Source organism: Mustela erminea, chromosome 12 (assembly GCF_009829155.1).
Source record: "Mustela erminea isolate mMusErm1 chromosome 12, mMusErm1.Pri, whole genome shotgun sequence".
NCBI lineage: Eukaryota > Metazoa > Chordata > Mammalia > Carnivora > Mustelidae > Mustela > Mustela erminea.
In genome coordinates this window covers 50,648,990-51,183,777 of record NC_045625.1, presented here as the reverse complement: position 1 = coordinate 51,183,777, position 534,788 = coordinate 50,648,990, and the positions used below count along the sequence as shown (strand labels likewise).

Sequence of the window (534,788 nt, the reverse complement as noted above, 5' to 3'; positions counted from 1 at the left end):
TGGATGTGACTAAGCCAACAGAGCACCTGTTTGTAACCCATTCACTGTTAAATATGCTGTACAGAAGTAGTTAAAAGTTATGAAATTAGATTTTTCCCTTTATTTGTTCATTAATTTGGCTGTATCACACAAGTGTTTAGATGCTAAAGGAAAGTTTAATTTAACTGACTATAGTATTGAATTTTGCTGTAATGTGACATTCAGATGGTGTTTATGAGAGGGGAAGGTGATAGTTTAAATGTAGTAAATAATTTCATTATATTTTGTGATCTCTAAATGCAACAAGAGAATATTTGGGTTGAAAGTGAGTGGATTGAAGACATGCAGATATTTATATTTTTAAAAAATTGGGTACTAGCTTAGTTTCATTATTATTAAATATTAGTCATTTATTACTCAATTTAGTAGTCTTTGTAAAAGTCAGGTGTGATTTTAAACTAGTATACTTAATTCTACTTGTAAACTTTTGTAGTAAGACTATCTTGAATTATCATATCATGTTGACTTATTTTTCTTTTTCCCCTTTAACAAAATAATTTGTGACTGTTGTTAAAGTTATCCATTTACAGGTGGTGGATGATTCAGCTAACAATGTTTTATGAATTGGCAGTAGATATATTTTTGCATTTCTAAATTCAATTTTAAATAAAATACTAAGTTTTGTAGAGATTCAGGTATTTCATGAGATTAAAATTTTGTATATATATATTGTATATATATACTTGTATATATGTTTTCTAAGAGGATTTGAGTTCATTTTATTATTCAAGATGTTATTTTCTCTGACATATATATATATATGTTAGATGTTTTATATATACACACATATTACAGATTTAAGCATACATGTATGTGTAATATATATTTAATTTTTAGTGAGCTTATTTTAGGAGAAATTATTTCTTTTGCTGAGGTATCATGCTCTTTTAGATGTTTTGGTTTTGCAGTAGGCTACATTATTTATTGACATGTTTGGAATTTATACATTTCTTAAATAAGATAATATACATGAAATGCTTATCTTCAGCTAAGACCTCAATATTTTTCACTAAATGATAGTTACTGTTATTTTAATATACTAGCAAACAAATGAATATGTTTAGTTAAAACTTACCAATAAGGAAAAATATTTAATTTGCAGTTCTTTTTTTTTTTTTTTAAAGACCCTATTTATTTATTTGACAGACAGAGATCACAAGTAGGCAGAGAGGCAGGCAGAGAGAGAGGAAGGGAAGCAGGCTCCCCACTGAGCAGAAAGCCAGATGCGGGGCTCGATCCCAGGACCCTGGGATCATGACCCAAGCTGAAGGCAGAGGCCCTAACCCACTGAGCCACCCAGGTGCCCCTTAATTTGCAATTCTTTGTGATCATATAACTTTGAAAAACTTTACTATTTATTAGGCATTATTTACTCAGCCTCTCATGTATAATGCTATACGATGTTGCTTGAAGTTAAAACAACATGACTAGATTATTTCATTTATGTAGTCCGTAATAGTAATTTGTACAACACTTCTCGACATCTTCTACAGGGCTTTTTGATCAAAGTTATCCCTGTGGATCAGTGGGAAAAAGAAGTTATATATTAATAATGGTCAAGAGATAGTTTCAACTGGAGGCATTTGGACACATACTCTATTGATCACTTCTCATCAAGATTAACTATGATCGGGGCGCCTGGGTGGCTCAGTGGATTAATAAGCCTCTGCCTTCAGTTCAGGTCATGGTCTCAGGGTCCTGGGATCGAGCTCTGCATCGGGCTCCCTGTTCAGTGGGGAGCCTGCTTCCCTCCTCTCTCTCTGCCTGCCTCTCTGCCTACGTGTGATCTCTCTCTCTCTCTGTCAAATAAATAAATAAAATCTTTTTTTTTTTTTAAATTAACTAAGGTCTAGTACCATACCATTCATTATCTTTTAGGACTGTAAGCTATAAAGGTGAATAAAGATTTTGGATATTAGGAGAAAAAATTATTGATATAATACTAATAATAATTCTTAGTAAGAAAATTAAACTTTTCAAAGATTCTAGGATCTTAAGGGCAATAGATAAATGAACTTCCCCAGACAGGGGTACCGGTTGTCTTGATTTTGCTACGCCTTCAAAGTAGTACCTGAAAGGATAATGACAATTAAAGTTATACATATTTCTCATGTATGTTATACCAGTTTACAAAGCACATTGAGTTCAGTATGGATGGGGGACAGTGGAGTGACCTGACAAACTCTACTTTGTCTAGGTGATCTAGGTCAATGTCAAGATTTAAACCATGTACACGTAATATGGTATAATGAAAATGGCTCTTCTGTGATTTTCCTCCCCCAAACTCATAACCCCAGTGTAATCATAAGAAAAATTCAGACAAATTCCAATAGAGAAGCATCCTGCAGTACACCTGAATATCATCTACTCATCACAACTATTAGTTGTTAGTCTGAGAAACTGTCACAGCCAAGAATTGCTGGCATGATAAATAAATGTAATGTGGTATTGTGGATGGGATCCTGGAGCAGAAAAAGGACATTACATAAAAATTATGAAATTTGAATACATTATGGACTTTAGTTAAAAATAATGTGTGAATATCATTTCATTAGTTATAACACATGTAGCATATTAATTGTAGGTGTTGATGATACGGGAACCTGCATGGGTAGGGGTGGGAGGTATAGGACTCTACATAGATTTTTCTGTAAGTATAAAACTGTTCTAAAAAATTAAGTCTACTAACTTTGAAAAGAAGCTTAAAGGCAGAATTATAATTATTTTCCTTTCTAAAGTCTAGGTAATACAGTCCAAAGTTATCACTAGCAGATGACAAGGGATGAGATTATGGAAATACTTTTATTTATCTTTCTCCTATATAATGTGAAAATTTTATGCTCAGCTTTTATTCCTTTTATTTGAAGAAAAAATTAACATTTTGAAAAACATTTAGTGACGTGTTCATTGTAAAATTTAAGAAGGTTCAAATAGATAGGAAGAAAATTATTAACATATGATTTTTCCACTCAGAAATGACACTAAAACATTTTAGGGCTTCTTCTCCCCCCACCCCCCCATGCATGTTTGGCAAAATTTGTTTCTACACAGTATATTCTTTGGTAACCTGCTTTTCTCATGTAAGAGTTTATCATGGATATCTGTCTGTATCAACCCTTGGCATGACTGGCATGCTAAGCCAAAGGCTTGATACATTTTTATGTGCTTTGATGCATATTTCAGAATTTCCCTAGAAAATTTTTAACAGTTTATTCTCCCATTTGAAATCTCATTTTACCTATGCTTTTAAATATGGTTATATTACGAGAAGTATGAAATACTTCTTATGCCTATTATCTCCTGCAAAAGTGATAAAAGGCAAGAAAAGGAGAAGATCAGATTTTTAAAACACTGGGAGGATGTATAAGTATTTTTGTGGATGTAAATAATCTATATACATGTGTACATGCCTACTAAGTGTCTCTGTTGAATGAATTCCAAAGCTGTGATTTTTAAAATAAACTAAACACAACCCATTTTATTTATTTATATTATCATCTCCGCTCCTATGTGAATTTGAGTTAGTCAATGCTTTCATAGCATTTTATTTTTGAAATTCTGTTATTGTTTGTTGAAGAATTTTAAAGGACTGCTGCTTAAGTATAAAATCCCAACTATGATGATGACAGTATCCACAGTTGGAACATTTTTTTTTTTAAAGATTTTATTTATTTATTTGACAGAGAGAGATCACAAGCAGGCAGAGAGAGAGGAGGAAGCAGGCTCCCTGCTGAGCAAAGAGCCCGATGCGGGCCTCGATCTCAGGACCCTGAGATCATGACCTGAGCCGAAGGCAGCGGCTTAACCCACTGAGCCACCCAGGCGCCCCAGTTGGAACATTTTTAATGTCTTCACAACTATTTGAATTATTTATCATTACAACTTCTTGATTGAATATTCCTATTTTTACATTCGTATCTACTACATTATAATCCAGTGATAACTTAGAAAACTCATTTATTTAAACTCATTTCAAGAATATGGGATTGCTGGGGCGCCTGGGTGGCTCAGTGGGTTAAGCCGCTGCCTTCGGCTCAGGTCGTGATCCCGGGGTCCTGGGATCGAGTCCCGCATCGGGCTCTCTGCTTGGCGGGGAGCCTGCTTCCCTTCCTCTCTCTCTCTGCCTGCCTCTCTGTCTACTTGTGATCTCTCTCTGTCAAATAAATAAATAAAAATCTTAAAAAAAAAAAAAGAATATGGGATTGCTTATTGGATATACCAATAAAACTGAAGTTATGTTATTTCTATTTTATTCTAAATTTCTGTTTGACCTTGAAAAACTTATTTAAAATTTCTTTGATAAATGGTGGGATACTAATATATTCTTAATAATTTTATTTAAAGAAAAGTGGATAAGAGCAGCTGGCTTTTGAAAACTGTTTAGATTGGAAGCCCAGTCAAAGGAAATAGTTACAAACATCGTAAATTTGCTTACATGATAGGAAAAAAATGAAATAAATAATGGTCATATGGTGATTAAAAGTGGGAGGAAAGAATAGGGAAAAATCGTTTAGAGTTTGGAATAAAGGTGCTCAAAGTATTTTGATTAGATATTTAAAGAAAGGTAATGGAGTAAGTATTTAATATATGGGAAATGTAGTAAGAGTACAATATAAACACTGAGGAAAATATTTAGCAATGTAATAGAATGAAGGTTGGGAAACAAATCAAGTGATTTAAATAGATGAAAGTTCAGTAATATAAATAAATCAAAGATGACCTCTCTCATAATAATTAGAAGTTAGAATTAGGACGGTTTTGCCTATTCCCTAAAAAAAAGAAAAACGAGTTCAAAGCAGAAAAGGATAATATTTTCCACTGTTGGTTCAGAAAAGTTAAACATATATATTCCATCCCTTAGTAATATCATTTAGGAAGGATAGGGTTTTCTACCTTTTAAAAGAAACTATTTTCAGGGCTACTGCTTCTGTATCATAATTTTTGAGGATTTGACTCTCTTTGCTGGAAATCTAACAAAACCTTTGTTTTCACTATGATTTAGGGTTTTTGTTTTTCATATGTGGAGTGGTTAATTTGAATACAATATATGCATAGATTTTAATGGCCTCAAATATATTCAGTAAAGATGGTAGTAGAATTTCACAGAATGCTGGTTTTTACCAGCATTCGTTAACTAATATTTCCTTAAGGTATCCTACATGCTTAATTTTTCTGTGATTTTTTTTTTTGTCACTATAATGTGGTGCTTTCCATTAGCAGATTATCTGACATGTAATTTCAAAAGCGAATACAGTGGACTGTATTGACTCTAAAAGTAGCAGAGTTTTGTGAGTTGTCATTATTAAATTATGACATTGAAAGATAATTAGACTTTAAGTGCTATTGGTTTCCTTTTCCCAGGTTATATTCAGTGGTATTATATGACTCTTTGTGATCAAATGGTGGATTGGGTATTTCATGAGGATACGTATGTGTACAATCATATTTTTGAAGTAATTAAAGATGAGTGTTATTTTATCATGCAACCATACTGTAATGTTTTTCTTCTGTAATTCTATATGTCAATATTATTTTTGAAAATATTTATATGAACTCTTGATTATTTTATTGAAAAATGCCATCGAGTTAGGGTGATAGTTTAGCTAATGCTAGTTTACAGTTTATTATTGAAATGAAATTTTCCTTCTCTGAATACTTATTATTTATATAATGTAATAATATTATATGTAAGTATTTGCACATAAGAAATAATATACAAAGATGCATATATATTTGCATGTATACTTTTTGAAAATAGGTATCTCAACGGCCATCTTTATCAAGCTTAGAAACTTTAATGGTCTCACAGAAGTCTGAAATTGAGTATTTACAGGAGAAACTAAAAATAGCAAATGAAAAACTGTCAGAGAGCAAATCTACCAACAAGGGTTCCTCAGAGAAGAGCATCTGGACAAGTACTGAAAGAAAACACAAGGTAGAGGCGTTTTGTCATTTTGTGAATTTGTCAGGGTAACGCTGGCAAGGCAAGCAATGAACTTTAAAAACAAACAGCATTTACTGCTCTCGTTTAAAAGCTTTAAAAAAAAAAAAAAACATTATGTGCCAAATGCTTGAAAAAACAGTTGTGTGGGGCACCTGGGTGGCTCAGTCAGTTAAGTGTCTGCTTTCAGCTCAGGTCATGATCCCAGGGTTCTGGGATCAAGCCTTGTGTCTGGCTCTCTCAGCAGTGGGTCTGCGGCTCCTTCCCCCTGCTCTTGCATTCTCTCCTGCTCTCTGTCTCTCTCCCTCTCAAATGAATAAATAAAATCTTCTAAAAAATTTTTTGTAAGTAGAGCGTTTGCTCTTTTTAAAGACTAAATAATGTATTCCTAATTTAATTAAATAGATTAGTAGTAGTGTAGCTGTTTTGCAGTAAGTTAACATTCTTATGTTAAAAGATTTTGCTAAACTGGATATTATATAAGACTGATGAATCACTGAACTCTCCCTCTGAAACTGAGAATTCACCATATGTTAATCAACTGAATTTAAATAAATTGGAAAAATTTTAGAAAGTTTGGCTAAATATCTACTGTATATCTAATCCATAGATAAATTAATCTAAGTAAAAATCATTTTAAAGTAATATTAGTTGTTAAAAGAAAAATATATTTTAACATTTCTGCTTCATTCAGATATGATATTTAAAATATTACCCATGTGGATGTAAACTATAAAGTGGAATTTAACATTAATTTATGCAATTATATAATTTCAGATTTAAAGGTATAGCAATAGAGAAAAATAAGCAAATTTTCCACAGCATATCTCTCATTTATTAATGTCTAGCTTTTCCTTTTTGTAATATTTGTATAACAGTATATGTACTATACTATGTATTCCTGTTATGCTGCAAAAGATTCTATGAACAGGAACTACAATAAACATTTTATAATACCATATTGTAAATATTATGTAATGTAAATAAGTTATCTGTAGATAAATAGAAAAGTGAGGCACTTAGGACATATTTTTCTCACACTTGTTACTTCAGCAGTAGAAAATAATGATTTATATGTAGAAAATTATTTTTTAAGATAATTGTTTTTAGTTCTTTCTATTTTTTCCTGTGAGTAGAACTTTCCTAATAAAGGAAGTATTTAAAAATAGATCCATGTTTCTATTATAGACTTATTTACTCCTTCTAATAGTATTAGTAATTTTCAGAAGAATGAGCTTTGTATGTGTCTATACGTATTTATTTATTTAAACATGACTGCATTATACATTTCTTGCCATTTTGGAGTAGTTTCAGAGTATTGAGCTTTATTTAAATGAAAGAAAACATTCCTAAAATTGAGATACATTATAGGGCCTAATTTAGTGGCTTGCTATGATGTGGAAGTTAAAAAATGTAGTGCTTTGATGTTTGGTTGCTTTTAGCAAAAGTCAGGAAAACGAGAGGGATATTTGGAAATTTTCTCTTTTTCATAAGGACATGCAGTAAGTATGAACAATATGTTGCCCAGCTTAATAGTTGCTTTCACATATTCCTTCTCCAGATTGGTGTATGAAGCTGTACATAATATAAACACACATTCTTGTCTCTAGTTAGCCACATTATAGTTAATGACCATATGGTCATTATGGTATAAGATCTACTGTCTGTTGTATTTATATTCCTCAAGCATATTGTTCCTTCAACTTCACAGTGTGTTAAACTATTTCAAAGGGAAAAAAATCCTTTCCCTCTTGTTTCTGGTTGTCCTATCAAGTGTAACCTTGGACCCTTATAGAGCAATTAGACCAGCCTCTATCCCCTCCTTTGTAATGAGGTTTCTTGCATTTCTGAGTCTATAACCCTTTAGTCTTCCCTAATGGGACATCATTATTCTGAAAGAAACAATGTAAATGTAAATGAATATTCTCATTAACGAGTCACAGAGAAACCTTTAGCGGTAGCACTGTGGTAATTCCGCTTGTTATTTCTCTGGTATTCCATGCAGGATTTTTTTTATAATTCATTATTAGTATTCAAAATTACTTGTTCTTTAATTTTGCATGTCTTTCATAATCCAGTGTTCCAACTAGTTCAACCATGTCCTTGTTTTATTCTCGAGGAACCACCTGTGAGACGTTCAAGGTCTTTGTCCCCAAAGAGCTCTTTCACAGACTCTGAGGAGCTGAGGAATCTGAGGAAAGCGGAAAGAAAGATTGAAAACTTAGAGAAGACACTACAGCTAAAGGTGAACATTAAATCATTTCTTTAGTAATAACCTTGCAAAGATAAAGATATACCAAAGTAAACATTCACTTCACAAATCACTGCTTAGCATTTGTCTTTCCTGAATTTAATTACATGCATAAAAATGTATCATTGGTTGGTCTTGTTTTTCAGATTTCTGAGGATCATAAAGTAACAAAAAATTTGCTGCTTGAACGTAAATATTTATTCACTACTTTAAAATTGTTTGGGAATACTTTGGCTTAATATTGGGAATATATTTCTTACAGTTTTTCAGAGACCAAAAAATAGAACTATAGCAAGTAGAGAATTTCTGATAGTTCTTTATGCATGATAAACATACAAAAAGAGAAAAGTGAGTTAAAAGCTATACTCGCCTAGCTCAAGTCACTTAACAACTGTCCTTTATACAGAAATTACATAGTCAAAATGGCAAGTACTTTTTTTTTTCCATTTGACTATTTGAGGGCTTTTTTTCTGCATTTAATATGGCCAAACTTATCATTCTTTATTCACAACTACCCAAAGGCCTGTGGCATATGAGATTTAACATTTAATTGAATCTCAAATAGTTTTAAGACCTTTTATGACAAGACCAATGTTTTACACATGTTTAGAATCCAACAAAGCCCAGATTGTCTCTCATATAGATCACTCTTAGGGAGAAAAAGGTTTGACTTAGATTTTGTGTGCTATAGAACAAGATATGGTTTAGAGATATAGTTCACCTAAGCTACAATTAATATTTTTTCTGCCTTTTCACTAAATGTTAAATTAATTTATATTGTGCAGAGTTAGACTGTTCTAAAAGAAAGGAAAATTATCTCTGTTATTTGACAGTGACAGAGATTCTCATCTATCATCTACCAAAAATAAAATGATCAGATGACATCAGCTTGCTTACATTTAGCCTCCTTGAAATGTATACACCTACAGTCACTCCTTTTTTAGTTAGTTTTTTTTTTTTTAAATTGATCTCTCCACCATCATGGGGCTCAAACTCATTGCCCCAAACTCATGACCCCGAGGTCAAGAGTCACATGCTCTTCTGACTGAACCAGACAGACACCCCACACATGGAGTTCTTTGCCCATTCATTGGATTGCTCAGTAACAACTTACTAAGCAATGAAGTTAGCCAAACAAGTCACTTGAACAACAAGAGACAAGATAACTGTCTATTATTCAAGACCCTAGTTAACAAGACTGCATGAGCAGTTGGAATCTAGTATCTTAGTATCAACATGGGAGTACAAACAGGATATTAAGAGCATGTTTAGAGGTGCCTCGTTAGCGCAGTAGGTAGCGCGTCAGTCTCATAAGAGCATGTTTAGGAAACCAGTTTATCATCTTCCTCGTTTTGCATAATTCTTGAAATTCACATCCTGCATTAATCTGGTTTCTTCAGAGAAACAGAACCAGTAGGCTATAACCCTTTAGTCTTCCCTAATGAGGCATTGTTTTTCTGAAAAATATCTATATCTATGTCTGTATATCTATCTATCTATCCAGAGAGGGAAAGAAAGAGATAAAGAGATTGATTGATTTCCTGTAAAGAATTGGGTCATGCAATTATAGGGTCCAAGAAGTCCAACATCTCCAGTTGTGAAACTGAAGATCAGGAGAGCCAGTGGTATAGTCTCCGTCTGGGTCTAAAGGCCTGAAAACCAGGAAGCTGATGGTATAAGTTCCAGACCCAATATCAGTGTGAGTCCAAATGGACAAGACCAATGTCTTTCTTATGCAGCCTTTTATTGTATTCAGGACCTCAGTGAGTTGGATGAAGCCTATCACATTGGGAAGGGCAATATGCTTTACTCAGTCTGCTGTTGGAAATATTCATTTTCCATAGAAACACGCTCACAGATAAACCCAGGAATAATGATCAGTCAAGTTACACATAAAATTAACTATCACATATCACCATTCAATAGTAACAGATCTCCACTTATTTGCCTCCAAAAGTCTATGGGTCTTTGAAAGTCCCTTGGTTTTGGCAGGAGAGAGTAGAGCAATTCAGACATTTTTAGATCTATCCTCTTCCACCTTTTGGAATTTCTAATTTCAGAAAGAGTCGCAGAAGTATTACATTAATTGATCATTCCTTTCTTCCAATTGCTCTTTTTGATGAAGACTCAAACTTATTTACAGAGTAAAATTCTTTCTTCATACAATTTCTTTTTCTGTATTCCTTTTTTTCTGTATTCCTTTTTCTGTATTCCTTTTTCAAGCCAGTTGATGATAATATGAATTTCAAATGTATGTTTTCTTAAAGGGGGAAAATGTGAGCAAGTTTTTTTCATTGAATCTTGTCATTTAGTAGAAAAGGATTTCTTGTTTTAAAGGAGCAAAATAGTTGAGTAAAAAAAAGCACTATCATCAAGAGCCCTTATCCAATGAAGTGGGTAAATGAAACCTGTAAAGTGAAAGCAATTCCAAGAGAGAGGTTGGGTCCAGGATATTTTTAAATTTATGGCCTCACTTTAGTAAGTATACCTGTCATATTTAGTGAAGACAGAAAACTTCTTCCTATATTTCCCTTAATTAGGGTATAATATTAATATTATTACTATTACTCAGGTGCATGAGAATATAAGATAAGAAAGGAATTAATGATGTATCTGTATTAGTTTCCTAGGACTGCCATGATAAACTGGATGGTTTAGAAGAATAGAAATTGATTATTCAAAGTTCTGGAGCCTAGAAAGTTCCAAACTCAGTATGTCAACAGGATTAGTTTCTTATGAAACCTGTGAGGGAGAATCTGTTCTATTTCTCTTGTAGTTTCCGATAGTTTCAGGTGTTGTTTGGCTTATAGATGGCATTCTTCCTGTGTCTTCATCTTTCCTCTGTGTGTATGTGTGTGTCTCTATGTCTAAATTTCTCCTTTCTAAAAAGACACTAGTCGGGCGCCTGAACCTGTGCTACAGAAGCCATTAAAAAAATCATGTATTGGGGTGCTTCAGTGGCTCAGTCGATTAACTGTCTGCCTTTGGCTCAGGTCATGAGCTCAGGGTCCTGGGATCCAGGCCCACGTGATGCTCTCTGCTCAGGGAGGAGCCTGCTTCTCCCTCACCCTCTGCCTCTTTCTGTTTCCCTCTCTCAAATAAATAAATAAAATCTTTTTTAAAACATATAAAAATAAAAAGACACCAATCAACTGGATTACAATAATGACTTCATTTTAGCTTCATTTCTTCTATAAAAACCTTATCACCAAATACAATCACATTCTGGGGTATTGTGGCTTAGAATTCCAACATACCTTTTTGGAGGGGATTCATTTCAACCCCTAGCAGTGTTTTATGGTTTTTAATATGCATTTGTTAATCATGGTGCTTCTTTTGTAGACCATTACCTATTAATACATGTTGAATTTTTGTACTGGCCTTTCCCATATTGGCATTGTATTGAACACTGCTCTGCCAGAAGCTAATGGGAAAATGGCAGAGAAAAATGTTCTGTGCTCAATTATCATAGGCAGGGCATTGAAATCTTTCGTTTTTTTGTGAGCTGTTGATATACCAATGTGTATTGTGAATCTATAGCAAGATATATATACCTTATTTCCCAGATTTACTTGATTATGTTATAACCATTGATGTTTCCCAAAGACTTCTGTTCCATGGAAGTTACTGTTGAAAACACTAAAGTAAACACATGCTCTGTGGCACAGTAGATGGTTGGGTCCCAAGCTGATCACCAAGGGGAACTGAAGAGGGAGAGTGACAAATAGGCTTCACCAGTTAACCTCCACGATGGAACATATGTGGGCACACTTTGATATATTTAAGTAATGGTCTTTATTATATCAGCAGTAAGTAATACATATTATTCTAATACTAGTAATGAATTTTGTAAAAATATGAATACATTATCTTGCTTAGCTTATATTTTGGATAGTTGTACATGTTTTCAAGGTGGATGGCCAAAAAAGCCAATAATAATAGAAGAGATGAAAACTGTTATTCTAAAAATCCCACCCATTTCAAATCCTAGCTTCATAAATGTAGTGGACTAACAATTTATAAAGTATAATTTGGAAATTAATGCATCAGAGCTTTACAAAATCCTTTACTATACTTGGGATCACTAATGTTGTGTATCTCTGCTTTATGAATTTTAATACATTTGACAACTTAGTTCTAGTAGCACTTTTCTATACTGTTTAGTAACGTCAATATGCCCTTTGATTACAGTTTAAATGCCTTTTTTTTTTCAATGTCTAACATGCATTCTTCATACATACAACTTTATATACTCTGCTGAATTAAACATCCATGGGATCCTTGGTATTTTATAAAAGTTTTTTTTAAAACTCTCTGAAAACTTTGCTGCCATTCTGTAAAGATTGAGCCACTGTTTTCTTAACAGGACTCATGCTCTTAGTTTGCCTATGCCTGTCAAGGAGCCTTTGACCAAACTGTAGTAGATTTGATCAAGAATCATTTTTGTTCTGATGACCTCACAAATGTACTTGCAAGTATCATTGAGGCAAGTCAGGTGATACAGCCTTTCTATTTTCTCTTTTTAAGTGTTTCAGTCATTTAGATTTGTTTGTATACAGAAATTAGAATCTCTAGTTTAATTAGCTTAATTGCAAAATATAGGAAAGGTAGTCAGTAAATATTTTATTGAATGATTTAAAAAACAGAACTAATTCAGTGACTGTCCTTGAGATTTTTTTGTGTGTCTCTTCTTGAGCAAACATAGTTATTAGTAACAATAAATGTATCTTTCACTCTTTACTTATTTGATTTTGTTGTAAGATCTTTGGGTATAGTAGTATTTCCCAAATGAAGTACTACCTTTTTGACTTAGGCTATTATATGGGACTTAAAGAATCATAATCCACACTATGGTTAACTTGCATTTCTTAGAATATTTTAAAGATTTTTTGATTATTCTTTTTACACATTAAACACTTCTTTTGAGATATCTAACTTTTGCCTGAAGACTTCTGCTAAATCTGTTCTTGCACTAGAATAGAGAAAAATGTTTTTCTTTGAACATATATTATCTATCTTATATTTACATTTCTATAAAATTTTGTCTATTTCTGGAGTAGGTCAAAGAACAATAGTCTCTAGGACTAATTTAACCCATGCATTACAGTTTGATAAGAGCATTCAGAAAGGACAAATCTATGGATGAATGCATTTAAAAATAATAATTATTATAAATTATGCCTATCAAATTGATTTGTCAAATAATCTCTGGCTTACTTTCATTTTTGATAGCTTAGATTTTAGTAATTTGTAAGAAATATGTAAACACTCTAGCATTAGGTGTAGTAAATTATGAAGCATGTAAAATTAAAGCAGAAAGCTCATCTATAAAACTACTTTCCTATAATCACTACCTAATGGAAGGACCACCTATTTCAATTACTATAGAAAAATTAAAACTATTTGCTAATATAAATATATTACACTAAAGTTTTAGGCAGCAGAGGTGCTTTGAGTGCTTTGATTAAGTACTATGTCCTAGAACAGAGCCTGGTACAGTGTGAGTGACATATAGGACTCAGAAAATTTTTATTGAGTTTTAATCTTTGATTTAATAGCATAAGACAGTTGATTTCTATTTAAGAACTAAGGAAAACCTTGGGTATAAATTCAGTGATTAATGGTAGCTGAAGCAGTACTGAAAAATGCAAAAATAATGACAGTACTAACAATAATAAACTCAGTTTCTTCCATTGATTTAATAGAGGATTTTTGTGAAAGGCAACAGAAAATACCTGGATATCCCATTTTATTAATTTTTACTTTGGGCAGTCTTTTAGGTTCTGTTTACTCAGAGTTTCTAGGGACTCTTAACACAGACTTTTAATGATTCCAAAACACTGGATTTGTATGTAATAATTTTAAAGAAATTCATTGTAAACTAAGAGTTTATGGGGAAGGAATGTGATTCAATGACAGATAATTAGAGAAAGCTATTAGAATTTAACAAAGTATTTAACTATGTTTATTTGAAAATTGTGTTTTAATACAAATCTTTTCTAGTACCTATACATTTCTTGTAATTAGATTATTAATAATTTGTAAAATAACCTATTTAAAATCCTCATAAATCTCATTAGTTCTTAAGGAATCCAAATAAACAAAATGAACTTAGGTTTATTTATAAGAAGATAAGATTAATTTTCTTTTCTTTTCTTTTTTTTTTTTTTAAGATTTTATTTATTTATTTGACAGAGAGATCACAAGTAGGCAGAGAGGCAGGCGGGGGGTGGGGGCGGGGTGGTGGAAGCAGGCTTTCCGCTGAGCAGAGAGCCCAATGCGAGGCTCGATCCCAAGATCCTGAGATCATGACCTGAGCAGAAGGCAGCGGCTTAACCCACTGAGCCACCCAGGCGCCCCTAAGATTAATTTTCTATTTGGTTAATTTAAATTATTTCACATACTTAATATTAGAAGGCTTTTTGTTAAAAGAAGTGAAGTTATATTTGGATTTTTAACAACAGTAGGGAAAACTCAAGGTCAGGGTTAAATCACTCATTGGTCTTAGAAGAAGAGAAATATAAATAGCTTTTATTTTGAAGATGGAGAAACTGGTACATGCTGAATTTAAGTAGCTATGTCAAGATAAAATTTATTAACTTTGAGCAGCAAGACTTGAACTCTTATCAGCCCTTAACACTCTGCATGTAATAGGCTCTTAATATATGGTTCTTTAATTGAAATGAACAAAATTCAATTCAGTATCCTGAATTTTTAACCGTGGTATTAAACTATGCTACTCTTTAGCAAGTTTGCAATTCCTGTGATCTGTTTATCTTCTACAACTCTTCAGGTAACATTTATTCTGATTGTCCCTTTCAAGTGATGCCATTTCCATGCTTTTTCATTAAGCACTTTCATTTCCAGATGGCATACAGATGGCTTGGTACACAGGAGTCAGATACTTACCAATAACTACTTAGATTTATTGAAGCTATCCTACTAGGCCTGTATCAAAATAGAATGACAAGATACTCATATTGTTGAGACAGGTAGATTGCAATAAAATAATACAAACTCTGTATTATCTTACAGTTGAGATGAGAGGTAGATGGTCCAGGAAAATGTAAATTTGGCTTCTTAATAATAAGGAGAGTTAATACCTGGGAAGAGGAAAAGGAAAGAAGCTAACTTTTGCTTTGTGCCTTGATAGGACAGGCATAGTGCCAGGGGCTTTACCTGTATATTCGCTCATTTAATTTAGTCATCATAATTTAAATCTCTATACTCTTTTCCACATTTTACAGAAAAAAAAATTGAACTAATTTAAATAGTGTTCTTAAGATTATGCAGCTAACAAGAAAGAGCTCCAAGAATAGAATTCAGGTTTTTCTAACTGCCATGAGCCTACTCTTGTCATCTCGCTGTAATATTACAGAGTACCTGCTTGTTGCCTTCACTAAATAAATATACAAATTCTTTCATACAGAAATATAAAAAGTTGAAAAAACAAATTTGAAGTTTACAATGGCTAAAAAACCTCAAGAATTTACTTACTTTACTTTGAGAAACATCATGCATAAGTAGTAGAAATACATCCCCTAAGAACTGGAAATTTGGCCTTTATAAGTTCATTTTCTGGGTATACCTAAAAATGAAGACATATTTCATGTCCTCTACCTTGAATATTTAGAAGTTGTTGACTTTAGTCAACAACCTAGTAATGTTTTTATGACCTCTTTAAGAATACGAAGCCCAGCACTCACATTTCAGTTCTGTATAGTACGACCCAGAAGGTTAAGCTCTGCTACTTCAGACGTAGGTCTAAACTGATTTATTCCTCCTGTGTAATCCTTATGCTTTATAAAACTAATCATGAATCCATGGGTGGAAGCACTGATCTTATCATGATTTGTGCTTTTATACTCATTACATGTACAATTATAATTAATAAAGTAGTCATGTGTTACATACAGACAAATCCTTTTGTGGAAAAAGAAAAAAAAATCTGTAAAATTGGCTTATGAATATTTGTACGTGTACTACTAATTGACAACAGGGAAAGAAATGAAACTAATTTTGAAATTACTAGCAGCTTAAAAAATGCAGTAAGTGGGTTGAATTTACCAAGCAAACCTATTTTGTGACCTTAAGAGTCCTTCCCTTTCATCTGCTTAAATAAGTATTACAGATTAATTTATATTTACTGTTTTCTTTCAAATTTCATATTTAGATGAGTAACCTTTTATTTGAAGCGTTGTACCAATACTTTCTTTAAACTTGTGTACTTGCTTTTTTGTGTTCTACAGAGCCAAGAAAATGATGAGCTAAGAGATGCCCATGAAAAACGCAAGGAAAGGCTACAGATGTTACAGACCAACTACAGAGCAGTAAAAGAGCAATTAAAACAGTGGGAAGAAGGCAGTGGCATGTGAGTTACATAGCTCATAAAGGCATTTCCCTAAATATTAAATGGAATGGAGTAGCATCATATAGATGTTTTAATGGCTTTTGTTTGATTTTAAAGATATTATTTGGTATTCAAATCTTGAATGTGAATTTTTAAAGAGATAATATAATAAATGAAAACAGATAAATATGCTGGCATAACTAGAGATTTTCCTGTCATTTGTGGAATTCATAGTGTAGGTGATTATGAACTACTGTGTACATTTTCAGTATCAATAGAGTAGCTTAATAAAAGTAGGTAACTTTATGTAAAAATAGTTTACATCCATATGATTGAAAAAATTAAATAACTAAAATAATGGTATTACGAAGTCTGTAACTTAAACAGTATTTAAGTTTTAATGGAAAGACCAGAGAAATAGGAAATTTACATACGTAGTTAACTCTCTGAAAACTACTTCAACCTAGTATGCAATTTGAAAATCTTTACTATCCATCAGTTTGTTCTGCAGCTTATCTGAATGTATTGGCGGTCTCAGTTCAATTGCTCTGAACAGGTGTTCAGATCTTGGTTAGTCGTAAGTGGCTCCCTTGTTAACAGTATCAACAGAGGGCAAAGGACTGAATGAGTACAGAAAATCTACTACCCTCTCATCTTTTGAGATGGATCCTTTAGGGCAATGTTGATGATACACATTGGTCTGTTCTATAGAGAAATACTGTTTCTAAATTGGCCAGTACAGCACTTTTACAAAACAGAAATGAGGAGTTTGTTTTATGTACAGAAAATGAAAACATAAAGGGCATTTGGTATGTTTTGTAGGTAATTGTCACGTCTAATTTTTTTCCTTTGAAGGATGGGAAGTAGTTCATATCACTTGTCAGTAATAGTAGTGATAAAGTACTGATAAAGCAATTTGTCCTGCACTTAGCCTCTTCCCACTAACTTTTGTAGTCACCAGAAGTGTGAAAAACTATTTTCTGATATATTTACTGTCAATAGTGTGTTTTAAGATTGAGCACATGTACCACAGTCAGCCTGGTTGACAACAAGTTCTCGAAGAGTTGACTGCTTGTAATCCTTTTTGAGAAACTGACCATCCTGCAATATATGTTTCATTATTACTAGAATGAATCAGAGAAGTCGACTTAAGACCATCATGTGTCTGCTAAAAGTTTGCTTTCCGCAGTAGCATTTTAGCCTTTTGGAAATTATGACATCGGATTGTAATTTTTTTTTTTTTGGACATAGGACTTTAATTTCAACATACTTGGGTTTTAGAAAATTCATTCCATAAATAGTGAGCTTGAATTAGGGAATGTATAAATGAATTTTCATTATACTTTGAACATATTAAGGAGGAAAACAACTTCATTTTAAAAATAGGACTCATACCAGAAAAATGAAGAGAGCAGATCCCCAACAACTTCGACAAGAAGATTCTGATGCTGTGTGGAACGAACTGGCCTATTTCAAAAGGGAGAACCAGGAGCTAATGATTGAAAAGTGAGTTTCTTTTTTAACGATATGGACTTAGATAAACATTTAGGAGAAATTTTTTGCAGCTTAAAGGTCATGAGAGAAATACCTTATAAAATTTGAAAGTAAAAAATCTGGGGTTTGTTAATAAAAATAAAGAAAAAAGACATATCTTTTTAAAAATATATGTGTGTGTGTGTATATATATATATATAATACAATAACAAGTTGCACATTTGCTAGCTCTAGCCGAAACTGTATAATATGATCTAGGGATTGTGTTAATTAATGTGGCTCTCATCTGTTGGAGGTGTCGCTCTTCATTAGCCTGTATTTTAGACACTGCCGTGCTTCATTTTTGGAATGAGGTGGAGAGGGGATAACCTAGCCAGCCATCCTTGTTTGATCTCCTAGATACATACGCAATGCAGAATGCCTGAGCTCTCTTGGTTCCCTGCCCTGTCCTGCTAATCCCAGCTGAGCTCATTATGGTGTAGCCTTGCTGCTACTCTTGGAGCCAGAGCTGTCCAAGCTAATTACTGGTAGCAGCAGAACTGCCTGTTAAGGGTCTGGTATGGATCTGCTAACATGGTCCTTGGTAGTGACCTGCAAAAGACACGAGGGAATTGCTTTCTTTCTTGCTGTGCACTGCCTGTCCTTTGGGCTTAATGCTGATCCCTCCACATAGGTCTTTTAGCTGCCCTAAGTAAAAAACTTGATGAAGGGTACTCATATTTTAGAAAACATACAGTTTTCTTCCTTGATCTTATAATTCACAGACTATTATATTCAGCTTGGTAAAGAAAGAACAATTTTTTTTTTTTTTTGCTTATAAAGGAGTTAGACCAACATAATTAGCCTCTTTTGCTACTTAACTATTTCTTCATTTAGAGCTAATTTTTGACATCCAGACCATGCAATATTTTGGGAAACCTGATGTCTTTGAGATGACTAAATGACTAGTATCATGTGGTATTATGTAATCAAATACTACTGAATTTTTTTACCTGTAAGTCGGAGTCTTATTTTATATATTACATGATAACACATGTAACTTTAGATTACGCCTTTTCCATGTAATGATAAACTTTTGAGAAAATGATATATTATAATGTGTACTTCCAGTTACCTCTTAATGTATACTGTATTCTATTAGTCCTAAATCTGATGCTGATAATAGTCTCTTATCTTAAAAATTCTTTATAGATTTGTCCAGAAATAGTCCCTGACAATTTTTAATAGCATTATTGAAATATAATTCATGATATAAAGTGAATAATCCAGTGGGTTTTAGTATATTCAAAGAGTTCTGTGTCCATTATCACACTAAAATTTTAGAACATTTTCATTTATCCCCTCCCCTAAACCCCATATCACTTAGCCCATTTCTTCCACCACTGCCCTCCCTTCCTTAGTTGACCAGTAAGCTACTTTCTGTGTCTATATAGATTTACCGGTTTTGAACACTGAGAAATTCACTAGGTGATGTTATAATTTTTGCTTCAGCTGTCAAACATAATTTTAAAACTCAAAAGAAGGTTATTTTTAACCTTTTCACTGTTATTCATTTTCGACCTTCCAAGTTCTCTCTCTCTCTCTTTTAAATCATTTTCTTTCTGTTTGAAGAACCTTCCTTTAGACTTTTGTTTAAGGTGAGTTGGCTAGGAACAAATCCTCTAAACTTCCTTTATTTAAAATGTCTTCATTTCAGCGTCATTCCAGAAGAATGTTTACACTGATTAGACAATTTTAGGTTAACCACTTTTTTCTTTAGAGCTTAAAAAATATGCCATTTCTGTGGTTTATGATGAAAAAATATTGTTATTTGAATTGTTGTTCCCATAAAGGGAATACATCCTTCTCCATAGCTGCTTTCTGTCATTTTTATTTGTCTTTACTTTTCAGAAATTTAATTACAGTATGTCTTGATATGGATTTCTTTTGTTTTATCCTGTTTGGGATTCTCTAAGCTTCTTGAAACTCTACGTTTGTGCTCTTTTTCAAATTGAGGAAATTTTGGTCATTATCTTTTATAAATACTCTTTTCAGCCCACATTCCTTGTCAGCCCCACATTCCTTGTTCCTCTTATTGTGGAACTCTTTTTTCACGAATGTTAGATGTTTTTAGTATTGTCCTACAGGCCCTTGAGGCTCTGCTCATTTTATTTATTTATTTATTTATTTGCCTATTTTGTCTCTGTTGTTAAAACTGGGTAATTTCTATTGTTCTGTCTTCAAGTTCACTGATTCTTTCCTTTTTCTTTTTCTTTTTTTAGAAGTTAACTTCATATTTTTTTAATTTTTTTTAAAATTTATTTTCAGCGTAACAGTATTCATTGTTTTTGCACCACACCCAGTGTTCCATGCAATCTGTGCCCTCTCCAATACCCATCACCTGGTTCCCCCAACCTCCCACCCCTGCCCTTTTAAAACCCTCAGATTGTTTTTCAGAGTCTATAGTCTCTCATGGTTCACTTCCTCTTCCAATTTCCCTCAACTCCCTTCTCCTTTCTAACTCCCCTTGTCCTCCATGCCATTTGTTATGCTCCACAAATAAGTGAAACTGTATGATAGTTGACTCTCTCTGCTTGACTTATTTCACTCAGCATAATCTCTTCCAGTCCCGTCCATGTTGCTATAAAAGTTGGGTATTCATCCTTTCTGATGGAGGCATAAGAACCAAGATGCCCTTCAACGGACGAATGGATAAGGAAGATGTGGTCCTTATACACTATGGAGTATTATGCCTCCATCAGAAAGGATTTTTTCCTTTTTCATCTGTCACCCCTGCTGTTGAAGACATTCATTGAGTTTTTATTTTGGTTTTTATTTTGGTTTTTCAGTTCTAAAATTTTTATTTGATTTTTCTTTATATTACCTATTTATTTGCTGAGACTTCCTTTTTTTCTTTTTTTCAAGATCATTTATAATTGTTCATTGGAGCATTTTAATCAATGCTACTTTAAAATCTTTGTTAAGGGCCTCCTGGCTGGCTCAGTTCGTATAGAGTGCAACTCTTGATCTCAGGGTTGTGAGTTTGAGCCTCATACTGGGCAAAGAGATTACTTTAAAAAAAATAAAATAGGGCGCCTGGGTGGCTCAGTGGGTTAAGCCGCTGCCTTCGGCTCAGGTCATGATATCAGGGTCCTGGGATCGAGCCCGGCATCGGGCTCTCTGCTTAGCAGGGAGCTTGCTTCCTCCTCTCTCTCTGCCTGCCTGTCTGCCTACTTGTGATCTCTGTCTGTCAAATAAATAAATAAAATCTTTAAAAATAAATAAATAAATGAATAAATAAAATAAAAATAAAATAAAATTCTTGCCAAATAATTCTGACATGTGCATTATAATCTGGGTGGTGGCATTTTTTTTTTTTTTGGTGGGTGGTGGCATTTTTTAATTACACTTTCTTCTTCAAGTTGAGATTTTCTTTGTTTTTGGTATGATGAGTGATGTTCAGTTGTCTCCTCGACATTAGGATTATTATGCTTTGAGATATTGGATCTTATTTAAATCTTTTATTTTAACAGATCTCTGATGACATTGTGCGTAAGGAAGAAGGTCAGATCATTACTGCCGGGAAGGGATAGGAATCTTAGCTCCTAACTTGACCCTCACTGACCCTGCATTAAAGGGTGTGTGGAAGGATAGCTTATTACTACCTGATGAGGGTAAAAGACTAGGCTTCACATTTGACCTTTATTGACAGAGATAGCAAGATCACTTCTTTTTTTTTTTTTTTCCCCCTTTTTCCAGTTGTATATGGCTGGAGTAGGGTGGGTATTGTCAATTAAGATTTCTGTCCAGCCAGTTTGCCCATTTCTCAGTTCTTTGGCTAGGGAGAGCAGAATTTCCTTGAGACTTTTTTGTTTGTTTGTGTCCATTGACATTTCTGGGTTGTGGATTTCTTCAGTATCTACTTTGAGGTATTTAGGAGGAAAGAAGAAAGCTAGGGGATTTCACTGTGGCTTGTTCTTCTATTCCTATGGTCCCTTGTGTCTCCTTCTTCTTCCTGCTTTTTAGAGTCTTCTTATATTTGTTTTTAATGTATCATGTTCAGGGTTTTTATATTTAGTGAGTAGGATGAATGGGTATAAACATGGAATTAGAAGTTCTAACTTGTTTTTCAGTGGACCAGCCAGTCTTATTTTTGTGTCATACATTGGCATCTGATTTATTTTTTATTTTTTTAAAGGGTTTTATTTATTTATTTAAGAGAGAGAGGAGGAGCAAAGGCAGGGGAAAGAAAGGAAGACTCTGTGCTGAGCACGGAGCCCAGTGTGGGGCTTGAGCCCAGGACCCTGAGAACATGACCTAAGCTCAAATCGTGAGTCAGTCAAGTTAGTCGTTTAAGGGGTTGAGCCACCCAGGCATCCCTGGCATCTAGTTTAATACTTACTCCCTACTATTTAGGCTAGAATATATAAAAGCTTGTACAGCTACCTGGAAAACAGCGTGAAGGTTCCTCAAGAAGTTAATCATAGAGCTACCCTACAACCTAGCAATTGCACTGCAAGGTATTTACCCCAAAGATATAGATGTAGTGAAAGAGGGGGCACATGTGTTTCAATGTTAATAGCAGCCATGTCCACAATAGCCAAACTGTGGAAGGAGCTGAGATGCCCTTCAGCTGATGAATGGATAAAGAAGATAGCGTTTATATATACAATGGAATATTACTCAGCCATCAGAAAGGTTGTACCCTTTCTGATGCATACCCAACTTGTGCATCAACACGGATGGGACTGGAGGGGATGATGCTAAGTGAAATAAGTCAATCAGAAAAAGACAATTATATGATTTCACTCATATATGGAATATAAGAAATGGTGCAGAGGATCATAGAGTAAGGGAGGGAAAATTGAATGGGAAGAAATCAGAGAGGGAGACAAACTATGAGAGACTCTTGGGGTAACTGGGTGATGGCTATTAAGGAAGACATGTGATGTGATGAGCACTGGGTGTTATACACAACTGACAAATCATTGAACACCACGTTAGAATCTAATGATGTACTATATGCTGGCTAATTGAATTTAAGTTAAAAAAAAGGCTAGAATATATAAAAGTAGATGTGCTACTAAAACTACTTTAAACCAAGTTTGAATAGTACTTCTAAATCCAATCATTAATGTCAAGTTAACTTTTCAAGATCCTTGTAAAAAATTGTGTGGCAATTCTTTTTTTTTTTTTAATTTTTTTATAAACACATAATGTATTTTTAGCCCCAGGGGTACAGGTCTGTGAATCGCCAGGTGTACACACTTCACAGCACTCACCACAGCACACACGCCCGCCATGTCCATAACCCCACCACCCTCTTCCTGTGTCGTAATTCTAAGTCAGTTTATAAAATATGTCAAAGGAAATGATGCTACCACCAGTGTATACTATGGTGTTTCTTCCATTGAGTACAGTCAGAAATATGTTGCTGAGAGTGTGAGGACTTGAGAATTTTTTTTTGCATGGAAATAGTTCCTATAATAATTCAGATATTATACTTATATATCTACTTACGATATCAGTGATTTTTTTTTATTTTAAAGATTTTATTTATTTATTTGACAGACTGAGATCCAAGTAGGCAGAGAGGCAGGCAGAGAGAGAGGAGGAAGCAGGCTCCCCACTGAGCAGAGAACCCGATGCGGGGCTCGATCCCAGGACCCTGAGATCATGACCTGAGCTGAAGGCAGAGGCATTAACCCACTGAGCCACCCAGGCGCCCCGATATCAGTGATGTTTTAACAAAAGACCAAGAACTGCACAATCTATGAACTAATGAATTAGCTTGTTCCCATAGTATTTGTCTAACAAATATTCATATATTTTTTCATTCATTTACTGTTTAAACAGTACAGTTTAAACAATACCGTTTAGAGAATATAGTTTAGGGCTCGGTGTTAAGCTAGGGACATATATGTATACGTATATGTATATGTATATTCATATACAATGTGTATCGAAAAAGAATAATTTCTAACTCTAATGAGATTTCTTTTAGGGCCATCTGCCATGAGCCCGTGAAATAAAACCATTTGTTGGGTTGCTAGATAGTAAGGCAGGGAAACCTTTCAGAAAGGCAAGGCTCCCTCAGCTTTTCCACTTAGTTGAGGATGTTGTCTTACTGTCATTAAGTCAGATTTATGAACCAACAAAGTCATGTTAACATTCTCCTAAGTGAACAGATTAACATTTTCCTAAATAAAAACATTAGTATAAAAATATTTGTGTACATTATTTCTCAACAGTGATATAAAACTATAAAAAGAGACTCAGGTGCCACAGCATATTCAGCTTTTCTTATATTGCAAATCCAGCACGTTCTTGCTAGAAACCCATGAAGTCAAGGAGGGTGTGCTGACATCCATGGCAGTTTTATCTGTATCTCTGGTGAAATAAATCAGGAACTTGCAGAGGGTGGTAATTTTGGTCTTTTTATATTAATGCATAGAAAATCCTGCATCTGAGCACTCTGCTAGGTACAGGTGAACACAGAGAAATAATATGCCACCCTTTTTCTTTTTTCAGGAACTCATATAGATGAGCAGGGAAAACAAGCAAAGGTGTGATAAGAGCAGTAATAAGGCAATAGTAGTGGCATAACACAGGGAAAATGGCATAATGATTTGTCCATTTGCCCAAACCAGAAACCTAGGGGATTTTAACAGACTCATCCCTCTGTCTTACCTCCTTATAATATTCTTAATGATTCCATATCACAAATATCTCTAAAATATATCTACTTCTTTCCATTCTTACTATCAATGTCCTTGTCCAAAATACCATCATATCTTTCTTGCTCAAGTAGAATAAACTCATAAATATCCCTTTACACTCACTCTTACCCACTTGAATCCATTTTACCCCTAATGCTGCAGAGTGATCTTTTAAAAAAATACATATATGAACATATTTCTCCCCTGTTTCAAAACCTTTAGCATCTTTCCATTGCTTTCAAAATAAAAACCAAATTCTTTATAGAGCACAATTGAACAATTTGGCCCACTTCTTATCCTTTCTGTTTCACTTTTGTTTCTTGAAAATCAGTATGAGACTACAAAATATTCGCAAAGAATGACTGATGCTTTTCCTACTTCATGCTGAAAATCCTGGTTGGTGAATTTGTCAATGAAGGTAGAGTTGGGGTCAATAATAAAGGAGTCTAGAATTCATAATTTAAAAATTCAGTTTTATTTTATAGAAGGAGAGAATTTTAAACAATATATCATAACTAAGGTCTTCTTTAATTTCATGATCTTTTGATCCTTTTTCCTTAATGATAAAAAGTAGACAAGCTATAACTCGGTAGCATTGCCCAGGATGGAATACCTTCTTTGTTGGGTTAAGTGTTAAATATACGCAGGCCGTGATTTCAAAGAATATTTTATAAAATCCAAATAATAATTTCTAAGGAGCTAAAATCAAATTATTATGGTAGGAAGTTCAGTTATTTTTCTTTCCTTTGGCAAATCAAGACTCTCTGTTTTCTTAAGCACAACTATTTTTCCATTTGTAGAAATGAGGATTTTAGGAACTCAATTTCTGTAACATGAGTTGGAAATAAAATTCTCAAAAATATGTCTGCTAAATCATGACATACTTTGCAAACAAATGTATTTTTGGATAACCATCAGCATTGTATGAATTAACACGTTAGTTTTATTTTATTTTATTTTATTTTATTTTTTTAAAGAGAGAGAGAAAGAGTATAAGTGGGGAGGAGCAGAGAAGGAGAGAATCTTTTATTATTATTTTTAAGATTTTATTTTTTCATTTGAGAGAGAGTGCACCTGTGAATTGGGGGGAGGACAGAGAGGGAGGGAGAGTGACAGGTGTGAAGCCTGAGGCATGACTCAGTCTCATGACCCTGAGATCAGGACCTGAGCCAAAACCAAGTCGGAAGCTTAACCAGCTGAACCACCTAGGCACCCCATGTTTTATTTTAAAGTATACAATTTAGTGACATTAGTGTATTTACAATGGTTTTTTTTTAAGATTTTATTTATTTATTGGACAGACAGTGATCACAATTAGGCAGAGAGGCAGGCAGAGAGAGAGGAAGGGAAGCAGGCTTCCTTCTGAGCAGAGAGCCTGATGCAGAGCTCAATCCCAGGACTCTGGGATCATGACCTGAGCAGAAGACAGAGGCTTTAACCCACTGAGCCACCCAGTCACCCCTGTTTTTACAATGTTGTGTAGCCATAATCTTTATCTGATCCAAAGCATTTTCATTACCCCCAGAAGAGACCCCATACCCAGTAAGCAGTCACTCCCAATCTCCCCATGTCCTCCTTCCTCTTTCTCCTCAGAACCCCGAATCTGATTTCTATCCCTATGGATTTACCAAGTCTGAATATTTTATATAAATAGCATCCTACGGTATGTGACCTTTTGCATTTGGCTTCTTTCACGTAGCATTAGGTTTTCAAGAGTCATCCACATCATAGTATGTATCGTGTCTGTAATTCCTTTTTACAGCTGAATAATAACCCACTGTATGTATATACAATTCATTCATTCATTTATTGATGGCCATTTGGGTTGCTTCTACTTTAAAGCTACTGTGAATAGTGCCACTATGAACATTTATGTACAAGTATTTATTTGAATACCTGTTTTTAGTTCTTTGGGATATTATACCTATAAGCAGAATTGCTGGGTCATGTGGTAAGTCTGTGTTTAACTTTTTGAGGAACTGCCAAACTGTGTTCGTAGTGGCTACATCATTCTATACTGTCACCAGCGATCTACAAAGATTCCACTTGTTCCACATCCTTGTTAACATTTAGTATTTTTTTCTTTCTTTTTTAAAAAAATTATCATTTTTTAAAAAAATCTTTAAATTATTTAATTTATTAAATTACTCATACTAGTGAATCTGAAGTGGTATTTCATTGTGGAATTGATTTGTATTTTCTTAATGACTAATGAGCATCTTTGCATAATTTTATTTGCCATTTGTGTTTCTTTGGATAAATATCTATTCAAGTCTGCCATTTTAAAAAATTGGGTTCTCTTTTTGGTTTTGAGTTTTAAGAGTTCTTTACATATTGTTGTTACTAGACATACGCAAATATTTTCTCCCATTCTGTAGGTGAGCTTTTTCTTTTCTTAATGGTTTCCTTTGATGAACAGAAGTTTTTTTAATTTTATGAAGTTTAATTTATTTTTTCTTTTTTGTTTTTTCCTTATGCTTTTGGTGTCATGCCCATATAACAATCACCAAATCCAAGATCATGAAGACTTACCACTATGTTTTTTTTTGTTTTTTTGTTTTTTTTTAGATTTTTTTAAATGTATTTATTTGACAGAGAGAGATCACAAGTAGGCAGAGAGGCAGGCAGAGAGAGAGGAAGGGAAGCAGGCCCCCTGCTGAGCAGAGAGCCGGATGTGGGACTCGATCCCAGGACCCTGAGATCATGACCTGAGCCGAAGGCAGCAGCTTAACCCACTGAGCCACCCAGGCGCCCCCACTATGTCTTTTTTTATGCGTTTTATAGTTTTGACTCATATTTAGATCTTTGGCCCATTTTGTTAATTTTTTAAAATTTCATGGGAAGTACGTATACAGCTTACCACTTTTACATGTGTATATCCAGTTGTCCCACATATTATTTTTTATAGTTTTGAAGAAGAGGCCGTATGATCATATGGAAGAGTTATAATGTGATGAATAATAAGATAAGAATTTAAATGTATCAGTCCTTGAGAAACCAATACAACATGAAACACTACAGGCTGTCATAAGCCAAGTACAAATGAGAATGTGAGTTCTGGGATATTAGCGTAATCAAGGGTTGTACACATTATCAGCATCCGTTGAAAGGCACTGGATTTCAAGGCTACATGGTAATGAGTTTTGAATCTTACTTACTTTTAAAACTGAAAATCAGAGACAAGAAATTTAGCCACTGATATTGGAGACATGAGAAGTAAACTCATCTACCAATTAAGTCTTCAGGGACAAGAGTGAGAAGTTTCAGAACAAGATCAGCATGAAACCTAACTCACTGCTGAATTAGAGCCCTAAAGCCAAGGGTCCCTCTTCTTCCTCTTTTCTATCTCAAGAATGTTTCAGGTGTGATGCAACTTGAGTCCTCTAGATAGGCTTTTAGAATACACTCATGATTCTGTTAAAGGACCAGGGCCTGGAAGCAAGTAAGCTATTATAGCTAGTAAATAATATGTGAAGAAAAGACTTTTAAACTATGGAGTTTTATAATATTAGTTACATAGGACTGAATCTATGTAACCCTTTGTATTGTTGTGCTTTCACTTGTTATTTCAGTAAATACACTGGACACTGGAAATAAAATATTGAGCAGAGCACACATGCTCCAGCCTCATAGGGCTTCAGCTTTATTGGAGGACACAAATAATAATCAAAAAGCACACAAATAATTACAGACTCAGGTTGATATGAAGATAAAGCTCTGCTATGTCTTCCCAGGTTTCTATCTTCCCTGATTTTTTTCCATTTTTCCTCTCTGTCTTTCCTTCCCTTCCATCTGGTTAAAATATAGAATAGTTTATAATTTTATTTGTGGTGTTATCAACCCAAGTTGCCCCCAATATATTTTTTATTGTAGTAAAACTTACATAACATGAAATTTAGCTTTGTAACCCATTTTTAGGTGCAGAGTTCAGTGCCATTAAATACACTCACATTGTTGTCCTGCCATCGCCACCATCCATATTTAGAACTTTTCCTGTTCTCAAAATGAAACTCTGTCCCCATTAGATAATAATTCCCCATTCCCCCTTCTCTCAGCTCATGTCTTTTTCTCCTTTTGTCCTTCTGAATTTGCTGATTCTAGGCATGCTATGTAAATGGACTTATACAGTATTTTTCTTTTTGTGTCTGGTTTATTCCATTCATCATGTCTTCCAAGTTTTTCCATGTTGCAGTATGTATCACAATTTCTTTTTAAGGCTGAATAAATACTCTGTTGTGTGTATATACCACATTTTGTTCATCCATTCATTTGTTGATATTTAGGTAGTGATTATATTTTTCTTGTATTTTCATTTTATTTTACTATACAGTTAAGAGTATTAGTTAAGAAAAAATATTTTATAACTATTAGGAGATAATTCACTGAAGTAAATGACAAGTATATTTTGGAGTTTATTTTCTAACTCTTGAGATTAACTTTTGATGTTGATATACTGTTTTCATATATTTGTGACCATATACATATAGTATTTGTTTTTTTGAGGTCATCTGTCTTTGTCTGTTCAGGCTGCTGTAATAAAACACCACAGACTGGGTGGCTTATAAGCAACAGAAATTTATTTCTCACAGTTCTGGAGGCTACAAGTCAGATCAGGGCTCCAACATGGTCTGTTGAGGACCTTCTTTTGTGTTGCAGTCCTCATATGACAGAAGCGGCTAGGAAGCTCTGTGGGGTCTCTTTTTTAAGAACACTAGTCCCATTCATGAAGGTTTCACCCACATGACCTAAGAACATCCCAAAGGTCCAACTTCCTACCACCATCATTCTCTGGAGGTTAGAATTTCAACATGAATTTTAGGGGAACACAACACCAGGTCATAGCACCAAGCATATAGTCTTTTTAATTTAATTGCTGGCTTTGTTTTCATTCATTTTAGTTTCAATATATGTACAATTTTTAAAATTACTTAAAGAATCACATATATTTACTAAAGAATTACAAAGAATATCTTAAATGTTTAGTGAATAATCATTTGATTTTTTTTCTGAAAAAAGATGTCAAAATGACTTTCTGCAAGTGTATTTTGTCATAATAACAGTCTATTTTAAAACATCTTTTCTTTAAAAAAAAACAAAACTGGAAGTATCACAATTTCAGACTTCCAAGTTATTAAAAAGCTGGAGTAATCAAAACAGCATGGGACTGGCACAAAATTAGACACATAGATTGGAGCAACTGCTGGCTGTCTCCATCAGTAGATCATGTGACTCTTGATCTTGGGGTTTGAGCCTTGTCTTAGGCATAGAGATTACTTAGAAAAAAAGAAAAAGAATACACACAAAGGTCAGTGGAACAGAATAGAAAACCCAGAAATAAACTCACAGTTATATGGTTAATTAATCTTCAACAAAGATGAAATGAATATTCAATGGGAAAAGGACAGTCTCTTCAAGAAGTGGTGCTGGGAAAACTGGACAGCTACATGCAAAAGAATGAAACTGGACCACTTTCTCACACCATACACAAAAATAAACTCACAATAGATTAAGGAGCTAAATGAGACCTGAAACCAAAAAATCCTAGAAAAGAGCACAAGCAGTAATTTCTCTGACATCGGTCATAGCAACATTTTTCTAGGTATGTCTCCTGAAGCAAAGGAAACAAAAGCAAAAATACTACTGGGACTACATCAATTTGAAAATCTTCTGCACAGCAAAGGAAACAATTAAAAGGGAACTTACTGAATGGGAGAAGATATTTGCAAATGACCTCTCTGATAGTATAAAAAAAAATAAAGAACTGTTTCAATTCAACACCCAAAATACAATCCACTTAAAAAATGGGGAGAAGGGGTGCCTGGGTGGCTCAGTGGGTTAAAGCCTCTGCCTTCAGCTCAGGTCATGATCCCAGAGTCCTGGGATCAAGCTCCACATTGGGCTCTCTGCTCAGCACGGAGCCTGCTTCCTCCTCTCTCTCTCTGCCTGCTTCTCTGCCTACTTGTGATCTTCATCTGTCAAATAAATCAATAAAATCTTAAAAAAAAAAAAAAAAGAAAAAGCCTGTTCAAAAAAAAAAAAAAAAGGGGGAGATGACATTAACAGACATTTTGCCAAAGAAGACATCAGATGGGTAACAGACCCATGAAAGATACTCAACATCACTCATCATCAGGGAAATGCAAATCAAAACTACAATGAGATACCACTTCATACCTGTCAGGATGACTAAAATCAAAAACACAAGAAACAAGTGTTCTGAGAATGTGGAGAAAAAGGAACCCTCATGCACTGTTGGTGGGAATGCAAACTGGTACAGTCACTGTGGAAAACGGTATGGAGGTTCCTCAAAAAGTTAAAAATAGAATTGCCTTGTGATTCGTTAATCCCACTACTGGGTATTTATCCAAAAAATACCGAAACACTAATTCAAAGGGGTATGTGCACCCCACTGCTATCGCTCCATTATTTATAATAGCCAGGATATGGAAGCAACCCAAGTGTCCATCAATAGATGAACTGATAAAGAAGGTGTTGTATATAAATTTATATAAATAATAAATATATTTATATACCATACCTGCTTTATCATATATTCTATATATATACAAATATCTGAGATATATATACACACACACATATATAATGGAATATTAGCACGTGTGTGTATATACATGCACCTTCTTTATCAGTTCATCTATTGATGGACACTTGGATTGCTTCCATATCTTGGCTATTGTAAATAATGCTGCAATAAACATAGAGAAATGCAATAACACATAGAAATATGTGAGATACACACACACACACACCAAAAAACCAGAGTATTACTCAGCCATAAAAAAGAATAAAATCTTGCCGTTTGCAATGATGTGGATGGAGCTAGTGAGTAGTATGATAAACAAAATAAGTCAGTCTGTTGGCCGTGGGCTGACAGAGACTTTTTTAAGGAGAGAAATGAGCCTTATATTAATTTATGTTCAAGTGTAAAAAAATAATAGTGGTAAAACTTGATCTGCTACAAATTGGAATTTGAAATAAGCAAACTGCAGTGTGGAAGAAAACCTAACAGATGAAAGTGATTTATCAGAAAATGAAAAAGCAAATGATAGTTGCTCAGCTATTTTTATTTTCTTTAAAGAAAAAATTTTTATTATGTTAGTCACCATACAGTACATCATTAGGTTTTTTTCTTTTTTTTAAGATTTTATTTATTTATTTGACAGAGACAGTAAGAGAGTAAATACAAGGAGAGAGAGTGGGAGAGGGAGAAGCAGGCTTCCCGTTGAGCAGGGAGCCCAACTCAGGGCTCGATCCCAGGACCCTGGGATCGTGACCTGAGCCAAAGGCAGACTCTTAATGACTGAGCCACACTGAGCCACACAGGCGCCCCTGCATCATTAGTTTTTGATACAGTGCTCCATGAGTCATTGTTTGTGTATAATACCCTGTGCTCCATGTAATATGTGCTCTCCTTAATACCCCCCACCAGGCTTATTCATCCCCCAACCTGCTCAGCTATTTTAGAAAGATGGACTAAACTTAAAGCCAGAAACTACTAGAAAATGTTGAGGAATCTTTCACAGAAGAACCAAGTGAAGTATTTTCATATCCTGATTTTCTCCCTTCAGTACTCTGGACTTGCAGAAATTAGCCCTCTCAAAATCTGAAAATTAGAAGGCAGCAGTGGAACCTCCGGAAAGCTCTACTGAACATTTGATAACTCATTTACTGGAAGTGTTGGTTGCAACATAGAACTGTACAAAAAGAGAGGCCTGGACTACAAATCAATCTTTTGCATGCTGTGTTTCACTTAGTAAACTATTCAATTCAAACGATTATTCTTTTGTTGTGATTGTTTCCCAGTACAATTCCATCATTAATAAATGCTACAATTGAAATTTAAAAAACCCTAAGACAAAAATTGCACTCTGAAATATATTTTTAGGTCCTTTTTAAATAAAATGAATTAACATACATGAATAGGGTTTTGCAGTATTTTTGTAATAATGAAGAATTAGAAGCAATCTAAATGCCTGTTAGTTGATAAAAGTACATTATAATATATTAATATAATGTGGTACTATAGTACATTTAACATGGGTAAATTGGATCTATGTTTATCAAAATGGAAATGCATCAAAAGCAAAAGCTGAGTTAAAAGAAGGAAATTGATTAATAGTATATCATATATATCATAGTATATATTCTCTAAAATATAAAATTTTAAATCACATAATAGTACAATTTTATAGATATATGTGTGTGTATACATACACACATGTAGCCACAGGAATAGTTATATATAACTATACACACACACACACATAGTATTAAAGCACAAAACAAATATACACACCAAATTAAATAAGGAAACTGGTTATTTCTGGGGAGGGAGGAAAGGTCGAATATTGTAAGAGAGAACATTATTTATAGAACATTTTTTTTCACAAAAATAAAGCTTTGGATTAAATATGACATTAATGTTTTTAAACCCAAATGTTTGGCACATTAATGTTGGTTATATTACTCTCCGTACTTTTGTTATGTTTAAAATAGTCTTTCTGTTTTCAAAGATCCAGTAAAGCCACTTCTAGTTGAAAACACTAAAGAGTTCTTACATATAGGCACATATGTTCACTATAGCATTATCGATAATTATGGAAAATGGAAAACAACCAAAATAGCAGATGCTATAGTTATATAGCCAAAAGTTCCAAGAACTTCAATATAAAGGAAAATTATTTTAATTAATATAATACACCATATTTTCAAACCATACACAAAAATCGATTCTAGATGACTGCAGGCTTAATTGTAAGAATGAAGTAATAGAGCTTTTATTTATTTTATTTTTTATTTTTTGGGGGAAGGAAAGAGAAGAAAGGAGGGAGAAGGGGCAGAGGAAGAGAGAGAATCTTAAGCGGGCTCCACACCCATCTCAGAGCCTGATGTGGGGCTTGATCTCACAACCCTGAGATCATGACCTAAGCCAAAATGGAGGGTTGGATGCTTAACCAACTGTGCCATGAGGGGCCCTATGTTAAGTAATAGAGATTTTAGTCAAAAACACAGAACATCTGTTTGTATAATAGACAAAGTTTTCTTAAAACAGATTAAATATAAACTAAAAATTGATAAACTGGACTGTATTAAACCCAAGAGCCTCTGTTTATCAAAAGATGTCATTAAATGACTTAAAAGGCAACATTCAGAGTGAAAAAAGATATTTGCAGTATATATGTTTACCAGAGGACTAGCATCCTGAATATCTGAAGAATTCCTATGAAAAATTAAGTAAAGGTAGAAATAATAGAAAAATGAACAGAACACTTGAATAGATATATCATAAAAGAACACATCCTGAGGGCCAATGGATATATGAAAAAGTGCTCTATTCAGTTTGTCTTTTTCTAGTTTTAGTAATTGGGAGCTTCATTGTAGATCTTTTTTTTTCTTTCTATTATAAAAGCATTTAGTGCTGTAGAAAGCCACATAAGCATTTTGTTAGCCCCTCATATTTTTGAAATGTACTTTAATTTTTTGGAATTCAAACTATTTTTTATTTCCTCTTGGAATCTTTAGAGAAAAAAGGTTCTGAAAGTTTTAAGTTGGGGTATTTCCTCAGACATCTTTCTGGTATTGATTTCTAATTTAATTTTATTGCGGCCAAAAGAGACTTCTAATGATTTAGATCTTTTTAATTTTGCTGAGAATTGTTTTATGGTCAAGCATGTGGTTTTATCTTAGTGAAAGGTCCAAGGTATTTGAAAACTGTTATTAGAATGTTTTCTATTAGGTCAAGTTTTTTCATAGTGCTTTTCTTAATAATCTGTATCCTGTTTTCCATTCACTTTTTCTATTGATTGCTGAAACAGGTGTTTTTAAAATCTCAGTTTAAATGTTTTCAGGTTTTTAAAAACACTGTTAGTGCATGTTTCAAGTATCCTTTACCAGAGACTTGTTTATCCCTACTCATTAGATGTCCCTTTTGAATTCTTTGTTGAATTCTCCTGGTGATCAACAAAGATTCTCCTCTCAATCTGGCTGGTCTAATCCTAGGTAAATTCTGGGAATAGTTTCTTTAAGGGCTCCTGTTTTCTGCCTGTCTTGTTTAATTTGGTCCTGCATATATGCAACAGAGTGTTTAACTGTAGAATCAAAAGAATGCTTATGCAGATTTCTGTAGCTATTTCTTTTTGTAGATCTCTTCTCTGGGAACTATGTGCCACAAATTCCATCATTACAGAGTTCCCAAACTCCAGTCTCTTTCTTCATCTCAGCAAAGCCATTGTGTTTTTCTTGGGACCCCTCTCCCTGCATTGTGGTCTGGAGAATGGCTCCTGGCAGAAATCTCAGCTATCATTAGGGCGCTCTTTGTTAATTTTCTTTCTCTTTGGGGTCACAGTTCTCTGCTGCCTGTTACCCAGCATCTAAATACAGTTGTTTCATATAATTTGTCCAGTAAAACGTAGACTTTGAATTGTGGTCCTTCACAGTGTCAGAAACAGAATAGGTGGGCAGTAAGTCAGTCAGTAAATAGCCAGTGATCATCCTGTAGAAGGGTGCCGACTCTGACAGCCCCTCCTCCCAGCATCCATTAAGACGTGGTTTGTTGGTGCTTAGTTTGACTCAAGAACAGTTGGTCTCTGATATTCATGTATACTTACTAAGAGTAGGGACAGTGTCCATGCTTTCAAGACAAAACAAAACAAAACAAGCCATAAGTATAAAATACCTCTAAATAAGCAAGAAATAACATTTCCAACAAAAGTCTGTGTTTGGCTACATTAATGTTCTGAAAGGCGGGGAAAACTAAGTTTGAAATAAGCTACAGCTGTTTTTTTCTTTCTTGGGGCCATCTTATTTCAAAATGTTCTGTGTTCTTAGCTGAATAAAGCATGAACCTAGTCCAAACTTAATTGCTGTGTGGATAGGTGTATGTGTGTGCATGTGTGTGTGTGTGTGTGCTCCTCCCATCAATCTGGAACCTACCTGAAAAACTGCAGATATAATCGTAGAATCTAAATTTTTTTAAATCCTTATGTATGTGTATTTATGTTTATATTAAACACATAAGTATACACACCAAACTGTAGACATCAGTTTTTCAAGAAATGAGTGAGGAGGGACGCCTGGGTGGCTTAGTGGGTTAAGCCGCTGCCTTCGGCTCAGGTCATGATATCAGGGTCCTGGGATCGAGTCCCACATCAGGCTCTCTGCTCAGCAGGGAGCCTGCTTCCCTCTCTCTCTCTCTGCCTGCCTCTCCATCTACTTGTGATTTCTCTCTGTCAAATAAATAAATAAAATCTTAAAAAAAAAAAAGAAAAAAAAGAAATGAGTGAGGAAAAGCAGAGACTACTTGTTTTTTAATATTTATATTAAGTATAAATATAAAATATACATTTCTTAAAGTATTAATGTTATAATTGAATAATTTTTATAAAGTAAAATATAAAATTATAATAAAATATAAATATATTTCTTATATTGTTGAATACATGACAGTTTAGACCTGCTGTATCTTCCTGGGTAAATCATTCCTTTATCATTATGTAATGACCATCTTTATCTTTAATATTTTTTCTTAGTGTATATTTTATTTTTTATGCTTCTTTAAAAAATCCTTCTCTTGCCTTAGATTGCATGAATTTATTCATTTCTTTTTTTTTTACCTCTCCTGATTTGTAAATTTTATATTTGTTTTCCATTCTTTAAATGCTTTTTCTTAAAATTATACATCATTAATTTGATGAATTGGCACCTTTTTCCTCTCCAACAATACAGGGGTCTTAAAATACTATAAATCTGATCCCCTCCTTGATCTTATATCATTTTGTTCAGAAATTTAATTCTACTGTATTCTGTCTCTGCCTTCATTTGGATACTGTTATATTGACTTTACGTGATAAGTGCTGGTTAACTTCCAGGTACATGTTTATAGATATCATTTCACCATCACTGTTTACCTAAAATATATTCTTTAATAGTTCTTTCATCTAAGATCTATTAATAGTAAACCTTCAAATGTTGAGGATATTATTTTTCTTCCGACCTTTCTTGTTGCTATGAGAAGTCTCTGTCACTCCGAAGCTCTGTATTTGTTAAGTAACATCTCTTCTCAATATTGATGATTTGAAGATACCCTCTTTTTCTGTGGTGTCCTGCAGTTTCCCGCTATATAGTTTTATTTCTTCTGTTTGCAGTTTGACTCTCTTAATCTATTAATTCACATTTTTTTAATCAGCTCTCAGTTTTCAGCCATTATATAAAAAAGATTTATTTATTTGAGAGAGAGAGAGAGAGCATGTGTGCAGGGGGAGGGAGGAGCAGTGGGGAGGGGAAGAGAGAATCCCAACTAGGCTCCATGCTCAGTGCAGACCCCTGTGCAGGGCTTGATCTCATGACCCTGAGAGCATGACCTGAACAGAAATCAATGAGGCACCCATCTCCTTGAGTAATTTCTGAGATGCTTTTTGGGCTTCTCATTCAAATGACTTTATATATTGTTATGATTTTCCTTCTTTTTATTTCTCAGTGTTGTCTTTAATTTTACCAGTTTCCATTAGCTTTTTCTGTATACTGTTTAACACATTTGTTGAGTTTTCAGTCAATTATTGTTTTTAAAAATACATGTTTTGTCCCCTTTTTTCCTTTTTTTCAACATTTTAAAAACTCTAATTCTATAAAAACTCATTCTGAATTGTTCTGTTATTTTCATTTCCCTATTGTACATTATCTCATTTCGGCGGGGTGTTATTTAGTTTGTCATTCATGAACTTATTCATGAGCTTATATAATTATATGAATTATATATTGAATGAACTTATTCATATAATTGTTCTTATCTGCAAATTTAACTTTTTTGAGTTTTATTTTCTGTGGTTCTCTCAGTTGTGGAAGCCTGTCTGTAATGAATGATTGTGTCTGTCTGAACTCTCCATCTGCCTGAACTCTCCAGTAGACACTGGCCATGAACCAGTTTTTACATTACTGTCAATTCTTTAGATCTCTGCAAATGTATGTGGCTTGATTTTGGAACCAGTTAGCCTCTTTTTAATGAAACTCCAGCCAGTTAAACTGCGATATTTGTGTCATACTCAGCAAATTTTTGTCTCCCATCTTGCTGCAGTTAGCCCAGTTTTATCTCTCAGCCATAATCTTGGGCATAAACTTCCATCCCCATTCAGGTCTGAAGGTCGGAGGTCTCCATGGGTGATATTTGATCCAGTCTCTCATTGTGGTAGTCAATACCATTTTACTAGTCAGGGTTCTTAGTCTTTTCTTGGCATCTAGAAACATACTCTTTCTGCTTTCAGTATGTGTATTAACATTACATACCATGATTTTTATGTGGTATATCTGTGTGTCAAGAAGTGGTTGGTTAAAGGTACCTGGCTGGCAGTCAGTATAGCATGTAATTCTTGATCTTGGGGCTATAAGTTTGAGCCCCACAGTGAGTGTAGAGAGTACTTAGAAAAAAATCTTAAGGAAAAAGGTGATTGGGTAACTCAATACCTTATTTTTTTTATCATATAATCTATGTTTTAAGTAACATGTTTATTTAGATAAATTTTAAAATTACTTAAGACATTTTACTTCCCAGATTCTCATTAAAATTCAATTTTAATTGTTAGGATTTGTTAATAGTGGTGTATTTTTCTTTTATTTTACTACTATCTAATTCATATTTTCTTAAATATATTTACTATCTTTATCTGTTTGCTGCATTATTCCTTAACTTATACATTTTAAATAATCACTTATTTTGTTAATTATTATAGGATGAATCTTCAAGAAGAATTGGATAAACTTAAAGTACGTATATCTGTTGATAAGGCAACAATACAAGAATTGAATATGTGTATGGCAGAGAAGAGAGAAGGTACATTTTCTTGTGAGACTAAATACTTATTACAGGCGTTTAAAAATATCTAGTTCTTGATGTTTTGCTTTCAATTTCTTTTAAGAATCTTATCCTTCTTCCCCCTCTTTCTACTGCTTTACTTATTGATATGTCATTAACATTTTTACCTTAAATGAGAAAATCAAATAGAATACCTAAAAGTCAGAATTATAATTCATTAAAAATTCTAAAGAAATATTTGATAAGAAGAAAAGATGTTTGTCTTTTGATTCATTGGCAAGGTTTTCCTAGTTAAGTTTTTTCAAAGTTGCATAAATTATATAGTTATTATACTCAATATTAATAATTCATTTATATTTTCATTTGACATTACATTTTTCTGGAACTCATTTAGTTTTCATCTGTTGTCCTAGAATCAAAACTATAGAGTTAAAAGGAAACCTGGAGATCTGTAAATCTGCCACCTACTAACCACTAGCCTAAAATTGTTTAGTAAAAGGAATATATCTGTTCCAATTGAAGGGTTATTCCTTGGTTAAAATCAAGATAACTGTATTTATATGAGACTTCAGTCCATACGGTAATACCTCATTAGAAAAAAGTAAATAAGTTTGATAGGACAGAATTTCTTTCTATTTTGTTTCACTATAGCTGCATTGTTACCACTGTAATTTTTAGGTATTGACAATTTATAATAATTAACTTAAAAAATTATACTTAATGTTTTCATATATGCTCATCTGCCTATTGTCCCAATTAATATTGTTGTTCCATTTGCTCTTAGTTAGGTCACTGGTGATTTATCAAAGCCAGTGTTTGACATCATCTATTTTATACCACTGATTTATATCATATTTCAAGTTTACTCCTTCACTGGCTTCTGACACTGGTTTTCCTTTGTTTTACCTTCTACCACTCTACTATGCTTGCCTCTGTTTTCTCTGATTCTTCCACTGAAACTTCCTTCCATTTATTCCTAAGATCTAAGATTTTATCCTTAGTTTACTTTTCAAGAATAAAACTTTATTGTTCCTGGAAAAATTACACACACTTAGAAATAACTCAAACAGTAAGAAAGACTAAAAAAGACATAGAAAAACATACTAATTCACAAACACTTAAAAATCCAAATTTCAATCTTAAATAATTATTGAATCAAACATCTCTCAATACTTATAAAGAAAGAAGCCTAGTTAGATAAATTGTGGGAAAAGAAACCATAATGTATGCTACTTTTTATTTTAATTTTTATTTATTTATTTTTTAAGATTTTATTTATGTGTTTGACAGAGATCACAAGTAGGCAGAGACGCAGGCAGAGAGAGAGAGTGGGAAGCAGGCTCCCTGCAGAGCAGAGAGCCCGATGTGGGGCTCGATCCCAGGACCCTGAAATCATGACCTGAGCTGAAGGCAGAGGCCTAACCCACTGAGCCACCCAGGTGCCCCAGTATGCTGCTTTTTAAAAAGATACTTATGTGTTATTTTGTTTGGTGCCAACCAAATAAAAAGAAACACTTGTAAATATGAAGGACTGTTGAACTTTAGGTAAATGTTTCATTACTTCAGTAAGTATTAATTTCTAAAACTTTCCTACAAGATTAAAAAGAAAGGTTCAAAAAACATTGAAGATGCAATTACTTTGTATTTTTAAAAGTATATATTTCAATTTCAGGGCATGTTAAAAATTAATTCTTTGCCATGCAAGATGAAAATAACAGTTGTTTTTTAAAAAAAGAAAATTATTTTGTTTCCCTCGCATCTTTAGTCTTGTTCATATGGTAACAATGATTTGGCCAGTTTTACAGTCTTATTTTTATATACAATGGACTCAGTACTCACCACATTTTTTAAAGCCATAGGCTTTTTATTCATGAGTTCTTTATTTTTACTTTTTGGTTAGCAAAAAGTAAACTATTTCTTTTTTCCCAAGAAGAAATCAAAATAGCCATATTTGTAAGAATTTAGATGTTTGAAAATTTGTTTCAACAGTCTTTATAGTCAATGAATTAATTGGCTGGGTATAGTTTTATCATTTCACACTTTTTTTCCCCTTCAGAACTTTCTAGATACTACTCATTTTTAGAATGGAAGGTTAATATAGAGGTGTATTATGTAGAGGTGTCAGGTTTTCCTTCCGTCCTGTGCCTCACTCCATTCTTTGGATGTGACTTGCTTTTTTTTTTTTTTTTCTTTAATTTTTTATTTTTTATAAACATATATTTTTATCCCCAGGGGTAAACGTCTATGAATTGCCAGGTTTACATGCATCACAGCACTCACCATAGCACATACCCTCCCCAATGTCCATAACCCCACTCCCCTCTCTGAAACCCCCTCCCCCCAGCAACCCTTAGTTGGTTTTGTGAGATTAAGAATCACTTATGGTTTGTCTCCCTCCCAATCCCATCTTGTTTCATTTATTCTTCTCCTACCCCCTTAACCCCCCATATTGCATCTCCACTCCCTCATATCAGGGAGATCATATGATAGTTGTCTTTTTCTGATTGACTTATTTCACTAAGCACGATACCCTCTAGTTCCATCCACGTCGTCGCAAATGGCAAGATTTCATTTCGTTTGATGGCTGCATAGTATTCCATTGTATATATATACCACATCTTCTTTATCCATTCATCTGTGGATGGACATAGTTTGGCTATTGTAGACATTGCTGCTATAAACACTCGGGTGCACGTGCCCCTTCGGATCACTACGTTTGTATCTTTAGGGTAAATACCCAGTAGTGCAATTGCTGGGTCATAGGGTAGTTCTATTTTCAACATTTTGAGGAACCTCCATGCTTTTTTCCAGAGCAGTTGCACCAGCTTGCATTCCCGCCAACAGTGTAGGAGGGTTACCCTTTCTCCGCATCCTCGCCAGCATCTGTCATTTCCTGACTTCTTAATTTTAGCCATTCTGACTGGTGTGAGGTGATATCTCATTGTGGTTTTGATTTGTATTTCCTTGATGCCGAGTGATGTTGAGCACTTTTTCATGTGTCTGTTGGCCATCTGGATGTCTTCTTTGCAGAAATGTCTGTTCATGTCTTCTGCCCATTTCTTGATTGGATTTTTTGTTCTTTGGGTGTTGAGTTTGCTAAGTTCTTTATAGATTTTGGACACTAGCCCTTTATCTAATATGTCGTTTGCACATATCTTCTCCCCTTCTGTCAGTTGTCTTTTGGTTTTGTTAACTATTTCCTTTGCTGTGCAAAAGCTTCTGATCTTGATGAAATCCCAATAGTTCATTTTTGCCCTTGCTTCCCTTGCCTTTGGCAATGTTCCTAGGAAGACGTTGCTGTGGCTGAGGTCAAAGAGGTTGCTGCCTGTGTTCTCCTCAAGGATTTTGATGGATTCCTTTCTTACATTGAGGTCCTTCATCCATGTTGAGTCTATTTTCGTGTATAGTGTAAGGAAATGGTCCAGTTTCATTTTTCTGCATGTGGCTGTCCAATTCTCCCAACACTATTTATTGAAGAGATTGTCTTTTTTCCACTGGACATTCTTTCCTGCTTTGTTGAAGATTAGTTGACCATAATGTTGAGGGTCTATTTCTGGGCTCTCTATTCTGTTCCATGGATCTATGTGTCTGTTTTTGTGCCAGTACCATGCTGTCTTGATGATGACAGCTTTGTAATAGAGGTTGAGTTCCGGAATTGCGATGCCACCAACTTTGGCTTTCTTTTTCAATATTCCTTTGGCTATTTGAGATCTTTTCGGGTTCCATATAAATTTTAGGATTATTTGTTCCATTTCTTTGAAAAGAATGGATGGTACTTTGATAGGAATTGCATTAAATGTGTAGATTGCTTTAGGTAGCATAGACATTTTCACAATATTTGTTCTTCCAATCCAGGAGCATGGAACATTTTTCCATTTCTTTGTGTCTTCCTCAATTTCTTTCATGAGTACTTTATAGTTTTCTGAGTATAGATTCTGTGCCTCTTTGGTTAGGTTTATTCCTAGGTACCTTATAGTTTTGGGTGCAATTGTAAATGGGATTGACTCCTTAATTTCTCTTTCTTCTGTCTTGTTGTTGGTGTAGAGAAATGCAGCTGATTTCTGTGCATTGATTTTATATCCTGACACTTTACTGAATTCCTGTACAAGTTCTAGCAGTTTTGGAGTGGAGTCTTTTGGGTTTTCCACATATAGTATCATATCATCTGCGAAGAGTGATAATTTGACTTCTTCTTTGCCGATTTGGATGCCTTTAATTTCCTTTTGTTGTCTGATTGCTGAGGCTAGGACTTCTAGTGCTATGTTGAATAGCATATAGTGGTGAATATGTACATCCCTGCCGTGTTCCTGACCTTAGCGGAAAAGCTTTCAGTTTTTCTCCATTGAGAATGATATTTGCGGTGGGTTTTTGATAGACGGCTTTGATGATATTGAGGTATGTGCCCTCTATCCCTACACTTTGAAGAGTTTTGATCAGGAAGGGATGCTGTACTTTGTCAAATGCTTTTTCAGCATCTATTGAGAGTATCATATGGTTCTTGTCTTTCTTTTATTAATGTGTTGTATCACATTGATTGATTTGTAGATGTTGAACCAACCTTGCAGCCCTGGAATAAATCCCTCTTGGTCGTGGTGAATAATTCTCTTAATATACTGTCGAATCCTATTGGCTAGTATTTTGGTGAGAATTTTCGCATCTGTGTTCATCAAGGATATTGGTCTGTAGTTCTCTTTTTTGATGGGATCCTTGTCTGGTTTTGGGATCAAGGTGATGCTGACCTCCTAAAATGAGTTTGGAACTTTTCCTTCCATTTCTGTTTTTTGGAACAGTTTCAGGAGAATAGGAATTAGTTCTCCTTTAAATGTTTGGTAGAATTCTCCCGGGAAGCCATCTGGCCCTGGGCTTTTTTTGTTTGGAGATTTTTGATGACTGTTGCAATCCCCTTACTGTTTATGGGTCTGTTCAGGTTTTCTATTTCTTCCTGGTTCAGTTGTGGTAGTTTATATGTGTTTCTAGGAATGCATTCATTTCTTCCAGATTGTCAAATTTGTTGGTGTAGAGTTGCTCATAGTATGTTCTTAGAATTGTTTGTATTTCTTTGGTGTTAGTTGTGATCTCTCCTCTTTCATTCATGATTTTATTTATTTGGGTCCTTTCTCTTTTCTTTTTGATAAGTCGGGCCAGGGGTTTATCAATCTTATTAATTCTTTCAAAGAACCAGCTCATAATTTCATTGATTTGTTCTGTTGTTTTTTTGGTTTCTATTTCATTGATTTCTGCTCTGATCTTTATGATTTCTCTTCTCCTGCTGGGTTTAGGGTTTCTTTCTTGTTCTTTCTCCAGCTCCTTTAGGTGTAGGGTTAGGTGGTGTACCTGAGACCTTTCTTGTTTCTTGAGAAAGACTTGTACTGCTATATATTTTCCTCTCAGGACTTCCTTTGTTGTGTCCCACAGATTTTTTTTATCCATTCTGATACTCTGTGTCTTTTGATTGGGGCATTAGGCCATTAATATTCAGGGTAACTATTGAGAGATATGAATTTAGTGCCATTGTATTGCCTGTAAAGTGACTGTTACTGTATATGGTCTCTGTTCCTTTCTGATCGTGACTTGCTTTTGCTATGTGAATTTTTAGTTTGTGCCACTTGATGTTCAAAAATTAAATAAAATGGTATACGTCTTGATATACTTTGGTCTGAATCATATTTTTGGATTATCCATGTAATTTATAATTTGTCAGTTAAGATCATCCTGTGTTACAAGCTAATGTATTTTTGCATATTCCATTTTTTTATACTCTAATTCAAGGATATCAGTTGTCTTTATGTTTGGGTACTTTTCATCTGGGTTTTGTGTATATCTGTTTAATTCTTTAGTCTTTATCTTTTTCTTCTGCATTCAGTTTATCTAAAGACTTTTCCTTCATCAATATTTCAATTTTGAGTTCTCTCCCTCTCTCTTTCTCTATACATACACACACACACACACACACACACACACACATATTTTCTTCCCTTTGTTCTTTCTGATATTCCTAATATTTCTATTAAATCTACAGTGATATTTTCCGATTCTTAATTTATTGCTTCACCACTTAAATTCCCACTCTTTTTTCCTTTGTCTTATTATTGATTTTCTGAGCTTTTTTATTAAATTCAGGTTTTTGACAAGTACTTTTCTTTCTTTGATTGTGTTTTCTTCCAGACTGGATTTTGAGTCTGTATTTTCTTAAAGGTTCATTTCATCCACCTACTAGAGAGTGTTTCCTATTCTGGAAGGGGTGATCCCAGAGATTCACACTGATATTTGGCTTTACATGACACCAATCTGGTGGTTCTTATCTTAACTAAGAACAACTTCTGCTGCTCTTTATTCCCTCGTTTAGATCCCAATTTACATTTGGTGTCAGTTTCTATTTTCCTAAAGGACTTCCTTTAATATTTATATACTGCCCATCTGCTGGTGATGAATTCTTTCAGCTTTTATATACCTGTAAAAGCAATCTTTATTTTGTCTTCATTTTTGAAAGATCTTTTTACCGAGTATAGAATTCTTCATTGGTGGAGGTTTTTTTTTCTTTTGATACTTAAAAAAATGTTCTCCACTATCTTCTGACTTAACATGCTTCCAGAGGTAATTCTCCTGTCACTCTTATCTTTTTGCAAAGATACATAACATGTAATTTTTTTTTTACTCTTCGATCTGGGGAAAAGGAACTATTCTTGGGCCTGTGTGAATTTTGAAGATTGTTTCCTCTAATCCTTTTAGGTGGTTCTTTTTGGGGGTTGTTTATACACATTTGTGTGCTGATCAGTACTTAGCTGGAGACTTGAGGGATGCCCTCTGTAGATCTTCAGAGCTCTCCCTATCTCTGATTTGTGTTCTCTGGTACTTTACCCTGCAAACCCAAGCTTCCTTGGCCTCCCTGGACTCTGGGATCTGTCACTGCAATTGAAGATCACCAGACTCTATTTAGTCCTTCATTTTTGCGCTGTGACCTGGAAGCTCTCTAGGCAGTACATGGGAGCAATGATTGAGTTCACTCCTTTGTTTGTCTTCTCTCAGGGATAACTACCTTCCATTGTCTTATGCCCAGTGTCTGAGAACCATTTTTTCATCATTTTCTCTAGTTTTAGTTCCACATGGACAGGTAAATCTGGTACCCTGGTACTTACTTTTATTGTCATTGAACATGTTTTCCCTGGATTAAAATCCCAAAGCTCTATGAAGAGTAACCTTTTTCTGTGTACCAGATGTATTTTTTTATTTCTTGCTACCTATTTTCCCGTGCCTATTTTTTCAAAGATTTCAAAATTTATGCATATTTTTAGAAAAAACTCAATACCTTTCCTCTCAAGTCAGTTCTGTCTCCTCTTACTTCCCACATGAGCACCTTAAGCTCCTACCACACTAAATTCCTCTTTACTGAAAATTGCAATTCATACTGTAGCGAATCCCTTACAATCCCATAATATCTCTGTTAGGAGCTCAGCTGAGCTGGAGAGAGCTGAGCTGCCAGGTGTCCACGTAGCTGATTTAAGATAATAAGCCAAAGTGAAAGTAACAGTCAAGCCTTTAATCACTTACCATGTAAGCAGGAGGCTAACATGGAGAAAGTGCCAACTCCCTCTGTTCTGTCTCCCCCCTAGAACCACACACCAGTTGAGGATCAGATGGATTAGCACAGACAAAGGTGTTGTCTTATGCCAAAGGAATCTTGAGCTAAAGTCTCCTGCATTTTTATTGACCTGGGTCTTGGGGGAGAAGGAAGGGGGAAGGTGAGAGAGGAAAAGAACTGAGTACTGAGTCAGATAGATGAAAGAAAAATGTTACTTCCACCTCAGCCACCAAATAAGGAGTTCTTGGCAGAGGCACTTGAAGAAGGCCTCAGCCAAAGTAAGGAGGTCTTCACATGGAGTCCTAGTGGAGGCTCTTAGGCTAGGAACACAGATATGCATAAGAATGTGGTTGGCCAGAGGGAACTTGAGCCCTTGACTGTAACTCCCTTCAGGGACCATAGTCTATTAGCTGTGTACCAGGTCTGGTTGGGAGGTCAACTTCCATCATGGGGCATACCAGGTAAAGCATATAATACCTATGGTCAGGCCTGAAAAATCAATTAAAAGATGAGGTTTGGAGCAGGAATCCTTGGTCTTTATCACAAATGCATGAGTATGTTCATAAAAACACTGTTCATGGTGTTCTTCATTGAAAACTGAAGGCCTGTTGGGAAAACGCACTCACAAACAACAGCAAGACTGTTTTTTTTTTCCTTTTTGTATGTGGGTGTGTGGATTGGCGGAAGCCTTTCTCCTTGCTGTGGATCATCTAGTCCAGCTCTTTCTCAGGCTGCAGGTAGAATTCACTCTGCTCCACGTGTCTATTTCTGGGCTACAAAGGGACAAGTATGAACATACAGAGCTTCTTAAGCCTAGATTTGAAACTGACATATCGTAACTTCTATCCACATTCTTTGGCTAAAATAAGTCATTCTATTAAATATAGCTAGCAACAATTCATATGTCTTTATCTGTATGAGTTTCTGTGGTGGGTTGGGGGCATATTTCAGACTAGGCCCTCACCCATAAATTTTCTGGAAGTCCTGTTGTCCAGCTGCAAGTATCTACTAAGTGTCACATTATTACTTTCAGAGATTGTTAGGAACAGGCATGACAGTCACACACAGAGGCTTAATGTCAATGTCTTGGATTTGGCCTTTCCTGCCAGTGTGTCTGTGTTAGCTCCTTTGATATGGTGAGAAACACTTTCATTTCCAACCCTGAAAGTACTGGAACGTATGTACTTCTCTCTATGCCTGTGGCTGCTCCTTTCGGAGCTCAGTTCCTTCCTCTAGAATCTAGTCAAATGCAGCCAGTAACAATCTCCCCATTGACGCTGGAACTTCCTCACTCATTGTTACAAATTTATCAGCTACATTTATTGTCTTCCATGTTATGTCAGATGGGAGTTTGCCAAATGTTTGCCACTGTGTAACACAGGTTGCCATTTTCACAGCTCCTGGAACATTCTTTGGCACCAGCCACCCAGCCCCAAAATCAATGCCACATCATTTAGGTTTTTATTATAGCAGTGCTCAGTTATCATTACCAATTTCTGTACCTGACAGCTTTAGCTATTGTATAAAGAACCACAAAATCTCAATGACTTGCAATAATATACGTTATTTTTTTGCTGATGGTTTCTGTGGATCAGCTGGCGCAGATGTGCTTCAGGCTGCATTTCTGTGTTTGTCTGGAGCATATTGGGCTCACTTAAGTCCACATGTCTCAGGCCCAGTGACTATCTGGGCATATTCTTTTCAAAGCAGATACTGGAAATTTCCATGGGGAGAGGGGAAATACCTAAGTTCTAGGTTTATAACAGGCACACTCTTACGTATACCCATATTCCTTTGGTAAAAACATCTCATACGGCCAAGCTCAGCGTCAGTGGAGTGGGAATCTGTACTCCACCCATTAAGGCAGAGGAGAGTGGAGTAAGGATTTGCTGACTAATAATCTACCATAGTGTGATATCAGAGTATAAACCAAAAGCATTTGCTGTTTTTCGAGTACCTACAGCTCAAAATACTGCGGTGGCATATTTTAGGGTGGGATTTCCTATAACCCCTCATAATGAGAATAGATTTTTAAAAATAACTTGAGAAAATAGCTAAAAGAATCTACCAGGAGGGGAAAAGGTTGCAGAAGAATTAAATTTGCTCAGGTAATCTAAGAGAATTAAGAGAAAAGAAAAACAGAGAAGGAAGGATAAATGTAAACTATTATAAATAAGCAATGTTAAAAGAAAGTGGAGGAAGAACTTAAAAGATTTTAAGTTAACTTAAAAGATTTTAAGAACTTAAAAGAAATTAAAAGAAAGAGGAAGGACCTCCTGGGAAGGAATATAAATCAGAATGAATTTTTATAGTAAAAATAAAAGTAAGGCATTTAAAACTAAAACATTAAAAATAAATCTTGAATGGGAGGAGAATCAAGGGGCAGGCCTGTTTCTTGCTGCCCTCCATCACTTGAGCATTCTTTGAAAACCTGTGAAGGTAAGAAACTAAAGTTTTCAAAAGAAAATCACAAGTGAGCATGGTCAACCCATCCACCAGTGGACTTTTGCATACACCCAGCAACACAAAACAACAATCAAATCCATTTTTAAATCAGTCTTCGGCATTTATTTTATTGGAGTTATTTTGCTATTTTTAGTATCCTATGCTCTTTGAGCATAGAAATAGTTTCTTATTTTTAAGAGTAAATATTTCACTTAGAACTATAGTAGATATTTAAATGACTTGAAAACCTGAATTGTATTTGCATATTATTTCTATATTGCTGAAAGAGTGTTGTAAATGAATTCAGCACCATGGTGTTAGGGGACTAGAAAAAGAAACTTGGGAACCAATAGATTATTATCAAGGTAAAGGTACATATTCCCCAGGTGGCAAATTCTACCTATTCTAGCTTTTATTATCCTTAGGATAGTGTTCTATTTATTTCATGAGTACAGAAGTTTTAATTGGATATGTCATGTTTCAAAGACAAAAGAAATGCCTAATTCACTCTAACAAACTTGTTAGTCACTGTTTATACCAAGAGGATTTCTACTCTACAGAGAATAATATTGTTTTCTTTTTCCTTTGTTGATAAATCAAAGTTTTACACTGACCTACAGCAGCCAAGCATACTTTAAAGCAAAATCACCTCAGTCTAACACGGATATGTATCCTTTTAGCTTTATGCATTCTTTTTTGCCCTTCTTTTGATTCCTTAAGAAATGCTGTATCCTAAAACTAATTCAGTAAGAAAATACTAAATTTGTCACAATAATTTATTTGATTAGAAGACATTTATTTATAACTTCTAATGTATTTAAATTTTACTAGTATTAACTGAAATTTTACGTTTTTTTTTTCCTTTAATTTTGATACATTGCTTGTATATTTTTGCTTGGTTGAAAAGGTTTTGGTAGTCACTGGCATGGTGAGTATAGGAATTACTTATAGAAACAATTTCACCTCTTATCTGGGTTTCTATGTGTTGTAAAGTGACAGTTTTTCTGGAAGTGTGATTTTTATGGTTTACTCTGCCCGGTGCATGATCTTTTACATGAAAAAAAGGTGGTGGTAGCGGCTGTTACAGTTTCAATCCACCCTAATTCGGTTAGTGTTTGCTTTGTTCAGCAATCACTCTGATCCTCCTGGCAGGGAACAAGATCCAGAGAACAAAACTGGTAGTGACTGTATAGATAAGAAGGCAGTGAATTTTGCTTTTAAGGCAAAGGGGGAATAGTCTACAAAAGAATGAAAATAGGAATAAAAGTATAGCATTGTTAACCTGAAGATCTGTTGTACCTTTGAAAATCTTACACTGGGGAAAAAAAAAGACACTACAAAGGTACATAATTATGTGATTGAAAATCTTGGAAAAGGTCACCATTTAGTTCTCAGCCAAATAGTCAGCAATAAAATAGACTAGATTATTCATAATTGAGAAACTTAGAACCCTTTTCCTTAAAATGACAGGCCAGTTTTTCAGCAGTATATGAGGTACCATAATATATTATTTATTCTCTCGCAGAACAACTCTGTAGATATGGTGAAGATGATGGGGTCAAGAAGAGTACTCCAGAGAAGAATGGGAAAGAAATGTCGGAGCAGACATTGCAGAAGGTAGTCTAATCTTTAAGATATTGAGCTGAGGAAGTTAAATCTGAATTTTAACATAAAGGATTGTATTTTAAAACGAAGTCTCATGAACTTAAACCTTGTGTGAATCCTTAATTTAAATTCATAATTCAAAATCATTCGCTTGCCAAAATGGGTTAAAAATAAATCAATGTTAGTGAAATAAATGTGGAAAACACTTGTGCTTCTGTTGACATAGATTAAAAATATCTTCAGAGATGAAATGAAGAACATGACAATGGAAATTATAAAAATTTATACTATATGTGCTTATTAGTTATAAATTAACAGTTTCACTTTAAAATGGGACATGATGAGACTCTGTTATACTTCAAAAAGCACATAGATTTGCAGTATTTGAACTATTAAAACTGAGCATAGTTTTAGCTTCAGCGAAGTAAAATGATAATATGTTTGTAATTTAATTTTAAAGTTACAAATATACATGACTTATCTCATTTTAGATAGAAATTTATGTCCATATAATTTAGGATCACTCTCCCTGTTTTAATAGAACTACTCATATAAACCCTGCAGTCACTTTATATCATCCTATAATTAATAATAAGATGTTCTTTAAAAATCTTAACATCTATCTTTATAATTTTATACTTAATTCATATTTTTATATGTAAATACAAGACCCATTAAGTTGACTTGATTTCATTTTAGCACTCATTATTATTCTTACAAAGAAAATTTTTTTTAAGGTTTATCCTATGCTTGGTTATCATTTGCTATCCTGGATACTCAGATAAAGCTGGAAATACACAAATATATAAACATATATAAACAAAAATATTAATGTGACTATTTACATTTCTTGCATCTGTGACTTGACTTATAGGAAATCTAGTGACTTACAACAGATGATGTCATCTCTTCTACTTCTAACACTTGCCCAACATCAGGTAACAAAGGCTGTCATCTCATTATTACTGAATAACACATAACAGCTTAATACAACATACAGAATAAGAAATACTCACAGTCATTTATCTTAAGGCAAAATGAGTAATTGAAATAATATATGCATTATCAGCTGGAATGTCAAACAGTTCGCATTAGCTTATCTTCTTTGTTTCACAGTGACATTTTTGTTTGCTGGGGTTTCTATAATTTTTCTCTCTATGACTATATAATACCATACTACTACCTACTATTTCCTTAGGGTAGAAACCCTAAAGAAATCCATTATTTCATTCCAGCTGCCATAAATGGCTACTACCATAGTCCTGAAAAGCCAAGAGGAATTATTTGCATTGGACTATCACTAATTTGTCACCTTTAAAAAATATTAACCTAATGCAGTTGTACAAGTCATGATTTAACCTTTTGAAGTTGGGTTTCCTCATTTTAAAAGGATGTATTGTAAAACTCATTCAAAATAGGTTTAAAAGATAGCAACAACATGAAAACAATGTTTATATAGTAGAAATAAAACATACAAAATTATTTCTAATAATATATTAACATTTCACACTGTTACGGCATGAATGGTGTGAATTGAGTCCCCCCTCACCCAGTTTTATTATGTCAAAGTCCTAATTCCCAGTATCTTCAGAATGTGACAGTATTTGGAGATGAGGTCTTCGAAGAGTTCATTAAATTAAAATGAGATTGTTGGGGTTTAAACTACCCACTCTGTGGTATTTTCTGAAGCAGCACTAGCAAACTATTACAGACACTTTGCAAAGTCAAGTGTTTTATTTCAGTTTAGAAAGGGGCCATCTTTTTTGGTAAATTATTTAAATGATCAGTACTGGAGGAAAAGTATGCACTTGAGTTGACTTACAGACAAACCAAATGCCTTTAAAAAAATCCCTTGACTTTCGGAAGCAAGGGCAAAAATGAACTATTGGGATTTCATCAAGATCAAAAGCTTTTGCACAGCAAAGGAAACAGTTAACAAAATCAAAAGACAACTGACAGAATGGGAGAAGATATTTGCAAACGACATATCAGATAAAGGACTAGTGTCCAGAATCTATAAAGAACTTAGCAAACTCAACACCCAAAGAACAAATAATCCAATCAAGAAATGGGCAGAGGACATGAACAGACATTTCTGCAAAGAAGACATCCAGATGGCCAACAGACAGATGAAAAAGTGCTCCATATCACTCGGCATCAGGGAAATACAAATCAAAACCACAATGAGATATCACCTCACACCAGTCAGAATGGCTAAAATAAACAAGTCAGGAAATGACAGATGCTGGCGAGGATGTGGAGAAAGGGGAACCCTCCTACACTGTTGGTGGGAATGCAAGCTGGTGTAGCCACTCTGGAAAACAGCATGGAGGTTCCTCAAAATGTTGAAAATAGAACTGCCCTATGACCCAGCAATTGCACTATTGGGTATTTACCCTAAGGATACAAACGTAGTGATCCAAAGGGGCACATGCACCCGAATGTTTATAGCAGCAATGTCCACAATAGCCAAACTATGGAAAGAACCTAGATGTCCATCAACAGATGAATGGATCAAGAAGATGTGGTATATATACACAATGGAATACTATGCAGCCATCAAAAGAAATGAAATCTTGCCATTTGCGACAACATGGATGGAACTAGAGCGTATCATGCTTAGCGAAATAAGTCAAGCAGAGAAAGACAACTATCATATGATCTCCCTGATATGAGGAAGTGGTGATGCAACATGGGGGCTTAAGTGGGTAGGAGAAGAATAAATGAAACAAGATGGGATTGGGAGGGAGACAAACCATAAGTGACTCTTAATCTCACAAAACAAACTGAGGGTTGCTGGGGGGAGGGGGTTTGGGAGAAGGGGGTGGGATTATGGACATTGGGGAGGGTATGTGCTTTGGTGAGTGCTGTGAAGTGTGTAAACCTGGTGATTCACAGACCTGTACCCCTGGGGATAAAAATATATGTTTATAAAAAATAAAAAATTAATTAAAAAAAAAATCCCTTGACTTTCTTTCTCAAATATATATTGAAATTTTGCTCTTTGTTTCTTGAGGCTTAACATCAGTTTAACAGTAATTTTTAAGAGTATGTCTTGAATGACATCTTAAAGATCTTTTATTTTTATTTATTTGACAGAGAGAGAGATTACAAGTAGGCAAAATGGCAGGCGGGGGTGGGGGGGAGCTGGGTCCCCACTGAGCAGAGAGCCCGATGCCGGGCTCGATCCCATTACCCTGAGATCATGACCTGAGCCCAAGGCAGAGGCTTAACCCACTGAGCCACCCAGACACCCCTTGAATGACATTTTAATATATGTTATAGGCTTTCCTTTTCTCAAGTTTTTAGAAGTAGTGTCTCTGGGAGCACCTGGGTGACTCAGACACTGAGCATCTGCCTTTAGCTCAGGTCATGATCCCAGGGTCCTGGAAATGAGTCCTGAATCAGGCTCTCTCTGCTCAGTGACTTAGCCCTGTCACTCTTCCTCTGTGCTGGCTAGCTCTCTCTCTCTCGAATAAATAAAATCTTAAAAAAAATAAAAATAGTAGTGTCTCTGTTTTATTACTTTTCCTCCATTTTCAACTTAAATGCAAATAATTTTGACCAGTTTTTACGATTAAACATGGATTCACATTAGGCAGTTAACAGACTTAAACATTTTAAATGTAACAGTCTTTAAACAGACATTTTTCCAGTGGTACATAAAATTTTTGTGAGTTGCATCCAAATTTATTGGATTTTAGGGGTGCCTGCATGGCTCAGTAGGTTAAAGCGTCTGCTTTCAGCTTAGGTCGTGATCCCAGGATCCTGGGATCCAGCCTTGCATCAGACTGTCTGCTCAGCAGGGAGCCTGCTCCCCCATCCTCCACCCGCCTCTTGTGATCTCTGTCTGTCAAATAAATAAATAAATAATAAAATCCTTAAAATAAATAAATAAATAAATAAATAAATAAATAAATGGATTTTAGTCAAAAGAAAAAGATAATCCTAATTTCCAGAATTGAAATCTCATATTCAAGATGTTTGTTACATTTGTTTTTAACATGTTGATTTACTGGCTAATTCAGCAATATTTAGTGCAAGTAATTATATTTTAGCTAAAGTAATTTTATTAAGTATCTGTTGTGATTAATAATAATAGAGATAATAATGATGATGGTGATGGTAGTGATAAACTGTTTTGACCTGGCTGTCTACCAGGAACTATTGTGTGTGATCATATTTAATACTTAAAATCTGCAAGATAAATATTACTATTCCCATTTCACAAATAGGGAACTTTAAAATAGGTTAAATATTTTACCAGGTTAAGATAACCTGAACTGGAAGTAAGATAGAGACCAGAACAAAATTTAATTTCCCCAAGACCATACTGTTCCTTAATACTTTTATATCAACATTCAATTTTTTAAAAAAAAGGTAATTTCTTATTTGTACAAGATAGATTTAAAAAAATACAGTCTACTCTGCTTACTCCATCATGGAATCTAACATGCTAAAATATTTTAAAATATACACATGAAAAGTATATTGTTTGTAGTTATTAAAACCACTAAGAAACTGCAGAGTTTATAAAAAAGTGATACTTCTTATTTTGTAGTATTTTTTATTAAATAGAGAATTAAATTTGGCATAGAATAATTTTGAAAAAGTAAATGGTTTTCAGCTACAGTTCATATGTTCTTGAACACTTACTTTTTGTCACATTATCCAGCTCTTCAATAAAGTATTTGCACTATAAAGGACCAATACAATTTCTCTTACAGAAGTACAAAGATCTGTAATAGTCTGGTATAAACTCTTCCATATACCTCTGTTCTGGCTCAAGAGTAAGCCTTATAAAGAAACAGGTCTAACAGTAGGTGAATATATCATACTATGGAATCACAAATTTAAATTAGATGAGATCCTTAATATTTGTTTTGGGAAATATCCATGTTCTGAATCAGGATAACCTATTGGTGAAGCTTACTGATTAAATGAAGGAGGCTGACCTCACAAGAAGAATAGGGGATGTGGAAGGATAGATAAATCAGAAATGACTGAAAATCATATCTAGGAAACAACTTACATCTTCACCACCATAACTCAGTCCAGTAAGATTCATCTTGTAGATTTCTGGAATATTTAAGTTAATGGTTGTCAGTACATCAAGTATGTTTATCCTTTGAAGAATTGTTTTAAAAGTAAAAATTAGTCCATATGATGTTCCAGTCATTTAGGTTTCTTGCTTGACCCCAGTTCTTTGTTCCTCTCCATGCATATCTGGGTAACTCTTCCCATATGGCTTGTAGAATAGTGGGAGGGGCACAAAATCTTAAATTTGAATCCCATTTTGAAGCAGGAAATGTTTACCTCTCTGTACTACTTAAGTTTTCAGAGTCTCTATTTTCTTCTCTGGGAAGATAATTATTGGCTCTACTCACTTCACATGGTTTTGAGATGATCAGGAGAGATCATCTTTATGAAACCATCTTGTAAATGGTAAACTGTACTTTACAAACAATAGTGATTATTTTTCAAGATTTCAATTGAAATCAACTCCCCCTTGAAATTTTCATACTCATGGCTTAGAATTAATTGCTCTGTCCTTTTGCCCAGACTTCTGGCACTTAGATCCTATCTATTATCAGATTTATTTCTGCAAGTGCCTTTTTTTCCAAATAGTTTTTAAAGGTAAAATATTGTATGTTTTCATTACTGTGTCCTACAGTGTGAACAATGCTTATTGAAATAAGTGAATGCCATCTTGGAATAATTTTAATTTTAAGTTGTTAGACTTTTTTTCAGTAAATATTTCTTTATTTTATAAATTAAGGACCTCATGACTACTAAAATTACATTTTTCTAATTTAGAATAAAGCAGCCTTGGTAGATTATATTTTATATAGGTAATCATTTTTTTCATGTGATTGTTAGATATTGAAGAAAATTGTTATTAAAGTTTTTCTGTGCATCTATTTTTAGACTTTTTGTCTAAGTTGCTTTTCTCTAAAAATATTTCTCACAATAAATAGACTATATAGCCAAAGCACTTACCTCAGAAAACTCTGCAAAGTTTATTAGCATACTTAGTTCTGTATCACTTTGTGTAGAATTTTAACTTCTTTTACCATCTGTCCTTTATTCAACAGATGTATTATTGCATTTTGTAATGTATTTATCTACACCACCTTAGATTTATTTAGAAATTAAGTACTTTAGATTTATTTTGTCCTTGTGCTAAGTGTAATTTTACTTTCATAAATTAGAAATGATAAAAAAAATATACAGCAGATTATGGTTTTGGGCTTTTAAAAGAATAAATCAAACTCTTCTGTTTAGGTTATTGAATTGGAAGATCGGCTAAAATCCTATGAGAAAGGGTCAAGAAAAATAAAAGAAGGGAATAAAAAATTAATGAAAGAAAATGACTTCCTGAAATCCCTCTTAAAACAGCAACAAGAAGATTCAGAGGGCAGAGAAAAAGAACTAGAACAGCTGCAAAGGGGGAGTAAAGAAGTAGAAAAAGATAAAGCTGAACTTCAGGTAAAAATCGGTGAGCTGGAGAGAGAAGTCACTTCCCTAAGGAGACAGGTGGCTGAAGCTAATGGATTGAGAAATGAAAATGAAGAACAGATGAATTCAGTGGAGAAATTGCAGCATTCAGCATCAGCAGACAAAGCTAAATCTGAGATGGCCGCCGCCGAAGTGAGGTCTGGACAATATGACTGTAAGACAACAACGACCAAGGTTAAATTGAAAGCCGGGAAGAAAAAGGGCTCTGTGGGTCGTTACCACACTGTTCTCAATCACTCCATCAAGGTTATGAGCAGTGTGTTTGAGAACCTCAACAAGGACGGCTGGGAGGATGTGAGTGAGAGCAGGTAAGGCTCTCATTAGCTTAGCTCTGTGGTGGGGACACTGTGCATATGTAAAGCACCAGCAAATGGAGATTGAATTTCAACTACTGTCGATTTGGTATTCAGAAAAAATACTGTCAGATCCTTTGAAATATCTTGGGAGGTCTTGTTCTGAGCTTATTGACTGAAATTTGCATGCAAAATTAGCCACAACTGCATGAGTATTTGAATAGGTGCCAGGAAACCCAAAAGAAGGCAATGCTTGATTTCTTCCAGTGATGCTATTTTCATGCAGTCATGAGGCTTGAAATTGACAGTTTGGCAGGTTGATTTAATTTGCTGGCCCTTTGCATATTCACCACTGACAGCTAAGGATTCCCAGGCAAGCCTACTAAGTCGGTTTAGTTATCTTGTGACATGCCAACCTGGGAGGAGAAACATTTTTCCCCCTTAATTTAGTTAGATAAATTTTGAATGACCCATTTCAGCTTGTTACCAGATGTCTACAAGCTGTTTAACATCCTTTAAATTAAGAACCATCTTCACTAATTATTTCATGTATGTATTTATGCAAAGTCATTGTACTAACTTTAATTGAATGGTGGTTAAAAATTAGTTCTTTAAAGGTAAAGCTCTATAAATTCCTAGCCCTAAGTTATATAACACCTAGTGAATAGCAACATGGGAATAATAAAAATCTGTAACACTTCTTTTCCTTACCCCTGGCTATACAGTCGTATACATACTTGAAGCACATAGGTAAAACCACAAAGGCAAATGGATAGCAGAACACATCTTTTGTGGGAAGTTTACTGTTGCCAGAATTGCTAACAATTTGAACAATTTTCCATAATTCTGTCTTGTTTTATAATGGCATGTATTTTCCCAAGTTTTTTGGTTTGGTTTTTTGTTGTTTTGTTTTTAAACCCCCAAAGAGAACTGTTTTAGATTTGGGATATCCCTAGATAGTGTAGGGGTCGAAGAGTTTTCCTTTCTTCCCTTCGAGGTTCCTTGACTGGTTTAATAATGAAATTGATATAAGACAGATTAACAGGAGGAAAACAAAGAGAAGTTCAATCACATGCGTACCTCATTCCTACGTGGGAGAGACCCAAGAAAACTGAGTAAGTCCTCCAAATGGCCAAAACCTTCTCCTTAAATACAGTTTTCAGATGAAGACAAAAGAAGGTGGGGTCAGCGATTCAGTTATGGGAGGTTATTAGGAAAAGTACAGTAAATAAGGGGGGAAGATTATTATGCAGATTTAAGTCATTGTCTTCTTCATGACAAGAATTTTTAGAAACTTAGAGTCGTCCATTTCTTAGAATTTTTAGAAACTTAGAGTCGTCCGTTTCTTCCTGGCACAAGGACGGCAGCACACCTCCAAGTGGAGACAACAACGTATGCATGTAACTGTCTCTTACAAAAAGGTAATGTCTACTTGATTTCCAGAACTTGTTCTGTGTTTGCAGTTTCTTAAAGGTAATTCTTATGCCCAACAGACATATTTTGGGGTGGCAAACTCTGCCCCTGTAATCCCACCTTTGAAACTTCCCTGAGAAGTTTCACAGGCCAGAGGCTAAGCTGATAGATTGCTCTGGATCTCAAGGAACCAGTCTCTGTTCTGAGGATAGGTCAGTTTAGTTAAACAGTTGTGTATTATTTTAGGAGGTTGGTCTTACAGGTGGGCTCCCACAGTTAGACCTATTTTGTGTGAAAAATCAGTCATTTAAAAACGCATTCCTTTGGAAGCAAAATTAAAACAAAAGTTAATGATTAGAGCAGACTATAAACCCAGTCTGAGTCTGAGGTCAGCCAATAGAAAGAAGACATTTCTAGGCAGAGGAGCTGAAGCATCTTCTGCAGTTTAAATAAGTCTGATGATGTCATTGGTTGTTTAGTTGCCCACACAGCAACAGGCATGAAGATTATCAAAACACGAGCTTTTGTGGTGGTTGCTTTGATGTTTGTATCAAGTGACCTAGCTTTAGTTTGCAGGACTTATGGAGGAAAGGCAGCTTTAGATCTCAGTGATTCCAAGTCAAAAGTATAAACATTAGTTTGGAGAGTCATAGCCAAATATTTGAGGAAACCAGAAGAATTCAGGGTTCAGTACAGTTTATAGACAAACAACAAACCCTTGAGACAATAAGAACTAGAATCTAATATCCACAAAGGTAGGTTATTGAAATATAATTAAGCTCTTTCAAATCACCCTAATTTCCATTAAAGGTAACCAAAATAAGCCCAATTTCAATAAACTTGGCGTGGTTATTTACATAAGTCCAGCAAAGAATAGTGGTTGACCATATAGCTCTTCTTAAATCTGCTTTACTGGAATTTTTCATAAGGGGTTTCAGATTGAAATTTCAAAGCTTCTCGAGACCAAGATGCCAGTCCAATGATTTGCCACCAGACTTGCCTGCAATAGCTGTAGATTTGGGTAAATTTCTCTCTTCTTGAGGTCCCCAAAATGTCCTGAGGTTTCTTCACCTGCCAAGAAGTGACCTTCCTTACCAGGAAAAGCTGCTGGGGTACCAGGCTGTTTTCCTAAAAAGTTTTATTGGTTCCATAAAGTCATCTTAGTTCCTAAAAGCTGTCTGGTCATAATCTGAGTCTATGCAAGCTTCTCTAAGATAGGACATGCCAGTCAAAACCTTGGTAATATACCCAATATTCCCAATTCTGTCATGTTACAAGAGAACAGATTCTTGCTGGACTTATGCCAATAAAAAAAAAAAAGATTTCCATGAAAATATAAGAATATTTACTAAGAGTTTCCAAATTCTGGAGGGATTACCTAGGGAGAAAAAGATAAATGTTTCCATCTGTTTACAAAAGACACATTTTACCAAATTGTTGTAAGTCATTGTTAGTTTAAGAGAAGAGGTTTTCTTAAATCTAGAAGAATAAAACATTAAAAACATTAATGATAAAGCAAAGTCACAAAAATTATAATCATTCTCATCAGTTCATTAAGTCTCATGTTACTAATTTTTAATTCTGCTAGAATCAGTTTTTCTATTAGTTCTGGAAACTCTTACCCAGTTCAGTTTTATGATCTTAAAGTTATAAGAAATGGGTATTTTAAAATATTTTCCATGAGTCTTCTTGGAGATGAAGCATTTTCCAAATATTACTGCTAAAGTTTAAGAGTAGGGGCACCTGGATGGCTCAGTTAGCTATGTGTTCAACTCTTTTGTGTGTGTATGTATGTTCACTCTTGATTTCAGCTTAGGTCATGATCTCACGGTCAAGACATCAGGTTCTTCACTGGGCATGGAGCCTCCCTTAAGATTCTCTCTCCCTCTTCCTCTACCCCTTCCCCTTTCCATAAGCTTGTGGTCCCTCTTTCTTTAAAAACCAACAAACAAACCATTAAAATTTCAGAGTAAAACAAGAACTGTGTAAAATGACAGAATTAAAAATGGCCATGGTTAACCATCTGCTGAGAGTTCATTACAATGCAATTGGCAAGGAAATGTTGTTATTTCTGTGGTATATGTACTTCAGGATAATAACTAGAACTGTAAGTGATAACATTATACCAGGACAAGTCAGATTTTTAGGAATTTCATGCAAATTCCAGAACACTTAAATTGATACTTTTATCTACAAAAATATAATCAAATAAGTTTAGCATCACATTTTTTACAATATTTCTCATGTAACTTAATGAACTAAATCAACCTAATTAGGTTAGTAACTTTTGAGATATTCCAGGGATCATGTTTAGTATCTTAGAATTTCTTCTGGGTCAGAGACTTCATTTAGAATTTGATTTTGGGAAGTTTGTCAAAAATATCGAAAGGTTTTGGACAGTTGACTAAATAGGATCATAGTTTACCATGAGCTAATACTTAGTTACCTATTTAACCAATACTATAAAGACTTCACAGGCAAATACAGAAGCTTACACAGTGCTCATCAAAACTTAGCCATTTTTATATCGAAAGGACTAGACTTACATAAGTAATAAAAAACTTGATTATAAAAATAATGAGGCACAGGGAATTATTTTGATTTAAAAAAACACAAAATCTTTGCTTTCAGGGTACATTATTTTAAAAGGTAAAGAACATTTCATTGTCTCTTACCAAGAATACACCAATAGTCAGAAAATGTCCTTTTACCAGGGGCAAAATCAAACTGAAAAGTTATAGTAGCTTACTTCTGATATTAAAGTTCACTCAATGAAATTAATTCCAATCTTAGCCAGTCCTAGCCATGCATTAGTTCCTTTCTAAAGATTCCCTTCCACAGACTTTCTACAAGTTTCAAGTTTGTCTTGTTTTTCTTCTTTCCCATTTGTAATTAATTGGTTTTACTTTGGGACATACTTTCTTTCCTTCAACAAAATGCATTTCTATTCCATATACCTTTTTTTACTGAAAACACACATCCTACTTATCTTGCATTCAGAAAAGATTATTATTTCTAGTAGTTTTAGTTACATTTACTAATTAGAATTCTTATCCCTTAAAAACCTTAATTTCAGATGCCTGGGTAGCTCAGTTGTTGAGCAACTGCCTTCAGCTCCGATTGTGATCCTGGGGTCCGGGATTGAGTCCCTTATTGGGCTCCCTGCACAGTGGGGAGTCTGCTTCTCCCCCCGATCCTCCACCCCCCTTTGCTCTTTCTCTCTCTCTTTCTCTCTCTCTCTCTCAAATAAAATATTAAAAAAGAACCTTAATTTCTAGTGAAAACTAAGTAAGCAATTGTGAACTGTGTTATACCAGCATTCTTTAGATTGCCAAATTTATAATTATATTCCATAATTTCTACAAACATATGCCCCTCCCCTTTTAAAAATAGTGCATTCTTTCAGTATGATACATGACATCCTTACTAACAGATTCAAATAATTGTTTAATTGCTGTGTAATATGAAGCTGAAAGTAGATAAGCTTATGTTCAGTAATTATTTTATCTTATTTGGAAATGATCTAGATGGTGAATTCACCACCACTGAATTTAACTTAGCTAAACTTTAAAGTTTCAACTTAACAAAGGTATTTGGAAAACTATGTTTTAAGTATATATACTATAAAATATAATTTCCATTAAAAAGTTTATATAAGGGGCGCCTGGGTGGCTCAGTGGATTAAGCTGCTGCCTTTGGCTCGGGTCATGATCTCCGTGTCCTGGGATCGAGCCCCGCATCGGGCTCTCTACTCAGCAGGGACCCTGCTTCTCTCTCTCTCTCTCTCTGCCTGACTTTCTGCCTACTTGTGATCTCTCTCTCTGTGTCAAATAAATAAATAAAATCTAAAAAAAAAAAAAAAGTTTATATAAACGCTCTTAACCCACTAACAACTGTCTGAATCACTCACTTCCAACAATTGTGTTTAGACTACCCATGAAAACGTCATGAGACATTAGACACAGCCAGCCATCATCCCAAGTTTTTTTTTTTTCTTGCTGACAAATTTTCTAAGAGATGCAACATGAAATTACTTGATTAGTAAACCCAGGCAGAATAAAAGTTGTATTTCTGCATTATATTCAGTGTTGGTAATGCTAATGTATTAGAGTTTTGATTATACCAATGAACTTAACTAGTTTTTATTTACCAAAGATTATCCCAGGTCATGTGAACTTGAAACACATTTGGCTCCATTTTTGTTACATTTCTGAGAATTCAGTTTATGTGTATGTTTAATTTTCCTTATGTGAATTAAATAGAAGTCTTTCACAAATTAATTTTGGTAATACTATCTGGAGGCAGAAAAATATCACATATCTACAGTGTACGTATACAGACACACAGTGTTAGCTGGGAGATGTATGATAATGTAGAATTTACTAGTAAAAGAAGAGTAGGAATGAGTGAAGTTTCTTTTCAGATGACTTCTTGTTTGTATTTACTAATATTTGTGGAGAAGACGCATGTTTTTTCATTTGCCTAAATTTCTTTTTTTTTTTTTAAAGATTTTATTTATTTATTTGACAGATAGAGATCACAAGTAGACAGACAGGCAGGCAGAGAGAGAGGAGGAAGCAGGCTCCCAGCTGAGCAGAGAGCTTGATGCATGGGCTAGATCCCAGAACCTTGAGATCATGACCTGAGCAGAAATCAGAGGCTTAACCCACTGAGCCACCCAGGTGCCCCATCATTTGCCTAAATTTCAAATGAGCTTTCCCCCTTTTGCTCTAGTTTGATAAGACTTACCTCCATGAAATGTGTAAAATATTTGCATCTCAAAGGTATGGGGAAGGAATGCAGGTTCCTCTAAAAAGAACTTTGCTTTCCTAAGGCCAATATTTACCAGCTTTTTGAAACAAATAGGGAAAGTTTAGGGAATAGTAAAAAGGGTTGGTAGACCTTGAATTGTTTCTGGAGCCATACCTATGGTCCTGTAAAGACTAGATATGTAAAACAAGGATAGCTGTCTTCAGTTCCTCAAAGAATTGGGTTGTTGGGAAATGATATCAAAGAACTGTCACAAATATCTAGCTATGTTGAAATGTTCTTCTTTCCTTTGGGTACATTTAGCTTAGGAGAAGCGCTAAACAAAATAAAACAAAACAAAAACCAAGTCCTATCAGGCAGTGCATATCAGCCTTGTTCATAAATTTAGTCTGACTGGTAGGTTTCCATCTAATTTTCTACCTTTTTAATCTATCCACTAATTGCAGGAGATAATCCACTTTAAAAACTTTTTTTTTAAGAAGTTTGCCTAAATTTCACAAAGACAGAGATCACAGGTAGGCGGGGGGAGGGGGGGAGTAGGCTCCCTGCCGAGCAGAGAGGCCAATGTGGGGCTCTCTATCCCAGGACCCTGAGATCATGACCTGAGCCGAAGGTGCCCCAACTTAAAAAAACTTTTGATGATCCTTCCTTAGTTTAATAAATTCTTTAACTTGGCTCTTAGGTCATCCTTTGGCCGAGGAGTGAAAGATAGCTGAGGAGCATTGCCCCCAGTCTCGGAGTGGTTATTGTGAAGGTAATCTCTTTAGACTGGAAAAGCAGTTCAGACGGAGATTTAGAAAAACATGAGAATTCAGATAAAGAATCATAGAGGGAAGCAGTAGGAATCATACCAGCCTTAACAACTTTTGTTTTAAGCAAAAACAAAATCAAAAGCAAAAAATAAAATTGGGTCTTTAGTTTTTCAGTTGTCCAATTTTCCAAATATCCACCTCACTTTTCTTTTTTGATGAGAAACTCCTCTGCAAAATTTGCATTTTAAAGAATAGCTCTTAGGTCCTATAGATGATGGGGGCAGAAAACTTATATCACAAAGGCATAGAGAAAATAAGTTTTTTCCAAGATGGAGTTTTGATGTTATATTTGCCTATTATTAGAGGTTCAGGGTAATTTAAATTGTTCTTTTTTTTCTCAAGTGCAGGACAATTCTGTTTCCAGTGCCTCAATATCTACAAGCAGTCTGAGATTGAATAGGTGAGGCCTGAGGATTGGTAAAGATGGGTGACCTCCAAATTGTTTTTAGAACCACATTTCAGGTTTTGTAGAGATTTGCAGAGAGGTGGGGCGGGTTTAAACAAGGGTCCCGGATATCCAGAGGATCTTCTTCAGGGACAGGGCGTTGGAGATAAATAGGTGTGGAGGAGAATAGAATCTACATTAGATATGGATCCTATTTTTTCTTCTGAATATAATTTCTGTTATTTCATATTGTCAAGGGAGTCCTTAGAGCTAGCTGTTTTTTAAGTACAAACTTACTTGCCTCTGTTAGGATTACCTTGATTTTATAAAAATTCCAAAGCTCAGGGGTGCCTGGGTGGCTCAGTGGGTTAAAGCCTCTGCCTTCAGCTCAGCTCATGATCCCAGGGTCCTGGGATTGAGCCCCATGGCGGGCTCTCTGCTCAGCAGGGAGCCTGTTTCCTCCTCTCTCTCTGCCTGCCTCTGCGTAGTTGTGATCTCTCTGTCAAATAAATAAATAAAATCTTAAAAAAAAAAAAAAATTCCAAAGCTCAGACTTTGGGATCTCCCGATTGGATGGGGGCCACCAAATGTGGAGCCAAGTGACACCTGCAGTGAAAGAATTCATCTGAGGCAGAACAAAAGGGAAAGAAATAATAACCTGGAGGGAGTTGTGAGCAGGGCTGTGGAGGAGAGACTGTCTGGCTTGAGGCAGTTGGTGGGGAGCTGTAGTTAAGTGGGGAAGGTGAGGAAGTATGGGAACATACGGAATTTAACTTTCCTGGTACTGTGTCTGAATGTAGGTCATCCTTGGTCAGCTAGGACTTATATGGATATTTTGATGTGGGTTGCCTAATAGGCCTGTTTGTATTCAGCCACGGGGTTGCTGTGGGCCCTTCTACCTTCGTCAGTTTTCCATTGTTCAAGTTGAGTGCCTATAGGTGGCCTTTACACAGACCACACCCCAGAACAATTAAATCTTAACTTCTGTAGTGGGATACAAGCTTCACGATTTTTTGAAGCTCTCCAACTAATTCCAATATGTAGACTAGTTTGGGAACCATTGTTCTAAATGATCAGTGGGTCAAGTCCCTTGTCTTCAGGCAGGTAATAAAAACTTAAAAACAGGGCACCTGGAAAGCTCAGTCACTTAAGTGTCTTCCTTTGGCTCAGGTCATGACCCCGGGGTCCTGGAATCAAGTTCCGCATCAGGCTCCTTGCTCAGTGGAGAGTCTGCTTATTGCTCTTCCTTTGCGCACCCCCATCACCCCGCTCGTGATCTCTCTTTTTCTCTCTCCAATAAATAAATAAAATCTTAAAAAAAAAAATTGATGAAGGTGAGGAAGAAGGACCAAATCTGCATTCCCATTTCTTTTTTACTTTTTATAAGGGTTTCTTCCTCATTCTCAAAAGCCATTAGAGATAAAATCCTCCTTAGCTTAAAACTCACTAAGCATTTATCTATGTCTTCAAGGAAATTCTAGTTTCAGCTACTAATTATGTCTCAGCCGGTGATCTTTCCACTCTTCATAATAGAAGTGCTGGGGATTACTCATGTGTGAGTATATATATACACGAATAAATACATGAAAGCTAAGTAACACAGTCAGTTCTAATTTCATCACATTAGTGCTTGTGCAGATGGTCACATATTTTGGGAGATGTATCACAGTATCTCTTAAAACACAAGATTGTCATTTAAGTTGCTTAGCGGTGAAACTTGATTTTATACTGTGACGATTAAGTGTTACATTTCCTGCCTGACGGAACATTCTCAGGAATCACTCAGCTGCAAAAAAATTCTCAAACAATTAGAAATCCCACAGGGGAGCCTCAGGACTTTAGAACATTCTATTTCTTTTAGTTTTTCATAGTCTGAAATATAAGAAATGTACTTGAAAACTGAGAAAAATAGAACCTTGTCCTTTATATATGTATATAAAATACTATATCATATAATTATTAGCTTATTAACATTTATATATTTATGAATGTTCATTTCTCATAGTTGAACAGCATTATAAAGACATGCTGTCAAATGACAAAAATAATACAATTTCGTAACAAGTTTGAAGTCCTTTATTCAAGAGAAAACAGTCCATGGACTGGGAGAGTACTGTGCCTAGCAAGCTATGGCACACTCTTCCTAAGGATTTTGGGAAAGAGGGAGTTTTATAGAAGTAGTGCAGGGGCACCTGGGTGGCTCAGTTAGTTAAGTATCTGCTGTGGGCTCAGGTCATGATCCTGGAGTCCTGGGATCGAGATCCGTGTCGGACTCCCTGCTCAGCGGGAGCCTGCTTCTCCCTTTGTCCCTCCCTCAAATAAATAAATAAAATCTTTTAAAAAAAGAAGTAGTAGTAGTGCAGAAAACAGGGCATGGTTAGCTTGAGATCAGGGATTATTTTTTTTATAAGGCCAATATGTCCTGTTGTCTAGGGTAAGGTAAGTTGGCTAAAGTTGTGTTGGAGGGTAGTTTCCTTGATGGTAAGGTATTTACCATAAGGGCAGCAGACTTAAGTCAGATTTCTGATGTGGGCCAGGCCATTGGCACAGCCTGCATTCTGTGGGTGTTGATACAAAAATACATTTTATCAATGCTCATTCAGAGATGAGTGTTCATCAGAAAGAGTTGTTAATATCTTGAGAAAGAAAAGCAGGATTTCAGCAAAGCATGTTGGTCAAATTTGTGAATAAAATAATGTTGAAAGGTATAGAAAATACTTTACAAAATTGAATAAAAATCCCCGAAGATAGCAATAGATTGGGAAGATAGAGTAATGCGGAAGACTGCAAGGTCCGTTACTTAGCTGGAGACTGCCAATTGCTCAATGATACAGTGTGAAAAATATAAGACTTTGCAAGAGTATACATACAAATATTGTAAGAGGTTTTAATTAAATCTCGTATGAGTCTACAGTACAATATACATGTCAGAAAAGCTTGCATAATTTTAGTTTGCATCTACCAGGAGTTCTACTAAGGAATTCACATAGTATACTTGGAATATGAAATTGAATTCTGGACATAACGCTCCATGAAGATAAGGCGGAGCATATTCAAGAGTGACCAGGTTGGAAAAGCATCTCAAAAGCACACATAATAGGAATATTTGAATAAGCTAGGGATGTTTTTCTTGAGATGTTTTAAGCATCAAATGACTGTATCCAAATAGTTAAGAGATCATCCATATGGAAAAGGGATTGTACTTATTTGTATGTTCTACTCAACCTCAACACTTTTATTTTCCTTCCATTAATACCAGCTGTTAACATAATATAGATTTTACTTATTTTTCTTGTTATCTGAACTCACCCCATTAGGATGAAAGGTACATAAGGGCAGGGATTTTTATCTCCTTTATTCACTTGCTACTTTGTCCTTTATGCCTGGAAAAGTACCTGGCATATAATTGGAGCTTACCAGGCATTTTACAGAATTGAATGGACATAGGAGATGGAACTGGGATCAGCCTCAGAAATTCAGAGATTGTCCCAGACGAAGGGAAAATTTTTCTATCGGAATTGTTAAAGCTTTCTGCCCTATCTCAGAAAGTTGTAAGTGCTTCCACCCCTGGCATTGTTAAAACATGTGCTTCCTGAGTTAACACTTGGTAGAAATACTACAGAAGTGGTATTACTAGGCATTTGATGCTGGGTATTCTAATTTCTTGATGAGATTTCACAATTTTGGAAACTTTTTTTTAACATTTAGTTTCTTTTCATCTGGGTGACAAGTAACTATGACATTGAACTATTTTTCAGTAGGCATACTCTTTTTCTTTGATAGATACACTTTTCAAATATGGTGCACATAAGGGAATTATAACAAAGAGGACATTTGGTTGTGAAAAAAAGCAGGACCCCTGATACAATATAACATTTATCAGATGAAGAAACATTGTCCAGAGACAGTAAGTAACTGAAAGAGCCATATAGCCAGAACTCAAGTCCCAGGCCAGTGCTTGCTTACTGAGTCTGCTAATTTTACTGCAGTAATAGGTCTCCACTTAAGTGATGTTCAAATTTCAGTCACCAATGTAGATGCCCCATCAGGCTAAAGAAGTCCTACTTGTACTTGCTTATTCATCTTAATAAGTTAGAGGCCATGTATGGAATCCACAGAAATAATAGACTGTACAACGTATTTAGACTGATTTTCTTAACATAGAAAACCAATAAGTGCTCAGATTAAACTTACAGCTTTATATGCAGTATGTGCTATAATGGTTTTTGATCTTGAACTTAAAAGAGGTACATTTAACAACTCTTCTTCCTGAATTTTATGTTCCATTTTTTTCTAAAAGCAGTGATTCTGAAGGACAGACCTCTCAAGATTTAGGAACAATTATTGTAGAAACATCCCAGAAGATAAGTCCTATAGAGGATGGAAGAGACCAGAAAGAGGGTGACCAAACGGAAGACAGCCAAATGCAAGGAAAAGAAATGGTACGAATTTATTCAAATACAGATGGCAAGACCCCAAAGGTATATGACACAGTGTTACTTAATTACAAGCTATGTTTTTAATTTTATCTTGTGCTTTATAACTTAAATTTCATGACCAGTGATTTAATTTGAATCCTTAAAAAATGTTTTTCTTTGAAATATATAGTGGAAATACTCAACTTTTTAATAATTTTTAAGTATCAATTTGTTACAAACTTGTATAGTTGAAAATGGAAATAGATATTATTTTCCTAAATATGAATCTTAAGGTATTTATATCTCAGCCAAAAAAATAGGTGATAATTAGCTTATTAGGTTTTAGATTATGTTACCTAAAAGAAAATATCAATAAATTAGACTTAATTAAAATTAAGAAATTTTGGTCTGTGGAAGGCCCACTTTTGAGGATAAAAAGATATGCCATACACTGCAGGAAGTGTTACAAACCGTGTATATGACAAAGGACCCAGATTTTGAATATTTAAAGATTTTGTCAAAACTCATTGGTAGACATTCAAATAATCTAGTTAGAAGATGGAGTAAAAAACATGAACAGACATTTCATTGAGAAGATAAATGGAAGGCAAATAAATACACGTAAAGATTTCCAACATTACTAACCATTACGGAAATGCAGATTAAGACCCTATTGGGATACTTATCTTTTGAAACAGCTAAAATGAAGAAGAGTGAGAATACCAAATGCTGACGAGGATGCAGAGAGAGTGGATCTCACATATAATGTTAGTGTGAATATAAAGTGGCAGGGCACTCTGGGAAACAGTTGGCAGTTTCTTAAAAAAAAAAAAGAATGAGGTGCCTAGGTGGCTTAGCTGGTTAATCACCTGCTTTTGGCTCAGGTCATGATCCCGGGGTCCTAGGATCGAGTCCCACGTCAGGCTTTGTGCTCAGTGGGGTCTGCCTCTCTCCCTCTGCTCCTCCCCACTGTGTTCTCTCTCTCTAACAAATAGGCTCTTTAAAAAAAAAGGGACACCTGAGTGGCTCAGTCAGTTAAGCATCTGCCTTCCCTCTGGTCACGATCCTGGAGTCCTGGAATCATGTACCACATCGGGCTGCTTCTCCCTTTGCCTACCACTCTGCCTGCTGTCCTCTCTATCTCTCTCTGACAACTAAATAAAATCTTTAAAAAAAAAAAAGGAACTAATCATACATTTATCAAACAACCCAACTATTTGCCTCTTCGACACTTATCCCAGAAAAATGGAAATTTGTGTTTACCCAAAAAAACCTGTACATGAATGGGCATAACAACTTTATTTCTAATAGCTGAAAACTGGCAACAACCAGAATTTCCTGCTGAACGGTTAAACTGTGATACATCCGTTCCATGTAATATTATGCAGGGAGGGAAAAAAAAAAGAGAGAGAATGACAAACTATTTGTACACACTATATTCTACATTCTACAATTTCTCATCTTGAGTTGGGGGCTTAGGCCATCTTTCATTGCCTTTTATGTTTTTTGTTGCTATATAAGTGAAATTTCAAGTTCAGAGATTATCGATTGTCATATATTTTCCTGGCCACTTTGTTGGTTGCATGTGTTTTAGGATTCCTATTCCTATATTCCTAATTTGTGACATCAGAATGTCTTTAACATTTTGCCATGTTAAAAAAAAAAACAAACTTTAAGTGTGCTGATTTCAATGTTTAAGATTTTCCTGGACTTCTTTGCGGGCATCTGAGTAGCTCAGTCACTTGAAAGTCAGACTCTTGGTTTTGACTCAGTTATGATCTCATGATGGTGAGCCTCAGGCTCCACACTCAGCTTGGAGTCTGCTTAAGACTCTCTCTCTGTCTGTTCCTCTGCCCCTCTGCCCCACTTGTGTGTGTGCTCTCTCTCTCTTTAAATATATAAAATCTTAAAAAAAATTTTTTCTGTATATCTAGTCAGAAATAATCCTGGAAATGGAAGCCCAATTATTTTTATTTTAGGTCCAGATAATTTTATACCAAGCCTGGTGATTAATACTGGTTTTGTTTGGGACATTTTTATAGTGCTTAGCACATCACTGGCACTTGAATCTTCATAAAACAATGAAACATTTATTTTTTTTTTAAGATTTTATTTATTTATTTGACAGACAGAGATCACAAGTAGGCAGAGAGGCAGGCAGAGAGAGAGGAGGAAGCAGGCTCCCTGCTGAGCAGAGAGCCCAATGTGCAGCTCGATCCCAGGACTCTGGGATCATGACCTGAGCCAAAGGCAGAGGCTTTAACCCACTGAGCCACCCAGGCACCCCAACAATGAAACATATAAAAAAATCTATCTTATATACTGACTCTAAAGAAGTTCAAATGAAGTATTTCAAAAATATTTTGAGGAATGAAGTAATAACAGGACTCACTGAAACCATATGGTACTTTATATATTTTCAGTATATATACATATATATGTGTGTGTGTGTGTATATGTGTATATATATATATATGTATATATATATAGTGATATATAGAGCCATAAGTTATTTAATATTCTTATTTTATTTTTATTGCTTTTATTATATTTCCTCATAGATCTTTAAACTGTCCGTAGGTTAAATTTCTACCACTTTTGGATTGATTTTTGTATTTGTGTGTTGTGCCTCCTAGATCAACTTCTTTTTTTTCTAGTTCAACTTTAGTGCACATATTATGTTAATTTATGAGTTCTTGGTATCAGTTATAGAATTTTACTGTTTAAATTTTTTAGCCTGCATAGATAAATATATTTTTAGGTAAAGAAATAATATTATTTATTATGTTCATTCACTTGAAGTTATTATTGAGTAATAATCTAATTTTTATAAAACCTTCAAATTTAGAATTATTTTCATTACAAGAATGCCAAAAAAACAACTTTTCAAAAGAAGAATGGTAATATACAAAAGAGTTCACATACAACAGTTCCTATCAGAGGTAAGAATGTATATGAAATTAACAATGTCTTTTTAATTTATTGTGTTTTTTAAAAAAAAATTACAAACATTATTTTTATAGTTAACAGAGAAAAGTGGAAAAATATAACTGTCCAGAAATCAAGTAGCAATATTATTTTATTACGAGAACGTATTGTATCCTTACAACAACAAAACAGTGTACTTCAGAATGCCAAAAAGACAGCAGAATTGTCTGTCAAAGAATATAAAGAAATCAATGAAAAACTCCTTCAGCAACAGCAAGTGTCTGATCAACGATATCAAATAAGCAGACAGACAATAAAGGTAAAGAAACTTTAAAAATTAATTACAATAGTCTCTATTATAAGGGTGAATATTTTGTTTTACATGTGTTGTTCTGTTCATATTTGTGTTTTTTATTGTGGTATAACTTGGATTTTAAGAATAGGCTTCATAAATGCATTTAGGTTGCCCATTTGCCCATGTCTAAGACTTTGAATTTTTCATTATAATCAAATTATTAAATAGTAATTGCTGCTGTTCCTCTTTGCAAATACTAGTGTAACATGTGAGGATTTTAACATAAATATCTATTTTAATGTGTTCCTATAACTTATCTATGCTTTTGTTAAACTCAGGTGAATTGAGTTTTCTCTAGCAGTTTTTAGATACATTATAACATTGCTGGTTATCATAATTTAATTATAAAGCAAATAAAAATGAAAGATTGTTCTTTACATTTCTATTCTTAAAGGTATTTGCTTGTAAAAAATAATGATTTGTTGAAAATTTGTCTTATACAGAAGAATTCGTAATTTTAGAAAATAATTTTTTTAAAAGATTTTATTTATTTATTTGACAGAGAGAGATCACAGTAGGCAGAGAGGCAGGCAGAGAAGGAAGCAGGCTCCCTGCTGAGCAGAGACCCTCATGTGGGACTCGATCCCAGGACCCTGAGATCATGACCCGAGCCTAAGGCAGCGGCTTAACCCACTGAGCCACTTTTAAATCACTATCATACATAATTTTAAATTATGCTTAAATTCTCTACTTATATTATCTAGTGCTTTCATCCAAGCAATACTAACTAAATGTTTTAATTATAAAGGATTACTGTTATGCTAGCTATATGAATATCAATAGGAACTGTGTTCTGGCTTCATTCCCAAAGTAGCCTTATAACCAAATCTCACCCATGTTCCAAACGTACTCTGAAAGTTACTTTCTATGATCTGGGTTTTAAAAAATTATTAAGACTTGTTTTCTGGCCTAACAGGTAGTAGACACTGTAGAATATTCCATGTGCACTTGAGAAGAATGTGTATTCTGCTGTTGTTGGAGTGAATGTTCTATATATATATCTGTTGAGTTTAGTTGGTTAATAATGATGTTCAACTTTTCTATTATTTTTGCTGATTTTCTGTCTAGTTCTATCAGTTATTGAGTGTGAAGTATTTAAATCACCTGCTATTAATTTTTTCGTGATAGCTTTAATAAGAGATAACTCATATACCATATAATTCTCTCATTTAAATTAAATGGTTGTTACAATGTAGAAAAAATTGTGCAGCTATCACCAAAATCAATTTTGGAACATTTTCATAACTTCATAAAGGGACCCTGTACCCTTTATCTATTATCCTTCCCCATCTCTGCCAGCTCTAGGCAACTCCTAATCTATACTCTATATAGATTGTAAGGGCAAAAAAATTTATTCTACTTCCTTCAGGTTATTTGACTTCTCTAATAATTAAAGTGTCATAAGACAAATTAACAGGAGAAAAAGAATTTAACTTTGTATGTATTAGACCTCCATAAAAACATGAAACCCAAAAAGCAGCTAGGTAATTGAAGCTTATAAAACATCCTGAGCTAAAGAAGAGGTTTGGGGTCTGGGATTCAAAGGGAGGAAGGCCTTTCACATGAAGGTCAGAGATGTTTGGAAACAGATGTTCTGTTATGCAGATAAAGTTCTAAGGTAAAAAGAGGGGTGCCTGGGTGGCTCAATTGGTTACGTCCAACTTCTGGTTTTGGCTTAGGTCATGGTCTCAGGGTCACGAGATCGAACCTCAGTCATTCTCTGTTAGGAGTAACTCTCCAAGACAGTTACTCATAATTTACCTGAAAAGTGTGAAAAATATGAGTCCCAAATCTTAAGAACAACAAGATGTAAATGTCATCCTCTTTTGTTCCAGTAACATTACTTAATTGTATTATGGCTGTGTAAACTCGTTTATAACCACATTGTTTCATCATGTAGATTTAAACAGCATTAACTCAAAGAAGCAAACTACTAGAACCCATATTATAAAACAAAGTGCAACTTTAGCTATAAAACCACCTTTTAAAAATCTTTTGAATGTTTTGTATAGGTATTAAATAATTTTATATAAGATATCAGCTGGTAAATATGAAACATAGATTTTTGTGGAATTTTATATACTGTAAAATTTATTTTCTAATAAGCCTTCCCTTGAAATAATATGTTTAGAGAAAGTAGAATAATCTGTACCATTAATTCATATATTAATAGCTGAGTTATTTTATTAATTTCCTTTCTGTATTTATTTAAGAAAATGTATTTCAAGAGGTTTATTATCACTATGATTGAGGTATGTTGCCTGAAATTCATATGTTGAATTTTGACCTAATTCTTAATATTGCGTTTTTTGGGGATGGGGCCTTTGTGAGGTAATTACGTTTAGTTGAGGTCATACCCTTATGTTGGGTTTAGTGACCTTATAGGTAGAGAGCTCTCAATAGAACCTAACCATGCCGGCATCTCATACTTTCAGCCTCCAGAATTGGAAGATATTAAATGTCACTTGTTTAAGCCACAGAGTCTATGGGGGTTTTGTTGTTATTGTAGCAACCCAAGCAGAGTAATGCAGATTTTGGTACTGCCACTTTAGTGCTGTTGTAACAAATACCTAAAAATGTGGAAGAAGCAGCTTTGGAACTATGTAATGGGTACATGTTGCGAGGGTTTTGAGGTATGTACTAGAAATAGAGACATTAAGGGTATTCTGGAGAGGTTTCAGATGAAAATGAGAAACATGTTTTTGGAAACTAGAGGGAAGGCAATCTTTGTTATAAAATATCAAAGAACTTGGATGAACTGTGTTTTAGTGTTTTGTGGAAGGTAGAACTTGAGAGCAAAGAAACTGTGTGTTCTTTTATTAAAATTTTATTTTGGAAAGGGTAGTTTTAGGTTCACAGCAAAATTGAAAAGAAGGTACTGAGATTTCTCATATATCCCATGCCTCCACATATGGGTAGACTCCCTCATTGTCAGTATCCCCATCAGAGAGGTACATTTATTGCAATTGATGAACCTACATTGATACATCATAATTACCCAAAATGCATAGTTTAACTTGCAGTTCACTCTTGCTATATTGTACATTCCCTGGGTTTGGAAAAAATGTATAATGACACAAATCTATTCATGTATTCATTTTCACTGCCCTAAAAATCCTCTATGTCTCGCCTATTTATCCTCCCACCCCACTCCAATCCCTGGCAACTGCAGATTTTTTTTTATTATCTCCATAACTTTGCCTTTTGCAGAATGTCATATAGTTGGAATCCTATAATATAAAGAGTTTTCAGACTGACTTCTTTCTCATAATAATATGCACCCAAGTTTCCTCCCTCATAATAATATGCACCCAAGTTTTTTTGTGGCTCATTTCTTTTTAGTGTTGAATAATATTCCGTTGTCTCATGTACCACAATTTATGTATCTCCTCACCTACTGAAGGACATCTTGATTACTTCCATGCCTTGGCAATTATGAATAAAGCTACTATAAACATCCCCATAAAGGTTCTTGTGTGCACACAATGCCTTTGGGCAAATACCAAGAAATGTGATTGCTATATCATATGGTAAAAATATGTTTAGTTTTGTAAGAAACTGCCAAGCTGTCTTCCAAAGTTAACTGTACCATTTTGATTCCCAGAAGCAAGGAATGAGATTCCCATTGCCCCACATTCTCACTACCATTTGAGGTTGACAGTGTGGTGGATTTTGGCCATTCTGAAAGTGTATAGTGTTATTTCATGGTTGTTTTAATTTGTATTTCCCTGATGATATATGATGTGGAATATCTTTTTATATGCTTATTTCCCATCTGTTTATCTTCTTTGGTAAGATGTCTATTTGGGTCTCTTGCCCACTTTTTAATTGGATTTTTTTTTTCCTTACTGCTGAGTTTTAGGAGTTCTTTCTGTATTTTGGAAAAAGTCCTTTATCAGATGTGTCTTTTGTAAATATTTGCTTCCAGTCTGTAGTAGAATGGGCCTTCTTATTCTCTCAACACTGTGCTTTGTCGAGCAGAAGTTTTGAATCGTAATGAAGTTCAGCTTATCAATTATTTTTTTCATGGATCATGCTTTTGGTGTATCTAAAGAGTGATCACCATACCCTAGATCACTTAGAAGTTCTCCTATTTTATCTTTAAGGAATTTTTTAGCCTTGTGTTTTACACTTAGGTCTGTGATCCATTTTGAATTAATTTTTGTGAAGGAATAAAGTCCGTCTTCTGTGTCTAGATTTTTTTAATTTTTATTTATTTATTTTGCCTGTAGATGCCCAAATGTTCTAGCACATTTTGTTGTAAAGGCTATTTTATCTGCATTGCATTGCCTTTGCTTTTTCCTCAAAGATCAATTGACTCTACTTATGTGGGTTTATTTCCGGGGTGTCTATTATGTTCCATTGACCTATTTATTCTTTTACCAGTACCACATGTTTTGATTACTGTAACTTTATAGTGAGTCTTGAAATCAGGTAGTAGTGCTAAATCTTCCAACTTTGTTGTTTTCCTTCAGTACTATATTGACTAATCTGGATCTTTTGCCTCTTCATATGAACTTTAAGATCAGTTTATCAATATTTACGTGCTGGAATTTTGATTAGGATTGCAGTGAATCTATAGAACCAATTGGGAAGAACTAACGTCTTGACAATATTGTACCTTCCTTTCCATGAACATGGAATATCTCCATTTATTTAGTTCTTCGGCTTCATTTCTCAGACTATTTTAGTTTTACTCATATAAACATTGTACATCTTTTGTTAAATATATATTAAAGTATTTACTTTTTAGGTGTGCTAATGTAAATGGGATATTTTGCTTTTAAATCTACTTGTTCACTGCTGGTATATAGGAAAGGGATTGACTTTCATATATTAACCTTTTATCTATCAACTGTGACATAATCACTTAGTTGGTCTAGGAGTTTTTTTGTTGATTCTTTTAGGTATTCTGCATTGACAGTCAAATCTGTGAATAAAGACAGTTTTATTTCTTTCCTCTGACTCTGTATACTTTTCACTTGATTTTCTCATCTTGCTGACTTAGCTAGAACTTCCAGTATGACAAAAAGCCAGGATGAGAGGAGACCTCTTGCCTTGCACCTGATCTTAGTGGAAATGCTTCAAGTTTCTCATCATTAAGTGTGATGTTTCTTATAGGGCTCTTACAGATAATCTTTATGAAGTTGAGAATGCTCCCCTCTATTCCTTATTTACTGAGAGTTCTTACTATAAATGTGTGTTGAATTTGTCAAATGACTTTCTGCATCTATTGATGTAGTCATGTGATTTTTATTTTTTAGGCTGTTGATGTGAAGGATTGCATTAATTGATTTTTATCTCTTGAGTCGTTTTATCAACCTATGAGGAGGATAGTATCCTCATATTATATTAGGTGTGGTGCAATTAAGACTTAAAGAATTGAAATAAATTGCTTAAGATCAAGCTGAGTTGGCATTCTAGGGTTGCAACCTAGACTATCTCTTGATCTTAACTTCATAGTCTTTCTACTTTTCTAAGCTGATTTTTTTTTTACAACATTAAGTTTAATAGTTTTAAAGTTTACCATTTGTGAATTTTGTCAGATCTAGTAGTTAATTCACTCCTAAAAGACAAAAACCGTATGTTATACTTCTTTGATAATGTTCACAGAATCCTGTATATTTAAGGTCATAGTACATTCTCAATGAAAGAATGAAGATTGATTTATGACTAGTTTTTACCGAGACTCTGATCTGATATTGTATATTCTTATCAACATTAAAAAAAGTTCCTTCCTCTTTTCTTTACGTCATTCTAAATCTAGCACATCACTTAAAGTCTAGTTCATAATATCACTTCTTGCATATAACATTTCCCAGAGCCATTCTCCTTTTCTAAGTTTAGCAAAAAATAATTCTGTTGTAATTTATTAAGTTGAGGTGGTTATGCGTCATGTAAGTGAAAATATCCTACAGACTTTTGTGAATAGGAACTAGAGAATCAATTTGAGAATTAGAAGAACAGGTAAGTCAAGACTGAATATTCATTTATATTGAGGAAGTGAAGGCATAGAAAACATTGTAGGAAAGGACTAAAAAGTTGACAGATCAATTGATAAATTATATAACATCGTGAAAGTATTGGGAGTTATGGTTTTGATATGAGAGTCAGCAGTATTAGTCTTATGGTGCTTTCAAGGAGAATGAGGCATACTCTCTTCTTTTTGTCAAAAATCCCACTAGGCCCACTTCACTTATTTGTGTTGCCATTCTTATAATTCTAAGCATTTAATTTTCCACACCCTGATTTGCAAAATGGCCCTACATGTTTTCTGCAGGAAAAAGATACTCCTTTTTGTCCCCCCAAAATGCTATTTCTCTATATTAATAACAGTACTAACCAATCCCTAGGGGCATAACAATATTTCCAAAAGTTACAGAAGAGATACTTTATAAAATATGGGCTGGAGAACCAGACTTTCACCCTAAGCCATTGCTGCCTAATAGCCTTTAATCTGATTTTTCTGTAACTCCTCAACTGGAGTGTCCCCAAGTAATCTTAGAGTTTATGTGTAATATTTCCACATACGTGTCATAAATATAGACTGCTGTTTATTTTGTGATTAAGCATTATTATATCTTCTGATATCTTGATGAATTCTTGATTCCCTTGCCCTCTGAGTTAGATAAAGGTAAATTCTCCAACAGCAAATTTTGTTTTCAGAAACTTTTTTGGCAACTGCAATCTTAAAGCAGGTTCATTTTTAGGATTTGAATTTTCAAATTTGTTTCAGCTCTTGTCCAATTGCATTAACCAGTTAATCTTCAATTAACTTAATCAAAACCCAAATAAAGGACTGATCCTGAATTAATGAAAACAGCATAACCCATTCAACAAATATCTAAGGTTTTTAGGTTCATCTATCATATAAACTTTGAGGATACCATTATATCTGAAGAGTCTTTTAGGAAACCCTGTAATTCTAAAAGGATCGTATTTTATGGATCTCCATAAAACATTTTCATTTGTGTAGATTATATGATTGCTATTATTTCCTAAACTTACATTTATCTTTGGTTTATATTTATTTATATAACTCTTACTTAAAAGACTGAAGTGTTAAATTGTACTGGACTTATTTTTTTTTCTGTCAGCAATTGTAGAATGTTAAATACCCTCATTTTCCTTTTTGTGGTCTGTGTTCATATCTCTAGTAATAATGAAGTAGAAAACTACTCCCTTATTGTACTTCATTGCTAATCTCCAGAGTTTTCTTTTATCTTACCCCAGTAGCTTATGTAGTACACATTCCTTGTAGGGTATTCGGTTTATATATGTCAGATTCTCTAGGGCCATGGCTTTTGCCAGATGAAGCACTTTTGATTTTGAAGCTGATGAAACACAGTGCTATTATTGATCTGTGCATGACACAGCCTGTCTCTCTCCTAGCAGAGTGTAGCAACATTTATCCAGGAATTTGTGAAATGTCACTCGGATCATGTTCGCAAGGTAAACTGTGCAAAAACCAGGATCTGAGCTGAGAATCCATGTGGAATTGGACGTGACTGTCTTATTCCTATGTCTTATCTTCTAGATGAACCAAGTGATATTTGTTAACAGAATGTCTGTGTCTTATATTAGACTTTGTAAGGAATGATTATTATCACACAGAACGCTATGTACTGTAAAATCATACATCTTATACTCTGTTTTCAGATGCACTTGTGATCTTACACAAAAAATAGTAAGATAAGAAAATAGGACCTGAAAACATCAGTTAGAAATTTATTTTCTGTTTATAATGAGCCAGTGTTGTAATATATTGCACAGTCTTATGTTCCTAGTGGTGTTTTTATTCTTTGCATCAGTATCCTTTCAGGTAAGTGTGTCTCATTAAAATACCAATATGCCTAGAAGTGACAAATTATAACATTTTTCCCCACTATGGAATCATTGTGATATTTAACTATGCATGTATTTTAGAGTTTGGTTTTAAATGCCTAAAATTTTGGTTTGCACATGGATAGATATATTTGTTATGATTTGTTTTAGATTAATATACCTAACACAGGTAAGGCCTTAATAATAGGATACTCAACAATGAATTAAACATAATCTTTGAAACTTATATAATATACTACTAGCAGAGGTGAACATGTATATCATAATACAAAGAAATTATAATATCTATCTATCATGTGTTTGTGTGTGTGTGTGTGTGTAACATACACCATGGCTATGTAGTGGATGGAAAAATACAGTCATTCATCATAGTCATTATTTAGTAAGACTTTTGAGGAGGTAGCATTTGTGCTTAGACTTACAGTTTAGTTTCATTTTGAAAGTTGTATAGTGGAACAAAACCATTAGAAGAGGGAAATCTTGAAAAGGCATCAAGGCAAGAAAGAAGTTTGTTGAGACTAGTGAATAATCTAGTATAGCTGTGGTTCTCAAATCTAGCTATGTGTTCTCCTCACCTGGCGAGCTTTAAAAAAATACTCACGCCCAGGCCCTGCCCTAGACCAGTTAAATCTGGATATCTGGTGGTGATCGTACCTTGCTAAAAGCTCTCAGGTGGTACTATTGTACAGTTAGGTGTGAGACTAAACTTTGAGAAAGTAGAAATTAAATGGAAACATGCAAATAAGAGACTGTTTAAATATTACAGCAAACGATGACAAAAATCTAGAGGATACCAGTAGAAGTAGAAAGAAAAGAAAACAAGGGATTTTATAATGGTATAACACACAGAGTTTGACGACCAATCCTAGATGGGAAGATAAAAAAAAAACAAAGTGAAGAATTGAAGATATCTATCAGTATTCTAATTAAAGTGACTAGAAAGTTGATAGACTTTATTTGTGATAATATTTTATGATAAATATTGTGGGAGAAAAAATCTTCATATGAACATACCAAGAAAGTTGGACAAAATATAACAAATATAAATGTACACCATTTAAATATATAGAACATAACAACAAAAAGATGTACATCTCTAGAGCTAAAGTCGCTGACAGTTTACCACTGGACCCAATGGAAATTTGTCACTGAAGTGATGGTATCAAGTGAGCTGCAGGATATTTGAGTGTCTAATGTAGAGGAGAGACCAGGGCTAGAGGTATGAAATTTTGAAGTTATGAGTATTTAGATCATATTTTAAAATGTGAAGCTGGATGGAACCCACTTAGGGAGTAAAGGTAGATAAAAAAGAGAGGAGGTCCAAGGTCTGGGCCCAGGGCCCTCCAACCTTTGGAGTTTGGACAGAAGGGAAAGGACTAGAAAAGGAGAAGCCAGTTAAGTAGAAAGAAAACCAAGGGCATGGAGTATCCAAAAGCCAAATGATGAAAGGATTTCAAGGACTAGTGAATGACTAACGATGTCAAATGCTGCTGACTAGTGTAGGTCCTTGAGAGGAACTAAGAAATGGGAAGAGAAGGAGAGGAATTGGAGAATATAGTTAAATGTGCATCCTTTTTAGAGTCATCTCATAGAATTTTGCTCTAAAGGAGAACAGATAAAACTAACATATAAACACTTAATATATATAAATATGAACATTTAATAACTTGGGCTCAAAATATATAATGCAAAAATGGCAAATCTTAACTATTTTTAAGATAACTTGCTCTAAATATTTATCAAAAATATTCACAAAATTAAACCAAAAAAAGCTCTTCACAAATTTTAAATATTTGGTGTCATATAAAAAACATTGTTTAACATAAGTGAAATTAGAAATCAATTTAAAAGCTTAACTTTGAAAATTCTGATGCAAACTTATAGAGACATTTCCAAATAACTAATGGATCAAAGAAGAAAATTTTAAAAATGAAAGAATACTTCAAATTAAATGATATCAAAACTTGCAGAGTACAGGTAAGATGGTACTCAGATGGAAATGTATACCTTTAAATGCAGTAAAACTAGAGAAAGGTTAAAAATTAATGAGCTACCAGTGTAATTGGTTACATTCAATTTAAGAATGAGCAATTAAATAATCCCAAAAAAAATAAAAAGAAGGACATATTAAGATAAGGACAACACTTAATATTGTAGAAAGCAAACATGCAGTAGACAAGATAAAAAAAAAACTAAAAGGTGGATCATTGATACTAATAAATTGATAAAAAATAGCAAGTATTGATGGGGATATGGATGAACTAAAACTTTCATACGTTGCAGGTGGGATATGGAAAGTAATGCACTAATTTGGAAAACAGTTTGGCAGTCCCTCAAAAGGCAAATTATAGACCTACCATATGATCCAGCAGTTCCATTTAGGTGTATGCCAAAGAAACTGGAAACAGATGTTCACATAAAAACTGTACCTAGAGGTGCTTGGGTGGCTCAGTGGGTTAAGCCTCTGACTTCAGCTCAGGTCATGATCTCAGGGTCCTGGGATGGAGCCCCGCATCGACCTCTCTGCTCAGCAGGGAGCCTGCTTCTTCCCCTCTCTCTGCCTGCCTCTCTGCCTACTTGTGATCTCTCTCTCTGTGTCAAATAAATAAATAAGATATTAAAAAATTAAAAAATAAATAAAAATTGTTACGTGAATGTTCATAGCAGCGTTATTCATAATAGCCCAAAAGTGGAAACAACCAAACACCCATATAATGGGTAATCATTCAGCAATAAAAAAGGAGTGAAGTAGTGACACAGGCTACAACATGGGTAAACCTTGAAAATATGCCCAGTGGGAAGAAGTCAGTGTCTGAAGATCAAACAAAATAACATTTCATTTATATGGAATGTCCAGAAAAGGCAAAGTCTATAGAGACAAAAAGTAGATTAGAGACTGCATAGGCACGGAGTTGGGAAAGAAATGTCTGTAAGTGGGCATGAGGTTTCTTTCTGGTGTGATGGAAATGTTCTAAATTTAGCGTTTGGTATAATTGCACAACTCTATTAATATACTAAAAATCATTCAATCAGATGCTTTAAAAATGGATGAATTTCATCTATGTAAATTATACCTTAATAAAGCTATCAATAAAATGTAATACCACACTATGAACAGTTTGTGAGATTGAAATTTGAGTTTCATATGTAAGTTCTGCTAGGCATACACATTTTCCCAAAGAAGAGAAGAAAGAGAAGTAAATTTCACCTCATTTTATGAGGGTACTATAATTGTAACACAATAACAATATAGGAAAATATGAGAAAGGAAAATTAAAGGTTCATCTCAGCTATGAATATGGATAAATATTCCTAAACTATTAACAAATCTAATCAAACTATGATAAATAAATATCACAAATGAGGATAATTCCAGAAGTAAAATAGCTTATTTCATCATTAGAAAAATTGTTTATATAATTCATTACTACAACAAAGAAAGGGGGAAATGTATTAAAGATGCAGAAAATCTAAAGCAACATCAGGAAGATGGCAGAATTTGAGGGAAGCACCAGACCCTTTTTCCCATAGAGAAACCAATTCAGCAACAATACTCAGGCCAATTCCTTTTGTGAAAAATCCAGAAACCAATGAAAAGGCACCCCTCGGGAGTGTGCAGCTAGCCGTATTCAGATTGGTGGGGCACTCCTTCAACTTAGTCCCTCCTGCAATCATACTGCCGTGTGATCCGGAAGAAACTCCTGGTTTGTGGGTCCTCCCTGAGGAGAGAAGGAGTATACTGGACCTTATGTCCAACCTTCTGGCTTTTCAGCAAGCCTGTGGGAATGGCTGCTTTTTCACCTGTCTCAGAGCATGGATGGGATCTGTCATACTCCAGATGCCTAGAGGCCACTGAGAACCAAAAGAGCTGGATGGCCTGCTGCTGTTGCAGAGGACCCCTGCCACACTAGACAGAAGCTGATACAGCTTGAAGCAGAAGTTCCTCTCTCAGGGAGGGAGAGAGAGAGAGAGAAGAGGGAACAGGTATCCACTGTTGCAGATTTTAAGGAGGAGAGTGCCTGAGGGGCTTGTTTCTTGCTCATCTTAAACCTCAGACAGGACCCATATACTCTAGACGCCTGGGAACCACTAAGAACTAGACAAGAGCTAGATGGCATGCTGCTGCTCCACAAGGCCTTTGGTGCAGCAGACAAGCCGATATGGAAAGAAGAAGAATGGGGTGTGTGTACAATGTCCCAGCTCTGCAGGGCCTGCCTGAGAAACTCGTTTCTGTCTAGCCCAGTTGGGACAACGTGGAACTGGGCGTACTCTAGGTAGAAGTCTGGGGCTGCTGAGAATAAAAAAAGAGCTTGGTTGGCATGTTGCTGCTCTACGGACCCCAGTATAGCAGACAGGCCCCAGAGTAAGCAATGCTGAGATTATGAGCGCCTGGGAAGTAAACAAAGTAAACAAACAGAAAATGTATTTAATTAGAAATCTACACACACTGGCTCAGACAAGTCATATCCACAGGGAACTTTTGAGAGTTTCCAGAATCTCGAGCTGGGGCTGATCCTGGTGAAGGTTTTTCTGTATGTGAGCCAGTTTGTAAAGAGGAAGAAGTGGATGTTTCTTCAAGTGCATGGATAGCAACCCAAAGTTATAAGGAACATAAAGAAACAGTAAAATGGCTGAATCAGAGGAACAAAATAAATTTCCAGAAACTGACCCTAAAGAAACAGAGGTATATGAATGATCTGAAAAGAATCTGGAAATAGAGAACTTGAAGAACACTATAGACTAATTGGACCTGCCAGACTTATACAGAACTCTCTACCCAACTACAGTATTCTTTTCAAGTGCACATGGCACATTCTGCAGGGTAGACCACATGTTAGGCCACAAAATAAGTCTTAAATTTGAGAAAATTGAAACCATACAAAGTATCTTTTCTGACCACAATGGACTAAAACTAGAAATCAATAGCAGGAGGAAAACTATAAAACCCACAAATATATGGAAGTTAAACAACACACTTTTAACCAGTGGGTCAAAGAAGAAGTCACTAGGGAAATTAGAAAATACCACAAGAGAAATGAAATGAAAACACAGCATATCAAAACATGGATGCAGTGTAAGTATGCTGAGAGGGATGTTTAAATACTGTACTATATGCTTACAGATGGGTTAAGAGGATAAGTCTTGTGTTACATTAATTTTTATGACAATGAAAAACCCGAAGACAGTATTTTTATACAATTAAATACCTGTTCATGATAAAAATCTCTTAGTAAATGAAATACAGCAGAGAACTTTCTTATTCTGTTAAAAAATTATGTACCAAAAACCTAAAACAGCCATCATACTTAATGGTGGACGTAAAAACCATTCCTTTTACCATCAGGAGAAAGATATTTATGTCTGCTATCATTGCTTGTCTTAGATGTTGTACTAGAGGATACAGGAACTAAGAAAAAGAAATGAAAGTTAAAAGTGTTAGAAATGAAGAAGCGAAAGCATCATTAGTTGTTGCACACTAGTTGTCTGCACAGCAGACACAAAACATCATTAGTTGTCTGCACAGAATCTCAAGACAAGTTAATAATAGATTTCAGCAAGATTGCTGGTTATAAAGTCAATATATGCTAAGATGATGGTATTGTATTTGCCAGAAGTCAGCAATATATGCACTCTTAAAAAATAAATATTATTTAAGTAATAGCAGGAATTATATGGTATCCAGGAATGGAAGATGCATCCCAATTTCAGTGATGTTAAAATGTGAAAAGGAAAGGTCTTAAAATCACTCTATGTTTGTTTTGGAAATACACATATATGTATCAAAAGTGTAAAGAAATGTAAGGCAATGATGAATACCAAAGTTGTTCAGATAATGATTATTTCTGGTGAGTCAGTGAAGATGGGTTCATAGTCTTCAACTCTATTGACAACACAGTGTCTTTGTTGAATGGTTAACACATGAGTCAGTGTTCATTGTATTTTTCTTTGTGTAGCTACTGCATATTTGATATATATCATAAAAATGTGGAAACCTGTCAATTCCATTATTCGAGAGAAATAATGGTGGAGGTAGAACACATTTTTCTAGTAAGGTAATAAATTTGGGGGAGTATCTTATATATGGACAGAGAGGAATGAGAAGAAGTAGGAGAGTGCTGTGATACAGAAACAAGGTAGGGAAAATTCGTTATGAGCAAAAGAGAAGTGCTGTTTCACAATGTAGGATGCCATAGAGAAATTAAAGATAGAATAACAGGGAGGAGCTTGTTGGACTTTCCTTAGAAGGTTTTGTTAGCAGAACCCTCTTGAGAGCAAATACCAGAAACTAAACTCAAACTAAAAAAAAAGAAAAAAAAGAAGTTCACCAAATCAAAGGACGAACTGCCTCAGGGAACAGCCTTGTGAAGAGCAGTGGTACCTGAAACCAGACTTACGTCTTCAGTGTTCGTCCTTATCTCACAGCTCTTCCTCTCTGGCCATCTTTTTCATGTGTCCCTGGCCATATGGTGACATCCTTATAGCTTAGACCCCAGAAAAGAAAGATTTCTCTTTCTCGTCTTTCAATCTTTCCTTGATTTACATGGTTTATAAATTTCTGGCCCACAGGGGGAAAAATACTTTGTTTATATGTAATTTTGGTTAGGATTTAGGTTCATTTCATTATATGCATATTTTTCATCTACAGAAGTAACTGGGAGGAAATTTAAAATTCGGGCAGGAAACAGGGCAGTTTCTGTTGGGCAGGACTGATGTCCACATTCTGCTGTATCTGGTGCTCCTACCTCTCACCCATTTCAGTGCCACTCTAATTTCCAAAATACATATCTAAGTCCTAAGTATTCTTTCAGAACCACTGTTACAGGAGGAAAGCAGAGAAACCAGCTCAATTAATAAAAAATTAGACTACCCTCTTCCTAAAGATCTATATGAATCTGAATATTTCACATAGCACAAATTTATTAAGTGATTACTCTGTTAGGTTAAGGCTTACTATTTGAAAGAACGTGATAAACAGAAGACAATTCTAGATAGAAAATGGAGTGAAGGATGATGGAAAAAGTTCCTGTCTGAAATTTTTGTGTTTAAAAAAAAGAGCCTTTTTTAAAAAAGAGCTTTTTAATGAAACCTCTGAGAAATACCTTGTATAATATCATTTAAATCCAAGCTTTGTAAATCTTCTTTCCTGCTTTAAAAGAAATTTCTACTTTATGCCATGGGCTTCTTTTTTAATAATTTTTTTAGTAATTTTCACATATGTTAATTTTTAATTTTTAAAAAATCCCACTTAAGATGTTATCAGTAACCTTTTATCTTATCAGGTCCAAAGTTTGCAAAAACCATTCTTTTAAAGAAATGTCCATGCTTTTACTCTCTTAAATCTTATGAAACTTACAAAGGAAATAGAGAAAACATTATTGTTTCCCTTGAGAATTTTTTTTTTTAGATTTTATTTATTTATTTGATATACGGAGTTCACAAGTAGGCAGAGAGACAGACAAAGAGAGAGGAAGGGAAGCAGGCTTTATGCTGAGCAGAAAGCCCGATGTGGGGCTCAATCCCAGGACCTTGGGATCATGACCTGAGCTGAAGGCGGAGGCTTTAACCCACTGAGCCACCCAGGCACCCCATCGCTTGAGAATTTTAATAAGGTGTGTGTATGTGTGTGTGTATATATATAGATATATATAGATATAGATATAAAATATATATAGATATAGATTTTACATCTATATCTATATATATCTTAAAGATTTTATTTATTTATTTAACAGACAGAGATCACAGGTAGGCAGAGAGTCAGGCAGAGAGAGAGGGGGAAGCAGGCTCCTGCTGAGCAGAGAGCCCGATGCAGGGCTCGATCCCAGGACCCTGAGATCATGACCTGAGCCGAAGGCAGCGGCTTAATTCACTGAGCCACCCAGGCGCCCCAATAAGGTATATTTATAAATGTAATCAAAATTATATGAATACTTAGTATTGCTGCTATTAAATTTGTAATGAGTTGTAGGATTTTTGAAATTCCCTGACTGGCTTTCATCCAAGTAATTTGTTTCAGAGCTTATGCTCTAGTACAATTGAGGGAAGACATGCTATTAACTATTGACCCTCTCAGTTAAATATTTCAATAAGTATTAAGATGCTGTTCACATTTAGCATATACTTAAGAAATGTATATCCTTTTAGTAGTTTGAATATATAAAATTGGAGCTAGAAATGATGATTTAAACCTTTGGATTTATTTCCAATAAATTCCAATCGATTCTATGAATTGATTCCAGTGTTATATAAATAAATTTAATGTTGATATACATGTATTTTAGTAGCTTACTAATTGAAAATGGTTTTATCTTTTGAAAATATGAATTACAGAAACATATCCTGATCTAGTGTAAATTTTTTGAATTCAAAGATTATTTTAAGGAATATCAATGACCTTTGAATTTGGTATAAAGTATTATGAGCAAATTTTAATTATCTAGATTCTCACTTCCAGTTAGTAAAATACTATACATGAGTATTAGTTTCTTTAAGCCTATTCACAAAGGCCTTTTATACAGTACAATAAGTAAATCACCCCACTAGGAAGGGAAAACAATCGAATAAAAGTATTGAAATCTGTTTCGTAGGAAAACCAAGTTTAATTAAAGGAGAATGAGACAATCTTCATGAGACTTCTGCAGATAATCCTAGAATTTGGTAGCCTTCGTTCCTAATAGCTCAGTCACTATCTATAACTTCATTTAAAATGTTATGGCTGTTCTTTACTTAGATACAGTATTAATATTACTGTGAAATATCAACTATTGTTTTTGGTGATTTGGGAAGTTTGTTTTTTTTTTCCTTTTTCTTCATTGTTTTAGTGGTTTAATTGGGGTGGATTCTTTCTGTCCTGCCCCCTTACAGCTTACGCAACTGAACTAAGTATTGACAAAGGGGATGGAGGAAGCCTAGAATGAGGAGAATAGGTATAGAATGAGTGAGGAATAGATACTTCTGTGTTGAATTAGCTGAGTTTAAGCAGTGAAAGCAGAAGGAAAGTGCAAAAAGGTTTAGAAAGACAAGTGCTCGGTTTCTTCTTTGGAATGGCATATGTATTGCTGCTTGCATTTTCTCTTGGGGAGGGAATCAGAATGGGAATCACTGCACCTTCCTTAGTGGTCATTAGTAAGCATATCTTGTGCATATCGAATGTCTAGGAGGGCTGAGACTGATCTGATAATATTACCATATGAACATTGAAAAATTCTTACAAGAGTGATGATGATGAATCGTTCTGGATATTCTTCTTGTTCTGAATATCTTTTTTTGTATTTCGTACTTGGTTGTGTAAGTCTTGAAGGGGCATTTATTTTAGTAACTAGAACAGGGGATTGGAAATAACAATAAACCTATAGTTGAGTTCCTCTTGCTATGAATAAATCAGATAATGATAGTTTTCCCACAAATATTGGAAAGTCAGCTTTATTAGTTTTCCAAATGTCGTAATAATACATTTTTCCTGAACCTTTTTCCATAGTTTTGGGGGAAGAAGTGTAAGCGATGTGGTTTAACTTCAATCCAGTTAAAAGTCATTAGGTTAGTTATTCTGATTATTTTGAAACACATTATATTGCCGTTATTGCTTAGGTTAATATTTACTATAAATGCTTATCACATCAAAACTATTAGTACAAATTAAAGTGTACGTGTTAAATGTTTTCAGTTTTGGGGCTGTTTTGAGAAAAGTATTAGTAAACTGTTTTAAAACAATTTGGCCTTTATAATAATATTATATTTGATTTTCATTTTGAGAAATCATATTCAAACACATTTATAAAACTATTTAATTGGGCATCACTTAGAACTCCCATCACAAAGTGTAAGGGCATTGAATTAATTTTACTTCCTGTACATGTTACTGGAAGTAGCATGTCTCTTATCCATATGCAGATATCCATACTTCTTTGATAGAACCTAATTTGAACGCATCAAGACAGATTGGCATTTCCAGTACCATAAAAAACGGCTTTGTTAATTGCAAACCATATTTAGTATGACCTTATAACAAAGTAGCACATCAGGTGTCATGCTTTGTCTTTAATGTGCACACTGGAGCTACGTTCATCTGTACTAGACAACTTCACTTCACGAAAAGAGTTTTTTTCTTGATAGGCAATTAGCAGTAATTAGGAAGATTCACCTCAATAAGATGTCAACATGAGATTGTTTTAAAAAGTTGAATGTCAGTGACTTAAAAAGAAAGTTCTTCTGACACATTGGTATGGCATGTGAAACATGAGATGTTAATTTAACTTTTCTGCTTATTATTCATGCACAATATTATTTTGTCATTCAGACACTACACTGACAGAGTGTAAAGGGTGTTAAAATAGTGCTGCTAGAATAAAAAGAGGATTAATCTTCCATTGGCCAATTAGCCAAAGGGTACTTAATGGTCTCTAAAGGCTACTGAAGTCTAACTACTAGCAAAAGCATTGGTAAAAAGTCCTCTATATTACCTTCATTTGCTTGACATTTTGTGAAACATACTGTAGGCTTTTAATAACTGCATTTGTCAGAAAATAGTTTATAAATGAGTGATGTAGTAACTCAGTGTATTTTTCATAAGAAATTTTGTTATATAAATAATTCCATTTCTGCCTGAGATCTTTGTTCTTCTTCTTTTTTTGGTTGGTGGTAGTTTTAATTTTTAATTCTTTTTCTTGAAGATCTCAAATATCACAAAGAAAAACTCGTGCTTTCAGTTTATAAAATTTGTTAGTAACTTGAAGGAATTATTAATCTGAACTGTTTATCTTTTTAGGTAAGTACTTGTAAAGCACATATAAGTACTTGTAAGTACTTGTATGGGAAATATTCTACTGATAACCTAGAAACCCATGTAATTTTCTTTTTAACTCATATAACGTTTTAATTAAGTCTTTTAAATGGACAATACAGAATTTTTATTTCTTTCAGTTTTTTTTTTCTTGCAAAAGAATAATAGCAACAGTCCCTAACTTACCATGTTCCCACTTAATGATAATTTGAAAGCTGTAAGCATTCCACAGAAATTGTACTCTGAAGTTTGATTTTTGGTCTTTTCCTGGGCTAGTGTAATGTGGTCCAGCTCTCTCTGTGAGGCTGGGCAGGGGAGCAGCGGCAGCTCCCAGTCAGCCACGCGATCATGAGGGTGAACAACCAATGTACTTATAACCATTATGTATCTATGCAGTCATTCTCTTTTTTACTTTCACTACAGTATTTATTTATTTGTTATTTTATTTTATTAACATGTTATGTATTATTTGCTTCAGTCTTACAAATAGTCTGTGAATCATCAGTGTTACACAATTCATAGCACTCACCATAGCCCATACCCTCCCCAATGTCCATAAACCAGCCACCCCATCCCTCCCCACAGCAACCCTCAGTTTGTTTCTTGAGATTAAGAGTCTCATGGTTTGTTTCCCTCCCTGGTTCCATCTTGTTTTATCTTTTTCCCTCCCTATCCTTCATGACGCCCTGTCCCGCCTCTTAAATTCCTCATATCAGAGAGATCATATGACAATTGTCTTTCTCTGATTGACTTACTTCACTTAGCATAACAGCCTCTAGTTACATCTACGTCATTGCAAATGGCAAGATTTCAGGGGTTTTGATGGCTGCATAGTATTTCATTGTATACATATATATACCATATCTTCTTTATCCATTCATCTGTTGATGGACATCTAGGTTCTTTCCATAGTTTGGCTATTGTGGACATTGTTGCTATAAACATTTGGGTACACGTGCCCCTTTGGGTCACTACATTTGTATCTTTAGGGTAAATACCCAGTAGTGCGATTGCTGGGTCATAGGGTAGCTTTCTTTTCAACTTTTTAAGGAACCTCCGTACTGTTTTCCAGAGTGACTGCACCAGCTTGCATTCCCACCAACAATGTAGAAGGGTTTCCCTCTCTCTGCATCCTTGCCAACACCTGTCATTTCCTGACTGGTTAATTTTAGCCATTCTGACTGGTGTGAGTTGGTATCTCACTGTGGTTTTGATTTGTATTTTCCTGATGCCGAGTGATGTTGAGCACTTTTTCATGTGTCTGTTGGCCATTTGGATGTCTTCTTTGCAGAAATGTCTGTTCATGTCTTCTGCCCATTTCTTAATTGGATTATTTGTTCTTTGGGTGTTGAGTTGGATAAGTTCATTATAGATTTTGGATACTAGCCCTTTACTTGAAATATTGAACACTTTATTATGAAACAGGCCTTGCGTTCGATGATTTTGCCCAGTTGTAGGCTTATGTAAGTGTCTTGAGCACATTTTAGGTATACAAGGCTAAGCTCTGATGTTTGGTAGGTTAGGTGTATTAAATGCATTTTTGGGCCACAATATTTTGAACTTAGTATGAGTTTGTCAGGATGTAACCCCATCATAAGTCAAGGAAGACTTGTATTCCCATTGAAGGAATATCGATTTTATTCACAGGAAGGAGAAATAAGATTAAGATCACAGTGACTTTCTAGGAGGTTCTTGCCTATAGAATTTATGTAGGTATTACTCAACTAGAATTTTCTCTCCAGTCTTTTTTGCTTTAATTCTGGTAACAAAATTATTATGTAGTAATTTTTTTAAAGTTGTAATAGTAAGATTCTCAGATTGCTGCCTCTGTTTAAGTGTGAACCAGAATAATCTGATTGTGAGATGTAAATCAATTTATTTGTATGTTCAACATGAAATAACATCATTTCATACTCTCAGTCTTATGTAGAATTTAAGACAAAAGATTTGGGTGAAGTAACTGTGACCACACAGTTGCCACTGAATGATTATTGTTTTTCCTTACTTTGACTGTCAAGGGCTTTGGGTTTCACAAGGAGAAAGAAAAGTCAGATTCTCCACTATTGTTAGAGATAAGAGCCAACCCTCACATTTTACTCTGTTTTACTGACTGACCTTTTCCAATATTTGACACCTAACCTTTTCCCTAGTATGGACTGGAAAGAATCCTTCTCCTTCTCCCACCAACTATTTTTTTCTTAGGCTTCTCAGACACCCTGCTCCTGTGGCCCATTCAACCTCACGTTAGGCTGGATTTTCTAGAATTGACATGTGTCTACATTTCAGATCCCACTGTCCTAACTAAAACTGTTTTCTGAAGTTTATAGATAATTCATTACTTTAAGTTTCCAGTCCAGTGGTGAAAAACATGGGGAGAACTGAACAGTGTCTTTCAGTGCTATAGAGTGATTACTGTCCATCAAAAAACATTAGGTAAGAATCAGTCTCTTGGGGCCCCTGGGTGACTCAGTTAGTTAAGCACCTGACTTCAACTCAGGTCCTGATCTCAGGGTCCTGGGAACGAGCCCCACGTTGAGCCCCATGTTGAGCCCTGCATTGGGCTCCCCTTCGGGCTCCATGCTCAGTGGGGAGCCCACTTGTCCCCCTGATCTTCCCTTGGTCATGCTCTCTCTCTTTCTGTCTCTCTCAAGTAAATAAATAAAATCTTAAAAGAAAAGAAAAGAATCAAAAGAGCTGCACCACCTACCCTGTCCTCTTCCCTCGAGCACTGCTCCTAAACTAGTGAGTGCTCACAAGTGTTTTCTTTTCCCATGCCATGACTAGCATCATATCCATTAAATAGTCAGATGTTGATTATTTTATTCTTTGGAGACACCAAGATTAAAGTATCTAAAAATACATTATTTTGGGGAGTGATCAGGGAAATGATTCTTTCAATTCTGATTTTTTTTTTCTAAACCCTTTGCTTCATTTCCCTTGGACCTAGGATATTTTCCATCAGCCCAATTTTAGTTTTTCTAAAATTCATTTTTGAATATTAAAATGTTTACCAAGGCTTCCTGCTGGAAAAGAGATCCTCCTTCTCGTCACAGTTGGCCTCAGTTTACTCCTCAGTGTTTGGGCAGATAGCTTCTCTAGAGTAAAAGTTGGAAATCAAGGTGGTTGTAGACCTAGCTGTAGCCTTTAATATTACACCTAGCTTCTAGGAAACGTCTGACAAAACAGACCAGGAAGCATATGTGGAAGGAAATTGGCTGTAACTGGGCTTACCAGATGGGATGTGAAGGCAACAGCATTTCCATTAGCTCCCTGTTTTGTTTCTTCATAGCGCTTACTGTAGTTAATCCTTGTATATTTCTAAGGTTTAGACTGGTAGCTACGTGAAGGCAAGGACTGTCACTTTTTTGTTTATCACTGAAAACAGAGTTAGAACAGTTACTACTATGCTCTGTGTATTTAAAAACTAAATGCTAGACACTGAGTCAGTTCTGAGTCTAGACATTTCCTAATGAAATCTTCTAGAAAATGTTATGTTGGGACCCAGAATAAAAGAAATTTTTATTTCTTGAATAAACTGAACAAACTATCATGCATGAGAACAAGGGAAAGTCTGTCAAGAGAGCCTATTCACTTGGTTTGTGGGGTTCCACAGTTACTGTTGAGTGCAGTAAAAGGAAGCGTCTGGCCTTAGGCTTTTGCTTGGCAATTAAACTGTAAGATGTAGATCTAGAGGCAATTTATATTTCTAGCAGAGAAAATGAGATCATTTTTAAGGCAATTGAAGAGAAAATTAACACAAAATTATGGATAAAGAAAAAATTAAATCCAAATGAGGACATTATACAAACTATACTCTTTGGGGTTGGAGATACTTGTTCAAGGTGGGCAGGGTGGCAATAAGAGAACAAGATTTAAGAAAGAGGCTTATTTTTTAAAAATGGGGACTCAACATTAGTTTTCCATGCTCCATAACGAATTGCCACAAACTTAGCTGCTTAGAAGCAACATATACATTCATTAAGTCACAGTTTCCACGGGTGATGAGTCTGGCACAGCTTAGTGAAGCCCTGTTCTCAGAGTATCACAAGGCTGTGTTGTCACAGAGTAACACATCAGCCTGTCTTCTAGGCTACCTTCCTTTCTGGAGCTTGGGCTTTTCTTCCAAGCTCACATGTTTGTTGGAAAAATTCAGTTCCTTATGACTGTAGAACTGAGGTCCCTGTTTTCTTGTTGACTCCCAGTCAAGGACCATTCTCAGTCCTCAAACCTGAGGCTTTCCTGAGGTTCTTGTCTTACTATCCTCTCCACCATCCTTCCACAACCTGGCCACTTACTTCTTCAAAGCCAGCAGGGGAATCTCTCTGACCTCAGGAGGGCCCCTGTATTTCTTGTAAAGGCCTTACCTGATTAGATCAGGACCAGCCAGGATAATTTTGCTTTTGATTAACTCAAAGTCATGTGATTAGGGACCATAATTTAAAGAATGCCTTTTGCATATAACATATGCAAATAATACAATCATGGGAGTGATAGCCCATTGCATTCGCAAGTCTCACCCACATAGGAGGGGAAGATATTTTACAGGGCATGGGTCATTGGGGGTCCTTTGAGGATTCTGCCTCCCCCAGAGCACTTTATGGAAGAACAAATTCTCTAATACCTTTCGTTTCTTCTTACTGTTGCTTAGAGGGTTCTTTACTTCTCAGAGACTTATGCTTCTTCAATGTCCTATTTAAATAAATAATAACTAGGGTCTAATTTTAAACTTTTATAGTGTTAAGTTCTACTTTATAAGCTTATTCCCAGTGAAGTCAACTTTTAAATTGAAATAGACTTTTAAAAGATTGATATATCTTTTAAGGGAGGATTTTTCTGTATATGTTTATATATATACTTGATATTTTATATATATCATGAAGCATTTTTTTAAAAATCCAGGTTCTCAGCCTTTAAGATACTTTTCATATGCTTTATGATAGCATTTACTGCAAGATAACTATTAACAATAATGCTGTAACTTTAAAATTTACCAAGTGCTATCATATTTTTTTTAAATTCTGCCCTCAAAATGACCTTTGCTAGGCAGACAAGCATCATCTTTGTTTTTAAATGAGGAAACAGTGTCAAGCATTAATTAGCATCACTCAACTGGTAAGCAGTAGATCCCAGGCTAAAATCCAGAAATTATGACTCTCCATGTGTTTTATTATTATTTATGATTTTAATATAAATGACATATTTTTAAATGTTTGGAGATGGTAAAGTAATAATGTGGAAATAGGAATCATGCTTTTGATAAAGAAGAAAGGTAACAATTTTAAGGGTAATCTAAATTTATTGGTAAATTTTAAGCATATTCTCTTTCTAACAAGGTCACCACAATTAGTCTCACATGCCAAGCTGAGTGTACACAAAAGAAAATTATTTATGCTTCTTGTCTTATCTGTAGCATATCTCAAATGAGAAATAGGACGTTTAACCTGAGAGAAGTTAGTAATGGGGCCATCATTATTTGTCCAAAATTCAGATGGATGAAGGACTCCAACCTGATGGGATATATGATTTGTTTATTTCTTCTTCTTCAACACATGCCCTGTAGCATTTCTGGGCATGTATATTAGAAACCTTTCTTAAAGATTGTAGGTTTTAAATACTAGTTAATGAAAATATGATTTATATTTTAGTAAATTACAAGTCATGTGATTTACAGTCTCCATAATTTCAGTGTTTCTTCATTTAATAAATTTTGTATTGTTAGAGTAAAGTTAAAATCTCCAATACATGTCTTTTAGAGAACTATATTTATTGGCTTGGTCTTTCCTCTATGAAGGATTTATTAATAGTGTTAGGATCTACCGCTGTGGAAGGAATAGACAGAAATCTAACAGCGTACCAGTTTAACAAATGAGAGAAGCTACCGGGACTGTTCATGGGAAGAAAGAAGCCTCATCAAAGTTGAATTTTCTGTTGCCTGAGATTCCACATAGAATTGCAGCCATGAGTTATGTCATACCAAATTACAATCTTAGAAAGCCTAATTTAGATGCATAGCATTAACTTCAGGATTGATAAATGCTCCAGGGCATACTCCTTAAGTAAACACTGATAATATTACTTTACTTTAAAAAGTGTATTTTAATTTATATAGTGATAAACTAATAGAAAGATTGTAAATATGAGCTGAAATTAATGTGTCTTCATAGCACTGTCCATGCTACAAATGGGGAGACTTCAATTTTTGGAATCTTTCTTCTGTTTCTTACCATACAGAATGCACTGTTTTTAGATACCTGGGGGAGGAAGGCACAGTCTTCTCTCAAGGACTTACTAGGGTTCATGGTTGAAGAATAGGCCCAGTGCTATGGGAGCGAATGGGGGAGAATGGAGAAGCTACTTGTGAAAGAAAAAGAAGCGACAGAACAGAAGACTTCATAAAGGAGGAAATACTAAGCTGTTCTTCAAGCATGAGTGAGATCTCAGCAGAAGAAAATGCCAAGTGTGGAAACATTGATGTAGAAATGGCAGACAGGTTGGGGGTATGGCTGGCAAGTTTGCCTTCAGATGATACTTGCCTGAAATACAAATTGAAGCTAAATTTTAGAGAGCGTTACTATAATCACAGACATCTGATCTTTATCCTACTGGGGTAAGAAACCCCTGAAGGGTATTTGAATGAGGGATTAACAGGTCTGTGTTGTTTTAGGAAGTTGTATAAAAGATGGTTTAAAAGTGGGAAGGGTTGCGGGGAGGGGAAGGGCTTTTGCAGTAGTCTCAGTGGGTTAGTGAGAGTCTTCATTAAGAAAGTGGCAGAGGGAGTGAATATGAGAGACATGACATAATTTATAGAACGTGGCAATTGGTTGGATATAGACAATAAACAAGGAGAGAGATGGATTCAAGCTTGGAAGATAACCAGGAAGATTTTTAGGGGTGGAGAAATTATCAGTTTGCTTTTAGATATTAATTATTTGGTACCTTTGATACAATTCATGAATGAATGTTTCCTGAAAATATATAGAACCACGCCTCTCCATGATAAGTTCAGATATAATCAAGTGGGCGCCTGCGTGGAGCAGTTGGTGAAGCTTCCAATTCTTGGTCTCGGCTCATGTCTCAATCTCAACTGTCATGGGATCCAACCCATAGGCCAACTGGAGTCTGCTTGGGATTCTCTCTCCCTTCCCCATGCCCCTCCCCCCAAGTGTTTCTCTCCCTCTCAAATAAATAAATAAATCTTTAAAAAAATAAGGTCAAATATAATCAAAGATTTTTTTTCACCAATACATACTTTTTATTCTACCAAAACATAATCTAATATCAACTATATCAAGCTCTAGTTTTGAACCCAATATCTGAGATATTCATATTTAACAGTCTAGACAGATATACATAAAGAAATAGGCAATTATTGGTATAGGTCCTTAAGAGTTGTGTTTAAATATAGTGTTAATACTTAAATAACTTATGTCCCATATTTATATTACTGTACGTGTTGGCTACATCTTTTGCTGTTTCTCATTAGAATTTTTCACTAAGAAAGACTTTTTGCCCCCTGAGAGATTTTAGTACCATTTTGTCTAATTGTTCCTTATGTTAAACTACCATATTATAAGCTTCTCTGGAATAATAAAATCGTACTGCAGTTATCCTCTTAAGGAGCTCTGAGTTGTTAGGCCATTACAGCTTGGTGACATTCTGCTGACTGCAGATTGGTGAACGAGAAGGGTCGACATTAAGACAGTTTCTTTTACACTATTTCATACAAACATTACCAGTATGTCTTTTAGTAAAATGTTGATGTCATTAAAAATTCAAATGTAAGGAGTTTAGCGCAGTTCTATGTGAACATTACAAAAAGGACTCGGCAACTATCAATCAGATGCATTCGGCTGAGCGAATTTGTTTGCACGCTATTTATTTGAACTAAGTCTCTAATAAGCCTCTTTTGCTAATTGGACTTAACATTTATGTTACTAAATGAGAAGCGTTTTGGCTGCCATATAGCATGGTAAGACCTACCCAGTGGAATAAACAACTAACATCTGTTATCTTGTCCTGCTCCAGCTTGGATTTTACCAGTTAAGTACATCAGTCCTGAAGTCAAGGTTATCAAATATGTGAATCTCTGGCTCAGGCATGTGTATGTGAAGTCAAAGAAATAGCACATCATGAGTGAAGACTAGCCAGCTGAAAGATGCTGGATGCAGCCAGCCCATTTTGTTTTAACCTTTACAAGCCCTACAACCTTAAGCAAAAACCTTAAGTAGGAGTTATGATTTCTGTAAAGTTTTTATAATAATTATTTTTAGTGTCTGCCTTTTTTTAATAATAATTATTTTTAGAATTAATTTCACTTTTTTCTTTAGCATTAAGATTTTATGCTGATAATTGGGTGAAAAATAATTGCTTTTTATAATACATTTATATTTATTTTCTTTTTGAAAAAAGAAGCTAAATTTGGATTTGGCTGGGCTTCGGAGGGAAAAAGAAGACTTGCTGAGGAAATTGGAGTCCTCATCTGAAATCACAAGTTTGGCAGAAGAAGTTTCCCGGGTGATAGTTCCACGGATACAAGTTACATCACTTGGTCCTTCAAGGAGCATGGATTTGGAGATGAAGCAATTGCAGTGTAAATTAAAGGTAATTAGAAATTTTAATAAACATGAATACATATATCTTTTCCTCATAGTTCTGGAGTCTACAAGTCCAAGACCAAGATCCTTAAAGACATGTTTATATTGATTCTAATTATGGTATAAATAATTCAAAAGTTATTAATACTATATTTGACCTCATCATTCTCTTTTAGCCTAGCAGTTTCTTATTGGTAACTTACAACACTATCTCTGAGAAAATGACAAGATACAATGGAACCCTGTTAGAAGATGGCAGAAACTAGCCATTGTCATTTCTCTTTCACTACTGAACTCCCCTCTAACCTCCATCCCTCCTTCCACTGAACAGAATTCCTTTCAAACTTTAGTGTATCAACATAAATAGAATTGTTTCCCTCTATACAGTTGCTACTGTTTTAATTTGGTGTTTGTTGGATGGAGATGAGAAAGGAGGAGGGAAATTATGGAGGGAGAGAGAAACACAGGGCAAAGGTGGTTGGTTTGGTAGACTTTAGCAAGTTAAACCTGAGAATTAAGAGTAAAAAGCCGTGTTCATTTTCTTTGTAAAGAATACTAAGTCCAGGTAAAATTATCAACAACTTAAAAATAAGGCTGACCTTAGTTTAAGTGGAATTACCTTGTAAAAAACAGGATTTGTGATATTTAATTGGAAAGTTCATTTTCATACTGTTTAAAACATGCTCATTTATTCCTCACATACTTAATTATTTTGTTTGGTGGGTTTTGCTAGCTGGGAGCTCTAAAGACACTCTATGTGGGACCATCACTATAATGAGAGTCACTAGAAAGTTCTGGTTGGAAATGCACAGAGTCCATTAGGAATGGAGTAACTATGACTGCTGAAAGGGCATTAGAATATTGAATTATCGAACAGATTCAGTTGTTTTTAATTCAAAATATGATAGGTGTGCACTCCAGCTGAAGCAGTCTCAGCCTGCTACTTCTCCGCCATCTTGACTCTCCAAAAGTATCTTTAAATGAAGGGTTACTAAGAAGATAAAATAGGAGGATGAAGTTTAAAGTAAATGAATGTATAATTACTTGAAAATATTTTGCTTTGTTAATAATAGATATAATAATATTAATTTAGATATTTCCTAAATACCATCTTCTTCAGAGTTTTTATGTGCAGAACTTGCCTCAACCACTACATTTCATAAGTTTAAATACCTTACATAATACAAATATGAGAAAAAATAGTGGTGCAAGCTTTGGTGCATACATCTTTTCTTAAGATGCGTTTGTTTGTGAAAAAGTGGACTAAAACTATTTCAGTGTTAGGTTTCTTACAGAAAAAATCTTTGAGATATACTTTGATCTTATCTGTATCTACTACAGAAACTTTAGTTCACAGTTCTGTAAATTAAGTGTTCATGCTCCTAATATAACTTTAGTTTTCACCAAGATAAAATAGAATGTTGGATCCAATAATACCTAATCTGATTTCTTAATTTTTTAAAGTGGTTAATAGCTCTACATTGATTTATATTTTACTTACTTGGTTTTATATACTATGAAATCATCTAACATAACTTTGGAAATAATAGACCCATGTCAATATCTGTAAGTTGTTTACCTTCTGGTTTCCCATGGTGTAAGTTTTCACCCACATATAAATCTCTCTTCACTTTGGAGGAATGTGTGAGTCACAAAGATAAGACTATGAGAATGTCTGGAGAAAGTTAGGTCATACTCCATGTATGTTTGAAGTGAAGTGTCCATATCTAGCCTGGAGTCCTAGAACACTGACCAGGCTACATAGGGACAGAAAGGATAAATCTTTACTTCTGCCTTGTTTCATGTTTTAATATGGAAGTACCTTAGAAGACCAGTGCCTTAAGGTGTATAATACACTCTGTTACTACAAATCTGTTTTGATATTCTATTAATTTGCTAGGTCTTCCTAACAAAATACCACACACTGCATGGCTTAAGTAATGGAATTTCTTTTCCTCATAGTTCTGGAGTCTACAAGTCCAAGATCTAGGTATCAATAGGTCATAGGTTCTTTCGTTAACTTGTACCTCTTATGGTCAGTCCTGCGGCTGTGTTATCTGTGTTCGCTCTCCTCTTCTAACAAGGATACCAGTCATGTCTGGTGAAGGTCCACCCATACAACCTCGTTTTACCTTAATTATTTCTTTAGGGCCTTATCCAAATACAGTCACATCTTGAGGTACTGGGGTTAAGACTTTAACATACAAATTTTATAGGGACACAATTCAACCCATGGCAGATAACAACTTGCTAACATCATAATTTTCTAAAAAAAACCTTTCTTGTTGATGTTTTTATGCCTAATTAAGAAGATACTCATTAGATTTGAATATATTAAAGATTTACATGATCTTTTAAAATTTTATCCAGGTAATTTTAGTCTTTTCTGTGTAAATTCTTAGGTATACCTCTTAGATACACATGGTGTATTGAGTATCATTTCATTGCTCATATGTATTTTCTGTATCCTCATTTTTACCTCTATTATACATGTTTCTTCAAGGTATCCAACTATATATAGATAGATAACCAAATATTTAGGTATGTACAAATTCCTTCCAGTAGATGATGTGTGTTATTTATATTTAGTGTATTTATAGTTATTTATAAAATTTGAATTTACTAGTACTTCAGTTTATATTTGTGGCTGTTTGACTTCCTGAATATTCCTTTGGGGTAGACCAAGTTCTTTTCCAGTTTTCCAGTAAGTCAATAATGAAGCATCATAGCTTTTAAACTACTGTTCCTTTATAGGTAAATTATTGCCAGGCTGGTTCTACGTCCTTTACATATATTAACTCCTTTAAACCTCATTTTTAGGGGTGCCTGGGTGGCTCAGACATTAAGCCCCTACCTTCAGCTCAGGTCATGATCTCAGGGTCCAGGGATCACGCCCTATGTTGGGCTCCCTGCTCAGTGGGGAATCTGCTTCTCCCTGTCCCTCTGCTCCTCCCCACCTGCTTGTGCTCATGGTCGCTCTCTATCTCTCACAAGTAAATAAAAATCTTTTTTTTTTTAAGATTTTTTAATTTTTTATTTATTTGACAGAGAGAAATCACAAGTAGACGGAGAGGCAGGCAGAGAGAGAGAGGGAAGCAGGCTCCCCGCTGAGCAGAGAGCCCTATGCGGGACTCGATCCCAGTACCCTGAGATCATGACCTGAGCCAAAGGCAGCGGCTTAACCCACTGAGCCACCCAGGCGCCCCAGTAAATAAAAATCTTAAAAAAAAAAAAACAAACCTCACTTCTCTCCTGTGAGATAAAATCTATTACTCTATTTTACTGTTGAGAAAGCAGAAACACAGGTTAAATTAATTGTCCAAAGTCAACTGAACTACTAAGAGAACCGAAATTAGAACTCAATCCCTCTGACTTTAGAGTCCATGCTTTTACTTAGACACTCTGCAGTTTAAAAACAAATAAACAAACAATAACAACAAAAACCCACCTTTAATAAACTTAAGCAGGAAAGCTCTAACCACGATGGATTCTTACCATTGTGACATTTTTGAAATGAATGTTTTGTTCCAGATTTGAGGTCATGCTGCAGATAAATATTGTATAGTAGAAATGGAAAATATTAGAGACCTTGGGTTTTGATCACTCTTTGTGCATTAACTTCTTATGGGACCAGACTGAGGAAATAATTTCTCCAGAGGTCTAAAGCAGGGATACCTTTCTACCCACTTCATAAGGATTTTTAAGGATCAAATGAAATGGCTGTGAGATTTAGAGATTCTGGTAAAAGTATATATCAAGCTGGTGTTGTTTTATTTACTATAATTCAGTAATCCCTCAACTCTCCAGAAGTCAGACTTACAGCATTTTCAGTCACCTAAAATAACAGCCTTAAGTCTAAAAACAGAAAAGAATCAAACAACTACCTTAAAATTCACTTAATTTATTCCACTAAAGATACTGTCAGGCTTCATTTACCACCAGTTATCTTTTTTATTTTAAATACAGCTCCAGTAAGTCTATTTGTTCAACTTCTCAGCAGAAAAGACCTCAAAAGATTAGAAGTAGGCATCTTAGAGGAGCAGACAATTGTTTTTAGGCAGGAATATGGATGGCAAAAGTAAGAAATTTTGGCCAAGGGATTGACAGAGAGAAAAAGAAAATAGGAAAATAGTAAGGTAAAAATACAAAATTAGAAAAACAGCAGTCTGGTACCATTTAGAGTAAGGGTCAGTAGCCATTTATATCATAATAGTTCCAAAAGGCATGACAATATAATGACATAGTGATGACTTACTATAGCAAGTTAACATATATAATTAATACAGTGATAATATTTATAATATATCACTATATTGAAGTATCACTATTATAGTGTTTCATGTAAGTATGGATGTTCTTGTTTCTAAGTGAGTGAACAATCATTCCAGAGAGAATTGAAAATTAATGGTAGAAGCAAAAGCTTCAATTATCTGCTAAATTCACTAGTGTGGAATATCTTATTCTGCCAGTGCTTGTCAAATATGGTAGAAATTTAGATTGCATTACACAATCAAAAAAATTTTTTAACTTGTATTTTATTTATTTATTTAGAGAAAGAGTGAGAGATTGAGAAGTGGGAAACAGAGAGAGAGGGAGAGAAAGAATTTTAAGCAAGCTCCACTGCTGAGCATGACATGGGGCTTGATCCTGCAACCCTGTGATCATGACCTGTGCCGAAATTCAGAGTCAGACACTTAACTGATGAGCCACCCAGATGTCCCCACTTAATCAAAATTTTTCACATTCAGTACACTTGCTATTTTTAAGAAACTTTCCATATTTATTGTAAAAATTAAAAATTATTTCAAATTTTATATTTAGATATGCTTTACCACAGAGATATTTTGAAGTCTGACTAATGAATTTGACTCTCATTTACATGATGTGATTAATGGTTTCATCTTTTCAAATTTATGTTTCATTTAGTATGATATGGTCAAAGCTGGGAATAGTTCTAACGCAAATGATTGTAATTACTAGAAAGATTAGCAAAATAACTATTCCAAATACTTTTAAAGCTATCACATTTTATTCTACTTATATTAATTTAATATTTTAAAATTTCAACAAATAAATTAATGTATGTTAACACTATCATTTAGATGGGGAAACTATAAATATCAAAAACACTAGGTAATATCTCAGATTACATGTTTACTTGGAACTTGAGTCCAAATTAAGAGTTAGGGTTCCTGACACTCCATTTACTACCTCTGGCTCCCGGGCTGTGCAGTCAGCAAATACCACAAAGCTGTTCTGCTTTGAAAAACTGATGTTTGGGTCCCTGGGTGGCTCAGTGGGTTAAGCCTCTGCCTTCACTTAGGTCATGATCTCAGGGTCCTGGGATCAAGCCCCATTCGGGCTCTCTGCTCTGTAGGGAGCCTGCTTCCCCCTTCTCTCTATGCCTGTCTCTCTGCCTATCTATGATCTCTGCCTGTCAAATAAATAAATAAAATATTTAAAGAAAAAAAGAAAAACTGATGTTTGTGCATAGGAACTTGAAAAATAAGTAGTAATAGTAGTAATAAATTGAAGTAAGGAAGTATTTAGTATTAGTAAAGTTCCCTATCAGTTATCTGTCACTGTCATACAAATCCTAAAATGCAGCAGCTCAAAACAGTAGCAGTTTATTAATTCTTAAGATCCAGTGGGTTGGACCGGGCAGGTCTTTTGCTTCTGTCTTTTGTGTTCTCTCTTGTGCCTGCTGCATTCTTTTAACTCAAGGATTTATCTGGACCAGAAGTTCCAAGATAGCCTTACTCACAGCCGATCTGCAGACCGGCTGCCCGGGTCCCTCCCTACTTCTCCACATTGCCTTTCCTCCGTCTACCCTGCAAGGTGATCCCAGGCAGTGTTCTGAGAGGGCAAAAGTGCAAGCTGCAAGGGTTGAGGCCCAGGATCTGGTACTTGCGTAATGTCATTTCTATCACTTTTTTTTTTTTTTTTTTGGACAAAGCAAATCACGGGCCAGACAGACTGAAAGGGTTGGAAGCTGAATCTTACCTCCTAATGGGAGGAGCTGCAGAGCATTTGTGACCATATTTGGTCTGTTTTGGGTTCTTAGTAAACCTGCCATTCATTTTAAGTGATCTTATTAGCTCATTAAAATACTAAATTAATCACATGCACATATACATTTTATAAAACAGTCCATGTTTCTTTCCCATACGTGTATTTTGGGTATGTGCTTTTTACAGTTGTTATACAATGACATTCTTCTGTGGTTTTGGTATGTTATATAAAAATTTTAGTGTACCATAGTACTTCTATTAAAACATATAAAATAAAGCATTTAAAAATAATAAAATGTCCTTCTTAATTATAAGCATAATTTTGCAAATTTAACTCTTCATGAGAATGGTATTTATTTGTATGCTGCATTCCACCAAAGACTGAAAGGTGTATTTGATTTTATGTGTATTTTTAATCTAGAATGCGACTAATGAACTCACTAAACAGTCATCAAATGTGAAGTCTCTGAAATTTGAACTCCTAGCAAAAGAAGAACACATAAAGGAGATGCATGAAAAGTATGTTCTTGATATTTTTATTCATTGTATTTGGTGCCACCTAGTGGTAGTGAGCTCTATTAAACATTGCCCCCAAGAAATAATACTGCAAGTTCAAAATGAAGTTTTTCCTTCCTTAGTTCATGTTTAAACCTCAATAAGAAGAAAGTTTAAGAATATTACCTATAAGCATGGTTGATGAAAGACTATTTACTATTCTTTATTTAGAGTAAGAATATTTAAAGTTAGATTTTTGTTTTTAAACATTTAATTTTGAATATATATAAATTAATTACCTAAAGACTATAAACAGAAAACTTATGAATGTGGTAAATATTTGGACAAAAATATTTATGTAGATTGATCTTTTATTGGATTTAATGCCTAAACTTATAGAGCTAAGGTGGAGAAAAAGGCAAGTTTCACTTGTTTCTAAAAAGGAAGATTATAAAAGTTTGTACTTCATGTGTTTATTAGCAGAAAGGGGTTTGAAATGTTCTATCTCACTGAATCAAAATGATTTCCTTTCTATATCTTTTATAGATATATTGTTACAGGTTAGGGGTGATTACATGTTTAGACAGAATTCCAGTCTGTTGTTGATAGTTTGAGAAATATATCTATCTACTGTACATACATGTATACCACATTTAAGTGAAGATAACTTAGAAGTGATACTAACAGATGAAACTACAAGACTAAAAGATTGGTTAATTTTTTAAACAAAATATCTCTGGGTTTATTTATGAGCCTCAGAAGCAGTCTTGTTTACTATTTAAGAGTGAAGCCTCTAGAGACACATTCTTTGGATCCTGGCTCCTTGACCTGCTGGCTCCGTATCACAGTTTAATAACATCCACTCATAAAATTCTTGTGAGGCTTGAACGACTGTGTGTAGAGCACTTGTAACAGAGCTTGGCACACAGAAGATACACTGCAGATGTTGCCTGTTACTATTCCATAGGACCAGTAGTAGTCGCCATTGCAGCTGCCGTTTCACACAGGTTATCTGTGAAGCTGCACTGATAGGTCAGTTCAGTCATAAATGATATTAAATTAGAAGATACCATGCCCAAGGTTATTGTGTTTCTATATCACGGTATGAGATTTTAAATTTGTTTATTATTGTATAGAATTGTTTCCAGTCAGTGTTAGGCTTGTTCATGATCTCCAAATTTCAGTTTGATTTTTGATAGCAATGCAAGAATATAGCTTAGATATAATGATTTTAATTTTTCATAAATTTTGTCAATCTTTCTCAGTTATCCTATTTTTTATGTCTTAATGTATATATAATACTATAATTACCAGTAACGACTGGATTATAAATTTTATAAAAACTCAAACTATTAATAGAGCAATATTTCTTCTCATGTAATTATCTTATTTGCAATTAATATCAGATAGCATTTAAAAATTAACAGGAGGTATAGCACTGGATAGTATGTAAGATTATCATATAATCATATAATCACTGTTAAAATATTTTCTATCATCTCGATAAAACATCTTTTTTCCCTTTCAAGGATGTCCCGAATGGAGAGGGATATAACCATGAAAAGACATTTGATAGAGGACTTGAAATTTCGACAGAAAGTAAATCTGGAAAGTAATGAGAGTATTAATGAAATGTTAGAAAATCTTGAAAAAAAGGTATCAGCTTTTATGTTCTCAGACGTTGAAAAAAATCACTGCCCTCTTATTTATTGATACTCTTGAGTATCAATCTTAATAAATTTATAGAAAATATTCATAAAATATGTATACTATTACATAATTATGTTACTTGCTCTGAAATTACATTCTTTTAAAATTCAAGACTCAAATCTCATATATAATGTAGCCGCACATTCTCTTTATATTTGTGAACATATCATGAGAAGATAATCAATTTTAAATTTAAAAACCTTCGATGTTTCTTTATACAATTTAGAATTATTTGCTTTATTTAGTTTGCTAACATTTATAATGATTGAATGAAGCATATATTTTTAAATGAAAAAGGTGATAACGAACTACCAGAAGTTCTTTAAAAAATGTACTCACCAAAAATTTTTTTTTTTTTTTAAAGATTTTATTTATTTATTTGACAGAGAACACAAGTAGGCAGAGAGGCAGGCAGAGAGAGAGGAGGAAGCAGGCTCCCTGCTGAGCAGAGAGCCCGATGCGGGACTCGATCCCAGGACCCTGAGATCATGACCTGAGCCGAAGGCAGCGGCTTAACCCACTGAGCCACCCAGGCGCCCTCACCAAAAATTTTTAAGTGTACTTTTTCCTTCTGTACACTTAATTCAGTGTACTTAGAAAGACAGTTGTATTTAACACAGTTGCATATCTGACCCTAAAGTGGAAATCAGCAATTTGCTGACTAAGAGATTTTTGGTTTTTTTTGTTTTGTTTGGTTTTGTTTTGTTTTGTTTGTAAGGTGCTATTTGCACAACTCATAAAGCAGCTTGTGCTTTGACATTCACTAAATGTTATCCACTCCAGAGAGAACATCTCCCTTACTTTCCTTGTTGGAAATAAAAATGTAAGTATCTGTTAGCTCAAGTGGATTTAAGAGAGAAAATTTTACATGAGCAAGACAAATGCACATGGATTTTCTTTCTTTTTCTCCTCCACACATCCATGTATGTTATAATTACTTCCTATAGGGGTTTTTTTTTTTCAGTGTTGTCATTTAAATACTGCTGATTTTTAAACTTTCATTCCAGATGTCATTCTGGATATGGTCTTAGAATCTTTTTATAAGTAATTACATATCTTTAGTAGCATTAAGTGAATAAAGAGAAACTATTTCTTCTTTCAAATGTATAATTAGTATGTTGCAGCACTTACTTAATTTTATCCTAAAAAGTACATGTTATATGGTTATAACTGAAAGTTACCCATGACTCAGCTTGCTTAAGAATCAGAGACAAACATCCCCTACTTAATGGAAGTTTAGGTTAGTAATGAAAGGAATCATAGTTAAAATTAGTAATGTATTATTAGGCAGACCACACATATGGCCAGAGATTTTTAAAAATCACTGTACAAATTCTTATGTTAAATTAAACTAAGCTTTGCTGTAATACTGTTTTCTCTTCAACATGTGATGATACCAGAATGTTGTTAAAAATGAAAGGGGTAGTATTGCAGGACAGCATTTTAAATCACAGAAATAAAAAAGTTATAATATTTATAATTTTGATGAGTTTATTTTAATAGGGAAGATTTTTCTTCCCTGCCATTGTTTCTGTAATGGCAAATTGTTTCCATTATTAAAAGTTGAAGTTGTTAAAAAAAAAAAACCTTCATTCATACCTTTTCATACCTTTTTGTGCATTTTTCATTTTTTAATGATTTAAGGGTTTTTGTCTCATTTGTGATATAAGTTCTACAAACCTTATACTTGCATTTGATATTGTGTATTTTTAAACTTTTATTTATTTAAATTTGATATCATTTATGAGAGAATAAAGAAATTAGACTTATTCATGAATTCGTTTGGTTTCTGTTTAAACAAATGGAGTTTATGACTAGGATGCCTTAACCGATAATAGTTACCTTTAGGCTTTTGCTATAGGTGAAGACACTAACTGAAGAATGTTCCAATAAGAAGGTATCAATTGATTCACTAAAGCAGAGACTCAGTGTTGCCGTGAAAGAAAAGTCACAGTATGAACAGATGTATCAAAAAACTAAAGAGGAATTAGAAAAAAAGGTACGCTTTTTGGACGTGTTAGCTTAGAAATGGAATGTTATCGTATCTTTTTAATTTTTAAAGTCCTCATTTTTTTTCTCTCCAAAACTATTATGAGCAACTTAATTGTTTCAGATAACTGCAAAGTACATTTCTGTCTCTACATGAAACAGAATTTGTTTAACATTAAAGGTAGTGCTATATTAGAGAAACAGATTTTGTGTCTTGATAATGTGTTTAAATGAACACTATTGTTAAGAACTGGCCTAAGTGGCTATAAATTTTTTGGATGCACTTAACCTTATAAACTAATTAAATATTTCTATTTGATTTGTGATATCTTTTGCTCTAAAATAGCTTCCATGTCTTTAATGATGTCTTTATAATTTTTAGAAATATAAATAACTTTGATGATAAATATATGAGAATATGTGCACAGGATATTTTATTGAAAATAAATGAAAACAACCATCCATTTTAACCAAATGAAAATAAATACATATGGAAAGAGAATCATGAAACCATTTTTTTTACCTGACATGTATATCTAAGTCCTCCTGATATGTTTGTGAATGATTTTCTATTCTGTGATCACTGGTCTTCTGCAGGATGTCAAGCTTAGTCTCCTAGTATCAAAAATAAGTGAGACCGAAACTGCAATGGCAGAGATTGAAACGGCGGCGTCTAAGCATCTTCAGGGATTGGCACTGCAAAGTGAGCAGGCCCTAGAAGGTGCACAGAAGAAGTTGTTGTTAGCCAATGAGAAAGTGGAAGAGTTCACCATCTTTGTAAAGGTTTGAATTACTTGTAGTTTACTAACTGTACTGTACTTGAGGAGAATGATGACCTCCTTGATATGATGTGGGAACACTCTGAAGCTTCTGCTTTCTGAATCCACAAAGCATCTTCTCCTACCCTACTTGCCACAGTGTTCAAAATTTGTCTAGAAAAGGTCTGGTTTTACAGTTTGAGTTTAAATTTTTCCACCATATTTTTAATATTCTTAATATCAATTCAGTTATGATCATAATAACCTTGTAATCAAGACAGGTTTTAAGATAAAAGAATTAAGTCATTTATGTACTCTATTCTTTTGAAAATCCAGCAAGGACAATCAGAAACCTGCCCCAGATCTACTGAAGCTCAAAGACATCTGAACCCCAGTCCATAGCCTATTAGACATGGAATGGATAGAGGAATGGTAAATGACTTAGCAGAACAAAAGGAACAAATCAAAGTGCCTGCAAAGGCTGTACTTTCTGTCCAGAAATTATCTGACAGATGAGGAACCCCAGAGAGGCTCAGTCATTGGCTACACAAGGAACTATGATGTGGGGGAAGGGTTTGTTCAAAAGTCCTTCTAAGGAGCTTTTCTGGCGTCTGGTCTGTGCTTTTGCCCCAATACTCAGACAGTATTCCTCCCTTAGCTCTTCTGGGAAAATCAAGGAAAAACAGCTCTGGTTTCAGAGTTACTAGGCACTATGGACCAGGAATCTGGTGATTGCTCTACTCCTTTAGTCCCACCGTGAGTTGTTGATACCTCCTTTTGGTGCCTTTTATCCCATCTCATATTATAGCTAGCAAATGGATCTCTTGCCGCCAGGTAGATGATGAGTTTCTTAAAGTTAAGGACAGTGTTTTATCAATCTCCACCTCCACAACATCTACAGGTACCTCGCAGAATAGTCCACTTGTGGTCATGATCACTACTTAATCAAACTATATTTCTATTAGAAATAGGAAATTTTAATGTAGTTCTTTGGCCTTTCAAAATAAGCACCAAAACAATGTGATTATGGTGGGAAAGTCTCTTGACCTTCTCTCTTTTCTCCTGAAATCACAGTGTTCTGTTTTGTTTTGTTTTTTAGCAGTCTTTGATGAGCTTGAGTTACTTGTGCCACTTGATGGCATGTGTGATTAAAAACTGGCATATCATGTACCACAAAGCTGTAGTAATCAAAACAGTATGATACTGGCACAAAAATAGACACATAGATCAGTGAAACAGCAAGGAAAGCACAGAAATAAACCTGCAATTACATGGTTAATTAATCTTTGAAAAAGGAGGCAAGAATATGCAATGGAAAAAGCCAGTCCCTTCGAGAAATGGTGCTGGGAAAATTGTACAGCTACATACAGAAGAATGTAACTGGGTGACCATTTTCTTACACCATGCACAAAAACAAACTCAAAAGGGATTAAGGACCTAAAGGTGAGACCTAAAACCATAGAAATCCCAGAAGACAACATAGGCAGTAATTTCTCTGACATCAGCCATAGCAGTGTTTTTCTAGATATGTCTCCTGAGGCAATGGAAACCAAAGCAAAAATAAACTGTTGGGACTACATCAAAGTAAGTTTCTGCACAGCAAAAGAATTAACAAAACTAAAAGACAACCATTGGAATGGGGAAGATATTTGCAAATGATATCTGATAAAGGGTTCATATCCAAAATATATAAAGAACTTATAAAACTCAACACCCCCAAAACAAATAACCCAATTAAAAAATGAGCATGAGACATGAACAGACATTTCTCCAAAGAAGACATACAGATGGCCAGAAGGCACATGAAAAGATGGCTCATCATCACCAATCATCAGGAAAATGCAAATCAAAACCACAGTGCAGTGTCATCTCACACATGTCAGAATGGCTAAAATCAAAAATACAAAAAACAAGTGTTGGTGAGGATGTGGAGAAAAGGAACTGTTTTGCAGTTTTGGTGGGAATGCAAACCGGTATAACCACTGTGGAAGACAGTATGGTGGTTCCACAAAAAATTAAATACAGAACTACCCTATAATCCAGCAGTCTTACAACTGGGTATTTACCCCCAAAATATGAAAACACTAATTTGCAAAGATCTATGTACCCCTATGTTTATTGCAACCATATTTATAATAGCCAAATCACTGAAGCAGCCTAAGTGTCCATCAGTGGATGAATAGACAAAGAAGATGTAGCACATACATATACAATGGACTGTTACTGAGCCACAAAAACGAATGAGATCGTGACATTTGCAACAACATGGATGGATATAAAGTATAATGCTAAGCGAAGTCAGTCAAAGGAAGACAAATACCGTATGATTTCACTTACATGAGTAATTTAAGAAACAAAACAAGTGAAAAGAGAGAAAAAGAGACAAACCAAAACAAACAGATTTTATCTATAGAGAACAAGCAGATGGTTACCAGAGGGGAAGTGGGTGGAAGGATGGATGAAATCGATCAAGGGGATTAAGAGTACACTTATGACAAGCATTGAGTAATATATAGAATTGTCGAATCACTATATTATAGGCCTGAAACGAATATGACACTGTATGTTAACTATACTGGAATTAAAATTGAAAGAAACTGGCATAACACAGCAGTAGAAATTTATTTCAATATATGAAATATTTTCAATCCATGGAATTTTTATAAAGTGAAATTTTAAACTACAGAATCACATAACATCATTACTTACTGTCTCTTTCCCGAATAACCCCCCTGTTATTTGAATCACTCAGTTAAATTTGCCACATATATATATGTGTGTGTGCATATTCTAAAATATATTATTTTATATATTTTAATATGTTAGTGTTATCAAATCAGTTTTTTTTTCTGGTTTCTCTCTCTAGATTGGTAGGTAGTTTGGCATCTCCTAAGCCCCCCGTAGAGACTTCTCTGCTCAACATAGAGTATTTTTAAATCCACTTACCTCCATAGGTATTGATCTTATTTATAAGAAGTAACATTCCTGAACTTATAGATTGAATATAAGATGGCAGATAACTGGATCTTATGTATAATGTTGTATTCTTCATTCCTCTAAAAATAGGAGCTTATGATATTTTATACCATGTTAATAGTACCCCATTTAGAACAAATCCCTTACTTTGTTTCTTTGGAAATCATAGATACCTTGGGAGTTTTCTCATTTTAAAAATATCTACAAAATGAATGGAATAAAACATTTTTTCTGTTTTATCTCTTTTAACAAAGGTTTCGATGGATATAAAGTCAAACCAATAAACCTTGCCTCAGAGGACCCCAAATGATTGCAGAGTATTAATTTTAGTGAACGTAATTTACCTTTTTCAGATTTAAAAATGTTGTTTCTTCCAAATACTTGTTGAATAGTCTCACTCTTTAATTTCTGGTAGCACTTTCATTGAATATTGTCATTACTCATTATGTAAAACCATTTTTATTATGACTTTTAGCTTCATAAGCCTTTGTTTTTTGTTTTCTGTTCAGATTAGGGTTTTGTTTGTTACAGTTTTAGCCAAGATATAAAATATGAAATAATTATAAGATTTATTTAAATGCCAATTATTGTTTTTTTTCCTGAAATATCCTTTGAATGTGTCCTTTTGATTTTTTATTTATTTTTTAAGATTTTATTTATTTATCTGACAGAGAGAGAGACAAAGTGAGAGAGGAAACACAAACAAAGGGAGAGGGAAAGAAAGAAGCAGGCTTCCTGCTAAGCAGGGAGCCCAGTGCAGGGCTTGATCCCACGACCCCGGGATCATGATCTGAACCAAAGGCAGATGCTTAATGACTGAGCCACCCAGGTGCCCCAGAATGTGTTCTTCTTAAAAACAATTGATAACCAAAAGTTTTAAAAATAGAAAAATGAATTTTATAATTACATATCTGATTATTATAGACGGTGAAGTTTCATGACCTTCATGATATTATAATGGGTATACTTCATCACAGAAAATAATTTGGCAAAAATTATCCTGTAAAAAGCAAGGTTTTTATTTTTGTCCAAGGATTCGAATGATATTTAATGATTAAGTAATTTCTAATTGTTGAAGAATGACATACTACTCCTTCATATTTTTCGCCAACAATGATGTAGAGTATAAATGTCTTAATAGATAAATTAAGAATTGCTGTGGTTTCATGTCATTGTAATTTGAGTTTATATTTATATTTATTTATATTTATATTATATATTTAATTTATATATAATATATTTATATTTACTTTATTTTTATTATTATATTTATATTTTATATATATTTATATTATGTTTATATTTATATTATATTATTATATTTATATTAAAGATTATATAATAGGAAAAGATAAAAGAGATCGATAAGCCATTTTTAGTACTCTTTCAGAACCTTTCCACTTAGTTTCCATTTGGTATTGGATTACCTGTCTTAGAATCAACTGATTTTATTGCCTTTGAATAACATGCATAATTTAGGGCCCTAAATTTATTGCATCAAAGTCTTGGTGAGGGGAGGGCCCAAAAAGCTGAATTTAACAAGTTAAGTGATTATTATGCATAATACAGTTTTTAAAACACTTCCTTCAATTGTTTTTTATCAACTGAATCTATATATGAGTTGGTGTTTAATCAAAGCCTAATGGTAATTTGAAATTTGTTTTTCTTCACTGTGATTTAGAGCCAGTGTATAGTTGATACTGGCACTATTTCTGCTGCTTAATCCATTTTTCTAATAAAGGGCAACCAGCAACTAATGCCAAACCAGAAACATTGGCAAAGACTGGACATTTGGTTCTGAGGAATGAGATGACTACCATCCTTTTCTTCTTTGCACACATGGCCCTAGGACCATGTGGAAATGCCGAGGAGCCACTATCTGAGGCTATATACTATCAGTGACTTCCTAAATCTTTACTGTGCTAGAGATCAGCTTTTGGAATATTTAAGACCTTTCATAGTTTGGCACCATTGTGCCTAGAATCTAATCTTCCCACTACTCTCCAACTTTCCCCCATACTGTGTTCATTCCTGCCTTCGCACACGTTCTCCTTCCCACTGAACACGTTGTTATTCATTATCCCCAAAGCATTGGCAATAGCATGTTAATAAGACTCATTCAGTTCTCAAAGATTTTAATTTAATAAATAAATTTCATATTTAATATAAATTTCTTATTTATATAAATATAAATTTAATATTTATTTATTTAATAAATAAGATTGAAATTTATTGATTTTATATCTGGCTCAAGAATGGTACTAGACAGGGGCACCTGGGTGGCTCAGTGGGTTAGAGCCTCTGCCTTCGGCTCAGGTCGTGATCTCAGGGTCCTAGGATGGAGCCCCATGTCGGGCTCTCTGTGCAGTGGGGAGCCTGCTTCCCTCTCTCTCTCTCTGCCTGCTTCTCTGCCTACTTGTGATCTCTCTCTTTCTCTGCTGAATAAATAAATAAAATTTAAAAAACAAGAAAAAGAATGGTAATAGACACATAATCACTGATTAGATTGAAAACTCTGTGAAGGCAAGAGCTGGGCACATTCCTTAAAGAGCATGAAGAATGTACACAGTTCCTACATGGAACATTGTGATCACCAGGACTCATTCTGTACAGAGATTATTAGGGTATCATGTAAACAGAAGTACTTAATAAATATTATTACTAGTATTAATAGCAATAATGTTTGTTCTGGCCCTGTTGTGGAATGTGTTCCCTTTAGTCTATGCATTTTTCACAGGGCACAACCAGATAAGAGAAGAGGTGGAGTGACCATCTGTTCTAGATCTAGGCTTGAATATGGAATTTTGCCCAGGGGTGAAATCAAGCGCTTTGAGCATGTGGGCTGGGTGTATGTGGCAGAGCTGAGACTTTAAATCCGCTTAGTAACTGAATAAAACACACGAGGGAAAATTCCTAGAAGTATTTGCTCAGTTTGATTGAGCCCTGATACAGGCTTGTTAATGTGCTTATATGTGTGAGTCATACACCAGATTCTAGCTTCTCAATGGTTTTTGTTAGCTCTGAAATAAATATCAGCCAAAGAACAACATTTAGCTGGAAGCTTAAATCATTTAATTACCAATATGTGCTTGCTTTGGAAAGATTTAGTAAGATGTTTTGGGCATATAAATTTCTTGCTTCTTTAATGAGAACATTTGTGGAGCACTATAATTTTATTTTTATATGTACAGTTTGTTAATACTTAGGCACTGATCTACTCTCTTAATTATGATTTTTTTCTGTTCTCTTTTCCCAACTTTAATGAGATAGAATTGACATCTCACACTGTATAATTTAAGGTGTACAGTGTGATGATGTGGTATATGTATATATTGTGACATGTTTACCATAATAAAGTTAGTTAACACAACCATCACACCTCACATAATTACCATTTTGTTGTTGTTGTTTTTATGGTAAAGAAATTTAATATCTACTCTTATAGCAACTTTCAAGTATACAATACAGTTTTGTTAACTGTAGTCCCTATGCTGTACATTACACCCTGGAATTTATTTTTCTTACAACTGGTTATCTGTACCCTTTGACCAGTGTCTCCTTCCTCCACCACTTAGCCCCTGGAAACCGCTGTTCTACTCTTCTGCTTCTATGAATTCAGCTTTTTTAGATTCCACAGGTAAGAAGCATCATATGGTATTTGTATTTCTCTGTCTGACTTATTTCACTCAGTATAGTGCTCTCAAGTTCCATTCATGTTTTCACAAATGGCAAGATTTCCTCCTTTTTATGGCTCTATAGTACTCCATTGCATATGCATATGCAATGGAGTATTATAGATAGAAGAAAACAATATATATATGAAATATATGAATGAAGGAAATTATATATATGATATTATACACACACACACACATACATATATAATGTTTTCTTTCATCTATTCATCCATCCATCAATGGATCTGAACCCTGAGGTTATTTTCATGTCTTAGCTATTGTGAAGAATGCTGCAGTGAATATGAGAAGGCAGATATTTCTTTCAGATCCTGCTTTCATTTTCTTTGGCTATATTTCCAGAAGTGAACTTGCTACGTCATATGGTAGTTCTACTTCTAATTTTTTAAGGACCTCTATATTTTTTTCCATAATGGCTGTACCGATTTACATTCCCACCAAGTGTGCACAGGATTCTTTTTTGGTTCCATCCTTGCCAACATTTGTTATCTCTTACCTATTTGGTAATAGCCATTCTAACAGGTGTGAAGTGATATCTCATTGTGATTTTGGTTTGCATTTTCCTAATGGTTGTTGGGACTGAGTACCTTTTTATGTACTTGTTGGCCATTTCTATGCATTCTTTGGCAAAATGCTTATTCTGATGCTTTGCCCATTTTAAATTGGATTGTTTGGGTTTTTGCTATTTATTTGTATAAAGTTTAAAATTGGGAAGTATGCCTCAAGTTTTGTCTTTCTCAAGATTGCTCTGACTATTCAATCTTTTGTAGTTCCATATACATTTTAAGATTTTTTTTTTAATTTGTGAAAAATGCTATTGGAATTTTGATAAGGATGCCATTGAATCTAAAGATGGCTTTGGGTAGTATGGCCATTTTAACAATATTAATTCTTCATGAGTATGGGTTATCTTTCCATTTATTCACATTTTCTTCAGTTTCTTTCATCAATGTCTGATAGTTTTCAGTTTATAGATCTTTCACTTTCTAGGTTAAATTTATTACTTAGATTTTAGTGTTTAGGGTTGCTATTGGAGATGGGATTATTTTATTTTTTTTTAAAGATTTTATTTATTTATCTAACAGAGATCACAAGTAGGCAGAGAGGCAGGCAGAGAGAGATGGGGGAAGAAGGCTCCCCACCGAGCAGAGAGCCTGACGTGGGACTCGATCCCAGGACCCTGAGACCATGACCCAAGCCGAAGGCATAGGCTTAACCTGAGCCACCCAGGCGCCCCTATTTTCTTTATTTTTTAATCAATGTTTTGTTGTTAGTGTATAGAAACACGACTAATTTTTAAATGTTGATATCGTATCCTATAGCGTACTGAATTTGTTGGTTAGTTTTGATGATGTTTTGGTGGAGTCTTTAGGATTTTCTATATATAATATCATGTCATGGGCAAATGAAGACTGTTTTACTTCTTCCTTTCTGATTTGGATGTCTTTTATTTCTTTTTGTTCCTTAATTGGTCTAGCTAAGACTTCCAGTACTGTGTTGAATAGGAGTGGTGACAGTGGCATCCTTGTCTTGTTACCAATCTTAGAGGGAAAGCTTTCAGCCTTCCATTGTTGAGTATGATTTTAGCTATGGGCTTGTCATATAGGATCTTTATTATGTTGAGGTATGTTCCTTCTATACCCACTTTGTTGAGAGTTTTTATCATGACAGGATGTTGAATTTTGTTAAATGCTTCTTCTGCATCTACTGGGATGATTGTATGATTTTTATCCTTCATTCATTTAATGTAGTATGTCACATTTATTGATCTGCATATGTTGACCCATCCTTGCATCCCAAGGATAGATCCCACCTGATTATGTGGTATGATCTTTTTAAAGTACTGTGAAAATTTGTGCAGGAGAAATGTAGTGGTTAAATCTTCAGGGAGGCACGAGGGCTGTCCTGGTCATCAGTTTCTTCAGCAGCAAAAACTGATGAGGTCCTTTGCAGGACAGGCCACTGTGAACTGAGGTTGCGCCTGCTTGCATGGCTGACACTGCTATCCCTAGCTCTTCTTCCTTGTTCCAAGCCATCTCCGAACATCTCGGTTGAGCCAGTCTCTGGGTGAGATGAAATTGCAGCAGGTCCTTCATGCAGTGCATCAGAAGTCTAGGGAAGCTAGTTGCTCACCTTACTCTTTCTTCTCCAGGGAGGGGAAGGAACTGTTGAAACTTGGAGTTCCCTCTCTGTGCTGAGCCACACCAGCCTGGGTGATAGGTTGATACAAGCAAAGTGAAGCTGTCCTTTTCTTTTATGTTTGTTTATTTTCAGGTTTTTGTCCCACTGTGTTTTGGGACTTTGAAAGGAAGGCATATGCCCTCTCCTTCTCCTTTCCTTGATATTACTGGCAAGAATTTAGTTATGGTGGTGAGCCATCTTAGACTATTGAGACAAAAGCAATCTCGACTTAGGAATAAAGCACAGATGCCTCTTTCATTACTACTTTTAATATTTGTCCTACAGGGACGCCTGGGTGGCTCAGTTGGTTGGACGACTGCCTTCGGCTCAGGTCATGATCCTGGAGTCCCGGGATCGAGTGCCGCATCGGGCTCCCAGCTCCATGGGGGGTCTGCTTCTCTCTCTGACCTTCTCCTCGTTCATGCTCTCTCTCACTGTCTCTCTCTCAAGTAAATAAATAAAATCTTTAAAAAAAATTGTCCTACAGATTCTTGTAAATGCAAATACACAAGAAAAATTTATAATTATGGGATAATACAACCAAAATGTGATTATCAGTCACATGTTTTTAGACACAGAAAGTCCAAGAGAATCAACTCATTAACTACTAGAACTAACCAGATAATTCAGCAATAAGGTCTAAACAAGGTCAACAAACGAAATAAAGTGGACTTCACAAGTAATAATATATTTTAGAATGCTATTTTTAAATTTCTGTTTATAGTAACAAAACATGACTCTTAAATACCCAGAAATAAATCTTTCAAGAAATGCAAGAAACCTGTAAATCAGAAGAAAAAACACTAAAAGCCATAAAACGGAACTAAGTAAATGGAAATAAGTATTGTTTTCTGGATGGGAAGAATCAATACTGTATATATGAGAGTTTATTCCAAAGTTAATCTAAATGGCATTGCAGTCCTAGATACTGACAAATTGATTCCAAAAGAATAGCTGAAAAGTAGGAATAAAAATGACTGATGAAAAAGAATGAACAGAGAGAGGAAGATTTTCCCTAACAAACACCAAAACATGCTATAGGGTTATGGTAAATAAAACATCGTGATTACTGTAAAAATAGATGAATAGAACATTAGACAGGATAGAATTCCATCATTTCACATTCCCACCAATAGTGCACAAAGGTTTCAATTTCTCCACGTTCTTGCCAACACTTGTTATTTTCTGTATTTTTGATAGTAGCTGCCCTAATATTTGTGAGGTAACATCTCAATGTATGAGCTTTTTAAATATTTTATTCCATTTATTTAATCTAGACAAAAACAGTTCACACAATTTTCCCCTTCTGCCCATCCCCTTCCCCCCACACCTCAGGAAACCACCATCCTGTTCTCTGTATCTATGAGCTTGGTTTGGTTTTGCTTAGTTTCCACACATGAGGTCATATGGTATTTGTCTTTTTCTCTCTGACTTCTTTCCTTTAGCATAATGCTTTCAAGGTCCAACCATGTTGTCACAAATGGCAAGATTTCACTTTTTTAAATAGATGAATAGTATTCTATTGTGTATATATACACCAAAATTTCTCTGTCTATTCATCTATCGATGGACATGTAGATTGTTTCCACATCTCAGCTATGCTAAATAAAGCTGAATTGAATGTAGGGGCACATAGATCTTTTCAAAATAGTGTTTTTGTTTCCTTTGGATATATATCCAAAAGTGGGATTGTTGGATAATGTGGTAGTTCTCTTTTTAATCTTTTGAGGAACCTCTGTACTGTTGTCCATAGTGGTTGTACCAATTTAAACTCACACCATCAGTACACAGGGGTACCTTTTTCTTCATATCCTCACCAGCCCTTATTTCTTGTCTTTTTGATAGTGGACATTCTTTTTGGCTATAAGGTGATATCTCATTTTGGTTTTGATTTATATTTCCCTGATGATTAATGACGTTGAGTTGTTTTAATGTACCTATCGGACATCTGCATATCTTCTTTGGAAAAAGGCCTTTTCATATCCTCTGCCTAATTTTTAATCAGATTGTTCGTTTTATGTTAAGTTGTATGAGTTCTTTGTGTATTTTGAATATTAGCCCTTATCAGATATGATTTCCAAATATTTTCTCCCATTCAAGAGGGTTTGCCTTTTCATTTTGTTTATGGTTTCCTTTGCTGTGCAGAAGTTTGTTAGTTTGAGGTAGTCCCACTTAAACACTTTTGGTGTCAGAATTTTTTTTTAAAATCATCAAAACCTATATTAAGGAGTGTATTGCCTATGTTTTCTCTTTAAAGTGTTATGGTTCAGGTCTTAACTTCGCTCTTTAATCCATTTTCAGCTAATTTTTGTGTATGGTTTTAGATAGTGGTTGGGTTTCATTCTTCTGCATACGCTGTCCAATTTTCCCAACACCATTTATTGAAGAGACTATTGCTTCTCCAATTTTATTCTTACCTCTCATCATAAATTAATTGACCAGGTATTTATGGGTTTATTTCTGGGATCTATATTCCATTCCATTGAACTGTGTGTCTGTTTTATGCCAATACCATATTGCTTTGATTACTGTAGTTTTGTAATATAATTTGGAATCGGGGAACATGATACTTCCACCTTTGTTCTTTTTTCTGAAGATTTGCTTTGACTATTTGGAATCTTTTGCAGTTCAATGCAATTTTAGGATTGTCCTATTTCTGTGAAAAATGCTATTGAAAGTTTGATTGGGATTGCATTGAATCTATACATTGGTTAATGTGGACATCTTAACAATATTAATTCTTCCAATCCATTACCATGAAATATCTATCCATCGATTTGTATCTTCTTCAATTTATTTCATTAATGTCTTACAGTTTTCAGTGTATAAGTCTTTCACTATATTCATTACATATATTCCTAGGCATTTTATTCTTTTTGATGTACTTATAAATGGGATTTTTTTCATAATTTTTCTTTCTTATACTTCATTATTAATGTAAACAACAGTGACTTGTTTTTGTGTATTGATTTTGTATCTTACAACTTTACTGAATTTGTTGGTTAGTTTTAACAGTTTTTTGATAGAATGGTTAGGATTTTCTATATATAATACCATGTCATCTACAAATAGTGAGAGTTTTACTCTTCCTTTCCAATCCAGATGCCTTCCCCCTCCCCCTAATTTCTCTGGCTGGACTTCCAATACTATGTTGAATAAAAATAACAAGAGTGGACATTTTTGTCTTGTTCCTGAGAGGAAAAGCTTTCAGCTTTTCACCTTTGAGTATGACCTTAGCTGTGGGCTTCTCATATATAGCCTTTATAATTTCAAGGTACATTTTTTCTATATCTGCTTTGTTGAGAGTTTTTATCATACACAGATGTTGAACTTTGTTAAATGCTTTTTCTGCATCTGTTTAGATGATCATATGGTTTTATCCTTTCTGTTGTTAATGTGGTATATCACATTAACGATTTGTGAATGTTGGGCCATCCTTGCATATATGGGAATAAATCCCATATTTACCATGGTATGTGATCCTTTACCATGGTATGTGATCCTTTTCATGTATTTTTGAATTCAGGTTGCTGATACTTTGTTGAGGATTTTTGCTTGTATGCTCATCAGGAATATTGGCCTGTAATGTGTATGTATGTGTGCTGGAGGGGATATCCTTTTGTGGTTTTGGTATCAGGGTAATACTGACCTCATAAAATATGTTTGGAAGAATTTGACCCTCTCCTACTTTTTGAAAGAGTTTTAGAAGAATTAGTATTAATTCTTAGTCGAATGTGAAGCCATTTGGTTTTGGACTTTTGTTTGCTGAAAGGTTTTGCTCACTGTTTCAGTCACCTTGCTAGTAGTCAATCTGTTTAGATTTTCCATTTTGATTTAGTTCTGGTAGGTTGTATTGTTCTAGGAATTTATTCATTTCTTCTGGGTTGTCTTAACTCGTTGGCTTATAATTGTTCATAGTCTCTTGTGATCATTTCTATTTCTCTGGTATCAATTGTAGCATCTCTTTCATTTCTGATTTATTTTCATCCTTTCTTTTTTTCCTGATGAGTCTAGCTAAAGGTTTGTCAATTCTGTTTATCTTTTCAAAGAACCAGCTCTTAGTTCCATTGATCTTTTTTATTGTCTTTTTAGTTTCCATTTATGTCTTCTCTAGTCTTTGTTATTTCCTTCTTTATAGTTTCCTTGGACTTCATTTGTTTTTTGCTTTCTAATTCCTTGAGGTATAAAGTTAGTTCTTTATTTGACACTTTCCTTGTTTCTTGAAGTAGGCATTTATCACTATGAACTTTTATTTTTATTTTAGTTTTAGTTTTAGTTTTTAGAAAGCACACAAGGTGGGGAGCAGGAACAGAGAGAGAGAGAATCTCAAGCAGGCAGTGCAGAGTGGAGCCTGATGCAGGGCTCAGTTTCATGACCCTAAGATCATGACTTGGTCAGAAATCAAGAGTCAGAACCTTACCTTAGCCAACTGAGCCACCCAGAACTTTCCTTTTAGAACTATATTTGCTGCATCCCATAAATTTTGGTATTCCATTTCCATTTTCATTTGTCTCAAGTTATTTTTTTTTTATTTCTCTTTTGATTTCTTCTTTGGGCCTTTGGTTATTCAGTAGCATATTGTTTAAACTTCATATATTTTTTGATTTTCCAGTTTTCTTCATGGAATTAATTTCTAGTTTCATATCATTGTGATCAGAAAAGATGTTTGATATGATTTCAGTTCTCTTAAATTTATTAAGTTTTTTTTGTGGTCTGACATGATGTATCTTAGAAAATCTTCCATGTGCACTTGAGAAGAATGTGTATTCTGTTGCTTTTTGGATGGGATGTTTTGCAAATATTTGTTAAATACATTTGGTATTATGTCATTTAAGACTAATGTGTCCTTATTGATTTTCAATATGGATAACCTATCCATTGATATAAGTGGTTAAAGTCCCCTACTTTTATTATGTTACTGTCTATTTCTTCCTTTAGGTCGATTAATATTTGTCTTATATATTTAGATGTTCTGAGGTTGGGTGCATAAATATTTACAAATTATGTCCTCTTGTTAGATTAACCTTTATCATTATGTAACACACTTCTTCATCTTTTACTGCAGTCTTTGTTTAAAGTCTGTTTTATCTGATGTAAATGTAGCTACTCCAGCTCTCTTTTGGTTTCCATTTGCATAGAATATCTTTTTCCATCTTCTTACATCTAAAGTTTGTCTCTTGGAGGAGATATGATGAGGGTGGTTTTTTCCATTTAGTCAAACTAGTCTTTTGATTGGAGAATTTAGTCTACTTACATTTAAAGTAATTATTGATAGGTATGTGGTTATTGCTATTTTGTTAATTGTTTTCTAGCTGGATTTGTAGTTCCTTTCTTGCTTACTTTCTTTGTGGTTTCATGACTTTCTTCATATATAAGGCATACTTATACTCTTTTGTCTTTATCTTTTGTGTATTTACTATAGCTGTTTCTTCTTGTGCTTACTTACATGAGTCTTACATATAAGAGTTTATATCTATAACAGTCTCTTTTATTTTGGTAACAACTTATGTTTGATCCCATTATAAAGTGTAACATTTTTATTCTCAGTCCATGTGTTTGTTTTTTTTTTTTTTAAAGATTCTATTTATTTATTTGACAGAGATCACAAGTAGGCAGAGAGGCAGGCAGAGAGAGACCGGGAAGCAGACTCCCCACCAAGCAGAGAGCCCAATACAGGGCTCAATCCCACGACCCTGGGATCACGACCTGAGCCGAAGGCAGAGGCTTTAACCCACTGAGCCACCCAGGCGCCCCCATGTTTTGTTTTTGATGCCACATTTTACATCTTTTTATCTTTGTATCCCTTAATTAATTTTTGTAATAATAGCTGTTTTTACTACTTTTGTTTTGTAACATTCATACTAGCTTTGTAAGTAACTAATTTTTGTAAGTAACTAATCTGTGGTTTTGATTTGCATTTCTCAGGTGAGACATGATTCTTAATGTGGATAATCCTAAAGATTTATAAAGCAGCTAGTAATATTAACAAGAGAGTTTAACCATTTCATGCAATAGAAGGTCAAAGTACAAAAATCAAATGATTTTTATGTATTAGCAATAAACAGGAAATGAGAAAGAAAATTTTCAGCTTACAATAGTATTAAACAAATTCTTTAAATAAATTCAATACCAAATGTTGGAATGAATGTGGAGAATGGAGAATTTTCATCTACTGTTGGTGGTGCAAGATTTGGTTGAAAGCTCTAAAAGTTCTAATAAATAAAACATTCACCTACCATATGACTCAGCACTTCTACTTCTACGTATTTACCCAAGAGAAATGAAAACATATGTGTACAAACATACAGACAAATATGTACAGCAAAATTTATAGCAATTTTTCTCATAATAGTCAAGAACTGGAAATATTAGGGGAAAATGCATTTTGGAAAATTCTCTCTTGATTTTTGAGGGGTAAAATCATCACTACCCCACCTCTGTCCCTTGGAATCATGCAGCAGACAAAATTGAGAAACAAAAAATCAGCTCCTTTGACAGTCAATGTAGATCAGAACTGAAACTCTGTATTTCAGAATACGTGGAAGAACTGAAAAAGAGGTAAGATTGGTGAAAGCATGCAAAGGACACAGAAATAAGACACCATGTAAAGAAGTCTTAGGTCCTCCAGACCTCTGAAAGATCAAGACCTCTTAAAAGATGGAAGTTCACATGAGGTACAAATCCAATATCCCCTATTTGCAACAGTGGAACAGGTCGACAGTGGTTTGTGATAACCATCCTAGAACTGGTTTGCTTCCATAAGGAAAGAGGGCTTAATGAAAAATAACAAAGACAAGGAATATCTGAAGGAGCCCGCTTGTCTCAGAGCAGCCAAGAAAAGAGATTCCTTACATTGTGAAACAAAACAAAACAAAAGGCAAGCAAATCATAACAAATTACCTGGCAAATGGAATTCATCAAAAAAAAAAAAAATTGAAGTAGTATGTAAAATTTCACTAGCCTGGAACATACCACAGGACTTTCTTCTGTGTAACTTTCTATAATTAGATGATGTAGGAAAAAATCTTCTCCTTCAAAACTGAGCAGAGAAATGAACCAACACAGTATCTATGCAAATGTAGTAGAGTAAGAATGGAGAAAGACAGAAAAAGTAAGTGGCAGGAAAATAAGTCTCACCACAGATAAGTTGCCACAAAGCAGCTGAAAATTTTGAGTATAAATTTGAAATATTAATGAAATAATTTCCTCTAAAAAGCCCATTTTTAACGTGGAATTAAATGTAAGAATTTGGGAAAAAGATGCTGAGACATAGGAGCAGATGGAAGCAAGATAGCAGGCAAAGCAGGGAAGTAAAAGAAAAGAAATTATCTCATGAAATACATATATTGCTGGTCTCATATAAATGTGTATGTGTCAACAATTACAGTTTGGGTGTGGAAGGAATTGCCTAGGAAGAGGCATCAGAGAAAACTCTAGAGTATGAAGAATTTGTGTATCTTGAGCAGGGTGATGGCTTTATACATTGTCAAAGCTCATTAAGCTAAACCCTTAAAATGTGTGCACTATTTCATTTATAATTTTGCCTCACTTAAAAAATAAAGCATATTAGGGGGAAAAGGATTTATGAAGCAAGTGACAGAGATTCAACATATGTATAATTGGAGTCTTCAAGGAACAAAACAAATAATGGAGCAGAACAGATATGGAACCTATAATTCAACAATAATTTCCCTCCAACAAATAAATAAGCTATCAAGAGCAATAAGCTAGAAAGAGAAAACTTTAAAATGATCCTAAGAAACACAAATAAAGAGTTAACGGGAAGGGAACACCGTGGTCTTCAATTAGGAAGACTCAGCATGCTAAAAGCTACCCTGACACGGATGGAATTTAACATGATGGGAATAAAATTTTGTTTTTTAGAGGGATTTGTTTTGTAGAGGGAGGGAAACTAGACAAGGTTCACATGGAGGTTCATATGGAAACCAAACAAGCAAAAATTACCAGAAAAACCTGAAAAAGAAGGGTAGTAAGAGGGATTCCTAGCCCTGCCAGATGTTAACATTTATTATAAAGCCTTACTAGTTTAAATAAGTTATAAAGCTTCATTAATAAAAGAGAGATGGGACAAAAGAGAAAGTCCAGATCCTGACCTAAACACATATGAGACCAGTGGGAGAAAGGTGAACTTTATTATTTTTTTTAAAGATTTATTTTATTTAAGAGATAGAGTGGGGCCAGGAGGGACAGAAAGAGACAGAGAGGGAGTCTTTTTTTTTTTTTTTAAGAATTTATTTATTTATTTGACAGAGATCACAAGAAGGCATAGAGACAGGCAGAGAGAGATGAGGAAGCAGGCTCCCTGCTGAGCAGAGAGCCCGATGCGGGACTTGATCCCAGAACCCTGAGATCATGACCTGAGTCAAAGGCAGGGGCTTAACCCACTGAGCCACCCAGGTGCCCTAGGGAGGGAGAGTCTTAGGCAGACTGTGTGCTGGGTCTGGAGCCCCATGCAGGGCTTGATATCACAATGATAAAGGCATGACCTGAGCTGAAGCCAAGAGTCAGACAATTATCTGACTGTGCCCACGCACCCACGCGCCCTAGTTGAACTTTTTAATAAATGGTTGTAGGATGACTGATTTTATGTAATAATTTCTAAATGATGACAAATGAGTAAAAAACATATACAAATGAAAAATAAATTCTTACAAGTAACAGAAAAAAATTATGGTGAGAAAATGCATTTATATATATGTATCTCTTTGGGGAGAATGCTTTTTGAAGTATCACACAAAATTCAAAAGTGAGAAAGGAAAATCATCATTGGATATTAAAAGCATAAGAAATATTTTTTCCAGGATGCCTCAGTTGGTTAAGCGTCTGCCTTCCGCTTAGGACATTCTCCCACAGTCCTGGGATTGAGTCCCTTATCAGGTTCCTTGCTCGGCAGGGAAACTGCTTTTCGCTCTGCCTGCCGTTCCCCCTGCTTGTGTGCTCTCTCTGTCTCTGACAAATAAATAATAAATGCAGTCTTTTTTAAAAAAAATATTTTTTCCTTGGCATGAAACACTAATTACTGTGGAAAGAAAATACAAAGTATGAAAAAATTTGGATAGGCACAGTAGACAAATGTAATATCCAAATATGTGAACAACTCCTATAAATTGCTAAGGACAACAGAAAAAAATGACCAGAGAAATGTAATTATCTCTTAAGGCTGATGTTCAACCTTTTTTTTTAAAGTCAGAGAAATGAAATTTAAAAATACAGTGGGAAAACAAACTAGTGAAATCCTAGATTGGTGTTCTGTTAATGGTGTGGAGATACAGGTTCTTTCGTATTATCTTTGTGGAGGTGTATCTTGGACCATCTTGGAGAGGGAAAAGATTAAGTAACAGCTTTCAAAATTAGAGTTAGACAAATCCTTTCGTCCAGCAATTTCACTTCTAGAGATATATCCTAGAGATACAAAATGTATACTTGATTTACTGTTATTTATTGCAACATTGCTTGAGCTGGCAAAAGACCGAAAAATAACCTAAACATTTAGCTAACCTGTTCTCTGATCACAAAGCCAGGCATTGAGGTCCAGAGCTCTGTCCACCCAGAGTAAGGGATGTCCTTTCCTTATGCATGTGTTGGCATGATATGGACCAGCATTGATTCATGTCTTAAAGGCTTTTGTGAAGCAGGCCTAGGTTTTTAATTTTTTTAATCTTCATTTTTGTCTTGCCCACACATAATTTAATTACACATTTACCCAACTTGTCTTTATCAAGTCCTTGCAAAGTCCTTTCGGGCGCGGGGGGGTCCTTTCTGATCCAGTCTTAATAAAATAGAAACAACTCTCTCTCTGCAGCCGTATTTCCTCAGCTTATGTACGAAGTAAATTAATCATGTAAATAACCTTTACATGAATATACACACATTTAAGAATAAACAGGAATGACAGTTGGCATCAGCTCAGTGGGCTGGGGTGGTTGTGCTCTAGCGCGATGGAAAGTAGCCTGCCTGCTTCAAGCATTCACCAAGCAGGGGATCAGTTGGTAAATCTGAAAGGATTGGAGAGTTTGGTTAATCCAGAAGGTTAGTTAAGTACGCATTTAAGAGAACTTTTATTACACACAGACAATAAATAAAGAGCAATCTACTCTGTTCCAAAATAAATAAAATCCAAGTAATCCTAATAAGCCGTGATTTGCTATATCTTTGCATTTTTGTATTGTGACTGCTTTGTCTTCATTTATGACTTCCATATGAGCCCACATTCTTTCCAATGCATTGCAGGCTTTGGTCAAAGAGTTACAAAGTGATGTCCATGAGATAAGGCAACAAATTAGAGAGTTTCAAAAAATGCGAAAAAACAGGGATGCTCGCAAAACCTCAACCCATAAAGCCCAGACCTTGGCAGCTTCGATCCTGAACATTTCACGGTCAGATCTAGAGGAAATAATGGATACAGAAGATGAAATGGTAACATCATTTAAATATTTTTAACAGATCAAATTTAAACACTTTTATTTGCTTTATAATTCTTAGAGTTTCGTCTTCAAGATAATATTAATGAAGGTCAGCATAGTAAAATGCCTGTGAAAGTTAAATTGTGGCTGTTGACCAACTCAGAAAACATTTAGAGAAAATTCACTGTATTATACAGAAATAAGCCAGTGCATAAAACCTTTAGAACAGCATGTTGGTTATGCAGATCAGTTATTCAAGTCATTTCCTGTCTCTTCTATTTTTTAAATTTAGTTAATCATACATCTTGTAAGCTAGTATTTTTAATTAAGCCAATTTGAATGGATTTGAAGACTTTTCCTCCTGTACGAGCAAAAGTAGTACATATATTGACTTTCCTAGCTAAATTCAAAATTATTGCTGATCAAGTTAAAGAAAAAAAATACATTTATGGATTTAAGTTGGGTGAAGTACTCCTGTCTGAGTGAATTTATGTGCATGTCGATCTGGGTCATCAGTGACAGTTCTGTTCTCCTGGGGAGGCCACTGCATTTTACACATAGTCATGACCTCTTAGATAGCAGAACCTTATCCTGTGTCCAGTCTTCTGTAAAACCTGAGGGTGATACTCACTCCTTTTCTCCTAATAAGTCTCTGGACTTTGACACATGAATATTAGATTTGGTTGTTTGGAAACAATAAAGAGATGATGGCACTATGAATAAGTAAAATGATAGACTTAAATGTTTGTATGAGAACATCCTCCAGCCCCCCATCAGCTGCTCAAAAAACTTCTAAAGAAAATAATGAAAACAGAAAAAACTTCTGGAGTAGAGCAGATCTACGATTTGCCAAGGTTTTAAAACTGCCAAGAATTCTTAGAAAAGAGGTCAAAGGAATCCTGCAGAGATGATTTTCATCCTGTGGGTGAATAGGATAGTGAACTCTCCGTTTCCTATTTTTGGCACCCCAGCCAATGCCTGTGACTTTCTACACTTTGAATTCACTTTGTGAATTCTGAATTCTGAAGTACAAGAGCATTATCAAATATAGTATCAGATATAAGACACACGAAACGACTGTATCTCTGGCAAGGATGTTAACTGTATCTTGCTATAGACATTAAATTAAAACATCTTGATTGATAGAGTCCCTACAAAAAATTAAGATTGAGTCCTCACTGTTCCCTAAGAGTTTTAAAACAAGTAGATGACCCAAATCCCTCATGTGTGTATCTGTGTGGGTTTGTGTACACATGTGTGGGCACAGATACAGACACATATTCTGAAAGACAGGCCCATCAACTTTGTGTGGTCTCAAAAGATGCCTTCTCTGGGCTTCCAGATTAGCAAAAAGCACTCTCTCTGAATAGAAAAACGTTGTCCATTTTGGGTATATGAATTAGAAGATCTCTCTTCATAGTCCGAAAGAGTAGCTGGCACATTTCTCTGAAGAAAGGGCACCTCAGCCTCTGGGTAGATACATTCTAGAGTTGGAACATACAGCACTGTGAAACGCATACCGCACAGCCTTCAGTGGACATCCTCCTGGAAGAGAAAGGACACCAGTAGAAATCACAGAGTTCTGAGAAGGATCCGTGCACCTTGATACATTTACTAAATTTAATTGTAGATCAGAGCTTAATAAGATCCCTGCATCTTTTCAGAGGTCTAGAGAGTTGACTGGACTTGTCCAAGCAGAGCCCAAACCACCTTACATTCTTTAAACCACATTGAACTCTAGTGAATTAGTATAAAAACTGTGATAACCTATGCAAAGTGCCTCCCCAGTTACCTGGCCTCCAGTAAATTTCAGCAAATGTTCATTTCCTAAACCTGTCCTTTTTTGAAAAGTCCACCTTTTGTAAGCTGAATCATGATTTTAACTGAATAATCTACTGCACTTACAAATACATATGAATACTTTACCTTCATCATTGGTGGGTTGAAAATACTTAGGGGCTTATAACACTTGAAGTAGAAATGTCCCTTACCTATCAGTTAACTATTGGATGTTTACAATAAATAAGCATTTAAAAACACCGGAGCCATGCCATGTCCTATTTTGTTTGCAGTTGTAATAGTTATTCCTTAATTATCTATTGAGAGGTCAGATTTCTTAATTAATATAAGGTTTATGTAATCTTACAAGAGTCACTTGTAAATGATTCTTTCATACAGCTTTGTCTTATTTTTCACTTTATTTTAATCGCTTTCACTGCCACCTCTGTCCCTACCTTGAGCTCCTCTGTGAAGACAGAAATAAAATATTCCTGAATAGTATTGTGAAATACAGAAATACAGCTTTATCTTCTACATGTCAGTACTTATAAATTAAATATTGAGAGGACAGATTTGTGTATTCCCTACTTTGGAAGGACAGGCTGGTCTTTACGGAACCCTATTCTACAGTATCTCTTTAAATTTATTCAGTATCTAACAGTGTGATCAAGTTCATGTAAATGGAATTAACATGGGTCTTTTGATTTTCTTCCTTTAGGACCTAGAAAGGACAAGGTTAGATGCTGAGAATGACCGAGAATGGCTGTTGTACATTCAGAAACTTCTTGAAGGACAGGTATTTTATTTTTCTGCTTCATCTCCAAAAACTTCTTTAAAAAAAAATATTCCAAGCCTTACACTTTTACTCGATGTCTAACTTTTTGTAAACACTTGCCACATCATTTACTTCTGTTAGGTAAAGAAGTATTCCAATAGGTAGACAGGAAAGTTAACCCTCTATTTGTACTTTTGGACTTAACAAATGAAACAAATGCCTTGGGAAGAGCCAACACAGGTCTTAGCAAATGCATTAATTAAATTATTGAGTCAACCTGTAGGCCTGCTACACTGAAAAGGATCTATTCTCTCAGCCCTCTTAGGAGAAGAGATTCTTTATTATGTGTCTTTAAAGTTGGTGGTTGATATGGACACCTGAGGAGTTCATGGGTTTCGGTGACCTTTTACTATGGACCTGTTTCCAGTCAATTCATGTTTTCCTCACAGCCAGACAGCTGTTTATTACTGTGTCTTCCCGCATTCTCTACAATATTTTCTACTGAGACCTCGAGCAGCTTGTTAGTGGGAAGTAAATATTGATTTGGCATCCTGTCAATGCAGAAAGAATGAAAAAATTTCCACCAGAGGCCCCTCAAACATTTTCCTATCGACATTTTCTGGGCCGAGTGGAAAGCTGCATAGAGGATGACAAGGCCAAGACGAGCTGAAATCCCTGCGGGGTCCATTGAGACTGCTGCTGTGACCTGTGTGATACTTTTTCTTTCCTTTCAAGTATTTTTTTAATACACATAGAGTCTGCTGGGATGTGCCCCTCTTGTAAGTGATCAAGGGCAGTTTATTGGCAGGTGAGAGCCCAGCCTTTCTAGTCGTAGCCAGCTTTTGTGTTGACATCACCGACAGCATGTAATGTATTCGAAAACTCTTTCATTTACAGTTCTTATTGCTCAGCCTAATTGTGTCTTTTTGAAAAGAACCAAGAATTAAAAGAGCTAAAATGTGTTTTTCAAAAAAAGAGCCAAGAAAAAAAAAAACCTTGACTGTCCCATAAGTTTTGGAAAGTCCTCGTAAATGTTTGTGTCAAGATTAAAAATAAAGACAGATTTAAATGCCGTTATTTTACATTTACATTAAGAAAGAACAGTATCTGTCCTTTTGGAAAAATCAAGGATAAGTCAAATCCCATCTGAGCTACTGATATTCTTAGTATCAGTCTTATATAGTTTTGAAACATCTGGAATCGCTTCAATAGTAATAGAAGGTGATCAGCAGTCTTTGGTGTACAGTTATTCAAGCGCAGATGTGTGGGGACTGGACAGAGTCTTATGTGGTGACAACTTACTTTTGAGAAGAAAGGCCATTTCTTAATTATGTTGCACACCCCACGCCCAGCCCAATGTTGAGCACATCAAAGGAATTTAGTAATGATTGTGTTGGGTTATATTTTTAAGCTTGAAAATGATAAAAATAAACTTATGAATGAATTTTTTTAATGTTCAGCTTATAAGCATGACCCTCTAATCTGGAACTTCTGTCATCAGTTACAACCATAAAAATAATACGTCCACAGGTGTACATCTTTATTAAATTCTATGAAAGCGTTCTTGACCCCAGCGCTGATTTTGTCTGATGCACCTGTGCAGACGTGCATGCACACATTCTGCGTTATCTGGGTGTGTGCCTGTTTTCTTTAGTTAGTGCAAAAAAAAAAAAATTCCTGCTGAAAATGGCATCAGATCACTTCATACTGCAGTTTGATGTAGTGCCTTTTTGTGCCACTGAGCCTGGACTTGGGAATATAATTGCTTGGCAGTATTGATTTAATTGCCCGGGTTTATTTGTGGACTCCTAATTATTGACTGGAGGTAAATTTAATGGAGCGGCCTTTATGAACACTGGGAAAGCTCTGCTGTTGCTGTTCTACATAATGAACTGCGTCGTGTGCCTTTAGATCATTTTTCAAGCTAATTTTATTCCACTGTGACAGTATGAAAACATTTAAAAAGTCAAAGACTTTTTATTTTTATTACTGACATAGGTGGTTTTGCTGATGTCTTTGAATTTTGTGAAAAAAATAGGGACTTCATTGGCTGCACTTCGATGTCACTTCATAATTACACCCAAGAGAAAAATCTAGAAGATAGAAAACATCTCTCTCTCTCTTTTTTTTTAGCCTACTTTTCTTCTCTCTCGGTTCCAGCAATTATATTTGTCCTGAATTGTAGAGAAGGTTTTCTTTGTGCACCAATTTTGTGAGAGGCTAGGTGATGCTCTTAGGATCACGTGGCCAGAAGGGTGTGTGTTCCCTCCTGCGTCCATTGAGTAAGACATACGGTTCTGTGTATCTGGGTTACAGGATTGTTAGGCCGTGGAATAGTAGAGCACATTTCCTTCAAAAATGAGTTAATTCAATATTGATACTTGGTTATTAAAATATTTTGAGGATAAAATTGTCAGAAAACCTCTCTTTTACGTCTTCCCTCTGTGTTGGGTGCTGTATGTAAGGGAATTCACAGATCTTAGGAGTCTATCTGGCCCTGCGGTTTTAGCTTTGGTTTAAAGATTGGGCCACAAAATTATTTTCTTGCAAAGTAATTTTTCTCAGAAATCATTGGATTAAAATTTGTATTTATAAAGTATTTACACAGAATAAAAAGCCGTTCTGCTGTGTGGCAGCTTAGGACTCCAGGGTAAGAGGGTAATACCTACTGCTGTGTTAGCCAGATTCCCTGAGAACCAAAAGGTCTAAAACCTTAACCCTTTTCTATATTTCATACAGAATGCAAGTATATGTCCTCATTCCTTCAAGTGGTCCTGATACTGTTGGTAACTTTATATATTTAATCTTTATCTGCACCCAACCTACATCCCATGTATAGCTAACAATAAAAATTACACTTAAAAAAAACTTTCTAATATCTGCTATCATTTTTTATGGCACAGCTGCCACTTAATTTCTTTGAATATTTTTACTTGGAGTACTTCCTTTTTTTACATGGTATATTTTTTAAAAATGTATACTTTATGGCAGAGACAAACAAGTTAATGATTATAATAGGATGGCAGAGCCCTTCAAAATTGTTTTTTTTTTTTTTTTTTTTTTTTTTGTAGTTTAGGGAGTAGGAGGAGAAACAGAGATGGGAAAAATAGGCTGGGACCAAACTATGAAAGCTTTTGAGCAGGAAGGGGTATGATCAGAGTTGTGCTTTGGAACAGAAGCCTGAGATCAGCCCATGGCAGGTCTGGAGGGAGAGAGACTGGGAGCAGGAACATAGTTGAGGCAAAGGGCAATGAGGGTCTGCATGTGCCCTCGCCATAAAGAGAAAGAATGAGGTAGATGTGATCCACATTACACTGATTGAATCAATAGCAGTAATGAGATGAGGTGAAGTCAGAAAGCAGAAGCCATAGATGGGTGAGTTTAATACCCTACATAAAGAGACAGATGATGATACCTTTAAGAGTTTAAGAAACCCAAAGACATAGATCAAATTTGGTAGGGAGGAGATGTCAGTACTGAAGCCATAGAAAATTTAGTAGATGACTCCCATTAACAATATTCAAGGACCCACGAGCTTTTGTTAATTCAGCCTAGCCTTCTATCCAGCTCTTTTTAGTGAAATTTAACCATTTATGAACACTTTTCAAACTCTTTACAACTCAGCAACGAAAAGCAAAAAAACGGATTTGAATAGACATTTCTGTAAGAAGATAAACAAATAACTAATGAGCACGTGAAAAGATGTGCAACATTATTAACCATGAGGGAAATGCAAACCAAAACCCAAAATGAGTTACTGCTTCACACCTAGTAGTAGGAAGGCTATAACAAAAGAGACAGACAATACCAAGGGTTGGTGAGGATGTGGAGGGATTAGAACCCTTACCTCATTCATTGCTGCTGGGAATGTAAAATGATGCCACTCCTGGGAAACAGTCTGTCAGTTCTTTGGAAAGTTGAGGAGGGAGATTATCTGTCCCCGAAGTTTCATCCACTGGGTAAGTGCCCACAATAAATGAAAACACATGTCCATACAAAAACTCCTACATTGAACTCCTACGTTCACAAAGGCATTACCCTTAATACCTCAAAAGAAGTGGAGGCAACCCAAAGGTATGTCAGCTGATGAGCAGATTAACAAAATGTGACATGTGCATACATGGACTGTTTATTATTCAGCCATAAAATGGAATGAAGGACTGATACATGCTACAACATGGAAGAACCTTGTAACTTTTACACTAAGTGAAAGTAGCCATAGACAAAAGGCCATATTTGTCTATGATTGCATTCATATGGAATGTCCAGAATGGGCAGATCTATAAAGACAGGAAGTAGAAGAGTGGTTGCCAGGGGATGGCGGGGGTGGGGGTGGGGAGATGGGAGGGGCTGCTAATGGGTACAAGGTTTCTTTTGAGAGTGATGAAAATGTTCTGGAATGATGGTTGCACAACCTTGTGAATATAATAAAAACCAGTGAATTACATACTTTCGGAGTTTTGCATTTTGTGAACTGTTTCTCCATTTAAAAAATGCTCTCCTTAATACTGAAAAGAGGGAAAAAAAGATTCAGTAAAAAATTCAGTAAATTTCTTATACACATGTGCCATGTCCTCCACCATTAATTAGCTGAGATTGCCTTAAATGCCTTTGAATTTGAATTTCTGTCTATTGGCCATACTTATGAATAAATGAGATAAATTATTTTGTTTCTTATTTAATTTGCTCCTTTCAGTTGGCACAGAAGGAGATGTCCCCCTATAATACTCTGGTCAATCTTACCTTCTCATGTATCCAGACCAGGAGGGGTTTATACTCTGCCCTCTAAAAGACAACTGTTTATTTGTTCTGCCCATTCTGATCCTCAGAATTAAATTGTCATAGAGGTCACTTAGCTTTATTTTCAGGCCTTAAAATACCTGAAGCAGTCCTTTTGAATTGGGACTTTAAAAGGCATTGGAGGGAATCAGTGGAGATAAGAAGTGAACCAAGGAGACAGAAATCACTGCCTTCATGGAGCTTACATGTCTGGGGGTGGAAGACAATAAACAAAGAGTTAATTTGTATCAACTCTGAAATTTATTAAACAGTTAACTTGAACAGAATTATATGTATATATATATTAAAATATGTATCCTTGTACAAAACAAGTAATATACACTTACAAACACAATATGGTTCTTTACTAGGATTTGTATAAAAACCTTGAGCCGGAAATGGCTGGAAAATGTGTCTTGATTTCCTTTTGTTGTTGCCCTGTTCTTTGTTACTGCTAATGCTTTTTTGGATTTCCTTCAGTCCATTTTAGTCCACTTTTTGGAGATCATTTTCTTGCATTGGGGCCATATCAAAAATTCCTTCTGCCTTCAGCTGTTGAGAATTTAAAATATGGAATTTAATCAGTGGTTTTTCTTTAGCTTTAAATATCCCTGTTCCTCTTAGTTGCTTCGGATCTCGCAAATGCTGAAATTTAAAACGGCTCTTTCCCCAGTGCCTCTCTGCAAAATATGCTTACCTTCGACAGAATCCTTGCACTATGGCATTGAGAAGGGTTTTATCAATGTCCCTGGCTCTTGTAAATAGAGTACCTTCTGGCCTGAAGGTTAACTGAAAGTTTCTCCTTAGAACTCTGAACACATCTACTCTGTTGCAGTTCGAACACATGCAGACACATGCACATACTTAACCCACTCACCCTTGCTCACACACAGAAACCCACACAAATCAGCCACCCACACAGATTTCTCACATCTAGCTGAAATAGCCAGAGTTCAAATTTTTCCATTCAAAGCCTTCCTGGGATTTTTATTTTTTTAAACAATGTGAAATATTTTTTCATGTTTCCAGTAAAAGCAGATATACGACATAAAATTTAACATCTTTATTTTCAATATGAGTCAAGTTAGATTAAAGTCAGCTTGTGTTTTAAAAATGATATCTTCTTGGTAATAGTTTTCAAACCCAAAACAAGAATGAAAATGGTGAAAATGCTCATTTGCCCCTTAGATTTAAAAAGTTATCCTTATTTCATTTTTTTTTTCTTGTCACACAGAAATTTTCCTTTTTTTTTTTTTTTATTGTTAGGAGCACATTCCAACAAGTGCTCATGCTTTAAGTTATCTCTGTGATCTCTGTGTTTTATAGTCATGGACTTCAGGCTTTGTTGTTTTTCCAGCATCACTCTCAAACATCTGTAACCATCACTCATATCTCAACCTTTATACAGAAACACCTCTAAATGAAACCGCAATTCGTTAAGTGTGAGGGATAAATTTGAGATTGTGTCAGCAACATACCAGGTCCTAAAGGCAAACATCTGTAGGTGTTTACGTAAGATGAGCTGGAAGTCTGTGTGAAATCTGGGGAAATCTCTCCAGAAGAGAAATCACCTTTCATGAGTGGGACAGCCGAGTGACTAGGAAGACCCTGGTTTAGGACGACACTGCACCAAGCAAAACTCAGTTGTTGTTCCAAGGTCCTCATTAAATTTCCAGATGAAGGGGGCGCCTGGGTGGCTCAGTGGGTTAAAGCCTCTGCCTTCGGCTCAGGTCATGATCCCGGGGTCCTGGGATCGAGCCCTGCATCGGGCTCTCTGCTCAGCGGGGAGCCTGCTTTCTCCTCTCTCTCTGCCTGCCTCTCTGCCTACTTGTGATCTCTGCCTACTTGTGATCTCTGCCTATTTGTGATCTCTGCCTACTTGTGATCTCTGCCTGTCAAATAAATAAATAAAATCTTTAAAAAAAAAAATTTCCAGATGAAGAAATCTCACTTAGTATCAGCTCTTCACTATTTGTGCCATTCTGTCCAAGAGTTCAAGTGGGTGGAATCCTGCATTGACATACCCCAGGGGTATCACTTCTCCTTTGTTTTGCAAGAGAAAGAGCTCATGCAGGCTTTCTGGACTTGATAGTCCCTGACATAGGCCAACCCTAGGCAGCATGATTATTGGGTTTGTTGTTTCAGATACATGTGATGGGCTAAGTGAGAAAGTTTGTGTTGGCCAGTCAGCTCACCACATCAGTCCAGCTCCAAACTCCTATCAGTGTTCTTTCTGTATCTGAGGGAATTCCTTCCAGAATGCATATCCAGAGATTTCAATTGATGCTGAACTCCCTGTGGGAAATAAACTAGCACTGAATCTAGACTCAAAGTAGCAGAAAATTCAGGTCTCCTGGTCTTCTCTGTTTTGCAATTAAAAAACAGAAACAAAAAAATAGGGCAAACAAACATGCTATGTGAATTTTTTTTTTTTTATGATTTTATTTATCTATCTGACAGAGACAGAGAGATGGTGAGAGAAGAAAAATACAAGCAGGGGGAGTGAGAGAGGGAGAAGCAGGTTTCCTGCTGAGCAGGGAGCCCACCGCTGGCCTCGATCCCCTGACCCTGGGCTCATGACCTGAGCCAAAGGCAGACACCTAAGGATTGACGCCCCTTTAAAGCACTTTCCAAGGCATCTCATATTTAAGAACGGTCTTAACTATACCCAATCTATAGCTTTATGTTGAGAACTGATGTTCGTTTGGTACTGTAAGATTTTGCAGAACTCTCTTGAGTCACAGTGGATTAAATATGTTCCGTGAGTTTTCAGGTTAACCGTAATTTATAAGATTTAAGAATTAATAATAATCTGTAAGTGATAAAAGTAAGTACTCTCAGTTGACTAAAATAGCCAGTGAATTCAGAATGCCATTCTTTGTCACTCTCAGAAAACAAGAATTTTCATTAATTCATCCTAGACTAAGGAGAAGTTTTTATCTGTACAGTCTATGGAAGAAGTTTGCCAATAGGTAAATAGTGCGGACTTGTCAAGAGAGGCTATTTGTAAACCCAAGACCACTAGTACACTCATTATTTGAATATGTATTGAGTCTACTCCATGAGTAAGGAACAATTTATAAAGTAGAAGGGACATGTGCTTATAATTTTTTTATTAACTGTTACTTTCAGTTATTATGTTTATTTGAAGTGTTTTGTAATTCTGACTTTGCCTTAGACTTCCTCTCAGTTTGTTTCAGTTATTAATGAGCTTAATACAAAATTACATTAATTTTATATTTTGCAAAATTACAGTTGATCCCTATATATTGAAAAACAAAAACAAAACTTCTGAAAGATCTTGTTGAGAGCCGACCTTATAGTTCCCAGTAAATGACAAGTCATAAAAAGCATGTACAGTGAGCACTGTGTTTAGAGGCAGAATTTCAGAATTGGTTTATAAAAAAGGAAATAGAACCGCTGAATTAAAATAAACATCTCCAGCCAACATGTAAGATATATGAACTTTCATTTTATCGTATATAGACAGATAGTAACATCCTTCTGACCTATTTGCAGGGCAGATAGACATGAACATAGTGTGTGTCATGATTAAAAGATTGATTGCTTTTTGAAATCCCTATGTGTTATCTTCCATACGAAGCTTAAAAGAAGCTAACAATCCAGCCAAACAGGATTGACAAACAATTGTGTTTAACTGTGGGGCTTTACATTTTATTGGGAGCCAGAGGAAGAGAAGAAAGTGAGCTGTCAGTAGTAAATTAGTAAATGGACCTCTTGTTCCAGGTTGGAGGCTTCCTGGAAGACAAATTCTTGGAGATAAGATTTTTTTTCCAAAGGAAGTGAAATTTCTGAGTGCATGACATGTTGAAAACTGTTCAGATCACAAGATAATAAGGTTTAGGTTTTAACTTGAAAAAGTGATATGCAAATGATAAATGTCGGTCTGGTGAAAGTACCAGGTGACGTCATCACATAGGCAATTACAGAAGCGCCGTGTTTCCCAAAGTGGGTTCCATGGACTGCTGGTTCCACATGATAAATAGACCATGAGAAAAGCATGGGCGAATGAATCCAGAAATAGGATATTGCAGACACACAGTGCCTGTTAGTATCTTAAAGCCGCTAAGAAATCCTGAAATGTAGGACATTTTTAAAGTTTGGTTTGTTTCCCAAAGTTTTTGTTCAGAGAACTCTTTTTTTCTCTGACCAGCTTTAGGAAATGAACTTTTTTGTTTCTATCAGGAAGAAAAGAGAGGTTATTCTCATCTTGTTTGTCTGCTTTTTTTTCTTCTTTTTTAATTCTTATTTGTTTTAAAGGTTTTATTTATTTGTTTGAGAGAGAGAACAAGTATGTGAGCCAGGGGCTGAGGGAGGAGCAGAGGGAGAAGGACAGGCAGACATAGGCCTCCATCCCACAACCCTGAGATCATGACTTGAGCCTAAATCAGGAGTTGGAAGCTTAACCGACTGAGCCACGCAGGCGCCCATTTGTTTGCTTTTTTGGTAGGAATGCAAATGGTACTGGTAGCCTTGGCCAGCATAAAAGAAAGTTGCCTGATAGTTTTGTTTTTGTTTTATGTATGTGCATTTCTTTAACATCTAATATTAATGCCCTGAGAATGTAAATTATCTAATTTATAAGACTGACAGTTTTGCCAAATATAACCCTTTTCTGCATCCCAGAAGGGCAAACTGTCAAAGTAAGGATTTGCTTTTAGTATCCTTATCTTACAGAAGGAAGTCTAACGGACTTCTTCCTTGATTCTAAAATGCATTTTCCCCACATTTTTGTTTTTCTGACATTGGAATGCCAACACAGTATGTATATATTTAATGTGGTAGGGGGTTTTCTCCCCAGAAAAAGCTGTTTTTAAGTGATTGTGTGTATCGTCTGTTCAAGTCTATCTTCAGAACTGAAGAAATGTGATATTTTGGTATCTTATGCTTTCTTCAGTGGTAAGTTTCAAGGAAGACAATGTGTGAAGCTCCTGGCAGAGACTTAGGCTGTCCTAAGGAGAAGGTAGTTTGTTATAAAGATAAGAAAGAAGTTAAACTGGAATCTTAGAAACTTGGGATCTGAGGCAATGCTATGGACTGGCTTTGGTCTCTGCTTCTTTCCTGGGCTACATAATCGGTTTGCCTGGTGTTTCACTGTCCCTGGCCAGTCTTCTGTTTTCCCCCAATTCAGATTCAGAAAAGAGCCATTCTGTTTGGTTCAACTAATTATAATCACCCTAGCTGAGCACAGCTAGGCAACCCCTACTGGGAGCATCAGTCTTTGCTCAGGTGCTGATGGGTAACACTGCCAGTGCTCATCCTAGCACAAAAAAGGCCCTGATGCCACTTCCCCTTAGGAAAGGGGACAGGGCGTGACAAGGATTCTCAACTAAGTTATTCAGGGAAACAAAAGTAGTCTTTCCTTAGTTAACCCAAAGGACAACTCCAAGAAGTAACGTAATGAACTTCTTAATTATCAGAAACCTCTCTGTGAGACCAGAGAGCTGGACAGGAGGTGGAAGCAAGTTGGCGGAGCTGTGTGAGTAATTGGAGAACAGTTTAGATTTTCTCCCACTTACAGTGCACACATGCATCATACAAGTTGGAGTTCTCCAGGAAGCCCAGGGAAGCAGAGGGAACAATGAAACTTTACCGGAAAAGTTATATAAATTATGAAATTTAAAAATATACTCTACATTTTATAAACTCAGCAGTTTGCAACATGTGTATTACACTTTGATATGCCAAACAAACTTTTCTATAACAACTTAATCAATGGGCATACTTTTGCCATTTTTTTCCCTCTGAAATCTTACCATATGACTCGCAAAGTGTTTGGCTCCCACACAGACAAGTGTATTGATAGTTCTCTCTCATTCTTTGATGACTGATGAGCATACTGTACGACTTCTATGGGCCTGTGGGCCCTGGAGATGGCCGTAACCTGCTATTGATCAGCTGATTGAAGACAAATGGCTTCGCTGCTTGTATTGCAGATTACATCATTAACATGGTCAGTAAACCATGAATTGTTCAATAAGGCGTTTATCTTTTTTCATTTTACTTCTGCTCTTTTATCATTTTTATTATAAAAGACAAAATTACCCCCACTATCCAGTAAGATCAGCTGAAAAGAGACCCAGTAGGGTACCATTATGGGTACAGAGTTGCAGATAGCTGAGTTCTAATGGTTTAGTGATACTTACTGTGTCTTTTTGAGCTGGAAAAAATATAGGGTTTTGATCATCTTTTTTTCTGTGTTTCTCTTCCAGCTTCCTTTTGCCTCCTATTTACTAGAAGCAGTACTGGAGAAAATAAATGAAAGAAAGAAACTAGTTGAAGCATATTTCACAATTATGAAAGATATTAGATGATACTACAATGAAGAACTTTTTTCCAGAAGTGAAAACTTTTTTTGCAATGTGACTAGAAAACATGCATTACCATCTGATACAGTATCTACTCCAGCTATCAATAGTCAGGTTCGATACCAAAATAAGAAGGCTTGAAACTAATTAATTGCCGAACAAGGGAAACTAATTAAGTACATAGCCATTTAAAAGGAAATAGTGTAGCATTTGATTGTTGAATACAAATATTGCCACAAATCAATGCAAACTTAAAAATGATTTTCCTTCCAGTGCAGTCAAAGAAATTAGAACAAGCTTGGACACACAAATTGGTCTGAATATAAGAAGAAAAAAGGTAAACTGAGGGTTTAATATTTTAAGTTTTATAAAGAAACTAGAGAGTTGACATAATGTCTCTATAAAAGGCCTTAAATCAGCCAGTGAAGAGCACGTTTGTATTGTAAGCAAATATAAAATGGGGAACACCATTATCTTAAGGATGAGCATTTAATGAAATAAATTGTGTGGTCCAGTTATATCTGTTCTCAATATACCAGATGATATAGGAGATACTGTATTTTCCTAGAACTATGTGGCAAAAATAAAAACATTTTTTCCTTTTCTCCCTTTCTTTTTTTAAATTCACGAGACTTGGTATGCTCCTAGAAATTAGCAAGGGACCACAAGCTCAGTGTGTAAAGTTAGATCTACCATAACTCCTACTGTGGTCAACTAATTAAAGTTAATTTCTTAAGTTTAAAGTTAAATTCTTAACAATGATGTCATCTTTTTTAGATTTCCAAATATTCTCACCCCCATTTCACCTCTTTACTATGTTCCTGCCCCATGTGACTTTTTTGGGAAAGGCTCTGCTAATTCACCAAACTTCTGCCTGTATGCAGCCTTCATTCTTGCTCTTCTTTTTCTAGAATACTCTGTTCTCAACTTATCTCATGACTGGCTCATCATGACTTTTCTTACCACTTAGGATCAACTTACCTGTTCCCCGAGAGACACCTTCCCTGGCCATCATACTGTTTAATTTCCTTTATCACAGAAAATTATCTATTTTACCTGTTCACTTATCTTCTTGTTAATTTCTGCCCCCCCAGCCCCCTTTAGAATATAGGTCCCCTGAGGTTGAGGCAGTGGTTGGCAAATTATGGCCCAGAAGCCAAATCTGGACTGCCACCTGTTTTTGTGTGGCTCACAAACTAAGAATAATTTTTATATTATCAAATGGTTTAAAAGAAAAGCATATATTTTGTAGCATGTGAAAGTTATATGAAATTTAAATTTTAGAATCCATCAATAAAGTTTTATTGGAACACAACGATGCTCATTTATTTATGTACTGTTTATGGCTGCTTTCAAGCTACAGCAGTGCAGGTGAGTGTGAGGCCCAGACCATATATGGTGGTGGGGTCACTTGGCACTACTTCTTGGCAAGCTACAAATCACAAATTCCACTCTACTGTGCTTAAAAAAATACCAGTGCATGCCCGTCATGTCAAAATAAGAGAAAAATGACCTTCAAATGTCATAACTTTTAGGGCACAGTGAAGTGCAGACTATCTTGCTGTTGAACTAGATGGCAAAGCATTGCGTTAATTATACAAGGACGTTAGACCCGTGCTAAAGGAATGCCCTATTGACATTACCCAATATTATGAATACTCATGGCAGTATTCCCAACTCAGAAGAAGACGATCGTAAGAAAAAATTATAAAATTTAAAATGTAGCATCTCATCCCAGCAGAATTTTGTTACAAAGCTAAAAATGTGACTGCACAGTATTACCCTGATGCCAAAACCAAATAAGAACAGTAGAAAGAAAGAAAATGTGGTAGGCTGAAACATGGCCTCCAAAGATGTCTGCCTCCTAATTCCTAAAACCTGTGAATTTGTTACTTTTTATGGCAAAAAAGGACTTTGCAAATGTGATTAAACTAAGAATCTTGAGTGGGAAGATTATCCTGGATTCTCTGTTTGGGACCTGATATCTTCCAAGAAGGAGGCAAGAGGAGTCAGTCAGACAGAGAGCGATGTTACCACAGACGCAGAGGGACAGAGAAATTTGACAATACTACCCCAACAGCACTCAGTGTAGAGAAAAGGGGCCAGGAGCCAAAGACTGTAAGGCAGTCCCTGGACATAGAAAAGGCAAGAAAATGGATTCTCCTCCACAGAGCCTCCAGGAAAAAACAACAACAACAACAAAAAACCAGCTTTGTTGACACCATGACTTTAGCCCAGTGAAACTGACTTTGCATATCAACAACTATAAGAGAATACATTTTGCCTTTTTTTTTTTAAGATTTTATTTTTTTATTTGACAGACAGAGATCACAAGTATGTAGAGAAGCAGGCAGAGAGAGAAAGGAGGAAGCAGGCTCCCCACTAAGCAGAAAGCCTGATGCGGGGCTCGATCCCAGGACCCTGGGATCATGACCTGAGCCGAAGGCAGAGGCTTTAACCCACTGAGCCACCCAGGTACCCCCATTTTTGCCTTTTTAAGTCACTAAGTTTGTGGTAATTTGTGATGGCAGCAATAGAAAACTAATCTAATTTTCTAAAAGTCTGTTTAGAATTATTGATGTTTATGAGGGACATTGGTAAGAAGATAGAAAATCAAGGCTGATTCCATATTCAAAAACCAATGTAAAGGAGAAATATCACATGATCATAAAATTCTAGAAAAATATTTCAAAAAATTCAACACGTGTGTGAGAAAGAAAAACATCAGAAAATTAAGAACTTCTTCAATTTGATGAGAACAATCACAAAAGGCCTACAGTTAACATTATATTCAATGATGGAAGACTGAACACTTGCCCCTCAGATCAGAAATAAGGCAAGGATGTCTACTCTCAGCACTCTTATTCAACATAGCATTGAAAATCCTGGCCAGCATACTAAGGCAATAAAAGGAAGTAAAAGCCATACAGGTTGGAAAGGAAGAAGTAAAGCTATCTCTTGAGTAAGTAAGTACATACCTACATAAATAAAATCTCTAGGTTATTAATAAGTGACTTCTCAAGATACAAGATCAACATGCAAAAATTAAGTGTATTTCTATACATCAGTGAACTAGAAATACATGTGTGGAAACCACAATTTACAGTACAATTCACCATTGCTCAAAAAAAAATTACTTAGGTGTAAATCTAACAAAGCATGTATAAGACTTGTATACTGAAAACTACAAACCCTGATGAAAGAAGATTAAGTAGGGAAACATACTGAGATCATAGGTTGGGATATTCAATGTAGCAAAGATGACAGTTGTCTCCAAATAGATATACAGGTTTAATCCAGTTCCTACAGACATCACAGCAAGATATTTTGAAAATAGAGATAAGATTCTTCTAAAAATTTTATGGAAAGGCAAAGGAATGAGAGAAGCTAAAGATTTTTAAGGAAGACTAAAGAGGGAGAAATCACTCCACCCAACCGCAAGATGTGTTATAAAGATAAACCTATCAAGAGTATGTGGTATTGGCAGAGGGATTGACACATGGGTCAAAGAGACACAATAAAGACTGACAAATATTAACTTAATTCTCAAAATGTCACAGGATTCTGCAAGTAAGACGAATCATTTAGATTTAGATGGTCCAAAAAGAAAATTTCTATAAGAAGTGTATAGCCACAAATAAAACCAAAAAGAAGGGGTGAGTGCCAGGAAACATTTTGAGAGAGCCCTTTATTTTCTGGGTTCAGAGGATCCTTGAAGTAAGTGGCCACAAGAATTGCTACCTTTAATTCTTATATACCTGTGCATGTAACTGCCCTTGGAATTACTACAAAATGTATAACAGTGATTTAATATAGCATAATCAAATTTAAAAAGCTTTTTTTTGGTTTGGTTTTTGGTTTTTCTGTTTGTTTGCCTCTAAGCCAAAGTTTTGTTAAACATTTTTAAAAGAAGATATGGTATGTGTGTATACATAAACACACACACACACTAGAATATTATTCAGCTATAAAAAAAAGAGCAAAATCTTACCGTTTGCAACAACATGGGTAGACCTAGAGAGTACGATGATAAATGAAATAAGTCAGGCAGAGAAACAAATAGCATGACTTTACTCATATGTGGAATTAAGAAAACAAAACAGTGAACAAATACAGAAAAAAAGAGGCAAACAGAAAACAGGCTCTTGAACACAGAGAACAAACTGATGGTTGCCAGAGGGGAGGTGGGTTGGGGGATGGGTGAAGTAGGTAAAGGGGATTAAGAGTGATAAGTGCCAAGTCGTGTATAGAATTGTTGAATCATTATATTGTACCCTTGAAACTAGCATAACATGGTATATTAATTATACTTCAATTTTTTTTAAAGCCTTTGGTTATCTTTTGATTCTTAAACATGCAAACATATATTTGATTGCTTTCCCTATATGTTATGGAATGGTGGGCACTACAAGGATTTCCTCTCCATGGTCTAATCTTCAATTTTCTTCTTTATTCTTAAACCAACACACATGGTCCATAATAACACAATCTTGATTCCAGCACTTTTTGCCATTCAGTCTTCCTTTCTTCTGGATATCATCATTAAGAATAAGTTGCCATCCTGCATCCTTGTACTCATAGTTTATAATAAAGAAAATGTTACTCTTTGTTAATGCTAAATCTGGGGTGAGGGACCCCAGAAATGTTAGTAGAGAAGTACCAGAGACTTCATTGTCTTGTGTGCCATCCCATTCGAAACAGGGAAGAAATACATCTTTTACAAATGGAACCAACTTAAAGTACTCTAAACATATTTGGGGATGAAATTTAATTAAGAGAAAAAAATAAAAAATATAACAAGTTTGCATTTTCCTTCAATATCTTATCTCAAGTTACTACTATTCAATTTGAGTGTACAAAAAAAAAAAAATCTTCCTGTTGCCTTGACAAATTGCTCTGGTTTGGGCCTAGTTCTTTTCTGGAGTTTAATTTCCATTGCACGCTCTCTGTCATAGACACCTGTCAACATCCTTTGTCTTAAAAAGGATCCTCCCCATTCTTCTTTATTTGTATTCTTTATTCAGTGATGGGAGCAAATTAGCAAAAGAAAAGCATATTCAAGTCATTTTTATTCCAGCTTTTCTTTTTCCTTTTTTTTTATATAAATTTTTGTTTGGAAATAGTGTAACATTCACAAGAAGTTGCAGAAGTAATACAGAGGGTCCTTGAGTACACTTCATTCAGATTCCCTGGATGATTAGCACCTTGCGTAACTACAGCACATTGTCAAAGTCAAGAACGTGACGTTGGGACAGTGTTATTCACTGGGAGACCACATGTGGATTTCACAAGTTTTTACATTCACTTTTTGGGATATAATTTTATGAACAATTGTCACACAATATAGATTCTATAACCATCACCATAATTACATTACAGAGCTATTCCATTGACATAGAATATTCCTTGTGTTGCTTGTTAGTGCTTATATCCTCTTTCCAACCCTAAGGCTTGCAACTACTTATTTATTCTTCATCCCTATGATTTTGTCACTTTGAGAATGTTACATAAACGGAAGCACAGAGCATATAGCCTTTTGAGATTGGCTCTTCATTGAGCATAATGCTCTTGAGAGCTATCTAAGTTGTGTGTATCCATAGTTTCTTTCTTTTTATTGCTGAGTAACATCCCCATACATGAATGTACCACAGCCGGTTTATTCATGTACCCGTCAACAAATACATGTGGTGATGTCCTGATGCGCGGGCTGAATAGCCAGGGACTTGGAAGCAACATGTTTAGGATAAGATGACAAGGAAGTCTGGGGAAGAGCTATGTGGATAGAGCTCTCTGGGTGGGAAAGTGAAGATTTTTGCATCCCATGTGAATGCTTACCAAAGGGTGACCCCAGCAGAGGAGGATTTTAATCAAGTGAATAGAATGAACTGTTTTGTGGTTCTCAATCAGCCTCTTTCCCAGCCAGCCACCTCTGTCATTGAGCAGGCTTGTGAACAGAGTGCTGTGGTGGCCGGAGTGGAGGTTGTGCATGGGCTCAGCAACATAGATATCTACTCACCAAGGCTGACCTGGCTACAGCCACTAGGGAGTGTCCCAATATTCAAGCAGCAGAGACCCAAGTAGAGACCCAGTAGAGACTAAGTCCCTGATATGGCTAGCACTACGAGAGTGATCAGCCAGCTCCCAGGTGGTGGGCTGACAATATCTGACTGTTTCCACCATAGAAGCTTTGTTCCTACTGGAATAGGCACTCACTCTGGATATGGATTTGCCTTCCCTGCAAGCAGTACTTCTGTCCAGACTACTATTTGTGGACTTCCTGAATGTCTTATACACCATCATGGTATTCCACAAAGTATTGCTTCTAATCAAGGAACTCTCTTCATAGCAAATGAAGTGGGTCAATGGGCCCATGGTCATGGGAGTCACTGGTCCTACTGCATTCCCCACCATCATGAAACAGCTAGTTAGAATGGAGGAATGGCTTATGAAGACTCAGTTACAGGGCGACCTAGGTGGCAGTACCTTGCGGGGCTGAAGCAAGATTCTCAAGGAGGCTATATGTGCTATGAATTTGTATCCAGCATATGGTGTTGCTTTATCTGTAGCCAGGATTCCCAGATCCATGAATCAATGGGTAGAAATGAGTGGCACCACTCTCTATTACTCCTAGTGACTCACGAGCAAAATTTTTGCTTCTTATCCCCATGAACTTATACTTTGCTGGCCTAAGTCTTAACCATCAAAGGGAAGAATGTTTCCACCAGCAGACACAGGAATGATTCCATTGAATTAAAAGTCGAGACCCATCCAGGCACCTGTGTTGCCATGTGCCTCTGAATCAACAGGCCAAGAAGACGGTTACTGTACTGGTTGGGATATTTGATTTTGACTACTAAGGGGAAATTGCACTACTATTCCACGGGAGATGCCATAAGGCATCTCTCAATATTACCATGCCCTGTGGTGTGATACAATGAGCATTGGGTGCTACATGCAATGTATGAATAACCGAACTCTACATTAAAAACTAATGATACACAATATGTTAACTAATTGAATTTAAATAAGTTTAAAAAATAATAATCTTTTGTAGGATTAAAAAAAAGGGGGGGGGGAGAAAGTCAATGGAAAATCCAAACCAGCTAGCACTACGAATGGCTCAGACCCTTCAGGAGTAAAGGTTTAGATCCTCCCACCAGGCAAAGAACTAAAACCGACTGAAGTGTTTGATGTGGACAAAGGGACTACAGAATAGATAAGTGGAAGAAGGTATCATAAATATCAGCTATGACCACATGACTATTCACAGAAGCAAGAATTATTGTTTTCTTAAGTATTTCCTCCTTACTTTGGTTGTGTGTGTGTGTGTGTGTGTGTGTGTGTGTGAGAGAGAGAGAGAGAGAGAGAGAGAGAATGAAGTTGACAAGGCATAGCCTTGTGATAGTTAATTTTATGTTAAGTTGGTTGGTCCGTGGTGCCAGGTATGTGGTCAAACATTCTGGATTTTCCCATGAGGGTGTTTTGGGATGAAATTAATATTAATACTTACTATGAGTAAAGCATATTTCCTTCCATAATGGGGGAGAGGCACTTATCCAATCAGTTGAAGGCCTGAATAGAACTGAAGACTGACTTTCCCCCAAGAAGAGAGAATTCTACCAGCAGACAACCTTTGCACTTAAGTTGCATTTACTCTGCTTCTTCCTGCCCACCTTGCAAATTTTAGTCTTGCCAGCCTCCAAAACTCTGTGAGCTAATTCCTTAAAATAAAGATTTGTTTTTGTTTCTCTCGAAGACCATGGTTAATACACTAGGTTTGCGCTGTTACATATACAGTTACTATGAACATTCAAGTATAAGGTTTTGTATGGGCAAAGTTTTCATCTCTCTGGAATAAATATGCGTTAGTATGACCAGTGGGTAATGCGGTAAGTGTGTGTGAGTGTGTTTCACTTGGTAAGAAAGTGCAAAGATTTTTTCTAGAGCACTTACACCAATGTACAGATCCACAACCAAGTCTGAGAGATCTAGCTGGTCTTGATCTTTAGTTCTTCAGAACTTGGTACTGTTAGTATTTTTTTGTTGTTGTTGTTTCAGCCATTCTAACAGGCGTGCAGTGTGATATTTTGATTTTTAAGTTCTATTCTCCACCTAATCACGTTTATCATTATTTGTTTTTCTCTCCCCAAAACCTGCCTGAATCATATTTTCAGAAAGTGCGAGCTGATAGAAACAGGATGATTTTGGTTTGGGTAGACTGATTTTCCAGACTAATTACCTGAAGAAAGAATTTCCAGTAATCACTGTGGATTTCACAAGAAATTTCCAAAATGCAGGTCTCTGCGTTATCTAATGCTGTGTAACAAATCACCCTAGTACCTACAGGCTTGGAACAACAACATTCATCTCGGCCAGTTCTGTGAGTCAGGAGTCGGAGCACAGCTTGGCTGGGTTCTCCAGCACTGCACCTTCCGGAGGCAGCAGTCAGAGCAAGGTGTGACTCAAGATCCACTTTCCAGCTCACTGAGATAGTAGGCAGGCTTCGGTACTTTGCAGACTATTGGACCAAGGACTTTAGCTCCTTGTTAGCTGTTGGCTAGCGGCTGTCCCCGGTGCTTTACCCATGGGTCTATTCGCTGTGGTAATCTGCTTCACCTCTCTCTCTCTCTCTCTCTCTCTCTCATGCACACACACACACACACACACACACACACACACACGTGCACACTCGAAGGAGATTGCACAATAATATGAATAATAGCACGTGGAGATCATTAGGAACTGCTGGTGCTGCCGACCACAGCAGGTGTTTAAGTTTGACAATCTAGATGGAGCAGAGGCTACTGGAGCATTTCCCTTGAAGCCATCTTTGCAAGGTAAGCGTAAATTTTACTTATAGAACAATTGTTTATTTGTGATAATTTGGGGAAGGAAGACAGATGGAGCAGATGGATTCCAAAATTGCAAATACCTCCTGACACCACCACTATAAGATCTAAACAAAAGAATCCCTCTCTACCAGGAGTGAGTGCTGTCACTTAAAGAGGCTGAACAGATAAATTTAAGGAAGTAGTTGATTCTCAGCTCTAGACTTGAAATCAAGAGGCTGGGACAGCACAATTAAGCTTCCTCAGCAAAATAAAACTAGTATCAGAAATCTACAAATTTAGTAAGCCAAGTTGAGTCTATTCTATGGCCCTTTCTCAGATTTGAGGTTAGAAACAATGCTGTCAACCAGAAGAAGGCAGTATGAAAAGTTAGTTTCAAGACCAGAAAAGAGCAAGCCTTGGGCTCCTCAGATCTACCTTATACCATCCCAATGGCCTGGGGAAGGCTCCTAAGAAATTAAACTAGAATTTAAGAAATGTTTTTTTGATTTTGATTTTTTAAAAAAGTTTTAAAGTTTTAATTCCGGTTAGTTAACAAACAGGGTTCTATTAGTTCCAGGTGCACAATATAGTGATTCAACAATTCCACACATCTCCTTGTGCTTATCACGACAAGCACACTCCTTAACCCCCATCACCTGGTTTACCCATCCCTCCGTCCACCTCCTTTCTGGTAACCATCAGTTTCTTCTCTAGAGTGAAGAGTCTGTTTCTTGGTTTCTCTCTCACTTTTTCTCTCTGTCTCTCTGTTTTTCCCCTTTGCTTATTTATTTTGTTTCTTAAATTCCACGTGTGAGTGAAATTATATAGTATTTGTCTTTCTCTGACTTATTTTGTCTAGCACTATACTTTCTAGCTCCCTCCATGTCTTGCAAATGGCAAGATTTCATTATTTCTTATGGTAATATTCCATTGTATAGGTACACCACATCTTCTTTAACCATTGATCCACTGATTTACCCTTGGGCTGCTTCCATATCTTGGCTATTGTAAATAAAGTGTCAATAAACCTAGGGGTATATGCCTCTCTTTGAATTAGTGTTTTTGTATTCTCTGGGTAAATATGCAGTAGTAGGACTGCTGGATTGTAGGGTAGTTCTATTTCTAAATTTTGAGGAACCTCCCTATGTTTTCCACAGTGGCTGCACCAGTTAAGGAATACTTTTCAAAACATATATTTGTACAATATATTCATATTACTGGAAGGAAACACCAGAATCTGAGTAAGATTAGTTATCTCAGGAGAGAGGACTAAGGGGTCTGTGCTGAGAGACAAGACTTGGTTGTTACAATGATATCTTTTTTTTTAAGATTTTATTTATTTATTTGACAGAGAGAGATCACAAGAAGGCAGAGAGGCAGACAGAGAGAGAGAGGGAAGCAGTTTCCCTGCCAAGCAGAGAGCATGATGTGGGGCTCAATCCCACGACCCTGAGACCATGACCTGAGCCGAAGGCAGAGGCTTAACACTCTGAGCCATCCAGGCGCCCCTACAATGATATCTTTTTATGCTTTTTCAATGTACCCATGAACCTATATTTATCTTTCCATTTAAAGCCAGTATTAAAAACTCTCTTAAACCATACCTGAAGCAAAGATAAAGAAAGATAAATAAAGAAGGCAAATTACCTGGAAAGTAACTTCAGTGAGAACATTTTTCATCAAAAACCTATGGGATGGGGCTCCTGGGTGGCTCAGTTGGTTAAGCGACTGCCTTCAGCTCAGGTCATGATCCTGGAGTCCTGGGATCAAGCCCTGCATTGGGCTCCCCACTCAGCAGGAAGCCCGCTTCTCCCTCTCCCACTCCCCTGCTTGTGTTCCCTCTCTCGCTGTCTCTCCCTCTCTCTGTCAAATAAATAAAAACTTAAAAAAAAAAAACCTGTGGGACACAATTCAAGCTGTATTCAATTGAAAATGAATAACTCGAAAGGGGGAATGAAAATCTGGAGGTGGATAATGGGGATGGTAGCATATGCTTTGTGAATATACTAATAAGAGTCAAATTGTGGCCCTGTTTGACCACAGACGTGTGCCCAGGCTTCAGAAGTAAAGAGGTATTTCACAGAATAGCTAGTTTCTAGCTAAAATAATATCATCAAGAATTGAAAAAACAGGGGCTCCTGGGTGGCTCAGATGGTTAAGCGTTTCCTTTTTGCTCAGGTCGTGATCCTGGGATCCTGGAATGGAGCCTCATGTCAGGCTCCCAGCTCAGCAGGGAGTTCTGCTTCTCCTCTCCCACTGCCTCTCTCCATGCTTGTTCTCTTTCCGTCTCTGTCTCTGTATTTCTCTAAAATGAATAAAAAAAAAAAATCTTAAAAAGAAAAAGGAATTGGGAAAACAAACACATGCCTGGAAATGAATCTTGAGGGTGCTGAACAGAATACAAGGCTGGATACAGAAGAGTTCGTTGATATGGGACACTGTCCTGTAACGTTCTGCCAAGGATACCTGAGATTGGTCTTAATATATTGTTGTATATATAGAATATATATTGCTGTATAAATGGAATAATTCCTTGTATCTCAGGATCCATTTTAAATTAGATGGAGGTGCCATAATTACTCTAGAATTAAGGAATGGGTCAGACAGTTCAGAGTGGGCATGTGAGACTCTATTTATATCACCAGCTGACTATGGTGCCCAGGAAGGCCTGGAGGACACTCTACTAGAACAATAAGAATTCTCTAGTGAGGGGGTCACTAAGAACCTTAAGAAGCTCGGTGGTGATTTTCTCTTGTAGGCTGGGCTTGCAGCGATGGAAATGAGCTCCCTAGTGACAATTAAGATGAGAGGATCCCGAAATATCAGAAGCCAAGCGACAGCATCCAAGACAATGAGAGGCAAGATAGATGTACTTGCCATACTGCAAAACCAGAATGGAAGTGGAGGCCTTGATCCTCTAGGACCTGTAGTGAAGGCTGGCAGACCACAGTGTTCCTAAGGGTGGAATAGGTGAATGGGTAGTCAAGTAGGTAGTTTTTGATCTATATAATCTAAAAAGGTCACAGGTGGGAAACAACTAATGTCATCTGTTGCAATAAAAAAATATTATAATCCCTCACACTGTTTCCAGACTTGAACCTATTCTCAGGCCTAGAGTCCACTGGCTGAAGACTTCGTTGCAGAAGAACCAGGCCAACACCTGATGTGTACTGCAGGGATTTTCCCAGTTCCTTACCCCAAAGGGACCTACAGTTACAGAGTAATTGTCTACTGTGAAAAAGGGAATACTCTTTTTTTTGGATGTAGGATCTGACACTGGTCCCAGGGACCCCACTAACATGACCCCTAATTAAAGTGGATCAATCACACAGAGGTCAGGTACTAAGTGGAGTTCTGGTCCAAGTCTGTGCCACAGTGGGTTCCGTGGGCCCAGGCACCTACTCTGTGGTCATTTTCCTCATTCCATTGAGAATATTATCAAAATGGATATAATTTTCAGCTGACAGAACCATGAGACTAGTTTCCTGACATGAAAGCATCATAATGATAGAAATGACCAAGTGAGGGCCTCTGAAACTGCCTCTTGCCTGAGCCAAGATAGCAAAGCAGAAACAGTATTGCATCTTGGATATAATAGAAGAAACCAGGCCAATCTTAAAGACTAGGAGGCTGCCAAGATGCCCAACATCCATGATTCCACTCAGCTCACCATCTGGACCTTGCAAAAATCCTAAAAGTTGGTGGTGGACTGTACAACTTAACTAAGTTGGAAGCCCCAGTTGCAGTTTCTATACTGAACTGATGTCTTTACCAGACTGGTCAGCAGAGCCCTAGCCAGCTCTTAATATGACAAGCTAATTCTTCTCAATCCTATTGGGAAAGAAGAAAGGCAAATACACCTTTATTTGGAACAGACAGAAAAAAACATTCATGATTTTGCCCAGAGTTGTATATCTCCCATTCTTTCTCATATTTTTATTTTGGTCTTAATATATTGCTGGAATAATAGTCTACAGGAATCCTGACTGGACACTCCGCCAAATATCACCTGGTCCGCCACATTAATGAGATCAGGTTCATTGGACCGGATAAGCAGGAAGGGGCAAGTACTCTGAATGCCAGACACACACACTTCACAAAGACTTGAGGGGCTATTGCACCAGTAAAAATTTTAGATAATCTAATGGTTTGAGAATTTCCAGAACATACCCTCAAAGATGCAGAAGAAGTTCTTGCAATTTGTCCCATGTACACAAAAGCACCGCACTAGGTAGGCTGTATCAGATTTTGAAGATAGCCTATGTCTCACTTGGGAATATTTTTCTAATCTGTTTATGGGGTGACTCAGAAGGTCTTGGAGCAAGGGAGGAGTATGACAGATTCAGACTGGTGTAAGCAATACTCCCTTTGGACCAGTGACCCAGCATATCTCACAGTGCTAGAGGTATCTGGTAAATAAGAGTGCTGAGAGGATTTCCTGACAAGCCCCCATAGGAGAATTACAGCACAGACCTCCAGGTTTCTGGAGTAAGACTATGCTGTCTGTTAAAAAGCAGCTTCAGACAGACTATGGACATGATTCATCAAGGGGCTATGTAACTGAACAGAGCTGTCTCTAAGTTGGGTATCGTCAGACCCAGCAAGTCATATGTTAGGGTAGGATCTCATTTCACACATCCTTGAAGGCAAATTCATCAGTTTATCTGGGCAATTTGACTGTTTTTTAGGTATCACAAAAGAGCAAATTAACTGTTCATGGAGTTTTCTAAACTGTGGTCCTATCCCATTTAGTTGAGTGAAATTAAATGTTTTGATGTAGCCGTTGTATGCAAATAATTCCTTAAAACTAGTCTTCCCATTTTCTGTTGTTTTTACCTTTCTTGAAAATCTCTTCCCTACCTTAAAAAATTATATATTTTAAAAATTCTCCTATATATCTTTTTAAATCCTGTTATATCCTCTTGTTAAAGAGCTTTGTTCTTTACATGTTGATTTTAATCTGTCTCTATCTTGAATTTATTTTATGTGTAATGTGATGTAGGGATCTATTGTTTTTCCAAATTAAGAGTAAGTTTTTCCATCCTTTAGCATTTCCTTTTCCCCCAATAATATGAAGAATTCCCTTCCTGATATACTAATTTCTCAAGTATACATAGTTCTGTTTATGGATTCTCTATAATGTGCTATTGACTTCCTGTACTAATAGCTCTCTGTTTAATTATTGTGGTTTTATATTACTTCTTGATATCTGGTATGATATTATCTCCTTTAGTGTTCATTTGTTTGTGTGCATTGTGTTTTTGGAAGCCTATTATTGTGCAGTTTCTCTTCCAAATAAAATTTTAATTGAAATGTTTATTGAGATGATTATAGATTCCAATGCAATTGAAAGAAACAAAACAGAGAATAACTCTATGTACATTTTACCCAGTTTCTCCGAAGTAGCAACATTTGTAAAAGCATAATATGTAACATCAAAACAGGGAAATTGATTTGATACAATCCACTGATCTAATTCATATCTCCCCAGCTAGTTATATCTATGTGTATATGTGTGTTCAGTTCCATACAATTTCATCACACGTGTAAGTTCATGTATCTACCACCACACTCAAGACAGTGAGTAGTTCCCAGGCAATTATCTCTCAAGTTGCCTTTTTAAAAAAATACAGATTTTATTTATTTATTTATTTATCTATTTAAGAGAGAGCACAAGCAGGAGAAGGGGCAGAGGGAGAGAGAGAGAGTGAAGCAGACTCCCTGCTCGATCCCAGGACTGTGGGATCATGACTTGAGCCCAATACATATGCTTAACCAACTGAGCCACCCAGGTATCTCTTTTTAAAAAATTAAGTAAACTCTACCCCCAATATGGAGCTTTAACTCATGACCCCTAAGATCAAAAGTCACATGCTTTACTGGCCAAGCCAGCCAGGCACCACTGGTGTTGCCTTTTTGTAAGCATACTACTTCCCTAGTCCCCCATGGTAGCTGTTAATTGCCTTCTGTTTCTAAAATGCTGTCATTTCGAAGTGCTATACCAAGGGAATTGTTATAGTATGTAACTTTTGAAATTGGAATTTATAAATTTCTTCACTCAGAATAATGCCCTGTATATTTATTCAATGTCTATGTTTCAATAATTTGTTGCTCTTTATTGCTGAGTAATATTCCATAGTCTGAAAGTACAGAAGTATGTTAAAACTATTCAGCTATTAAAGACAGCTGGACCTACAAAAGATAGAAACAGAAGGAAAACTTCCAGACTCTTTTTTATGAAGCTAGCATTACCCTGATCTCCATTCCAGGCAAATACCCCACTAAAAAAAGAGAATTTCAGACCAATATCCCTGATGAATATGGACGCCAAGATCCTTGACACAATCCTTGACACAAGCTAATAGGATCCGACAGTACATTAAAAAGATTATCCATCATGACCAGGTGGGATTTATCCCTGGGATGAAAGGGTGGTTCAATATTTGCAAATCAATCAATGTGATAGAACAAATCAGTAAGAGAAGAGAGAAGAACCACATGGTCCTCTCAGTTGATGCAGAAAAAGCATTTGACAAGATAGAGCATCTGTTCCTGATTACAACACTTCAAAGTATAGAGATAGAGTGAACGTTCCTCAACTTCATAAAATTTATCTATGAAAACCCACAGCGAATATCATCTTCAATGGGGAAAAGCTGACAGCCTTCCCTTTGAGATCAGGAACATGACAAGGATGCCCACTCTCACCACTCTTGTTCGACATAGTACTAGAAGTGCTAGCAACAGCAATCAGACAACAAAAAAGAAATAAAAGGTATTCAAATTGGCAGTGAAGTAGTCAAACTCCCTCTTTGCAGTGACATGATACTTTATATGGAAAAACCCAAAAGACTCCACCTCCAAACTACTAGAACTCATATAGAAATTCAGTAATGTGGCAGGATACAAAATCAATGTACAGAAATCAATTACTTTTTTATACACTAACAATGAAAATTAGAAAGGGAAATTGGAGAATCGATTCCAATTACTATAGCACCAAGAACCATAAGATACATGGGAATAAACCTAACCAAAGAGGTAAATGATCTGTACTCAGAACTACAGAACACTCATGAGAGAAATTGAAGAAGACACAAAAAGATGGAAGAGCATTCCATGCTAATGGATCAGAAGAATAAACATTGTTAAAATGTCTATACTGCCTAGAGGAATTTATACTTTCAGTGCCATCCCGATGAAAAATTTTCAAAAAGCTGGAACAAACAATCCTAAAATTTGTATGGAACCAAAAGAGACCCCAAATTGCTAAGGAAATGTTGAAAAAACTGGGGGCATCACATTGCCTGATTTTAAGCTTTACTGCAAAGCTGTGATCACCAAGACAGCATGGTATTGGCACAAAAACAGACACATAGACCAGTGGAACAGAGTAGAGAGCCCAGATATGGGCCCTCAACTCTATGGTCAAATAATCTTCAACAAAGCAGGAAAAAGTGCACAGTGGAAAAAAGACCGCCTCTTCAGTAAATGGTGCTGGGAAAATTTGACAGCTATGTATAGAAGAATTAAACTTGACCATTCTCTTACCCCATACACAAACATAAACTTGAAATGGGTAAAAGACCTCAATGTGGGCAGGAATCTATCAAAATCCTAGAGGAGAATACAGGCAGTAACCTCCTCGACATAAGCCACAGCAAATTCTTTCAAGACATGTTACAAAAGGCAAAGGAAACAAAAGTGAAAATGAACTTTTGGGACTTCATCAAGATCCAAAGTTTCTGCTCAGTGAAGAAAACAGTCAACAAAACAAGGAGGCAACTCACAGAATGGGAGAAGATATTCACAAGTGACACTATAGACAAAGGGTTGATATCCAAGACCTATAAAGAACTCCTCAAACTCAACACACACAAAACAGATAATCATGTCAAAAAATTGGCAGAAGACATGAACAGATACTTCTCCAAAGAAGACATACAAATGGCTAACAGACACATGAAAAAATGTTCATCATTAACCATCAGGGAAATCAAATCAAAACCACATTGACCCAGACCATAAGATACCTAGGAATAAACCTAACCAAAGAGGCTAAGAATCTATACTCAGAAAACTATAAAGTACTCATGAAAGAAATTGAGGAAGACATAAAGAAATGGAAAAATGTTCCATGCTCCTGGATTGGAAGAATAAATATTGTGAAAATGTCTATGCTACCTAAAGCAATCTACATATTTAATGCAATTCCTATCAAAGTACCATCCATGTTTTTCAAAGAAATGGAACAAATAATTCTAATTAGTTCTTGGAGTGTTTCTCTTTGTTTTTTTTTTTTCTTTTCATTTTTGTTTTTGTTTTGGTAGATGCCTTCAAATAGTCTACATGGACAATCATGTCATTTGTAAATAGAGATGGTTTTATTTCTTCTTTTTAACAGGTCTTTTATCTCCTTTTCTTACCTTATTTCACTGGCTAGAATTTCCAATATTATATTGAACAAGAGTTGTTTGAGTGAATGGACATTCCTGCTTTGTTCCTCATCTTAGGGGGAAAGCATTACATCTTTCACCTTTAAATATGATGATAGCTGCAGGTTTTAGGTAGGCTTTCTTTATCAAGTTGCTAATTCTTTAAATATTTGATAGTGTTCTCCAGTAAAACCATCTGGGTCTGGGGATTTATTTTCTGGGAGCTTTGAAATTATGAAGTCAATTTCTTCAATTGCTATTCAGATTATATATATCATCTTCATTGAATTTTGAGAGTTTCTGGGTCTTGAGGAGTTAATTTATTTCTTCTTCTGTTGATTTGTGAATATAAAATTACTTATATTATTACTTTATTACCTTTTTAATGGCTGTAGGATCTGTAGTGCTATTCCCTATTTCATTTTTTTAAATTAAAGATTTTATTTATTTATTTATTTGAGAGAGAGAGAGAGTGAGAGAGAACACGAGAGGGGAGAAGGTCAGAGGGAAAAACAGACTTCCTGAGGAGCTGGGAGCCCGATGTGGGACCCAATCCCAGAATTCCAGGATCATGACCTGAGCCAAAGGCAGGGGCTTTAACCCACTGAGCCACCCAGGTGCCCCTGGAGGTGTATCAGTTTTATTGAAATTTTTAAAGAGTCCGTTTTTTGTTTTGTTCTCTTATTCTCTTATATTCAATTTCATTGACTTCTGCTCTCTATTTCTCCATTCCTTCTTTTTGTTTTGAGTTTATTTTGTTCCTTTTTTAGTCTCTTGAGATAGACATTTAGTGCTATTAATCTTCCTCCTAGTACTGTTTTATTGACATTATATGTTGTATTTTCTTTTTATTCAGTTCTACATATTTTTAAATTTCTTTTGGGACTTTCCATTTGATCTAAGTATTATTTAGAAGTGTGTGGTATAATTTTCATGGGTTTAGACATTTTTCCATTGTCTTTCTGTTATGGATTGCTAGCTTGATTCCATTATGACCACAGAGCACAGTCTGTATTATTTCCGTTCTTTTAAATTTATTGAGGTTTGTTTTATGGCTAAAGGTAGGGACTGTTTTCACTAATGTTTGATGTGCAGTTGAGACAAAAATGTGTATTATGTTATTGTTTGGCAGAATGCTCTATAAATGTCAACTGGAACCTATTGGTTGATTGTGCTGTGTAGAGCTCCTGTATCCTTGCTGATTTTTTTCCCAGTAATATTATTGGTAGCTGAGAAAGGGGTGTTGAAGTCCCTAATTATAACTGCAGATTTCCCTAGAGAACCAGTTTTCATCCCTTAGGGAGTATATTTCCCCCCAATGATCTAAAAAAGAACTTGAGGAAGACTTATGTATACATGTTCCAGCTGTTCCTCTGGTCTCTGGTAGGATTATAGTTCTTCATCCACTCTGAAACTAAGTGAGAAGACATGATTCGATTTAAACACTAGAGTGTGAAAGGAAGTGCCATGTGTCGCTTCCAGCTAGAAGCTCTAAGAGTGAGTGCACAAGTCTCCAGCTCTCTTCCTTCTGCTCCTCTAATTCTGGAAAAACATGGTGCTTGGTCTCCAGTAATGCCTGGATGCCTAAGTGAGAATAATGGGCAGGGCTTCTCTCAAAGCTCACACTGTACCACATTTGTTAGTGAGAAATAAACTTCTGCTATGAACAGCCACTGAGATTTTGTGGGAGTGGGGGCAGGGTGTTTGTTACTATGGCAAAACCTACCCCATCCTTGGTTGGGGAAAAAAGTCAGAGGCATAAAATTAACTCTTCTCATTGTAATTTAAGTTTAACCTAGTCCTCACAAGGAAAAACTCCCATAAAGCTTTAAAACATAATTATAATACAACTTTTCCAAGTTTATTGCTTAATATTTACCTTCTTACTTGTCTTATTACATATTAAATTTTAAAATGTACATAAAACAAAAGTTTACTACTCTAGAACTCTTAAGTTAGAAATTTAATTTAAACATAGACCAACATAGAGGTATGTGTTTGGGAGGAAGAGAGACCTGCCAGCATTCTCTGAAGGCTCAATGCTTTTCTCCACTTTTTTCTTGCCAGGCATATGGTAATGGATAATGGATTTCATCACAAGTGAAAAATAAAATTATGTGTTTATTGGATTCATGTGACCTTTTCCTCCAACAATCTTAGGACACTGAACTTTTAGCACATCCATTCCTTAAGTAATTTTAACATGCAGAGAAGATGAGAAGGTCAGACAATTACAAGAAGTCAGCTAGCCAATGTCAGTGGAATGCATTAAGTGTCAGTAGAGTTCCTATTTCAGATATTAAAAAACAGGACATAAGGCTACAGTGTAGAGGGGATGAGGCAAGAGGCATGCTGGGAAATATGCTAAAGGATCCCAGGGAATCTGGCAGAGCAGTCAGCCCTCTTTGAGAGGATAGGGAAGAATTAAAGAGCCGTGTTTTCTAAAATAAAAATTTAGGATTTTTATCAATAAACCTACCTAACACAGGATCTTTACTTACATTCAAATGCTTCTGTTTCTTGTATGAATTCAGCCATTTGTAAAAGTAGTTAAGTCTTTTCCATTTGCTCCATTCATGAGTATTGTTTGTTTCCTTTCACTGCACAGACTTTTTGCAGGACATTGTGAAGTTGTTTCTTCTTCTTCTTCTTCTTCTTCTTCTTCTTCTTCTTATTCTTCTTCTTCTGGTCTGACCACGGACACAACTTTTAGTAATGAAAATGGGTTCAATCCAGAAAACAGCCACTACCAGTATTGCAGGAGTAAAGGGATTTATTGTAAGAAATAGGGCTTCTGTACGTGTGGGGCAGCTGAGGGAGGGAGGCTCTGGATACTTCAGGGAAAGACCAGAGAAATAGTCCGCTAAGGACTTCAGCCTGAGGATCTGGGGCAGGGCGGGGAGCTATTGTCAGCACAAAGCCCAAGAAGCCATCACCCCCAGACACCGTGTCCTGAGAAGGACAGCTTAGCTTTCTAAATCCCATGCGAGTTCCTCCCGGGGCAGAAATCCAGCCCTGAACTAAACAGGGCATTCTGGGTAACACGGTGGTCAACTATGGAAAGGAGACATGGTTCTGTTGAGATGTCCAGAGCACCCAGCACAGTCAAGTACACAAGAAAAAAAAGAACTCTTTATTGAAAATAAGGCTTGCTTATTTTTGTTAAAAAGATTTTATTACTTATTTGAGAGAAGGGGAGGGGAGCACACAGGGAGAATGAGAGGAAGAAGCAGACTTTCCGCTGAGCAAGAAGCCTTATGTGGGATTCCATCCCAGGACCCCAGGATAATCAAGGTGCTGGTTAGTGGTAGGATAAAATCAAGAGCTGAGTTTAGTACATTTTTCTTTTTGAAGAACAAAACAGCAGCTGATATGTTTATGATTTCTCCCGAAATTATTTCCATTAGATTTTAGAAGTGTGTTTGCAACAAAGAAAAGCCCTGATTTTCAGGGTCAGGGCAGCCCCCTGGTCTTAAGGCCTTGGTGATCGAGGCCAGACAATGGCAGTTGTCTGTTTTGAGCCATCTATTGTGTAATAAGTTAATTAAAGCTGCCCTCTTCTTCTGGTTCTAAAGCATAATTTGGGTCTGAAGCATGAGAAAGTCCGTGGACTGTTATTTGCCCTAGAACTGAAAACTTGGCTTGTCATCCAAGTTTAGAAAATGAATACATGAGCCTTCAAACTATTTATCTACAAATAATATAGTGAGAGAGGCCCAAGACAGTTGTCAAAATGAAGTTTAAAACAAGCAGAAAGAAAAATTGCACGCTTTGATTAAAGATTCTGCCAGTATTTTGGTTTGAGGGTCCCAGAAGACAGAAAAGAGGCTCCTTGTGGTTTAGAGCAGGGAGAGGGAGGACAAATGGGACATGAAGAACAGTAGGGAAGCTGTGGTGGAGAGGAGATGGCCAAGACACTGCTAGAAAGATCTAAGCTGTAAGTGAACCAGGAGAATAGCCCTGTGACTGGGTTCTGTAATTGAGCAGAACAGAAATTCAGTTTAGCTCATTCTAGGCATGAGGACAAGCAGAAGGCTTGTTCACTTGCCTAATTCCTTCCCCCAACCCCCAGTTCACTCTCGAGTACATCTGGGTGGATAATACTTGTTTAACTTAATAACCTAGATTTTAGCCATTTTCTTATAGAGAAACCTCCTCCTCGAACAAAACCTAAACAGCATCTCTATGTGGCTTATTTCCCGCTTAGGAGCCCCCTTTCCTCTCAGATGATGTGGAACTCTACTATCACCAGGTGGCAACTCACAACTTTGCAGGTGAGAGAAAGCAGAAGAAAGTCGGTTCCTTTCAAGCAGCACTGTAACCACAGTTATCTTTGACAGTAGAGCCAGAACTTCTGGGACAAAATGTATTTCAGATTTGGGCCTGCTTACACAAGTTCTGAAAAAATGATACTGATAGTTCCTTCCAAGTGTTAAAAATTGCAAATGTAGATTCACTGTACCTATAGCTTTCCCAAGATTTTATTTTCCTCTTTTAAATGCCTGTCAGTAAAAAAAAAAAAAAAAAAAAAAAAATGCCTGTCAGTGTGGAGAAAGCTGACTAGAACTCTGTCCATAGGACCTCCATCGTGTTATCGCGATGTTGAATTGTGACCTGTCCGCTCAAAGAGGATTTAGCTTATAGTGAGAGGCCGACAGCCCCCGCCCCTCAGCACGGTTTCTACTCTACTTTGCTGTAATAGGGTTTCAGTTCCAGTCTCCTATGACATAGAAGAACAAGAACTGTCTCCCAGGGACTTTGTAAGGATTCAAAGATATAACATGTGAAAATGAGTTGTATGGTGTCAGCCACATGGTAGATGCCATTTTTTAAACATTTATTTATTTTTATTATGTTCAGTTAGCCTCTGTATAGTACAGCATTAGTTTTTGATTTCGTGTTCAATGACTCATGATTACGTATAATATCCAATGCTCATCACAGCATGTGCCCTCCTCAGTGCGCATCACTAGTGTTATCCCAACCCCCCATCCTCCTCCCCTCTGAAACCCTCAGTTTGTTTCCCAGAGTCCAGAGTTTTTCATGGTTTGTCCCCCTCTCTGATTTCACCCTCTTTAGCTTTCCCTCCCTTCCCCTGTGGTCCTCCGTGCTGTTCCTTATGTTCCATCTATGAGGTAGATGTCATTTAAATGGAAGTTGGCCTTCATACGTGCAATTTAGGTAACAGAGCTATGGACTGGATGTTATACTTACTGGTTTCATCCCTAAAACAGCCCTATAAGGAAAACGAGGCTCTTGTACTAACTTGCCGCTGATCCCACATTCAGTATGTGAGGGCACTGGATATCCAAGCTCGGGACTTGCACACTTTTACTGGCATACCATCCTGACCCTGATTCTTCAAGCTAGATGTGAAATCCCATCATACCGTCCTGCAGTCTTGGAATTACTTGGGAGGCTGGACTCCTATGGGGGAAGAAATCCTGGGGTTTTCTTGCATTTGGTTTTCGAAGGTAGGATGCAACACTGGTAAACCCTGAAGGTTCAGGCTGACTGAGAAGGGCAGGCTTGGGGGGCACACACTGAAAGTGGTCTGCCTTTTTCCTGAGGCACAGGGGTTGTGAGGTCATAGCCTTTTGTACGATACACATGAGAATACACAAATATTAAGACATTTTAAAAAGTTAATTTTGGGACACCTGGGTGGCTCAGTGGGTCAAACCTCTGCCTCCAGCTCAGATCATGATCTCAGGGTCCTGGGATCAAGTCCCACATGAGCTCTCTAGGAAGCCTGCTTCCCCTCTCTTTCTGCCTGCCTCTCTGCCTACCTGTGATCTCTCTGTCTGTCAAATAAATAAATAAAATCTTTTAAAAAATTAATCTTATTCTGAGACTTGATGCCCAGACACATATCTGACTGGCTCTTATCTCCCTAGATTTTCCTTTCACTTGACACTCTTGACAAAATCCTCTTTTGGTTCCTGACCGTTTCTCCAAGTCCCCCAAAATCCTGGTCCCATCTTCCGAAGTCTTCATACTGTCCATCCATCCGTCCTTCCTTCCTTCCTTCCTGGGACAGTTTCTTGGTATCCTTGAGACTTCCAGAGCTTTTACACTTATATCTTAGGAACTGAATAGCTGGTGTGTTTTTATTTCTTAAGAGGGATCCCATAAGGAAGCTTGGGTTTATGGCAGAGCCCTCGACTAAAGCTTGCATTAAGGAGCACTCAGCAACTGACTGTGTCCCTCCATTACAGGGTTGATGCCCTTGCAGGTACACAGAAACTTCTTGGTCAAAGATCATGAAGAACAGTTTTTCTCTTGAAAAGATCTCTTTAGTCTTTCTTATGTCAAGTGTATGAAATGTTTCCCAAAATGAAAAAGGTTAAAGAAGTTGTTTGTAAATGGACTTTCTGTATATGACTGATACCAGTTGATGGTACCTTGATATTTTGTATTAGTCAGCACTCTCCAGAGAATCAGAACTAATAGAGAAAGAGAGAGAGAGAGAGAGAGAGTGTGTGTGTGTGTGTCTGTGTGTGTGTGTGTGTCTGTGTGTGTGTGTGTGTTCTGTTCAGATCCTCCATTACTGGCACAAGGCTCACCCACCTCAAGGGGGACAATCTGCTTTCCTCAATCTACTGATCCAAATGTTGATCTCACCCAGGTAGCCTCTCAAAGACACACCTGGAATAATATTTGGCCAAACACGTGGGTACCGTGTGGCCCAATTAAGTTGACATAAAATTAACCATCACAATATTCCATAACTGATCACATTTAATCTGATTTAACTTCATTTGCAGCTTCTATGAAGGCTCTTAAGAGCATAGCTATTAGTTATAAATTTTAAAACCCTGTTTTTTTTTTATTGATTCTGATTCAGTTCTCTATCAAAACATCCTTGGCTGTGTACTTCGGGCTCTTTTCAAGGTTTGGGTCGTAGACATTTCAAAGAGAGAGAAAAACAGCCCTGATATCTGGGAGCTAGCTCAATACTGTCTTGTAGGCCTTATTGTGCCTATGAGCTGGACTTGGCATTTTTCTATTAAACATGAATAGGCTCTCAGAATGTCAAAATCAGACTGCTCTACAATCATCATGGATCAAGGCAAAAACAACAAAACCACTCTCCAGTTATGTTTGAGAACACAGAAAAACATGAACTCTGTCTAAACCATAAAATGACCAAACTATCTCCCTGTCCTGGCTAATATGAATGATTGCTTCTTTCTTAACAATTATAGATTAAGCCTAACTCTAACCTTCCCTCTTTCTAGATAAGGCTTATTCAGATACTCAGCCACAGAACTACCCCCATTTCCTGATAGTACTGAATCTAAAGCCACTTCCTTAAACTTTCCTCAAACCCTGTAAGTTCTTTCTGACATTTATTCCTAAGTTGCCCCATGGTTCCCCATGTTATGTGTTGCTGCAATGAGTAATAATCCAACACATACCATTGTAGATAGTCCTTGGTTGAAGGGCATTAACAAATTTGGAACTCTGCTGAGATTCAGCTGAACCTCCCCAGCATTTCTCCCATCATGTATGTTCTCCCTCACAGCAACCCGTAATCATCCAATTTGTTTAGCAACATTTAGATTTCTGGTGGTCTTTGGCTGGAGGACATTGGCCAAAGCATGATTCAGTCAATGATGATTCTTACCATGTTGACAGAGGCAAGCTTTGCATTTATGTTTTCTGAGAGTAATCTATGATTTTTTTCCTTATTATTATTATTATTATTTTAAAAATCATTCCAAACCGTCATTTTCATTTTATACGGCATAGATTCTCCCCAAAGACTGTTTCTCAAGTTGACCTCAAGAGGGCAGGCTTGAATAAAAGATATTTCCACTTCTAAATTCTGGGCTTTTGAAAAGTTCTCTTTGAAGTTAAAGTTACAAATGCTCTTTTTCTCACCTCATATTGACTCTTTAAAAAATTCTGGCTTTATTTCTTCTGTCTTTATTTTTTTCATTATTTCCTCAAGGCCCTGAGATTTTACTCTAGTTTTTTTCTCAAGATACCAAAGCCAGTTGTGAGAATCTAGCAGCCTCTTAAAATGGAGATAAATGGAAAAAGAGATACATTTAGGCAAATATTGTAGTAGGATGGGGTCCGGGATTCACATTCTGCGCTGTCCCTAGGAGGAGGCTTAATTATTGTCAGTAAGACCTTAATTGCAAGAAGCCTTAGAATGTTAGGTCTAAGTTACTATCCTGTCTACAGTGATTTTACAGTGAATTTTTGGAATGAATTTATTCACTGTCCTAGTATTCCACAAAAGAGTGGAGACTAATGTAGGAATCCCAACCAGTGGTTTCATAATCTAGTATATAAAATTCTTCCCAAAGAAGTAAAACAACGTTTTGATTCAGTTTGGTCTTTAAAAAAATATACTGGTTTCTCCTTTCTCCTAAGGTGACATAGCATGGTAGTTAAGTACATAGGTTAGCCAGCCAAACTCAAGTTCACTGTTTATGTGACCGTGTGCGTGTTATTTAACCTCTCTGAATCTCCTCTGTAAAATGAGAATCACTCACAGGGTTGATGGGAAATTCAAATTAGATCATGAATGGAAAGCACCTAGCACAGCTGAATGAATGACAGGTTTTATCATTATTTTGAGGGATGGAGGAAGAGGGTGAGGTGAGTAGTGTTGCAAAAAACACTATGAATTGTAACAACTCCAACAAGATGGAAAAAAAAAAGTACTGTTTTTTAAAAAATCTGTGATCAGAGGCGCCTGGGTGGCTCAGTGGGTTTAAGCCTCTGCCTTCTGGGATTGAGCCCCACATCGGGCTCTCTGCTCCGCAGGGAGCCTGCTTCCTCCTCTTTCTCTGCCTGCCTCTCTGCCTACTTGTGATCTCTGTCTGTCAAATAAATAAAATCTTAAAAAAAAAAAATCTGTGATCAGAAGACTCCCACAAGTGGTTAGAAGACTCAGGTTTTAGCACTGACTCTTCTAATGACTTGTGAAATATGAAGCAAACTATCTCCTGACTAGAACTCAGTTTCCTCACCTATGTCTGTGACCACAAATGTGGATCAAATATGAGGAAGCCTTTTCTGAATGTTCTGTTCTGCATAAGATGCCTCAGACCCTTTGATGATTCTGGGGCTAGGATGAAGGGGAAAGCCCCAGTAATTGGTGGATTGAGATACCCATCAGCCTAACAGAATAAGGGCTTGGAAATATTAAAATTAATTTAGAACAAATATAATTATTTATTCATGTGATAAATGCAGATGCCCACTCATTCATGCACACAGATTAATTTGATATTCAGTCTACCGCCTTGTGGGCTTTCAAAGAGTAAAGAAGGAGGTTGGACTGTTAAGTGTATTTGCTGACTCTGCATAGCTGAAGGAACAGGTGCAGAAAAGGGAGCTAATTCTAAACCTAATGTGGACATCTGGGCAGCAACTGGTAACAAAGATATGATGTCAGTCATGGGAATTTAAGGAAATACCCAGATTCCACTGAGATCATCTGTTATTTTTATTTGAAGTAGGTTCTAGTAGTGAATGCAATTCACTTTCTGCTCTCACCAGACTTCTCAAAAGAGGTCCTAAGTGGGGACCAATTGATGGGCTGGAGAGTACCTGTCTCTGTCTGTCTTCAGGGCAGAAAATGCTACTAGCCTAAAGTCATGGAACCAAAGGAGGAAGACAATTAGTCCTTTGTTACAGAAAGCTGCCTGAGAAGTTTTAACTAGGAATTACAGACACTTTTTCTTTCTGAAATATTGTCAATTTTGGAGTGCTTTCACAAGGTGTAATATTTACAGCAACCCCTTGAGTTATCCAGGCGTGTTTTGTTCTGTTTTTGTTTTTTCTCATCTTTGATTTGTAGGCTCACAATTCTGAATACTAAATTATCGACTCAGGAAGACAGTGAGAATTCATTGGACATTGAGCAAAGCAAACTTCTTCGTCAAAATTATACTACAAGTCAGGAAGTCACCAGGAGTGCTGTTCTTTCCAAGAAAATATATGTACCAATAACGGCAGTGGACACTGGGGGGCAGTAATACACAGCATGTGCGACTTGTTTTCTTGAACCATACTAATTAAATAAAGCTAATTAAATGTTGGTTTTCTAAGTCTCCACTCTCAGAAGGAACTTCTCCAATACTTTCTGTTGTTCAAGAGATATGCAGATATATGTGATCCAAAGCGTTGTTCATTTGGACCTTAAGTCAATCGGAGGATCTGATTCAGTTTGAGAATTCAGTTTTCACTTTGACAATTGATGGGACTTTCTAAATTAGGTTGCCTTTTTACCTCTTAGACTCCAAATTAGGACAGACTTTTTTTTTTTTTTTTTAATTCGCTTGTCTCATTTTCATGGTAGAATCACCAAAAACTGTCTTTAACTACTTATCTCAGTGTTCCTAAATAAGAACATTCTCTTTTGAGAGGAGTGAGACAGCCTGTGCCTGGGCATGGTTAGGGTGGATTCCCGGCCAGCCTTGAGGGGCGGAGCTAAAGAATCCTTGGGGGGCGTGGCACAGGGGGGGAGGAGCTTTGCTCTGCAACTATCTGAGGGCTGTGGTCTCCTTGAGGCAGGGGCTGCAAAGGTACCCTGGGGAGGAACTTTGAGGTGATCTGGAGCTGCCTGTGGTTTAAGGACTACAAACCCAGAGCCTGCCTTCCTAGGCACCTGGACAAGGTGCATGGTCCAGCTGAGCCCATTGCGGCGCTGGCTGGAGAACAGACAGTGGCATCTCCCCTCCGGTTTTGCTGTCCCAGAGAAGACCTGGGGCTTTTCCCGGGTTTCTCCAATACCCTGGCCATCTGCCCCTGGCTCAGCTCTTCTAACTCTAGGCACACGAGGCAAGGAAGATCACTAAAAATCAGCCAGAAATAGGAGAATACCAAGGTCTCAAGCCTTTGGAAAGCTACCTGGAATCTTTGTGCAGAGTGCAGAAGAAAAAGAAATCCTCACTATCTAAGATTCTGCTTGGAAATAGGTATACAGACTGGAATTTTTTCATAGAAAACAACTATTGGTTAGTTAACTGTTCATACTGCTTTCAGCGCGTGGGGAGTATCTGGCGCTGTTCAAACCGTATTTAATCTTTATAACGCTCCTATAGGGTAAAGGATCATGATTATTTTATAGAGAGGGACCCGGGGTATAGAAATGTTAAATGAGGGGCGCCTGGGTGGCTCAGTGGGTTAAAGCCTCTGCCTTCAGCTCAGGTCATGATCCCAGGGTAGTGGGATCGAGCCCCGCATCGGGCTCTCTGCTCAGCGGGGAGCCTGCTTCCCCTCTCTCTCTGCCTGCCTCTCTGTCTACTTGTGATTTCTGTCTCAAATAAATAAATAAAAATCTTAAAAAAAAAAAAAGAAATGTTAAATGACACAGTCAGGACATCTTAACTATTAAGTATCAGAGCTGGGATTTGAACACAGGTGGCCAGAAGCTCTACTATTAACCATTATGCTCTCACAATCTCAGAATGAAAAATGCAGTTCCCTGCTGTGAATAAAAAAAAAAAAAACCTCTCATTTTAAATTTTAGAAACAAATTATTTAAATGTATATATCATAAATTATCAGAGTAAAAAATACTGTTTTACAGTGAATTATTTAACTCTTTTTTTTTATTTGTAATGGGATTTTTGCCTTTAATTGTTTTAATTCTACCCCTGGTTAGAGAAACTTAAAAAGAAAAAAAATCCCAAAACCTTTCATATGCCTCTACTAGAAATCAAACATCTGAGAAAAATCACATCTTTTTGTTATCTTTTTAGCATTTGGGATATTTAGCATGGGATCTAAACCAAGAAAAAGTATTCTAGAAGTGCTTACTGGCTGCTTCAATATTATTGAATGTTATCTTGCTTTAGTAAATATTCATTATGGGTGAAAGGTACATCTATCAGAAATACTTGTACTATGTATCATCATAGGAAAGTAATTTTATGACTTTTTTAAGATATAGAAGAACTTACAAAATAGAATATATTTTAAACATTAATGTCTTTTTACAAAATCTGTGACAAGTTTCTTGGCAGGTTAGTGTACCTAAGAGAAAAAGAAGCAGTAATGCAATTATTAAATTGCATTAATAACAAATTCAGGATTCTTTGGTTTTTAAGATGTTATTTATTTGAGAGAGTGTGAGAGAGAACAAGAGGGGAAAGGAGGGAGGCCAGAGGGAGAAGTAGACTCCCTGCTAGGCTTACCTCCATCCTGAAACTCTGGGATCCTGACCTAGTGAAGGCAGACATTTAACCAACTGAGCCATCCAAGCGCCCCCACAAATTCAGAATTCTTAAGAGAAAAGAGCTAATACTATATACCAGGCAATGTGCTAGGCACCTTCATAAGTACCAGATTTTAGCCTTCTAGAAACTCTAAGAGGCCAGTTTATTATTTCCATTTTACCGATGAAGAAACAGAGGAGGGTGAGGGAGATCAGGTAATAGACTTTCCAACTCGTCAGTATTTGAATGTGTCTAATTGCAAACTCTATACCTTCTGTCAATCAAGAAATCAAGGAATGGAATTTGTCCTCGGTAGTTTATAACCGAAAGTGTTTATTTTGTCGCTTTATGTGGAAAGGCGCCTGCTTGCTGGCCTCAGGGTGTGATTGTCCTGAACTTTTCCTTGTGGTTGTGAGATGCAAGGGGGAAAGGGGAAGATGGGTGTAGGCAACACTCACACCCCAAATCCGAAAGCTTAGCTAGGAACCCCATCATTGACTTCCACTTACATCACATTGGCCGGAACTGGGCTTGTGGGGCGGGGAGGATGGTGAGGAGTCAGATAAGCCAGTGAACTGTGTCTACACAATGGTGTTGTGTTATTTGGTGAAAGGTTCCTGTGCACTGTGTCTGAGTCATGGGAGTTCAATGACTGAGTGGAGCTCTGAGCTTATCTGGGGGTGCGGGCTGGGTTGGAACAGCTGAGTTGTCAAATGTGCCAAGCTTCCTGGTTGCCCTTGCTCCTGCAAAGATAGCTCCGTCAAGGTGCCCCAGAGGACAAACTGGTCATTGCTGCCACCACTTGCCTGAGTTTCCCAACAAGTTCCTGCATGTAGCACAAGGCTCTAGGGCGGTGGGTGCTTTTTGGCTGGCTGGTTTTCAAGTGGCCACAGAAAGAGCATCAGTAAGAAGTCAAAAGACCTGGAATCTAGGACAGCTTTGCTACCCATGGAGACATATGGAATAAGCCCCTGAGGCCCTAAGAGCCATTATTTTGTTATCTGTCCAGGCAGGTGATAATTTTCTTGCCTATTGGTTGAGATTGTAGAGTGCACCGTAAGCGCTCTGATTATCTCCAAGGTCTTACATGAAATAGGAAGCTGTTGCTGTTCCTGGCTTCAGGAGGGTCCTCTGGCTCCAAAGACTGTTGGGACATGTCTTAAGACCCTGAGGCTGTAAGGTCCCAGAGGGATCTTTTCGTCTCCCAGATCAGCTTGATACTGCGCTTAGTAGGGACTCAGTAAATATTCATTCAATGAGCGGCTAAGTGGGTGAATGACTAGATGAAAAAAAAGGGCATGAAAGATTGTCTTGCAACAACTGAGCTCTGGCCTTGGCTCTGCCTTTGTCCTGGCATATCTAAATGACAGCCAGAGATCACTGCCTGGGTGTCCCAAATCACTCCCAAGTCATGGTAGCTCTCTTCTTCCTCACAGAACTGGGGACACTTCCTATTTTCGTGGACATCTCTCTCCTCCAACCATTCAGCCTGCAATTTGTCTCTTTACTTCCCCTCATTCTCAATGTCCTATCCTTTGAAAGGTCTTTGTATGCTCCTTCTGGGAGGCTGGGGCATGAGGTATGCCTCAGGCACCACACCGTTCTACCAAGAGCTGTACCTCATGAACAGACTTGATCTTCTTTCAGGAAATATGGATGACCAGATCGGCAACCTTATTTCTGTTCCTGGGAGGATTTAGTCAGGATGTGGCTCTGAGGCAGAGATTGGCTAGATATTCTCAGATAGTTCCATCCCATCATAGATGCCCCACCCATCTGGCTTTGATGTTTTACAACCAACTGCCAGCAGCATGGAGGGTTTCTGTTTCCTGAACTAAAGAGCTGGTGGGTTAGAGACCATGATAGCTCATTTTTAAGTAAAGCACCAAAAAATTATGCACTTAGTTTGGATTGGAATTCTTTTTCACTTTTGTTATCAGTTTGCTTCTGTCTAGTCCCTTCTAAAATAACATCTTAAGATACAATTTACATACCATTTAATTCCACCACTTATTTATGAGATTTATTTATTTATTTGATAGAGAGCTCACACGAGCCAGGAGAGAAGCAGTGGGAGAGAGAGAATCTCAGGTAGACTCCCCGCTGAATGCAGAGCCTGATTCAAGGTTTGATCTCACAACCCTGAGATGATAACCTGAGCCAAAACCAAGAATTAGCTGCTCAACCGACTGAGCACCCAGGTGCCCCTCAATTCTGCCATTTAAAATGGACAATTTGGTGGCTGTTAGTATATTCACGGTTATGTAACTATCACCACAGTCAATTTTAGATTATTTTAACTACTCCCCCTTTAATAAAACCCTTACCATTAGCAGTCCTTCACCTTCTCACCCCCATTTTGCTCCTCCTATCTCACCAACTGCCAACCCTAGGAAAACACTAATCTACTTTCCGTCTCTGTAGATTTGTCTGTGCTGAACATTTCATATAAATGAAATCCTATAACATGTGGTCTTTTGTGACAGTATTCTTTTACTTGGCATGTTTTCAAGGTTCATCCATGTTGTAGCAAGTATTACCAATTCCTTCCTTTTTATTACTGACATCACATTTTACTTTTCCATTCATCAGTTGGAAGATATTTGGACTGTATCTATTTTTTTGGTCATTATGAATAATGCTACAGTGAACATTCATGTGCAAGTTAGATGTGGACAAATGTTTTCATTTATCTCGAGTAGATACCTAAGAGCAAAAGTGCTGTGTCATATGACAAGTCGATGTTGAACCCTTCGATAAACTACAAGACTGTTTGGCAAAGCAGATGGACCATTGTAGAGTCCTTTTTAACTTGGGGGCATTATTAGAATCCTAACAGAGATGGCATCCAAAGTGAGAGTGCAAAGAGGCTTGGGTTTAGATGTGTCAAAAGAACACAGTATTTTGTATTTTTAAGTCCTGTGCATCTGTGGACTTATAACTTGTGTCTGAGTCACTGTCAGGAAATCTTCCAGGAGAAAGGATTACATTGTGCTATCTAGCTTGTCCACGGTGAGTGGTGAGATGGCTAGTTACATATCCTTGTATTGAAAAGCACTGTCACCACAATGTTATCTTGAGTCAGTGTCTTTTTCTGTCTTCTGCCCACCTTGAGCTCCTTGTTAGGAGAGGCAGGGACAGGGAGCCTCAGTCCTTCCCAATCATTCTCACTCTGGAACCAAAACCCAGCGTAGCCTTATGTTCATGGATTTTTTCCATAGTGAGTGGCTATGGAAGAAAATTATGTCCCAGAGGCAACAGCATAGTTTCTCCACAGAATGAGGGGGAGGGAGAGAGAGAGAGACAGAGCAGGCACACCTTCCTGTAGTTGGAATAGGGCATTACCCCATAGTGGTTAAGGTGGGAGAAGAAAAATCCATGTTCATGACTTTAAGATTTTAGAGCATATGTTCTATAACTCTGAATATATAAACTATAAATGCCAGACTCTGCGTTTAGTGATGCGGGCTTACTTTCATAATTTAAAAAATGGAAAGAAAAGAAAGAGATATCACTGTCACTGTCAGTCTGAGCTTACCCTTTATTCACACTCTATAGATCTCACCTGCAGGCCTACTGAAATTAGATGAATTTCTTATTTTAGCAAAGAGGAGACTGTGTTTCTCTAATGGATCTGAACATCTTAAAGTAGTATCAGCAACCCTTCCCTCTCTGTTTCATCTTTCTTTTCTTTTTTTTCAAGATTTTATTTATTTGAAAGAGAGAGAGAGCAAGACTGAGAGAGAGAGAGCACAAGTTGGGCGGGGGGAGTGGCAGAGGGAGTGGGAGAAGCAGACTTCCTGTGGAGCAGGGAGCCCAACATGGGGTTCGATCCCAGTGATCATGACTGAAGCTGAAGGCAGATGCTGAACTGACTGAGCCATCCAGGTGCCCCTCTTTCCTTCCTTCTTTCCTTTCCTTCCTAGAATGAGAGAGAGCGTAAGTGGGGTGGGGGCAAAGGGAGAAGGAAAAGCAGACTCCCTGTGGAGCAGGGAGCCAGATGTGGGGCTTAATCCCAGGAGCCTGGGATCATGACCTGTGCTGAAGGCAGAGGCTTTAACCCACTGAGCCACCCAGGCGCCCCTCTCTGTTTATTCTCATGAAGAACTGGGATTCAATAGATAGGTTTAGCTTCCTAAACATACAGATTGTCTAAACAAACATACCGATTGTTAGGAGTAGGGGTACATCATCTAGGGAAATGGAAACCCAGAGAAGCAAAGCATGTTGTTCAGTCTCTTGGTCAGTATCATGGGCCCCAGGAGCATGCCCAGAGTATGCCCATCTCAGACCAATGCCCCCTTCCCCCCATGAACTGCACAGCCTCTGGCTGCTCTGCTCCTCTTACCTCTGTGGAGGGAGGCAGCAAGGACACCCTGGTAGCCAGGGAGTGCACTAGTTCCCAGCCTTTTGAGCTGAGTATCCTGTGGGGATCAGTGGTATTAATAGTATGGGTTGTGGGGGTAGGGATTATAGGCTCTGGCATCTGACCCTTCAACTTCGGGGGCTGCCACTAGCACACACAATAGCTTTGTGTGAACAAGAAGAACTCAGCATTCCTCAGGGTGGGTACAATCCTGGGCCAGGGCTTGAGAGCCCTGCACGAGCTTATCTCAGCTGCACTGTGCTTTTGACCAGAGCTCTCATGCAGGACCCCATCCACACATCCGTACAGGACGATCCCATTAATCTTCAAGGAAGCTTTCTTTTCTCCTCGGTAAAATGAGGACAGCATCAGCAGTGAGCCTTCTCTAGTAAGGTGACTGGGTAAGACCCTGTTGTTGAAAGTGCTTCATAAACAAGAAAGGATCACCACAGGGTAATTATAAATGTTTGTGCATATGTGGGCACATACAGTCACGCACACACACACACACACACACACACACACACAGCTTTGGCCATCTGTGAGTGTCAAGAATGGTATGTTCTGCAAGTCCTATCGCCTAGTAAATGGGCCTTTGTAACCAGTGAAATGCCCCTGGATTTTAATATCAGAGAGATTCCAAGTAGGGATCTCAGCATACGATAAAGAACAAAATAAGATGTATCTCCTAACCCTGTGTTTCTCAGACCTGGCTGCATAGTAGAATCATCTGGAGGATTAGAACTATACAGATTCCCAGGACTCACCCCCAGAGGGTAAGTATTGGGGTAGGTAGTGGCAATCATGGGTAGTCTTTAAAACTCTGGAGCCAGGGTTAAGAAAAATGGGTCTATACCCGCTTTTCACTAGTCATCCTGATTCCTGGTTCCCTCCCAAGCTCTGGGAGGCCAGGCAGTGTTGCCATCCTCAGCCAGGCTCAAACTTTCCCTGATGCTGCTTGAAGCCCTGTGCCCTGCTCGGCCACACTGTGGCTAAGGTGCCGTTACATCGCACTTAGACCTACAGTTACATAGGGGACCAGGAGCCATTTTGGATTGTAGCCCACCTTATTTGAAGGGACCATTTAAGGGAATACTGGTTTGCTAGGACCATAACCCAGCACTACAGCTGGGTGGCTAAAACAACGGAAGTTTATTTTCTTCTAGCCTGGAAGCTGGAAGTCCAAGGTCAAGGTGTCAGGAGGGCTGGTTTCCTGGGAGGCCTGTGTCCTTGGCTGGCAGATGGCTGCCCTCTTACTGCCTCTTCACATGCTTGTCTCTATGCATGCGCACTCCTGGTGTCTGTCTCTGGGTCCCAAAGGTCCTGTTATCAGGACACCAATTGGGTTGGTTTAGGGCCCACTCCAAGGCCTCATCTTAAACTTAATTATCCCTGTAAAGGTCCTGTCTCCAAATACAGTCACAGAGGTACTGGGGGTTAGGGTTTCAACTTGTGAATTTGGGGGGACATAATTCAGCTTATAACAGTGACCTGAATAAAGAAATGGGCTGGTCTCTCAGGGACAGGGGATCTCTATACTGGTCTCCTGTGGAGTGCCAGCCTCTGATGGGACCAAAAAAGGGTTGTGCTCAGGGACCTCCTAAAAGTCTGATAAGCCATCAGCTTCTTTGGGTGATGGGGTGGGGCTAAGGTTTCTTTGGGAATTAATCTCCTTTTATTTAGAAGTCTTGCATGTCCTTTAAAGGTGTAGTGGTTGGAAATTTTAAGTGGCGAAAGATAAAAAGTCAACTCTTAGCATCAATAGCAGAGGAAATGGGTTCAAACATGAAGATGAGAAAAAAAAAAGATCAAAACAGAACTTGGAGATGAGGAGCTGATGCCGACGCGTTTGCAGTGAGGGTGAGCGGCCTCCCGCCCGTGGGAGCTCTCCTTCCCGGGCCAACTCCGTGAACGAACGACAGGAGGGTACACGGAGAGCAGGACTCACCGGTCACCCCCAGGCAGGTTCTCCAAGGTTCTCGGGAGAGCTCCGACGCTCACGACCGAGGGCCGGCTGACAGTCTGGGCTCCCAGTACCACAACAGCAACAGCACTGGCAGGATAGGGTCCATTGTGGGAGAGAGGGCTCTGGGGGCCAGGTCTCAACTTGGCGGGGCTCCCTCTCTTGAGAGCCCAGAATGAAGCCGCTGGGCAGCAAGCTGGTCTTGCTGCTCACTCTCTGCTTGGCCTTGGGCAAGTTGCTGTCACCCTCTGCGCCTCAGTCTCTTCCTCTGTAAAATGCAGGTAACAATACTGCCTGACAGAATTGTTAGGAGGGTAATCATCATGCTTAGCACGTAGGAAATGCTCCGTGGATATTTATTATTATTTTGGTCATGAGTATCCAAAATGTTTGACAATAACTGTACTCTGTTGTGTTGTGAAAATCCTTTATGAGTAGGGCTGATGTCATTGAACACACGGTATCTATAACCGAGAGCAGAAGTTCACCTTTCTCATTTAGCTAAGATACTCAGAGAAAAGCCTTCGCTGGAAGATAGGAGCGTGAGTTGGGGGTTGTGATGGCCAGTGTCACCCCAGTTGTCTGTAATAATAGCTAAGAACAGTGGTCCAGGCAGCGCTTCGGGTAAGCAAAGACACACGGGGAGACACTCCAGTCAGATAAGGAAGGTCATTCCCCACCCAGGTGAGAGGCTCTAACACCTGGACTGGAGAGTCAGCCCTGATAGATCCTTCAGCGTGACTAGAGTCACATGACTTACCTATCCACTGAGCAACTGTAGGGCCTTTCATCATTCTTTCTCTAAATCTTTATGGAGTGCCTTCTATTTTCCAGGCTCTGTGCTGGGGATGTGATGGTGAGCCCTAACCAGGTATGGCCTTGGCCCTCATGGAACAGAAGGGTCCATCCTTGGACACTTCACCCCAAGTGAGGCAAGAAATAGGAGACTTGTCCACCTCCTTCCCTTTCCAATCACTTTGAACCCCAGGGAAATGTCCTTTTTTTTTTTTTTTTTTAAATGCCCCAGGCCTTGACTTTGTTTGTCTTTAAATATATTGGAGCAAAATTTCTATTGTGGAAGAAAAGATAAGGAAACTTCATAGGATATTGAAACTAAAACCCTCAAAAGAAGTTGTTCCCAGCAGACTTTCCTTCCCTGGAATGCTTGGAGCTTGCTCCAGATGTATCCCCACTAGTCCTCCCTTCTCTGTGACCCTGCTGTTCCCACAATTCTCTTTGTTCCTCTCCTCGCTCATCAGTCCCCCTCTACCCAGTCTACTTTTTCTCCACCTTGAGTGTGCGATGCATCTGGGGGGAATGGAGGACAAACAAACGTATTCTAATTCAATCTCCCACATTAACAAGACCAAATACTCAGAGCACCAAGCCCTCCCTGGCTCTCTGTATTTCTGCCTTCCTTTCCTATTCTCATCCGTAATCAAATTTTCAAGAGTTGCCTGCATTTTTTAAGCAGTCACTCGGTGAGAAACCTATTTCAGACTGACTTCTACCTCCCTTATCTCCACCCACTGGGTTTGCTAAAGCCATCAGTTACTTCCAGGTAGTCAACTGAAGTCACATTGTAAAAAGTGATATTTCTCCTTTAAAGTGTAATGATCTGTGGGCTGAATGTTTGTTTCCCCCAACCCCAAAATTCATATGTGGCGTGCCGATTCTCAATGTAATGGTGTGAGGAGGTGGGGCCTTTGGGATTGATTAAGTCATGAAGATGGGGCCCTCATGAATGGAATTAGTGCCCTTATAAAAGGGACTCTAGGGCACTCTCTAGCTCCTTCTGCCATGTTAGGATATAGTGAGAAGACAGCCCTCCCTGAACCAGGAAGAGGGTTCTTGCCAGACATGGAATTTGCCAGAACCTTGTTCTCAGACTCCTAGACTCCAGAACTATGAGGGAAAAGTGTTTGTTTTGACGTCGCCTAATCTGTGGTATTTTCATTATGGCAACCCATACTGGCTTAGACAAATGAACACACAGACAAGTATAAAATGCATCTGTGTAAAGCTTGGTGACATTTTTGAAAGTGATCACATCCAATTAATCATCCCTGAGGCTGAGAAACAGTTTATTTTCAACATTTGAGAATCCTCCTTATGTCCCTCCCTAAGGCCACAGCTGTTCTGATCCATCAAAAGATGATTGCCTACGTTGGAGTTTGATATGAGATTATCTAAATTTTCAATAAGAATAATATAGTGTGCATTTTTGTGTGCGTGTTTGGCTTCTTAGTCTCAACATTATGTTTGTGAGATACAAATACTTATGAAACTGAGGTATGAATATTTATCCTATTCTTGATAAATTGGGTTGTTTTCCAGTTTGGTCTATTGTCAATGCTGTTGGTCTAAATGTCCTTGTCTAGGTTTTTAATGTACATATGTTTGTGGGCTTTTTAAAAAAGATGTTTATTTATTTGTCAGAGAGAGAGAGCACAAGCAGGGGGAGCAGCAGGCAGAGGAAGAAGCAGGCTCCCCGTTGGACGCTGGGATCATAACCTGAGCTGAAGGCAGACACTTAATGACTGAGACACCCAGATGTCCCTTTATGTATGTGTCTCTGTTAGTTATATACTGCAGGGTAGAACTGATGGGCTATAAGTGGACCTTACCACCGGCCAGTAGCACCTCTAATAAAATGTTGAATAAATATAGTGGTAGCAGTAATTTTTGTTGCATTCTTCATCTCAAGAGAGATAATTTCAAGATATCCCCATCAAGAATGATATTTGTTCCATAAGTTCTATAGATATATTTTTTCAGATTAACAAGTTGCTTCCTAGTCATAGTTTGTGAATAATTTCTTAGTGTAGAATATTAAATTCTGTTTTCTCTGCATTCATTGAAGTGATTGTATGGACCTTACCCTCTTGAGATAGGCTTCCCATCTCCCCTTCTGTTTCAACACTTCCCTTCCGTCAGTACCTAGGCCCCATTCATGACTTGTAGGTTACAGGGGTGGTTGCCATTGGGAGCAAGTTGAGGTAGAAGGTGTGACTTGGAAGTTCCTCCCATAATTATCCAGGGGAGGAGGGGAAAAAAGAAAACAAGATTCAGGAAGCAAAGCTAAGAATAGACCGAATGGGCTAATAGTTGAGTCCAAAGAAAAGATAACACAGGGGATGAGGAAATACAAGGAGCTGTGTTAGGAGTGAGGAAAAGACATTTTAGATTTAATTGGCCAGTGCTGGACAGCTATGCAGGTTACCTTTGTACATGGGCCTTATCTTGTCTCAGGTGTGGATTATTTAGAGAGCCCTGATGAGCCACACAGTCCCAGCCCCAGTATTTGCCTTTGTCTGGTTAAAATCTGGTATCTCACATTATCTTCCCTTCTCCCAAGGCCTTAATGCTGTTTTACCCTTCTTTCCTAGTTGGTTGATAGTGATTTATTATTAAATAAAATATAGTCTCTACTCTTAAAGAGTTAAGATGGGTAGGGGCACCTAGATGGCTCAGTCAGTTAAGCGTCTGCCTTTTGCTCGGGTCATGATCTCAGGGTCCTGGGATCAAGCCCCACATTAGGCTTCCTGCTCAGCAAAGAGTCAGCTTCTCCCTCTCCCTCTGCCACTGACCCCGGCTTATGCTCTTTCTCGCTTTCTGTGTCAAGTAAATAAATAAAATTCTGATGGGTAAAAGAAGTCTATAAACAGATGATGTCAAACTATTCATATTAATTAGGGAAGTCCAGACCACAGTGGGGGAGGTTCTAGTACATGTGGCAGGGCAACTGAGATATTTTGGAAAAGGGGGCTTTCCTGTGGTTTTCCCACATGGACACACACCCTTACAGCAGCACAGGAACACCAGCAAACTTCTCTTTATTCTAATGAAGAATGTGTTCATACGAAGCCCAGGTATTAACATTGTTCTTGGTGGCAGGAACCAAGGCAGACCTTGGGTTTTTTTGAAACACTTCATCTGCTAAGCATCAACAAGATACAGCTGAGGCTGCAATGTGTCAGCAAGGACATCAAGGAGGAAGTCAGAGGGTCAAACTGTCACGGATCTGGCTTGTTTGGCTTCCATGGTATTCTTAAATTGTCAGTGGTCATTCAGTGTGGCAGCTTGGAGAACCATTCAGGTTTAGTGTTCCAAGCATGCAGGCCAGGAAAAAGTCCCAATTCAGATAACTGGATAACTAGATAACTAGAATTCTGGAAACTTCTCTGTGCATCCATTCCCATCGGCAGCTCTTTTCCAGTTTTTTGTTTTCGTTTTTTTAAAGGACTTCTCTGGTGTTTCTCAAATTTCTTTTTGCCCATGAATCACCTGGTGCTGGTTCAAGTGAGCATTCCTGGACCCCACTCACAGGAACTTACACACGAGACTCTGGGATTGGGCCCAGATACCTGCGGCATCCTTGCAGGGATTCCAGAATCAGACGGTCTGTGCACCACACCATCGGAAAAGCTGCCTTAAAGCCTTCCCGGCGATCAAACCCCTGCGTGAGGGGCCACACTTCTAGCTGTTTCCAAAGGAAGGGGTCTGGAAGTAGTTTTTCTTTCTCCTCCTACATTCAATCTGTCACCCCCTTCTGCTGCTCTGTTCTCACATTTTCTTTATGTGTGTACCCTCTTCTCAAGCTCGTCATCCTGAATCCTTCCAAGTGCGTGGCTTCTGTGAGAGCCACGACTCCAGTTAAGTCAGTGTCCTCCCCACCCCAGGCATACGTCCGGGGGTGCAGCTGAATAACTGGGGCAACGATCTTCCTTGTACCTCAGTCACTGCCTCACTCCAGCTCCAGTCTTGCCAGTGTGACGACCAAACGCTGAGTCTGACAGAGGGTTTTTAAAAAAATTCTTTAATTTAAAAATTTTTCTTGTCAATACTTAAAAATGGGGGAAATTACCCACAAACTTCCAGATTTCTGGCTATTCTTGAAAAATCAAAAACCGTTTTCCCCTATAGGGAATCATCACCAGGGACTGAGGAGAGCCTGCCCTCTTGAGACACACAGCTGAGGTACCTATATTTTAAAGATAAGGAAGCTCAAGAGTCAGGACACTGGTGCTCAAAGGCCCTCTCCTTAATATTGACTCGTCATTTTGTATTTTTTCTTTTCTTTCTTTTTTTTTTTTTTTTAAGATTATTTATGTATTTGACAGAGAGAGAGAGGGGGAACTCAAGCAGGGGAAGAAGCAGGGAGGGAGAAGCAGACTCCCTGCTGAGCAAGGAGTCCAAGGCGGGACTCTATCCCAAGACCCTGGGATCACGATGGAGCTGAAGGCAGAGGCTTAACTGACTAAGCCACGCAGACATCCCACTTTTGCATTTTTTTCTTAAAGGGGGCTCCGTAATTGTTTCTGTTTTAGATTCCATGAACCCTGGATCCGCCCCCGTCGCTCTGCTCCCTGTACTTCCCACACTGCGGCTTGATTGCCATTTATTATCAGACTCGCCAGTAGCCTTTCTTACAGTAGAGAAATGTTTTTCTGAACTCGTGGGTCTCTAAAAACAAAAGACAAACGGAGAGGGCCTTGTCCTTCAGGAAGAGAGGGAAAGCACCTATCTGCTCATGGATGTGACTGGGTCTGCCTCCTGGGTTCTGATTTCGCGGACCCAGGTTGCACGTGGATCTTGTTCTGCAGCAATGTCTTCAATTCCATTTAGTTGGAACATCTTTGTACACAGTCCTCGAGCTGGCTTTCTTCCCCATTTCTGCAAAAACACATTTAAATCCCATCCACTTAATCTTCATTTAGAGGGTGGATGCTAAGAATCCCCATGTTGGGGAAAGAAAAATAAAAGTGATGTCTGCCTGCAGAAAGAGAACATACATCTTCCTCTTTTCCAATGGAATGTCCTGGGGGAAAGGACTGAATCTTCTCCATCTTTTTTTACTGCAAGCATTTGCATGCACGGCTAAACACTTTCTGAGAACTCCGTAAATGTTCACTGACACTGATGATAAAACACGAAGGAAGGGATTAAAGCCTACACTCCCCAACTACCTCCTAAGATATGATTTGTCTGCGTTGGTCCCTGTGTGGTACAGATCTTTGTACCCCCAGTGTTAGAGCTCTGCAGAAATGCAAACACGGTTGTTGTCATTGTGAGGGCCTACTTAGCCAGAGCGATTCCATCTTGGATTAAACAGCCATTTTCTTGTTTAGGCAGTAAAATATGGTCGACCAGTCCCTGATAACAGAGCCCAAATTCAAGGGCGGGTCAGGTCAGGTGGAGATAACAGAGCCCGAATGCAAGGGATGAGTCAGGCCAGGTGGAGACATCCAATCACTATCTCCCTAAAGAATGTGGGCCCTGCCTTTTGGGCACCAATTCTGACCAAGGTGATAGGCTAGTTCAAATAGCTACTATAGGTGAATTGTAATTCAATTGGCCACCTGTGTGTGACCTAGCAGGACTATACAACTTTCTCTGTGTGTTACAATCTCATTGGCCACCTGTGTGTGGCCAGGCACAACCACATGGCCTTTTCTCTATAAAAGTTAGTCTGTGAGGCTGGGAGGGGTTTCTCTCTCTGTAAGAGGCGGCCCCGACCGGTCAGTTTGATTCTCGATGCTTGGCGAGAAATAAAGCTTTGCTTGACCTTCACTTTGTATCATTCTCGCTCCTTTGATCACGGACCCTATCAGTCACAACCTGAGGCAACGGGGAAGTCAGTTACTGCGTTGCTCTCTTCCAAGATACTGTGTGCTTTGCTTGCTTCCTTCCTGTGTCGTTCTTAATATTGTTTTAGAGCCTCATTTTTGACTCTTGAGATTGGGAAGGGTTTGGTGATGTTTTCTATGAATGTATTTATTACGCTGCAACAACCTTGGCTCTCTGCTCCTCCGCAGCAATGGAGGCGAATCTCGTGCAGTGTAGACGCCAAGGCAGGGAGTCTTCCCACGCGATTTCTTGGAAGCTTATTTTCACACTCTGCATTTGTACACGGACTGGTAGTTGTCTCCTCTTTTTAGAGAACATCTTCTTAAAAGGAAACACCTGTCTGGAGATACAGCAGTAAGTACATTAAGAAATAAATACATCCAAACAAAAGGACATTTCATTGCAGGTGGTTCTTTGTCAGCTCTATTCTCTATTTTTTCCTGGCTGAGAATGAGGTAGGGGACGTTCTTCTCAGAGTCTTTTTCTTTCTTTTTTTTTTTTTTTTTTAAACAGAAGAGTGGGTTGAGAGCCAGTGCCCACCCAGTCTAATGTGGACATGTTAAGGGGTTGATTATTTTAATGATAGTATTAATGGTAGTAAGTTTAATCATTCAATCCCATCGTAGTTATATTGTGCCTTCGTCAATGTCAATCTAATGTCTTTTTAAAAAAATTCTAAATCTTTAATGTTGTCTCTGGGTGCTATTAACATACTTCCTGACTCTTCTCCAGTAGTGAAGAAACTGATTTCTCCATTAGGAAAACTGCTTTATGAATAAAATTATTCTGTAGCGAACTTAAATTCTTTTTTTTTTAAAGATTTTATTTATTCATTTGATAGAGATCACAAGTAGGCGAGAGGCGGGCGGGGGGGCAGGGTGGGAAGCAGGTTCCCTGCTGAGCAGAGAGCCCAATGTGGGGCTTGATCCCAGGACCCTGGGATCATGACCTGAGCCAAAGGCAGAGGCTTTAACCCACTGAGCCACCCAGGTGCCCCAAGAACCTAAATTCTTTTTCAGTCCTATAGTCAATGACATTTTATATATATATTTTTAACTTTGCTTTGAATCTTACTTCCCCTTGCATTATGCAGGAGAAAAGCACTTCTTTCTTTGTGAAGTGACCATTTTGGTGACCACCAGTAAATCTTAGAACCTTATTTGTATGCAATCACTGAATTACTTAAAAAGAGCCTGGGACATTTGATTCCAGTGGTGATGCACAAAAAAATTGGGTCAAACTTTTGCTAAGGCAAACTCAACTAGTATTACTGAACAAAATTTTTTTTTAAATCCAAGTATAATTAATATGCAGTGCTATATTGGTTTCATGTGTCTGATATAATGATTCAACAATTCTATACATTACACAGTGCTCATCATGATAAATTGATCAAGATATTTTTAAGAATCCTCCTCAAAGTGATGGAGACTCAAGGCAATGAAAAATTGCCAAACTATAATCTTGGGAAATGACGGAAATCTAGAGAGGTGAACATGATTTTGGGAGCTGCTTTTCCTTGGGGAGCTTTGCAAATTTTAGAAAAGGTGGCTAACAGGCTGAGAGCTAAGCAATACTTTTTAAAGCTTCCAAAGCTGAGGAAGACGAAGGCTGAAGGCTTGCCAGAGTGATGGTGGTGGGTAAATCCATGTTTTGGGTTGACATCTAGAAGGTCACCACCTAGAAATAGGGACAAAAAGGGATCAGCCTGGTGCCCCAGGAAATGCAGTCAGTTTGGAATCATCTCTAGTCCTGAAATTGGGCCAAGATGATTCTAGAATGTTGTGCCTTCAAATGTCTGAAGGAATCAAACAAAAATCCTGGGAAGGATATTATAAGAAAGGAAAATGATAGGCCAGTTACTCTTAGGAAAAAAGATGCACAAATCCAAAATAAAATATTAGTAAATCTAATCCATCAATATGCAGAAAATATATACACAATATGACCAAGTTGTTTGTTTCCCAGAAATGGAAGTTTATTTAGATACTTGAAAATCAGTCACCTCAGAATAAAGGAAAAAATGATTGTTTCAATAGACGTTAGTCAAAATATATTGATAGAATTCAATCATGTTCATAATAAACTCCTAACAAACTGGCAAAAGATGGGAATTTTACAAATAGAATTAAAGTAACCTACAAAGTAAGAATAAGAAAATACAATACTTCATGAGGAAATATTACAAATTTTCCCCTAAGATCAGGGGAAAAAGAAAGGATGTCTCCACTTACCATCACCAATTCACTGAAGGCTCTTGTCAAGACAGTTAATCAAGAAAAAGAAATAAGGGGCGCCTGGGTGGCTCAGTGGGTTAGGCCACTGCCTTCGGCTCAGGTCATGATCTCAGGGTCCTGGGATCGAGTCCCGCATCGGGCTCTCTGCTCAGCAGGGAGCCTGCTTCCCTCTCTCTCTCTGCCTGCCTCTCCATCTACTTGTGATTTCTCTCTGTCAAATAAATAAATAAAATCTTTAAAAAAAAAAAAAAAAAGAAAGAAAAAGAAATAAAACATAGGAAAGGGAGAAGTAACCACCAGTTACACACTGTATGTTTGCATTCTTGAAGAAAATCCAAAAGAATCTTTAGGTAAATTATTATAATTAATAAATAAATGTATTAAGGTCATTGAATAAAAGCTCAATACACAAAAAGTCAATTATATTTTTATATAACTAAAAAATGAAAATTAATGAAATCTAATGAAAATTAGAGCACATGGTTACTGAAAGATGAGCAAAAATGAAGCACAGAAAGACAAAAGTATGAAAAATATGAAGAAAATAAAATACAATACAGTGAAAAGTTCTACGATACTAGTAGCTGTAGTTCCAGAAAGAATGTCATAGAAGGAATAATTGAGGATATTATGACTAAAAAATTTATAACACACTGGTGAGAATATCAAAGCACAGATTAGGAAGTCATACAAACTATAAATAAGATAAGTAAAAGGAACTCCTTACCTATGCTCATTGCAGTTAAACTGTTGAAAAGAAATGACAAAGAGAAAAATCTTAAAAGCAGCCAGGGGTGGGGAAGATGAAGACATATTACCTTACATTATACAAATTAGACTGTGGGCTGACTTTATATAAGAAATAAAGGGAGCCAGAGGAAAATGAAAAACTGTAATAAAGTAGCAAAAGAAGATAACTGCCAACTTAAAATTCTATTTTCATCCTTAGAGAATGTAAGTGAAATGAACATTTTCGGATGAACAAAGCACAGAGAATTTATCACAACTATACCTAATCATAAGAAAATTCCAAAGGATATTTTTTAGGCAGAATTAAAATGTTCCCAGATGGAGGGTAGGAAAAGCAGGGAGAAAGGAAGAGCAATAGAGAGGGACTTTATGAATAAATCTGAATGAATACCAGCTGTATAAAACAATCATAAAAATATATTCTAGACCTAGGTCTGGAGGGTGGTAGATGGCATTGAAGTATTCCAGTTTTTGCTTTATCCAAGAGGAAGGCAAGAGTGCTGATGAATATTGGCATGCTAGTAAGTCAAGAAAGCATGTTTTAAAGTTACAGGTAACCATTAAAAAGAATAGTAAAAAGGCTTATAACCTTGAAACTGATAGGCAAAAATGTAATAACAAATACCAAGTCAACTGAATCGAGTTAAGATAATCAGAAAAGAGGAAGATAAAGCAGGTGGAACAAATAGAGGACATAGAGTAAAATTATAGTTTTAAACCAAATACAACAGAAATTATATACATGTAAATGTGATCAAATTAAGATAAAAGAAATTTCAGACTAGATTAAAAATATATTAGCTTTATAAAAGATACACCCAAAACAGGAGATGGCAACAAGGTTGAAGTTCAAAGACTAACCAGAAGAAAGCTAATGTAGAATAGTCATTTTTTCTATTTTAATATCAGATAGAGCATTTTTCATTTAAAAAAGCATTAAAGCATTTAAAATAAAGGACATAATTAATGGAATAAAGGATTTTACTCACCAGAAGTGTATATAATAAAGCTAAATTATATACCCCTAATAATATAGCCTTAAATAAAGAAGTACTAGGAAATAGATATTCATATTCATAATAGGAAATTTTAATACAACATTTTCAGTTATTGGTAAGAGAGACAAAAATCAAAAAGGACTCAGAAGATTTAACAGCCTAGTTAGCAAACAACCGTAGACATGCATGGAGTATTGGACTCCACAGTAGCAGAATGTACAATTTTCAAAACCACACAGCACATTTACAAAAATTGACTATATTCTGAAACCTGACACATAGCTGAACAATTTCAAAAGATTCCAATGAAACAGAGTCTCTTTTGAGTCTTCCATGGAATTAAGCTAGAAATCAATTATAAAGAGAGATTTATAAAATGGTGCCATACACTTCTAAATCACCCATGGGTCAAGACAGAAATTATAATAGGAATTAGAAAATAGTTTGGACAGAATAATTAGTATATATTGAAATTTGTGGGATACAGTTAAAACCATACTTAAAGGGAAATTTATAATTCTGTAAATGAGGATAGCTGGTCTCAAAGAGCCATTTATGACATGAAGTTAGTAAACAATTACCACCTTAAAATAGAAGGAAGCAAAGAATAAGGATAAGATTAAATAAAATTAATATAATAGAACAAATCAATAAACCAAAAATTGTTTTTTTGGAGAAACTCTGGAAAACTCCTGCTCAGATTAAGGGGGAAAAAAAGAGGGGGTGAGAGAGAAAAGAAGAACAAAACCAATGTCAGGAATGAAGAAAGCAGCATCATTATAGAACTTCCTGGGGCACCTGGGTGGCTCAGTCCGTTGGGCCTCTGCCTTTGGCTCAGGTCATGACCCCGGTGTCCTGGGATCAAGACCCACATGGGTCTTCTTGCTTAGCGGGGAGCCTGCTTCTGCCTCTCTCACTCCTGCTTGTGCTCTCTCTCTCTGTCAAATAAATAAATAAAATCTTAAAAAAAATCTTATCAACATTAAATATATGGAATATAGGGACCAACATGATGTCAGTATATTTAAAAATGGAGATAAAATTGGGGCACCTGGGTGGCTCAGTTAGGCATCTGACTTGATTTTAGCTCAGTCATGATCTTAGGGTTATGATTTCACGGTCATGAGATCAAGCCCCGTTTTGGGCTGCATACTGAGTGCACAGTGTGCTTGTCCCTCTCCCTCCCCCAACTTGCACTCTCTCACTCTCTCAAAAAGTAAATAAATAAAATCTTTATAAAAATGTAGATGAAATTTACAAATTCTGAAGAAAACAATAAATCTGATATAAAAGAAATTATTCTGTAAATATTGGAAATTCCGACTCTATCACTTAAAACATCCCAGAAGGAAAACTTTGGGCCTTGTGACCCTAGTATGATTCCACCAATCATTTAAGAAAGAATGATCACTAATATTATATAAACTCTTTCAGAGATGAGGACAAAGGGGAACATACCGAACATCCTTTATGATACCAGCGTAACCCTCATACCCAAAACTGACAAGGACACTGTGAAAAAGGACAGTTTCAGGCCAATCTAATTTTTGAACAAAGACAAATAGACTAATGGAACAGAGAAAAATTACCTGTGACATACATAACTGACAAAGGGATTGATTCTAGAACATATTAAGATTGTCTATAGATCAATCAAAAGACAATCCTTATGGGCAATAGATCTAAACAGTATTTCATGAAAGAGAATAGTCCAGTGGCCTATAAAAAGATGCTCACAACTTCACTAATAATACAGGGAATGCAAATTAAAATCATGAGATTCCACTATGTATTGACCAGGACAGCTAGTTAAAAGGATTAACCATAGTAAGTTCCAGTGAGGATGTGGAACAAAAGAAGCTATCAAATGCCGCTGGTGAATGCATAAATTGGTACAACCATTTGGTAAAGCGATTTGGCATTATTTAATAAAATTGAGCATACCCTATGTGTATGAGCAATTCTACTGTGACTGAACAATTCTATTTCTGGGCAAATACTCAACAGGTATGTTTGCACAGAAGTGCCAGAAGCGCCACAGAAAGCAATGTTCTCAGTCAGATTAGGCATAATAGCTCCAAACTGAAAGCAGCCCAAATGTTCAGAAAAGAAAAATAAATTAGTACTGGAGAATCATCTATAACAGGGACAAAGGAATGTGGGCTGGGAAAAGATGACATCTGGAAATGGTCCCTGCTATGGCCTAGACAAACTTGGGTGGGGGGGAATCGAATCCGTATGGAGAGGATAGCTCAGTCCACATCAGCAACTGTCTGCTCTTCACAAAAGCCTATCTTTAAGAAAGGTCAAGTGAAAATCTTCTAAAGGACATATGGGGCTACCCAACTTGACCTTCCTCAGATTCTAATCTTCATTATCCAAAGCACAAGAGAGCTTCATTCTTATACTTTATCTGTTTAGCCCCTGAAAACATTGTATTTTCCAGTTGCATCGTGTCCTGCACATCGGTCTGGAAGTCAAGTCTGTGTTCTGGGGCAGAAGCAAAGTTGGTGGAAGAAGAGCCCTCAGAGACACACAGAGCTAGACACACATTGTTGATGTAGGTTTGAATTCTTCCGCTTCTTTCCAAATTGCAACCTTGGGCAAAATTACTAGATCTGTTCAAACTGCCATGTCCTCATCCATAAAATGGATCATACAGCATTCAGGTGTATGAAGCTTCAATGAGGTAATGTCTATAAAATGTCATACACTGAAAGATGCTCAAATGGTAGCTATTAATATTTTATGTTGATTGATTCTTACTAGCTGCTGCTTTAGATTGTGTGTTTTGACTTTGACTCATACCTTGCCCTGCCTTCCCACTGGCTACCCTAAGAACACTGAGAGTGGCTGGGCGTGCAAATTTTGACTCTTCCCCCACTAAGCTGATATGGGCAGGCGTTCGTGTATATCGCCCCACGGCAGGCTGATTTCCACGGACAGGAGCTGGAAGGGGAAGAGAGACAAGAAGAGGGTAGGAAGGGTATTCAGACAAAAAGAATGAGATGAACCTCCTGACTCTCTTTTGGAAACTGGACTTCTAAATTAAATCATGTGAGTGCTTATAGCCTTCCTGGACCTTGTTGCTAGCTGTCGGGGATTTTCTTGGCTGGCTTTTCCCCATCCTCTTTAAGGGGAGTTCTGTCTGCACTCGCTCAGCTCCTAGGTCTCTATGCTCAGGTGCTGGGAATCCACAAACTGGATTCTGGAAACGACAAAAGAATAGGGGCAGAGGGAAAAGAACCACGAAAGGAGATAGCAGGCTGGGTGTTGAGAATTTTATTTGGAGTTGAAAATTGGAGAGGGAACGGGGTTGGGAGGAAGCAACCCAGGACCATTTCAGAGAACATTGTGAGTGGGAGAGCTAATCCTATAGCCACAAAATGGCAAATCCAGGATTTAGACCCAGTTGTGTATCCTTCACCAGTTTCCTTTAGAGCTTTTTTATTACCTCTAAATGAATCCCTTCTCTTTAGCCATCAGTCCCAATTCCTCTATCTGCCTCCCACCTCCAGCCCAAGGTAACCAGTAATCCACTCTGTCTCCAAAGATTTGCCTGTATGTTTTTGATAACAGCCATACTAGTGGGTTTGAAGTGTTATCTTATTATATTATTGATTTGCATTTTCCCAGTGGCTAATTGCCTGAGTTTCTATTTAAGTAAGATGCTTTTTGGATATAAAGTTAAGGGTACAATTTATAAGTTAGTAAGTTGACACAAGGAAGCATACAGGACATTTGTTTCACAATGTCTTCATCAAAGTAAATAATATTTAAAAAATATTGGCCAATATAGTGAAATTGGAATTATTTTAATACCATTTCTTATGCAACTGGTTTATTTTTAATTTTAAAAGATTTTATTTATTTATTTGACAAAGAGAGAGAGGCAGAGAGGCAGTCGGGGGGGGGGGCAGTAGGCTCCCTGCTGAACAGAGAGCCCGATGCAGTGCTCGATCCCAGGACCCTGAGATCACGACCTGAGCTGAAGGCAGGGCCACCCAGGTGCCCCAGAAACTGGTTTTTTTTTTTCATACACACAGAGATTCTTTATATAACTTCAGTGAGCTCATATTCTTTGTACATTTTCCTTTTGGGTCTTGGGTTTGTTTTGGAAATGTTTCTTAAAATAGCTAACATTCATCTTGAATAGTTTATGCCAGATAAAGAGTTTTTAAATAACTTGTCTCTATAAAGTATGGTGAGATAAATTAATCTTTTAGCATCCTTGTAATAACCAACCAGAATGATCATTTTCAAAGTATTAAAAGAGGTTTGAAAAGGTTTGAAAGTTCATATTTGGTTGTTTACATAATACAAAATATTAGACAAATGGAAGCTAAATGAGAGAGAGCGATTTGATTATGGGAGACATATCAATGCTTCTCCCCGAATCTAACTGAAAATGTGATGATTGTTTATGTTCAGTGGAATGGAGGAAATTAGAAGTGGTAATTATTTGGGGGTTGATCCTCTCATTCAGCTCCTTCAGCATTTTAATTGAATTCATGAAAATATCTGGAGCTTTAAAATACTGTCCAGTGTAGCTCTCTCAATGTTTACTTGTGCTTAAAAGACTTTCAAGATAAAATATAGATCTGAATGCTCCAACATTTTTTGGCTATCACAATTCCTTTTTTTATTTTTATTATTTATTTATTTATTTATTTGAGAGAGAGGAGAGAGAATGCGAGGGAGGGAGAGGCAGAGGGAGACAGAGACAAGCAGACTCCCAGCTAAGCAGGGAGCCCAGAGTGGGACTTCACCTCAGGACCCTGAGATCACGACCCGAGCCTAAACCAAGAGTTGGATACTGAACAGATTGAGCCATCCAGATGCCCCTTGGCTAGCATAATTCTTTTTTTTTAATTGATTTATTTATTTTCAGAAAAACAGTATTCATTATTTTTTCACCACACCCAGTGCTCCATGCCATCCATGCCCTCAGTAATACCCACCACCTGGTTCCCCCAACCTCCCACCCCCCACCACTTCAAACCCCTCAGATTGTTTTTCAGAGTCCATAGTCTCTCATGGTTCACCTTCCCTTCCAATTTACCCCAACTCCCTTCTCCTCTCTAACACCCCTTGTCCTCCATGCTATTTGTTATGCTCCACAAATAAGTGAAACCATATGATAATTGACTCTCTCTGCTTGACTTATTTCATTCAGCATAATCTCTTCCAGTCCCGTCCATGTTGCTACAAAAGTTGGGTATTCATCCTTTCTGATGGAGGCATAATACTCCATAGTGTATATGGACCACATCTCAATTCTTTTTTTTTTTTAAATTATGCTCAATTAGCCAACATATAGTACATGACTAGTTTTTGATGTAGTGTTTAGCGATTCATTAATTGCATGTAATTGCCAGAGCTTATCACAGCATGAGCCCTCTTAATGCCCATCACCTTGTTACCCCATCCCTCCACCTTCTTAAACAGACGTCGCTGAAGTACAAGGTGCACCTCTGGCTAACAGAGCTTGCAGAAGGTAGGTAAGCTAGCAGGTACTGAGTCACAAACTCCATCTCCCTTCCTGTTTGTTTAATGCCTAAAGGTCCGAGTTGCCCATAAGTGGATTACAAACAGCTCCAGTTTTGGGCGGGGGGGCTGGAAGGGGGAGTTCTGTGAGAACAAAAGGCTTATTCAGAACTCCAATGTGGTTCTGAATTTATAGTCTTCTAAATTTAGATTCCCTGCCTCTAGGTCTGATGAGTCTCCCCTGCTACCTGGCTTGGTTGTTTTACGCACTACAGCCAGAAAGAGCACAGAGTCATGTGGGATGGATGATGGATATTATGTCCTCTGTAAGCTATGTCTTTAAATAGGTAGATATTAATCCAAGAGAAAGGAGGAAACTGTTGTGTTGACGTGTACCAGATATGGAATGGGAAAGAAGGGTCCCAGGAAATACCTTGTTGTTGTATGGAAACATCACTGCGCTGGGGACACACTCTGTGAGGGGAGTAAGGGAGCCCTCTTTGTGCGTTCCTCTGCCGGTGGCATTAGATGAGGAAATCTGCCAAGTTCCCCTGTTCCTGGCACAGGGGAAGGGAAGAATGCTGAGGAAGGAGGAGTGTTCTCAAAATGATTCCTGAGTGGGGGGGTCCCTCCACACTGTGGAAATCCTGACACCCAGTAGCTCAGAATGTGACTTTACTTAGAAATAGGTTTGTTGCAGATGCAATGAGCTCAATTAAAATGAGACCATACAGGTATAGAGTGGGAGCTTAGCAATATGACTGGTGTCCTTATCAAGGCAATATTTCGACACAGACTCACACAGTCTGGAAAACACTGTGGGAGGCATGAACCACCTACAGGCAAGGGATTGCTGGCTGTCACCAGCAGTCGATGGAGGTCCCAGAGCAGATTCTCCCTCCCAGCCCTCAGGAGGCCCGAACCCTGCTGACTCTTTGAGTCAGGCTGCCAAGCCTCTACAACTGGGAGAGAGTGGATTTCTGTTGTTTCAAGCTACCCACTTGGGGGCCATTTGTTACAGCAGCCCTAGCAAACTTGTAAAGGCCCCAAATCTCTACCCAAACTGCTTAATAATTTTGCCTCCATTGCTTTTCTTATAGAATAGAAGTAAAAATAACCTGCCCATTGGGAGGACGCAATGGGCTTCCTAAAGGGGAAATTTCTGGGGGGTTGCCCATGCCTCCTGGCCTGAGGGGAATTCCTGAGACTCCCAGCCCTCTCCGCACTCCTACTGCAGCTGGAGGGAAGCCCGTGCTCCACCTGGAGCATGGCCACAACCCGGAGTGCTGGTTAACCAGAGCGGTTCAACCAGCAGGGCAGAGATAGGGTGTCGATAAATTGCTGATCCAACAAATTCTCAGGCGTTGCTGCTAGTTGAGAGGCTACATTTTGGGGAGGATCTGCAGGGGGGGAAAGTGATAAGGGCACCCTCAGAAGAAGTCTTGTTGGGGGGGGGGGGTCTCTGTGTCATGTGCAGATGACCGTAGGTTGTACTAACATAAATGTCCTTCCCGCATGCTAGAACAGCTGAAAGTCTTGTAATGTCTTACTGGTTTCGGGTTCTTTTCTCAACTTAATTCTGCATTTGAAAGTTTTTTTCTTGTGTGTCTGGGCTCGGGCTTTAATGTCTACCTGTTTTTCTATCCTGAGATGCCCTGAGTGATGAGATTTGAGACGGATTGAAAGTTAATTTCAGGATACTTGTCTCACCCTCCCCTCCCCCCCATGAAGACTTTTCACTAGGACTCCTCCCTTCCTTGGTTTCCTAACACATGTCCACCTAAAAGAAGAGGTAAACTGAGGCAAGCTCAAAATTGTCAAAGAGATGAATTATTCAGAAATAGTAGAGGAATTACAATTCCTGACCCATAGACTGTAGCCAACTATAGGCAAGTCTGTTGAGGGTTTGGGATAGGCTGTATTTATGGACAGAGGATATAAAGATGGGTGAGTTCAGTTAGTCTGTCAAAATAAACAAATGGAGCTCTGAAAAATTCACCAACCAGACAAAACCAGGCCAGGCATGTAGAGAAAATTCAATTCATCCAGTTTTGTGAGACCAGACTGCCCTGGGTGATTGCTTGTTCATGCCTCTGAAAACCATAAACAAAACTTCCCAAAGTCGATACTAGGCAACCCCCCAACCAACTCCCTACCATTTCAGAACATTCCAACATGATCAATTTTCTGTAAATCAGACTTTTATGGGAAATCAGTCTCAGTCCTTAAATTCTCTTTCCCTAACACATGGGTGAAATTTTCCATTTTATATCTTCTGGTTCCATTTTTAAGTTTTGTTTTGTTTTAAGATTTTGTTTATTTATTTGACAGAGAGAGACTACAAGTAGGCAGAGAGGCAGGCAGAGGGGCCAGGGAAGGAAGCAGGCTCCTTGCCCAGCAGAGAGCCTGATGCGGGGCTCTCTCCATCCCAGGACCCTAACCTGAGCCTAAGGCAGAGCTTAACCCACTGAGCTACCCAGGCGCCCCCCTCTGGTTCCATTTTAGATTGAAATTCTCTCACACACATTTTCCTTTTTATTGTGTATGTTCACCAGGCTTCTTGTGCTGGCCACGAAGCCATCTTCTTATTGATATCTGGGGCCCACCTCATGTTTAGTGGGGCACATGGAACCAGACTATCCCTGTTCCTCAGAAACACGTTAATTTTTTTTTAAGTCTTACTAAATTTCCCAAAACTTCTCTACCTAGTCATCATGCATTCATTCATTTGCTCATTCATTCACTCATGAAATGCCCTGTGGAGAGCCTCATATATGCTAGGCCCTCAGTAATATGCTGGACACGCAGTGGTGCCCAGTCCCGACAGGGATGCCCTCCTGGGCTTTGCAGAGTAGTGTGGGAAGGGAGGAGACAGACACAAAGATCACACAAATACGTGCAAATCACAGCCATGTGAAGTGTGTCCGAGGAGAGGGGTACTTAGTTCTAAATATCTGGGCCTGCTGGGAGGCCAAGGAAGCCTTTTGAATTGATATCTGATGTGCAGGGTGAAGCAAAAGACAAGTATTCCTGGGACACAGAAGAGTGCTTGCAAAGAACTGGTGAGAGGCAGGAACACATAGGGGACTGACTTGGAGCATAGAGAATGAGGGTATCAGGGTACCGTAAGGGCTGCCGGGGAACCCAGGCTGGACAAGTGGTGAAATAGCCAGATGGGGCGAGATCCTCAATGCTGTATGCTCACAGTCCGAGGATATGGCCATCAGGCATCTCCCTCGCTTCCACTGCGGCCAGAACTTCCCCTCCTCATTGATCATGGCTTCATGCCTCCACACCTTTCCACCACTACTCTGTCTAGGGGAGGAGACATTCTTCTTTTATCAGCTGACTTCTCCATTTGGCCTTTCTTCCCTTCCTCCTGCATCCTTCAGTGACAGGGCTTGGTGAGTCTTTAAATGAGCCCACGATGACTCATCTGCCATTGAAGTGGCTCCTTCCTCTTTTTTCTTGGATGTATCTGGATCTCCCTGGCCAAAAAAAAAAAAAAAAAAAAAAAAAAAAGAAGGCTAATCAGGGGCAGTGGTTCAGTCATTAAGCATCTGCCTTTGACTCAGGTCCTGATCCCAGGGTCCTGGGATTGAGTCCTGCACCGGCCTCCCCACTGGGGCTTCTTCTCCCTCCGTCTGCTGCTGTCTGTACTTGTACTCTCTCTCTCTCTCTCTAATAAAGAAATAAAATCTTAAAAAAAAAACTAATCAGATACCTTTCTCTCCCTTGACCTAATAACAGATTCTCCCTTCATCTCAAGACTTCTCATGGTAGATGTGTGTGTAACGGGGACAAAGGGACAGAAGGAGTGCAAGGGGACATCTGTCTTTGCTTCTCCTATGACCTCTCTACAGTCAGTTCTGCATTGACAGAGGAAAGAGTTTCCTGACTATTACTTGTGTTCAGTGGTCTTATGCTTGGGGGCTGTGATGGGATTTCCTCCCCCCTGTAGTTCACCTTCAGAATTAAGAGCACCTTAAAAGTTGCTGCTAACAACCCCCTCCGCCATTTAACTCAACTCTATTTACAGGAAACTAAAAATATTCAAGATCTTTGTTCTAAGGAATTCTATATTTGGCAAACGTTCTGTGAATGGATCTTGAGAGAAAATCAGTATTCTTGAGGTGGTGGTGTTTTACTGTTAACTTAAATGTTTGAAACGCTATTTTAAAATAGTGCTTTATATCTGACCCGTCACTAAGGTCAAGTTTACATGTGTGGGCTGGAGATAATATAAGTTGTGCACATTAAATAAAATCACCAGTAAGTTTTTAAAAGGCAAAAAAAAAAAAAAAGTCTCCAAAGATAAATGATTTACTTAAATGTGTAAATTATCTATCCTTTTAAAAGTATACTTTTGTTTTATTAAGATATATATTATAATATAATAAATACTAATTAATATAAAATATAATAAAAATAGAAAGAATACACTTTTTCATATGTAAAACTGATGCTGACAGAACTTTGGAAGCCTGTACTCTGAGTTCTTCATATTTTTAAAATTTATTTCTAAAGTTATTTATTAATTTATTTGATAGAGAGAGAGAGAGAGAGAGAGAGAGCATAAGCAGAGGGAGCAGCAGGCAGAGGGAGAGGGAGGAAGCAGGCTCTCCGCTGAGCAGAGAGCCCGATGCGGGACTCGATACTAGGACCCCGGGATCATGACCTGAGCCGAAGGCAGATGCTTAGCCGACTGACCCACTCAGGCATCCTGTTCTTCATATTTTTGACAGGTGTTTGCTGAATGAAATTAATGCATCATTGAGATGACAGAGTGGGATGGATCCTGTGACTAAGGAGCAGCTTTTCTCCGCGTGGTCAACCAGCTACTAAAATAGAACCTCGCCTCTTTAACACAAGCCTTTAACTGGATGACTACCCAGATCCCATGTTCAGGGTTAATGGCATGCATTGGGGATCTCTAATGCTAATATCCATCTAGGGAGAGAAAAAAATAAGCCAATGGCAAGGATGCCCTCACAATGCGCACTTAGTTAAGGTTGTTCTCATTCAGGAGTGGGCACTGCTGTCTCAGAGTCTAGTTGCTTGGCATTTATTTACCAGCATTTAGCTGCCAATTCCCAAGGGCCCAAGAGGTTCAGGCCCTGGCACAAGCCTGACACATACTGTCAAGGAAACCGAAGGTTTGATTTGTAAATCAGAATGTCAATGTCTTACAGGGAGAATTGACACTTGCTAAAGGACTAAATTCTTTGCCACTCAATCTGCCCACTCTTGTCAGAGAAGGAAGGCCAATGCAGAGCTTAGCAGGAACTGCAGTTGCTTAATTGCTGTATTTGAGTTGCTAGATCTGAACAAGAAATGGAACTGGGATTAGAATATTATTATAGGGTTTTGGGGGGAGTGGGGAGGGGATAGATCACTTAGGGTAGCAATAGCGGCTGAATGAACAAAGGGTCATTTATGGGAAGGCCATCAGGGACTCTCAGAATTGACAGCAACCTGGAGATGCAGGCTGGGATACGGCACGGGGGTAGCAATGATAACCACCGGACACTGTGCACAGATGGAGAGAAGAAAATTCAGCCAGTTCCTGGCTTCTTGGCATTCCACTGGATCTAGTTTTTAAAATTTCATCAGGCTTTCAGAATTTCATTTGGCTCGTATCTAGTGAATGGTTAGCCTATCTGCTAAGAGTTGTAAAAACAAAGATAAGACCCTGCATTCAATGACTTAAGAATCTTATATTTCAATCCCTACAATTCATGTTAGACCAAGTTCACGCAGAGGCACACAGTCATTCCGGATTCCACAAATGAAGAGAGGCCGCGGTGTCTGAAGTTTGGGGAAAGACTTCAAAGGACTGACACTGGAACTGGGCATTGGATCTGGCAGGATTTTTCAAGGGAAGTTGGAAGCATTTCCAGCTGGGATGTAAATGACAAAAAAAAGGGGCCCAGGTGGAAGAATGGAAGGTGAGTCACGCACCTGATAAATGCCCTCCTCCTTTTCTTAAGGTTGGGTCAACAGGGTTTAGCCAAATGAAGGTTCTGCAGGGTTCTGTGCTTTGAAGAGGGCTAAGGAAAGGGGGTGGGGGGTGGAGAAAGGCCTATGCATTCCACCTCCAAGAGACCAAAAGAAGAAGAAGAAGAAGAAGAAGAAGAAGAAGAAGAAGAAGATGATCAGAGAGAGAGAGAGACTGTGCTTTTTTCCGTCCATTGTTGTAGTGTGGGTGTAGGTGACGAATTGGGAAGCCAGGCCATGAAGGTGCCCTCTCTTGATTTCTCCAGGAAAGGGCTTGTTAGTTCCAACTAGGCTGATGGTGGCGGCGGGGGGTGGGTGTGGGGGGGTGGCGCAATGCTACTGGTAGCCTCCAAAGGCCCAAGATCTTACACACCAAGACAACTGTCCAGGTCCTGCACAATCCATGCTGTACCACAGGGTTTTCCCATGAAGGCTCTTGAACATCAGACCCGAAGTGGCAAGGATACAGCATTGGTGACAGTGATACATTGTTCTATTTTTCATTCTTATCAGTATTTATTAACATTGACTGGAGGCTCTGCCCTGAATTAAGGCTGGAGGCTGGAGTTGAAAAAGTGACTGATGGACGAGGAAGTCACTTCTTTTCATAGTTTCTGTTTTCTCATCTGTAAAATAAAACAGGGCAGGATTTAATGCCTTTGATTTGCTATGTGTCTTGCACTCAGTGAGCTTATGCATAAAACCAGGAGCAGTTTGCCCTTGTGTGGGCGGGACGGGAGGCGTCAGGGGCTGAAGGGAAAGAGGAGAGCTTTGGCTTATGCCTGGCCACCTTGGAAGGAGGGGCCTGCTGTAAGGCGCCTGGGATGCAGCAGCTCTGTGCAAACTAGAGGTCTGGTATTTGCCAGAAGCTTTGGCATAATGCAAGGAGAAGTAGTGCATAAATGATGTGATGGAATTATTGCTGACCATGAATTTCCTGTCCAATTAGTGAGGTGCTGTAGGGGTTTCATTTAATTGGACCTTTCCTGAGCCATCTAGGTTTATTTACCATTTTACATTGATTTGATCTCAGGGGAGGAGAGGGCAGCGTGTTGAATTATAACAACCTTTTATGAAGCAAAGTTCTTCCTTGTTGACCTTTGATTCCCCTTTCCCTGCATTGTGCTTCTGCCTTTCTCTGGAAAGCCTGTCTTGCAGCTTTTTTGCAACAAAAGAGGGCACTCACGTTTGAGATTTTCCAATGTCTGGCACATTCATCCCTCTGCATTCAAGCCACAGCAAATGTCTGGAATTACTCTACTGAAAGCTCCTTCCAAGATACCATCCATATGCATCTTGGTATCTCACCGTACTCTCCCCCAGTGCCTCCCGCAATGCTGCCTGCTAATAGGAGGAGCTCAACCAGTTTCTTTCAAAGGTAACATCTCAAAGGTAGAGGCATACACTATGGCTTCAACAGAAATAGTGGATTTACACAGGATCCAGGGGCTACCTGTTAGAATTAACCACAGTTTCAAAAGGTTTTAAAGTCCTTTCTGCCAAGGTAGTTCCTTTGATATACAGCAGGAAAAGCGTTCTAAGCTGGTGGATGAAGGACCAGGGAAAGAGAGAGTTGTTTTCATTTAATTTGTGTGTTTCAGGTAATATCCAGAGCCCTGAGGAGATTCTTCACACCCGCCACAGTTGAAGACCAGAGCTCCTGAGCCTCAGGGCCCTTTGCTTTGGAGAGTGGTTGCTTTCTCTCTCAACAGCTTCGCCAAGGCCCAGTCTTCTACAAAAATGTTCCATTGTTCAGATCAGGGAGCACATAGGAAAAATGAGCTATAAAATGCTTTTTCTATCATACAAGGAATAAGAACTCATTTTGAAACTTGGGAGGAGACAAAAGTTCATTTCTAGTATTTCTGCTCTAGCGCCCTGGTTTTCGGTGTGATCCCCAGAGCTGAGGGGAGCTTGTTAGAAACTAGCAAATGGGTAACTAGGAATGTGGGAATTTGTGCTTTCACAAGTCCTCCAGGGGATTCCGATCCGCGCTGAAGTTTGAGAACTGCTCCACCAGCACAACCAGTGCAACCATTATTAGCATTTTATGCATTCTTTTCATGAGTGCGTGTGTGCGTGTGTGTGCGTGCGTGTGTGTGTGGTGGGGGCAGGCAGGCTTCACTGAACTGGTAGAGCACAAAAGCAGTCATTGTAACAACCCCCACGTTTCTCTTATCTAGAACCCCACCTCCATATGCAGGAAGTACAAACAATTGTAGAATTTCCTAAAGTCAAGAATCTGGGAATCCCCATGGTAGGCCTTACAGGTGTGAGTCAATGTGCTGCCTGAAGGGGCCTCAGTAGAATCACCTTAAATGTTGTCCTGAACTCTGATGGATCAAAAGTCCCACCTCTTTCTTGGCAGGACTTCTGTCTTTTCCTGTCTGATGTCTGTCTGGCGTTCTGTTAGAATCTCATAGGCATCATCAGAGCTTACTCTTCACCCTCTCTAGCTGGTAAGAAATATGGGGGTGAAGCGGCTGGGTATATATGGTCCTTGTGTGGAGCCACCATCCCCTGTCCCACAATCGTCAGGCTTGGGGGTGAATCTGCTCACTGTTTCTGTGAGACTTCCCAAACTTCAATTAGGCTTTTTTGTAAGAATGAAACAGGGAACTTACTTCATGGACATTTAATGACAAAAAATTAAATATATGTCAGCCATGGAGTCCGGGGTAGCAGGGAGCACGCTTGTGGAAGTAATGAAAGGTATTGCCAGCACTCCTATTCTGCCGTGGGTTCTCTTATTCATCCACTTATCCTGGCTTGTCACTCTGCCTTCTCCTCACAGCTTCGGTCCCCGTGTGGGGACAGCATTCAAGTTCTTTCTTTATGGGCTTCTCAGTCCAAGAAAAACCAGGAGAAGTGGCTAATCACCAAGAACACAGAAGCCATGCGGTGCTGCTCTCCTACAAATTAATCTAATTGCATCAGTATTTGGCTTTAGCCCAGCCTATATACTTTGTTACTTATGTAGTACTTTCATGATTTAGTATGTTTTTTCATACATAATGCTTAGATTGAAAATCCTAAAACCACTATCCTAAGTGAATGCCGAGTTCATATTCCGGCTTTTCCGTATGTGTAATCAGAGGATTAAACTGCTATTACTGTAGTAAAATCTCACATTCAATTCTATTTACCTGGCCAGCTTTAAGGTTTAAATTTTTTCTTTTTCTTCTTAAATTGTCATCAGGCCACATAAAATAAAATGATAAAAAATAAATTTAAAGGGAAAAAAAGGGCACGTTGTTGGTTTTCCCTAACGTCGTGGAGGCTTAGGAGTTACTGAAACCAGGAACCAGGACAGAAAATGTTTTCTGTGACCAACCAAGTGGGCGCAAGGCGAGAAGGAGCAATGACTTATTCATTACCCCAGACAAAACGCCTCCTTTCCCAGCTGCAGAGGCCAGGCTCAAAGGGCAGATGGGCCAGCTTCAGGCAGTGCCACTGCGGCTACCTGGAAGCCCAGCAAGTCACCTGAGTCGTGCCCATGCCTGAGCTGCCGAGCGGCAGCGACCGGTCCGCAGTGCGCGGGGGCACAAACCACACTGCCGGGCCGAGGGAACGCCCTTGGCGCTCTAAGCGGGCGGCGGGTCCACGAGGGCGCCGCGGAGCCGGACCTCCGCGGTAGGCGCACAGGTAGCGCTTGCCGCAGCACCTGCCTCGCCGGCCCCGCGCTCGGGGCGGGGCTTCCCGCGTCCCCTTTAAGAGGCCGCATCACCCGCCCCTGACGTCAGGGTGTCTCTCCGCACGAACCCGCGTCCCGCGCCGCTCCGCGCCCCCGCGCCCACAGCCCCGGCGGCGGCAAGACAAGCGGCCGCCCGGCGAGCGCGCCGCACTGCTCGGCCCTCCTGTCCGGCTCCGCCGCCGCCTCTTTCCGACACCCGCAGCCGCAGCCGCCCGCCCGACCCCTCGCACCATGTCGGTGGCCGGGCTCAAGAAGCAATTCCACAAAGCCACTCAGGTAAGGCGCCTGACAGGTGCGCCGCGGGGCGGTCCCGGACGGAGCCGCGAGGGGCGCGCTCGCAGCCTGCGGCCGGCGGGGAGCGCGGGGACCCCGGCCTGTGCCCAGCTCGCCGTCGCCGCGCTCCGCGTCGCCCGCCCCGCCCGCCGCGGCGGCGGCGGCGGCGGCGGCCCGGGGCGTCCGGGGGCTGGGAGCCCGCCCTCCGCCCCCCACCCCGGGCTGGGTGAGGCGCTGCGGACGCCCGCGAGTCCCTGGCGTCCTGCCTTGTCGCCCAGCGCGCCGCCCCCGCACCGCCCCCGCACCGCCCCCGCACCGCCCCGCGCGGGAGCGACTGGGAGGGGACCGCGACTGCACGGTCGCCCTGGCGTGCAGGTGCCCCAGAGGCGCGGCGGGAGATTATGTAAAGTCGTCTCTTAACCCGGTGACCTTGCGGTGTTGGTGCCCCCAGCCGTCCCGGGATGTGCTGGCACGAGCCGTGGCCCGCACTGGGGGTGACTGCGGTGATGTCCGCGGTCTGCGCTCTTCCACTGTGGTTTCGGAATCTCTCCTTCCATGTTGTCCCCAGGCTCCAGAGCAGTGGGAGGATGGGGCGTCCTTCTGGGAACCTCATGCATTAACTTTTCCTTGGAGAACTCGGGGTGAAACTCCTTTGAGGCCGAAGCTTGACCGTCAGTTCGTGTGTCTTTAAGCATTTCCCATGGGATTTATAGCCTTAACATAATCAAATCATCATTTATTTCTAAGTATTATTTTTCGTGAGCCTTTACAGCTCGAATGTGCCCATATTTTTCTGTGGGGTTAATAAGCTATTACAACTTATTTAATTCAGATTCTAATACTCGAAATCTCCTTGGGCTCTGTTGAAGAATTTTACATAGGGAAGATAAATGCATACTTATAATATGACCTATTTCTTATGTAATGAGGATGGTTACTATTTTTTTGTTGTTATTTTTAACCCTTCTGAAACAGTTCTAGTTCAGGGGGCCTTTAGCTAAGGACTTTGTTGATTTCTCATCATTTAGCTTTAATTTTTTTTTTTCATAGATTAGTCTTCATTAATAGTGAGTTTTCTCATAACTTCTCAGAAATAGTGAGGTGTTCCCCAGGCTAACACAGTAACAACCCTATTTTAAACCACATTCAGAAGAGGTGAGGGTTATGTTTTACAGAACCTTGGATAAGTTAGGGGGACAGATGCAGCATGAAATTTATCTCACATACATGAACATGTTATCTGTATCACCGTAGACTTGCTTTTGTAGAATCAGTTTTATCTGTTAGTTTGGGAGATACGGAAAAACCAAGATGATTTCAGGAAAAATAGGCACTAATGTAATTATTTTTGCTTTTTCACTTGGCTTTTTGAGTCCACTAGAACAGATGTTTGTAAATATATTTGTAAAAAGATTGTTGGTGTAATATGGAAGGCCTCTAATAACTTGATAGTTTGAATTCCTTCAGGTTTATAGTACCAGCACATGTACTGCCATAAATTCTCAGGCAGGACTCCTTTGAAGTCACTGACCTTTTTAATTTCAGGTACCTTTCACTTCTCTAAAGCAGACCTGAGCACTAAATTTACCAACACCACATCCCTTCTTCAGGTTGATTCTGAAGACTTCGTTTGCAAATCCTGGTGCCCCAAAAGGCAGTTAGGAACCTTGGCAAAGGTTAAGGCTTGACCCCACCTCTGCTGTCAGTGATCTTGAGCAAGTTACTGAAGTTTTGAATGTGTCCTTGATAATGGGGTTATTATCCATTTTCTAGAATTGGTGTGAGTATAAATAAGTTTGTAGAACACACACAGAAACTGTTCAATAAATGTTATTAATGTTAAGGGTAATTTCACTAGTATAAAATACTATCCCTTATATTAGTAATGATGACACATGAGGAAATTATGGAAGCTAGACTTTTTAGTTTTGCTACCTTAACAAAACAAATCAGATGACTACATTTCTGCCAGATCCTGAAGTTGTATATAACAGTGAAGTTTAGAATTGAAACTAGAAACTAGAATTGTGGTATGAAAGGACTTCTTAGATTGTTGGAGGAGGTCTGATAGTGACAAGATTAGTATTTATCACACCTGATTCGAATGCAGAATCACTGAGTCATTTTCTTTTTACTAAAAAGCCTTTCATTTTAGAAGTGAAATAACACACAATATCTTATCCATAACTTAATGGAGCATAATCTTAGAAAGTCCCAGGCAAAGGTTATTCTTCCTGTGCATATATGTGTATTTGAAGGGTGTGTAAAGCCAGCCCTACTGTTTGCCTGTGACAGGTATTAGGGGACATAGCCATGTCTATTTTTGTAAGCCATTTTCCCATTCCCAGCTCCATGAACCTGATCTTATCTACAAAGTAAGCTTTGCCCCTAGAATTGTTTCCTTTTGAGAACAGATATGCTAGATTATATGGTCACTGTTCTTAAGTGGAAGGCCCCTCTTCAGGTAAACATTTATTTCTGTGAAATTGAGTGTTTTGCCTATGATAGTGCGGAATGGTATTTGTATTGATAAAGCACTATACCTTTGGTGTTTGCCCACTAATTTGAAATCTCGGATAAGATGTGTCAGGACTGTTTTCTTGGTTTAGAACTGATTTTTTCTACCTTGTTGCTGACAGTTATTTTTAACATCTTTGATATTTGAGGTGAAAAAGATGCTTTTGCTAAGGATAATTTATTAGAGTGGAAAAGTCTTTCAGCTGGAGAATATATGAACAGAGTAAAAATTGATCTTCATTTTACTTTAATAACCTTGTTACTTTATTGCTTATAGATATAATTTATTATGCAATTACAATAAATAGGGTACTTTTTTTACTGTAAAGTAGGGCAAATGAACATGTATTATTCTACTTTTAGTGAGTTTTACTCACATTAAGATTTCATTTTGGCATGAATAATGTCAAGTTTTTTCACTTGGTTTAAACTGGCAGCATATCAGTTAAAAATAGCTGTCTGATTCCAGTTAACATTGATGTTTTTATAAAAATCAATACTTTTTTTTTACTTTATCAAGCATTTATAGTAAACATAACTTGCTTTATAGTAACAGAGGAAAGTTTGTTACAGAGTAAAATTTATTAGGTCATTGTGTTAGTTCTTTAGAGCTGCTGTAACAAGGTATCAATCTGACTGCCTTAAATAACAGAAATTTATTGTCTCACCCTTTTGGAGTCTTGATGAAGGTGACAGAAAGGCCATGTTCCCTCTGAAGGCCCTAGGCAGGAGTCTGTGTCAGGCTTCCTTCCTAACTTCTAGTAGTTTGTTGGCAATCTGTGGCTTTTCTTGGTTTCTTTGCACATCACACTGATCTCTGTTTTCCAGTTAGCATGGTTTTCTCTCTGTGTACAAATTTCTTTCCACTTTCTCAAAGGACCAGCCATATTGGATTGAAGGCCCACCCTGCACCAGTATGATCTCATCTTAGCTCAAGTAATTACGTTGGCAATGACCCTATTTCCAAGTAAGGTCGTATTCTGAGGTATTGGGAATTAAGATTTAAATATATGAAGTGTTTGGAAGTGGGGGGAATATAGTACAACCCATTAATAGCCATTATTTGCATGAAAGGATTCACCACAGTGTTTTTCTAAATATTGTCTTTAACATTAAAAGGACAATTCAGTCTATAAATAAAAACTTTATTTTGCATTGAATGAGATATGCTTTCTTCCTTTCAATGAGTTTGGTTAGGATATATACCTATTACAGACTATATATCTTCTATTTTTTCTTTCTTTCAAGATTTATTTATTTTAGAGCTCACACAAATAGTGGGGAGGGTCAGAGGGAGAGAATCTTCAAGCAGACTCTCTACTGACCGTGGAGCCTGACATGGGGCTTAATCCCTCGACCAATCAGATCATGACCTGAGCTGAAACCAAGAGTGGGGCGCTTAACCAACTGAACCATTCTGGTGCCCCTTTCTGTTTCTTTAATGGTATAACTCCTATTTGGTTAGGCTCTATGTTATGATACAGGCTGGTGCATGATTATTGTCCCACTCAGATTCATCAACTGGAAATTTTTAAGATTTTATTTATTTGCCAAAGATAGAGAGAGAGAGTACACACAAGCAGGCAGAGAGGCAGGCAGAGGCAGGGAGAGAAGCAGGCTCCCTGCCGAGCAAGGAGCCTGATGTGGGACTTGATCCTAGGACCTTGGCAGCAGCTTAACCAACTGAGCCACCCAGGCGTCCCTCAACTGGAAAATTTTTAATTACATTGGTATTTTAAGCCTTTCTGTTTAATTTTTTCATGCTTTCATCACATTTAAAATGCTGTATTTTATAGAGGTGCTTTGCTCTGGAGAATGTTGCATAAATCTGTTTATGCATTTATTGATTTGGTGAGACTTCAAACTTAAGATATTTAATTGCATATTTAACATATATTTAATCTTTAACATTATTTAATATTGTATATCTTATATGTTAGTTTTAATATATATTTAATTAAATATATAATTAGGTCTAACTTTGTCAGTGGTTGTCAGTGCCTTAACTGCCTGTGTTAAGCAGTAAAGTCTCTGCCGCCTTCAAAATCTCAAGTAGGACTTACTGGTTGACACAGGGTTTCTATACCTGCATTCTTCATCAGGTTCTTAGCCTGGTGCCCACAATAGCCTGTGGAGGGCCCATGTATTCTCTAAAATTATATGCCACTTTTTGTATGTGCATTTTTTTCTGAGGGAGAGGGCTTTTAGCTTATCATCAGCTTCTTAAAGGACTTCTTAATTCTTATCCCACCCTTTTCCTCCACCAAAGTAAAAATGCTTTGTAATAAATTGACCATGTCATGAAGAGAGAATGGGGGCAGTTCTTACAATAACAATCACTGCATCCATTCTATTACTGGGCTTCAGAATACCTGTTCAAAATGCAGTCTTCTCTGAACTAATTTTAGGGGCAATCAAATGTAAAAAAAAACCTTTCCAGAGGACTGAATGAGATAATGTCTGTGAGAGTGCCATGCTTGCATAATAAGGATAACTTGAACCATGTTAAAAAAAAAAAAAAAAAGTAGTCAATGAGCTCTAACTTACTGATACACTTGGCAAATGGATATGTGGTAGGATTTGAAATGAAAGTGGCTGCTGAAAGTAATTTCCCTTGAGAATGAGATGCTTCTTGGTCAAGTTTTTGTTGTTGACACAGTTACAATTTTTGCAAGCCTTTTTCCCCACAGTGATTCTTTAGTGGTTTTTTTTTTGTTGTTGTTGTTTTGTTTTGTTTAAGATTTATTTGTTTACTTGAGAGAGGGAAAGCACACGAGTGTGTGCCTGTGTGCATGCCAAGGGGTGGGACAGAGCGAGAGAGAGAATCTCCAAGCAGACTCCTCACTGAGCTCAGAGCCCGACCTTGGGCTCCATCCCAGAACCCCAAGATCAGGACTTGAGCCAAAATCGAGAGCTGGCCACTTAAACATCTGAGCTACCCAAGTGCTCCATTCTTTAATGTTTTAAATTTATGTGAGTTTTGGTTTCAGTCTACTTGAAAAATTTTTGGGTACCTCCCAGATTAATTAGAAATATCCTTGAAAATACCATCAAGACTTGGTTGGGGAAAATGGTTAATGTTTTGAGGAGAAATATCATGTGGGAGGGAGGGACTTAATGTTGGGGCACGAGGTTGGGGACTTAAGCTTGCAAAGCAGGGTCCATTGTGCCAAGCACCTTGCGCTGCATTCATACTCCCAGGGCTTCACGCCACCCCAAGGCTTTCGCTAGAGTTGGTACCTTGAGGAAGTGAGAGAGGAAGGCAGGACTCCTTGAGAAGTGAATAAGGAAAATTGGGGGAGGTGGAGTTTAAGAACAGCTCCAGAATTTAAAGGAGTGGGGCTTTCCTTCGGAAGTTAGGGCCAGGTGGGCAAGATTCTGGAGGATAAGAAATCAGAAGATTTCTTTGACTTCTCTTTTTTTCCTTTCTATTCTTTTGATCCTTTGTACCCTTGTTTTGTTCTGTGTGTGGCACCAAGAGAGGACACAGGAGAGGCTCAGGATAATGAAGTTTATTAAACTCACAGGTTTTAGGGAGACAGAATTCCTCTATACTGAGGGGGCCACATAGGAGGAGGGCCAAGGGAGTGGGCTCAGCCCAGCAGGTGGGGAGCATAGAGAGAGTGTGAAGACTAGTAGGTAAGGGGTTTTATTGGAGTCAGGGTAGAGTACTGAAGAGAAGGTAGAGGGGATTTCCTTGGTGTATTTGTGTAGAGTACTGAAGAGAAGGTAGAGGGGATTTCCTTGATGTATTTGTGTCTTAGGGACAGGCAGAGAAAGGAACTTGTGCCCACCTTATCACAGTGGTAGACTTGGTCGCCTGGGTGGGTTGCTCACAGCTTGTGTATGTGGGGTTGTTAAGGCAGCAAGAAACAAAATATGAACAATTATAATTTTACAGGACAACCTTTCCCAGTTTTATTTTGTTTTATATTTTTGATTTAGATATTCTTTATTGCCCTAATCTCTTTGGAGTTCAAATGTTTAAAAGTGGTTTATATGGTATATAATGGAAAATGAAGACTAAGAAGAGAGCTATAGCTGTCCCTATTAAAATGTCATGCTTGTGAGGCCCTGTCAAGTGTTCTTGCAGACTATCGATAAAATATTTTCAAATGACACTAAATCATCAGCTGAGTCTGATGCTTCAGGAAATAAATTTACTGTTTATGAAGATTTTACATTTAGTACAACTTCTAAATTTGAATATGATAGTCTGGTTGCTTTGCTCTCACCTCCTTCTCCCCAGCCCCAGGTCAGATTATGTGTGATATGGATGACTGTAGAGAAGCTTTCTATAATTTGTGAGAACCAGCTGGCTCCTGGGTTGTTTGCTTAGATGCTCAGGTCTCTGGAGGACCACTAGGCAGTATTTTGTGGCCTCTTCTGAATAATGATTTCTGAAAGAAATATACATGTCCTTCTTATAATTCAAACTGAACTTTCCCTGTAGATCTTAATTGGAGCAGTTCCATAGTGCTAAGAAATATCTCAGTGTCAAAGCACAATACTTGCTGGGCACATGCGGCTAGTCTGTTGTGCTTTTTAATGTTCAGGAAATATTGTCCATAGCAAGCACTCCCATTTGGGGAGGGCAAGAATGGCAGTCCTGGCAGGTATTGTCCATATGGTGAGGTCACATGGCTAAGCACTGTAAATCCCCAACCCCTAGAATAGAGGGAGTTCCTTGGTTTTACCCTGGTTCTGCAGTCAGGAAGAACTCTTTTGTTCTTTCTTCTGTCTGGCCAGATCTAAAGAGGGTGCCAAGGAGTGTGGCCTCTGTGGGAGCAGCAGAGCTTCTTTAGTGGGCTTCCTGTTTGTTTCATATTTGTGGATGGCTTTACAGTTACAAGCTTTTCAGTACTCCCCCAGCTCATGGCCGATTTGAGCCATAGAATTCCTTCGGGAACTTAGGAAACTTCTCATTTGTTTTCCTATTGTCATTCCCTCTGCTGGTTACCGCGGTGGAATGCTTTTGGTTTCCATTGATCCAGTAGATCTTTTTCATATGTTTTTTCATCTGGTGAGTTTGGTCGTGTTCATCTGAGCTTTGCAAGAGTGCCTTGTACTTTGGTTTAACCAAGAAGTCTTAAGGGATGTGTATTGCTCAGAGCTCTTTTTTTTTTTTTTTTTTTTTTTCCCTCATTATTTGCTTCAGGGATCCAGGATGACTGGCGTTGGCAGGGGGGGCAGTGTCCTTCCATCTTTAACACATAGTTTTCAAGATAGCCAAAGGGAGAGACTATGTTGGAAGGAGCATGGGAGATTTCTCTGGGCCAGGACTGGAAGGAGAGTGTGGTAGGCAGATGCTAAGATCCTCAGTGACCTTCCCTCTTGTATTGTCACCTCCTCTTTGACTGCAACTCATCCTTTCATTTTGAAAAGATGTCCCTCCTGAAATTGTTACTCTAGTATGGGAAGAGGGAGATTATATGTTTGGGATTAATCCAATCACATGAACCCGTTAAAAGCAGAGCATTTTCTCTGGCTGATAGTGGAAGGGGAGGTCCAAAAGATTGGAAGCATGAGAAGGACGTCAGACGTGCTATTGCCGTTAAAGATGGAGCCCCGTGTGAGAAGGAATGTACTCAGACTCCAGGAGTAGAAAGCAGCTTTAATTTGTTTATTTAATTTAATTTAATTTTATAAAAAGTTTTGTTTATTTGCCAGAGAGAGTGAAAGAGAGCATAAGCAGAGGGAGCAGCAGGCACAGGGAGAAGCAGACTCCCCACTGAGCAGGGAGCCCAATGCAGGATTTGATCTCAAGATTCTGGGATCATGACCTGAGCCAAAGGGAGACGCTTAACACCCTGAGCCACCCAGAAGCCCCAAGATAGCAACCAGCAAGAAAACAGAGACCTTAGACCCACAGTCTTAAGGAACGGGATTCTGCCAGCAACCTGAATGAAAGAGAATTCTTTCCCAATGTCTGGGGATAGGAGCCCTATCTAACTGTCGCCTTGATTTTGGTCTTGTGAGGCCCTAAGAGGAGAACCCAATGATGCTGGCCCCGACTTTTGATCTGTAGAACTGTGAGCTAATAAACGGCTATAGTTTCTAAGCTGCTAAGTGTGTGATAGTTTGTTATGCAACAACAGAGAGTTAATAGAACAAAACAGTCACTCCTGTTTATGTTCAGTTGCCTGGAATTTATAACATAGCCAAACTTTGGAGCCCCTAAGTGCAAGCGAGGAAGGGATGAGGCTGGGAACTGTAGTCAAACTGTGTACCCAGAATGTAGAAGTGAGTGTTGATAGAAAGCTAGAAGGCTTTGTTGTCTCTTGCGCCTATAATACACTTGTTTGCATGTGTGCTCATTGTGTGTGTGTGTGTGTATACACACATACACATATACAAAATACACACACAATTTAAGTATGATTTTCAGAATCAACTTTTCTTATTCCATAAGGTTCAGTGTTTCATATGCCTTTTTAAATACATTTTATATTTAATAAATTTTCCCCCCTTCAGTGTTTAGGTTTTTTGATATTTAGATGTTTTTCTCTGATGAAACACATGCTTCTTTTTGTGTTTCTTCATCAGTTGTAAACAGTGAGGCTGTTAATTACTTTCTGAGCAGCCCCTTAGCCTGGTGCTACAGTGACAGCTTCATTGACCTTGGAGTGGAGAGATTGTGGAACATGGAGGAGCTTTTGGAATTATTAGTCTCCATCAAAGCATCAGGGATTTTTTAGTGAGAGTAGAGAGGTTGGCTGTTCATCCTACATCTGTTTCTGTGCTTGAGGAAGGCCTGTGACAACAGACACAAATGAAATGCCCTTATTGAGTATGGGCATATGAAACAGCTACATGGTAATGAGAAGCTGTTCATTAAGTGATTGAGGATTGCAGGTGCACGTGGCACACTTTGTGTTCTTTGTCTGTGATATGTTATTTCCATGCTCTTGGACATGATTTGCAGATCCCTAGCCCTGAATGATTTTTCTCAGTGCAGCTGGTAGACAGTGCCAGGCGTGTTTTGGAAAGGATGAGGTCTGGCACCTTCAGATGTCCTGTAAGGATGTGGTGTCAGTTGAGCAGCTTGGCTGGGGAAAGAATAGTCAGGCTTGCTCTTGTGATGAAGTAACCTGAAGGTGAAGCATCTTGTTGGAATTGATTACAGAGTGGGAATAGCTTTCACCCCCATTCTCCGCATTTGCTGCCTCCCGAAGTGACCCTGGTGTACTGCTTTATGTTGAGTGAATGCTGTGTATGGTGGCTTGTTGGACACATTTTTGTTATTTATTAAACTGCTTTAGTGACTACTTCTAGGCAAGACCTACAAACCCAACTCTTTGCTTGCTGTGGCTTTCCTCCATCATGTTTGTAGACTGACTAACGTAAGTACTTTCTGGAGATATTCCTCACTAATACCATCATCAAGGTTTTATTCATGAAAGGTGATATACTGTTATCTGGGGATTCTGCTCTGCTTCTTATGTTCAGCCTTGCACCTGAATTGTGTCTCTTGTTCCCCTTTGAGTTTAACAAACATAATTGTTTTTCATGAAGCTCTTTCCTGGTCATCTCATTCACCACCCTCTGTTCATCTTCAGTCCCTTTGAAACTCACAAATCCAAAATCTTTTGATTTTCAACCGTTTTTGGTCATTACCTTCGCCTTAAACGCAGTCCATATTTTTCTGAGAGATACCACAGTGCTCGTCATTCATCTCTCCTCTAAATTTCTGTTTGTAGACATGGACACCAGCTTTTTCCTATCTGCAACAGAAGCAGGGAAAGGTTGTCATCATTCATAGAAGTTACATGATCATGAAATACTTGAACAATTTAGATGCATTTTATTCATTCTTTACAAGCTCTTTCAACTTTTTATGTCTCACATGTACACACTTAATGAATTTTGATCCATTTTTACCATAAACTTCCTTAAGTGAAGGATGTGTCTTAAACAGCTTATCATAAGATCGATCAGGACATTTGTCTAAATTTGGTGATTATTACTCTACTTTTATGAGGCAATAAATTATGCTGATATCTTGTGGTATGTGTTGATTTGCCTTTTATAATCTAAATTCTTGGTGTCTGATGTCACTGTGTCTGCCCGTTGCTGCCATGAATTATTCAAGTGAATTTAGGCAGTCAACTTTTGTAGATTCTTTTCATATGGTTAGGGTGAAGTAATTTGTCCCCCAAATTTGTTACTTGGTTTTTTATCTTCACGAATTTTGGGCATCTGTAGTCATCTTTACATTATTGACTTTACTTTAAAAATGAATCATTGTATCATTTTCATAAATAGAAAAACCATTATCACTTTTCATAAATAGAACTATAGGAGTTATCGTACAAAAAGTGTTGAACCCTAGATACTCTTGCTGGAGTAAATCTGTGAGCTTGAAGTTTATTCTGCTTTTACTTAAAAAAAAAAAAAAAAAGATTAACACATGTAAGACAAGCAGCATGTATCCTAACATTACACTGAGACTTTGTCCCTTGCTAAATCAGAATAACTGAGAGAAGAATAAAGTGAATTGAGGGAGTCAGAGTTATTAAGGATATAAGTCTTCACCAATGGTATTGTTCAAAATGTGCCCCCTCCCACAATTTGACTATTTAAAAGATTGGCTATTTTTGGCCTATCAAGGAATTTTCTGCCCATGACAGGGGATTTGATTATGGATTCTAAAAGGTCACTTGCTTAGAGCAGCACTGAGTCACCTTTCCGTGCCTAATGTTCGGAAGGGAGGCAGAGGTGTACTTCAAGAGAAGATCTTGAAATCCTTTAGGAAATGGTGAAAGGCCACTCACTGTGAAGCTATATAGTGTGTGGTCAGCAGGAGCCCAGACTTGAAAGCTCAGAGACTTCAGATCTTACTATTTTCCCATTCTAAGGGCCCATGAGACCTCAGACAAGTCACTGGTCACTTGATGGCAACTTGTAGCTATCGCTGAGTTCCACAGGTGAGGTAATTTGGTCTTGAGCATGAGTTTAGGTTCTGACATTTTATGCTTTGGTCTTGTTCTTTGATTCATTACCTAAGTGTCTCTAACACTTCTAACATTTTTAAAGAGCAAATCCAGTGTTGCTCTTCTGCTTAAAATTCTTCAGTGGCTTCTTAGGGCTTCTAGCACAGAACGTGAGTACGATTAAGGAGTGTGGAGTGTGGCTTGACCCCTGTTAACCAGTCTAGTCTCTTTACTCACAGCTCTTTCTGCGTGTGCTTAGCTTTTACTGCTTTGTTCCACACAAGCTTCTCTTGCCTTTGAGCCTTTAGACCATGCTGACTCTTCTTAGAAATCCCCTTTCCTTCTTTTCCACTTTGTGCTTGACTAATCGTTACTCCTTGTTATAGTCTCAGCTTGCTGTTCCCTCGGAGATTTGTCTTTGCCTCCTTTGGTATGGCTCACACGCCCTTCCACGTGTAGTGAAAATTGCCCATTATACTTCTTTCAAGTGTAGTGCTTGGCTGTTGCACTGCAAGCATCTATTATTTTCTTGTTGGTATCTCCCAGGGTGGATATAGAGAAGGGGACTCTGTCTTTGCTGTTCTTCACTGTGTCCCCAATGCCTGGGGTACCATAGTGAGCATTCAGCTTGTTTCTTATTTTCTATTTATCTGTGCTTTTATGTATTTAAAAGGGAAGGGACGGGGGGTGGGAGGTTGGGGTACCAGGTGGTGGGTATTATAGAGGGCACGGATTGCATGGAGCACGGGGTGTGGTGCAAAAATAATGAATACTGTTATGCTGGAAATAAAAATAAAAAAAAAAAAGGGGTTATCCTATACATCAGTTTTTCATCTGCTTATTTCTGCTTAAAAATGCATAATATATTTTTAAGAGTTGATTTAAAAATTAAATTAAGACATGTTCTCATAAAATTGTAGGTTTAAAATAAACTTTCCTGACTGTAAATATGGCTAGCATGGCTAGGTAATACTTTAACTCATCAACTACTTATACATAGCAGCCCTAAGAGATTGCCATGTTATTATTCCCATTTTATAGATGAGAAAACTGGAGCTCAGAGAGGGGAAGTTACCCAGCGTTATAAAGCTTCAGTGGCAGAGCCAGGATTTAATCTAGACCGGCTGGTTTCAGAGGCAATAACTGCCAGTAATTCCCAACTCTGAGTCCTATTCCAGTCTTAAGTGTCAAACTAAGAAATATCTAAAAGCACTGAGTAAACACTAAGATAAAGATAAATACCTTAGTAGAAAAATTAGAAAAGAAAATGGAAAGGCAATACATGAAAGAACTACAGGTAGCCAGGATACAAACATAAAAATCAAAGAGGCAACCCACGAAATAAGATATTTGTGAATGACCAGTATAGATAAAAGGCTGATATCCAAGATCTATAAAGAACTCCTCAAATTCAACACCCTCAAAAAACAGATAATCATGTCAAAAAAATGGGCAGAAGACATGAACAGACAGTTCTCCAAAGAAGACATACAAATGGCTAACAGACACATGAAAAAAATGTTCATCTTCATTAGCCATCAGGGGAATTCGAATCAAAACCACTTTGAGATATGACCTTACACCAGTTAGAATGGCAAAAATTAACAAGACACCTCTTACACTGTTGGTGGGAATGCAAGTTGGTGCAGCCACTTTGGAAAACAGTGTGGAGATTCCTTAGCAACTTAAAAATAGAGCTGTCTTATGACCCTGCAATTGCACTACTCGGTATTTACCCCAAAGATACAGAGGCAGTGAAAAGAAGGGCCATCTGTACCCCAGTGTTCATAGCAGCAATGGCCATAGTCGCCAAACTGTGGAAAGAGCCAAGATGCCCTTCAACAGACGAATGGATAAAGAAGATATGGTCCATATGTATAACGGAATATTATGCCTCTATCAGAAAGGATGAATACCCAACTTTTGTATCAGCATGGACGGGACTGGAAGAGATTATGCTGAGTGAAATAAGTGAAGCCGAGAAAGTCAATTATCATATGGTTTCACTTACTTGTGGAGCATAAGGAATAACATGGAGGACATTAGGAGAAGGAAAGGAAAAGTGAATTGGGGGAAACGAACCCTGAGAGACAGTGGACTCTGATAAACAAACTGAGGGTTTTGGGAGAGAGGAGGGTGGGGGGTTGGATGAGTTTGGTGGGTATTATTTGAGGGCATGGATTGCATGGAGCACTAGGTGTGGTGCATAAACAATGAATCTTGGAGCACTGAAAAAGTAAAATTAAGTTAAAATTTTTTTAAAAATCATGGAAATCAAATAGCAACATGTGACATTTTTCATTGTTTAGATCATCGTGGATGAAAAGGATGGTAACATTCTGAGTAGCCCAGGGTGTGAGAACAGGCATTCTCATTTGCTGGGGAGTGTAAACACTTCAGGGGATCAACAGGTCTCTTCTTTGTAACTCTTGTTTTAGGAATCTATCTAGAGAAAATAAATGCTTAAACATGCAAAACATGATACACAGTTCTTCGCTTTGATAATTATCATTGTAAAAAATTGGAAACAATGTAAATGTAAGGTGATACAAACTGGGAAAGTAAATCATGGTGTGTCTGTATTATGGAGTATTTAAAGCCCTTTTATCTATGGGACAGTATTTATTACTGAAGGAATGTTCATGATTATTGCTAAGTGGAAGAAACAGGCCATAAAATGTGTTTGTAATAGGCCTAATATTGGAAAAGAAGAGCTAAAATCATAGCTTAAATATGCTCAGAACTCAATACTGTGCTATGTTGCTAATTTTTGTTTCTACATTTCCTTCCTCACCTTTTAAAGTTATGTTTATCACTAAATTTTCTTTCTACTCTATCATCTTTACTGCTTATTCTCATCCCCTCTTCCTCAGGTTAAAAGGAAAATATGGAATAGAAGAAACTTTCAGATACCAGAGATTGGGAATAAGCCCAGTTTCCAGCCAGTTCTGAAACTATAAGCCAACGTGTGTTTGCTCCATGAGGCATTTAGCTTGAAAGTATTAAAATGCCTGCCTTTCTCTTCAGAGAGCCATGAGTTAATTGTGCTGCCTGGGTTTCTTCTGAATGCATGGCTGCTTTTTTTGTTTCTCTAAGAAGTGTAGGAATCTCATAAATAAGAATGTTGCTAATGACTTTTGCTGGCATTTCTTTTAAATAAAGCTACTCCCTCCTCACCCAGATCCACAGTCTTATCCTTAGGAAAGAGTGTGTCATAGCTTTGTATTTTGCATAAAGAAGGGCGGCTAGGTCATGTACACTATAGTATTGCCAAGTATTTCGGCAAGATATTCTCAGTAATTTGGTGCAAGATGTTCAGTCTCATTCTCCAGCCCTTACATACCAGAAGTCTGTCAGTTCTTAGCTTCTTGGGAAAAGGCCTGTAGACAATGCCATGCCAGCAAAGAATGAGGTGAGGTAGAGGCCCCTAAGAGGATAGGAGACATTCTGAGTGATACCCTTTGAACTTGAATGCAGAACTCTGCTACCAGCCTCTGGTGGGCTTCTTTTTGAGGACAGAAAATGCGAAGTTTAAGAATTCCTGAATGGAAAAATACCTCCTTCCTTCCACCCTGGACAAAATAGAACAGAATGGAATGACCATGACCATGAAGCACAGTCTTAGTAGTGAGATGGGCAGGTCACTGTCAGCTTCTTCCCAGAGAGGACACATCTGGCAAGATCAGCGGGAGCACCGAGGGTGGCTGCTGGTTGGGCACAAGTGTGCCTTTATGGATGGTCTGGCTTTCTCTGGGGCCTGGCACTCTTTAATAGCTTCGATGAAAAGTGCTTCAAGCGCTGAGACAAATAGGCTGTGAAGTCATTTCTGAAGTAAAGCTTGTTTTTCCAGTCTCTGCAGAATCTCTTCAGATTTCTGGAGCCAACACTAACGTGGAAGTTGAGAAATGGGAGTCGAAGACCGTCTCAAGAAATTTGTTTTCTTGCCTAGTGATCTGACAGAAGTCTATGCTAAACTGATGTTTCTATCTTCTGCAAAACTTCAGGTTTGGTCCCCTGAAGTTTTTATAGATTTCAGCATTTAAAAAGATCACTATATAAAAGTGATTTTGGGGGTAAGGTCAAGGTAACATAATGGAACTCTGTTACGTGTGCATTCTGTACTGTGTCCTCATGTGTCTCTCTTAAAGAGTAGACAAGTTTTGCAGAAAACTTGTCTCATAATTGGGCATTACTGGTGGCAGATGAGGTATGTTTCTGATTTATAAATTTTAAAATGGAAGTTATTAAAATGCATTTAAGAAGCTACTCAATAAATTATTTTGATTTAAAAACTGTCTTAATGCAAGATAGGGTTTTTGTTTGTTTGTTTGTTTGTTTTAAAGTATGCTCCATGCCTAGCCTGGAGCCCCACCCAGGGCTCTCATGATCTTGAGATCAAAGCAGAGCAGAGGTCAAGATCAGACCCTCAGACATCAGATGTCCCCAAGATAGATTCTTATTTGTATTAGTCTCCTCTAGCTCCTGAGTGGCCTGTTGGAACCATGAAGTCCTAAGTCACAGAGCACCCATGGGCTGGAAAAAGAGTGTGCACCTCTACTTCTGTAGACTTGATGACTTCACTTTTCCTGCATCATCACTTTGAAGATGCTCAGCCTTTGCCTCCTGCTTCATTTGGTGGTGGTTCTGACCCAGCCTAGATCTCTGCATGTGAAGTGGTTCCCCAGCCTGGCTGTACATCTCACTGGGTTCCTGCTATGGAGACTCTGAATTAGATTTGAGGAGGGCCACACACATTACTTAAAAAGAAGCCCGAACAACTCCTCAGCTTTAGGGACTGCTATCCAAAGAGTCTTCTATGAAATATTCTATTAGGTAGAACACGGGGGGAGGGGAGAGACTCATACCAAGCCCAGATAAGTTTGCAAAGTATTGGGTCAGACAAACATAAGCATGTTTCTCTGCTTTAGGACTTTCCAGAGCCTGAACATTTCCCAAACTTAATTTCCCAAACTTAATTGATTAGTACATTCTCTGCCAATCCCCCTACTTCTTTCTTTTCCTTCCTTCTTCATGCATCCTCAACAAAAAAATTAAAGATTTGTTCTATATTACTTATACATCAAATAGATAATAGTTTTCTTTTACAAGTTCTTAAAGTTTGATTTTGATATGTGTTTCTGTACAGCATTACTTCTATTTTGAAAGAAGCATTAAGGTCTTTTGAATAATTTCTCCTGCCAAATAAAAGTTCTTTATTCATTATGTCACATAATTAGATCATTATGATTTAACTCTTTAAAAAAATTAACTCTAGTATATTAATATGTTATATTAATATACTAACATAAATTCTATCTTAAGCTGTATGTTATGGCTCCATGACCTATTTATTTTATAACTGAAAGTTTGTACCTTTTGACTTCTCTTACCTGTTTTGCCTATCTCCCACTTCTGACAACTTCCTGTCTATTCTGTTATCAGTGAGCTTGGTTTTTTGCTTTTGTTCCATATTCCACATCTAAGTGAGTCATACGGTATTAGTCTTTCTCTGACTTACTTCATTTAGCATAATGCCCTCAGTCTGTCCATGTTGTTGCAAATGGCAAAATTTCAGTCTTTTTTATGGCTGAGTAATATTCTAGGGTGTGTGTGTGTGTGTATGTGAGACATTTTCTTTATCTGTTGATGGAAACTTAGGTTGTTTCCATATCTTGACTGTTATAAATAATGTTGCAGTGAACATGGGGGTACATAGGCCTTTTTGAGTTAGTGTTTTCATTTCTTCATATGCCAAAGTGGAATTGCTGAATTACATGGTGTTCTATTTTTAACATTTTGAGGAACCTTCATATTGTTTTCCACAGTGGCCACAGCAGTTTGCCTTTGCAAATCCCAATAGTGCATGAGGATTCCCCTTTTTCTATACCTTTGCCTCCATTTATTTCTTGTCTTATTTGATAATAGACATTTTGACAGTTGTGAGTGATACCTCACTTGGCTTTGATTTGTATTTCCCTCATCGTTAATGGTTCTGAACCATCTTTTCATGTATCTCTGTTGGCCCTCTGTGTATCTACTTGGGGAAAATAATAGATTTGACTCTATAACTACTTAGATAACTGCTTCACTAATGTTCATCTCAAACTGGAAACTCAACAGTAACTTTTCCCTCTTCGTTGTTGAATGTGGAGTGACACCTTAGCATTTTATAGCGTGGATGTGCTTTAACATCTTATATGGATGCTGAACCACTTAACGTATGGGAAAATGGAGGCTCAGTAACTTGCGTGGCATTTCTGCAGCTGTGATGGTGATCATCACAAGACTCTTGGTGGCTAAGCCACTGCTAGAGGTTCCCTTGTGCTGGGTACAGCTGGGAGGAGCAGTACAAGGACATTGGAGGGACTTTGGATGACATTTCCCAAATGCTGCAAGCAGCAATGGCTATAGTTGACCTGCCCTGACCTAAAACACCATTAAAAATACAGAACCTAATTCCCTTCTCTCACTAGAAAGAACTTCAACATATGCAAGGAGTAAGTATTCAGAGGTTGCCTTTTGGTAACTTTGGGGAAAACAGCTTTACGATATATTATCTAATTCTTTATTAGAGAGTAATTAACAGTGATGTTATTGAGTTACAAATAGGTCAGTGCGAAGCCTTTAGCCACTGTGCCTTGTAATATTGTTCATAGAGTTGATGTATCTAATACGTGGGATCTTTGTTTTCACTGTTGTTAGTTAATGTTCCCTGCTCAGAGCTGGGGCTCCTGTGTGGGGAATAAGCTCTATTCCAATTTACACTCTCATTTTGACTTTCTGGTTTCCCTGATTACAATGACTCATTTCTACTCGGTACAGTCTCATATTTTGTATTGAGGTTATTGGTCATGTAGAATTTTCTGAGGCTAATCAGAAAATTAGGTTTTTGGAATGGCGTGGGAGTTCCCCAGGCAGTCCCTGGCTTACCACCACCAGCACCCAGCCTAGTCTAACCTCTGACCATATGTGTCTTTCATCATTCCCTCTGGCCTCCTCTCAGGTGACATTTTAGCCAGAATTATCTTTTCAAGACCTAAATATGTCCTTGCTGCCTCTGTATATGGAAAATTTTCAATGGCTTCTGGTTGCAAGGACCAGAAGTGATCCTCAGGGGCCTGCCTAGGCTGACCCTTTCTTCCCAGTGCCAGTTTTCCCCTTCACGCTGTGCTCTAGGCATCTATCTGTCTTACAAATAGTAGACTTTACATCGATTACCTGCCGGGCACTGTGCTATGTCTCTGAGTGTAGAGAGGGGAATAAAATACTCATTCCCTGTCCTCATGGAACTGGCAGTGTAGTCATAAGACAGACCAGTAATCATGAAAATATATAGTTAGACATTGTTAACAAGAGCAACATCGAAATAATAGGGTCATGTCTGACATTGTGCTGTGGAGAGAGATGACATCTTCAGCATGTAGAAAGGTTTAGAGCTGTTTATTAGGTACAGCCTTGGAAGCTCTTACCAGCAGAGACCATTCCAAATTTGAGAAAGGTACTGTTATTTGCACATAAAAAAGAACCTTTGATGGCTTTACAGAAACGTACATATTTTAATTCAGAGAGGAGAGTCTTGAGGATAAAGAACTCCTTCTTGGATTTCGCTGAAGCTATTTATCTTGGGACATCTCCAGCTTGAATAGTTTCTATTGAACGAAGATGATTGTGTGACATGGTTTATATCCTTACCTTTTTTATCAAAGGCCTTGTGCCTGATGTTTTAGAAGTGGGTGGTCATGGACTGTCTCTCTGAGGATGCGAATTTAAACTGAGAAGTTGAAGGTGAGAAGAAACCAGTGTTTTGCAAATTTATTGGCTAAGGGTGCGGTGTGCAGGAGCATGCAGGGAAGAGGCAGACATGGGCTTCTTTGGTCAGGCCCCTGTGGCAGGATTGCATGCCCACCCTCCCAGTACCTTGGGGCTAGTTCACAACTACTCCTCCTTTAGCCTTTAATTCAAATGCTACCTTTTGGAAGCCCTTTCTCTAAACTGCTAGATTGGATGAGGTTCCCGTTTCCTGTTGTTTGTTGCTGTGCATTAATTTTGTGGCCATTTGATTAAATATTTATCTCCTTCACTGATCTCGAAATTTCTGAAAGCAGGGATCAACTTTCTCTTTGTTTACTTTTGGGGATGATGATCAGGATAAGTAACATACATATGGTGCTTATCATTTAGCTTAGGCCCATAAAAAATCCTGTGGTGTGGGTACAGTTATACCGAATTTACTCGTGAGGAAACTAAGACACCGAGAGGTTTACTTTTGGGGATGATGATCAGGATAAGTAACATACATATGGTGCTTATCATTTAGCTTAGGCCCATAAAAAATCCTGTGGTGTGGGTACAGTTATACCGAATTTACTCGTGAGGAAACTAAGACACCGAGAGGTTAAGTGCCTTATTTAAAGTAACAACAGCCATTAGTTAATGGTGGAGGCAGAATCTGGCAGTGGCAGTGGCAGTCCGTCCTTTGAATACTGGAGTAGATTTTAAATCCATCCCTTAATAATTCATTTATTCCGTCAAGAGAACAGAATAGAAGATCTAGTAATAACTAGCACAGCTGTGTTGTGGTAATTTGGTTTATAGTAAAGACAGCATTTCAAATCAGTGGAAAGAAGAAGGGGTTATTCATAAATAATGTTTGGATAGTTATCTATCCAGTTGGAAAATAAACAGGATCCTTATATTACACTTTATACTCAAATAAATTGTAGGTGGTTAGAAATGTATGAACGTAAAAGAATGTAAAGTAGTAAAAGGAAAATATGGGTTCTTTTGAGGCAGAGAACACTTTCTGAACCACGATAGGTAAGCTGCACAGACTGTAGAATAAAGTGGGGTAATTTTTGCTACACAAATATAAAGAGCTTCTGAGTAGCAAAAGTATCCTAAATATGGTTTGAAATGACCAGTGGGCTTAAGACATGCAGTGTACAACTATAAAATAATGCGGACCAAACCCAGCTTTGGCAAGGATGTGGTGCCAAGGATTACTGTCATGTCCTGCAGGTTCTTTGTTTCTGGAAGGCATTTAGGCAACGTGTGTCGATGTATAGATTCCCTTGGATTAAGGCACTTCTTGGAACTTACCGCAAGTAGGAAAATGGGAGACCTGTGCAAAGACAGATGTTCATAGTCCGTCACTGTGTTAGTGGTGCAGGCACATAGTAGAGTTCTGTGTGGCGATTAAAAATGCTGCAGCTGTTCACATGGGCATCTTGCCTTTGATATATTCAGGGCCATGTGGCGCATTAACCTATATGTGAAATTGTGGACATGACCTGTTCTGAACATGTGACTGGATGTACATTCAGTACAAGGTTCACAGTGGTATTAGTTATCTCTAGATGTGGGCTTTTGAAAGTTTTCTTTTTCTTTAATTTTGTGGGTGTTGTTTCTTTAAAACATATATTTTTTGATAATAAGAAAACTATTTAGAAAATGAGAATAAGTATCTAAGACTGTGTATCTTTTAATTTTTTTCTGTTCTTGACAGTTTTCTAGCTTATGAAATGAAAAAGGAAGACATTTTCATATCTCTTCATAAGTTTTTAAGTTATTGTAGTTATTGTAAGTTATTGTTACACTTACTTTTTGGCTCCTATAAATTCTATTCCAATATTTGGCCTTCCTAGACACTGTGTTAGAGATGTGAAATATTCAGGATATTGAACAGAAAGTCAAACACAAAGAGGGAAATGGGGTTCAGAAGCATTTTCATTAAAGTTGCATGAATACTGGAGTTTATTCTACAGCACAAGCCTTCCTGGAAGAACTGGATCAATGTTTAATAGAAACACTGCCTTTTAGGCATCACTATTCTTAAAGTCTTTTGTTTTTAATTAAATGTCCTATGTTCTTTAACCTTGCAAGACAGAGGAAGGCAACAGAGGGAAAAACAAAACAAAGCATCCACATCAAAGATAGGAGTGTAAGGTTGAAGGGAGAATTTTAAATAACCTCCCTACACAGATTCTCTCGCTCTCTTATTCTCTCTCCTTTCCCTCTCCCTCTTCCTTGGGAGATGCTATTAAACAGTACAGCTGGTTCAGATTATGATCTTTTCTCAGTCACATCTTCAGAGAACAGTTTAATAAAGCATTAATTATGTAGCAACTCCCCAAACACTGTAGACCGGGATAATCTAGCTGAGTAATGTTGCTGAGGACATATCTATAGAATGTTATTTCTATCCTATTGTAAGGTATCCATTTTTAGTTACTAGGGGTGTGCTGATTTCGCAGCTACAAGCAGCATTTGATATTCAACACTGTATCTGGTTCAATGAGTGTGTACCACTATTTTGGATTTTGAAGGCAATGGGCTGTAAGGATAGGTTTCATGGTATTCCCCATTGTAGGCACACATTTGGGATTTTAAAAAATCTCTACCCATTGTCCTAGGTGAGGGATTGTTGGAAAGCAGAGGAAAGAAAGGGATAAATTGTCTATGTCATATGAATTTAAGGGTCAGGGTTTAGGACGCAGAGATTTTTAACACATTGTTGAAGTGGCAATAGATAGCATATTTCTATAAATTTTGTTTATTTTTTTTTTTAAAGATTTTATTTATTTATTTGACAGACAGAGATCACAAGTAGGCAGAGAGGCAGGCAGAGAGAGAGTGAGAGAGAGGAGGAAGCAGGCTCCCTGCTGAGCAGAGAGCCCGATGTGGGACTCGATCCCGGGACCCCGAGATCATGACCTGAGCCGAAGGCAGCGGCTTAACCCACTGAGCCACCCAGGCGCCCCAAATTTTGTTTATTTTGTTTGTTTGCATGCATGCCGTTTCTCCAGCTTTATCATACCGCCTGGCGTCTTCAGCGGATAGCACAGGCCCAGGTGGGGATGGCGTGGATGTGTTTGTCATGCACACGTTTGTCTCCTTTCGGTTGTTGAAGCTCATGTGATATCATATTCTTTACGCTGAACCAGTCTGTTACCAAAGGACATTTAGCAAAATGGGTAAAAGGTGGAAAAATTAAATGCAGGGCTTAATGTTCAGAGGGTATTTTTAGACTTAGAAACAGCTTGCTGCTTTTTATGAAATGGTCAAGTATAATTAATGGTTCATGTTTTTCTTTAAAAGATGAAATGCTGGTTTTAATTCTCTCTGTGTGTGTATGTGTATGTGTTTGTGTATTTGGTTCTCTAGGTTTTAGAAATGTGGTTATTTTATCTAATGACTATATGGATAATATTTCCTTTTATCCTTTCTAAAACATGTTTCTTAGTTGTTACAGAAATCAAATCTTCACATAAACTTCAGAGAAGTTGAAGTTATATATTAAACCATGATAGCAGTTAAATAATTTTTTAATTGCTAGAAATAAAGGAAGCCAGTGAATGGTTAAGTGCCATTGTTAATTTTCAGGTCCCCTTGAATGCTTAAGCAGAGCCAGAAGTAATTTTTTTTTTGGATCAGTTTGAGTGGTACAGGCTATTTGACCACTTACTGAGTCCTCCCCTCAAAACTTGGGATATGGCCTTTGGGGGAGTGAGTCTCACTGCAGGGAATTATCTGTCTGTATTGGATTTGATTCTGTCAAATAGTTACAATTAATTCTAGTTCTAGTAGTTACAAAAGAGAAATGGCCAAGCTTGTGAGTCATGAATTGTTATTTTTGGGCTGGAGATCTTACAGATCATTTCATGCAAGGAAAACTGGGACCTCACCATTTTAAGTACTCTGCAGAAAGCCTTCTGGTTTGACTTGAGGTAACCCAGTTATTCCTTCCAAGAGTCTCTACCGACCTTTGAAAACCAAATTGGCATTCTTTATATAAAGTGTTGAAAAATGATGAGCTGTGTTTTTGGATGGTATGACTTAAAAGAGGAAGAGACGAGAATGACAATCAGACATCCTTGACAGTCTCCTCCAAACTCAAGGCAGGATGCTCTTGGCACCCCAGCACCCTTCTTCAAGATCAGGCTTGCCAGAGACAGAAGGATGGGGGTTTGGACTCCCTTGGTTTTAGTGAAGTTGCTTGCACTAACCTTTGTATTTGTCCTCAGTGCACTATCTAAATAAACTGGGTCTGTCCTGCTGCTCTTCTGTCTTACTATTTCAGCCCACAAGGTCTGTTAGAAACATTCCTCTATCTCTATGGCCCTGCCTCTTCCAAGATGCTGCATCACATGCAGGAACATTTCTTTAGCTCACTGACCTCAAAAACCCAGTCGGGACATGTCAGTTTGATGGTTATTCACAGCTCTTTTGTTTTCCTTCAGGAGTCCATGGTAGGTCTCAGTTGAAGTCAGTTTTATTGGCCAGATTATGATGGAGCATAGAAAACTATCTCTGATTTGGTACATTTTAGCCAAAAAATTTATGTATGGCTTTAGCTTTTCTCTTACCAAGTGTTTTGTAGTATATTCTGTTCTCGAGGCAGGGAGCTGCCTCCTTTCTTTCACCCTTGCCTCCCGGGGATTGGCAGGTCTGGTGACCATTGAACGGTGGATCTTGCCTTCCAGGTGAGACTTGACCCCTCATATGGGGAGAGACCTAGTCCCATAGAGATCCAGAAGTGTAAAAAAGAAATTTATTATTGATTTGTGAAAGAAGAGTTAGAATAATGGTAACCAGATTGATTGTCATATTTTCCTCTCTATTCCTCCTTTTTTTAAAAAATAGAATGGGGACAGGTAGGAAACATGTGAACCAGAATGAAACAATTTCTTTTTCTTTCTTTTCTTTTTTTTTTTTTAATATTTTATTTATTTATTTGACAGAAAGAAACACAGTGAGAGAGAGAGAGCACAGCAGGGGGAGTGGGAGAGGGAGAAGCAGGCTTCCAGCTGAGCAGGGAGCCTGATGTGGGGCTCCATCCCAGGACCCTAGGATCATGACCTGAGGCAAAGGCAGATATTTAACGACTGAGCCACCCAGGCGTCCCTGAAACAATTTCTTGTAAGAATAACAAATGACTTCTATTGCTGAATCATTTGTCTGTTTGTTTGAACTAACTGCAGGGTGATTAAAAGAAATCCTACAGTTATCCTAAAAACTAATGTGCTGTCAAGAACACTCCACCTTAAATCCCCTGCAAAGTGGATTCGGATTTTCTCATTATGATACTTTTTTGGGAGATTATTTTCTTAGGCAGCACATGTTCATTTTATTCTTCCATCATAGGCAGAAAGCCATGTTTGTCATGAGAGCCTGGGCCACATGAGGGAGCAGTGTTGTGGTGTCTGATTTCCAGGACATGGTACTCAGTGTCTGGGCCTGTGCTTAGAGAGCTGGGCTCAATCAGGAAGCTGGAGAGTTCTGATTTGCTTATGAGAAATCTCCAAATATGTTAAGTATTTTTAGCATAAATTGAATGCATTTTGTCTCCTTAAAAACCCAGTTACCTGTATACCCATATTAATAGCAGTGTAGCCACAGTAGGGAAAGGGTGGAAGGAACCTACATATCCATCAACAGATGAATGGATGAACAAATCTGTGGCCTCTCCCTACAGTGGAATATTATTTGGTCTTAATAGGAAGGTTCCTGTCATATGCTACACAATTAACTTCATTGACCTTATGCTAAGTGAAATAGCCAGTTACAAAGACAATTACTGTTTGATCCCACCCACAGGAGGTACATAGACTGGTCTAATTCATTGAAGCTGAAAGTAGGATGGTGGTTGCCAGGCTAGGGGGAAGGGGAGTGGGAAGTTAGTGTTCAGTGCGTATGGAGTTTCAATTGGAGAAGATGAAAAGCTTTTTGGAGACGGACGGTGGTGATGATTGTACAGCACTGGGAGGGTACTTAATGCCGCTGAATGCTACTCCTAAAATGGCCAGTCTGGGAAATTTAACATTATGTATATCTTATCACAGCTAATAACAACAGCAGCCCAGAATGAATCACTCTGGTTTTTTTGGTGAGGGGCTTCTGGCCACAGTGGGATGTGTTTCTCCTGGTCCTGTAATTGGTACTGGGCATGACACAGCGAGAACTATGGGTCGGAAGGGACCCTACAAGTCATCTGCTCTGGCACTTGCATTCGGCAGGTGAGAAGCCAGGTCCCCAGGGAGTGATTTGCCTACTTCGTTAGTGGCTGTAGTGTGTGCGCGTGTGTGCATTTGGTTCTCTAGGTTCATAGAAGTGTGGTTATTTTGTCTAATGACTATATGGATAGTATTTCCTTTTATCCCTTCTAAAACATCTTTTTTCAAATTCCTTTTTTAAAATTTAATTTAATTTGCTTTGATTTTCAGCATTCAGTGGCAGCCTCTGGCTCCCCCAGTCTTTGGTGGAGGCTGGGTAGGGAACAGTAAGAAGTAGGACGTAGAGTCATACTGCCTGGGTTCTGCTCTTGTACCCAGATCCACAAAGGGTTAAATTCTCCAATCCTGTTTCTGAGTCTATAAAATGGAAATTATACCAGTATTCCATGAGGGTGTTATGTGAATTAATTGAGTTGACCCCTATTAGGCACTTAGTTTAGTGTTCTTGCACAAAAATAAGTAACAGATGAGTATTAGCTGTTGATCACTATTGTTTTGTTCTTGTATTGTTGTTTTGTTGTTGCTGTTACCAGCTTCTGCTGCAAGAAGGATGGGGGACAGAAGCCTTGGGAATGAAGCTCAGTGGTAATCACCTGTTGGCTCACTTTTTTTAGCCAAACTGCTGTCTGTGTTAACCAGTGTGAAACAGGGGGATGAAATGCTCATCTTGCTGCGGTGATTGTGAAGGGAAGGACTGACCGCATGCTTGGCCAACGCTAGTAATCTCATCAGTCTTCCTGCTGAGGGCAGGTCACTGCAGGCATGATCCCTGGGCTCTGTCAGGTCATGGTCTTCAAGGGCGTGCTGAGAGCAGACATGCTAATCTCTGATCTCTGGCTGAGGGTGCAGGTGTGTTCTCTTGGGTCTGCTTTCCAGGCTCTCTTGAGGGAAGGTCTCCCGACTCCTTTGGGTCAGTCGTCCCCAGAAATGGTCAGCCTGCAGGTGGAGTTTGGCTGAGTTTGAAGCATGGAAGGAGGTTTTAGTGTCATTGTGCAAGTACTTGTGTTTCTGACCTGGATGAAAAGCATCCCCTCACTACTGACTCATGTCTTTTTAGCTCTTTTTTTACTTATTCGGTTCTACCAGCTTGTGGGGGAAGACTTTGTCCAGATTTGAGATTACCAGGGAGGTCATTTGTGCTCAGGGAAGATTCCTTCAACAAATGAGTATTGAGCATCTGTGTGCCTAGCAGGGAGTACGTGGCTGGAGATGGAAAGGGAATTAAGTGACCTTGCCCTGGAGCGGTTCAGCAGTCTGTGGTCAGCCTACAGTCCTAGCTCTTGAGAACTGGGCAAGAACCAGGCAGAGATGATTTTCTTAGGCCAGGCAGCTCCTGGGTGAGGAGGACTAGAGCCTGTGTTGCAGTCGTAGCATGTGTTATTTCAATGTGTGTGTGTTTGTGTTGAGTGTATGTGTAAGTGTTCACACATAAGTGAAATATATATGATAGATTGCTTGTCAAAAAATGAATGGCATGCTATCTGTCGTAGTCTGTGACATCCCTAAAGGACCTCTCAGTATTGCAAACCTCCAAACTGCGTGAATCCAGAATGACTTGAAACCTGGTGCCAGAATGGGCAGAGGACACGGCTTCCATCTGGGTTTGTGAATACCCACCCATATCAGGCCCCCGGGCACTGAGTAGACTTGGAGTTTCATCAAAGTGAACAAATAATTTTATCTGCTCTAAACTTTCTACACTGGACTCCGTGATCACTCTCAGTAATGGCTTATTCTTTTTTCAAGTAGTCTGATCCAGTGGTTCTCAGCCCTCACTGCTGAGTTAGCATCTCTTCGGTGAACTTAAAAAAAAAAAAAAATTCATACCCCGTGCCTCTCCAGACCAGATAAAGGAGAAGCTTCCCAAGTGATACCAACACGCAGCATGAGCTGAGCACCATTAGCCCATCCTTTGCTTAAATAGCATCCGGTCTCCCTTTGGATGATGTGAACTATGCTAGTCTTCTTGGCTTAATGGCCCATGGCTGTAGCAGTTGGGTTTCTTCCTGTTAGCCATCCTGAGAGGTTTGCACTAGGAGACAAAAAGCTAAAATCAGTTTAGAAAGTTTATCATCAGATTTAATTGATGTCTTTGGTGAAACGATAACTCAATATTCTCCCAGGGTGTGTGCCACCTAACATTTTATCTCAGACATTTTCCTTTTTCTCCATGAGGTAGGTAAAGGAGGGTTCAGTGTTAGGTGTTCCGTGTCCCGTGGGGCTGATAACTACCACCACACGTGAATAAAATCGTGAAGTTCAAGGTGTGTCTTGAATAGCTTCGCTTCTTACCTAGACAGCTCATTTCTGGCAGCGAAATGGCCGTTCAGAGCTGGAGCATCAGCAGCCATGACCTTCCCTGAGTTCCTGTGAGAGGTGGAAGCACCCCCGCCCCAAACCCAAACAGTGCTCCCAGAGGTGTGTGCTCCCCAGCTGATGCCCTTTCGTCCTCATCCTTGTGTAGCGGCTACTACAGCGGAAGGGAAGTTGTGGCTCCCGGCAAAGGGCTATTTTACTGTGCTTCTTTAAAACAAGGACTCATTGAGCTGAACTGTGAAGTCAAATAAATCCTATTAAGGCCTTTCACAGAGTATTTTTTGTATAGGCTCTCTATTCACAGTCCATATATTTACATCATATTAGAGAATGTGCAGTTAGCTATTTGACTGGTTTCTTCAGAATTGGAATGGCTGAAACTTCAGCTTGCTCTGAGAGCTTGCCTGTTGTGATTGTGTTTGTGTCCGTCTCTAGCAGAATTGCCTCCCTTGAGATTATGTGAAAAATAAGTTTGTATAACTTGGTCCCATCACAAGCTGATCTCGCAGAGTCACAGGTTGAACACAGGTCATTTAATACTATATCGAATACTTTTTTTTTTAAGATTTTATTTATTTGACAGAGATCACAATAGGCAGAGAGGCAGGCAGAGAGAGAGGAGGAAGCAGGCTCCCTGCTGAGCAGAGAACCCTATGTGGGGCTCGATCCCAGGACTCTGGGATCATGACCTGCGCCGAAGGCAGAGGCCTTAACCCACTGAGCCACCCAGGTGCCCCTATATCGAATACTTTTTGTCCCAAACACTTGGGCTCAGTGCTGGATATATTGATGATATGAATTTTTTTTTTTTTTACCCTGAAGAAATTAAGGATTTTTCTTTCCCTTTAGCCCATCTGTTGAATTTAAAATGGAATCCTTGTGTTTGCTGGCCTGACTTGCACTCATAGGTAAACAACTGAGGAAGTTAGGTATTTAGAAATATATATATATGTATTATATATACATATAATATATATAGAAGAAGGAGATGTATAAATATATGTATTTTATATATAGAATATATATATTTGAATTTGAAATTGGAAGTAGCCCTCTTCATGGTCAAACCTTATTGTAGAAACTGGCAAAGGACACTTTGATAAACAGGTCTGACTTTCCCCCACCCAGATAGGCTGGAAGCAACAAGTATTTCATTTTGAGTCATACTTTCTCAAGTGAAGTGACAATCTGTTGATGGGTGAAGCACAGTGATATTTTAAGCTGCTTTGACATTCCCTAGGAAAGCATTGTCAGGAACAGAGCCCTGATGTTTGAGAGTTCAACATACTTTCGTGATTCTTCACTGTTTCTCCTGACATAGGCATTTCAGGAAAGCAGATAAAATTATTCCAGGTTCCAGGCAAAGAAGCTGTCATCTGGATTTGAGGTTGAAATTAGGTTGAAAACGAATTGTTTTCAGTTATATACAAACGAAAATACAATTTAAACCTTTTTAGTGCTGCTAGTCCTGTAAGACACCTAAAGTTCCTATGAAGGTGGCCTCCTTGCTCTTAGTTCACAATAATGTAAAAAATGACGAATTTTTAGTAATGTAGCTCTTTTTGGTGGATGGATATCTACGAGACCCACTGACACATAAAGATGCTCTTCCACTATCTTTATCCACGTGGTAAACAAATCCCAGCTCTGCTGCTTCCGTGTCACCCTGCTGGGGCCCTGGGGATGCGGAGCTGAAGAAGGCACCATCCTGGCCCTGAGTGGGCTTCCATCCATCAAGTGCTCGGCATTACTGAGCGTTTCATGAACAGTCATCTCCGTGGGCCCGTGATGTTAGGGGTGGCACCCCCATGTACACACACACCAGCAGAAGTGCAGAGAGGTAAGAGTTTCCTTAAGATCACAGTTTCTAAGAAGGAGAATTAGGATCCGAACCCAGGCTGTCCAGTCTGAGCATCAAGTAGTTTAGATCAAAGTTTTCTGGGATCTTGTGAGGGAGGGTTGAGACTGAAGCGAAGGAGCAAAGATGTTTAGCCTCGTGTTTAAGCACCTCCATTGAGGCACTCTTTTTGGGTCATGGTCTTTACCCATAAATTCTGACAGGTATGAAGGTGGCAAATCAAATGCCTGCGGAAGCCAGCCAGGCAGAGGAGTGAAGCCTGTAGGGGCACAGGGGTGAGCTGGGGAGCCCCCCAACGGGGCAGCCTCTGCAGCAGTAGCCCTAGGAAGGTGAGCCCAGCATGGCTGATCTTGGGTAGGTCAATTGATTAAAGGTTTAAAAAACATCCATGGGTCTTGAAAATAGGTCTTTGGGCCGTATCAAGTTTGCAAGTCTCTAATGTGCAACCCCAGGCATGTACTTAAAAGCATTTGGAGGAGAATTATTAAGCATGTGGAAAAAATAGCTACAGATCCTGTTACAGAACTCTGGCTGAGGTCTGTAAGGCTGCCCCCTGAGAAGGGCATGTGCTTCCTAGCACACCCCTGCTTGGGCTGCCCTTGGTGGGTGGGAGACTCCTGGAAACCACAGCAACGACTGTCGCAAGATGGGCTGCACCAGCACTTCTTCCTGAGGCATTGTGCTATTTCTGGACATGCCAGGCTCCTAACAACCATACTTTGTGAGGCAGGGGACTGCATAAGTGTTTATTTGTAATTAGGGTGGAACCTTTGGTACCACTAAATTGGGTTTTTCTTAAGTTGATGGCTCTGTTATACTATTACCTGTATGCTGTTTTTTGTGGGGGGGGGCAAAGGGAGAGGGAGAATCTTAAGCAGGTTCCACGCCCTGCATGGAGACTGACCCAGGCTCCATCTCAAAACCTGAGATCATGACTTTATCCAAAATTAAGAGTCGGATGCTTAACCCACTGAGCCACCCAGACGCCAATTAAAATTTTCTGCACTTCTAATTCCATAGGTGTGGATTTGATATGAACCCCCACCTTATTCTCACTGTGCAACTGTGGGAAAGTTCTACCTTTTCAAAATTCAGCTTCCTCAGGTATTGAAAGGATTCAGTGTCTAAATGCACATAAGGGGTTGGCATACGGCAAATGATAGTTTCCTTTCTTTTCACCCTTTTAATTGATTTCTTGATTAATAGAAGTAACAAAAGAATCTTCTGATCAGTACTGTGTGTGAGCACAGGGCTTTGATTCTGTTTCCCTTCTGGCCAACATGCACCCCCTAGGGCATTAGAGGAATAAAAGATGGGAGTTAAAGACTTCTTATTCTTCTCAAGGAGTTTGATTTACACTGAGAGACACATAAAAGCGTTTGTTTGACTGTGGGATTAGTTTAAGGGGTTAATGTATTTGGAATAGCAATGGTGACTTTAACAGGGGTGAAAGCAACCTGAAATGGGAACTGAGAACTTTGGGGGGAACCTTCACACTGTTCAAGCATTAGTTTAGGAAACTGGGGTGTTAAGCGTTGTGATGGTTGAATAATGTCTGGATTTTGTCAGCAGGTGGCAGGGGCTTGGGCAGTGGGAGGGTAGGTCAGGGAGAGGAGGATAAATTTCACATGAAGTTTTTATGCAAAGCCATTCTAGAGTAAATTTTCTAAAGTTTTGTTTTGTTTTAAGTTCTCTTCTATAAAATAGCTTGCTGACTCACAGGTAGAATTGTGATAAAAATAGGGTGGTGCCTTCTCAAAAGGAGACCTTCTCTTATGTTACACAAACACTTTTTCAAATGAATACATTATAAAGGCACCTGGCTCAGTTGTTAAGCGTCTGCCTTCAGCTCAGGTCATGAACCCAGGGTCATGGGATGGAGCCCCACATCAGGCTCCCTGCCTGGTGGGAAGCCTGCTTCTCCCTCTCCCACTCCCCTGCTTGTGTTCCCTCTCTTCCTGTCTCTCTCTGTCAAATAAAAAAATAAATAAAATCTTTAAACAAACAAAAAACCAGTTCCTTAAAAAAAAAAACATTTTAATTAGTTACCTTTTGCTTTAGATTGTGGGCTCCTTGGACTGAAGTTAATATAGTTGAAAAATTACTGTGGGAATAGAGAGAGGATGTAAATAATACCAGTGTATTAAATATAAGGCTTTCATTTCTTTGCAGTAAAGATTATTTTCTTAAATTGGCAATTAACTGTTTTTCCTGTTTCCCTGACCGTGCTTGTTCATTAAAAAAAATTTCATTTCATAAAAAATGAAAACAACTTTTAAATTAGTTTGTGGTGTTCGCAGTGTAGACCTTATATAATTAAAATAACCTTGCAAATAGAAGATATGCTTATCAGTCTTATTTCATAAAGTTTGATTTTTTTGTTGTAAGGAAATGCATAAGTAGAGTAACTCCATATGATTTTGACTATCTTATAATAACTAAGTGAATAGCTTTTTAAAATCTTCTAAACTTGTTTTTGAAGCTGTTTTTAGAGAAATAGATAATAAACTGTATTTCTTGAGTATTTTCATTATTATGAAAGTAACTTTTGAGGTTAATTTTTATGGCATAAAAATGGGTTCATGGTAGACATATATAGTATATTTTGGTTTCTTTTTGCTTTTGGTTAGAATTGTTCATGAAAACTAAAATATATTCTACGGCAAAATAAGCTTTCTCTTATCCTCTGGACACTACAATTTAATAGAAAAGAAAGCTCATTTAGAACTCTGCTGACTCAGGTTCCTTCTGGCTAGAGCATAATCAGGGACCTTGATGTTCAGGTTATCAGAGTCGTATATGTGAGATGTGTGTGCAGTGAGTTTGGGATACCATATCTGAGACTCCATGACCACTAACCAGAGCTCCCTGTTATGAAGCTCACGATCTCATTCTGACATTCTCATAGGAAGCGGTGGATCCCTAAGACATGGCCTGAAGCGTTTACTGCCTCTCAGATCATGTCCAGTTAACCTTGATCACTGAAGTCTTCCTTCTCTAGGAACTGGCCATGCCTACACTAAACCGTATTAGAAGAGGATGAGAAGGTCTTGCCTTAACTTCTCTCTGCCCACAGAAGGAGTAGCAGGAATTGCCAGCTCCCCAGATCTTGTCTTCTCTCTGTGGTTCTGTGACTGGTAGGAGAAGGAGGAAAAGCCCTTCCTGGGATACTCTTGTGGCTGGACTTGTGACAATAGCTTTTGCCAGTGCTGCTTTAGGATATGTCAGGAGTCCAGATATGTGGTATACTATCTGGAGGGTGGGAAGGACACTAAACCCCTCTAGCCTTACCAGACCTGGGAACTTGTCATAAATGCAGAATCTCAGGCTCCACCCCAGATATAAGGAATCCTAATTTGCCCTTCAATAAGGACTTCAGGTGATTTTATTGTATACCAAGTTTGGGAAGCACCAGCTGTAGAATACAGAGGATAAGGGATCCTACAGTTGAAAATAAGGTCAGAGTATGTGTGCGTGTGTATGTCTGTGAGGCTGCATTTCATTTTGTGTATGTAAATGCGTGTGTGTTCATCTCATTATATTTTTGTAAAAATAACAGATTTTGAAATATAGTTCACAAACCATGTAATTTACTCATTTCAAGCATACAATGGGGGACACCTGGGTGGCTCATTCGGTTAAGTATCTGCCTTTGGATCGGGTCATGATGGGGTCATGATTAAGTCCAGCATGAGGCTCCCTGCTCAGTGGCTGAGTCTGCTTCCTCCTCTCCCTCTGACCCTCCCCCTGCTCCTGTTCTCTCTTTTTCTCTCTGTGTCACATAAATAAATCTTAAAAAAAAAATAAAGTTTACAATGGAATGGTTTTTAGTATATTCACAGACTTGTACAACCATGAACATAGTCAATTTCAGTACATTTTTGTCACCCCAAAGAGAAAACCTATACGCACTAGCACACACTGACCATTCCTCCCAAAGCCTACCCCTTTTCCTGAAAGCCCCTGACAATCACTCATGCACTTCAGCCCTTATGGACTGGATTTGCCTATTCTCTGCCTTTCACATATGAAAGAAGTCATGAAATACGTGGTCTTGTGTGTCTGAATTCTCTCAGCATAATGTTTTCAAGCTCCATCCATGTTGGGGCATGTATTAGTACTTCTTTCTGTTGCTGTGATTTTACCCACCTTAAGTTTACTCTGAGCAGGAGTAAAGAGATTCTGCCTTTTTTCTTATCCTTGATGAGCTTAAGACAGTCTTGTCATTGTAGAGTAAGAGTTGACAAGAGTGACTTCTTAGTGTAACCATTGCTTTTCTAATGTCACAAGCTCTATGATCTGAGAACTATGTGACAGTAAAATACTAGGAGCATTGTTACATCTTTCAATTGAAGAAATAAGATATTAGTGTTTTTCCATTTTCCTTCCAATGGAGTTGTAATTCCTTAATTTTCAACCACTATTTCCACAAAAGCAGTGGTATGCCATCCATGCTCTGCTGAAAACTATGCTCGTCTTTACAAAATATCCAGCTGATGTTGGTGAAAATTAAAATGACAAAATATTGTGTTCAGACAAATAGCAACAATGGCTATATTTTTGGCAAGAAACCACATGATTGTCCCTCCCCCAAGCTGTCTGTTCCCTTCCGTTCTGAATGTTTGGAAATTTTCAGCGTCCCGGAGGAAGACTGACAGAGATCACAAGTAGGCAGAGAGGCGGGCAGAGAGAGAGGAGGAAGCAGGCTCCCTGCAGAGCAGAGAGCCCGATGTGGGCCTCGATCCCAGGACTCTGGGATCATGACCTGAGCCAAAGGCAGAGGCTTAACCCACTGAGCCACCCAGGTGCCCCGGAAGACAGCATTTTTTCCTTTGTTGTCTGTGCTATGCTCTGAAAATTTTATTTGTCAAATAGAGGACAAATTTGTTTTCCTTTAAATATCTAAAGACCTTTTAAGGAATCTGTCATACAGAATATCTTACCAATTTGGGAAAAATCTTTGCTTGACTCTTGGGCCTTCCAATAATCATTTCATAATGCACTCAGAGTGTGGTGACCAGGAAAAGAATGGCAGAAAAATGTCTTTATATCTATAGAGAAGTCATTTTAGCATTTCACTGCTCTGTTGATTGTTGATCCAGCATTTGGAAATGCTTATTTTGGTTTTTAGCAACATGAAAAGCTTTCCCTTTCCTTCTTCTCTCCTCCCTAAGCTCATGTTAATGCCGCTAAATAACCAGTGTCGTATTTGGCTGGCTGCCTGGTAAACCAAATGACTGACAACAATACTGGAGATCTTGTGTGGTCACTTTCTAAAGGGTTTTGTGCTTCTTTTATACTCTTGTCTCCCTCTCCTTCTCTGGTGGGTAGACTCAATTATTTGGCTCTGTTTGAGAAGGCTCTGGGCAAAATGCCACTCATCTATCTTTTCAACTTTTGGGGACATGCTTTCTTAACAGATTTCTTTGGGATACAAGTTTCTTTCTTTAAACTGACTACTCCTTTTCTAGGTGCTCTAAAATGCTGATCGTTCTCAGCAAATCACAAATATTCAGGTCTTTTTCAGTGACTTGACAAAGTTGCTGTGGTGTGTATGTACATTTTTGTGTAAAAGGCTGTGAGTGCATGGTTTCCAAGAAGAGAAAAAAGATAAAAACCCTTACCCCCTCTTGACTTGGAAATTAACATGACCACATTAGCCAGATCCCTCTGTTGGGGAAATAGGAAAGATTGGATAGATTCCTATGTCAAGGAAATTGACTTGGCTGGATTTCAGATAGCAGGATGGGCTGGCCCACTAAAGATCTGCATCAGTATCTTTAGTGGCCCTGGAATTGGGACAGGGTAACTGTTTTTTGAGTAGGTCAAGCTCTAGGGAAAAAGGACAGAAAACCAACATTTGGTGTATCTATCGGAATCTATTATCAAGGAGTGTTGTATAAACACTATACATGTTCTTGTGTAAAAACACCCCTGTGAGCTATGTATTGCTATTTTTCTATTATTGTTATCATCACCATCACTTTTTTATGAATGGGAAATCTGAGGCCCAGAGAAGTTAAGTTTGTTTAAGTTCTGTGCCTGGGCAGTGGGTGATAGAGGTTGCTGCCTCCAAAGCTAGTGTCTTTTTCTCCCCGGTGAGATTTGTCTATGCTCTTCTCTGCTCATGCTCCTTGTTTATTTAATTAATTTATTTGTTTTTAAAGATTTTATTTATTTATTTGACAGACAGAGATCACAAGTAGGCAGAGAGGCAGGCAGAGAGAGGAGGAAGTAGGCTCCCTGCTGAGCAGAGAACCCAATGTGGGACTCAGTCCCAGGACCCTGGGATCATGACCTGAGCCGAAGGCAGAGGCTTTAACCCGCTGAGCCACCCAGGCGCCCCTGCTCATGCTCTTTAAAAGGTGTAGTTATGATAATTAGAGGTTGATGAGAAAGCAATTAGATATGGGACAAAAATACAAGATCCCTTAAAAAATTCAAATTTTTCTGCATCCACATTACTACACAGTAGCATTTCAGGGTATAGGACCAGTCTTCCCTAGGGACTGGTGGTGCCAAGCTGCCCATGACATACCTTGATTAGGGCTAGTGTCCCATCAGATTCATCTGAGAATGCCCTCCTCTCCCTGCTGCTCCCTGGTCCTTTGTTGCTGTGGCCCTTTCTAACTCCTCTGGCTGTGTGGTGCCTGCTCACTGTTCTATGTGACTGGTAGTGACACTACTAAGTGTCTTTTGCCCAATTTGGAGAATCAAAGATTGACATCCTGATGAGCACCCTCCTGTGGGCGGAGGCAATGGACCTGCCCAATGTCTGTTTTACAGACAGTGTTTTCTGATGACTTTTAGCAGTTCTCAAACCATGTAATTTATCAGCTAGATTTTTTATGAATAATTGGGCCTTAAAAAAAAAAAAAACCGGGGCGCCTGGGTGGCTCAGTGGGTTAAGCCGCTGCCTTCGGCTCAGGTCATGATCTCAGGGTCCTGGGATTGAGTCCCGCGTCGGGCTCTCTGCTCGGCGGGGAGCCTGCTTCCTCCCCTCTCTCTCTCTGCCTGCCTCTCTGCCTACTTGTGATCTCTGTCTGTCAAATAAATAAATAAAATATTAAAAAAAAAAACCTGTGTAATCTTTCCATCTGTAGCATTTCCCCTTACAATACCTTTTTTTTTTTTTTTAATTCCTCCTGTGAATATGTGCTCATTGTGAACAACTTAGAACAAAAGTTATATGGAAAAAAGCCACTACCCCATTATGAAGAGACCCTTATAATTAAGATAATTCTATATTTTATATATAAGATATATTAATATATTATATATAACATTATATAATATATAATACATGTCATGTATTATATTATATATAAGATATATTATTAAGATAATTCTATATTTTATATTATAAATAATTCTGTATTTCTTTTCTATAGAAAATATTAATGCTAATCTTGTAGTCAATCAGTCAGATAGCAGTGTAATCATTTCAATCAGTTGACATTTTACTCTAGTAGTTCAAAAAATAGTTCTCCCCAATTTTGCTTTCTTTAGTGCATGGTAGGTTGTAGTCCTGTGAATAAGAAAGCTAAAACTTAGGCTCAGTGACAGGACCTCAGGGAGAATCAGGATTATGAAGCCATCCGCATTCTGCCTTCTGCAGGTCTGTCTCATTAATGCAGCAGTGGAGAGCTACCTACCCATTATTCTATTTATCCCACATATATCTCAAAGTTTTGAGGAAAATTCATTTACTAAGATGTTGTGTATATGCCTGAATCACACAGAGGATGAAGGTCTTAGGTTCCTAAAAAAAAAAAAAAAAACTAGGAAGCTTTAGGGTTTTTTAAAAAAGAAATACAACATTGGCAAAGAGGCTTTCTGTGATATCCACAATGAATCAGTGACCCATTTTTCAGGAAGGTGGCAGCTGCCTTTTGTTCCATTGGAGGGGAAACATATATGGGTACAACTTCAACGTAGCTAATTGGTTGTAGTGATGCTTTTTAAAAATTGAAATCAACAAGGAGAAATTTGCCCGAATGACTTCTCTATGCACTAGACTAATAAAAGAAGCTGGTTTTTTGTTTGTTTGTTTCTTATTGTGGAGGTGTGTTTTTATTTTTGCTAAGTGGTGGAGGAGGGAGGGAAGAGCCTGATGGAGACTGATGGGAGTTCAAGGAGAATACAAATGGAGAGCAAAGCAAATAGGTAGATTTTGATTATATATGAAATCATGAGGGGGAGAATAAAATATTGTTACTGTTCTTCAAAATTATTTTTCCCATTTAAAAAACAATCACTTTCAGCATCATACATTGAGACAGTAAGTTCCTTGTATTCCCTCTTTGTTAATAGAGCCTGCTGTTTTAGTAGATTATTGCATCTTTTTTTGTTCTAAAGAGACTGGTAAAAAGAGTTCATGTACTTATTTTTTATTTTAATTTTCTTTCTAAAAATTAAACATAGTGTAAAAGGTTAGATACTGTTGTATCTATTCTATTCTGCCTGGCTGGTCTTCAGCAGAGGCAACCAGTGTGATGTTATTCCGTGTTTCCATCCAAAGACAGTCCATGCATATGTTGGCAAATGTGTATGTTTTCTTCCCCTCCCTTCCTTCCTTCCTTATACAAAAATGCTGGCATGCAAAATATAATACTTTGTATCTGTTTATTTTCACTTCATGTACCTTGTAGATTATTCTGTATCAGTACATTGAGAGTTCCCTCATTGTTTCATGGTTGGGTAATAATCTATTCTATTATTATGCCATAATTTACTTAACCACTGTGCTATTGGCAGATGTTTAAGATATTTTCAGTTTGCTCTTTTAAACAATGCCACAGCTTATAAAATTGAGCACATAGGTAGATTTGTTTAGAAAGAAGTAGAAACCAAGAGCTGAAAGATGGTTTTAAGATTGTCTCTGGATGTTAGATCTGTGTCATTGTTTCACAACCGGTGCTCCTTGGAACACTCGTCAGGAAGGCAGATGTTATTGGAGCAGAAAGAAAACAGGATTTAATAGCCAAATAAGCTAGGGAAATGTGATATTTCCTTTTTTCTCTTGGAGTTTCATAAAAGAATTAGCATATTAAAGATTTAAAATACTTAAGTGGTTCTAAAAAGGGCAACAGAAAACCATCAAAGATAATTTTTCAGACTTATTTGAGCATCATATATTTCGAGCTACTTATTAACATGTGTCAAGACAATTTGAGGGAAAAATCAGTTTGGGGAATGTTGACCTGTGTGATTCCTCCTTAAGTCTTCCAGATTATACAGATAGCAAAAACTAGCTAATTTTTTTTTTTCCCCAGGTGACAAATTGCTTGCCTTTGGAGTCCCGTTTCTTGACACCTGTAGCTTGCACACCTCTCTGATCCTAATGCTTAATGTGAGAGATGCTTTGTTTGTAAAGGTGTATGTCAGGACCTTCTTGTGTTGGTGAGCATGAAGGCAGGTGGCATCAGATACCTGGTGTGATCTGAACCTGGAGTAGTGAGACCATGTACTTGGGGACAAAAGCAAGAAGTTCATTTTGTCTGGGGCTTGGGGTTTAGTAGGAGATAGAGGAGAGTGGTCAGGCTTTATAAAGTAAGCAGCATTCTAGCAGAAGTTGCAGTTGGGAGTTCTGGTGTGGAATATAGAGTGGAAAGCCATATATATTCTTTTGCTCTAGTGTACTGGCTCTCAGCCAGGTTCTCCAAAATCCCCCTCCCACCCAGGGACATTTGACAATGTCTAGAGATGTTTTTGGTTATCATGATGGGAAAGGTGCTTTTAGCATCTGGTAGAGATAAAGGATACTGCTAAACATTCTACAGTTATACAGGACAAAACACTGAGAATTATGCAGTCCAAAATGTCAGCAACACTCCATTGATAAACCTGATTTGGTGGGATCCTGCCAGAGTTGGGGACCTAGTAAATTATCAACATTTCTTTGTCCAAACATCTGAAGTGGCATAAAATGACCATGTATCATTTTGGACTGCTGCTACTGTCATGTTTGCTATTGTAGATTCAGGACTCCTTATTCACAGTTCTGCAGTTTAAAAAGCTTTGGAACTGTGAAGTTAATTCATAATTTATTGCTAAAACCTTACCTGTGTTGACTTCCCTGGTGAGTCTTGATTTACTTCATTTTGTGTGAATGTATTTGTAGGCTGTTAGCCCAGATCTGGCTTGAGGTTTTATATAGAATTGTGATGCAGTGTGTTATCTTTCTAAAATGTGAGAAATTCTGTATTTGAAAACATTTTGAGCCCCAAGATTCCAGATAAGGGATTGTGAATTTATATATTGAACTAAATTTTTGCCTAATTTGGTTTCTTTTAAGAAATTAGTTATTTAGTGATATTTACTGATTTTTTACTCCAAAAATGATCCAGGATCACTGTGAAGAATTTGATGAGTACAAAAGAAAAAATATTAACGACCATCTGTGCAGTGCCTGCAGTGTGTCTGGAGCTGTTCTCCGTGCTTTACACGTATTAACTGAGTCCATCTTCAGAATTCTTTTGTTCTTACAAGTGAAGAAACTGTGACATAGTGACTTGCCCAAGATCCCATATCTAGTAAATAGCAGAGCTGAGCTTTAAATTCTGGTACAAAGAGAAAAATCATCTAACATTTCAACAGCTAGAGAGGTTGACTTCTTAAACAGTTAAGAGAGTAGTTGAGTGAACTGTAATTTACTTAGATAATTTTTCTGTTGTTGTGCATTCGGCCTGTTTTCAGTTTTTCACAATAGAACATTGGCATGAACACATTTGCATGTAAATGTTTGTCCACATCTCTGATTGTTTCTTTTTTTTTTTTTAAGATTTTATTTATTTATTTGGCAGACAGAGATCACAAGTAGGCAGAGAGGCAGAGAGAGAGAGAGAGAGGAAGGGAAGCAGGCTTTCTGCTGAGCAGAGAGCCCGATGTGGGGCTCGATCCCAGGATCCTGGGATCATGACCTGAGCTGAAGGCAGAGGCTTTAACCCACTGAGCCACACAGGTGCCCCTCTGATTGTTTCTTTGAGGAATATTTCTAAAGGGAATTGCTTAGTCAGAGTGCATAATTTCTTATGAATTCTTCATATATGTTGCAAAACATGCCAGTTTTATACTCCCACCAGCACTGCACCTGCTTCAGCACTGAATGTTAACATTTCTTCCCCGGACTTCTGATTCTGAGATGTGGTATCTTGGTGTTTTCTGAGATGAGACAGATGGATGGACGGTTTTTGTATTTGTCAGGATACTAGGTTAAAAAAAATTCCCAGGAAGACACCCAAATTAAGTAAAAACAACTGATTTTTAAAACTTCATATTTTATTTTTAATTAACATATAATGTATCACATTATAACATAATATGTAATGTAACATATAATGTTTCAGGGTACAGGTCTGTGACTCATCAGTCTTACACAATCCACAGCACTCCCCATAGCACATGCCCTCCCCAGTATCCATCCCCTGCCACCCCATCCTTCCCCACTCACCCCATAACAACCCTCAGTTTGTTTCATGAAATTAAGAATCTCTTATGGTTTGTCTTCCTCTCTGGTTTCATCTTGTAAAGCTTTACATTTTAAAAAATAAGATTTTGTAGCCAGTTTCTTTTCAGATTGATTCATACAGTTAATTTGAGGCTCCATTTTAAGTTATCATGAAGAGTTGGCAGAAATAAGAATGTCCAGCATTGGGGATATTCAGGTCAGAATCTTATTGGCATGTGATCATTGTCTGACTAAAATGGCCTTTGAATAAATACTTACGCAGTGCTTATCATGTGCCACACACTGTACTTTGTGTTGATGATGCAGTGAGGAATACGTTTATAATAAAAATAGCAGAAGCTGGTGACTTCCCAGGTGTCAGGCACTGTTCTAATACACTGCTTAGTGTATTAACTCGCTCACAGGAAGCCTATAAGGTTGGGACTATTATTATGTCCAGGCAACTGATGACACTGAAGCAAAGTGCAGGAGCATAAATCACGTGGTTATAGACATACAGCTACTCAGTGGCAGAATCAGGTTCTGAACCCAGGCAAAGCCTGACTGTTCTGGTTGAGAGGCAGACATTAGGGGACTGGTGCAGAAGTGGGTATGAGAAAATACTGACTTCAGCTGGCAGTCCAGGAATGGAGTTGCAGAGAAATGGAAAGATCAGAAAGGTTTTTTTAAAGATGGAATTCATCAGATTGGATGTGAAAGAAGGGGAACTCTAATGTAGGTTTTCTGGCCTGAGTAACTTGTTCAATGGTGATACCATCTGTTGGGTAGAGAAGATCAGGGAAGAGAAAGGATCATGTCTTTGAGGGAAGCAGAAATGATTTTAGTTTTGGATTGGTTAGATCAGAGGGGTCTGAAAGATGGAGATGCCAAGAAGGCCATTATATCTGAAATAGGAGTTACTAGCTTGGAGTTTATCAGAAAATTATTTTCTTTAAATATTTGCAGTGTGTTACTTATGAGAAGGTTTTGCAGCTTTTAAAGATATCGACAACGTGTCATTTGATGGCTGTGGTTTGTCATTTGATGGCTGTAAAAATTTGTGTCATTTTACTACCCTTTTAAACACTTATATTATTGCCTATAAGTAACTTTATAATGTTTTACCATTTCCATAATCAACAATGTGAATGAGTAGATCATTACCATTTTTCTTTTTGTAGATAATTTTACAGCAGATGCCTTTGTGCATAAAATACTTCCAGCACCCGGGATTATTTCTTTGGAGGAAGATTAGAACTAGAATTATTGGATCTTAGTACCTATTGCAGAATTACTTTTTTTGCTAATTCATGTTCACCAAATAAGTGCAAGACTTACTTCTTACTCAGCCTGTGAGTTGAATGATCTTTGTGACACCATTATTCACACTCTACTTTTTTATAAAATATTCTGTAATTACAATCATATGATAGCTTCATAGACTGTATACTGTTTCTCCATTTCACTTTGATCAGTACCTGCTTGGCACAGAATTTTTACAAAACTAATCACATAAGAATGTGGAGATCGTGATCACTGTTCTTTAACTCTGTCTGAAGTGTTGATGCCAGGATACTTAAAATCGCTCAAGATTCAGTCTGCTAGGGTCTGGCTAATAACAGCAGAAATACCTGGAATTGTACAAAAGATGCCTTTTCTTCGATGTACATTTTTCCTGTCTCCATGTGAAAAGTGGCAGAGATTTAAAGCTATTATATGTGTAACTCAGGACAGTTCTCTGGTTATTTGGGGCAAAATTAGAATGACTTTTAGACTAGAATTACGCCAGTGATTTTGTCAGTTTTTGACTTTGTTTTCCACTTTTTCCCTGTAAAAATTGTGCTCTCCAACTTTTAATTTCTAGTTTTTCTTCCTTGGGTTTTTACAGCCAGTGTCCATATTCTGCGTAATTTTCTCAGCGTTATTAATTCCTGCCTCCGGAATGGTCTCTGTTGTTTTTTGATTATTCCCAAAAGAAATTTTGGGAAAACTAGGATCAGGCTATTTGTCATTCTGGAATTTTCTGCATTCATAAACTGGCCTTTTCCTTGTGACCTTTTAATAGGAATTTGCATTATGAGTTGTTATGAAAGGTTGTTACTTAGGGATTACTTATTAATCTGGTTAATCGCCAGAGTGACACATTAAAAAAAAAAAAGTTTGTCCACCCATCTGGTTCTTCCCATATTCTCCCAAACCATCATCAACCAGGAGAATTATAATATGCAAATAAGCCATCTGCAGTGTCCAAATCAGAGGATAGTTTTAATTCTTTGTCAGAGTTCTGCCAGGGGCTGAGTAGTAATTTCAGTAGCTTTCTTAAGATGGAGAGGATCTCTTAAGAAGTACCTTGGTTAAAAATGTTCCCATAATAATAGGGACATTTGGAATTGGGTGCCCAGGTCACTTAATCAGTAGAAAATTTCCTGTTTCCAGATTCAGTCTCTAACTGTGGATGTCTGTGTTCCATCATAGATGTCCTCAACTTTTTTTTTTTTTAATCCCTCTACAAAGAAGAAAGAAGGTGATATCAACTAAAAAAGTATGAAAGAATATTAATTTGGATTGAATAATACTTGTGGGCCTGTCTTGTTCCCTGAGAAAATAGGTACCCACGGTGTACCAGTTTTCAAAATGAGTAAAGTAAGAGATAGCAGTGGTGGGCCAAGAATGATGGATCCTGAGCCTGACCTGTAGGTCCTTCATTTATCAGGGTATGTGCTTAGGACATTGAGGACAAAGTTGTGACATCTGTTGCTGTAGGGTTGTGTTTTTGGTTGTTTTGTTTTGTTTTTAATTTTCCTTTGTAGCTTATTTATTTTAATGAAGTACATATTTTTCAGAAGCATTCCTGATAGACAATAATCAAAAGTATTTGTTGTTGTATTTGTTGTTGTTGCTGGTTTTTTGTTTTTGGTTTTACCAATATATGAGGTATCATTTGGCTGTTTTGCTGTAGTTTTTGAGGACTGTACTTGCTATCATGTTGCAGAGTAAAAGTACACCTGTACTTTTCTCAGTTCCTTTCTCTTGAGGTTTTGGATGACCATTCTTCTTTACTTGCTGTTGTTTGGAAGCATGAAACAAAGCATTGGTTCTTTTCTTTCTTTTTTTCCCCCTTCTATTTTAGGGGGCCCCTTACTGGCAAGTAAGAGTGAGGCATAAGAGGTTGGTGTCTGGGTGTTGCTTTTATCAGGCCCAAGCTATGTCAGAATGTCCCCAGATCTAGAAGCTATGTCATGTCAGTGTAGAGTAGTGTTTGAAGAACTAGTGGGAATCTGGGTGTAGCAGTCTAGTAAGAAAAGTGGTTGGTAATACGGCCATAAGTGGTGGTGTGTCCATATATAGTTCAAACCTTAGATGTGAATGAGATTTTTTATAAGCTTAATGTATAGACTGAGAACATGAGACCCACCAATTTTAGGGGATTCATTCAAAACTTGCCGAGGAGGGAGAAATGAGAGAGGAAGTAGGTTATCATGAAGGTAATGGTGTTCTGGAAATTAGGACATTTCAGTGTTTCAAGAGGAACCTAATCAGGTAATGGGGGCACATACACTTTTTCTGAGCCATTTTGAGAATATGTTATGTACATCGCAGTCTTTTACCTCTAAATACCTAAATATTAATTTCTTAGGAATTGAGATAGTCTCTTAGGTAACCACAGTGCAGTTATCAATCCAAGTAAGTTTAACATTGATACGATTTTTAAAAATCACCTTTAGGGGCACCTGGGTGGCTCAGTGGGTTAAGCCTTTGTCTTCGGCTTGGGTCATGATCTTGGGGTCCTGGGATCAAGACCTGCATCGGGCTCTCTGCTCTGCAGGGAGCCTGGTTCCCCCCCCCTCTCTCTCTGCCTGCTTCTCTGCCTACCTGTGATCTCTCTCTCTGTCAAATAAAAGAAAGAAAGAAAGGAAGAACGGAAGAAAGAAAGAAAGAAAGGGAAATATTCACAAAGAATCCTATGGTTTGTGGGATCAAGACAATCAGGAGAAATTTAAAAAAAAATCACCTTTAATATTTGTATTCTAACTTGGCCAGTTAACTCAGTGACGTCTTTTATAATATTTTTCCCTCCAGTATAAGATGTAGTCTAGGCTCAGATATTTTCTTTTATTTCACCCATTGGTTTTCTTCAGTTGAAACTCTTCTATAGCCTTGTTTTATTTCTTATAGTATTGACAGTTTTTAAGAATACATCCTTCTCCCTTCAAAACAAAATAGAATGATTTATGGTTGTTTGATGTTTCCACATGATCCCATTCTCCATCGGACACAGCATTCTTCCCAGAATGTCACATTTAGAGCAAATAATGTCCATTGGTGGTGATAACTTTGATCACATCAAGGTGTTGTCCTGTTTCTTGACTGTAAAAGTATTATTTTCTTCTTAATCTCTTGCAGCTAGTAAGCGATCTGTGAGGACACAATGTAAGATCATGCAAATATATTGCTTCTCCTCGAATGGATACAAAAATTTAGCATCCATTGGTGACGTCTGTCAGATCCATTTTTTACTGATAGGTGCCCAGTTGAGTTTTGAACTCACTACTCCTTCCATGTTTATCAGTCAGCCTTCAGCATTCTTCTGTTAGCAAGAACCCTCCCTTCATTCCTGTCTGTTACTGCTAAGGGATTGCTATGAAATCCTGTTTTCCAATGGATTATAAGTCACTACTGAACTCAACTATTTTGATGCTTGAATTGTCACAGAGTTGGCCAGTGGAAACCCCTTCGAGCTGGCTCATGTTGATGTTGTATTTCCCCAAGATTTTATTACTTTCTGTCGTAATGAGATATTCCAGGCTCACCTCATACCTATTGTGACTCAGCCCTGGATTCAGCCATTTCTTGAAGGATCTCAGTTCCCTTTGGTGGAGAAAGGTTATAGTCCTTCCAGGTACATATTTTCAGTGATCCTTTCTGCTTTATGAATTATTGGGCCCAGACTTAGAAAACTGTCAATTTCTTGGTTGATGAATTTCAGATCAGGTAGAAATGTTGGGTAATGAGGAAGGGCAGTTTTTGTCTGCAGTTGTTAAATGAAGAATATGTATTCAGAGCATGCCCGAGACGAAGATTGTTCTTGTGTTCATTTGTAATCCTTGGCTACAGCTAGCCCGACAGATGGTGGTGTCGTTTTTCCTCCAGCCATACTTTTGTTGGGAGGGGTCTGGCCTGCATTTAATGAACATGCATATTCTGGTCCTCTCTCATGCCTGGATTTTTAGTTTTGTGGTTTCACCAAGCTTGGTAGGTTCTCCCTTAATATTAGATTATTGCATGTGAACGGGCAGGTGGAGGAGGGGAGGAAGGGAGTGCATTCTAGCTTCCTCAGGGAACCAGCCTGTAGATGCCATTCAGTCTAGGTCTGCTGTTGGCCACCGTGTCTGGGAGCCCCACCTTGAATATTGTGTGGCATGAGGAGAATCACAACTGCAGGGCTATGGTTCCTTGTTTTTACAAGCCACCTTTCTTCACTGTCCCCCACCCCATCCACCTGATGGTTTCTGACATTTTCATACTGTGTGGAACCATTTAAGAAATTTTCCTATATGCCCTGTGACAAGATTATCTGCACAGTGGCTTGCGTGGTAATGGGGGAGAGATTAATTCTGTTTCATAGGCGAGGAAGCTGGACAAAGACGGCAGCTTTCCAAAGGGGAGATAGCTAGTCAAATGACAGAAACAGGACTTCAACCCAGTGTTTCTGTCTCTCAATTCCATGCCCCTTCACCTTACTCTTGGAAATTCAAAGACTGAAGAAGGTATGGAAGCCCTCTAGAAGTGACCTCAGTTTGGAACTTGGTGGCAAAAGAAGGTGGAGTAGAGATTTCTTGCTTCCTTTTTTTTTCCCCCCCAGTATCGATAGTGTGTGTTTTATTTTATTTTATTTTTTTATTTTAAACATAACAGTATTCATTATTTTTGCACCACACCCAGTGCTCTATGCAATCCGTGCCCACTCCAATACCCACCACCTGGTACCCGACCTCCCACCTCCCCGCCACTTCAAACCCCTCAGATTGTTTTTCAGAGTCCATAGTCTCTCATAGTTCACCTCCCCTTCCAATTTCCCCCAACTCCCTTCTCCTCTCCAACTCCGCATGTCCTCCATGCTATTTGTTATGCTCCACAAATAAGTGAAACCATATGATAATTGACTCTCTCTGCTTGACTTATTTCACTCAGCATAATCTCTTCCAGTCCCGTCCATGTTGCTACAAAAGTTGGGTATTCATCCTTTCTGATGGAGGCATAATACTCCATAGTGTATATGGACCACATCTTCCTTATCCATTCGTCCGTTGAAGGGCATCTTGGTTCTTTCCACAGTTTGGCAACCGTGGCCATTGCTGCTGTAAACATTGGGCTACAGATGGCCCTTCTTTTCACTACTTGCTTCTTAATCAGTTTCCTGTGTGGGGGTTCACATATCAAGGGTATTTTTCTGTGTGAGAAGAGAAGCTGAGGTCACTGTGTAACCTCATGGAAAACCAGACCCAGGAGTATGTCCAAACCCCAGGGTTACTCAAAGGTAATTAGGGAAAACTGTACAAATCAGTCTCACTGTTTTCTGGTTGATGAAGCAGAGCAGAAAAGCTGTTCTTTTCTCCTTGTCTTTGTTTTGGACTTTATTACCTGTCCTCCCTTATCTTATGGGTTCTTTTGCTGGGGTGGGAGAGGGATCTTCTTATTTCTCTGGTTGTGGTTCACAGGAGGAGGCTCTGGCCACAGCACACAGCAGATGGAGCCTGCGGGAGGCCATATTTGTATGCCTCGGCAGGTGCAGGTCTGGAATAGGTTCTGACCTCTATCTGGCACCTGTTCCTTTTATTGCCTCCATATGTCAGCAGAATCTTACCTCATAGGAGTATTTCCAGTTTCCCCTGGTGTGAGCCAGGTTTGGAGGCACCAGCAGTGATGCTGAGGGGACCTTTGTGAGGGGAAGTTGAGGAGTTGGCTTGAAGTTGGAGAACAATATACACCTGCCTCCTCTAGAAGCTTCACTGGGCCCGAGGCATCTTCAGAAAAGCCATAGTTGGGCTGCATCTTTTATATTTCCTGCTCCAGTTTTGTTTTTGTTATTTTGTTAAAGGCTTCATGTGCTTGGATGTTTAAAATGGGGTGATATTTTTGTTGTTGTAGCTGTTGTTTTGAACAATAACAGTGGTAATCCAGTACAGTTACTTCAAGACATATCAGCAATCCTTCACCAATAAATTGAAGGCCATTAAGTCAGGAGGTCTTAGGGAGTCTGTAGGTCTCCTGAAATAAAATGCAAAATGTATGTGTGTATCAATATGTTTTCTGAGAAGCTTCCATAGCTTTCTGCAGATTCCCGTAGGTATTTGAGAGCCGTTATCCAAAAGATGTCCTCTAATGTGTATTTTCCTCTCTCCCTCAGAGGACTGGCTTTGCTGGCTGTGTCCCTCATAGCTTTATAAATCCTTAAATTCATGAGAGAGTCCAGGCAAGAGAAGGCCTTGAAAAGGGACTCTCTTTACTGCAACATTTTGGGTCCTGCCCTCCTGCCTTCCTCCTGGTTCCCTGAGCAGGGCTCTGAGCTGGGATGATTTTCATTCTCCTTGACTCTGTGTCAGGCACATGCTGTGTGACCTCCTCTCATTTAATTCTCATGACTACTCAGTAAGGTAAGTGCTAAACATGAAATACCACATTCAAGCTATTAAATAGAGGAAGTGGGACTACCATAAACTCTGCCAGATTCCAAGGCCACTGTTCTTTCAGTACACTCGAGGAACAAAACACCAGCTGTTGTTTTCTTTAGCACCCACCAGGACATCCTCCAGTTCTACTCCTTCTTATTCATCCTGTAGGACACCCTGAAGCATGGATATGCCCAGGGACTGCCTTCAGCACATCTGCCTGTAAAAAGCAGAGATCTCAGCTTGCTCTTTGCAGAGTAATAACACAACTTCCAGAAGGTTCTTGATCCGCAGCCCCTTTGCTGGACTCTTCACTCTTAGCCTGGCTGAGGGCTCTTCTGAAAGTGAAGGCTGGAAGCTACATCCTTCTCATCTCCTGTAGCTCAGCTGGAGAAAGAAAAGTAACAAAAATGAAGTGTTAGCAAGCAGACTCCATCTGTTATCTGGCTTTTAAAATTAGAAATAATAATTAAAGTAATCATAATTACAAGGTGATTTTAATGTAGTCACATTGGCATGAAAAATATAAACCTTAGAGCTCAGGAATTTTAATTCTGGGAGTGTGATTTGTATGAAATGCTATGAATACCATCAATTAAAATAATAAATTGCTGTGGCTGTGTGCTGATGGCATTCTGAGAAGGTAAAGGTATTTATTACCCTACTGTATTCCTTCATCTTTCTGTGACAACTGTGTAAGCAGACAGTAATACCCAGGTAATTCTATCATAGAGGTTCCCAATGACCTGGGCTGAAAAGACACTTAGCATCTAGAGTGGCATTGGGGCTCTTTGTATGTGAAACACGGGGATGGTTTCTTTTCACTGCTCCAGAGGCTCAGTAATACAGCGATGGTCTGCAAAGGGTTGGCTTTGGCCTCTCCTCTGCTGTATTTTAACCTCTTCATGCTCACATTTCTTTTTTCCAGCCATTCCACTGGCTGGTTGTGAAGATGAGTGCCCAAGACATGTGAGAGCTCTGAGCCCTCTTGGGTCTCAGGACCGATGCCCCTCTGAGGAAGTATCTTTGCAGCCCACAGCAAGTCACTGTGTATCAGAGATGTGAATGTGAAACCCTGGGAAAGTTACTTCAGCTCCCCTGAGTCTCAGTTTCTTCTCCTGCACATGATGACATCATTCAGGATGATGGGTTGTTGAAGTGTGAGTGAGCCAGAATAGATCAAGCACTGAGCATTGTTAGCGGCACATGGGCATTCAAGAGGTCTGTGACTCTTCCCCCTGCTCTCACCTTCCCACGTGCTCCCACCCCAAATAGAGCCTCTGATTGGCTGGAACTAGAGGAGGAACATTAATCTGTTTCTCAAACAAGGTGCTAAGCTTAAAAATACCTCTAGTTCTGGAGATAGCCAGATAACTTTATTTTGGGGTGTATGTATGTGTGTTGATCTATGTGTACAAATATACATAAGTCTGGGTCCTGCCTAATGATGTGAAAGGGTGCCTTTGTGACTTCAAACATTTGACTCAGATTGGAAAATATCAGGGTGAAAAAAGAATAACAGTATAATATTCGAAGCTAGAAGTCTCAGCAGGTTGTTTAGAGGTTTTTTTTTTTTTTGTATTTTGGGTTTTATTTATTTATTTATTTTTAATGGGCAGCTTTAATTTTCAGCAAAAAGTCTGGGTAGTTTTTATCTAGCTAAAGAGAGAATTGCATATTGGGCACTAACTATTAATGGATGAAATCCTGCCAGCTACCCTTTTATAGATCTTATGTGTGAAACAAGGCTTCATATAAGGTGCCAGCTAGGAATTGATCTCTGATCCAATTCCATCAGAGAAGCTTTATTATTTTTAGAAATAACACTCACCCTAGCACAGCATACAGTGATATGTAATACCAGCTGTTTATATAAATCCGTGTTTTAATTAATCTCTCAAAAATTAAATTGCTTCTTTCCCCCCATGATGCCTTTTGTGTAAACTGTATAAAACCGAACCAGAGTTCAGGATGAGGCCTTTGCAGAAGACATGGTGATGAGTTGGATGTTGACTTGAGAGTATGAGATTCACATGGTGTTGGGATGCCTGACTGCCAGGAGACCTGGGTTCCAGCCACAGTCCTGCCTTTCATGAAATGTGTCATGTGGACCTAGTGACAAGGCCATTCTGTGCAGTTGTTAAATAAGGGGGCTGCATGATCTTTAAAATCCCATCATGTTTTAATTTCCATAAATTGTTATTTTAGCTTCATGATAAAGATGAAATTTAATGTTTGCAAGTCTCTCTAGTTGTGATATTCTATCCTTTAGAACCATGCAGACTGGGTAGTTTCCAAGAACTGTTTGGGAAAAATGAGGTTTAAAGAACCCGGGTATTGATTTTTGGCACTCTGGCACAACATCCTCATCATAGTAAGTGGATTCCCTTGTTAAATATTCAAAGAGCGGGATGCCTGGGTGGCTCAGTAGGTTAAGCCGCTGCCTTCGGCTCAGGTCATGAACCCAGGTTCCTGGGATCAAGTCCCGCATCAGGATCCTTGCTCGGCAAGGAGGCTGCTTCTCTCTCTGGCTCTGCTTGCTGCTCTGCCTGCTTGTGCTTGCGCTCGCTCTCTTTCTCTCTCTCTCTGACAAATAAATAAATAAATAAATAAAATCTTAAAAAAAAAAAACCTCAAAGAGCATTTTTAGGTTGCCTTAAACCTGTTGTTTTGTTTGTGCTTAAATCTGTTTCTTTCCCAATTCGGGTTTCACTTTCTGTGACTGTTCACCGGGAGGCTCACCTCCATGTATTTGTGACCAGGTTTCTCAGTTCAGCAAAGTACTATAGTCCTGTTCATTGACATGGATTGGGGCTTTCACATGCTTCCTCAAGTACTACTTTCTATATATTCTGACTTCTCTTCAACCAGTGACTTCAACCAGAAGCTTGCCAAAGAGCACATGTGCAAAGGTGCAGTGTTAGGAGAACCATGAGGTGGACTGAGTGGGAGGGATAGAATGTGGTGGGTGAGTGAAAAGCAAAAGGCACATGCTCTGGCTCCTTGATTTTTGTTGTTTTAAGAGCTTGGTGGTGGTTACATTATATCAGTAGAACTGGAGAGTAAGCAGGCCAAAGATGTACTAATAAAAGAAATTACTGCTAATTAGCAGTTAATCTGGAAATCAGCAATTTCCTTTGTTAACTGTATAAGATGATGTAGCCTGAGGAGCATCCTAATCCTATTTGGGAGATGGGAGTTAGAGCTTGGCTTTGAGGCCCAGTGTCTGCCTGCCCTTTATGGTCAGGACAAGGCTAGACCCATGGTGAGTTCCTCAGTCATGACCCCTCTTTTCCCATAATGACTGTGGTGGATGAAGACCCTCTAATTGTTTAAGAACATGAGTATTCAGCAAGTAAATCTAATCAGAACAATGGAAAAGAGAGGTATGTAACATTTGATTTAATTTGTGACCATTGATAGCATTAAAAATGTACCAAAGAACCTATACATGCTATGATTGCTTTATAGTCTAGTTTTAATTTGAATTCTAGCATAGAGATATTGATTCTGTAGAGGAGTGGATGAGAGGAAGAATTGAACTGATCTTTAGCCTTAGTCTTGGAAGCTGTTCTGTTAATAAAATAATCCTAAAAAGGTAAACTGTACAAACTTAATAGCTAATGATGTATACATAACAGATTCTTGACACATTTCTTCTAAGTGATTCTGTTTTGGCAGTAAATTTTGTTTTTACAAAATAAAACAAAAATTAGTAATTAACATTTCAGAGAGCAAGATGGATACTATCTTTATCCCTCCAGAATTTGCAATAACTCTCTCATACAATCTATGTTTATGATGTTCCTAATATAAATTATTTTTCTAGTCTTCTAGGTCTCAGTTTCTCATGTTTAAAATGAGAATTTTATACCACAACTTAATATTTTAGACCTCTAAATATGAGACCTTTCAGCTCTTAGATTCTGGATAGGAGACTGTTTTCAAAATTGATAATCAGTTTAGTTAAAATAATGCTTATTTTCAATATTTTGTAACTTTTTACCTCTGTAATATATTCTCAGTATCTTTTTAAAAAAGATTTTATTTAATTATTAGAGAGAGCATGGGGGTGGCACAGAGCATGGGGGTGGCACAGGAGATGCTGACTCCCCAGTGAACAGGGAGATGTGGGGGTCGATCCCATGACCCTGAGATCATGACCTGAGCCAAAGGTAGACAGTTATTCACTGAGCTACCCAGGTGCTCCCTCAATATCTTTTCTTAAAAAAATTCTTTTACTTCCTCCATCCCCCCACCCTCTTTCCTAGATTTGTTCAAAATGTATTCTGTAGTTTGAATTGCTATAGGAAGGATCTGAATGTCATGTCGATCTTAAGGCTGTATTTGCCAGTCTACCTAAAAATCTAAGAAGGAAGTACATAGCAGCAATACAAGCCTTTCTCAAGAAACTAGAAAAGTCTCATATACACAAGCTACACCTAAAGGAGCTGGACAAAGAAGAGCAAATAAAGGTTAAACCAAGCAGGAGAAGAGAAATAATAAAGATCAGAGCAGAAATCAATGAAATAGAAACCAAAGGAATAGCAGAATAGATCAATGAAACTAGAAGCTTGTTCTTTGAAAGAAATTAATAAGGTTGATAAACCCCTAGCCAGACTTATCAAAAAGAAAAGAGAAAGTACCAAAATTAATAAAATCATGAATAAGAGGAAAGATCATGACCAACACCAAGGAAATACAGAAAATTATGAGCAACTGTATGCCAACAAGTTAGGCAATCTGGAAGGAATGTATGCATTCCTAGAAACTTACAAACTACCAAAATTGAAACAGTAAGCAATAGAAAAGGTGAACTAACCTATAACCAACAAGGAAATTGAAGCAGTAATCAAAAATCTCCCAACAAACAAGAGTCCAGAACTGAATGGCTTCCCAGGGGAATTCTACCAAACATTTAAAGAACTAATACTTGTTCTTCTGAAGCTGTTTCAAAAAATAGAAATGGGAGGAAAACTTCCAAATTTGTTCTATGAAGCCAGCATTACCTTGATCCCAAAACCAGGCATAGACCCCATCAAAAAAAGAGAATTACATACCAGTATCCTGATGAACATGGATTCCAAAATTCTTACCAAGATACTAGCCAGTACAATTCAATAGTACATTAAAAGGATTATTTGCCATGACAAAGTGGGATTTATTCCTGGGCTGCAAGAGTGGTTCAACATTCACAAATCAATCAATGTGATACATCACATTAATAAAAGAAAGGACAAGAAACATATGATCTTCTCAGTTGATGCAGAAAAAACATTTGACAAAGTACAACAGTGGTTCTTGATTAAAACTCTTCACAGTGTAGGGATAGAGGGAACATAGCTCAATATCATAAAAGCCATCTACAAAAAGCTTACCATGAATATCATTCTCAATAGGGATAAAACTGAGAGCTTTTCCCCTAAAGTCAGGAACACCACAGGGGTGCCCATTCTCACCACTGTTGTTCAGCATCATATTAGAAGTTTTAGGCTCAGGAATCAGATGACAAAAATAAATAAAAAGCATTCAAATTGGCAATGAAGAATTCAAACTCTCACTCTTCACAGATGACGTGATACTTTATGTGGAAAACCCAAAAGACCCTGTTCCCAAATTGCTTGAATTCATACAGGAATTCATCAACATGCCAGGATATAAAATCAGTGCATCAATCAGTTGCATTTCTATACACTAATAATGAGACAGAAGAAAGATAAATTAAAGAATCAATCCCATTTACAATTGTACCAAATACCATAAGATACTTGGGAATAAACCTGACCAAAGAGATGAAGGATCTGTACTCTAAAAACTGTAGAACACTTATGAAAGAAATTGAGGAAGACACAAAGAAATGGAAAAACATGCCATGCTCATGGTTTGGAAGAATACGTATTATTAAAATATGTATGCTGGAGGGAGGAAGCAATATGGTGGAGAAGTAGCTGATTGAAATAGCATTAGGTCCCAGAAGTTCAGCTAAATAGTTATTAAACCATTCCAAACACCTACAAACTCAACAGGAGAGTTCTCACCCGCCAGTTTTGGGTCTCTTCTGATTTGGTTAGCATATATTTTTCTGGGGTCTTTGCCACCCTTTTAGTATTTTATTCTCTTGTTCATATATTCATATCTGGATAAAATGACAAGGTGGAAAAACTCACTAGAAAAAAAAGGAACAAGAGGCGATACTGATAGCTAGGGACCTAATCAATACAGATATTGGCACTATGTCAGAACTAGAGTTCAGAACGACGATTATAAAGGTACTAGCTGGGCTCAAAAAAGGCATGGAAGATATTAGAGAAACATTTTCTGGAGAAATAAAATCCCTTTCTGGAGAAATAAAAGAACTAAAATCTAACCAAGTTGAAATTTAAAAAAAGCTATTAATGAAGTGCAATCAATAATGGAGGCTCTTACTGCTAGGATAAATGATACAGAAGAATTGGTGATATAGAAGACCAAATGACAGAGAATAAAGAAGGTGAGCAAAAGAGAGAAAAACAACTACTGGACCACGAGGGGAGAATTAGAGAGACAAGTGATACCATAAGATGAAACAATATTGGAATAATTGGAATCAGAAGAAGAAGAAAGAGAGAGGGGGGCAGAAAGTATATAGGAGAAAATTATAGTAGAGAATTTCCCTAATATGGCAAAGGGAACAAAAATCAAAATCCAGGAGGCAGAGAGAACCCCCCTCAAAATCAATAAAAATAGGCCCATACCCCGTCATCTAATAATAAAACTTATAAGTCTTAGTGACAAAGAGAAAATCCTGAAAGACAAGAAGTCTGTAACATACAATGGTAGAAATATTAGATTGGCAGCAGACTTATCCACGGAGACCTATCAGGTCAGAAAGAACTGGCATGATATATTCAGAGCACTAAATGAGAAAAATATGCAGCCAAGAATACTATATACAACTAGGCTGTCATTGAAAATAGGAGGAGAGATAAAAAGCTTCTAGGACAAACAAAAATTAAAAGAATTTGCAAATTCCAAACCAGCCCTATAGGAAATATTGAAAGGGGTCCTCTGAGCAAAGAGAGAGCCTAAAAGTAGTAGACCAGGAAGGAACAGAGACAATATACAGTAACAGTCACCTTACAGGCAATATAATAGCGCTATATTCATATCTCTTAGTAATTACCCTGAATGTAAATGGGCTAAATTTCCCAGTCAAAAGACACAGGGTATCAGAATGGATAAAAAAACAAGACTTATCAATATGCGGTCTACAAGAATCTCATTTTAGTGAGTTTAAAGTGATTTAAAGTCATTTAATGATTTAAAGTGAGGGGGTGGAAAACAATTTACCATGCTAATGGACATCAAAAGAAGGCTGGGGTGGCAATCCTTATATCAGATAAATTAGGTTTTAAGCCAAAGAATATAATAAGAGATGAGAAAGGACACTATATTATACTTAAAGTGTCTGTCCAACAAGAAGATCTAACAATTTTAATTATCTATGCCCCAAATATGGGAGCGGCCAAGTATATAAACCAATTAATAGCAGAATAAAAAAAACACATTGACAATAATACAATAATAGTAGGGGATTTTAACACCGTTATCATTGAAATGGACAGATCATCTAGGCAAAAGATAACAAGGAAATAAAGGCTTTAAATGACACACTGGACCAGATGGATCCAGATCACAGGTATATTCTGGGCATTCCATCCCAAAGCAACAGAATATACATTCTTCTCTAGTGCATATAGAACATTTCCCAGAAGAGATCACATCCTGGGTCACAAATCAGGTCTCCACTGGTACCAGTATTCCCTGCATATTTTCAGACCACAATGCTCTGAAGCCAGAACTCAATCACAAGAGGAAGGCTGGAAAGAACTCAAAAAATGGAGGCTAAACAGCATCCTACTAAAGAATGAATGGGTCAACAAGAAAATTAAATAAGAATTGAAAAAATTCTTTGAAACAAATGAAAATGAAAGCACAACTGTTCAAAATCTTTGAGACACAGCAAAGGCAGTCCTAAGAGTAGATTATATAGTGACACAAGCCTTTCTCAAGAAACAAGAAAGGTCTCAAGTATACAACCTAACTCTACACCTGAAGGAGCTAGAGAAAGACCAGCAAAGAAAGCCTAAACCCAGCTGGAGAAGAGAAATAATGAAGATCAGAGCAGAAATCAATGAAATAGAAACCAAAGAACAGGAGAACAAATCAATGAAACTAGGACGTGGGTCTTTGAAAGAATTAATAAGTTTGATAAACCCCTGGTCAGACTTATCAAAAAGAAAAGAGAAAATACCCAAATAAATAAAATCATGAATTAAGAAGGAGAGGTCACAACCAACACCAAAGAAATACAAACAATTACAAGAACATATTATGAGCAACTATACACCAGCAGATTTGACAATCTGGAAGAAATGGATGCATTTCTAGAGACATATTAACTACCAAAACTGAACCAGGAAGAAATAGAAAACCTGAACAGACTCATAACCAGTTAGGAGATTGAAGCAGTCATCAAAAATCTCCCAAAAAACTAGAGCCCCAGTACAGACGGTTTCCCAGGGGAATTCTGTGAAACATTTAAAGAAGGTGAGTGCTGTGAAGTGTGTAAACCTGGTGATTCACAGACCTGTACCCCTGGGGATAAAAATATATGTTTATAAAAAATAAAAAATTAATTAAAAAAAAAAGAAGAACTAATACCTATTCTTCCAAAACTGTTCCAAAAAATAGAAATGGAAGGGAAACTTCTGAACTCATTTTGTGAGGCCAGAATTACCTTGATCCCAAATCCAGACGAAGACCCCACTAAAAAGTAGAATTACAGACTGTGTCCTTGATGAACACAGATGCAAAAATTCTCACCAAAATACTAGCCAGTAGGATCCAGCAGTACATCAAAAGGATTATTCAGCATGGCCAAGTGGGATTTATTCCTGGGCTGCAAGGTAGGTTCAACATCCGCAAATCAATCAGTGTGATACAATACATTAATAAAAGAAAGAATGAGAACCATATGCTACTCTCAGCAGATGCTGAAAAAGCATTTGACAAAGTACAGCATCCTTTCTTGGTCAAAACTCTTCAAAGTGTAGGGATAGAGGATACATATCTCAATATTATCAAAGCCATCTATGAAATACCCACAGTGAATATCATTGTCAAGGAGGAAAAATGAGAGATTTTCACCTAAGGTCAGGAACACAGCAGGTTGTCCACTATCACTGCTGCTATTCCACATAGTACTAGAAGTCCTAGCCTAAGCAATCCAACAACAAAAAGAAATAAAAGGCATCCAAATCAGCAAAGAAGAAGTCAAACTCTCACCCTTTGCAGATGATATGATACTTTATGGGGGAAAAGCCAAAAGACTCCACTCCAAAACTGCTAGAACTCATACAGGAATTCAGGAATGTGTCAGGATATAAATTCAATGCACAGAAATCAGTTGCATTTCTATACACCAACAGTAAGACAGAAGAAAGAGAAATTAAAGCATCAATCCCACTTAAAATTGCTCCCAGAAACTTAAAATCCCTAGGAATAAACCTAACCAAAGAGGCAAAGAATCTGTACTCAGAAAACTGTAAAGTACTCATGAAAGAAACTGAGGAAGACACTAAGAAATGGAAAAACATTCCATGCTCATAGATTGAAAGAATAAATATTGTGAAAATGTCTATGCTATCTAAGGCAATCTACACGTTTAATGCAATCCCTATCAAAATACCATCCATTTTTTTCAAAAAAATGAAACAAATAATCTTAAAATTTATAAGGAACAGGAAAGACTTTAAATAGCCAGAGGAATGTTGAAAAAGAAAGACAAAGTTGGTGGCATCACAATTCCAGACTTCAAGCTCTATTACAAAGCTGTAATCATCAAGACAGTATGGTACTGTCACAAAAACAGACACAGAGATCAAGGGAACAGAATAGGGAGCCCAGAAATAGACCCTCAACTCTGTGGTCCGCTAATCTTCGACAAAGCAGGAAAGAATGTGCAATGGGAAAAATACAGTCTCTTCAATAAATGGTGTTGGAAAAATTGGACAGCCACATGCAGAAGAATGAAACTGGACCATTTCCTTACACCACACACACAAATAGACTCCAGATGGATGAAAGACCTCAATGTGAGACAGGAATCCATCAAAATCCTTTAAGAGAACACAGGCAGCAACCTCTTCGACCTCAGTGGCAGCAATTTCTTCCTATAAACATCACCAAAGGCAAGGGAAGCAAGGGAAAAAATGAACTATTGGGACTTTATCACCATCAAAAGTTTTTGCACTGCAAAGAAAACCATCAACAAAACCAAAAGACAGCTAACAGAATGGGAGACGATATTAGCAAATGACATATCAGCTAAAGGGCTAGTATCCAAAATCTATAAAGAACTTATCAAACTCAACACCCAAAAAACAAATAATGCAATCAAGAAATGGGCAGAAGACATGAAGAGACATTTCTGCAAAGAAGACACCCAGACACAGACACATGAAAAAGTGCTCCGCATCACTCAGCATCAGGGAAATACAAATAAAAACCACAATAAGATACCACCTCACAACAGTCAGAATGGCTGAAATTAACAAGTCAGGAAATGACAGATGTTGGGGAGGATGTGGAGAAAGGGGAACCCTCCTACACTGTTGGTTGGAATGCAAACTGGTGCAGCCACTCTGGAAAACAGCATGGAGGTTCCTCAAAAAGTTGAAAATAGAGCTACTCTACAACTCAGCAATCACACTGCTGGGTATTTACCCCAAAGATACAAATGTAGGGATCCAAAGGGGCGCGTGTACCTGGATTTTTAAAGCAGCAGTGTCCACAGAAGACTTTCAGTGCTCTGGGTAACTATTGTGTCTTCTGAGTTGTCAAGGAAGTTATACTATCTACAGTTTGAATATAACACAAACTAATATTCTAATTCTCTAAATATTGGTAATCTCAATATGGAATTGAATGGGGGATTCCATACTGGGTGTGTAAGATGGTAAGTGTAGTTGTAGGAAAAAATACTAGAAATTAGTATTTCTATATACTTCTCATACTTAAGATACTTAGAAACTTAATGTTTTGATCTCATGTAGTAGGATGCATACAGTTCACTAATAAAACTATCAGAGGCTTGCATGAAATTTCTTATTGATTAGGGTTTATATTCAGAGTCAGAAAACAAGTGGAATTGATTGTATTACTTTTTTGCCCTAAAGACTGTATTTCATTAGGACATTCCAGTTCCTGATTATTAAGCAACAGGATCTTTTGCCTTTCCTTGTGAAAGGTAGATAAAAGGGGCATCTGGGTGGCTAAGTGGGTTAAGCCTCTGCTTTCAGCTCAGGTCTTGGTCTCGGGGTCCTGGGATCGAGCCCTGTAGCATGTTCTCTGCTCAGCAGAGAGCCTGCTTTCCCCTCTCTCTCTGCTTGCCTCTCTGCCTACTTGTGATCTCTCTCTCTGTGTCAAACAAATAAATAAAATCTTTTTTTAAAAAAAGGTAGATGAAAGATTATGATACAGAATAATTGTTTCAATATGTCCTATTCAACACATCTTTATTAATTAACATGTATCTTGGGGTGTGCTGAGAGGGGAGTAGGTTTTAAGGACGGTATCTTTGACTCTACAGCATATAGTTAAAGTATAAATAACAGCTTTTGTGTTCTAACACCCTCTCTTGTTCAAGTCTTCGTGTTCAAATTATCTTGTGATGTGTTTGGTGAATCTTGGTCATTCTAGTTGTTCACGCTTCTGTCTCTCTTCCTTGCCTTTTCTGGGGTTTATTGTATTGTAAGCCCACCAAACAAGACTGCTGGCAACTCTGTAGATGAAAATATAAAGGCTTAACTTGATACCCTAAAGAAAATAAAGCCTGGTCATACTGGATGTTCACATAAACTGGGCTGGGTTATGCTGTTGCTAAGTCAGTTCTTTGGAGGCACTAAGGTTAAGTGTTTTGAATACCACATTAAACATAGAACTTGGGTTGGGTTCTGTGGACCTTAAAACAACCCTTATTCTTTTTTAACTGACCTCTTTATATTTTTCACTGACCTCTGTAAACTTGTTACAGTTTTTTACTCTTTTTACTGAAAATGAGCTTTCTAATTACTCAGTATGTACCCGGAGGAGACTTACTCTGAAAGAGTTTGGCTTGTTGATGGTTTTAGAGCTTCTCCTATTGACATGATCATGTTTATGATTTGAAATTGACCATAAGATTCTCAATATGTTGTTCTAGTTTTGAAATGTATCAGGTGATTCCTTTCTGAGCATATTAAAATACTATATATATATATATTTTTTGGCAAAGGCATTTTCTTTTTAGATTGTTTTAGAAAAGATTTTTACAGAGCTTAAGGACTTTCTTCTCTCCCTACAATATTGTTTCCTCTATTTCCTCTGTTTACAAGAAAAAGGAACAAGGAAGAGTTAATATAACACTAAAGACATTCATTATCATATGTCATTTTCTCTAATGACATTGTCATTTTCTCTAATGCTGACCTACAATTGTCTTTATTTTAGGAAAGAGCTTTAAAATTGATCAAAACTTTATGAGCAACATGGAAGCATTAAAAAAAATGGACAGATGTTCTATGTCATGAGAAACCTGCCTTATCTGTCTGGTATTCCCAACATTTTGTCCCACACTAAAACTCCTTCCATCTTTGCAAACAGTGTTCCATCTTCCTTTCAGCTAGACTACTTGTGTAAGAAACAACAGTGTGGTGCAGCGCAGATGCATCATTCCATTTTCCATGTTAACTGTAACCCTGGAAAATGACCTTCACTACTGGATTCATGCCACGGTACAACTTCCAGCAGTTGAGCTGTTCTTACAGTGTTAAAGGAAATGCAGTATTTTCCTTTGGTCCAGGAAGATTATTTTCCCGCTGTGCAAGATTACTACACAAAGAATATGTAACCCTTATATCAAGTCAAATATTTACTCCATACTGGAAAACAGTTCAAAGTAATCATTAATTCAAATATTGTTTCTCTTGTGTCCACTGAACTGTCCTAGTTACCTTATGTTCAGCATAGTCTCTAAAGCCAGAACTAAAATTAAAGCCAACTCTGTCTATTGTTTACAGTTGCCTGCATTGTGTTTCCTGTATGATTTTCTTTCTGGATTTTTTTTTTCTTTTTGAATTTAAATTCATGAGATCTATTCTAGAGTCTTGGAGAGTAGAACAAAAAGGATGTCTTCTGTCACTTCATACATACAAATGTGTTATTATTGCTCAGTTTCTTCTCCTGTTTTGCTTATAGTAGAACACCTGCTCTAACTTGCTGATTGCCTGGAAGGAAAAAGAATTCAAAAGATGGACAGTTAAGACCATATTACAGCTTTGACACATATTTTATTAATGAAGATTACTGCTTGATTAAGCATTACTATTAAATGGAGAATGATTAGGATATGGCCATCAGATTCAGGCTCAAACAGATAATTGTCAAATTCGCAGTCTTGCATAAGAGATGCTTTGTAGCCCTGGGAGAACCCCTCCAGCTCCCATAACCTCTCCTTATAGCTCACCTGTAATGCTGGTTACATTGTTTATTATCTGTGGATATGTCTGTGTTCTTCACTCAGTTGTGAACTTCTCAAGTTAAGTTCTGTTAAGAGAATGAATTCGTTTAAAACACAGCACCCACACTGGCCTTCCTATGGATAGAGAAATAGTGCAAACAGTGGAATCTTTGGATACAGAAGTATGGGTTGAGTCCTACCTTAATTGTTTACAAACTGTGCATCTTTAGACAAATATCTTCTCTTTTTTGAGCCTCAGCTTCTTGATCAACTAAGCTGGCAAAATAACCCCAGAAGTCATTGTCAATGTCTTGAGAACCACCTCAGTGGTTGTTTTGAGGGAGCTGGAGGATCTCATGAAATGCCTCGCACAGGGTGGTCCTGTTACTCGTGTCATCATTCAACTTCCATTCTTCCCTAAAGCTCTCCTTTTAATCTTAAAACACTGATTTCATGGACTGATGTTTTTCAAGATTCCCAGAGAAGCTCTTGTTACTTTCTCAATTCCCCGCACATTTTTTTAAGTCAGGATCAAAAAAGTCATTATGCTCTTGGAAGTTCACTTATTTATTCATCCACTATGCAAATATTTTATTGAGTCTTTGCTATATTTTAGAGCTACAGATATGAAAATGAACAAAACAGATCAGTTCCCTGTTCTAATGGTGCCTCTTAGTAATTATAAAGATAGATAAAGGGTCAGCAAGTAAATGAGAGTGGTTCGTTCTAAAAAATGCCATGCAGAAAACCAAATTTTGAAGTGGAGAATAGTTGGGGTAATGGAAAACTATTCTGAACAAGGTGGTGAGAATGATCCTCTGAGACGGTGACATGTGACAGTGTCACCACGTTCCTCTTTTTTCGTGGCTCTGGGAGACTTGCAGAATAAGAGCCTCTGCCTTGTGATCACCTGGCTCTTTGAATCAACCTCAGCACATAGGTGGGCTTCCCTTCAGCTAGGCTTCCACTTTCTCTCCACTGGAGTGGTCCTGCCAACACTCCACCCCATCAACCAATAGGTTCACCTCTCCAGACTGTGCAGTGTGGCTTCCTTAATTTCCTTGGCTCTCAGATTTCGTGGATGTCAGAATCACTGGGGGTTTCTCAGAACCACATTGCTGGGCTCCACCTCTAAAGTTTCTGATTCGGGTAGGCCTGAGAATTTTCATTTCTAGCAGGTGTTGGTTTACAGGCTCCTCAGGAGATTCTGGGGTATGATCTGAATCGGGCCCCTATATGTGGAGAAAAGGGAGAGACTGAAGAAAGAGTAGGCCACTCCAGAGTGGTAGGTGGCAGGTTTAACAAGCAGGGGAACTTGCGTATGAGACTTTTGTTGGGCAGCCACAGGATAAGTAGCTCTCTGCACCGGCCCCCCAAATTCTGAAAGCTTATGTAGAGGTCTTAACTGGGTTCAGTCATGTGTACCATCCAAATGGTCTCCATACCACATCACTGTCTCAAGGTTTCATCTTTGGAGCAGCTTCCAGGGGTACAGGGAAGGCAAGTTGTTGCTGGGGTCCCGCTCATGGGTCTACCCACAGTCATGACCTCTCAGTGACTTTCAGTGGTAAGTTCTCAGGTGAGGTTGATGCCACTGATCTAAGGATCACAGTTTGAGAGCCACTAACTGTTTTTTCCCTCAGGTAAGTTCATATATTGTATCCATTTGATCTATTTATAAAATAAGTTCACATAGGCAGTGCTTACACAGTGTCTATAAAATACTGGGCACTGTGCTAAGTGATCATCACATATTATGTTATTAAGATTTGTAATGATCCTTTGAGGTAGGTATTATCCTTTTTCTCCGTGCTACAGATGAGGAAATGAGGGCACAGAGAGGTTAGGTTGTTTCCAGGTCACTTAGCCGGAAAACAATGGAGCTGGTGTTTGAGTCTGGCTCCACGGTCAGTGCTCTTAACTACTAGGTGAAAACAGGTGGTGGGTGGTGTCTACCCCCTTGGATTTTCTGTGATGTTACATGACATAAGCTGTAGGGTGGGCTGACTTGTTTATGTGTGTTGAAAGTCTCCTTCCCTTATCTTTATTTCTTATGTAAAAAGGAAGGCTAATTGACCAGTTGTTGAGTCATGCAAAGTGTTAAAATACTGACAAGAAAGTGACTTTTTGGTAGGAATGTCTACTAGCCCAGAGTAGTGATGGAACAGTGGTTCTAGAAAGGTGAGTTGAGTAAACGTGTGAATTCTGAATGGTGGTAATTAAAATGAACCCATTGGCATTTTCTCTTGTGTTATTGGATTAGATTTCAAATCTGAGATTTTCTGTACAGTTCACAAAAATATGAACTACAAAAGAAAAAATGTGGTGAAATGGACTTTGTCAAAATTCATAATTTTTGTGTCTTTCAAAGAACATCTAGGGAAGCAAGCCATGGACTTGTAGAAAATATCTTTAAAACATAAATCTGATAAAGCGTTTGTGTTCAGAACATATAAAAACCTTTTTTGTATAATAATAAGAGCAACAACAACACAGTAATAAGATAGGTTCCCCAATTAAAATTTAGCAGAAGATTTAGAGAGGCATGTCATAAAAAAAGATACACAGATAACCAGTGAACATATGAAAAGATGTATATCATCACTAGTTGTCAGAGAAATGCATATTAAACCCACAGTGGGATAGGCCTGCATACCCACTAGAATGGCCAAGTCAAAAAGACTAACAATACCAAGTGTTGGTGAGGATGTGGAGTAACTTACATGTTGCTGGTGGGAAGACAAATTGGAAAACAGTAGGGCACTATCAATATTATAACATTAGACTTATATTTGCAATATAACTCAACAGTCTGACTCCTCGGTGTTTGTCAAAGAGAAATGAAAACATGTCCATACAGACTTTTCTGTGAATGTGCATGGTAGCATTATTCAGACTAGTACCTGGACAAAAGCTAAGTGTTGTTAAGTCTATATCATGGAAGCTACTCAAAGATAAAAAAGAACAAAATATTATTATATTCCAGATACATGCCAGATTTTAATGACCCTTAAAAATTCTTCTAAGTGAAAGAGGTCAAAGTCAAAAGAATAACTATGGTCTGATTCCTTCTCTTTGAAATTCTGAAATTGGCAAAACTAGCAATAGGAAGCAGACCCATGGTTGCATGTGCCAGAATTTGGGGAGGTCGTATCGACTGCACACAAGTACAGAGAAACCTTCCAGGGTGGCAGTATGGTTATAACTTGGATGTTCTGGTGCTTACAAGGTTGTGTACAATTATAAGTTCTGTCATACTGTACAATTAAAATTACATTGTAATTTTAATTGTAATTAACTTGGGAAATGATAAATTGTACCTCAAGAAGGTAAAAACATTTAAAAATATATATACTCTCCTCCAACTTCTCTTATTTGCTTCAACCTGTGAAGCCTTCTACCATGTTTCTTAATTGAATGTGGTAGTAAAGGATTATTCTTCCAGCAATTTATATTCTTACTCTTTTACTAGTCATTATGTGAGTAGAGAACTTGCAAAAAGCTTACTTTTTTCTTATTTATTATTAAAAAAAGCATATTAATCCAATTTGCTGGGCCTTTATTATTTTTTTTTAAAGAGCATTATTTCCACTCACTATTAAAAAGGACTGGTTTAAGAGGAAGGGGGAGACAACAACAAAAGGAGAGGTTTATGGTATACATTTTCTGTTTGAAACTACAGCTTGTATTTCACAATATAAAGAGCACTAACAGCATTTGCATTTCCTTAAAAAGGCCTCCTTCATCCAGTTTTCTCATTTGTGAAACAGGCCTAGCAGTGACCGCCTTGCAGTGCTGCTAGGAACATCCTGCAGAGGTAGAGGTCCCCTAGGCGGACATGGCTCTCCGCTGGGCTGGTGGCTCTCCTGTGTTTTCTGCACAACCTTTCTTACAGTTTTCCCAGAGCCGAGGTCTGAGAATGTTTGAAATGTTTCTTGAAATGTTTATTTACTGTGACTATTTTATTTAGTCATTTACTGTGTCCTTGAAATGAAGACGAAATTATACAAAGATTCAGATCAGTTTTAACATATCAGAGAGGCCTTGTAGAATTTTTTTTTTCTTTCAGCATGTTGCCTAATGTAGCATAACAGTTAATGACACAGGATTTCAACTTTTTCACTTAAATTCTAGGGAAGAATGTAAATATAAAAAGCTTGCCTTTAGAAATTGCCCAAATTTATGCATACATTTTAAGTGAAATAGTGGAATTGAATTTAGATATACAATTATATGATCCTTTTTATGATAAAATGAAAATTTCTGCTTGGTTTTTCCCTCTATGAGTTCATTTTTTTTAAATTGTTAAGCTTTTATAATGGAGCCTTTTCAGGAGTAGATGCCAATTCTTTTATCAGTTTTCTTTTTTTTATTTAATTATTGAATTTTATCAGTTTTCTAATATTATGGTCTCTGTGCTGTGCTGAATATTACAATTTCACCTCCTAGAAGCCCAGTGGTGTTTGCAGGCAAAGAACTTTTCCAGTCCCTCTGAGATTAAGTTCGGTCACCATCTCCCCACTGCTCCTGGGGTGCAGATGGGAGGAGAGATACGTCTATGAGATCAAATCCATAAATGCTTCGAATTCAGATTCCCATTTTATTACGCTCTGAAGTTATCAGGGCATAAGCTGCTTTCGGAATTGACCTGTGAAATAAATTTATTTTGAGAAAAGATGGAATACTTTTTAATCACTAATCATGAGCGTATTTTTGTTTGTTTCTCCAGTATGCAAAAACACTATGTAAAATACTGTGGGGAAAGACTAAAATGAATAATAGCTAATACTCAGCAAGTTCTCATTGTGTGCCAGATGCTATGCTAAATGCTTTACGTGGGTGATTCCGTTAGTGTTTACAACAGCTCTTTGAAAGAGCCCTTGTTAGTTACACACACACACACACACACAAACACACACACGCTTTATCATTTGAGGGAAGTGCTGCAAATGGTGGAACTGGGATTGAAATTCACACCACAAGCTGGTGTTCTTCACTCTCACCTTCTTCATCTGTAGGATGAGGATAATAATCGAACATGTAGTAAGAGTTCACTAAGTACTAAAAACTCTTGGTATCATGCATAAGTACTTACCAGTAGCAGCTCTTAACAGCGACCACTGGAATGGCATTGTGAAGATTAAGTCATGTGTATAAAGCAGTTGGTACTCATTTTGTCATGTAGGCAGTCAAAGAGACATCTGTTAAATTGGACCTTGAAAATTAACAAGGTTTTTGTATATGGAGATCAGTGCTTGGGAGAACGAACATGATCAAGACTAGGGACATGCATGTGCAAAGGTACTGAAGTGGGATTGAGGACTGTTAAGTGTTTAGTTTATTTACATTAAGGTAACCAGGAAGAATAGGAAGCTGGATAGTAGAGGTAATTTGGGGCCAGATCATTAAAGATGAATGCCAGGCAAGTAAGTGCTCCTCTATGCTTCTTTAGGAAGGGCAGTGTGCCTATTTAACGTGTTCAAAAATACACAATATTTATTTCTTGGCATTGTTAAATTAATTATTTAGACACTTGAGAAGGAGAATTCCCTTGGACTGTTTTCTTTTTGGTGTTTTTTAATACATTCATTTTCCAAAATGTATTAAGATAGAGTCTTTATAGAATCAAAGCTGCTCTGAAAATGAACCGTTAGCTGCTTTCAAGTAGTTTCTTAGGGTTCTAAATTATGGAGTTGGTGGATCTCAGATACTGTCTCAGTCTATCTTTTGGTGTAGCCATTGTGTTCAAAAGAGCTTCCTGTGATAGTCTGGTTTCATTCAGGTTGAAGTGATGCTAACTCCTAGAAAAAGGTGACAATGTAGGTTACAAATGAGGACCCAGAAGCAAAGTATTGCGAACTGTTCATCACATAATCAGTCAACCCTTTTTCAGTTATTACAATGACATCTGGATACAAAAAGGATGACTTCATCAAAGATTTTCTTTTATTATGAGTATAATTGTGTTTCCTGTGTTATATGGTATGAAAATGCATGTTTAAAAATAGATGTGTCAGTGTGGGTTTTTATGCTTTTTTCTCTTAATTCAAACATTCATTATAGCGTTCTGTAGTATACATTTTTAAAGGCAAAGTTACAACCATATTTTGAATTTAACAACTCACTTTACCTCACAAATACTGCATTCTGGTTTGGTCAAAAGGTCTCTGTTTTCAATATGATATAGGTGAGACAATAATTAGAAGTATGATAAAGCTGAATCTATAAGTCACCAAATGTGTGATATTTATTCTTTTACTTTTTATTTTTCCAAATGTGTGATATTTAAGAAGGCACTGGGGAATGCCATAAAACTTACTTTTCCTATTTCAAACAGAAAGTAAATTAGTTTTCTATGTGCCTTTTGAACTCACATAAGTGAGTTTGGCTCATTAGACTTAGCTCAAATGAGGCAACACAAAGTTTCTTTTATGAGACTGACGCGCTGCCTACTGCGCTAAGGAGGCACCTACAAAGTTTCTTTTAATAAAACTATATATAAGGCATTATTTCAGGCGTAAAGAAAATAATGAATGTTTCCAGTTGTTTTGAATAAAACATGCATAATACTGTTTTTCCTGGAAAAGTTGAGATACTTTTTTGCTATGCTGGAATTCTGAGCAGATAAACATTTCAAACCAATTTGTTACACATCTCTTGTAAGAGAGACAAATGGGAAAGAAGAATCACAGTTAACAGTTTTACAAGTTTGTACTAAAATTGTATGTAATATATCCAGTGTTCTATGCAGAAGAAAATGTAGAATGATTCATACTTCAAGTTAATCTAAAAGAAAATCCTTCATATCCACTAGTGTTTATTTAGTGTCCCACAAATTTCTAATATATTGGCAACAACATCTTCCTTGGAGAGAGTAAAGTCGACTTCGTAACAGCTCTGTCTAGAACTTTAACTAAAAACAAGTTGGGATGATTTTTTTTTTAATTCAGATTTTTAGTATCAGTTAAGGAATAAAATAATGCACATGTATGTTGATATAAAATAAGTAAAGCATGGTTACTATTAGGATTTGTACTTAAACTAGAAATAAATGACATCCTTATAACAATTTGAAGTACACAAAAGAGCATGAAATCTAACCTATTTGAGGTGATAATCTACTTGATCTTTTCATGGTTAACTAACAGATATATTTTCGTTAAATCCTAGGTAAATGTTAATATAAAGGATAAAGCAGACCTTAATACATCTGGTCCTATTTGGAATATATTAATACATAAGATTGCTCGTGATAATTCTTTATTTTAAATCCTTTAGCCTTTCCTCTATTCCTTGCCCTTACTGGTTGGGCTACCCTGATATCCTAATTATAGAATGATAAGAAATCCTCCAGACCTGAATTCTGACATCCTATCACTGACCCCAGACCTTTTCTCTGATCTCCTCTTTCCCCTATTTGTGTGTGTGTGTGTGTGTGTGTGTGAGAGAGAGAGAGAGAGAGAACTTGTATTGTTTCTTGACTTTGCTTCTTGATCTTTTTTTCAGTGTTTTACTGTTCTTGCTTTCCATATACATAACTTATTTTAATTGCCTTTCCTTTATTTTCTTCCCCCCCAAATTTCTTAGCTATTAAATTTTTTCTTTTGTATGTATTTTTAGAATTAGTTGTCAAGCTCCCTCAAATTCCTTTTTTTAAAAGAAGATTTTATTTATTTATTTGACAGAGAAACAGCGAGAGAGGGAATACATGCAGGAGAGGGAGAAACGGGCTACCTGCTGAGCAGGGAGCCCGATGTGGGGCTCGATCCCAGGGTGCTGGGAAGACAAAGGCAGACGCTTAATGACTGAGCCTCCTGGGCACCCCAAGCTCCCTAAAATTCCTGATAGGATTTTTTAAGAATTGCACTGATGTTATAAATTAGAGAAACTTGACATCTTCAGAATGTCAACTCATCCTTTGCTATGAGCATCTTTTCTCTCCCATTTATTCACACTTTTAAGTGTCCTGTAAGGTTTTAATGTGTTTTATTTGAGACTCTTGCACAACCTGTGTTAGGCTAATTACTAGATATATTGTCTTTGTTGCTGTTATAATTAGTACATTGTTTTCCTATTTTGAAATTGATGATTGCAGTACAGAGGAGTACTATTGATTTATATATATTGGTTTTATACCTGACAGTCTTACAGAGCTCTGCCATTCATTCTCCATTACCTTGTTATTCCCCTTTGCTTTATTTTTAGTGGTCTGGGGGTGACATGTTCTTCTGGCTTTTGTCTCCAAAGAAGTCTTTATCTCCCAAGATATTTTTTGCTGGTTAAAAAAAGTTTTAACTTGATGATTTTTCCTTTTAACACTTTAATGATATCCTTTTCATATTTCCTATCTTTTCTCACCTTTAATATTGATATTAGTTGTTTTAAATTCTTATTCTCCCTGCTTACTCAGTGGCTCAGTAGTTATTTTTCCTCTCTTATTCTGTCTTCACCTGGGTTTTACCTTTTCTTATGGTGGGAGGCAGAGATCTTTGCCATTTGTTTGCCTTCTCTTTCTTATCAGTTTTGCCTGAAAGAATTCTAAATCATTATGCTTTTTTTTTTTAATTTTTTCAATTTATTTATTTTCAGAAAAACAGTATTCATTATTTTTGCACCACACCCAGTGCTCTATGCAATCCGTGCCCTCTATAATACCCACCACCTGGTACCCCAACCTCCCACCCCCACGCCACTTCAAACCCCTCAGATTGTTTTTCAGAGTCCATAGTCTCTCGTGATTCACCTTCCCTTCCAATTTACCCCAACTCCCTTCTCCTCTCTAACACCCCTTGTCCTCCATGATATTTGTTACGCTCCACAAATAAGTGAAACCATATGATAATTGACTCTCTCTGCTTGACTTATTTCACTCAGCTTAATCTCTTCCAATCCCGTCCATGTTGCTACAAAAGTTGGGTATTCATCCTTTCTGATGGAGGCATAATACTCCATAGTGTATATGGACCACATCTTCCTTATCCATTCATCCGTTGAAGGGCATCTTGGTTCTTTCCATAGTTTGGCGACCGTGGCCATTGCTGCTATAAACATTGAGGTACAGATGGCCCTTCTTTTCACGACATCTGTATCCTTGGGGTAAATACCCAGGAGTGCAATTGCAGGGTCATAGGAAAGCTCTATTTTTAATTTCTTGAGGAATCTCCACACTGTTCTCCAAAGAGGCTGCACCAACTTGCATTCCCACCAACAGTGTAAGAGGGTTCCCCTTTCTCCACATCCTCTCCAACACATGTTGTTTCCTGTTTTGTTAATTTTGGCCATTCTAACTGGTGTAAGGTGCTATCTCAATGTGGTTTTAATTTGAATCTCCCTGAGGGCTAATGATGATGAACATTTTTTCATGTGTCTGATAGCCTTTTGTATGTCTTTATTGGAGAAGTGTCTGTCCATATCTTCTGCCCATTTTTTGATGTTTGCCTGTTTCGTGTGTGTTGAGTTTGAGGAGTTCATTATAGATCCTGGATATCAACCTTTTGTCTGTACTGTCATTTGCAAATATCTTCTCCCATTCCGTGGGTTGCCTCTTTGTTTTTTTGACTGTTTCCTTTGCTGTGCAGAAGCTTTTGATTTTGATGAAGACATGATTCTTTATATGGAAAACCCAAAAGACTCCACACCCAAACTACTAGAACTCATACAGCAATTCAGCAACGTGGCAGGATACAAAGCCAATGTGCAGAAATCAGTGGCTTTCTTATACACTAACAATGAAAATACAGAAAGGGAAATTAGAGAATCGATTCCATTTACTATAGCACCAAGAACCATAAGATACCTGGGAATAAACCTAACCAAAGAGGTAAAGGATCTGTACTCGAGGAACTACAGAACACTCATGAAAGAAACTGAAGAAGACACAAAAAGATGGAAGACCGTTCCATGCTCTTGGATCGGAGGAATAAACATTCTTTAAATGTCTATACTGCCTAGAGCAATATATACTTTTAATGCCATTCCGATCAAAATTCCACTGGTATTCTTCAAAGAGCTGGAGCAACTAATCCTAAAATTTGTATGGAATCAGAAGAGACCCCGAATCGCTAAGGAAATGTTGAAAAACAAAAATAAAGCTGGGGGCATCACATTACCTGATTTCAAGCTTTATTACAAAGCTGTGATCACCAAGACAGCATGGTACTGGCATAAAAACAGACACATAGACCAGTGGAACAGAGTAGAGAGCCTAGATATGGACCCTCAACTCTATGGTCAATTAATCTTCAACAAAACAGGAAAAATATACAGTGGAAAAAAAGACAGTCTCTTCAATAAATGGTGCTGGGAAAACTGGACAGCTATATGTAGAAGAATGAAACTCGACCCTTACACAAAGATAAACTCAAAATGGATAAAAGACCTCAACGTGAGACAGGAATCCATCAGAATCCCACAGGAGAGCATAGGCAGTAATCTCTTCGATATCAGCCACAGCAACTTCTTTCAAGATATGTCTCCAAAGGCAAAGGAAACAAAAGTGAAAATAAACTTTTGGGACTTCATCAAAATCATTATGCTTTAAACACTACTTGGTAGTTGCCTAATCAGCTCTGTTTGTTTTTTTCCAATTCATTGATTTCTGCTCATATCTTCATTCCCCGTCTTCTCCTTTCTGGCTTTATTTTCTTGTGTTGGTTTTTTTTTCCCTCCTTAATGAATTAAATTATTGGCTTCCTTTAAAATCTTGATTTTTTTCTATTAAAGGTATTTAAAGCTCAGAATTTCCTGCTATTATTGTTTTAGGTGCTAAAGTTTTGGCATGAGTTCTTTCTTCCCTTGTGTCCTAAGGATTTTTAGTTCCCTTTAATTTATCTTCCTGAAATCATATTATTATTCATTATTATTTTTATATGTGTTATATTTTAGATATGTGAGATATCTTCTAGTTATCCTTTATTATTTGTTTCTACCTTTATTATATTGAGGCAAGGTTGTAATTTGATGTAATTTTTTGAGGATTCCATTATGGTTTTGGAATGATTAAGTTCTATGAATATTACATGAATGCTTAAGAAGAACAAATAGTCTGTGTTTCCAAAGATTATGTGTTATTAATTGGTATATTTACATTTTTTTTTCTGTCATCTCTGAGAACAGTGTGTTAATATTATATTATCATTTAATCATTTATTTATATATTCTATTTGCTTCTTTTGGGGAGCATACTAAATTAGTCAATGAAAATAGTTTATTTATCACAGTACCTCAGTCACTTATATTCTTAAATATTTTGTGGTCATACTTTTATGTACGTAGATTTCTGTAATTGTTACGTTTTGTTCTGCATCCATCCTTTGATTGGTAGGTAAATTCTACCCTTTGTCCTTCATGATGTTATTGGCTTTAAATTCTATTGTATCTGATAGTAAAATGCTACCCTGATTTCTTCCATTTTATGCTTCTCTAACATGTATTTTGCGTACCTTAAAGTTGACTGTTTGAGTCATGATTTTCTAAAAGCCCATCTGAGAGTCTGTCTTTTGGTATTCAGTCTTATCAGCTTGTTTTTATTATGGTTACATTTCTATTAGGCTTATTTTTGACACCTTATTTTGTGTTTTCTCTTTCTCATACCTGTTTTCTTTCTTGCTTACTTACTTTCTTGCATTGCTTTCTACTTTTCTGTCTTCCGGTGGCAACACTTTTGAGCCCATGTCTTATTTTTAACCTGAGTTCTTGGAAATTCTTGACTCTTATTTTTTGGTTATTTCTTGCATCTCTTCACTCTTTTGCATTCTTCTGAGACTCCTAAATTTCTATCTCTACCCTTTAAATTTCTTATATTTGATTCTTCCTCTTCTTCCTCCCTTCTAGATGCCATCTGGAAAGTTCTTTGACCTGGTCTTCTCAGATACTGTATTGGTTGCTTAGGCTTTTGTCTTTCAGTCTCAGTGCTTATGTTCCTTAGATGCCTTATAATTTTCTCTGATCTCAGTTTTAGTTATTCTGGAATTATCTGCCTTGGTAATGACGTCTACCTGAAACTAGAAAACTGTGATGTAAAAAAGGGAAGAAAATACAAGAAAAGATAATTACAGGCAAGTGAACAGAGATACAGAAAATCTATACACAATGTTAGCTAACAGAATCTAACTGTATTTAAAATACTAAAACCAATAATATATTGGTAGAGTATAAGTAGAGTCTCAGGGCATGCTGCTACACAGTGTTTTCTTATTAATATTTTCCACCGACAACATAGATTGAAAACCACTTAGCCTTTCTCCATGTGAAAAACGAAGGCCCTCTCTGAAACAGAAGTTGTGTGACTCTGTGGGAAAACTTGTGTGGAGTTAGGTTTGTCCAGTAGGAGGAAAAAGGAAAAAGAAATTCTCACGAATTGAGTTCTTTCTGTGTGGTAAAGGCACCATCCCACAGTTTTCTCTTTTAATTCCCACAGAAGTCCTTTAAGGGGTAAGTAGCTACCACTCCCATTTTACAAATAGTCCTAGGGAAAGTGACGGGAGGAAGGTGCTAAATACAGACTTGGAAGCAGAATCTAAAGCAGAGTCACCAGCTTTAGATACTCTTGAAAAGAGAACCATGTGAAAGTTGTAGTGCTGGAGATTATGCATACACTGTGTGTGATGTGTGGGAAGGGATAAAAAAAGACCAATATGTTGAAATGATTTGCTGCTCAGAGGAACTTAACTTCTACAAGGAAGCCTGAAGGATGAGCATGGCTTCATTTGAGGGCAGTGAATTGGGCTAGTCCTATAAAAGAGAGCTGATACTGCTTTGGTGAACATTCATGAGGACCTTCACAAAAGGCTGACAGGGGGTGTACATGATAATCCAGCCTCAAGTAGGTTGTCGTAAAAGAAGTGACTAAGAAGATTTTTTTTTAACCCTGAGAAAAGTAGCTGTGCCATTTATTTAGATAGCCAGGTTTCTGCCATTATCCATTCTGCATTTTAAGCTTTGACTTTTCCTTGACTCTCATTAGCAATTTGTCGAGAGAAGGTGTTAAGCTGAGGAGAGAGCCAGCAGGCTGTGGGATGGCAAGAAATCCAGAGAATCCTTTTCCCCGTCAGAAGAAAACCAGGCTGGAAAAATTAATCCTTCTCTGGCTGCTCCCTTCTGCTGACCCCAAACCTCTGCTGCCCTGCTGAAGAATTAATCGTCCTTTCTTTATGTCTTTGTTCATGTATCATTCATAATCTGTCTTCCCTGTGGTGATTGTAATATATTTCTCTAGTGGGTTTCTGCACTGCTTCTCCTAAAAACTTTAAAAGAGAATGAGAATTGCTTTTTGTTTTTTTTCCCCTCTGTGTTTGGTGAAGCTTTGTGTTATCCAAATGAGTGGATAAGCAGTAACTGAAAATGCAGCAATAGATAGGAACTTTTCTTTTTGGCTACACAGTGGAGATTTTGGAGGCTTTTAATTTGTTTATAAATGAGTTCTGTCCCTGAGCCAGTAGCCTCTCTGTAAGGCCTCTCAATTCAGAATGAGTAGAATTTAATGATGACAGTAATATATAATATATAATGATGAAAGAAATCTCATAAGAAAAAATAAGAAAATCTTCAGAAAAAGATTTGTGAAAATGAAGTTGTAGGTACGCAGGACTTCAATCACCACCTACTGCACTAACCAGCAGCGCGTGTGAACAAGAAGTGGTATGCCGAGGAGTATGAGAACACATTGTTTTGTGACAAAAGTATAATTCCTTCTCATAATAAGGAGAGAAAAATGAAGTTCTAGTAAAAAAGAAAAATAACAGGGTGCGGTAATGTGGACATTTTCCATCAGAATCGTTACTTTTACTGACAAAGACATGCTGCTCCTACAGGATGTGATAGGAGCTCTGTAGTAAGAGGGATTAGATCCTGGAAGAAGCCGTGGTTCAGTGCTCTGTTCATGTTCATAGATCAAACAGTTTTTTGCCTTTCTGTAAAAAAACCCCTTAGGAGAGGGAGGTGATGAAGAGGAATTAGATCAGTATGCACTATCCATTTTCTCTGGAAATGCTTTGGACACCTAAGAGGCTTTAAGCCAGGGTCCATGAGTGGAAAGCTGTAAAGGGTAAAAGAAAAATCACAGTCCAATGGGTCAGAAGACTCTAATTTATTGTAAAGTAAGTATCTAGATGATGTTTCATTGTCTTGTCTTCCAGAAGGCATGTGGTGTTTCTTTTGTCTAATCACTTATAGAAGGAGGACAGCAAGGAGCACACGTTCAGACTTTCTTCACTCCCCCTCTTCTAGCCCCCCCTGCTGTAGGGATATTGGGTGTTTTACTACATCTCTGGCTCTGCCTCCCTGGTCATATCGCTTGAGAAGCAGTGATAGGAACTGAGTCTAATATAACATACAATGGCATGACTTGACTTTTCAAAACATGTACTGTATGATGGATTGACTTATGTACCCTGTAAGTTCAGTTTGAATAGGTAATTTTCAAAAGGGATTTGAGCAAAATTTGTTCTGCCTTGTACCGTCATTCCCTAAAACCATAAAAAAAAAAAAAACCCAAGTAGTGCTTATTTAAACATACCACTTACAAATCAAATGTTTTATATTTATACTGCCAAAGTGAGGAGCAAATGAAATGTTTTCAGATGGTGGTTGAAACATTTTTCCTTTATTTTTCACATCAGCTGACCTAGTTGCTTGGTTCATAGGGGTCTTACTCCTCTGGACTTCTAGCCCCATGCACAGCTTTTGAACACATAGAATATAACTGGCCCATGTGGTCTGAACTGATGATCTGAGGGCCACTATCCCACAGTGACTGTCTTCAGCCAACGTTCCTGCCTGCTCCGTCTCACGAAGAGGGTAAAGGGGTTCTGGGTTGCTCTACACAGAAACCTTCATTTTTTTGACCTGCAGAAAAACTACTCTCAAAAAAGATCAACCTGGCATATTTTCATTTGAGATTACATTTGAAGTGTCTCATTTCTTCAGTTCTCTGTTTTAGTGTCCCGAAGTCCTTTTGGGAGTAAAGTATGGCTATGTATAAGCTTCTAGTAATAGGCTTTTATTCTGATAAAGTTTTTGGTTTAAGTGCCACATAAAAATGTGTGCATGCTCTGACTAGGGCTAAGAGTGTCCATATGCAACATATAAAATTTTAAATTGGTTTGAAGTGTCTGCAGATATTCTTTTAGTTATAAGCTGAGCTTCATTTCAGAAGCAATAAAAATAATACCAAAGCAATTCTTTAAACTTTGGTGTGGCTTTGAGGTAACATTAGTCTTAATTTCATGGGCTGATGAACTGCTCAGTACAAAGGACAGGAGTTCTAATGATGCTCATTTTATGGTAATTTGTTCTCTGTATGAAGTAGGTCATAATTGTATCATACTTTGAGGGGAGAAGATGGACTAGAGAAAATTTGTGACCACTTTCTAGGTTCTGATTTTAAAAAAAGTTGAAAATCCCTCAAAGGTAAGTTTAAAACTCTGTTCTTTGCATCAGTAGTTCTTGTGTTCCACCCAGAAGCTTCAGTCACATGACTTTCATGGTCATTACTGGAGTTTGCTTTTAAGAGGTGGTCCCTGCTGGTAGTGCAGTGTGAACGGATATCAAAGTCGCTGGGATTTGTATTTGTTCAAATATAGGACACATGATAAAAGCTCAACCCGATGATATTTGAAAGAGAAAATTTGAGGTGTTCAAATGAAAAAGTGGGATGAGTGGTTGGAAAAGAAATGTAGGCTAGAATGCAAAGCCACCCTTCCTTCCTCCCCCATGGCACTTTAAACGAAGGGACTTGGCTACTTTACTGAGAAGCAGTCTTTCATTTTGGGGGTGGGGTGTGAAAGAGCTAGACTAGTTTAGAATTCAGTCTTCAGATGGATTTCACTCTTTTTTTTATTAAAGATTTTTATATTGGAGAGAGAAGAAGAGCATGAACTGGGGGAGGGGCAGTGGGAGAAGCAGACTCCCTGCTGAGCAGGGAGCCTGATGTGGGGCTCAGTCCCAGGACCCTGAGATCATGACCTGAGCCAAAGGCAGATCTTCAACGAGCTGAGCCACCCAGCTGCCCCTTCAGATTGGTTTCCTAAAAATTGTCACTAAATAGACAATATTAAATTTCATTATTTTCCACCTAAATTGTGTTGGTAGATAATGTATAGTATTGTCCCATTGATCATTTCTATTGGGGTGTTTTTAATTTTAATTATTTTGATGGAAAGATTTGTATTAAGAAAGTTATCCATAAACAGGGAAAGTATTAATATTTTTTAATATGTAGTATTTTTCAGATTAGTTAACTGATCAATATCAAAAAGTCAGTAGAGTGGTCTTATAAAAGAGACAGTTTGTTGAAAGTAGAATTTTTTGCCTAGATCCAGATGTTAGATAATAATTTAGATATTGGACCATAACTTAGAAAAATAATTTTGTGGGCACCTGGGTGGCTCAGTGGGTTAAAGCCTCTGCCTTCGGCTCAGGTCATGATCCCAGGGTCCTGGGATCGAGTCCCACATCGAGCTCTCTGTTCAGCAGGGAGCCTGCTTCCCTTCCTCTCGCTCTGCCTGCCTCTCTGTCTACTTGTGATCTCTTTCTATCAAATAAATAAATAAAATCTTTAAAAAAAATAATTTTGTGCCACTGCTTTGTAGATTGTGAGTATGTATAGACTTGCCTATGGTACATTGGTGAATATTTGTTGTGTTTGGAATATCACAGGTTTTCAGTATTAAATAATAAATTGTTAAAGGATATGCCTATGAGCACCGTCTTTTAACTTAATTCTGTTCATACTTATAGTCATGCAAAGAAGAAATAACTGCCAGGGGTAGCTATTTAAATTGCATTCTGATCTCTTAAGGAATTTGTTTGAATATCTTTCATGCTTATCAAAAAAGGCTTTTCAGTGGGTATTCTCTTGTTTGCTTAAAACATGAATGTGATTGACAAGTTAAAGAGACACAATTTAGGCTAGGAAAAGAGGATTAAAAAGGTAAAATAACTGTTTAAAAAAGAATTTATAGTGAAGATTGAAAAACTGACTTCATTGAATGGTACTTAACTGCTTGAAGTGTAGATTAACAGAAGTACTCCCCGATACTACAAAAGTATGAAAATTCTTAAATTATAAACAAAATGTGACTGTTCTTAGGGAATGATCATGAAATATTGTTAAAACCTCAGAGAAGAAAGTAAATGAATAAACTAATAAACTAATGCACACTGAATTAGTATTTTAGGTCAACTTCCCCCCCCCCTTTTTTTAGTTCCTACTAGTTGCTAGGTACTTTATTTTGAGACTTAGTGGTTTAGGTGATGAATAACACATAATCCTGCCTTCTAGGAGCTTCTGGTCTAGTCAGAGAAAGAGAAGCATAGATAGGTCATTTTAATATACTGCAGGAAACACTGTGGTAAAGCTGTACAATGAGTGGATGTAAAATTTGCGCAAAAAAGAGCAAGATTTTGAGGGCAGGCTGTCTTTCTCATCCCCCTTGTGTCACACCATTAGAGATGAGAGGACTGGTCTTGGCAGGAGGAGGTCTTACAACCCACAAGGCTGTTGTGGATGACTTGGATTCAGATGTCAGCCCCTGTAATTACTTGTGCCTTTAGGGAAGATACTTAGCTCTCCATTTCTTCCACTGTGAATTAGGGATAGAAGTAAAAATACCTGCCTTACCAGGCGGTTATGCAGACCAGAAAGGATAATTGTGCCTGAATCCCCTTTGCAAGCAGGGAAATAGCATATGTGTGTTAATTGCTAACACTCTTAGTGCTCACTTTCTGACTTTTGGCTGTTTAACCCCTCTGTGCACTGGATTTATCACGTCTAAAGAGGCATAAAAATAGTTTCTCAGACATAGGATAATTGTAAGGATTAAATGAATTAAAATTTGTGAAGCCCTTATAACAGTGTCTAGCACACAGAAATATTGGTCACTATTTTAATTATTCTTGCAGCAGAAGAGGGTAACCGTTTCTGCGATTCTGGTGGAAGATTTTCAGCATACTTTTTACAGTGCTCTTGACATTAAGATCCCATGCAGTTTTAATGGCTTAGGGAAAAATGGTATGATTTTGGATGGCTATTATAAATAAGCTTCCAGAATTGAATTAACTAACTAATGATAGGGGCATAAGAAGTGAGCCACTGCTCTGTATTAATTCATATTGAATTGTTTGAAAATACCACATTCTGGTATTCAGATCATACTCTGTATTGGCTGCAGGAAGTTGGTTTAATGAATAATAATTAAGATGTTGCCCTTTTGACAGTTATTAATAAATCATTAAATAAAAACCCCAGTCTAGAGTATCTGTTGCTGTTCCTCAGATGAATGGCTACTTACAAGAGAAAACACTTTACTTTTCTTATGGGAGCTATATAGTATCAGTGTCCGTTTCCTTGGGGTACTGTTTCCAAAGGAAAATAAAATCTGGATATATTTTGTGTAGACAACTAGCAAGCTTAGTGGCCATTTTTTAGTGGATTATAATCTCTTCTCTTTGTTTGATTTCTCCCAGTGGCATATTTTAGTTCCCTCACCCTTTGGGATGTCTGACAAAAGCTTTATTTCATCTGAATTTCACTGGATTATCACATTGTATGTGTGAAGGAAAATAGTTTTATCATAGCAATAAAAAACAGTAACAAATAATATTGCTTATGTTTACTAAATATTCCAGCCACAGTTCTAGACCTTTTTTAAAAAAAATTATTTATTTGCCAGAGAGAGAGAGAGAGAGCGCGCATGCACACAGAAGCCCGGGGAGTGGCAGGCAGTGGGAGAAGTAGGCTCCCTAATGAGCAAAGAGCCCAATGTGGGACTTGATCACAGAACCCTGGGATCATGATGTGAGCAGAAGACAGATGGTTAACTGAGCCACCCATGCATCCCATTTTTAATATGCATTATCTCATTTAAGTCACTTAGGAACATTGTGACATATCCCATACAATTTTTTACTTAAATTTGATGTTTTGGGGTACCTGGCTGGCTCAGTTGATAGAGTTTTTGATTCTTGATCTTGGTGTCTTGAGTTCAAGCCCCACATTGGGTGTAGAGCTTACTTAAAAAACAAACAAAAAAAAACCTGGATGTTTTTTCTAAAGTGGTATTAAGGTGTGTTTGCATAGTAAGAATTCTGCCCTGAGTTTATTGGGAAGCGAGCTTGGAAATTATGGGGAGGGTTGTGGCTAAAGTCCTCCAAGCTCTCCCTCTAGATCAACACCTCTGTCCTTATCAGGGTACCAGAAAAATCTACTATGAGAAAAGTGTCCTTTAGATTAAATCTTTGTTTTTGGGGAGCACCTGCTTAAAATGCAAATGTCCATGGAGGAGTAACTGATTAAATAGGAATTCAGTTTTGTAATGGTCCTCTTCTCATCAAGAATAGAACTGCATGAAAGTTCACTTCTAATAGGAGAAAGAAAAAAAAAGAGTGATGGAAGGTTTCTTCCAAGAGAATTAACTGGAATTAGAACTGGGAACCCAGAGAGGGAATATAGAATGGGGAGGGAGAATGGAAAAGAGGGGAATGGGGATGAGGTAAATGACTACCGATGTCCCTCCTTGTATTTACATTGGGATCCCAAATTATGAAGAAAAATCCCTTTTTGGCTATGATCACTCCCTCAATGCTTTGTTTCTCCTTGATCTTCCAGTGCGTGTTCCTGGGAGAACTTGTCAGCCCCATCCAGCCTCAGCAGAGATGCTGCAGCTCTAGGAAAGCAGCCAGCAAAGCCATTCCTGAGTTACCTTGTAGGTTTGGGAAACATAGGTCTGAGTTATCTTTTGGGTATGGGACACAGAAGTCATCCTTGGAGTGTCAGCATTTGAAGCAAGTTGGGGGTGTGTGTGTGTATTTACATCCCACATCTCACATCTGGGCTGGAGAGACATTAATGAATGAGTGGAGGTTAAGAAAAGACAGAATAGTTAATCTCTGGGCTCTATTTTTTAGATTCAAGGAGAGAGAGCTCTTAGTCCTTGTAACTGATAATATTGTATTTACATGTCCTCTAGAATTCAGGTTAGAACATGGTAGTAAAACGTAGAAATGAGAGTACTCTTGGGGTTTACTAATTATTTCATTAGAGTTTAACGTTAGTGTTATTTATTTTATAAAATTTGAAATCAGCTCATTTTAGAGACACAAGATACCTTGACAACATCCTCCAAGCTAAACAAAAAGCAGTTTGGAAGTCAAGAAATATCTACCTCTAGTTTAGGAATGAATGTTTCACAGTGCTTCATCTCCATGAAGAATGGAAGACAAAAAATACTATGATTTTCATAAAACTGCATTTTTGATACGACTTCAGGCCAGAGTATACTAGTCTCTGTGGCTGACTTTGCCCAGTCAGTGAACATAGATAATGGTAACCCTGAGGGTGGTTATAAGGACTAAATGAGACAATATAATGGAGGTATTAAGTAAACGGGATTGAATTAAGACTCTACCACTTGTTAGCTATGTGGGAAACTTTATTTAAGCTTTGACTTAGAGGGCCTCCTGCATTAAAACCCTGTTTGCAGTAAGAACATAATAAAGGAATATATGCAAAATGCCCAGCGTGCATTAAGTGGGCCTGCCATTCAGATGTGTTTTTTTCTTTTGTTGTGCTTTGTTTCGTTTTTGGCCAGGACTGTTTTAAATCGGAAATAATTGCAAATATTTAAATGTTAGAAGAAATCTGGGAATCAGAAATCAGAGGATCTGGCAACATTACACCCGCATCTCTGGCCGACTGCATTCCTCACGCTGTGTGCCTGTGAGCCCCTGTGGGTGGGTCACTGCTCCCTGCTGACTTAGATCTTCCCTACTCACTTATTTCTGCTGTAGAGCTGATCTTGTAGGGATTTTTTTTGTTTGTTTTTCCAAGAGATGGCAGTTTTGGTTAGAAAGGCTGTATAGTATTGAGTGGGATATTTGGCACACAACCCATGCTTAGTAAATGCTTCACTTTTTTTCTCTTTTAGACCACTAGTGATGTAGTGAAGAGAACCACGTTTAATCCAGATGATTTTAGCCCTGAGCTAGGTTCTAATTTAGCTGAGTGATGGGGTGACTTGAGAAAACCACTTAGCAACTGAGCCTCATTCAGCGTTTTCCAAGGAAAATTGGAGTATTTGGACAATTTGATTCTGAGTTTCTTCCAGTGGCGAACTGTCTGAAAAGTGGTATATATCACACTTAAATTCCCCAGGGTGTTTGAAATAATCTTATATGTTGTCCTCTAAATAAAATGGTGAAGTATGGATTGTAAGGACTATGAGGTGAATTAGAAACTTACTGAAAGATGTTCCAAGTTGTTGGGTATTAATACCAGTTTGGTCAGTTGAAGGACTAAGTCTTTTAGCCCTGTGCTGTGGAAATTTTCATTGTTTGGAGAAAGCTGTTGAGGGCAGGTCTGTTGATGTAGCAGCTCGCACGAAGCCAGGAGTGACAGTCATATGTTGAATGGCAGGCCCAGGATGGAAAGATATCTTCACTGAATGGAGCGGTGGACCATAATGGAACAAGGATAAATGTGCACTGCTGTAATTGGAGATTGAAAAACCAACTGCACAAGTATAGGTGGGGAAGGAATTATTTCAAGAGTAGATAAAAGAGAGCTGGGATCTGGATGGAATGCTCAACCTCAAGGGTTATCCGTGGGCAGCACTGTCACAAAAAACGTTAGGACTTCTATTCCTGTTTAGACAAGACTCTTTCCAAAAAATCTACTTTTTTTTTTGTATATTGAATTACATAGTAGATGATAATATATGAATAAAAATATATTTGGGGTGCAGTTTTTTTTTTTTAAGGTAATAAGGGTGAGTGCGATCAAAAATTTGGAAACTACTGGACTGGAAGCTCTATTTGTTGAGAGGTAACTTAATATAATGGGAAATAGAGACCTGGGAGTCAGCTATTCCTGAATGAAAATTCTGGCTTTAAACTTAAATGCTTATGACTTTGCACAGGTAACCGCTTCTTTGAGTATCACTTTTTCATTAAATTGTAAGATGTGTTAGAATACTTCTCTCAAAAGTACAGTTGGAAAAGTTAGAATGAGATGATTTTCCTATCGTTTTTCAGTTGTTGATTTTTAGTTTGATACAATTATAGTCAGAATATACTCTTTGGTATAATTTCAGTTTGTTTAAATTTGTTGTGGTGTTGTGCACATTTGTTTATGATGAGTCTGGATGAACGTCTGTGGGCACTTGGTAACTGTGTATTCTGCTCTTGTGTTAGGTATGTTCAATGTCAGTTAGATCTGTTGGTCTATGTGTTGTTAGTTCTTCTGTTTCTCTGTTAATTTTCAGTCTAATGGTTCTGTCAGTTGCTGTGTGTGGGAGAGTGTAGTTCCCATGATGAGATGACTTTACAGTGTGCCCGGCCTGGTGTGCCCAGAGTAATGAGCATGATATAACTTATAACAGGGAAGAGTTAATGCATATGTGATATTAGGTGTCCGCATATTTGCAAAGCTGCTTAATGGAAAACAGTTGGTTTTACCTCTTTATCATGTCAGAATATTGAACAAATGCAAAGAAACTGTATGGGAAGAATATTTGGCTCTATAAAAGGGAAGTGTTCTCATCCTAGAACTTTCCATGAATTTAATATCTGAGTCTGTCACCATTAGCTTTCTGGGATTTATAGAAATACTGTTATACCTTTGTCGCTCTCAAGTTTATTAAGCAAATTTGAATATCAGAACCCTCTAACTCTTTCTTTATAAGATGAATTGGATAGATTAGGCTTCTAGTTTTTAGTGACTTTCAGTCAGATACAGACTCAGTATTTGGCCCTCTCTTTTGGGGTGAGAGCACATAGAATGAACATGTTTTCCCATTTCATAACAGCACATGTGAAATTATATGCTTTCTGTTCTTTGGCCAAATCCTTTCTTAATAAACCTCTTGGGGAGGATATAGCCTAATCAAAAGCAAGAAGTTACATGTTAAGTGACAAAAAAAAAAAAATAGCCTCAGGCATTGTGCCTTAACAAATTGGTCATTCTTAAAAATTGCATTTTATTTCTTTATGCCTCATTTTCTGGAGAATACTATCAACTTGTTTGGACTCTTTTTCCCTCAGGGTTAAGAGAAATGAAAGCAGCTAAGTATCTGTTGGTGTCAGAAAGTTAGATAAAAATCTTCTTTGAAACACCAACATTTAGTAATAACCACAGCAGGGCCACATCATTGTGTTTTAGATGTGTTTCTTTTAAATAACATTGTTGGAATTAAAAAACAAACAAACAAACAAACCCGACCGAATATTCATATTTAGCTGGTGATTTTTATAAAGAGCAGTTACACTGTGATGACTTTTATACTGATTTTCCTTATAGGTTTTTCTTCCCTGTTCAAAATTTACTTTTTTTTTTTTCTTTTTTGCTTTCCCTCTATTATATGGATTAAATTGATTTTTTTCATTATTTTCTTTCCATTGGTTTGGACTGCATGCATTTTATTTCTGTTAGACTTAAATTTTAACATATGTACTCTGATTCATTTTACAAAAGATGAATCTAGCTTTTGGCAAAGCTTATGAATGAAAGAACTAGGAATTTATTTTGGTTTCAAAAAACGTGACTGCCCAGGGGTTTGAAATACAAGTTTGTTGTTGCTTTGTGACTGTTACCTGACATTTCATAGTTACTTCTTATTTCTTACTAATGGTTCTGGGGAATGATCCATCCTAGAGATGTGAAGGCTGGCGTAAATCTACTGTGGCAGGATTTAACGCATGTCTCAGCCTTACAGACATACTGTTAAAGGAGCTGTAATTAAAGTGAAGTTGCTGCCAGTGACTGAACTTGGGTTGGAAAATGAAAAACAACAGCAAACAATCAAAAGCAAAAATAGACCTTTTTTATGGAACCAGAGTAGCTATTGGAATAGCATAAATTAATGACTTGCCATTTCATTAGTGAACTGAATTTATTTTCCCCTCCAGAAGAGATGCTCCTCCAGCACCATGTCTTGGTTGTCACCACCAGTGACAGTTTTAAATGAAAGAATGCTGAGGAGGAAAAATACTGAAACAGAGAAATGTCATTTTTAAAAACTATATTTGCCCTTTGGAAATGGTCTTTGGTTTTAGCTTTACTGTATTTATGTTCAAAAGCTTTCATTTAGTATGACCAAATGAAGTTACTAGCAGCTAAAGGAACAGCTGTTGGAGTGCTATTAGGCTTAAATCTCTGATTAAAACATTGGAATTGTTTTTCTAATCTCCTTTGGGTAAAAACGAATTCCCATGAATATGTTCGCAAAGTGGGCTTCCTGTTACTATTTCTCTTACCATATGTGGTATCCAGAAATGCGTTGATGAAAAACAAAATCAAATCAAGGCAATTGTGATGTGGAAATTGGATCAGGCTTCTGGAATTTTCAGTTCTTGGCTTACTTTGTGTTACTGACTCTGAGATGCATGTGCAACTCTATATGGCTTTGATTTAGTTCTTTAAAGATGAAAATTATGAGCTTGATCTCATGGTTGTGAGACAGTGGAGAGCTTTGAAGAAGACAAAGTTCTACATTTGAATGAATCGTGTATGTCAACTAATATCAACTAATATCAAATTGATATTAGTTGTACTTTATGATACAAACTTATTTCACAAAGAGGAAAATGACATTGATTCTATGATTGTATAGAAATTCAGAAGTGTTTTTGGAAAGCGTTAGGAAATATTTTCCAACTACTTCCACATATAATCTTTGTTCCTAACCCTTCTTTTTCTTCTTCCTTTAATTACTTTAACTGTCCTGGAAAACATGACATTCCATGGGGAGATTCATTCAAAACACAGAAGAGAGTTAAGATTTTCTTTGCTTGAAAAAAAAATTACATTTTTTGCTTTGATTTTATTTTAAATAAACTGATAATTTTAAGTAATTTTTTATTTTGGAATGATGTCAAACTTAGAGAAAAGTTCCATGGTTAGCAAAAATACTGCCACATATATACTTCACCCAGATTTGTCAGGGTTTAACATTTGCTCCATTGGTTTTATCATTAGCTCCTTCCCTTTTGTATGCTATTGTTTTTTGAACTATTTGAAAGTTTGTTGTAGACGAATCCTCAAATATCTAAATATATATCTCCTAAGAGCAAGGACATTTTTCTTACATAATCTTAGTACAGTGATAAAAGTCAATATATTTTATATTTAGTCCACAGTCTGATTTTCAATTTTGTCAGTTGTCCCAGTAATGACATTTATAGTATTTTCCCACAACCTGGGTCCAAGATCTCTTTGTATGGATAGTATTTAGTTTTTCTGTCTCTTTGGCTTCTTTTAATTTGGAACCATTCCTCATTCTTACTTGTTATTTCATGACCTTGATATTTTTGGAGAGTACAAGCAAATTATTTAATGGAATATATGTTAACCAAGATTGATCTGTTTCTCTGTGTTGTATTCTAGCACTTGCTCCTTTATTTACTAGTTTATTTACATTCATCATGCACTTATTCAGTGGTTTATAAACTATTACTAAACAGTTTCAATTTTGTCCCAGATTTGAGCAATGGATACTCCTTCAGACTGGCTCCTTAACCATCATAATCTGAGTATTTCCTTACTTTCAGGCACAGCGTGATGGTCCAGCCTTTTTGTACTTTCTCTGCTTCAGTACTGGAGTCAGCCAGCCCAGCAAGGAACCCTAGGTCCTTCTAGTGGAGAGTGATGTTCAGATCCTGGTGCTAGGTGTGTGCTCATTGCTACTACAGTATCATAACTTTTAGGTCTTCTTGGATGTCAAAGCTAGGAAGAAAGAAAAGAAAGAAAAAAAATATATATGCACACTGTATATAATAAGTGCGTATACATGTGTACATGTAACCCCTGTCTATACCTCTGTCTACCCATCCATCCATCCGTTAGAAGCCGTGAATTCACACTGATACTTTAAGTTTCAGTCCAGTACCACAGAGTTCATTCTAGCATTTGTCCTTTCCATATCTATAACTCATTTCACCATCTGCGAAAAACCTGGTTTCCATTGTTCTCAGTACACCTATTCAATTAAAAAAAAAAAAAAAAGTAGTTTCAGAATTTCTTCTGTTTTCTTCTCTTTTCTTTCTTTACAGAGATAGCGAGACAACAGGAGCAGGGAGGAAAGGGAGAAGCGGGCTCCTTGCTGAGCTGGGAGCCCCACACAGGGCTCTATCCCAGGACCCTAGGATCATGATCTGAACCAGAAGTACTCAATTTAACTCAATCGCTTAACTGACTGAGCTACCCAGGTGCCCCCAAAGTAGTTTTAGCATTTCTAACCTATTTTACCATGAAAAAGAAGTCTGATCTCTAGAGTTCAGTATTTGTTTATGGTTCATTTTGTCTTTCAGCTGAGGCTATAAAGTCAAAGTAGTGCATTCCAAAGATATGTGGGCTATCTGCCTTCGGCTCAGGTCATGGTCTCGGGGTCTTGGGATCTAGCCCCCCCTCAGGCTCTCTGCTCAGCAGGGAGCCTGCTTCTTCCTTCTCCTCTGCCTGCCACTCTGCCTACTTGTGACCTCTTTCTGTCAAATAAATAAATAAATAAAATCTTAAAAAAAAAAAAAAAAGATACGTGGGCTAGTTCCTTCTTTCTTCAGTGGGACTATTTATTTGATGTAGAGTTCGTTCATGTTTCTGTTGTATTCCATCTTAGGATCCCTCTATTCATGGTTGTTGGTGTTATTTATTTGAATATATAAAACATTACTATGGAATCGAAAGTGAAAGATGTACTCAGAAATGTTGTAACTCTAATTCTTTCCAGGCTATTCCTGTCCTGGTTCCTCATACTTATAGGTAACTAGTGTCATTAGTTTCCGGTTTATCCTTCTCTTATTTCTTTTGCAAAACCATGCAGGTACGTGTGTATTTTCTTTTCCCATTCTTCCATGCACATAAAGTAACATATGTTATATATTTTTCAGCTTTTCTTTTTACACTTAACAGTATATTCTGGATGTCACTTTATATTAGTTCCATAGAGATTATCCTCATTCTTCTTTATAGTAATATAGTATCCTTTGTTTGGATATACATAGTTTATTCAGCCAGTTTTCAAATGTTGATATTTAAGTTGTTTTTGATATTTCACAATCAGAAACAATGCAGAAAGTAGATATCCTAATACATATATATGTTCATAATATTGGAGATAAATATTTAGGATAGACTCTTAGAAGTAACGTTGCAAGAACAAAGGGTGAACACATACACACACACACACACACACACTCACACACACGATTTTGTTAGATATTGTCAAATTCCCCTCCAGAAGAACTGTAGCAGTTTTTTTTCCTACAGGAAGTTGGGGGAGGGCCTTTCCTCACAGCCTTAGAAATGCTCCAGTGCCCCATGCTAACTTCTATTTTTCAGTGTTCTTCTAGGATGATGGGGAGAAACAATTCTATTATGTCTATTATGTCATTCCATTATGTCATTGTCTATATGTCATTGGCATGTCTTCTCTAATTTATTGAATTGCAGATGGGTCATTAAATGGTGCTTCCCCTGTTTCCCCAACTTTAACTCTGTGTTCCAGTTTAATTTGAAAAATAAAGTTATGGAATCAGATTTTATTCCTCTTTTATCAACTCAAAACAATGGGATTTCTTTACATATCAGAGCTTATCGAACTTTAGTGGGCCTCAGCATCACCTGGAGGATTTGTTAAATAAGGATTGGAGGGCCTGGGTGGCTCAGTTGGTTAAGTGTCTGCTTTTGGCTCAGGTCATGATCCCAGGGTCCTGGAATGAAGCCATGTGTTGGACTCCCTGCTCAGCAGCGTGTCTGATTGTCCCTCTCCCTCTACCCCTCCCCCTGCTTGTGCTATATTGCTCTCTCTCTTTCTCAAATAAAAAAAAAAAAAATCTTAAAAACAAACCACAAAGACTAATGAGGCTCACCACCAGAGATTCTGACTCAGCAGGTCTCAGATAAGGCCAGATTATTTGCATTTCTACAATCCTAGGTGATGCTAATACTGCTGATGTGGGGTCCCACACTTTGAGGACCACCAGTATATATTAATGGAATGGGTTAGGGAATATCTCGGGGAAGTTGTTAGGTCTTATGTCTGATACTGTATTTGAGAAATCATATAGGACTGATATCATCATGTCTGTACTTCCAGAGACAAGTTATCTTATAGGCTTTTAAATGTTAGTACTAGAAGGAGATAGAATAGTCTAGCTTTAAGATATTTCATTTATTGAATCATTCATTTATTCATCATATTTCTTGGCTTTCAGCTACATTTGTCAGGCAGTGCAAGGGCTTCTATTTTTACATACTGAGGAATTTCACAAGACAAGTTGAGTATGTTTTCTGAGGCCCTGCATTTTTTTTTCAAAAAATTTTTTAAGATTTTATTTATTTGACAGAGAGAGAGAGAGAGAGAGATCACATGTAGGCAGAGAGAGAGAGAGGAGGAAACAGGCTCCCCGCCGAGCAGAGAGCCCGATGTGGGGCTCGATTCCAGGACCCTGAGACCAGACCCGGGCAGAAGGCAGAGGCCTAACCCACTAAGCCACCCAGGCACCCTGAGGCCCTACATTTTAAAAACAAAAGCTCTTGACTTCAGGATGCTTTGAATAGTCTTGGCAGTTCTTTGTTCTTTCTGTACATAATTGACTTTTACTGTAGTGGGATGGAAAGTTAAAGCTGAAATTTAATGTCACAAACTTAATAATGACCTTTATAACTGATAATGACATCTGGGTTGCCTTGAGAGAATAAGGCCTTGGCTGAAACACTTTTCTTGAGGTATTTATCTTGTCTCATAAAAACTGTGGTACTTCATTGATGATAGTACCCATACCTTGACTGCAATGAACTATACCAGTTTGTTAATCCCATTTAGGTCAGGGTTGAATTGACCGAGCTACCTACTGACTAATGTCAGAGTGTGGTATGTCACAAGAGACCTAATATGGAAAGTGAACTCCACAATCTGATGTCTTATTTTGCCCTAAATTTGCTGTGGCATGTGAAATAGTTATTTAAAGATCCTTAAAATACAGATACTGAGTGTGCTTATTTTGTTGTTAAGGAGATACATAGACATTCTGGCTTTGCAATAGTTAAAATTGGGAGCAGAAAAGAAAAATTTGAGAAATCTTGGTTTCTAAGCAACTGAATGCATAATATCAGACCCTTGTACTACTTGCCTAATGTTGAGATGACTGAAGTGTAAATAATTGATTGAATGGAGACTAAAACAGCCATTATAGTCAACTGAATTCTAAGCTATTTGACATGAGCTCATTACGGCCAGGTTAGAGAATAGGATGGCTAATTCTTCAAGAGAAGGTGCTCAGATACAATCTCTGGTATGTCCGTGGATCTTGAAAATTAGTTGGACTTAAATAACCATTTAATTTTCAAACTTTGATTTAGGGAATGTGGGAATCTTGAATGATGACCCGTCAGGAGGTGAATGAGCTATAACAGTGCTTTGGATTCTCTCCCTTTACCTCCCCCAGTAGAGAGAACATAAAGAATGATTATTCTTTTATTCAATTAATTAACATATAATGCATTATTAGTTTCAGGGGTGGAGGTCATTGATTCATCAGTCTTTTTTTTTTTTAAGATTTTAAAAATTTATTTGACAAAGAGAGAGTGAGAGACAGAGAGAGAATACAAACATGGGAAGCCGGAGAGGGAGAAGCAGGCTTCCCACTGAGCAGGGAGCTCCATCCCAGGATGCTGGGATCATGACCTGAGCCGAAGGCAGACACTTAATGACTGAGCCACCAAGTCACCCCTCCTGAGTCTTATATAATACCCAGTGCTCATTATATCACATGCCCTCCTTCATGTCCGTCACCCAATTACCTCATCCCTTCCCTTCCTCCCTGCCAGCAACCCTCAGTTTCTTTCTTATGATTAAGAATCTCTTATGGTTTGTCTTCTTCTCTGATTTCATCTTGTTTTATTTTTTCCTCTATGATCCTGTTTTGTTTCTTAAATTCCACATATGAGTGAGATCATGTGATAGTTGTCTTTCTCTGATTGACTTATTTCACTTAGCATAATATCCTCTAGTTCTATCTCATTGCAAATGGCAAAAAAAAAAAAAATCATTTTCTGATGGCTGAGTAGTATTCCATTGTGTGCGTGTGTGTGTGCACACATGTATACACACCACATCTTTTTTTTCTTTTTTTTTAATTTCTTTTTTTTAATTTTTAAATAAACATATAATGTATTTTTATCCCCAGGGGTACAGGTCTGTGAATTGCCAGGTTTACACACTTCACAGCACTCACCATAGCACATTCCGTCCCCATGTTCATAACCAGATACACCACATCTTCTTTATCCATTCTTCTGTCAATGGTCATCTGGGCTCCTTCCATAGTTTGGCTATTGTGGACATTGCTGCTATAGACTGGGGTGCAGGTGCCCCTTCAGATCACCACATTTTTATCTTTGGGTTAAATACTTAGTAGTACAATTGCTGGGTCTTAGTGTAGCTCTATTTTCAACTTTTTGAGGAACCTTCATACTGTTCTCCAGAGTGGCTGCACCAGCTTGCAAGGAATAATTATTCTTATAAAAGAATGCAAAGAGGGGGAGGAGTCAAGATGGCGGAGAAGTAGCAGGCTGAGACTACTTCAGCTAGCCGGAGATCAGCTAGATAGCTTATCTAAAGATTGCAAACACCTGAAAATCCATCGGCAGATCGAAGAGAAGAAGAACAGCAATTCTGGAAACAGAAAAACAGCCACTTTCTGAAAGGTGTTTTCTCTTTTTTAAATTCTTTTCTTTTATTTTTTTTTCTTTTTTCTTTTTTTTTTCTTTCTTTCTTCCTTTTTGAACCTCTTTTTATCCCCTTTCTCCCCCCTCACGATTTTGGATCTCTTCTAATTTGGTTAAAGCATATTTTCCTGGGGTTATTGCCACCATTTAGTATTTTACTTGCCCCTTCATATACTCTTATCTGGACAAAATGACAAGACGGAAAAATTCAACACAGAAAAAAGAACAAGAGGCAGTACCGAAGGCTAGGGACCTAATCAATACAGACATTGGTAATATGTCAGATCTAGAGTTCAGAATGACAATTCTCAAGGTTCTAGCCGGGCTCGAAAAAGGCATGGAAGATATTAGAGAAACCCTCTCGAGAGATATAAAAGCCCTTTCTGGAGAAATAAAAGAACTAAAATCTAACCAAGTTGAAATCAAAAAAGCTATTAATGAGGTGCAATCAAAAATGGAGGCTCTCACTGCTAGGATAAATGAGGCAGAAGAAAGAATTAGTGATATAGAAGACCAAATGACAGAGAATAAAGAAGCTGAGCAAAAGAGGGACAAACAGCTACTGGACCACGAGGGGAGAATTCGAGAGATAAGTGACACCATGAGACGAAACAACATTAGAATAATTGGGATTCCAGAAGAAGAAGAAAGAGAGAGGGGAGCAGAAGTTATACTGGAGAGAATTATTGGGGAGAATTTCCCCAATATGGCAAAGGGAACGAGCATCAAAATTCAGGAGGTTCAGAGAACACCCCTCAAAATCAATAAGAATAGGCCCACACCCCGTCACCTAATAGTAAAATTTACAAGTCTCAGTGACAAAGAGAAAATCCTGAAAGCAGCCCGGGAAAAGAAGTCTGTAACATACAATGGTAAAAATATTAGATTGGCAGCTGACTTATCCACAGAGACCTGGCAGGCCAGAAAGAGCTGGCATGATATTTTCAGAGCACTAAACGAGAAAAACATGCAGCCAAGAATACTATATCCAGCTAGGCTATCATTGAAAATAGAAGGAGAGATTAAAAGCTTCCAGGACAAACAAAAACTGAAAGAATTTGCAAACACCAAACCAGCTCTACAGGAAATATTGAAAGGGGTCCTCTAAGCAAAGAGAGAGCCTACAAGTGGTAGATCAGAAAGGAACAGAGACCATATACACTAACAGTCACCTTACAGGCAATACAATGGCACTAAATTCATATCTCTCAATAGTTACCCTGAATGTTAATGGGCTAAATGCCCCTGTTAAAAGACACAGGGTATCAGAATGGATAAAAAAGCAAAACACATCTATATGTTGCCTCCAAGAAACTCATTTTAAGCCCGAAGACACCTCCAGATTTAAAGTGAGGGGGTGGAAAAGAATTTACCATGCTAATGGACATCAGAAGAAAGCAGGAGTGGCAATCCTTATATCAGATCAATTAGATTATAAGCCAAAGACTATAATAAGAGATGAGGAAGGACACTATATCATACTCAAAGGGTCTGTCCAACAAGAAGATTTAACAATTTTAAATATCTATGCCCCCAACGTGGGAGCAGCCAACTATATAAACCAATTAATAACAAAATCAAAGAAACACATCAACAATAATACAATAATAGTAGGGGACTTTAACACTCCCCTCACTGAAATGGACAGATCATCCAAGCAAAAGATCAGCAAGGAAATAAAGGCCTTAAACGACACACTGGACCAGATGGACATCACAGATATATTCAGAACATTTCATCCCAAAGCAACAGAATATACATTCTTCTCTAGTGCACATGGAACATTCTCCAGAATAGATCACATCCTCGGTCCTAAATCAGGACTCAACCGGTATCAAAAGATTGGGATCATTCCCTGCATATTTTCAGACCACAATGCTCTAAAGCTAGAACTCAACCACATTAGGAAGTTTGGAAAGAACCCAAATACATGGAGACTAAACAGCATCCTTCTAAAGAATGAATGGGTCAACCGGGAAATTAAAGAAGAATTGAAAAAAATCATGGAAACAAATGATAATGAAAATACAACGGTTCAAAATCTGTGGGACACAACAAAGGCAGTCCTGAGAGGAAAATATATAGCGGTTCAAGCCTTTCTCAAGAAACAAGAAAGGTCTCAGGTACACAACCTAACCCTACAGCTAAAGGAGCTGGATAAAGAACAAGAAAGAAACCCTAAACCCAGCAGGAGAAGAGAAATCATAAAGATCAGAGCAGAAATCAATGAAATAGAAACCAAAAAAACAATAGAACAAATCAACGAAACTAGGAGCTGGTTCTTTGAAAGAATTAATAAAATTGATAAACCCCTGGCCCGACTTATCAAAAAGAAAAGAGAAAGGACCCAAATAAATAAAATCATGAATGAAAGAGGAGAGATCACAACTAACACCAAAGAAATACAAACTATTATAAGAACATACTATGAGCAACTCTATGCCAATAAATTTGACAATCTGGAAGAAATGGATGCATTCCTAGAAACATATAAACTACCACAACTGAACCAGGAAGAAATAGAAAGCCTGAACAGACCCATAACCAGTAAGGAGATTGAAACAGTCATTAAAAATCTCCAAACAAACAAAAGCCCAGGGCCAGACGGCTTCCTGGGGGAATTCTACCAAATATTTAAAGAAGAACTAATTCCTATTCTCCTGAAACTGTTCCAAAAAATAGCAATGGAAGGAAAACTTCCAAACTCATTTTATGAGGCCAGCATCACCTTGATCCCAAAACCAGACAAGGATCCCACCAAAAAAGAGAGCTATAGACCAATATCCTTGATGAACACAGATGCGAAAATACTCAACAAAATACTAGCCAATAGGATTCAACAGTACATTAAAAAGATTATTCACCACGACCAAGTGGGATTTATTCCAGGGCTGCAAGGTTGGTTCAACATCCGCAAATCAGTCAATGTGATACAACACATCAATAAAAGAAAGAACAAGAACCATATGATACTCTCAATAGATGCTGAAAAAGCATTTGACAAAGTACAGCATCCCTTCCTGATCAAAACTCTTCAAAGTGTAGGGATAGAGGGCACATACCTCAATATCATCAAAGCCATCTATGAAAAACCCACCGCAAATATCATTCTCAATGGAGAAAAACTGAAAGCTTTTCCGCTAAGGTCAGGAACACGGCAGGGATGTCCATTATCACCACTGCTATTCAACATAGTACTAGAGGTCCTAGCCTCAGCAATCAGACAACAAAAGGAAATTAAAGGCATCCAAATTGGCAAAGAAGAAGTCAAATTATCACTCTTCGCAGATGATATGATACTATATGTGGAAAACCCAAAAGACTCCACTCCAAAACTGCTAGAACTTATACAGGAATTCAGTAAAGTGTCAGGATATAAAATCAATGCACAGAAATCAGTTGCATTTCTCTACACCAACAGCAAGACAGAAGAAAGAGAAATTAAAGAGTCAATCCCATTTACAATTGCATCCAAAACCATAAGATACCTAGGAATAAACCTAACCAAAGAGACACAGAATCTATACTCAGAAAACTATGAAGTACTCATGAAAGAAATTGAGGAAGACACAAAGAAATGGAAAAATGTTCCATGCTCCTGGATTGGAAGAATAAATATTGTGAAAATGTCTATGCTACCTAAAGCAATCTACACATTTAATGCAATTCCTATCAAAGTACCATCCATCTTTTTCAAAGAAATGGAACAAATAATTCTAAAATTTATATGGAACCAGAAAAGACCTCGAATAGCCAAAGGGATATTGAAAAAGAAAGCCAACGTTGGTGGCACCACAATTCCGGACTTCAAGCTCTATTACAAAGCTGTCATCATCAAGACAGCATGGTACTGGCACAAAAACAGACACATAGATCAATGGAACAGAATAGAGAGCCCAGAAATAGACCCTCAACTCTACAGTCAACTAATCTTCGACAAAGCAGGAAAGAATGTCCAGTGGAAAAAAGACAGCCTCTTCAATAAATGGTGCTGGGAAAATTGGACAGCTACATGCAGAAAAATGAAATTGGACCATTTCCTTACACCACACACAAAAATAGACTCAAAATGGATGAAGGACCTCAATGTGCGAAAGGAATCCATCAAAATCCTTGAGGAGAACACAGGCAGCAACCTCTTCGACCTCTGCCGCAGCAACATCTTCCTAGGAACAACGCCAAAGGTAAGGGAAGCAAGGGAAAAAATGAACTATTGGGATTTCATCAAGATCAAAAGCTTTTGCACAGCAAAGGAAACAGTTAACAAAATCAAAAGACAACTGACAGAATGGGAAAAGATATTTGCAAACGACATATCAGATAAATGACTAGTGTCCAGAATCTATAAAGAACTTAGCAAACTCAACACCCAAAGAACAAATAATCCAATCAAGAAATGGGCAGAGGACATGAACAGACATTTCTGCAAAGAAGACATCCAGATGGCCAACAGACACATGAAAAAGTGCTCCATATCACTCGGCATCAGGGAAATACAAATCAAAACCACAATGAGATATCACCTCACCCCAGTCAGAATGGCTAAAATCAACAAGTCAGGAAATGACAGATGCTGGCGAGGATGCGGAGAAAGGGGAACCCTCCTACACTGTTGGTGGGAATGCAAGCTGGTGCAGCCACTCTGGAAAACAGCATGGAGTTTCCTCAAAATGTTGAAAATAGAACTGCCCTATGACCCAGCAATTGCACTATTGGGTATTTACCCTAAAGATACAAACGTAGTGATCCAAAGGGGCACGTGCACCCGAATGTTTATAGCAGCAATGTCCACAATAGCCAAACTATGGAAAGAACCTAGATGTCCATCAACAGATGAATGGATCAAGAAGATGTGGTATATATACACAATGGAATACTATGCAGCCATCAAAAGAAATGAAATCTTGCCATTTGCGACAACATGGATGGAACTAGAGCGTATCATGCTTAGCGAAATAAGTCAAGCAGAGAAAGACAACTATCATATGATGTCCCTGATATGAGGAAGTGGTGATGCAACATGGGGGCTTAAGTGGGTAGGAGAAGAATCAATGAAACAAGATGGGATTGGGAGGGAGACAAACCATAAGTGACTCTTAATCTCACAAAACAAACTGAGGGTTGCTGGGGGGAGGGAGTTTGGGAGAAGGGGGTGGGATTATGGACATTGGGGAGGGTATGTGCTTTGGTGAGTGCTGTGAAGTGTGTAAACCTGGTGATTCACAGACCTGTACCCCTGGGGATAAAAATATATGTTTATAAAAAATAAAAAATTAAAAAAAAAAAAAGGGAGTTAGGGGAAATTGGAAGGGGAGGTGAACCACGAGAGACTATGGACTCTGAAAAACAATCTGAGGGGTTTGAAGTGGCGGGGGTGGGGGTGGAGGTTGGGGGAACCAGGTGGTGGGCATTAGAGAGGGCACAGATTGCATGGAGCACTGGGTGTGGTGCAAAAACAATGAATACTGTTATGCTGAAAAAAAAAAAAAAAAAAAAAAGAATGCAAAGAGTAATATATGTTACATTCATCAAATTCTTAATAACTTCTACTTTTAATTCTTTGATATTCCTCTTTTCACTGTAGAAGCTTTCCCTGATTGATTTCATCTATGCTCATACTTTTAATTCTTGTACTTACACAGATGACTTCCAAATGTATGTGCTTATTTATTCTCATGCTTGAGAATTCAGACTTTACATTCTGGGCATCTTAACTGTCCATTCATGAATCAAACTTGAAATGTCCTACAAGGAATTTCTCTTTTACCTTCTTCTTCTTATGGTCTTTCACCTTAATCCTGGCTGGTCTACCTGTCCTTGACTGTAGTCATCTCAGTTATCTTCTGTACTGTAACCATAATGTTTTAGAAACACATTTCTGCCTCTGTTATTCTCCTTTAAACACTTGAATGAGGCTTGATCACCAACAGGATAAAATCTAGATTCCTTGGTTTAACCTGACAGCCTAGTTTGATCTTACTTCTGCTTCTCCAGCTGCATGTCTTGACCTTCTCTACACATATTTTAAAATACAGCTGTTTGAAACTTTTCAGTTCCATAAAGACCCCATGATGTTTCATGCATCCTCATTTTGATTTTGCTAGTCTTTCATACAGACCTTGGTGTCCCCTTTTAATTCTTTTGCTTTTAGGACATAAATGTGGCTTCTCTAAGATGCCTTTCTTGATTTCTCTTGCTCACCTACCTACTACCATCCCAAATTTATGACTGCTGACCTTTCTTTGTGGTCTCCATAGTACACCCTATGTATGTCTCTATGGTAGAATTTTGTCTACTCTACTGAAATTGTTTTTAAGTTCCTTGAGTAGAAGGTCTCTGTTTTTTTTGTTGTTTTTTTTTAATTAATTTTTTATTTTTTATAAACATTCTCCTTATATTCCTCTTGCTTAGTACGGTTCTTGAAATCAGTATGAATTGATCTATCTATTTGCCTTATGAAGATATGCAGAATTAACTAGATAATAGTAGCAAAGACTGTCTTTGCCTTTTCTTTTTGATGCCAATGAGAGGTGGGGACATATTTTTGTATTTACCTTAGGTGTCTATTGCTGCATAACAAAACACCCCCAAATTTTGTGCTTAAATCAACAAACATTTCATGTGATCACTGTTTTGTTAGAAAAATCATGGAATCCTAATTGGGCTGGGCTCAGCTCGATGTTTCTTCTTTTGAGCTTGCCTGGGGTCAGTCATATGTGTTTATTCATCTGGTGGCTTATCTGGAGATGGATGGCCTACCATTACCTCACTCACATGTCTGGTAGTTTGCTGTTGGCCCTCAGCTCTGCCCCCTTTCTCATCCTCAAGGGAACTGGCCCAGGCTTATTTACATGGCAGTCTCAGGGCTGCAAGAAAGGGAGGGCAGAAGCTGCAGGCCCAAATATCACATGGTGACAATTCTTTCACATACTAGGTCAAAGCAAGTCAGTAGGTCAACCCAGATTCAGGTGTGGGAGAAGAGATTCCGCTCTTGATGGAAACAGCAGCCATGTCACATTGCAAAGGAATGTACACACAGGGATGGAGGAATTTGTGACTTCTTTAAACATCAGCATAGTAATTCCTTATTAGAATGGATTGACTATTTTTTGAGTTCTTTTTGGACATTGTATTACTGCTATGGTCTAATACACTTTACATTGCATATGTCTTCTCTCTTTCACTCTCCTTCTCTCTCTCTCTCTCTTTTTTTTTTTTTGCATTTAAGAAGATCATGATAAACTTTTGTATCCCCCCATAGTGCATACCAGTTTTTTTTTTTAATTTGTCAGGGATTCAATAAATATTTATGGAATGAATTATCTGTTTTTGGTTAAGAAATATTTCAAATATAGTTGGCTCTTGAACAATGTGGAAATTAGTGGTAGTGACCCCTCATGCAGTCAAAAACCCATGTATAACTTTTGACTCCCCCAAAACCTAACTACTAACCTACTGTTGACCAGTAACCTAAACAATTAACATGTATTTGCATGTGATATGTATTATATGCTGTATTCTTATAATAAATTAAGCTAGAGAAAAGAAACATGATTAAGGAAATCATAAGAAAGAGAAAATACATTTACAGTATTGTACTGTATTAAACAAATCTGTTAAGTGGACATGTGTCCAGTTTAAACCCACTGTTCAAGGGTCAACTATATACAAAAAAGTAAGAAAATAAAATAAACATCTACTTATCATCTAAATATCTTTCCTGAGATAGACATGGTGCCATGAACTGATAATTAAAATAACATTTACCTTCTCAGTTACATTGTGAGTTGTAAGCTGTGTTGGCTGACTTGAGCTTTTAACAACTATTTACAACCTTGTTTTAAAAGGAGAATGAATTCTAAATTTCAAGCACTCTGCCTTGCAAATTTAGTTGAGTCATAATTTGGGGATTGCTTTTAAAGCCAAGGAAATATCCCTGCATGTGACTGGGTAATGTTAGTATCTGTTTGGGAAGAATGAGCTTATGACAGAGTTCTTTAAGTTGTATACAGGTGTTTTTTTCCTGGAACTTCAAAATTACTTGTCATAAGAGAGGGAAGAGTAGGTAAAGGTGCTTTAAAGATGTAGACATGGTTTCTGGCACTGTTATTTGTTGTCAGTCATTTTCTGCTAAAAATCCCAAAGCTTTTACTTGCATATTGGATTTGCTTCATGGATGACCAGTAAAACTCAGTAAAAATCCTAAAGCTTTTATTTGCATATTGGATGTGTTTCATGGATGGCTTTTCCCAGAGTACTTAGAAGCTGTGTGTGTATTAAAGGGAACTATAGAGCGAGAAAAGGCAAAAGGTTTAGTTAGAAGAACAGGGAAAATTGGATTTCAGTTTACTTTGCCCTGAGTTCTATCTGAAAAGCATAAATCCTGCTGTTAATCTTAATTCCTGATCTTGGTCTTTGGTGCCCCACCCCCACCTTGTTTGCCTCCTTTTGCCTGACTTTGCTATAGAAATACACCTCCTGAATGGGGAGATTTTTTTTTTTTTTTGCCCAAAATTTGAAAACTGTATTACAGATCTCATTACATTTTCTTCCTTAACACATAATTGTGTCTCTCTCAAAGTCATTTGCCCACATCATCTCAGTATAGGTTTCAGAGCTCAAGTTTGTCCTCGGAAAATGAGAGTGATGGTACCACTTTCATTGAATCAATAGTGTGTGGTTAAGAAGAGCTGAGACCTAACAGATGCTTCCCTAATTGATTTTTCAATCTTCCTTGGTTTCCTTTCTGTCCTTCTTAATTTTTCCTATTCTTTTTCTTTTTTCCATACTTTTGCCTCCCTGTTTCTTCTCTTATTGGCATTTCTACCCTATGTGCCAAATATCTTAACTCTTATGTCTTGGTTTGCAAAGAGATTGATGGGGGCCCCTGTGGCTCCAGGGCTGTCCAGAGGAATCACAGGCCAGGGCCCCAATGGAAGCGTTCAGAAGGGCCTCTCTCTTCCTCTTTCATTTTCTGTCATTCTGTTGACGTACAGGTTTCTGCCAGGGTGAACATGAGCTTCTATCTAAAAAGATTCCACATTTATACTCTGACTTATTCTGTGTGAAGATTTAAAAATCTATTTATTTTCTGAAAAGATTCATTTGTGTGCATTTGTGCAAATGCTGGAATCTGTTGGTTGCTATCTTGTTTTAATCATACCTTTGTTCATATTTGCTGAATTATCTTGTTTTTGGCTTTTGTTTGACCTTTATACATATAACATGGATTAGATAATTTTCCAGTGATGCCTTGCTACAACGTTGTGAAGCTGATATTTCAATATTGATTGTTCTAGTGAATGCTTTGAAATATGATCAGTTGGAAGCCTTTAGCAGTTCATAACTCTCCACCAGGTATTTATTTGGAGGTCTACAGTGCTTTCCTTAATGTGTCAAATGAACAAGTTATTATTTCACACAAGTCACACCAAATCTCTTAGCAATTCTTTCTTCCACAAACTTTGAAGAAATCTAAAAATGACAGTACTAGGGAAAAATAGGTAAAGACTTAATGATGGAAAGTACCACAAACGATTTTTAGGCTATGCTGTATTCTTCTTAAACTAGAACCAAAGAGGGAAGATAAGTGCGCAAAACAATGTTCTAGTATAATTAGTATAGGACTGGAAGCCTGTGCTATAGGAATGGTGAGTGGTATCCTTGTAATATTACTAATTCTTGTCTTTTTTTTTTCTCTCTGTTTTTCTTGGTTCCCATTGTGTTGTCCTCTTCCAACTTATTGGAAAAAATACAAGCACATTTCTATACTTGCTTTAGGTTTTCCTATGATGCAACTGTGTATCTCTAGGAGGTCTGTTAACTCTGAAATGAGAAGCTTGGTATCAAATGTGAGATGTTTTTCCTTTGCAAAACCCATTTAGTTAAGATGAGATCTAAGGGATAGCATTTTAACTGAGTCCCAAGTACTTTTCAACATAATTCTAATTAGCAAGTTGACATGATGTATATGTATATGTGTGTTAGAAGTGTCAAAAGCTTCCCTGTCAATAAAAACCAAAATTCCTAAGAACAGGGTTCTTCTAGGATGTAGGAAGCTGGAAAGAGTACTACCCTTGTGCTTACAACAATGAAAAGCCAGGTAGTCCACAAAATCATAACTGTTTTTTAAATCTATCAGAGAATTTAAGTCATAACTCGCCTGAAATCTAAGGAAAGTCATGCTTCTCTAAATATAGATGGGACAAGATGGTTCTTTATCTATGGAAATACTGGATACTATATAAATTGGTGAGAAGAATTACGCTCAAATTTTCTTTAAAAAGTGCTAAGGGATGAATGCTCGCTAGCATGGGAGTGGCAGCTAATCTCTACCCTTATGATGGAACAAAAGTTTTAAGCTCCTGGGGAAGGGTAGTGAAACTTGTAGCCTCAGGGCACAGGTGAAGATTGGTTTTAGCTGGGGCACTAGAACAGGAAAAACCCCGCGCCTCCAGAGGAGGGATAGGAAAATATTCTCCAGTTGGACCATTAGAACCCCTAAAATTGGGGCGCCTTGGTGGCTCAGTTGGTTAAGCAACTGCCTTCGGCTCAGGTCATGATCCTGGAATCCCGGGATCGAGTTCCCCATCGGTCTGCCTGCTAGGCAGGGAGTCTCCTTCTCCCTCTGACCCTTCCCCTTCTCATGCTCTCACTCTCATTCTCTCTCTCTCAAATAAATAAAATCTTTAAAAAAAAAAAAAAAGAATCCCTAAAATTGGGGGAAGAACAAGATTACTGCAAAGACCCTAGCACCAGACATATAAATCCTGCCTGAGACTGAGGTTGAACTAGAACAAAAGAATGTTGTCTTAAACACATACATGCACACACGCACACACCAGTTTCACAAGAACTGAGTGACTGACAGTAGTCTACTTCTGGGAAAGGAGAAGAATATGGAGAAAGACCCTCTCTGAGGCGCAAAGGGAAGATCAAAAGCTGAGGGTAGAGCAGGTAGTTAAATTATCTGGCCAACCAGCCCCACCTTAAGTAGGAGATAACAGTAAAGCCATATGAAGCCTATAATGCCCAGAGGGTAACCATAGTTAACCGTAAAACCCATACTGAGTCTCAGCTCCTGTGTTGACTGAATCATCTCCCCACACTTAAGGTTAACAGAGCAGAGACATGATCATTTCCAAGCGTAAATACTATATTTACCTCTGTCTCTCCTGTTCTATGTAGGATGCCTGGCTTTCATCCAGCAATTAATGGAGACACACAAGCCAGGTAAAGCAAAGAAACAAAGCAGTCAATAGAGCCAGACACAGATTTGACCCAGATGTTACAACATCAGAGAATTTAAAATAACTGTCATCATTAAATGTAAGCCTCATGGTAACCACAAAGGAAAAACCTATAGTAGAAGCACCAAAGGTAATGAGAAAGGAATCTAAGCATAGCACTAAAGAAAGTTATCAAACCACAAAAGAAGAAGGCAAGACAAGAAGGCACAGAGGATACAAACAGCCAGGAAACAATTAACATAATGGCAATAAATACATTCTTATTAATATTTACTTTAAATGTAAATGGACCACATTTTCCAATCAAAAGACAGGGTAGCTGAATGCATAAAAAAACAAGACCCATCTGTGTGTTGCTTCCAAAAAACTCAGTTCATGTATAAGGATATACACAGTCTGAAAGTGAAGGGTGGAAAAAAAAGAAAGAAAGAAAAGAAAATCTGGGGTAATTCTACTTATATCAGATAAAATAGACTTTAAAACAAGGACTGTAGTAAGAGACAAAGAAGGACATAATGATAAAAGGGTTAATCCAAAAGAGGATATAAAACATTTATAGTTATTTATGCACCTAACATAGGAGCACCTAAATATATGAAGCAAATATTAACAGGTCTAATGTGAAATAGACAGCAATGCAATAATAGGAGAATTTAATACATACATCAATTGGTAGATCATCCAGACCAAAGATAAATAAGGAAACATTACTTAAAAAAATATTAAGTTTTCATTTAAATTACAGTTAGTTAACATACAGTGTTGTATTAGTTTCAGGTGTACAAAAAGTGATTCAACATTCATCACCCAGTGCTCATCACAACCAGTGTATTCCTTAATCCCTTACCCCTACTCACCTCACTTCTGATGACCATGTTCTCTAGATAAGAGACTATTTTTTGATTTGCTCCTCTTTTTCTTTTTTCCCCTCATTTGCTCATTTGTTTTGTTTCTTAAACTCCACATGTGAGTGAATAAATTATACTCTAACTCCACCTGTGTTGCAAATAGCAAGATTTCATATTTTTTAAGGCTGAGTAATATTTCATGGTATGTATATATATATGTGTGTGTGTGTGTGTGTAAACATACACTACATTTTCTTTATCCATTTATTTATCGATAGATTTTTGGGCCGCTTCCATAATTTAGCTATTGTAAATAATGCTGCTATAAACACTGGGGTACACGTATCCTTTTGAATTACTATTTTTGTATTCTTTGGGTAGATACCCAGTAGTGCCATTGCTGGACCCTTAGGGTAGTTCTGTTTTTAATTTTTTGAGGAACTTCATATTGTTTTTCTGAGTGGCTGTATCAGTTTGCATTCCACCAGTAGAGCACGAGTGCTCCTTTTTCTCCACATTCTTGCCGACACCTGTTGTTTGCTGTGTTGTTGGTTTTAGCCATTCTGACAGGTGTGAGGTGTTATCTCATTGTAGCTTTGATTTGCATTTCCCTGATAGTAAGTGAGGCTGAGCATCTTTTCATATGTCTATTGGCCATCTGTATGCCTTCTTTGGAAGATTGTCTGTTCATGTCTTCTGCATATTTTAAATTAAATTTGGTTTTTGGGGTGATGAGTTTTTAAAGTTCTTTACATATTTTTGATACTAACCCTTTATCAAATATGTCACTTGCAAATATCTTGTCCCATTCTGTAGGTTGCCTTTTAATTTTGCTGATTGTTTCTTTTGCTGTGCAGAAACTTTTTATTTTGAAGTAGTCCCAATAGTTTCCTTTTGCTTTTCTTTTCCTTGCCTCAGGAGACATATCTAGAAAACTGTTGCTATGGCTGATGTCAGAGCGATTACAGCCTATATTGTCTTCTAGAATTTCTGTGGTTTTAGGTCTCACATTTAAGTCCTTGTTTCATTTTGAGTTTATTTTTGTGCATGGTATAGAAAGTGGTCCAGTTTCATTCTTCTGCATGTAGCTGTCCAGTTTTTCTCAATACCATTTGTTGAAGAGACTATCTTTTTCCCATTGCATATTCTTGCCTTCTTTATCAAATATTAATTGACTATATGATTGTGAGCTTATTTCTGGGCTTTCTTTGCTGTTCTACTGATCAATGTGTTCATTTTTTTGCTAATACCATACTGTTCTGATTACTACAGCTTTGTGCTATAACTTGAAGTCTGGAATTGTGATACCTTCAATTTTGTTTTTCTTTTTCAAGATTTCTGTAAATCTTCAGAGTCTTCTGTGGTTCCATACAGATTTTAGCATTGTTTGTTCTAGTTCTGTGAGAAATGCCACTGGTATTTTGATAGAAATTACATTTAATGTGTTAATTACTTTGGGTAATATAGACATTTTAACAATAAATATTATTCTAATCCATGAGTTTGGAATGTTTTTCTATTTTTTTGTGTCCTCTTTCATTAGTGTTTTATAGGTTTCAGAGTACCGGTCTTCCACCTCTTTGGATTAAGTTTATTCTTATCTATTTTATTATTTTGGGTACAATTGTAAATGGGATTCTTTTCTTACTTTCTCTTTCTGCTGCTTATTGATATATAGAAATGCAACCGATTTCTGTACATTGACTTTGTATCCTGCGATTTGACTGAATTTGTGTATCACTTCTAGCAGTGCTTTGGTGGCATTTTTCAGATTTTCTATACATACTATCATATCATCTACAAATAGTGAAAATCTGACTTCTTCCTAGCTGCTTTGGATACTTTTTATTTCTTTTTGTTGTCGGATTGCTGTGGCTAAGACTTCCAGTGCTATGTTGGATAAAAGTAGTGAGGGTGGACATCCATCTTGTTCCTGACCATACAGGAAAAGGTCTCAGTTTTTTCCCACTGAGGATAATACTAGCTGTGCGTTTTTCATATATGGGCTTTATAATGTTCAGGTTTGTTCCCTCTACACCTACTTTGTTGAGGGTTTGTTTGTTTGTTTTTTTAAGATTTTATTTATTTACTTGACAGAGAGATCACAAATAGGCAGAGAGGCAGGCAGAGAGAGAGGGGGAAGCAGGCTCCCTGCTGAGCAGAGAGACTGATGTGGGCCTTGATCCCAGGACCCTGAGATCATGACCTGAGCTGAAAGCGAGGTTTAATCCACTGAGCTACCCAGGCACCCCCATTGAGTGTTTTTGTCATGGATGGACATTGTACTTTGTCAAATGCTTTTCCTTCATCTTTTGAAATGTACATATGGTTATTTTTCTTTCTTTTATTAATGTAATCTATCATGCTGTTTGGTTTGTGAATAGTGAACCACCCTTGGAACCCAGGAACAAATCCCACTTGATCATGGTGAATGATTTTTTTAATATATTGTCAGATTTGATTTCCTGGCATTTTACTGAGAAGTTTTGTATCTGTGTTCATCAGATAGTCTTTTTTATAGTCATCTTTTTTAGTGGCATCTTTATCTGGTTTTGGTATCAAGTTAATGCTGGCCTCATATAATGAATTTGGAAGTTTTCCTTCCTTTTCTATTTTGTGGAATAGTTTGAAAAGAATAGATATCATCTCTTTTTTAAATGTTTGGTGGAATTTGTGCATAAAGTCATCTGGCGCTGGACGTTTGTTTGTTGGGAGTTTTTTGATTACTACCAGAAACATCAGTTTTAAATGACACATTAGGCCAAATGGACTTATATATACAGAACATTTTTTCCAAAAGTGGCAGAATACACTTTCTTCTGAAGTGCACATGGAACATTCTCCAGTGCAGATCGTATTTTAGGGCACAAAACAAGTCTTAGTAAATATAAGAAGGTTGAAATACTACAAGGCATCTTTTCCAACTACAGTGGAATGAAAGTAGTTATCAATTAAAAGAAGAAAACTGGAAAATTTGCAAATATGTAGAGATTAAGCATATTACTGAACAGTGAGCCAATGAAAAAAATCAAGAAGAAATAAAATACCTTGAGACAAATGAAAATGGAAACACAACCTACAAAAACTTACGGGTTGCAACAAAAGCAGTTCTAAGAGGAAAGTTCACAGTGATACATGCCGACCTCAAGAAGCAAAAGAAAAAAAAATCTCAAGTGAACAACCTAACTTTATATCTCAAGGAACTAGAGAAAGAAGAAAGAATGAAGCCCAGAGTTAGTAGAAGGAAGGAAATAACAAAGATCAAAGCTGAAATAAATGAAATAGAGACTAAGAAAACAATAGAAAAAAATCAGTGAAAGTAAGTGCTAGTTCTTTGAAAGGATAAACAGAACTGACAAATCTAGCTGAACACGGTAAGAAAAAGAGAGGATGCAAGTAAATAAAATAAAAAATGAAAGAGATGATACAACTGATGCCATAGAAATACAAAAGATTACCAGAGACTACTATGAACAATTAATTGTATGCCAATGAATTCAGCAACTTAGAAGAAATGAGAAATTTCTTGGAAACATACATCATATACAACCTTCAAAGACCATATCATGAAGAAATAGAAAATCCCAGACATACAGATGACCAACAGACACATGAAAATTCCAGACATACAGATGACCAACAGACACAATTAACATCATTAATCATCAGGTAAATGCAAATCAGAACTACAGTGAAATGCCACCTTACAACTGCCAGAATGGCCAAAATAAAAAACACAAGGAATAACAAGTGTTGGTGAGGATATGGAAAAAAGGGAACCGTTGGGCACTGTTGGTGGGAATGCAAATTGTTGCAGCTACTGTGGAAAATAGTATGGAAATTCTTCAAAATATTGACAATATAATTATCATATGATCCAGTAATTCCACTGCTGAATATTTATTTATTTATTTATTTATTTATTTATTTAAAGATTTTATTTTTATTTATTTATTTGATAGAGATCACAAGTAGACAGAGAGGCAGGCAGAGAGAGAGAGGAGGAAGCAGGCTTCCTGCTGAGCAGAGAGCCTGATGCGGGACTTGATCCCAGGACCCTGAGATCCTGACCTGAGCTGAAGGCAGAGGCTCAACCCACTAATCCACAGAGGCTCCCCCACTACTGAATATTTATCCAAAGAAAATGAAAACACTATTTCAAAAAATTATGTACATCTCTATATTTATTGCAACATTATTTGTAATAGCCAAGATATAGAAGCAACTTAAGTGTCTATTGATAGATGAATGTATAAAGTTATCACACACACACACACACACGCACACGCACAGAGGAATATTATTTAGCCATAAAAATAATGAAATTTTGTCATTTGCCACAACATAGATGGAGTTAGAGAATATAATGCTAAGTCAGTCAGATAAAGACAAATATCATATGATTTCACTCATACATGGAATCTAAGAAACAAAATATGAACAAAGGATAAAAAGAAAGAGCAAGGACAACCAAGAAACAGACTCTTAACTATGCAGAACAAACTGATGGTAACCAGAAGGAAGGTGAGTGGAGGGATGGGTGAAGTAGGTGTGGGGATTAAAGAGTAAATTTATTACGATGAGCACTGAGTAATGTATAGAATTGTTGAATCATGGTATTGTACAACCAAAACAAATATAACACTGTATATTAACTACACTGGAATTAAAATAAAAAACAATAAAATTAAAAAACGGTAAAATAAAAAAATGGACAGATCCCATGGATTTACCTTGAGGGACATTATTCTTCGTGAGATAAGTCAGAGAGAAAAGACAAATATTGTTTGATCCTTCTTATATGTGGAATTAAAAAAAAGTAACAAACCAAGTTCATAGATACAGAGAACAGATTGATGGTTGCCAGAGGCAGTGAGTGGGTAGATGGGAGAAATGGATGAATGAGAACAAAAAGTACAAACTTCCAGTTAGAAAATATTAAATGATAGGGGTATAATATACAGCATGATGACTACCATTAATAATACTATGTCCCATATTTAAAAGTTACTAAGAGAGATCTTGAAAGTCATCATCACTAGAAAAATTTTTAACTCTGGCGGTAGATGTTAATTAGTCTTATTATGTTGATCATTCACAGTATATGCAAATATCAAATCCTTATGTTGTACACCTAAAGCTAATGTTATGTATCAGCTATACCTCAATTAAAAAAATTTGTGAGCCTGTATGTCTAACAGTAAGGAAAGCAATAAAAAATTTAGACTTGATGTAAGTTGGAAACAAACAAAAATAAAAAGTAAAGTAGCAGTGTTCAATATGTTATAGGTTCTTCTTATGAAGAAAGTAAGCGATATACATGAACAGATGAGGAATTTTAGTATAGGGGTGGAAATGATAAGAAAAAATAAAAGGAAAACACAGGCACCTGGGTGGCTCAGTCATTAAGCGCCTGCCTTTGGCTCAGGTCATGATCCCAGAGTCCTGGGATCATTGGGTCCTGGCATTGGGTTCCCTGCTCAGCAGGGAGCCTGCTTCTCCCTCTCCCATTACCCCTGCTTATGTTCCCTCTCTCACTGTCTCTCTCTCTCTCTCTCTCTCTCTCTCTGTCAAATAAATAGATAAAATCTTTAAAAGAAAAACAAAAGGAAAACATTAGAGTGGCAAACATAGTGAATGGGGTGAAAAGTGCCTTTGAGAGTTCATTGGTAGAGCTGATACAGTTGAAGAAATAATCACTGAACTTGAATAGAGCTCAAAGCAAATTTCCTAGACTGCAACACAGAGAGAAAGAAGGAAGAACAAAAGCAACAGCACTGGGCCTCCAAAGAGCTTTCGGACAGTATTAAGCTTTACAACATATATGTGATTAGAGTCCCAGGATGAGAAGACAGTAAACAAGATAGAAAAAAAATATTTGAAAAGATAACGGCAAATGATTTTCTAAAATTAATGATAGATACCAAATAACAGTTCTAAAAAGCTCAGTAAAGAGAAAACAAGAAAAATATAACACACACACACACGCACACACACGCACACCCCATAGTCAAATGGAAAAAAACAAAACAAAACAAAAAATCTCCAGAATTGCTAGAGAAAAAAGACACATTTTATATAAAAGAACGAAAGAATCAAAGCAGATTTGATCAAAATGAGGCAAGACAGAAATGCTAAAAGAATGAATTGTCAATCCAGCATCTCATATACAATAAGAATATCTTTCAAATGAAAGAGAAAGGGGCACCTGGGTGGCTCAGTGGGTTAAGCCTCTGCCTTCATTCAGCACAGGTCATGATCTCAGGGTCCTGGGATTGAGCCCCACATCGGACTCTCTGCTCAGAAGGGAGCCTGCTTCCCCCTCTCTCTCTGCCTGCCTCTCTGCCTACTTGTGATCTCTCTCTCTCTCTTTCTGTTAAATAAATAAATAAAAATCTTTAAAAATGAAAGAGAAAGAAAGAAAGCAAATCAACCAGTAACATTATTACTCATTTCCCTGCCAGCTTTTTAATGTCTATGGAGAGGAAGATAAGCATCGGTTTCAGCCACTTTGAAATGAACTGACAGTTGTGACTCAGATTATGCTGAATATATCTTATAATTACACTTATTAAACTAGAGAGAAATAATGACATAAATCTTAAGGGTTTATAAAAAATGATCATAAAGATTACTTATTATCCAAGACCAATAATTTAGAAAGTAATATTCATAGATAAGACTATGACAATTAGGATTAAAGGAAGATTCTTGCCTAAAGGCATTTGTTATGTAATGAAATTCATTAAGTGATGGCTGATTGTTTTTATAGTTCTGTAGTATTTAAAAGATAAAGACAGAAATTGCATTGAACAATTCAAAATGGTAATAGCAGCTTTTCTAATGTATTAACTTTCTGCTTTCTGTGCTCACTGAAATTCCTCTGTTCCAGTCTCAGTCTGCTTGGAAGATTCAGATACCTCTGAACTAGTTTTGAGCTTGTTACATTAGTGAGATATAAAGTGGTGCCAAGATTATTCATTTCTTCCCATTGAGTCCAGTTTTATAGGGAGACTCAACACAACATGGTAGCATTTTTGGCCCAGTTTTGTAATCAATGGATAGTGATTTTTTTCTTGTTGTGTATAGTATTTGATATAGCTTGTTTGGGTCAGCAATTGAAAAAAATGCAGTTTGGGGTGGAAATTGGGTGAAAGGAGAATATTGGATATTAGAGGAAAAGCAGCATATTCTTCAATAGGTGAAACATTAGATAAATTATTTACAAGCAGAGGGAAAAGGAAGATCCAGTGTTAAAATATAGTAGAGTTTAGGAACACATCTAGTGCCCAGATCTGATTTCTAATACCATTCTCCAATAAGAGGAACAAGAACACCTGGGAGAAATGGCTGATTCTAGGCCTGGGTCAGGAAACATACAAAATGAGCCCGGAGTGTTGTGTAGTACCAGGAGTAAGAAGTTGCACCTCCTTCCCCATCCTCACAAAACAAACAGACTGACAATTAATGAGTCTATGTCATAAGGGCACAGGAACCTACTCAAAGAGCTCCTGAATGCTATAATCCAACTTAAATAAATATTCATGATCCATACTGACTAAGTAAATGATTGACTAAATTAATAAATGGTGGAGAAGAGATAAATGCTCCATCCAGGAGAATTCCAAAAAATTTATGTATTCCACCCTAAAGAAGAGGACATGTAATTCCTCATTCAAGAGTGGGCTGCTCATGGAGCATCCCTCCAAAGACTATAGTAAGGGAAAGGGGTTCTGGGACAAAGAGTAACTTTATATGGGGGAAGCCTGGCAAACACTACTTGAGCCTGGTGGTCAAGGTCAACATCAACTGTAATAAGTCATACTGATAACATGTACCCTTGATATGATATGATGAAAATGGCACTTTACCTCTGTGTTAAGTCCACAAACTCAGTCTAATCATGAGAAAACATCAGAAAAATTTCAGTAGAGGAGCACCATGCAGTAGTCCTGGCCAGTAATCCTTAAAACAGTCTATGGCATCAAAACTGAAGAAAAGCCTGAGAAACTGTCATAGCCAAGAGGAGACTAAGAGGGGCATGTGATACCTGGATTGGCTCCTGGAGCAGAAAAGGCTCAATAGGCTAAAAAGGGAAGAAAACCTGAATAAGCTTTGCACTTAAGTTAATATATCAATATTGGCTCATGAATTTTAACAGATATACTATCCTCAAATAACAGGAGTTGATAACAGGAGACAGGAACATTTTGAAGCCCTGCACACATGGCCCCTGTTATGGAGTTACCCTCATGTCTACAAGGCCTGACATGACCTGGCCCCAGCTCCAGTTCCATGTCTTAGCACTACCCCCTGCCTGTTGGTCTTCCTTGAACATGTTAAGACTTTCTGCCATAGAGGAAGTCACTGGCTATTTCTTGGCCAATTCCTTCTGGATCTTCACGTGTACTGTTCATTCATTATGGTTTTTGGCAATACTGCCTTGTTAGGCCTTTCCTGACCATCTAATTTAAAATTGTATCAACTGTGGTCTATAACCACAAAATCTGCTTCGTTTTCTTCAAGGTATTTCCTGAAATTATTTATTTATTTCTGAACTTTCTATCCAGCGCACTAGAACTTAGGTTCAGGTCAGGGACTTAGTCATGTTTCCCCCTGCATCTATGACAACTAGATCAGCCATTGCTACGCAGTAGGTAGGCACCAAGTGAATACAGGGTGAATGAAAGAATTCTCAAATTCTCCTTTGAATGCTTACATCAAATTCTCTGTGCTTCTCATAAAAATTTTTCTGTTCTGTGCATTATGGTTTTGTATGAATGAAACATTGTTTCTCTTTTGGGTTGGTACACTATAGCAATTGTTGTCTCTGATTTATCTCCTTACCCTAAAAGAATCTAGCTCTGTGCCTGGCAAGAAATTACTGCTCAAGAGTCATTTATGGGATGAATATTCATGTCTACTTTGCATCTGTCCTGTAACTGCTTGTAACATAGTCCAGTGGGCTGCCTCAGGTACTGCATAAAAAGGTGGATACAATCTGTTCTGCTTTAGGACTCCTTTACCTTCCTACCACCCTCCAGACTTCTCCATGCTTCAGCTCCCTTGATTTTGACATTTGACTTTGGTCTAAGTTTTCCCTACGTCATATATACTCTTTAAAATTGGAGATATTCCTCATAATATTATACCAAGGACCTGGTGTAGAAATCTTGTAGAATGCATCACATCTTGCCCAATAATTGTGGTTATGAAGATCTGGGGTCAGGTAAAGCCCAAGACAGGTGTTATGGCACCTATCTGGGAAGGAAGCTCAACATTATGGAAGTATACTGTGGCTCACATTGAGGCATTCTGCCTAAAGGGGGATTGATTCCCTCCCCCTTCTTTCCTAGCCCCTCACGTTTATTAAGAATGACAAGCAAAGTTCCAGGTACTGGGAATACCTCGATGAATAAAATACAAAGACATCAGAGAACTTACAGTGCAAACAAACAGCCCTCATATAATGTGAATTGTTGTACCTATGGAAAGCAGGGCATTTATTCAGAAGCTTAACCTGGAGTCCACCTGGCAGAGCTTTTATGAGTGAATTGCAGTCATAGTGATTAGTTAGAAGTAAAGAGACTTGTGTGGTCTCTTCTGATTCCATACAAATTTTAGGATTATTTGCTCCAGCTCTTTGAAGAATACCAGTGGAATTTTGATCGGAATAGCATTAAAAGTATAGATTGCTCTAGGCAGTATAGACATTTTAACAATGTTTATTCTTCCGATCCAAGAGCATGGAATGGTCTTCCATCTTTTTGTGTCTTCTTCAGTTTCTTTCATGAGTGTTCTGTAGTTCCTCTGATTTCTGTACATTAACTTTGTATCCTGCCACGTTGCTGAATTGCTGTATGAGTTCTAGTAGTTTGGGGGTGGAGTCTTTTGGGTTTTCCATATAAAGAATCATGTCATCTGCAAAGAGAGAGTTTGACTTCTTCATTACCAATTTGGATACCTTTTGGATACCTTTTATTTCCCTTTGTTGTCTGATTGCTGTTGCTAGGACTTCTAATACTATGTTGAACAAGAGTGGTGAGAGTGGGCATCCTTGTCGTGTTCTCAACGGGAAGGACGTAAGCTTTTTCCCATTGAAGATGATATTTGCTGTGGGTCTTTCATAGATAGATTTGATGAAGTTCAGGAACGTTCCTTCTATCCCTATATTTTGAAGTGTTTTTTTTTTTAATTCCATTTCATTTTAATTTTAGTTTCATTTTCAAGATAAGGTCCTAGTGCTTTTTTTTTTAACTACAGTGAAATTTGGGAACCCCCCCTTTTTAAAATTTTTTATTTTTTATAAACATATACTTTGAAGCGTTTTAATCAGGAACGGATGCTGGATTTTGTCAAATGCTTTTTCTGCATCAATTGAGAGGACCATGTGGTTCTTCTCTCTTCTCTTATTAATTTGTTCTATCACATTGATTGATTTGCGAATGTTGAACTATCCTTGTAGCCCAGGGATGAATCCCACCTGGTCATGGTGGATAATCTTTTAATGTACTGTTGGATCCTGTTAGCTAGGATCTTGTTGAGAATCTTAGCATCCATATTCATCAGGGATATTGGTCTGAAATTTTTTTTTTGGTGGGGTCTTTGCCTGGTTTGGGGACAGAATCACTAAGGAAATGTTGAAAAACAAAAATAAAACTGGAGCATCACATTACCTGATTTTACTACAAAGCTGTGATCACCAAGACAGCATGGTACAGACACACAGACCAGTGGAACAGAGTAGAGAGCAGATATGGACCCTCAACTCTATGGTCAAATAATCTTTGACAAAACAGGAAAAAATATACAGTGGAAAAAAGACAGTCTCTTCAATAAATGGTGCTGGGAAAACTGGGCAGCTATATGTAGAAGAATGAAACTCGACCATTCTCTTACACCGTACACAAAGATAAACTCAAAATGGATAAAAGACCTCAATGTGAGACAGGAATCCATCAGAATCCTAGAGGAGAACATAGGCAGTAATCTCTTCTATATCAGCCACAGCAACTTCTTTCAAGATATGTCTCCAAAGGCAAAGGAAACAAAAGCGAAGATGAACTTTTGGGACTTCATCAAAATCAAAAGCTTCTGCACAGCAAAGGAAACAGTCAAGAAAACAAAGAGGCAACCCACGGAATGGGAGAAGATATTTGCAAATGATAGTACAGACAAAAGGTTGATACCCAGGATCTATAATGAACTCCTCAAACTCAACACACACAAAACAGACAATCATATCAAAAAATAGGCAGAAGATATGGACAGACACTTCTCCAATAAAGACATACAAATGGCTATCAGACACATGAAAAATGTTCATCATCACTAGCCATCAGGGAGTTTCAAATTAAAACAACATTGAGATATCACCTTACACCAGTTAGAATGGCCAAAATTAGCAAGACAGGAAACAACATGTGTTGGAGAGGATGTGGAGAAAGGGGAACCCTCTTACACTGTTGGTGGGAATGCAAGTTGGTGCAGCCTCTTTGGAGAACAGTGTGGAGATTCCTCAAGAAATTAAAAATAGAGCTTCCCTTTGACCCTGCCATTGCACTACTGGGTATTTACCCCAAAGATACAGATGTAGTGAAAAGAAGGGCCATCTGTACCCCAATGTTTATAGCAGCAATGGCCATGGTCACCAAACTATGGAAAGAACCAAGATACCCTCCAACGGATGAATGGATAAGGAAGATGTGGTCCATATACACTATGGAGTATTATGCCTCCATCAGAAAGGACAAATACCCAACTTTTGTAGCAACATGGACGGGACTGGAAGAGATTATGCTGAGTGAAATAAGTCAAGCAGAGAGTGTCAATTATCATATGGTTTCACTTATTTGTGGAGCATATAACAAAAAGCATGGAGGACATGGGGAGTTAGAAGGGGGTTGGGGTAAATTGGAAGGGGAGGTGAATCATGAGAGACTATGGACACTGAAAAACAATCTGAGGGGTTTGAAGTGGCGGGGGGGTGGGAGGTCAGGGTACCAGGTGGTGGGTATTATAGAGGGCACGGACTGCATGGAGCACTGGGTGTGGTGAAAAAATAATGATACTGTTATGCTGAAAATAAATAAATTAAAACAAAAAGAGAGACTTGTGTGTCATAGCCTCCAAAGACTTGCTCTCAAAGCAGTGGCAAATATACTTTCAAATAAGCTCCTTCTTTGACGAAAAGGGCTTATTTTACATAGTGGGACTTGGACATAACCAGAGTCTTAGCATACTCCTTTACAGTTAATGATGGATCTTCTGTGGGGGTGCCACATGCTAGATTTTCTGTCACTTATATTTCTAATGTTTGTATTTTTGTTTTCACCTTACTTTGCCAAGAAGATACTAGTTATTTTTTAGATTTCCAAAGGAATAAGGACCAAATTATTTAAGATTTCTATGCATTTATCTTGTCTACTTTGGAAGACTTTCTGGAGGAGCCTCATTCCAGAGTTTCAGTAACCTTACATACTATATTTTCCATAATCTTGGGATTTTTAAAGAATGATTCCTTAAGTGATCCTTTAAAAGAATCTGTAGTTAAAGCAATTCCTGTGCTTTAAGACTATTTTTATGACTGCTACATGCCAAGGTTCGTTTAGAATAATTTTGCAGTTGTGAAAAGCTGGTTCATTTGCACTTAACGGCATTTGTTAAGTCAGGGGATTATGCTTGTGGCAAGGCCCTAGATTCTGTTCAGCTAATTCCTTCCCCAGTTGACTTTCTTATGATATCAATTCTTAATTTCTCACAGACCAGATTCTTTTTATGTATGTAGACAGCAAATTTGACCTTTAAAAGAAAGTAATTTCTCCTCTGCTCATACCTTTACCCAAAGAGCCAAATTCCATTTCCTTCTGCCACACCTCTCATTTCTTCTTTTCTTATTTAATTAATGATAAAGTGTCTCCTGGCCACTTATGGTGAAATAGATCTAGAGCTTAAAGAGTCTTTTTACAACCCATTTTCTTTAAGACAAATTTAAGGCAAGTCAAAATAGGCTTTTTCTGTCCCACCATCCACAGTTTCCTCCTAAGTACTTGAAATACCAGCTTTTGTATTTTATATTTAGAGTTTGTGAATATCCTTATTTATGTATGTAGGGAAAAGACTTTGCTGGTAGTCCTTTGCATTTTAGTATAAATTGTTTAGATTTACTGTTTGCATTGACTGGGCAATGGTACGATAAAGTTCTGGTGAAGAAGAACACAAAAGTATAATTTGGGACTGTGGAAGAATGCCTAGAGATCTTCTAGGGTGCTCTATTGGGCAACCTCAGTATTCTAAGAAGACTCAGTGTGTTTTATTCGGCAGTTATGTCTGGAGCTCTGGTTGTGCACAGGTAAACGTTCTAGTCGCTGAGCACATGCCATGAAGAAAACAAAACCCTTAGACCTCATGAGACTTACTCTTCCCCAGTAGCTTTGCACCTTGATAGTAATTGTTCTGCTGCACACACTTTGTTTAGTAGAGCAGTGAACCGCAAAGCTCTGCCGGTGATACTGTATCCAAATCCTCCTTTGGTTGTTCTTCATTCCCTGTTCTAGCTGTTGCTTTATAGCATTGTGCTAGTTTTGACTCTTCCTTTGGCACCTCAATTACCCTTTTGATTCCTTCCTAACCCTAAGTCAACTTGTATTTTTACCTTGTTAATGAAGATAAAATTACCACTCTTCTCAATAAAAACATTAGAAATGTATGTTTTGTTTACCTCTTTGACAGATCATAAAAACTGGTTATGAACACATTACTTAGAAAAATGTGAGTAAGTACTTAGTATACTTCTCATGACTTTTCTTCCTGGGGGGTGATCTACAATTGAGTTCTTATAGAAATGAGTTCATATTAACTGGCTTTCATCAGAGTTTATAGCATGTTAACCCTGGTCTTCAATTTGCTCATAATTCCTGCATGTAAAACACAAAGCACTGAGTTGAACATACGAAACATGAGTGGATTTTTAAACAATCTGCAAGTAAAGTGGAGTAGCTTTCTCTTTAATTTGCTGCTCTTGCTTTCAGATAAAATCAAGGGGATTTGAGTTATAGAAGATTTTACACCAACTTAATTGGTAGTTGATTAAATACACAAACTTATACTTTTCCAGTAACAATAAGGATTGTGGATTTCCTCATTCTTGACTGCGATTTAGACTCTTTTTTACCCCTGGAGTATTGTTCTTCATCTTGTCAGTATTTGATTTTGACCTTAAAATTAATGACTGGATGCTTTGGGGGTATATAGTACCCCAGGTAACTTGCCCAATAGTCTTTGAGGGTCTGTACTGAAGAGTTGCTTATTTTAGCCATGAGAAGAAATGCCCTAATCTAACATATCTGTCAAAATTGTAAGTGTAGCCAATTTCTGAGATTATATTTCTGATACATACTTATTTATATGTGAAATAGGATGTGAAATGTTACATTTTTGAAATGGCAAAGTGTTGGAAAGAAATCATATAAATGTATATATTAAAAGTGGATATATTAATGGATGGTACATCTATAGTAGAATAATGGGCAGGTGTTAAAAATGTAGAGGGGGCTTGCTGTGTATTGATATGGAGGAAAGCAAGGTATAGAACACTCATTATGATGTTTTTATGTAAGTGGTGGGAGTAGTATATGCTGATTCTTATTTACTTATTTTGCTTAAGGAAACCCTGGACAGGGAGCTCCTGGGTGGCTCAGTCAATTAAGCATCCAACTCTTGAGCTCAGCTCTGGTCTCGATTTCAGGCTCTTGAATTCAAGCCCCATCTGGGCTCCACACTAGGTATGGAACCTACTTAAAAAAAAAAAAAAAAAAAAGAAAAGAAAAAGGAAAAATATAAGTAAAGACAGATATCCGAAAAACAAAGTCAGATATCTAAAAAACAAATGTGATAGCTCTTAACTGTTAGGTGGGGGGAACAAGGACAGTTGGAGGCAGAGATGGACAGGAAATAGTTCACTGTATACTTTTGGGCATTTTTCCTCTTTTAAATAGATTATTTTTTAGAGTGGATTTAGATTCACAGAAGAATTCAGCAGAAAGTACAGCGTTCACATACACCCCTGTCCTCATATACTCACAGACTCTCCCACTGTCATCCCCTATCACAGTGTTACCCCTGTTACAATTGATGAATCTACCTTGACACATCATAATCACCCCAAAACCATAGCTTACATTATGGTTTACTCTTGGTGCTTTATATTCTGTGGGTTTGGACAAGTGTATAATTAGATGTATTCATCATTATGGTATAATCTTGAGTATTTCCATTGCACTAAAAGTTCTCTGCTCTACCTCTTCATGACTCCTCCCCCATCCCAACCTTTCACAACCAATGATTTTTTAAAATTTTTTTTATTTTTTATAAACATATAATATATTTTTATCCCTAGGGTACAGGTCTGTGACTCGCCAGGTTTACAAACTTCACAGCACTCACCATAGCACATACCCTCCCCAGTGTCCATAACCCCACCCCCCCTTCTCCCAACTCCCCTCCCCCCGGCAACCCTCAGTTTGTTTTGTGAGATTAAGAGTCATTTATAGTTTGTCTCCCTCCCAATCCCATCTTATTTCATTTTTTTTTTTTTAAGAACAAGAGAGTGAGTGTGAGAGTGGGGTATGGGGGTGGGGAAGGGGCAGAGGGAGAGAGAAAATCTTAAGCAGGTTCCATGCCCAGTGTAGAGCCTGACATGGGCTCAATCTCACGACCCTGAGATCTCTGACCTGAGCCAAAATCAGGAGTCAAATGCTGAACTAACTGAGCTACCCAGGCAGTCTACAACCACTGATCTTTTTATTGTCTCTGTAGCTTTGCCTTTTCCAGAATGTCATATCGTTGGGATCAAGCAGTATTTAGCCTGTTCTGATTGCCTTCTTTCACTTGATAATGTGCATTTAAGGTTCCTCTTTTCATGGCTCTTGATAGCTCCATTCCATTTATCACTGAATAATATTCCATATGTACCATGGTTGGTTTATTCATTCACCTACTGAAGGACATCTTGGTTGCTTCCAGGTCTGGGCAATTATAAATAAAGGTGCCATAAATGTACTTGTGCAAGTTTTTGTGTGGATGTCAGTTATCAGCGACCTTGGGTAGATACCAAGAAGTGCAACTGCTGAATCGCATGGTAAGAACGTGGTTAGTATTTCAAGAAACTGCCAAACTGTCTTCTGCAGTGTGCCACTTTGCATTCTCACGGACAGTGAATGAGATTCCTGGCAAATTCTTGCCAGATTTTGATGTCTTCAGCATTTCCTATTTTAGTCACTCTTAATAGATGTGTATTAGCATCTTGTTTTAATTTGCATTTTTCTGATCACATTTAATGTGAAGCATCTTTTCAAATGCTTATTTGTCATCTATATATATTCTTTAGTGAGGTATCTGTTAAGGTCTCTGGGCCATTTTTAAATCAGGTTTCTAGTTTTCTTATTGTTGAATTTTGAGAGTTCTTTGTATGTTTTGGATGACAGTTATTTATCAGATGTGTCCTTTGCAAATATTTCCTCCGAGTCTGTGGCTTCTCTTTTCATTTTCGTGACAGTGTCTTTCACAGAGCAGAATTTAAAATTTTAATGAGATCCAGTTATTGATTATTTTTCTCATGGATCTTACCTTTAGTGTTGTATCTTTAAAAAAAAATCATTTCCATACTCACAGTTATCTAGATTTTCTCCTATGGTATCTTTGAGGAATTTTATGGTTTTGCATTTTACATTTAGGTCTATGGTTCAATTTGAATTAGTTTTTGTGAAGCGTGTAAAGTCTGTATCTGGTTTCTTTTCTTTTCTTTTCCTTTTCCTTCCTTCCTTTTCTTTCTTTATTTCTTTCACAAGTAGATGTCCAGTTGTTCCATCAGCATCTGTTGAAAGAAAGACTATCTTTTTTCGATTTTATTGGCTTTCTCCTTTGTGACAGATTAGTTGACTCTGTTTATGTGGGTCTATTTCTGGGTACTCTGTTCTGTTCTATTGATCTATGCATTATTTCATTCTGCCACACTGCTGATAATTTTAACTTTATAATAAGTCTTAAAGTTGAGTGGGTATTAGTCCTCTGACTTTGTTCTTCTTCAATATTGTGTCAACTATTCTGGGTCTTTTGCCCCTTCATATAAGCTTTAGAATATCCACAAAATAACTTGCTGGGATAGTGACTGGATTTTGTGGAATCTATACATCAAATTGAGAATAACTGACATTTTGGTCACGCTGAGTCTTCCTGTCCATAGACATGGAATATCGTCATGTGTTTAGTTCTTTTTTGGTTTCTTTCCCAGAGTTTATAGTTTTCCTCATATAGATCTTGTACCTTTTTTTTAAACATTTATACCTATTTCATTTTGAGGGGGTGCTAACATAATTGGTATTGTGTTTTTAATTTCAAATTCCATTTATTTGTTGCTGGTATACAGGAAAGTGATTGATTTTTGTGCATTGACCTTGTATCCTGCAATCTTCCTATAATTACTTATTAAATCCAGGAGAGTATTTTTGTTGATTCTTTAAGATTTTCTATATAGACAATCATGTCATCTGCAAACAAAGATAGTTTTATTTTTTTCTTCCCAATCTCTATACTTTTTTTTTTCTTATCTTATTAGCTAGGACTTCCTTTGCAGTGTTGAAAAGGAGTAGTGAGTGAGAACATCCTTGTTTTGTACCTAATCTTAATGAGAAAGCTTCTAGTTTCTAATCATTAACTATGATATTAACTGTAGAGTTTTTGTATATATGAGCTTTATCCAGTTGAGGAAATTTTCCTCTATTGCTAGTCTGCTGAGGGTTGTCATGGTGTGTAGGTGTAGCATTTTGTCATATGCCTCTTTCTGCATCGATTGATATGATCAAGTAGATATTTTTACTTTAGTCTGTTAATGTGATGGATTGCATGAATTGATTTTTGAATGTTGAATCAACCTTGCATATCTAAGATAATCACACTTTGTCATGGTATATAAGCTCTTTTATACATTGGTGGATTTAATTTGTTGATAGAGTAAGATTTTTCCATTGATGTTCATGAGCGCTGTATATTTTCTTAGCAGTCTTTTTTTTTTTTAACCATGTCAGTATATTATGCTGGAAATAAATAAAAAAATTAAAAAAAAAAAAAATGAAAAGATTTTTTCTTTTTTTTTTTTTAAAGACTTTATTTGAGAGAGAGAGAGAGAGAGAGAGAGAGAGCACGAGCAGGGGGAATGTCAGAAATTTCCTAAAAAGTTACTTTTTATTCTGCCATTTTATATAAGGGTCAGTCTTTGCATACATATAAGAGGACAACAGAATTGCCACCTGAAAAGTTATAATTTTCTCTCTAAATATTGAAGTTATGTGAGCTAAATTGAAGTTGCTGAAGACATAATGCATTCCCATCTGGAGGAATCCAGCACATGATGAATAAATTGCATGGAAAAGTCACTGGTGGAAGAGAGTCTCATTTTGCTCTCAGGATAGACACTGAACATTATTAATATATTTGGAATAATATTAGCTACCTGTGTCTTGGTTGGAATTATGGTCATAACTTAATTTCCATTGACAGAAGGTTTATTATTGAATATAAAATAGAAATTTAAGGAGCTTATTATAATGGTCTGGATTTATATGAAATACATGCTGGATTTTATTTTACTATTTTTACTATTTTCTATACCACTTTTAAAAGATTCTCATTGGTGATAGTTCTTTCTTTTTGTTAGTTGGAAACCTTCAGAAAGGAAAAATCTTGGTAAAGAAACTGGAGACAGAAGTAGATCTTGGAATATACCAAGAGTCTGATATTGATTGCCCATTTTTTATGCTAATAAGAAAACATTACTTCCTTTTCTCTGGGGGAATTTCTTAACTGTTTTATTCTAAAAGCAACTGTTGCTTTTTTATACCATAGTCCTGGATTTGCTGTATATTAAGCATGGTGTGTCTGTACTAGCTCCACGGTATTGACTATCATTTAAACTTCAGAATTCAATTTATTAAATATCACCTCTATTTTTATTTCTGTCAACTGAGAGAGTAGACCTGAAGCCAAGAGAGAAAAAAACAAATATTTGAGGTTGTGACTGTTATAAGTGTGTGACAGATAGAAATGAAAATATCCACCTCTAGATAAAGTGAGTGTTCTTTCCAGATTTTTGTGTGCCAGAGAAATGAGATAATGATTTCCCTGAGGTGTTGCTCAGAGGTACTAAAATAACTAGGTTAAATGCCAAATTACATATTCATTGAGCCTACTACAATTTTTGCAAATGGGGGTTAAAGACTGAAGTGGGTTTTTTTTGTTTGTTTGTTTGTTTACTTGTTTTGGTTTTTTTGGTAGGCAGTGCATTGGTAACATCTGTCACAGCAGTCACGATGTCGAATTTCAAGAAAATCTAGTAGAAATTCAGAAACACTGTACACTGAATAAATAATTAGGAAAAGATTAAAAAATTAGAGATCGCTATAGGGGAAACAAGCACTGAAAAGATTATCAGAGGGAATACAAGAGGATGAAAATAATTAGAAAACAGAGTTAATAAGAAATATCTTCCTGTTCTCTCCCCTGGCTTTATTCAGTGGGTGAAAATTCTGGAATGTTCAGTAGCATCTCTTAGCTCAATGTCATACCAAGATTTTTCCATTTTTCCAAAATGAAATGTACTTCCTCTGCTTTCTTAGGATGACAGGCACATGATGAAGGATGGGAGAGGAATTCAGGGACCCCATGAGCTTGTTTTTGCTTGATGCACAGTAGATTAGATGCCTGAGGTGTCAGCAAGTATCGGAGCTTTTTGTTTCCAGAAGGCTGGAAACTTTACCTAGCTCCTCTCCTCTGAACACACAAGAAGTAATTGGATGATTATCACTGAGTCAGTAAGGTTTTTGGTATCACATAACCTCAGTGAAACAAATGCGATTGCTTGGGTCTCTATGTACTTGTGCAGATGGAAACTTTCTGTAACCAGGAGGTATCTGAGCTCTCTGCGTGCTCCCCTGGAGCCTTCTGACCTTCTCTGTGAAAAGCCTTCTCTGTGAGCTCCAGGGGGTGGATGCCCTGCGAATGGCAGTTACAGAATCACAGTTTCTCTTTCAGTCAGGTTGCCTCGGTGCAGAGAGCTAGGACTGGATTTCTTCTTGGCACGAACAAGCAAAGAAAACTCTCCACAGGTTTTTTTTTTTTTTTTTTTTTTTAAGGAGAACATTATGAAAAAAAAAAACCCACAAAATTAAGGGCTCTGAAATTGGAGACTAGGTATATTTTCTGAAGTAATTGATAGGGAGTGTTGGGGTCATTTCTTAGATCTGATCTTAGTAAGTAATAGAGGCCTTCTGTATTGATGTTACATTTTAAGGCATCTTGACAGATTGTGGGGGGAAAATCACTAGACGGGGGGGTGGGGGGGCAGGCCTGTTAATTGGAATCCAGGCTGCGTTAGTTACTCTCTTGGTTGTTCTGAGGTCTGATATGAATCCCATGACCCCTTCCTCTTCAGGGAAGGTCCTCTGTAACCTGTGAATCCCTGGCCCAGTTCCTGGAATTAAGAGGATACCTTTTTTCTCCCAAATAAATAGATGGCCTCATTTAAATATCTGGCTTTGTAACTCAAAGCCTATCTTAACTACAAATTGCTGTTACATTTGTGTTTTCTTTTTTTTTTTTTTTTTAAGATTTTATTTATTAATTTGACAGAGAGAAATCACAAGTAGACGGAGAGGCAGCCAGAGAGAGAGAGAGAGGGAAGCTCAGCAGAGAGCCTGACGCGGGACTCGATCCCAGGACTCTGAGATCATGACCCGAGCCGAAGGCAGCGGCTTAACCCACTGAGCCACCCAGGCGCCCCACATTTGTGTTTTCTAATGATGATCTCAGGTGAATATTGTAAAAAAGCAGTTCTGTAACAAAAAGCAGTTCTGTAAAACCCAAGAGAAAGGCGACTTGTAGGTACTACTGTAAAGGGTGGATGCTGGCCTCTCAAGGATGTGGGTCCTCGTCTGCTCTTTTTGGTGCTTCTTGCTCCTCACCTCTTTGGTGTGGAGGCTGAAACTCAAACTGACCTCCATGCTTCCTTGCCCAGTGTCACCATGACCCTCTTCCTTAGCTGTCTTGGACTTGTGCTCATTTTAGGGGGATTTTAGCAGACTGAACACAGAAGACTCAGTGTCTCTTACCGGTAGAACGGTCAGTGAATCCCCATCATTGTCTCCCAAAGAGCTTTTTAGACTGCTGAACTTGGAATGGACTGAGGAGGTTGTTCAATATCCCACAGTTTTGTAGATACAGAAACTGGCAGAAGTGTAACCCAGGTCTCCTGATAGTGTGGCCTGGGTTGCTTCTCCTACATTTTTTCTTGTTTCTTCATTTGCTCGGTGGTCATGATATTACCTAAAAGGAAGAAGTTATACGGAGTTGGCGTTGAGTCTCCACATCTGGAAATGGGCCGTTAGTATTTGAAAGGCGTATCCATGGGTACATGGGTGGCTCAGTTGGTTAAGCATCTGCCTTTGGCTTAGGTCATAATCCTGGAGTCCTGAGATCAAGTCTCCAGTCAGTCTTCCAGTGCAGTAGGGAGTCTGCTTCTCCCTCTGCCCTTCACCCAGCTCTCTCTTTCTCTCAAATAAATAAATAAAATCTTTAAAAAAAATGAAAGCCATATCCACTCTGCTTTGTCCATGTGTTTACTGTTACTGAACTATAATCTTGTCTCATAGCTACTCTTGTAGGATTCTGTTGTCAGCCTTAAATATATTTGACTGGGTACCTTGTAGAAGATCCTGGAAGAATGAAAAAATGAATATTGTATACTCTAATAGAATCTTGGATAGGAAGATGTGGAGACCTGGACTCAGTTCCAGGTATTGCAGCTCACTGATGGATTTGCTTAAACTCTCTGGATTTCTGTTGTCTTGTCTAAAACAGGGTGCCTTCTGACCCTGAGAGTGCCTGGGTGGCCTAGTCGGTTAAGCATCTGACTCCTGGTTTTGGCTCAGGTCATGATCTCTGGGTCTTGGGTTGGAGCCTTGTGCCAGACTTTGTGCTCAGTGGGGAGTGTCTTCCACCCTCTCTCTTGCCCCTCCCCAAATAAATCAATCTTAAAAAGATAATAAAAAAGGTGCCTTCTGACTCTGAATTTCTGGCTCATAAAACAATTCAAGTCATATTGACATAGTTATTACTCTTAACATCAGCTTTTGAGGTAGAGAGCTTTCCAGATCTGCTCTGAGTTCTGAATTATGTAAATACATGAACTTCTCTATATCCAGTAGCTCCTAAAAAGTAAAATGCAGCTGGTGACATTTTTGAATTTTGTTTAAACCAGCCCATTTTTGGTCTATACAGAAATGGAATTAGTGGGGCGCCTGGGTGGCTCAGTGGGTTAAGCCTCTGCCTTCGCCTCAGGTCATGATCTCAGGGTCCTGGGATCAAGCCCCGCATTGGGCTCTCTGCTTCCCCTTCTCTCTCTGCCTGCCTCTCTGCCTACTTATGATCTCTCTCTGTGTGTCAAATAAATAAAATAAAATCTTTTAAAAAGAGAGAGAGAAATGGAATTAGATTGAAAGACAACCTCATCTGTGTGCTCTATATCCCTTTACCTTTTATGAGAAACCAAGGTCTTGTGGTCATTAACCCTTAAGTTAGAACACTGGACAGTATTTATGGGGTAATGTGGGGAAAGCATTGTGGTTATTGAAGAACCTTTATGGTTTATAGTTCTAGGAGAATAAAAAAAGAAAAAAAAAACTTAAGTTACCATTCATGAGTGAGAAAGAGGGAGCAAAACAAAGAGAGACCTGGAGAGTCTTGATGAATGGGTGAGAACTAGGAAAAACTCCTTGGGAAATTTTTTTATAATTAAAAAAAAACTCTGTGAATATATTTGTATTGGAATAGTTGTGAATCCTGGAACTAGAAAAACTAAAGAAATAGGACATAGTATCAAGAAGTAAAATTTCATCAAAGTTGATATATAATATATAACTGAGAGAGAAGAAAATGAAAGGTTAAACTAGATGAATAAAATTAAAGTTGGCAGGTTATTTAATAGACTCCTTGGCTTTGTTTCCACATACATAGAGGACTTAGACTAAATAGTACTTTGAGTTCCTGTTTTGTGTAGGTCATAATTTTAGTGAAAGATGTTTCTGACCTTGAAGGGAAGCTAGATGTTTCATCATTTTTTCCTTTTAGTTTTTAGTTTTTGTTCGTTTCCTAAAGGTATAGTATATGCATATTGTTAAAGAAAGAAAGAAAGAGAAAATACAGAAGGGCATGGAAGAAAAAAGCGAAAATTCACTGAAGTATTTCCATATAAATAACTATGATTGATTCACTGTCAGTCATTTGGTGAAGATACTATTAAACTTCTGTGCAACCAGCACAAACTATTTCATAACATTCAAGGTGAAGAAAGCAAGCGGTCCCATTTCTCCAAACTAAATAAAAACCAACTGAAATACATACTTTCCAGACTGAAAGAAATTTCAGTATCACCCTCCAAGGATATCCTCCTGTCTCCCTTACTCCACAGTCCCCAGTCCAAAGAGGAAATTCACTGAGATCAGCTCTCAGTCAAGGAAGAGCTTGGTATCCATACATTTCCTGTTGCTGTTCCTGCCCCATGGCATCCTGCCATATTGAACACTAGCCCCACTTGGCTGCCCAGCAGTGCTTGCCTGTGTTACTGTGAAGCCTCATGACCGTAAGCTCCCAGCAAAGACCATGGGACCCTTTGAATAAGGGCACCCCTGCTGGGTCAGTGCTTCATCTGTTTTATGAGTTACATAGAATTTCGTTGATGACATGTGCCATCATTTATTTAGTTGTTCATTTAATGGTAAGCATTTAGGTCATTTTCGATATTTGTTACAATTATTTCATGATGAATACTCTATTCTGTTGGTTTTTTAGACTTCATACCCAGGTGTTGCTGGGTCACAATGTGTACCTGTTCAATTTCCACGCATCTTGCATTCCAGAATAGATGCACCAGTTTGTTCTCCAGTGAGAGTACAGGAAAGTGTCCTGCGTCACGCTTGCTGGTGATCTCTGTGAAAGAAGAAAATCATTCTGGCTACCACAGTCTCTGAAGAGGAACATATGGCAACACACCAAGGAAAAATTATCTTTAAAGAACTCAAGTTCCTCTGTGTGTACAGGATCCATCTGCTAGGGATTTATTGTTTTTTCTTTAAAAAAAAAAAAACCAAATTTGTTTTGAATTGGTCATGTCAGCCCATTTGGATTCAGAGGATTATCTATTTTCCTCACGTTCTCACTGTATTTGAAGAAAAGGCTGGATCTCTCTCAGCCTCTTGAGCATTTTGACCCTTTTATTGTTTTTCTATATACATATGATTTACCAGTTGAATACATTTAAATTTAGAAACTCCAAGTTAAAATTTCCTAGAGCTGTGTCCTAAAACCTAACTGTAAGCTGAAAACTCAACAGACCCCTGAAGGAGTTGACGCTCTCTCTCGGCCCCCTTTTTCTGTGGTTTCCTGATGGTCGGGTTAGGTTAGGTTAGCCAGTATTGATATCTGAGTCTGTTTTTGTGGAGGTAACCAATTATTGTCTACCCTTTGTTCTTCAGCCAGATTTACTTGCCTTTCCAAAAATTTTTGTGTTTTCCATTTATTTTATTCTTCTCTTTTGGAATATTTCCTATATTCTATGCTTGTGATTAATCTGAAGGATCTCCTAAATATTACAAAGGCCCATGTTAAAATCTTGTCAACAACAAGGCCATATGGTTTCCTAGATGTTCTGCAGGCTAAAGAGAACACTTACTCTGATATTTTGAATCAAGCTCTAAGGACTTAAACATGTGGTATAAAGATGCTACACACATGGTTTTTAATATTAGAACTACATCAAGCAGAGTGGCAGATGAACTCATCTCAAAGGCCTGCCCTAAAAAGGTGGATGGAGCTTTTGGTTGTGTCTCATTATGCTAATGTAGAGTGTGCTTGACCTTGAACAGGTCATTTCAGATTGGACCTTCTTGCCTTGTGGGTAAAATGAGGTGTAACCTTCCATCATTCCATAACCTCTCACTTTGAAGGGGGCTTACGGAAGCAGAGTGAAAGACAGTGAAAATGGGGTCACCAATCCAGAAGGGGATACTCCCTCAGGGGTCTGAATGAACACAGTCTCTACACTGAAGTCTGCATAGAATCTTCCCAGAGGAATAAGACAGATTAGAAAATTTGAAAAAAAAAATCTTGCTACAAAATATCTAGAAATGCTGGGTAAAATATAACAGCTGGGTAAAATAAAACAGTGTTTTAGTGAATAGGCAAATAGCTAACCAGACAGTAAAGGAAATATCAGGGACCCCAAATGAAGAGGGAGCAAAAGACCTCAGCAGTCCAGGGAGAAGTGGGAGAAGTGGGGGTGGGGGGATGGTAGGAAGTGGAAGTGAAAACAGGGCTTGACTTTTATCTGCTCTTTGAGAGGAGAAGTTGGAAGTGAGTCACCGTTTCCTAAATACAGAACTCAAATAATAACCGTTAAAATTACACGCATGCATGTCCTGACAATGCGAAGGAAACTAGCCAAATTGTTAAACACACACACACACACACACACACCCCAAAAAACAAAAGTAAAAGCTTAAAAGCAAAATATCACCTACAATGTGAGAGAATTAAGACCAAACCCATGTAAGTGGCTTATAATAAATTTATTCTTTTATAGTTCTGGAGGGTGGAAGTCCAAAATTGAGGTATTGGAAGGGCCATGCTCTTTTGAAGGCTCTAGGGGGATCTTTACACTTCTCCTAACTTCCTGTGTTGCTGCCAGTCCATGGTGTGTCTCATTTTATTGACACTTCATTCTCTACCTCTATCATCATGTGGAATTTTTCCTGTGGTCTGTCTCTGTGTCTTTTCTTCTTAAAAGAATACCAGTCATATTAGTTTATCCTCATCTAGGATGACTTCATCTTAACCTGATTACATTTGCAATAGTATACCAAGTAGAGGCAGAGCAGAACAGACAAACAACAACAATAAAAAAACCCCAAACCCAAAAACAAACAAAATAGAGAGATTTGAATCTACTATCAGACAAAATTAAATTGAGGGTAAAAATCAATAAATGAAACAAATAATGACTGGGATTTTGTTTTGTTTTGTTTTGTTTTTGTTTCTTAAGAATAATACCCAGTAAATGTATAAGGAATGATAGAAAAAAAAATCAGATTTTTAGCCTCCAATGAGAAAAAAATTGGTTCTGAGAATGGCTGCTAAAGGATGCTAAAGCAAGGGGCACCTGAGTGGCTCAGCCAGTCAAGCATTTGCCTTCTGCTCAGGTCACGATCCCGGGGTCCTGGGATCCAGTCCCACATTGAGCCCCTCATCAGGCTCCCTGTTCAAAGGGAGCCTGCTGCTCTCTCTTCCCTTGCCATTCCCTCTGCATGTGTGCTCTCTCTCTGTCAAATAAATAAAATCTTTAAAAAAAGGGATGCTAAAGCCATTAGTACATTTTCAAGTGCCAGGGTGTTAGGCCACACAATTCTTGTTAATTGAAAAGGTAGAAATGTATCTCTACAGTGGAGGCCACCACCTTAGCCAAACTAACCATCAGCAATAGTGTGACAACCTGACCTCGTATGCCTCCTGATGTGATGTAATACGAGGCCCGCATAACCGCCTCGGAAGCAGTCTTCAGAAAAAAACAGTTAACCTAGATCTACTTAAGCCTTTGTGTCTAACTTTGAGGTTTCAGCAATATAGAGGCATGAGTCGAATAGCATTACCAAGAAACAGATGAATTTGAAGTGTGGAACATTCTCAAACAATTGGCCTGGTCTATTAAAAAAAAATCAGTATCATGGAGATAGGCTGGGGAAACATTTCAGAACTAGAAGACTACTTAGATTAACAACAAAATATCATGCTTTCACCTTGATTGGATCCTGGAATGATGAGTTTAAAAGATGTTTTAAGGACAATTAAGCAGATCACTTTGGGATAAAATATTAGATGATATCAGGAAATTGGGTTTTTTTGTAATTTGCTTTCACAAAGTTAAGTAAAAATATATGTGTGAGAGATCGTGTGTGTGTGTGTGTGTGTGTCTGTGTGGCACATAGGGAAATTGTTAATTTAAATATCAAGATGATAAGTATATGGATAATCTATATATTTCAAGTTTTCAACAAAATGTTGGGAGGTAGAGTAGGAAATCAAGTTAGGCTTATTCCAGATCAACAATGATGGCTTAGTATCTGGAAAGTTGCCAATACATTTAAATATATCAGGTCTAAGAGGTGTATACTATTATCTCCATAAGTGCTAAAGGCAATTGACATAATTCTGTATTCACTGATTACAGTAATTCTTAATAGGAATAGAGTAACATGTTCTTAATCTGCCTCAGCACCACAAATTAGCATCATTGCCAAAACATTAAAATATTCCCATTACAGTCCAGAACAAGACTATCACTTAACTTTATTCTGGAGATACTTCATCACCAATACAGTTCAATAAGGAAAAAGGGTAATCTGTCATTTTGGAAGAGACAGTAAAATCATGATTCTTAACAGACATGATGATACCTAGAAAATTTATGCAGTCAGTTTGAAAAACATGACAAACAATTAGCACATTCATTTGAACATATAGAAATAGCTTCCATAAATTTAATTTACATTGATACAAACAAGTATCGGTTAGAAGATACAATAGAAAAAACCACCTTATTTGCAGTAGATTAAAAAAAAAAAAGAACAAAATGCCTAGGAATAATATTTCTTATTTAAAAAAAAAAACAAACAAACCTGTAAAATTCTTTCCAGAAGATGAAAAGAACTTTCATATTCTTTCTTGGATGAGAAGACTAAACCTCATAAAGGTATCAGTTTTTACCTAAATTAAGCTATAAATGCAGTATAATAATTAGAAAAAATACTGTTTTTTAACAAAATAAGGCTTTCACAGATTATATGGAGGTATAACCAAGTATACCAGGGAATATATAAAGAAGAATCATAAGGAAGAACTAGGCCTGACAGAGATTAAACACATTAAAAAAATCTTCAGTATTTAAAACAGTGTTACTGATTCATGAAGATACAGATCAATAGATAAGAATAATGAATCCAGAGACCTAATACATGTAGAAATTTAATATGAGATACAGGTGGCATTTCAAAACAGTGAAAACAAGATATATAATTCAATAATTGATGTTGGGACAAATGGGTAGCCCCATTAGAAAAAGTTTGGACCCATAGAGCGTATCTTACACCATGATAAATTCCAGTTAGAGTAAAGACTTAAATACTAATAAATGAAATCATAAAAACACTAGAGGAAGTCATGGAAGGATTTAAAAAATAGTCTGACTTTGATGAAAGCTCTTCTAATTATGACTCCAAACCCAGAATGTATAGAAGAATCAACATATGTACCTATATAAAAAGAAATCATGGTACATGGCAATTAAAAAAAAAAACACTGTAAGCAGAGTCATGGAAAAACTTAAAAGAGATAGAAAAGTAAAGAAAAAAATCCCCAGTAAATCCTCATTTGCCCATCCTCTGATTTCAAGCATTATTAACTCATGACTAATCTTACTTATTTTGAAGATAATTTTGCTATCATACCGTCTTACCCCCAAAAATCTGTGTGTGTGTAAAAAACCATTAAGAAAAACACATTAAAATAACATTATCACAACTAAAAAATTAATTCTTTAATATCCATAATCATGTTTAAAACATAGGAAAATGAATCTTCTGGTAAACTAGTGACATAAATATAAATATATATGCACATACATACATACATACATACATATTTGTATATGGCACATTCTATGAATTTAGAAATATTAAGAAAAAATAAATTTAAAAAAGGAATGTGCAGCAGAAATTCCTATTAAACTAAATTTAGACATGCAGTGTCCCAAATGCTCTGAATCTGTTAATGCCTTGCAGTCAGCTGGTTATGTCACTTGATTATCCTTTTGTTAATCCTGGATCTTGCTCTGACCTGAATGAAGCCAGTGGCTTTATCCTGCCCTTAGAAATTGCTTAGGACTATGACAGATGACAACCTAGCAGTCTCTGATAAATTCTGCAAGGTGTATATACCTCAGACATTAGCAGGAGCCTCCTACTCTTGAAAGAAGACTCAACACAGTTGAAATATAGAGATAGCCTGAATGCCTCCAAAATTTCCAGTCTGTCACCAAATTAAATATGGTAGTGCGGTATTTTAAGGATTTTGTGGCTCAGGAGAAAAGAGCAATAAAAATATTTTTTAACAATTAGACTATGTGAACCTCTTCATGAAGATTTTTAAAATGCTTTCAAGACAAGATGATTGTGAAATTGATAAAGGTCATATTTTAATAGCATAAATTGTCTTTTTAAATGAGGGTGGTTATTTAGAATAATGTGACTATTTCATCCAGTTGTTTTACTAAGAGTAACTAATGAGTTTTTTGAGACCTAGAGCTGAAGACTGATCAAAATAATAGATGACAGATTTTAAGTAATACTTAGAATTGTATTATTTAGGACTATACCCCCTTTTATTCTAGAGTAGCCAAGCAACTTGCTCAGTGATGCTCTGGAGGGCCTGGACCCCAGGTCTCTAGATCCCCAGACCTGTGGCCTTTCTGCAGGATCATACCTCTTTTTACACCATTAGATCAGTTATCTTCTTACCGTGAGAATGTGTGTTGAAGTTTTTAGTAGGGCATCCTAGGCCTGGGTATATTTTTATGCTCTTTTTATTTTTATGCTCTTTTAATTTAAAACCTTCCTCCACATTGCGTATGATTCTAGCACCTTTTCAGGAACTTTCCTGTCCTCCAAGTTTCACGAGCCTCTCAGTTCTGCCAAATTCAGCAGGAACAACTGCTATTTCTAAAGAAATGCTTAGTTCACTTTATTTTCCTTTTATCTTTCCTTAGCCTGGTACACTTTCATGGTCATTTATCTCTGTCATAAAATGATTGCAGGGCATTTAATCTCTCCTGTGTTATATTACATAGGACATGCTGTTTATGTCTTCATTCTGGTTTGTTTCATGGGTAATGGAAAGTTTTGTTTACGAAAGAAGATTTTCATCTTTTTATTTTCCTCCCAGCTTCAGACATCTCATAGATGGACAGCTCACGTTCCTTGGATCTTACTCATTAGTCTCTCTCTTCCTGCTATCTAATACTAGTCTCACACCATTAAGATGACAAGAAAAAAAAATAGGATCCTGCTTCCCATATTAGAGGGCCTTAATTAAGAGCTAGAGAAGACTAAAGAAAGCTGCTGAAGGGTTTTGCCTTAACAAAATGGTAAGTGCTGAAAGGAAATGAAAGCAGTGTGCTTTGTTAAGAGAATTGCAGTATCTCAGGGTAAAAAGGAATCTTTAGGCAATGTCTGCGTCTCACCACTTACATACAAAGTCCCTACACTGCTAACCAGTGGTCACCTAACTGCTGCTTGGTCCTCCAGAAGACCAGAAATCTGTCAGAGCAGCCTCGAGTGAGAGAATAAACTTGGGCTTTTGAATCCGGTAGATCTCTGGATCCTGACTGCAACATATGTGTTCTATGACCTTGGGCAAGACCCTTAACTCTCTGCTCCTCAATTTCCTTATTGTAATTTCATTAGACTGTTGTGAGAATTAAATTAAATAGTACTGCTGTTCTCAGCTAGTCTGTCACAGCATCCAGGACTGTGAAGCTGAGTTGAAATAGATCTGGATCTCATCTCTTGGTTTTGAGCCTGCCTTTTGGGGCTATGAAGAACGTGCTGGTAATCTTAGTAGGTACCCTCTAGGGGCATTCAATCTCAGATCTCAACTCTTTCTTTGGAGTTGTTTCTTGTCCTTCATGTATTTGAAAGCTGTGTCATCAGAGGACAGTTGCAGATGCAAGCTGGCTGCACCTTACAGCATTCTCTGTGATCACTTGCACCTTCTGCATTTTGCTGAGTTTGTGCTGAGCACTCTCATTTAGTGACCTTGGTGTATTTAGGAACGGAAGCTCAAATTAAATTTTAAATGTTTCATTTCAGTCACCAATGATGTGGGCAGTTCTTCACTTTCTGGAGACATCTATACATATGTTTCAGCAAAAAAGAAGAGACTTGTACTGGCACCAGACATTTATTTTACAGCTGTTAGTGTTTACCTGTAAGTCCCTGCCTCTAAGATAGAAAGGGCAGCCCATATAGTGGTCTGTTCCATTTACTGCTGAAGGCACAATGTTGTCCGTTCAACATAAATAATTAAGCAACTTCAGAGGGATATACTATCTCACATACCCTCATCACATGCATTCCCCCCCAGATGCAAGGTGAGACCTGGAGACCTCATTTTCATGGCTGTCCTCTTGGAAGCTTGTAGATATTATATATGATGTTCCCATTATATTAGAGTATACACAGAATTCAGCATCTCTGGGCATGTCCATTAGGAATTCCCTGTGATTCTGTGCTGCCTTGAGGACATCTAAGATGGGCAGGGAATGCTGTGTACCTAGATTCAGGACTGGTCTTTTCTTCCCTGCAGTCATCTTTGCTCTCCTCCCTTGAGATGCCACTTCTTGACATTCTTATCACATGTCTACTCCTTTCTTCTTTTGACTGTTTTTTTCTCATTTTTCTACAATTTCACGTGTAGTTGAGTTTGGCTTTTATAGTCAGTGGTGCTGAATTTTGCTTCAGTTTAACAGATTGTCACATTTCATATGTTTTGAGTTTGACTCTTCTTGGCCCTCTTTTATGTCAGATGTTTCTTCCTGGAAAAGCTCTACCTTGAATAATTTTTTTTTTTTTAAGAATGCTAGAAGATAACATTTCCAGTTTGAGATATTCTAATATTCTAACTGGGCTAATACTTTAACCTGGGCTTTTAAACATGTAAAATTTGTAGATGGGACCCTCAGATCTTGGCTTTCTTAGAAATTAATCAAGTCTATAGGTAATAATATATATGATTATGTTATATGATACTCCTAGATTAAATGAGCACACAGTCTGGTGTTCCCATTGGCTTTCAAAGACTGCTTTTCTTATCCTCATGTAGCTCAGATAAAAAATGCCCTTTATTGTGCTACAAACCTGCTGTGTCAAAGAGGTCCACTTCTGAGATCAGTTTAGAGATATTATTTAAAAGGCTGTTTGCATGGCCCCATTTAAGAAATTAGGCTATGCAAATCCAACCTGATTACAAGATTCAGGCTTAAGGAAATTTTGAAGTGCCTTTGAGGTTCTTTGTTACCATAAATCTTAGATTTTAGTGGACAAAAAAAACCCTGAATTTCAGGCTTCTAAATTTTTATGTGAGAAGATTCCAGCACCGCTGTATTATCTTTAATTCTGAGTCCTAAGGCTGTAAATGTTCTTCATGTTCAGAAATTGATTCTGTAGCCTTGGTGTATTTCTGTGTATCAGTTTCCTGCTGCCACGATTCTTACACCTAACAAAACATCTTATTTATTTCTAGTGTAGGCAAAGTGTTTAGCCCAGAGGTTTTGCTAATCAGTGGTGATCTCGATCGGGCAAGTTGAAATGTTTTCCAGAGCTTACTCATTGAGGGCCCACGAAGAAACTTGTTTTGTGTATTTGCATCTTACTTGCGAAAGAGGTCACTCCTTTATCTTATCTGGCATGGACCAAAGCCATCACCTCTTTGAGTACCAGCTCATGAACAGAAAGCCCAGTGATATGGTCTATAATCGTTTTGTTTTGTTTTGTTTTTCTTCCCTTTTTTTTCCTGCAGCAGTGCGGACTGGAAAACTAGAAACATTTTGGAAAATCTGACATTTTTCTTTACCAGAAATTTGACAGTTAAAAAATCAGCTATCCTCGAACATGCACAGTTAGAACAGTTATTAATTTTAGTGTGAATTGCTGTTTTCAGAACAGCCATTATCTATATCCTTCTTCGGGTGTAGCTGCGTGGTGATCTCTAATATCGTACTAGACAAGGAAGCCATTTCTGATCTGTGTATGAGTGTAAAACAGAAGCTTATTAAAAATTTAACCAAGAAGTCATACTAGATTCCTAGTCCCAGATGCAAGAGCACATTTCATGTGTGATTTGTTCGTAAAATCGGAGGCCTGATCTGTGTACCCTGTGATCTGTGTACCCTGATCTGTGTACCTGTACTCAGCAGAGAGAGGTGCCCCAGATAGTACCCTTTTTCTAGTACCATATTTGCCATGCAAGTGGGCTTTGTATCCTTGGCCTCTTTTCCTTCCCTCTGCTTGGAGGGGGAGGGGAGGGCAAGCTGCATGTGGGAGTGCATCCTAAGGAGTTTAAGACTGAAAAAGGAGATTAACATATGAATGACCACATACTACATGTGAAAAAAAGTTTTGTCATTACGTATATGTATGTGCATATGCATTTAACCTGTGTGTGTAATGCACACGTTTCACCTATATTCTATCTCCACTGTTATTTTGCTCACTTAACAGTATAGCAATATTTTTATTCTTTAGACAGCTAAGCTGACATTTATTCATTTAACAAATATGTATCAAGTGTCTACTACATTCTGTGCACTATGGTGCTGTATTGGGGATGCGAAGAGGACTAAAACTGTGAATCTTGTTATTAAGTGGTTTGCAGTCTAATGAGGGAGATAGAAATGTAAACCATTAAGAATAGAGAGAGGGGCATTTTTGGGGGGAGTGGAGTTGTCCGGGAAGGATGTGCTGTGTTGAGGAATCTGAATTTAACCTCAAGTCAGTGAAGGAACTGTTCAGAAATTTTAGGCCTGGGAGAGACATGAGTCAGATTTACCTTCTAGGCAGTTCAGTCTGTGGACTGCAATACAGAAATGAGAGGGTAAGGCTATTTACCAAAATATTAAGCATGAATTACCATGTGATGTAGCATTTCCATTTCTGGGTATATACCTAAAAGAACTGAAAGCAAGAACTTGAACAGATACTTGTAGACCCATGTTCACAGCAGTATAATCACAATAGCCAAAACTGTGGGAACCACCCAAACGCCTATGCACAGATGAATAGAGAAACAAAATGTGATAAACATAGAATATTTTTCAGTCTTAAAAAGGAAGGCAGTAGTGACACATGCTATAGCATGGATGAGCCTTGAGGACATTATGCTAAGTGGAATAAGCCAGTCATCATTTGAGAAGTGTATTAATTATACCTACTTTGTAGAACAACAGGGTAATCCTAAGTAATAACTGCGTTAATTTATGTAAAGTGCTTCAGAGGATGCCTGATGCACAGTAACTGCTCAGTAAACATTAGCTGCTGCTCCTACTGCTAGTGTTTCTTTATTTGAAGTAACAACTTGTGAATTTGGCCCATTCACCTTGCTACCTTGTCTTCAAAGAAATGTCTTATTTTTAACAGCTTTATTGAGGTATTGATGATATAAAGTAGCTGTACGTATTTAAAGTATACAGTTTGATAAGTTTCTACTTATATATATCCATTGACCACCATTAAAATCTAGAAAGTATACATATCCATTATACCCCCAAAAGCTTTCTTAAGCCCCTTGGTAATCTCTCCCTCCCACTCCTGACTCTGCCTCCCTAGGTCACCACTAATATTCTTTCTCTTACCGTAAATTAGTTTGCATTTTCTAGAGTTTTACATAAATGGAATCATATGGTCATATCTAAAAAATCTTTGCCATATAATCTTTGCCAAGGTTACAAAGATTTTGTCCTATGTGCTTTCAGAGTTTTAGGTGATAGAGTTAGCTCTGTGATCAGGTTAATTTTTGTGTACAGTAGAATGCACAGAATGAAGTTTTTAGTGTGTTTTTGTATATGGATATTCAATTGCTCTTGCATTATTGGTTGTAAACTGTTCTTTCATCACTGAATTGTCTCTTCACCTCTGTAAAAAAAAGTTTTCTATATATCTGGATTTATTTCAGGACTCTTATTCTGTTACACTGATCTCTTTGTCTATCTTGATGCAAATACCAAACTGTTGTGATTATTGTAGCTTTATAGTAAATCTTGAAATCAGATAATGTTAGCTTTCCAACTTTGTTCTTTATCTATGTCATTCTGATTGTTTATGTGCTTCATGTTTCTGCATGGATTTTAGAATCTGCCAGATTCTACACATACATAAAAAGACTGCTAAGATTTGATTGGAATTGCATTGAATCTATATATCAACTTGTGGAAAGAGAGATCCTAACAACATGGAGTTCTCTGACTCATAAACGAATATATTTATTTAGATCTTTAAAGTTTTTTCTTAGCAATGTTATAGTTTTCAGTGTACAGGCCTTGTACATCTTTTTGTCAGATTTGTCTCCAAATAGTTTACATTTTTGATGCTATTTTGTTTTATTTTTGAAGATTTCATTTATTTATTTGAGGAAGAGAGAGAGAGTGAGAGGTGGAGCACTGAGCAGGTAGTCTGACATGGGGCTTAATCCAGGACCCTGGTATCATGACCTGAACCAAAAGCAGACACTTAACTGACTGAGCCACGCAGATGCCCCTTTGATGCCATTTTATTTTATTAATTTAAATGCAATTAGCTAATGTAGAATATATAATAGTTTAAGAAATCATGTTCAGTAATATATCATTGTGTATAACACCCAGTACTAATCACATCACGTGACCTCCTTAATACCCATCACTAGTTACCTCATCCCCTACCCACCTCTCCTCCAGCAACCCTCAGTTTATTTCCTATAGTTAGGAGTCTCATGGTTTGTCTCCCTTTCTGATGACTTCCCATTCAGTTTTCCCTCCCTTCCCCTATGATCCTCTGTGCTGTTTCTTACAGTCCACATATGAGTGAAACCATATGATAACTGTCTTTCTCTGACTTATTTCATTCAGCATATCCCTTCAGTTCCATGCATATTGATATAAATGATAAGTATTTATCCTTTCTGATGGCTGAGTAATATTTCATTGTGTATATATACCACACCTTTGCTGCCATTTTTTAAAAATTTTTTATTTTTTTAATAAACATATATTTTTATCCCCAGGGGTACAGGTCTGTGAATCACCAGGTTTACATACTTCACAGCACTCACCAAAGCACACACCCTCCCCAATGTCCATAATCCCACCCCCTTCTCCCAACCCCCCTCCCCCCAGCAACCCTCAGTTTGTTTTGTGAGATTAAGAGTCACTTATGGTTTGTCTCCCTCCCAATTCCATCTTGTTTCATTTATTCTTCTCCTATCCCCTTAACCCCCCATGCTGCGTCACCACTTCCTCATATCAGGGAGATCATATGATAGTTGTCTTTCTCTGCTTGACTTATTTCGCTAAGCATGATACGCTCTAGTTCTATCCATGTTGTCGCAAATGGCAAGATTTCATTTCTTCTGATGGCTGCATAGTATTCCATTGTGTATATATACCACATCTTCTTGATCCATTCATCTGTTGATGGATATCTAGGTTCTTTCCATAGTTTGGCTATTGTGGACATTGCTGCTATAAACATTCGGGTGCACGTGCCCCTTTTAAATGGTATTTTTATTTCAGCTTCTGATTGTTCATTTCTAGTTTATAAAAACATTGATTTTTGTATATTGACCTTTTAACCTGCAGTAGGGTGCTAAACTCACTTATTAGTGCCAGTTTGTTTGTTTTGTTTTTATAAATAACATAGGATTTTCCATACAATCATGTCATCTATATTCTTTCTTCATAATTTGGATTCTTTTTATTTCCTTTTCTGGCTTTATTTTCTGATAATAAATATCTCATCAGCTAGTAACCTCTAGTACAGTGTTGAGTAGAAACGGTAAGCATCAACATCCTTGTGAACATTCTGTCTTTGCTTCTGATCATTGAGTGTGTGTGTGTGGAGGTGGGGTAGATGGGAAAGCATTCAGTTTTTTCACCATTAGTACAATATTACCTGTAAATGCCCTTTTTCATTTTGAAGGCATTCTTTATAGTCATATTTTCTTCAGAGTTTTTATGAGAAGTAGATACTGGATTTTGTCAAATGATTATTTGGCAACGAATGAGATGACCATATGGTTTCCCTTTTTTAGTTTCTTAATATAGTGATTGCTTTTTGGAATGTTGATCTAACCCTTTGTGCTTGGGATTAACTTCACTTATTATTCCTTTAAAATTTGTAGAATCTGTAGTCATGTTGACTCTCATTCCTAATATTAGTGATCTGTGTCATCTTTCTTTTTTTCCTGATAAGCCTGCCTAGAGTTTATCAGTTTTGTTGATCTTTTCAAAGAGTCAGCTTTTGGTTTTATTGACTTTTCGCTATTGTTTTTCTGTCCTTTATCTTGTTGATTTTTGCTTGGAACTTTACTATTTTCTTCCTTCTGCTTATTCAGGGTTTAATTTGCACTATTTGTAGTTTCTCAAGATGGAGTCCAAAATTATTATGGAGAATTTTTTTCTTTTTTAATGCAGTTGTTTAATACTATAAATTTTTCAGGGCACCTGGCTGGCTCAGTCATTAAGCATCTGCCTTCAGCTCAGGTCATGATTCCAGGGTCCTGGGATCGAGCCCCACATCGGGCTCTCTGCTTAGTGGGAAGGGGAAGCCTACTTCTATCTCTCTCCCACTCCCCTTGCTTGTGTTCCCTCTATTACTGTCTCTCTCTCTGTCAAATAAATAGGTAAAATCTATTAAAAAATACTATAATTTTTTTCTTAAATACCACTTCAGTGCCATCCTACAAATTTTGATATGTCATATGTCATTCAGTTCAAAATATTTTCTAATTTCTCTGGGATTTCTTTATTAACCAATTATTATTTGGAAGTGAAATATTTATTTATACATATTTGGGGATTTTCCAGAGATCTTTCTGCTATTGATTTCTAATTCCAATTTGACTGGAATATATACTTTGTATGACTTCAGTCATTTTAAGTGTACTGAGAGTTGTTGTATGGCCTACAGTATTGTTTGTCTTGCTAAGTATTACATATATACTTGAGAAGAATGTGTATTCTGTTGTTGTTGGGTGGAGTCTATAAAGGTTAACCAGGCCAGGTTGGTTATAGGGTAGTTAAAATCTACTATACACCTAGTGATGTTCTCTGTACCTATATTAATTACTGAGAAAGGGGTATTGTAATCTCCAACTTTAATTTTGGATTTACCAGTTTTTAATGTTTTTATATGTATTTTTGCTTCATTCATCTGAAGATCTAATATTGGGGCAAATATATTTAGGAATATTATATCCTCTTGATTAATTGATTCCTTTATTATTATTATGAAATAACCTTCTTTGTTCCTGGTAATATACTTTGCTCTGAAATCTGTGTTCTCTAATATCACAGATACTATTTGGTGTTACCATGGTGTGTCTTCTTGACTTAAGTTACCATGTGTATCTTTTTTTGTCCTTTCATTTTTAACTTATTAGTGTCCTTATGTTTAAAGTGTGTTTCTCATAAGCAAAGATTATTGTGCTTTATTCTTTTATCCCATCTGACCATCTCTGCCTTTTAATTAAAGGTATTTAAACCATTTACATTTAATGTGTTTGTTGATATCTTTAGGTTTAAATACATCAGCTTGTTACTTTCTGTTCATTCCATCTGTCCTTTCTTCTCTTTTTTTTTCCTACCTATTTTGGATTATTTTTATGGTTTGAATTTATCTCCCTTGTTTTATTGGCCATTTGTGTTTATTTTACTGGTTGCTTCAGGTGGTATACCATATCTATCTTTAACTTATGGTCTACCTTCAAGTGATATTTAGTACTTTATATCTATATATATGTATAGTATACAGGAATATTATGCAGTATACTTCCTTTCTTCCCATCTTGGACTTTATATTATTCTTATTATTATCATATATTTTACTTTTAGTTGTATTATAATCCACATAGCACATAGTTATTATTTTTGTTTAAACAATTATCTTTTAAATACATTTTAATAAGGACAAAAATCATATATTTAACCATGTAGCTTTTTTTTGTGGTCTTCATTTTTTGTGTAGATTCAAATTTGCTTCTGGTATCAGTTTGTTTTTCCCTGAATCTCCTTTAACAGTTCTTCTAGTGCGGTTCTTGTGGTAATAAATTATTTCAGTTTTCATATGTCTGAAAACATCTTTATGTTGTCTTTGCTTTGAAAGTTGTTTTCACTGGGTATAGAATTTTTGGTTTACAGTGTTTTTTTCTTTTAATACTTTAAAGATGCTGCTCCACATTCTTTTGTTTCTATTGTTTATGTTGTCATTCAGAAATTTTATCCCTTCAAGATTCTGTATGTCACATGACTTTTTTTTCCCCTTTTAAGATTTCTTGAGTACCCATTTTGAGCAATTTGATTATGATTTACTTTGGCCCATGTTTCTTTATGTTCTTATATTTAAGGTTCACTGAACTTCTTGGATTCATGGGTTTATAGCTTTCCTAAAGTTTAGAAAAATTTTAGCTGTTCTTCAGATTTTATCTCTGCCACCACCAAACTTTCCTCTCCTTCATGAACTAAAATCACTCTGCAACATTGTGAACTTATACTCACTTGAAGTTGTCACACAGTTCACTGATACTCCTTTTGCTTTTTTTTTTTTTTTTAAGACTCATTTTTTTCCTCCTGTGTTTCATTTTTTGGGTACTTTCATTTGCTGTGCTTTTAATCCACAAAAATCTCCCCCTGCATTATCCCCTATTGTTAATTTTTCATCTCAGACATTATAGTTTTCATCACCAGGAATCTGATCTGCATATATATGTCTTTATTTAACTTTTGAACATATGGAATATAGTTATAATTTCTTTAATGTCTTTGTCCACTAATTTTATCGTCTCTGTCAGTTTGGATTTAATTGGTTGGTTTTTCTTATTATGGATAATATTTTTTTATTTTGCTTCTTTGCATGCTTGATAATCTTTGGTTGTGTGACATAGTGAATTTTACCATATTGAATGCTGAATATTTTTATTCTGTAAGAATTCTTCAACTTGGTTCTGAGATTGTAGCTTAATTATATGGAAATGGTTTTATCCTTTTGCGTATTGCCTTTAAGACTTGCTGGGGAGGAGCAGTGCAATGTTTAGTTTATAACTAAAGCATTTTACTTCACACTACTGAGATGACTCACTCACCTTTCTGAATACTACACAATGGGTCACTTATGTTTTTCCAGTGTGTCTGGTGAGAATAGGAGGCAATATTCCTGGCTTTTTGGCTTTGTGTGAATGTTGGGTGCTATTCCTTCTAATCTCATTAGATAGGTAGATATCTTGGAAAAGATAATCTTTTCATACTGTTGGTTAATATCCTCACGTGTGTGTTGATCAGTATTCTGCTGACTAGTCAAGAGGTCTCTCTGTAGACCTGTGAGGTGTTTTCCCTGTGCATCTGTGCAGTTCTTTCCACTTTGGTACTTTGTCTTACAAATTCTAGCCATCTTGATCTATCCTTAGACACTAATCTCTGAAGCTTCACCTGTGTGGTCCTTCTTTGCATTGTGGTCTAGAGAAATCTCTCAAGGCAGCAATTGAGGACAACTATAATGCCCTTATCACTTGTTTCCTACCAGTGAGGGATGACTGTCTTTCATTTCCTGATGCCCAGTCTTGAAAACTGTTGTTCCTCACACACACATGCACCCATACAGACACATGCACATATACATATTATATGGTTGGTTGGTTGGTTGATTTCAGAAAGGAGAATAAATCAGCCCTTTCTTACCCTTTCTTGTTATGGAATTAGTCTGACGGGATGATTTTTGAGTTATCAGAACATATGAGGTGAATGATCTTTAAAGGCATCCAATGGGAGTCGTGATAGAATGCTGAAGATCTCATCCTCTTTCTGTCCATAACCAGCTATGTAAGCGGTCTCAAGATAGAGTCAGGGAGTCTTCCAGTTGGATGGAACTTTATAGGTTTTTATGGCCGGTCCTCTAACTGATGCTTAAAACACTTTTTGTACAGTCTTTCCTATACTTTCACATTTTGGGCAGCTCTCCTTTTTGAGGAATACATTTTCTATTTTAGATGTTTTTCATGGTTAGAAACTTAGTATGAGCTGGAATCTGTCTCCTGCTAACCCCCATCTAAATTTATCTGCTGATGTCATGTGAAATTAGTCTTATCCCTTTTCCACACAATAATCCCACTCATGTTTGAGGACTTCTTGGTGCTTCCTTCCTCAGTCATCTCTCCAGGATAAATATCTTTTGATCTCTGTCAACCACAGTTGTCTCATTTCTAGAATGTGGTATTTGTTAAAAAAAAAAAAAAAAAAAGGATACTTGTGTCTGTGAGTGCCTTCTTTATTGAGTCAGATACCATGCCAGATGCTAAGGATGCAGAAGAGAATATGCTATCTCTGCCTTCCAGAAATTTTGTGGGGGAAGGGAATTCAAATGAGGCAGCACAGAGATAAAAGTGCCTATAAATGGAAATATGCTGGGCCTGGCCCAGGGTTTTAGGGAAGATCAAATTAATTAAGATATTTGAAGTATTGTCTATACACTATAAAGGACTGTAAATGTGTTTGGTGTTATCATTATTAGCAGTAGGCAAAGATGTATCAACAGCTGATCTGTCACCATTATTTTTTCCCTGAAGTATGTTATGCCTCTGACCTTTTAAATTTTGAAGTTCTGTTTGAAATCTCTGGGTTCTACATAATTAATGAGTTTTGATATGTGATGGTACCCACAGGAGGTAAACCCTGCCAATAAGTTCATTACTCCTCTTGCTTCTGCAGGTTATTTGGGCTCAGGTCTCATAAAAGTCAGGTTGTACCCAGAGAATTTTTATGTGAATTCATATCTTGTAAGCTAGGGGCACTGCAAATCCCTACTGCTGCTTTACTGTTCCACCCTTCAAAACTCTAGATGACAATGGTAATACTTAAGCACTTAACATATGGAGAAACAGAAAACCAGTTGCAGAAGAAAGTGTTGGTAAAATTCAGATATCATGATTCTGTAGCACTAGGTCACTCGGTGCCTCCCTCACAGGGTGTGAGAGCTACTCCTGATTTTTTCAAGCATCTTATTATATTGCCAACAATGTGAGTAAGAGGGAGAACTATATATTAATGCTGCTGAGGTTGGGGTCTAGGAAGACATACAATGTGGCAACATTTCTTACACTTGGGGAGAATGTTAAAAATGCAGATTCCTAAGACCCCATTTCCAAATGTTCTAATTTAGTCATTTGGTGGGGGTTTGGGGGTTGGTGGGCCGCAGCTGTATTTGAAGTTAGTTTCTGGAAATTCTAGTATAGGTGGGACCTGCTTTGAAAAATATTGGTGGGGGAGTGAGCCTGTGATATGAGGGCAGTATGTCTTATCTTGCTTCCTTTTTTTTTTTTTTAAGAGATTATTTATTGATAGAAAGAGCAAGCATGAGGGGAAGGATAGGGAGGGCAGAAGGAGAGAGAGAGAAGCAGGCTTCCCACTGAGCAGGGAGCCTGGTACAATGTAGGGCTTGATCCCAGGACCCTGAGATCATGACCTGAGCCAAAGGCAGAGGCTTAACCAGCTGAGCCCCACAGGTGCCCCATCTTGTCTTGCTTCTGACACTCTATTTGTTCTTCCATCTTTTCCTCCACCAACTTTGAGGGTCTACTCCTTATCAGGAATTTATATCCTGAGGAGTCAAAAAGATGAGTTGGACATTTTTTTTTCTCAAAGAATCTTCAGTATAGCCTGAAGATACCTGTATACCCTGGTTTAGTCAGAGTAGTTAGAAGATTTTGAATAGGTTGCTTTTAAACTCCCTGAGTAAAATCTGGATGATACAATCTACCTATTCTTCAGGGCTGTTGGGAAAACTAATGGAAAATCAAGTATCTTCTCATAGTCATAGCAAATGTTACTTTGTCCTGTCTTAGTGTTAAATATGCTGCATGTTACTTACATTGCAGAGTGGCTCAGCTAACCAAATAGATTCCAAACTCTGAAGTTTGTAGCATTGTAAATGTGAGTTAACTATTTCTAGACAGCAGGAACTGTTTCCAAGCCTATTTCAATTAAAGATTTCATGATCTGCCAAATTTAGGGCAAATTATAAATATGAAGAGAGAACGGATCTTACCTGGAATGTAAAGTTAAGCTTCTGGAATCAGACACATGTCTTCCCCCATGCATTGGAAAGTTTGAATGCTCTTGTACTTACCAATATTTAAATATGGTACTATGTAAAGAATCTTTTCTGCACTTTATTTCTTATCCCACATGTGCTAATAAGCTATATATTACATGTCTTTTTGATAAGTAGAATTTTTTTTGTTTCTATTACTTATTTACAGAAACTCCATATATTTTTTGATATGTTGAATATCCTATTTGCAAAGTTATAATTGAGCCAAATAAACAAAATCATCATTGACAAGGTAGATATGAATTTGGAATTTATCTATAGAATGAAAGATGTTTTAATTGATTCTGCTTGGTTTTAAAGTGATAACTTTGGTGTCATCTTTTCTCACCAAGAAAATTAACTTTTTCTTTGATACATGACACAACAGAGGTTCACCTGAAAATGAATTAATTGCATGATCTTCTGACTCTGTGGAGTGGAGAGAAGACAAGTCAAACATGAAATTTATTTCTTAGCATTTTTTTGATGTCTATAGGTATTTTTCACCTAAAATATAAGAAAATGTGAGATAAAGGATTTAATATCCAGTTTTCTAAGTTTTACTTTTTAAAAAGCCCCATAGCCTGAGGAATTAAATATGTGTAGCAATCCAAACTGGTAGTTCTAAATATCTGAGCCATGATGTCCATTTGTACCATGACCCCTTCATGTGAAAGCTACCAAAATGTGTTCAATGTATACAGTTAATGTTTGCTACAGTAGTTTTTATGTTGTCTTCAAGAAGAAACATTTTGATGAGATTGAATGGCAATGTGTTAGTCATCGAATAACCAAGGCAAATCAGAGATGAAAAGTTTTATTGGAGGATCAGACTGGTAACCAAATAAGGTCTGTGTGTTAGGCTGAAGTGGTCACTTCTTTATGAGGCTTTTAGCACTTTCTTTCTTGCTCATTTGCTTGGGTTCTGCCTCTCTGTTCAGCCCCCGAGATTGGTGGCTTGGATTGACTTGCCTGGATTTTGTCCCCTAAATGCAGACCCACCTGACTCCTTTTCTGACTTGAGAAATTCACAATGAAATGGCCTCATCCAGTGGCTTCCATGGAACTTGATTATTTCAGGGTTCTTTTAGGATTACAAAGTAATATACATTCATTAAGAAAAGCATAAACAAACAGAAGGAAAAAAATAATTTATAATTCCCTCACCAGAAATAGTTTTGATATTTTGAGGACTTAGTCTTCTCTTTTAGGTTTTCTATATGTATATATTTTAACAGGATCCTACGTTTTAAGCCTGACATATTTTCACTTTACAACATGTAATGAGTATCTTTTCCTTTATTTTGAGTAGCTGTGCATTCCTTAAATGAAGATACCAAATTTTACTTAACCCGTCTGTAGTCTGTTTTAAATTTTTGGGAAAGTTTCTCTTAAATTTCCTACTCCTTTTTTAGCTGGTGTAAGGGAAAAAGTGTATTTTCACATGTACTCACTTATATCCTTGTTCCTCAGTACACATTTGTAGTTTTGGGAAAATAAAGACCATGAAATAGGACAGTGATGTCAAAAGTAATGCCCAGTCATCTTACCTCTATGGTCCCAGATGATCTCTTAGCACGGAGATCTGACGCAGAATTAGAGCCAGACACTCTCTACTTTGCCAGTCTGCATTAATAATAAAATGATTATAATAATATATAATAATCAAATAATAATTAATATCATAACCAACACTTAAAGCACTCACTGAGTACTAGGCACTGTTCAAAATGCTTTCAGCCATTTTAGCTAATTTAATTTACATAACCACTCTGGAGGGCATGGACCCTCAAACACAACAATACAAAGCATATTTCAAATTACTAAGCCATAATTCAGACTTAAGTGGGACAAAGACAAAGCATATTTCAACCTATGTTAAAAGTCTACAATAAGAAGATCGAAGGTCTCTTGAATAAAGATAGTGAACAGCAGTTCAAAAGTTAGCAGACCTTTTCTGCATTGGTATATCTCTGATGCATTAATCATTATTGTAATGAATATATCAATAGATGAAATCAGTACAGGCAGCAACCAGAAAAAGTACTGGAAAATATAAATACTTCATTGGTGGTTACTTTTATTTACTTATTTGTGAAGATGTTATTTATATATGTGACAGAGAGGGAGCATGAGCAAGAGAGTACAATCAGGGGGAGAGGAAAAAACCAGCTCCCGGATGAGCAGGGAACCTGATATCGGTCTTGATCCCAGGACCCTGGGATCATGACCTGAACCAAAGGCAGACACTTAACTGACTGAGCCACTCAGGCGCTCTCATTGGTAATAACTTTAAAATGCTCTGCTTAAGATGGGTCAGGTTTTCTGACCATTTTAAGAGGAGAATCAATTCTTATGAAGTGATAGTCTGCCTGGGGTTTTTAGTGACACTCTTAATTCTAGCCAAATGTAATGTAACCCAGGATACACGTAGAACACTATAATAATAGCTAAGGATTCATTCCTCCTCTGCCCAGTTCCATATCCTCTTGGAAGTACAATCTGTAGACTGTTATTTATTGAGGAATCAGAGGGTATTGAGAAAGTGAAAGAGCTGTCCAAGATGACATAACCAGTAAGTGGGATGTTTAGACCCCAGGAAGTATGGCTTTTCAGATTTCCTATGTTTATCTAAGTTAACCTCAGAGCTGATCATAGTGATTATGAAAATCTTCTATTGAGTGAACTTTCTTAGTCTCTACTCTTGAACAGTTGGCATTTTCAACTTCTAGCTTCTCATAGGTATGTAGCTGTTATCTTCTTGCTGGATGAGATCTTCTTGAATACAGTTAGTATCCATTATTCAGGAGAAAACAGTTTCTCCATGCCATCACGGAACATTCATTTCCTTTTGGAAATATTCATTTTGTTTTCTATTTGTAATTTAAATCTGTGGCTTTTGAATGTGCAGCAAAATGTTGGTTTACAAAAATTCCTTCTGTTCTCAAATGGCTCATAGGATTTAGACAATTAGGCGTTAACTCCTTTCCCTGTCCTATGGGACCGCTACTGTCACTTTTTATTGTCTTTTAAATTGGCCATTTTCTTTTGTGTAATTTATGTCCATATGCGATTATAACAACTAGGCTTCCAGTAGGAACTAGTAGATGTAGCTGAGAGATGCATACCCAGGGCATGGTAAACACAATTAACAGGTTCTTTGAGTTAGCTCATTATCTCAACCTTACTAATGCCCATACTCTTTCTCTCACAGATGTCTTTTACCAAAATTACCAGGGCCTGATTGGTAGATTTGCTTTTATTGTAAAAGATAAATAGCATTCAGCAATAAAAGCTCATTTTGAACACTCAGGAGACCATTTAAAAATGTAATGTTTACTGAGAGCCAAAGCAAGTTTATTGCAGTGGTATAAATAAATGGTCTTTGTGGGTTTCATTTGTGTTATTTCTGTACCAAAGTGTTTATAATGTATCTTCAAATTTTCACCTTATATATTTCTTCTTTTCTTTTGTAGCACCAATAATCAGTGTTTAGGAAGCCTTACGGCATTTCTTCTGACTGCACCTATTATTTTTACAAACTTTGAAATCTTATATTTCCAATAAAAAATATGAATAGGGGCACCTGGCTGGCTCAGTGAGTTAAGCATCCAACTCTTGGTTTCAGCTCAGGTCATGATCTCAGGGTTCTGGGATCAAGCCCTGTGTCAGGCTCCACGTGCTGGGTATGGAGCCTGCTAGATATTCTCTCTCCTGCCTTTCTCCCTGCTCATGCACATACATGCACACTCTCTTTCTCTTTCCCTAAATAAATACATAAAATATTTATTTAAAAAATATGAATGAATAAATTTTTGGTTGTCTTACATAATTGGCCTCACATGGTTTTACCTTCAGTGTCACCCACATGGCTCATGTTTACAAGCTGTTAATAATAATTTAATAAATCCTTTCTGAAAACTAACAAATGATTCTACATATCTTTCATACCTCAACTTAAATTCAGATGACTCAGTGACAGATCTAGTTGAGAAATGTCTCAACAGTCTTTTGAGATGAAAGAGCTATTGACTTCTCATAAACATTCAAACCATGTTCTTGAGAGACTTTCTCTAACTTCAATAAAAAGTCACATTTCAGGTAAAATCATTTAACAACTGAGATCTGTATTTTCCCAGCATGACTTTGCTGTGGTAACTCTTCCACATTCTTCCTTGATTTGCCTGAGAATTCCTAATACCTATGAAGACCATTTCCAAGTATTTTTTTTTTGGGTGGGGGGTCTTTCTCTCTCCACAATCAAAATGTACATGTCTTTTCCTGATTTTTCTTCCAGCACTCTGGCTCCCATTGTTTTGGATGAGAAGTAAGCTGTTAATCTTACTGTGGTTCCATTGAACAAGTTGTTTTTCTCTTATTGATTTGAGCAACTTACCTTTGGCTTTCAACATTTTGAGGAGTCTGAATACAGTTCTCTTTGCATTTACCCTACTTTCAGTTCATTGAGCTTAGTAGAAGGGTAGATTAATGTTTTTCATCAGATCCAGGAAGTTTCTGTTCCTGTCTCTCTCTTTTCTTGATATTTTCATTATGAGTATGTTGTACACTTAATCTTGTTCCACCTGAGACTGTCTTTATTTATTTATTTTTGTTCATTCTTTTTTCCTTCTGTCCTGTGGATTGGATAGTCTCTGTTCATCTGTTATACTATGTCTGCGAATTGCTTCTGCCACTTCAAATCTACTACATAGCCACTCTTATGAATTCTTCATTTCAATTACTGCTTTTTTTTTTTTTTTAAACTCCAGAATGTCCATTTGGTTCTTTTCCATAATTTCTATCTTTTTATTGATATTCTCTGTTTGATGAGACATTGCCACCATAGCTTCCTTCACTTTGTAAATATGGTTTCCTTTAATTTTTCAAATATATTTATAAAGGCTGCTTTCAAGTCTCTATAATTCCAACTTCTGGGCCCCTGTAAGCTTTTGTTGCCTGTTTTTTTCCCCCTTTGTGAATGGATCATACATTTCTGTTCCTCTGTTTTTGTTTTTGCATGTCTGGTAATTTTTTTTGAAAATTGCATTTTAGGCAATATAATATCTCTAAATACTGACTCCCCCTCCTCCCTTTGGAGAAAGCCGGGAGAAGTTCCTTGTTTGGTTACTTGTTTATCCATTTAGTGATTTGGTTGAACTAATTCTGTGAAGTGTATTTTCTCCACATTATGTATGTGACTTACCTGCTCAGATTTGTTCCCCCCATTTTCATCTTTAGCCTGTCTTTCTTGGGGTTTTCCTTGGGTTGATATACAGCAATCTATCTATCTATCTATTTAGTTAGTTATTTTAAGTAGGGTTCATGCACAGTGTGGGTCTTGAACTCCTGCCCCAAGATCAAGAATTGCATCCTGAGCCAACCAGGTGTCCCTACATACATCATTTTTTGATCAAAGTTTGTGTTTAATCTGTGTTCACCATTTGAGTGTGTGTATGACTTGTACACTGCTCTCACAGTTCAGGGAATTCAGTTTCCTCCTGCTTTAAGTCTGGTAGTTCAGAGGACTTCCCCCCAGTCTCTCCTGAATGGGTGCCGAGCTGGAAAAGATCATGAAGGATGAATGTACTTCTATGACGTTGGACTTCCTGACTTCCTTCTAGGTTAGAGTGATTTATTACTCGGCCAGTGTTGGCTTTAGCCCCTTCAGTCAGTAAGACTTCCTCATTCACTGGTATAACCTGAGGAATTTTTTTAATGTCTACTCTATATTCCACTATGGTTACTTTTGCGGGGGTGCAGCCTAGGATGTGTTCTTGACCTTCTGGCCCCTCAGAAGTGTGTGTGATCTCAAGAGCACTCTACTTGGATGTCTCTCTGGCACTCTTTATGGAATTTATGGATGGTTCATTTTGTTCTACTAATATTATGATGCTACTAGCCCCCATGTAATTAACTGCTTGACATCAGAATCTCCATTGTTTTTGACAGTGTCCTTAGGCATGAATAAGTTCAGACTCTTTAGACAGTGTGGTAGAGCCCTCTGCCATTAGGGCCTGCCTCTTCTCCAGAGCAGGACATCTGTGGGGCAGAGGCAGTAGCCTGCTTCCCCCAGAGGGGCAGCCTTCTCTACAAGCAGGCTCTGGGTGGCCCCTGGTCTTCTAGCTTGCTTTTCTCAGTGTGCAATCTCTATATTCTAGAATGAGCTAGAGTTGTGGTAATTGGGGCCCCATTATTTTCAACTTGTTGCTCTTGAAGCAGAGCCCTGCCTTACAAATGTGAGCTGAGGTTGGGAGGGGAGATGTAACTGTCTTAGCAGCCCCTGCCCAGCTCTGTGTTTCTGCAGTGGGGCAGGTTGGGGGTTGGGGGTGAAGGAATGAGAGGGACTGGCAGCCAGCCCCTGTCACCTGAAACCGTTTCCCTAGATTAGCTGCTGGGAAGAGAGGGAATCCCATGTTCTTGACCATATCCACCTAGAGTAGAGCTCTCATCACATGCTCTCTCTTAAAAATTTTCAAGGCTGTGCTCCATGTTAAATGACATTTAGTTCATCTGATGACTAATCCTTCACTGTAGTTGAATATGCTCATTATCTTATGCCTTCTTATATCTTTATGTTCCTTGTTAGTACTGGAATGCCCCTTCATAAATAAATGTCTGCAAACGAGTAAGTGGATGAGTGAACGGATGGATACCATAATTTTCAAGTGATATGTTTATATTTACCCAAAGGGAGTGATACAGGATTTCAGTACTTTGGGACTTTGCAGGGTGTGGAAGTAGGTTTAGACTCTCTTGACCCAGGCCAGTAACAGCCAGCCAGATCTTTTAAAAATAAAAGGGGTATGAGGAACCATAACATAACATGTGTAAGAAAAGAGAACCCCATAATAGAGCCAAACTCACAAGAAAAATAAATTGGGCATGATGTACATTTTTTAGAAAAAGAATCACAGAAGATCAGTTAGTGTGAAAGGAGAGGTAACTTCTCTAGTAATCAGGAATATGATAATTAAAACAATGACATGATATAAATTAATAACCATCAGATTTACAAAAATTAAAAAATCTGTCAAACAATATTGAGGAAGATGTGGAAAAATGGGAATTTTGCTACACTGCAGGTGGGGCTGTAAATTGATACAACTGCTTTGGAAAGTAACCAAAGTTGAAGATTAACATACTCACATACTTCATGACACAGTAATTTTACTTCGAGGCATTTATCTTAAAGAAAACTCTTGCTGGTGTAGCAGGAGGTACTCACAGAGGGAGGCTTATTGCTGTATTGTTTGTAATATTGAAAAAAGTAAAACAACCCAAATACATATCTCTAAGGAAATGTGTAAACAAATTTTTTATATATTCTTGCAGTAGAACATAATATAGCAGTTAAAGCAAATGGTTTACATACAGCATATTGTGTAAGTTTCATGTGTAAGGAAATATGGAAAGATATGGACAGTAAGATACCATTTATAAATGGCAAAAAAAAAAAGAGAAAATGTGTCTTTATATTGTTAATGGATACCACACTACATGTGTCAGCAAACTGTGACTTGTGGGCCAAATCTGACCCATGGTCTATGTTTGAACAACTCACAAGCTGAGAATAATTTTTATATTTTCCAGGCGTTGTTAAATACAAAAAAGGGAGGGAGGGAGGATAATCTGATTATGACTTTTCTCCATTGCAGGTCAGACCTCCAAGGGAAGCTTTGAATTCTGAAAGAAATTTTGCTGTATAAAAGAAGAATGTTTTAATTAAAGAATATGTCATAGAATGTATCTGATTTCCTTAGTACATTGAGTGGCTATAACAAAATGTCATAGACTGGTGGGGTTTATACACAGCCAAAATTTATTTCTTTTAGTTCTAGAAGCTGGAAGATTTGGTGTCTAGTGAGGATTTTCTTTCTAGTTTATAGAACTCATGTTCTTACTGTGTCCCTGTGTGGTAGAAGGGGCAAAGGAGCTCTTGGGTGTTTCTTTTAAAAAGGGCACCAACCCAGTTCATGAGGGCTCCATCCTCGTGATCTAATCACCTCCCTGAGGCCCCATCTTCTAATACTGACAACATAGTGGGGTTAGGATTTCAACATGAATTTCTTGGTGGGGGAAGACAGTCTGTAGCAATAACTTTCAAGTGCTATTTTTACTTTCTACTTTCCTTAAACTTTTACTGGCTCCTGCTATACATATGCTCTGTGTGAAGAGAGTCACATCACCTCAGCCTAGCCTGGGTGGTCAGATTCAGTATCCCACCTCCAGCCTTTGTGCCCTAGAACTTTCTTGTCAGTCTTAGAATTTTCAGCTTTTCCTGTGTGTTGCCTGACATATCTGTCAAAACAGCTGCAGGCAGCCTTCAACTGATGGGAACATGAGTCATAGGATTGCCTGAGCTTTCTTCCTGTTCCTCCAGGGGGCAATACTGAGAGGTATTCTGCAAGGCCTCTCACAGGGGTACTACATGATCAAGCCACATTGCTAAGCTCCCGCTCAGAACACACTTTTGGCCTTGCCCTGCTCGGCCCTTTCCCACTCCCCATCTCTGCTTGGTGGGACCACTGCCCCTTTATCTGTGTCCCAGCTGCTGCTTTGGAGATCTCCAAATAAAGACAGATGCTTGGGCCATAGTAGAACAAAACTGTGATTGGGAAGAACAGCAATATCTTGGGGGGCACAAAGCATAAAAGGAGCTTAAATTATATTTGTTAAATTTTATTTATTTAAAAGTGTTCATAACAAATAGGGCACAAAATGCTAGCTTTTTAAAGGCCAAGTGCCTTTTATTTGGGTGTTTACATTTTGGAGATTGAAATAAAGTGCTTGATTGCTCTGTGAAACTAGTCTTCTTCTTTGACTTTTAATTTTTCTTTGGGATCCTATTCCTTGTGATCCTTAAAATCCAGTTTCTATCTAGGCATGTTTGTCATACCTATTTGAGTGGAATTAATTCATTATAAGAATAAAAGAGAGGTGCCTGGATTTAACTAGTAGAGAAGATGTACCATAGTAATTAAATTGCAAGATACTTTCTTTCCATTTCTTTTTCCTTTCTTTTTTGTACTTCACAATATAACTTTCTCCTCAAGCAGTCATGTGGTAATCTAAGACCTTCTGCTTTGCTAAAGATATTCTCCTAAGATTTAAATCACAGGCTGATACATACTCTAAGTTAAGAAATATTATGTAAGAGTAGATCGTAATTCACTCAAGAGCAACAGGGTTTGTAGGAAACTATAAAATAATTCATTGAAACATTTCTTCTGGGTTTCAGAAAATTAAGTCCTGATGTGGGTTTTCATGTGCTGTGTAGGGAGGGTAACAAACACCCAAACAAAAGAACAGCAACAATCAAAAATCTATGTTTTTTTCTCTAAGCCTACTTAGAGAACAGGATGTTTTCATTAGCAAATTTGGGACTTGATGCATGCAGGACTCCTTCCAGAGAGAAGCCGTATGTTCTCTTGTGCACGCCGGACTTGTCACAGTCACGATTCTGTGGTCCTGCGAATGAAAGCAAAATGTTGTAGAGCTGTAACAGCAGGAATCAGACCTCTTCCTAAAGCAGCATCCTTTGTGATGCCAAGCTCTCATGTGACTGAGTGACTTTGTGGAAAGTATATCAGGGATGATGCTATAAAATCATAAATCCTCTCATATTTTGCTTCTGTTGCTCTAAGGATGAAGGCCTTCATTTAGTCCAAAAGGGTCTGCAGGGTGTGGATCCCCCTGGCACCTCTAGCTTCATCTTGGATGATTTCACCTTCCCTCTCCAACCTTTATTCATGTTGCCCTCTTGGAAGAGCTAACCTTATCCTGATATTCCTCAGGGCCTTTGCACATCCCCTCACTGTGTCTTCAGTGCCTGACACATAAAAGACATCCAATAGGGGCGCCTTGGTGGCTTAGTGGGTTAAAGCCTCTGCCTTCAGCTTGGGTCATGATCCCAGGGTCCTGGGGTTGAGCCCCACATTGGGCTCTCTGCTCTGTGGGGAGCCTGCTTCCTCCTCTCTCTCTGCCTGCCTCTCTGCCTACTTGTGATCTCTGTCTGTCAAATAAATAAATAAAAATTAAAAAAAAAGACATCCAATAAATATTTTTCAAATGAATAAATGACAGATACTAGAAAGTAGCCAAATTCTCTTATGCCAGCCATGGTGGAAAGCAAGCACATAAAAGGCTAACAACAACAACAAAAAACCCTGTTTAAGATGTTACTGTTAGAGAATGTGTCCAGAGCTACTGCTGATGACCCTGTTTTCTGTATCTACCTTTGCCTTCAAGCTTTGTCTTCTTCCCCCAGGGGGAAGAAGACAAGGCAATGACAAGGCAGTGACAAGGCAATTATTCACGGGAATATCAGCAAATAGAATTGAATAGAAAAAGGAAGTTAAAGGAAAAAAAAAATAAGTAGACCTGATGAGTGTAGAGGCTGGTGCACAAATTTTCCACTGCCTTCTCTGCTCCTACATTGCAGACCAGCTCTGTGCCAGGCATGCGTTAGGCACTGTGAAATAGAGATGAAGAAGACTGAAATCACGCCTTCTAGAACTCTGAAGAGTTGGAGAAGCATTCAACTAGATGGCAATGGTACAAAATGCAGTCTAACCAGTGCTGGCTAGAGTGAGGCCCAGGGACTGTGGGATCCCTGAAGCGTTTGGACATCTTTACATGGGAGAGTACAGTTGGCTTTATAATTGAAGGGCAGGAAAACTGAATTGATTTAAAAAAAAACTCTTGTAACCAAGAAAATTTTAGTGAGCATTTTTAGCCATATAAAGTTATTGAAAACAAGTTTGATGTTTTAAAATATTTTTGCACATTAAAGTGCCCTCTGGTGCTGCAGCCTTCTATTGATTACAGCCAACCCAAGTGGACTCTTTCCTGGTGAACAGGTTCTACTGGGTCCGGGAATTGGGACCTGGGTTTCAGTCCTGTCTCTGGTACTGACTGGCTGTCTGACCCTAGCATTTCTCTTCATCTTGACCCCACATCCTCAGGGTTCCCATCCCTGCCGTTCCCTGTTTTCTAGCACACATAAGGACCTATGAGATGGTGTATTCCGTTCGGCACTCCAGGTTTCCTCCAGAGTGATTCTCTTCTGAGGGGTGACCAGACCTCCCCTTCCCTCCAGCCCTCATCCAAAGTCATAGTTGGGATTCCTCATTTTGCCATAAAAAGCAAATTATACTCTATAGGCTTCTGAATTTGTTCATTTTCCTCTCATTTTCTCCTAGTTACATTCTTAATAACTCTGTGAACCGATATAGCACAGAACTTTGGTAAAATGAGTTGATTTGCCAAGAAGAGGTCACTTCTGAAAAATGTGTTCTCAGTATAGCATTACATTCGGAAATGTAAATTATAAATTCATCTTTAGTAACAAGCATCCACAGTATACCTTTCTACTCTTAAAGAGCCTCCTCTAGAATAATACCATATATGGGACCGGCCTTCAAACCTTTAACTGGCCTGTATTTTGGAATGTGTTCATGTTTCTTCTTTCCACCACAAGTTCATCCTAGGTGGAAGACTTCTGGAAACCTCTGCCTTGCTGTCACCATTTCCGTGAAATTCCATCAGATGTCACCTTGGGGTTCTTAGGGAAGTACTCTCAGTGGTGCTTGTAGGTCATTGACATGGATCCTTTGCATTGGTGAAGTGGACAAAGGCCTTAGTCAGTTACTGTGATCTCCATGACTGCCCTGTGAGGTAGCTTTCTGCCTCTGTACAGTGAGATGGTATTCACCAGTAAAAAGGAATGAACTACTGACACCTGCTGCAGCATGGGAGAACCTTGCAAATACTGTGCTAAGTGAAAGAAGCCAGACACAAGACTACAGAATTAGATGATTTCATTTTGGTAACCAAAATAGATAAATCTACAGAGGCAGAAATTTGAGTAATGCTTATCAAGAGATGGGACATGGAATGAAATTGGCGGAGGAGCCCAGGGAGTGATGCTAATGGGTACAAGGTTTATTTTTTGGTATAATCAAACTGTTAAAAAAATTAGATTATAGTGATCATACAACTCTACAAATAAATTTAAAAATCACTTAGTTGCACACTGTAAATGAGCAAACTATGTAGCATATAAATGACATTGCAATAAAGTTAAAATTTTTAACTCATTTTTTTTCCCCTGCCTCCCAGACCGTAAGGACAAGAGACTTCAAAACAGACACTGGGCTCCCTTGTTAGTATCCATTTGGCTCCACCTTCCCCCCAGATACCCAGCCTCCTCTTGATAGTCCGTCCCTTCTAAATATTCCTCTGTCCCTTCCTCTCATGTCCAACATGAACAAATAAGAGAACAGCTTCTGAGAGTCCCTGAACTCACCACCTGCTACTCACCAGGAGGGCCTGCCATCAGCCATTACTAAGTTTCAGCAGAATTAAAAAGAGAATACTCTAGCCTGTGGCCTTTCCATTTTACTTTTTGGCATACTTTTATTAGAGCTAAGCAAGCAGTCATCTCATTTAAGAGCAAGTCTCCCATGCGACTGAAAAGCACTGGGCTGAAACTTGAAAGAAAAGGAAACCATTAGTGTTAGTTTGGAATGCCTAAATAGTGTCCCCAAATTAATTCACAACTTTGAGCAACTGTAAACCTGTAGAAAAGTCAAGTGTTTTCCTGTTGCTTATCAAGTGCTATATATATAAATATAAATACATACATATATGTATGTATATAGCATACATATATGTAATTATACAAGAGTATGAAATATGACTATCGGTACATAGTGGGTTGAGGCAGTAGGAAATGGGGCAGTCAAGTCAGCAGCTTCTTTCCACACCTTGAAAGCATATTGGGAAAAAGGAATCAAGTTAACTCTTAGGTGGTGGTGGGGGTGCAGTGACATTACTCTGAAGAGATGTTCCAGCTGTGGAACATCTGCCTTTCCCGTTAGGTGTACCTGCAAGAACAGAGAACCCAGGACATTCAAATACTAGAGATTGTGGGTAAAAAGGCAGAGCAGGGATGTGTGTGATGGGGGAGCCTCCCCCACGGCTCTTCTGACTTGAGCATGGAACCTGTGTTCTGTGAGTCTCCAGAGAGCTGGCAGCAGAACAGGCAGCAGGCCTTGCAGCTGGGGGTAGAAGCAGATGGGTGCAGCCATCAGTGCACAGCCTTCATGGATGGGGCTGGGCTGATTAGTATTGAGGAAGTTCTGTCCAGCATCATAAATGAAATCTCTATCTATATATCTGTCCTGTCACTTAGGTGCTTTTTAAAGTTTTGGGTTCAGATGATGGAGTTTCTGCATATGGGAATTATCAACGTGACGTGTCAGACAGGGATCAATCTTTCTGTCTCGTGTGCTTCTTCTTTGTTGCCAGTTTAATTCCTCTGTTAGTAAGCCAGTGATTTTCCATGTAAAATAGTGGGTCTGGTATCTCTTCATTGAACCACTTCCGAGACCGTCTCTGGAGTCTCTTTGTAACTTTCCCCTATTGTTATTTAAGGTTAAGCTTATGATTTGTTATTGCTGTTAGGAACATGGTGCTAACTGCCTTTGGTTTAGGAAGGGGAGAGCATTTTCCTCAGAATAGAGCTTGGCTGCCACATTTGATGACATGAAATGCTATATGGAGAGCTGATGTGTGAAATACTTGTAGGAAATCTCTCCCAGGTCATCAGATCCCCCTTGGCTTGCAGGTTGCCCTGATGTTTTCTCTCTGCAAAGCTGAGGTACGTCCCTGGGATGTGGGGACAGTGTGAAGTAGGTCCCTGGGATGTGTCCGGACACAGTGATGAAAATGGAGCTTCTTTGGAGCTGCTGGCTCTGCCCCGCAGCTGGGACTCAGCAACTGTCAGCTACTCTGCTTTGCATGAGCATTTCCTGTGCCTCCAAATGATATTTCTATAGGCATAAAATAAGATGGAAGGAATACTAGACACAAAATTAAGAGGATGTAGTTCCTGTTGTCTGATCCCTAGTATCCTTTAGATCACATGTGTTTTGCCTTTGAGCCCATTGCACAAACCCAAATCACATCACTAGCAGTTCGCATGGTTGCAGAGCTATCAGACTCTGAGAGTCTAATGGTTCTTGGAATGATTGTTCTAACCGCCACCCCACTCCCCGCTTCCATCCTCCTGGTTTGCTTACACTCATTTAAGAAACTAATTCCTTGGTTTCTTTGATCTTTCTCCTTCCAGATTATCCAGTTTCTGACTTTTTTTTTTTTTTCATGGTCCTTTTTGTTGGTTTCTCCTCCTGCTAGCCCTTAATTATTGGTGTTACTCAGGGTTTCCTTCTTGACTTGTAACTGCTTCCTGGTGTGTGTTCTACCTGAGTAATCTCATCTACTGGTTTGCTGGTTTTACAAATCAAATATAAAGTGCTGATTCTGCATATCTCTGTCTTGTCCTGACCTCTCCCTGTAGGCTCAAACTCATATATCCAGTTACCTGCTGGACATATTTTACTTGGACTTCAAACCCAGTGAATCTGTACCCGAGTTCTGTTCATTTGTGTTCATCCATCTGTTTGCCAAGAGTCTGAGACCTAGGAGTCATCGTAGAGTTCTCTGCTTCTCTCTTATATCAAATTAGTCACAAAGTCTTGCTTTCTTTATACCCTAAATATTTACTGAGCCCATCCTTACTCCCAGAGTTCTTGGTTCAAGCCCTCATCTTCCACCTGGATGATTATAGGATTGTAGTAGTATTCTGACTGGTGTCTTTGTCTCTAATCACCTTTGTTTCCAAATCAGTCTTCACTTTGTAATCCAGTGATTTCAAAATTAAATTAGCTGTCATTCCTTGGCTTAAAAGCTGCTAATGGTTTTCCATCAATGCTGAGCTAAGGTCTTATGGTAAATCACTTTGGAAAATATTTTTTAAAAAGATTTTATTTATTCATTTATTTGTCAGAGAGAGAGAAAGAGAACACAGCAGGGAAGCTGCAGGCAGCAGTAGAGGAAGAAGCAGGCTCCCAGCAGAACAAGGAGCCCAATGTGGGACTTGATCCCAGGACCCCGGGATCATGACCTGAGCTGAAGGCAGACGCTTAACCTACTGAGCCACCCAGGCATCACCACTTTGGAAAATATTTTGGCAGTTTCTTAAGCAGTTAAATATATGTTTACCACTAGACCCAGTGCAGTGATTCCACTCCATGGTTTCTACTCAAAAGAAATGAAAAAAAAATCTCCACAGAGATATGTGTGAAAATATTAATAGCAGCATTATTCATAATAACCCCAAACTGGAAGCAATTCAAATGTTCACAACAGGGGAATGGATAAAGGAATTGTGGTAAAACCAAGCAGTGGAATACTACTCAGCTGTAAAAAGGAACTGAACTACTGATACAGGGAACAACTCAAATAGATGTGCTAAGTGAAAGAAGCCAGATATTTAAAACTACCTATAGTATGATTCCATTTATATGACATTTATAAAAAGTAAAGTTATGGAGATGAAAAAGAGATCAGTGGTTGCCTAAAGGTGGCTGTGAGGATTGACTGAAAATGGGCACATGCGGTTATAGGAATATTTAAAATGGGATTGTAATGGTGCTTGAACAGCTACATAAATTCACCAACACTCAGAACAAAACTAAGGTCTTTGGTGTGGCCTAGGAGCCCCACTACGATTTGATCTCTTCTTTGTCCTACTGCTTCAGTTCTTGCCATTTCCTGCTTTATATTCTGTTATTTCATGACACTGAAATATTTGTACTTTCCTGAAAATGCTGTGTTTATGTTTGTTGGCTTTTTGTCACGTGGTCACTTCTACAGGAGAAAGTTTCTGCCATGTCTACTCTTCCATCTCACACCCATTTGAGAATCAGCTCAGGGATCAGCTGTCAGAAGTTTTCCTCCGTCTTGTCTTCTTAGCCAGCTAAGGCCAAACTGACCATCCTAGAGTCTGATGGTAGTCTGTCTGTCTTGTCTTTTCTTGTTTTTTTTTTTTTTAAAAGATTAATTTATTTGAGAGAGAGAGATCACAAGCAGGGGGAAGGACAGAGGAACTCTCAAGCAGACTCCCCACTGAGCACAGAGCCCAACACAGGGCTCAAATCTGCCACCCATGAGATCACAACCTCAGCCGAAACCAAGAGTCAGATGTTCAACTGATTGAGCCATCCAGGTGCCCTGGTATTCTACTTAAAACACACACACACACACACACACACACACACACACACACACAAACCCATTATATTGAAGTGATTTGTTTTATATATCCATATATCCCACCAAACTCTAAGTTTTCAGAGAGCATATGCCATGTCTTATTTGCATAGGAAAGCTCCAGTGCTAGCAAAAATCCCTGGTACATAGTAGGCATTCAAATTGAGTTCTGTTGCACTCATTTCATTTGATGAATTAATGTAAAGATGATTTGTTTTTATTTTTGCTTTTGTCAGAATGAGATTTGCATTGAAGTAACCCTGATTGGGGTTGGATTGGATGGATACCATAGCATTTTCTTTTCAAACACTTTGCGTGGTATTTTGTTTTCTTCCGTTTCCTGATTTATTTTCCACATTTGGTGTACTATAAGTAGCACTCTAGCTGGTAGAAATTGTGTCTTTTAGTGTTCTCCAGAGAAAAAGAGCCAATGAGATATATAGACAGAATTTCTTCTTTCTCAGGGTAACCTCTGCTTTGGTCTAAAGAGCTTCAGTTGATTGGATGAGGTTCACCTACGTTATCAAGGATAGTCTCCTTTACTTAAAGTTAACTGATTGTGGGTGTTAACCACATCTGTAGAATAAACTCACAGCAATACCTAGATGAGTGTTTGATTGAAAAACTCACACTATAGGTTAGTGAAATTGACAATAAAATTAACCATCACAGAGAATACATTAAATTTTTAATTGTAAGGGGTCTTAGAACCCTCCTGGTTATCTGAGCACAGCTTGTGCCTGCCCCATTTTGTGAAGGAGGAAACAGGCTCAGCGAGTTTGTGGTTTCATTTCGCAAAACAGAAAATGACTTTTCAGCAATTTCTCTTAACAAGTGGAAGCCTAGAGCTACTCCATCTTACCTTATCAACTGAGTCATCAGACATTAGGCTCTACGTCATTCATTAACCAGGACTGAAACCTCAAATAGATTACTGGTACCTTTTATTTCTCTTTGTGAGTTCTCTTTTTCTCTCCAGAGAATTTATGGCTAAGCTTTAAGTAGAATTTTTAAAATACCACATGACATAATTCTGGCCCCAAGTCTATTTTTAGCACACACTGTCCTTTTTTATTTTGTTCAATTTCAGTGACTTATTGCAGTGGACTGTGAAAATGCATAAATTTTTTTCTATTGTCAGAGATGGGAAACTTTATGGAAGTATTCTTTCCCTCTGACGAGCCTCCCTCCTAAATGATCTTTAATCTGATAAGATGTTGGTTGATTTGAGAAGTTGAAAAATAGAGAAATGCTGGTTGTCTTTTATTCTGTGCATTTTTCATACTTTTTAAAAATTTTCTAGAAGATAAAAATAGGACCATTTGCAAATGAAACTATGGGTGATAATATAAGCTGTCTTTCTGGGGAGGGACTGAAGTTCTGCGTGATACTTCAATAATCAGCTATATCAACTCCCTTCGAGTTGGGTACATAAGTAATCAGCTACTTAGTCTATGGGAAATTCTCACTTTGGGGAAATGGGTCTTAGAAAGTTATTGCTTTTAACTCCATTGAATCACACCAGAAATAGTTACAGTATGGTACAAATCAGTTACTGCTTTTTCTATATAGGATTTGACCAGAAACAAGATAGGGAGAGATTGGAAGCTGGGAAAATGGTGAAATGCTTAGCCCGCCCAAGCACATTTTAAAGTTTTTAGCTCCAGATATTTAAAGAAAATTAATTTTCATACTATTAAATTCTTGGGGGAAAGGGGAGTCACAAGTTTTTATATCATAGAAAAGGAATCTCTCCACTTTTCCACTCTTCAATATACAAATTCTGCTTGAGAGTAAGAAGTAGAATTAGCCCAATTTAGGGAGATAAAAAATGCCTTTAATCATTCTCTAAGAAAACGGAAGTTTCTGATTGGGAAAAAATAAATATATATATTTTTGAAATCCACTTTAAAAACATCATGGCATTTAAGCATTCCAACTTAATGACAGCTGAGAAAAACTGGTGTGAAACTTATATTCCATGAAATGAATCCACCCTGCCTTTCAAACCTGGGAATACCACCATCTGGAAAAACAAGATCTACTTGTATTTAGCCAAATACCAAGAAAACATTGCTGTAATTTTGACTCCCCTGTTTCCTTCTGAATGTTTGATATGTCATCAAGCTATTAGAATTTTTAATTTTTGGTACCTTTTTAATAAATAATTATTAAAGAACTTCCATGGAGAATTAGAATATGGGCTTCTTTTATTTATTATCATAAATGATGCCTTCCTACAAGTACTGGGAAAACAGAACTGTGTTTCACAGAGGTAGTTATCATAACTTCTTTTTAAAGAACTTGTGCATTAAGTAATGTTCTTTAATGCATTTAAATTACTTAGCAATTTGGGGGGCCAAATATAAGAAACCAATTTAAAATTCTGACTTTCATGTGTATAAGACCACTTGTTAGGATATAAGAAACCCTTATTTTAATAATGATTTTTGATAGTTTATAATGTGCTCTTTATATGTACATTACAATTTAATTCTTTAAAAAATCCAGTGTTCGATGTTACTGTTTTTCATTTCTTAAGTGAAGAAATTGAGGCACTAAGAAGTTATACATCTTCTTTTTCACACAGCTGTTGGGTGTCATTGTCAGGGCCAAATTCATGTCTTTTGACTCTAAATCCAGTTTATTCTAAAATCTTAATTCATGTGGCTCTCATTGACAAGTAAGTCAATGAGACTTGAGACTTGAGTCAGTGAGAATGTGGCTCTCATTGACTTACTTGTCAATGAGATTTCATGTTACGTATATTAAATCTTGTGTGCTGTTCCATAGTGCAGACAGGCAGGATAGTGTATGAATACCATTCTTCTTTCTGCTTTGAACAAACTAGGTATGATCAACTTATGGAATGTTAAAGTAATTCTGTTTTAATACGAGTAAACACAGTGCAGCACTTCATGAATTATTTTTTGATTTTTTTAAAAAAACACTTGGGAAACGCATTATATTTACTTTCTCTCATGTGTGGGGTTGTGTGTGTGTGTGTGTGTGTGTGTATACACACATACATATGTATGTACATATACATATGATACACACATACATATAAACAAACATAAACATGTTTGCCTGTGTGTTTATACACACATAAGTGATATGCATGTAAACTAAAATACATATATACTTAGAGTCAGGATTAATGAGAAGAATATATATTATTAATACTAATTATAATTGTCCTAAAAGGAATTTGGTGGGTAAATGTTGAATGGTTATAATGAAAGAGAAATTTCTTTAACCTTAGCTATAAATAAAATATACATCATAGCTCGTTGAATTTTCTAAATTTTTGCCTGTTATTGATAGGGCAAAAAATATTACACTTTAGAGGAAAAATTAAACTCTGGGAAAGGGGATACAAAACAAGTGCTAACCCGTAGTTAAGGGTCTTCCTTTAATTTATGTATGATTTTTGGCCTTAGAATAATTCATTGAAATCATTTTTTTGACTGATAATTGAATGTCTACTTTGTTAGGTACTACAGCCTTAGACATTTTTAAACAAAGACGTATGAGATATGATTCCTGCCTTTAGCATCTTAAAATTCGGAGAAGCAAAGATCTCAGCAATTTTATTCATGAAGTGGCTAGCTCCAGGTAATCCAACAGATGATGCACTAGGAATTCAAATGAAGTCTAATAACTTCCAGCTGGGGGGATCAGTCAGGATGATCTAGAAGGTGAGGTCTGGGTAAGCATGTTAGATAATCAGTAGGAGTGAAAAAATAGAAAAAGGAAAGAGGTCCAAGTATAAGACAGTGGGAATAAACACCAGCACAATTTGGTGGATGGTGAAGAAACCTAACTTTGTATGATGTATAATAAGAGATAGAGCTAAACAAAAAACAGAGAAGTAGGAGGTAAACCACTTTGCATGAATGCATTTCATAGCAAGTCTACTCAGTTTCACTGATTTGATTTTCAAGGAGACCTCTGTAAAGGTAGTCGGAAACCTGGTAGTTTGGTCTCCACTGTTCAGTAAATGAAATGCAATGCAGGGAAAAATCAGAGCTGGAACTAGAGGAGGTAGTGTCTTTTTCCCGGAGATGCCAGTTAATGCGGGGGAGGATGAGTCATTTTGGAAAGCAGTGCAGCATTCTCTGGGCTGTGAATAGTGGTCATTTATTTAAGCTGTCTTTTGTTACTGGTTCCTTTTGACGTTTTTCTTATATGGTGTATGGCCAAAAACAGCATGAGACAATGCTACTACAGACTCAGAATTAAGACTTTTAATTTAAAATGTGATTTGATTGTCTTATTTTTTTTTCTTTTTTTGAAAGTTGTTCCTTTTGAAAGACGTTCCTACAGTGAGGTGATCAGTCTTATTTGCCCCACTTTGTGTTCTCTCTCATCAACCTAACATTAATATTTACAAAAGGACATTGTAGCTCAGTTCCACAAATCTTAACCAAGTACCTGTTGTGAAGAATACAATGAAGAGTAAGATAGAAGAAGGAGTAACTGTTGGTTTGATTGGAATACAGAGTATAGGTAGAGTATAATAGTAGATACAATTAGAAGCAAAAGCTCTCACTATTGTGTTAAGTGTGTACAATCAGTACAGTTAAGTGTGTACAATCAGAGTTGTTTTTTGAGATTTTGGATTTTTTGTTTCAGTTTGGGTGGTACAGGGAGAATATTGGCTTATTTTTACTGTTTTGTGTAATTCAAATACCTTTTGCTGATGTTCATGTAAATAGGTGATCAATTAAAAATATATAGATGACCATTTTCTCATATGGCAAGCATATTAGCCAAAGTATATTAAACAGCATCTGAAAATATTCAATACTATGAAATCTTGGTTTTAGGAACTATCTCATTGGAAAATAGTAGGGCAAAACTATTCTTAAATAATTGGTATTAAGTAAGGAAAACAAAACTCATTTTTGGCCAGATAGAATCAGGGAGCCTATATTCTTCACCTTGACCCTTATTCAAAAAAAGATAGAATTTTTAGTAATGACATTTAAAGATCAGGAGAGAAAAATATTTGCTGTACTCCTAAGGAATGAGTCAGTGTTATGTAGCCCACTGTTTAATTCAATGTCTTGATATATTTAGATCTTTTATGACCCGAAAAAGTAATAGCCCCAAGAACAATGTAGATGTCATTTTGAATATTGTTTTTTTCCCAAGAATCTAATTAGATAAGAAATTTTTATATCAACCAACCAATAAGATCAGTACCAGTATCTGACTGTTAGCCTCATTAATATGTTTGGTGAACTGTTTCTCTCAGAGCAGCTCAAAGGTCAAGTCTTGTAGAAAAGAGAAAGAGCCTATCTCTCAAACTTTCTCTTTTTTTTAACCTACCCCCCAATCCACCCACCCACACTAAATAACTTAAACCAAATATGTAAAGCCAGTAGACTAATATATTGACCTTTGTGTGAGTTATAGGCTACTTCTGAATTACTAATGGCCATTGTGATTCCATTTGGTATTCTGTTTGATATAGTGAGCCAGCTGTTGTGATGTTATCCTGTTTTTAAGTGCAAAAAGGGGGGAAATTAAAATCATTCCCAGTTGAATAATTTGGGATTGAAAGTGTGGTACAGGCTTTGTGCTTTTGATGAGGACCACATTTTATTTCCCAGAAATGATAAAAATGTAGTTAATGCAAGGTTACCAGGATTCTCTAACATTACTATAAATGGAAACATTACTCATCTATTTTTGTTGATAATTTTGTGAATAAAAATTAAATGTCTCCTTCATAGATCATAGGAGGGTCTATTTTTTTTTTTACCAAAATGGGATGTTGGGAAATAGTGGGTTCCCTGACATTGGAGACAGTCAGGTAGAACTGAGAGACAGTTGATTGGAAGTTGTGTAGTAAATATTTCTTGATTTTGTAAGACTCACTACGTTAGAATTTCCCAGTCCAAATTTAAATGAAAACCATGTATTTCAAGAATGATATGACACAAAAGAGGCTGAAATATGAGCTGGAACTGTCATCAGCTGAGCAAAATTAAAAGCATTGAATCTGTAAAAATCACATGTTTGGTGATAGCAGAAGTTGATATTAATAATCTATAAGACTCCTTCTGTTTCTGGTTTTCTATAACTTAATCCCAAATATGCAGGTCAAATCACTGGCACTTGGATCCCACTAGGAGATTCTAAATTGAATTCTAGGGCCTTCCTTACCCTCATTTCTGGTTTGGTAAAAATCTTTAAGAAATAGACAAAAAAGCTGACTTCTGTTCCATATTATAGTCAGGCTTTACAGTAGGTGCTACTGATGCCAGGCAAATCCTGAATCTGTACAGACTGCTGAAATAGTTGATAACTAGCATCATTCAGAACACAGGTTAAGTGAGAGGGCTGATGTGAAGGATGAAGGGTTAAGGCAGAGACTCTAAGGGAACTTCAGACAGAGAAGGCCAGCACCACGGACAGCTCCCCCCGCCCCCGCACCTAGCCTAGAGCTCCAGAGAAGCCTAGGGTTTAGCTTGGAAAAACTGCATCCAGATCTTCGTTCCGCCTCATCCTAACTTGTCATCTTAAATGTCACTAGCTTGGACAGGCAGTTTAACTTTTGCAACCCTCAGTTTTCACATCTGCAACTTGGGAATAATAAGTGCTCTACATAGTTCTTGTGATACAGATATTAAATGATAAATTGCAAGTAAAAACGTGTCAGCTATACAAATGAAAGATGTTAATACTGTTTTAATTAGTGTTACACTTTTAATAATTGACCTTTATGTACCCAAGGTTTTATTATATTAATGAAAATTGCTAGATTCTTCTCAAGATTTGACACAACAGTTAAAAAAAGAGAAATGATAGGGAAACCTGGATACTATAAGCAGGTATATACTCTATTGGTAAGAGAAGGGAAGTAGGATTTACTGCTTATCTCATGGGTTCAAGTATGGGTTCTTATAACTATACTATTTAGTTTTCATAACGACTCTGTGCATCTGGCAAAGAGTAGAGGAGTCTATCTCTGCTGTGGTCTTTCATCACAGCACATTTCCTCTGTTACCGCTGCTGGGGTGAAATGGGTGGCATCTGGTGTACAGGGCCAAAGTGATGATAGAATTCATACTCTCAGTTTTTCCAGTAGTGGTCTCCTTTGAAGTTTTTCCTGATGGCAGAAAGCAGGAGTAGAGAGAGTGAGGAAGGGTAAGGAATTCATGAAAGCCCCCAACAAGAGAATATCAGAGCTCCCTTTGCCAGGAGACAGAGCCATGTCCCCAAGGCCTCCTTTAGAAGGAGACGGAATAAACTTACTGGGATGACCCGTGTTGTTACTGAGATTGCTGCAGCTCTGGACGTGGTGGGAGCCTTCCCTGCAGAATCCTTCAATCCACTGGTTATTGAAGGAAATGAAAAATCATACTTCAATATGTGTGTGATAACTTCATCTAATACTGTGACATCTTAGTGAAAAGCATCTAACTACCTTTATAATTAGTGTATTTTTAAGAGAAGATCTCATGTCATTAGCATTTAATATCCCTGCCTTTGATGAAACCAAGGTATTTTTCTTGTGATCAATTCATACATTTTTATTAGATCTATTTTAAATCTTTATTTCAGAATAGAATAGGACATTTAACTTTTTAATGAACATAAATTTTACATGTGCAAAATGAAAAAATTTGCATATATGAATTGATGAATATAAAATGGATCATAATGGGGATTGATTGGTTAGCAAAGAAATACCCTCAACTTCTTTCCATATGGTTTCTCTCATGTTTATAAGAATATGGACAGCTACAGGATGCTTTGTAAGATTGCTAATCAAGTCCTTTTATCTGAGGATCAGCTGGGCCGATTTTTTTCTTACTAGCTGGATGGATGCTTGTGATTATCTGTTCAATAGCCAATTGAGAAATAGATTGAAGAATTAGCAATTTCATACCTTCAGATCCCTCATCAGAGGGAAATAATAATTGTATGATGCTGTTGTCCTTCAGAACTTTCAAAAGGAAACTATTAGTGATTAGGTAGTTATATAATGATGCACATAATAAAGACCATTGGGGTTGAAAACAGAAGAAATAAGTTCAAACTCTTGCTTCAATACCTACTGAGTGCTTGGTCTTTGGCAGGTTGTCTAAACCTGAGTCACAGTTTCCTCCCATGAAAATGGAACTGCCCGCCTGTGTCAGAAAATGGTTGTGAGATTATATTAGATGATGTTTCTGAAAGGGCTTAAAACTTCTAACCAAATTTTAAAAAGAAACTTTATTATTCCCCTTTTTGTTTGTTTTCTTTAGAAAGTGAGTGAGAAGGTCGGAGGAGCTGAAGGAACCAAGCTAGATGATGACTTCAAAGAAATGGAGCGGGTAAGTTTTCACCACTCAGAGCTTCATTTGATGTGTAGTTGTCTAACCTACTGAGAGGGGAAGGGGAAACTGCTCTCCTCTGGGACCTGAAAATGCATTTTGTTATTTTAAAAGATACTCTCCTTTTAGTGTCTATTTTTAAAGAGAAGATGCAGAGTATCCAGTCTTCCCTTTGCACTACCCTGAGAACAAAGCCTCTGCAAAGGAGATATATCGTAACATAATTTCCTGGTGGATTTTATCATTACTTTCCCAAACAGGGATAACATGAAGTTGTGTTTGAATCGGGGGTGAGGTGGGAAGGAAATCAGGGAAGGCAGGAGATAGTGTCCCAAGTGTCTGGGGAGAGTCTTAATCATTGCCTGGCTTGGGGAATGATTGGGCAATGTTCAGATGTTTGTGTGAAGAGCCAAACAAAGAGAATTCCTAAGTACTTTGTGCCTTGTCTTTTTCAGTTTTTTTTCCCCCACTTTGGAGTTCATTGATGAATTCAACAAATTCTTGTTTTGTGCCTCCTATAAGCCAAGAATGTAGGATACAGTAGTGAACTGATAAACAACGTTCCTGACTGCCTCAAGTTCATAGTCTAGAGGGGAAGGCAACTTTGGGCAAATGCTGACCAGTGTGGCTAGTGTAACAATATGGTTCTGGAGAAGCTTGAAACAGAGGAAGCACACTCACACAAGGTGGTTATAGAAAGCCTTCCTGCTATTCCAATGATGATGTGGAGGGTGAGTAAGAGTTACTAGAGACTCATATGTTTCTGGTAGAAGAAACAGCAAGAAAGAACAGGTCACATTTGAGTTCCTGGGGTGGGGGGAGTCACCAAGGGACGAGGGTCTTGTGAAATGAGGCTGTGTAGTTTTTACCTAATTGTTCATCCGGGCTAAGTTCTTTTTTTTTTTTTTTTTTTAAGATTTTATTTATTTATTTGACAGACAGAGGTCACAAGTAGGCAGACAGGCAGGCAGAGAGAGAGGAGGAAGCAGGCTCCCTGCTGAGCAGAGAGCCCGATGCGGGGCTCGATCCCAGGACCCTGGGATCATGACCCGAGCTGAAGGCAGAGGCTTAACCCACTGAGCCACCCAGGCACCACCATCCGGGCTAAGTTCTTGACTTGGACCTTCCTGAGAGCATAGGTACCCATGAAAGAGGAGATTTAATACAAGAGTCCAGCCAAAAGTCTGGGAAACCAGCTTCTTACACCTAATGCCTGACAGCTGTTTGCCCCAGTGGGGTTATTGAAGTCTACATTGCTCCTTATTTCTCATCTCTGGACAGTTCTAAGTACCACCTGATCTTTAACCAAAGCTAGTAGCCTCTGCTCTTCATAGTTCTGGAAATGGTATTTTACCCATCCATCTTCTGCAGCATCTGAGATCAGGCACTGATTCACTTGCCTAGAGTGACTTGCTTCCTCCGCTCCCTGTAATATTTGAATTCCTCACGCCTCACAAGGAGCAGCTTGTGGGTCTGCTAATTTGCACCAGCCTCTGTCTCCACCCATTATTTCTTGATCCCCTTAGCCTTTGAATCCTCCCTTTTCCCTAAGGAAGGAATTTATAGCATGCCTCCCCACTGTCATGTTGTTAATGACAGATTAGTCAGGCATTTAGGAATTTAGAACAAGAAGTCAGAATTTGAGTTCAGCTTTCAACATCTGCCAGGACTACAGATAATAAGGTAGGTAGCTCACTGACTAAGTGAAGAGAGTTTTTCCATTTTTTTTTTAAAAGATTTTATTTGTTTATTTGACAGAGAAAGACACGGTGAGAGAGGAAACACAAACAGGGGGAATGGGAGAGCGAGAAGCAGGCTTCCCACTAAGCAGGGAGCCCGATGCAGGTTCAATCCCAGGACCCTGGGATCCTGTCCTGAACCGAAGGCAGACACTTAACGACTGAGCCACCCAGATGCCCCAAATTTTCCATTTTTTAGAGGAAACTAAAAAGAAGAGAAAGTTAAGAGAATGGAGTAGAATTTATCACTGAGCAACTAATTAAACCTTTGAATCCATGACAGTCTTGCAAACTAATTGAAGGAGGATCTTTTAAATGTTTTACTTCAGGTTAAGATCCAAAAGTATTCCTCTGGTTCTGATGGTAAGATTTATTTCTCCTGTTTCCTAGAAAATAATTGACTTCTGGAGTTTTTGTTTCAAAAAATAAATTCTTGGAATTAAAAAAAAAAAGCGAAGCTTCTGATTAAGGAACACACCTACAGTTTTGTATTTGGGTTTATACATAGTAAATTGAGAGAGCTACATTTCAGAACAGTATGGAGATTCTTTTATTTCATTTCAGTATACACATCTTTTTTGTCTTACCTGTGCCTCTGTGCAAATTTTACAGTCCCTACCCATGCTGAATCTACATTAAAGGTTAAGATTTTTTTAGTAATTGGAAAGGCTGTGTCTTGGATTTGGAATCCAAAATCTTTTCTGTCCTGTTAATTTGTTGATTACTCACAAAAACATTTTATCTCAGTGTTCCCAAGCCTACAAAAGAATCACCTATCCACAGTCAGTTTTCTGATCATCAAGCATTTGGTGTAGAGAGACCTTTTTGTTCAGTTGTGTTCTTAGAGGTGCAATTAGACAACAAAATGAAGTAAATTAGAGGTTTGCATCAAGCAGCACTACTGGGAGGAAGAATTGGGTATTCCTAGAGGTTGTTTCTCTAATCAGCCACCCCAGTGCCTCTCCTGCAGAGATGCAGTAAAATCCCACATGTGTCTTTTAGCCCTCACAGCTCCCAGAGCTGACTGGGTAGAATCCTGCAGCTCTGTTGTCTCTGCAGGAGCCCTGCCCCTAGCCATTTCTTTCCTCCTCTTAAGTGCCTTGCATAGAGTTTTTTTATGTTAGCTTTAAATGGTATCTGTTGCTTACAAGATTTGTTAAGTACAGACTGAATTTCTTACTGTGGTGTAGATATTGTGTAAGGTTTATCGAGAAACTACAGATTTTTTGTCAGGAGGAAGTTCTAGAATTTGCAGGATCCCTAACTCCTCAAATTTCCATCTGTTGCTGCAGTTCTGTATGTGTGTGTGGCCATGTGCATGTGTGTGATTGTATTCATTCATGTGGGATATCTGTAAATGTGTCCTCCATGTGCAAATTGTTATGCTGGGTAGCAGGAATATGAAGGTAAGTCACAGGGCCTGCTTTCAAGGGGTTTCCAGTTTTGATGGAAGAAATGGGCACATAAATCATGTGGTTTACAGGACATGGTGCTTGGTGCTCTGTGGAGGATTTCCATGAAAGATAGGTTGATTTCATGGAAGAAAGACAGGTGAAAGCTTTCTAGGGAAGAAGATATCTGAACTAAACCCTGCAATATTCTTTTCCCTCTGCATGTGTGGGTAATACAGAAGTCCAAATCATGGGGTATAGTACCTCTTTTTGCAGCCTGAAAAGTGTCCTGGGAAATCCCTTTTTTTGAAGCCAGAAGAGGTCCTAGGGTTGGAAATGTGGCTAGGTATCATTTCAGCGAGAATAGATTTCTTCTGAAGGGTAACCTCAAGTTTTAAGATATGCATGCAAGATGTTGGGAAATAGTGGGAAGAATGCCATTCCATATGAGAGTGAGGAAGAGTGGGTTATTTGCAGAGTGAGCTGTGGGGAAAATGCTGATAGGAGAATGTCCATGGTCATTATCTTCATACATTTAATTGGTCATTGGTTACATCTTTCTATCCAGCTCCAAGTGGTAAAAATAGAATTAATGAGTAGAAACTCTAGAGACAGAGAGTTAGACTCAGTGTAAGAAAGAACTTTTGACTGTCAGAGCTGCTTTAAAAAAAAGCTGTAGCTATAACTGAATTCCCTATCATTGCCCATGTTTAAACAGTGGCTAAAACCACAGTGTGACAGTGGCGTGAGACACACCAGTCATCATCTTTTTTGAGTTTTGTGGCAAATAATTTGTTACTAATAATATCACATTTTTAATAATACCACTTCGTTGAATTCTGGTGGTTTATCTCAAGTAAAGGAGAAAGGTATAAAGTCCCAACCAGCAGGCTCAGAGTACCACCTATCTGATTGCACCTGTGGGTGTCTGGCATGCCAGTACATGTCTTCATGGATTAGGTGGTGAAACAGAAGGTGGGATTGACTGTACTAAGACCCTCACTCACTGGCATAGACTTGTAAGATGGGTGAGAGCCCCAGACAAGATGAGCTTTAAAGACACCTTTCTACTGATCCTGAAATTCAGGGGAAGTCAAGTTTCCTCTCAGTGATGTGTTTACAAAACACTTCCATGCTAATATTCATTAAAGGTAATGCCTAAGAAGATTAACCAAAAAAAAAAAAAAGAAAAAAGAAAAAAAAAAAGAAAAAAGAAATACACTGGGGAAATTTCGGTCTAATGCCTTGTTTATTTTTATTTTTATTTTTCAACACATTATTAATCAGGCTTTCTGAATACCAAATAACTGCTATACACAGAGCAATTTGGGAACAGGTACATTAATTCTTCCAAGTCAATAGGGAACTATTAAAACATCTTTATTGGGCCAGTGTATATCTTACTGCCAGACAAACTTTCCCAGGGAGCTGTTTCACTATGTCTCGGTGACTTGCTTAATTAGGTGTCTCATTCAGGGTTCTCATTACTTCAAGCGGATGTGTGTACATTTTTAATAGGTTGATTTTCTTCAGTTATGGAAAAATGAAGAATTTGAAAAGATTTTAGTGTTTCATAGGACACATTAACTTTTTTTTTTTTTATGAGACCATTCTGAGTTACCCCATGTCCAAGTGGATGTTTAATTCATCTATTTATTATTCACCACCAAACCCAAAAACTGTCCTCCATTTTCAGACACCTATTTTTTTCTTAAACTCTGCTACTACATCCCTGTGACAGGATCTGGGATGATGAGGTATATGCTGGTAGAAAGTCCTACCTTTAATCCTCTTGGGGCCCCACAAAGAATGCTGTGTACTTCATGTGTGTTGTCACCTAGGTTCAGGGTGCAATGACTACTTTTCCACTCATGGAAAAGATAATATTCAGATGTCTCAGAACAAAAGCTCCATTCTAGCCATTCCAGTGCTCCTGGGTTCTCTTGTGTCTTATCTCTAGAGGCTGAAGCAACTGGTGAAATGACCAGCATCCACAGGTTCAGTGTGACACACATTGGTAAAAAATAAAGCCATAGCAAGGGGTTGGCAGACTCTTTCCGTAAGCATAGCGGGCTTTGAGGGTCAGAGGGCCTCTGCTGTAACTTCTCACTCCTGCTGAAGAGGAACAGCAACTACTGATTACCTGAAAGGAAGGAGCATCACTGTGTTCCAGTTCCAGAAGACACAGAAATATGAATCTCCTGTAATTACTATGTGCAATGAAATAAGATTTTTAATTTGAAATTTTCCAACTATTTTTAAAATATAAAAACAACTAGTGGCCCAGATTTTGCCTAATGGCCCCAGTTCTTGAGGAAAAATGTTCTAGTGAGTAGACCGGGTTAAGAGGGCTACTTTTCTCTCTATTCAAAGTTCAGATCACAAGACTGGAGAGTGGAGGAAGAACCTGCTGACTCCAAAGTATGACAGTTGCTAAAATCCTGGTGTTGGGAAAACTGAAAAAAAAGACAAGAAGGAGATTTGTCTATGCTTTTACCTTCAGAAAAACAAAACAAAACAAAAAACTTATATTGAATTTTTATGTCCTGAAAACATACCTATTTTTATATATATTTACAGTTTCGCCTCTAAACAACCTTTGCCAGTGGCACCCTACACCTGTCCAGACAAGGCTAGTTACAGAAATGGCATCTCAGCAGCTCACAGAAATGGGAGTTGGGATTTAGGATGCATCAAAATTTAGTTTCAAGTAATGGGAAAATTTGGGAATTGAGGAAATCATGAGCTGAATGTTCTAAGTTCAGAGCCTAACTGCTGTTCTTAAATGGGAATGAACTCTTGCAAGTTAGGATAAATTATTTAAGTGAAATCTTTGTTCGTATTAATTATATCAGACCTATTAATAAGAGAATATGTGCTTGGACATTGCCAGTTTAAGTATATAAATAGCTTCCTGACAAGTAAGTATATAAATAGCTTCCTGACAAGTAAGTGCCTCCCTAGTGAGGCACACTCAGGGTACTCATAGGATAATAGCCCTCAGCCTGTCCATGACTGACACAGTATAGTTTAGCAAGAAGACTCCCAGACATTATTACCAAGGATAGAGATGGAGAGAAGTTAGAATCTGGTCAGCCTCCCGCCTGCAGCTGGCCCTTGGACTGTTGAGTTCCTTCAGTGGTCTTTCTTAGAAAACCTCTGACCCACGGCCTTTGAACTACTTTTCTTCCCCTTATTGCCATAGTGGATGTGTGACACCAGACAGTTCATTTGCCTTCTCTAGGTTCGAACTTGCACATCCAAAACATGAAGGTTTTGGATTAGATGTAACACTGGGTGGTCTCTATTATGTTCTTTATCAAGTGCTATCTGTCGCTGTAAAATCAAGAGCAAGACTCCTGTGGATGAATTTGCTAATCGGCTGTTCCCTGTTTGAGGTACGTCTTGATAACACAATACACAAATGATTATATTGGATGAAGCTGTTCTCGGAAGTGGAATTTCAAGCGAATTTTATTTAACACTCTGATCAAAAAGGTTTGGCTAGAGCTGGTTTTATGGTGATGTCTAGCTTAGGTAACTAAAAGTGTCAAAGGAGTCTGCTTCTTTGGACACAAAGTCTCTAAAGATCTAAGGGTGGTATGGGCTCCTTCCTGGAAGATTTTGGTCAGACCGCAGGAGACACTGGATAGCTTTTATTCCTACTTCCCTTTGAAGATTGAATCCCACCTGAGAAACAGACTTCATGCTCTAATATTGGCATCTCTGTTGTCTCAGTGCCCTCCCTGAGACCACTGGCTTTAGCCAAACTAGTGGCTTGTATTAATAGAGCCCAAGTAGTTGAGCTCTCTATTTAAGGAGCCCAGAAGGGAGAGGGGGTTCCATGCCCCAAATGAGAACCATTTTTCATTTCTTCCCTGCTGACCCCTCTGTGGACCACTCCAAATACATGCTTGTAGAACCCAGCCTCTGTAGAGAAGTCCTTGTACCTGAGGGCATGTGGTCAAACAACTCAATGTGGGAGTCTCCCTTTTGTGGAGGCCCAAAATACCCAGGGTAGAATAGTCCTTGTGGATAAACTTTCCACAGATTTTGAGGACTTCAAGAAAAAATACCCCAAAGATTGGATGGGACGTGTTTTCGCCCTGGTCGTGTGTTGTTAGCCACTGCCAGATCCCCAGCCCCATCCAGAAGATGTCCCAAAGAGCCTTGAAGCTCTAACTTGGACTCTGTCTTCATTTGGGAGGTGTTCTTTTTGCCCATCTTTCTATGAGGAACTTATGCTTTCAAGAAGTTATAGGGTAATAGTTAGGAACATGGACACTGGAGCCAGAATCAGGTGAGTTGCTTAACCTGTGTATATCTATTTTACAGGGTTTCTGATGATTAAATGAGTTCAGATATTTAAAGCCCATTAGAATGACTTTTGACAAACAGAAAATACTTTATGGTGGTGGTGGAAATAAATATTACGGAGGGCTGGAGTGGGAGAAAATTAGAAATTAGTTAACAGCCTAGAAGCAGATGACTTTGGAATATCACAGGGCCAGTGGACAGTTAAGTTCCTCCTCTGGCTCATTCTCTTAGAAACCTTGAACTTTGGGATGGTTTCTTCCCATCACAGCCACACAGGACTGTTGGATACACATTTGACCTCCAGTTCCTTCATCCCTATCATATAGTCTTAAGGAGATCTACGTTTCCCTCCTGTCATGCATGTAACATGGACTTTCAGCATGTTTGTTGTGCAAACAACCTTTTATTCACTTCCATGACTTCCATGAGTGTGTAATGCATGGTTGGTATTCTGCTAATACTGCCAGTACCTCCACTTATGGCCACACAAGTCCTGTACTGCACAACTCCAGGGAACCCTTGTTCACTTCTGTACTAAACATGACTTGGTACATGCTCAAATCTAAGGCCTCCCACAAACTCAGGTCAACCAGAAGGACCTGATACAGGGTTCTTATGTAGGCTGGCACCTCTTGAATAGGAGCGCTTCTTAAGGTAATTTTATACCATGATGACCACACGAGAAAAGTGGTTTCTTCTGTTAATTGCAGTAAGAAGAAACTCCTTACACAAAAATATGACTGCCATGAAATGGGATATTGTTAAGTATTGAAAAACCAAACTGAACAATAAAATATGCTGTTGGAATTTGGTTTTGTTTCTAATTATGAAAGACACTTATCCCATCCATAAAAGGCTGATTTTGTATGTAGATGCAGTACGTTTCTGAAAAATTTCTTAGAATTGAGGGAGGAGCCCTTGAACTCCAGTTAAAACAAAACAATGAAGCCCCCATGGACTTGAGAGCTAGAATTCTACCATCAGTGATTTCTTTTACTCATATCTATATCATATATCCCATCACATACCTTGGGTAGGAGGATGTATTTGTTTTTATTCGTTAGATACCCTGTCAAGTGGAGTGAGTGAGTGGGCCACACATGTAGATATGGAAAGGATTTTACTAGAGAACATAGAGTGGGCTATTACAGACTCTCCATTAGGGAGGAAGGCCCGAAAGAGAGAGGGAATGTTGGCCTGCTGAACACAAATGCTGATCGTTCAAAATTTTGCAGAGATGGATTTGAGGATTGAGATTTTTACTTGGAATTAACCAAAAGTTTAAAGATTGATTAGAAGTGTTTGTTTAAGGGGCGCCTGGGTGTCTCAGTGGGTTAATGCCTCTGCCTTCGGCTCAGGTCATGATCTCGGGGTCCTGGGATCGAGCCCCGCATCGAGCCCCCCCATGGAGCTCTCTGCTCAGTGGGGAGCCTGCTTCCTTCTCTCTCTCTGCCTGCCCCTCTACCTACTTGTGATCTCTGTCTGTCAAATAAATAAATAAAATTTTTTTAAAAAGAGCATTTTCTTAAGAATTTTATATACTTAGGATATTCTGAGAAGTTAAAACTTTCCATCCATAAACAGAGTTGATGTTGCATATTTCTTTTTTTCTGTCCCTGAAACCTGCCACCGTGCCTGGCCCACTGCAGACAACACATAAATGCCTCTGGGGCAAAATATGATTCATGATCTCCACATTCTTTATTCTTTTTCTTTCCCTTGTAAACTTCTACTTGTGTTTATTTTATGCTAAATGTATTCATGGGCCATATGTTTTTATTCCTTTGGTTTTTACTTGAGGTGTGTGTGTGTGTGTGCACACATGTGTACATGCAGCCTCCTCTCCTGGTTTGGGAGCAGTTCTTTTCAGCAAGAATCATCTCAGGGAAGCAGAGTGAGCTTATGTAGAGCTTAATTTATGAGCTCTTTAAACTTGGGATTCACCTTAGGGGTCTTGCTCACATGGACGTGCTCAATGACTAGAGAATCTACATCAAGAACCTTGAGTTCAGTGTTACTCCTGCATTTTTAAGCACGTACAGTGAAAATTCAGTATCTTATTGGGCTTGGGACCTGTGTCCGGCCCTACTGTTTGGCCTGGGCACATCTGCCATCTCCAGTAACATATCTCCCATCTGGTAACAATGGGATAGCGCATATTAATTCTATAAAGTGACATAATTTTGGTGGCTTTTGGGTATGTGTACCTTCTATGGCTTGGACAGTTTCCAGGGTATTCTTAAAGTGAACATGGAGATTTGCACGATTGTATGTGTGTGGGGTGGGGGTTGGGTGAAGTTAAAATGAACCACTTTCAGAGACCACCTCAGGCCCATAGGGCAAGAAGAAACTATCTCCCCCTTATTTTGCCTGAAGATAGTAAAGTAGATTTTGAAACAGATTTTAGGAAATTCCTGGTTCCTCTTTCAGTAACTAGGGTTTCCACCCTTGATGGAGCCTAGCTGAATGTGAAGCGATTCTTCCTTCCTGAGCCTCTCCAGCTCCTCCCTGCCCCCACCCCCCCACCCCCCGCTCTGTTTTAGCACCTGTGGTTGTTATTCAAGCAAAACTTGGGTGCTACAGCTAATAGTTCTTGTCACTTAGAACATCTCTTTTTTCATTTCAGAAGGTGGATGTCACCAGCAGGGCTGTGATGGAAATAATGACCAAAACAATTGAATACCTTCAACCCAATCCAGGTAAGGGATTGCTTTATGCTTTCAGGATGTCCCTCCAGGTAACTTGTAGTTTCTCTTCGATCGACATTTAGGTTTGGTGTGCTTCTCCTTCCTCAGCCCTCCTTTCTGGAGCTTCAGTGACTTTCCTGTATAGCACCTTTGGTGGTAGGTTTCAGGGACAGAAAAGGACAGAAAAGGAGGGAGAACCTCTTAAGGCTGACATCGAAGTAACTGGAGCATTCTGAGATATTTTGTCTGACCCTAGTGTATTTAACAAATAGCATAGCACGGACATCTTGGGTGGCACATCATGTCAGCGTAGCTGCAAGCTGTTAGCCATCAAACTTAAATTTTCAAGGGATGGTAAGAAAGAATTGGGATATTTTAAGATAAGATCTAGTAATTTCCAGAAGGTATGAAAGAGTAGGAAGTTCTTGTGAAATACAGAGGGTTTCTGTTCATACAGCATCACTAGAGATTTTGGAGAGTTGTTCTTAATTCCAATGCCTCTCCGAGTATATGGCTGGTTAACATTTGTTCCCGCTAACTTGCTATGCTCCCAGAGAGGGAAGTTGTAATATAGATAATGGATCTACCCCTTGAAAGGAGAACCAGGCAGAACTGAGCAGTGTCTGTAGACACAAGGTATAACAAAGCAGAATGGTCTATGTCATCGACCTTCCCACTCCTCTTCCTGACAGCAGTTCCTAACGCAGAGTATAGAAAGGATGGAAGAAAGCCTTGAGGCAAGGCTGAATGTATTTACGTGAGAAGTAGGAGTATTTAGAAAATTGCTCACTTTTAGGACTAGGTTATTTTGGAGTTTCAGGTTGGGAGTCTAGTGTCTTTGGTGTTTCTGGGGAGGGTGGTCTAGACACTGTGTCAGCCCCAGTGTGTTTGGACACAGAGCACGAGTGGCAAGAGATGAGAAAAGGAGAAGGTTGGGGTAAGAGGAACGAGTGAAATCGGAAGTACTGGCTAGTTCTCTACAGCCTCCTGCTGCAGGCCGAGCTCTCAACCAACCTTTATTTACCTGTGAGAGCACAGCTGCTGTTCGAAGATGAACAAACTTATAGGAATAAACATTCTTGATTTTTATTCTTTTTAAAATACATAAGAGATGGGATTACATAAGGAAGAAAATACAGAAGTAAGTATAGTAAGGTATAGGAACTAGGAATGTAGCTGATTGTGAACCAAATGATTAGCAAATTAGACAAAGAATACAAAAAATGAAGTTCCTAATTTTTATCAGAGCCACATTCATGACCTTTATATTCATTCCACAGAGATGCAAGGATCTCTTAGGTGGTCATTTATTTCTTAGTATTCTTATCACAACTTCGATAGGTCAGGTTCTGAAGAGAGATGCTCACCCTGTCTCACCATAAGAAATGATTGAATAATGGCAAAAAATTTGTATTTTCATTTTTGCATAGAATTTTGAAGTGCTCTCTGATCTCCGGGATTTATATATGTATTGTGCTGGTAACTCATTGTTGTAGGGTGAAGATAATTATAGAGTAAGGAGGGAAAATAGACTATTTATTGAGCACTAATGCATTTTTAGGGTGGTGCTAATTATGTACACCGTCTCAACTCTGAAAATAACCATTTTTTGTGATTGGAAAAATAACGCATAGTTGAACAATTCATAATTATGGAAAAGCGACTAAAACCATCATAAAACACATCCTTAGTGGAAACCATCAGTGTTCTTGAGTATAATGGAACTCTGTTGTAGATAGCTCAAGTATGTTGAATGGTATGCCCCCTCAAAATTCAGGCCACCCAGAATCTCAGAATATGGCCCTATTTAGAAATAGAGTCTTTACAGATGCAAATAGTTAGTGATCTTGAGACGAATTCATTCTGGAGTTAGTGTGGGCCCTAAAACAATGATTGGTATCTTTGTAAGAAAGGAAGACACAGAGACATAGGGAAGAAAACCATGTGAAGTGGAGGCTGAGGTGAGAGTGATGTGGTCACAAACCAAGGAATTCCAAGAGCCACCAGAAGCTGGAAGAGGCAAGGAAAGGATTCTCCCAGACAGCCTCTGTAAAGAACCAACCCTGCAGACACCTTGATATCAAGCTTCTGGCTTCTTGAACTGTAAGAGAGTAAATTTCCTCACACAGTTTGTGGCAATTTGTTGTGGTAGCCCTAGAAAACTAACACAGTAGGCTAACCTTATTTTCTGTAGGAAGAAACATGGGTCCGAAAATTTAAGAAACGTTCCCAATGTCAAACAGCTTGGAGGGGATGAGGTCAGAATTAGAACCCAAGTTAGAGAGGGTACAACAGAAATTCAGAAAGGAAACAAATTATGGGATTGAGACTTAATTTTATTTTAATAAAAAAGATTACAGAAGGAGGTCATGGGAGAGATAAGAATTTTCAGAAATGACATTTTTAATAAAATGTTTAATGTGCTTACTAGCTGCCAACATGTTTTGTTTTATGGCTGTTTAAAAATTGAATGGACATTTGTCACCAAGAGGAACAATTAAGGCCACCACCAGGCAATCCCAGTTTCATTTCAGAAAAGCAGTTATATATAGGCAGGCCACATAGGTGTACAAGTTAGGTCCAGAACAAAACAAAATTTTGTAGACTTATTCTATGGAATTCGGACGATCTGTATCTCATTGGTCTATGATGGAGATGATTTAGTCCCTCCATCACTTTCTCATGCTGAGAGCAGACACTTCGCTATAGCGCTTCTGCAAAGCGGCTTGTTAAGTACACTTGTTCACTATCCAAGTGTCCTTGACAAGGGTATGCAGGGTTCTAGCAAACACTCAGAGATAACCGGCCCTTTAGGTACAGAAAAGCAGAAAGAATATTCTCAAACTCATACTTTGAGTCTCTCAGTGACCCCAGGAACTGTGTCAACCAACATGTTTCCCTAGACACTGGTCCTGAATGAGTGAGATCTAGCTTGGGTCAGGACAGAGCCTAACGCCAACCAACAGATTTACATGGATAGGCTGGTAGGTTCAGAGGAAATTCATGCTTTGAAGGTACTTTGAGAATGAATATCTTGCATTAATTTAGTATTCTGGGATGTGTTCTGGCTTTCAGATCTTGTGGCTTTCATATCTTTTATATTCTTAAAACCCAGTTCCTATTGAAGTGATGACCAAAGAGAGTTTGATTAATTTTCATGAATCTGCAGATATGCTCTACACTGTGTAGGCCCCTTATCTACTCTCGCCTGCTTCCAGAGTGAGGTTTTTTAAAAGGAAAATCTGATCAAATCATTATCTTGCATAAAACCTTTCAATGGCTTTTCATTGCTTTTATGATTAGGTTTTAAATCTTCAACATGGCTTAAAGGACCCTCCTCACGGGGTTAGTTTGCCCTTTCCCCTCTACCTTGGCAGGCACTTAGTACCCTCTGGTGCAGCATAAAGTTTATTTAAAAGCCTTCCTTGACCCCTGACTAGTGAGGTTCCCCTGTCAAGATTCCTGTCACGATTCCAGCTGCCTTTCCCTGGTGGCACACGCCTCACTTACTGTAAATGTGTGTGATGTGTGTGCTTTTGTTTGTCTTCCTCTGTAAGGAGAGAACTGTGCCTGCCTTATCCCCATGCCCAGTCCACAGGTCAGGTCACTGGTGGCATTCGGGTATTTGAACAAATGAGTTATGAAACACCATTGACAATCATTGGCTAAAGTGACAAAACTGCCATAATATAAGAGGAAAGGAGAGGGGCACCTGGGTGGCTCAGTGGGTTAAAGCCTCTGCCTTCAGTTCAGGTCATGATCCCAGGATCCTGGGTTCAAGCCCCGCATCCGGCTCTCTGCTCAGCGAGAAGCCTGCTTCCCTTCCTCTCTCTCTGCCTGCCTCTCTGCCTACTTGTGATCTCTGCCTGTCAAATAAATAAATAAAAATCTTAAAGAAAAAAAAAGAGGAAAAGGAGAAATTCTTGCTTTTTCCCTAAACCATCAGTTCTACCCATATAACTAACATTTATCAAATGCATTTATTTTTATGCAAAGACCAACTTTAGATGTTTTAGGGATAAAAACAGGACCAAGATTGGGCTTCAGACCTCTGGTACTTCACAGCTGAGTAGCACAAGATATATACACACTGAGGAGACCTGGAGGGCTTCACAGCTAATTCCTCCTGGAAATTCCAGTTCACTAATGAGTGAGCAAGGGTAAATGGGGTCACAGGTTTACAGGTGTGTGCTGTGAAGCAGGGCTTTCAAGAATATAGACCAGAGAGCTGTAAAGTCTTCTACCATGGATTTGTGAAATATTCTGAATGAAACAGCATAAACCAGTACAAATTTGCAACCATACTGAGAAATAATTCAGACATGAAAAGTACTGTACCGATTGGCAGTCCTTATATTCTTATGGCATAAAAACGAAGACCATTCCAAAAGCTACAAGTCAGTTTTCTTATACAAGTAGTCTGATGCCTTATGGAGAAAAAAGTACTAAATCAACAATGTTGAATAGAAATAAGTTGCAAGCTGCATGTATAATTCTGAATTTTCTAGTAGCCACATTAAAGAGTAAAAGGAAAGGGGAAAAACAATTTTAATAATGTGTTTTTAAACCCAGTATATCCAGAATTTAACCAATATTAAAATATTGAGAAATTTTACTTTCTTTTTTATTCTTGTGCTATGTTTTGAAATTCATTGTGTTATTTCACACTTACAGCACAACTCAGTTTGGACTAGCCGCACTTCAAATGATAGATAGCCTCATGTGGCTGGTGGTTCCCATAATGGGCAGCTCAGGATAATTTGCCATTCAAGCTATCTATTATATTTTGATACATGTTTGATGTTTAGCTCCTTGGCTTATGTATATTGATGGTGGTTTGTTTGTTTATTTGTTTTTCAGTAGAGAAATGAACTCTTGATTTTAGACTTAGGATATCTTTAATTTTTTTTTTAACCTTCTGCAAATCTATTGCATGGCATTTTGCTAGAGATCTTCCCCTGAAATAGAATGATGGACATGACCAGATTGGGCTCTGTTTCCTTCCCAGTCTTAGCTTAGTGATTGTGACAGAGGTTTTCTCAGTTTGCAGTGAGAAGTTGTTCTGACCCTGAGAAGTTGCATAAGCCTATGCAAATCTCCAAAATGTGTAGATAAAAGCAGTTTGGACATGAGAAGTTACTGCACGTGGTCAAGGTTTGCTTTGTACAGAAGTGCTCTTTCCTTGAAAGCCCACATGAGTTAGCGTTCTCCAACATGCCTCAGACTGGGTATTAAATGGGGATCATTTTGTGTCTATTCATAATTTTTTTAATAATAATTTTAAATCTCATTTGTGGAATGTTGCCTATGGAAGTAAAAGCTGTATTAATTTTGAAATATCTCATTAGTCCCTGAAAAAGATACTATATCAAAATTGCTATACTTCTTTCCCACAGGCTCCTTTTAGAGATGAAAATGTACTGATTATAGGACATTTGGTGACAGTGGGACTGAAATCAATACATGTATTATTTGGCATTTGTGTATTCAAATCTTTGGCTCCACAACATCCTGAAATTGCTATGTTTCCTGGAGGGCAGGGTCCTCAGCTGTATTCATCTTGTTTTTCAGGGCTCTTAGCATTGTGCCTGCTTCATTGTTTGCCTTCAGTAGGTCTTCTGATTAGATGCATGAATGAATGTATCTATTTTCTCTTAAAGAATAGGGGATATGTTTGGAGTCTGGTAGCCAGAAGTTTTACTTTCTAAATCCTGACACTGAAGAGTAAGGAAAATGCATAAGGACAGATAACAAAAGTAATTGTGAGGAAATGTTGCTGCACTTGAAAGGAATCAGGTTTTTTAGGGATGAAAGAGGAAAATAAGGCAGGTGGTATGTAGTGTCGTCTGTACACTATATGTACTGAACAGGCTGCAGGGTTTTTCCTGTTGTCACTGCATCTTTGGGAAAAATACTGAAAATGATTAGTTTCCTAGTCTATTTGAGGTCCCTTAAATGATCCGGTTTTAAGTCAGTGGGCACTGGTAGATTACTGATCCTCATTTCTGTGTCTCTAAAGACTGGTAAGCCAGACCTTATAAAATGTACTTAATCATAACAGATATCAGACAATTAACATGTGCATATATGCAGAAAATTAAGCTAATGGAGTCTCACTCTAATAGCCTTGAGTCACTGACCCCCTACCTGCGTGTGGTGGTCCAGCTCTCAGTCCCTCCAGGTCCCTTCCCCTCCCTTGCACCCCTGCAGGATTCCTGGCCTTGTAGTCTCTCTGCGGCCTCACGCTCTTTCCTGCAGCGGGACTTGGCACTTGGTTGTTCCCATCTCCTGGAATGCCCACATGCCCCTTACTTGACATCTATCCTATTACTCATCTTCCCTGCTTTGTCTTAAATATCACCTCCCCCGAGAGCCATTCCCTGAGTCTCCTCTGAAGCAGCTCCACTCCACTGTTGCATTCTCGTGAGGCCCACACGTGAGTCCCCTCCACAGATCTCTCCACTGCTTCCCGTTTAGAATAACATTGAAAGTTATTATTGGGATAACGGGGTCGACAGTCTGACGTCATCTCCCACATTCCTGCCCGTCTCCCTCGGCTCCCTGGGCACCAGCGTCGCCAGCCTCCCCGCTGTTCCTCAGACACACAGCTCCCCCACTCATCCGGATGGTCCAGCCCTGCCGGCATCACCTGCCCCCACATCTTCTCAATGTCCTCCCTCAGGTCTCTGCTCCAGTGTCGTCATATTTGGGTGGCCCCCCTGACCATCTTGTTTAAAACATCATTGCTCCTCATTCTTTAAACACTTCCTGAATTATTTTTCTTCATGGCATTTATCACTGCTTAGACTTTTATTGGATGTTTACTAGTTAAGATATGACTGTAATTGCCCTGGCCCAAGTGCAGCGTTGTTGTTCATACACTGCAGTCAGAGAGCCCCGTTCTTATCTTTTCTTGCATTTCTCACAGTATGTACTTTCACATGTTGCTTTTCTGTGTTCAGTATCCTGCCTTCCTCCATTCCTACTCCCCTGCTTTACATTCTCCACATAGCTGCTAGGTCATTCCATTAAAGGTGTGACTCCTATGTCATTCTTCTGCTTATTATTCTCCGGTGGCTTCTCACGGAACTGAGGGCACACTTACTGGCTGTGAGTCCCTCTGTGACTGGGCGCTTGCCCTGCCGCTGAGCTTCTGCTGCTCTCCATCCACGCTCACCAACTTCTTCTGACCCTCGCCATGTTCAGCTTGTTCCCGCCTCAGGCTTTTTGCACGTGAAGTTTCTCTGCCTGGGACTCTTCTCCTGGCTCCCTTGTGGCCGCACCTTCCTCTCATGCCATCTCTCTGTGTGGTCCTTCCCTGGACGCTCTGTCTGAAGTAGCTTCTTCTCACTCCTCTTATATCCCTTCTATTCTATCACTGTTTGAAATTATTCTGTATTTTATCATTTTTAAAATTAAATCTTTTTTTTAAAGATTTTATTTATTTATTTGAGAGAGAGAAAAGAATGAAAGAGAGAGAGAGAGGTAAGCAGGAGAAGCAGATTCCCTGCTGAGCAGGGAACCTGGTGTGGGACTTGATCCTGGGACAGCAAGATCGGGACCTGAGTCAAAGGCAGTTGCTTAACCAGATGAGGTGCCCCTCTGTATTTTATCTTTTTAAAAATCATCTGCTAATCACCCACATTCTCCATCTAGAATGTAATCTCCGGCAGGATAGGGACCCTGTCCTGTTTACTATCTCTAATATAAAAATAGTGCCCTCAGTATTAAATCAGTGCTATTTATCCCTCCCACTGTGTCATAAACTCATCAGAGACCAGACTGTATTTGTTTTGCTCATTTCTGTATACCCAGCACCTAGCACAGTGGTACTTAGTAACTGTTTAATTTGCTGAATAAATGAATCAAATCATGTTAAGCATATTTAAGCTCCATCTATAGGAATAGCTGACCTCCCAGGTAGACTTGAACATGTCAGGATCAGAGCTGTTACTCTATGTTGTATCTACTTGGTGTCATGTACAATTAATACATTTCACAATTGCTTTGGAAAAAGTATGGCAATATATAATCTCATGGTTAAGCCCATTGGGCTGGAGCTATTGACAGGACATCCATATTTACACACACAGATAACTCTTCCCATTTTCACATTTCTGAAAACTGAAGTTTCAGAAGAGATTAAGTAATTTCTCCAAGGTCATGCAACAAAAGAATCAGAATTCATGTTCAGATACGACTATCTCCATAGTCCATTTTTTTTTCACTGTCATATTCTACAAAATATGGAGATACCTTTAGTCTTGGGGTATGTGGTGAATTCAGTCTAGAGTGACCTCTAATGATCCATGCCCTTGCCCAATCCCTTCCTTTTGAGTGTAGGTGGATTCTGTGCCTTGCTTCTAATCAAAAGAATATGGCCAAGTTAATGGGATCAGCACTCATGTTGCCTTGATTAGGTTACAGTGTATGGAAAAGTGCATGGGATGTTCCCCTGTGATCACATTGCTTTGTATAAATCTTTCTGAGCAGACCAGAGTGAGAGAGATTCTCCTACTGGCCTGGAAGAAGGAAATGATCATGTTAGGACTGCTGAGGGAGCGGGCTAAACGTCAGGGGTTAAGGGTAGCCTCTGGACTATAAGGGTGTCCATAGCTGAGAGGCAGTAGGAAGCGAGGGCCTTTAGTGATACTACCACAAGGAACTGAAATTTTGTCAACAACCTGCATGAACTGGGAAGCAGATTGTTTTCCCATAAAGCTTCCTGATACCATGAAGGCCTGGCTGATATCTTGACTATAGCCTGTGAGACCAAGAACAGAGGACTCAGTAAATTGCACCCGAACTTCTAGCCTACAGAGACTGTGAGATAATAAAGGTGTGGCTTGAACCTACTAAGTTTGTGTAACTTTCTTATGCAGCATGAAAAACCAGTACAGTATGGCTGTTTGTTCCCAACTAGAGCTTCTGTTTTAGGCATATCACTGTCGACTGGGGTCATCTGGCCATTTACCCTTTTGGCTCCCTTGAATACCTTCCATGGGAGCAGAAAGTAGATTAGGAGAACCTGTATGCATCTTTTCAGCTTAAGATAGTCTCCTGAATTCCGTAGGGAGTGGTAGGACAGGTCCACTCTCTGCTAAGTCTGAAGATACCTTTGAAACATGAGACAGTGAAAAGCACGGGCACACTGCCTGACACTTTGTAGGGGCTCAAGAAACATCCCTCACCCTCCTGTAGCCTGCAGGGTCTGCCTAGCTGAGGATATCTCAGGGGCTTATCTAGCAGCTCTTCCACAGTGAGATGCGGTAGGATGAGGCCTCCACAGAGGGGCTCCCTGAGCCCCCAGGGACAAGTCCCACTGCAGGCCCCTCCCCACACACAGGGCAAGTGTCCACCCTCTGACTGCTTCCTGAACCGGAAAAGTAAAGTCTCGTGGTGTTAGTACTCAGAGGGTTGTGTATTTTTTCAAATTGCAGGAGCCATTTTATGCTTCTGTGCGGTAATCACCTGCTTTCCCAGGGCTCCCTATACATCCTTTATTGGCACCTAACAGTGCCCCTCGCGGAGGTGGGAGATGTGCACTGTCCCATCTTATGGATTCTTAGGGCTGCCGTGGACCCCCCTCAGTGTCTTAAAATACTTCTCCTCTGCTTCCCACTCAGCAGGGCATAAGAGAGCTCTGGTGCCTTGGAGAGAAGTGTTACATAATTACCATTATTTGGATTGAGAGTAGCATAATCCAGTGCTAGAGTTAGAGTGGGCAGATCTTCCTCTTTCCTTTCCTCAGTCTCTAGAAGAGTATTTATAGAATATTTAACCTCAAAAGAAACTGCACAGGTTTGAGGAAATCTACCTACGTCCTTGCTGTCGTGTATATCTTTTGCGTCCTTTACTAACGGTCAGTGTGCAAGGCCAGGGAGCGCGCTGCTTACAGTGCAGGGGGCATCGGGGCTCATTTCAGATTTGTAAATCCTCTTGAGATCTCACCTGGGAGAATGAGGCCAGGACACATTCATCAAGGGTTGCAGATGTGAAATATATGCTAAAGTGTTGTTTATTACCTACAGTTTGTTGCAAATGTTAAGCTCCAAATCTAATTTAGTGTGATTTGGTGATTTATGCTCACATTTCAGTTGTAATATCTGCACTAGGCTTTACAGACTTATTAAAAATAATTCAGAATTAATTTATTGCAACAACTAAAGGCATCATTGAGCCTTGAGAGATAATGAAGAGGTAAACAGAATTTTAGCTCTTGGTGATTTCGATGAAATGGTTATCAGTCACAGTTTTCTCCAGCCAAAAGAGGGAAAAGAACCCACATTTATTTAGCACCTGCTTTGATTACATATGTCACAATCGCTGTGATTTTACCATCACAACAGTACTATCACTAAGTATTGTTATCCCCCACTTATAACCAGGATCAGTGAGGCTGGGGGGGGGGGGCGGCGGTAAGCTCCTCTCTTCCCTGCAGAGCTGGTGAATGGCAGAGCTGCAATTTGAACCCTGTCCTGTGTTATTTCTTTGATAGCATGTGTCCTCACGTTAATTAGTAGGAAATGGAAATAGATTCTGCCACACAGGAGAATGCAGTTCTTAAAAAAAGAGGCTGTACGAACACATTTTTATATCCTTTTGTCCTCTAAATTTTAACCTACTTGTTCATAGAGTTTGCTGAATTAAGTAATTGATTACTACTAATGAAATGTAATAATTTCTAGAAGAAGGGAAATAAATCACCTTTCTGGTTTCCTTGAAATTAGCTATTTTATCTTTAAAAAATTCTTATTTTTGTAAAGAACCATAAACAGAAGCCAGATCATTAGGAAATATTCTGGCGGTAGTGTTCTTTCTTGTGGAAATAAATACAAAAACAAAAAAGGCGTAAAAAAAAGGAAATAAAGCTCAGATCTTTACATTGGGGTTTTTAAAGTAAGACCTTTTGGTTTTGAACTCAGCGATGGTTTTGCAAAGGATGAGTTTCATTGATTTTGAAAATTAACATTAGGTTGTACACGCTAAGACCTCTTCATTTGTAAATTACCTAGTCCACTTATCCTAGTGAGTTCTAGTGTATACATATAGGTTCTTGCATTTGAAAGATTGCAGAATTCAGGTAAGCCAGTCCTCTTATGTTGAAGTGAGGAAGCAGAGGTCTAGAGGGAGTTAGGTAGCTCCGCAAGGTCACATAGATGGAAAACCATCTCCAATCCCCTGACTGATGGTGCGGTACTCATCCAGCTTCCCAAATCACAGTGTCTATCACACTTCCTCACCTCTGCATTTTTAATCACCTAACAAGAGTAAATATAGCTAAAGCTGACAAGTCCTGATTTGACCTATTTTAACAAAGATGTTAATAAAACAACAAGAGCCAGAGTGGCATTCTGGGATGAGAGCGGGCTTTGGAGACAGAGCTAAGATTCAGTTTTGGCTCTGCTTGTTTTATGTGTCCTTGGGCAAGTTGCACCATTTCTCTGTGCTTTACTTTCCTTATATACAAGATGGAGAAACTAAATCTGGCCCTCACATTATCAGGAGGTCTGAAGAGATGATGCATGTGAATTACACACAGCAGATACTTCAGATGTTAGCTGTGGGGTGAACCGTGGCCCTGATCTTTACTTTTCAAAAATATATCCAGGTTCTTTCTAAATTTTCAAACCAGACACTTATGAATACTAGTAGGAATCATTAAGTGTTTGTCCTCAACAGATTCTCTGTTCCTTTGGGCAACTAGGTTTGGTTTCCATGAGGTGGGTAGAGAGGTAGAAAGGAATTAAGTCATTTCATTAAATCTGGAAAGTTTATTCCATGTCTTTGGACTCCCCTATTAAATGCTGCATTCATTAGGTTAGAACATGAAAATGTGACTTGGAATACCATGACCGCCCCTTCCGATTGTCATACGTGTTCATCAACACAGGCCAGAACTGGAGGTTGGCTTTTCTGCTTCCCTGTGGTGACAGACAGGTGCTCTGTCACTGTGTTTTCTTACTTGAAATTTCACAGTTAAAGAGTGAAAGAAGCCACTTCAAGCAGGTTGTAATTTTGTTTTTATTTGTGGAGGGTCTCTCCCAAACCCTCCTGTCATCATTGAGGGTGGGAGGAAGATGAAGTGCAAAAGGGCAGACTCACAGCCCATCCTTGTCCTCCCCCACTTCTGGGAACATCCACTTTCTTCACCCTGTCCCCCTGCATCCCCTCCTGCTCTGTGCTTACATTTGTGCTAACCTCTTCATTTCAGATTTCTGTGTTCCATAGAGATTATTGATTTCTAGATCTAGAGACATTCCATTTGCTATAGACCTTGATTTTTAATTACAGTGAATGAAACTTTAAAAAGAATTAGGATTCCCCCCCCCCCCTTTTTTTTTCCCCTGAGGAAAGAGAACACTCCATCCTCTGTTATTTGCTGTCTTTGGGACCAAACCTCCTTAGAAAATACTTTTGTCTTGACCTCAGAGGCTTAGGATTCATACATCTTCACATTTCACAGAAGCTTCTAGAAAAAACCTCAAGGTTTTCCAACAAATGTCTGTCAAAAACCTCAACACCCACTCATCTGAGTGTGCTACATCCTGTTTTAGAGATAGAAATGGAAAACTGTTTCTCTCTGCACTTTACCCACAGAACTCTTGACACCAGACACTGGGGTTTGTCTCATGCTGACCAATTTTCCAACTCCATTTGGTGTCCTGCAGTCCACTTCTGATACCATCTTCTTGGAGGTAGTGTCAGTTTTCACAGGTTAAGGGCTCAGCACCACAAGATTGGATACCAATGCCATTTCTGAACCTCTGGTACTTCTGACCCTCCCCTCCCCACCATAGGTTTGGTAATTTGCTTGAGAGGATCACAGAGCTCAGAGAAATACTTATTTAATGTTTACTGGTTTATTACAAAGGCTATGACTCAGGCTGTGTGGAAAGGATGCATAGGGTGAGGTATAGGAAAGGGATGTAGAATGAATTTCTATTGTTTCAAGCAGCCCAGTTTATGATACTTTGTTACAGCAGCCCTTAGGAAACTAACACAAATAGTGATAAACTGTTTACTTCAGATTGCTCACAAGTCTCTGCAACACTCACTTTGGGTGTCTTCATAGGTTCAAATAGACCTTTTATCCCACATGACTCTTAGCCTTCCTTGGCATAATGCTCACTTGGAAGAACGTTCTGATTGGAAGCGAGCATGGCAATGCTGTGCATTTTCTTCAAGGGGGTTTCTGTCGGTAGTCCATACAGCAGCCAACAGCTATCTCCTGGCTTTCCAAGGGACAGCTTGGGTACTAGAGAATGAGAAGACAACAGGTATAGGGGGAGAAGGGTTTAGAGATTCCATGTCCTGAATAGGAGTCAATATCACGAGTATCATTTGTTACTTCTCAGGTCCCAGTAAGGGATATGGCCAGTTACAAGATTCACTATACTTAGAGAGCCTAGAACTAAGGCTTGCCACCTTGCCACCTTGACCAGGCACTGATCCTTCATTCATAACCCTCCCAGTGTATCAATCAGCGTGAAATTTACCTAAAGCCATATTACCTGGTTATAGGTGATTACACCTTTATCAGGTCTCCAGGACAGCAGAGCAAGAGAGTTAGCTCAGTCATTTTTATTCACAGGGAAGGAGAAAGGATTTTAACATTTTATTTATTATCTTTTACCCATCAAAGTAAACCTAGACTAGAAACTTCTATTAAGTCAATGTTATAGCTCCTTTAGATTTAATCCACAGACATAGAGGTAGTGGGGGCAGAGAGGAGGGAGTGATAATGTAGAATTTTCTGAATATCCTCTTGTGCTTTCCTTTCTTCTCTTACCAACTCTGTTCCTTTTACCTAGATGGGGCTGTCTTATCCCTGTGCTTAGTGTCATACTAGAGACAGCACTAGATTTTATATCTAAATCTGCAAACTCTAAAAACTTTCATCTTGTCCATGATAATCTGGGAATGCTGTATTTGTTTAGTTCAATATAACTCTTGGTTAACCTACTTTCCATAAAAAAACAATTTTTCATATTAGTGATAGCTTCAGTTTTACTCAGTATTTCCTCAAATGCCAAGCACAGTGCTAGATACTTTAAAAACATAATTTCTAATCCTCACAACAACCCAGCAAGGTAGCTTTAATTTTTTGCATTCTATAGAAGAGGAAAATATTTTTTTAATTATGTGTCACGTTTACTCTAGTATTCTAAGCCCTGGGCACATATCATAAAAGAAGCAGAACTAGACCCTGACCTCACGGAGCCTCCAGTCCAGTGAAAGGAGATTGACAGAGAGGTAAATATCCAGTGTCAGGCAGTGGTACAAGTACATAGGACTGTCTCTCCTATTTTGAATGACATGGAACCCATTAAAGGGTTTTGAGATGGGTGACCTGATCTGATTTACACTGAAAGAGATTCATAGACAGAATAGGTAATGAGTGAAAGCAGGGAGACCAGTAGGAGCTTTTTTAAACAACCCCAAGTGACAGATGACAGGGCTTCTGACCAAAGGGACAAGTGCTCTGATTCTGGGTCTGTTTTGAATGCAGAGCTGACAGAATTTACTGGCAGAGTAGATGTACAGTATGGGACCGAGGGAGACATCAAAGATGACTATAAGGTTTGGGGCCTGAGCAGGTAGAAGAATGGGTGGAATTAGATGAACTCCTATAGGGAATACTGTAGAGTTTAGCTTGAGCATGTTAAATTTGAAATGTGTAAAAATCCTTATGATGTTAAGTAGATACTAGATCTATGGGTCTGTAACACAGTGGAGAGGTATGGGCTGGAAAGAAAAATTCCAGAATCATAAGCCTACAAAGTCAGCAAATTGATTGTCTAGTCCAGCAAGAGGTGGACTCCTTTGCCCAAGTGTGCTTGTTCACATCTCCAGGGTACACTTAGGGAAATGTTTTATGGTCTGGCCTCCTAGATATTCTAAATCAGTAAGACAGAAGTGGAGTCTTCAAATCTGGTTTTAAAATGTTTTCTAAGACATATAGATCAATGGAACAGAATAGAGAGCCCAGGAATAAACCCATACATGTATGTTCAATTTATTTATGACAGAGGGGGCAAGAATATTCCATGGGAGAAAGACGGTGTCTTTGACAAATGGTGCTGGGAAAATGGAAACAGCCAATTGCAAAGAATGAAATTGGACTACTTATATCATCACAAAAATAAACTCAAAAATGGAATTAAAGACCTAATGTGAGACCTGAAACCATAAAACTAGAAGAAAGCATAGGTAGGCAGTAATTTCTTTGACATTGGGAAGACCCCTTGCACTTCATACTTTCCCTAATTGATGTTAAGAATCTTTTTTTTCCCCAAACCAAATCTGATTTAATCTGAATTGAAGCTCTTTTAAAGGTCTATATCTGAAATAACTCTCTGTCAGAAACCTTTGAACAGGAATCCATTGTCTACAAAATAAAATCAAAAGCTCCTTAGCATAAAACTCAGGCCTTTACCATCTGGGTTCTGACTTTGTGGTCTCTTCACCTAAGCCTCAGCCTTTCTCAAGTTTCCAGATACATCAGGTACTTTCATGTACCTTTGCTCATAGTCTCCAGGGGGCTAGAAAAGTCTTTCCCACCGCTCTGCCCTACAGCTTACTTTTTGAAAAAGCCCAGCTCAGGTGTCACCTGTTTCATGAGCCTTCCTAGCCTTACTATTCTAAATGGAATTCACTGCTCTTCTCTGTGACGTGAATTCATTAGGACCTTACCCACAGTATGGGGTCCGCTTTGTGTCAAGGTGAGTGGTGTGATCTCTGACTCTCCAAATAGACAAGAAGCTCATTGAGGGCAGTGGCTGTCTCTTGCTTCTGTTAGAGTCCACTAGCATAATTTCCTTCCACATAGTAGGTGCTTAATAAGTACTTGTTATGTTTCTTTTATAATGGAAGAGTGTAAAAGATTTTTGATAAATACTAATTCAATCAGGCAGTGCAAATCCAGAATTTTCATGTATCAGAGAATACATAAATGTTTCTGGTGTAAACTATTTATTGACTTTCACTAAATTAATTTGTATCCCCTTAGATAGGGTTTACAGTTTAGCTTAGGAACCCTCTTTTGTCAGGGAAAAGAGACCCCATATTCTGGGCTCACACAATTGAGAGATTGTGTGATCAGTTTCTTATCATTTCATAAAACCAGTTTTTCATGACATAATTTAGAGGTGAGGTTCAGAACCCAAGAGCCAGGTTCAGTGAGAGTAAATGGGAAGCAGGAGTCTTTCCTTCTGCACATGAAGAAATGGAGGCAAGAGAAATGAAAAGCCTTGGCAACCTCAGAAATCTTAAAATCTAGTCTGTGTAAGGGGAATGCCAGCCAGATTGCCATCAGCATGACTCGCTCTCCCATATCATCCCATCAGATCACAAAGTTAGCATGTCATTAGAGCTTATCGGCAGGCTTAGCTCTGTTTCAGAGCACTACTAGGAGGTTATGATGACTTTGAATAGGGAGGTCTTTCCAAAGGATTGGAAAAAATAACTGATTAGTGTTTATACAGGGCAGGATGGAGACATAAAATGAGGGGAGGGATCACCTATATATTTGGAGGCAGTACAGGTAAAGGGTGATTGAGAAAGATTTGGTTAAAAAAAAGCGGTGGGAGTGGGGGAAGTATGCTTGGTATTATGTTGGGCAGGTGGACTGAGAGAGGGAAGTCCATTCCAAGAGGAGCAGTTCTAGTAACTTGAGGAAACTGCTGCAAATTTATGTCTGATGGCCAGGGTGTACTTTCCCTGAGCTCAGAGCTTTCTATCTAATAACAATCACCTTAAATATGGGAACTTGAAAGAGTTTATAGGATATCTAATGTCTCCTTTTTTTCCCCCCAGCATTTTATGGATGAACCTGAGACTCAGAGAGGTTAGGTAATTCATAACACAATCACATGGCAAACTTCAGGGCATAAGTGGCACTCAGAAATAGCCCACATTTGTTGAATGTTTATCTTGTGCCAGCATTGTGACATATATTATGTCATTTAATCCTTATGTCAGCCTAGACCTGTGTTGGGGGAGGTACCATTTTACAGATGAGACACTGGTCTAGGCCTGAAGGCCAAAATTACCCAACGTGAAATAGAACCAGAATTTGTACTCAGTCTAACTCCAAAGTCCTGGTCTTAAATCCTACTTTGTTAAACTGGCTCCCTTTCCTGGTGGTCTTTCCGCAATTAGCAGCTCACTCCTACCTAGTTATTCTCTTTTATGTCTGATTCTGAAAACACAGTTTTGCAGAATTGAAATATTTACAGCTGGTTTTGTTGACTTATTTTCAGGGTTCCGTCCAGGGTAGATTATGATTTTTTGAGTTGAGATATGAGATTCATTATATGAATCAGGGTTCAGTCAGGGAAGTAAAGTCGTTGGGATATCATGGAATAAAAGATTTATCATAAGAGAGCTTGTACAGTTATGGGAAGATCTGAGTAAATAAAGGTCAAAAAAGTAGAGTTAGTGGACGAGAGAAAAAGGTCACTGACCAGCTCTGACCCAAGTGAATGAACTTAGAAAGGAATCTGAAAGGTAGGCAGGTCCAGCTGCTAATGCAGCAGAACTGCAAAAGCTATAGAATCCAGTAGAATATTGTTGGCTCTTCAAGGTCACTGTTTCTGCATTTGCGACAGAACGTCCTTGGTGGGCCTAGGGTCACTGTTGATGAGCAGAGTCAGTATTCGAGAAGAGCTGGACACAGAATAGGGAAAGGGGGGAGCAAGGTGGAATCCATTCGTAGCCCTGTATCAGTTTGTTACCCCCTCTATATAGTGACAGCTTCCAGAATGTTATGACTACCGCTTCCCCTTTACCTCCTAAGTCTTGCACAGCCTTGCAATCTACCAAGTCTAACTGTGAAGCATGTGGGAAAGGGATTCTGGGAAATGGAGTTCCCCAAACACTCAAGCAGGCAGTAAAGCACTCCAGCGCCCATACTCAGAAAAAAGAACTTGAAAAGGGGAATAAAGGAGTGCTTTCCCCCATCTCCAGTGCCTGTTGTGTGTCTAAGCTAGTTACTCTTTTTGTTGTTTTTCATTGAATACAGAAAACAACCTATGAATGATTACTTTTCAGGAATACACTAGCCAGCAAGATTTTGAGCCTGGATTTTTACCTATGTTTGTCTGAACCAAAGCCAATGTTTATTTTAATGCACTATGCTGATTTCTCTGAGACATTAGACCTAATGGCTTTCTTGTTTGTTCATTTGGATTAAGAAGCTCTGGGGAGTTGTAGTGGTGGCTGACTTAGTACTTCTGTATTTGATAAATACCCATGGTTTTCTTGTAAAAAAAAAAAAAAAAAAAAAAAAAAAAAAAAATAAATTAAAAACCAAGAAGTGAAAGTTGTGAATTTTCCGAGTTTTCACAGTAGTTATGACACTAGGCCAAAAAACAAACTGCCTTTTTATGGAGCACAAAACAATGGAACCCCCCTTCCCACCCCTTTTATTTTGGAAAGGTTAATCTAATTTCACTTCTTGCTGTTGAAGTTGACTAGATACATTTGCTTCCAGAAATCAACTGGCTATGGACTCATCAAGCCCTTTTCTTTGATGATTTTCTGATGGCATTTTACTTTTTAATCTATATTTTTTCTTTTCCTGGCCAGTTCTCCTTAAACCAGTTAAGGTATAAAACTTTTTGGTTGAAAGATCCATGAGGTTGGAACAGTCCCCAATTACCAAGATACCATGAATCTTGCTTATCCAGTTCAGCCACTAAATTAGGTCTCCTGACGGAAAAGGAAGTGGGAGGTATTTTAAATTTAATTTTTTTAAAATAAAGGTAACAATACATGTACATAGTATACAAAATCAAGGAATTTTATAAAGCTTTTTACAAAAAAATAGCAGTGCTCTCGGAGTTGCATTCTTTCCCCAGTTCCCAGAAACAACACTTTGGGCTCGCTCTTTGTTTTTCCTTCTGGTCTTGAAACACCATGCTCATGTTGCTCCCTGCTTGGTTTTCCAATTTTAAGTGCTCTCTGTTTGATTCCCAGTTTGGCAGTTGAGAATTGTTTGCTCTTCTCTTATTTTCTCATTCTCCCACATCCTTTCCTTTCCTTATTATGTATGTTTATGGCATAATTTTGTTAAGATTAGTATTCAGCATTTACATTTTATGCCCTTGTAAACTTATACAGAGCTGATACATATAGTATGACTGTATTTCCTTTCTTTTACAATATTTTTGTTTTTCCTGGAGTTAATAATTGCTTTATTTTTCATTTTCTTTTTTAAAAAGATTTTGTTTATTTGAGAGAGAGACAGAGATAGAAAGAGAACACGAGTCGGGGAAGGGGCAGAGGGAGAAGCAGACTCCCCGCTGAGAAGGGAGCCCCCATGGAGCTTGATCTTAGGACCCTGAGGTCATGAACTGAGCCAAAGGCAGATACTTTACTTGACTGAGCCACCCAGATGCCCCAGTTTTTCATTTTCTTCACTTTTTGTGTACCATGCATTACTTCTTTCTCAAATACTTTGATATGCACATGAATTTTCTCCCATTATATTGAGACAGGTCACATGTTCATTATCTTTGAGATATCTGGTACTGCATTCTAGATTGGTGGTTGTCTTAGTTTGAGTTCTCACAGAAACACTCCACGAGGCCAGGATTTGAGCACAAATGGTTTATTTGGGAAGTGATTCCAGGAAATGTTAAGGGAAGTAGATTAGAGGGGAATCCAATTAAGGGTGCATTATAAAGCAAGCTATAGTGGTTGATAAGTGTAGCTTGACCTCATGGGGCTCATGGTGAGACTATAGCTCCTTTGTACACATGGCTTCCTGTGCTACACATACCCTGATTATGATGTGTAGTAGCAGCTACCATTGCCCCTCAATGTGTGATGCACAATGGCAATCTTGAGATCACCTTTTGTCATCATTTTTACATCTTTCCTTACACTGGGTGTCTTTTTAGATTCTATACCTGTCCTTTTTCTTGATTTATACCTTCCTTTTGGTAGAATACCCCTTCCATTCGCTTGGAAAGAAAAATGATCAGAAACCTTCCTTGTGTATTTGAAAATGTCATCGTTCTATCTTCATGCTTCATTGATAATTTGAATATAGAGTTATATATTATTTTCATTAAGAAAGTTGGAGTCATTGCTCCATTGTTTTCTGAGGAAATGTCTCATGTTCGTGGTAGTCTCCTGTTCAGTGATCTTCTAATTCTTGATGTTTATATATAACCCTTTTTTTTTTCCCTTTCTGAAAGGTTTTAGGAACTTTTCTTTGTTCCCAGTGAAATTTCATATTAGTGGTCCTCTTTGTAGATCCATTTAGCCATGTACTGGGCATTCAGTGGACCCTTTCAATCTGGAAACATACATATACCAGTTCTGAGAATTTTTCTTTAAAATTTAAAAAGAATTTATTCCCCTTCTATGTGTTTTCTTTTTGGAACTTTCATTATTTAACCATAAGACCTTCTGGACTAATCCTGATTTTAAGCTTTCTTCTGAATTTCCATCTCTTTTTAAAATTTTGTCCTCCTTTTAGGGAGATCTGCCTCAACTCTGTGGTTCTAATAATGATTTTTAATTTTATATTTTAATTAAATTCACATATACAGTTAAATTACATTAATTTCTAGGAGTTTTTCTCTGTTTCTTTTTTTATTTCACAAAGTATCTTTAGACACCTGAGAACATTAATGATAGTTATTATAGGAAATTGCCTATTTGTTTTGGCTCTGTTATGTTAGAAGCCCTTTTCAAAATCTAGTGACAGTGTCTGTCTTTTTCCACTTAGCTGTTAGCTGTAAGGCAGTAAAGCTGAGTGGTGGTCAGTGGAGGCCTACAAACTGTAATGGGTTCTTTCAAGGGTTATTAGCTGGAGTTGTATTGGGTGCTTACAACTATCAGTGTCTTTAGGTCTCTTCTGGATTGGTTGTATTCCCCAGAGAAGAATCTTCTAGTCCCCTACCCAGTAGGTACTAACCTGGCTGCCAGTTCTCTGGGGGACAAGAACGGGGACGTGGGTGAGGAATCTCACAGTTGAGTATGTGGGCTGGCCCTAGTACCCTGTTTTTAATATGAAATCCCACCCTAAGCAGGGTTGGTTATCTTCTCTAATCTCCTAAAAAAATATTTTATTTTTCAACAAAAGGAAACAAATTTTCTAGTTCCCATCCTCTGTTATACCTTAAAAGGCTCTTAGGCACATGAGTCAGAGGATGGGGATGTCACCTGAGAGACTGTAAAAATTTCTGAGAAAAGTAAAGTGGTGGAAAGGAAAAAACAATAGTTTGAAGGAGAAGAGACCATATTATAGGAATTCTAATGTCTAAAATTTGTATTTTCCCAGCTTATACTCTGTTTCTTAAAAGATAGCTTTTAAAATCATTTAAAAACAATTAGGTTACATTTGAAGATGATGAATTCAGAGGTCTGAAGATTTCTTTTAAGAACACAGAAGTTTTGGGGCGCCTGGGTGGCTCAGTGGGTTAAGCCTCTGCCTTCGGCTCAGATCATGATCTCAGGGTCCTGGGACCGAGCCCCACATCGGGCTCTTTGTTCAGCAGGGAGCCTGCTTCTCCCTCTCTCTCTGCCTACTTGTGATCTCTCTGTCAAATAAGTAAATAAAATATTTAAAAAAAAAAAAGAACACAGAAGTTTTACTAATCTAAGATTCTTGAGAAATATTTAATGAGTTTGTGAATGAATGTAAAAGTTAACTTCTTCATAATATGAATAATAATATATGGATTAATAGATATTTCAGATTATTTGAAGAAATAAACTGATAGCGTTTTCTTCCTCTTTCTCATGAAAATGTAGAATATATCCAAGATGTTCTTAAATGATTAGAAGAATAAAGCTTTTTATAATTAACCAACATTGAAAATGATGACTTTGAAATTCAGCCACAGTATATTAAGACATTCCAGTGACTTCTGGTAATTACTTATGGCAAGATGACGTTTTACAGAACCAAGATAGAAGCACAAATCAATACCAACTTTCTTTTCATAAAAGAAGTAAGTCCTTAGAGTGTAAGATGGTCAAAACATGATTAAAAGGGTTAACCACCCTGTATGTTTTCAGTACTCTGTTTTTTGGTCTCTGTTTATCTTCTTTCCTTCTGTTCATTCTATAATTCTTACTGTCTAGTGTTTGCTTATTTCACTTTTATCTGTGCTTATTAGTTCTTCTCTGTGTGTGCAAATTATCTATCATTCCATTTATGCTGCTTGCCATTGTCTATTTATCTGACCTCTCACCGTACTATGAACACACCGAGGTCAGGGACTGTGTCTTTTCTGGATCTCTGATAGGACTTATTTTAGAAGAGGCTTTGAAAATATATTTTAATAACACTATTCCCTTGAAAATGTGTGACCATGTGGAATTTTCAGTTTTTGAAATTTAACATGTATTATATATATTTTTCTCTGAAAAGCAAAGAATATGTGAGTTATATATATTTTGTCAGTTACCACCAGGCTTTACATATTAGCCCAGCTAACTGCTAACTGCTACTCATTATGTGATTCTAAACTTGAAGATATTGCCCTCCAGAATCCTTCTTGCAAGGCCTCACCCCCACAGACGGGGGTGATGCTATCCTTCTGTAACTTGCTATAATTCCCGAGCATGGCACTAAGTATATACATCTCACTCTCATTGCTTTTAAGATAGATGCCACCCTTAATTCACTGTGAACTTCCTAAAGACAGGCAACATAGCTGCCTTGTTCATTATAATATCCCTGGGGCAGGGCCAGGAGGACCCTCTCATGATTACTCTCCTCATCTCCAGTTTTGACCTTGGAAGCCCAAATTTAAATAAAAGTCTATTTATGACATTACTGAAGTGTTAAATTACAACATTGTACACCTGAAACTGATATAACACTGTGTGTCAGCTAATTGGAATTAAAATAAAAACTTTAAAAAACCAAAGAATATTTGGAGCACACAATCCCAGCTTGCCTCAGCTCAATAGATGGCTGCCATGTCTACTTTCACCCTAGCATAAATCTGGGGGTTAATTCTCTTGTGAGATCTCTGAACTATAGGATATCAGACACATACCTGAGCCCTAACCCTAATCCCAACCCCTAAACCCTAACACTAATCCTCTGAAGGATCCTGAACTGCAGGATACCAGGCCCATATCATCACCCTGGCCCTAAGCCTAACCCAAGATCTGAGGAAAAAGAAAAAAGATGTGGGGCATTTGTGTGTGTGTGTGTGTGTGTATGTATGTATGTAATGAACTACTACTCAGCCATAAAAAAGAATGAAATCTTGCCATTTACTATGACGTGGATGGAGCTAGAGAGTATAATGCTGAGTGAAATAGTCAGAAGATGACAAATATCATATGCCTTCACTCATACATGGAATTTAAGAAACAAAATAAGTGAGCAGATGGGAAAAAAAGAGGGAGACAAACAAAGAAACAGATTCTTAACTATGATGAAGAGTTAAGTGATGGTTATAGAGTGGGGAGAGGGTGGGTGAGATAGGTGACGGGGATTAAAGGGTGCAGTTGTGGTGCGCACCGGTGTTAAAGGGAACTGCTGAATCACTATATTGTACACCTGAAACTAATATAACACGATGTTGAGTGACTGGAATTTAAATAAAAACTTAAAGACTCTTAATCTCACAAAACAAACTGAGGGTTGCAGGGGGTAAGGGGGTAGGGAGAGGGTGGTTGTGTTATGGACATTGGGGAGGGTATGTGCTATGGTAAGTGCTGTGAAATGTGTGAGACTGATGAATCACAGACCTGTACCCCTGGGACAAATAATACATTATATGTTAATAAACATAATTAAATAAAAACCTTTAAAAAAGACCTATTTGGAACAAATGTTTCAAGATTAATTATTAGCCACTGAATGCTGGAAGTGCCTTTAGCTGTGATTCTATCAGGGTTTCCATGCCAGTGACATCCTGGGTACAGTCCTAGGCTAATGTACAGCCCCACTCTAATAATGAACCTGAGGAAACCCGGTATCCAAACATCAGGAAAATCTCCTTCACCGGGTGTTAGCAAAACTTCTTCTTCCATGAAAACTGGAATTGCTTTCTAGGCATCTCCTTTTGTTAAAACAAAAGCAAAAAAGAAATTGAAGTGCTGTCTTTGTGGCACAAAACTAATTCTCAGAAGCCATTATGTGCTGGGGAAGTGATTAAGCCTTTTTAATGAACACGATATTTCTGTTCTTCATGGTCTGTTTACGATCAGGATCTCAGTGAGCATTGATTTTGAAAATAAGGGTGTAAGTGAAACTTAGCATGAGGCTTAACTCACCCTGCAAGAATTAACAGTTTTATACCTTTGTCATAGATTCCTAGAATTGAAATATAAAACTGGAATCCTAAAACACAGAATACCTAATTCAGGGGTTTTCAAAAAGCTTTCTGTGGGGCCTCCCAACTCCACAGAGGGGCTGCCTCAATGAAGAGAGAACCGGAAAGGTGCACGGGAAATTGGGAAAGAGAGCATGATGGCAGGTGGGATCTTCCCGCAGAAGAGCCTTGCCTTTTCTGTTAAGTTCCTCATAAGATACTGAGAGAAAGGGAAATTTCAGGGATGAAAGAAAAAAATGTCTGTCTGTATCTATCTGTGGGTCAGCCTGCCTGTACTAGAGAAGGTGAAGATGTATTTGTCCGTCACTGAGCTGGTTTATGGACCGGTTAGGGCCTGATTCTCGTCCAGCCCTGTCTCCACTGTATCACCTTGCCTACTATGAAAACCGTTTGCTCTCTCTGCCTCCAGCTTCCAGAGCTAAACTCAGCATGATCAACACCATGTCAAAATCCGCGGCCAGGAGAAGGGGCCAGGCTACCCACAGGCAGAGGCGCTGCTAGCGGAGGCCATGCTCAGTTCGGGAGGAGCTGGGAGATGACTGCAACTTTGGTAATGACTGGTTTTCCACACTTGAGTTCTTTCCTTTGTCTGGGGGGTTTCAATGCCAGTAAGGACACTCTGCAGGAGATGATTCCAACCGTTTTATATTTTAGTTCCCAGTTTTATGTCTTAGAGATGGGGCCAAAATTTTACCTTCAGGATCATTTTGTCATTTTTAGTGTGATGTGTCATAGTTTTGTAGACTTTCTTTTTCCCTGATGAGATCCCAGTCTTCACGGTAGCCTATGAACGTATCCAGATGCCTGGAAACTTACTGTGCAGTGTGCCCAGCATGACTGAGTGTTGAGGCGGAGGGAACAGTCAACATGATGTAACACCCCGCCCCATGAGCTTCCCCTTCAGTCTCTGCTCATCTGTACGTGGTACCCAGTTCTACAGCCCCAGGTGAATTCCTTCACCCCTCTCTCCTCCACCCTTAGTCACCATACAGAACACTTTTCTTTCACTTCTTCGTGTTAGTCGGTCTCAGCGAATGACTGTCCTTCCTGTTTGAACCCTGCCCTCTGTTCCTGGTATTTGCTTCCACCAAATGCATGGGCCTTAAACGGGTTCCCTGATAGCCCAGTACTGACAAGGGAGGGCAGGGAGCTTCCCCAGTTGCTTCTTAAAGGACAAACAGAATTTCATGTTCTTCATAATATGGAATACCATCTCCTTGGTAACGTTGACTCTGTTATACTGTATGGACCATCTCAGGCAGAAAATACAGTGTTCTCTGGAAAACATTATATATTGCCTGTATCTTGGCTGTCTTCCTAAGACAGACAGGAGTCCTTGGGTTTTCACCTGAGGTGGTCCTCTTACTGCAGGTACCTTTCACCTTTGTCCTTTAACATACAAGAGAGTCATTCTCCCCTTGCAGGCCCAGCTCTTGGTGAGGTGGGGGAGGCCATGAGGGAGCTCTCAGAAGTGAAGGACTCTCTGGACATGGAGGTGAAGCAGAACTTCATTGACCCCCTTCAGAACCTTCATGACAAAGATCTGAGAGAAATTCAGGTATCTGCAACTGATCTTTGGGAAGTGACTGATTTGAACCTACAAACGTAGGTGCCCTTTTCCCCTCAGAAAACATTTTTTCAAGCTTGTTGTGTGTGGTGACGTTTGGATTACAAAATAACTCAGCAAGATAAATTGAGAGAAACCAGAAATGCAATACTTTATTCCACTATTATGACTGTGCCACTTAATACATTCGACTTCTCCACATTGAGTTTTCAGATTATCAACCGTTTTTTTCCTCCAGAGGAATATTATCCTTCCCTGATACTACCCACTTTTATTAATTATGGCTTTCTGGGCCGATTTCATCCTCCAAAAGGCTAGCTGTATCAGTTGTTAGCTTAGGTACCTTGTTATACTATCACTGCATAAACACGTTTCCATATTTTCATAGTGATTGTTAGGACTGAGGAAGAAAAGTCCTCCTCTTTATAAAACACATAGAGCTGTTCCACAGAATTAAAGTTCAACTGGCTTAACCTCCAACTAGGTGTGTAATGTTTTCTCATTCATTCCTTCGACAAATATTTGTGAAACCTCTCTGAAATTAACTTCACCGTAACAAGGCAATCCACAACTTGAAGTCCCCTAGATCTCTTTATTCCAGACTGAGTCTCCTTTGTCCTATCACTTGCTCAAGATTACAGTAGTAAGTGGCAGACTCACTCTTAATCTACAATATTAACCCTGACCCCAATACTCTACCCTACAGCTGACTACAAGTTCACATGTGTTACAAGAATATCCCTTCCAAAGGAACAAACATTTAACTTGGCTCAGACCATGGATGGCAGGTTGTACAGTGGGAGGGAAGGTCTAGGGTATTTTTCTTCTTCTTTTCCTTCTTATTTCTTCACCACTCCCAACTCTCTTTTCATCTCCCTCTCTTTCTTGCCATACACACCCAGGATCAGGGAAATCTAGTGTTTTCTCCCACCCATTAGTAATGAAGTACTACATCCCTTAGAATAAAAAAAGATAACTTTTCACTTTGGGAAAGAACTTTCCCACTTTGTCGCTAGAGGGTTGGGCAGAGGTTGGGTAGCCAGACAGCGGGGAGGATGAAGGGAGGACTGAAGAATTGCTGTGGGTCATTAGACCCCATCTAGCATCTCTTCCAAGTTAGACTTTTTCTGCTGAGTTTCATCATCTACCAAATGGGAGACTTAAACTTATCCGGGATTCCCTGAAGCCACTTCAGTCAACAAGGGTAAGTGTTAAGATATAGATTCCTAGGGGCAGCTGGGTGGCTCAGTCTGTTCAGTGTCTGCTTCCGGCTCAGTTGATGATCCCAGGGTCCTGGGACTGAGTCTGGCATTGGGCTTCCTGCTCAGCAGGGAGTCTGCCTCTCCCTCTGCTTGCCACTCCCCCTGCTTGTGTGCTCACTCTCTTTTTCTCTCTCTCTGACAAGTCAATCAATCAATCTTAAAAAAAGGAGATATAGATTCCTAGATCCTGGCCCTGGGTATTTAATGCAGGGGATCAGTAATCCATATTTCTGTAAGCAACTTAGGTGATTCTCACCGACTGGTTTCCTCAAAGATAAGCCCTTTCTAGGGTTAGTGTGCTAGGACTGAAAAAGCAAGATGAGTCTCTCCCGCTTCTCTTCAAGGAAATTGTTTTTCCTCTACCTTCTCACGAGACACCCTTTCTCTTAAAGATGGGATTGTGTGGGTTCTGTGTAGCAGTGTTTTGCCCGTGGATGGCCATATGCACACATTCCCAGCTCCTGTCATGGGTTGGAAAGACATATGCCAGCTTGGCTTTGGCGCAGCAAGGGCAGAAAATAAAGGGCACTGTAATTCCCCAAATTTCTTTCTTGCCCTTACTTATTTTTAAAGATGCTTCTCCACATTTAGCCTTTGGAAGCATTTGCCCACTGATGCAGTTTCCTTAGTCTTCTGTTGACGTGATATTTTAGAACTTAGCCTGTCTTATTTTGGAAACTAATAGACATGATGGAGAAGTGAGCTGTAAATAGACCTGTTTCCATGAGCCCTTTCAAAGCATATTCCTGCCCTTGACTTTTTCAGCATCATCTAAAGAAGTTGGAGGGCCGACGCCTGGACTTTGATTATAAGAAGAAACGACAAGGCAAGATTCCAGATGAAGAACTCCGTCAGGCTCTGGAGAAATTCGATGAATCTAAAGAAATTGCTGAGTCCAGCATGTTCAATCTCTTGGAGATGGATGTGAGTGCCTCTCCTGTGATTTCTAATATAATCTTGCCATTGAGGCTCAAGATTATATTAAAAGGTTATATAATTTAAATTGTCCATATATCTAATTATACTATGTAGTAAGAACTTTGATAGATAGATATTTCTTTAAAATAATTTGAAATAATAAAGTAGATCAAGAAATGGTGGGAGGTATTTTTTCCCCCATATTTCCATGGTTTAATTTAGTGAGATGTTTGTCTGCTCATGATCTTAAGGAATTACCAGTCATGAGAAGATGAAGAAAGTTTCTGATGATCCAAGTAAAAGTCCAGTAGCTTGAAATACTTTGTCAAAAATAATTTGAATGACTTCAAATTATAAAGGAATATGACCTAAAATGCATTTAGCATTGAGGGTCAGTATAGGTTAAGGTGTCCTGTATTTTGAGGTGAAGGTGATATTTTCTTTCAAAAACTAATTTCAATTGTGATTGATGATTGTAGCATAGATACTGTATTTGGGGCAATGTAGTTTAAAAGCTCCTTTTACATTTCCAGTGCACCAAATTATTATTGTTGTTTATTTTTTATTTTAGAGAAGGGTAGAGAGAGACAGAGAAGAGGGGGAAGGAAGAGAGGGAGAAAGAAAGAGAATCTTCAGCAGGCTCCATGCCCAGTGTGGAGCTCAACATGAGGCTCAGTCCCATGATCCTGAGATGACATGAACCGAAATCAAAGGCCAGATGCTTAACTAACTGAGCCACCCAGGCACCACGTGCAGTGTGCTAAATTATTATTCATGGCTTTATAAGTTATATTCTGTTGAATTCTTTCAGCCCTATAGTTACGAGGACTTCCCACCACTCCTGTAATAAAGCAGCTAAGCAGTTTTCAAGTTCTTGTTCATGCCTATGTCTGGCCTTATCAGTTGTTGACCAGATTGTCCCAAGGTGTTTACAGAGCCTCTGTGTGTTGATCACTTCACTGCTTTGCCCTGACTGGTGACAGGGTGGGCGGGTTGAACATGTCTGGACTTCCCCACCACCCAGAGACAGTACAGGTTGGTGTTTATGTAGAACAGCTGGTGTCCCCCCTACCTACTGAAGAGGAATGCTGTAGGCCTGGGGGTGACCTGAGGTACAGTGCTCCTTCCCTGTATCCGGTGCCCCATTCCACCTCTAAAACTCTTGGGACGGCTGCCTTTGCTGACTTGGAGGACAATATTCAGCCAGATCACAATCCGAGGCACAAAATGAAGAGTAACTAAGGATGCCTAGAGTACTGGAGCTGAAATGAACCCGAGATGTCACTTGACCCAACCCCTTTATGTTACAGATGAGGCTGATAGAGGAATAGGATTTTCCATCCTGGCAAACTGCCTCCATGCTGCCGCACGTGAAAAATCAACATTCATATTTTTGTTAACACTAATAGCATGAAAAGCATAGGGAGCAAAGTTTACTTTGATCAATGTCTCTTTTTCTATAAGAAATCAATAAAATTAGCCAAATCCTACCTGGAAGTTGGTAGCTAACAATGAGATTATTCAGTGAGAGGTGTGGGATCTTTAGAAGGATTCCTGATAATGTGGCTTCTCCACATGGTACTGACATTTCCAAGCACACAGATGCTTCTTATCCTTACTCAATATGGAACCTATAGAATCTTCGAGCGCTGGGCTGTGTGTCTGGCAGTAGGAGTTGCTTAAGGATGGTGACCCGATAACTGAGTCATGACTCCCACTGGCCTGCAGATCGAACAGGTGAGCCAGCTGTCTGCGCTCGTCCAAGCCCAGCTGGAGTACCACAAGCAGGCCGTCCAGATCCTGCAGCAAGTCACCGTCAGACTGGAAGAAAGGTATCTCACAGTTCCTGAATTTTATATTCTCATTTTCTTCCTCTGAAACGGTGGGTAAAGAAATGGAAATAATAGAATACATCTGAAGAAAAGCTTCTGCCAAAATTCCTGCTGATCCTACCTTGTGGATCATTCGTTTCGATTGTCTTGTGTCTTGTGGTTTGTTTTACTTTGTTCCATTGAGTCTAATCTTGTGTTGATGAGAGGTCCCTTCTGGGTTGTGTGTTGGCTGGCGCAGGTGGGAAGCCAGGACGCTCCCAGTGATAACGGTGTGAATTGCTGAGCAGATATTCTGGGTGGGTGCGGAAGGCGTATCATCATTAGACTTCCGAAAGCCCTGTAGATGACGTGTGATTAGCCTCACCTACAGGTGGAAAGCCCAGGCAGATAAAATAACTCGCCCTAGGTTACCCAGTGGTGCAGCAGGGGTTTGCCGGGCAAGCATCACGTCTTTGAAAGGCTGAGTCTTGTTGCAGCGTTTGAATGGGGAGCAAGTCCTCTGCCATCAGAGAGACAGCTTTCATATGCCTGTTTCTCCTCCTCAGGTGCACCCTGCGGCTGGGTGCCTCATTTTCTTTGTGACCAGGTCTCCCTGGATTTGCAGGGCACAGCCTGACAGCTGTAGGCAGACGCCCCATCCTGTCCTATGTGTCACTTTGTCCATCTTTCCTCAGTGTACCCTTGTGGGAATGTGTGTCACTCTGAAGCCTCTCGAAAGATTCAAATCCATGCACTTCAACATACTAAAGAAGCACCATATGTCTTTGTGACATCCACTGAGCACAAAGAGCCATTTTCCTTTTTTCCTCTGACATATGTTCAAAGTCAGTATCGTTCTATAATCACCATACCTTGAACCCTCCCTTTCTTTGCAAATCTGCTGTACGCTTTGCTTCATGAACACCCGAGACTCTGGAAAATACTTAGAGGTGTGGGGAAGATATTAATTAGTCATACCTTTCCACTTTGCTCCTGTCTTCCGTCATTTCTTTCTTATTTCTTATATCTCAAACCACTCACTGTTCCCAGGGCACACGGTGTTTCCTCGCTCTAGGCCTTCTCCAGCCCTTAAACCCTTTCTTCTGGAAAGGTCTGTTTATCTGGGAATGACCCTTAGCTGTCTATTCTCCCTCTCCATAAGCTTTCCTGTGGACAGGGAGACACTTCTCCACTCCCACCCATGTGTTCCTATAGCATTCTGTCTCTCTCCCTAACAACATTCACTGTAGTTTCTGGTCCTCAGGGGTTTACATTCGGTCTCCCTTACTGACTGTAAGATGCTTGAGGGTAGGAACTGTGTCCTGTTCCTCTTTGTGTTCTCAACACCTACCAGACTGTGTATTTGTAAAGCGAGTGGCTATGGGCGGTGTTTTTGTTTGGTTGGTTTTTTTTTTTTTTTTTTTTTTTTTAAGATTTTCCTTGCTCCACATTAGTAGCCTCCCTGAATGTTACTGCTTTTCTTTTGGCTTCTTAATTGGCTCCATACTCTTATCCCCCACCCTTTTTCTTTTTAATGCAGAATAAGACAAGCTTCATCTCAGCCTAGAAGGGAATATCAGCCTAAGCCACGAATGACCCTGGAGTTTACAACTGGAGACAGTACTCAGCCCAACGGGGGCCTGTCCCACACCGGAACACCCAAACCTGCAGGTAAGGAGCTGAGACCTGCAGACCCCATGACACGGGCCGTGGGCACACCCCACTGACACTGTCCCAGAAATTCTAGGTGCAGCCCAGTCTGGCTACACAGGAGCTCTACAGTGATCCATTTCTTGCAGGATGGTTTCGTCAGTTGGAAAACTCTTCTAAAGCACTCCTTCCTTCTTTCTCATTGATTGTTTCTTTCCCTCCTTTTCCCTCTTCTCTCCTCTGGAAAACTTTCTTTGTACGTCCCTTTTTCTCTCATTCCCCCATCATCAACACACGTTAACCTCCTAATTAACACATTTGATTTTGACCTTCCTTTGTGGTGTTAAGTCACCCTAATGTGTCAGCTGAGTGCCGGGAGCACCATCTTGGTTTCCTGTTTTTCCCGTCTGCGTTCCAGCACGCATGAGCGCGAACACCCGGCAGGGCACGCCCACAGACACTCACATGTAACCCACGGACTGCAGCTCCAGCAGCACGTCCAGCTGCAGATCTCGAGTCACCAGAGCAGCTGGGGGGAATGTATCTGTAGGTGAACGTATTTCGGATCTCAGCGTTGGCTAGCTTTCCCTCCTTCCTCCACCTTCAGCCAGCTCACTGTACCCTGGTAACTGAAGTGGCTGTATAGTAAAAGCTGAAATTTATTTTCTATCAGGAATAATGCCGTATACCCAATAATATGTTCTTTTAGCTGGCACCCTTGCTCTCCACCCCGGTGGAGAAAGCCGGTGCTTGAAACATTCTCAACCTTAACAATTCACTTGGGTGAAGAAATGGAAACTATCTTATACTGGACTTCAAGAAATGGGCTTCAAGAAATGCAATATCTCCTCTTTTCCCTGGAGCCCAGGGCTTGATGTTCTGTAGTAGGAAATGTTTTATGAGGTGCTCTTTGGAGACCATGAAGGGAAAAAGTGAGGTCTGTGGCGACAGTTGGTCCTCTCTGTCCTTTGTGTTCGCCTCCCTGTGGGGAGCCCCCAGGGTTGGGTAAACAGAGCAGTGGCTCTTAGGAGTTCGCTGGCTGCAAGGACTAGTCATGTAAGTCGTGATGAGTTTGCTTCTCCCTATTCAGAAACCAACCACATATTTCACTCTTCTTTTGGAGACTTGTTCATTTTATGCTTTCATTAAGTGAAAAGGCAGATGACATTGTTTCCCTTTAAAGTCATCTAGGTGACGAGAGCTGTACGCACATGTCTGAGTTTATGTGCCCATGTGGATACATGTGATATTAAATATAGATGGTCATTTAAAATAGATCACTTTTAAGATATGGCTCCATTGTTCATTATTTTACTCAAGGTAGAGTATGTTACTTTTTGTATGCCAGAACTCCCATGTACTCACCCTAATATTTGCAATGGTTTACTGAGAGTAAGTTATATAATTTTTACTTAGTCTCACTTAATAGCCACAATAGTAGTGTGGAATAAGTTCTTTAGTTCTAATGCTAGACAAGGAAATTGAAAGGGAAGTGCCTTGTATGAGGTCACTCAGAGTATGAATTTGAACCCAGGATCTTACATTGTTTTGTTCTCACCACGTTACAGCAGTTTTCCAGAGACTAGAGTCCTTACCTTTAAAAAATTAGAACTGCACTGTTATTCTGACATTGTCAAGCATTGTCCCTGTAATGAACTCAACTCTTTCACATGTACAGAGCTTTAAAAATGCCAACTTGGAAAGGATTCTGGCCATATTCCATTAACCTAAATCTCATTTAAACTCCTTAAGTCACTGGGTCTCCCATCTCTGGACATTGTCAGGAAGGCAAACCTCGGTGGACCATGTTGCATGTGTCAAGGCATAGATGAGGCCATTTTTCATACTGGAAATGGAAGCAGGCATCTAGCAACTTCCAGGGATCTGAGAAAACTTCCCAAGACTGGTGAAGGGCATATGCCATGCGGCGGACTGGGGACTAGCCACAGGAGGAAGCTTCAGCAGGGAAGAGGAGTGAGGGGGGACCCAGGGGGGTTGCAGGCCAGGCAGGTGAAGCAGGCGGTAGAAATGTGAGTTAAATACCCCTTGTCTTTCTGTGTTCTTCTCTCCTGCTTTCACTTCCAGGTGCCCCAATGGATCAGCCTTGCTGCCGAGCTCTGTACGACTTTGAACCTGAAAATGAAGGGGAGTTGGGTTTTAAAGAGGGTGATGTCATCACACTCACCAACCAGATTGATGAGAACTGGTATGAGGGGATGCTTCATGGCCAGTCAGGCTTCTTCCCCATCAACTATGTGGAGATTCTGGTTGCCCTCCCTCATTAGGATGTTGGGCTGGCAGGCTTACCTCCTCTTGACCCAGATAGTTACGTTTAACCACTGCTTCGGTAATGCTGCTTACAACACATCCCAAATGCAGGCCGCAGTGGTCCAGGTCATCAAGCCCCACCGAGTATCTTTGGTTGACTTGTGTGATCCCACAAGAGTCATGGTGATGGGTGGTATCTTCTGAGGCTGGCAGGCATGGCATGTGCTTTTTAAACACCATCTGAGACCAGCCAGTAGTCACTGAACTGCTGTTTACATGCTTCTCAGGAGGCTGTGGCTTCTTAGAATATGACCATGAGCCACATTACAGTAAAACCACCCTACAGAAGATATTGTCTATCACCCAGGGGCCATCTCGAGGTCTCAGGTTCTCTATTTCAATAGGAGAAAGGTCTTGCTTTCCCATTGTCCCCTCCCAAATATGTGAGTCACAGAATTGTGGAAGAAAGTCTCCCTCACCAGCAACTTGTCTTCTGGTCTGAATGAGTCAGTCCCTTGATGCTATTGGTAGGAAAGTGTTGAATGTGAGTTAAAAACCTTTTCTGAAAACAGTCAGTTTTGTTCCTCCCAATTATGCCTGTTTCTGAGGGACAGGCAGTATTCTTCCCTCCCTGCTAGTAAAGGCAGAGGGGACTCCCGCTGTATTTCTAAGCAAGACAGTTAGCAGTCAGTACCTGGTAGGTGAGGCTGAAGAGAAAAGATTCTCCATTGTGAGGAAATGGGAAAACATTTGGTTTCCAAGCTTAAATTTCTTGCTGTAGAGAAACCACATATGTATTTAGGCCATTTCTGAAGATACAGGGAAGAGGGAACAAATATCTTCACTTCAGTTTTATTTGTGAATTATGTGCTTCATGAGTCCATTTGCACAGAGACACAAGGAGAAAAACACAAGAAACCATTTTTCCACTAGTTCCTAGACCAAGAAACAGTAACTGTCTTTCCTTTCCGCTTCCACCTTGTATTCTTTGAACATCATTTGTGCAGATTCTGCCCTCAATGAGGACCAAATAAAGATGATTTTTGTGCTTAGTGGTTTAAGATGTATGGCTGCACATACAAAAGTTTTTCCCACCTCAGTCATTACTTTTATATCCGTCCCTTCGATTCCATCTTCATGTCGTGTGTACAGTGCTGTAAGCTTATGAGTGGTTTTGTGTTTTTTTGTACCAGTTATGAGGTCCTGTCAGGTGTCCAGAGTTCTATTTATCTAGCTGTACAGACTCCTTCAGAGGTTGAACGTGCTGCTTCAGATGTGCCGCCTGCGGTAGTGGGTCACGTGGAGTGAAAGGCAAATCTTACTGCTTAATGTATAAACCTCTTACCACAGGAAGCATCGCCGTTTCCAATAAATATTGCTGAAGACACAACCGAAGGCTCTGGTCTGTTATTCCGTGTCAGTTTGTGGGGGGAGGGCCTCCTTTCAATCTGCATTGCCTTCTGATACAGCCAAATCAGACCTGGCTCTGACCTCAGATGTCCCTCTCTGGCAGCAAGGGAAGTTTCGTTAGCAAGAAGTAATCCTAGGAAGAAGGTGATTTGGGAGAGAAGATAAGAAAGTGGGGAGAGGAAGTCTTGTAGAAGTTACAAGAGGTACCATCAATGGTGATATCCAAAAGATAGAATGTTCAGAGACACAAAAAAATATGCCATCTCAACCAGTTTTTTGTTGTCTTTCATGCTTAAAGAGAAAGAAATAGGGAAAAATAGATTGACCAAAGCCATCATTCTTTTCTCCACACACGTGTGGCGGTGGGGGGAGGGGGCAGGAGCTGTGCCTACAGAATATGTATTTCCTGAGCTTCTGAGAAAATAAACACGTTTTTTATATATTGGGTGCCCTTTGTGTTCTTCCATGCTGAGGCTAATAATCCAAATATTCTGATCTAACATGAACAGTTTTAACCTAATATATGAAATTCTGTATATGAGCTGCTCTAACATGAAAATAATATTTTCGCCAGCTACATGAGTTAGGGTATTACAGATCAATTCTTAAAACTAATTTTAAAAAGAAGTTACCAGTGATCTTGTGAATGGAGAAAATATAGAAAAACCATAGGTAAACTTAGGACCAATAGTTACAGAGTTAATGAATATAAGATCAATATTCAGAAGTTACTTTAATTCTATATACCAGTAACAATCAATTAGAAAAGTGATTTGAAAAATCACTTACAAAAATTCAAATCCATAGGTATAAGTCTAATAAGAATTATATAAGAACTCTCCACAGAAAATTATGAAACATGTTTGAGGAAAAATTAAGACCTTAATAAGTAAAGAGGCTCTCTATATTTATGGATTGGAAAATTCAGCATTGTAAAGATGTTATTTCTCTCTAAATGGATCTATAGATTTAGTATAATTTCAGCCAAAATCTCAGGAAGCTTTTCTTGTAATGTGTGAAAATAGACAAACATAAAACATACAGAGAAATGGAAAGGGATATTTTTTCTTGAAGAATGACAAAGTTGGAAGACTTACTCTTTCTAGACATAAAGTTATAGTGATTGAAATAGTGTGATATTGATGCCATGATAGGAAAAAACGCTCTGTCCAGAACAGACAGTCCAGAGAGATGCAAACATTCAACCATATTTGAATCACTGCTTTGTTTGTAATGTTACACAACTAGGTAGGACTGTATCTGTGGAAAAGTCATTTTATAAATTCAAGGGGAAACCAATAGCAAGACTCTGCACCAAATAGAGTAATCTCGTTATGAGTCAACAAGTGAAGCAAAAGTATCGTGACCACAGTTTCCAAGAAGAACTTAACGTTTATTTGAGGGAGTCTTAGCATGAATAAGACACTCACCAGGTTCAGTACCCCTGAATTCTGTATTTTTACTGAAAGATGGTAATGGCTTTTTACAGAAGTTTGAATACTGAAATAAGCAGTCAGTTCGGCGGCCCACCCACTGGGGAAGTGGAGCCCAGCCCAAACACTTGTTCTAAGACTAATCACAGAATAAACTGTCTGAAGTGGAAGCAGAAGCAGAACTAAACTAAAGTGCACTAAAATGGAAAACAACTGAGGCAATTGTCCCATTTTATTTTTCCTGCAGATCTGACAGGTCTTAAAGAGAAAAATTTCTCTTTGCTATAAGTAAGTAGACAGCAAGAATGACATGACTAAGAATTGAAATTTCCTTGGGACCGTATGGTAGAGAACATAGCTCCTGGAAGGTGCTGGGTCCTATTCTGTGTAAGCTTAGCAGGGATTTAGGCAACCAGGATTATCTGGAGACTCTGTTTTCAAGATAGCCTCTAGTGGTCTGAATGGAACTATAGGGGCACTCTTAAGGTTCTTATTTTAAGACTCTTATTAACCAAATTAAGAACTGTGCAAGCTGCCTCTCATCCCATGAGGATAGCGATCATGACCATGTAGGAAGGATTTAATGGTGAACCAAGTGGCAGCCTGAAGCATCCACTTAGAACTTTGGGTGATGGAGGCTGAAGACTTTCAGGGCAACATGGAGAGGCAGCTGCACTATCAATTCCTAGGCCCAGCAACTGGGAATCAGCTGTGAGCTTCATGTTCAAGGAGCTGCCAAGGAAAAGAACAAGGCTACTTTTTAAAATATAAAATGAATCAATGAATAATGAATAAATGAATGCTAAGAACCTAAAGGTCAGATCATTGAAAGTCACTCAGCTATCATGTATGCCTAAGTCGTGGTGGCCTTCCACTTGAGATGGGAAGAGCTGTGATTCTTGGCAGGACGGGAGCAGCTTGTCAGCTGTGGAGGCAGAAGAATGGAGAGCAACATGGATGGCAATACCACTTTCTTGAAAAGGAACCCTGGGCTTTTTTGTACTACCGTAATGTGATTAGGAGCTGATACTCACCCAAGGCTATGACTGTGGTAACTTCCTTCAGACAAGAAATAAAGGTGTCTACAGCAGGGGTGCCGAATATAGTTTAAGTATCCAGAAAATGCAAAGATGTTTGGAGGCAGGGACGCCTGGGTGGCTCAGCCATTAAGTGTTTGCCCGCTGGCCTCAATTCATGATCCCAGGGTCCTGGGATCGAGCCCCCGAGTCGGTCTTCCTGCTCGTCAGGAAGCCTGCTACCCCCTCTCCCACTCCTCCTGCTTGTGTTCCCTCTCTTGCTCTTTCTGTCAAATAAATACATAAAATCTTGAAAAAGAAAAAAGAGTAGATACTTGGAAGCTTCTCTGTGATCTGGGTTATTTCTCCCCCTGGCAAATGTGGTCTCAGAAACAAGGATTTCACATACACTACCGTGTGTTGTCTGAAAAAAATGTAGCATTCACTAAATCAGGGATTTTTCTTTCTTTATATTCCAGGCAGGCAAACTGTAGAGTTATTCACCTGGCAGAATCGATCCTGATTATAGGCTTTTAGTGGCCTTTAAGCGGTAAAAATGTTTGTATTTGTAGTGGTGTGTGAATTTCCTATCATTCTTTTCACACCAGGAAATCAGGCACATTCAACACTTTTATAAGATGATACTTGGAATTCAAGGGGGAGGAAATGGAAACCATCATTATTTATTACACCCTATCAAGCACTTTGTTAAGCTCAATATATATGATTTTGATTGAAGCCTAAGGTTTTAAACCTTAAACGCTTAGCTCTTTGGGGCTGGTATACCAGATGAAAGCTCTGTAAACAGGCTGATTGTTTACACAAAGTAGTGTATGATAGTTACCAGATTTAGAGCATATAAAAGAAAAATGAGAATTTACCAATGTTACGAAGTATCTTAGCAAGAGAGAGAAATTGTGAGCTGCTTGATGGTGAAATTAAGAGACTATAGGGCCATATAAAAGGCTTGCTTTATAGAATTTGAGATGGAGGAGATAAACCAGAAGGTAGAGAGAAGTAACATTTTAAAAGCAACATTTTTCACACTTTATTTCCCTGCTAGTGTTTCAGCTTTCTTAAAAACCGTTTGGTGTGTGCCTGGCTTAAAAAAAAAAAAAAAAAAAAAAAATCACATTCCTTTGTTTTTCTAAACCATGTTCAGTCTGGGTGCTGTCCTGACTCCCATCACAAGTGGAAGGCTCTGCTCTCTCGGTTCTGCCTGTGGGGAAGGGCCTCTGATTCTGGGCCTCGGGGTGCTGCCCCCAGGTTTTCTGGAGCAAGCGTGGGTGCTCTACTGGGAAGGGCTGCTGGAGCCCTCTGTGCCTGAACTCCATGCTGGCCCTGCTCTGAGGCCCTGAGCTGCAGCCCCAACTGTGACCCTAGACACAGAGGCATTTCCGTCAGCGTTACCTCACCCCCTTGTTCATGGAAGTCACTTGATGGTGGGAGAACAGGACACATATCCACTACTCTATCCCCCGCCCCCCAACCCTGCCCATCCCAGATAGGGCAGTTGACTAGAGTTTCAGAAAAGACTTGAGTTCAGCAGAAACTGCACTAGTGATTCTTACATGTATCTTCTCAAACCTCTGCCTCTACCAAAACTCATGGAAGTAAAGAAGTCCAAAAGGAACCCAGAGTCTCCTAAACTTACAGATGACAAGAGTCACCTGGGGGTCCTTGCACAAATGACACCTTCAGGTTTCATTTCAGCTCCTCAGAATCAGATGGCCCGTAGAGGGGCTGAGGAAGGTATATCGCCCCCCAGAAAGGTTTAGGAACGTCTACTATAGCGCTTATGAAATGCACGTGCGTCAGAATCCTGCACTGCTTGTCAGAGGTCCCGGCCCTGCCCACAGAGGTCTGGGATGGAGCCCGGGAATTGTCTTTCCTATGAAATTCCTGGACCACACCTGAAGGTGCTGCTCCATGTGATAGACTTATGAAGGGCCACCTGCTTTACTGCTCACTTTATGTCTTGTGAGGGAGTCAGAGAGAGGGATGTTTATGGTGAGAGAAGTTAATGTCACATCTCATGTTTTTCTTTAGATCGGTGAGTCACACTTGTTGGTGCCTATCAGACTGAGCAAGAGTGCACGCTGAAATGCAGAGGCTTGGGTCCTGACCCCAGAGCTTCTGGTCCGGTTGTCTAGAGTGGAGCCCGGTGTCCGCAGGCTTACCTGGCATCCTGCTCCACTCAATCATCGTTCTGCAGCTGGTCTTCGGACCACACTCTGAGAAACCCTGGGTCACACCTGGAACACTTAGGTGTGTGAGTGCCATGGAAGAGGTTCACTTAGTAGACCTGGGTTGGTGGCTGAGAAAGGGAGAGGAGGAAGGAGCTTCCCCTCCCCTCATAGTGCCTGCGCTTCCCATGGAACGTATTGCGGAACACACAGCTTAATTCCTGACATTTAACAGCAACACCCTTTCCTTGTGCCTTGGTTGTTCTTCTTTAGGAATATCAAAGGATCGGGATTTACTATGTAGAAAATAGAGATGGGAGGAGGAACACAGCTCAGCAGTCCAAGGAAAGCTGCACTGACAGACTTAACCTACCCAGTCACCAAGATTTTGATGCCCTCTGATGATCCTATGTTTTACGTTCTTTTTTTCCCTTTTGTTTCTTCCCCCAAAGTAGTTCCATGGGACCGAGATTGCCCTCTGCTGGCCAAAAAAAAAAAAAATATATTCACCAGTTAAAAATCTGGCAAATTTCCCTGATTTTTTTGATCATCATGCATAAACAGAGCTTAAGTTTTATTTCCAATGGCATGATGCTTAAGCAACTTATCTTTTAATGTGTGAGTTATTTTGGGCACGTCTGGGTACACATTGATACCCAGTGAAATAACATGTGATCATCATGAAGAGAACGGAGATCCTGCTTTTCTTACAAAAGGCGTGGTCGGGGAATCCCCCGTCGTAGTCATCCAGCCAGGACACGACGGACTGGCCATTTACAAGGATCACATGTTCATAGTGAAGGAGCAAAACTGTAGTTTCACAGCACCTGTCTGAGGCTGAGCTAGAAAGAAGTAGGTCACGGCATTTCACCCAGACAGTAGCCTTCAGGAAATGCTGTCTTCAGAGACGTAATTAAAGTTACGAAGTAGAAACAATATCCTTGGATTTCTAAAGCTGCTTTTCGGAGGTAATGATGTACTTACCATAAAATGTACTTATCATAAAACTTACAGTGTAATGATTTTTAGTAAACTTAGAGAGTTAAGCACTCTCACCAAAATCCAGTTTTAGAACACTTCCATCACCTCCGAAAGACTGGTGCTCATTTACAGTCTATCGCTGCGTCTATTCCCACCTCCAGATGACTTCTAGTCTGTGATTAGTGTAGTTTTAAAAGTTGAGACATTCTAGTTAAGTGGAAAAGCTAATGGTCTAATTGATAAACGGTGCTGGCATAATTGGCCACCATCTGAAAAAATATCCCATCTAATGCTCACCTCTTCCTTAGTATTAGGCCAAGCAGCTTCGGCATCCCCATCTGGTTTACTGCAGGCCACCAACATTTCCAAGCTGCAAGGAGCTATCCCAGGGACATGTTAGGAGGGCTCCAGATGTTGATGCTGCGTCACACACAGGAGGGTCCTCAGACACCAGCAAATGCTCCCCCTTTCCAGCCTTGTACTTTGCACACCCCTTTCGGGCACTCCTGAGATCACTCCCACGCATCTTCCCCTAATTCCTGCCTCCTCTCCTTCCAGTATGCAGACCATTTCTCCCAGAGCAGGAGCAGCATTCCTCCTCTGTCAGTGTGCTGAGCTAGGACGCTGCTTACCAGCCTCGCGGCTTGGCCGTGAGAAGCGGCAGGGGGCGCTCACAAAGCAGTCTTTGCCTCAGGTGACCTAGTCTTTGCAGGGTCTCAGAGCAGGGGAAGTGGAGGGAGGATTGGCTACTTTCAGATGGGATGATTTCAAGGGACCTGGAATGTTCAGGGTTCTGAGCCCTGTCCACTGAGAGGGCTCCACCCCAGTCCTCTGGGTCCCACTCTTCCTGGCTTTGACATAATGGAGTTATCAAGACTGCTTATTTAATTTTCTTTGCAACTTGGCCTCCTGGATGGATTGTGAGCTTGACTTCCAGCCCAGTATGCCCTATAGCTGCAGGAGATAACGGGTCTCCTACATGCCGCCCTGGAGGAGCTCTAGTTCTCACGATTGATGGTTGGCTGACCTGGAGCTATCATTGTTTGTTTGTTTGTTTTTTCATGATATTCAAAACAGTTACCAAAGCCAGTGAATGTCACAGTCCTCATAATTACCATTTCCCCACATGCTCAAGGGCCACTCTTCACCTTCCCCTGCACCCAGTCCTAATCCCCGACGGGTAGGAACTGTGGGGCTTTGTCCCTCAATGACCACCTTTTAAATGGGGTCTTGGCTTTGGACTTGGGAGTAATCGGCTCCAAAATCCCATTCTGAAATTTTGCTTACTAGGGTTATTTCTGGTCCTGACTTTCTTAGCCTGATACTAACAGCAGGCAGAGCCCAAGACCAAGGCTTGCATGTAGGTAGTTTTTTTGAGGACTCTGATGCCAGCAAGCAGGAAATTGGGACAGAAAAGCAGAAAAGCCAGTATAAAGGTACATTAATGAGGTGCCCTCCTGCTTGGTGAAAAGCGTTAGAGGATTACTGGAATCTACCACAAAATCTACTGGAATCTACAAACGAGAAACACTCATTTGGGGAATTAAAGGGGGAAACGTTTATTTTTTGGCTCCTATCCCCCACACGTCTGGGTTTTGCAGGGCTAAGTACAAAAGTGGGTCAGAGGAAGTGAGAGGGAGGCAGGCTTCACCCCAAGGCAAGGCTCTGTCCCCCTGATCTGTGCAAAGCCAGTGAAAGCTTGCCCAAAATGGAATGCGGTGCTTTGGTTGGTGTAAGAAGTAGGGCCAGGAGGATTTTGAAGTGGTTCACACTATGCCCACCCTCCCTCCCTACGTAACTTCTGCTCAATCCATTTTTGACTTACTCTCCCAGGATCTCTCTATTCTTATTATATTCAAGGGCTATTTCTCTATCACTTCAGGATGAGCCTCTCACCTGGAGGAAGTGTATTCCTGGTCACATCTTGTGAGCCTGGGCTGTATCTGATTTGGACAGCCCTTGGATGTTTCTTGAGGCTAAGAATTATGTATCTCCTTAGTTTTGTTCCAAGCAGCACTACCCTTACTGATGCTATTTCCATTGATCTTGTTTTGTATGATATCCTTAAGGAAAGCTAGAGCATTTCTGTCTCATGCTGTCACACATCTACTGGAATTCCTACATTGGTTCTTTTAATCACAAGGAAATGGAAATGTCAGATCCTTGAGTGAGAGAGGAGCCTGAAGTTTGCATTCGCTCCCTCTGGGCTTATTTCCACCCGGGGCCAAACACTATTCAGACCCGGATTGTGTAGATTTTAGCCCCTGCTGACGGCAGGATGTTTTCCATTGTCTTCACAGTGCAGCCCCCAAAGCCAGTGGTGGTGGTGGCTGCCCCAGCAAGGACTGGGGACGTAGAGGAGCTCTGTCTACACACACAGCCCAGCCTCTGTGCTGGCCACCAACTGAGCTTTCCTAGGGTAAGGGAGGACATGTTCTGACACGGTTTATTATTTTCCCTCAGGGCAGAAAAATATAACCCCACGGTGGTATCCTATTGCAACTCTTAGCTCATTTGTGGCAGATATCTCCCTGTGCTTTTATAAAAACATAAAAATCAAGCAAGCATGATTTCTAACCAAAGAGGGACATTTTAACATATTTTTTCTTACATTACTGCTTATGAATGGCCTGTTTCCTAGGAAAAGACTCAAATGCTTCAAGTCTCTTGTTTAAAAACCCATTGCAATAGTCCGTTAATCTCTTCTGCTTTGCAGGAAGAGGGACTTTCCAAGTGTTTCCTGTAGCCCCTGGCGTATATTATCTCATTCAGTCCATGCAACAAGCCCAGGAGAAAGGTGGTGGTAGTCTTACACATGAAGGAACTGAGGCTCGGAACTCGAAGTCAAGTATTTCTGACTTCAGGACCCAGTCTCTCCTTGCACCATGCACACAGCTTTTTGAATGACTTGTATTTTGTGGACGAGGGACACAGGTTTCCAAATTCAAAGCACATGACTGCCCGCCCCACCCCCAATTTGTTACCTTCATTATGTTGAGTAGATTTCTCAAACATCCTGTGCCTCAGTTTCTTTGTTTGTAAAATGAGAGTATAATATTACTTACTTCATTGGTGTGACAGATAGGTGAGGGTTGAAAGAATTAGCATAGTGAAGTATTTAACATAGTGCTTGCGATGGGGCGCCTGGGCGGCTCAGTGGGTTAAGCATCTGCCTTCGGCTCAGGTCATGATCTCAGGGTCCTGGGATCGAGCCCCATATCCGGCTCCCGCTCTCTCTTCCTCTGCTCCCCACCTCAACCCTCTTGTATGTGCTCTCTTTCTCTTTCTCAAATAAATAAATAAAATATTTTAAAAATTAAATAAATAAAACAGTGAATGGTACAGAGTGAGCATATCATGTAGTTTAATAAAGTCAAACCAAAGGTCCCAGGACTGGAATCAGTTCTTCTGACTTTCGCTCCAAAGTCTTCCTCTATGAAGCATTTCTGAAATGATAAAGTCAATGAGAAAATGAATGTATTTTCCAAATGCCTGATGCATCTGTTTTTAGTAAACTTTTATAGCATTAAAGAGTGACATTTGGTTATTTGACACTGCATCCAGTTTAGAATAAGTCAAATGCATTAACTAAGAGATCATTTACTGTTCATGCCCGGGAGAGAGCAGGAGCTCAGAAGGTTGGAGACAGTGGGGTTTTAAAGAATGGAGGTGGCAAGGTGGGGAGACCAGATCTGTGGCGGCTGAGCAGGCAGGACAAGACATGCCCTGTGAGCCTTTGAAATGGTGATAGTTCATGTTTGTGCTTATACAATATGAGTGAGATGCTTGATTGCAAATGACAGTAACCTAATATGTACTAAAACAAAAATAAAAAAGGGAATTAATTCATACATATAATTGGTAAATTCAAGGACATATTTTGGGCCGGACTAGATCCAGGGGCTTAAGGAATGTCATTGGGGCTTACCCACCCCCCACCCCCAGACTTCTCAGCTCTTATTTCTACTCCTATTCGTATGTCCGCTTTATTCTGTCCTGCCATAGAAAACCCTCAGCCCTTCATGGGAAGATGATTGCGGACAGATCCAAATGTTCCTCTTTCCAGGAAGAGGGGCCCTTTCTCTCCAGTATCTAAGTAGAGAAATCTCATGAAAGAATTTCGCCTGGCCTTGCTGAGATTCTTGTCCACCGTTGGACCAGTCAATGTGGTCTACTGACTATGGTTAGGTGGGTAGGGTCCTGTGAGAGTTCCAGCCTTGGTCATTGCCTCCCTTGTGGAACAGAAGAGACAGGCTCTGTTTTGGAGAATAAACAACACTCCAACTGAGAAACGAATGCTGGGCAAACAAAACCCCATCAATATTCTCCCTCCCCCTTATATTCAATCTCAGATTCTCTCAATTGTTCTCTTCCGCTTTCCCCTCCAGTTTTGTTTCCATCTGGTTTCTGGCACTGTTTCATTTACCTTTCATAATCTTACCTGCCCTTAGATTTAAGGTCTGCATCAGATCTCCTGACTTCTGATTCTTGTCTTCATCTCAAGGACTGTGGCTCAGATGTGCTCTTTTACTCTTTCTGCTCTGGACAATTACCTTAGGTCAGATGTCATTTGGCAAGCCTATGGAGCCCAGCTTCTAGTACCAATTTTGTCTTCAAATTACACTGAGCTTCCCTGAACTAGAGATCTTGTGTAACATCAAGATATATGTAGGGTTCATGAGGTTGATAGTGGCAAGGCTGCAGTTAATATGAATGCACTGAAGACAATGAGATGTAGGATCTGAAGAACATTGGAAAGGGAGGATGGACATGAGAATTAGTAACATATCAGTAAAAGCATTGCTATAGCACAGGTCCTGGGAAAGCTTTGTGACTTTGAGATTAAAGGGAAGTGGGATCATTCCAGCGTCGGTAGGAATCATGGGGACATCAATAATGCTTCCTTTTATTTGGAGGAAAGGTTGATGGGCCTCTTAAGACAAACTGATGATTTCTTCTCCATATCTTTATTTTTTTCTTGCAATTTGTTATGATCATAGGTCATTCATTTTGCAGTATGTTCTGTATGTTCCTAATAATTTGGTGGTTGGATCTAGAGACGTAGCTGGGTCAAATTCAAGCTTGAACTTTTAGCAAGACTACTACCTGTTAGTGTATTATTTCATCAGGAGACATTTAATCTTTGATCATTTCTCTTTTTGTGATTTTGGCATCATTGCTGATCATTCCTTACGTGTTTTAATAGGAATTACAAAGTAATGATTTTCTATCATTCCTTCTTTCCTTATTTTCTGGAACACTTTTTTAAGGAGAAAACTACTTTTAACTGCTATTCATTTCCCAGTGAAACAGTGTATATAGGAAAGGCAGGAAAAATTCTTGATTTTTGTTCATTAAACATCTCTAGTAGTGACCAATAGTATTTTGTAAATACTGTTACAAACTCATGGATCTAAATACTTAATATTTTTCAATCATTACAGTTATCCTTACTGAAACTCAAATTGCCCCTGTTTTGACCAGTATGAATCCCATCAACTTGGCTTCTGAGTCCTTTTGATGCAACTTTAGGATTCTCTGCGGGGGTCCTTGCTTTCTGGTAAGTATTGTACAGGCCATCCGGTAGGTTTCTTTCCCCAGAACTGAAATTGGTCATTGCTTTAAGGAGTCCTGGTTCCTTTGAGCAGAAGATGGAATATCAAGACCACAGCCTAGGTACTGGGGAGTTATTTTATCTTGAATTAGCAAGAATGCCAAGTTAGGTAGTTACAATTTACATAAGTAATATGTAGGCTCTGATAGTTACTGATATGTGAAAAGGCTTTACAGATTTTCAGAAATTTTATAGGCTATATCAGGGTTCCCCAGAGAAACAGAACCCAATAGTTTGTCTGTCAAGCTATGTGTCTATCTATCTTCATATGTATATAATGACATTTTTTATGAGGAATTAGCTTATGTGATTATGGAGGCTGAGAAGTTGCACCGTCTCCTGTCGGCAAGCTGGAGAGCTGAGAAAGTCTGCGATGTAGTTCTAGTCCAAGTCTGAAGGCCGGAGAACCAGGAAAGCTGGTGGTATAAATTCCAGTCCAAGGGGAGAAGACTGATGTCCCAGCTTGCACACATCAGCAGGAAGGAAATGAATCCTATGTCCTCTGCTTTTTTTCTATTCAGGCCCTCAGTGGATTAGATGATGCCCACCCACATTGGGAAGGCCAAGCTACTGTAATGAATCCACAGATTCAAATGCTGATCTTATCCAGAAACACCCTCACAGACATGCCCAGAAATAATGTTTAATCTGGCTGGGTGGCCCAGTCAAGTTGCAACATAAAATTGACGTCAAAGAGGGTACGTTTGATAACATAGGTATGTTCACATAGTTTTGTGGAATGCCCCTGAATTATTTCAGGAAGATCCTCAGCGGGCTTCTTCAAAATGCAGACTGTTCACTTCCACGAGGGCCGAAGCTGAGGTGTGATAAGACACTGTATTTGTGCTTGTCCTCTGATCCTTGCCTCTCCCCACCCCATCAGCCTTTACCTCAGAGATATTTTGAGGTAAGGTGAAAACCAGGAGTTGCAGGAAATCCTGTTCTCTGCCGGACCCAAGCTTGTTGAAGGGGGTGGGGGAGGTAGAGAAGGGATAGCTTATGAAGGTAAGGAAAGGGGAGACTCATTTCCTGCATATCTAAAGAAGCCTGGAGGTGGAGAGGAGAGGGAAACCCCCACCAGTAATGGGGACTTAGTGGCAGTGTGTGGGGGAATGCTGGGTTGTCCGTGTGATAAATCTAAGGACATGGACTACTGGCCTGTGGGCTCAGAGTCTCCTTCAAAGCAGACTGAGCCCTGTAGGCCTGAAGAATGAGCATCTCTGTGTTCTCTGCTAACCAGTGTCATTAACCAGAGGGGCCATCCAGATGTGTTGATGTTGTGCTAGGACTCTTGCATGATTTGGGGGAGGTGGGAGAGCCTCAGCATTGACTGGGATTGAATTTTTCACCAAAGAGTTAATTTGCTAAGGAACTATGATCTGAGTTGATTTGCAAAGTTTATGCCTCTCAACTCCCTTCCCAAATCTCAAGGACCTTACTCCCTCCGTTAACACCTCTTTCCCTTCTCTCATACCTTGGCTCTACCTCCTCTGCCGGTTCCTTCCCCACAGTATGTAAGCATATTCAGACCTCCCTCGTCTCGAAACGGTTCCCTTCCCTAGGCCGCACGCCTTCCCGAGCTATCCTTCCAGCCCTCTCCTCTTTTCAAAGCAAAGTTCTTGAAATAAGGGTCTATTTGGGTCACATCCATTCCATCCCTTTTATTCCACTAGCTCTGGCTTCTTCTCTCAGTGCTCCATGGAACCACTCTGGTTAAGGTTACCGAGGGTGTCCTTTTCTGACCCTATTTCACTTAATGTCCTCTGTGGTAGGAAGGAGCCTTCTGGAACCTTTCTGTTTCTTTGGCATTTGTGACACTTCATTCTCTTTGCTTTCTTCCTTTGCTGTTTCTTAGAATCAATGTGGCTCTTTCTTCCTATCTGTCTTGGAATGCTGATCATCACAAGTCCTTCCCCTACCTCTTCTCTTGTCTACCTTGCTCTATATATGTTCCAAAAAAGAGTGACTATTTCTACTGCCATGGCTTCGGTTACCAAGTCCATATGGATGTGTCAAAAATCTTTATCCTAAATCCAGATTATCTTAAATCTTTATCTTAAATCCAAAATCAGATGTAAAATTCAGTGGATTCCTGGACCCTACTGTACCCCCCAAACCCAGCGAATTCAGAGATCAGGCCCTAATCTCTGCCTCCTATTCCCATTCACGCTTGAACTTTTACAAGTATCCCACTTGGCCTTTTGGCCCCTCATCTTCCCTATCCTATTAATTATTTGCTTATCAGCCTGATCTTTCTGAAATGCAGATTTCATTGTTACAGCTTTTGTAACACCTTCCACTATTCCTCAAGATACAGAATAAGGATTGAATTCTATCAATGAGCATGCTTTGGCTATAAATAAGAGTATGTAACCAAGAGTGTCTTCAATGGTAAAGGCTATGTCTTCTCTCATAGTAAGTCCAGAGAAGTGTGGTCCCAGACAGGGGTGGTTTAGCAGCTCTCTAACGTCTTCCTCACTGTGCTGGTGATGTCACTGTTCACAGCTTGCAGATGGCTGCTGCAGCTCCAATGATCACACCTCTACAAGACAACTTCAACACCCACACTGAGAGCGGTGTCTCTCTTCCTGAGTGTCTCCTCTTTCATCACGAAAGAAATGATACCTCCTGGCACATGATCCCTTTCATCTCATTGTCCAGGACTGGGTCACACGGCCATGTCTGGCTGTTGGAGAAGTTAGAAATGTCAGCATCGGGTACTTTCTGCCACCGAATGAGAACAGACCAGCAAAGGAAAACAGATGAGGCTGGCTGCTTGAGTAGCAGATAAGCAATAGTGATTGTCCCAGCTTCCAGGTCTGAGACCTTGGTATGTTCTCTCTCACCCTTATGCCTGTGCGTCTGCAGCTCCATCTTCTGGACTGTAACTCCGTGTGTTCACGCTGCTCCCTTCATCCGGCTAACTGTCCCCCTTCACAAACCTCAGTCCAGGCATCACCCCACACCCCTGCATGATGGGTGATACGCTCACCCCTGCATGATGGGTGATACGCACATCTCGTGTTCTAGACTATCATTTACCCTACCCTGCTGTAATTACAAATGTTGGTTCCGCTCAGTAATCTTCAAGCCCCTGAAAGCAGGAACTGAACAGGACTTTCCCTTTATTATAGCCCCAGTCCGTTTTCTTTGAAGGGACTGGAATATTTTTTAATAATCCCATTTATGAATGTAAGTACAAAGCCGCTGCCTCTGTGATTCCCTCCCCGTCCCCCATGGTTTTGTTAGCTGCCCAGAGCCAGTAGAGGGCACCCTGGCCTTTGACTAAAGTTCCCTTTTGAGCTGCCTGGATTCCTTCAGAATTAAGTTTGCTTTTATTTGTATTTTCCCTCAGAGAGGTGCTGATTTTGAGTTTCTTGATCAAAAGGCTGAAATCATGCATTAGTTATCTAAACTTATATTTTGTTTTCATAATGCATCCAGAGTGTTTATCTATGACAGAGTTAGGACAAACCTTCCTTTACCTTCTCAAGTCTGTGGCTAAAATGATGCCCATTCTAAATCCCCCTCCTGGGGCAGAGTTGACGCAGCTGTTGAGTTCTTGACAGTAGCTCAAGTGGTCTGAAGAGCATAATCTGGTGTCTTGAAAATATACTAACCATTACCCAGATCCAAAGCCTGCTCCAGTCCCTCGCGTTGTGGGAAATCACTTAGGCCAGGCTGGCCTAGAGTGATTTTGATTTTGATAAGTTGCAAGAGTAAAGGTAAATGTTATTTTAGGACTGAGGCAAGAGTGGGGTGAGTCTGGGTTCGGAAGTGAGAATAGTGTATCATTCATTTAGTCAGCCAGTTTTTCTTATGTTTAATAAATATTTGAGAAACTACCACATGCCTGACGTTATTCCAGTCACAGGGATAGAGCAGTAAATGAGACAGGGTAAATCCTTGACCTCATGGAGTTTAAATTCCAGGCACAGAGATAAACAAATAAATAAATGCCCAACAAAATATCAGAGAAAAAAGTCTCAGGGAAAAAAGTCAATGAAATATGCTAAATGGCTAAAGAGAGAGGGAGGGTGATATTTAGGTAAATGCCACGGAGGAAAGAACATTCTGGACAGAGGACTCAGCAAGTGCAAGGACCCCAGTGCAGGAGAGTGCCTGGTGTATATAAGGGATTGAAAAGGGGCCAAGGGGGCTGGAGCCGGGTTGTGGAGGAAAGGTGGTGGGAGGTAAGTCATAGGTCAGAAAAGCAACAGGAGAGGGACAAGGAGGGCTTGGCAGGGCTGCAAGTTTCTTGTCAGTGTGATGAGAAACCACGGGGGCAGAGAAGTCAGCCAGGAGGTTACTGAAGAGTCCAGGACAGAGGGTCGGTGGCCGGACCATGGTGGCAGGGGCAACGTGGCAGGCAGTGGTCAAATTAGGAAGAATTTGGAAGATTTTAAAGATGGAGTTTCTGGATTTTAAAGATGGGACTGATGATGAATTGATTATCTAAAGGGTGTATATGAAAGAGATAGAGAGATTGGTCAACTCCAGGGTCTCATTTTTCTCTTTCTTTTCTGAGGATGCAGTTTAAACGAAGATCAAGCCCGTCCTCTATCTTCGACTCTTGTACCCTTAACACCAAGCCTCGCACCAGACCACTGTTGTTTATGCTGCTGTTAATAGTGAGGAGCTCTCATTTCAGATAACAGGACCATGGCAGGGGCTTCCTTCATTGTTCTGCAATGGACAGCAGCCTGTGGTCAGGTTTGAGTAATTTGTAAGAGGTAACCAGTGGTCTTCCCCTGAGCAGCCTCTGTTTCCACCCCCACCCCTTTCTACTCTTTTAAGCGGAATGCCACATTTCAGTTTGTTAGCTGAAGCAAGCCACTTTGTAAATGTTCGTCTCTATCACCCAAGAAAGAGCATTTTCTATCCCTTCCAAAAAGGTGCAATGAAATCTCAGTGAGGCATTTGACATGATCTCAAGACAGGTTGGCAGAAGGCATTCGTCAGGGCTGATTATACACTACTTTTGCGTCCTGTGCCTGTAATTCAGGGAGCTGGCACCAGGGGGCGCCCTGCAAAGTCTAACAGGGTAGGCCTCCTAAGAAAAGGCAAAATCCAGTCTCACTCTCTCTCCCACCTTCCCCAAAGAACTTGCAGTTCATAGAAATGAACCTCGTTAAAAACTATACTTAATAACTTGGAAAGAATCAGAGCGAACGAAAAAGCCCGTTTTCTGTGTACGTCCCAGTCTCTCTCCTCAGGGGCTTGCTGCCCTCCAGCTTAGATCCCTCCTGCTCAGATCTCCCCCATTCCCACAAGAGCCTCCCAACGGCATCCCTGCTTCTTGCCAGTCATACCCTTTTATTTATTTTTTTAACCACACAATGATCTTTCCAAATTATAAGTTTGCTCTCATCACTTTCCCCCTAAAAATGTTGCCCCCGTTATCTACAGAACAAGCCCTGAGCTCTAAGTCCTTCCTAAACTGGGCCCAGTTTACCTGTACCTTTCCATCTTCTCCCATGCCATCATTTCGTCCTTGTGTTCTCTTGATACTGGCCACACTTGGAGTTCCTTTAGTTAAGATTAAGACGTAAAGCCAAGCCTTTGATTTTCTTTGCGCTGTTCCTTTTGCCTTCAGCGTTCTTTTCTTTTTCTATGGAAACTCCATACTTATTCTCCAATGCTTGGCTCAAAGCACTTCTTGGGTAAGGCCTTACACAGCTCCCTCTTGACAGGTCCTCTCCAATGGCTGCCGTAGCCATTTTTAAAACCTCACATGACTCTATTACAGGGCAGAAGCTAATAACCAAAGCCAGTTTTTATTAGGAGCTTTCTATGTGCAAGGGACTCCATGAGGCCCTTTCTCTTGACAATAATGTGAGTATATGTCTCCCATATGAGACTGCTTGAGTGTCAAGTTGTGTTTACATCCTATAACCGTTCAGGCTTTGGTAATACATCAGAGACACAGTAGATGCTTATGAGTTGTCCAGGGATTAAAGACCCAAAGATTTTGGTTTTGACCTTGTTGACTCTCAAGCTCTTCCTGATGACTGTAAGACTACCGGTAAGATTTTGTAAGAGTTACTATTAGAATTCTGAAAAGACTAAAATATGCCCCTTTGCACTGGGATGAGGTTGGGGGAAATGCCTCACTCCCCTTACGTCACGCCATAGTTTACCGCAGAGAGAGAACCATCTCACTCCTCCCTTCTATTAAGAGCATTTCTGACTTCCTGGCATTGTAGATCTAACATGTCTTGGATAAGAAGATGAAATGTAATCAAGTGACCCAGTGTGTTGTTGTGAGTCTATTTGCATGTGCACTGAAGAAGTAACTCAGGTATCTGTCCTTCCCCTTTCCCCTTGTGTGATTTAAAATGTTTTAAAGAGGGGCGCCTGGGTGGCTCAGTGGGTTAAAGCCTCTGCCTTCGGCTCAGGTCACGATTCCAGGGTCCTGGGATGGAGCCCCATATCAGGCTCTCTGCCTAGCGGGGAACCTGCTTCCTCCCCTCTCTCTCTGCCTGCCTCTCTGCCTACTTGTGATCTCTGTCTGTCAAATAAATAAATAAAATCTTTTAAAAAAATGTTTTAAAGAGTTCTGGTATAAAAACAGAGAACAAGTGAAAAAGTTTTCCTTCACTCTGAAAAGTTGCAAGGGATAAAGAGTGTCTATTCAGTTTTCTGGAATTAAGAATGTCACACACAGAGGAAATAATGTACATTCAGCTTTCTTCTCAAGCTGCTTTGGACCCAGAAGGATGGAACATCTGCGAACACCTGCTTGTTCTTGTAGCTGCAGGGAACGCAGCTAATCTAAATTCCTACCAGGGGAACTCTAGGATGTGAAGGAATATTTTTTCCATGATGAGGAAGACAAGGTTTTTTGTTTGTTTGTTTGTTTTTTGTTTTGTTTTGTTTTGTTTTGTTTTTTTTAAAGGGAGATACTTGCCTGACAGGCTGCTTGGTAGATGGGTAGTCAGGCCCTTCGACACCTGGATGAAGACCCTCAAACAATGTAAGGAGGCCAAGAATCATGGCTGTGTGAGGGTGGAAAAAATTTTCTCTTCTTCCCTTCATGGTTCTTTGGCAGGTCTAATGAAATTGATACAAGGCATATTAGCAGGAGAAAAACAAATTTCATAACCTAAAATCCCCATCAAACTATGACAGCGGCAGTGGTCTGGGGATACAAAAGAGAGGAAGGCCTTTGAGAGGACATGTTTGGAAAACAAAATTGCCCTGTTATGCAAGATTATCTATGGCAATAGCTTTCCTTGGTGCAGGGCTCTTTTCCACTGTAAATTGAGGGGTTGAGTGGGAAGTAAAGAATTTTTCCTGAATCTTCCAGGTTTTGATTGCCTTTAGCTTCAAATAATGCTCAAGCCGAAATGACATATTTGGGGGTGACATGTTCTGCTCCCCATCACCTGCCTCTGGGGTAGGTGCCCAGATATGCAGAGACATCCTGCTGAGACCCACAGCATAGCCTAGCTCAGAGCCAGAGGCAAATGTTTAGTGCAAAAGCAGGAGGTACCATTCCTGACGCCTTCCAAGCAGACCCCAGGAATCTTGGACCTAAATTTCTCAAGACAGGAGACTAAAAATAGCGGGGGCCTGTTCCTATCCTGGAGCCTAACAAGGAGACACAGATATTGGTGTGAAATGAAGCTTTCCCATCCATTCCAGAAAAGGAAAAAGAATCAGTAGCGGCTACTGAAGGAAACCTCCTACTAGGCAAGCAAAGAGCCCACCCAGTGGTGGTGAGACCATCTCAGTGGCACCTCAAGTAACCAACCTGGGAAGAGAAGAACTTCAGGAGACTTGGATTTCCATTCATTTTACCAGATGTCTGAGGGAAGCTGCAGTTATGTTCCTCATTTGGGGATTAAGGAAGCACAAGAAATATAGAAAAACACAAAACACTGGACAAATCATCTGTAAGGTGTACTGCCAGCCATTATGTCTAGATGAGATGTGGTGCGTACTAACTAGTTTGGTGAGTGTGTGTTTTGGGGCAAGGGGGAGCTCAAAGGCTAACAAATCTTGGTGAGGCGCACCTGGGTGGTGCAGTCCATTAAGAGACTGACTCTTAGTTTCGGTTCAGGTTGTGATCTCAGGGTCGTAAGATGGAGACCTACGTCAGTCCATCTCTGTGCTCAGTGGTGAGTGTGTAAGATTGTCTGCCTCTGCCCCTCCCCCCACTTGCATTCTCTCTCTCTCAAATAAAGAAATAAATAAGACCTTTAAAAACAAAACAAAACCAAAAAAATCTTGAATGAATCAATGAGTGACTAGATGAGGATACGCTTTGATTCTCTCTTTGCCCCCCAAAGCCTGATTCCGCAGACAGATTTGGTGACCACCTCGGGTCCCTGGGCTCTCCAAGCAGAGACATTAACTGGGACCAAACAGGAATTCCAGGCAAGGGAGAGAGCACAAAGGAAAGGGTCCTTCCGGCTGACTCTCCAAGCAAAGGTCAGGGAAATTTTAAAAGAAGTTAAGGCAGGAAAGGAGTGACTTCTAAGCATATAGGGGCAAGAAGAGACACAGAAAGTTGTGTGTGCAGACACAGTAGACAGCACATGCTGTCATGCATGACATATCTCAGTACATTCAGTCTCCATCCCGGATATGATTTTTAGCATTATAACGGGGGAGGGTCAGTGCTGGGGTCTACCTTGGCACAGACTGGTTTGGTCAGGCCTTAGCCTTTTTCTAGTCAAGTTCCTCTTCTGGTAAGCATTCTGCTTCTGCATTCCTGCAAGAACTGCTCCTCCAGAGGCATAGGGTTTCCGCTATCAAGACTGAAGGACCCGAGTCCAGTCTCTGCTGTACCTCATTTCTAAAAATATTTTTGTAAAAGCTGAGAAAATTTACCAGTAGCACAGCCTTTTACATTTTAAAGATGCAGGATTGAGAACAGTTGCTTGTCTGTGACAATGGAGCCAGAAAAGTCAGATTCATGATAGACAGGTCCCTTCAGTGGGCAGGAGACAAAGACTTTTTTGACATGTGCTTACTGATGCTCTCTGCAGACAGCCCAGCTTCCTGTGGCTCTGACAGAGAACCAAAGCACCACTCACCTCTAATGCAACACTTTTATGCTACAGTTCATGTGATTTTCAGGCTCTGAGTATGGGGGTGCCGAAGGGAGCCGTGGCGGAATGCATGTATGGGGACCCTCCATATCTATATGAAGTTCAGTACAGATTGAGCAGGTTAGCAGTGTGTTTGTATTTGTTTTCTGTTTACTTTGCTTTTTTTTTTTTTTTAAAGATTTTATTTATTTATTTGACAGAGAGAAATCACAAGTAGATGGAGAGGCAGACAGAGAGAGAGAGAGAGGGAAGCAGGCTCCCTGCTGAGCAGAGAGCCCGATGCGGGACTCGATCCCAGGACCCTGAGATCATTACCTGAGCCGAAGGCAGTGGCTTAACCCACTGAGCCACCCAGGCGCCCTTACTTTGCTTTATTATAAGCTTGTTTTCAGCAGCGTCGCCATCACCATCATCCTCGTCATCGCCGCCATCAAAACACCTGAGGGCCAGTTAGGTTTCAAACAAGCAAACCACAAATTCAGGCAAGCCCATAAGTGTGTTCAAGAACAGACAGATGGTAGAGGTAATTTACGCTCGTGAACCCAGTCTCTGTGAGGACGGCCATCAAATGGAGAGCTTTGGAAAGGTATCCTTTTGTGATGAACGTCTTTGTCTTTCATGAGGAACTTGGACCCAGCTTAACCCTACGGATGGGCCATGTGGAGAAGCCTTGAATGGTTGTTTTAGTAAAAAACCCATTCTTGTTTCTGGGATCATTATAAATTAGTTGACAAGTTTCTGTGATTCCCAAACGATGAGAACATTTTACCAGGCTGTGGTTATTTTAGCCTGTGCTGGAGTGGGATTGTTTCCGTCCACAGCTGTTTCTCAGCCGTTCCCAATGACCCCGCTCTGCTAAAGTGCTTTAAAAGTAATACGATTTTGGGACGCCTGGGTGGCTCAGTTGGTTGGACGACTGCCTTCGGCTCAGGTCATGATCCCGGAGTCCCGGGACCGAGTCCCGCATCAGGCTCCCAGCTCCATGGGGAGTCTGCTTCTTCCTCTGACCTTCTCCTCGCTCATGTTCTCTCTCACTGTCTCTCTCTCAAATGAATAAATAAAATCTTAAAAAAAAAAAAAAAGTAATTCGATTTGAATGACTTAATGATGGTGATTCCGATTTCTGTCAGGTTTGCAAGTTTCTAACATTAAAGCTTCTGTACGACAGTGTGACACTTGCCTCACATGGAAGGAGACTGATAGGCAGTTGGGTGACCCAGGACGTTTAGAGCCTGTCTTGCCCCAGCGTCTTGCCCCTGGACCTGGAGGGAGAAGAGGATGAGTGGAGGCGGACGGCCTGCTGGGGCTAACCTGGTCTCGGACTCGGCCAGCTCACAGACTCAGACGGTCTCTCTCACCTGCAGCTGGCTGGCCTAAGGCTCAACTCCCCAGGAGCAGGGGGACTTCTTGGATTCCATTTTCTCTTCAGTCTCTGAGACTCACCCACAGGAAGGGCAAGACCAAGGAAAAGGTGCCCCAAGAAGCAGAAGGGCCAAATGTTACAGGCAGCTTTGTAAGCACAGATTCTTTTCACCTGAAGAAGCCTGTTCAATCAGACCACGGGACTGCCAGGGTGGTGGGAGCTAACAGCCACAAAAAAGGAAGCAAGAGCTGCCCCTCAGAAAACAACACTCCAAAACTGTGTCTTCCTGTAACACTTTTTCTTAAGCGTGGTGGTGTCCCTGGATTTACCCTTCAGTAAGCAGAGAAATGATGCATATCATTGAATCAATTTGATCCAAAGTATTGTATTAATGATAAACATTATATTCTTTGCACTAAATCTGCTTTATATGAATCAAATAATTATATGGAAACATTCAAATGCTGTTTCACAGTTATTCAAACAGTGAACATGTGTTAAACATGTTTTTTACTATAGCTGCCCAGGTCTGGATAGTCATTGGAAACACCTGAGGAGCTTTCTCGGTTGGGCCCTTAGAAATCTGTGTTTTTCCCAAAGTTACCAGGTCTTTGCTGTAACTGTGTTGTGCCCCCTCCACAAATAGGCGTTTTCTCTATGTTCCTTATTTAAGCACTTGTCGCTACGTTTTTCTTCTAAAACCCAGCAGTTCTTTAGGCTCACTCCATGTCTCTTTTATAATATCTTTTCTGAAAGTGCTCTATTATTTGAATACTTACAGAATCAATATCCTACCTTCTATCCTAAGTCTTATTTGAGGTCTGTAAACCTGGTTCCTTCAGACCTGGGGTTAGTCACGTGTATAACTCTTAAAGATCTCGAAGAGATTCATGGCCACACAGACAGATGTTCAGTGCACATCTACTACTTTTTTTTTTAAACAGAATTTCAAACCTAAATTGATTAATGTTAAATACTTTAGCTTTGAGCCTACATAGAAATTTGTCTATTGTTAAGGAGAACGTGAAATTGGTCATCCAAATGGCAGTGGTGGGGGTTCTTCAAAAAAGAAGCTTTCTAAGCCCAGGGCTGGGTAACAACAACCAGAAGGGATTGTAGACTCCTTCTGCGCAGATCTCAAAGGTAAGCCAGTCTCTGGGATAGCTAAGTGGATTAAGGGGCTGAATGAGAAGGTCCATATTGAGATTCTTACATGAAGTAGTACACTATAGGCAGTCTTCCCTTGCATGGCTCCAATATGGATACATTTCAATTACTAAAATTTAGTTAAATAACACCAGTCCCACAAAAAATATTCAAAAATTACCATAATGTCCTAAGAAATTACAAAATAATTTATGACTCAGTCCAGGTGATGGACAAATAACTATGCACATAACATGCACGTCGTGATCAGTAACCGATCATGTCCTTCATATCACTGTCTACCAGTGACTGGTCAGTACCCACCTGGTTTTCAGTTTGCACAGGCAGCAAAGCATGTAGTTGGGTTACCTCCTCATCTCCCCGTGATAAACCCACATGACCATTTATAAAAGTGGATAATCAGGAGGGATTTGACCAAATGAAAAGGCAACAAATAAATGAAAAGGGATAACCCTAGCAGTGAAACCGAAATCCAACACAAATGGAGCCTTGAAGGATTGTTCGCTGTGGGAATGTTGACCCCGCTCTCTGCGAGATTCTAAACGGGCAGCTGGAAGAACTTAGGGAAGATGAAATTATGCATCTAAATTAAGGAAAGTGTTCATGCCGTAAAGGAGGAAGATACCCCAGAGAAATGGGGATATCTGGCAAAGAACTTCACATTAAAGGAACTCTCAGAAATATTTCATGGCATTTGAAGAGCAAGGGATACAATATTGGAAGTAGATCCTAACACAGAAAGAAGTATGACAGTTCATCAACATATGAACTATGCTTGCTCTGTATCCTAAATTACATGATAAGGAGGAGAAGGCAAACACTGTTCAAGTTGCTCTTCACAGGTTTTTGGGGTTTTTTTGTTTTTGTTTTTGTTTTTTTTACCAACAAATAAAACATTTTGATTTTCAATGTTCCTGATGTTTTAAATTACAATGTACTAAATAAATATTAGTTTTATTATTTCTTTTCATTTTCATATCCCTATTCTGTTTCCCTTATAACTAACAATAAGAGAATTTTTAATATTTTGATAAATTCTTTAAAGATCACAGAACAATTGTGATGTTTTTTCATTGATTACTGAGATTGCTTTGCATGGTGTTAGCAGGCAAAATGAGTGAATGGTGAACTACCTGTTCAAGTCAAAGTAGACTATTATAAGTTAAGAATGTTATTGTAATCTAGAGTAAACACTGACAAAGTCACATTAAAAAGGTATAGCTAAAAACTTAATAGAAGAATATAAAGAGATTATTTAAAAATAATTCAAAAGTAGGTAGGAATTGAAAAATAGTGAAACAAAAACATCTTTTTAGGTAACCACAAGATGACAAATTTAAAGCCATACATAGCAATGATTACATTAAGTGTACATGTACCAACCACCTTAATTAAGTCAGAGATTGTCAGAATAGATAAAGAATCAAGTGTCTAATATAGGCTAATTTCAAAAGACAATGTAACATAAAGACACTAACAGATAAGGGTAAAAGCATAGGAAAAAGACATTCTATAAAAACAGATGTATTAAAATGGTAGTATCGCTTTTTAATATCAAATGTAGGACATCAAGCAAAGAGATTATCAGAGATAATGAGGCATTAATGATAAAAAAGGTTAATTCAGGGGCTTCTGGGTAGCTCAGTCAGTTAAGCCTTTGGCTCAGATCATGATCCCTGCCTGGGTCGTAGGGTCAAACCCATTGTCAGGGCCCCCTGCTCAGCAGGGAGTCTTCCTCGCTATCTCCCTCTGCATTCCTTCCCCCTACCACCCTGCTCATACTCTCTTTCTGTCTTTCTCAAATAAATAAATAAATAAATAAAATCTTTTTAAAAAAAGATTAATTCATCAAGAAAACGAAGGAATGGGGCATCTGGGTGGCTCAGTGGGTTAAGGCCTCTGCCTTCTGCTCAGGTCATGAATCCAGAGTCCTGGTGTGGAGCCCCACATTGGGCTCTCTGCTTAGCAGGGAGCCTGCTTCCCTGTCTCTCTGTGCCTGCCTCTCTGCCTACTTGTGATCTCTGTCTGTCAAATAAATAAATAAAATCTTAAAAAAACAAAAAAAGAAAAAAGCGAAGGAATCATGAATGTGTACATTTTCAGTAATTTCAAAATACAAGAAATAACTGATGCAATAAAGGGATAAATAGAAAAATCAACAATCATCACTAGTGATTTTAACACCCCTTCTCAGTAATTGACAGAATAGTTACTCAAATTCAGGATAGATAAAGACTTGACCCAGCATTGCCGGAATATGACCCATAATCTCTGTAACATATTCAAACACACATAAGTAAGGGACTTCTATCAAAATAGACCATATGCTGGTGCATTACGTTTCAAAAGACTGAAATATTACACAGCATATTTTGTTACTGCAGTTAGTGATAAATAGCAATAACATAATGCATGAATAATATGTAAGACAATTTCCTAAAAAAATTGTATTTTCATAAGCATATTTTACTAATTTCCTCATCTATGTCCTATAGAGCTGTCGTAAAGAGGCCGCATCCCATTGCTTAATTTGAACACTGTAAAATGGCAGCATTGAGCTCACAGGAGCTATGATATTTGAATTAATTAGAAGAATACCCTATGGTGCTTTAGAGCAACAGACGATGAAAAGGGTTAGTTGTTAGAGGAACAATGATGCCAAGTGCTTTGGTTTTGCTTATCCTAATGGCATATAAATAACTTTTAAAATTTCCCCCAATTTTTAAAAAATATTTTATTTATTTGACACAGAGAGAGAGAGAGATCACAAGTAGGCAGAGAGGCAGGCAGAGAGAGGAGGAAGCAGGCTCCTGGCTGAGCAGAGAGCCCGATGTGGGGCTCCATCCCAGGACTCTGGGATCATGACCTGAGCCGAAGGCAGAGGCTTAACCCACTGAGCCACCCAAGCACCCCTCCCCAACTTTTTTTAAGCCACTCTGCCAATCTCTGTCTTTTAATTGATACTTTTTAGACAAATTATTAGCAAATTTTAGGGCTTAAGTCTACCATGTATTTTTTATTTTTCATTTGTCTTTTCTGTTTTTAGTTTCTTTTTTTTTTCTTGCCTTCCTGTGGGTTACTTTAGTAATTTTTAGAAATTCATTTTTATTTATCATTTTTACATATTTCTGCGATGTTTTGAGTGTATCACTTGATATAGTTTTTTTATTGCCTATTTCAGGCATTTTATTATCTATATATCTCTGAATGTATATGACCCATAGTCTACTGGTGTCAACACTACCAGCTAGGATGGTGAATGGTGTATAAGAACCTTATCCTATCTCACATTCCTTTGCTCTCTTCTTTATAATTGTCTTAAGTAAATATTAAGTTTAAAAATTTTCTCCATGTATACTGAGAACCAAATCAGAGAGCATTTAAGTTTTCACTTCAGTTGTCAAGCATAATTTAGAAAACTGAAGAGGGAAAGTGCAGTTTTCTTTCTTTATATCTTTGCTCTTTTCAGTGTTCTTTCTTTCTTCTTGATATCCCAAGTTTCCTTCTTTTATCATTTCTTTATGTTTAGAGGAGGGAGGCATGGTTTGTTGCAGACAGGTGGGGACTGAAGTCCAGGTTCCCTCATTGACTTCCAGTGACATTTGGTGGGGGGTGACTCCCCATTAATGCCTCTCGATGTGGGAGCTGCGGACACCCCACTCTGCTTCCACTTACAACTCCCTGGCACCTGTCCTTGATTTTGAGATTCCTAGCCTGCCTTTTGTTCTGTACTTTTCAGAGTCTTCTTATGTTTCTTTTATATGTAGTTTCTGAGATGTTTAGCTGTACTTGATAGAAGAATAGGGAAAAGTATGCGTATTCCGTCTTTGCAGATGTGGAAATCTTAGAAAATATTTTTAATGCAATGATAATGAAAACACACTTATCAAACTTTGTGAGGTGTATCTAAAGTAGTACGTAGAGATATATAACTCTAAAAAGTTCTACTAGGAAATAAAAATGATCTACAATTGGTGACCTAACCTCCACCTTAGAAAGCTAGAAGAGAGGGGCACCTGGGTGGCTCAGTGGGTTAAAGCCTCTGCCTTCAGCTTGGGTCATGATCTCAGAGTCCTGGAATCAAGCCCCACATTGGGCTCTCTGCTCAGCAGGGAGCCTGCTTCCTGCCTGCCTCTCTACCTACTTGTGATCTCTCTCTTTCTGTCAATTAAATAAATAAAATTTAAAAAAAAAAGAAAGCTATAAGAGCACAAATTGAATCTAAGTAAATAGTGAAAGGAATTAATAACAATAAAGGCACAACAAATGGACTAGAAAATGGAAAAATAGAAAAATTCATTGAAATCAACATCTCTTTCCCTGGCAAGACCAGCAAAACTGATAAACCTCCAGCTAGAGCGATGAAGAAAAAAAGAGAAGACACAACGTACCAGCACTGTCAGTTCTGATATAACACTTGTTTCAAAATGTGAAATTTTTCCGGTGCAGTTGATACACTAGGGAACACTTTGAGTGTAATACACTCTCAGTTATTTGTGTGTGATTCTTCCCACAGGAAATACTAGGTGAACACAGAAACTGCACCCAGCTGAACTCAGCTACCTAGGAATACATAAGATGCACAGATGTGCACATCTCAAACATCTCAAACCAGCTACCTCATTTCACCCCATGCATAGTAAGCCACACCATCCACATCTGGAGTTGGAATTGCAGCTGGAGCTTTCAGTCTAATTTCCGATAACTATACCTCCCTTACTTCATAACAACCCACAAGCTACAAACCTTCTGATGCCCATTTCTGTAAGCAAGCTTCAGGTCTTCTTTCAATACAAAATGCCATATGTGCTGTAGTACTTATGTCTTTCTTTTTAAAAATTATTTATTGAGAGAAAGGGAGCACATGAGCGGGGGGAGGGGCAGAGGGAAAGGGAGAATCCCAAGCAGACTCCATACTCAGCACAGAGCCTGATGCGGGGCTCGATCTCATGGCCCTGAGATCATGACCTGAGCCGAAACCAAGAGCTGGATGCTTAACTGACTAAGCCACCCAGGTGCCCTTATTTTTGTATTCCTTAACCATTTCACAAATGTATAACTGCTACTGTTTTTAATAATTCCTAGTATTTTTTGTTGTTATGTTTCACTGTTTCTGTTGTTACATTTCACTGACAAAGTTCTTGAATGTTGTACCCCATCCCTATTTTCTTCATAGGCCTTATGGACTTTATTATGTAATTTTGCATATAGTTGTTTTTAGGAATATGTACATAGCATAAAGAAAAATTGACTTTACTGGCTACTTTATAGGTGGTGAAATTTAATGCTCCAGAAAGCACAGCCAGATGTTTTGTGCCTCCTGATACGTTGCAATCATATAGCATCATCTGTGAAGACTTTTTATCAAAAATCTAGAACCTAAAACTACTCAAGCCTTTTGATTTAGCTTCCAGGGTATGGAAAACGGGGGAGAGAGAGAAAAAGGTTAAATGGTACCATGAAGCAGCAGATAAATGCAAAATGTTTGCAGTCACATGATTGGCTTGATCTGATTCAATTCTACTTTGAAGAAGTCAACTAAAAAATATATATTTGATATCACTGGGGTAATTTGTTGGAGAGAGGGTGTTACATGATATTTTGCGGTTATTGTTAATTTTAAGAACAATAATTGTGATTTAATTTCCATTAAATCACAAAATGTCCTTATTGGGAGGCTATAAAGGCTTAAGTGTTTAGAAGTGTCCTGATGTCTGTATTGATGTCTGTATGTCCTAAGGTCTGTAATTCCTTTAAAATACTTCAACAATCTATACATATATGCATATACATACACACACATATATATTTATAATACATATATGTATATGGAAGTACAGATGAAAATATGGCAAATGTTATGGATGTTTATTAAACTAATCTTTTTACTTTTTGCACATCTGACATTTTTCATGTTTTTTGATTTTACAAAATTGACATGTAAGAGAAATTATTTTTCACTTACTCTTTTTTACAGAAACTTCATGACTTTAGGGATTTCCCTGGGTGTCAAGGTGAATTTATCCTGCCTGCAACAAGTAGACACAGTCCATAATCTCATGGCTCTTCTGTCTTCTGTTATAAAAAGCAGTCAGCTCAGGCAGCCTGTGCCCATCTTTGGGATTCCTTGCATTCCTTCAGGATATAAGATTCCCATTGTATTCCCTTGTCTGGCCCCACAAGAGAAATTTAGCATAGCTTTTCTCTTGGATTTTCTTTTCTCTTTGAAGGAACAATCAGATCAGAGATAAATCTGAATACGTAAATGGAGTGCTACTTAATAGTCACAAGGAGAAGAGACAATGGTCTAGAATCTTGGGATTTAGAATAAAAAGTCCTTTCTGCCTGTAGCAAAGACGTTAGTTCTGATGAGCAGCTCAAGGGGGAAGGCAGAGCCTGGAGAATGATTTCAAAATGTGTGTGTCTGAGTTGTGCTTTCAGGCAAAACCGGGCACAGCTCATCTCTCTCTCCCAACTCCTTGACAACCAGGAGCTGCTGAATCTGATCCAGACCTGGAGGAAATAGACACCTGAGCATACCAGATGCAGGGGCACAGCTCATGCGCATGCTGTTTGCCCAGATTATAGGGAAACCTCGGAGATGAAGGGCAGAGGGGACAGGGAACCAGAAGAAAAATTAAAGGTATTTAGAAGTGATTACAAGAATATATATATGTATATTTTTGTATCTTTTTCTCCTTTAGTTTTTCACTGGAAGAGGTGATTAACTGTAGCACATCCAGAAATAGTTTAAGCTAAACATAGCATAGCTGGCAAAGGCTGTTACAAAATAGAACTTGGGTGTGGGAATGATGCCTCTTAGCTGTAATCCCTCCCGGGGTAAAGTGATGTCAATGCCATGAACTCAAACCAAGGTCAACCTTGAGAATCCAGTGTAAGATCTCATCTCTTTAATTCAGGGAGGACAATGTCATTCTTATGGGTATGCAAACTAAGTTAGAGGGTCCTTTTGTTTAATTACTACACCTTTGTAAGAATTGGAAGAGACTGCTATGAAGATTTAGTTCGGAATCCTGGTTTTATGGTGAGAACTATAGAGATGATTAACCCAGGCTCATGTAGTTAATTAGTAGAGAGTGTAAGACTATAAATTCAGAGCTCTTCTCACTATAGTATGTTGTTTCTTCCCATTTAGGATTCTTTTCCCACAGGATTATGACTCAACATGAATGCAAGTAGAGTCTGATTAGAACGCAAACTACCCTGTGCATTGACCTAATCAAAACCTTGTAAAACGACCTTGGTTAGGTGAATTTGTGGGTGCCCGTGTGGAAAGAAGTATGCATTATGGAATAAGACCAAAAACCATTAGGAAATAGGAAATGTGGCTCTGGGCCCATACTGGAAATACTAGAGGAAATCTGGTAGGACTAGAAGAAATATTTCTTCATACTAAAAGAAATCTCCCCAGCCTCCAGCCTTCGTGCAGTCCATTCTACAGGGGATTCCACACGTTTTCTCCCAATAGAATCTCCATAGACAATTCTATCTCTCCATCCTTTAAAAAAAAAAAAAAAAACTCTTTTATTTTGAAATAATTTCAGATATGCAGAAAATTTGCAAAAATAGTGTGAAGAATTTCCATATATTCTTCATCCAGATTGCCAGTCTGTTAACATTTTACTGATTTGATTTATCTTCCTCTCTTTTGGAATCATTTGAAAGTACATTGAGGATAGAATGCCTTTTTATGCCTAAATTCTTCAATGTGTATGTCTTAAAAACACAGTATTCTTTTGGAGAATCATAGTAGTATCATCAAACCAGGAAATTAACATTCATACAGCTATCATCTAATCAGCAGACATTCATGTTTCATCAGTTGTCACACAAATGTGCTTCTGGCAAAAGAAAAATTCAGTTTTCCGGTTGAAGACCAATCTAGTTTTGCCTGTTACATTTGGTTGTCATTGTCTCTATAGTTTCCCTCAAGTTTCTTGGTCTTCTTAGACATATTTCAAGATTACCAGCCAGGTAATACGGGGAATGTCTTTCAGTTTTGGTTTATCTGATGTTTCTCCATGATTAGATTCAGGTTATATCTTTCTGGAAGAATTACCACAGAAATAATGGTGTGTTTTTCTCAGTATATCATCTCAAAAAGCAAAAGGCATAAAACAACGATTGCCAAATGGTGCTTATTTTCAAGTTCCATTGTTCCTTCCTCATTTGTTTCCATAATTTCCTCCATATCTGTTAGTTGTCACTGTACTGTAGCAAAGAGACGTCTCTTCTTTCTCACTGTTTATTTATGTATTTACATAAGTCTGGGCCCATGGATTCTTACTGTATTCTGTAGGTTATAATCTGTATTGTCATTTATTTATTTTGAGGCTGAAATTGTCCCAGATTGAGTCTCATCAAGCTGGCTCCTTACCATTTGACATGTCCCCAGACTCTTCTCACACACCTCCACTTTCTGACCCAGCAAGATGTTTCAACTTCATCTTGTACTTTTTCAACTCCACACCTAAAATCAGCCATTTCTACAAAGAACCCTGATTCCTTTCAGTGGAGAATCATATTCAGAATCTAAGATTTGGGCATTAAGTTTGTTTTACTGGGAAGTCCCAAATGACACGTTTACAGACTTTGCTTTTGTCATGTCACTTTGGGAACTTGCTGGGCTTTTCTTCTAAATAAGGCTCAGGGTCCACTTTCCCCATCCCAGTTCTGGTGCTGTTTATCTTCCAGGAAGAAGTGTCCATCTGTGTGCATTCATTTTCACAGTAACATGCCTTCTCCTGGTGTCTACAAAGTTGGATGTGAGGTGCCCAGGGCCCAAGAGGGGCTCTCTTTAGAGCGAAGTCCCACACGACCATGTATTCTGAACTCAAAACTAAGGAATTGCTGCTTAAAAATGCTTATGGGAAAAAGGTAACTGAAACCAGGAAGGATCTAGAAATTGTATTCATCAACAAGCACAAAGCCTCATTCTTTTTCTTTACATGGAAACACAGACAAGAAGGAACAAAACCGGTACACATGGGTGGAGCTCATTTCCAAACATTGCTCGTGTACCTGCAACCTATTAACCTGATCTACGTTTCCCAACCACTTTTTTTTTTTTTTTTTTTCTGAGACGGTTTAGGGAAGGCCTCTGCCTCTCGGGCCTCTTTAATTCCTGGTAGTTAAGCTCACAAATCTTTTCTCTCTTTCTCATCCTGGATATCTCAGGGCTGACTTAGGCCCTTGTCAGAGCATTTGCTCGCCATATGAATTCCTAAATGCTCTAAATATCAACCTTCCAAAAAAAGACCAAATACAGTGAGTGATGGTAGACAGAAAAAGTAACTAACATAACAGATATGTTTCATTTTCTCAGTTTTGAAAGTTTTCCCGGGCCAAGTCTGGCATTTTTATTATGTCTTAAAGTTGTGCTTTGTTATCATTTCATTTGGAGGCATATGTCTTTGTTTAAAAGTGTGTGTTAGTGGATGTCAGTTGTGTATCCTGAAACGTCTTTTTGGAGTGATAGCAGTTTTTATGAATCTCAGAAACTGTGGCCTTTGCTAATACAGTGGAAGCAGAAGCACAAAGGAGGCTTGTCGGAGCTGACTCGCAGCGCGGGGGCTTGCGTTCACTATACTCATAGCTAGCCATGCATTTTGTCTATTGTATTCACTGCTGCCTCTAGCCTGCATGGTAACTTTGCACAAATTAGAAGGTACCTTGAAGGTCTCAGACTCACAAGTAATTAGCCAGAATTAGGCACATAACTTCACCCAATCACAAAGCAGTCCGAAGTGTTGTCTCATTCGTCATGGTCCAAGAAACAGGGAGAATAGGGACTATTTGGTAATAAGACCACTGACAACTAAATGCATCACAGTCAGTTGTAACTTTTAGTTAATCAGCAATATTTTATCTTATTATTGGTCGGTAAAATAGTAATGTTTCTGGCGATATGTGGCCTCTTAGATCCTACGATATATGGTAAATTTTATGGATAGTCTTCCTAGACTATTAAGAGAATTTCTTCCTAAACCTACCATCACAAGGGTATAAAAATCAAAGCCTTGGGTCATAAAAACACTCCTAACTAATAAGCTAATCCAGGAACTCACAGGATATTTTTGTGGGAGCTGCTTCACCAAGGTTATGCCGTTTGCATGTGTCCAAGGGGAGCTATCCTTGGCCATCCCTGGTGGTCCATCGCTGGTGACACATCCTCTCTCTTTGTCCTGTATTTCCTCCCATCTTGTGACCATTTTAAGTGCTGTCTGGGCTCTGAGTGTCTCTGCCTTTCTGAGTCCTGGTGGTCCTGTGACTCTTGCCATGACACCATTTCCTCTAAAACCCTGGCCATCTCGCCATGCCCAGAAGAGTCAATTAGCCCCATTTTAGGCAGGAACTGCAGTAGAGCCGAGGCTTGGGGTCTGGGGATGATGCCTATCATCTTACCCTGAGCCCCAGTACTGCTCATAAGGTAGCGCCTTTGGCTGTCTGCGGCCTGAGCTGGTGCTGGCATCCAAGCCCCAGTGCTGGTTTTCCACTGGGCTAGTTCCCAGGAATGCCACCCGTTGGCTGTGTAACCTGTTTTGCTCTAGATGCAGATATCCTCCCTAGCCAGCGAGATGTCCTTTTCTGGAGCACTTTGTAATGACACTGAGGAAACTGTGGCCATGACTGAGACTTTCCCCAGACTGTTCATGAGCTTTCTCTATGGGAGAGAACGCAGGAAAGAAAGGCTGTTCCTATTGTCTGTGAAGCTTTAAACACTGTGCAAGGCTGAGCACTCGCTCTGCAAACAAACCACTTACCCTCTCTACAGACCCAGGGCAAACATTCTTGTCCTTGCACATTAGGCTGGGGCCACACTAAGCTGTCTGAATCTTCCCACTTCCCACTTATGCCAGGCTCTCTCACACCTCAGGTCTTCACATGATCTTTCGTTTAGAGAATCTGCTGCATCTTGCTCTATCCAGCTGACTTTTTATACATTCTTCAGTGTAAGGCCAAAGGCTCCTACCTCTTGACACCATCCCTCATATCTGCAGCCTTCCCCACTCTCCCATCCTCCAAAACTCCACAGAATTTCAGCCACATCCAGGCCAATCTAATCATGAGAGTTGTGTATGTCTGTCTTTTAGCTGTGAGCGCATTGAAGGCAGGAGCCATGACCTTGCATTTCTGTGTATCTGGTCTGTTGCACAAAGTCTGGAACATTATAAAGCTCAGTCAAGTTAAATGAATGCAGATCTGTGCTCTTGATGAAGAGAATAGGAAGTTAGTCACCAGCCACGTACTCTTGAAGGCTCCAATAGGACCCTCTCACTGAAGTGGGAGGTAACCCCGAACCTAAGACTGAACAAATGAGTGGAGGGAGAGGGCGATGTCATCCATTGTGGCTTTCCTCAAGTCTAATGAGGAGGGGACGAACCAGTAGTGATGCTAGGGAGGAAAGATGGGGGCTCTTTTCAGGCACCACTGTGTGCTAAGGAATTGCTGACACGACTGAGGCTGGTAAGGAAAAGCCTCAGTCTAGAGACAATGCCCGAGAGGCCCACTCCGCAGCCACAGCTTCGCTGTGGAGCACCAGCTGCCCACTGGAAATGTCCTGGACACCTATGTTTGGATGCCCAGAGCTGGTTTTGTCACTACCCCTCCACTTCTGGACTTCCTCCTTGGTAGGGGTCCTACTACACTCCCAGTTGCTTGAACCTGGAATCTAGGTTCATTTATGACGCCCCTCATGTCTTTACTTCCCACAGCGGACCCACCACCAACATCTGTCAGTATTTTCACCTGAATGTCTTTGAATTCTGCTTGCTTTCAACTCCTTTGTCTTATCTCTACTCCACTGTCATTGTCTTAATTCAGGCAATAATCCTCTCCCAGACTTCAGATTGATCTTTCTGCCTTTAGTCTGAGCACAATGCTACTAGATACTTGTCTTCCTTTCTTGAAAACTTTGGAAGCTACTTACTGTTGACAGGATAAAATCTTATTTCCTTACATGACATACAGTCACCTTTATTATCTGGCCTTTTCCTCAATATCAAGCTTTATTAGTTCAGATTCTTCAGCTGCAAGTGGCAGAAAATCCTAATGCAAAGGACTTAAATTGCTCATCTCCTAAGTGGCAGATAGACATCTAGAGTTTGTGCAACATGACCCCTTGGAGTACAAGAAAAAAATATATAAAAAATATTAAAAAATAGAACATCTTAAAAGTAAGAAATCAAAGTTTGCCAGTATTTTAAATAAGAATTGACAGTGGTCGGTTCACTATGCCCTTATGATACACAGTAGCTGTGAAATTTTCCACAGATGTAAGAGCCTCAGAGAAGAGAATCCAAATTAAGGAAGAACTGACCAAGTCCAGTTCATATGTGCCTGCTTTAATGAATTTATACTACCTGGAGTTTTGGGTGGGGGGGGTGGTGAAGATAGTGAGATAGTTTTCTTTTTAATTTGTTATTAAAGTATAATTTATAAAATTCCATAGCTTAGGGCGCCTGGGTGGTCAGTGTGTTAAGCCTCTGCCTTCAGCTCAGGTCATGATCTAGGATCCTGGGATGAAGTCCCGCATAGGGCTCTCTGCTCAGCGGGTGCCAGCTTCTCCACCCGCCCCCCACCTGCCTCTCTGCCTACTTGTGATCTCTTTCTCTGGCAAATAAATAAATAAAATCTTAAATAAATAAATAAATAAATAAAATACCATAGCTTAGTTTTGCCTTTTATAGAACTCCTAGATGAATGGAATTAAACAGAATATACTCTTTTGTGTTTGGCTTTTCTTTTAATGCTTACTGTAATGCTTTTGGGATTCATGCATGATGTCATAAATTGGTATATGCTTGACAACTTGCTTTCCAACATATTTATACTGAAAATTTGAAAATTTGGTTGAACTTTGTTATTAATTTGTAAAAGTTCTTTATGTAAACTACGTAGAAGTACTTTATTGGATATATTTATTATAAATATTTTCTTCTAGTCTGTGACTTGCCTTTACATTCTGTTATTAGTGTCATCGGATAAGCAGAAGTTTTTTCTTTAATTTTGGTAAAGTAGAATTTATAATTTTTTCTTATGAGGTTAATACTTTCTATATCCCATCTAAGAAACTTTTTCTGATTTTGAAGATACTCTCTTATACTTTATTCCATTATAGGATGAAAGTGAAAAAGGCACAGAAACTCTTGGTATTATTATGGGGTCAGTTTTGAGCTTACAGACTCCCTGAAAGGGTCTCAGGGACCTGTAGTAGTAGCCAGATCACACTTTAAGAACCTATACTCTATATCTTTACTGATTTTTGGGGTCTACCTCTTCTACTTCTAGGAGTATGAACATCTATAACTCTGTCAAATTTTACTTAATGCATTTTAAAGCTCTTTCATTTCATGAAGTAAATTTAGTATTTTATTTTATTTTTTTAAAGATTTTATTTATTTGACAGATAGAGATCACAAGTAGGCAGAGAGGCAGGCAGAGAGAAAGGAGGAAACAGGCTCCCTGCTGAGCAGAAAGTCTGATGCAGGGCTCGATCCCAGGACCCTGGGACCACGACCTGAGCCAAAGGCAGAGGCTGTAACCCACTGAGCCACCCAGGCGCCCAGCAAATTTAGTATTTTAATGTTTCCAAATGAATTGGCTCTTTTATATATTCCTCTTTATCACTGGCAATGCATTTTGTTTTGAAGTCTAATTTGTCTGATATTCACAGAGCCACTCCAGCTTTTGAAAAATATGTAAATAATAATTGCACAGTATATCTTTAGCCATTCTTTTAACCTATCTGTGGCCTCATATTTTTTTATTAATCAAAAAATTTATTTCAAGTTTTTTAAAAATTTATTTTCAGACAGAGATCATAAGGAGGCAGAGAGACAGGGAGAGAGAGAGAGAGAGAGAGAGAGGAGGAAGAAGGCTCCCTGCTGAGCAGAGAGCCCGATGCGGGGCTGAATCCCAGGACCCTGGGATCATGACCTTAGCCGAAGGCAGAGGCTTTAACCCACTGAGCCACCCAGGTGCCCCTATTTCAAGTTTTTATTTAAATTTTAGTTAACATCTATGATAAAATTGGCTTCAGGTGTAGAATTTAATGATTCATCACTTACATATAGCACCCAGTGCTCATCACAAGTGCCTCCTTAATCCCCAACACCCATTTAGTCCATCTTTAGCTTTTGAAAATACAGAAATAATAATTATATAATATATATTTTTTCATCCTTTTAACTTATTTATGCCTTCATATTTAAAGTGCATGTCTTATAGACAGCATATAGTTGTTCTTGTCTTCTTTTAACTCTGGCAATCACCTTCCATTTTTAAAATTAAGGTGTTTACTTTATTTATACTTAATGTAATTATTGACAAGGTTTGATTGAACTTCACTGTCTTGCTATTTGTTTTATTTGTCCTGTTTTTGGTTTACTTTTCTTCTTTTGCTGATTTCTTTGGGATTAGTCGAATATTGTCTAGTGTTCCATTTTATATGTTTAATTGGCTTTTTTTTTTCAGAAAAACAGTATTCATTGTTTTTTCACCACACCCAGTGCTCCATGCAATCCGTGCCCTCTATAATACCCACCACCTGGTATCCCGACCTCCCACGCCCCCCCCCCCCCCCGCCACTTCAAACACCTGATTGTTTTTCAGAGTCCATAGTCTCTCATGATTCATCTCCCCTTCCAATTTCCCTCAACTCCCTTCTCCTCTCCATCTCCCCATGTCCTCCATGTTATTTGTTACGCTTGACAAATAAGTGAAACCATATGATAATTGACTCTCTCTGCTTGACTTATTTCACTCAGCATAATCTCTTCCAGTCCTGCCCATGTTGCTACAAAAGTTGGGTATTCATCATTTCTGATGGAGGCATAATACTCCATAGTGTATATGGACCACATCTTCCTTATCCATTCATCCATTGAAGGGCATCTTAGTTCTTTCCATAGTTTGGCGACCATGGCCATTGCTGCTATAAATATACCTCTTTGCTTTATTTTATAGTGTTGCTTTAGGGATCAAAATTGTCATCCCTAACAATCATTGTCTACCATGAATTAAAGTATATACCACTTCATATACAATTAAGGATCCTTAACAGCATATTTCATTTATCTCCATTTTTTGGTATATGCTATTATTGTCTTACATTTTACTTTCATGTGCTATAAACCACAGACTGTATTGCTTTGATTTGTACTTTAAACACATAATTATGTGATTCTTTTTACCATGCAGACACAGATTCATCTTCAGGTCAAGAATATTTTCCTGTATGGCTTACTTAATTACATTTAATGACGGCCTCAACTCCACTTCTTCTCTTTCTCCTTCTGGAACTCTCTTGTTTCTCAGTTTGCCTCGGTATACTCTCTAAGTCTTTTATATTTTACCTCACGGCTTTCATCCTTTTGTATTATAGCTCAGTTTTTTAAAATATTTCTTCCATTCATTGGCTTATGATTTGCTTCTCAGTGATGATTCTTTTGTCCATTTATGTATTGACTATATTCATCTAAATCATGTTTTTTCAGTGCTGAGAGCTATCGTTGTGTTGTCCTTGATTCTCTTTAATAACTGGTTTTCCTGTCATTGTTAGCCTCATCCAGCAGCTCTATTTCACTAAAGGCCAGTTCAGAATGACCTATTTGTTCTCCCTGCTGACTCTCAGATGCCCCCATGTAAAACTGTTATTTGATTTGACAGCTTGCTCACTTGGACTCAGGCTCAGCTATTGATGCTTTTTAAGTGGGGCTGGCTCATGAGCCATGGAAAGTTTAGTGGTCTCTGTTCCTTTGAGCCAGTAGAAGAACTTTACCATCCTCTACTGAGGTGGCAGCATCAGGAGGAAGCCTTTTTGTTTCTCAGCCCACTTGGGGTCTCCAACCTTAAGAGCACAGAGAAGAAAGTGGGTATTATAGAGAAGAAAGTTTTCTATTTTATCTTCTCCTAATCATCCCAGGAGCAGGGAGCCCAAGCCTATTTATGGGACCTAGTTGCCCTTCTCCTGGTAGTGTTATTGGAATGAGAGGTGGGGTGCATACATCTCCTGGGTTCATATAATCTTAAGGTCTCCAGCTTTGTTTCTAGGTTCTTACCTGGCTGAGGCAGAAAAAGTCCTGCACACAGAGTTATTACCACCTTCACCGTGGTTGGCTGCATCCATAATCCTTGACACAGGAGAAGTAGCTGGGTCGGAATGAAGGGAGTCAGGACATATTCAGACTGCCATCCTTCCTGAATTTTCTACTCTAGAGACTATCGTTAAGCAAAAAAAAAAAAAAAACCCGACCACAGAGATCACCAAGGTAACCATTATGTTCTCCATTGAGTGGTGTTGAATCAGTGTGGTATGAGGGGGAGACTTTGGAGTCATCCAGTCCTGGGTTGGAATCCCAACTCCGCTACATACTCATCGTTTTCTAGGGTTAGTTAGCCTCAATTTCCCCTTCTATAAAATAAGGAAGATGAGAATTCTTTTATAGAATTGTTGAATTTACATTAACCAACACATGTAAAGCTTTGATTTTATTTATTTATTTGACAGACAGAGATCACAAGTAGGCAGAGAGGCAGGCAGAGAGAGAGGAAGGGAAGCAGGCTCCCCGCTGAGCAGAGAGCCCGATGTGGGGTTCGATCCCAGGACCCTGGGATCATGACCCGAGCTGAAGGCAGAGGCTTTAACCCACTGAGCCACCCAGGCGCCCCTAGGTATGGGGTCTTATAGATTCCCTTCCTCCTTTTCCTTAATGCTCTTTTTGCTAATAATCTCCTATTTTTATGCCTCATTTGCCAGCTCATAGACATGTCTCATAGCCCAGAACAAGGGTACCCAGAGGATCTCAGCTCCAGCCCAAGTTTTCCTGTTTTAACATTTTCCCAGTTGTGGGGCTATGTAATGTTACCACATGTTCTAGTACTGTAAACAGAATCATACCACACCTGGGAAGTCCTGAAACAGAACTGATGTCTTATGTAAGAAGTATGATTTGAAGTAGAGAAAGGATATTTCCCAAAGCCCTGGAATGAGCTCTGGGTATAGCCTGGATGTACCATGTGGAAGAGAAACTGGATCTGGACAGGGAGGGAGTGAGGGTAAATGAGAGATGGGCTGGGCATGGTAAAAGGACAGGGACAAGGAGAGGGAGAGGGAGAGGGACTGGAATCATGTAAAGAAGTGTGGAGCTGAGTTGCCTTCCTTTTGCATGTGCCTCACAGGGAGACAGGGTACAGCTCCTGCTCCAGGTGCATAACACACAGGCAGAAAATTCTACCAGTTCATGGCAGCTTTCTTGTAACCAAAAGCCCACCAGACCGTTGGCATGTCCTGTATTCCTGGAGAACCCAGAAAGGCAGCCGGCAACCTGGCTGGTAGTACACTCCACCCTGGGCCTCTTGACATTGTCCCAGATATTCTTATTTTGTCCCGCTCCTTATCTTTACTTAGTCTCCTGTTCTCCCCTCTACTCCTGACCATGGCACTCAGGGACCGACTTTGGTTTCCAGGGCTTGGCTCTAATGCATGCTGAGGAGACTTAAAATCATCTCTTCCTTTAGCTCCTGGTGGTAACCCCATCCCTGCTTTTGGAATGGAGGCTGACTATCAGTGTGGCCATTAAACTAAGCTTTCCTTTCTAGTGTGCCTGATTGTAGCTCTTCTGTCCTTCCATGACTTGAAAATGACCTTGCTTTAAAGTATAATTTTTTCCAAAAGAGAATTCCTTACAGTCTACACAATCACAGCTATGATAATGATTACATTAGCAGATACTGTCTATTGATCACTTACATGTACTATTCCTTGTTTATAACGCTTAGAAAAGATCATATTCTCCTATAGAATCAGCAGCAGTTGTTTGGTCAGATTAGCTAATCAGTGTGAGTGAATGAAAAGAAGTCAGGATGTAGATAGGAGGCAAAAAGAGGCTAACAATTTGTGTCTTCAGGGAAGCCAATGATATTAGGTAAGAAAACTGGCTAGAAGTTCACCATAGCTAAGTTTCTTTTATATAACATTTTGCTTAGAGAAGGAAAAATTAAGAGCTGGGGAAAAGCTCTTCTTTTACCATTTTCTGTTTGTTAATGTATGAACAGTTCTTCCAGCTAAAAGACTAGGTTTACCAAACTCCAAGTTGTCTAAAAATCAGCTTGTGTATTCCAAATTAATAACTGAAGTTTCCACCTTAAGCAGCTAGGGGAAAAAAGGGTGAATTAAAGCCAAAGCCAATAGAAGGTAGGAAGTTAAAGATTAAAATAGACATCAGTGAAATGAAAAACAGCAAAATAGATAAAATCAATGAAAACAAAAGTTGATTCTTAGAGAAAATCAACAAAATTACAACTTCATTTAGACCAAGGGTTCTAAACCAGGGATAATTTTTCTCCTCAGGGAATGCGTTTCAGTATCTGAAGAAATTTTTAATTGTTACACCCTGGTGTATATGCCCGTGTGTGCCTGATATTATCTGGTGGGTAGAGGCCAGAAACGCTGCTAAACATCCTATAATGTATGACAGCCCTCTTCATAATATAAATAGCGCTGAGGTTGAGAAACCAGGAAAAAGTGAAGTAACAAATTATGAGAATTAGAATGAAAGAGGAGACATCAGTACCGACTTTACTGAAAATAAAAGGATTATACAGGTATCCTATACAAAACTTTATGCTAACAAATTAGACAGCTTAGAATACGAAGATTTCTAGAAAGACAAAAATTAATGAAACTGAAGAAGTATAAAATCTGGGTAGATCTATAGCAATGATGAATTAGACTAGTGATTGAAAATCTTCCCTCAAAGAAAAGCCTAGGCCCAGATGTCTTTACTGGCGAATTCTATAAAATATTCAAAAAGAAACCAAATGATAATTATCTTCTCTTTGAATATTTTATAGAATTTGTTATCTTATATGTAGAACATAAGGAGTAACATAGAGGACTTTAGGAGAAGGAAGGGAAAAAGGAAAGGGGGCAAATCAGCGGCACAGAGGAACCATGAGAGACTATGGACCCCAGGAAACAAACAGGGTTTCAGAGGAGAGGGGGCTGGAGGAGCTGGGTTAGTTCAGTGAGGGGTGTTAAGGAGGACACATATTGCAATGAGCACTGGTGTTATACACAAACAATGAATCATGAAACACTACAATAAAAGTAAATAAATAAAACTACCTGTATGTTTTCTAAAATATATATTTTTTTTCAAAGAAAAAAAATGCACATTCTTCAAAAAGTTTTCCATAAACCCTAAGAGAGAACACTTCCCACCTAATTCCAAAAGGCTAGTATTACCCTTATACCAAAGCCCAAAGAAGACATCACAAGAAAAGTATAGACCAATATCCCTCATGAGTCTAGATGTAAAAATCCTCAAGAGAATAGCAAAGTGAATCCATCTAGATATAAAAAGGATTATACACTATCACCTAGGATTTCTGCCAGGAATATACGGTTGGTGTAATATCTCAAAATCAATGTAATATCATATTAATTGAATAATATGAGTAAATGGCAAAGCCCATATGATCATCTCAATAGATGATAGATGATCACAAAAAGCATTTGATAAAATGTAACACCCATTCATGATAAAAACTTTCAATAAACTAGAAATAGAAAAGGATGTTCTCAACTTGGTAAGGGATTCTACAAAAAAAATCTACAACTAGCATGATACTTACTGGTCACTGAAAGTGACTGCTTTCCCCTCTAAATTGAAGGAAAGACCATATATTGTATGATCCCATTTATATAAAATATCCAGAGAAGTAAATCTATAGTGACATAAAGTGGATTAATGTTTGCCCCTGGTGGGAATGGGGAATGACTGCAAATGGACACAAGGAATCTTTATAGGGTGATGAAAATGTTCAAAATTGGGTTGTGGTAATGGTTTCATAACTGTAAATTTCCCCAAAATTAATGAATTGTATAATTAATGGAGATGGATTTTATGTCATCTAAGTTATATTCAACAGAACTCTTAAAATATCACCGTGTGGGTGTAGTGTATGTGCATACCTGTAAGTGAGAGCAGTCATCTGAATTTCTGAGGTTTTGGGTCCTAGTCCTGGCCTGATAACTAATTAGCTGTCTCTCCTTGGAAAAATTATATTATTACTCTGAATCTCAGTTTCTTTGTCCATAAACTGGAGGGGCAAGGATAATTGATTTCTAAAGGTTCTCCAGTTCTTCTGACATCGTGTGCCTCTGTGTGCTTTCACATGAATTGTGGCTCATTGACCAGGTCACAGAGCTTCAGACAAATGGTAGGCTTCAAACAAAAGGTGTTAGTCTGTGCTTTCAGAAGTAGGAGACTAATAAGATGGGAGGACCTGTCGGGGCTCAATTAGGCCGAGGTTACACCTTCCCCATGTGATGAGAACAGAGTAAGTGACTTGTTGAAGCCAAACCAGCTACTTAAGCAGCCTAACCAGGATAAGAATCCACGTTACTGGCCCCCAAGTCAGCTTTCCAAAAGAAATCTGCCCTTTCACGCCTGGGTGGCTCAGTGGGTTAAGCCGCTGCCTTAGGCTCAGGTCATGATCTCTCAGGGTCCTGGGATCGAGTCCCGCATCGGGCTCTCTGCTCAGCAGGGAGCCTGCTTCCTTCTCTCTCTCTCTCTGCCTGCCTCTCAGTGTACTTGTAATTTCTCTCTGTCAAATAAATAAATAAAATCTTTAAAAAAAAAAAAAGAAAGAAATCTGCCCTTTCATATTTTTTTCCCTAGGAGTTGGGGGAGGGTAATCTTGGAGGACAAGTAGGCAAAAAAGGACTCTTAGATGCCTATCCATGTGGTTTATATCTTCACGTGGGTAGATGTGAGTCTCAGTTCGAGGACAGTGGGAAGGGTCTTGCTGTTTATGTGTCCAGTATCTTCCTTACACAACGGTTAACACAAACCTCCCTTTTCTACCATCTTTTTCCATTTGTCTCTCTGCCACTGAGTAAAGTCACCATAAGCATCAGCTTCCAGGAAAACCCCTATTCATTATTCAAGTGATACTTTATTCCTATAAAAGTCAAACAAAAAAGTAATCATATAAAAGTCTGAGTATAGTAAACTCCCTGTAAATTCATGGCCTGATTTCATGGGTCCCGCCCTGCTTTTTTTCTGGCTGTGAGCATGTGGGTCTAGGTTCATTCCTCTCTCGCCTTTTACTGTTGACTGCTTTCTCATTGCTCCTCACCTCCAAGCTAGATCCCAGAGCATGAATTAGGGTGCCAATATGTCTGCCACCTTGTAGTTGTACTGTAGATGAGGTTCCTGGAGTCTGGAGAATTTGGCAAGTTTATATTTTGCTATGAGGGTAATAGAAAACTCCGTACTCATGACTAATGGTAAGAAGAGCTGCCGTTTATTAAGCATTGTGTGTCAGGCAGAATGAGAAGCTCTCTGTATGATGACACAACCAAAGCTCAGAGAAGTTAAGTAGAGTGATCAAGATCATATGAAATGAGTGATCGAGACCCTCAAATAAGTCTGTTTCTAGAACTGAGCTCTTAATGCAACCGGCACCATCTTGCCCCTGAATTCTATCTCATCCCAATCCAGTGTCATCCCTGTGTCCAAATCCCTCTTCCATGCCACTGTCAACAAACCACCCATCTTTTTTCTTTTTTAAGATTATTTATTTATTTATTTGATAGAGAGAGATCACAAGTAGGCAGAGAGGCAGGCAGAGAGAGAGAGAGAGGAGGAAGCAGGCTCCCTGCTGAGCAGAGAGCCCGATGTGGGACTCGATCCCAGGACCCTGAGATCATGACCTGAGCCGAAGGCAGCGGCTTAACCCACTGAGCCACCCAGGCGCCCAACAAACCACCCATCTTAAGCACGGCAAGGAACCCACCATCCCTGGGGCTCCCATTCCATCCTTGAGTGCCTTTCTGCAACTTGTACCCCGTATTTGTCCTGAACGTCTACACAAACATGTTATGACCTCAAGACTGCCTTTCAGATGAAAACAAACAAACAAAAATCAAACAAAGCATCGTGTCCCTTTGCCCCTTGAGAGCCCCTCTCAACTCAATGGTCCCAGTTCTTGAACAGTCTCTATGTGACAGGGTTTTGCATCTTCCTTCTACCTGGGTTTCTCTCTTTTGGGCATGCCCAAGGCTATTACAACCCTCTCTTAAAACGTGGTGGAAAACGTATAGCACAGAGAGAAATAATAACATTGCTTCCTCTTCCTAATTTCTTTTTTTTTTTCAAAGACCAATTTTAATTTTTTATTTTTTATAAACATATGTTTTTATCCCCAGGGGTACAGGTCTGTGAATCACCAGGTTTACACACTTCACAGCACTCACCAAAGCACATACCCTCCCAAGTGTCCATAATTTCTTTTAATGCTGTTAAGCCTTGCTTAGTTTTTGGTGGTCACATTATTTGCTTAGTTACTTCAGGAAATCCATTTTCATCTGTACATGGTTCAAATAAAATAGATTTAGTAATTACAGTTGAGTACTTGGTTTAGGCTTCAAAAAATACTTGTTAAAGGACCTTATGTATTTACTTCATCTAATTTAAGACTAATCGATTGCCTCTCTGTCTACTTAAGCTCCTTGATAATTTTACTTCTTGATCTCATAATCCAAATTTGGCCAAAGGTTTTTTTCTGGTCCTTTGAAAAACTGTCCTTTCCCTTAGAGGCAGAAGAAACAAATAGACCCTTCTTGCTGTGAAGAGTCTGGCTGAGCCGTGCGGCTGAGCTGGAGGGAATGAATCCTCTGTGCTCATTCCTCTCCTGACCGATTGCCAAGCTGCATATCTGACCACAGAAAATGTTGAGGAACTCTGCCCACTCCAAGTTTAGCCTTGATCTTGTTGAGCAGCAAGAATGTCTCTGTGTCCATGGCTAAAATTACCTAGTCAGGCTCTCTCTAACCCTGGCCTGCATTCTCCATCATCTGTTTATTTGTAGTGGGACGAGATCATCTTCCAAAGTGGGTCAAAACAGATAGATTCAACCCTACCCCCTGTTGAGGCATAATAATTTTCTAAATCTGCCTGGGGATTCAAATTGGTTCTGGATGCTTTCCTGTCACTTGGGTGGAGGGCTTATCCCTAGTATTAATATTGTTGGAGATAGAAATTACTGCTGCCTGTAGAGTTTTTAACTGGCACTTAGAGTTGAGTTTTTAAGTTCTGTTAAGATTCGAAGAAGAAGAAGGAGAAGGAGGAGAAAGAGAAGAGGAAAAATGTTTGCAATTTCTGCAGTTCTTGAAGCACTCAAGCAGCAAGTTGCCCTATGATGCCCTTAAATCGTAGGAACATTTCCCCAGCCAGGCCTCTGTCCTGTAATTCTACCTGAAAGCAACTTAATCTCTGTTTGAGATTGTTGCCTTCTTCCTAAGGTCCTATGCAGAAGGTGATTCAGTGTGATGAAATTTGAGCTGGGCCTGGCATGCCTGATTTTTAACACATGTCTAAAGCATGTATTTAGCTGTCACGGAGAGATCTGACAGTTTATGGGAGAGGTGCTATACAAAGGACCAGCAGTGGCCATTCCCAGCACACACCCACTCAAAACATGCTGTGATCTGAGCTTCCCATTTCCCCGGAGCCAAACACGATCTATGTAATAAAAAACAATCCCATTTACAAGGCACCAGAATAAGCCACACCATAGTTTTCTTTTGGGGACTCCCTACAAGGATATTGACGCAAGTAGAAACAAGGAACCGTAAGCAAGTTTGCTCATCAAAAGTATGTTTTTCCTTCTTGGGTTAAAATACTGCAGAAGATGTTTGATTCTAGTCATTGCCAGAGATTCTGGAACCAAACACATTTCTTAGCACAAGGATTTCTCATTCCTTGGACTGCTTCTAGGTGTGGCTCCTAAGACACTTCCTCCTGTCACTGTTGGACACCTAATGGGCATCCTCTAAACAGAGGGCATTGCACTCTATTATCTTGTTCCATCTTCACAAACACCCCGTGAGATAGGCATTATTTTAGCCTCTCCTAGAGATGGCAAAAATGAAGCTAAGAGAAATTTTCCCGAAAGTCACACCACTAATGTGTTGGAGAGCTGACAAGGTATCAAAGAGGTCAACAGAGCCAAAGGCCTCCACGCTCTAAAGCCAGTGTTCTTAACCCCTCTGTCCCTAATGCCTCTATTGGACCTTCTCAGGCCTGCCTCCTCTACTGCCCCACCCACCGTTCCTCCATATTAGGTGTTAGAATTACCCTCAATCATCTACTGCTTCCTCCAGGGAAATGAATTGTCAAGCTTACCACTCCCCCCAGGTTCCAGCCAGCCTGCTGAGGACCCCAGCCCCAGCCTACCACAGCCTGACCACAGCCACTTGGAGAGGCCCCAAGTGAGCACTGCTCATTTGAGTCCATCAAACCCAAAAACATACAAAAGAAAACAAAATGGTTTTAAGATGGTAGTCAGAAAGTGTACTATGCATACATTTGGGACATTTGTTATGCTGCAAAAGATAACCATGATGCTATTATTAGTGAGTTAATATGCTCTCTAATTCACTTAATACCTCATAGTACCTAGTGCTAACGCAGAAATATCTCCAATTTCCCATCCACAAAAATGAACCAAAAAGTTTCCCAACCCAGAGAGGATCACTGGCTGCTCCATTAAATTTTGTTGTCATTAGGTTGAAGGGCAGTTAATGACTGGAGCCTAAAAAAAATTCCTTGTCAGGCGTTCACTCCCATGTTGTGACATAATGCGACAGAACAGGTCTGTCGGGTAGAGGGTGGGGGAGTGAGGATTGTCAATGCTCAGTTACTGTTGCTGTGGTTCATTCCTGACATTTATACTTCTGACTGGTCCAACATGCTTTTGAAGTTGGTTTTTCCAATGATTTTCTGGGACTGCTAGAGAGTACTTCACAGCATGAAGAATGGTAGGATGTACATTTTTTGACTACCAGATGGATCACTAGTAGGTAGAAATGTGAGTGGGGAATCTTATTTTATAAATCCTTCCTATGTTTGAGGGACTACCCATGAATAGCTCATCTGATCCTCTTTCAAACACCTAAGGGAGTTGCATTTCTCTCCATTTTATAGATGGGAAAACTGACTCAGAGAAAGTGTACTTTGAAGGTGACTGGAAGAGCCAGGACTTGAACCTCAGTCTGATTCCAATGTCTGTTTTCTTTCCACTCATTAGAGTCAGGTACACAGAGCCACCCAATGTGACTTCACTGTAGATGTCAAAGCAGTAGAAGTGGGACAGCTGCCCCCCCACCCCTTTCTGAGGCAGGGATCATTCTGTGACTTCTTTCCAGGAGTGCGTGGTCATCATTGAACCAAACGTGTGCCGCCTGGCTATGCACATGGGTTACACTCCCTTCTCCCCGCAGTCCAGGCTCAGAAGGCCAAGTTCCTACCCCAGGGGTGTGGGTGGGGAACTCGGGTGTCTGATAGTGCTGGTGCTCCCCGGGTGACATCATTCAGGCTTACTGGCTCTTGGGTCACCATCCTGTTTCCAAAGGTTTGGTCATTCAGAACACAGTCCTAGATGACTTCCTCTTTCCATTCTCAAAGAAAATAGGGGCCTTTGCACATGCACGTCCTGGTGTGTATGGTGCTACTAATAATCCGCCCTCTTACTCCACCACACATTTATTTTTGTAGCAGAAAAGTCCCACAGCTTATATGCATGGTCCTATACGTGTCGTTATTTATTACTCTATGATTGGATCAGAATTTCTCACAGTGCCCCCTTTTCCTCCTATGGTGATATATATTTCTTTCCCTACTTCAACATGACTCACTTGTAGTTTTAAATAAGTCAATGCTGAATTGAACTCTTTCAATTCAGTTTAAATTCTTGGTAGTTTCCCTGGACCACGGTGGCTGTGCCTGTGTTATCCTTCATTCTTTACGGATGGTTGCTCTGCCTTTCCATGCCCCCAGGCCTAGGCTGTGGTCCCTGTGTTTTTTGCATCCTCTGCTGAAGTGCCAGTGGCTGGTGTAGTGAGTGGATTTCCTACTCTGCCCCTGCCCAGCAATACCTTTCCCAGGAACCCTGAGACTCGCCTTTTCTTTCATCAGCTTCTCATGACGGTCTCTGCACCCTCAGCCACCCAATGTTCTAGCTAGTACAGTGCTCCCTTTTCCCATGGAATATGTGGCCATTATTCATATTGCTCACCAAATATCTATGAATTATTCTTTCTGGGTCCCCTGTGGGTGGCTGGAGCCAAGTGGTTCATTTGACCAACCAGCAAAAATGAGATGAGTCAAGGTAAACTTTTAATTGTCTGGGCAAGAGCCTCCAGGATACTCTTTTCTCTGCCGGACCACCCAGATGTATCCGAGATGGCTATTTTCTCCATCGCCCTGGGCCCTGAGTGTCAAAGATGAGCTGAGGTCCCTGCCAACTAGGGACAAAATTGTGTAGTGTGCTCAAAAATATGCAAATTTGAAGGGTGCCTAGCTGGCTCAGTCAATAGAACATGTAACTCTTGATTTCAGGATCCTGACTTCGATCCCCATGTTGGGGGTAGAGTTTACTGTAATAAAAAATTTAAAGAAATATAAATTTTTGTTAAGTCTCTTAAATTTTAGGATGGTTTGTTATAGAATTTTTTTTAAAGATTTTATTTATGTATTTGAGAGAGGGAGAGAGAGCATGAGAAGGGAGAAGCAGACTCCCCAAGGAGCTGGGAGCCTGATATAGGACTCGATCCCAGAACTCCAGGATCATGACCTGAGCTGAAGGCAGTGGCTTAACCAACTGAGCCCCAGGCATCCCTGTTATAGGATTTTTTTTCCCCACATTTTTTTCCCATGCTCTAGTGGGGGCCAGGAATACTCACGGGGTGAGGGAAGGGGAGCTATTTCAGGCCCTCTCTGCCTAGTATGCCTTGCTGTTGCCACATTTTTCTCTACTGTGGCTATCCCATGGTGACTGAGGCACCCTGTGAAGCAGTTCTCTAAGCCTATCTGGGTATTTCTGTCCTGTCTCCATCTCCTTGCTGGTTTTGGCTTTGAGGGGTGAGGCAAAAAATAGGCCCACTTTGAGCTCTCCTCTCTTAATCTCTTTGAGGTTTCCTCTCAACCAAGAAAGGGTTTTTAACTCCTACCTGGGTGATGGGGAAATTTTTTAACATATTCTGCCTCCTTCCTATGACTTCCTCCTGCCACCCTATGGCTGATTTCATAGGCCTATGCTCTCGTCCCCAGGCCTGCCTCTGTCGTCCAGCCCTGGCTTTTTTCTTTCAACAAGCTCCAGCTCTTACAAATCAAAAACACTCAGCCTTCAGACATGCCTTACCAGGGACTTGAGGAGCTCTGGCTTGAAACAGAAAGCTGAGTTTTTTTTTTTGTTTTTTTTTAAACTGAGAACCGTGGCTATAGAAAGCCATCTATAGGCAGGTAGGGGAAGGTAAATAAAACAGATGTTTAAAATTTTTAAAATACTCCAGTGTCCCTTTTAACATCCCCATCAAAACAAACTTACAAAAAAACCCTCAAAATTCCTGCCTAATTGTATGTACATTTCTATCTCTAGCCTTCATGACATTTTTGAAAGAGGAGCATACCCATCTGTTGCTCACTCCCAACCTCTTCCATTTTGGCTTTTGAATCCAGTGGGCATGTCTCCCTTGACCTTCCAGCAGGATTTGCTCTCATTGACTTATGGCCTCTTAAAAGCTCTCTCTTCCTCTGGATCAGGCTCCCCTCGGTCTCTTTCTACTCCTCTGACCATTTGTCAGCCTCCATAGTGATCTCCTCCACCTCTGGATGCACTTCTTTCCTTTTTTAACTTATTTATTTATTTATTTATTTATTTATTTAATACAGAGAGATCACAAGGAGGCAGAGGGGCAAGCAGAGAGAGAGAGAAGGGGGGGGAAGCAGGCTCCCCGCTGAAGAGAGACCTTGATGTCGGGCTCAATTCCAGGACCCTGAGACCATGACCTGAGCCAAAGGCAGAGGCTTAACCCACTGAGCCACCCAGGTGCCCCTGGACATACTTCTGTGATTGTTGTTGGCTGGGATCCACCTGTGGCTCTCTTTACTACCTGCATCCTTTTCTAAGGATTTAGAGACCGCCAGACCTGTCCTTTGCATCTGCCTTCTGGCCTATTAGAATGTCTTCTTTTTTCCTCTAGAAACTGTGCTTAGACATATGCCTCTTTAGTCTTCTGATGGAAAGCAGGTTGCAGGGAAGGTACGCATTGTCTGGGGAGTGCTGCACCTTCTCTTTGCTCTATAAATGATGGTAGAGAGCACAGAGACCTCTCTTTGCCCAAGCATACCTTTGATCCTGCCTTTCCTATCCCACAGTTTCTTATAGGAGTAAATGTACAGTCTCTTTCATTTTTCACTCCTTGATGGTAACAACCCTGCTGCTTCTCATGACTTGAGAGTTCTCCAGTCCAACAGGCATAGGATGTTTTGCTCTGAGGTCTCAAGCATTTCTTTCAGAGATAATTGAAGTATTTGCCAGGGTGGGAAAGGGAGTAGGGACAGAATATAGCCTCAGTGAGGCCTTGTCATAGGAACCGCATTTAGGTGATGGCAGCCTCTGTGTTGGGTAAGGATTATTCCTTTTTTTTAAAATGAATAATTATTTTTATTATCATATACTGCATTATTTGTTTTACGGGTACAAGTCTGTGATTCATCAGTCTTACAACAAATCATAGCACTCACCATAGCACATACCCTCACCTATTTCTGTCAGTCAGCCACCTTATCTATCCCATCCTCCTCCACTCCAGCAATCCTCAGTTTGTTTCCTGAGATTAAGAGTCTCTTATGGTTTGTCTCCCTCTCTGGTTTCATCTTGTTTCCTTTTTCCCTCCTTTCCCCTATGATCCTCTGATTTGTTACTCAAATTCCTCCAACAGTGAGGTCATATGACAATTGTCTTTCTCTGACTGACTTATTTTGCTTAGCATAATACCCTCTAGTTCCAGCCACGTCATTGCAAATGGCAAGCTTTCATTTTTTGATGGCTGCATAGTATTCGCGCGCGCGCGCGTGCGTGTGTGCGTGTCTTCTTTATCCATATCTTCTTTATCCCTTCTTCTGTTGTTGGACATCTAAGCTCTTTCCATAATTTGCCTATTGTGGGCATTGTTGCTATAAACATTTGAGTGCACGTGCTCCTTCGAATCACCAAATTTGTATCCTTGGGGCAAATATCCAGTAGTATAATTGCTGGGTCATAGGGTAGCTCTATTTTCAACTTTTTGTGGAATCTCCATACTGTTCTCCAGGGTGTATGCACCAGCTTGCATTCCCACCAACAGTGCAGGAGGGTTCCTCATTCTCCACATCCTCCTGGCTTGTTAATTTTAGCCATTCTGACTGGTGTGAGGTGGTATCTCATTGAAGTTTTGATTTTTATTTCCCTGAAGCCGAATGATGTTGAACACATTTTCATGTGTCTGTTGGCCATTTGGATGTCTTCTTTGCAGAAATGTCTGTTCATGTCTTCTGCCCATTTCTTTTTTTTTTTTAATTTTTTATTTTTTATAAACATATATTTTTATCCCCAGGGGTACAGGTCTGTGAATCACCAGGTTTACACACTTTACAGCACTCACCAAAGCACATACCCTCCCCAATGTCCATAATCCCACCCCCTTCTCCCAACCCCCCTCCCCCCAGCAACCCTCAGTTTGTTTTGTGAGATTAAGAGTCACTTATGGTTTGTCTCCCTCCCAATTCCATCTTGTTTCATAGATTCTTCTTCTACCCACTTAAGCCCCCATGTTGCATCACCACTTCCTCATATCAGGGAGATCATATGATAGTTGTCTTTCTCTGCTTGACTTATTTCGCTAAGCATGATACACTCTAGTTCCATCCATGTTGTCGCAAATGGCAAGATTTCATTTCTTTTGATGGCTGCATAGTATTCCATTGTGTATATATACCACATCTTCTTGATCCATTCATCTGTTGATGGACATCTAGGTTCTTTCCATAGTTTGGCTATTGTGGACATTGCTGCTATAAACATTTGGGTGCATGTGCCCCTTTGGATCACTACGTTTGTATCTTTAGGGTAAATACCCAATAGTGCAATTGCTGGGTCATAGGGCAGTTCTATTTTCAACATTTTGAGGAACCTCCATGCTGTTTTCCAGAGTGGCTGCACCAGCTTGCATTCCCACCAACAGTGTAGGAGGGTTCCCCTTTCTCCGCATCCTCGCCAGCATCTGTCATTTCCTGACTTGTTGATTTTAGCCATTCTGACTGGTGTGAGGTGATATCTCATTGTGGTTTTGATTTGTATTTCCCTGATGCCGAGTGATATGGAGCACTTTTTCATGTGTCTGTTGGCCATCTGGATGTCTTCTTTGCAGAAATGTCTGTTCATGTCCTCTGCCCATTTCTTGATTGGATTATTTGTTCTTTGGGTGTTGAGTTTGCTAAGTTCTTTATAGATTTCGGATACTAGCCCTTTATCTGATATGTCATCTACCAATATGTTCTCCCATTCTTTCAGTTGTCTTTTGGGTTTCTTGACTATTTCCTTTGCTGTGCAAAAGCTTTTAATCTTGATGAAGTCCTAATAGTTCATTTTGCCCTTGCTTCCCTTGCCTTTGGCAATGTGTCTAGGAAGAAGTTGCTGTGATTGAGGTCAAAGGCCTTGCTGCCTGTGTTCTCCTCAAGGACTTTGAGGGATTCCTGTCTCATATTTAGGTGTTTCATCCATTTTGAGTCTATTTTTGTGTGTGGTGTAAGGAAATGGTCCAGTTTCATTCTTCTGCATGTGGCTGTCCAATTTTCCAAACACAATTTGTTGAAGAGACTGTCTTTTTTCCATTGTCAAAGATTAATAGACCATAGAGTTGAGGGCCCATTTCTGGACTCTCTATTCTGTTCCATTGATCTGTGTGTCTGTTTTTGTGCCAGGACCATACTGTCTTGATAATTACAGTTTTGTAATAGAGTTTGAATTTGGGCACTGTGATGCTACCAGCTTTGGTTTTCTTTTTCAACATTACTCTGGCTATTTGGGGTCTTTTCTGGTTCTATACAAATTTTAGAATTATTTGTTCCATTTCTTTGAAAAAAGTTGATGGTATTTTGTTAGGGATTGCATTAAATATGTAGATTGCTCTAGGTAGTATAGACATTTCCACAATATTTGTTCTTCCATTCCGTGAACATGGAATATTTTTCCATTTTCTTTGTGTCTTCCTCAATTTCTTTCATGAGTACAGATTCTTTGCCTCTTTGGTTAGGTTTATTCCTGGGTATCTTATGGTTTTGGGTGCAATTATAAATGGAATTGACTTATTAATTTCTCTTTCTTCTGTCTTATTGTTGTTGTATAGAAAGACAACTGATTTCTGTGTATTGATTTTTATATCTTGACATGTTACTGAATTCCTGTATGAGTTCTAGCAGTTTTGGGGTAGAGTCTTTGGTTTTCCACATAAAGTATCGTATCATCTGCAAATAGTGAAAGTTTGACTTCTTCTTTGCTGATTCAGATGCCTTTTATTTCTTTTTGTTTTCTAATCGCTAGGGCTAGGACTTCTAGTACTATTTTGAACACCAGTGGTGATAGTGGACAGCCCTACTGTGTTCCTCACCTTAGGGGAAAAGCTCTCAGTTTTTACCCATTGAGAATGATGCTCACTGGGGTTTTCATAGATTGCTTTTATGATATGATATTAGGGGTAAGGATTCTTCCTAATAACATCAGCCTTAGCCTCAAACCTTTGGACTAGCAGTTCCCTCTGCCAGGTATACTCTTTCCCTTCCTTTCTTCACTTTCTGTGGGCTCTGTTCAAGGGTCATTTTGTAACACCACCCAATGTTAGCTAGCACCCCTCCAACACTCTCCAGCCCCTTTTCTGGCAACCCCCATGATTTCCTTAGTAGATATCATCCTATGATAAATTTTAATCTATTTGTCTACTACTCTTCTCTCTTTACTAGAATGTAACCTCCCCCAGGTCAGGGATTTTTACAACTTTGTTCAGTGCTATATCGCCAGCATCTCAGACAATGCTGGTGTACTCAGTCCATTTTTGTTGGTAGATGAATGAATGAAGGAATGACTGAATGAATCATGATGCTTCCCATGAAAACAGGTAATTTTAGGCAGTAGATTTGAAACTGCCCTAGGGATATGAAGCCAAAAATCTGCGACACAACCTTGTCTTTCCTTTCCCCAACATTCAGTATGATTTACTTAGTTCTACCTACTGGATGTCTCTGAATGTAGTCCCTGATCTCTGCCCTTACTCCAGCCCACATCCACATCACCCTTCATCAGGTGACAACCACAGCAGCCTTGCGCCTGTTTTCCTTGACTTTAAGTCCTCACTCTCCAGATCATCCTTCCCACTGTAGCAAGAGGGTGTTGCCAACACACAAAATTGCTAATGGCACTTCCTGGATTGAAAGACTTCAGAGGCTTCTCATTCCTCCAGCGTCAGCCCAACCTCTTTCGCATAGCATTCACAGCTCTTAAGATCTGATTTCCCCTGAACTCTGCAGCCTTATCTCTAATAGCTTCTCCCCTGCACTCATCGTTTCACCCACTCTGCACCCACCCAACCCTCTTCACCTGGTTCCTTAACCAGGACTTCCAGAGAGGGGAGTGTAGAGTGTGATGGGCCCTTCTGACTCAAGTCTTTACGGACTCCAAACCAAACACACAAACAAATCACCCAGCTTCTGCTTCTTCCTTCCTAATCCCCCTTTTGCATTCAAAGATGGCCTTCTGTTTCCCTTTGCCAATTATGTAATCATAACATTTTGTTTTAATTGTCTGCGTATTAGTCTTTCTCATCTATCTGACTGTGAGTTCCTGTAAACAAGGTCTTTTTACATATTGTTGGTATGCTCAGCCTCGGGGGGTGGGGGGACTTGCAGAGGAAAGTTTGGCTGGAAAGATCCGGAGTCAATATTATTTTAATAACCACACTCATTTTGTTTACAGAAATTGAAAGGAAAATGCAGTCATCCTCTAAAATGAAGGAAATTCAAATTATTTAAAAATAACTAATTTTACTAATTAAACAATTTCATATTTTACATTCCACCTCCTCTGGAGTATGTGATGTTATTTAAAGTAGTATTTTGTATTTGTGCACATACCTGCCTTTAAAAGTGGATATTTCCAGGACAGAGTGCAGAAAAATGTAATTCCGCACCCTGAAAGAAATGATCAGAGTAATGCACAAATATTTAAACTGGGGGCTTTGGAAACTGAAGTGTGTTTAGCCTGTTTCTGGTGCAGGTGCAGGGCCAGTGGGGCAGCCCTTTCCCTGGGCCACCTCCCCAGCATCCCTCCTTCCTGCCCTGGGGTTGACGACACTTAGAAACGGAAGTGGTTATACAGTCTCCAAGGTCTATTTAATCTTTGGCCTAGTTTTTGAATTTGCCAAAAAGGAGGCCAATTAGTTCCAGGTGTGATGCTGGGGTCTCTGATGTGGAACTTTCCTATTGGGAAGCTGGCTCACACCTGCCGAGAAATGGCTCCAACATCATTAGCAAGCTTCTCTCTTGCCTCTGGGCTGGGAAGGGAATTCTGTTCGCTGGTTTTATTTCAGAGTCAGTGTCCCATATCTCCTTGAGAATCAAGTATGCATTTGGTAATGTTCCTTTCATAACGTGAGAATTCAAAGGTCTTTAGGTCCTATAAGTTATAAGTAAGAAATGACCCCTTGAAAGATTAGATCTCCAAGCACACTTTTATTGAAGAAAAGCATTTCCTTTTAACTAGTTCAAAAAAAGACCATCTGTGTTGATAGAGCCTGTCTTGCCCCCTCATTCACTGTGTGGCTCTTTTTGCCCAAATGGGTGATTTGTCCCCAGGGAGAATGATGTAACAGTTTTCTTTCTCCATGAAGGAGTATAAAGTAAAAACCATGCTGAATTTCACGTGCTGTAAAACCCCTTGCTTAATGCTTTCCATGCAGAATGCTCATCTTATACACCCCTGCAATGTTCCCAATTACAGTGTTTCTTTTTCCGGCCCCTGGGAAAACCAATTTTACCATTAGTTGTACATACTTATGGACCAGTGTTTTCGTTCTCAACCAAGAATCATGGCAAATTCTTAGCAGCTGATATATATATATCTATATATCATATATATATCATTGTTCATTCCTCAAAAAGCTCCCTGTAGTATCAAATGAACATGAAAATCATGGGGGCAAGAAGGCAGCCCCAACTCCTTAAATGCCTTTGGTAATGTTCCTTTCATAACGTGAGAATTCAAAATGCCTGTTCCTTTCCCCAACTCCTGCCAGGCCCTTGGTCCCTATTGTTTAAAAAGAGGCCTGTGACCTCAGACTTGAACTTTGGGGAGTGTCCCACCCAGATATAAAGAGCATCTATGAGCAAAACATGAGGATTTCATTAGGAAATGTGTTCAGGAGGTCGGACAGCTATCCACCAAGAAATAAACTCTCATTCTTATGTAGGGAAAAAAACCAATGAACAATTTTAGGTTGATTAAGAAATACTGGCATTCCATAGCATGTGCTATGAACTCTTCAAAATGGGAGCAGAGGAGGCACCTTATTTGTAGCAGTAGAGTCTAACTTAGGGAGCAAGTGCATTTCAGAGCAAAATCACAGAGCAGTGTATGTCCTGTTCCATGAGGACCACAATTATAAACCAGGTACCACGTTTTTATAAATGCCAAGATGTACTCCAAAAACCATATCCTTACAGGAGCTCTAGCTAACACAGGAACATTTTCATAGCATCAACAAGGAACAGTGTAACTATTAAACCACATTCTTCTACTCTATCTAGATCATTTCCTCTGGGCATCAAATTTTCTAAAATTCCCTAGGATCATTATATGCAGCATGCTTCTAGTAAAGTAACCCCCGACCTTTAGAATAGAGGATAATATAAAGCATAAAACAGTATGACAATACTGTGAAGTAAAAGAGCCCTCTTTGGAGATAAATTTTTTTTTAAGGTAGCCAGTAATGTTGGTAATAATTGGCTGAATAAAATCCATGAACTCCTGATTCAAGATTAAATTTATTTAGGCAAGTTAGCATTTGGTCCTTTGTAAATGTTAGATGATGCTAGTCCTAAGTGATAAACTAAAACTCTTTTGCCTAGAAGTTATTGAAAGATTAAAGGCATTTAACAGAGATTATCAGTGTTGCTCTGAACCTGCAGGAAGTGCTGGGAAGAACGGATCAGAAATAAATGAGGAAACCGTTGCTATGCCATTGTTCTTCCACAGGCAGTAAAACTTTATTTTCTTTTACTCTTTCTACATATTTTAGCCACTTGTCATTGGATAATTGATGTTCAGGAAAGACTTAATATCAATGGCAAGGTACATTTCACTCCTCTTCCTTCCAACTACGGAAGTCCTTCATTCAGTTAGTAGTGGTTAGTGATTTTGGAAACTTGACCCCCTGGTTATGAATATCAAGGAATGGAGTAAGACCTATATCCTGGGAAGTTGCCAGTGTTTATGTCACAACTATTTAATCGTGCATATCACATGCATCAGATTCTTTTGGAATGAGGTAGAGCATTGGCACAATTTAATAAAATACTCAGGCATAATTGAACAAAGACTTTTGTTTCAAAAATAAAAACAGTTTTCAGAAAATCTCTGATAATGTTTCTAGATTTTTACTTATTTATAAGCTTTGTTTACTTATGAGATTTTTTTTTCTCTTATAATCTTTCCTACTTTGACTGAATTAGAAAGGACCACATAACTTGTTTGGGAAATGTGATATGCGATAGGGATTCCCTATAGAAATATGGAAATTGTGCCCAGTAGTTAAGCAGGAAGATGCGTCATCTGGGGCACATAAGCCCTCCCTGGATGATTTTGGACACACATGTATTTGAGCAGATGTTCTCTTCATTTTTAATGGTCTTATGATTAACGTTCCAGTAGAAAGCAAAGGTGTTTTCAAAAGTTTATACACATTGGATGAGTCATCTTGCACGCATCATGTATGTATACCTTTAAGTCTCAGGAAAGACCTGGAAATTGTTTGATTTATCCTGCGTCATGTAACCTTGTTAGTCCAGAAGGATTTCCTCAAGTTCAGTTCAGACCTGTAATTGCCTTTTTTATTTCTTTCCTTTTATTACCACATTTCCTTTCCCCCTTTTGCTGTGTTGTTGTTCTACTTTTCTTCCTTTTGCTTTCTGTCTGAATGAGAATCTGTCTGGCTGTGGTATCCCAGTAGCCACAAATCCTCTTGTTGGCCTATTTGAATATCCTGCTCACTCCCTTCCCCAATATTTCAGGACCTTCCCAGCATCCTCTTGGTCTGCAGAGCATGTGGCTTGTTGGAGACCAAGACAAAACATGCTTGTCTTTGTTTTGGAAGTAAACTGAGGACAGTCTTCCAGCAAATCCATCTCACCCTCAATCTCTTAGTCACCAACTGTGAGCATCTCCTTTCCAAAAGCAAACTTAATAGCCTATAACCTGGCAGTTAAGCTACCTTCTTGGTTGAGATCACAGTTTTTGAATTTGGTGTTAATAAAGCAAAGCGGTCGTTCTGAGTTATTAACCAGTGGGTTTTCTCCAATCTTCCTTTAGGTAGTTCCCCTCTTTCCATCACTTCACTCAATAAGCAAATAACCACAGAAGAGGGATGCAGTGGGACTGGAAGCTTTCCTGGCTATGCAGTCCCAATGCCTAAACACATTAACCAGTTCATGCTAGGTGCCTCTGAGAGAGAGGAGGAGCATTGTTCAGGAGTCTCAGATAGTAACTTTACTGATATCTGCCTCAAGAAACAGTGGCTTCCTTCCTCCTGGTGTCCCTAGATAAGAAAATATTGCCAAGAATCAGGGTAGGGCTGGCAATGGAGGGATGTTGTTACCAGAGCTCTGGAGTTTCCTGATCTATGCTCAGGGCTGGGAGCAAGAGGGGTCTCAGGCCTCCCGTTATTGTTTACCTGTGTTTAGCTTTGTCTGTATCACCGCATGCTGGTGGGTGGGAGGTGTCTCCACAGGCCCACCTGGCCTGGTTTCCTGCTTCTGCGTACAGTCTCAGGGAGCTGCCAAGACACCAGCGAGGGAACTGTTCCTTGATGCTTTTAGGCAGGTGGTGCCATGGTCAGCCTCACTGACAATTGCATGCCTCGAATGTGGAGTGGGGGAAGAGGAGAAAACCATCAGACTACATGGGCCATGTGGACATGAACATAGGCTGCCTTAGGACAACTGGCACGGAGAGATGAATTGAAGATCAGGTGTTCTACCACGCCCCTCCCCCTGCTCTCCCATGTTCCTGAAATTATAGGAACCTGGGAAATACATGAAATTTTGCTCAAAAAGTTGAAAAAGTTTTAAGAGAATTTCCAAGTAGTAGATGAGATATATACTTATTATGTTCACATTTGGCATTTTGTTGCGATTTTACTACAGTGATTTTAATTTATAAAAGTGATAAACCCTTAGGATAAAAAAAATAATACACAAAGAAAAAAAGAAAAAAAAATACAAAAAAGCCATCACACAGGGATAACCTATATTGACAGCTGGTAAACCTCATTCTAGATTTATCTCTATGGGTAATCATAGATAAAAAGATGAGTAGATAGATAAATAGAAATTATTTTATTAAAATGGGATCCTGTTATGTATGCTCTATCTAAATAAAAAGGATTATACTTAATTTTCTTGAATTTAATATAGGAAAAATAATAGTAAAGCAAAACTAAAGAAGTTGCTGTACTTCACATGTTTCTTTACCACCTGAGATACCATTCATGTAAGAGTCCTTGAAAGTTAAGGGGGAAAACATCAGGAGGTTTAAATCATTATGTTTTGTTTATAACAACACCTTTTGATCTTATGAAGTATCAGTTGGCTTCTGATAGAAAATGTGAGATTAGTGTTTGTGTACTTCCTCCCACTCCACCTCCCCCAAGTTCCACATCAGTTGAAATCCAGTCTCAGTGACTTTGGGCTTGGCCACATGACCAACTTTACGGCCAACAGATTGTGATGGAATATGACATTGGCCTCTTCTAAGCCAAAAGTTTTTTTGTTTGTTTGTTTTGTTTTTTAAGATTTTATTTAGTTATTTTACAGAGAGAGAATGTGCGTGTGTGGGGGGTGGAGGGGAAGAGGGAGAGGGAGAGACTCTCAAGCAGACTCCCCACAGAGCACCGAGAGGGACACGGGCTCCATCCCAGGACCATGAGGTCATGATCAGAGCTAAAGAGTCGGACACTTTACCAACTGAGCCACCCAGGAGCTCCTAAGCCAAAGTTTTAATGGGAATGTGTGTTTGGCTTGAGACATCTTGCTTCAGCCCTCCACAATGCAAGGGGAGGGGCAGAGGCTGAAGGAGAAGCAGACTCCCCGCTGAGCAGGCTCTATCCCAGGACCCTGAGATCATGACCTGAGCCAAAGGCAGAGGCTTAACTGACAGAGCCACAGAGGCAGCCCCACCTTTCATCCATTTTTAAGTGTAGAGTTCAGTGGCAGTAAGTGCATTCACATTGTCCTACCCACATAAACTCTCTCCATCTCCAGAAATTTTTTTATCTCACAATAGTGCAACTCTCTACCCATTAAACAATAATGCCCTCTTCCCTCCTCCATCTGCCCCTAGCTACTGCCATTCCACTTTGTCTCTGTGAAGATGACAACTCTAGATACCATATAAGCAGACTCCTACAGCATTGTGACTGCTTTTGTGACTGGCTTATTTCTCTTAGCCTAATGTCCTCCAAATTCATATGTGTTGTATGTGTTGTGTGTCACAATTTCCTTCTTTTTAAGGCTGAATAATATTTTATTGCTTGTATATATCACGTTTTGTTTATTTATTCATCTCTTGATGAATACTTTGGTTGCCTCCATCTTTTGGTTTTTGTGAATCACGTTGCTAATTATACAAATATCTATCAACACAAACATGCATTTACACAAGTATCTGTTCAAATCTCTGTTTTCACTTCTTTTGGGGATATACCCAGGAATGGAATTTCTAGAGCTGGATCAGATGGTAATTCTAATTTTTTAAGAAACTGCCGTGCCATTTTCCAAATCAGCTTGACGTTTTACACTCCCACTAACAATTTACAAAGATTTCAATTTTTTCCATATTTCTGTCAACATTTGCTGTTTTCTGGTTTAGTTTGCTTGTTTTTCTAATATGAATTGGTGAATCATTCTTGATTTATTTTCTCTAGATAGCATCTCTGTTTTATTTGCTATAAACTCCTTGTCATTCTCATCTACATTCATTCTGATTACTTCAAATCTAGTGAATTCAGCCACATCTATTTTTTTTTTTTGCTCTTACTTACTTGTTGGATATGCTATGCTCTTGCTTTGGTAATCTATTAGTCTCCTTAGCTTGGCAGCATGCATTTCCAACACATTTGATAGTTTTACTGTCTTCCTCTATTGAATTCAGATTTTTTAAAAAATGTTAAAAATTTAAACAAATTCTCAAGGAGTATCACTCTGGTTTTCTGGGACAGATTTTCTTTGAGACCAGATTCGTCTGTCTTTTTGCCTGCTCTGATCCTTTATTTCTTTTTCTTTTCTTTTTTCCTTCTGTCATGGGTGTAAACTCGCCAGGCCACTTCCCTTCTTGTTTATGGGTAATGTGTCACGCATGCGTCTCTAACCAGTCTTCTTTTTGTGCTCAGAGACTGTGAGTACATAGTCCTCACCGCCCTCCCTGCTTTTCTTCCTCTCTCAGGTGCAGTTTGAGGGATAAGTGTAGATTTCTGTTCTTTTTTCTGCAGCCTAAAGCATCATGGTGGGGGAGGGACAAATGAGCTGGATGCCATCTTTGTTAAAGGACTTGAATTCTGTGTTTTAAGAGTCCATTAAGGGTCATGTAAATAGGACCCATTTCTTCAGTATCGTACCCCACTCCTACCCCTTTTGATTGTTCCCCCAGTCAGCTCAGATCCCAAGCACAGGGCCTTTCACCTGGGAGTTGGATTCTTCAGGCATGTAGGAGCTGTAAGTCTTTCCCTTGATTTTTCTCTTGAGCTGCCTACTCTCTCCCATTATCTGCCTATGTTCAAATTGGGATATATTTCAAAGAAGCACAGAATTTGGTGAATCTTTCTTTAGTATACTTTCTGGACGTGTGGGGTTAGAAAGCAAGCCACAAAGGGATCTTTTGTTATCTTTCTTTGCCTGACATTTTCTTAACAGTCATGTTATGAGGCTTAACTTCTTTTCTCTCTCTTTTTTTTTTTTTTTTGGCTATTTTTGTTTATGTAATTATTACTTTTAATGCATTTGTTGGATACCGGAAGAAGAAGATCTTGTAATCAGGATTTTTTCTGCTGTCTTCTCCTGAAATATAATATATTATCTGAATTTCTGCTCTGGGGCCAAAGAGCCTCAGCTGCCTTCTTAGGAGAAGCAAGCTGTGGCTGACTAATAATAAGGGGATGCTTGTTAGAGCTGCTGTCGGCTGCACTGACCTTTCACTGTTCACTTGCTGTGAATTTCAGAGAACCTTACACCCTCTCTTCCAATGGATAGAGAGAGGGGCTTGTCGTTTTCATGTCAAATGCTGTCCTCTCACCTGATGCGGACTTGGAGACGGCTGTTTTTCCTCACCGGGATCTGAAAGCCCAGTTTTCTCTTGACTTCTATTGACAAGGAGATCTGAAGAGCAGGTGAGGCTGGGAAGAAGTTTAGGTTAGCCACAGGAACTGGAGTAGTTGGGGGCATTTATTTGGCTGGCTGAGGCATGGGGCAGGTGCCCCTGGGAGTCTGGGAATGCAGTGGGCTCCAGTGTGGGAAGGAGTGAGAGCAAGCTAGATTCTCTGCTGGTCCTGGTACCATTTTGTTCAGCCAACTGCCTTCTCTTTGCATCTACTTCCACTGCCTTTGCACCTCCCACCTCAGTTCTGTTCAGTCCAGGTCCAATTCCATGAGGATTTTTTTTTTAAATTCATTTATTTGACAGACAGAGATCACAAGTAGGCAGAGAGGCAGGCAGAGAGAGAGGAGGAAGCAGGCTCCCTGCTGAGCAGAGAGCCTGATGCGGGACTCGATCCCAGGACCCTGGGATCATGACCTGAACCCAAGGCAGAGGCTTTAACCCACTGAGCCATCCAGGTGCCCCCCATGAGAAATTTTAAAGCAGTATGTACACAGCATAACTAGATCTCTTTGGACTATTATTGCATTTTTCCATTTGTATGTGATTATATACATCATTTTTATCAGTTATTTTAACCACTTGACAGGCCTTGTCTTAGTCTCTTAAATGGTCCATGACGTTTGTCTCTCGATGTCTTAAAAATAAGAAAATAAGAAAGTGCTTTTGACTCCTAGAAGAGCTCATTCGCTTACAACTAAAATATCACAAATGCCAAAGAGCACCAACATTTTCACACCAATCCAGAAGGAAATGTTAAAAATCTTTTCTGATATGTGAGAAAAATATGCTATACTTGGGTGATCTACCGTGTCTGAGTTATCTATACCTTTGGGGATCAAAAGTAATTAAATTTAGAACATGCTGGAAAAGACTCAGAGTCCTAGAAATGTACAGAGAGTCCTGGGAAAGGAAACAATCTCAGATCCCACATAGCTTGCTCTGCTGGAGCTGCCTGGGGCATGCCAGGCCGGCACCCATCAGATCTGCTCTTCTGGGACTGCCTTTCAGAGATCCCTTCATCACTTCATTTGACTGCAGTTTGAGACATTCCCTGGTTGACCTGGATGACTGCACAGGCAATACTGTGCGAGTTTTACCCCCTGAAGACTGATTCTGCCAAGAACTTGAATTTCAGTGACATTCTTGTCTTTCTGTGATAGGGGATTTAGAGGTCCCCCATTGATGCTTGGGGCCAGTAAGAAAAAGGACTTTGGGTATTTAGTCACTCACCTGTCCCCTGTGGTTTTTGAGAATTCTCCCAGGCAGATCTGATGACCTGGTCAGGTTTATAGAGACAACCTCGTCTCACAACATCATTTTGTGACTAAGGCTCCTTTTTCTTAAAGGGTAGTTTTGTGTGACGCCAGGTACCATCAACAAGATTATGACTCTGGGTTAATGATTCCTGAAAAAAAAATTCCATGGCTTCTTGGTGTCATCAGTGAGTGAGTGGCTCATTCCACCATGGGTAATATTTCCGGGCAAATATATTTTGTGTGAGGGCGGGGAGAGGGGATAAGGTCAAGGCCTGTGGTCTGGACCCATTCTTCCTTTGATTCTAATAATAATTATTAGTATAATTAAATAACCCAAATCCTAATCCAGGATTCCAACCTGATGAGTGGGGTTATGTGAGGATTAATTTAAAATAATGTATGCAAAGTACATAGCATAGATTATGACACACACTAATGTTCAAAAAGAAAATGAACAAGGATTTTTAGAAAGTTACCATAATAAATGCATGTGTCTGTATGCTCAAATATATCTCTTAGTTACTTTAAGCAAAACATGTGTAAAATATTTCCGAAACCAACTATGTAGGCTTGCATTTTTCAATAATTTATAGGAAATAAATATAATATTATATGTTGGGTGAAATATATTTTATGTTATGTATTAGATTAAGTAATTATGTTGTATTGTCATATATTCATGTGCTCAATTAAATATGCAATATATTAGTATATAAATGAAAACAATCATTATTTACCCATCATTTAAAAAATTATGGCTGATTTATGGAGATCTGTCTATATACCAGATCTGTCTATATTACACACTTTGGAAGTGTGATCTCATTTAATCCTGCATCAACAATAGGTGCTACTGTCAGTCTACATACAGGGCAGTATGCTCTGTGTGTGTGTGTGTGTGTGTGTGTGTGTGTGTGTGTGTGGTGGTGCTTTAAGTATCTTCCCGGTGTTCACAGAGCTAATAGACAAGCTAGAGTTTGAATCCAAGTATGTCAGAGTCCAACACCAGTGTTCTGATCTTCTAAGTACCCATGTTTCACTAGTTATTTATTTGCTGGACTGTCCCCAGGCTGCCAATCCCAGGCTCTCCCCAGCTCCAAGGGGTTTTGACAATGACTATATCCCTAAATGCTTGTTTTCTTTGTCTTATTTATTCCTCTCAACAGCTCAGCAAGGCAACTACTAATGGTTTCATTTTACAGTGAAAGAAACAGAGGTTCAGGGAAGTTAAATCGCACAGCTGCTAAGTGGCAGACCAGAACTGACCAGGAGTGTGATTCCAAAGTCTTTCATTTTCTTTCAACCTCGTCATACCCATACCCACTCCACCATCATCTGCCCACCAACACGGAACCCTCTCCCTTGTGGGGCAGGCAGGACGGCTACCAGGGGGAGGCCACCCCAACAGCCCCTGCGTCCTGTTCATGCGTGTGTTGGAGTCTAATTGAAGGGGACGAGGCCCAACCGGTGAGTCAGTGGTTTGGCTCTCTCAGGAAGCCTGCTTTTGACCCTCTGCTCCAGACCAGCCCTACTGAGACTCAGAGGCCTGACAGCCTCACAGCTGGAGGCGGGGCGGCCTGCAGTGGGCTGATGGATGATATTTGTTACCGTTCTAACAGTGGGTGTTATTGTTTTAGCACTTCATCTATTTCTCCTTAGATGGCTGGTGCTGAACATTTTTATCCTTGTCTTTCAGTTAACCTCGAATAAAGAGGAAGTTAACAAGCACCAAACATGTTTGGAAGAATTTCAACCCTAGTTAAGTGTGTCCTGTAGCATGATTTGATTTGTGGGAGAGGCATAATAAGGAATTCAGAATAAATCATATCTAACATGAAACCAGTGACTAAATTTAGATGCTTAACACCATGGAATGTGTCGTTGCCCACCCAGGAACACAGCTCTCTCTGCAAATTCTCAGTCTGCTTGAGCTACCCAACTCTCCAGATGTTCACTGACTTCCCAGAAGTTTTTTTCCTCTAGAGCCATGGGAGTGGGAATCAACATTTAGCTTCCCATCCCTCCTTACTTGCTAAGGGACTTGTGGTCTGGTGCTGCTGTCTACTCCCTGGTAAAAATGGGCTGCCTCGATGCAAAATATATCCTCTGTCTCCACTCACCCTTGTTTCCATCTGGCCCTGGGGAAACACATGCAGACCTGGTCTTGGGACACCCGAGGTCCTGGTTTAAAGAGCTGTGTGTCAGGTCTAGTCAACCTGTTTACACACTAAATTGTTTCTTAGCTTCTCTCTTCTCTGCCCTGAGTCTCTTGTAATGTTCCCTGGAGGGACTAGCACACTTGGCAGTGACTGCCTAGCTCCTTTGTCCTCTGGCCACTTCTTCCCGTCCCCCTAGCTGTGTGGAGGCTCCAGCAACTCTTTCGGCCTTCTGGTAGACCTCTGTTGCATTTCCAACAAACATCTATTGGGTTGTGATTGCATGACACTGACTTCCACTGTTCCAGTTTGGGGTTACTCTCAAAATTTTCTTTATTTCTAATCCAGGTTGAAATTCTGCTCTTCCGTGCTCACTGTCTTGTCAGTCCCCTGTCCAACCTGTTCCCTACACATTTCCTCTCCTCTGCTGGCTTACCGCTTGAGCCTGTTTTCACGGAGTGTTTTGCTTCTCTGCATCTCATTACTGATGATGAGAGGTGGTTTTCTAAAGTTTCCTTTTGGTTGCTGTCTTTCTTTTCAAATTGTGGTTCGTCCTATAAATCTTTAGAGTTAGGACTCCCCCTACCCCACCTTTTTTTTTTTTTTTTTGGTCTGACATATGTAGGCCTGATGTTAGTATTTTTTCCTCTTTTCTTATTTTTAAAGAAGAAGAGATGCAACGTTTTCCAAAAACAGAGTGTGGCTTCCTTTATCATTCCTTCAAATGAGCAGTTGAAAAGTATGCTAACACACACAGCTTCTAGACCCACTCTAGGCTGACAAACCTCAGGTGCTCCTGTGATGGTGACATTTCCTCACACCTCATTCCCGCCACCAGACACATCCTGATGGAAATCCTAAAGGGCTGTAATTCCTAGTCTGTGCTGCTGCTAGGACGGCTTCTGGGAAGCAACCTCCCCTGTGGTGATCTGCTTTGGGCACTGCACCTTCTGTGCATTTTCTGGCGTTCCCCTGGATAGAGTAAATGGAGCTGGGCCAGGACAGAAAGTGAACACAGGATGCCATCAGGCTTCTGAGAGCCTCTCCCGCATAGAGAGATGGCTTCACTTATCCAGTTAGGACATATCTTGCATTTCTGAGCCAAGCACCGGATATGAAGAGGGGGCAGGAACTTCTTAGCCACCTCCCATCTACTTTCAGGGGGGGAGGGGAAGAAAGGAAGCTCTGTTTCCAGAGGTCATGGCACAGGAAATCATGAATTGTGTTTTTAATCCCATTTTGCCCGTCTTGCCATTAATGGAGATGGATCCAAGATTCTGAAAAGAAGTTGTTTAGTTTCAGTTTGGTGATGGCCTGAGTTTGGTTTTTTCCTATGTTAAAGATGTGAGTATTTTGTTGAATTGTTGGGAGAGGCTGAATAAGGGCCTTTGAGCCAAATGCCATTTTAAACCAACTTTCCCTCAGTCTTCATTTCTTAAAAGTAAAAAAAGCCCTTTAGTCCAAAATATGGTTATGCTGATATCCTTGTAGATAACGCATCATGTACCTGATGGGAAAGAAAGGTCTATTCAGTTGGGACTAGTTCTCTAAGACGGGGAGACTTCTAATTGAGGAATAGGTTTCCCATAACAAAGTTTCTCATTGTCTGGGGAGATGACATTGACAGAAAGACTACATTGATGAAACCATCTGATCTTTTAACCCATTCACCTTATGTGGAGAGATCCTGTAAATTATAACGATCTAATAGCAGAGCTTAGAAACACCTGAACGAGAAAGCCGCACAACCCTGAGAGCAGATTGTGTTCTCCCCGCTTGGGGTCAGTTACTGTGGGAGGCGGACCAAGTTCCCTGTCTCCCCTGAGGATCAGCTCTGCAGATCATTTCAAGCATGTGCATCCAGCCCTCAATGACTTCATTACCAGGGGACACTTCCCACATGTGGGATGGGAGGAGGAGTCCCTTCCTGCAGTCACAGAGATGTTGACAGAGCTGAGTCTTTGCTGCATGGGAACAGCGTGTGGACAAATGTTTGGCACTGGAACGCGGCTTGGGCTCCAACACTGGAACTGCTGGAGCCCAGCAAAGTCCTGGAGCCAAGACTGCGGAGTCCTCACAGCTTGCTTTACAAAACCCGAATTTAACAAGTGTCAGTCTAGACTCTGTTTGATGGACTGCCCTGCACACTGGTGATTTCACTTCAGGGCCTCAGGATGTGTTCAGTTGGGTGGAAGAGAAAGATAGTGTGTGAGTGTATTTGTTTCTGCAGTCCTGCTTCTTTCTCACCAGACTCAAGGGCTCTGGGCCTGGCCGTCTGTAGTTTTAGTAAAACAGCATGGCTGGGAGGCAGGATCAAATCTGGAGTACAAAATATCTTTAAAAGTCTTTTTGCTGAGGCCGCAGACTGATTTTTGAATGCACTGAAGTAATTAGGTGTTGGGGTGTGCTAATGAGAAGCTGGTGGTCATCTGTCTGCTCACAGGTGCTCTGTCATCTACACAACTCTCAGTAGAGAACCAACCTATGAGAGAATGCTAATTAGACCTCATCAGGATTGGCGCTGAGATTGTGTGGCCAATAACTGAAGCCATGTTCTCACACAAATGATTGGTAAGAGCAAAAATGCATATGCTCGTTTCTGTATGTGTTGGTGGACTCTAAAAATCCAATATACTCTCAGTTATTTGGAGTCTAGGCGTCAACTTTGTGAACTGCCCAAGACTTTGTCGTTTTCCTATATTTTTCTGTCTTATATCCATCTTACTTCCTTCCTCTACACTGAAAACAAGGAAAAGAAGGGAAAACCTACTGTTGAATCTTGAGTCGATTTCTCGCAACGAGAAGTTCTAGCTCTAACCAAGAGCTAAGTCCTCAAATGATATTTCGCCTCCTACCATCTCCCTCGAGGCTGCGGCCTGTGTTGACAGGATGGGGAAATAAGAGGTTAAGAATCCCAGCTTGAACATGTTGTTATTCCTGACTGGAAATAGCGAGGTTACTTCAGGTTGGTTCTAGAATTATCTCTGATGTTATTTGGATTTCTCTGGTGAGACTTAGACTTTTGGTTGGTTTTAAAATCTTGAGGCCATGCTTGACCAGCTATCAAAAGCCAGAATTTTCTGTGCTAACAACTTCAATATCTCGATTAGTTACTACAGTAAATACTCACTTCTTACTCACTGTTATATAAGTCAGTCTTGCTCTGCTGGTTTGACTGGGCTCTGCTGGAATTTCCTCCAGACAGCAGATCAAGTCCCTATCTGCTCCATATATCTTCTCATTCTACAATCTGTGCTGACAGTGCAGCTACTGTCTGTGATGTTATAGAGGAGAGCAGATGATCAGGAGTGAGAGAAAACACCCCTCCTAGAAGCCTTTATTCCAAACTGTCACACTGACACTTCCATTCACATTCCATTGTTCAAAGCAATTTAATTCACAAGGCCAAGTCCAAGGTCAATGGGGTGGAGATGTTTACTCTGCCTGCTAGGAAATACCGGCAAGTCACATGAAAAATCAGTATTATGTTATCACAAGTAGAACAAAAGTGTGAAAACAGTAATTCTGTCCTACCACAACAACCGTGTGTAAGAACCTGGAAAGAATTCAGAATTCACACCAAATTTACTAAATGTCCTTTGTTCATAGGTAACATATGAACAGAAGAGTACCTGTCTTAATCATGACTTCATTCAACTTAATTTTGCTAGAGAGCTAGAAGAGTCTATTATCCTCACCTCCAACTTCTCTATCAGGTCATGTATGTGCACCAGAAGACATATTTGCTAGATTACATATGATTTATTGTGTCTTCTCTCCAATAGTGTGTAGAGGAAGTAGCTGGGATCTGTTTTCATAAAAACCTGAGTTTCAATTCAGCTTAGGAACTAAATAGCTGAGGGGGATCTTGGGCAATTTATTAAGCTTCTCCAGTCTCCTTTCTCTCTCATGGAGAACCCAATAACTTCTTCACTGAACTGCTGTGTAGATGAAATGAAATGACATATAAATTACTAACATCTCTCATAAAGATTCATTTCTTTTCCTTTCTCCTAAATCTCATCCACCATCCAAGATAAATTTTAAACCTCAATGCCTTCCCTAAACCCCTTTAGCTCCTTCTCTGAACTTCTACAAATGAGCTCCTTCTCTGAACTTCTACAGTTCTTAGGGGAGTGATTCATAAACTACTCCTGCTTTCATTAATGGATTTGAGGAAGTTCATGGATCATTGTCCTCTCCTTTGGATTCAATGTGAAATTATATGTGTATGAACTATATGCATATTTCTGGGGAGAAACTAAATAGTCTTTACCTGAACTTCAAAGCACTGCCAGACCCAGGAGAGGTTCTGAGCCATTGATCCTAGATGAACTGGATAACTCAACTATCATGATATAACATCGTGTATACTGGTTATCACTTCATGCTATTAGCCCTCTTTTCCTATCTTACTTATGAACTTCTTGAGGGGGAACAAACATATTTTCCCTGGCTTATGTATCTTCTACAACTCATAGCACAAGCTGAATACTTGGTGAGAATTCAAGAAATATTTGTTGATTAATTACTCAGGTGAGGGTTTAAAAAATACCACCACCACAACCAGCAGGGTTAATCCAAAATGTCAAACATTTCACAACAGAGCTTTCAGCATGTAGAGAAAAGCATTAAAAGACAAAAGCAACAAAAAACTCTGGTGGTAGCAGAATTTGTCTGTGAAGTCATTCTTCCATGTGATGCATTACATCAGATGTGACTGATACACACCTCTTTCCTTCATTTCCCAGAAGACATGTGGAATATCTTGGTAATGATGAGGGTGGGTTTACAGGTTATTGCTGGTAGGGGGAGGTCGTTGGAGAACCAATATTTTGAGAGTATGCTGGAATGTAATAAGTCCTATTAGAATGCTCTTAGCTCTCTTTGCAAAAGGAGCTTCTCCTAATCTATAAGTTGACATTTGGATCCAAATATAATCTGAAAAGAAAGGGAAAAAAATAAAGAAAGATAAATGAACTTGCTGAGCTTTTTCTCCCTTGCCTGGGAAGCAAAACAAATATAGGGTTGAGATCATTAACCAGAAATATAAACACCATCCAAAGATATTTTTCAGAAAGTGAATTTCTAAACATTTAAGAACTCTTACCCCATTGGAAGTATGGAGTAGGCTGGGGGGAGAAAGAAAGATTAGGAAATACTTCATGGAAGATGCAAGCACATTGTCAAAAGTCAAGGAGCTCTTGCTGGTCCTCTGGTTTCTTCTTATTGGATATGACTTCACTGATTCAAGTCTTTGATTCCCTAAGATTTGCACAATAATTTTAGGGGACATCATTGTCAAGTGCAGCATGGCCATAGTATTCACAAGACACACTCCCTACATAAAAATTCACAAGCATACATTTTCGCAAGTCAATCCTCTAACACTTTCAGAGGGCCAGATTCCGTATGCCTTAGCAACAATTCTATTTTTTGTGTGTTTTATCCTTCTTCTCAGCTTCCTTGCTAGGCTTTAGGGAATTAGCAAGACTTACCACCAATTGAATTGCAGAACTTTTTGGCCCACATTAAGGCTTGCTATCATCAGGTATGTAAAATCTTGCCCAGTGTAGTCAGAAGTTAAAACCAAACCATCATAAACCTGCAGGACTTATGACCCTGCAAGCCCTGGGGGAATTTCCTGGACCAGACCTCAATGGAACTTTGCCCAAAACCCCAAATGGGAAATATATATGAACTGATTCCGTGCACTGTGAAGGCTGAGGCAGCAGCAGAATGCTTTTATAGACTGATACAATGATAGATTAGTACACATTTAATCTTAGGCTAGGGGTTTGGAGGAGTCAGTCTTCCTCAGCCCCTCCTCCCTCTCTGTTAATGTTAATAGTCCTGAGCATGGGTTTAATGGTAATGGGCATTTTTCTTTTGTGACACAATTATTCTATATTTAAGCCAATTAAAAAGTCATTCCATTAGGAAAAGAAGTATCAGGGGGACACCATTGTGCAGTATGAGGTTTGCTGCAGAATTATAGATTTCTAGTGTAATTGGGATTGCAGAAAAAAGAGGGCTCATGAGTAGTTTAGTAGTTCTTTGATAACAAAAATAACTTACCACATTTTAAATATATAGATATAATTGACTTTAGGAAAGCCTGCTTAGATACAAACTTACAGAACCAGTGAACTACGAACTACTTTTTACATTACAAAATTTCTTTGCTTTTTTTGCTTAGTTCCCATAAAGTGTAGGTTTCCTGGTTACATTTAATAACTGTTTGATTTGCAAACATCTAATGGGTACATTAGTTTTTTTGGTGGTCAACATATTGTAAAAAGCATATTGTGAAAAGCATATTGTGAAAAAAAAAACATATTGTGAAAAGGTACTTTGCAAAAGTATTAGGACAGAAAGATGCCATGTTGGAAAATAGTTAGGATAGACACACAAAGTTCTTGGCTACAGTTTATGAGTAAGATAGGAATTATAGGCTGTCTTGAGAAAAGCTGAAGAAACACACCCATGTGGTTGAGTGTGTCAATCTGATGTCTGGTCTGTACACATAATGAGGTATTTTGATCATGAAAATGGTATAGTTGCACATCCTAAACAGAAAATCCAGATGACACCAAAGCTGTAGGGTTTAGCTGTCTTTGTTAGATTCCTTATCAGATTCTACATTCCATTTGAGCTTAAGCAAAAAACTAAAGCAAAAATTTTAAAATTACAGGTCCTGAAGGAATATCAGATACTTCCTTTAGATAAAGAATTTCTCTCTAACAATGAAGAGTTTCTTGCAATTTGATATCTCTAAGATATCCAACACACCCTTACCTTGATGTACAGACATTTTAAGTTATCTGACATATCAGAGGCTCCAAAGGTGAGCAGTTGTAGCAGAAGACTTCTACATCCTACCCCCATGCTAACAGAATGGGAAGTCAATATATTTACATGCATAGTGATCCTGACTGAAGAACAAGAAGCAATGGAAGTTTCTCCCCAAGGCATTAGGGAATTGCCCAGGGATCTCTCTTAATAGAGGGAGGTTGGCTGCTCGAGACCTGCAGTTTACCTGATTTCTTCTTCTGGGACTTTTCTTCTCATCTCTGAGAAATGCCCTGGAAGGTATTAAGGGGAATGGAAAGAAACAAAAAACAGAAACCTGAACCTAGGATTTGAACCTGAACCAACTGTGCTGTTGTTAGAGTGACAGTGAGGGTTCGGGGTGCTCTATTTCAGAGTGCAGACCCAGATTTCAGCTGCTTCTGGCTGTGTCCAAGATCCCCAACTTCTTGGGATGCTTTGCCCTGTAAGATTCAGGTGCAATTGGTTTGAACCTCATGAGATAGACAGTGGATATCTGGTGTGCTTTTGAATGTATCTGGAGGTTCCTGGTGGCTGTGGTGGCGAGGCTTTCTCTTACTAAGCTCTGATGCCGAATTTGTATGTGCAATGAAGTCTCTGGGCCATCTTGGATCTTTACTCCTGTTCCTTCACAACACCATCATCATCCCACAGAGCACAGTCCTAATCCCTGCTTGTCCAAAGTGCACAAACTCAAGACTGTGTATGGCAGTCTTCACTAAATCTTTGGGACTAGGATTGTACGATATATAAATCCAAAATGGAAACTTGACGTTCCTCCTCTCAAAGTACTGTGGCAATTCCTGGAACCAGGAACTTCCCTCCCCCATGTTGCCCTCCGTCTCCAACTCAGTCTTCGTTGTTCCCTCTCCTCTCCAGCTCATTTACTTGTCCACTTCCCCTTAAATTCCTATTCACGTTGACATAGGGATCAGTTTAACTCACTCTGTGTCTCAGTTACCATCTTAGTTTATCTTTAACTTCAGTCCCCCCCCAAAATCCATTAAGCCTAAACAAAGATGGTTCTTTCCCTTGAAGGAAGTCTCATATTTAGCAAGAATGAAATAACTGTGTTTAGTGAATTCTCACTTCATTTCATTGCTTCAATGCACACTGATCACTCCGTCAATAAAAGTACCTTTTGTGCACTTTAAGCCTTTCTCCATTCCCTCCGTGGGAATGTAAGCCTGATGGCCCTTTCTCACTGAACCACACCAGAGCTGGAAATGGAATCATGGAGGCCCTGGAATTTCTCCTCTGCCAACTCATTCTCCTTTTCTGCTAAAAGGTGGAAGTAAGAAGACTGCATGGGCCTTTCTGTTTAACTTTTTCCCTAAAATCTCATGATTACAAGAGACTCCTACTCAGCTGCCCTTCTAGTTCCCTGTTGTGTCTATCTTACCACTGCCAAAAGGGGAGGCAATGCAAATATTCTGCTTAGAACTGCCACTTGTTCTTATCCCAGTTGGGAGTGACATCGCCCTGCAGTCGACCATCCCCAGTGGTGATACCTCTATTAGAGCACCCCAAGAGAGCTTTAATCCATCCCAAACACCTCTACTTTCACAAAGGGTAGGCTTTCAAAGTCTGTTATGGATCCACTTGTTCCTAAGTCCTTCATACTTAAGGATTTAAACTTTAAAACCAGGCACGTTATTTTCTTTTGTGCTGATATGTGTCCTTTTGGGCATCTTTTTGAAAAAGTAAATCACTTTTAACCATACTGAACTCCTATTGCAGCATGACTACCCTCCATTTCCACCCAGTCTCACCTTATCCCATGACCCCTGCAAGTGATGTCAGGAATCCCTTAGCAACTGCAGTATTCACACACACAGTCTTATCAACACTCACTCTGATGTTGTACAGACTCGAATGGGCCAGGAAACAATGGAATCATAGGAAACATCAAGACAAAAGGTTTGTACAGTAGACTTTCATAGTTACATTCTTCAAAACACTTCTACCCTTCTCCTGAATTAAAATTAGGTTAATAGACTTTAATGTTAAGACTAAATATTCCATTTCATTGATCAGTTTTACTTGTCTCTTGCTGACTACCACTCTGTGTTTATACCTAGAGGTTATCATTTTGCATGATTTGCTCTTTGTCCTTCAAAACTTCCCCACTGAAGGGCGACTCAACCCATGAGTCTCTAGACATTCATCATCTTTTTGCCACTTTCAATTTTTTGAACTTTTGATTTTTGTCTCATTGTCATCATAACCTTATATTAGCGGCACTTTCAAAGCTCTCATCGCCTTTTGTACTCAGAAATTAACCACTTATCAGCAATGATGGAAATAGGAGAAAGCATAGTGTGGACTAAAAAACCAAAGAAAGATTGGTGAAGCCTAAAATGACCAACAGGACCAATGACAGCATCTGTGGGGGCAGGCAGCGTTTATAGTCTTTTGTTTTCGGGAATCATATGTTTATGAGTAGCTTGTGTCTGTATGTCTCTCTTGCTATTGAGGAGTCCATGCTAGCTTTCCTAGAGACTGGGTAATAGTCCCTGCCAGCCTGGGATACATAATTACCATGCCTAGTTTCATCTCTTTTCTGAGATGGACTCAACCTTATCTGTTGGTGTAGCTAGTCTGTTACTCAGGGACCTCCCCTTCAGGAGCCAGCAAGGTTGACTCCATCTTTCTTTCTTCAAGGGTCTTTATCAATGTTAGGAAGAATTTTCCTCACTCTTTCTTCAGAGTGGGGAAGAAAAGGGGTGGAATCAGGATTATCAGTGTTTCTGCTGAAGTCCTCTTCACTGTTCTTGTCTTGATGCCCTCAAGGACACAACTTTCCTGGTGGCCAAACTCCTCTTCCCAGACTTCTGAAGTAAGATTTCCAGATTAACTTCTTCCTCATGGTTCTTGCTAAAGGGATATGGCTTAATATCAGGATTCACAAATGGGTTTTTTCATTCTATTCCTCCCTATACTAGCCAGTCCCCGGTGGTAAAATACATTCTGAAGATTCAGCGAAACCTTTGCTACTCCACTGCCTCTCCATTCCAGTGGAATTGCAGAGAGGGTGGAGAGGCAGGGAGTGGAGGAGCTCGATGTGGTCCTAGAGCCAAACCTTGGCCTGGGCTGCTTGATATACTCAAAGACCTCAAAAGAGCTCTGCTCCACTAATTTTATAGGATTTTGCCCTATAACTTAACCCAAAAGATGCCAAGACTTGACAATAAATGGTTACCCTGGCAACTCAGGGAAACCCAGGATAAACCCAAAGTATGAAATCATTGTTTAGAATGTCCCTGGCCTACTCTTTCTAATTCTTGGTTAACGTTTTTTGGACAGGCTCTCTGTTGCTGAGGAGGAGGCCTGAAACCATACATGCTTCATAAACAGATGAGAACTCAAACTGCTTCAGAGGCGACCCAGCCTAACAAGCAGTGGGCCCTGATTTGAACTTCATCAAAGTGCTCTGTTTTGCTTGAATTCTATCCCAAATCAAATGCAAACCTCCGTCTGTCTTTTATAAACTCTCAATCTGATACCAACTAGTGTTCTCTGCTCCTGGGTTGTGTTCTTTTCCCTAAATATCTTGGTTTTGTTTTTCTGGTTTTGTTTGTTTGTTTTGAGGTGGGGAGAGGCAGAGGGAGAGAGAGAGAGTCCCAAGGAGACTCCATGCCCAGCATGGATCCTGACGTGGGACTTGATCTCACAACCCTGAGATCATGACCTGAGCTGAAATCAACAGTTGGACATATAACCAACTGAGCCACCCAGATGCCTGTCTTCCTCAGTTTTAAAGACATCACATGCACATTTGTTTGACCCATTTTGTTCTAGAAATTATTGCACAGCAGCATCTCATATAAAAAACAAGATAGAAAATACAATAAGCTGTTTGCTGTCATGATTAGGATTAATGTTTTTGTGGTGTACTTTTCCATCCTTTTATAAGATTTATCTCTTGTCTGTAGACAATGCATACTTCTTCTTGCTTTTTTGTTCATTATGAAAATCTCTGCTTTTATTATAATTTACATTCTTCACACTTAAGGTGATTATTGGTCTAGTTGGATTTAAGTTAGCCATTTTGTTGTTTTTATTTATCTTTGTTCCCTTTTTTCCCCTTTTTTTCTTTCCTTCTGTGGGACTGAGAATTTTTCATGATATCATTTTATGGCCATTATTGGCTTAAAAACATTTAAGTAGACCTTGTTGATTTGGCTTTTAGTGGTTGCTCTCAGCTTACAGTACTTCTCCTTAACTTTTCACATTCTATTTAAAAATGCTATAGCATTTCTTATATAATGAAAGAAACTTACAACAATCTGTATTCATTTCTATCGTCCTGTCCCATTTGGCTATTGTGTTCATGCATATTATAAACCCATAATACATAGTGATTATTTTTGCTTTAAACATACATATGTTATTAATTCCATAATACATTGTTGCTAGTTCTTCTTTATCTCTTAAATAAAACAAAAATGGAAAACTTTTAAATATTTATCTATATTTTTATCATCGCTGGTGTGTTTCATTCTTTTGTGAAGATCCCAGTTTTTATCGCTTTCATTTTACTTGCTCTGAAGGAACTTTAACAAATCCTGTAATGCTGACATGAAGTTATCTCTGAAATTTTGCTTCTCTGAAAAATCTAAATTTTTTCCTTCATTTTGGAAAATATTTTTGCTGGATTTAGAATTTTATGTTGATAAGCTCTCCTTCCCCCCCGGCCTCCCTTTCAGAACTTAGAGGATGTTCCATTGTTTCCTGGCTCACATGGTTAAAGGACAAGAAAACTATTTCTTACCCTAATTTCACTTAAGCAATGTGTGTTCAGAAATTTGATTATTGTGTGCTTTGATGAGATTGTTTTTTGTTTTTTGTTTTTTTTTTTTTTGTTTTTCTCTCTTTTAAAAAAGTCCTTCGTTGGGTTAATTGAGCTTTGTGCATCATCATATTTAGAAAAATTTCAGTGTTATACATTCTAACATTCCTGTTCTTTCACCTCCGTCCTCTCAACGACTCTAAATGCGCATACGTTAGGCCACTTGCTATGACTCACAGGTCACTGAAACACTCATTCTTTGGTCTGTTTCTAAAGAAAAATTTTTAAGTTGGTTATGGGTACATTTACCTCCTTGGAATGTCTAATAATTTTTTGTTGTTATATTGCTGGACTTTGGGAATATTATATTATAAGGGTCTGGATTTCATTGTCATCCTTTAAAGTGGGTTAACTTTTCTTCTGGTGTTTTAGTTCAGTTTGCTGATCATTTCGATCCTAGTGAGACTTTCAAAAAGTTTCTTAAGGTGGTTCTAGAGTATCCTCTACTTTAGGAATATTTTAACCCCTTCTAAAATGTAGGCTTTCTTGGGATTCCACTGATTTATCACAAGGTGATAAAACAAGACTCATCATTTTGTATGGTTAGAAATAGAATATCTCTGGGGTACCTGGGTGGCTCAGTGGGTTAAGTCTCTGCCTTCGGCTCAGGTCATGATCTCAGGGTCCTGGGATCGAGCCCCACATTGGATTCTATGCTCAGCCGGGAGCCTGCTACCCTCTCTCTCTGCTTGCCTCTCTGCCTACCTGTGATCTCTGTTTGTCAAATAAATAAATAAAATTAAAAAAAAAAAAAAGAAAGAAAAGAAATAGAACATCTCCCAGCCCTGTGTGAGCCCTGTGAACCAGTCTGTCCTTAGCTCCTAAGGTGCAGCTTTCCTAGATGCCTGAGTTTTTGCCCAAAGCATGCAGATCCTAATATGTCAGCAGAGACTCCAACATACCCATGTGAAGATTTCTGAAGCTGTTTTTGCACTCTTAGAACTTTGCCCTGTGGCTTCTAATCAGCTCCGTCTTCCGGAGTTGGATCTCTGCTTTCTGTATTTAACAAGTCTGCGATGCTCTGCTTGGGACTACAGTATGCCTTTGGCAGAAAGTAAGCATGATTAGAGGAGTCATCTCTTTTGTTTCTCATCTCTCAGGGATCAGAATCCTGGTGTGTGCATTGGGCGATGACTGAAAGCAACTGTTTGATCCCCAGCCTCACCCTTCCCCCCTCACCTTGTTTTCTAGTTATCTGTTTGGGGAACGTAAATCAAATTTTTGCTACTTCTTCAGAGTTGGAAGTAGACCTTCTGAAATAAATCTTCTTATAGTTTGTTTGCTTGAATTGAGACCTAAAAAGGGTTCATGTATTACATTAAGAGGTTTGGTCTGTAAAAATCTCTTGTTCTATAACTCACCCCTCTTTTCTTTGAATGCCATTTATTTATTAGATAAATGGGATGGTTGTACTTTGAAATTCTGGATTTGACTGATTTCTTCTTAGTGTTGTCATTTAACTTGTCTGTTTCTGGAGAACTGAGGTTAGATATAGAGATTCAATGATTCAGGTGAAAGTTTTCAGGCAATAATACTTCACTGGTACTATGTACTCTCCTAATGCATTACATTATGAAGCAATTACATTTAGCTTTCCAACTTCCAGTAATGTTTAGATGGATCATTGAGTTCAGATATGACCAGTCCTTTCTGATCACATAAATTCTACCAATCAGAAAGTTCCCTTTTAACTAAGTTTTAGCATTTGGCATTTGTGATATTTGACACTACTTCCTTAGGATCGTTAATCATAATTTTTAAAATTCTATTGTTTGCCCTGCATTTAATGAGCTAGAATTCTACTTTATAGTAGGCACTTCCCAATGAAATGTCTAAATGTTGTTCTGCCATATTAAAGAGCATCAAGTTGAAACTTGGCAAGGGGATTTTGTAGAAAAGAGGCATCTGTGGTGTTATATAAACCGAACCATTATTTTTGAACTTTAATAACGTTGTAGTGGTTTGGAAGGGCCTGGAGCAGACGTGCTCCAAGGAAAGACCTAATTTTTCTATCTTTGCTCGTCACCACCTGTAATAACTTTTGCGAGCCTGCAGGAGACATTAGAAGTAACACCAACCTACAGTTTCATGTCTTAAAAGTATATGTAAAGGTACAAAGAAATTTAAAAAATAATAAGAAAATAAAGGTAAAAAAAATGGTTTCTCAGACTGAAAAGGACCTCAGAGATCACTTACTCTACCCCTCTATTTTTTTTTTTTTTTAAAGATTTTATTTATTTATTTGACAGAGAGAGATCACAAGTAGTCAGAGAGGCAGGCAGAGAGAGAGAGGGAAGCAGGCTCCCTGCTGAGCAGAGAGCCCGATGCGGGACTCGATCCCAGGACCCTGAGATCATGACCTGAGCCAAAGGCAGCGGCTTAACCCACTGAGCCACCCAGGCGCCCCCCTCTATTTTTGTTAATGGAGAAAATGAAGCTTGGAGAGGTTAAATGAAATAGAATAAAGTAGTGGCAAAAAAGGCTCTGAGATCATTACAGACCTGGGCTTATTTCTTGACTCCTCATTTTACTACTCATTTGGATTTAGGGATGTCCTATAACCTCTCAAGTTTTTAGCTTTTTCATTTGCGTCAGAAGGAATAGGCATGTAAAATAGCTAATGAAGTCTTGAAATCCTAGACAATTACAACAAAACAATCATTTAAAATGTATTTAACAGGGGTGCCTGGGTGGCTCAGTTGATTGACCAACTCATGATTTCTCCTCAGGCCCATGATCTCAGGGTCCTGGGATCAGACCCCATGGTGGATACTCTCAGCACAGAGTCTGCTTGTCCCTCTCCCTCTCCCCACTTGTGCTCTCTCTCTCTCTTTCTCTGAAATAAATGGATAAATAAAATATTCAAAAATAAAATAAAATGTGGATAACAGACTTTTGTTGGCAGTTTGTGTTGCAGCAGGCACTATGTTCCATACTAGAGAACACACTAGAACATACTAGAGAACATTTTTGTGGGAGGTAGAAAAATGGTCCCCATTCATAGAGCCCTTAGAGTTTATGAATATGTTACCCTATGTGGCCAAAGAGACTTTGCAGCTGTGATTGAGCCCAAGGTCTTGAGATGAAGAGATTATTCTGGGTTATCCAGTAGGCCCAATGTAGGCATGGGTGTGCAAGAAGAGGAAAATAGAGTCAGAGTCAAAAAAGGAAGATATGATGGAAGCAGAGGTTGGAGTGATATCGTGATGAGCAAAGGAATGCAGGTAACTTCTAGAAGCTGGAAAAGATAAGCCACGGATTCTCCCCTAGAACCAACAGAAAGAATACAGTTCTGCCAACACCAGGATTTTGTCCCATAAAACTTATTTCTGACTTTTATTTCCAGAACTGTAAGATTGTTTTGAGCCACTAAGTTTGTGGTTATTTGGTAGAGCAGCAATGGGAAACTAATATAACTTTAAAGAAGACACGGTCCCTATCATCAAGCACACTATTATTACTGCCTAACCAACTCAGCCTACTGTTGTTAATCATTCTCAATTTAGTGTTCTTTGTACTGCCTTGTTATTTCCCAGTTATCAGCTATCGGTACAACACCATCATGACTTTGTACTATAATATCCTACCACAACACCTGTGATTTTGGGGGTTAGCGTAAGGCAAATTCTGATGTTGCTATTGACTTCAGTTTCTCTCTGAGCAAGTGTGTTTGTGAAAGTCACAAATTTGATATACTAATTATATTTTTGAATATGTATTAAGATAAGACCATGTCCATTAAAATTATGCTTCCACATGCCTCCTCCCCCTAACTTACTTTACAAACCATCAGTGATGTCCATCAGTATTTTGGGGAACATAGCCATACTCTGTTCAGCATTTGGGAGAACTTTCAGTTGGCGGCTGTCAGCTTGGTTCAATGAGGCATGCGTTATGCAAAATGACCATGAACCAGCATAATAACGATGGTGGAAAGATTCCAGAAATTTGGTTCCTTGCTGATCTGTGATGTTATTAAGCATCAATCTTTAATAAAGTCTCCTGAGAGCTAGCAGATCTGTGTAATTTGGAAAAGGAGCGTAGTTTCTTGAACTGTTTTGAACACTCCCTCACACAGGCAGCCCCTCTCAGTTACTGCTTGCTAATACTTTTTTTGAATGAACAACATTTAAAAAGAGTCTTTTTTTTTTTTTAAAGAGATTTTATGTCAGAATTCAAACTCCTGGAATTTGTTGTTGATTTAGGTAGATGTGCCAAATTCGTGCATATCCTAAGTAAAATGACAACCTAGAGACTGAAGAAGATACGGCCCAATTGAATACAAGACATGAACCTTCCAATTCGTGTGCAGTTGCAGGACTGAGCTGGAGCAGCAGATGGAAGCTCCTCGTGCAACTCCAGCAATTACGCCGCTGATCACTCCAGGCCAGACTGAATCTGGCAGGGATGTAGTTTTTGGTTTTTTTCCTTCCATTCAGGCAAGACCTTCTCTCCACTGCCTATGCCACACTTATTGTTCCACCTCAGGACCACAGGCCTCTCTTCTCCCTCGGCCCTGATGTCTTCCAGACAGACATTAGTGAGGCAGACATCTCATGACCCCTTCCTGTCCTTCTTGGTCTAGTTTAGCAGAAGGAAGATAAGAGCCATGAAATCTGGCTTATATGCCTAGCTTGGTCACATGCTTACTAGGTCACCTTGAACAAGCCCCCAAACTTTTGTGAGTCTTTTTTTTTTTTTCCTTATCTGCATAATGGCAATAATGAAGCCTTAAAATATTAGCAGGCCAAATAAAATTATACTATGAATGAAGGACAAAATCATGTGAAAGCTATTTGTAAGTTGTAAAGGGCCTGTCTTTGTTGCATTGTTGGCTTGAAACACACTGTCCTCTAGCATGTCTTCAGACAAATGTCCTAGCTAGCAGTTCCTTTACTCTCACAAATGTAGGGGAGAGTGGAGAAATCTCATCATACCCTGTTGCTGGCATCTTACAACCCTTAAAGAATCTCACATTTCACTTTGAATCAACATCGCCCAGTCACTGCTTACCTCTATGATTTTATTTCCTTTGGCTTATCCCATGTTAACCATACTGGCTTCTGATGTTTTCCTGGATGTACCAAGGTCATAGCCCTGATTTGAGTGGAGCTCTCTTCCTCCTGCATAGCTGGCTCCTTGTGCCTTCACAGGAGCCTCCTTAGAGACCCTTTTCTCAGCCACTTTATCTAAAGGGATCCTCTTGTTTCATATTTCTTTATCGTAGTAGTCCGCATACTTCCTTCATATGGTTTATCATAAACTGTAATTACTCTCCAGGTCAATTAGATGGCCAGTTTATTGTCTGTTGTCACTAAAATATAAGCTCCATAAGGACAGGGGACATTTCCTCTTTAGACATAAAGAATAAACCTCCACAAGGTAGGTAAAAATCACGTCAGGGCCTTATTTAGGGCCCTAGGGCTGTGGTGGGGTCAGCTGAGCAATAGATTTGAATCCTCCCCTGGGCTTCTCTTTAAAGAGGATATGGTCCTCTAGGAAATGAGGCTAATATTTTGTTCTTTTTCAACACCCTCAGCATCTAGCATAGAGCCTGGCACCAAGGTAAGCTGTAATATGTGTTGGTTTGGAGAACATGAAACCTGTTTGTGTTCTGAAATGGGTGGACATATGGCTGCTCCCCTGATCCAAGAGAGCTGGCATCTCATGTTAACCTCTCTATCCACTTCAGCAACTTATCCTTTCATTAGGTGACATTCCTGGGAATGCCTTCCTCTTCCCCACATTCACCAGTTTGAATAGAATCCCTCTGAATTTGTTTGAGTTGGATAGACAGTAGAGAATTTAGAACTTCTGTTCTCCTTGCTGAAGGAAACACTTATGAGAACTTGTTAAAAATAAAAATAATGGTAACACTCAATAATAAGAATTAAAATATATAGTATAACATGCATGAGACACTATTTCAACGGTTTTACATATTCGTATTTGCATATTAACTTATCTAATCCTTATAATAACCCCATGAGGTAGATTACAATTATTTCCTCCATTTTATAGCTGAGGAAAATGAGAGGCTGAGGGGCTGAGTAACTTGTCAGTGACAGAGTTGGCCTATGAGCCTGGTCAGTCTGGCTGGAGGCGCTCTGTGCTAGGCTGTTCAGTTGTAAACATTACAGTCCTTAAAGACAGATCTTCTGGGCCTATCATTAGTTTTCTATAGGCTGGATGAAGTATTTAACCTGTAATCATTTGTTTTATTACATAAATAATGCATGAAACAAATTCCTCTGTTAATCAGCTAATTCATTCATTCAAAGAAAGTAAAAGTCCTTCTTAGACATCATTTTATAACCCTGATCTACTTCTCCCATTTCTGGGGGTGATATTATATACAGTTTTGTGCCTATTCTTTCATCCATTGTTCCCTCTGCCTAAAATGGGTCAGTCTCCTCATACACAACTACAAATATGATTTCCCCATTCCTGAGGGTAACAACCAATAATCCCTTCCAGCTAATGCATGTACAAGTTATGTCACAGGGCCAAGGCTCTTGGAATCCATTATCTCCTGGTGACATTTGTTCCTGAGTCCAAATTAACTTCGACAAATGAGTAGTTCATGATCAATTTAGCCACCATATAAAAAAGAAAAGAATAAGGTAGAAATGTTAAATGTACAGTCAATCTTTGTATACTTTAGCAGCAAACATAGATGAATAGGTGGAGGTTAAAGGCCCTATTGCTATAACTAGTATATTGCTATAACTGGTATTTTGGCTTTAAAGGAAATTGTATATTAAAAGAATATTCTAGAAGGCAGCCCTTAGAGACTGTTCAGGTTTGTAATGAAAATATTAAGCAATCAATAACTTTTCACAGAAGTTGACTCGTTTTCTTTCAAAGTACTTTTCTATCTTCCTTGAAATGAATTTGCTTTAGCTTATCCTCTCTTGGGAAGTACTGTAATTTGGATCCTAAAACCATCATTTTGTCTGTGTTAATAGCTTGAAGAGTCATTAATCTTTTGACTGTCTTAGACCAAATCAATAAAACCTCAGTGATTATTCTAGGGAATCTTTCATTTATTCTAAGTATCCACTCAGAAAGAAGAGCAAACTGACCATATATAGAAGGCTCTACCTCCCCTGACATGTGGGTTGACTAAGGACTTCAGCTTCATGTCCATAGGGCTAATAAATCAAAGGTAGGAATGGGTGGAACATTCAATAAAGATGGAACATGTAAGTTGAAAGGATTTCCTAACTGTAAATGAAAATGTGGGAGAATAACTCAAGCTGGCTAAAATATACAGCTGAATGCAATTATTTTATTAATTACCTATAGCTACTTGAATATGATACCACATATTTATTGAGGAAGCAGTTTAAAAGATTAAAAACTCAGACCTAAAAAAAAACTATAATTTAGGCATCACAATTCTGGACTTCAAGTTATATTACAAAGCTGTAGTAATCAAAACAGTATGGTACTGACACAGAAAGAAGTGTTATCCAGAAATAAAACCACAATTACATGATCAATTAATCTTCAACAAATCAGGAAAGAATATCCAATGGAAGAAAAGGCCATTTCCTCAACAAATGATGTTGAGAAAACTGGACAGCTACATGCAAAAGAATGAAACTGGACCACTTTCTTACACTGTACACAAAAATAAATTCAAAATGGACGAAAGACTTAAATGTGAAACCTGAAACCACAAAAATCATAGAGGAGAACACAGGCAGCAACTTTTTTGACATCAGCTGTAGCAACTTATTTCTAGACATATCTCTTAAGGCAAGGGAAATAAAAGCAAAAATAAACAATGGGGACTACATCAAAATACAAAGCTCCTGCAGAGCACAGGAAGTAATCAACTCAACTAAAAGGCAAACTATGGAATGGGAGAAGGCATTTGCAAATGACATATGTGACAAAGAGTTAGTATTCAACATATATAAAGAACTTACACAACCCAATATCCAAAAAACAAATAATCCAATTAAATAATGGGCAGAAGAGGGCGCCTGCGTGGCTCAGTGGGTTAAGCCTCTGCCTTCGGCTCGGGTCATGATCTCAGGGTCCTGGGATCGAGGCCTGCATTGGGCTCTCTGCTCAGCGGGGAGTCTGCTTCTCCCTCTGTCTGCCTGCCTCTCTGCCTGCTTGTGATCTCTCTCTCTCTATTTCAAATAAATAAATAAAATCTTTAATAAATAAATAAATAATTAAAAATGGGCAGAAGACATGAATAACTATTTCTCCAAAGAAGACGTACAAATGGCCAACAGACACATGAAAAGATGCTCATCATCACACATCATCAGGGAAATGTAAATCAAAACTACAATGAGATACCACCTCATACCTTCCAGAATGACTACAATAAACAACACAAGAAACAGCAGGTATCGGTGAGGATGTGGAGGAAAAGGAACCCTCATGCACTATTGGTGGGAATGCAAGCTGGTGCAGCCACTCTGGAGAGCAGTATGAAGGGTTCCTTAAAAATTTAAAACTTGAACTATGCTGTTATCTAGGAATCTCACTACTGTGTATTTACCCAAAGAACACTAAAATACTAATTAAAGGGATACAGGTCCTCCGAAATTTATAGCAGCATTATTTATAATAGACATTATTTATAATAGATATGGAAGCAGCCCACATGTCCATTGACTGATCATTGATGATTGATGAGATATATTTCTATATAATGGAATATTATTCAAACATAAAAAAAGAATGAAATATTGCCATTTGCAATGACATGGATGGAGCTAGAGAGTATTATGCTAAGTGAAGTAAGTCAGAGAAAGAGAAATACTATTTGGTTTCACTCATGTGGAATTTAAGAAACAAAACACATGTACAAATGGGAAAAAAAAAAAAGTAGAGTGAGGCAAACCAAGCAACAGGCTTTTAACTACAGAGAACAAGCTGATGGTTACCAGAGGTTGGGAGGTTAGGGCTGTGGGTGAAATAGGTGATGGGGATTAAGGAGTGTGCTTGTGATAAGCACTGGATGATTAAAATAAAAACTTAAAAAATAAATAATTAAAAAAATTATAATCCAGTAGTCTATGAAATCGTCATCTTAACCAAAAAGATGAAGATAGCACTTGAATATAATTTTTTTTTTTTTGAGAGAGAGTATATGTGTGTGTGTGCACGAGTGGGGGTGAGGAGCCGAGAAAGAGGGAGAAAGAGAATCTTGAGCACCCGGGTTCGCTCTCAGGACCCTGAGATCATAACCTGAGCGGCTTAACTGACTGAGCCCCCCAGGCACACCCACTTGAATATGATTTTTTAAAAATTTACTCAGATTATTTTCTATTCTGATCCATAACTGTTTATATACACAAAATAACATGTTACGACAACCCCCCCACACAAAAAGCATCCCAGAGTGTCCCCTAACACAGATGGTGCCACATAACTCTCTAATGAAGGGTAGTGTTGCAGGATAAAGTCTTGGTGGAAGTACTCTTGTTTGTTTTCCCACGAGGACAGAATGAATATGGAATGTAAGTAACATTATTGTAAGACCACATATGCTGCAGTGACTTGGCACAAGGCAGCTGGCTTACAGGTGCTCTGGAAAGTTGTGCCTGGAAAGCTTTTTTTTTTTTTCTTTTGTATGTCTAATATCATGTGCACGAAATGATTTTAATGTGGTTGTGGTGTGTGTGTGTGTGTGTGTGTGTGTGTGTGTGTGCACGCATGCTGGGGTAGTTTCTGGAAACAGGTGACAGCTCTATTTTCGTTCTTAAGAGGATTCTTTGTTGTGGGTCCTATCGGGGATCCTTAGCTGAAGTGGCAATCTGTTCTTCTGCATCAGAATTGAGAAAAGGAAACTTAAAGACAAAATGGACCAAAAAGGTACCTTGGAAAAACCAGCTTTGGCCATGGAGTGCTAGTAAGATCATTTGGACCAAGGCAAGTGGGCCAGAAGAGATTAGCAACAACTTTTATAAACAAAGAGGTAATTATTACACATTCTTATTGACCTTTAATCCAGAAACTTCCCAGTGTTTGTTTTTTGAATCAGATATACTCAACTCTTGCTGCTGGAACGCAGTTGGCTTGCAGCAAAGAGGAAGGTCCTGTAACAAGAGAGCCCAGTGTGAGCTCTTGGGAATGTAGAAGGTATTTCCTTACCTAGATGCCTCGCTACTTTGTCGGCAACGAATCTCCTCGCAACGCGTTCATCTAAGGGCTGCCCTTTCAGCTCTTGAGATAAAGAGAGGAGGGAGTAAAAAGTAGCCACCCATACAACTGCGCCGAAATAAAACTGCTCTCATTAGATTCTGACCATTCCCCATTGTGCATTCTCGTTCGATGATGTAAAGTCGTTCGGGTGTGGGAAGCCATACCATGAAGCACAGGAAATGGTTTAAATCTTTGGAAATGTTTCTAAGGTTAAATAAATGGGGAAATGACTATAATTAAAGTTGCCAGCCACTTCAGAGTCATTTTTACTGGCAGATATTTGTTGATTGTCAGTGTTTCTCTGAAAACAGACACAACTGAGTTATACTGGGATAGTCTGCTTCCCGGGTTAAAGACAGTGGAGTCAGTTCCCTGATGTAGCTCGGATTCAACTCGGACTCAAGCATCCTCCTGGGAATCAGTCAGTGAGAATTAGGTACATCTTACTGATCTAATAGTATGACTGGGATTTCTAGATGGATGAGGATAAGCAGATGAGTGTTTTAGGAGTTTTCGGTAAATAATTGTTGTTGCCTTCAGTAAAACGAATAGGGCCACCTGGGTGGTTCAGGAAGTTAAGCAGCCAACTCTTGATTTCAGCTCAGGTCATGATCTCAAGGTCCTGGGATCAAATACCACCATGCCCACCTCCCTCCCACCCCTGCCCCAGGTCAGTCTCTGAGATCAGCAGGAAGTCGGCTTGGGATTCTCTCTCTCTCCCTCCGACCCTCCCCTTGAATACTCTCTCTCTCAAATAAGTAAATAAATCTTTAAAAAATTTTTCAAAAAAACCAATAGACACATGTCTAAGCTGCTTTGGTGGAAATGTTATACCAATTCCAACAGCTGTTAGATATGATGATTTTAAGGAAATCATGGGATGTGGGTCTTGATGATAAAATACGAATTTAAATCAAGACCGAAAGGGAAGCTCACTGGCTAAAAACGCCTGACAAGCTGTACTATTCTATAAGGTAAAAGAAGTAGCCAAAATGCTTATTTGGCCTAACACCAGCAGTTTGTATGCAGTCTTCATGACCATCACAAGGACCTGGGAAAAACAGGCTTCTTGGCTTCCTGTTTCTCTTTTGTCCGAAATTTCCTACATTTGACTGCTTTACCTCCAAAGAATGAGGCAAAGGAATTAATTTCAAGGTACTCTTTTGTCATAGGTTAGAATGTCAGCCAGCATTCTTTATGTGTGATTATTATGGTTTATGGAACATATCATGCACTATTGTAACTACATGTCAGTGTTTCTGTTAGCCTGACTAAGGCATTTATTCCTTAGGATAAGGAATGTTCAACTCTCTGTTCCCAGTACCTAGAAGATTGCCTCATAAAGAGCAGGCTCTTAATTCATGATTTTTGAATAACTAAGTGAATAATAAAAGGTCATATAATATCTTAAGTATGGCTGAATAATTATGTCCACCCATAATGATGTCTAAATAGCTTTAAAAACCATTTTATTGAAATATTCACATAAAATAAAATTTTCCTTATAAAAGTATGCAATTCAGTGGTTTTGAATATATTTAAAATGTTGTGCAACTATCAGTACTCTCTAAATTTAGAGCATTTTCATCATCTCAAAACGGAGTCTTGTACCCATTAGTGTTTGTTTTCCAAACCCACCTCCCTCTAGGCCCTAGCAACCACTAGTTTACTTTCTGTCTCTGTGGGTTTGCTCTTCTGGATATTTTCTATGATTAGAATCATGATATGTGGGGGTTTTTTGTATCATGTTCCTTCCAGTTACCATAATGTTTTCAAGGTTTAGTCATGCTATACCATGAATCAATATTTCATACTTTTTTATGGCTGAATAATATACCATTGTATGGATAAAGCCATTCATCAGTTCATGGACATTTTGGTTGTTTCTACTTTGTGGCCGTTATGAATAATGCTGCTATAAATATTCATGTACAGGTTTTTCTGTGAGCATATATTTTCAGTCCTCTTGGGTATATACCCAGTAATTCCGGTAATTACTGTGTCAAATGGTAGCTCTCTCTGACTTTTGGAGGAAGTGCCAGACTGCTTTCCAAAGTGACTGCACCATTTTACAATCACACAGTGTATGAAGATTCAAATTTTTCCCCATCCTCACCAATGCTTGGTATTCTCTGTCTTTTTGATTTCAGCCACCCCACTGAGATGAAATGGAATCTCATTGTGGTTTTGATTTCCATTTCCCTGGTGACTCATGATGTTGAGGCTCTTTTTATCTACTTATTAACTATTTCTGTATCTTTGGAGAAATGTCTATTCGAACTTCTTGCCCATTTTATTTTTCCTTTTATTGTTTAGTTTTAAGAGTTCTTTATACATTCTAGGTACAAGTTCTTTATGAGATAAATGATCTTAAAATATTTTCTCCCAATCTTTGGGTTTTCTTCTCACTCTTTTATGCACCTTTGAAGCATATCAGTTCCTCATTTGATGAAGTCCAATGTACCTGTTTTTTCCTTTGACTGCCTATGCTTTATTGTCATATTTAAGAAACTGGTATCTCACTCAAAGTCACAATGGTCACATACATTTTTTTCTAAGATTTGATAGTCTCATCTCTTAGGTTTAGGTTTTAATCCATATTGACTTTGTGTTAGTTATAAAGAAAGACTTTATCAAGAAAATTATTAATAAACAGAATGTCCATATACTTAGGAAATTATACTGAAAGTCTATTAACAGTATCTATTCACTCATATGTTATCTGTAATATTTATGTATTTTTTATTTTAAAAATTATCGAACACCTTGCTTTAGTTGGGCTCTTTGAATTGCAGAGAACAGAAATGCTTGCCATTAATGTTAAAGAAAAGAAAAGGAGTTTTTTCACATGAATCTGCAAAGCTATCATGATCCAAGTCTGATGGCTGTATTCTTGAGGGCTCTTAGTTACTTAGTTCAAGTTTGAGAAAGAAGGAAGGACTTTTAGTATAATGTAGGAAGGATATTAACTTCTCTTGGTGGAACGTCCTGTTTTTCTTTAGATATCTCATTCTGGGACAGAGTGCCTTAATGTCTATCCTTTTCTCTTCATCCTCAGGAATAAAAGCATTCCCATTCTAGCAATAGAAATGGAGCCCAGAGGGTTAGCGGGATTTCCAGGTTTAAAGGTGTGTACTTCGTGGGAGGGATAAATGTTGAAAAAGACCAAGGGCTATGAAGGGAGCCCAAGGAAGAAGCTCTCTACCCTGCTTAAGGAGAGGCCATGTGGGATAACCTGAGAAGCTAGAACTAGGGTCCCCAGTTGTAGAAAGAATAGGAGCATCAGATCTGACTTCTTCCTACCTTCACAACAGTGTATTTGTTTGATCTTTCATTTGATGCTGGAGTGAGAAATCATTAGTATAGATTTGGGGTGTTTGTATGTGTCTGCCTGGCCTAACCTATTCTTTCATGCATACAAAGACATGGAGTGTGGCGAGCAGGGTGAGAGGTGATGTACCTCCCATCTTTAGTCGGGTTGGATGCTTCCATCAGTAGGACATGCAAAGAGAGTTATTAGCTAACCAGTTAGTCAGGCTTTTTTTTTTTTTTTTTTTTTTTTTTCTGACTGTTCTTCCTGCCCTCCACACTCCTTATCTCTGAGTTAAGGGGCACCATGCCTGATTACACTAAGACTCATGGGGAATTGACTGCTTTCCTTGTGACTTACATGTCTGTTTCTCCCTAACCTGCTGAAGTTTCTTTTTGCTTCTGACTTTGCCTCCTTACTTTCTCAATGCAATTTCTCTGACTCATAGATCTGCATATTTATGGTAATTAATTTCTCAAAACAACATGGCATAACACCTGCCACCCTGGAGTCTGCTTCATAGTCCCTATGCTGTCTTTGAACTTCAATTCTGATGGCTCATTTTCAATTCCTGCAAGAGGAAGGGTTGGACCAGCTCAGCCTTTCACCTCGGATGACCTCATGCGTGTCTGACCAGCTTTCAGATCGTTTGTCTTTGGCTTGCTCCCTTACCCTGTAATGGCTGGGTCTTAGACTCATGTGGATTACATGCAGTTGGCCATCTAAAGGCCAAGGAGGAGGATGAGCCGTTTTAGAGAACCTGGGAACATGGAAAGCCTGGTGATTTTTAAATCTAAAAATTACCTACTATGCTATGGAAAACAAATACATGTAACTTCTGGGTAAGTGTATATAAATAAATGTAGATATGTTCCATTATTTTGAAATAATAATGAAAAAAAAACAGTAAACTTGCTTATTCAGAGTCAAACATTTCACAAATGAGTGGAGAATGAATACCAATTAGTAAGATTTTTATATTTTTAAGAACTTAGTTATTTTAACCAACCATATTCTTTAATACTATAGAAGAACTGGGTCTCTGTGTTCTTGCTATTTTCTCTAATGTTCCTATAGAAGGACTCATTTTTTCTTCCCCTATCCTTGTTAGGAAGTTCTTTTTAGAGGTCAAAGAATGTTATAGGCTGAATTGTGTCCCCCAGCCCCAAACTCCTGTGTTGAGGGTGTTCATACAGTCACATATAATATGACTGTATTTGGAGATAAGGTGTTTAGGGAGTCATTAAGCTTAAATAAATTCGTAAGTGTGAGGACCTTAATCTAATAGACTGGTATCCTCACTATCCTTACTAGAAGAGGAAGAGAGACCAGAGCTCTCTTTCTTTCCTCATGCACACATAGAAGAGAGACTGTGAGGACGCAGCAAGAGGAGAGCCATCTACAAGTCGGGAAGAGAAGTCTCACCGGAAACCAACCCTGAGGGCCTCTTGATCATGGAATTCAGCTCCAGAGCTGAGAGAGGGTAAATCCCTATTGTTGAAGCCAACCAGTCTGTGATAGCTCGTAATGGCCCTTGTTGACTAAGTCGAAGAATGAAGCAAATGTTATATGGGGTCAATCCTAACTATCTGTACTGCTGAACTCAGTTTTATTTTTGTCTCAATACTCATGAAATGACATGATTTAAGCATTTGTTTACATATTTTTGTGCATCTCCTTCCCCCTTTTACAATATAAACCCCACAGGGAGAGGACTAGACTGGCTGTCTTGGTCCCTACTGTCCTCATAGGCAATAGTAAACAAATACATAGTTACTGAATGAATTGCTGAGGAAATCATTTTGGTACAATTTTATGAATGAGAACTTGGGATATTTTTTCCCTAAATATTAATATTTGACCCAGCTGATCATTCTTTTCTTCTCATGATGCTTTCTACATTTAGCTTTTAGGAGGTCACATGCTTTTGACTTAACCTTTTCCTCTAAGGGCTACTCCATCACCACCTCCTTCACTAGCCCCTCTGACTTCTGGATGGAAAGATTGGCACTTTGGGTCTCAGTTCAATTCCACATCTCTTTCAACAGAAGATGCAATCATGATTAGGTGTGTAGATTCTTGAACTAGCTCTACTGCTTAAAGAGCAGTAGAATTTAGACCAGTAAATTAACCTCTCAGTGCCGTGCTTCATTATCCTTATTTGTGAAATGAGGATGGTAGGTGCCTCAAAGCGTTGTTGGGAGAGTTAAATGAGTAATACGTGTACAGCTCTTAGAGTGGTGCCTGGTACATAAAAGGCACTTGGCAATTTTAGCTATAGTTATTTCTTGTATTAATAACATTTTTTTTTCTCATCCACAATCTCTCTGTGGGTGATTTTATTCAATCACACAGCTTTAATAGTCCTGAACGGCTGCACAGCCCCACACTTATACAACCACCATAGATTCAACCGTGTAGGTAGGATTCTAAGACGCCCCTAAGGTTCCTGTCCCTTGGTCTATACATGCGATGTACTGCCTGCACCCCACCCCATGTGGGTGGATCCTGTGAATACGCTATGATATCACGCCTGTTATTAGGATACTAATCAATTGACCTTGAGATAATCAAAAGGGAGATCATCTTGACGGGGCCATACCTAATCAGGTGAGCCTTTCAAAGAAGGTGAGGCATCAGAGAGAGGCCCTCCTGCTGGCCTGGAACACAGCACACAGCGACAGTGTGAACCGCGCATGGGAGCTACACAGCCGGAGCCAAGAGCAGCCACCAGCTGCTCAGAGCAATCCCTGTCCAACAGCCAGCAAGAAAACGGGGACCTCAGTAATACAGCTGCAAGGAAATGAATTCTGCCAGCAACCAGTGAGTTTGGAAGAGGATCCCAAGCCTCAGATGAGAATCCCAGCCCTGGTCGACACCTTTAACTCGTCCTGGTTGAGACCCTGAGCAAACAGCCTGCTAACCCTTAATTGGAATTCTGACTGACTGACAGAAACTGAGAGATAATAAATGGGTGTTGTTTTCAGCTGCTAAATTTGTGGTCATTTGTTACACAGCAATAGAAAACACAACACCCACTGCCAAGTTTACTTCTCTACGTCAGCGGGAAGGAAGAATCTCATACTTCCCAGATCCAAAAAGAACTTTTGACTTCTTTCCACGATTCTGCATTCTCCGTCCCTCCTCTCAGTAGGATGCTCCAGCCTAAACACTAGAAGGATCCTCGATGGCTCTCCTTCCCTCAGACCTCTCAGATGGTGCATTAGCAAGTCCCGTAGGTTCCGTCATCAAAACAGAACCTCACTGGGCCACGTCTCACCGCCTCCCCTGCAGTCACCTTGGTCCAGGCCACCTGCATCTTTTGCCTGGATCTGTGCAAATAGCATCTAGCTGCTCTCCTCATTCCACGCGGTCCACTCTGTCACTGGGGCTCCGGGGAGTGTTTTAATGTTGGTCAAGCCATGCCCCTCCGTGTGGGATGCACCCGGGATTTGTCATGACACTGAATAGAATCCAGATTCCTCACCATGAGCTCAAGGCCCTGCATGACTTGGTGCCTGGCTACCTCTCTGATCTCATTTCCCACCAATATCCTCTTTCCTCATTGTGCTCCAGCTACCTTGGCCTTTTTGCTTTTCCATTATGATGCCAAGTAAGGTTGCATTCCAGGACCTTTATAATTGCTTTTCCCTTTGCCTGGAACATTCTGCCCCACATCTTCCATGACTCCTTCCCTCATTTCATTAGATTTCTGCCCAAATGTTACCTCCTCTGGCAGCCTTCCCTGATTGTTCTAAAATAGCCAGCCCCTCCCCCTCCTATCACTGCCTATTTGTCTTCATTCCACTTAGCACTCCTGGCTTTGCTACACATGGTGTGTTCTCTATTTGTTAGCTTATTTGTTTATTGCCTATTTCCAGTGTCAGAATACAAGTTTCATCAGAGCAAGGACTTTGACTCTCACCATTCAATCCTCAGGTCTTATGACAGTGTCTGGCATACCTAAAGAAGGCACTTAAATAACCTTTAATGAATGAAGAACATAGAGAGATAGTTGATAAGTTGACCTTAAAAGCAGAATTGAAACTTCTGAGAAAGTCCTGATCATGACACCTGTTAACAATAGGCACTGAGAAAACATTCTTTATTCAATTCAGAAATATTTGTGCTACCAAATTTTAGAGAAGTTTAATGCTACTGAAACAATACTAATGATATTGCTGGTGCCAATTTTGCTGATGCAAGGTTATGGGGGTTGAACCTTAAGAGATAATGTTCTCATTATGTTCTCTCTCTCTCTCTTTTGGCAAGGAAGAACTGATTTTGGTAATCCAAATGCTGAAATCAAAATTCTAGCCCTGATCAAGACAGACATGAAAATGGGGCTCTGAGGAGACCATTCCCCTTTACTAATTCAGTGGCAAACAGAGCTAGAAAATACGTGACATGGAAAATGTAGTTATTCAGGGCTCATCTCGTATTTTAGGTATCTGGACAGATCACAAGTTCACAATTCCAGCACAACAAATAGATGCCATTACGATGAAGTCTGAGTTGTTGGAAGGTTTTCCCCAGTATCAAAAGGACTTCAGTGACCCAAGATCTATCAATGTTTAAGATCAAATTTCCAGGTTTGCAATGATCACTTCCTACATAGAGATACCATCATCACCTTTCTTCCCTCTCACAATAGAGCTTTTTTAAAGCTTATTGGTAAATAGTCTCCACCAGGCTAGTAATGAGCTAGCTTTTCTGCAGTGTAGAATGTGGCAGACTGATTATGAAGAAAGCCAATACAATTTGGTGTTCTCGTTTCCATCTGGTATTTTGTTTTCTACTCTTTCAAAATTATTATATCTGCTAAAATAATGCACTTGTTTCTTTTTTTCCCTAGCATGTCATCTCCTTGCCAACCTGAGACTTCAAAAACTATGTAAATATCTCTTAATTTATAAAAGAAAAGTTTGTTGTAATTTAGAATGATTTAATCAAGCAAATCAAATTTGACTTCCTTTTAAATCATCCTCAAAAGAAAAGAAATAAATGAAATAATCTCTTAAAGCTTTAAAATATATATGAAAATATTTACTATTTACTAAAAAAGCCCTTTTTTGAACTCTAGTCAAGTATGGAAGTATGCTGCAAATTAAAAATCTGATCTGATAAAATGACACATAAATATTTTAGCAGGAATTTTGGTCCTAATGCCCAGGAGATGGCTGTAAATCTGCCTGTAATACAAAGCTCACTCGCGTTTGACAACTTCAGAGAGCCAACTATTTGGGTATTAAAAACTCCTGCCCAGATTACTGTTAATGCTAATCCTGATGGAATTACTTAATAAGTATGATTTTTATCCCTTTTATAATGTCATAGCTCTATGACTGTTACACGTCTCACTTTGACTGGATTCTAGCTTTTTCTATTGTACACATGGATATAAATTATGGTCTGTTTCTCATGAAGGTAGGTTTAGTTCTAGCTGAATGAATATGATAAAAGAATTATTTCTTTTCAGTGAATGTCAGCGTCGTGCCCATGACCTTAAAAAAAAAAATCGTAAATTTTATTTAGATACAGAGACAGGGCAATAATTTTAAGATTTAAAAAAAAGGAGTTTGAGGAATAGGAAAGGAATAAATGAAACAAGATGGGATCGGGAGGGAGACAAACAATAAGAGACTTTTAATCTCACAAAATAAACTGAGGGTTGCTGGGGGGAGGCAGGTAGGGAGAGGGTGGTGGGGTTATGGACATTGGGGAGGGTATGTGCTATGGTGAGTGCTGTGAAGTGTGTAAACCTGGAAATTCACAGACCTGTACCCCTGGGGCTAATAATACGTTATATGTTAATTAAAAAATTAAAAATTAAAAATTAAATAAAATTAAATTTTAAAAAACTGTTGACCAGAGAAGTTCAAATAATCAAAGCTTTAGTTAACGAAGTGGTTAAGAGACTAGGGGTGTCTGAGAACTTTCTAAATTGCACTCACATCACACAATAGCAATTGTCCTGGGGGAGCTGAAGGGAGACAGACTTCCAGGAGCTCACAGAGTGGGATGAAATGTTGACAAATAGACCAACAGAACATGAGCAACGACTCTCCCCTCATCACCCACCTTCCCACTCATTTCATGGATGAGTAAATAGCTATTCTTCATTCTGTCTCACTATTTGTAACAACACATGCCTTATTTAGGTCACAGGTTAATAACCACATTAAAATCCATGATATGACGAGCTACAGCAAAAGTAATCCACAATGTCCAATGACAGAGTCATTGGATTAAATGCCTCAGCACCCCAGCGCTTCCATATTATTTTCTCATTAATTTTCCTACTACTCCTGTGGGGAGGTGGAAGCTACGATATCCGTTTGACAAATAAAGACACTGATGCAAGGAGAGAGCCAAATCTAAAAAAAAAAGTCCAGGTGGGAAAATGGCAGCAGAATCCGGATTTAAAGACTCTCTATTACTAGATCCACAATGGCACAATCCATTGAATTTCACATTTTAAAAAAAGTGCCTTTCTCTAAGTAGAAACAGAACAGGCACCCTGGGCTTCTGTTGGCTTCTTTTATGAGAAGAAACTTTTTTTCCCTATTTTTCCCAGGGGATCTGAAAGGCCCTCATTATAGAATTTGCTGTTTAATTATGTAAAGTGTTCATTTTTAGGGTTTGAATGTACATAGTTGGACACCTTAGTAGGCAATTTAGATTGTTAGAGCAGCACTATACGCACCTGTGGTCAGCCAGGCTCTCGGCCTCATGTCGGTCCCACTGACCTCGGCATACAGAGCACCCCCCTCGCCAATCCTCCAGTAAGTCCTCTTAAATTGTTTCTGAACCCAAGACCATGAACTGATGCTTGATTACAAAATGCCACATCCTAACTATCAAAATTGGCCATCAGGACTCTCCACTAACTCTTCTTTTCTACCCTTTGCTCTCATTCATTTATTCAATGAATATTCATTGGCTGTCCATGTATCTGAGGCACTATTTTAGCTTTGTTATCCAAACCATCATCTTTCATCCCCAGAGGAACTCACATTTACTAAAGGGGGACGAAACAATTATTTAACAACAAAACAGGTGAAATAATGCATTGGGGGGTACAACGAGAGGACTGTGTCCATATAAAGAGGAAAAACTAAAAAAAAGTAGATTATTATATTGAAAGTAGTTTTAATATCGAAGGGGGAAAAGGATTCAGAAAAAAATTAGCTGTAAGGCTGTTCATAATAGGCTTATTTATCATAGAAAAGAATTTAAAAATATCATATGCAACTCTCTTAGAATGGGAAATAAGTTAAATCATTATAGTTCATTCCCAGGTTAGAATATTAGGCAATTTGAAGTGGAATGCTCCTAGCCTCTTCCCAGTCTCTCAAGGAGTGAGACAGAATCTTCTCCCACCACTAGTGTGTGGTTCTCCGCCAGGGGCCATGCATGGAGTGTCTGATGATGTGCTTGTATGGGAACTCTTCCTGGCTTGGGAGAGCTTTTCATAATGCACCTTTCTACTTCCTGCCCATGAGCTTTCTGGGAGGTATAGTCTTTGGTTGGTAGAGATTGTACTCAAGGATAATCAAACATAGACTCTTCTTCCCACAAGCAGTAACCACTTGGAACAAGGATGCTTCCTCGATGTTGTGTTTGGAATAGGATTTAGAGTGGACTGACAGTGAAATACAGTGAAAAAGAATTCTCTTACAGAGCCTCAGGTAGGCAGAGCACATAATTCTGCCATCTAACTCCAGCCATCTTGTAAGTGGAAATTCTTTTCAAATAGCTTGACTGATAGTATTGTTTTTCACTATAGTTGTTGGTTTTCATCTTTTTTTTTTCCTTCTGAATCTTTGTAGGTATTTTAGGGGAGAAGTTTAGGAAAGTATTTGCAGGGATACATGCCAGGAGTATTTAAAACTGACTGTTTTATTTGGCTTGTACAGTTTTTAAAAATTCCTTCAGGCTGGACATCAATTCTCCACGTTGCTGTAGATTCTACCCCTTCCTACTATCTTAAAATGGCTTGTATGCTCATTTAAATTCTTTCTTGGCCTTTGAAGCTATCAGTGTTTGCCATTCTGGTTGCATAGGCATAACTGAAGTGGAAAAAAAACAATCACCTGGACAGGTTTTAGGCTGCTATCAGAGATGTCTAACATTCCCATTTAGAAGTGAATAGGAATCAATAATAAGTTCATAGAAGGAACCCTTAAGAAATCCTAGAATTTCCCATTCATTCCTACATACAGGGAGGGAACTTCTTTTGTAAACCCGTGAAGTCTGTCTTCAGTCCTTGAATGGGAGAAAGGAATGTGAGGCCTAACAAAATTGATGTATATGAAAGGACTAGGAAATGCAAGTTATAAGGAATGACATGTAATGGGAATTTTGCCAAGTAATAAAGCAATTGCCTTTCAAGCCAGGCACAGGGCCCAAATCAACTAGCGGAATCCTTCATGGTTCAGATCCTCTTCATTTTCTCTCTACCTCTCCATCCTCCTAGTCAACTCGGATGTTTTCCAAACATTTAGAAACTGGAATGTAATCCCAGAAAGTGAGGGATTTCCTCTGGGCAGCCACCCTGATCTTGGAAAGAAACAAGACTTCAGATTCCACACCCTTCTTCCTGGAAAGCCCATTTCAGATTCCTTTCTGATAAGTATTGGGGGAATGCAGATGACATTTAGGAAGACCTAGACCTTCCCATCATTCAGTGGAATCCCCAACAGTGAACCCTGATAGTCTCATTTGGGAGAATTCTTCTTAGAATGAACCACTTGGAGAAGTGTAGAAGTATCTATGATCTATGTTGACCAGATAATCCTTTTTTTTTCGAATTATTACTCTTTTGTCTCAAAAACATTAAAATACAGAAGGCACACTTTGAGACTTGGGAATATGTATTTTTAATAAGCCCATCAGGTGATTCTGCTGCAGATGGTCCCCAGACTACACCTAGAGAAATACTAAGACTTTACTCACCTGAACTGTATCCGCAATCTTTCCACTGTGAACTTGTAATTATTCTTGATTATAAGGGCCCCAGGTAATAAAAATCTGCTAATAATTCAAAACTCTCCTTTTAGCCATCCACTCCAACAACTTCCCAAATCTCTACACCCTGACAGAAAGAATTTCTTCACTTGAACAAGGAAGAGAAGCAAACGAATATTCTGTTCATCAACGGGGTAATCAATCCAAGTTCATTACTGAGATCAAGTTAAAGTTCTTTGGGTGTTAAAGTTTCAATGGCACAAAAATTCAAAAAGGAAAAATCAGTTTAATGAAACTGACTTAATTCAGAATTTCTTATAGAAAAAGAACATAGGTAATGGGGAACACAAGTAATGAGGAATGTGAGCTTATTTGTTATTAAAAAAAAAGGACAAGAAATATATTATCTCTAATGAAATTTAAGGGATATAGTGGATTGTGTAAAAATCAGTTACAGAAATGTAAATGTAGACTTAGCAAATTGGGCAGAGTATTTCAAGATCATGTATTTATACTTCTGTGAAACTTGTATCAGTCATGCTAAATAAAAGTACATCTTAAAAATACATAAAGTAAAATAGTATAAAAATTGTCCTTATCAAAGTCAATAAAGGCTGGAGTTTTGAATATATATGATATTAATGTCATGAGTTATAATTAGCAGGTATTTCTTTGTAGATTTTGCTCAGTTTATGTATTAATTTTGTTTCATATCTTAATGATTAAGTTCAAGAGGAAAATGGAATCCTGTTAAAAATGTATGTGGAAATATTTAGAGAAGTGCAAATGTTGCATAAATGAACAAGTTCCTGAGGTAATTTACAACTTTTACCCTTTTATAAGTATCCCCATAAGCTTCAGACTTTATTTTCTCAAATAAGTCTAGAATTCACTTAAGATGACTGCTAGTAGGGAGCTTTATAATCTCTGATAAGACTGTCACAGACTTTGAAAAGATTCCATATATGGTTCCATCAATGACTAAAGTAAGGGGGCCTTGTTTATACAACCAACACTATAATTAGCACATATAGCTTGGGGAACACATCATGCACTCTTAATTAGTATCTGAGACACGAGGGTTTCAGGAGATATTATTTGCTTTGTATCTCTGTCCAAAAATTTATTTATTTACTTTTTAAAAAAAGATGGAATCAGGCACAAATGGCATTTACTCCCAAAGTAAAGTCTTTACATGTTATAGTTAAATAAATTAATATTAGCTGCTTAATCCTAATGTTTCTTCCCTAGATTTTAAAATTATTTTCACTTAATGACAAGTAATAGAAAAGCTTAAAAGCAAAAATGAAATCTACTCTGTCCTATTTTTACCCCCAGCCTAAAGACTTAAAAATTTAGATTGATTACATTTCTGTGATTTACTTTCTAATCAATTAACTTTCTTTATGCAACTAGAAGATTATAGCTAATCTTTATATTCTAGGGTTTTACAACTTCATGAGTTCTTGTGCTTCTCTTCTCCATTTCTCCTTTTCTCTTTGCCTCCATCCATTCCTTCAACGAATGTGAATGAATGATCACCTTCTACGTGCCAGACACTCTCTGAGCACTGAGAATGCAGGGTGAGAAGACAACCTTGGTTCTTCCGGGGGTTTACAGTCTAGTGGGGATAAAATAAGGAAACAGTTGCAATATGTTGTGTGGTGGGCACCATGATAGGGATAGCATAGAGGGAAAGTAGGAGTTGAGTGGGAGGGCAAGAGAGGTCAAAGAGGGTTTCCTGGAGACTCTCCATTAGGTGGTTGTTAATTTAGGACTATTTCAGTATTGCTTTGTTTTGTTTTGGTTGGCTTCAAGTTTTTATGCACAACTATATAGTCAACTAATCTTTGACAAAGCAGGAGAGCATATCCAGTGGAGAAAAGTCTCTTCAAAAAATAGTGTAGGTCAACTGGACAGTCACATGCAAAAAAATGAAACTGTACTACATTCTTACACCACACACACAAAAAATTCAAATCGATGAAGAACCGAGTGTAAGACAGGAAACCATCAAAATCCTAGAAAAGAACACAGACAGCAACCTCTGTGACATTGGCCACAACAACTTCTTATTAGATACATCTCCAGAGGCCAGGGAGTCAGTGAATCAGTCTTTTAACTCCAGATGGCATCATCATTCCTTGCACTTTATAACGATAGTTTTCTGAAAGTTCCCTTGACCTTCAGATAAGATTTCTCACAGATTCCAGCCACCAGGCCATTGGCCAAACTTTACTTATTCATCTGAAACAGCTATTGTGTTAAGCCATGGAAATTTAGGGCTTTATCTCTCACAGCAGTTACTGTTCCCCATCCCTTGATCCATATTCAGCCTGAGGCCGAATCCTCTGGAAATCCCAGATGCCCTCTAAGAGCCTTGTCTCTCCCCCTTCTCCATTACCTGCTCTTTGATCAAAGTAAGAATTTGTGTTACTTACTTAACTTACTTTCTCCAAACTTCAATTCTGAATTTTCTCCAATATCCCTTTTTATGTCTTGACTTATCCTCGAAAAAGTTTAAATGTACAATTTAAAGAGGAAAATACATGTTCAAGAAGTTTGCTATGAGAGAGAGACACTATAAATCACAATTATAGTTTTCTTCATCAATTATATTACTGTATTGTTTTCTGCTAAGAATGATGGGCTCATAAACCTAAGGGCATGTGTGGTAGAATTAGATGAGGCAGGATAAAAAACAGTTACGGAACTTTTCTGAATTTTGTCAAGGCCTATAGTAGTCTATGGAACTAGCCTGATTCCCCCTCAACATGGGTGCTGTAATTTATTAGGTTTCATGACTGCTTGAAAGTTGAGAGCCAAATCCATGACTGTGGCTTTTATGAAAACTGAATTCATATTATCTTCATCTCTGACTCTGCTTTAAGGCCATAGTCTTTTTTTGTTTGTTTGTTTCTCGTCTAATTTTTTTTCCAAATGGTAATATCTCTATTGTTCCATTATGAAGTCAATTTCTGCTCTCAGTAACAACATTCAACCAATGTCAGAAAGCAGAGTAGAACCCAAAATATCGCAAGGATCCAGCCCTGACACTTACCTCCTGAGAATGTTAATGTTCTCACCTACCTTTAATTAGGTAGCTTGATATTTTCTTTAAACAAATATCTTTACAAGCTGTCTTAAATTTTTCTGAAATTTTGGTACACACTCTTAAAAAGAGACAAGCCTTAAATAGTCACTTGTGCTAAGCCCCATGTCAGCAAACCAAGATGTAATATCTAATTTAATTGCAGTTTCAGCCTCTACACAGGAATATAACATTTTACTAGTCAATCTAGAATTCTTGGGTCAGCACCAGTGAGATAATCTGCCTGACAGACCCTCGCCTTTCCTTAAATGTAAGTGAATTTGCCTGAAATAATCTACTCTTTCTAGGACTTCCTCATCCCACCTCTACCTGCCTATAAAAGCCTTGGCTTTCGTGCAGCTTCTTGGAGCTCTTTTCTATCTGTTAAGACGGGATGCTGTGTGATTCATGAATCATTAAATAGAGCCAGTTAGATGTTCAAACTTTGCTGAATTTGGTTTTAACACCTCCAAATAATGAATAAAGGTGCTTGTAATAGTGTTTTACAAACTATAGAGCACTGTCACAAGCTTTAGTTCATTTAATCTTATAAATGAAGATCAGCTGTATCTTCTAAAACGTGTATTTTATTGTTGCCAAAAATCCTTTATTTTTGATTTGATTGAATTTTATTTTCTTACCACCGCATTATTTTTTATTTTAATTTAAATTTTTTTTTTGACCAGTGTATCCAATTCAGAAAAAAACTATGTCATGCTTCAGACTTTATGTTCCCATTCTTCCCAGTGGGTAGTGACATCATTGGTATTTGCGTCTTAGAACAGGAAGGACAACATAAGAATACACAGAACAGTAGAGCAGTTAAAAATATATCAGTCATTACTTGGGGGTCAAAGTAACAATTGCTTTTAAATTCTGTTTCATATTATAATTTGTTTTACTTATGATTCTATGAGGAATTATGTTTACTAAGTTGTTCCTGAAAAGCAAACAAAATCGTGTGTTCCCAGGTATTGTGTGATTCTTCTGGAACTATCCAGAGACTTGATTTTCTGATTTCTTTTTCTAGCAAAACTAAAGGGGATTATGTCCACATATACACTGATATTTCTTTCAGAATAAGCCAAACAGCAGTGGGACTTGCGCTGTTTCCTTTTCTGATGCCTCTAGGGAAACTGAGGATAAATTTTAGTTTGAAAGAAAGAGGTCCATTTTCCTTTTTCATAAACACAGCTTTCAAAAAGAAAAGAAAAGAAAAGGTAGTTCTAATATCCAGTCATAGGCAACAACTGAAAAGTGGAATGTTGCTTGGGTACATAGATGACAGTATTTTGCTTTTGTTACATTGGGTAAAGCAATCTTGTGCCATAGAAACCCAGCTCCTGGGACTTATTTTGGAAGTCTTGTGTCACAGTCAAGAAACTTCAGATGCTGAGTTTGGAATAGTAATATACTTCAGCCCCCAGCTTTCTGGTATGCCTGGTGTGCCTGGGACCAGAGAGAGCATGAAAACAGCTACAGTGCCGGGTGATGTTGTGATGAAGCAAAACATACTAAAACACCCCAAATACTCGGATTTGAAAATGGTATATTCTTTTATATAAGAACAAATCCTTGTAATAAAATGACCAATTAGCTGACTGAGAGCTATCTATGAAACCACTTGCTGCATCACAGTTTAAATCATATGTGGGAGCTCACCATATCAGCATTTGAGAGAAATAAGGTTTCTGATCACTGATATACTCTGATGGGGCTTTACAAAGCTAGTCCAAAGTACAGAATTCCTGTTTGCTCCTCACGGTGCTCACCGATGTGGTTTGCACTAGAATAAGGATTTGATGCAGCTTATCACACATCTGAGGGTCTGTTGTGTGATAGTTGTTGAAGATACAGAACTGACTGCGACAGGATACCATGTTTGCAGAAGGGCTTCTGAAATAATGAGGAACAAATATTTTGGAGATACACATTTCTCACATAAATGTATTTTGTGAAACTTAATGGTGACTTCTGGAAGAACAGGGATTTTTTTTTTTTTTTTACTACTTTTACATAGTTTCATAATGGCTAGTACAAAAGGGAAACTGAATATTATTGTTGACAGACTGACTGAATTATGGAAAAATTGTTGCCAAGTTCAGGTAAACAGTTTCTGAGGTCTCCAGAGAGGAGGAAGGGAATTCATGTCTGTTTCTAAATGTAATTTTTTGATTCCTTTATAATCTCTGTTGTCCTTTGCTGTGTTATTTGGACAAATCCTTCAACACATGGAGAAAGAATGACAATTTTTTTGCAAAGACTGTTATTATATAAGATTTTCTGCGTGATAGAACCACACCCAATGGGCCTCACCCAACAGAGCTTATATATGTTCCTAGCCTTAGGAATGTTAAGTGTGTTAGATTCGGCCCCTGTTGGGCTGTCATATGACGCAAACAGTGACTCTGAAATGAAGCCATAATATATGGTTTAACCTCTTAACAGTTTGTGATGTCATTTTTTATGTGGTAAGAAAAACAAATGCTGTCACATTTTATATGTGAGACTCCCGCAAGCCAACATGGAGAGATTAAGTGCGCGCATTACTTAACACACTATCATGGCCGCCGCATAAATGGATGCCAGGACACCCCCGCGACCTCAGGCATGCCTCAGCCAGTCAGTCAATGTTACAGAACGGAAAGATAAGTCAGCCGATAAGTCATAACCCTCATGGGACACTGTGCTTTCCCCTCAGAAGGAAGCAGAGGTAATTTAAAATATTTTGATCTGGATGTTAATTCACATAACTCTGTTTATCTGGTTTCAGCTAATCTTTATGCTTTCAATTTAAAAATCCACAAACATGGTAGCTAAAAAGAAAGAAAAATCTGTATGTTCCTCTAAAAGACAGAATTAGACCGGAGATTAAATTAAGGCAGAGAATCAGTAAAGCTGCTGGTTTCCAGTGTTTACGTTCTTGAAATATGGTTTTGAGTCATTTCTGTGAGATATAAACATACTACTTTATGTTTCCTATCATTTTTATTATGCACATAATTTAACAGTTTGTAATAGTTGAAGCCACATGTCTCTATGGACTGGAATATTGTTGAAACAGCTTCACTCAAGTGAGGAGACTTTTAACTGTATAATTCAGGTATGTATATTTTCTTTGAACAAAGTGTGTGACATTCAACTTGTCAAAAACGAATATTTTGCTTGACTGAACAGCTTTGCTCTGTGTTTTGCTTGTCTACCGAGGCAAATAATGGCTGACAAGAAGGGCATTTCCAGCTAGTTAAAGAACCAGAGGGGAATGAAGCAGAATTTGAGCCAGTTATCAGAAATTCCTTTCTTGCTGAATATTTTATAATGTACATGATATACTAACTGGAAATAATTTAGATAAATCTTAACTCTGGCTAATAGAATGTGCACCTCCCCCTTCCTACTGCTTCTAAGTATTTAGTAAGAAATGTAATTTGTGTTCTGGTGGATATTCTGTACCTATTATTTAAATCATTTACTTTTTGTTTTCTCCTTATGGGGAAACTTCGAGGTGCTGATAAGAAACATAGTTAGCTTGGTACCAAACTTTATTTTATTTTTTAAAAGAATGAATATAGTTGGAAATTTTTACCTATTCGGGAATTGTTTGGTCTATGAATTTTTATCTGGAGTTTTCCTAGGTATTTACCTGATGAGGCAGTTTACCATTCTGTTAGTGGCTTCTGTTCTTTCACTTAACCAGGGCTTTTTCTTTTTCTTTCTGTATTTCTCTTTTTGTCTCTGTCTCCATCTGTCTGTCTGTCTGTCTCTCTTTCTTACCTATTATGTTCCTAGGCCTTTTTTAAATACTGGGATAACAGTCAATAGCATATAATGTCTGTCCTCAAGGAGCTTGCAGTTTGTGTTCTACTCGATGGTTATATTTCCAGGTCAGGTCAGTTGAATGGTGGGAAGTACTAATTCATTCCTTTGTTAATTTAATTTTGATTTTTGTCAAACATGACTTGCTAGGAATTTGGACTGGAAGGCATTGTACCCACATGGTAAACTGCTCTTACAGAATTTACAACCTAGTGGGAACTGAAAGACACATTTTGGTCAATTAGTCACACTAGTAAAAGTATAATTACAAATTAGAATAAATTCTATGAAGGAAAATAATACAGATACATGAGTATATATAAATAAGGAATCCAACCCAGATGTTGGAGGGACTTAGTAATGAGGTAACTAGATAAAGGGTTGGGGAGGGAAAGGGATGCCCTGGAAAAAAATATATTCTAAGAAGTACTATGCCAATATCTGAGGAATACTCAAGAATGAAAGAATGATTGGACATGCCATATGGTTTTGTGAGGACAAGTCAGAAGAGGACCAAAGATCATTCGTTGGATTTGACCTCATGGATGCAACTGGTGACTGGAATAGTTTCTCTATCTACAGTGATGGTGGCTGAATTTTGACTGGAGTGGTCTGAGGATTAAATAGAAAGGGAAGAAGGCAATAAACAGTGTAAATAAATCCTTCAATAAGTAAGGTCATGAAGAAAAGATAAGAGGTGGTTGGAGAGTGAATATATTTTTTGTTATACATGGCAGAGACCACATCGTATTTAAAGATGGGATACAGTTTTCAGTGCATTGTTGAATATACCACACACAGAAGGGAAAATTATAGTAAGTTTCCTTCCCAGTGGAAGGCAAGGGGGGAAATGAGGCCAAGAGCACTATGAAAGGATTGGCCTTGGAAAGAAAACAGGTAAACAAGACGGCTATGGATATAAGCAGATTTGGTGGGAAAAGGTGAAGGTGGAAGTTATTCCCATTTGACTGCTTTGGTTTTCTCTGAAAAGCTGGAGCTCTGCCTATCTGGAAAGAGAGGCAGGTGAAGGAGGAGACAGCTGGAGGTTTGGAGAAAGGACAAGGTTTGAAATAGTCATTATAAGGGGCAGGATGGTACTGGAGTGAAAGGTCCAGGAGGCTCGAGGGGCAGTGTGGAGCCCATTGAAGTTGGAGAGACAATCTGATGACGCCACTTATCTGTCCTATTTTGTGGCTCTCACTTGCAAAGTTTGGCACTTATGTAGGGCAGAAGCAGATAACTGAGTTTGTTTTGAGTTGGAATGTGAAGAAAACCAAGAGGCGAGGAAGTGGAGGGTACTGGGAAGTATTCTGGAAATGATGGGCTCTGGGGGGAGAAGTATGCTGGACAGAAAAGGACAGGAGCAAAAGAGAGGGCTGAAGAAGGATTTGGGAGGTAGCAAGCAGTCAGTGGAGTAGAAGTGTCCTGGAGATCAACAGGTACACTGGTCTGTCTCACAATCTTGTAGTCTGGTGTTCCAATGGAATGCTTCTGAGAGGTCTTACCAGTGATGCCAGAACAAGAGATGTCCTGCTGCAAGTCCCAGATGAAAAGGCTTGTGGCCCAGAGCAGAGGCTCTGGCAATACTGAGGCCAGTGTGAGAAGAAGAGCCAATGGTGGTGGCAGGTGTCTTCAGATAGTCTGTGTGGATTCCAAGACCTGAGGAATGTGGCAGTTCTCAGTCCTTTTGTTATAGTTAGGTTATTAAGATGTTAAGCAAAGACATCTGTTTTAAAACACCCTCCCTATGTTTTATGCAGTATCAAAGAAACGTGATCTTCAGTGGATAATGATTCCCTCAATTATTTCTTATACTATCAGTAATATTGGTTGGAAATAGTTTAAGAATTTATAGATTTTTGGGTGCCTGGGTGGCTCAGTTCGTTGAGGGACTGCCTTTGGCTCAGGTCATGATCCTGGAGTCCTGGGATCAAGTCCCACATTGGGCTCCCAGCTCCGTGGGGAGTCTGCTTCTCCCTCTGACCCTCTCCCCTCTCATGCTCTCTCACTCTCTCTCTCTCAATTAAATTAAAAAAATCTTAAAAAAAAAGAATGTATACATTTTTAAACAAATGGTGGAAGTCAACAAAATCAGACTATTTGTTAACATTGGAGTTTGGTGTTCAAGGATTTGGAGTTGAACCTCTGGTATGGAGATGTTCTACGGAAGTGCCATCTTCACACACAGAACTAATAATGTTTGCCTTCTCTTGTGTGGCTTTCCAAACACCAACTTTGTTCTCTGGTAGCTGGAGTGCCCCTCTGGTAATGGAAGCCTTCATCACCTTGTGGGTGGTTTACAGCAGCATTGTCTTAGCTGGTCTCCCTCCTTTTGGGCTAACTACCCTCTTTATCTTATACTTAACTGGCCCATTAATTTAAATTCCTGTTTCCTTCTGTTACCTCGTTCAAGGCATAGAAGCTCCCCTTCTTTTTCTCTTTCTTTCTTTTTTATTCTGTCACAAGGAGGTGAGAACAAAGTCATAAACTTCTTAAATGAGACAATGGACAAGTCACCTAACTTTTCTGGGCCTTAGTCTGTTTACCTATTTAAAAATAAAAATGTGCCTTTTGAGCTAGATAACCAAGCTCTCTGGGATTGGGATATACAGTTGGGCTAGAATTCTCTTCCAGTGCCCAAAATACTGTTCCTGTGTGCCCCACCAGGTCTGGCTCCAATCCCGATAGTATAGCCATTGAGGGTACAGCTCCACCTATCTGGAGGACTGTTTAAAGATTTAATTCAGCTAATGCTGCCTGGTATACCAATGCGGCTTCCCTTTTATCTTCTACCCTGGTGCTTTCATTTCTCCCACCCCATCATGTTAGGACCACCACCCCACCAAGCAAAGTGCCTTGCCTTTTTTTGCTTAACCTGTGGCTCAAACATCCTAGCAAGACAAGCCATTTGCAATCCTCCACAGAACACTTTCCTATTTCCAGCCTCTGTGGCCTTTGTTCCTTTTTGTGTTTGGTATCTTGTCTTTAAATATCTTACCCTTTCCTCTTTACCAACTGAGGCTGAAAACCTGGCCTGTAATCCTTAAGACAAATTAAGGATTTGACTTTCTGGCATTCTAAGTTCAAAGAGGGATTTTATTTTTTCTTTTTCACCTCTGATTTTTTTGAGAACTCAGGTAATACACAGATAATGAGTAAATAGGTAAATTCTGAGAAGCAGCTCCTTGACTCTTTACCAGTTAAAAAAAAAAAAAAATCACCCTATTCTGGACGTAAACCCTCATGCTGACACATGTTAAACATTCACTTCCTATAGGCATTTCTACCCTGACGATGCCTCTTGTGGTCAGCAGGCAGTTTGCGTCCAGTCTTTTCATGCAATTAAAATGGGCAAGATCTAAATCTGTCTAGGTCACTCATGGGCTAGGGCGCTTAACCCCAGCGCTTGTCTTTAAGAATACGTGGCCTGAATGAATGGCTGCTAGGGAGTATGGCGGCGTCTTCATTTTATGCTGGGCTCATCCCAACGCGCGCACGTGGGAACTTCACAAAAGTTGTTTCACGAGCGCTGCGCTGAATCCTCTTATCGTAGAGTTTACTGAAGTGGGGCCAGCTCCCCGCCTCTGTAAGCTCCACTGCCAAGGTTCCGGAGGGGTGGAGTGGCCTGCAAGACGGTTGGGAGAAGGGTGGGGGATTTACTTTCTCATAAATATGCTTTGGGAGACTGGATAAATATGCTTTGGGAGACTGGCTCAGGAGCATTAGGTTTTCAGGAAGAAATCAGCCTGGGTCCCAATGGCAAAGAGCTCCAAAGGGCACGAAGTTTGCTTTCTGTTACAGAGAAAGCGTGAAAGCCTCCAGCCTAATTAATAAGAACACGACCCGCAGTGGACAAGGGGGAGAGTGCTCTGGCTTGCCCCAGAAAATCACTGGCACAAGAAGACAAGCGAAGTCAGCTTCACTGAACCCATTTCTTGGGC

At 38.4% G+C, this 534,788-nt stretch overlaps 2 protein-coding genes across 5 annotated transcripts in view; both read left to right on the top strand.

The window, feature by feature from the left end:
• Positions 1-143,845, top strand: part of CNTLN (centlein) — a 292,701-nt gene extending 148,856 nt beyond the window's left edge. The window contains exons 9-26 of one of the 4 annotated variants that reach the window (XM_032307446.1): positions 5,798-5,974; positions 8,100-8,225; positions 16,481-16,602; positions 17,968-18,087; positions 38,516-38,616; positions 50,148-50,239; positions 56,513-57,054; positions 68,723-68,900; positions 71,686-71,779; positions 71,861-72,084; positions 99,155-99,346; positions 105,772-105,869; positions 107,375-107,501; positions 109,417-109,554; positions 110,142-110,327; positions 129,406-129,591; positions 132,076-132,153; positions 143,145-143,845. In XM_032307446.1, the coding sequence (XP_032163337.1) occupies positions 5,798-5,974; positions 8,100-8,225; positions 16,481-16,602; positions 17,968-18,087; positions 38,516-38,616; positions 50,148-50,239; positions 56,513-57,054; positions 68,723-68,900; positions 71,686-71,779; positions 71,861-72,084; positions 99,155-99,346; positions 105,772-105,869; positions 107,375-107,501; positions 109,417-109,554; positions 110,142-110,327; positions 129,406-129,591; positions 132,076-132,153; positions 143,145-143,246 (2,883 nt within the window). In that variant the 3' untranslated portion in view covers positions 143,247-143,845. Of the gene's footprint in view, positions 1-5,797; positions 5,975-8,099; positions 8,226-16,480; positions 16,603-17,967; positions 18,088-38,515; positions 38,617-50,147; positions 50,240-56,512; positions 57,055-68,719; positions 68,901-71,685; positions 71,780-71,860; positions 72,085-99,154; positions 99,347-105,771; positions 105,870-107,374; positions 107,502-109,416; positions 109,555-110,141; positions 110,328-129,405; positions 129,592-132,075; positions 132,154-143,144 lie in introns of all 4 variants that reach the window. The other 3 variants (XM_032307448.1, XM_032307445.1, XM_032307449.1) reach the window with 3 other exon arrangements.
• A 60,843-nt stretch (positions 143,846-204,688) lies between these two features.
• Positions 204,689-421,899, top strand: SH3GL2 (SH3 domain containing GRB2 like 2, endophilin A1). Its single transcript, XM_032307120.1, is given in 11 exon segments — positions 204,689-205,089; positions 377,617-377,685; positions 387,759-387,831; positions 412,546-412,578; positions 412,581-412,659; positions 412,661-412,686; positions 413,561-413,694; positions 415,731-415,889; positions 417,612-417,715; positions 419,235-419,365; positions 421,430-421,899. Coding segments are annotated over 11 exon segments (1,053 nt in total). The 5' UTR covers positions 204,689-205,044; the 3' UTR covers positions 421,630-421,899.
• Positions 421,900-534,788: the final 112,889 nt, after the last annotated feature.